The 432,301-nt window shown below is 40.8% G+C and overlaps 4 protein-coding genes, 2 long non-coding RNA genes, 3 other non-coding genes and 1 pseudogene across 34 annotated transcripts; 4 read left to right on the top strand and 6 right to left on the bottom strand.

Moving 5' to 3' along the window:
- Positions 1-30,699: 30,699 nt before the first annotated feature.
- Positions 30,700-42,498, bottom strand: LYVE1 (lymphatic vessel endothelial hyaluronan receptor 1). Its single transcript, XM_004453396.5, has 6 exons — positions 42,302-42,498; positions 38,663-38,834; positions 38,414-38,553; positions 32,319-32,621; positions 31,557-31,635; positions 30,700-31,021 (listed from the first exon to the last, which is right to left on the bottom strand). Exons 1-6 carry the CDS (start codon positions 42,384-42,386, stop codon positions 30,835-30,837), a joined length of 966 nt encoding a protein of 321 aa, XP_004453453.1. The 5' UTR covers positions 42,387-42,498; the 3' UTR covers positions 30,700-30,834.
- Positions 32,559-96,687, top strand: LOC131280064 (uncharacterized). Of its 5 annotated transcripts, XR_011649801.1 has the most exons (6): positions 32,559-32,646; positions 60,973-61,068; positions 61,769-61,905; positions 71,169-71,322; positions 84,098-88,059; positions 93,992-94,740. It is a non-coding gene; the product is annotated as an uncharacterized lncRNA (long non-coding RNA). The 5 variants fall into 5 exon arrangements; XR_011649799.1 differs by lacking the exon at positions 61,769-61,905 and having other exon boundaries at positions 93,992-96,687; XR_009187644.2 differs by lacking the exon at positions 93,992-94,740 and having other exon boundaries at positions 84,098-89,906.
- On the bottom strand, positions 62,726-313,642 carry IRAG1 (inositol 1,4,5-triphosphate receptor associated 1). Of its 9 annotated transcripts, none has more exons than XM_058305744.2 (22): positions 205,181-205,275; positions 158,610-158,766; positions 134,173-134,293; positions 130,313-130,419; positions 128,686-128,756; positions 126,332-126,505; positions 125,204-125,281; positions 123,936-123,988; positions 123,680-123,727; positions 121,904-122,521; positions 119,569-119,647; positions 105,565-105,688; positions 99,906-99,936; positions 97,422-97,562; positions 96,884-97,015; positions 93,263-93,404; positions 87,095-87,144; positions 86,473-86,580; positions 85,140-85,204; positions 75,556-75,672; positions 72,754-72,888; positions 62,726-66,242 (listed from the first exon to the last, which is right to left on the bottom strand). In XM_058305744.2, exons 1-22 carry the CDS (start codon positions 205,245-205,247, stop codon positions 65,990-65,992), a joined length of 2,871 nt encoding a protein of 956 aa, XP_058161727.1. In that variant the 5' UTR covers positions 205,248-205,275; the 3' UTR covers positions 62,726-65,989. The 9 variants fall into 9 exon arrangements, with proteins under 9 accessions (XP_058161727.1, XP_058161728.1, XP_071073947.1 ...); XM_058305745.2 differs by having other exon boundaries at positions 123,680-123,724; positions 205,181-205,274; XM_071217846.1 differs by lacking the exons at positions 134,173-134,293; positions 158,610-158,766; positions 205,181-205,275 and adding exons at positions 271,956-272,068; positions 313,543-313,642 and having other exon boundaries at positions 123,680-123,724.
- On the top strand, positions 73,373-73,479 carry LOC111762948 (U6 spliceosomal RNA). Its single transcript, XR_002795940.1, has one exon. It is a non-coding gene; the product is annotated as a U6 spliceosomal RNA (small nuclear RNA).
- On the bottom strand, positions 151,874-151,975 carry LOC111762949 (U6 spliceosomal RNA). The gene has a single exon (XR_002795941.1). It is a non-coding gene; the product is annotated as a U6 spliceosomal RNA (small nuclear RNA).
- Positions 245,849-246,958, bottom strand: LOC139439753 (embigin pseudogene; annotated as a pseudogene).
- Positions 313,559-344,292, top strand: CTR9 (CTR9 homolog, Paf1/RNA polymerase II complex component). The gene is made up of 25 exons (XM_004458451.4): positions 313,559-313,893; positions 315,106-315,204; positions 317,150-317,389; positions 317,893-318,010; positions 318,267-318,356; positions 326,033-326,181; positions 328,837-328,944; positions 330,155-330,262; positions 330,423-330,659; positions 330,871-330,960; positions 331,076-331,204; positions 331,320-331,503; positions 332,642-332,730; positions 333,928-334,113; positions 334,195-334,282; positions 334,468-334,616; positions 335,380-335,496; positions 335,687-335,832; positions 337,508-337,579; positions 338,126-338,261; positions 338,407-338,553; positions 338,984-339,141; positions 340,176-340,272; positions 340,494-340,606; positions 343,239-344,292. Exons 1-25 carry the CDS (start codon positions 313,849-313,851, stop codon positions 343,663-343,665), a joined length of 3,522 nt encoding a protein of 1,173 aa, XP_004458508.1. The 5' UTR covers positions 313,559-313,848; the 3' UTR covers positions 343,666-344,292.
- A 23,825-nt stretch (positions 344,293-368,117) lies between these two features.
- Positions 368,118-420,282, bottom strand: LOC101420062 (zinc finger BED domain-containing protein 5). 13 transcript variants are annotated; one of them, XM_071217840.1, is made up of 24 exons: positions 420,078-420,282; positions 418,233-418,296; positions 379,121-379,976; positions 377,550-377,676; positions 377,301-377,366; positions 376,514-376,654; positions 375,880-375,982; positions 375,128-375,259; positions 374,977-375,043; positions 374,731-374,882; positions 374,241-374,351; positions 373,966-374,049; positions 373,781-373,879; positions 373,372-373,513; positions 373,123-373,283; positions 372,648-372,761; positions 371,929-372,054; positions 371,734-371,838; positions 371,423-371,638; positions 371,077-371,335; positions 370,529-370,733; positions 370,197-370,408; positions 369,984-370,105; positions 368,118-368,947 (listed from the first exon to the last, which is right to left on the bottom strand). In XM_071217840.1, exons 10-24 carry the CDS (start codon positions 374,812-374,814, stop codon positions 368,882-368,884), a joined length of 2,106 nt encoding a protein of 701 aa, XP_071073941.1. In that variant the 5' UTR covers positions 374,815-374,882; positions 374,977-375,043; positions 375,128-375,259; positions 375,880-375,982; positions 376,514-376,654; positions 377,301-377,366; positions 377,550-377,676; positions 379,121-379,976; positions 418,233-418,296; positions 420,078-420,282; the 3' UTR covers positions 368,118-368,881. The 13 variants fall into 13 exon arrangements, with proteins under 13 accessions (XP_071073941.1, XP_071073939.1, XP_071073940.1 ...); XM_071217838.1 differs by having other exon boundaries at positions 419,927-420,164; XM_071217839.1 differs by having other exon boundaries at positions 419,895-420,129.
- Positions 372,457-372,597, bottom strand: LOC111764131 (small nucleolar RNA SNORD97). Its single transcript, XR_002796819.1, has one exon. It is a non-coding gene; the product is annotated as a small nucleolar RNA SNORD97 (small nucleolar RNA).
- On the top strand, positions 420,224-426,436 carry LOC111764129 (uncharacterized). Of its 2 annotated transcripts, none has more exons than XR_009187641.2 (3): positions 420,224-420,322; positions 420,629-420,762; positions 422,294-426,436. It is a non-coding gene; the product is annotated as an uncharacterized lncRNA (long non-coding RNA). The 2 variants fall into 2 exon arrangements; XR_011649797.1 differs by having other exon boundaries at positions 420,252-420,364; positions 422,294-422,682.
- Positions 426,437-432,301: the final 5,865 nt, after the last annotated feature.

Below are 432,301 nucleotides of genomic sequence, written 5' to 3'. Positions count from 1 at the left end.
GTTTGTTAGGTTTCCATCACAGGTACACAAAGTTTCATCTCTTGTTTATTATGAAATGGGGTTGATTATATTCACCAGCTGGGTTGTTGGAAAGCATAAATGAGAATGTATGGAAAGTAACTAGCAGAGGGTCCGAAACAGTAACTGCCCTAATAAACGGCAGCTATTATTATGAATACATATTGGGGACATTTTTGCTTTCTAGCATGTGTGCTGTCATTAGTGACTGTCCACTAAGCATCTATTGTACGCCAAATTCTATACTAGGAACTTTATAGGCACTGCTCTTGTTTAAGTAGTTTGTCCAAAGATAGGTATTCAGTAAACAACAGAGCAAAGATTTAAACTGGTTTAAAGCCTACTTAAGTCTGACGCTACTACCTTTGTGTTTAGCAGCTAAGTCAAACTGCTTCATATGCTTGTGTTTGGACATCATGCTTCACCAATCATTTGTAGATTTGCCCTGGGAAGAACTACTCCTGAATTTTAATAATACATTATATTTATTGGTCATTTACTATGAGCCAAGCCCTCTTGTAAGCACTTTAGAGGTATTAATTCATTTAATCTTCACCTGAATCCTGTGAGGTATTAACACCTCCATTTTACAGATAAAGTAGCAAGTTTAGACAAATCACTAAGGAGCAGAGCCAGATTCAAACACTAGCCAACTTTATATGATAAGACTTCCTGGAGGAGAGGTCCATGTTTCTCTGTGTACTATTATCTCTTTGGCAACCACCACTGCCTAGCATGCAAAGATTGTTCAATATCTGGACATTTGATGAATATATGAATGCTGGAAAAACTAAGAGTTTTTCAATAAGATCCTATAGATTAGCCTAATCTGGGCCTAGGAGTCAGGATACATGCTCTGTGCAGATTACCTTCAACTAAACATTATACTAGAGGTTCTAGCCAGTACAATAAAATAAGAAAATAAATAAAAGGCATCCAGATTCGAAAGGAAGATGTAAAACCTTCTTTATTTCACAACATGATCATATATGTAGAAATATAATGGAAGATACAAAAAAGCTTCTAGAACAAATAAGTGAGTGGGGCAAAGTTGCAGGATATAGGATCAATATGCAAAAAATAGTGGTATTTCTATATATTAGCAACAAACACTTAAACTGAAAATTTAAAAATACCATTTAAGAGCAAAAAATATGAAATACTTAAGGATAAATTTGACCAGACATGTGAAAGACATGTAAACTGAAAAATACAAAACATTGCTGAGATAAATTAAAGAAGACCTTAGAAATATGATGCTTATGGATCAGAAGAAAATAATTGTTAGGATGCCTTTTATCCCTAAATTCCTCCAAAGACTCAGGGAAATTCTACTAAAAATTTTTGCAGGCTTTTTAGTAGAAATTGCCAAGCTTATTCTAAAGTTTATGTGGAAATCAAAAGGACTTAGAGTAGCCAAAACGTTGCTAAAGAAAAACAAAGTTGAAGGACCTAATGATAATGATAATCTTATCATTATCAAGATTATGATAAGAGGTATGGTAATCAGGACATTGTGGTATTGATGTAAAGACTGACAAATAGAGCAATTGAACAGAATAGACACTCCAGTAATAGACTTACCTGTATATAATTAATTGATTTTCAACAAAGGTACCAAGGCAGTTCAGTGGAGAAAGAGGATAATCTTTTGCTGGAACAATTGGATAGCCATTATCAAAACAAAAAACAAAACAAAACAACAAATAAGAAAGAAACTTGATCCTTACCTCACACTATATATAAAAGTTAACTCAAAATGTATCATAGACCTAAATGTAAGCACTAAAATAATAAAACTTCTGTAAGGAAATATAGGAGAAAGACCTTAGTGACTTTGGATTTGCCAAATATTTCTTAAACAAACATAAAAGAAAAATATTGATAAGGTGTTCTTTTTAATCAAAGTTCAACAGTTTTGCTTTTCAAGACACTTAAGAAAATAAAAGGGCAAGCCACAAATTGGAAGAAAATATTTGCAAAACATATTTGACAAAGGACTTCTAACTAGAGTATATAAAGAACTCTTACAACCCAATAAGAAGACAAACAACCCAATTTTTAAAAATGGGCAAAAGATTTGAATAGACACTTCAGCAAAGAAGGCATATAGTTGACAAATATGCACTTGAAAAATTGCTCAAACTCACTCACTGCAAATTAGAAGAGCAATGAGATATCACTGCACAGCCTCGTTACTAGAATGGCTAAAATTAAAAAGACTGATCATATTGACAAGAATGTGGAACAACTGAAACTCTTGTATGTGGGAATATAAAATGATACAATTACTTTGGAAAACAGTTTTGACCCTTTCTTAAATAGCTAAACATACACCTACCATATGATCCAGCCGTTCCACTCCTAGGCATTCACCCAAGAGAAATGAAAGCATACGTCTACAAAAGACATGTATATGAACATGAATATTAGCATATTTGTAAATAGGTTCAAACTGGAAATAATCCAAATGATCAGCAGATGAATGGAAACCAAATTGTGGTATAGCCATACAATGGAATACTGAGGAATGAATGAGCCATATATCCAAAAACATGGTTGAATCTTAAAACAATTATGCTTAATGAAAGAAACCAGCCAAAAAATAAAATAAAAAGAGTGCATACTGTGTAATTTTGTTTATATACAATTCTAAAAAATTGGACCTCATCTTTGGTAACAAAAAGTTCACTGGTTGCCTGGGCATGGGAGTAAGTGGTAGGTGGGAGAGGATAGGTAAAAGGGTGGAATCACGAAGGGGAAGGAGGCGAAGACTTGGGAATCATCCGGAATGACATTGCAAGGACAGATACAGGCCATTATATATCTTTCCATAAAATGTAGAATTGTGTAGGAGAGAGTGTAAACTACAATATGAACTATGGTCCATGCTCAGTGGCAATGCCCCAGGATGGTTTATCAATTGAAATGAATGTGCCACACTAATGAAGGATGTTGTTTATATGGGAAGGTGTGGGAGGTGTGGGGAGTGGGGCATATGGGAATCCCTATATTTTTACTGTAACATCTATGCAATCTAAGTATCTTTTAAAAAATTAAAAAAATTAAAAAAAAAAAACAGGAAGGAGGAAACTTTTTGGGGTGATAGTTAAGGTTCTTCATCTTGATTAGAGTGATAGTTTCAGAAGTGCAGACATATGTCAGAGCTCAAATTGTATATTTTAATCATGTGCAGTTTATTGTATATAAACTATACCTCAATAAAGTTGTAAAAATAAAGGCATATCTAATTACTTTTTAAAAGGCTCAATATTTCAGCCTAATTTGAGCATGGAAGTCAGGAAAGTCACTCTACAAATTGTCTTCAATTTTATAAAATGGAGCCAATACTGCAGCTTTTTTTCCCTTAACTTTGTGTGATGAATTAGCTAGAGTGTAAAACAGAAGACAGTAATAAAGATTTTTTTTTAAAAACTATAGTAGAAGAAATTAGAAATCCTCTATGAGGTGGGTGTTATAAGATAATTTCTTGTAGCAGGAAAAGTATTTCTTTATTTTCTTACATATTAAAAAAAAGTGTAGGAGAAATATTTGTAGGAAACCATAAAGATAAATAGTAAGATTTATAGAAGAAACTTCTAAGTTATTCCTTTTATAAGAAGAGCTCTTTTGTAATGAAGCTTGTCATTTGTATTCAGCTTTTCATAGTTTATATAGGTACTTTCAAATTCAAGAAAACAAAGAGATCTCAATAAAATTTTAATAAACATTGTCATGTAGTGAAGACCAAGAAAATTTGAGAGATTTTTGATATGGTATAATTTTCCTAGGAAAGGATGTCTAATGGCTCCTGTTTTCTGTAAGGTCACTAAACATCTGTGACAGGACTGTGGGAATTAATGAGGAAGACTTTGGGTGGCTATGGATTGTAAACATTTTTAACTTCCTGTATGTAATTCATAGTATCATAAAGTGGAAAGAACATTCTAAAAATCATCTGGTCCAACATTCTTCTTTTATGGATGAGGAAACTCCAAAGACAGGAAGTGACTCACCTAAGGATACAGAGCAAGTTAACTAAATTGGATTAGAATCTAGACTTTCTGGCCACTTATCTGGTGCTTTTCCCATAATAAATCATTGCTTTTAATTGTATCAGTGTAGATTACAGAGAAACAACTGGTTATCTTCAATTAATATCAAAGCTTCATTATCTTCTCAGATGCTGCACTTTGAGTTTTTACATCTCATTGATTCTTTCTTTCTGATTTCTTCTTCTCAAAGCTTTGTCCACAGCCCTCTGCTTTTATTTATTTTAAAAAAGATTTATTTATTTACTTTATTATTATTTTTATCTCCCCTCTCTCCCTGATGGTTTTTGCATCTGTCTGCTCATTATTTGCTCGCTTTCTCCAGGAGGCACAGGAAACCAAACCCAGGACCTCCCACATGGGAGTTGAGTGCTGTGGCCTGAGCCATATCCATTTCCCATGGGCTGTGGGGTCTGCTGACTTGTGGCATCTACTCGTGTAGGCGTCTGTGGTGTCTAGCTGGTTGCAGCAGGTGTGACATCTGCTCATCTTCTTTAGGAAGCATCAGGACCTGAACCCGGGGCCTCTCATGTGGTAGGCTGGTGCCCAACTGGTTAAGCGACATCCGCTTCCTTCCTTTTATTTTTAAACTATTTAACTCTTTGGGGAGCAGGCCAGAACAAACTCAGTGAAAAAGCTAAAGTACAATGTAGTGTTTGCTCTAATCCTAAGGGCTATCCACTCTGGTCTTTTGGGTCCTTGCTGCTAGAGGGGCAGCCCAATGGGAAATGACCCAGTTTATGCCAAGAGAGAAAAAACCAGGCCAATTTATCACTCTGTTACATGGCAAAGAAGGATTAGGAAGGATCCAATTCATAATTATACTTCCCAGATTATCTCAAAAATGTGTTTTTATAATTTGTTTGTTTTGTTTTTTAGAGATTTATTTTTTATTTATTTCTCTCTTTCCTGTGTGTTCTTCTGTGTCTGCTTCTATTCTTGTCAGCAGCACGGGAATCTGTGTCTCTTTTTGTCGGGTCATCTTGCTGCATCAGCTCTGTGTGTGTGTGGTGCCATTCCTGGGCAGGCTGCACTTTTTTTGCGTTGGGTGGCTTTCCTTATGGGGTGTGCTCCTTGCGCATGGGGCTCCCCTACACGGGGGACACCCCTGTGTGGCACAACACTCCTTGCGTGCATCAGCGCTGCATGTTGGCCAGCTCCACATGGGTCAAGAAGGTCCTGGCTTTGAACCGCGGACCTCCTATGTGGTAGGCAGACTCTCTATCCATTGAGCCAAGTCCACTTCCCTATAATTTGTTTTGATTCAGGATCCAAACAAAATCCACTCATTACATGTGTTTGTTCTCTTTTACATTTTTTAAAAGTGAGAGCAGTCTTTCCTCCCATCTTTTTCCATGCTATTAACTTATTGTAGAAACTAGGTGTATCAAGTTCAGCTAGATAAACAGAACCAGGAAAGGATATCTATTAACAGATTTATTGCAAGGAGTTATCTTCTTGATTGTGGGCACTGGCAAGAATTTGTAGTGCAGGCCACTACAAGGGCAGGCTGGAACTGTTGGACATAAGCTGAAATTGCTATGCACAGGCAATATTTCTTCTAGGAAGCCTGTACTTTATTTTTAAGCCTTTTCAAGTGATTGAATCAAGACCACCCAGATTATCTAGGATAATATTCTTTACTTAAAGTCAACGGACAATGGATTTTAATCACATCTAGAAAATACCTTCATAGCAACACTATATTAGTAATTTTTTTCTTTAATTAGAGAATTTGTAGATTTTCAGAACAATTATTCATAAAATGCAGTATTTCCATATACCACCCCACTACCAACACCTAGCATTGGTGTGGAACATTTGTTACAATTGATGATAGCACATTTTTATAATTGTACTATTAATTAAAGTCAGTGGTTTAACTTATGGTTCACAGTGTAGTGTAGTTCCATAGATTTTAAAAACTTTTTATTCTGTTACCTTATATAAAATCTATTATTTCCCCTTTAATCATATTCAGATATATATTTCAGTACTGTTAATTGCATTCACAATGTTGTGCAACCACTACCACCATCCAGAACATTTCCATCATTCCAAATAGGAACCCTGTACATTTTTTTGGTCTTTATTATTTTTTAATGTTACATTAAAAAAAATGAGGTTCCTATATACCCCCCATCTCTGTCACCCCACTCCTCCCCCCATAACAACAACCTCCTCTATCATCATGAGACATTCATTGCACTTGGTGAATACATCTCTGAGCACCACTGCACCTCATCATCAATGGTCCACACCATAGCCCACGCTCTCCCACAGTCCACCCAGTGGGCCATGGGAGGACATACAATGTCTGGTAACTGTCCCTGCAGCACCACCCAGGACAACTCCAACCCCCGAAAATGCCCCCACATCACATCTCTTCCTCCCACTCCCTACCCCCAGCAGCCACCATGGCCATTTTCTTCACACCAATGCCACATTTTCTTCGATTACTAATCACAATAGTTCATGAATATCAGTAAGTCCACTCTAATCCATATTCTATTCCTCCATCCTGTGGACCTTAGAATGGTTGTGTCCACTCTACATCTATATCAAAAGAGGGCTTAGATTTCACATGGATGCTGGATGCAATTCTCCTGCTTTCAGTTGTAGGCACTCTTGGCTCCCTGGTGTGGTGGTTGACCTACTTCACCTCCATGTTAGCTGAGTGGGATAAGTCCAAAAAACCAGAGTGTAGGAGCTGCAAGTCTGTTGAGGTTCAGGGCCTGGCTATCACATGGTCAGTCCAGAGATTCAGGTACCCTGGGTATACACTAAACCCCAGCACCAGCTACAAATCCGTTAAAAGTAATAGGAGAGGTTTGTGAACAAAGATCACATCTGAGTCCAGCTCCATCACACAGAAACACAAACTCCAAAGTAGGGCCAACTGACATGGCATTGAACTCCATCTGCCATGACCATAGAACCTGTGGGTCTCTGTAGCCCTCTGAAGAACCAATACCTGGGGTTGTATCTACTTTAGCTGTCTCTGGGACTCTGCTGAGGTGTGCATAAGGGTGACCCCTCTGATAACCTCCCAGCTCTTTTTGGAGACTCATAGCCATATAAACTCATTTGTCCTTTCCATTTCCCCCTTTTGTTCAGGTCAAAAAGCATTCTTAACTCCTGGTATTAAATGCAGATTGAGATATTCTGCTGGTCTGAGTTGACCCTTTTATTCAAGGTTATTTTCTAGTTACATCATCAACTCGTACTTGGTAGTAATCCCTCAGCACGAGGGAGGCTCATCCCCGGGAGTCATGTCCCACACCGGGGAGAAGGCAACACATTTACACGCTGAGTTTGGCTTTGAGATTGGCCACATTTGAGCAACATGGAGGCTCTCAGGAGGTAACTCTTAGGCACCCTGCAGCTCTAGGCCTTGTTCTTATTTCAGGTGCACAGGCTTATAAGCATAGTCATTAGTATCAAGGGCTAATTGTTGGACCTTCCTTCTTTCTTGGTCTTTGCCGTTGCACTTGGGGGACTGTTGCTGTTCCTTTAGGGACTATGATAGAGCTCCCCTGGCTAGGAACTCAGCACTCCCTCAGTTGTTGTTTTTAATTGTAACCACTATGAAAATATCCAAACATTTTTATGTACCCTGCATATATGCCCTGGAGAACTCCCTGCCAACCATGTGTCCCCTGTCAGTAACATCCCACACCAGTATTCCTCCCCTGCCATTGTTGAAACTCTCTGTGATCCAAAACTTCTTCAAAAATGAAGCCCAATATATTGCCAGGTTCCATTAATAGTAAAATGGAATATAGTGATGAGTTTAAAGGTTAGATATAGAATATACATTAATTTAGAAAAATTAAGGTAAAAATAAAATGGGGTATCAAGAAATTTAAAAATGCAAAAGTTTGTTTTTGATGTTTTGCCTTCCATTACTGCAATAAGTGTTGCCCTGTATGCAAATTGGCAAGGCAACTACTTCCGTCTTTTCCTCAGCGTCTACGTCCTTTCTTTTTCCTAATTATTAAGCTTATTTTCACAAAAGTTTTAGATCACAGTAGTTCATATATACAATATACAGTACTCCCACATATCCAACATAAAACCCTTTTCCCTTCACAGCAATAATCTTTTTACATGTTCATACTATATTTACTGAAACTGATGTATAGATACTGAGACAATAGCTTTAAAACAAGGTAACATTTGGGTTTACATTGTGGCTTATATTGTAGACTATACAATTTTCTAAATTTTTACTTACCTTATGTTTTACATTATTATTTACATTTTAGCCTATCAGTCCCTATATATTTTTGGTGTAACTTAACATGTCTTTTATCCATCCTTGCGTAATCCTGTGGAACTTCTATTGCCCACACAGTTACATTGTGTATTCTATTGCCCACACAGTTACATTGATTCCATCTATTCAATACTTCTTTCCCCCTCCCCTCAGAGCCCACAGTGACAGTCAATCTTCATTGCTCGAAGTGTCATGTTCAGAGATACTTGCAACAGTGTTGAGGGCTTGACATGCTCAACTGCCCTAATGCATTGGGAGCCACCATTTCTCTCGAGAGATACAATTTCCTCTATTTGGGAACATCAGTCCTCCTCAGGATGTGGATATACCTTCACTCTCATTATATGGGTCTCTAGCCAATGATATAACCCACTATGGCAAAATGAGCACTCACACACTCCCTAGAAGCCTGTCCTTCATCAGATTATCCCCTTTAAGCATCTTAAACAGGTAACCTTCCTTATTATATTTTTGAAAAAGTTTTCTCAGCATTATACTCTCAACCAAATACCTGACAATCTTCTATGTTCATATGTTCCCCCACCTTCCCCCCAATTTCTTGGGCAATATTACCCATCCTCCCATCCCTAGCCCCCCTCAAGCCCACAAAGCCCCACCCAAAGGTAACCCTGTGCCCCCATTTTATCCCTCCTTGTACAAATACTTACCTCCAGTTTATCATAGATTTCACCCATGTAGGTGTCAGCTTACATCCTTCCTCTACCCCCCAATTTCCGTTAAGCCTATCGTCCAGTCTCTAGCTCTCTGACGCAGCTTGGTTTAATTATTTCATATCATTGAGGTCATGTAGTATTTGTCCTTCAGTGCCTGGGTTGCTTCACTCAACGTAAGGTACTCAAGATTCATCCATGTTATCACATGTGTTTGTAGTGTATTCGTTCTTAAAGCTGAGTAGTATTCCATTATATGTATATACCACATTTTATTTATTCATTCATCTGTTGATGGGCATTTGGGTTGATTCCAACTTTTGGCAATAGTGAACAATGCTGCTATGAACACTGGTGTGCATATATCGGTTTGTGTCCTTGTTTTCAGTTCTACTGGGTATATACCCAGCAGTGGAATTGCTGGGTCATATGCAAATCTATAGCTAGTTTTTTGAGAAACCGCCAAACTGTCCTCCAGAATGGCTGGATCCTTCTACATTCCCACCAGCAGTGAATGAGTGTTCCCATTCCTCCACATCCTCTCCAGCATTTTTAATCTTCTGTTTTTTTCGTAGCTGCCAATCTTATGGGAGTAAGATGGTATCTCATTGTAGTTTTGATTTGCATTTCCCTAATAGCTAGAGATTTGGAGCATTTTTTTCATGTGCTTTTTAGCCATTTGTATTTAATGATCTGTGTATTTAATGTATGTCTATTAGGTCCAGCTCCTCTAATATACTGTTCAAAGTTTTTGTTTCTTTATTGATTTTCTTTTGAGATATTCTGTCCAAAGTTGATAGTGGTGTATAAAGTCCCCCACTGTAATTGTAGAGACATCATTCTTTCACTTAGTTTTTCCAGTGTTTGCCTCATGTATTTGGAGGCACCCTTGCTAGGAGCATAAGTATTTATGATTGTTCGTTCTTCTTGAAAGATTATCCCTTTCACTAATATGTAGTATCCATCTCTCATAATTGTTTCACATTCAAAGTTTATTTTATCTGATAGTAATACAGCTACTCCTGCCTTTTTTTTTTTTTTGTAAGATTGTTTTCCAGCCATTCACGTTCAACCTTCTTGAATCCCTGAGTCTAAGATGTGTTTCTTGTAGACAGCATATAGATGGGTTCTATTTCCTTATCCAGTCTTCCAGTCTGAATCTTTTGACAGGTGAGCTTAATCCATTGACATTCAGTGTTTCTACTTTCAAGGAATTATTTACATTAGCCATATTTTCTTTGGACTTGTGTTTGTCATATTTTGTTTGTTTTTTTCCTTCTCTTTTTGTCTTTTTTCTTGCTCTTACAGTCTCCTCCATCTCTGCCTCTCCTGTTTTTTTCTTTCTTCCTGCAGAACTCCCTTTAGTATTTCTTGAAGGGCAGGGTTCTTGTTGGCATACTCTTAATTTCTGTTTATCTGTGAATATTTTGAACTCTCTATCATTTTTGAAAGCTACCTTAGCTGGGTAGAGTATTCTTGGTTGGAAATTTTTTTCTTTTAGTACCTTGACTATATCATACTACTGCCTTCTTGCCTCCATGGTTTCAGATGAGAAATCAGCACTTAATCTTATGGAGCCTCCCTTGTATGTGATGGTTCTCTTTTCTCTTGCTGCTTTTAGAATTTTCTCTTTGTCTTGAGCATTGGATAATTTGACAAGTATATGTCTTGGGGTGGGCCTGTTGGGATTTATGGTGTTTGGGGTGCGTTGTGCTTCCTGGACATGTACATCCATCTCCCTCAGTAGATTTGTGAAGTTTTCAGCCATTATTTCCTCCAACACCCCTTCTGTCCCCTTTCCCTTCTCTGCTCCTTCTGGGATGCCTATAATATGTATGTTTGTGTGTTTTGCATTGTCATTCAGGTCCCTAAGTCCTAGCTGTATTTTTTTCTGTCTTTTTATCAATCAGTTCTACTATCTGTTTGATTTCAGATGTACTGTCTTCCACGTCACTAATTCTCTCCTCTGCCTCTTCTAATCTGCTGCTATTTGCTGAGAGTGTATTTTTTTTTTTTAAGATTTATTTTTATTTATTTAATTCCGCTCCCCTCCACCGGTTGTCTGTTTTCTGTGTCTTTTTGCTGCGTCTTGTTTCTTTGTCCGCTTCTGTTGTCGTCAGCGGCACGGGAAGTGTGGGTGGCGCCATTCCTCGGCAGGCTGCTCCCTCCTTTGCGCTGGGCGGCTCTCCTTATGGGTGCACTCCTTGCGCGTGGGGCTACCCTACGCGGGGGACACCCCTGTGTGGCACAGCACTCCTTGCGCGCATCAGCACTGCGCATGGGCCAGCTCCACGCGGGTCAAGGAGGCCCGGGGCTTGAACCGCGGGCCTCCCATGTGGTAGACGGACGCCCTAACCACTGGGCCAAAGTCCGTTTCCCAAGAGTGTATTTTTGATTTCTTGAACTGTGGTATTCATCACCATCATATCTGTTATCTTTTTGCGTATGTCTGCAATTTCTTCTGTTTTCTCTCCAAGTGTTTTCTTCATATTGTTAATCTCTTCCTTTACTTCATTAAGTTGGTCTCTAATATATGTTTTGAGGTCTTTAATTACTTGTCCGATGTTCAGCTCCTCTTCCTGGTTTTTAGTTTGTTCATTGGATTTGGCCGTGTTTTCCTGATTATTGGTTTGGTTTGTAGTTTTTTGTTGCTGCCTGGTAATCATTTTATCTTGACGAGTTTAATCAGTTCCTTAGCTTCTTTGTCTAGTCTTGAGGATTAATTAGTTGTTGTTTGTGTGTAAGTGGTATGTCTTCTCTTTGTCACTTTGTTCTTCTTACTCTATTTTCTTGTTGCTGGCTAAGTTCACTTTGAAGGAAAATATTAGGGCCAGGGAAAGCAAAATGAGTAAGAAAAGAAAATGTGTAAAGTAGTACTGGTAATAAATGTTAAAAGAGCAACAATGTGAGACCTAGGAGAATGGATATTAGACTCATGTAAGTTATGTAGAGTTATAGCAGTAAGTAGAGTACCTTTAATGAGACAGTCAAGTGAATATGGGAAGGAATATAGTATGAATTAAAAGACCAGTGTTTTCATGAGGGAGGGAAAGAGAAAAGAAAGACAATAATATCAAGAGTGGATAAAAGACAGAAAACAGAACAAAAGTATTAGAAATAAAAAGTCAGACAATTTGGGGGCCAAAGAAAGGAAGGTGGAATGTAAGAGAAACAGTAGATGATGGAGTATAGAAAAATGTAGGGGAAAGGGGATAGTGTAGGTGGCAAAAATCAATGCACACAGAAAAGAGGAAATGGAGGATGAGGAAACAGCAAATGTGAAGCGCTCCCTGCAGCACCTATTATATAAAGAAAATAAAATAAAAAAGAAGAAAAAGAGAGAAAAGGAAAAAAGAGAGAAGAGAAAAGGGGGGGGCAAAGAAAAGAGGGGGAAACAAGCAAGAAAAAGAAAAAGAGAAAAAAACTAAATAAATGAAAAGGACCTCAGGGGATAAAATGGGAGAAAAGACCAGGAGACAATGCAATATTAGCAACCATGACAAAAAACAAAAAAACAAAAAACAACAAAAAGAAAAGAACCAACGTTTCAAGCTAGGAATCCTCTTTGCAGTTAAATAAAATGCTTAGGGATCTGACCTTCCCCCTTCCTCCCATCCTCACTTCTTTCTCTCCCAGGGCAGCAGAAAGCTGCCTGAGAGTTCTGGTAGGAGATTCAAGTGGGTCCTTGTTGAACCAACTCAACACAGAAGACTATGACTCTTTATTTCCAGCATGAGAGCACCTATACCTCACCAGAAACCCCAAATATGCTACTGGAAGCTTGGATAGCACATCCTACAGTCCCTCCCCCTTAGGTATGCTAGGGGAGGTCTAATTGATTTTCTGACTCCACCTTCTTCCAGACCAAGTTTCCCATCCCAGGATGTTTAGGTAAATTGGGCTTCCTCAGCAAATTCACCTCTCCTTTCTTCCCAGACTCTCCCCAGGTCAGCTGGTATACTTCTCCAAGCTCAAGGAGAAAAAAAAAAGCAAGAACACAAAACACAGAGGGCTAGGGTAATCAAGGACCTCACGAAGTTCAGGGTGCGGTGGATTCAGGAATGGGAAGTCCATGATCTTGCAGACTCAAGGTGTGTGAGTCTCTGGAGTGTGGGCTACCAGAGTTTAGAGGATACAGACCTGGGAACTATGCATCCAGTTAACACTGGGTTTGGGAACATGGCAGCACAACAAAGTTTTCAGGGATCACTGCAGTCGGGCCACCAGCCCTAGGGGGAGGGGCCCCGCCCACAACTTCTGACCTCCATGTCAGAAACCCAAGATTCTACCTCTCACAAGAATCTCTTCTGTCACTGTCTCACCAAATCAACATCCAGACACCTCCTGCCCTGCAAGCCCTGAAACAGCCCGCTCAGGGTTTGGGAACACCTCAGCACAACAAAGTTTTTAGGAATCGGCACAGCTGGGCCGCCAGCCCTAGGGGGAAGGATCCCGCCCACAACTTCTGACCTCCGTGTAAGAGACCCAAAATTCTACCTCTTGCAAGAATCTCTTCTGTCACTGTCACAACAAATCGACCTCCAGACACCTCCTGCCCTGCAAGCACCTGAAACAGCCCGGTTCAACAGGACTCTGACTCAGCTGTTTCTTTGCAGGAGACATTATGAGGTGCACTCACTCAGATGCCATCTTGCCCTGCCTCCTCCCCTGTACATTTTAAGCCTTAACTTTTCATTCCTTATTCCCATCCAGTCCCCTGGTAACCTAGTTTCCAGATTATGACTCTGAGTTTGCTTATCCTATTTGTTTCAAATCAGTGAGATAATATTTGTCCTTCTGATGTCTGGCTTATTTCACTCAACATAATGTCTTCAAGGTTAATCCATGTTGTCAGGACTTCAGTCCTATTTTCTGCTAAGTAATAGTCCATTGTATGTCTATACTACATTTTATTTAACTATCTGTTGAAGAACACTTGGGTTGCTTCCATTTTATGACAATTGTGAATAATACTGCTATGAACATTGGTGTGAAAATATCTGTTTGAGTTCTTACTTTCAATTCTTTCAGTTATATACCTAGTAGTGGGATTCCTGGGTCACATGGTAGATCTATACTTAGCTTTCTGAGGAACTGCCAAACTGTCTTCCACAGTGGCTGCAACATTTTACATTGCCACCAGCACTGAAAGATTTTTCTATTTCTCTGCATTCTTCCCAACATTTCTTTTTTCCTGTTTTTTTTTTTTTAATAGCAACCATTCTAATGGGCATCTCATTTTGGTTTTGATTTGCATTTCCCTGATGTTGAGCATCTTTTTGTGTATTTTCTGGTCTGTGTATGTTCTTTGAAGAGATGTCTGTTCAAGTATTTTGCCCATTTTTAATTGGATTGTTCATCTTTTTCTTGCTAAGTTAAAGTATTTCTTTATATATTCTGGATATTAATCCTTTATCAGATATGTAGTTTTCAAATATTTTTTCCTGTTGTGTAGGTTGTCTTTTTACTTTCATGATAAAGGCCTTTGAGGAGCAAAAGTTTTAAATTTTGATAAGGCCCCATTTATTTTTTCTTTTGTTGCTTTGGGTATATAGTTAGTCTAAGAAATCATTGTCTAAACTAACAAAGTCCTGAAGATGCTTCCCTGCATTTTCTTCCAGAAGTTCGATAGTTCTAGCTCTTATATTTAGGTCTTTGATCCGTTCTGACTTAATTTTTGTTTATGTTGTGAGGTAGGTGTCCTCCTTGCCATTTTTTTGCAAATGAAAATCCAGTTTTCCCAGCACCATTTGTTGAAGAGACTATTCTTTCCAATTGAGTGATTTTTGCCACCTTGTCAAAAATTAGTTGGCCATAGATGTGAGGTGTGACAGTTTGAAGTTCTCTTATGAATCCCAAAAAGAAAAAGATTATGTTCTAGAACTAATCCATTCCTGTGAATATGGTGTCCTGTTGATTGGGCTACATCAGTGAGGCATGTCTCAGATTTGGTCTCTGCCTTTTTATTGGAGCTTTATATAAATGGAGACACAGAGAGAGACACAGAGAAAAGGGAAGCTGTCAGTTCAATCCTGCTATGTGAGGGAGAGGAGAAAGTAGAGAGAGTACTCCTGATTGGCCTATAGCTGCAGAAAGGAAGACAAGCCCTGAGAGACTGAGAGAATTCCTGGACTTGGGAATCAGCAGAACACAGACACATTGAAAAAGGTCCCTGAGGGGCTGGGCCCATGGAGCGGCTTAAGGCTGAGGAGATGAGCCCTATCATAAGGCAAGATGTGAGGATCACTGGTAGCTGGCTTTGGCGAGAAAGCGTCTCTAATGGTGCCTTGATTTGAACATTCTCTGGCCACAGAACTGTATGATTTTACCCCAGATAATATTCCCATTATAAAAGCCAATCCATTTGGGGTACTTTGTATTGGCAGCCCTGTGGCAAACTAAGATATGAGGATTGATTTCTGAGCTCTAAATTCAATTTTGTTGCTCTGTATTTCTGTCCTTGTGCCTGTACCATGTTGGCTATGTAATAAATTTTAAAATCAGAAAGTGTGAGTCATCCAATTTCATTCTTCTTTTTCAAAATGGCTTTTGCTATTTGGAGGCCCTTACCATTCCATACCAATCTGATGATTGACTTTTCCATTTCTGCAAAGAAGGTTATTGGAATTTTGATTGGGATTGCATTGAATCTGTAAATTGCTCTGGGTATATTGACAGCTTAACATTAGTCTTCCAATCCGTGACAGTGGAATATCCTTCCATTTACTTGGGCCTTCTTTAATTTCTTTTAGCAGTGTTTTGTATTTTTCTGTACATAAGTCTTTTATATCCATGGTTAGATTAATTCCTAGATATTTGATTCTTTTAGTTGCTATTGTGATTGGAATGTTTTTCTTGATTTCTTGTTCCTATTGTTAATTGCTTGTGTATAGAAATGCTACTGATTTTTGGGTGTTGATCTTGTACCTGACCATTTTGATGAATTCATTTATTATAGCTTTGTTATAGATTTTAAAGACTTTTCTGTATATAGGGTCATATCTGCAAATAGAGAAAGTTTTATTTCTTCCTTTCCAATTTGGATGCCTTTTATTTCTTTTTCTTGCCTAATTGCTCTGGCAAGGACTTCCAGTACAATGTTGAATAACACTGGTGACACTGGGCATCCTTGTCTTGTTCCTGATTTTAGAGAGAAAGCTTTCAGTATTTCACCATTAAGTGGGATGTTAGCTTGGACTTTTTTTTTTTAACCCCCCCTCCCACTCCCCCCCCCCCACCTGCCGCCTGCACTCACTGTCTGCTTTCTGGGTCCATTCACTGTGTGTTCTTCTGTGTCTGCTTGCCTTCTCTTCTCATCTTCTCTTTAGGAGGCACCGGGAACCAATCCTGGGACCTCTAATGTAGTGAGAGGCACCCAATCACTTGGGCCACCTCAGCTCCCTGGTTTTGTTGTGTCTCTCATTGTCTTTCCTCTGTGTTTCTTTTTTGTTGCATCATCTTGTTGCATCAGTTTGTGGCATGGGCTAGCTCTCCGTGGCGTGGGCCAGCTCTCTATGGTGCAGGCCAGCTAGCCTTTCCATCTACCCCATATGGTAGATGGGAGCCCAATCACTTGAGCCACATCTGCTTCCCAGCTTAGGCTAATCATATCTTGTTATCTTTATCTCATTAAAGAAGTTTCTCTCTTCCTAGCATTCTAAGTGTTTTATCAAGAAAAGGTGCTATATTTTGTCAAATGCCTTTTCTGCATCGATTGAGATGATTATGTATTTTTCCCCTTCATTCTGTTAATACAGTGTGTTACATTAATAGATTTTATGTTGAACCAACCTTATATACCAGGGATAAATCCCATACTTGATCATGGTGTATAATTCTTTTAATATGCTGTTAGATTTGGTATGCTAGCATTTTGTTGAGGATTTTTGCATTTATATTCATAAAAGATATTGGTTTGTAGTTTTCTTTTCTCATGGTATCTTTATCCAGCTTTGGTATAACGGTGTTGGTCTCATAGAATGAATTCAGAGTTCCCTCCTCTTCAATTTTTTTGGAAACGTTTGAGCAGAATTGTAGTTAAATCTTCTTGGAATATTTGGTAGAATTCCTCTGTGAAGCCATCTGGTTCTGGGCTTTTCTTTGCTTAGATTACATAAATGTTACATTAAAAATATAGGGGATTCCCATATGCCCCAGTCCCTACCCCTCCCATACTTTCCCACATTAACAACGTCCTTCAGTAGTATGGTACACTTGTTACAATTGATGAGAATGTATTGGAGCATTGCCACTAAGTATGGATTATAGTTTGCATTATAGTTTACACTCTGTTTCACACAATTTTGTAAGGTATGGCAAAATATGTAATGACCTGGATCCATCATCGCAACGTCACTCAGGACAATTCCAATGTTCCGAAAATGCCCCTATATTACACCTGTTTTTCCCTGTCCCTCCCTTCAGAACCTCTCCTGGCCACTGCCTCCACATCAGTGATAAAAGTTCTTCCAGTGCTAGAATAACAGTAAGTTTAAAGTAGAATAACCATAAGTCTGCTCCAGTCCATTGTTCATTCCCCAATCCTGAGGATTCTGGGATGGTGATGCCAACGCCCCCTCTAATTGAGAGGGGGTTAGATCTTATGGAGCTGATTAATGGGACTATCTTGATTGCAGTTGCAGACTCTGTTAGGAGGTTTTTGATTACTGGTTCAATCTCTTTATCTTTAGTGGGTTTGTTGAGATCTTCTATTTCTTCTTGAGTCAATGTAGATAATTTTCTGTTTCTAAGAATTTTTCCATTTCATCTCAGTTATCTAATTTATTGGCATACAGTTTGTTCACAGTATCCATTTATAGTCCTTTTTATTTCACTGGGGTTGGTAATAATGCCCTGCCTTTTCATTTCTGATTTTCATTATTTGTATTTGCTCTTTTTTTTTCTTTCTCAGTCTAGCTAAAAGTTGGTTGATATTATCAATCTTTTCAAAAAACCAACTTTTCGGTTTGTTGATTCTGTTTCATTTGTCCCCACTCTAATCTTTGTTATTTCCTTTCTTCTGCTTGCTCTGGGCTTAGTGTGCTTTTCTATTCTAGTTCTGGCTTTGAGGTTAGGTCTCTTGATTTGAATCCTTCTTTTTTAATGTAAGCATTTAGAGCTATACATTTTCCTCTCAGTATTGCCTTCACTGCATCCCATAAGTTTTGGTATGTTGTATTTCCATTTTCATTCTCCTCAAGACATTTCTTAATTTCACTTCTGATTTCTTCTTTAAGCCATTGGTTGTTTAAGTGTATGTTGTTTAATTTCCAAATATTTGTGAATTTTCCATTTCTTCTTCTGTTATTGATTCCTAGCTTCATTCCATTGTGTTTGGAGAATATACATTATATGATTTCAATATTTTAAAATTTATTGAGACTTGTTTTGTGACCCAACAAATGGTCTATCCTAGAGAATGATCCATTGTGCTCGAGAAGAATGTGTATGCTGTTTTTGTTGGGTGCAGTATTCTATATATGTCTGTTAGGTCTAGTTGGTTTAGTGTATCATTCAAGTCCTGTACTTTCTTATTGATCTTCTATTTGTTCTATCCATATTGAGAGTCATTTATTAAAGCTTCCTACTGTTAATGTAGAACTATCATTTTCTCCTTCCATATCTGTTGACATTTGTTTCGTATTTTTGGGGGTCTGCTGTTGGGTACATGCATATCTATAATTGTTGTATCATCCTGTTAAATTGTCCCTTTTATCAGTATGTAATGACCTCTTTTACCCTCATAACTGTTTTTGACTTGAAGTCTAGTTTATCCAATATTAATATAGCAACCCCAGCTCTCTTTTGGCTACTACTTGCATGGCGTATTTTTCCCCCATCTTTTCACATCAATCTACTTGAATCTTTGACTTCAAGGTGAAACTCTTCCAGACAGCCTATAGTTAGGTCATACATTTTTATCCATTCTGCCAATCTCTATCTTTTGACTGTGAGCTTAATCCATTTACATTTAAAGTCACTGCTTATAATGCAGGATTTTCTTCTACCATTTTTCTATTTAGCCTTTGTAAGTCTTATACCTTCTTTGTCCCTCACTTCTGTTAAAGCCTGTATATTTATTTGCTTCCTTGAGTTGTACCATACTGAGTACCTTCTCATTTCTATCTGAATATATTTTTCATGTTTTCCTTGTGGTTACCATGGGTTAAAATTTGACATTCTAAATTTACAGCAATTATGTTTAGTTTGATACCAACTTACCTTCAATAGCATGCCCAATATACTTTTCTTATACCGTCTGTACCCCATCATTTTTTTTGTACTTGTTACTGCTTATATCTTTGTACATTGTATGTCCAAAAATGTATATTTATCATTTACATTTAGGTACCTGTACAGGAAGTAAGAAGTGGCTGCTTTGAACCACTTCAAGTGTCCTTTGATTTCAGTTTGAAGAACTTGCTTCAGCACTGCTTATTGTTAGTGGTGGTAAACTCTCTCAGCTTTTGTTTATCTGAGAATGTCTTAATTTCTCACTCATTTTTGAAAGAGAATCTTGCTGGATATAAAATTATTGGCTGGCTGTTGTTTTCTTTCAGCTCTTTAAGTATGTCAAACCACTACCTTCTTGCATCCATGGTTCTAATAAGAGATTGGCACTTAAATTTAATTGGGACTCCCTTGTATGTAACATGTTGCTTTTCTTTTATGGCTTTCAAAATTTTCTCTTTGTCCTTTGCATATGATAGTATAATCAATAATTGACTGTGTATTTTTCTTCACGTTTATCCCATTTGGTGTTCTCTGAGCTTCTTGGAAGTGCATATTCACATCTTTATCTAAATTTGTGAAATTTTCTGTCATTTCTTTGAATGTTCTTTCTGCCCCTTTGTCTCTTTTCTTCTCCTTCTGGGACTTCCATAATGTCTATATTAATACATTTGATGGTGTCAAATAGCTGTCTTAGGCTATTTTTTGCTTTTTTAAATTTCTTTTTCTTTCTGCTCCTTAGCCTGACTAATTTCAAATGCCTGTCTTCAAGTTCACTAATTCTTTCTTCTGCTGGTCCTAATCTGCTCTTGAAACCCTCGTGGGCATTTTCCAATTTAGTTATAGTTTTCAACTCCTGTAGTCCTGTTTGGTTCCTTTTAAAATTTCTCGTTACTTAGATTTTCATATTGTTCATTCATTGTTTTCCTGATAGCCTGTAATTCTTTCTCTGTACTTTCCTTCATCTCCTTGCTCACTTTTAAGGTAATTTTTTCAAAGGCATGTCTGCATTCTCATCTTCTTCAAAGATGTTTTCTGCATTTTTTTAATCCTCTTTTTTTGGATGGACCATCATTTCCTCTTTCTTTGTCTTGAACTCTTTTGTTGCATACTTTTTATTTTAATATTTTAAAATGTTAAATCTGGGATTTATTCCCTGGGATGTATATTTCTTGGTTTTGTAGCCAACTGGTGATAAGACAAATCTTCTTGAGTTTCAGCCCTCCTATCAAGAAGGTCTGCCCAAGACAAATGCAGTATGCAGCATTTCCTCTGTCTTTCTGGGCCTCTGTCTTGTCCTAGGCTTCTGCTATTATTTTTTTGGAGTTCTCCTGTTTACAGGAGTTTGGTTGTCCCCTCTGTTTCCTAGGGGACAAATCTCCCTCTCCCATGTATTTGGAACTGGCAGGCCTTTATCCCAGACTGTCTGCCTCTATAGATTTTTTATACTCTTTTTTTGTTGTCTCATACTGCTTTAGCCTGAAGGTCAAATTCTGGGAGGAGGGTCACCTTGAAAAGGACTTTTCCAAGTTGGTCTTGGTCTTTCCTAGCCAAAACTGGGGTAGGGACCCATGAAGGGGACACAGACCAGCTCCAAAGTGCCCTGTGGAGGGGGTCAGGAAGGATGCCAAAAACTTTTCCAATGGCTCCCCAAAGCTGAGCTTTCCTTGCCTGCCCAGAAAATGCATCCCTTCAGCTAACTTGTCCCTGCACTACTGAGGAAGTTCTGGGTCTTTAAATCTCCACAACTTCTGCCCTTTCTAGGAAGGTTTGAAACAATGGCTGCCATAGCCATTGTCTGGGGCAGGGCTGAAACAATTGTGGCCCTCAGAGCCAGAACCCAGTGATCCAAATTCAGTAATCAAAAGTCATGATCAGTGATCAGCCTTGTCCACCTCTGTTCTCAGGGAAGAGAATTTCTATGTCCCTTTCTCTTACCAACCACTAGCCAGGGACTGGCCTCCATAGCAGCCTGCAGCAAGAGTGGGGATGGACACTGACTGATATGCAGCAACACATAGCTAATATAATTATGAGGAAAAGTTAGGGCAATTGAAACAGAAGGAACAGCACTTGCAAAGATGAGAGCATATAATACACATTAAATTCTTGAATGGAAAATGATTTGTGTAGCTGAAGAATGAAGTATCCATGCAGAAATGACGGGAGAGAAGATTTGAATTAAGGATATGAGGCCAAATTGTAAAGTATGTTCATGTCATTTGAATTAGTCAAGATTTGGTTACAGAGAACAGAAACCTCCCTGATTATTTTAAACACAAAAAGATTCAATACAGGGAATTGGGTACTTAAAAAATTGTTGGAGAGGCTGGAGGAATGATTTCTAGTTCAAGTCTCTAGGAATACCTTCCAGATCAATACCTCTGAACTGGCCACTAACGGAATTACTGTCTTTTCCATAATATGTGGGAAGGCAGGAGATAGCTACTATTACAGTCACAACTGCCTCTGCATCCATAAAGTGAGTAGCTGGGTTTAGAACCTAAATCCTGATACTGCTACAACTGTAATTGCCTCTCAACACACATGAAACTAGGTTAGATTCTGGAATGTTCCTACAGAAAAGCACAGTATATCTGTGACCATGCTTGCCTACAACAATAGCTAAGGAAGCACAAATTTGGTCCCTCCTCTTTTCTGCCTTCCAAATCATGTGAGTGTGCATTAATTGGTGGAAACTTAATTTCATCCATAGACCTAGCAGTAGGAGAACCTGGGAAAGGTAGTTTTAGTTTTCCATCCTCTGCAGTTTAGGAAGGCACACTAGAAAGTATTTGAACTGGATACCAAATATCAGCTCACCATATGCACCCATACAGTAATATTTTTGGGCTTGCTTCTGGAGAAAATGGGGCTCCCTCAAAGGTTTCTAGACATAAGAATGACATAATAAGGGGAGTGGATGTAGCTCAAGTGGTTGAGTACCCACTTCCCACATATGAGGTGTCAGGTTCAATCCCTGGTACCTCATAAAAACAAAAACAAACAACAAACAAATGAAAAAAACCAACCCGGGGAGCTGATGTAGCTCAGTGATTGAGCACCAGCTTCACATATACAAGGTCTTGGGTTTAATCCCCAGCCCCAGTATCTAAAAAAAAAATGACCCAATAAGATCTGTATTGGAGAAAATTAACACTGATGATAAAGAGCAGGATCAAAGGATGGACTGCAGGTGTGGCATAGAAGTTGCTGAGACTGGACACAGGGAGAGCAATGATAAAGGTAAAAAGTTATGTGAATTTGAACATAGGTTGGAGAAATAGCATGGAGAGGTCAGAGAACGTTTAAGAAAAAGTAAATTGGAAAGTGGATTTGGCTCAACTGATAAGAGCATCCACCTACCACATGGGATGTCCAGGGTTCAAACACAGGGCCTTCTGACACATGTGGTGAGCTGACCCATGCGCAGTGCTGATGTGTGCAAAGAGTACCATACCACGCAGGGTGTCCCCCAAGTACGGGAGCCCCACGTGCGAGGAGTGCGCCCCTCAAGGAGAGCGGCCCCACACAAAAAAGTGCAGCCTGCCCAGGAGTGGCGCCACACACATGGAGAGCTGACTCAGCAAGATGCTGCAACAAAAAAGAGACGCAGTTTCCTGGTGCCGCTGACAAGAATGCGAATGAACAAAGAAGAACACAGAGCAAATGTACACAGAGAGCAGACAATGGGGGAGGGGGGTAGGGGAGAGAAATAAATAAAAAATAAATCTTTGAAAAAAAAAAGAAAAAGTAAATTGAGTTCATTTCAATTCAGTTAATATTTAATGCCACCATTCAAGCTCCATGACCCTTAATTTATGTATCCTAATGATAGTATTCCAGGTACTATATTTTCTTACTCTATTTTCAAGTCTAATAATTCTTCATCCTTTATTAAACTTTGACCTATATGGTTCAGGCTCAGAGTGGTGTTGAAGTGAAAGAAATGCAGCCACAGCATAGCAACAAAAATTAACTTCAAAATAATGGTGTGCTTGTAGTTCTCCTTTGGATTCCAATAGCCTATGCCTATATTATAGCACTTATTACAGTTAGATTTAAACTACTGTGAGTAATAAATTGTGTCTCTCTCCTTCCAGATACCAAGGTCTTTCTTTGCTTAATGGGAGTTGAACATGGTACATGGTTTGTGGACAAAGATGGAATAGGCCAGAAGAATGTGGAAGGAGAAACAACTTGGGAAATAGAATTAGTCTCCTATCATGGGATTTGTTTTGCCCTTGCTCTAAGTCTGTCCACATTATTCTAAAAAGTTATCTTACCTGTAGGTCAGAGAATTATTTCTTTTAGTATATTGGTTGGCAAATGCCTATCCTTTAAGTGGTGTTTGTCTGTGAATAAGTCTTTATTGGTCCATAATAAAAAGAGAAAAGTAAGGACCATACAATGAGTTTTTCATAAAACTAGACTTATTTAGTGATTTCTCTTTATTCAAGTTTTATATCCTTCCTATTTTCTTTCATAAAATGATAGTAATGTTAGATAGTATAACTGTCAGATAAACCAATCATAGTACATACATACAATGGATTACTATTCAGCAATAGAAGGAAATGAAATATCAATCCATGAAAAGGCATGGATGAATCTTAAGTACATATTGTTATGTGAAAGAGACTAGTCTAAAAAGCTTACTTACTGTATGATTCCATTTATGTAGCATTCTGGAAAAGGCAAAAACTGTGGAGATGGTAAACAGATAAGAAGTTGCTAGAGGCTTGTGGGGGCATGGAGGAGGGTTGAATTGGTGAAGCACAAGGGATTTTTTTGGTTGGTGAGACTATTTTGTATGATACTTCAATGGTATGTATTTGTCAAAACTCATAAAATTTTCTAGCACAAAGAGTGAACCTTAATGTATGCAAATGAGAATATTATTGTAGGAGTGTTCTTTTAGCTACTATGGCAGGGGAGGACCACTGGTGCCAGATGGGGATATGTGTGGGGAAGGGGTATATCTGGGGCATGCCTCTATAGAATATGAGGGCATTACCTCAGTGGGTGGAGACCCCATATAATAAGAAAATATTAAGCTCCCATCCTGGGGTGTCCTGCTACATTCTCAAATAGAATGGCAAGAATCCCTGGAGTACATTGGCAGTGTAGGCACTGCCTAAAAGAAGACAGACCAATATGCCAAGACCTCAATATTAATACTTGTACTTACGAGTCTCAATATTGTGAAATTGAAACTTAGCCTAATAATAACTATTGCCTAAGTGTTACCTCCTGAAAACCCCCTTGTTTACTCAAATGTGGCCTTTCTCTAAACCAAACACAGCAAATAAACTCATTACCTTCCCCCAGTATAGGACATGACTCCTGGGGATGAGCCTCCCTGGCACTGAGGAATTAATACCAAGCACCAACTAGCAATGCATTTGGAAGAAGACCTTGGCTAAGAGAAGGGAATATTAAATATAAGAGAGTTTGTATGGATAAGAGATTTCAAAGTGAGTTGGGAAGTCATTTCAGAGGTTAAGCTTATACATGTCTCAGACAAATCTCACTAACTGCCACAGTAAATAAATCTTCAAAAAGGGGTGCTTCTGAGTGCTCTAGAGACACTGGGTCATTATAGGCACACAGCTCCATGAAATCTGCACCCTGTTGGTGACCTTACCTTGAAATATATGATAACCTATTTCCCCAATGTAATAGAGTTATACTCATTTATAATTTCCCTGCATATGATTCTTCTACCCCTTTTATTTGAACCTATAATTAGCACTACACCCATTAAATATATGCCCCAGAGACTTAAATCTTTGGTCTATTCACATGCTGGTTGAGCCTTGTATCTCAGCAGAGTTGCAGACAACACCTACTCTTCAGTTCATCAGATTCATCCAAGATAACTAATAAAATAATGATGATGGACAACTGCGATCCCCCAAAACCATGAGTATCTACAATTGCAAGCAAAACAATTCCTTCCATCTGCCCCATAAGATCTAAGACCGCTCTCAATCTGAAACAGAGCAGGGCAGGCATCAGCATCCCCAAATCCTCAAGATTGAGGAATGAACAAACTTACGAGCAAAATGCAGCCATGGATCAAAGTAGACATTATTATTGTACTAATGGAAAAATTTGCAACATTGATATAAAGATAGTGGTTATCAGAGGATCTAAGTGGAGGAGGTGGGAAGAATAGGTGGCATATAGGGTATTTTTAGGGCATTGTAATTGTTCTCCATGATATTGCAATGGTGGATATAGGCCATTACATATTTTGTCAAAACCTATAAAATTGTACAATATGAAGTGTAAATCATAATGTAAATGATAGACCTTGCTTAGTAGCAATGTTACAATATTTGTTCAACAATTGTAACAAATGTACCACATTCATGTAAAATGTTATTAATAGGGGAAAATGTGAGGGGGGAGGAGGGAGGTATATGGGAATCACCTATACTTTTGAGGTTACTTTTCTGTAATCTAAAACTTCTTTAAAAATAAAGTTTATTTTATGAAAAAAATCATTTGGAGGTTGGGGATTCCTCAAATGGGAATGTAGATTGTGACAAAAAGAATTAAAAATGTTTGGGGGAGTGGATGTAGCTCAAGTTTTTGAGCGCCTGTTTCCCATGTACGAGGTCCCAGGTTTGAACCCCAGTACCTCCTAAAAACAAAAACAAACGAAAAAAAACAACTCTTATTGTGGAGTGGATGTAGCTTGGTGGCTGAGTGCCTGCTTCCCGTGTATGAGGTCCTGGGTTCAATCCCGGTACCGCCTAAAAAAAAGAGTATTGTGTGAAACAACATCACTGAAGGGGCTGGGAGGAGAAAGGTGCTCACCTAAATAACTTTGAAAATGAATAGAGCCTGTAAGACTAAAGGAAAAAGAACTGCCCATATGCACTCTAGTTGATAAAGTTGTTTTCCACAGGAGTATGGGTTAACAATTATGAAGCAACTACATTTGCATATTAGAATTGAAGAATTAAGAAAGTGAATGATGGATAGTGGAAACTAGGTTTCTCACTGTTGGAGGTGGGAGGTTATACATAAGTAAGGCAGGAAGGCTAGGATCATCCCTGTGTTAATGGATTAGAGTTGCAGACACCAGTATGTTTAGGTTCATACAGACACAAATGGTTACATAGAGAAATATTTATAGATAAATAAATATATATTAATATATAGACACATAGATTAGTTGTTATATACATTTATATTTCCTTGTTATGTTAAGTGAGAGGGTCTAGAAACAATGGCATCCCAGTAGCAATGAGCATACCTGGTGCACAGATCTTGGTTTCTAAAATTCTGGAAAAAAAAGAACCAGGCTCCTTGGAGGAATGTCCGATTCTAGAACTGAGGCCAGAAATAAACAAAATTGGCCTGGAGTCTCTGAAAGTGCCAGGAAGTAAGGAAGTACTCAGTGAAAACCACAGTGATGGAGGTATGCCAAAGGCACATAGGAGCCAACTGAAAGAGTACCCAGTGGTCAAAGCTGAAACAATTTGAGCAACAATAATAAAATGATTGAATAAATGAATAAATGGGGGAAAATAATCACTACAATAAAAGTTTATTTTAAGAAGCACATTTTCTTTTAGATACTAAAGAGGGACATTCTAAATCACATCAATAGTGTATAGAAAGATGGGCGTTTCCTGGGGAACATACAAAGAGGAAGGTACTTCCAGCTGGTTTTAGTATTCTTAAGATGCTCGTAAGTCAAAACTGACCTCATGTATAGACTATCATGGGGTAAAGAACTAGATTTTATTTACATTTAAATAGAAGATTGACCTAATTAATAATTGCTTTTTTTCCCTTTTGGAGATACAAAACATTTTCTTTTGATGTAATTGAGCCTCCCTTTTCTTAATAAGACTTTATATATTTGATGATGATGATGGTGATGGTGATGATGATTGCCTCTTGAAATCTGTTTCCTAGAGTAATTGATTTTGCTTTGGGCACTAGCTGAAGGCCTAGAAAAGGATAATAGAATGCAGGGTTTTGGGTCAGGAAATCAATGATTCAATTCTGTTCAAGCCAAAGGACATTTACAGGCTCCCATTGTGTGCAATCACTGTGCTTAACCTCCAGTCTTCCGCTTAGCCCCAGCTTTCTATACTTAGCTTGCTCTTATTGCACCTGCAATAAAGCACCCTTTTCAGTTCAAAGGACCCTTCTCATTTCAGAGTATCTTGCCAAAGGAATGGATTTATAATGTTTGAGCCAGGCAGGTAAGAGTGAAGAAGTGTTATTTCTAGGCAGAGATATAGTTTGTGCAATCTAGAAATATAATCCTATGGGCTCTCTACCTATGTCTTTTGAAGACTGGTTTTGTTAAGATGAACCATAGGTTCGAATTAAGATGGTCCTTTGTATTCTTCCAATTTTTTTTTGCTAAAGGGAGAGTAAAGATTTGACTAGGAATAAGGAGACTTCCAGATCAGGTTCTACCTGTAACTCTCGCTGACATTGGGTTTCATTTCTTTTTTACTCTGAAAACAGAATTTAGAAGAGCTTATCTCAGATACTTCTGAGCTTTACATTTTATGACTATTTGAGCTAGACCAGTGAGGTTTTTGCTGAGGATGGTGTCTGCATCAATGAGGGGGCAGTTCTCCAAGTTCTTTAGTAGTTCTCTTTTTAACCTGTTATTGTGAATGAATTTAAGAAATATTCCTTGAAATTGGGTCAGGAGTCTAAGTTCTTTGCCTTATTTCACTACTGTTACTTTTGGCAAATGACCAACTTCAAGCTTGCATATTAGCATAGTCTACATGCCTATATTGTAGTCAGAGGCAAGAGAAGCACTGTGGTATGCAGAAAGGTTTGTGAGTTTAGCAGTCTGTCTGATCTGCAATTGAATTATACCTTTACCACTTGACTAACCCTGTAACCTTAAAAAAGTGATTTAATCCCTCTAAAAATTCAATTTTCTAATAAATAAAAATGGCAATTATAATCCTTGTGTCTCAGGGAAGGTGTGGAGATTAACTGGAAAATGTGAAAATGACTGTCAGTTAATAAGTGCTCATTAAATGTTTGTTTCCTCCTTCCCTCCCTCCCTCTCTCCCTACCTTCCCTTCCTATATAATTATGGAAATGACATATTTTCATCAGTGTGCTTGTAGATGACGTTTGAGCTATTGGATGAGTATGCATATATATGGCTGGATGGGATTTTCCTCCTTCCTCCTTCCTCTTCCCGGGTAGGGCACACTCCTGTCTAGGATAACAGAAGATGATAGTATCCTAATATATAGTAGATGTGCACAAGATAAGAGATCTCGTATGGAAGATTTGATTATTTTTTAGCTTATACACACAGAGGGAAGACTACCATCTAGGCTCTTTCCTCTTTTTCTTCTTTACTTCCTGAGAATGGGATGAAAGAAACAGATGAAGCTTAAGGACTGGCAAACCAGAGTTTCAAACTCATAGACCTGCAGTACTAGGCAGGTAATATAAATGAATGAAATGGGATGGATGTGACAAAAGGTAACAGTATTACAAGATCCATAAGAAATGGCACCTTTACTTTGGCATTAGGGTACACTAGAGAGTGGTGAAGACTGTGAAATGGAAAGAGGATACTCCATTTAAAGGGGGCAGCCACTACTCAGTATCAGGTGATTTTTGCTATGAGGAAATATGGGTTCTCTATCTCCAGATCTTGCCAGTTTTCAAGGGAAAAACAGGCTTTGCAGTCATTCTGATTTGGGATTGTATTCTACCTTGGCCATTTAACTAGCCCTGTGATCTTAAAAAAGCAATTTAATCCCTATAAAGTTTAATTTTAAAATTGACAAAAATGGTGGTTATGATCTTTACCTATCAGAGAATGTGTGGAGATTAAATGGGAAATATAACTATGTGAAATCTCTTGATTTATAATTCTTGACAAATCAAAATTTAAGATAATACTCTGTGGGCTATCTAATAAACACTGTGCCAATAGGTTATGGCCTCTGTGCTAAAAGGATCAGAAAGCTGTGGAGTAACTGGTGAGAGAAGAAGATATTAATGTCCAAGCGTGTAAGATTAGAGAGAAGGAAAGGGAAAGCTAGAAAAACGACAAATGAGCTATCCTGCATTTCCAGTTCCTCTTATAAACTCTGAAACAGATTGGAATGTAGGACCCAAAACCCCAAGTAACAGACTATTTTATGTGCATGTACTTGACCAGCTTAAAATAAGGTCACTCAAGGCAAGAACAGTTACACTATGTGATATATGTATTGTTGAGTTTCCATATGTTTGTATTGTAACAACCAAAGTTATCCCTCTTACTTTACAAGCAGATTATGATTTGGTCTTATGTCAATTTTGCATGAAGGATATGATGCATTTAAGTAAATAAGAGAACAAAGAAGATTTCTAAATATTTTTATTTTTTCAGCTTATTTCTGCTCCTCTCAGGCTCTTGCTTGGAAAAAGAGAGCTAATGATACATATATTAATGGCTTAGAGAATGTGCTTTGGCATGTAGAGGTAATAATGCATTTAGGTATCCTAATAATAAATTAAAGCTATAATGGTCACCAGATTAGAGAAAACAATAAATGGGTTAGTTTCAGAAATTTAAAATTAGGTTAGGGAGTAGATAAGCTAGGGATTTCAAAACTGAAAAAATTAGCTTCAGAAAACTTTCTACTGTATACAGTTTTTCTTGGTGAGTAACATTCAAATACAGAACATATTATTTGCTCACTGACATATAGTAAATATTTAGTAAATGTTTGTTAAATTTTAGAGTAATTTTCCTTAGTAATTTCTCTAACAGATGAAAATCGAGTTTTTTAAGAGTTTTTTTGCCATGTAAAAAATATTGTTTCTTTCAGAGAGAATAGCAGCAGTATTAGAGAGAGAGAAAAAAAAGCAAGTATGTTTATGTTCTAAAAAGTGGTTCTGAATCAAATTATTCAGAAAAAAAATGCTTTTACCCTGTCTGTGTTTATTGTCCCTGCTGACACTGTGCTGTCAGTATCCTTGGCCTCATTCTATCTATTTATTTTGACTTTACAGAGATTAGGTCTCAAGTCATGTGAATCTCCATGGCCTTCAGTTGTTAAACTTTTCCTTCCTTCTTTTGCTCTTGCCTGGCTCAGAGGAACATACTAGGGTGTTATAAATGTTTCCCTTTCAGATCTGAAGAAAGGACCTGGGCTGTGGAATCAGTAGAGAAAGCCTTGGGATTAACAGCTCCTTGGCTCTTAACTCACCTATTCCCAGGCAACCTAGAGGGCCATTTACAAAGGTGTCCTGATGTACTATTTTTGGTCTTTGCACTTTGCAAAGTTTCTTTCTCCTACTGAAATTCTATTTGGACAAATTTTATTTGGTAGAAAGATTGTGGGAAGTTTTGGAGGTAGAAGGGTAGGACCCAGAAAGAATTGCAATAATAAGAAGGGAGTTCCTTTGGAGAACTCCACAGTCCAAAGGCACTCCTGAGCTGATTCCAGTTAGGAACCAAGGAGGGACTTTCTTCTTTGGTTCTTTGGCCCTTTTAATTTCCCCAACTGGACCAAGATACTTAGGCATCAGGAAAGAAACAGGTCTCAGGTGTGTCCTCCTGTTTCTCTCTCATCTAAACTTCAGCTTCCAGGCATCGCACTGTAGTTTTGGGTGGACTTAGGGGCTCTTCTGACTTTTTATCAGTTTTCTTTGATTCCTCAGTGGGGTTGCTCTCATTGGTCTTTTCTTCTCTCACTGTTTTGGTTTCAATCATTTCCTTCTGCTGACTCTTGTTTGTAAAAGGGAAGGCCGGCACATACCTTGAGGCATAAATATAAAATTTAAGGTGAGAGAGGCTTCCATGTAGCACAAGTAACAATGGATGAAGCTTCATCTATTATGGTGTGTTGGCACAGTATACTGGGTACTTTTATTTCAGGCTGACAGTAGCACAGGCATACTCATATATTAGCACATCCCCACCTTAATGGATTCATTTAGATTACACAGTAAATTCACAGGCCAAGGTTTAGGCTGATCTCCCAACCCTTCCACCAAAAACAAAGAATCCAAAGTAAAATAAAGCATACGCTTTTTCCCCCTCCAAATGTCAGTCTTTTCTTATTTCTTCTTGGTTTTCGAGGGATAGCCATTTATTTATACCTAAAGTCTGATGACACGCCGGCGCTGACATAGTAGGAAAGATAAGTTGTAGTGAAGAAAGGTGAAATACAGGAGACAATTTATAGTGTAAGAGAACTGGCACCTCCATTTTGACCAAGAAAATGCCAATAACAGCCCTGGCAAAACACAGAGATCGCAAGGCTGGTGAACAAAATGTGCCAACAATCTCACCTTTTGACATAGCAAACTGCGAGACCAGCTGCAGCAGCAAAGAAGAGAAGAGCCAGTATTAGGAGAGCTGTGGGAACACCTGGAGGAAACAGAGACATGGCCTGTTGGTCCTTCACTTATACCTCATTGTGTACTACTCTTTTTTGTTTGTTTTTAATTTTTTTATTTAATTGCCCTTTTAAAAAAAGATACATAGATGTATACTACTCTTTTAAAGAGTCATCTTTACATGTGATGGAGACAAAATATGATGCAGGAGGAAAGCCTTCTATGTGGCCACTCAAGGGCCACTTGGGCCCACTTCTGCATCTTGCCTTCTTACCTGTAGAATCCTTAACCTATCTGCTCTATCAGTTGCAACATGACAGACGGAATTTGTTTCCTCTCTGTGGACTTGAGATAGTAAGTTTGGAGCTAATTAAGTACAAGACCCTTTACCTTTAAATGGGAGAATAAACTTTCTAGTGGTAGGCATTTAAGGTATATATTTTGAAAATACTATAAATTAACATTTAGGAAATTACAGTAATTTATTATTAAAAGCCTTTGAGTTTTAAACAGTGAAGCTATTTTATACTCATGGCTTTTAGCTTAACCATCAAGATTCTTTCCAGCTCTCAAGTTCAATTGCTTTATACCATTTGCGTTTGCATTGAGCTTTATTTGTACTTAGCAGGTCCTGAGTGCCCAATGTGAAAACAGGCTGTTTTTCTAGGTATTGTTCCTAATGCATAAACATATACAAACATAACACAAACATACCTCCAAACTCAGTAGCTTTATTCTTGAATGCTCCCTGACTTCCAATATAAGATTCAGTTTCTGTGGGTATGGTACTAGTTTCCATAAAAGCTTCTGTTATGCAAATTAATTTTCTTTTCCGTGGAGTGAAAGTGGAAGCCAGAGGAGGAGCAGGAGTAAGAGCAGGTGGAGAGGAAGAAGGGGATGATGCTGAATATGTGCTCTCACTGACATTAATTTCTGTTGTGTATGTTGCCATTTCAGTGTTGAACATGGGCTCTTTGGTGGTGATAATTTCTGGAAAGCATGAATTAATCCAAGTGTCTGTGAAGAGAGGGAAAAATAAAAAGTAAGTATTTCAAAAGCCTCCTAACTGGTTTTGTAAACTCCAGTCTTACAACCTTCTAATCCCTATACATTCAGCCAGAATGACCTCACAAAAATACAAATCATATCATCTCATGTCCTTCTTTAGGATCCTTCAATGACAGTCCCTACTGCGTAGTCTCTAAGGCCCTCCAAGATCTGGCCCCTGCTGACATCTCCAGCCTTATCTGAATATTTCTTGCTCTCAGTGCTTCAGCCATACAGAAATTCCTTCTGTTTTTGACGTGATTTCTCTCACATCTACCTCTGACCCTCTTTATGTAGCTACCTCTTAACTTGTCCTTCAGGTATCAGATTGACCATCCCTTTCATATTGATTTAATTGGTAAGCATACTGATTAAATTGGGTCCCTAGGCATATGTTCTCCTTGTACTTCCCTTGTCACAGTTCTCATCACACTTTTCCCCTCTGGACTGGAAGCTTCCTGGAAGCAGAAACCCTCTCTGTCTTGGTCATTATGGTATGTACACTGTGCCTGGCACATAGGACATGGTCAACAAATATTTGATGCATAAAGGATGGGAGGAAAAATGGGAGGAAGGAAGAAATAGATGAAGAAACCAAATATAAAACACATGATCCCACTTTGAGACAAGGATCTGCAAAAAACAGACCCCTCAGTGCTCATCAAAACTTTATTAAAAAATGTGGGTAGGGCTGGTTTTGCTTTCCAGTCTGTTATATGTGACAGAGAAGAAACTGACCTTTGTTGACCATCTTACTCTGAGTCAACCGTGGTGCTAAGTGTTTAAGTAGGTATCTAATTTAGCAATGTTATTGAACCCTGTTTATACAGGTGAAAACTGAGGTTCTGAGATATTGTAGAACTTCCCCAAGGTCCCAAAGCTAGTACATGGCAGAGCCATGCAATATGTTGTAATGTGAATTTGTAACAGTAGGCCATGTCCACTGGAATGTTAGCAATCAAGAGCAAGTTATTCCACTAACTTGACTGGTTTTTGAAGGTTAAATAAAATTTCCAATCAAGATCATAGATACTGATAAAATATTTTAGTGACACATACATGAAGTCAGTATTTTACACTATCCATTTTACTTTAAAAAGACCTCTGTTTAAAATAGGCATAATTATTTGACCATCTCTGCCCTGAAGTCTTAACTACATTTCCAATTATTGAGTACATGCTAAATTCCTTCCTTAGAAAATGAACATTTTTAAACATCAGGGGGAAAACCCTATTGAGCACAATATATTATGTTAGGAACCGGAAACAGAGACAAATAAGACATGCTTCCTGCTTACAGGAGGACAGAAGTATTTTGATAAACTTAGGGGGAGATGATTGGGAATTCACAGGGGAGGTATTTGGACAGAGTATAGAGAATTACTGCATCAATTCAACAAATACTTATTGAGCACCTACTCTGTGCCAGGCACTATTCTAGGTGCAAGGGACATCGTGCAAACAAGACAAAGTCTCTCAAGGAGCTTTCATGTTATTGGAAGGATAGAGATAATTTTTAAAATTAAACAAATAAACCAGAAATTTCAGAGGATGACAAATGTTGAGAAGAAAATTAAACAGGTTAAGGATTAAACTGGTATAGGTGGGGAATGGGGAACAGATACTTTGGATAGGATGATAAGAGAAGGTCTCTTTGGGGAGTTGATATTTAAACTGAGACCTGAGTGATAAAAAGTAGCCAGCCATTGAAGATCTAGGGCAAAAGCAATCCAAATAAAGAGAACAGAAATTTCAAGAGCCTGAAGTAGAACAAACTTAGCATGTTTGGTGAATAAGAAAGCCAGTATGGCTGGAACAGAGTATAGCAGTTCATCTAATATAGAAGAGGAAATAGAGTATTCCAGTCAACGCAAATACCAGGACCCAAGAATCCAGAAGTTTCAGAGTATAGGTATATTAGAAAAATGATAAGAATCACAATGTGGCTGAGGGTGCGAAGTGTGATTGTGAATAAGAAAGACTGCAGGCAGGAGGTGGGAAGGTAAGTTGGGGTCAGAATATCAAGCTTCGTGATTGCCATGTTAAGGAATTTGGCATTTATTCAATAGGAGAGGGAATTTTTAACTGGGGTCCACAAAACTTCCAAATGTTATACATATTTCTCATATATGCTTCACTTTTTTTGTGAAAAAACCTTGATGGTTTATGCCATATTCACAGATGGGAAGTCATCCAAGACTGTGGAGCAGAGAAGTAACATAATTATCAGTGGATACATGTACAGGATGAATTGGAGCCAGGGGGTGGGGGAGGGAGAGAGATCGAAGGAGAGAGAACAATTTGGAAGTGAGGAAGGAGGGTTATGCAATTACTGATAAATAGGAGAATCGAGAAGTATCTAGAATCCTAAAATTTAGATCTTAGAGATATCTAGATTAAAGTGGTTCTCCATCCTGGCTGCACATTGGAATCAATTGGAGAGCTCCTAAAAAATATTGCACAGGACCTCCCCTGGACTTGGTATATTATTGATGTGTGGTCATCACCATGGAAGGTGTTACATGGAGTAGCATGAAACAATATACTTAGCGCAAAATTTAAATCCTGGCTCTATCTCTTACTAATTGTGACCACAGATAAGGTACATTCTAAGCATGAGTTACTTCTCCCATTAAGTAGAAATGATACATATGTTGTTTTACTGAAGAATTAATTTCTTTTGCCTCTCTGTTCATAAGTGTGACTGAGAAGACAAGGGTGTAAGGGATCAACAGTAGTCTGACCCTGTGGTCCCTAACTGGTCAAGGGCACCATGTGTCTCACCTAGGATTTGGCTCTCCTTCTCCAAACTAAAATCATAATTTCTCTAAAATGTACCAATTGCTCTGATAGATATTAAGTACAGAGTGTGGTTGGAGTCCAAGAAAACAGATAAGAACAGAGGTAAGGCTTCGTAGGGGACATGACACTTGAGACTTCAGTAAGGAGTAGGAGTTACCCAGGCCATGAAGAAGATGAGTATTGTGCAAGGGAACAGTGTAAGTGGAGGCTCCAGTCAGCATGGAGCATGCAGAGCTCTAAAAGCACTTTGCTCTGATCCTACGTCTCACAAAGATACTGATAAAATGAACCTGATTAATTTGTAAATGATAATATTATATAAACACAGAGAGTAGTGAATTTTTCAGGTCACTTTTGTACACAATTCTCTAATTGTATTCTGAGGGGGATATTGTCTAAGGACAAAAGGACCTGCAAAGAAATCTCAAATTTCACTTCGTAGGTTTATTATTCCACATGATGTTGGATTTTAATTTTGAAACTATTGTGGTCTAAGAAACCATATTAATAGTACTTATTGGGAATAAGACTTTCAAAATAAGAGAAAAGATATACAAATATAAAACAAAGTAAAATAATAATAAATTTGAATTGTTAAATTTGCATTAGAAATATCAACATAAATTCATTATTAAGTAAGTGTGTCCATTAAAAAGGACTGAGAAACAATGAAAATGTCTGCAGTAAGAAAACATCTTGGGAAGTGGACTTGGCCCAGTGGTTAGGGCGTCCGCCTACCACATGGGAGGTCTGTGGTTCAAACCCCAGGCCTCCTTGACCTGTGTGGAGCTGGCCCATGCGCAGTGCTGATGTGCGCACGGAGTGCCCTACCATGTAGGGGTGTCCCCCGCATAGGGGAGCCCCACGCAGAAGGAGTGCGCCCCATAAGGAGAGCTGCCCAGTGCGAAAGAAAGTGCAGCCTGCCTAAGAATGGCACCGCCCACACAGAGAGCTGACACAACAAGATGACAACAGAGATTCTTGTGCTGCTGACAACAACAGAAGCGGACAAAGAAGAAGAGCCAGCAAATAGACACAGAGAACAGACAACAGGGCGGTGGGGGAAGAGAAATAAATAAATCTTTAAAAAAAAAAAAAAAAGAAAACATCTTGCATCCAGATCTTGGTTTCTCTTTTTTTATTCCAGTAATTTATTTGCTTGAAGTGAGTTCAAGAATCTCAGAAAATATGCTAATTTATCCAAATCAAAGATCATCCTCAGCAACATCAAAACTGTGTTCTCATAAGCCTATTCGAATTATGACAGGGAGATACAACGCATTTTTTAAAATAGATTTTTTTAAAAAAATTTAAAGATACATAGATCATACAAAATATTACATTAAAAAATATGAGGATCCCATATACCCCCACTCCCCACCCCACCCCACTCCTCCTACATCACCAAATTCTTTCATCAGTGTGGAACATTCATTGCATTTAATGAATACATTTTGGAGCACTGCTATACAGCATGGATTATGGTTCAGATCTTGGTTTCTAATAACCATTCTTCATTAAAAGGAGTAAGATCTGGGAGAAATGGCTGATTCCATGTTTGGGGCAGAGAAAGTGCAAAGACTACTGCAGAGGTGGTATTTTGTACTTTGGATTACATCACAATAAAAGACATGCTATCAGGGTTCCTCACCAATACTTAGGCTGTTTAATCATTTGATTAAGGTGGTGACTGCCAAATCTCTCCAGTGAAATTGTAAAGACATATTTTCCCCTTTGCAATTAGTAAGTAATCTATAGTGTGATATTTTGGTACCATGCAAATATCTTGATCACCATGAAATTTTTACTTAGTGGCTTAATGACTTTGATGATCTTTGCTGAAATCAGTTATTACATAGGGGAAGAAAGGGAGAGGGTACAAAATGATGATTTTCTAGATGTAGCTTTCCTTCTACTTTTATTGAACAGGCATTCTATAAAACCTCTCTCTTGCCTTCCCTTTCTTTCCTCTTATACTTCCACTCCATAAAATAGAGATTGCATTTGTTCTTTAAAATGTCAAATGTGGGAAGCGGACATGGCTCAACTGATAGAGTATCCGAGAAGTATCCGCCTACCATATGGAACCTACCAGGATTCGATCCTTGGGCCTCCTGACCCATGTGGTAAGCTGGCCCATGTACAGTGCTGCCACACACAAGGAGTGCCATGCCACACGGGGGCGCCCCTGTGTAGGAGTGCCCCATGCACAAGGAGTGCACCCCATGAGGAGAACCGCCCAGAGAGCTGACACAGCAACATGATGCATCAAAAAAGAGACGCAGTTTCCCAGTGCTGCCAGATAATGCAAGCTGACGCAGAAGAACACACAGCGAATGGACACAGAGAGCAGACAACGGGGGAGGGGGGGTGTTGGAGAGAGAAATAAATAAAATAAATCTTAAAAATAAATAAATAAATAAAATGTCAAATGTAGCACCTGAATTTTCTCTCCTATAAAGGGCTAAGGAATAGTGGAGAGAGCATGGTTTTAGAGTTAGACCTGAATTTGAACATTTATAGTAATGAAACCTTAGACAAATATAAAGTCCTCTGTGCTGTTTTGTTTTGTTTTGTTTTAATCTGCAAAATGGAGATGATAAAGCATCCTCACAAGGAAGTTGTTAGGATTTAGTAACACAAATTCCTTAGCACATTACTTTGTCCATAGTGGATTCGCTATACACATTTGTTTCCTTCTCTTCTTCCTGTTTATCTTACAGGATGGGTGGGTTGGAGAGGAGGTGGGGGTGAGCCTCCTGTGATGCCCTCTCCCTGTGTTGCCTTTCAGTCATATATTCCCTCTCTGCCACTTCCAGCCTGATCAGAGAGGAAGTCTTGGGAAGATTAGATGACCATCACCATAACTGCCTCTGCTGCTACTCTAAGAGTTTCTCTTCCCAGGCAGATCTCAGGTCAGAGAAAACACACCAAGTGGAGAGGCTGTGGATCTCACTCACCAGATGAATTGTGACAATAGGCCTTGAACATTTGGCTAAGTGAAGCTTTCCAAACAAGGACACCAATCCCGTTCTTCCCACACTTGGGATTTGAAAGAATCCGAGGGATGACCAAGACCTTGTCATCAACCCATCCATAGCTGTAACAGAATACATATTAGCTGAATGGATAAATGATTAGAAGGCACCATATCTACTGAATGGAAATACAGAGCCCCAGCAGTGTTAGTGGATTCAGCTGTTTCTCACCTGCAAGTCTCAAAACCAGACCTCCATGCTGCTTCAACCTGGGCTTTGCTGGCCAAAGTTAGCCCCAGCAGCCTACAGGCCTCCTTGGCATCTGTGAAACTCAGCTGCTGGGTTGTCTTTTTGCCCACGAGGGTTATCCCCACAATTCTGCATGGCCCCAAGATGGAAACCTCTGCAAGGGAATCACATAGATCCTCAGTTTGCGACTTTGTTTCCAGCTCTTAGGCTCTGCTTCCTAGTAGAGCATTAATGTCTTGATGCAGCAGTGATGTTCTTGGGGATGTGGGGTATAGAAACAACAGGGCACAGACCAGGCATTTTCCAGAAGGACAGCCTGCTGGATTAGATGGGTGCTTGCTCTGGTCCAAGGTGTAAATCTCATGAGGTTTTAGTTCATCCTATCCCACTGCTTAACATACATTGTTTATCACATGGGGGGCTTCAGATAATAGTTCCTTGTGGGGGGGGGGGGGGAATGTCTAGGTAGTGCAATCGCTGCAAGCCTTTCTGAAGTCTATAAAATGATGGGTCTGAGACTTTTAGAAAGATAGAATTCAGGACTCTGATTAATAGAGCAGTTAGCAACTCCCCCAACCACTGTGGGTTGGAGACACCACTAGGTCTGAAATGGGCTGAAAATGTTGCAGTGGGTCTGCCAGAATGTGAGCTCTCTCAGGTCCAGCTCTTCTCTGACCATTGGGGGGCAGGCTTACTCAGAAGTTCCTGGAGGACCTGGGCAGTAAACCTTGTCCTGATTCTGACCTGTGGCAGAGAAATAACCAATTGAGTGTCAGCGTTTGAGTCAAACCAGGGCTTGAATGTAGCCTCTTCACTTGCTAGCTTTATGACCTTAGGCTAGTTACTTCATCTTCAAGCCTCATTTTCCTTACTTTAAAGAAGTCAAGAAAATAACAGTATCTATTTCTTAGGGTACTAAATGAGTTAATCCTAACAAATGCTTAGCATCGTGTCTGCCGTATAGTAGGTGCTCAATAAATCATAGATAATATATTATCATTATGCTATCTTCAAAGCATTTAGTCTCCATGATTGATCATCTTAGAGAAGCCAAGGCAGCTGAACATTTAAGATGTGAATCATATATTTACTCAAAACCTAATGGATATGGGATTTCTCTTGATTCTCCTCCCTTTGGGATTTGTAGAACTTAATGAAATTTCCAAGTTGCATTGTATTCAGGTACCTTATTCCTATTGGCCTTCACCCATAACAGTCCATGAAAGGGCATTTCAGTCTCCCAAGCAATTGCTTGTACTTGGGTTTGTGCATTGGATGTTCAATCATATATGCTTTGACCATTTTCTAGGTTGCTATTTAAAGGAAGTTTCTTCCTGCAAACATGAAAAGGAGCATTTCTAAGTCTTCCAGACTACACTATATTCTAGAGTAGGGTGTTATATATGATGTATAGTATTTGTGGATTGTCTTATTTACTTCCAGACTCTGCTCTGACCAAAAGAGAGAACAGAGAGCCAACACCTCAATATGAGGGTTTGTGACTGAGGTGACAAAGCAACCTCGACTGTATGCACCTATACCAATATTGATATTGATACAAATACTAATTTTACTACCAATACCTATCATCTGTTGTTAGTCTTTGCCATACCCTGTCTCCTAAAACAGAAAATCAAGGCTTGGGGAGATTAATAACTGTCCCAAGCTTAAACACATAGAGATATTAGGAAGCAGATTAGAGGCATAAACCCAATTAAACCTGATTCTAAAACCGTATTCTTAACTATGACACTGTTCTCACTTTCCACTGTGCCATGGAGAGAAGATGAACACATATGCATGTGCACATGCATACACACACACCTAGAGCTGAATTCATTGAACACATTGTTCCAGAATATGGCTCAGTTAGCCCAGTGACCCTGATATTGCTCAGACTTTTTATGACTGCTTCTTTGGGATTTGCCTGCAGATAAGATTTATTAATTATACCACTTGCCATTCTCTCATCACACTTCAGTTTTTACTCTAAATATTGCTATTTAGAGTAATAATTGACTTATCCTGGAAGACTGAAACTAATTTTGAATGTTGCTTCTGTATTAACTGGCTGTGGGACCTTGCACAAGTCAGCATTGCCACCTGTAGAATGGGGTTGGTTATGTCTTCCTCACAGGATCTTTGTACCAGCTATGGTTGGGCCCATAGTTGGAAGTCAACAAATATTAATCATTTTTATGTTTTCCTGTTTCATTTATGGTAAAAAGAGGGAGCTGGAGTCAAAGGATACTCCATTAACCCCTGCAATAAGACTTCTTAAGAAACATCAGGCATAGGGGAAATAGTATATACTTAGGAATCAGATCTGAATTGAAATCCAACTTTTATTATTTACCACCTGCATGATATTGGACAAGTCACTTGGCTTCTCTGAGATTATTAATTTAAATTATCTATTTTATCTATATTATATAAATATATTAATATATAATAATAATACATAATTATTAGATATGTTTAGATAACACCTAACATAAACCCAATTCTTTGTCTACAAAGTAGTCCCTCAAAAATATTAGTTCCCATCCCAGTCCACTCACCTTCATTGGCCACTTATTCTTAAATCATAGTTCTCAATGACTTTTGACTGTTTCAAAGTTTTAATTTCTTTAGGAAATTTTGCCATTATTGAGTATGGCACAAAAAAATCTGATGGATTTATTTGTAAAGAACAATTTCCAAAACAGTTTGAGCAATGGCACATTGTGGGGGAAAGTGTATAGTCTCCCAGGGATTTTCTAAGAGAACCAAACTTATTTGAGTATAATTGTTCTGGTGTTTAAAAAAAAACCACGAACACTCATATAACTGTAGCCTCCCTTACAAATTAAAATAAATTATATTTTTTATTTTAATATATTAATCAAATTTGAACCTGAGTTTTCAACATATTTTATATCTCAGGGCATCTGCCAATAAAGGAAAGTACAATTTTCCTTTCAAAGTACTCCGATTTTCACTTGCCCAGAGCTGTAGTAAGTGGTTTGTGGTTACAACTTTTGCCGCAGTGCAGAATGAAGTTTCTATATAGGCACCTCAAAAGCCTGGAAATCACTTAATCTTTAAGTCTTTCTTTTAGTAGGGAAGCTTATGGCTAATTTTCAAACCTATATTTTCATAGTTTTTTTCAGTTATTGCCTATTTAAACATTGCATTCCTTTTATAATATAGTAAAATTGAAATGAAATAATCATGCTGACATTTCTAAAAATATATGTCAGGTAAATATTTAGTGACAGTTACCCCATTTTTTTCTAGGCTTAGTGATTGCTTTAAATTTTTCACAATCAGAATTTGCTTCTTCAGTGAAACACTTCCAACAATAGAGTATTTCTCCTCAATATTTTGTTTCAAAATATTCTTATGAAAATATTCCATAGCTAAAAATATAAGTCAAGATGATGTAAAGGTAAATGTAAATCATTTTGGTAACAATGAGAATATGGTAAAAAACATTTCTAGCAGAGCAACACTACCAATTAGGTCTTCTGTTGAAATTGAGGGTCACCCACTCCCAGCAATCCATAGTCAAGAGCTCGGTAGGCTTAACACAGTTTGCAAGATCTTGCCTTGCCTCAGGAAATCTGGTAAGACACTTACCTTCTACACGGAGAGAGCTCTGGACCAGGAGTCTTGTGGTCCAAATAGGGGCAAGAAGCAACATTAGGCTGAAACACTTGGACATTTTGCCAACCTCTTCAGAGCCAGAGAAGCACCTCAGATGGCCACTGGCAGTCACAGAGACAAACACTCAATCACCAGTCTTGATGGAGACTTCTGGAGTACGTGAGGGCTCTTACTGCTTCACTTCATAAGTGAGACATCCGGATTTCCCTGCTTTCAAGCTTCTGACTTGTCAAGGTCACTGGGGGAAATGAGTGACGTTCCCTGAACGCCCAGGCTGTACTTTGTGGATAGGTCTTTGGAAAATTTAGCTAATGCTGACTCAGAAAACACACAAATGAGGAAGGCAGATAGCACAGTATGCACTGCTGAAGGTTTTCCCAATTTATTTGCCTGCTTCCACCCTCTTCCTCTATGCAGCTCATTTCTCACACCATTTAGCATCATTGCCTACCAAGCCCATTCACAATATTCCTAAGGATGGTTCTGTCTCTAGGGGGAGATTAGGGATGGATTGTGCTGCTTTTGCTCCCATAATCAGTGAATTAGTTATCCCAACTGCATATCCTTATGATCTGTGGGGAAATGGTACTGAGGTTCATGAAAGTAATTGCCCATTTAAATCCCAAAGATAGAAGTCCTTTTGGTACTACTTTTACACATTTGAAATTTCTAAATTCCTATAGGTGATTCCTTCATCAAAGAAAGTAGATACTTATAAAACTTCATATTTATAAATATAGGTAAGGACAATTAGTCATTTTGCAAAAGAATTTTTAACTTTACTATAGTCAAAACACAGGATCCTTTATGTAATAACTTTTTCTTGGTGCTTATGTTCTGGTAGAACAAAAATACTCAATTTAGATTTTTCCTTTCTGGGTTGATGAATGTGGGTTCTAGGTCCACTGTGTTAGAGCAGAGTGCACTCTCTATTTTTCCAACTGGGTTTTCAGTGGTTTGTACTCCAAGGTAACTAAGGAATTCTGGCCTAAGAGTAATGCCTTGAGTAAAGGTTTATGAGTTTTCTCTAAGATGCATGTCACCTATAGGAATAGTGCATGGATAACTAGTTCTTTTCCATGCAAATGTATTGGTCATAAAGTTAGAGATCCGTGAGAGAAATACGAATAATGAAAAGAGAATCTGCTCTGCACAAACACAGGGAACCTCTAAGAGACCAGGAAAATGGCCCTTAAGTGTTTCTAATATAGGCCTTATTACTTGGGAAGCACAAGCCCTAGGCCCGCTGGCACCTCAGAAACATATGTGACTGTAGCACCACAGTACCAGGTAGAGGGGAAGACAGGAATCACATCCTCTTCATCATTACCTTTAATGCCTAAGCAAGGTGCCGGAAAGAAAGCTAGCCTTCAAGCTTTTGTTAAATTAATAAAAAAAGAAAGAAGGAAGAAAGACAGGAAGGGAAAGAATGAATCATGGAAGGCACGACTTTGGAGATGAGAAATATCTTATGAGAAATGAGAAGATTTATGTAAAGTTTGAAAACAAATTCCTAGAAGGGGAATCATTGTATAAAGGGGGTCTTTGTGATTGTGTTGGTCCCGAATCATGAGTTTCTGGGAGGGGAAACATTCTTATTTTTTGGATATCTCTATTGAGAGAAGTTAAGCTACCACCAGAATGTGATGGAAAATGTTTTAGATGAACTTGCTTCTTCTCTGGACAAGAGTGAATGTGGTTTTTCTTAACTTTTAGGCCTTGTACCCAAGATAAGTTGGTGAAAAGAGCTGCTTTCCAAGAGTAAAAAGGAGAGCTATAAAGTATTGCCAGATAATAATCTCTCTCTCCTATTTGGAGAAACAGTGTTCAGGGTATAGGAAAAAAGAAGCAGCACTGGCCACTTCTAAAATCACAGCTCATGCTATAATCAAGGAGAGACCATAATTAAAGAAGAAATTTGTAGAAGAGAAATTTGAAAAGTTAAATGAAAATGAAACAACAAAAATCGAATGTCAAAGAAGAACAGGAAATATAGAATAGCCACGTCAGTTTTCTTATTCCCTGGATATGGAAAACGGGATTGAAAGTGATATTTAATTGTAGGTATGCTGTGGTGGTTGGAACTGTGTGTACTCCCAGAAAATCCAACCACCACAGCATACCTACAATGGATTAGCTAATCCATTTTTGTGGGTATAAACCTATTGTAACTAGGACTTTTTAAATAAGTTACTTCAGTTAAGTTATGATCCATGTGGGTCTTTTTGTTCTTTTTTTTATTTTATTTTATTTATTTATTTTAAAAATAATTTTTCTTTATTTTTGAAAGAACTTTAGATTACATACATGTTACATTGAAAATTTAACAGATTCCCATTTATCCCACCCCTTCCTCCTCACACTTTCCCCCATTAACAAACATCTTTCATCACTGTGGCACATTTGTTACAATTGATAATACATGTTAAAGCATTGTTACTAACTATGGTCTGTAGTTTACATTATGGTTTACACTTTGCACCACACAATTTTATAGGTTTTGACAAAATGTATAATGGCTGGTATCCATCATTGTAATATCTTGCAGAATGATTCCAATGTCTCAAAAATGTCCCATGTTACACCCATTCTTCCCTCTCTCTCTCATTAAAGCCTCTGGTAACCACCTTCTTTATATCAATGTTACAAGTTTTTCCATTACTAGAATAATGTCTGTTTTAAGACCATAGTTGCATTCTCCTGTTATGTTTGTAGGTTCCTCTTTCTTGAGGATTTTGGGGTGGTGATATCCACTCTGCTTTCTATTGAGAGGGAGCTTAGATCCCATGGAGCAGATGGATGGGACTGTCTTGTGTGCAGCTGAAGATATTTTCTGCTTCTTGGGTTGGGTATTGTCCATCATCATCCTTTTGTCAGTTGCCCTGGGTGAGTCAGATGAACTGTAGAGTAGGTGTTGGCTGCACCTCTGCTGAGATTTGGACTCACCTGACATACGAACAGTCAGAAGATTTAAGATTTAAGTCTCTGGGACATATATTCAATAGGTATAGTTCTAATTATAGGTTCAAATAAATTGGATAGAAGAACCAAGTGTAGGAAAGTTATAAATGAATCTAACTCTAATACATTAGGGAAGATGGATTATCATATATTCCAAGGTAAGTCCCATCGATGGGTGCTGATTTTCTGGGACTGTCTGCCTGCTTATAGTGTCTAGATGTTTCTAGAGCCCCCAGGAGCACCTCTATTTGAGGCACTGTTTACTATGGCAGACAGTGAGATCCTTCTGAGACATGTATAAGCATAACCTCTGGAATGACCTCCTGACTCACTTTGAAATCTCTTTGCCATTGAACTCACTTGCATTTAATATTTTCCCCTATTGGTATAGGTCTTTCTCCAAATGCATTGGTAGTTGACGCTTGATGTAAACCCTCAGTGCCAGGTAGGCTCATCCCTGGGAATCATGTCCCATGTTGGGGCAGAAGGTAGTGATTTTATATGCTGAGTTTGACTTACAGAGAAGCCACATTTGAGGACCAAGGAGGCCCTCAGGAGGTAACTCTTAGGCAATATATATTACTGGGTCAAGTTTCAATTTCATAAAAGCAAGGTTCATAAGTACAAGCATCAATATCAAGGGCCTGACACATTGGTCTGACTCCTTTGCTAGGCACTGCCATGTAGTCCAGGGAGTCTTGCCACTCTATGAGAGAATGTAGCAGGACTCCCCAGGATGGGAATTCAATATTCTTTCACTTCTTTTGTGGGTCTCCACCCACTGAGACAATACCCCATGACCACATGAATGTACCATCACACTCCAGAGAGGCATGCCCCAGGTGTACCCACACACACACATCCCCCCACCACCTACACCCCAGACCAGTGATCCTCCCCTACCACAGCTGCACCACCTCTGCAACCCAAAATGTCCCCAAAAACAAAGCCAAAAAAAAAATAACAATAATAAAATTTTAAAAAATTTGTTTGCATTGTGCCTTTGATAACTGTAAGATCTCTTATCTTTCATGTAACTTGACAATTTCTTCTATATGTTCCACCAATGTCCTTTTTTTTTTTTTTTTCACTTTATTTTCTGAGAAGCTTTAGGTTACAGAAAAGTCACATAGAAAATACAGGGGATTTCCTGGGGAGTTCTGCTACATTCTCTAATCAGACAGCAAGAATCCCCTGAGTGCAAGGGCAGTGCCTAGTGAAGGAAGACTGACCATTATGGCAGGCCCTCAATATTGATGACTGTACTTATGATGATTTTATTGTGAAATTGAAACTTAGCTTAGTATTATATACTGCCTAGGAGTTACCTCCTGAACTCTTTTTCTCAAATGTGGCCTCTCTCTAAGCCAGACTTGCCATATAAACATACTACCTTCCCTCTAACCCTGGCATGGGACATGATTCCTGGGGATGAGCCTCCCTGGCACCAAGAAATTATTTCCAAGTGCCAACTAGCAATGCATCTTGAAAAACACCTTGAACAAAAGGGGGAAATGGTAAATACAAATGACTTTTTGTGGCTAAGAGACTTCAAAGTGAGTCGGGAGGTCATCCCAGAGGTTACACTTATGGAAGTCACAGCAGGATCTCATTGACTGCCACAGTAAACAGTGCCTCAAATAGTGAGACTCCCAAGGGTTCTAGAGGCATCCAGAAACTATAAGCAGGGCAGAAAGCTCAGGAATTCTTAGCGGGCCTTATTTTGGAATTTATGCTGAGTTAGACTCAATTATAGGCTCTCTACACATGGTTCTTTTGCCCCTTTTATTTGAACCTATAATTAGCACTATACTTGATAAATACATCTCCCAGAGACTTAAATCTTTGATCCATCCATGTGCCAGTTGAACCCTGAATATCAGCAAAGTTGCAACACCTACTCTCCAGTTCACTGGACTCACCCAGGACAACTAACAAGGAGATGATGATGGATAATGCCCATCCCAAGGGACAGAGAGAATGTGCAATTGCAAGCAAGATAGTTCCATCCATCTGCCCCATAGGATCTAAACTCCTTCTCAATTAGAAACAGAGTGGATAACACCATCCCCAAATCCTCAAGACTGGGGAATGAACATGGACTAAAATAGACTTATTATTATTCTACTATAGACTTATTATTATTCTAGCAATGGAAGAATTCTTATCATTGATATAAAGGCAGTGGCCACCAGAGATTCTGAGGGATGGAAAAGGGAAGAGTAAGTAAAATATGGGGTCATTTGGGGACATTGGAGTTGTCCTGCATAACATTGCAGTGACAGATACAGGCCATTGTATATTTTGTCATAACCTACAAAACTATGTGGGACAGAGTGTAAACTATAATGGAAACTGTAATCCATGGTTAGTAGCAATACTTCAATATGTGCTCATCAATTGTAACAAATGCACCATACTAATGAAGGACGTTGTTGATATGGGAAAGTGTAAGGGGGGAGGGAGTGGGGCATGTGGGAATCCCCTATGTTTTATGTAACATTTATGTAAGCTAAAGTTTCTTTAAAAATAAAAAAAATAATAAAATTAAATTAAATACAGGGGATTTCAATATACCCCAGTCCCTCCCTCCAATGCCCTCCCCCACCAATCACATTCTACGTGAGTATGGTATATTTGTAAAAATTGGTGAACAAATATCAAAGCAGGGAAGTGAACTTGGCCCAGAGGTTAGGGCATCCATCTACCACATGAGAGGTCCGTTGTTCAAACCCCGGACCTCCTTGACCCGTGTGCAGCTGGCCCATGCACAGTGCTGATGTGTGCAAGGAGTGCCCTTCCATGCAGGGGTGTCCCCGCGTAGGGGAGCCCCATGCGCAAGGAGTGCACCCTGTAAGGAGAGACACCCAGCGCAAAAAAAAGTGCAGCCTGCCCAAGAATGGCGCTGCACACATGGAGAGCTGACACTAGATGATGCAACAAAAAGAAACACAGATCCCTGTGCTGCTGACAACAACAGAAGCGGACAAAGAAGAACACGCAGCAGATAGACACAAAGAACAGACAACTGGGGTGGGAGGGGGGAGGGGAGAGAAATAAAATAAATAAATTTTTTAAAAAATCAAAGCATTGTTACTAACCATGGTCAGTGGTTTACATTATGGTTTTCCTTTTGTACCATATACTTAACATAGGTTTTAACAAAATGTATAAAGGGCTGCATCCATCATTGCAATATCATGCAGAACAACTCCACTGCCCAAAGATGCCTCATGTTCCACCCATTCCTCCCTACTCCTCTCCCTAAGAACCTATGGAAACAATTAGTTTTCAATTTTTGAGCAATAAGGTTCATAGTTACATGCATTGATATTGAGGACTTGACATACTGCTCTGTTTTTTTTTAAGATTTATTTTTTATTTATTTCTCTCCCTCCCGCCCAGTTGTCTGCTCTCTGTGTCCATTCACTGTGTGTTCTTCTGTGACCACTTCTATCCTTATCAATGGAATGAGAATCTGTTTCTTTTTGTTGCATCATCTTGTGTCAGCTCTCTGTGTGTGTAGCGCCACTCTTGGGCAGGTTGTACTTTCTTTCGTGCTGGGTGTCTCTCCTTATGGGGCACACTCCTTGTACATGGGGCTCCCCTACGTGGGGGACACCCCTGAGTAGCAGGGCACTCCTTGCATGCATCAGCACTGCACATGGGCCAGCTCCACACAGGTCAAGGAGGCCCGGGGTTTGAACCGCGGACCTCCCATGTGGTAGGCGGGCGCCTTATCCATTGGGCTAAGTCCACTTCCCTGGTCTGTTTTCTTTTATTAGGCACTGCCTATGTCCTCAAGAGATGTCCTTGGGAGTGGGTATAACTCAGTAGTTTGAGCATCTGCTTCCCATGTTTGAGGTCCCCAGTTCAATCCCCAGTACCTCCCAAAATATCATTTTATTTTTAAAGGAGCTTTAGATTATTTGTCAAATAAAGGAGTTGGATTATATGAATTTAAAAATAACATAGCAATATAATAGGGATTGTTTTATATTATTAGGGATTGTTTTCTAAATTATGTAGGCAGATAAATTGTAGGGATTGTTTTCTAAAATAGGTAGGTAGATAATGTGTTAGTGTAGGCTAATTACTATAACAAACAACTGCACATCTCAATGGCTTAACAAATTAAAAGTTTATTTCCCTCATGTTACACTGTACTGGTGGTATTTGTGGGTGGGTGGGAGTCATTCTGCAGCATGCAGATATTGAGAGATTAAGATTCCTTCCATTGTGTGGCTCTTCCACCATCTAGTACCTCAGAGTCCTCCTGAAGATCTTTTATATTGAGCCAGAAGTTAAGGAATGAGAGAAAGTATGGAGAATTATGCTTGGATTGTTTTAGGGCACAGGCCTGGGAAGTTGCTATATCACCTCTACCCATATTCCATTAGACAAAACTTTGTCATATAGTCTCACCTAACTGCAAAGGAGTCTGGGAAATGTAATCTACCTGTGTGCCCAAGAGGAAAAGAGAAAAGATTTTAACACAAAGCAATCTCTGCTACAGTCCATCCTTCTGATCACCCAATATAGGGTTCATTCTTCCTCCTGCACACAGAATATATTCATTCTTCCAAAGGGAGACATTCCAAGGTCCTATTTAGCTCAAAGTCTGTGATTTCTGAATTATGCTCAGTCTTCCCTATCAGGTTCAGTTATGGCACCTTATGGTCTTGTAACCAATAAACTAAGATGTTATACACCACACCACACCCTCCCTAAATGTAATGGTGAAGCAGGATCTGGGTAAGTTCAATAAAAATTCCATTAGTAAAAGGGAAGAATGAGAGAAACAAGTCACTGGCCTGTAGAAATTCTGGAATATCAATGAATAGACATTATAAAGGTCACTATATCAGTTTTCATTTGTTGCATAGCAGATTTCCAAAGACTTAACAGCTTAAAATAGCATCCATTTGTTATCTGTTATAGTTTTTGTGGGTCAGAAGTCCAGATGGGCTCAGTTAAGTTCTCTGTTCTGGGTCTCACAAGATTGAAATCAAAGTTTCAGTTAGGCTGAGATCTTATTTGGAGTCTCTGGGGATAAATGCACTTCTAAGCTCATTTGGATTGTTGGCAGAATTCATTTCCTTATGGTTGTAGGACTGAAGCCCCCATTTCCTTGCTGGCTGCCAGCCAGGGTCCATTCACTGCTCCTGGAGGCTACCTGCATTCCATTTCATATTGCTTCCCTCCATCTTGAAAGCAGGAATGAAATGTTGAGTCCTTCTCTCACTTTGAATCTCTCTGACTTCTATATATACCATTAGCTAGAGAAAGCTCTCTTCTTTTAAGGACTCATGTGATTATGTTGGGCTCACCTGAATAATCCAGGATTACCTTCTTATCCTAAGGTCAATTGCACCATAAAATATAACATAGCTGGGGTGATAACATATTCAAAGGTTCCAAGGATTGGAGTAGGATATCTTTTGGGGGCCACTTTAGAAATTTTGCTTACCAAGCCACCTATTCTTTTTTTTTTAATATATTTTTTGTTTATTTTTAAAAGATACTTAGATTACATAAAATGTTACATAAAAAATATAAGGGATTCCCATATGCCCCATTCCCCACACCTCCTACTTTTCCCCATGTTAACAGCTTCTTTCATTAGTGTGGTACATTCACTGCAATGATGAACACATTTTGGAGCATTGCCATGCAGTATGGATTATACTTTACATTGTAGTTTACACTCCCACTTCATCCTGTCAGTTATGGCAGGATATATAATGGCCTATATCTGTCTTTGCAATGTCAGTCAGGACAATTCCAAGTCCTGAAAATGCCCCCATATTATACCTCTTTTCCCCTCTCCCTGTCTTCAGTAACTCCAGTGGCCACTGTCTCCACATCAATGATATAATTTCTTCCATTGCTAGAATCACAATAAGTCTATGGTAGAATACCATTAAGTCCACTCTAGTCCATATTTTATTCCCCAATCTTGAAGATTCTGAGATGGTGATGCCCACTCCACCTCTAATTGAGAAGGGGCTTCCATCTCATGTGGATGGTGGATAGGACTCTCTTGCTTGCAGTTGTAGACTCTCTCAGTTCCTTGGTATGGTGTTTGTTCATCCTCACCTTGTTGGTTATCCTCAGTGAGTCTGAGGAACTGGAGAGTAGGTATTGCAACTCTGCTGAGACTCAGGGCCCAGCTGGTGCATGGACAGCCCAGAGATTCAAGTCTTTTGGACATACACCTACCAACTCCAGCACCCAATGTAAGTTTAATAAAAGGGACAGAGAGGCATGTGTAGAGAACTCAATCTGAGTCCAACTCTGTCATACTCAGGACCACAAACTCTAAAGTAGGCCACACTGGCATGGCACCAAACTGTGAAGCTATCTGCCATGACTGTAGGACCTGGGTGTCTCCAGACCTCTCAGGAGCCCCATTATTTGGGGTAGTATCTACTTTGGTGGTCTATGAGATCCTGCTGAGACATGCATAAATGTTACCTCTCTGATGACTTCCTGACTCACTTTGAAGTCTCTTAGCCATATAAACTCATTTGTATTTACTATTTCCCCCTTTTATTCAAGGTCTTTTTCCAGTTGCAGCACCAGCCAGTGCTTGGTAGTAATCCCTTGGTACCAGGTAGACTCATCCCTGGGAGTCATGTCTTACACGGTGGGGAAGGTAATGCATTTTATATACTAAGTTTGGCTTAGAGAGTGGCCACATTTGAGCAACATGGAGACTCTCAGGAGGTAACTCTTTGGTATCCTAAAACACTAGGCTAAGTTGCAATATCAAGAGCAAAAGTCTCACAAGCATAGTCATCAATATCAAGGGCCCATCAATTGTCTGTCTTTCTTCAATAGCCATTGTCCCTGTACTTGGGGGATTGTTGCTATTCTGTTAGAAAATGTGACAGAGCTCCCCAGGATGGGAATTCAGTATTATTTTGGTTATTGTGTGAATCTCTACCCACTGCGGCAATGCCCCATGAACATTTGAACATATTTATATACCTTATACATATGCCCAGGTGAACTTCCTCTCATGTATCCCTCATCACTGATACCCCACACCAGTGATCCTCCCTTGCCATAGTTGTAACCCTTCTCTGATCCAAAACTCCTTCAAAAATGAAGCCAAGAATATTGCCAAATTCAGTTAATAGGAAAATGGATAGTAATGATACGTTTAAACATAAGAAAGAAAATACTTAAAAACTAAAAGTAAAAAAATTTGGGTATTAAAAAAAAGAAAAATAAAAAAAAATTTTTTTGATGTTTTGCCTTTCATCACTGTAATAATTGTTGCCCTGTATGTACAGTGGCATTTTCTTGTATTTCTTCCCCAGTGTCTTTTTTCATTATTTCTTCAGAGAAGGTTTAGGTCACAGTAAAATCACACACAGAATATAGGAGATTCTCATATATCCAACATCCTCCCCCTTTTCCCCCTTCCCTATTAATAACCTTTTACATGTGGATGGTACATTTCTTACAACTGATATACAAATATTGAAACATAGCTACTAACCATGGTCAATAGTTTACATTATGGTTTACATTTTAGGCCATACACTTTTATAAATTTTTGGTGAAATTTAACATGGTCTGTATCCATCATTGCAGGATCATGCAGAACACTTCCATTGCCCCTAACGACCCCCTCTTCCATCTATTCTACTCCTCCCTCCCCCTCCCCTTGGGGCCCACAGTGATCACCTGCCTTCACTCCTTGAAGGACAAGATTCATAGATAATTGCAACAGCACTGAGGGCTTGACACACTAGTCTGTCCTCCCCTATTAGGAACCACCCTTGCTCTCAAGAAACACCCTCCCCTGTGTTTGAGAACATATCAGGCCTCCCCAGTATGGAAGACCAACTCCTTCCCACTCATTATTTGGGTCTCCCCCCACTGATACAATGCACTATGACAAAATGATCCCTTACACATTCTCTAGAAGACTGTTCCAGGTACATCCTGTCCCAAATGTGCCTCCATCCAACACCCTATACCAGTAACTCTTCCTTGTCATATTGCCAAAAGTATTTTCTCAATGTTGTAGTTTCAACTATGTACCCGTCAATCCTCAGTGTTTACCTTCTCCCTCCCCCAAACCTCCCCCAGTTCCATGGACCATCCAAACCATCCTCCCCACCCTAGCCCCCTGTCAAGTTTGTACCACCCAACCCAATAGTATCCCTACACCCCTATCATATCCCTTCACTACACAACTATTCACTTCCACCTTATCATAGATTTCGCCCGTGTAGGCATTGACACATTACCTTCTTCTCCCTGTGTCCTGTAAACCTATCTTCCAGACTCTAGCTCTCCGAGTCAGCTTGATTTGTTTAATTCATATCAGAGAAGTCATGTAATATTTGTTATGCAGTGTCTGGCTTGCTTCACTCAACATAAGGTCCTCAAAATTCAACCATGTTATTCCATGTGTTTGTACTGTATTCCTTCTTATAGCTTAGTAATATTACATTGTATGTATATACCATATTTTGTTTATCCATTCATTTGTTGATGCACATTTGGGTTGATTCCAACTTTTGACAATAATGAATAATGCTGCTAAGAACATTGGTGTGCATATATCTGTTAGTGCCCTTGCTTCCAGTTCTTCTGGGTATATAATCAGCAGTGGAATTGTTGGGTCATGCAGCAGATCTATAATTAGTTTTTTGAGGAACCACCAAACTGACTTCCACAATGGCTGGGCCAATCTACATTCCCACCAGCAGTGGATGAGGGTTCCCATTCCTCCACATCCTCTTCAACACTTGTAGTTCTCTGTTTTTTTAATGGTTGCCAGTCTAATTGGTGTTAAGATGGTATCTCATTGTAGTTTTCATTAGCATTTCCCTAATAGCTAGTGATGTTGAGCACCTTTTTATGTCCTTTTTAGCCATTTGTATTTCTTCTTTGGAGAAGTGTCTGTTTAAATCACTTGCCCATTTTTAAAATGTGTTGTTTGTCTTTTTTTTTTTTTCTTCAGATATAGGATTTCTCTATATATGCTGGATATTAGGCTCTATCAGATATATGGTTACCAAATATTTTCTCCCATTGGGTAGGCTGTCTTTTAATTTCTTGACAAATTCCTTTGAGGTGCAAAAGTTTTAATTTTGAGGAGGTCCCATTTATCTATTTTTTCTTTTGCTGCTTATGCTTTGGTTGTGAAGTTCGTGAAGCCATTTTCTATTATGAGGTCCTGTAGATGCTTCCCTATATTATTTTCCAAGGTCTTTATATTTAAATCTTTGATCCATCTTGAGTTGATTTTTGTTTAAGGTGTGAGATGGTGTTCCTCTCTCATTCTTTTGGATATCGATATTCAGTTCTCCAAGTACCATGTGTTGAAGAGGTCATTCTCTCCAAGTCGAGTGGGCCTTGTCCAATATCAGATGACTGTATATGTGAGAATCTGTATCAGAACTCTCAGTTCAGTTCCATTGGTCAGTATTTCCATCTGTGTGCCAGTACTATGCAGTTTTGACCACTGTAGCTTTGTAGTAGTATGTTGTAAAGTCAGGTAGTGTGATTCCTCCGATTTCATTTTTCTTTTTCAGTATGTCTTTGGCTGTTGGGGCCTCTTGCCCTTCCAAATAAATTTCATAATTAGTTTTTCCAACTCACTGAAAAAATGCTGTGTTGATTTTTATTCAGATTGCATTAAATCTGTAGATAGGTTTGGGTAGTATAAACATCTTAATGATATTTCGTCTTCCTATCCATGAATTGGGAATATTCTTCCCTTTATTTACGTCTTCTTTGATTTCCTTTAACAGTGTTGGGTAGTTTTCTGTGTATAAGTCATTTACATCTTTAGTTAAATTTATTCCTAGGTATTTGATTTTTTTAGTTACTACTGTAAATGTAATTTTTAAAATTTCCTCCTCAGTTTGTTCATTATTGATGTACAGAAATGCTACTGATTTTTGTGCATTGATCTTATAACCTGTGACTTTACCGAACTTATTTATAAGTTCTAGAAGCTTTGTTGTATATTTTTCAGGGCTTTCTATGTATAGGATCATGCCATCTGCAAATAGTGAAATTTTTACTTCTTCCTTTCCAATTTGGATGACTTTTATATCTTTTTCTTGCCTCAGTGCTCTAGCAAGTACTGTTAACACAATGTTAAATAGCAGCGGTGATAGTGGACATCCTTGTCTTGTTCCCAATCTTAGAGGGAAAGCTTTTAGTATTTCACCATTGTATATAATGTTAGCTGTGGGTTTTTCATATATACCCTTTATCATGTTCAGAAAGTTTCCTTCTATTTCTATCTTTTGCAGTGTTTTTATCAGGAAAGGATGCTGTATTTTGTCGAATGCTTTTTCTGCATCTATAGAGATGATCATGTAATTTTTTCTTTCGATCTGTTTATGTGGGGTATTACATTGATTGATTTTTTTATATTGAACCATACTTGCATATCCGGGATGAAAGCCACTTGGTCATGGTGTATAATTCATTTGATATGTTGTTGAATACGATTAACAAGTATTTTGTTGAGCATTTTAGCATCCAGGTTCATTAGAGAGATTGGTCTGTAATTTTTCTTTCTTGTGGCATCTTTGTTTGGCTTTGGTATTATGGTAATGTTGGCATCATAGAATGAGTTAGACAATGTTCCTCCTACTTTTATTTTTCTGAAGAGTTTAAGCAGGATTGGTCTTAGTTCTTTCCAGAGCGTTTGGTAGAGTTCATCTCTGAAGCTGTGTGGTCCTGGGCTTTTCTTAGTTGGGAGGTTTTTAATGACTGATTCTAACTCTTCCCCTGTGATTGGTCTGTTGAGTTCATCAATTTCTTTTTTCATCAATATAGGTTGCTTGTGTGTTTCTAGATTTTGTCCATTTCCTCTAAATTGTTCCTCTTGTTGGCATATAAATTTTCAAAGTATCCTCTTATGATCCTCTTTATTTCTGTGAGGTCAGTAGTGATATCCCCTTCCTCATTTCTTATTTTGTGTATTTGCCTCTTCTCTCTTTTTTTCTTTGTTAGTCTAGCTAAGGGCTTGTCAATTTTATTGATCTTCTTGAAGAACCAGCTTTTAGTTTTATTATTTCTAGTGCCTTCTTATTTTCTATTTCATTTAGTTCTGCTCTAATCTTTGTTATTTCCTTCTTTCTACTTCCTTTGGGGTTAGTTTGTTGTTCTTCTAATTCCTCCAGGTGTGTGGTTAGTTCTTTGATTTTAGCTTTTTCTTCTTTTTTGATATATGCATTTATGGCTATGAATTTCCTTCTCAGTAAAACTTTTGCTGCATCCCATAGGTTTTGATATGTTGTATTGTCATTTTCTTTCATTTCAAGGTAGTTTCTGATTTCTTTTGACGTTTTCTCCTTGACCCACTGTCTTAGAGTGTGTTTAACTTCCATATCTTTGTGCCTAATCTGGTTCTCTGGCCCTTACTGATTTCCAACTTCCTTTCACTGTGGCCAGAGAAATTTACTTTGTATAATTTCAATGTTTATGAGTTCATTGAGAATTTTTCTGTGGCCTAGCATGTGGTCTTTCTTGGAGAATGATCCATGTGCACTTGAGAAGAATGTATACCTCACTGTATTTGGGAGTAGTGTTGTGTATATGTCTGTTAGATCAAGATCCTCTAGTGTATTATTCAAAGTATTTCTTTCTTTATTGATTCTCTATTGAGATGTTCTGTCTAATGGTGATAATGGTGTATTAAAGGCCCCACTATAATTGTAGAGGCATCTATTTCTCCACTTAATTTTTCCAGTGTTTGCCTCATGTATTTTGAGGCACCATGGTTAGGTGGATAAATGTTTATGATTGTTCTTTCTTCTTGAAAGATTACCTGTTTTATAATATATAGTGTCTATCTTTGTCTCTTACAATAGTTTTGCAGTTAAAGTCTATTTTGTCCAATATTAGTATAGCTACTCCCGCCCTTTTTTGGTTATTGTATACTTACGAGATTGTTTTCCAGCCATTCACTTTCAGGGTCCTTGAATCCCTGAGTCTAAGGTGTTCTTGTAAACAGCATAGAGATGGGTCATATTTCCTTATCCTTTCTGCCAATCTGTGTCCCATGCCTGGTGAATTTAATCCATTGACATTCAGTGTTACTACTCTCAAGAAATTACTTATATTAGCCATATTTTCTTTGGGTTTATGTATGTCATATGTTGTTTTTATTTCTCTTTTTATCTTTTTAGTTGTCGCTACACTCTTCTCCAACTCTCTCTCTCATGTTTTTTTCCTTTCAACCTGCAGAACTCCCTTCAGTATTTCTTGAAAGGCAGGTTTCTTATTGTCATACTCTCTTCATTTCTGTTTATCTGTGAATATTTTGAACTTTTCATCATTTTTGAATGCCAGTTTTGCTGGATAGGAAATTCTTGGCTGGATGTTTTTTTCTTTTAGTACCTTAACTATGTCATACCACTGCCTTCTTGCCTTCATGGTTTCAGATGAGATATCATGACTTAATCTTATTGAGCTTTCCTTGTATGTGATGGTTTTCTTTTCTCTTGCTGCCTTCAGTATTTTCTATTTGTCTTGAGCATTGGACAGTTTGACAAGTATATGTCTTGGAGTAGGCCTGTTGGAATTTATACTTTTGTGGTGCACTGTGCTTCCTCAACATGTATGTGTAACTCCCTCAACAGACAGGTTGGGAAGTTTTCAGCCATTATTTTGTCCAACACTCCTTCTGTCACATTTCCTTTCTTTTCTCCCTCTGGGATGCCTATAATGTGTATGTTTGTGCCTTTTGTGTTGTCATACAAATCCTTAAGTCTCCGCTGGATTTTTTCTATCTATCTTTTCTGCTATCTGTTTGATTTCAGATGTACGGCTTTCCATATCACTAATTCTTTCCTCTGCCTTTTCAAATCTGTTTTTGTGCTTCCAGTGTTTTTTTGATTTCTTGGATTGTGCCATTCATCACCATCATATCTGTTATCTTTTCATGTATATTTACAATTTCTTCAGTGTGTTCTCTCAGTGTCTTCTTAATATCTGTAATCTTTTCCTTCACTTCCTTAAGTAGGTCCATGATATTTGTTTGGACAGCTTTGATTAGTTGTTCAATGGTCTGCATCTCTTCCTGGTTTTTAGTTTGTTCATTGGACTGGGCCATTCTTCCTGTTTCTTGTTATGGTTTGTAATTTTTTGTTGCTATCTGGTTATCTTTTTATCTTGATGGATTTATTCAATTGATTAGCTTCTCTCTCTATTCTAGGTTTTATTTAGTTGCTGTGTTTGTGTGTGAGTTAAGTTTTCTCCTTGACACTTTGTTCTTTTTATTCTTTTTCCTTGGTGTTGTCTATGTTCCCTTGAAGGAAAATGATTAGGGCCAGAGAAAGCAAAAGAAGTAAGAAAAGAACAAGGATAATAGTAATAATAATAGTAAAAGTTAGAAGAGGACCCATATAAGACTTTGGAAAATGAATATTTAACTCATGTAAGCAGTATAGAGTAATAGGAATAAAAAAGTGAGTACCTACAATGAAATGGGGAACAGAATGTAGAAAAGCATCTAGAATCAATTAAAAGGCCAGAATGATGAGGGCAGAGGGAAAGAGAAAAAGAAAAAACAAAAGCGAAAAAGTTAATAAAAGAAAAGAAAACAGAATAAAAGAGTTAGAAATAAAAATCAGAAAAATTGAGGACTAAAAAAAGAGAGGTGGAATGTAAGAACAACAGAAAGTGTAAGCTAGAAAGATATAGGAAGGAAAAGAGCTAGTATTGGTAGACAAAATTGGTATACACAGGAAAGGGGCAATCAAGGAAGAGGAAACACAGCAAACAAGAAAAAAGCGAGCAGCACCTAATTAAAAAAAAAGGGGGGGGGGGCGGGGAGAGGTGGAGAAAGAGGAAAGAAAAACAAGAAACCAAAAAAAACTGAAATCCACATGCAAGCAGTCAAACAAAAACCAAGGAAAAATAGGCTTCCCTCTTAGGCCCCTGTGGTGCTTCGCAGGCTGCCGGTGTTCATCAAGCAATTACCCTGCAGCCTTCCCTCTGCAGGCTTTAAAGCAGGTAAACCAAGTTGAATTTTAAAACAAAAGTAACCCTTTTTTAGGAAAAATAAGAAACCCAAGAGAAGCTAATACAAGAATAAAGTCTATGTTTTCCCTGTCCTAAAGTATCATCTCAATGTTTGATATCCCAGTAGATTACTACTCTAAGAGGACCTGGGAATCAAACTAGGGACCTCTTATATACAAGGCAGAAACTCCTCCACTGAGCTAAACTGTTTTGTTGGGTCAGTTAGCTTTTCAGAAAGCTATGCCTCGGGCAGATTTGACTCTTTGCAGTTGGATAAATCCTTGCTGATTAGGAGTCTGTCCCTACCCCCTTTCTAGTCATTTTTTTCCTTCCCCTTCCCTTCCCCTGCCCTGCTTATTTTGCTGTTTGTGTCCTTTGCTGTGTGATCTTCTGTATCTATTTCTCTCTCTCTCTCTTTTTTTTCTTCTCTTCTCATCTTTCTCCTCTAGGGTTCACTGGGATTTGATCCTGCGGACCTCTGATGTGGAGAGAAGTTCCCTGTCAATTGCACCACCTCAGTTCTTGGTCTCTGCTATGCTTCACCTTGACTCTCCCTTTCATCTCTTTTTTGTTGCATCATCATCTTGCTGCATGACTCACTTGTGTAGGCACTGGCTCACTGTGTGGGCACTCGGCTTGCTGCATGGGCATTTGGCTTGCCACGTGGGCACTGGATTGCCACACAGGCACTCACATGGGCACTAGGCTCGCCACACAGGCATTGGCTCACCATGCGAGCATGGCTCACCATGTGGACACTCACTTGGGCACTCATGTGGCCTCTTGGCTCACCTCATGGCACTCGGCTTGCCACACTGGCACTTGGCTCACCACGTGGGCACTCACGTAGGGACTCAGCTCACCATGTGGACACTTGGCTCACCATGTGAGCACTTGGCTCACCATGCAGGCACTGGCTCAATATTCAGATGCTTTCTCTTCTTCTTTTTCACCAGGAGGCCCTAGGGATTTTACCCAGGTCCTCCCATATGGTAGACAGAGGCCTTATCACTTGAGCCACATCGGCCTTCCTCTCCTTTCTATTCTTATCGCTTTCTCTCCCAAGGCAGCAGATGTAAAAGCCTGTGTGAGCGGTTTCCCCCTTACCTCTCCCAGTCAGGTTGAGTTCCCTTTTGAAATTCACATGGGACCCTGGTGACTTAACTCACTGCAGAAAAAAATGACTCTCAACTCTCTTCCAGACCACCCCTCCTCCCAGGGGACCCTAAATAGGCTCTTGGAAGCTTATTAAGTGCTTCCTACTGCTCGCCTCCCTTAGGGGAGTTGAAATTTTGATAGTTTTCAGCACCAGACTAGTCAATTGCCTAACTCCTCCTCCCAGGTCAAGTTTCTCTAACCCAGGGCAGTTAGATAAATAGGTTGCCTCAGCAGATTCACCTCTCCCCTCTTCCTGTTGTTGGTATGCTCCTCAAAGCCGAAAGGGGGTCCAGGCAATCAAACTCACAGAAAGGAAACCCCTCTCCATCCTTCACCAAAACTTCTCTTGGAGAATGCTTCCTCCTGCTGGGTGGTTGTCAGAGTCTGGGTCTTGTCGCCATAACTTTTTGCTTTGAGGGTGGAGCTTAGCTGTTCCACAGTTTCCAGCCTCAAGGGCAAGAAACTCATGGTTTTACCTTGAGAAGTTTATCTCTTTGTCCCTCTCTCTCCAGATTGATGCCCTGAAGCCTCCTGCTTTGTGAGTTCCCAAAACAGCTCACTCGGCCAGGATCTTGCCTTTACTCAGCCATTTTTTTGTGAGAGAAATGGTGAGTGCACACTTAAACTGTTGCCATCTTGTCCCTGTCCCCCACCTATTCTTGATTGCATTTTGATGCTGCTTTTTGGGAAAATCTCTCATGTCTATTGATTTCTGTGGCCCTTGGCTTCCCTCAGGGAGGTCCTTTGTTGTATATCATCCTCCTTGGCAACATTTAAAGTGGGTATTAGACAGTCTTCCCTCCTTGGGGGTAGCATAGCTCTTGCAGTCTGCTTCTTGCTGGTGTAAGCTTAAGGTCTCAAAAGTTGTTTTTTAACTTGAATAGTCAAGGAGATTTTAGACTTGACTTGAGGTTTCTTTGTAAATGTAGTTCCCTCACAAACTTAGTAGATGTCTGATCTCTTGATCTATTTGCTTCTATTTGATTCGATATGTCAATAATCTGGTCCAAAATTATTTCCCAGTCATAAATCTCAAGATTCATTTCTTTCCTTTGTCAGCCCCACTCTTTTTCTCTTTTAGCATGATGGTGGCTACACTGAGTTCATCCCATGGATGGAAGTATGGGCCACATCCTCAATCCGGTCTTTGCCATGGGGGTGTGTTGATTTGATCAACTGAGAAATTGTTTTTTCACACCAAGCTCACTTTTAGTCTTACTATTTGAAGTTTAGAAGCAGCTAAGTTTTCTATTCCTTCAATGATTCAAATTTCTGAACACTCTCTTTTTCATTTCTCCTTTTAAATAGCCAATTATTTCCTGTATGCTTCGTTTCATTGGAATACCTTGCCAAAGGCAGTCAATAGATGTTCACATTCTCCCAGCACTCTGATTCTCTCCAGCCGCCTCTCCTTGAGCTGTAGTTTGCCTTTCACGTTTTCACAGGTAGGATCTTACCAAACATTTCATTTTATTCATGCCATAGGTCACCATCTTACCAGCCCCTAACATCAGCTTCCTTGTTGCCTGCCATGTCACTGTTAAACCAGTGCCTCGTGCTTTAGAGTTTTGTTATTGAAACACCCACTTCTGGTTCAAATGTATGCATTAGTTAGGGAAAGCTAACTGCTATGACAAACATCTGAGTGCTTAATACACTAAAATTTTATTTCTTGCTCATGTCACAGTTCAATATTGTGAGTGTCCAAAGACCCAGCTTCTACCTAGTGGTTCTGCCATCTTCTGTCCTGAGGGTGCTCAACCAAATCTTCTGAATTTGGGAGGCAGAAAGTGGAATAAAGAGAGTATAAAGTATTGGGCAGGAGAGTTTGCTTTTAGGGAACCCGGAAGTTCTACATTCCACTCCATTTAGCTGCAAGAAAGACCAAAAAAAAAAACCCAGTCAAGCTGTGAAAATTGGGTTAGTGAAAATTCAGCAGTCTCTATCACAGCAAAAAATAAATAAATAAAATATATATATATATATATATATATATATATATATATATATATATATATATAAATTTTAAAAAACCATAGGCTAGGAAGGTACAAGAAACTAAGATAAGGAATGGGGTAGGGGAGGAGAGGGACTGATCCAGTCCCTGTGACCTGTGAGGTAGCTCACAGTCCAATGTATAAATGACCCAAGGACTGGGAATGTCTGGCTGGTTCTGGGAAGTGCTAATTCTAAAAGGATTGAGTTCAGGGTTGAGATAAGATTGTGACTCAGTTCTGTAAAAGCAGGAGGCATTTGACTGCTATAAAAGGTTTGGAAATGTGCTTTTATTTTCAAACTCAGGTATGTGACACTCTACAGTTCAACACTAGCATTCCTATGTGAGGCTTAACAACATTAGGAACTGACAGCTAGTGATAACACAAATCCAACATTTCCCTCTCCATTTCTCCGCCAGTCTTTACATGGGGAGCAATACATATGGGATTGTGGCAGCCAGAAAGTGAATGTCCCTTTAGGAAATGACATCAACAATGACACAAACACATCACTCTGCAACTGAAGACTCCTAGGGCTAAGGAGAAATGTCAGACTACAGAGGCATTTTGAGGTGAACTTTTATTTCACTACTGGAAACACAGGGTCTGTTTCTCTCCATTTCAATACTGCTTTGGCAATAGCTTCAACTACTTCAGGTTGATCTATGCTTTTCAAAAAAGAAATACCAGTGAGTACTTCTTCAACAATGCCTCGTAAACGTGGTTACTCTTATGTTCCCTTTTGGAGATGTCTTTCTTTTCTTCAACCTCCTGTACTCACAAATGGAGTAGTTTGGCTAGGCTCTGTCTGGAAGTGCTCTTGCAGGCCCTTCTATGGAGCAGCTGGAGGTTCAGGAGCTCACTGGCACCTCCTTTTCTGGATTTTGTTTTAACTGGGGGTAAAGGTAGGAAGCTTGTGGCCAAGTGAACAATGGGCCCATTCAGCCTGGTCCTTCTTTAAAGAAGGCTGGGATTGGACATTTCCAGCCTAGAGTTCTGCCCCATAGCCACTCTACTCTCTTTGGGGCTCCATTCACATCCTGTCTTTGACTCTGAGGGCCTCATAGACCTAAAGATTCTTCCATTTTCTCCATTCCCCCTGGAAAAGGCAGGGTGCAACATCCACCCATGTCCCCAAAGTCCATCTGCTCTGCTCTATCTCTTTACCTTAATGGCACATCCTTGATCAACCCTGGCTTGGGCTTCTCTCTCAGGGGTTTCCTAGTCACTGTAAAGGGTGACCCCCTTAAATAAACATGTTTTAGAAGGGGGCCAGATATAGGTAGGTCTCTCTGAAGGGAGTGATTTCATCAAGTCCAGTCCTTGATTTTGGAAATAATGTTGCAAGTCTGGTCTCATTTCAGCTCTCTCAGAGAGTAGACCAAAAAAATTAGAATAACATCAGGTTAATAAAAATGTTACTTTTCCCATTGAGATGTGGTGGTAATGGTGCTGTTCTCTACCATCTTGAATTCTTATTCTTTCAACTGACATTTTAGTGATACCCTTCTAAGCATCAGCCATCATGCTAGCACTTACCCAGAGATGAGCAAGACATGGTTCTTGTCTTTGAGGACAAATGACAGGGGAGACAGACACATAAATAAGTTACTGTGATATATTGTAGTAAGGGGCAATAATGAAAGTGTTTAAAAAGTGCAAGAAAACACAGAGGAGGGTGTGATTTATTATGTTAAGGATATGGTGGGAAATATGAAGAGGATGATTCTTGTACTTGGTCCTCAAATTTGAACAGAAAATGGCAAGAAAAGAGAATGGCAGAAAGAAAATGAGTGGAGGTACAGAGCTGTGAGAGTAAATAATCGCAGTGGCTTAAGGGCTGCTAGGAGGATGGCAGCAGTACATGAAGCTAAAAAAGCAGGAGGGAACCATATCCCGAGAAGCCTTGAGGCCAGATGAAAACAGTGAATCTTATCCTACAGGCAAGGGAGAGTCACTGAGGAGTTCTAAGCAGGGAATAACATTCTGAGATTTTTATTTTAGAAAGAGCACCCTCTTTCTAAAGATAGGCTGTGAATTGGAAGCATGTGAGACTGGAATGTAAGGTGTCCGGTTTGGAGACCATTAGAAGAGGCAAATTAGCGTAGGGGTAAGAGCACAGTGCCTACAGCCAGACTGCCAAGGACTGAATTCCAGCTGAGATTTACTAGCCAGGTGTTCTTTACAAGTTACTTATCTTTTTTGTGTCTCAGTCTATCTGAAAATGGGAAGAGTAGTATCTACTTCTTAGTTTTTTTCTTTCTCTTGAGGATGAAATGAATTAATACCTATATAATACTTAAAACAATCTTTGGTGCATAGTAAGCTCTATATAAGGGTTAGCAACAAAAACAAACATCAACAATGAAACAAAAACAAAACTGCAATAAAACCCACACTAAAATCAACACTCCCCTAAAACTGAGGAGAGTTGAAGGAAGGCAGTGGCAGTAAAAGTGGAGAGAGAATCCAAACTAGAGATAGGGTATGCACACTTAGCTTTATGCTAAACATTGGGAATGCACTGCAATGTATTCTTGGGTTGGAAATTCTGTTTGAACCAAAACACTAAGGTGCAAATGCACATTTATGTGTGGGCACCTACACTGAAGCTGAAAATATATCATTTCTACTCATTCAACTGAGAGGCGAGTTAACTGTTCTCAAAGGGAGAGAACAAATAAGGACTAGATTGTGCTGTACAATGGCTTAGAATTAGCATTTGAAATGGAAACAGCAAGTTTACCATTGAAGGCATGAGTTTTCAGTGGTTTTCAAAAATTTTAAGTCCACGTGGAGAGCTCATTGAACAGGTGCCTGGTGACAACTGCACACCTAGTGACAATCTGGGTTGACTTGATGAGCATTTTCTTTATCCAGAGCACACATTTGAGGGTTGTTGGCTTTGTGCACATGCATGTTGTATAAGTGTGTGTGCTGTGCGTATACAGATGCATATGTATTAAATCATATCTTCCCATTGCATTTCAAATATATAGGCTGAACTAAATCCAGCCTATATATTTTTATAAGAAATCTTTCTGACTTCTGTAAAAAGAAACGCTGATTCCAAAAGGGAAAAAGGGAGACTGAAGAATAGTTTGTGCAAATGAGATGGGAAATAGGAAGTAGTAATTTTGCAACTCCAAATTCCAGGTTGGATTCTTAGGGTCAGCATCAGCCTTTAAGCACAATTCTTCTGATAACCGACTGCAGTGAGTATAAAGGGAAGCATGAACATCTTACTGTTCCCCTCAGGGAAGGTATTTTATTCTCCCCAGCCATCAGTTAGAGTTCCTTGGTGAAGGTGATGCCTCTGTCCACGGGAGGCTTTCCCAGGGCAGTACTGTTGATCACCAAGAACATCAGTTACTGAGTATGCATAGCTCACAGAGAGGTGCTTCATGTGGAATGAACCCCTCTTCATCTCCTAATGGGACTGGTGGCGGTGTGCCCACACCCGGGCCTGACATACTATGCTTGGGGAAAGAGTGGTAGGCTAAGGCTCCTGGGGCAGGGCCCTTGCTCGGTATCAGGCTTCTTCCTGCTCTGTAGGCTGCTCATGCTGGAGTCCTGAGCTCCACCAGGAATCCCTCTGGGCTGCTGAGCAAGTGGCTCTTCCAAGAGGCCCATCAGCCTGCTCCACGCAAGAGTTATAGGAATTGTAGAGTCCCAGCACAACGGTTAAGACCAGCATCGCTGCAGCCATCATCCAGATTACTTGCCAGTGCTGACAGAGTTTGGGATACATGACTTGTAAGAAATGAACCAATTCTTCAAGTTTGCTGCCAAATGAAAAAAAAGTAGGTGGAGGCTTTAGTATATTGGACACACAGGCCAAGATCCATGCTTTTCTGTTTGGAAACACATTCTAAGTCACCTAGAGTAGTGGTTCCTAAACTCAGTGGCCCATAGAATGCTTGGCAGCAATTATTCAAAATGCCTCAGGCCTACTAAATAAGGATTTGTAGTTAAAAATTTTCCCCATGTGATTTTGATGCCATGGGTCCATTGCCTTGATATTGAAAGCTATTCATCTAGAACACTCTACTTACTTGTTTGATCATTCCTTTATCATTCACACATGACCTCATCTATTCATGGGATGATTATTGATATCTGCATTCTCCCAAGCTCTCAGCTAAGCCCAGGGTACACGATTGGCTGACACACACTCTGGACATCTCCACTTAGCTGTATTAGTGCTCAGTTCCAAGTTCTAACCTTTTACCTGCCTCCCTGCTCAGATGCATAATTTATTATTCTCAGTTCCATATCTGACTGCATTTAGAGTGGAAGGATCATACTAAACTCTCAGCAAATGCTTAATATCCAGGGAAGAATGACAAGAGATCAGATCAATCTCATGAGCTCACTTCAAACTAGCCCGGGGGCAACCAGAAGACTGACAGCCTCTAGCAGACTCTGAGTGACTTATTCAAGATATTTTCTTATCCCTATTAATCTTCAATCCCCAAATTCTCCCTCCTCCTCCTCCTTCTCTTCCTCCATTTTCTCCACTCTTTCTTCCTTCTTTCCCTTTCATTTCTCCCTCCTTTTACCTCTCTCAGTCCTGATTTTATTAGAGAAGTTGTGAGTTTACAAAACAATCAGGCATACCATACAGAATTCCCTTACATCACCCTCCATTTTTAAACTTATTTCTCCTTTTTTCCTTTATGTCCTTCCCATATTTTCCTCTCTTTGTGGCCTAGTGAAAAGACATTTGGCCAGATGGCCTGTTTTGAAGAGTCCATTCTTAGAGTTCTCTTAGAAAGCCATGGACACCTTTGTTAAGCTAAAATTTCCTCCTGTTTTGAAGCCCAGATGTCGTCTTAAAAAATCATTAAAAAATGAGAATACTGAGGATTACCAAATGGAAGAGGTGGTAAAAGTGACAGGACTTTCTGAAGGTCCTGAGGCTCACACAGACACTGCATTTGGTGAGAAGTAGAGAGCTCTAATTCAGAATTAGTAGAAAATGGATGCATCATGACAGGTGGAAAGACCCAACAAATAACCTCAGAAAGAAACCAGATGCTCAGCAATGCCTGACTCAATGCTAAGGCCACAGGGAGCATTGATTGGTTTCTTTTCCATGTGGAAACTCTGATGGTCATTTCAAAAACACCTGAACAAAGCAAAACAGTGAGCACGTTAGCTTAAGTGCAAACTAGTGGCTATTTTCACATTTGTTGGTAAGGAAGAGCTTGGAAATGGAAGTTTATTTTCTTTCAACCTTTTTCAGATTCTTTAGTTTCTATGTAGATAGAATTGGGTGCTAAAATGGAGTTTTTCTTTTGGTCTGTATTTCCATGTTCCAAAACAAGCTGCTAGATCTCTTAAGTAGAACTGCAAAGGAAGAGGTCAAGATCTGGTTTTGTGAACCTCAGCTGACCACCTATTTCTCACCTATAAAAGAGGTTAGAAATAGGATTAGATTAGAAATAGATTTCTTTGGAAATGAATTTTTGGTTGTTTTGAATTTGACCACTTTCTCATAGGGAGGGCTGGGGTTGCTTCCTCTTTACCTAGGCCAGAAAAAAGCCCAACACCAATTAGCAGGAGTTCCTCCTTTCCTGAGCTCTGGTACCACTAGTCTTCTTTCTGTCTCTATGAATTTGCCAATTGTTTTCTTTTCTTTTAGTGCTTAGCAGCCTTTATTTGGACCAGACACGAGTCAGATGACACTACCAACATTCAGAGCAATTATGGCTTGTGAGAAAAATGCAGAAGCAGAGGGAATTGACCAGAATCAGTGTCTACCATTTTCTAGGTGTTCATGGGTCATTTTTTTCCCCTTCAGGGTTGGCCTAAACTACAAATCTAGAGAAAGGTAAACATCAGACACTGATGTGAAGGGCCTCAGAGTCTCTTCTTGGAGAGTTTGACACGTGCATTTTGGGTGGCACAGTGGACTTGTGTGTGACTCATGCCTGAGAAATCTGAAGGGCAAGAATATTGCTAAAGTGCTGTGTGACATTGGAGTAGTGGGGCCATGAGTGGAATAATGACTCCCACCAGTAGTGGGACAAAGGCACATATTTCACCTTGGCTGGATATAGTCAGATGAAGGGGAGTTAGCTGGACTATCTCAGATCCTGCTCCGGAGAGCTATCTAGAAGCTGAAGAGACCTAACAGAACAGCTGGAGGCATAGACCCAACTACCCAAGAACTGGAAGAGGAATTTTAAGTGGCCAACTAGAAGAGATGCATTTGGCTTCGTAAAAGGTACTGAAGTTGAGAGATCCTCAGCAATGGTAGGAATGTGTGTGTAGATTTTGGGGACAGGGGAAGTGGTTATCTCCGAAAGTTCTGTAGAGCACTATACCAAAGCTGCCAAGCCCTGGAGTCAGCGCACAATAATACCAGTCAAATATGACCTTTCCTACCTCTGAACTTCAATTCTCTTTCCCAGCATGAACATGGTACTACGTTCACAAAATGGGGGTGGAGAAGAAGAAGTGCAAATGAGATTGAGAGAAAGAAGGCCAACTATGTCCCTTCTTCCCACTTCAGGCTACTTTCCTGGAAAAAAATACAGAGCTGGTGGAAGGGAGAAGTTTGAAATTTTTAAGGAGTTCCAACTTTTGATTATTTCAGGGAATTGACATTTTTAGTTATTGAAATAAAGTTATTCTTGAGACTTAAACTGACCAGAGCACTTCAGTTTTCTGAGAATTATTGGAAAAATAAAAGAACCTGCCTAAATATCATCCTACTCTCATAGAACAGGTTTGAACAGGCAGTTGGAGAAAAGACAAAACCTCTTCTGTTGCACCTTATGAGTCCCACTTGTTCAATACATTGAAAAAATGTCAGAAGACTATGTTCTCTGTCTTAGCATGATTAATATATTGGGATCACCTAAAGTTCATTTAAATCACTTAAACTGTTCCTCCAGAGTGTAATACTTAAAACAGCTTATATTTTTATATATTATTATAATAGAGAAAAGATTCAGACAAAAAACTGTTTAGTATTTGATGTTGATTCTCTTGAATAATGGGCCAGTTGCTGGGTTAGCCCAATGTTTTTATTATTATTATTATTGCTATTATTATTATTATTATTTTAGGAGGTACTAGGGATTGAACCCAGGACCTTGTACATGGGAAGCAGGCACTACTCAACTGATGAGCTACATCTGCTCCCCAATGAGAATTGGTTTTTTCATGTTTGTTTGTTTTGTTTTTAGGAAGTACTGAGGATTGAACTTGGGACCTCATATGTGGGAAGTGGGTGCTCAACCTGTAGCTCAACCACTTGAGCTATACTCTTCCTTGCTCAATGTTTTAAAGATGCACTCAAGCAGGACATGGAACTTTTAACAACTTCAGATCTTGCTTGTTGGTGTGGCTTCAAAACTTTCAAGGAGGAATTAGATTTGAGTGCAGATGCCTACAGGCAGCTATGTGTCTAAGGGACTTGGGAGTGGATGAGGATTGCCAAGCATGGAAAACAACAGCTTTTGTGCACACTGTGGCTTGAGTTACAGGGAGGAAGGAACTCCTATAACTGTGAGTGGGCAGTTTATATGATAGCAATGTTGTACTCCTTATGGAGAAGATGATGCCACATTGCTGGGCCTGAAAACGTGAAGTTACATCCCTGTATGCTGAAGGATGAGGACTCTCCTGAGGGCTGTGCTCATGCTTTGTATACTGCTGAGTCACAGGCATGTTCTCAAAACCAAATGGCAGGGAGGTGGATGTGGTTCAAGTGATAAGGCCTCTGCCTACCATATGGAAGTACCTGGGTTTGAGCTTTGGGGCCTCCTGGTGAAAAAGCAAAGAAAGCATGCCTATGTGGTAAGCCAGTGTCTGCATGGTGAGCTGAGTACCCACGTGGTGGGTGCCCACGTGTCCACACAGTGAGCCAAGTGCCCGCGCTGTGAGCCGAGTGCCTGTGTGGCGAGTTAAGTGCCCATGTGAGTGCCTGTGCGGCGAGCCAAGGGCACATGCGAGTGCCTGCATGGTAAGCTGAGTGCCTGTGTGAGTGCCATGGTGAGCCAGTGCCGACGTGGTAAGCCAGTGCCTGTGTGGAGAGCCAAGTGCCTGTGCAGCAAGCAAGCAGAGGGCCTGCGCAAGTGAGTCATGTAGCAAGATGATGATGCAACAAAAGAGAAACAAAGGGGAGAGTCAAGGTGAAGTGCAGCAGAGACCAGGAACTGAGGTGGCACAATTGACAGGGAACCTCTCTCCACATCAGAGGTCCCCAGGATCAAATCCCAGTGAACCCTAGAGGAGAAAGATGAGAAGAGAAGAAAAAAAGAGAAATAGCTATAGAAGTTCACACAGCGAATGGACACAGACAGCAAAAACAGCAGGGTGGGGGGAGAGGAAGGGGAGAAAAATAAATAAATAAAATCTTAAAGAAAAAAAGCGAACTATTTCAAAAACAAAAACAAAAAACCAAATGGCAGATCTGAGAGGCAGCCAAAGTTGGGAGAGAGAACAAGGTCTCTCATGGTCAGCACGACTAACAGGGCATTCTCAGATAGTGGATGCTAAGGATGGCCATTGCCCTGAGCTGGGCAGAGAGGAACCCAGGTAAAGCATTACTTCCCCTGGGGTTCTGTGAAATGGGAGGAGAGCCAATGATCTGAGATCAAATTAGCTAGATAAGAATTTGAGCCCTGTGCTTTGTAAACCAGACTGTTTATATGCCATGTACTCTCACTGTTTATTTTTCTTTTGTTCTTTCTCAGTGTTTGGAAGTGTTGGAAGTTCTATCCTGTCTCAGCTGTATTCAGGGAAGTCAAAGGAAGGCTCTTATGGAGACTTGAGGTTGGCTGAATTAAAGAAGAGGAAGAGACAGGCTGCTGGCCTAAAAAATAAGAGCAGAAGACCCCAAAGAGGGAGGTGAGACCTGAAGAGAATAAGATCCAGCTGCTAGGAATAGAGATTGTGCTTTCATAGTTAAAATTTGGAGGTGCTTTCATTAGGGGAGATGGTATCAACAGTGAAGCATTTTCCCCAGTTTTCCTAGACTGTTCTTCCTGTAAACAATGGGATTGACCTGTGAAGCTGAGACCACTTACCCTGGGCTCTATTGATGGCTGCTATATGCTCTGAAACATACCCATTGCCCTCCTAATCTTTACTGCTTTATTCTTTGCTTGCATGTAATTTCCAGAGCTTGCCAGTAATGAGGGCCAGATACACACCCTGCCCCCAAGTTCAGTGGCTGATTAAGTCATTAATATTTTTGGCTGGAGCTACCCCGGGCCCCAGGATAGCCCAGGGGTCTGAAAACAAACATTTTGGCAAAAGGTTCCAAGGCTTCTATAACTGTGTTTTTAAAATCAAAATTCAAGACTTGTGATATAAATGTACTAATGGAGACAACAGGACAGAATGTATGAAACGGGAGCTGTCCTGAAATTTCAGGATATTGATGTGGTCATTATATGCATAGGTTAGAGTATATTTCTGTGGGCACCAGTTTGTATTGTCCCTAAGCCTCTATGGTATAATCCTGGCATGGTGGGGCTGAGATATCATTGCCTTAATGCTAGACTGGATAGAGTACCCTGGAATTAGATGAGGTTATTTCTACTATTCTATATCCTGAAGGTCAGGTAGAACCACAGGTAGAACAAAATGCAGGACCTACACTCTCTTTATTCCTATATTTAGGGAAAAAAAATAATATATATATATATACATTCCTAATTTGGGGGAAAATACACTAGAAATATAAAGATATATTAAGACAGAAAAATCCCTGAATTTCCAATCCAAGGTGAAGACACTGTCCAGATGAACGAGTTTGCCTGATTAGCATGGATGGGACCTGCTGGAGATTTGCCTTTGCCAATAGACTGGGTGTCTTCCCTGCCTGATGTGTTTTCTTTGCCTCTCTTCTGGTAAGAAAACCTGCCTAGGACTTCAGGGAGGCTCCCTCTGCTTTGGCTTTTTCATGAGGATGGCTTGGGAATGAGCTAACTGTTGCTCAGCAAGAAGGGATTCCAGTCAGGGTCCTTCATCCCATTCTCAATTCCCAAGATCTCCAGATTTCTGTCTGCCCTGTCTTTGACCACCTCTTCTCAGATTCCTCCAAACTTGCAAATGTCCCATTGTTAACTGTTTTGGCTCTGGGGATTTCCTCTACCTCCTCCTTCAACATGAGTGCCCTTTTGGCTTCTGTTGGCTCTTCACTTAAGTCCCTGACCTACTGGTACTCTGGACTAGTTCTTCTAAGAATTTCGTGCAATTAAATGAATTGTGACCTAGTTTAGTAATATCAACTCTTGGTCTGCCTGACAAGAACTCCAAATTCAGGCTTTCCACCTGCTTCTCTGGTCCTTTTTCTCTTCCTCAGTTTCTTCTGCCTCTTCAGCTTCCTCAGGCCTCTTGCTTTTCTGTTCTTCCTCCTCCTCTTTCAGGTCTTGAAGCTCCTTAGTCTTCTTTAGACCTTCCTGGTATCTGAAGGACAAAAAGGAGCAAGTTAGTCTAGAAAGACCAGGTCTGAAACATCCTTTCCTGAGTTTCTGGAGGAGGGGACTTCAGTATGTCCAATAATTACGTACTTCCTGTGGTTCCACACAACAGGAAAAAGCTGGGAAGCTCCATTGAATCCCAAAGTGGCAGTGGCAATACAATTTCCTATGTCAGTACAATTTCCCCTGCTCCCTCGGTCATCCTTCCTGTTGATGTGAAAATGTGACAGAACTTACAGGGAGGAATGTGGGTGCGGGATTTCCTGACTGGGTTCTTATCCTATGAAACATTCTATAGGTATAAGATTGCATTTGCTCCCTCTGTAACCTTGAGCTTCAGATTCCCATCTGTAAAATGGAGAGGGTGATGATGCCCATCTCATGGGCTTCCTGGGAACGTTCACAGAAGTGCCAGGTACATAACTTGACTAGGGTAGGTCCTTGGTAAATGCTTACAAAGTCTATGAAGAGTGCTCACTTTGGCAGCACATATACTAAAACTGGAACAATACAGAGAAGATTAGCATAACCCCTTCACAAGGATGACATGCAAATTCATGAAGTGTTCCATATTTTTTTCTTTTGAAATTGAAACTTAGCCTAATATTATATATTGCCTAAGAGTTACCTTCTGAGGGCCTCTGTTTTGCTCATATGTGTCCTCTTTATAAGCCAAACTCAGCATATAAATGCACTACCTTCCCACTGACATGGAACATGATTCCTGGGGATGAGGCTCCCTGGCACCGAGGGATTATTACCAAGCACCAACTACCAATGCACCTGTAGAAAAACCTTGATCATAAGAAGGAAATGGTAAATACAAATGAGTTTTTATGGCTAAGAGATTTCAAAGTGAGTCAGGAGGTCATTCCAGTGGTTATGCTTATACATGTCTCAGCAGGATATCATTGACTGCCAAAGTAAATAGTGCCTCAAATAGCCAGACTCCTGAGGACTCTAAAGACATCCAGACACTATAGGCAGGGCAGACAGTTCAGGAGTTTGGTACCCTGCCAGTGTGCCTTATCTTGGAATTTATGTTCCCCAGTGTGGTACAGTTGGACTCATTTGTGGTTTCCCTACACATGGCTCTTCTGCTCCTTCTATTTGAACCTATAGTTAGTACTAGACTTGATAGGTGTAAGTCCAAGAGACCTTAAATCTTTGGTCTGTCCACGTGCCAGTTGGGCTCTGAATCTCAGCAGAGTTGCAACACCTACTCTTCAGTTCTTTGGATTCACCCAGGACAACTAACAAGGTGATGATGATGGCAATGCCCATCCCAAGGAACAGAGAGTCTGCAACCTGCAAGCAATATAGTTCCATCCATCTGTCCCATGAGATCTAAGGCCCCTCTCAAACAGAGGCACAGTATTCATCACCATCCCCAAATCCTTATGATTGGGGAATGAACAATGGACCAAAGTAGACTTATTATTATTCTACTGTAGAATCATTGTTATTCTAGCAATGGAAGTACTTGTATCATTGATATAAAGGTAGTGGTTACTAGAGGCTCTGAGGGGAGGGAGAGTGAAAAATAGGTGTAATATGGGGGCATTTTCGGGACATTGGAATTGCCCTGCATGACGTTGCAATGACATATAGGCCATTATATATTTTGTCATAACTTAGAAAACAGCATGCGACAGAGTGTAAACTATAAACTATAATCCACACATAGTGGCAATGCTTCAATATGTGTTCATCAATTGTAACAAATATATGACACTAATGAAGGATGTTGTTAATGTGGGAAAGTGTGGAGTGGCAGGGATTGGGGCATATGGGATTCCCCTATATTTTTGACATAACATTTATGTAATCTAAAGTTTCTTTAAAATAAAAAAAAGTTATTTAAAAAAATAAGCCAATGGAGAGTTTCTCCCACCCCATGCATTCTGAGTAGAGGGCAGTTTTACCCTGAACAGACTGTTTGTCTGCTGTACACTGAGTGTTAAGACTAGTCCAGTTTGGCAGGGACAGCCCCATCACTGTGTATGGGACCTCCACATCCAAGCCCAACATTTGGTGTCAGTGGAAGTTGCACCTGCCTCATGGTCACAGGGAAGGGAGAAGTTCAGGGCATGGTGCCTGGTCATAGGTAAGCCTCTGCCTTGAAACCTGGGCTTGGCCCCTGCTCAGCCCTCTGTCCTGCCAGTGACTGACAACAAGCCGAAAGTGCTACTGGAAATTCAGTTAGAGAGCAAGATGGTTGGAAGTTTGGGGGGCGGGGAGGAGGGGTGTGACCAGAGCAGTTCTAGGAAGCAGAGTTGCAGCTGCTTCTGGGCATTGTTGGTAGCAACATGACAGCCCTGTACATGTGTCAGGAAGCCTTGGGCACCACCAAGAGGAACCAACCAGGGCCCCTGATTTCCAGACCATTCTGAGCAGTGGCCTTTAGATGGCTTTCTGCCTAAAAAGAGGGCAGTCTAGTTATTGTCTAACCACACCCTCTCACCCTGCTTCCTTCTGCCCTTCCTGTGGAACAGTATTGCTCTTTCCTATGCTATGTAGCTTCTGACTGGGACAAGGAGGTTCTGGGGCCATTGGTTGCTTCCCTAAAGTCTCTAAGAAACAGGAAAAGCCCATTAGAAGTTTTCTTTTAAGACCTGCCAGGTAACTGTTAGGCAGCCGAGGTCTGACTCACCCCTTGTTGTAAGCTTCTTCCTCTATTCTGGCCTTGGTTTCTTGGCTTATTTCCTCCAGGCAGCTCAGGGTTGGGATGGGAGCAGAGGCTTCATCTGGGTCCCCATTTGTCTTTCCACTAGTGAGAATTGGGGGACACCGGGAGTCATTTGAGGGAAAGGATGAGCATCTGAAAACAAAGCCATGCTTGATTCCTAATCAAAAGTGAGGAAAATCCAGTTTTCTCAGTAACTTTCAAGTTCATTTTTCCTTCTGGCCTGAGACAAGATTTTATAAAGGCCCTACTCATGAATATTCCCTGGACCCACAACACCAAATACCATACTAGCTCCCCCTTCTTCATAGTACCAAATCTACCTATTATTCTAGGAGATGCTTTGAGTGGAAAGACAATGATTGGGAGCCCACACCTTTAAGAGGAGGCATCCCATTCCTGGAGTTTAACATCTTCTGGATTTGACAATACAGGGTCAAGAGTAGCTTTGATGAAATGGTGGGAGCCAAGGACCAATTTGGAATGGGCTCAGTGAAGAATGAGAGGTGAGAAAAAGGGAAGATAGAAGCACAGGAATTTGACTGGAAGGGGAGTAGAGGATTGTGTCAGGGGGAATACCTGATGAAGAAATGGGGTCAAGGGACATTTGAATGTGGATGAAAATGATCCAGTAGAGAGGATGAGAGGAAGCAGATGACCAAAGGAATGAAGTCTTTGAAAAGGAAATTTGGGCAGGCCTCAGAAAGGCGGAGAAACCCTCCCTTTTTATAACAAAGGGAGGAAGAAGATAAAGACGATGGGTTGAGAATTGGTGAAAGAGGATGAAGGGGCTCATGTTTCATGGCTTAAATTTTCTCTCTGAAGTGGGAGAAACCGTCAAACAAGAAAAACCATGAGCAACACTTTTAAGCCAGGACGCTGAAAGATCAACAGCTGACATCCCTCCTTGACATCTCAGGCAGGGCTTATGAGTTAGCCTTCTATCTTTCTCCTCATTCTTGGCATCTGCTTCCCAACTCTTATTTTTCTTTAGACCTTTTAAAATTTACATTTCATCAGGCTGGAAACCAAAACCCATTGTGAACAAGAAAGATAACACTCTAAAAATACCAGCTATTCATAACATTTCTCCCTTTGCAAATTACATTATCCACTCCCTTCCATGTGACCTCTGCTTAATGTGCAGTTTCCTATTTGTCCAAATGATTGGAGCAAGAGCAGAAAAACATAGCTACAGCCAAGGGTAGGGAAAGTAATTCTTTCATGAAATGTATTTATATATTGGAAATGAAATAGTGGAATCAGACCTTTAATTTCTTGTATCTATAGCTCTCGGCCTTAGAGGTACTTCACGTGTTTGTTAAGCACATATGAAGGATGACAATGTAATATAGATGAACGAATCTGTCTGAAGCAAATCTGGGGTTCAAATTCTAGCTCCAACCCATGCACATTACTTAACTTTCCTGAATTTTAGGTTCCTCAAATGTAAGATGGAAATAATAATACATACTCATTGGTTGGTGGTGGTCTAGAGATTAGTTAAGAAATGTAAGTAAACTTTCTAGAAGATGGTAACTCAGCAAATGGCACCTGTTATTATTATTGTTATAGTTATGTAGTAAATTTATTTGTAAATTTTGGAAGCAATCTGAGGTTCTTCCAAACCTGACCCACCAAAAAACTCAAGCTGATTAATGACAAGATGATTATTTATATCCTCAAGGGAGAACTTTTTATATGTTACAACACTTCAGAGTCAGAAGAAATCTAAATATGAGCTATATAATTCAAAGTAAGGTAAAATTTACATAAAGTTGGTTATTAAATTTCTCAAGAGCACTTCTATTGTGTGTCACAACATACTCATGCTCCTTGGAGTTCTGCAGCCAAGTGATCATAAACAAGCCTGTACTTGGGTCCATTACTGCTATCTAGAGACTAAACTCTTTCCTTGCTATGGGTTATAGTTAATTGTATAATGGTTTTATCTCATCAATTGTTATAAGGCACCACATTAAAGTAAAATGTTAAAATAATGCATGTGGTAGTAGATATATGTGGGATCTCTGTATTAGTTTTTTGTTTTTGTTTTTAGGTACCGGAGGTGAGTATTTAACCTGGAACCTCATATGTGGGAATCTGGTGCTCAACCACTAAGCCACATTGGCTTCCCTCAGTGGTTATTTTCATTTGTTTTGCTTCTTGTTTGTTTTTGTTCTTTAGGAGGCACCAGGAACTGAACCTGGGACCTCCCATGTGGGAGGTGGGCACTCAATCACTTGAGTCACATCTACTCCCAGGATCTCTGTACTTTTTTGCATAATTTTTCTATAAACCTATGACTGTTCTATTAAAAAGAAAAAGAAAAAAGAAACTCTTCCCTTGCATGGTTGGTAGAGCCAAGAATCCCATTTCACTGACTTTAACATATGGCTCTACTGTCCATTTCAGCTCACACTGTATCAGTACAGGATGTTAGTTTGTGACATACTTTCACATATATTCTCTTACTTGACCCTCCCCATGATAATAAGGACTAACATTTGTCCACTGCCTACTATATACAAGATACTGTGCTAAAATCTCACTTAAGCCTCATAAACCTCCCCCCAATAAGGCAGGTAATGTTATACTCAGTTGACTGGTGAGGAAACCAAGGCTCAGGGAGGTTAAATAACAAGCACAAGACCACATAGCTTGTGTGTGGAAGGGCTCAAATTTAACCCTATGCAGTCTGACATCTGCTCATGCTCTTGGCTGCACTATCCACTATCCACCACCCATTTGACAGATGAACACCCACACTCAGGTTGGGTATGTGGTGTGCCCAAGTTCGCATTATTGGTGTTTGGCTGGCCTGTCTGGGACTGTACCTCCGTCTTCTAGCTTCATGTCTAGAGGTGCTTTCCATCCCTCCCTGAGCACTAATTATTAATGGTAATATTTTCCTGATTCTCTAGTGTATGGGGTTCTGAGGTTATGACACCTGCAGGGTGAAGTTAAAGGTTTCTTGTTTAGGAGGTAAGATAGGCTAGGAAAACCTTTGGTTTAGCCCTGGGGTAGGGTGGAAGCATGGGAAATGAACAATCCATAAAGATTTTGCCGTATCTCCTGATCTCTATTTCCCTTAAATAGCTGCTCCAACTGCCTGGAAATTCTTCATTTCTTCTTCTGCATCTTTAAGATTCAGCTTAAATATCTTCTCCTCCATGAAGACTTTAATGATACTCACCCCTCCTCTGGTTAAAGTTAATTTCTCCCTCCCTCTACACCCTCAGCAAACATCTGTTTCACCATGCCTCAGATATTGTAGGGAATTTTTGTTTTTTGTGTACATGCCTGTGCCTCTACCTGACTGATCACAGGGGAAGAGGCTGTGTTTTAGTCACTCAGAATGGTGCTTCGCACATAGTAAGTGCCTTTAAGTATGCCGTTGCATGGAGTCCCTTCAGTTCATCCAGTGCGTGCCTATTAATCTTATAAAATGGGCAGGTCCTCCCTGTAAGTGACTATTTCCCGAGCACCCGGCGTTTGGGTCTGGTTGATAGCATCTCTATTCATGGTTGTAATCTGGTTGCTGAGCATGTCATGTGCCCAATCCTGAGATTTCTGGGCCACGTACTAAGGTTTCTGGCCTCTGTCCCCAGCTCGAAATACTGCCTGCTTTCTTTCTGGGGTAATTCATTAAAATGAAACTCATTGTTCTCTCATGTCCACTGGGTCAAAAGGGTTTACCTCTCAGTAAAATAGGGGCTATTTAATCAGAATGTGTCTTTTGACAGTCAGGTATATTAGACTCAATTTTTCCCACATGGTAAACAATATTTATAAGCAACCCACAGAACTTTCCACTGGACAGTTCTTTCCACTGGACAGTTCTTACATTTTGGGGCTCAGCAATGTGTCTAAGCCACCCCACTGCTGTGGTTCCCTCAGACAACTCCAGACCAGGGGACCCGAACTGGAAGACTTCCCTTGCTCCCTGTTGCTCTGTTCCAGGTTCCTAGAATCCACTACAAGGTTATGGGAGATGATTTTAGCTATTGCTCCAGAAATTTTATCAGCAAATAGGGGTCACTTACTGTACAAATTTAATATAGTATAAAACCTTTAGGTAATTACACTAGCTGCTTCAAAAGTATAGAAAAATGGTTATTTTAGATATCGTAGTTAGAATTGTTCTATGATATAAAATATTAAGATTTCCACCCATGTTCAGTCAGCTACCAGGTTCTGTCACCCTGAAGAGCTCCTGAATCCATCCTCTTCTCTCCAGTCACACTGAACTTCTTTCTGTTCTTTAGCTAGATGATCTAGTAAGAGGATAAGAGTATGAATGGTATTGGCTAGCTATGTAACCTCAGGCAGGTAACAATTTCTCTTGCTCTTGTTTCTTCATGGATAAAATTGGGATATTCATAGTATATCTATGTCCTGGGATTATTGTAAGGTTTAAAAATCATTAATATAAAGCAATTAGTACAGTACTTTGCCATAAAGTTAAGTGTGCAGTAAATAAGAATAGTAATGATTACTATTACTCTTGCCTCAGAACCTGGATTGTTGTCCACCTCCTGTTCACCTAGTTAACCATATGCCTCTTCAGGTTTCAGTTTAAAAATGAGTTCCCAGTGAAACATTTTCTGAGCCTCCCTTTTGTCCCACTTCATGCCAAAACTAGGGTAGGTGCTTCTTTTGTGTGTATTGTTCCCTTAACAACCTCTACTTCCTTATGATACCAGTGGTCACATTGTATCATAATCAGGTGTTTTCCCATCTGTTTTTCTCATTAGAGCCTGGAGTACATTCTGTGTGTCTGGTCCTTGGGGATTAATTGTCAAAGGAATGAAACAGTAAAAGACTATACAAATAAACAGCTCTTCCTACTTGTGGAACTGCTCTTGAGCTTGGTCCTATTTTAATCTTTACGACTGACATTAAATATCACTCTCTACCTATGGCCTTTGAAGAGCAATTTATTATAACATGACCTAAAAGAGCAAACTCAGAATTCCCTCCAATCACCTTTGGTTGTGCAGTTAGCTCTCAGGTGTTTGCTTGTGAACTAAGCATAGGCTATTTGATAGCCTCACAACTTGCCCAGGCTTAGCCAATTCCCTTCCTGCTCAGTGATCATATGCTTAGGAAATGTGAAATCACTTTACCATCAAGCCGAATAGGACAATCTAGAAAGTAATATATGTTAAATAAATTATAGTGCTTTAATAATATGGATAAACTAGCTAGAATTGATTGCATTTGTATACAGAACAGAATTCATTTACACTCACAGATTGTATCATTGCTAACCTCTTGGGAATCTATTAAATGTTTCCAGTTTCACAAATTCAGATGGAAATCACTTAGCACCTGTTAGAAATCCAGAGGGGAATGCTAATGTCAGTTTTGAATCCTTCCTCCTTTGACTACCACCTCCTCTCCTTGCAGCCACCTTTACAGGCTGAGTGAATTCCCCAAAGGTAAGTTAACCCACAGCATGGCTAATGTGTCATGGTAATCCCCTTGGTTATCCCATAAGATGAGCTGCAGACATCTTCCTGGGACCCCCTTGTTTGATTTGCCTCAGTTCTCATTCTGCCCTTCTCTCTAAACCCTTGGAACTGTGACTTCATCCCTGGTCCTCACTTGTGGCCACACCAGATTATTTGGGGCTGCTACATGCAGTTATCATCTTTGTACCTCAGTTTCTCCTAGCAAGAATAGGGTTCTTGATGGTCCCCACTATCACCAGTGGAACCTCCCAGTTGGCCTGAGTATTAGTTCTATAGAATCCAGGGCCTATCCCATCCATGATTAGTCTGTTGGAGGGACTCTTTGGCTGGCTCTGCAGGCTTACCGTTGGCAATGGGCTCTTGCTGTGGGTCCTTCCAGAGAAGGGGTTGGGATGCCCAAAGGCAGGTTTGGAAAGAGTGAGAATTTTGGAGAGTCTCTCGCTCAGAAGCATCAAGTGACTATTTCTGGCGAGATTCAGAGACCATGGATTAGGCAGTAGACTCTAGAAACTGGGTAAGATTCTGTAACCCTGGTTACTTCCAAATTGTTGTTAATTTTTCACCTCTGTACAATATCCTGTGGTGATGATGAAAATGAAACAAACAAATGTCCACAGGTCCAGAACTTGAGCTGTAAGCTTATGGGGCATGGGGTGGCAAGGACAGAGTTTTGGAGAAACTTCAAGACTAATACTGGGGGGTGATGGAAGTGTTCTGCGTGATCTTGCAAAGATGGATACAGGCCATGTTAAGTTTTATCAGATCTTATAAAACTATATGGCTCAAAATGTAAACCATAATGTGAACTATTGACAATGGTTAGTAGCTATGTTTCAATATTTGAACATCAATTGTAACAAATGTATCATTGACATATAAAAGGTTATTGATGGGGAAAAGGGGAAAAAGGGGAGGATGTTGGGTATATGGGAATCCCCTGTATCGTGTATGTGACTCTACTGTGACCTAAAGCTTCTTTGAAGAAAAAATGGAAAAAAAAAAAAGACACTGAGGGAATCAATGGAAGAAAATGTCACTATACATACAGGACAACAGTCTTAGAGTGACGAAAGGCAAAATGTAAAAACAAAAAAAAGTTTTTTTCTTAAAATACTTTTCATTATTTTTGATATTCCAATTTAAAAAAAATATTATTCTACTTTACTTTTTATTCATTTCTTCTGTATTTTACTTCTTATGTATAAAACTATCATAATCTCATTTTCTTATTAATTGTATGTGCCTATTTTATAGACTTCAATTTTGAAAAAGTTTTAGATCACAGAAGGTTTGCAACTGTGACAGGAGAATCATTGGTGTGGGGTGTCAGTGGGGGGGTACATGGGAGGAAGTTTACCTGGGTATACATATAAGGTATACAAATGTGTTCAAATGTTCATGGGGCATTGGCACACTGGGTGGAGATTCACACAATAACCAAAAAATATCAAATTCCCATCCTGGGGAGTTCTGCCACATTCTCTAATGGAACAACAAGAATGTCTCAAGTACAAGGACAATGACTTGTGAAAGAGGATGGTCCATTTAAGGATCCTTGATATTGATGACTATGCTTATGAGCCTTTGCTCTTGAAATTGAAACTTAGCCTAATGATGTAGGGTGCCTAAGAGTTCCCTACAGGGAGCCTCCTTGTTGCTCAAATGTGGCCTCTCTCTAAGTCATACTCAGCACATAAAAGCAGTAATTTCCCCCCAGTGTGGGACATAACTCCCAGAATGAGCCTCCCTGGCATCAAGGGATTGCTACCAAGTACCAACAAGCAATGCATCTGGAAAAAAAACAACAAAAAAACATACAACATCTTGACCATAAGGGGGAAAAGCTTAAGACAAATGAATTTGTATGGCTGAGAGAATTCAAAGTGAGGTGGGAGGCCATCCCAGATGTAGTGTTTATGCACATCTCAACAGGATCTCATTGAAAGCCATAGTAGATATGACCCCAAATAGCGACACTCCTCAGGGACATGGAGACATCAAGACACTATCATCAGGGCAGAAAGCTTAGGAAATTGGTCCCTTGCCAGTGGATCATAATCTGGTGTTTATGCTCCCCAGTGTGACTGAGTTAGACTCAGCAGTGGTTTCCCTATGCATGACTCTTCTGTCCTTCTATTCAAATCTATAATTAGTACTAGAGTCAGTAGGTATACATCTAAGAGACTTAAATCTTTGGGCTGTCCATGTGCCAGGTGAGCCCTGAATCTCAATAGAGTTGCAATACCTATTCTCTGGTTCAATGGACTCACCCAGGACAACTAACAGGGAGGAGATGATGGACAAACAACATACCAAGGAACTGAGAGTGCCCACAACTGCAAGCAAGAGAGTCCCATCTATCGGATATATGGGATTGAAACCCCCCTCAATTAATGGTGGAGTGGGCATCACCATCCCAAAGTCATCAGGATTGGGAAATGAACTATGGACTAAAATAAACTTACTAGTATTCCACTATAGACTTATTATAATTCTAGCAATGGAAGAAATATCATTGTTGTGGAGGCAGTGACCCATAGATATCCTGGGGTTAGGGAGAGGGAAAAACAGGTGTAATAGGGGGGCACTTTTGGGACTTGGGAATCATCTGAATGACATTACAATGACGGATGCAGGCCAATACATATTTGACCATAACCTACAGGGTTGAATCAGAGAGAGTGTAAACTACAATGTAAACTATAATCCAAGCTTAGTGGCAATGCTCCAAAATGTGTTTATCAATTGCAATGATTGTACCACACTGATGAAAGATGTTTCTAATGTGGGAAAATGTGGGAGGTGTGAGGAGCAGGGATATGGGAATACCCTATATATTCTCTAACATTTATGTAATCAAAATATCTTTTAAAAAATTAAAAAAAAAGACTAATACTGGCTGAGTCACTAATAGGTTGGTGGCTGCATACACTGAGAGGTGAGGAAAGCAGGCTGAGTCCAGGAGTGAGAGCTTTGGAGCTTGTCTGTACTGAAAAGGGATCCAACATAGACTTTTTTTTTTTTTTTGCCAGGTCAAGGAAAACTATTCCAAGAGCAATGAAATATGAAGGACTAAAGCTGTCTCAAGGCAAATAAGAAGGAAGAATAGAGGTGGATGTTCTCCCAACTGAGAAAAGACACAATGGACAAAGTCCTGAGAGGTGGCAGCTGTGATCCAGATGTTTCCGGGCAAGCAAATGATGAATTTGAAAAGCAAGTTATAAACTCCTCTGAGTGCCTGACAACAGCCTGCATTGCTCTGGCTGAGGATGAAAAGACCTGCAAATTGCACAGATGCCTAGAAAAGTTAGGAGTAGCAGTCACTGCTGGTTGCAAATCTAATACCCCTTTCCTACCTCCAGATAACAACAAGATTTCATTCAGCTGTTTAGCCTTTTTTACAGATCCATTTTGTTTCATGGGAAGCTGAACCTCTTCCCAACTCCAGGGGTTAGTTTAAGCCCTTAATGACCGTCCTGTTCCAAAATATCTTGATTGGTTTAGAGAGGGAGCTTGTACCAAATTTTGCCAATGAGATAAGAGGGAAGATTGACAAGAGGTTCTGGGTTTAGTCCTAAAAAAGAAACACAGGAAGAAATGGTCTTTCTCTTCCTCTAGATAATGTTATATACAGATGGGATACCTGGAACTAGCTGCCATTTGCCACAAGCCTGATGATGAAGTCAACATACAAAGTGGGCAGAGACAAAGAAACCAGAGAGGCTGCACCAGAGCCCTGCTGTACCTCACCTGGAATAGCCCTACCTCTGGACTCCTTATTTAAACTAGTTTGAGTTGGGGCTTTTCTCTGAAGCCCAAAGAATCCTAACCAACAGAGAAAGCTGTCTCTTCTCTGGGCTCTTTTAGATTATGCTATGCTTGGCCTCAGTCACAGTATCTTCCTGGTTTGACAATTTTGCAAATGGGGTCTGAAATACTGGTAGGTCTCAGTATCCCCTGGAACTTAATTTGCTTTCCATCACATCCTGAGCATGAGGAATGGAGGAAGGAAGGTGAGTAGGGGCAGTTTTCTTCAGGCTGCCTTAAAGTAAAGAGGAAAATTAACAAACTTACTTTTCCAAAAGAGCAGGCAGCGCTGAGGTGACAGGTACATTGCCTTTCCCATTGGTTGATTCTGACTGAATGGAAAACAGAAGACAGAGAATTGAGGATCAGCTATGGAAGGAAGAAGCCAGAGCTGCTGGGTCTCATGACGTGGGGGAGGGGTTGCTATTGTCCCTCCTCTTTCCCTTCCTCGCCCACCCCCATGCTTTCTCCAACCTGCATCTGAGCCCTGGCCAGTTTCCTCAGGTCTTCCCCATCCTTTCGTCAGTGTTCCTTCTCTCTGGGGCACATGCAACTTGCCCCTTCTCTCTTGAGTTTCCTTGACCTAAGAGTTCACATATTTTCCCCCGATACTGGGGCTGGGGACCTTGTATGGGGAAAGCTGACACTCAACCACTGAGCCATATCAGCTCCAGAGTCACTATTTTTTTTCCATTTATTTTCTGCTTGTTTTTTTGTTGTTGTTTTGTTTGTTCTTTTTGCTGTTAGGAGGCACCAGGAACTGAGCCCGGGATCTCCCATGTGGGAAGTAGGCACTCAACTGCTTACTATACCCGCTCCCCAAGAGTTCACATTTTGAGGCTCCATTCTGAAGGGGAACAATCAGTTTTTCCTTGGTCCCCAGTTTACTGACTGCCACTGAATCCTACCAAACGCAGGCCCCAAGTTCCTTGGGGGAAGGGAGTGGGGAAGGATTCATGCAAACCCATAAACCCATCCCTGCTCCTAGAGCTTAACAAGGGGTCAATGAGATTGAATTCAAATTTAAAAAAAAAAACATTCTTGTGGGGACATGTTGGTGTAGGTGTGATATATTTATTAAATAATGCATAGTATAGTGTGGACTTAGTAAGGGGTCCGTGGTTTTCACTTGACTGGCAAAGGGGTCCATGAAACAAAAAAGATTAAGAATCCCTGCCCTAGAGATACACAGCTCCAAGAACAATTTTCAGTAGCTGTGTTATTACCAAAAGCTGAAGTCATCAGCAATTTTTTAGTAACAAATTCCACAGGACTTCCATGTTGTTTTGGTGTAATTGATTTGGTTTAAACTGGCTCTCGAGCCTGACTCCACATTAGAATCACCTGGGGGAGATTTTTTTCAAGTACTGATGCACTCCAGAATCTTGGGGTAGGGCTGGACATAGAACACTTTAAAAGATATCTGTGTAATTTTAATGTGTAGCTCTGGTTGAGCAGTGGAAGATAGGTAGCCTGCTCTATAGCCAGATTCTGTGTTGAGAATTTCCTCTTTGTTGACCCTACCCGTGGCTAGGTCACTCCCATAATCGTCTGATGGAGAGGCAGAACAGGGCCAGAAGGGAGGCAGCAGCATACTCACCACAGCTGGTAAGGAGGGGATGGGTGATGAGCTGGAAGATTGGCCAGACAGGTTCAGAGCATTAAACTTGGGCACCACGGCAACGCTGACCCTCCTGCGGGGCATGTTCTATGGGAAGGAGGTATCAACAGCCACAGCTCAGAAGGGCCTGGAAAATGCCATTGGTTCCTATTGCTGTGATGACATTCACTAGCTATTTTGGTTTGGGGGTAGAGATGGTGTTGAGGGGTCGGTGTGGAGAGAGTAGCCATAGTTGACACAAATTTTCAGTTAGTGATGAGTGATCTCTCTACATTTAAAAAATTTTAGTTTATTAGATCCTGAAGTAGTAGCAAGGAAATGACCCCACAGTCTCTGTGTAACACCTTGGATAGTGTGTGAAAACTATGCATAGCAATACCAAGCCTTGTGGGTCATTTCATGTTCATATAAGGGATGCAGAGTCAGGGAAACTATGAACAAGGAAGGTGAGATATTGGAGGCTGAGCTAGTGAGTACAGGAAGCTGAATAGAGATTCTGTCCAGAAGTTCTTTGGCATCAATGGATCCAAGAATGAATGCTTCGGTGACTGGAAACTTTTGTTGGGCATTCCCTGGGAGACCTGGTACTCCCTGAACATACCTTTCCCAGCGTGAGGGACATGGACCGCACTGTGTGAGGAACTCCATCTTCTGCAGAAGGAAGGAACAGACAGGGGAACTCAAGTAAGTCTTCAGACCAGGCTCCAGCAAGGAAAAAGGCAGAAACTAACCCACAATATCTATAAACTATAACTGTCCCTCTGATGGGTACTGGGGACACTTAGTTTAGGACTTCACCCTTTGAGACAAGCATCAGCAAAATCAGGGCTTTTTGAACAGAACCTTTATCCTAATTCTTCTTGGTGCCATAAAAAGCCCAGTCTTGGACCTCTGCTCTCTATCTGGCACCTGACACTACTTCCCAATCTCTGGGTAATGCCCTGGATGGTGTGTGAAAACAATGAGTAGCAACACCAATACTTACTGAGTTGCTTCATATTCATTCAAGGGATGGAGGTGTGGTGTTGGTAAAGTATGAAAACATATGACAGAAGTAGTTTTAATATATCATCTACAAAATGATTCAAGGCAAAGGCAGCAACCATCCCAGGATTTCTGTCTCATTAGTACGTACATTAAATGATATAATTCCTGTAAAGTGCTTAGCACCACACCTGGACAATGCTGCCACCAGGAAACATCAGGATATGTGCAAAGAAAGGTATTCACAAGCTCAATTTAGTTTGTTTCTGTTTGAACAATATTACCTGGCCTGTATATCAGTTTATTCCCCAAATCCATATATTTTAGATGTGCGTCTTGGAAAACACAGGGCTGTATATATATATATTTTTTTAAGATTTATTTATATTTATTTAATTCCCCTCCCCTCCCCCGGTTGTCTGTTTTCTGTGTCTTTTTGCTGCGTCTTGTTTCTTGTTTCTTTGTCCGCTTCTGTTGTCGTCAGCGGCACGGGAAGTGTGGGCGGCGCCATTCCTGGGCAGGCTGCTCTTTTCTTTTCACGCTGGGCGGCTCTCCTTATGGGTGCACTCCTTTGCGCATGGGGCTCCCCCACGCGGGGGACACCCTTGTGTGGCACGGCACTCCTTGCGCGCATCAGCGCTGCACATGGCCAGCTCCACACGGGTCAAGGAGGCCCGGGGCTTGAACCGCGGGCCTCCCATGTGGTAGACGGACGCCCCAACCACTGGGCCAAAGTCCGTTTCCCTATTTTTTCTTAATCTAATCTGAGACTCTATTAACTAATAGTTTAATCTACTTGTATTTCTTGTGATTACTGACATATTTGTATTTATTTTCACAATCTTATTTTCTAATTTTATTTACCTTGCTTTATTTATTGTTTTTTTTCTAATTTACCCCAACCCCTCCATTGGTTTCTAAATTACACGCTTTAATTCTGGTCTTTAGCTTGCCCCTTTACATTTTAAAATATTTACTTGACTTTAAAATTAATCAAGCTCTCCAGTCTCTTCCTGAATAAACCTTAGAATAATAATTCCCACCAATCTTAAGTTATACTATTTTTAAGTATTTTAATTTCACCTGGTTTTTGTATTCATAAATTATTCATTATAATTTGTGAATGCTTGCTTAGATTTACCCACGTGCTTACAAGTGTTCTTTTTGTATCCTACTCTTTGCTTTTGAGCTCAATTTTGCTCTGCCTTAGTATATCCATTAGTAAATCTTTCAGTAAGGATCTTTGAGAAGTAAACTTTATGAGTTGTCTCAAAATGTCTTTGCTTTGCTCTCAATCTTGCATGATAGTTTAGCTGGATTTATTATCTCTGAACTGACAGTTATTTTCTCTCAGCTCTTTGTTGATATTACTACCTTGTCTTCTGGCTCTACTATTGCTGCTGAAAATTGACATTCCTTTGTAAATAATCTGTTTCCTCTCTCTGATTACTTTTAAGATCTTTGTCTTTGCTGTTCTGTACTCTCTGAAGTATTTTTATTTCTCCTGCTTGGAATTCTGAGTCCAATGATTAACATCTTCATCTTTCCTTAGCTCTGGAAAATCCTCAGCCATTATCTTTTTGAAGATTTTCTCTCTCCCATTCTTAGCTATATATCTCCTAATAAATGTATTTAGGACTTTCTCATTCTATACTCCATATCCTATATTTCATAATGTTTTTTTCATATTTTTAACTGAATATGAATATTTTAACATATTTGAACTGATTAAATTTGGTAACTTTCTCAAATTTATCTTCCAGTTAACCAATTTTTCTTCAACTGTGCCCAATTTGATTTAAACGTACCAGTCAGAATAAGCTAGGTTACACTACAATAATAAACAACTCCAAAGTCTTAGTGGCTTATAACAAAGAATTATTCCTTGCTTATGTTGCATGTCCATTTGTTTCTGAGATGGCAGCAGCCTTTGCTCTGCATTTCCTCACTAAAGACTCAGTCTAATGGAGCTTCTACTATTCTGGAGCAATGATGGCTGCATGCCAGGAGAAAGAAACATAGGACAAATTGCACATTAATTCTTAAAAGCCTCAGCTTAATATCATAGGATTTCTAATTAGTATTATTAACATATGGGTATGACAGTGGGGTTTTTTGTTTTGTTTTGTTTGAATAATGAAAATGCTCTAATATTGATTGAAGTGATGAACTCACAACTCTGTCATTATACAAAATGCCACTGATAATGCACTTTAGAAAAATTTTATGGTTTATGAAGAAAAAATAATAATGTAGTTTGGGGGAAAATACAGCAAATATAAGATATGGACTGTGGTTAGTAATACTTTGACAATACTCTTTTTTTCATAATGCAAGGTATTGATGGTGGGGATGTATGGGAGCCATATATGATGCTATGAATGTTTGTTTTGTAAGTTCAAACTTTTATTATATACTTACTGTTTACATATGTTCATGTATGAATGACATATTTCAATACAAATTTTTAAGAAATGAGAAAAAAAGCCTTAGCTCAGCTATGACATTTATTTTTCATTGGCTAAACCAAGTCATCTGGCCATACCTACTTTCAAGGGGGTTTGCAAGTATGTCCGCAAGAGGAGATTTGGAATAATGAGGAACCGCCTCAAATATAGCTACTATCAAGGCCAGCTACTGAGTTTTTAATTTCCATGACTCTATTCCTAGTTTCTAGAAGTTCTATTTTGTTCTTTTTTTAGTTGCATTCTTTTATTCTGTTTTTGATTCATTCTTTTAAGGCTAGTGAGGCTTTATTTAGAGGAATCCTACGTGTCCTGGGTGTAAGGTGTATCTCTCCAGAGTGACTTTATGTTTGCTTCTCATAGTGTTCCTACAGGCACCATCTTGATGTTCTTTTCGAATTCCCCAGAAAGAGAAAGTATTTTTTCCTACTAGAGCCCAGGGTGAAAAAGATTAATTTCCTTATTTGTTTCTCTGTTGATTGGTGATTGTTTTTTTCTAGTCCAAATTCTCTCAAAAGATGCAATCTTTGGAAAGTCTTAACTTTCTGTAGGAGTGTCAGTGTCAACTCTCTACCATGGATGTCTGAGATCTCTCTCAGATTATATGTGATTGCAAAAGCCCAGACTCTAGAAATGGAGGATGACACTTGACCTTCAAGGAAGCTGCAGGGTCAGCTTGGTTTCAGTTCTCTTTTCTTTTCTTGTATCCGGATATTTCTCTTTCTTTTCTTGTGGAGTCAGCTATTCCTTTTGGACTGACAGTTACTGGCATTTCTAAGCATTTGTGGCAGAAGGATTTTCAAGTTGTCCAGTCAGACAAAATAGGAGAACCAGAAAATATTCTTTGCTTTTGAAGAGTCCATTTAAATGAATGAAATACCAATCTTACATGTGGGCAAAGGTCAAAAATAGATAATTTACAAAAGTAGGAATGTAAATTCCAATAAATATTTGGAAAAGCAAAGAAATCCAATATAAACTGAAATAAGATACAATTTTGGCTTATCAAAGCCATAAATATTTTTAAAAAGAAAGAACAAGAATGCTCTCAATGGCACAATGAATTGTATATTACCGTAATTCATTGAATGGTAATATAAATAGTATTTACATTTTTAAAAATATTTTGCTCTAAGAGCCTTATAAATATTTCATTCCCTTAAGGTAGAATTTACACTTTGAGAAATGCAACTTAAAGAAACAATCTAAAATGCAGACGGTAAATATGTTTAATATTCACAAAAAATAATAAATATATTTTTTTCCTTTTAAATGTATACCACCTTTCTTGAACTCACTGATATTTTATTTCACTATAGTCTTCCAAGTCTCAGACATAGGCAAAGATTGCCAGAAGAATTTAAAGGCTTTTTAAAAAAACAACTCTATTGAGGAAGGTAATAGAGTATCTTATGGATTTGTCACCCTGTACCACCCAAAGCTGAGGTATAACTTGGAAAAGAGCTGGAGAGGGAACAAATGTCTGAAAAGCACTTGTTGATCATTTAAGACTCAGCTAAAGTCTCCCTTCCTATTGTACTCATATTCTCATCACCCCAGGACTGAATGTGGAATGCTGTGTGTCCTACTCATGAAAGTCTGACTATTTCTGTCGTAGCACTGATCACACTGCCCTGCCCTCACCACAGGTCAGGAGGCCTTTGGGTCAGAGACTGTGCACCCTTTACCTCTATATTCCAGTATTATGTTGCGTACACCAAAGGTGCTCAATAAATGCCAGTGGAATGAATGAATGAGACTCACGGATAACTGTGCTCATCCCATATATCTTGGGTAAGGTGGTTCACAGGGAACCTTGCACCTTGTCGGACAATAATGTGAGAGTCCATGTATTAGGATTTCTTCAGCAGCAACTTCCCCAACTTCCAACACTGAGAATGGTTTGTTAGAGGCCCAGATACACATGGGTCAGGAGCCTTGCTGCCAAGATGCAAAGCAGCGAGTCTGGAGCATGTGTACACTGCTTTTGGACTCTGGGAAGTATCACTGATATTCCCCAGGAAACTTGTGAAATCTCCTGTTTATAAAGGTTTCTCCATCTGTTATACTTTCTGTAATTTCCCTGCTCCTGCTCTTAGTAACACGGATGTTTGCATTCCACAAGGATCCCAGTCACTTAAAGGTCTGTTTTCTCCTGCTATCCATGCTCATTAGCCAGAATCCTAACCCTTGCAGCTCCCAAAGAGAAATCCTGGTCCAGGATACCATCATCTCCCTCCTGGGCTGTCTGCTTGTCTCTCCATACTTCAACTTCTGCACTCCTCTAATGCATTGTCCACTCTGAAGTCAGAGTGATAGTCTAAAAATAAAATCTGATGTCATGTACTGCAGACCTCACCAAGGACTCCCCATTGCCAAGGACAAAATTGTGAAGTGTTAGCATGGTTTGGCATGTGGCCCTGGACTAGCAAGTCCCATCTTCATCCTTCCTCATCACAGCCCAACATTGCAATCACAACAGCCGTTTGCTTCATATTGTTCTCACTTCCAACCTCATGCCTTTGTATATGCTGTCTCCTTTTCTTCCTTTTGACTAGAGAACTCTTATTTCTACTTTAAAATATTGCCCAAATGCTGTCCTTCTATGAAGTTTTCCTTGACTCCTCTAAAAGCAGAATTAGGTGGCTCCTCCTCTGTGCTCTTATAGCAATTGTGTAGAATTTTTTTAAAAAGTGTGTCTTTAAAAGATTTGTCTTACCCACTAGTGTTTTATCTCCAAAATGTCTCCTTTATCCAGGCTTTCAGTACCCCCAGACTTGCCCAGACTTCATCTTCTGTTACAACACCTGTTGAATATCATCTCCATCGGTTTCTCTGTCCCTCAGTAATGCAATTGCCACACTGCAGTCAGAGGGAACCTTCCTTAACTTCATAGGTGACTGTGTCACTTTCTTAATTAAAATCTTTGATTGGATCCCTGATGATTTCCAGGATAAAGTCCAAATTCCATCACAAGTTTTGCCTAAAATGGGCCCCCAAAGCACAAAGACTTGTAGGGTCAAGGGCCTGTTACCCTCACAAAGCAGAGTGAGGGCTTCAGCCATGGGCTGTGTACCAGTGGTCAGCTGCTTGGTTAACTGTTTTGGGAGTCAGGAGGTCAATAGGACCATTCATCTATTCAGGCTCTAGTCCCCCAGATGTACAGCTCCTGCTGTGCCCTGTGGGCAGCATTCGGTCAGGGCCAGGGAGACTTGCTCAGCCTGAAACAGGTCCTATCCTGTTGGACATGATCCTAGCCTACAGTCATCACGACTTACATTGTAGGGGCCAAGATGGGGACCAACAGCCCAGCTCCTTACCAGAGGGGCCACAGCTGCGACTTGAATTCTGATTTGCGAGTTTTTTAAACTCCATGAGCTCTGCATGGTCCTTCTCATATGTCCTCTTCAGATTCTCCACATATTGCATCATCACTTCTGTTGCTTTGGACATGCGCTTTTCCTGCAGGGAAGGGAAACATAAGTGTACAGGCAGTTGGAGAAAAGGTTCCATGAGAATTAACCTGCTCTGAGCTAGGCTCTGGGTTGCGAGAACTGAAAGGACCCATGGACCAATCAGACACGACTCCGCCCTCTAGATGTTTGTTGTCCACCATGTGAGCTGAGAGGTGGGCTGGGGCACAACAAACACAATGCCACAGGAGATGAGAGGTTGAAGAGAATCACTTTTGCTGGCAGAGAATGGGTCAGGGAAGGCTACATGGAGATGGAATGGAGTGGACATATGGTTTAGGCAGATGTAGGTATACAGACAAAAGGCATCCAGGCCTGGGAGGACCTAGAGCAAAAGTCCCATGGCGGAAATCACAGAATGTGCATATAGGTGAGGATTTATCCTCCCACCAGGAATCCTTTTGGAGAGTGAAAAGTTATTAAAAAGTATGCTGGAAGGGAAGCGAATTTGGCTCAACTGATAGAGCATCCACCTACCATATTAAAGGTCCAGGGTTCAAACCCAGGGCCTCTTGACCCATTGGTAGCAGCCCACACACAGTGCTGATGGGTGCAAGGAGTGCTGTGCCACACAAGGGTGTCCCCTGCGTAGCGGAGCCCCACGTGCAAGGAGTGCGCCCCTTAAGGAGAGCTGCCCCTTGCAAAGAAAGCACAGCCTGCCCAGGAGTGGCACGCACACACAGAGAGCTGACGCAGCAAGATGACACAACAACAAAAAAGAGATACAGATTCCTGGTGCCACTGACAGGAATGTAAGCAGACAGAGAACACACAGGGAATGGAAACAGAACAGACAATGGGGCTTGGAGCGGGGAAGGGGAGGAAAAAAAAAAGTATGTTGGGAATTGGTAAAAAAGATTGTAAATCCTTGCAAATGAATAGAAATGGTTAAAGCATATCAAGGTGTTTGTAACTAGTAGTGTTATTGTATGTGTATGACAGTGGTTGAAAGGGAAAGACTAAGTTCATGTATATTACTAAAAGGAAAGCTAAAAACTATTACATGGGACTGAATAAGATAGTAAAACCTCATGTAAAACACGAATATGGGTGATATTGCATATATAAGACTTTTTACAAAATATGAATACAAATATACCAGAGAAAAGGAAACAATAGCAGCTATGTATGGCAGGGGAAGCATGAAGAGATTGAGAGGTGATGAGTTTTGTGTTTTTTTATTAGTAGTAGAATAATAATAAGAATGATTAAAGTGATGAAGGCACAAATATGTGATTATACCAAAAACCATTGATTGAACAGTTTGGATAGATTTATGCTTTATTAATACGTATCAGTAAAATTGATTTCTTAAAAAAAAAAAAGTACGCTGGGACAATAAAGCCATAAATGAGGACCATATCGGCATCCCACCTATGTAGGAAACAGCCAGCAGTTATATTTGTTTACAAGAAGAAAATATGAGAGCTGGGTGTTGAAGGATCTTGAATGCTAGACTAAGGAATCTATACTTATTCTGAAGTAAAAGGGGAGTCATTGAATGTCCTAAAGTAAGGGAATGACATAATCAGTTCATCAGTGGAGACTGGACTGAGGGAGTGAAACTTGGTGGCAGTGAGACCAAGTAGGGAAGAAAGAACAAATGTCTGAACTAGTCCAGTGGAAGCAGAGAGGAAGGAGAAGGCTTCCCCACAGAAACTAGGGTGGAGAAGCCATTGGGAGAGTAATCAAGCTGGAGTGAGTTATGCATATATCAAGAAACATGTTTGGGCGGACTTACAAAATGAAGGAGCTCTTCTGCTGCTTAGCTGCTTACACCCCCTGGATCCCTCAGAGGGCCTAGCCCAGGAACTGCATGGCCACAGAGGGATCCACTTAGAGACTGTTTCCTGGAAAAGGCCCCCTACAGCTGTGAACTGAGGCCAGCCATTTCCCTAGAGTCTTCCCTGTGTGGCTGTTCCCAGCTGGAGTGACTGCCCGGCGATGCTGCTGAGTCAGGCGCCCTTTCCCCAGAAAAGCACAGGGCTGGGCAGCCCAGTGGCTTTTCCTCCTCTCCCTCCCTGAGAACTGCTCAGTGCTATGTCCTAGGAACACTTATCTCATGTAACAAATGCAGCAGGCCATGGGGCCATGGAAATAACAGTAATAATGACATCTAAACGCTTTACAAGTATGACAGTAGCCCTGTATGGCAGATATTAAAGTCATTCTCCTTTTGTGGTAACGTGCCCGAGGTCACACAGTGAATGAATGCCAGAGTTGGGATTAGAGCTCCTGCCTGCTGGACCAGGGCACTGCTCTAGGTACTTTAGGACTTCAAAGTGGCTGAGAGAGAGGCAGACCTCACTCACTGCAGGCATTGCCTTTCTGAGACTCAGTTTCTTCATCTGGGAATAAGGATATTTATTTCACAGGCTTGCAGGGAGGATTAAATTAAACAAAGCAGTTTTTCCTAAAGCATGTTTTGCCAAACACTAGTTCCACTGGAAGTGAACAGGCATTTTTGTGTGGCGAGAAAAGAAGGAAGGAGGTTCCTAGGTCAAACACATTTGGAAAATACATAGGTAAAGTTAAGCAGGCTTCTTCACTACAGTACTTCACAAAGCCTTGATTATGCTAGTGTGCGTTGTAAAGTCTCCAAGAAAGGAAGAGGGCTTACAGTAGTTCACAAACTTAGGTGTCCACAGGAAGCTTTTTCCAAGGAGCACCTCAAGTGTCTAGTGGTTGTGGCAGTTTGATATTGTTTATGAATTGCAAAAAATATATTTGATTATGTTTGTAAACTGGTCTGTTCCTCTGGGCATGATACCTTTTGACTGTATTAGATTCAGCTGAAATGTCTTTGATTAAATTATGTTAAGATTAGGGCATTGATTTGACCATGTTAGTAGGGCACGCCGGGTTGAGTCCCCATCCCTTTGCTGTACTGCTAAAACAGACTTTCACATGGAAGTGGATACACAAAGAAGATACACAGAGGATCCTGCAGTGCTGGGAAGAGAGATGAGCCTGGTAGTCTACAACTGACCTTGTGAAGAGAACAGAGCAGCTAAAGTCTATAAAGAAACAAGCCTGGAGAGAGAGATAAGCCCTATGCCAGCCTACAGCTGAGATCGGAAGAAGCTGGGACCACAGAGCATTAAGAGGAAGGAGGAAGGCTGAACCCTAGCAGACATCACCCACCATCTTACATCAACATGCGGGAACAGACTTTGGGTGAACAAGTACCTCTTATGATACCTTGAGTTGGACTCTTTAAGGCCTTGTGATTGTAAGCTTTTACCCCAATAAATACCCTTTATAAAAGCCAACAGAGTTCTGGTACTTTGCATCAGCACTGCTTTGGCTGACTAATACACCAAAAATACTCTGATAAACACCACAGTAATGTACGTATGATATCTAGCAGAGGGGAAGCCATCAATAAATGGTATCTGAAGTTATTGCTGGTCTTGTTATTGCTCCATTTACTGTGAAAGAGCAAGGCTGGGAGCTGGTGAGGCTTACCTGGCGGACGGCCCCCACCATCTCAGCTCTGCTGGAGAGGCGGGCAGCCAGGCGGTGCAGGACAGCGATGTCCTCCAGCAGCTTCTGGTAGGTCTCCCGGTGCTCACAGTGGTGCCAGAGTAGAGCTGAGGACTGAGGAGAGTGAAGGAGCCTCACCTGGGATCCTCACATACCCAGCCTAGTCTTGGGTTCTCATGACCAGCCCTGGGCCTCATCCAGGCCAAGAACAGTAGCCTCTGCAGGGTCTAGACAGCAGCTTTTTCTGGGGATTGGAGAAGCTCAATGTGGATACCCTATACCTGGCTGGCCTGAAGCATGGGGCCACATCCAAATCCCTGGTCCCTCCCTGAGCCTCCCCCAAGGGCTTAGAGGCCTTGCCCACAGCCTCAAGATAATGGGTCTTCAGGTCTCTTCCTCAGCTCCTCCTAGCTATCTGAGTGCCTGGGCTGGTTTCTCATTTCAGGAGACTCTGGTGGGTAACGGGAAGAAACAGGCCACACAGCATGGCCTTTGGAGACAGTCCGTCCTCCACAATTACCGTAATGGAAGCTTTGAAGTTTTCCAGTTCCTTCTCGGTGTTTTCCTCTGTCAGGTTGCGTTCTCTTTCAGCCTGGTTAATTCTAGATTCCAGAGTGTAGCTGTCATTTCTAAAGGCCAAGGACAGTTGTACAAACACGTTCTGTTGGGAACAAGAGTGTGGGAGAGGTGCTAGGAGGAGTTATTGCATGAAAGAAGGCTATGGGTATGTTTCTTGTACAAGCATTTACATCCTCTAGAACCAGTCACCAAAGTGTCCCACATCCAAGTGAAATTGTCATTTCATAGTCAGCTGCACCAAAGATGGTGAAATAGTAGATCCTGACCAGGCTCGAAAGACCAAATGCATTTTACTGAAAAATAAGGAGGGAATCACACTGTTTTTCCCTGAACTTGAAGAAGATAACATCCTGTATTTGAATAGACAAACTCAATCCAACAGAGCTGGCTGTGGAAGCAGTTGGGATTTATTGTATGGGGGTTTTGGAGGTTTCACACGAAATCACTGTATTTAAAGAAACCCCATGTGAGATTTAAGTCATGTTGACTTAAAGCAAATTCAGCCAGCATCTAACCCGAGTATGACATGTTCTATATGAATATAGCTGCCAGGAAATTAAATAAGGCTAGATATGATTCTATTAGGACAAGCTTTCTTGAAAAAATATTCCATGCAAAAAATCCAACCTGCTTGGATAAACTTTTAAAAGGTGGTATTGACCAGACGTGGAATTCCTGGAATAATAGGAAATGCCTGGAAAGAAGAAATGGGCAGATGGACTCCACAGAGGAAGAAAGCAATGGCTTTCATTTATACAGCCTTCACCTACCCTGCCTGAGTCAAGTGGTAGCAGATTTACATCCTGTGGGGTGAATTAACACCACCTGAACTTCTGAAGTTCATGTAATACATACTGAGCAGACACCTCCAAAAAGAGAACTGAAGGCACTTAGCTGACTCAATAATGATGACAGTAATATTGAAAACTACTCTTCATTGAGTGTCTATGATATGCCAGCACTGCTATGAGTTTTACACACCTTAGCTCATTTAATTCCACAACAATCCTCTGGGATAGGAATTGTTATATCCACTTTATGATCAAAATCAGAGATGCCATTGCCTTATTCAAGGTGATCCAATATATGAGTAGTGGAGCTAGGATTCAACTTCAACCTGTCTGATTCCAGAGCCCGTGCTATTTCTGCCATGCTGAGAGCTGTTTGTGTCAATATACATGTGAGAACAGGATTTGGCCATTAAAATGCAATGGCCCATCCTCACAAAAGCCAGCAAGGAGGGTTTGAGCTCACAGCCCCGTGTTGGGGATTCTCTGCCCTAACCCAGGCCTCGGTCCAATTAAATGTATTAATAATGGTCTATGCGTTATTCTCTACACCTGGGTTATCTCCTTTCTGGGAGTGTGAGATAAAGTCCTGAATTCAGTTGGCACACTTGGGTTCAAATCTCAGTTCTGCTCTCAGACCTCAGGTAAATTACTGAATCACTCAGTATTCTCTTTTGTTCTAACTCCTGCTCCACCTGCTTCTCAGAACTGATGAGGGAATTGGCTCAAAAGATGGTTGTATGAACGTGTTATAAACTGTATGTGCAATGTCTGTGCATGGTTATTTTTATTATCAGTGATAGGTATCTCATATTGGCTCTCCTTTCTGTTATCTGGTCCAGTGAGGCTCAGGAAAGGTATGTTCGTTTTCTTGTTCTCAGTGGCAAAGCATGTAGTGAGAACTATAACACCTGCCATCCTCCCAGCCTGGAGTGAAGAATCATCCATGTTTGTGCTTCCTTCCTTATGTCAACACCAAAACAACCATCTTGGAAACCAGCTAGTACTGGCATCAGATGACCTCACCATGGCATTTCTGATGTGTTCTTTTTCTCCATTTAGGCCTTCACCAGAAATAAACACAAATTCCTCTCAGCCCACTCACCATTCCCAATGATACAGCATCTCTCCAGAGACGAGGAGGCACCAAGGAGAGTCACAGGGGAATCAGGGGAAGGCTGGAGAGCTGACAGCACAGCCTCCTACCTTGGCTGAGCAGTTTCCTTATGTCTGAAGGCCTCAGAAGGAAGAGCTTCTTTCTTTAGACCCAAGTTTGAAACTTGAAATCTGATCGTCTTTTAATTTTGAAATAAATTTTGATTCAATTCTGCAGCCTCCCTGCTGGCTTTGTACATCTAAGCCGTACATTTAAAGAACATAAACAATCCTTGAAGGAACGTGGAATTTCCAACTACCTTCTCACCTTTGACCAACTTCATCAAAATCTTCCATTTTCTGGGGTGGCGGGGCGGGGATCTCAGAGGCTCGGTGGGGCTGGCCATGGATGTCCATGTTGCCCCCAAGTCACTTATACTCATTTTTATGTGAAAAAGGGCCAGAAGCTGGAGGTGGGAATGGTTTGAATAAGCTCAGACAAGCACGGGCACTAAATGTCATAAAGCACTTGAGTCACTTACCTCAACTTCCTTTTCAGTGAGTGGAGGGGCACTGTGAAAAAGAAAAAAAACACACAAACTTTATCCAACTTAGCCAATAAACCAAAAGGTGACTGAATTACCTAGGAGTGGAGTACACTGGGCTGGTGAGATGGAAAAGACACTGTGTATCCTTTGTATGTGCTCTGTAATCTGTCAACTACTTGCCCAGATGTTGACCCTCAGCGTGGTGGAAAATATGAGATCTGGCAGAGCTGTGCCAGTGCCCCTACTATTTTGGTGGCTTTGGACAAGTTATTTTAATGAAGTCCTGGATCACTCATCTCTAAAATGGGAGTAATAATATTGATACTACCTTACAGCAGTTAAAGACATACATATGAGTCATTTACATATGTATATATGAGGTATCTATAACTCAGTAGGCACTGACCTATAGAAATGCTAGCTATTATTACTGTTAACTCACAGGCTTGTTGTGAGGTCTTAACAAGGAAATACATGTAAGAAGTACTTTATAAACTGGAAAGCAGTTGGGAGCTGCCATTATGAGTTCTGGGGCTACTTGGTCTGCAAAGCCTGATTCATCTTTCTGTCTCCGGGTTGTGGCAAGGATGCATGTGGATCGGAGACTGTAAGCTGGAAAGGATGGCCAGAGTGCTTCTCAGTGGCCAGAAACTCCTCTGGTGGCTGGAAATCAGAGAGTAGCTCTGACACAGCTGGCATGAAAGTGGCATTCTGAGAGGTTCCTCGCATGCATTTCCCACAGCCAGGGCCTTTCCCACCATAAGCGATCTTTTATCTGCACACCCACTCTGTATTGCTGCTGCAGCCGCTCTTGCTGCTAACTAAAGCTGGCCCCTTTCTGAAACCCACACAATGTAAATAATGCACGGGCCCTTTCCTGTGCTGGGGTGGGGAGGGCTGGGAGATGTCCTTCCAGCATCACAGGACTTGGCAACAGAGCTTGCCATCGATAAGATTCTCAGGAAACACAGCTTCCTCCCTTTGACGAGTGTGGAGGGACCCCGAGAACAAAGGTAGGGGTCAGCCTTTTCTGCAAGGGGCTGGTTCTCACCCCTGACAAGAGACTGTGAGAGCCTTCCTGTCAGGATGAGGCAGCAAGGCCCCATGGCCATCAAGTTAGCAGAGGACAGAACATGGAATAAACAACTGCAGGGATGTTTGAAGGTGACAATTCTTGTCACAACCCCGCCCATCAGGCCCTTTCCTTTGTAGGATAACATAATCTTAACTGTCATATAGAGCATGCACTTACTGATTAGATGTTTTTCCAAAACTGGCTGTTTGCCTCCAACTCCTGGCTTTGTATTTAGATATTAGGAGAAATTTACATATTTTCATAAATTATTAACCAAACCTTTTTTCCTATTTTGATGACTCACATTGTGCTTTTTTGCTATAGAACACAAGTTGTTTTTAGTTTTATTTTGTTTTTAATGTAGAAACCCCTGAGGTCTCTGGGAGGTGTGATACAGGTGAAGACCAGCTCTTGACGCAGAGCTGAGCCTTGAAGACTGGCACAGGCAGGTGGAGGCAGAGCTGAACGCCTTCAGGAAGACAGAGGCCTAGAAGATTAGGGACAGAGACAACTCCAGATGAATTCAAACTCACTTTATAGGCTTCAGAATAAAACCAAAGCCTTCCATAAACTGGCCCCTGCCTAACACCTCCTCCTGCTCTTTAGCCACATTGGCCATTCTGTTCCTCAAACACTGCTTAACTCATCATGGCCCCAGGGCCTTTGCATTTATTGTTCTTTTTGTATTCTTTTGCTTTTTTTTTCTTTTTTAAGATTTGCACTCTCTGTCTGCTCTCTGCTCATCTTCTTAAGAGGCACTGGGAACTAAACCCAGGACCTCCCATGTGGGAGGGAGCACTCAGTTACTTGAGCTACCTCTGCTCCCTGCTTGTTGAATCTCTCACTGTGGTTCCTCACCATCTCTTCATTGCATCATCTCTCTGTGTCATCTTGTTGTAACAACTCGCAGTCTTGTGAGGCACTGGGAACCAATCCCGGAACCTCCCATGTGGTAGGTGGGTGCCCAACTGCTTGAGCCACATCCACTTCCTTCCTTTGCTTTTTTAATAAATAGATTTATTGAAATATAATTCATATACCTTGAAATTCACTTTTTACAATTTAGTGGTTTTTAATATATTCACAGAATTGTGCCGCCATCACAATTGTCAATTTTAGAAATTTCTGATCACCTCAAATAGAAACCCCATACCCATTGGCAGTCACTCCCCCATTTCCCTGCAACCTCCAGCCCTACTTGACCATGATTCTACTTTCTGCCTCTACAGAATTGCCTATTCTAGACATTTCATATACATGGAATCATGTGATATATGGTCTTTTGTGACTGACTTCTTTTGCTCACCCTGATGTCTTCAAGGTTCATCTGTGTTGCAGCATGTACCAGTACTTCATTCCTTCTTATGGATTAATAATATTTCATTGCATGGATATATCACATTTTCTTTAGCCATTCAGTTGATGGACATTTGGATTGTTTCTACTATTTTCCTATTATGAATAATGCTGCTATGATTTTTTTTTTTTTTTGAGGTACCAGGACTGGGGATTGAACCTGGGACCTTGTAAGTGGGAGGCTGGTGCCCAACCACTGAGCCACATCACCTCCCCTAATAATGTTGCTATGAACATTCATATACAAGTTTTAGGGTGGACATATGATTTAATTTCTCTTTGGTAGATACTTAGCACTGGAATTGCTGGGTCATGTGGCAACTCTGTGTTTAACTTCTTGAGGAACTGCCAAACAGTTTTCCAAAGAGGCTGCACAATTTTTACTGAGGATTCCAATTTCTCTATATCTTCATCAGTACTTGCTATTGACTTACTTTTTGATTGTACCAAATTAGTGGTTGTGAAGTAGTATTTCCTTCTGGTTTTGATTTGCATTTTCCTGATGACTAATGATGTTGAACATCTTTTCATGTGCTTATTGGCCAGTTTTACTGGAGAAATGTCTATGTAAATCCTTTGCCCATTAAAAAAAATTGCTTTTTAATATTGAATTGTGTGAGTACTTGATATATTCTGGATACAAGCCCTTTAGATGTATGATTTGCAAATATTTTCTCCCATTCTGTGTGTTGCCTTTTCACTTCCTTGATGGCATTGTTTGCAGCACAAAAGTTTTTAATTTTGCCAAAGTCCTATTCAATATTTTTTTCTTTGGTTGATTGTGCTTTTGGTCTCATATCTAAGAATGCTTAACTAACGGTCTCAAAAATTTACTCTTATGTTTTCTTCTAAGATCTTCATAGTTTTAGCTCTTAAATTTAGGTCTATGCTCCTTTTTGAGTTAATTTTTGTGGCTCATGTGAGGTAGGAGTCCAACTTCATTCTTTTGCATGTGGATATTCAGTTGTTCCAGCACCATTTGTTAAAAATGATTGTTCTTTCTGCTGGGAAATCTCTTCATCAAAATCCTTGCATGGACAGTTTCTTTCTGTCATTTGCATGTCTCGATCTCCTCAGAGAGGCTTTTCCTGACCTCCTACTCAATGTTGCACTCCCATCTCATTCTCGTAATATGCTTTTTTTTTTTTTAAATAGAATTGGTGAAATTCTTTTTTTTTAAAGATTTTATTTTATTTATTTAACTTCCCCCTCTCCCCCAGTTGTCTGTTCTCTGTGTCTATTTGCTGCGTCTTGTTTCTTTGTCCGCTTCTGTTGTCGTCAGCGGCAGGGGAAGTGTGGGCGGCGCCATTCCTGGGCAGGCTGCACTTTCTTTCGCGCTGGGCGGCTCTCCTTATGGGTGCACTCCTTGCGCGTAGGGCGACACCCCTGCGTGGGGCGGCACTCCTTGCGCGCATCAGCACTGCGCATGTGCCAGCTCCACACGGGTCAAGGAGGCCCGGGGCTTGAACCGCGGACCTCCCATGTGGTAGATGGATGCCCTAACCACAGGGCCAAGTCCGTTTCCCCGTAATATGCTTTATTTTGTGGTCTTCCTAGCAGCTTCAGTATCTAAACTCATTTATTTGGTGACTTGAATATTCTGGTTTCTGCCACCTAGAATGTAAATACCATGAACACAGGGACCATAATCTGTTTGTTCTTTACTCTAGTGTCTGGCACATAGTAGGCACTCAGTGAATATTTGTTGCTTAAATGCCTACTTGCTCCTATTGGTTTTTACTTCTGGACTATCTTACCCAGCGACATCAATCTTTGCACTATTGTTAACCAGCCATGCCTCTAATTTGGGTTTCATGCCTGGTTTTCTACTGAACCCATTCAGCTGGGTACCCCACTGATCTTCTTGATATGATACAATCCTAATTCACATAATCCACATAGGATATGAAACCAACTCCTTATTCAAATGAAAACTCAAGTGGAATCATCCTATGTCACTGTAGAGAAAGTATTTCTGAAACTTAAGCTTCCTGTTGTTGGAAGACAAGCCTTGCGTGACAGTATATCCATCTATCCCAAGCCCAAAAGGGCTCCTGGCCAAAGCAAGTGGCCAATTTCAAAACAGGCTCTATTGAGGCTAGAAGCAGGAAGGTTAATGTGGCCATAATGGTGGTTGGGGAAGTTGCTTTACCTCTCTGTTTCCTTATTAAAAGGACAAAGATAAAGAAAAACAAAATCTTCCTTATCTGCCTCACTGAGTTGTTACAAACACTAAAAGACATACCGCATGTAAACATGCTGTGTAACCTATAGCATTCTTGGGATGCTTCTCCTTGGGTTTCCTGCCTCTGGACACCCCCTCTCTGCCTTCCTTCAGGAGTACTGACCCAACCCATTCTCTCCTCCAGCTGTGCATGCAGCCTGATTCTGACTTGTTTCTAGCTCTTTTCTTAATGTACATCTAGTTTCTAGGTCCCTGTAAGTATTACTCTGACATTATGGATGATTATGGTGTGCAACTTGCACACATCAAACCCACTAGGCAAAACTTGTTCTCCTTTCGTATTTATCCTTGAAATGTAGGAGCTCTGTCGTGCCTGATGGTTTCTCTCACTAATAGCTAAGCCTCAGTGTGGACGGATCAACTTTGGGCCTGGACTGCAGGTACCTGCCCAATCCCTGGTGCTTATTATTCCCCTCTCTTCTCTGCTTTATACTCAAAACTGTTCACTTTTCATCTCAGGTATCAAGTCCCTGCTCACACATCATCTCATTTAACCTGTGCAGTACCCTACCACGGACAGAATGCTTATGACCCCTATTGTACAGGTGAGGATATGCAGGTCAGAAAGCAAGGTCACGTCCATTGTGGAAGAGGCCTGGCGGGGTTTCTAAACAGTCCTTTTTCATGTGGCCCCAAATGTTCTAAATCTCTATCTGTGCAGATATCAGACCTTCAATCCCCCTTATATAGGTAAATGGTACATCTGGGATTGAAACCCATGTCTCCTGGCCTAAAACCCACCCTCTCTGCTGCCGTGAGACTCTAATGACCCTTGTGTCCTTACTAGCTGTGCCTACCTACGAACCCCACTGGCTCTTTGAGAGGAAACCACCCAGCTTGGCCCTTCATTATTCTCTTTACTCTATAAGCATTAGTGCTGTCTAGACTACTGGCTTTCTGGGGTCAGAGACTAAGGCTGATGCTGCTTAGTGTCCCACCCAATACAGGCTCTTCTGCAGCCCACACCTTAACTTTACCTTCCAGGGAGAGACTTGTGGACCCGCAGTTTGCGCAGCAGTATGTCAGAAATATTGGGCATGACATCCAAGCCATTCTTTGCTTCTTCTTCCTCAATAGCTGGGGAGAGTTCAGAAGGGAGCCCTGGAAAAAAAAAAAAAAAGAGCTTATTTATAAAATGTCTGTTTAAAATCACAGTAACACTGTGGGCAACTATCTGCAGGGGGCAAGGAAGAGCTGTAACATTTATTAAAAACCTACTAATATGCCAGGGGCTTTATAATTATCATACTATATCCTCACAAAGACCCACTGAGCTACAACTTAATCATCCCATCTTAGAGATGAGTAAACCAAGGCTTGTAAACTCTAAGCAATTTGTCCAAGGTTACAGAACAAGTAAATGACACATCAAGACTTCAGATTAAAGTCTCTCTGGCTCCAAAGTCTGTTCTCTTCCCATTGCTCCCCACTGTATCAAGCAGGCTCTTGTGCCTGGATTTAGATGCTGACTTCTGGCAAGTGGAAGCCAGCTGGCTGACTGCTTGGCTATAAAGCTTGGGAAAGCCTCCTCTCTTTGACAAGCATCTCAGGAGACCTGTTGCCCAACTATTCTTTTTCAAATGAATTCAAAAGTTTCACCTTCTTGGAGTTACCTAGAAATCAGTATTTGGCTCATAGATAGGAATAGAAATAGGGATTTCCCAGGGTAAACCTAAGATCATTATATCTTCTACAGATCTCAGAAATACAGATGACTCCTAGTGAAGAGAGCCCATGACCAGCTTTTTGTTACCTCCTAAAACTATCCTGGGTATTGAGGATTGACTCATGTTCCCCACACAAAAGGCATGCTTAGGTTCAAACCCTGGTCCTGTGGGCATGAGTCATTTGTAAATAGGACCTTTGAAGACTATTGGTTAAGGTGTGCCCAAACTGAATGAGGGTGGCCTTAATCCAATATGACTGAAGTCCTTATAAGCAAGGAAATTGGACATGGAAGAAGCCACAGGGAGCAGCCAGATGAATGTCAACAAAACCCAAAAGAGAAAGGAGAAAATGCTGCCATGTGCATTGCCATGTGACAGAAAAGCCAAGGACCAAAGATGGTGGCAGCCAGCCCCAGAATACCATAATCTTTGGGGAAGAAAGCATCACCTTGCTGATGCCTCAAATTTTAGACTTCTAACCACAAAACTATGAACCAATAAATTTCAATTGTTTAAGCCAACCCATTGTATGGTATTTGCTTTAGCAGCTAGGAAACTAAAACAGTTTTGAGCCTCTTCGTGTCAACTTGGTACCCATACATATATCCTTAAACCATATTTCATCTCTAAGTAAAAACAAAAAGTCATACTTTTGCCTACCATAATTCAACTGTCCTATGTACAACTGGAAATGCACTAACCTTTTCCTCAGAAAAGGATGCAAGTCCTTGGGTAATATTCACTCTTAAACTTAATATCCTGCAACTTAAATACTATGACACAAAGTTAATACAACTCTTGTTATAAGGGATAAGATAGGGAAGAAAATTAAGATATTTGCCTTATGCATATATGCAAACATTCTCATAACAAAACAAGGAAGATATACTCATAGCCAGTATACTTCTGCAACTGGTCATGTGTAACTACTATTTATCACTACCTTCTTTCACTATCCATTCCCTTTACCCTCAGCAAGCATTTTTTTTTTTTTTAATTTTTAAGAGTGTTTTTATTTTATTTTATTTTATTTTATTGACTTTGTAATAATATTACATTAAAAATATATATGTGAGGTCCCATTCAGCAAGCATTTTAACTGGTCATGGTTCTTTGCCTGGTGGGGTGACACAAAACTTCATTCCTGAAGTTTCTGGGCCATTAGCAGTCTGACCTGAATTGGGCTGTGGTGGTTTTCCACTGACTTTAGTCACATGCTAGTACTAAGAGACTCCCTAGGGGATCTCTTGTCTTTCTGGCATACTCTTCTTTACCTCCATTGTGCTTTAGCAGCCCGATTTTCCCTTGATAATCAGGATCAATCACCCCAGCCAGTTCAGTAATTCCTTTCTTTGCCTGTTGATTCAGAGGCTTGAGGAGCTCAAGGTAGCCAGGTGGTAGTCTTAACTTACAGTTCAAAGGAAACATTGTTCTGTCTTCTAGTGGAAGCACTCCTTTTGGAACTAAGATCTTTGACCAGCAGAGCTTAAGGTTGTAGGGACAGGAAGCAATTTTTTTCTAGTGGGTCACTAGGGGTAATAGTGAATGGTGCCACTCCTATTTCTACCCACAATTCCTGGACAGGTGAATCATGGCTTTGGGAGAAATAGGACCATAGAGTGCACACTGATTTAGAACTATCATACTTTCTTACTCCACGAAACTCTGTTAAGGTATCAAATATGCTGTCATCCAGAGTCTTACCTCTTATAAGCATTTGAGGAGCATTATCCAATGATGATATTTTTCATATCTGTATTGCCAATTCATGCTAGGAACTATCAGTGTCATCTTGATCATTGGAAATAGAATTATTAGTGCCTTTTAATCTAACCAGATTAGAGAACCAATTCCCAAAACCTCAGAAGCAACACAGATATCTCATCTTTACGATTCTCTTTCCTAAGAACCACTCCTGGTACCAAAAATGGTTTTAGTCTCCCAGTTGCTAAAACAAATATCTTACAATGAGTTGGCTTAAATGATGAGAACTTAATTAGCTCACAGTTTTGCAGACAGTAGTTCAAAATTGAGGCAGCAGCAAGGTGATGCTTTTTCCCCCAAAACTGTGACGTTCTGGGGCTGGCTGCCACCATTCTTGGTCCTTGGCTTTTCTGTCACATGGCAACACATATGGCAGCAGTTTCCTCTTTCTCTTCCAGGTCCTGATGATATCCAGCTTCTGGCTACTCTCTGTGGCTTTTCCTTCCATGACCAATTTCCTTTGCTTATAAGGACTTCAGCCATTTTTCAGTATGGCCCACTCTCATTCAATTTGTGTATACCTTAACTAATAACATCTTCAAGGTACTATTTACAAATGAGTTCATGCCCACAGGACCAGGGATTAGGACCTGAACATGCCTTTTGTGGGGGCTGTGAGTCAATCCCTACAGTCTTCCCTCTGGACTCCCAAAAGATCTGTTCTTCCCAAGTGCAAAATACATCAATTACATTACAACATCTCAAAAGCCTTAAGCCATTTTAGAACAATACTAAGTACAAAATCTAAAAAAAAAAAAAAAATCAGTTGTGTGTATGGTCCATCCTAGGGCAAAATTTCTCTGATGGACCTGTGAAACCTAGAAAATGAGTTATCTGTTTTCAATATACAATTGTGGGATAGGCATAGGATAGACATTCCCATTTTAGAAGGGAGAAATTAGATTAGAAGAAAAAGAGGGATCATAGGTCCTAAACAAGTCCAAAACCCAGCAGGGCAAACTCTATTTGATTTCAATATCTCAGAGTCACCTGTGGTTTGATTCTTTGTCCTCTAGGCCTGATGGACTGGCACTTGCACAGCAGCCTTGCTCTCCCTCTTCAAGAGCAGGGGCAGACCTGACCTTTTCACACACAAGTGGGCCTACTCTCTTAGCCCAAGGAGAGCTCTTCAGTCTAAACCTCAGCTTCTGTAGTTCTGCCCTTGAAATCATTTATCCTTTAATTTGTCCATTCTCTGTTTCTTTCACTCCAGGTTGGTTGTGGTTCTGCCCATGAAAATTTTTCAAAAACCTGGTTGGCTTTGTGTGCAGTTCAAGCAGGTCCAAACCACTAGAACAGAATTTTCTATAGATTCTTCCTGTATAACTGCATTTCCAATCCTGACTTCTAATGAAATGGTTGACTGGATCCATGGTCACCCTACCCTCTATCAAAGTGCTGTTGAGTTAAACCCCCACATGGAGCCTTGTCCTCTGGGGACTTACTTCCCAAAAGCTTGGGGGTCCCTGATACAGTTAATTCTGACTCTAGTCTCAGAGCACCACATCTGAACAGGCTGAGACTTTTCAAAATCATTTGTTTCTGATTTATTTGTGCTTAAGAGTTCAGTTCTCAACCTATCTCTTTCCTCTTGCATTTTACTATAAGCTGCAAGGAGAACCCAGGCTGTACCTTTCACACACAACTTGGAAATCACCCCAGCTAAGTATCTAAGTTCATCACATACAGGTCCTACTTTCAATCCAATATTATAAAGCAGCTTTTCCAAGTTTTCTACTACTTTATAACAAGGATTGCCTTTTCTTCAATGTCCAATAATACAGTCATTATTTCCTTCTCAGTTCTTATTGGAAGTACCTGTAACGTCTATATTTCTACCAACAAATCTGTAAGCAATCTAGACTTTTTCTATCAAGCACCACACAATTCTTCCAGCTTTTAGCCATTACCCAATTCCAAACCCATTTCCATATTTTTAGGTATTTGTCATAGCAGCACCTCACTTTCTGTACTAAAATCTGTATTACTTAGGGTTCTCCAGAGAAACAGAACCAGCCAGACATATATTGCCAAGTGAGACTATGAAGAAAGAGGAGGCAGTATAGCTTGATTCAAGGTAAGAAATGTTTAAATATTTTGAGCTTTTCAATAAAGCTGGTGTTCTTGAGGCTGGAGGGCCATCTGTCAGAGACATAGCAGTCAGGGCTCCTCCTCTGGATTTAAGAGTAGACTAAATGCTCTCTTAATTACCTGCCAGCTCTTGGGTTCTGTGTCTGGCGTTTATTGCTGTCTGACGTTTCCTTGTGACAGTCGGACAACTTTGTGGTAACTCTGGCCTTACTCTTGCTTTATCCCCACCGTAACCACCAGAGAGCTAATTAAGCAATGCGCTCCTGAGAAATCTACATAATTGATTGAAACATACAAGTTCTAATAAATCAAGTGAAAGCCATATCAGGACGTTTGTCAAAACAAGTCCCCTTGGTTGAGAAAAAAATATGTAAAATGTACTTTTAGCCCTGTTAAAATAACTGCCTGAAGAACAGTCCCAGAAGCACCCTATTCCTGGATACAATTAAGTAACAATAAATCAATAGTGCATTTTAAAACCAACTAAAAATATACCAGCAACTCTCAAACACAGAAAAGGGTAATAATTTTAAAAAATAATGGCCAGAGAAAAGCAGATATTACTAGGGATAAATGTAGAGCTCCCATGCTTGATAACTTTTTCTTTTTCCTCCAAAGAATTGGTACTGAGAAGAATAGGTGAGAGGAAAAATTCTGACAGAGAATATACCTCACAAGGGGAGCTGAATTGAGGGAGTGAGTAGGCAGCCTGAGGAGGAGAATCAGAAAGTCTCTCTAGAGAAGTGTTTCCATTCCACCATAACAACTCCAAAAATAAACAAAATTTCCTATGCTGCCATTTTGCTTTCCGTACCGAGGCAGAAGTGGGGAAAGAAAAGGTAGAATGATTGAACAGTGTTCTCTCACAGCTGATTAACTCAAAGCACACGAAAGGATTTACCAGAAAGGAAAACTAAAGAGAAAATAAATAAGTCCCTTTCATGGAGTAAGTGGCAAAAGACATATGGAAAGCCCCAATTGAAGTCCCTTCCACCCCTTCCGAAAAATAGAGTAGTGGCCACACTCTGGAATTTGTCTATCCTCTCTGAGAGTGGCTGCTGGGAAGAGTTGGATCAAGTTTGGAAAGGACACGTGGGACAGGTCGTCCCTGCACTTCTACCTGAATTAGTGAAACAATCCAAAACCTACCACCACCCACTCAAAGGAATAAGACATACCCCAATTTGGCATAATAAACCCAAGTTTTGAACAATGAACAAAATTATTTTAAAAAGAGCAGAAACCAATTCCACAAATACTACTACCCACAGCTACATCTGAACTTCCTCATTTCCCTAGTACCCAACCAAAAGCAAAGCAGACCAACATGAAATATCCAATTCTCAGCTAAAGCTCTGAAGTCAGGACAAAGAGATTTCAGATAAGATAAGAAAGAGTAAGTGAAAATTTATCTGCACAAAATATATCCGGGCAGAGTGAAGCTCCAGGCAGAAATTTCCTGAGCAAAAAGAAATAAAATGAAAACAAATGGAATGGCAACTATGCAAAAATAATATAACCGAAAGAGGAAGGAAAGAAGGAGGAAGGTAAAAAGGAAGGAAGGAAGGAAACATACAGAAGACAGATGTCAGGATGGAGACATAGCTACAAGAAATACATAAAAAATGCAAAAACATGTATCACAAGTGCTTTGATTCTAAGAGAAAATGAAATCTGAGAAAATGAAAATAAGTAATCAAAGATAAGATCACACAGAGATGGAAGAGGATTGCAATGTAAGGAAAGAAATTGAAGATCAAAATAACAAATAGCAAGAAATTGGAAAATAACTAACCAATATATTTTAATATGAGAGAATAAAACAGACTCTTCTACAAACTGAATTTCTAAAGAGGAGCAGATTGAGATGGTCATAGGGAATACAAAGACGGAAAAGAAAGATTAAAATATTTAGAGGAAGAATAATGGACTTGGAGTTGAGACAGTGATGAGCTATCTATGGATCATGTTGTCTCTGTAGTAGCAAATGAAACAAAGTCATCATATTCAAAGATATAATAGAAGAAAATTTATCCTCAAATGAAGGAAAAACCTGAAATTGCAGATTGAAAGAGTATACTATGTTTTTAAAAAAGAAGAAAGAAATGAAATGAAATGAAAAAAGGAGGATGCAGAAATGATTCTCTAGCTACCCTCATAGAAAAATGTCAGCCACCTCTGGGGCAGGGGTGGGGGGTTGTGAGGGATGCTGGAAATCTGTTCTTCTCAGACTTTTCTACAACATTGGATACAGTGGAGGAATAGCTACAAAGTTCTGAGGGAAAGAGTGACTTCAGAATTTTATAACCATCCAAGCTGTCCTTCAAGAATAAAGACAATATTTTCAAACATGCTAGAATTCAGGTAACAGAACATTTCTGATTTCTTCTAGATAAAATATCATAAAAAATAAAGTCTAGCAAACAAGACATAATAAAATTAGAAATAGTGAGCCATGACAAAGGGGGACTAGAGGTGAGCACTAAATTCTAAGGCTAAACAGCTGTGCAAGCTATGGTTACAGAATGCAATGTAGTTGTTATAACCGTAACAGTAAAAAAGAATAATCTAACATTTGTGTAGGTTGATATGAAAAGGTAGAAAGAAATATGCAGGAGGGAAGAAATGTTGCCATTCTCATCTTTTCCTACAGAAAGTCAATATCTAAAATTATGAGTGCATTTCATAATATACTTCTTATACTTTTAGAAATGAGTATATCTCTTTGGAAGGAAACCATTACCAAAATTAAGCAATTCCTGTGGTTTCACTTTACTTTAATTCAAGTTCAATTAAATTGTAGTTTTAACAAAAATTTCAATAGTGTGTATAACATAATCTCCCTCTTTCCTCCCTCCTCCTTTCTGTATTTGGGGAGAGGGGATATTTGGTATAAGCATTCTTTGCTTTCTTCTTTGCTCTTTTCACTATTGGTTGAATTTTTTATAATGAACATGAGCTATTTTTAACAAAAACAAAATTATTTTCTAAGTATCTACCTTTACTAACTCATTTCACCAAAAACATTTGTGTTCCCAAACCATGTCAATCATTAGAAGATTTCTAGAAAACAAAACAAAACAAAACAGCCTTTGCTCCTGGTGTTCCCTCTGCCTGGAATGTCCTTTTCCTTAGCTCAAAGCTAGTCTTCCCTGTAATATTCCCTGACTCATCCCTACAGAACTGGCTGCTTCTTCCTCTGTGTTCCTAGGTACCATTCCTTATTCCTGTGCCCCAAGCAATGGGCTTGAAGCTAGGGCTATAATGACCAACAGATGTGCCACCTGTCCTCTAGAGGGACAGAGATTAAATAGAGAAACACTCAAACATTTCATATCAGATTGTTAGTTTCTACAAAGGAGAAGGAATCTGAGGATGCCAGAAAAGCCTCTTCTAAGGAAATGATATTTGAGCAGCTATCTGAAGGCTGAATGGGAGTTTATTAGGCAAAGAGAAAGAGAGGAAGAGCATTGTATTTGAGGGAACAACATGTGCCATGCCCATGAAGAGGGAGGACTGAGTTGCTGAAGGAAGACCAAGATGTTGATAGTAAGGGGGAGAGCGGCCCTAGAAGATACTGGGGAGTTGGATAGGGTTCCCCACACAGGGCCTCATAGTTCTTACTGAGGATTTGAGTGCTTGCCCTAAGAGCAGAGGGGAGTTTCCAAAGAACGAAGATGCTGAACCAAATTTGCATTTCAGAAAGATTCTTCCTGAGGACAATGGATTGAGCTGCTGGAAGGTATCAGGAGTACAGAAAGAGGGACCTGTTAGGAGGCCCTTAAGGTAGCTGAGAGATCTAATAAAAGTAGCTGGGACCAGGCCTTTTCCTTGAGAGCAGGGCCTTAGCACTTTTCATCTTTTCACCTCCAGCACACAGCCCAAGAAGTGGTCCACAGGTCTTTGGCTTCAAATGATCTATAAATGACCAAGACCAAATTTCGTACAAAATCGTTCATTCAAAAGGAACAGGCAGATTGTTAGAAAGATCAGAAAAGATGCAGCAGGGAAAAAGATCCACCCAGTTCTCAGAAACTGAACTAGAGCCAAAGTTCTTAAGAATGTTCTAAAAAAGATCTTCTCAATCTCCTAGAGGAACAGCCAAAAAGCATCATAAGAGACTCAAGTTTTCCCCATGACTCATATGCACTATAGTATTTAGAGCCTGTTAAAAGGCCAGCCTCCCAGCTCCCAGGGAGAGCTCATATAAAAGAAAATATATCATGACCAAATAAGTTTTATTCTAGAACCATAAGGGTTTATTTCCTTATTTGGAAAATTATTAATATATTAAATGATATAGGACATATGATTCTTTCAGCAAATATTTAAAACAAATTTGATAAAATTCAACACATATCTTTCAACTTGGACGAGAGGAACAACCCTTAAAAAAAAGAGTATCTATTTAATAAGATACTATATGATCCTTGAAAGTAAAGAAAAATACAAAAAAATTTAATTAAAATCAAAGTGTTTGCCTTTTTACTCTTATTATATTAGAGAATGTTGCCAAAGTAATAAAGCATACACAGATATATATAGAAATATATTGACATGCACACACACAAAAATAAGAAACAGTGATTTGGATAAAATAAAAGTAACAGATGGTTGGATTGTGAATTTGCAAATGAAAGACATTCTGCAAAGTGGTCAAGAGCCTTTGGAGTTAGACACATCTGGGTTCCAGTCCTGACTCCAGCAATTAATAAGCATGTGACATTAACCTCCCCAAGCCTCAACTTCCTTTTTTGTAAAATGAGGATAACAAGGCCCACCTCCCATAATTTTTGTGAGCATTAAATGAAATATTGTCAAATGTTTAGCACAGTATCTGGTACTATAATTCTAATTATAGTCAACAAGTTAGTTAATCATTGTGGTAATTACTCTAATATTTGTTAATAGTAGTTACATTTATTATGTAAGAAACATTTACAACACCAAGCAGTATTCATCTAATGCCACTAATTATCAGCCAGAACATCTAATTTTAAAATTGTCATCTTCGTAAATAAACAAGCAAAAATGTAAATCACAGGACCTGGACACAACCAATCCAATGTCCACATAGAAGAGGTGGCATTGGATTGGGAAAAGTGGACATGGTGGCTGATGGGTATGGGGAAAGGCAGGAAGAGATGAGAGGTGGAGGCGTCTTTGGGATATGGAGTTGCCCTGGATGGTGCTTCAGAGGCAATCACCGGACATTGTAAATCCTCACAGGGCCCACTGGATGGAATGGAGGAGACTATGGGCCATGATGTGGACCATTGACTATGAGGTGCAGAGGTGCCCAAAGATGTACTTACCAAATCCAATGGATGTGTCATGATGATGGGAATGAGTGTTGCTGGGGGGGGGGGGGGAGAGGTGGGGTGGGGGGGGTGGGGTTGAATGGGACTTCACATATATATTTTTAATGTAATATTATTACAAAGTCAATAAATAAAAAAATAAATAAAAAAAATAAAAAAAATAAATGTAAATCACATAGATTGTGCGCAAGAGATACAGGAGACAGATACAAATAAATTCAAATATTTTAAAGGAAAAAGAGGGGCAAATCATGTGCTGGAATGAGAAGTAAATATTTACAGATTAAAAAATCTTTAAGTCTATAAACTTGAAAAATAAAACTAGTACAATTCTAAATCAAAGTGTAGCTTTAAAGCAATCACAATTAAAATTTGTACGAAACAGTATGAATGTCTTTACAAAAATGGAAAGATAAGAGTCAGAACTAGATCTGGCATTCTTGAATCTTAGAATGTTAGAGTCAAAAGAGATTTCTAAGGTCCTCCAGTCCAGGAGGAAACGAAGACTCAGAGAGGTTGAGGAACATATTTAAGGACTTTATGAATTGGTATCTGGACTGGGACATGAACTCAAATCTGGGCTTCTTGTCTAATTGTTTTTCCATTAATTTGCACTGAATCTCTGTATCCAAAATATCGACAAATATTCTGAAAAAGAAGAGCAATGAGGGAGAACAATCTCCACTGTATACTAGAACACATTAAACAACACTAATTAAAATGGTGTGGTATGAATCAGAATAAAACCAAATCAAAAGCCCAGAGCTAATCTTTGATATATATATAAAGAATATAACATGATTTCTAAACCACGAAATAACAAGAAATGTAAACACTGTCAAAATATTATTGTGGTCACAGAATTTTAAATGCATCTTAAAATACCTGTCTTAAAATAAATTTCAGAGGTATTAGCAAATAAATATAAATAAATTAAACTATAGATAATCTAGTAGAAAATACATTGGTTGTTATCCCAGGGAAGGAAACTGGTTAACCCAATGAAGAAGTTATAATTCATATCCCAATGAAGGAGGGGTAAAATAGAAGGCATCTCAAAGGAAAAGATGAAACAAAAAAAATGATTATATGAAAACTTTACAACTTCTCTAAAATAACACAAAACTTGTTAAAAAGCAAAAAAATTACAGAATAAAAAATATAGCAGATAAAGGGTTAATATCTATAATGTATCTAGAGCATATATATATATATATATATATTTTTTTTTTTACCAACAGTAAAACAAACCTACAAAAAACCTAAGACCTAACTGGACACATGGGCAAAGAAATGAATAGCTAATTCACCCAATAAGAAATGAAAATGGTAAACACGAAAAATTTTTTTGTACTTTCTAGAAAATTAATTGAAATAATAATGAAATACCATTTCACACTAACAACAACACTTTATTGTTTTTCTTGTTGATATTGATTATCTGGTTCTTATTGTAGTCTGGCCAACAAGGAGCATAAGCAATGCCAAGTCTGGTGCTGGTAATGCTTAGGAGAAAGACATACTCAGTCTTTGTAGGTTGTGTTATGAATTGGAGGCAATTTAGTAAATGTAAGTGTTCCGCACTTTGAATGAGTGAATCTCAAGACTGCTGATTTACACCAAGGGAGTAACTTATAGGAAGAAAGAAAGAAAAATTCCACGAGTACAAAGCTGTTCATAGTAGCGTTGTTAATCATAGCCAAATAGAACCATAAACATCTGAAATAACCAACAACAGATATATCAGTGCAAAAAGATATTATGTACCCATTAAGTGATAGACATGAAAGTCAAAATATATGGAATTAGTTATGAAATAGCTTAACTGATTAAGAAGTAGTAACAGGAAGTTATATTTATATCATCAATTCATTTGTGAAAAATTATAAAGAGGGATAAATATTGGAAAGAATAAAAGTTGTTGCTTTTCAGAATTTATGGGATCGTCAGTGAAATTTTAAGATTTTGTTTTCCTTAGTATTTCAAATCGGCTTTAATAAACAAATTAAAACTTAAAAGTAGAGCGTATGTAATACATTTCCAAAAGAGTTCCTCTGAAGATGGTTACTTTTTGAAAAACAATTGGCTCTTTTAAAAAAATATTTGGTGGAAATCTCTCTTCTGGGAACCTGCTTGTTAATGTTGGACAAGGGGCTGTGAGTTCCCCTGTTTCAGACCTGGGGCTTCCTAAGGACTGGAGACACCTAGGACATGCCCACACAGCAATCTGTATCCAGAACGCTGCGTGCTGAGTCCCATTGAGACTGACCCAGGCAGCATGAAGTGGGTCAAGGATTCTCACATGGTGCTCTGCAAAGCCTGGGGTCTGCTGAGGTGCCTCAAGGTCTTAGTGGAGACAGAGAGGGCCCCAGAGGGTGTGGATCCAAGTCCTCCTACCCCTTTCAACACAGCAGCCCCACTTATCTCTCCCCTACCTACTGGCCTTCTCTGGATTAGTTTGTCTGAAACACTGTGCAGCTAAAAAAAAAAGTTTCATCATCATTTGCATCATGGAAAAACCATGAGATTTGGTTTTAGGAGGACTTCGTTCCTCAGCTTCCTCAACTACTTCTCTTAGTTATATTAGATTAAATCAGGGGTACAAAGTGATTTATACTATGGAAAATACCATAGAGAATTTATTTATGATTAGATTAAAAGAAGTAGGATTTAGACAGTCAAATACAAGAGAGAGGAAGGAAAGGAAGAGCTGGTGAGATTTACCCACCGCTTTGAAGGACAGGTATGAGATGATGGGGAGTCACATCAGGATGGGGACTCAGGTTGAACAAAAGCGTGGAAGCAGGAAGATGGATGCATCAGGGAGAGGACAAGTGGGAGCCTGGCCTGTAGGAAACACTCTTCCTTCTGAAATCATCCCTACTCCTCATTGTCTACCTTGTGGCACTTGTAGTTATTAAATCTATTAGATTTTTTTAATGTACCTGTTTCAACTCCCCTGTCACATTTTATACAATTTCATTCATTTGTTTATTCAACAAATGTTTATTCGAGGCCTAGTAGTGCCAGGCACGTTGTAAGCACTTTGGGATGGAGACACATACACACACACACACGCACACCAAAGATCCCTGCCTTATTTTGTACCAGGAACATTCTAGGTCAGGGGTTCTTAACCTGGGGTCCAAGGAACCATGGGGTTCGTGGAAAGATTTCAAGGGTCCATTAGTTTGAACTGAAAAAAAAAATCAACTTATCTTTATTTTCTCTGACCTCTAACTGAAATCTAGCATTTCCTTCACTTATGAATGTATGCAATAAATAAATTACAGTAGTATTCATTTCAGCTGACTGGCAAAGGGGTCAGTGGAACAAAACAGAGTAAGAACCCCAGTTCCAGGAGCTTCACAAATAGTAATCCGTAGAACCTTTATGACAACCCCATGAAGTAGGTACTATTATTAGCTCCATTTTAGATATGGGACAGTCAGGCACAGATTGGTTAAGTTTGTTTGCCCAAGTCACACAGCTGGTCAATGGCAGAGCCAGGATTTAAGCTGGATAGCAGGCTGACAGTCTGGCTCACAATGGGGCTCAGCATACATATGGTGCTGAGGAACAATCCCGGAAGCTCTGGGAAGTAGGGCCAAATGAGGTAGGTTAGGACTCTACTGAAGACATCAGAAGAGGTGAGCAAGGAGATGGGGTGGGATGCAGGTGGGGGAGGCAGAGAGGTTGACCCGTCTCATTTTTAGAAGATGGGACTGGCTGGATGGATAGGAGTGGGCTGGTGGAGTTCCTATAAGGTTAGAGGGAGGGTACAGTGACTTGGGAGGGAAGGTATGGGGTCTGGACTTTGTGGTGACAGCAGATTAGAAAGCAAGAGATGACTCTGATGTCTTTGAAAAGAGGAACTGATACATTCGGGTGGCTTCCTGGGTGTGAGGGGAGACAGAAAAGGAAGCAGCAAAAGTTCAGGCATGAGTGACCCTTCCTGATCATTCACTCATCAGCAAATATTTACCGAAGGCCTGTTCTGTGAACAACCCAAACTACCCACTGGGATGGACCAGGGTGGCTGTCAGGAAGCTGGTGTTTACGTGCTTGCCTTCCTTGATCTGGCACGCACAGACCCAACCCTGGCCTGAGCGGAGCAGCTGCCCTTGACCCCACCTACCTTTTTCTTGCTCAGCTGCTTCACTAAGGTCTGGAAGCTTGAGCCCCACTAAGTTCTGACTTCTCATCAGGATATGCTCCTTTGTGGGAAAAGAAAAAACAAAATTTCAGAAAAGGCTGTACTCTTCTCTTGGTTCTGTGTTTGACTTTGTGACCACTGTTTGGCTTTGTGACCACTAAGCCTTGAGTGGGGGTTCGACGGGTAGCCTCAAAAGTGGGGTGGACTGTAATGACATGATGAGTTTCAGGGGCACTAAAGCAGATCCTCTCCCAGCCTGTCGGTGCCTGAAACCCCACCATTAGGGCTACATTCCTTGGGTTAAGAATTGTCCTCAGCATGGTCTGCTTTTTAAATAAGATGGAGTGCCACAGGGTGAAGGAGCTGCTCTGATAACAGTGACTGCAAAACTAAGGGCTCTGGGGATGGGGAATGGGTCCCTGGGTGTGTCCAGGATACTCTTGGATACAATCTTTGGTGATTTCATGGTTGTGGTCTGAGCTAACTGAACTTCCTGCCCTGTGGTTCAGGGCAGTTAGTGCCCAGTTCCACAAGTTGTGACCTCCCCACACCCTCAGCTCCTCAATGGCTTTTTTGGAGTACCTCTTGAGTTTTTAAACTCTCCAAATGAGGCCTGGGAATTGCTGCTCTGAGGCAGCACACTCAGCAGCCACTACCCAAGCAAGGGGAGTGATAGGGCTGGCTCAGAAGTAGGGACAGAGAGGGATGCTGACCTCAGGCAGGTGGCACAAGTAGGTTCACACCTGCTCCAAGCCAGTGAGCACCAAACAGGCCATCAAGAGAAAATGTCCTGACGAGGCCCCTCACCCCTCATGACTTGTACTATGAATGGATTTTCAGCCTCCTGGGTAGCAGAGGACACTTGAGTGGTATTGCCCCAGGTGAAAACGGAAAGGAAGTGGCCAGCAGAGGGTGTCCATGACCTGAAGATAAGTCACCAGCCAGGGCCCTTTTCTTATTTCCTTAACAAGTCAGTGGTCCACAGCCAATCAGCACACTGGATGGAGGGGGCAGTGGCGGGCATTGCTCAGCTGCTAGGGAAGTGTTTAGTGGGAGCTGGACGAGGCCTCTATCTTCTCTAGAACCTTCTTTGCTGGGTGATAGAAGCCTGAAGGGGTTGGGGGTGGCTGTTTTTGCCCATGCCTGGCCTCTGAAGCCCAGAGGGGCCATCAAGGCAAATTCCTGCCTGTCTGACCCCTTTGGGACCACCTTCGGCAGAAATGTAGGACTGGAGGTAGCCCTGGGCAGCCCCCAGGCCTTATGCTGATCCATTAGTTAGTTAGGTCTTCCTGACTGGGTGGAATTTTCTGTGTGAAATGTACCATTAGCAGCCGGGCCCCAGCTCTCACTGGGCCTCCGACTGGAAGCATCATGGAGTATCTGAATAGGGCAGTGGCCAGAATCGGAACGTGTCCTTGTGGACACAAAATTCCCCTCACTTATGCTTGATTGCTATCAGGTGCCTCTTTTCCTTCCCTGTCCCATGTCCCTTCTGTAGCAGAGCCAGGAGAGCTGTGTCCAGCTCCAGCTGTGAGTGCCCAGGGCCCCACGCCACTGATTCCCTGTTGCCTTGGCCTGTAGCCCGGCTCGGCCATCTGGGGAAGAAAGGATCAGGTGGGAATTGCCTTGCCTGGTTAACCTTTTTTCCCTCACAGCCTCATGGACGCTCTTACGGCTCTGGACACCTCTGATCACCCCCTGCACAGGGTAGCAGCCCCATGAGTAACCACTGTGCCTGGCTGGATGGCCAGCAAAAGTGGGGGACATCATGGGAGTTAGAAGAACTTCACCATGGGAGGAGCAGCCCCCGTGGCCATCGTTAGACGTGTGGATGGACATGAGACCGTTTGTTAACAGGCATCAGGAAGGAAAGCAGCTGGGGGCATTACAAGTGCAAAGGCAGCTTCATCCTTGCCTATCTAGGTCCCAGGAATAACAAAGCACTCCACCAAGGGGTTCCTGTTTACAAACCACCAGCTCTTGCTGCAGGAGGAAAACAGCCCAGGATGGAGGCCCCATTTTCCCTCCACACACCCACCTTCCCCTTGAAACATGGCTTTGCATGGCCACAATACCCCGGACTGACCTCTCTCTAGTATCTGGGGTAATAGCAGCTTCTCGTGTTTGTGATGAAGATGCTATACAAGTGGGCCTGATTTCTCAGCATGGGAAGTTGAGGGCCCCCACGAGGCCTATGTCTAGGCCAGAGCTGCCCTGCCCCAGGCTGCAGCCTCAGCCCAGAGAAAACTCTCAGCCTAGGGGGACCTGGAACACTCTGCTCAGGCAGGGCTCTGCCCACCTGGCCCTGGGAACCCACCTCACGGAGCTTCGTGAGTTTCTGCATCCGCACAGGCTGTACTTGTATCTGAAAGTCTTTGAGTCCTGGTGGCTTGGCCAGCTTGCTGCTGGCTTTGCCTGAAAATCGCTTCTCTTCCTCTGCCAGGGGCAGCTTGGCGAGCACTTTCTGCAGCAGGGGGCCGGGCTCTTCAGGGCCAGTGTCCCAGGAGACCCCTCGCAACAGGGGGGGCCGGGACACAGGGGGCCACTGCTCAGCTTTGGAGCTGACCTTGGACCCTGCTGGCTCCCCAGCTGAGCCTTTCCCCTGGGGGGCTGGGGGGGTCACTCCTCCAGAGACTTGGGCTGGCCTTCTCGGCAGAGGGTTGCTCTCCTTGGCTGTCTTTGGGAGCTGCTTCCCCAGCTCGCTGTCAACAGGGCCAGGCTGAGGGCTGTTCAGGGCCATTTTCCCACCACTGCCTGTGCCAGAAGCTGGGTCCTTGGGTGTGGTCTCAGGGTGCTGGAGGGGATCAAAGTTTTCCTTCTGTTCTATTGCAGTCTCTTTAGACTTCTCAACGGTGGGGGAGCGAGGAGCCAGCCTGCCCTGAGACACTTTCCTCTGGTCATTCTGCTTCCGGTCAGCTAGCCCTTTGGGAACGTTCTGAAAGAGACAAAGTAGATCTAGGACTCCGAAAAGAGCTTGGGGAGGAGGTAGGTGGAGTCACTTCTGCTATAGGACATCTGTCCCCTCAAATCCTGCCAAGGGAGCCCATTTGAAAGGGGGGAGGGGTGCTAGGTGGAAAGGGAAGGCTTCTCAGTTAGGTCTGAGCCAGCAAAGAGAACCCACAAACATACCTGAGCTTTGTAAAACAGAGAGGGCAACTGGTCCTCCAATTCAAAACCAGCCAAAAACTTCCCACAGGCTATGAGTTGAGTTGGAGACTGGAGTAGAAGACAGCTTGGGGCAGTCACAAGCTTTGGCCCAAATTTCATTGCTCCAGATTCCAGTTTTGGCTCTGCCTAGAAAGGCCCTTTGCTCTTTGAGCTCAGTTTTCCTATCATATTTGTGAACCCTCAAATTGTATGCAAATCTGTGCTTTCACCAAATTCTCAGAGTTCCATGATCCAAAAGAGGTTAAGGGCCATTGGATGAGGAGATCCTTGCAAAGGTGATAGCTTACTGCTCAGAAGTTCGAAGAGTCTGTACTCTTCTTTTATTTCACAAGGGAAACTTGCTTTGTGAAGAGGGTATGGGTCTGTGTCTTGATATTTGTGTGACTGTGTTTGTGTGTGTGCTGAGACTCTTCCAGAAGACCCTATCCCGGACCCAGCTCTACTTGAGATTGTGTTCCAATGCTGCCCTTGACACTACTTTGAACACTTTGGCACCTTGCTCTGACCAGATTTAGACCCCTCTATTGCTCATCAGCAAAGATGGTGTTTTCCTAACTGCCCTCAGGAAGAATCCCAGCCAGGGGCTTATCTTTCTGCAGTTTTCACTTGAGCTGACAAGAGCAGCAGTCTTGCCTGGCTGCTGGGCCTGGAGGTCCCTTCGTCTCTGCCTAGCAGCCTGCATAAGAGTACAGAGCTGTAGGTGGGATCCTCATGGAGGTCAGTCTCACTGAATCCAGCCTACCTACTCCTGCCACCTCAGACTTCTGGTCATGATGGGGCAGAAGAATCTGCCCGTTTCCCCAGCTCCCCCAAGCCGTGACCCTCCACTCATGCATTCCCAGGCCACCTGGAGCCAGCCTACGCTTCCAGCTGCAGACCGTGGCTCCCACACCCAAATCATCCAAAAAGCAAAGCTCAAACTCACAGGTTCGCCAAGGTAAGGTGAAGACACTTTGGCCTCATCCCCCTTCTGCTGATGAAAGTAAACACATGTCAGTCAGCAACGGGAATAGACTACATTTCCTCAGGAAATACCCTCAAGGAGGTCCTTAGCAGTGATTAAATGCCTCCCACACCCAGCACTCTCATTTCCAGTAGGCCATTGGGGGGGCTCCTGGGTGTAAGGGGCTGAGGAGAGAGACCCATTGGCATAGAAACCCCAAGGGGGAGCCCCATGTTACCTGTGGTGGCGCTCCAGGCAGAGGGGGCTGAGGGCCACTGCATGCATCCAAACCTGGAATGGTCCAGGCACTGTTGAGTGATAGCCAGCACCCCAGACCTTCAGCTCTCCCTTTAGCAGAAACACACCTCCCTCCCCTAACGTCCTTTCTTAGCAACCTCAGGCCTGGGAGCCAGTAAAAGCAGCCACCAACACTACCATTTGTTGAGTACCTCCCATATGCCAGGTTCTGTGCTGGGCTGTCATTTAATCCTCACAGAAACCATACGAGGAAACTGAGGCATAGCACAATCAAGGTACTCAGCCAGCTGTAAGCACTGGGATTTGAACCCAGGCTGCCTGACCCAAGCCTGAGCTTGCCCCACAGTTGCTGGTAAGGGCAGGCTACTTTCGCTGGTACCCTGCCCCATTCCTTACTGGTCTGAGGGCATACCCCTGTTCACAGCCTAGTGAAAGGGAAGAAATCAAAAAGTAAAGAGTGGCCCAGTGGCCACCCTTTGCAAGCAAGGGTCTCTTTGGACCCTCTGAGCCTGCTGGGCAGAGAGAGAGCTTGCCATAGTTCCCCTTCCCATAATGTTGCCTGCCTCCTCCTAAACTAGGCCTGTGTCCCCCACACCAGGCCCAGTACCTGTAGAAAGTACATCAGCCTCCTCTGGGGCAGCCCAGCCAGACCGAGTGTGGAGCCAGCTGGCAGAGGGAGGGGGATTGGCAGGATTGGTGGAAGGGGCCAAGCAGGGGTACCGAATGGGCAGCCTGTAGGCTGGAGGGAAGGAACTGGGAGATATCCTGGCTAGACCAGGCATCATAGGTTGAATTGGGTTCTCCAAAAATTTATGCTGAATCTAAGGTCACCTGTGAATGTGACCTTATTTGGAAATAGGGTCACTGAAGAATGCATTAGTTAAGTTAAAATGAGGTCAAGCTGGAGTAGGGTAGACCCTTAATCCAATATAACTGGTGTCGTTATAAGAAGGGGAGAAAAGACACAGACCCAGAGAGAGAGGATAGAGTACTGCAGCTGCAAGCCAAGGACTGCCAGAGATTGCCCACAACCACCAAAAGTTGGAAGAGCAAGGACAGATTCTCCCCTCCAGCTTTCATTGGGAGCATGACCCTGCTGACATCTCTGTATTTCTGGCCTCCAGAAATATGGGACAATACATTTCTGTTGTGGTACATTGTTATGGCAGCCCTTGGAACCCAAGACACCAGGGGAGGGGCAGAGCCACCACCAGGGGGAGAAGCCAGGGCTGGGGGGCTGGACCTCACCTGGTGGGCTGGGGACCGTGAGCGAGTTGCTCTGAGAGGATGCAGCAGAAGCTCCAGGGCTGAGGCTCGGGGGAACAGCTGTGGAGAAGACACGAATCGGCCAGCAGTTGTAGGACTTCAGTCTAATACAGTCATCTTTCAGGTATTTCTGCCCGCTGGGGACTGGATCTGCCTTGTTGGAGTAGGCTGATTCCTGGCTGCCACACAAGACTCCTACCACAGCCCAAACCCTCCTGCTGCCAGCCCAAAAGAGAGGGCACTCGGGTCATTGTGCATGTGTTCAGGCTTGCACTCTTCATCCTTGCCCCACCAGGCCTCAAAACACCTCCCAGAAACTGAGGGCCTGGCATTGCTTGACAGGTCCAGCTCCCAAAGGCTGTCCTTCTGGGTTTCCCAGGATAGCCCTGATTTCATATGCTCCCCTTATGCTCCTAAGTACATTCAGACTTACCTAAACCCTGCCCCAATCTTTTGCTGAGGAACAAGAGTCACTCTTGCCATGGGGTACCAGGAGGATTTCAGAGCCCAGGGAAATCTTCCTTCTAACTCAGAAATATCCCAAAGGGCAAACCCCTACACACACATATATACACATACAGCACTAGGATCCTTCCCAGGACCCACAGCAGACCAGGGCAAGGGAGCCCAGTGATGGTCTCTCCAGACCTTGGATGAGGAGGTAGCCAAGAGAGCAGAGTCTCCTGGGGAAGGTGGGGCAGTCACACAGAATACATCCATGGAGGGTGACCCAGGTGTCTGTGCATGTGGGCCTTACAGGTGTGGGTATGTGTCCATGTTCATGGGTTATCAGTTATCATATGGGCTGATACTTCTTGGCTAAAGAGGATGCTACAAATGTCACACACCAGACCAAAGACTGAAAAGCAGGAGAGCTTTCTGGGCTAGATCTGGGTAGGCATTTTAGAGCTTATGAAACTGGGCAAGATGCCCTTTTCTCAGGATACTTTCCACAAGGCTCAGTTCCCTTGGGGCCCACAGGCCTGGGGGAAGGTGAGTCAAGGACAACTCCCTCAGAAGAAAGGCTATAACTATAAAGCCTGGCCCTTCCCTCTCCCCCAACTTAGAGTGGCTCAGGGAAGACACCTGTACATCCTGGCTCTGCCCTACCTGATGGGAAGTCTCCTGGGCTGCTCCTGGACTTCCTCCCTCGGCGGGTCAGGAATCGCTCACTCACCGTCTTGGCTTCTTCCAGCAGTGCCAGGTTTTTCTTCTTGTCCTCCTCTGAGATGCTGATGTCAGGCAGTTGATCATTTACAAGATCAATGATGTGCCCTGCAGAGTCTGCAGAGGGAGGGGAGCTAGGGTGAGAGCCACTGAATCCTTGGCCCCAGGTTAGAGGCCTTGCCACCCTACACCTCAGCCCAGGAGTACTGCCCAGAGTAGACCCAGCCATCCAAACACTGGCTGATGCCAGTCCATAGGCAGAGCTGCATGGCTTCCAGGCTTTAGACTGTGTTGAGTCAGGCCCTCTGTCACAAATGGCTACGAAACCACCTAGGGTACCCAGTACTACCCTAAACACTGCTTTTAAGCCACCCTGGAGCCCCACCTCCATGCTCTCTGCTCCCTCTAGTGTGTTCCTACTTTGGGTCTCTGTTTCTTTAACAAGCTGGTGAGCTTAAGGTGTGAGGGTAAAGGAAACATTCCAAAGATTACAGGCCACAGACACAGTCCCATTGCTACCTTCCCTCCCTTCTTTCCTCCACTCATAGTTACCTTTATCCTTCTCCCAAACTGCCTCTTCTCCAGCAGCCCCTCTTTTGGTGAGTGATTACCACTTGTCAGGCAGCTGCTCAGAAACATGGAGGTTACTCCACACTACTCCCTCTTCCAGCTCCCTGAGCGTTCAACCACCTAATCAAGTCCTAGAATTTACCTCAAATATCTCTGGAACCTATGTCCCCCCATCTTTATTCTTGCTCATTAGCTTTTACCTGAACAATGACATCAACCACCTCATAGGTCCTCTGCCCCCAGGCTATCCCCTTCATTCCAATCTCCATGGCCTATCAGAGTGACCCCTTCTTAGAGCCTATCTGACTATGCCATTCTCCTGCCTTTTCTCATCAAGGTTTCTCGTGGTCCTCAAGTGTGACATCCAAACTGCAAAGTGGACCCTGCCAATTTTGCCAGTCCCTATACTCCTCCCCAAACCCCTAAACTCTAGCTACTCTGTAGGGAATAACTCCAATTTTTTGCCTTCCAGCCTCAATTCCCATTGTTCTGGTAGTAGCGCCTAAGTTTCCCTCCTCCAACTCTCAATTGCATCAGCTAGAGAGGAGCTAATTGCACCCTCCCCCCGCCCCCAACTTTAACCCCAATACCAGGAGTGGGAATTTGTACCAGTCATAGCCAATCAAGGAATTTAATCCCCTTGGCTGCAGTGATTTGGTCAGGGATTGGTTAGGTATGGCCACGACCATGTGAATCTATTGAAAGTCAATCCTAGGAGTTTTGTGGGGTATATTGGGATAGAGGAACTCTCTTTAAACTGATGATATTTGTTGACAGCCATTTGTTGCATTTTTGAAGAACCTTCCCAAGAGAAAAATTGAGACACACTCACAAAAAAGAGACTTGAGAAATAGAATGGGACCATTAATGACAACTCAACTTGAACACCTGTATCCAGCACTACCTGAAACCACAACTCTTAACTCTTATTTATTTTTATTTTTTTGGCACATCCTATTTTGAGTTTTGAAAGCTTTGGAAGAGTCCTGCACAATATATTGTCATGGCTCCTGCTTCCCTAGCCATGATGTCTCTTCTACCTGAAATGCCTTTTCTCCCTCTTGACTATCTCTTTAAAGACTCAATTATTGAGAACACAAGTCAAATACCATATCTTGGGAATTCATCCTCCCCAGGGAGAATTGGTCCCCTTCTCCCTTGGTTTCCCTAGTACTTGTGTGAAAGTCCTTACAAAACAGTATCATTATATCTACTCACTTCCCAGGCTCCTTGTAGGCTCTGAGCTCCATGAAGGCAGGGACCAGATCCATGTCATATCTATGTCCCCAGTGCTTAGCCTAGGGCAGGCCCTGAGAAAACATCTGGAGGATGAGCACATGCCTGGTGCTGCCAGCCTGGCACTCAGGCACACCCCTACTTGGGTGTGGGCCTTTCTACCAGGGAATGGAGGGCTGAATTGAGCCTCACCCAGCTGTTCTAGTTCATGTCTCTCTGTGACTTCCTTATCCTCCTCTTCATGGCCTGGTCTTATCTTTTTGCCAAAAGAAATTTAAATTAGATACCTTACTTGTCTGGGCTCAAATACAGAGAGGCTGATCTATTTTGCCTTGTTGGATTTGAAGGAATGGGCCTACTGAAGAGTAGGAGAGGGGAATGGGTTCAAGTCAAGCCAAGCTGCCAGACTTAGCTTCTTACTCAAATACATCTTCAGCTGGATCCCTGAAATCTTTGATTGTGGAGAAAAGATAATTTGACTTAGTCCTTACCCACAGAAGTCAGTGGAGCAGTGGAAACCTTCAAGTGTCGGTGTGAAAGTCTGCGGTGTGGGCTATGAGCTCTAAAAGACAGAAAAGTCATCTTGTTAAGAAAATTTGTTCAGAACTTGGAAAGAGGACACAGAGATACTTGTATATTCTTTTCTTAAAAAAAGATTTATTTTATTTCTCTCCCCTTCCCCTCCCTCCCAGTTGCCTGCTCGCTGTGTTCTTCTGTGACTGCTTCTATCCTTATCAGCGGCACCAGGAATTTGTGTTTCTTTTTGTTGCATCATCTTGTTATGTCAGCTCTCCGTGTGTGCAGCGCCATTCCTGGGCAGGCTGCACTTTCTTTCGCGCTGGGTGGCTCTCCTTACAGGGTGCACTCCTTGCGCGTGGGGCTCTCCTATGCAGGGGACACCCCTGTGTGGCAGGGCACTCCTTGCACGCACCAGCTCCACACGGGTTGAGGAGGCCCTGGGTTTGAACCACGGACCTCCCATGTGGTAGGTGGACGCCCTATCCATTGGGCCAAGTCCACTTCCCCTGTATATTCTTTTGAAGTCATACTAGAACATTGTCTTCCTCTAAAGGTCATCTGACTCTCAACAGGAGAATTTGTTAGAAATGCAAATTCTCAGGTCCCACCCCAGACTCCCTGGATCAGAAACTCTAGGGGTGGAGCCCAGTGATCTGGTTTAACAAACCCTCCAGGTGATTCTGATACATGCTAAAGTTTGAGAACCACTGCTCCAAGAGGTTGTAAACTTTACCTTTCTATTAGGGCCCAGACTCTCAGTTAAGATCTAACTTGTAAAAAAAAAACTTGTAAGATGTAAATGATTGTTGTCCAGCAGGAATACGTGTAATTTCTATTTGGAAGAAAAGATGACCACAAAATTATGGTTTCATTTCCCTTTGGAACATTAACTTGTCATATCTAATTTAGCAGATTTATTCCAGCATTCTTTTCCTCCCCCACTGATTATATGTATATGCCCATATCTTGTATCCTCCTTTGAACCTTTCTTGTTAACCTGTTGGCTCCCTCATGAATGAGTTAAATAAATCTTTGACATGTGCTCACTATATATTTATAGAAGAATTATCTTTCTTAACTTTCTGAACATTACACTTAGACAATCCTATTCCAGCTTGACCAGTGCCCTGCCTAGTGCCTCGTCAAACCGCGACAGTGAGTGACACACCTGGGACACACCAAACCGCGACAGTGAGTGACACACCTGGGCCTGTGGGCCCGTGTCCTTCTGAGAGATTTTCATCCCTCAGGCCCAGCTTTGGCCAGGAGCAGGATTCTACAGTCAGAGCCTTACATCCTTTAGGTCTGCCTGTAAGTATGTGGACAGTTATTAATTGGGAAACTCCTCTGCTATAAATGTATGTTTTTCTTACAGGTTAGGACAAAGACCCAGATGCAGGAGAGGAAAAATAATTTGGGGAGAGGAAAGATAATCCCAAGGTCGCCTTCTCTTTTTGAAAAGCTGCTTAATTGGATTTTAATCAATAAATTGATACAAGAAAGAAGAGATTTATTTAAAAAAATAATAACTGTCAAATCCCCATGTTCCAGGAAATATTGTTCTTTGCAGCACAAGGATCAGTCTCCTGGTACACGTACCTGTTGGCCACATTTTTGTCAGTGTCTCCTTCTGGTGAGCTGGCATCTCCGGTGAGGACAATTGCAGGTGGTCTGCCAGATATTCCTACTCCTGCCGTGGGAGGACCCTGGTGGTTTAGAACAGAAACACAGAGGGAGTAAGCAGGGGATGGTGGAGGCCTCCAGGGATCAGAGACGGTGTATTTATTCCTGGAGCATGACACTCAGAGCCATCTTGAGAAGGAGATGAAAGCAGTTTATTTGAAATTATTCAGAAAAAAAAAGATAGGTAGTTTCTTCTTCAATCCCCAGCAGGCATTCATGCCTGCTTATTATGGTCTGATTTTCATACACTAAGATTAGGGAATTTATAAGCCATTGCTTTCCACAAAGATCTCACAAGCAATGCAGGAAAGAAGTGATTCAGATTCCTCTGACTGTGGCCAGGCCTGGCTGGGGGCAGAGAATGGAAGCCAGAAGAAAAGGCCGTGGCACCCACACATTCCTGATATCCAGCCACAGTCTTACATTTGGGTAATTTTGACATTTCAGTAAAGGTGGTTTGTTTAATGGGTAATGAAATACAGTTTAATATTACTTTTTAAAAATGTTTAGATTAAGTATAAATTTCCAAAGTTAGGACAAAAGTTGCTAACCAGACTTTGGATTTTTGAGGTATTATTTCACAACTACTGAATAAAGATTCAAATGAATAACATCCTATACTGGTGAAGTTGTCATGAAATTGGTATACATCTATACTGCTGACTGCTGAGTGAATTGTCAACCCAAATGAGGGGCATGATAAATATTTGTGGAGTGAATAAATGATGGGTGAAATAAAAGCAACATGGGATATACAGCCAGATCCATAGGGATGAACCTCAAGCCTGGGTTTTTCCAGGTCTTAGCAGACTGGGGAGTGAAAATAGGACCACATTAACAGTAATACATGATATCTCTCTGATTCTTTTACACACCTGCTATTGAAGTATTTTCATCTCAGAATTGTTCCCTGTTATATCTGGGGGACTCTCTGGGATTATCCACATGTCCCTTCATCAACTAATGTGGCACCTGCCATTTTCCCCTCCTCTGCCCCAGCTCCCTTTACTGATGTGTGCAGCCATGACTGCCAGGCCCTCTATGAAAGCATTACTGTCACAGCAGTTACCTCCAAAGCACTGTCTCTTGATGAGCCCTGGCATGTTGCACCACCTCCTACAGTTGGTGTGGCTTCCTGTAGCTTCAGAGTCACCCCACTGCCACTTGGGGGGCTGAGTCCTTCTGGGCATGAAGTGTTCTTGCCATGTTCTTACCTCCGCTGGCCTTGCTGAAGCCATAGTCAGGGGCTGGGGCCCTCACAGAGCCAGAGCTGAGTGGAGCCATGTTCTTGAGGTCTCAGTGTGCAGTGTTGTTTCCCTGCATGGTGGGGAGGAGTCCCTCACTCTTTCTCACATTGTATCTTGTTATTAAGTGGGTCCTGCACAGTGCTGCCTGGAAGTCCCCAAATTCTGTAATTTTTATTAAACCAGCTCTTCCCATTTTCATTAGCATCTCTTCCCTCCCTTGGCCTCAAACATTAGGCTGTTTGAGATGGCACTCTCTCAGTGAGAATCCAGCTAGAGAACACTTTTTGCTTCCCTTGCAGTAAGGGTGTTTGTGTTTGGAAGTCCAAAGCCAGATCCCTAGGAATATGTTCCTTGGGCAATGTGTTCTTATCTAGGATCTCTTCAACTGGAGGGAAATAGAGTGGGTGGAGGAAGGGGAAGCACTCAGAATCTCTGAGCAGACAGAGGGAAGTTGGCCAGCGACTTTGGCTGGGTAGGAGTAGGAAGCAGCATTGCCCATTGGACTCACACTTTTGCTCCTCAACTAGTAGCTGTGTGCCCTTGGGTAATTTATTTAATTTCTCTATGCCTCGGGATTATAAAATCTAACTCACAATGTTGGTATGAAGATTAAAAATAATATTGATAAAGTACCTAGCACATAACTGATGCTTTCAATGAACAGTTATATTACTGTCATGTTGCTTTTCTTGCTCATTCAACAAGAATTTTTTAGGTATCCACCATGTGCCAGGAGCACCTTGAGATACAAAAATAAGACCCTCAAAGGTTCATAGTCTAGCAGGAGATGCAAAGATGTAACTAATACTTATAATAAATGTAACATGATCAGGCATGGACCACATTCTGTGAAAGCTCAGAGGAAAGAAAACTCCCTAATGTAGAGGAGTTGGAGAAGAGGGGATATTTGAGCTAGGTCTGGAGGGATGAATAGGAGCATAAAAGACAAAGATATGAAGAAAAAGCTCTGGGCAAAAGAAACAGCATTAGCAAAGGTTATTATTGGGAGTTAGAGGAATTTCAGTGTAGTTAAAGCATGGACTGTGGAGTATGTGATAAAGGAGGGGCCAGGAGGGATGAAGCTAGAATAAGAGATTGAAGGACCTGGAATGCAATTTCAATGAGTTTGGCCTTTAGAGATTTGTAGATGAGGAACCCTGAAAATTAACTCTTGGAAATTACTTGACTGCCCAGAGAGGAAAGACAGAAACATTAACAGATCTGTCTGTGATTCCTCATGGTTCACAAACCATGAGAGCGCAAACACAGCTATTAAAGAATCCATCCTCTCCTTTGGAATTCTGAGGAGTTGCCTGGTAAACTGAAACAATGTCACTCTCTATTTAGACCCACGGTAGGCCCAGGTGGAGTGTCAGTCAGTCAACAGGATCTTTGTGGCTGGAACCACTGGCCAAGCTGTTCTCAGGACCCCAGAGCTCCAGTGTCTCTAAGAACACAGATATCCATCTTTCCACCATGGACTCCTCCTGGTAGAGTTTCCCAAAAAGCAACTCATTCCATGAATAGTATCACCTCAATGGGCTGGTGCTGAGCTGGCAAGTTTGCTTTGTCCTCTTGTCACATTGTCCCTCAGTCCTCAGCGCTGTAAAATGATCAAGGGCCTTCTCTGTTCAGGAGGTTGTGAGAATAAAGCAAAATGATGAAATGATATATACACACTTTGCTGGTAAGTGTCTGTGATCTACAAATACTCATTAGTCAAGGTTTTCCTTAAAATGATTTGTATCTCTATTCTCAACCAATGCTCCCCACCCTTTGCCCACAGGGCTGCCTTGGAGGGAGGCCAGGCAACAGCAGCGAGGTTGGGGGCTTCATGGGGTCAGGAAGGAAGCAAGAGGATCTTGGGTTGTGGTCTGAGGAGCAGTGTCCAGGGAAGCTGCTGAAGTCAAGAAGGGGAAGCAGTATATCAAAATTTCAGGTAGAAGAATGGAGCTGGGGTCTGACAGAGCCAGGGGCAGGTGCCAGGCCAAATAGGAGAGATAGGGAAGAAGAAGCAATGGGGAAATTTTCTGCTGGGTGAATTCTCTGGTTAGCAGGGAGGGCTCGAGTTTTTCCAGAGGTTTTCCTCACTTTATTAAAAGTTGGTGGTGCAGCCTCTTGGATATTAATTAAGGAAGCCAATTTGATGAGCCTCAGAGGTGGCAAATTAGGGCCCTGTTTGATGTGATAGTGTTTACAAAATTTTAAATTAGTTACCAACATTTCATTATTGGGAAAATTCATATAAGGATCTAGATTTCCTTCTTTTCTTTAAAAAAACAAGAGATCAAGCAATGTCAGGCCCACAATTATGGAGAGTAATCCCTGGTAAAACCATCTTAACCTGGCCTGCCTCAATGATTTATGATACCTGACAGGCCCCAAAAGCATTTGTGTCATGTCTTGGTTTTCTAGAGTACAAGAAATTTGTGCTTAAAATCTCCCACCCACTTCATCTTGATGGAGCTTTTTTCCCTGTATGGCCTCATGAGTGGTTATTATCATGGGAATGTCAATAGAAACACTTACTGTGATTTCAGTATTTGTGGGGTTCCTCCCTTTTGTGGACTTTATTCTGACCATGAAACTAAGCTCTGAAAATAGGTTTTCACGTTTGTCATGTAGAGAATTTTTCTTTCTTGTGTGGATCCTATGGTGAAAATGAAGAAATGTTCTTTGACTAAAATATAATTTCCCTACTCATTATATCCCATGGTTTCTGCCATCCTTTGGGGAGGGATTTGTACAAATTTCCAGGATTCATTGGTTAAAATGGGCTAAGTCTATTTAAAGGGGAAAGATAAGCCAAACAAGAACTAACTTCTGCATGCTGTGATGTGAAAAAACAAACAAATTTGGAGGGAAGGCAGGTGGTTGTCCTATATATCCATTTCCAAGGATTTAATATATTCAGTCTGCTATATAAGTAAAATACAATTCATTAATTTAATTTAATTTATTGACACATTACCTATTCTTAAGGCTATTTGAAGTAACCAACAATAAAAGATATAAAAACATGAGACTATAAAAATAGGCATAATTTGATACATATAAATATCCCCTAGCAGACAAAGAGAAATCCTGCTCCTTCTAACCATTCATGGTTTGGCTCTTACATTAAATTTTTTGTTCTGAAACCCAATGACCCTGTGATCTTAGACTCTAAGATTGCTTTAAAGAACTGTTCAAAAGACAAAAGGTCAATATAAAAAGAACTCCATTCTTTATTCTTACCTCTCAAAGGACATGAAAAGGAACAAATCTTAACTCCCATCTTCACCTTTTCTCTCCTCTTTTTCCTTTTTCACAGTTTTCTCACACCCTACACCCCGAAGTCTTCTCACATTTTTTTGAACTTTTTATTGTGTGTTGTAACATACATACAACCTTCAGATTTACCCCTTTTATCTACTTTCATGTGTACAGTTCAGTGGTATTAAGTACATTGACAATGTTGTGTTGTCGTCATCACCATCTATTACTGAAACTTTTTCGTTATCCCAAACAAAAACTCTATATCATTAAGCAATTACTCCCTATTCCACCCTACCCCCACTTTTGGCAACCTGTAATCCACTTGCTGTCTCTATAAATTTGCATATTTGAGGTCTTTCATATAAGCGGAATCATGCAATAGTTGTCCTTTTGTGTCTGGCTTATTTCACACAATATATTGTAGCATGTATCAGAATTTCATTCCTTTTTACGGTTGAATAATATCCCATTGTATGGATATACCACACTTTTAATCCATTCATCTGTTGATGGGATTACTTTTTAACCCTACCCAAATCCACTCTCTCCTTCCTCCCCCACCTCTACCCTATACAGCTTTACTCCCTAGTTCCTTCCCGTTGTTTATAGCTTAGATTGTCTTAATCTCTCTTTTTATGACTGATTCACAAACATTTACAAAAGTGTCTTGCAGAGAAAGACTCTTCTCTGAGAAGAGAGAGGCACTTTGGCAGTCTTGGCAGAGGGCTCAAGTCTATGAATACTCCCACATTATTACGCTTTATTCTGTCCAATCATCCAGCAAACATTTATTGAATATATGTTCTGTGCCATGGTCTATGCTAGGCCCTGGGGAAAAAAGGTGAACAAGACAGGCCTCTGAAGTGCTTCCCAGTTAGCATAAGGGAATGCGCAGTGGGTGCAAATACCCCCTTGTCCTCTTCCCTCCACCAGGTAGCACCCAGGGTCTGGTTCCCTCAGTGCTGACACGTGCAAGGTAAATGGCTTGCAGCATTGGCGTGAGCTGCCTTCTGGTGCAAGGTTCTCTGTCTCCTGGCTAAAGGCCACTTGGCAGCAAAGCTTGGCTGAGGTAGTTGCCGAGCTTAGGGCTATACCCACCGTGAAGGGTTGGGCAGGGGCTCCCACACAGAGAAGCTGGAACAATCAGGGAAAAGACTCTCCTGATGGAACATCCTGGAATGCTTCACTCTTTCCTTCCAAAGTGTGTGAAATATACAAGCAATAAAATCCAAGTGTTCTTTCCCTAATCAGCTCACAAAATAATGGAGCAAGCTCTGGGCAATTTTTCCCAGTTTTCTGCCAAACGGTTTTGCGGGGAACACTCATATCCTGTGCAGGCTGTTTTTTCCTTACAGGTGGTACTGGGGAGACAGCAATTCCAGAGAAAGATTATGGGAAGATTCCAGGGGCCCTCTGGGGTGAAATTTGCCTGGTTTTAATGCAGTGAAATACCTATCCCTGCTCCCACTCTGAACAGAAGACAGGGCCCTGAGAAGGCCTCCTGGGTAGTGCGTCCAAGTATAGGGTCCAGGTCAGTGACCTTGGCTTCTGTCGCCTTCTCCCCCTTCATCAGGGGGCTTCAAGGACTTCAGGCTTAGGAGCAGACTGGCTCATTACACAGCCTCTCTTACTAGCTGTGTGACCTCGAGCAAGTTACCTCACCTAGCTGTGCCTTGGTTACTTTTCTGTAAAATATGGATACATCATGATATCTACCTCACAGGGGAGTTACAGGAATTCAGTGGGTTGATATGGAAGTAGAAGTACCAGGTAAAATCTAGGATACTCAGTTATATTTTAATTTCAGATAAACAATGAGAAATTCTTTAGTAAAATTAAGCCCCAAATATTGCATGGACATACATGTATTTTTATTTGCTGAATTTGGTAACCTTATATGGAAAGCACATGGAACAGTACCTGGCACCTAGTAAATGTTCAATAAGCATTAGATGTCATCATTCATTATTATTACTTTTGGTGTTGAATTAGTTTTGAAAATATTGCTGTGTTTAGTTCTGAGTCTAATCAACCATTTGGAGTTGCCCTAACCTTCTGATCCTGGAGCCCACCAAGCTCCTCCTTGGATATCTAGCCACAAAAACTCAATCAATGATTCCCAGAGAAGCCCACCTCCAAAGCTGCCTGTGCCTAGTTCCTCTGCCTCTCTCCCCCTCTGCCTTTTAAACCAATGTAGTAAGGTAAGGGTCTAATTCTGAGCCTTACTGGGTTTCAGGCACAAAAATCAAACAAACGAATGTGGGTGAAGGAAAGTGACATTAACTCCGACCTCCTGTGTACCAGACCCTGTCCTGGACACTTTTCATTGAGTCCTCCCAGTAATCTGTGAATGAACCTCAGGATGCCCCTCTGCAACACCTCCGGGCCTCATAGAATTGTGAAAAGGAAATGAGAAGATGAAGGTGAAGCTACTATGCCTGTTGACTGATATATTTCTTTTCCTCACTTTTTCACTTATTTTAGTCCTCACTTTACCAATGAGAAAACTGACTTGCTCAACCTGTGCAGCTCCTAAGCGGTGAAAGTGACCAAACACCAGGCCTGTTGGCCTTCACAAGCTGTGTCCTTCTCTACACTGTGCTGATCCTACAGCTGTCACTTCTGGTCTTTGGTTTCCCTCTTTCCTTGTGTCCCACAGGCCTCTAACCCACCTTTCTTATTCCTCCAGGCTATACCCTCCCTTCCAAGCCCCTTCCACCAGGAAGACCCTCGAGCCTGCCTAAGGCTGAAACACAGCTGGGGCAAAGATAGGAGGGGCCAGGGTGCGCTGGCTCACTGCCCTGCTAACCTGCGTAGGCCTAGCCCCAGAGGTCCTTTTCTCCCCAGTGGAGTCAGCTGAGTGCTGTGGAGCTGGACCGTTTCCTTGCAAGCTCCCTATAATAAGCCAGCAAGTCACAATTTGTTCTCCTTAAATAAATCTTATAGAAACATTTAAATGTTTATTTCGCTCATAAATTCCCAGGAATGCGCAACGGTTTCCTAACTGCCCGGGCCAGGGATAAATATAGGCCAGTGTCTTAGTTGGGAGTATTAGCTTCCTTTCCGCAATGTCATGTGACTAGGCCTGGGCTAGGAAGCTCTAAGGAACAGCAGATGCCTCAGCCCAGGCAAGAGTGGGTCCTGGCAAAAGGCCGGGAGAGGGTCCCACCGGAAGGCCGTGGTAAATAGTGGAGAGGGCGTGGGCTTGGAAGACAGGTAGGCCTGGGCAGAAATCCCACCGATCTTGGGCAAATGACTTAATTTCCCTGAGTTTTGTGTTCTCATTCATTAAATGGAGTTAATACTCGCCATTTTGGGGGGTTGTTTTTTAAGGATTAAATGAGATTAAGCAATAATGATGAGGATGACAGTGGGGTGGAGGTGGGGGGAGGTTTGGAAGGGGGATTTTTGGACTCCATCCCCAGATCCCACTCTCATGACCTAGGGGGCATATAGGGACTACCTCTGTGTGTGTGGGGGGGGGTGGGGTAGGGTGGCACAAACAGGAGTTAACCTCTCTTGTAACTGGATTCAAGAAAATAATTATTCCAGAGTCAAGTCCTAAGAACACAGGGGAGAGATGTGCCTCTGTTGAGGTCTGTTGGGCATGGGGCTCCTCTCTGCCAAGGACAGATGACTGGTGTTCTGGCTCCCTGAAGGCTCCCCAATGTCCAAGCTGTGAAGCCTCCTGTACACCCAGAACCTGGCCTGTCTCTGGTGAACCCTCCCTTTGCTGCCATTGTCCACTCTATTCCTAGAAGCCGGGGATCAGTAATCACCAGATTATCCTGCTTCCTGCATCGCTATTACATGCGCATGCTAACAGACTTGGGGTGTGAGAGGTGCACAAAACATCTATTAATCTCATTCTGCATAGTCTATCACCCAGCCAGCATTCACCCATCATCATCTTCTATCTTCCCTTTCCTCCTCCCTTACTAACACTGTTCCTCCCTCCATTTCCTCCTTCCTCCAATTCAGCCATTTAACCATCCAGCATCCATTTATTCACCCAACCTATCATATAACCATTCATCCTTCCATCCACTCATCTGTCCATCCATCCATTCATCCCATCCATCTCCTTCCTTCCTCCCCTCTTTCCCTCCCTCCCTCCCTACCTTCCCTAGGCTCCTACTGCATGCTAGGCCTATAGTGGTTTAGAACTTCATGTATCCCAGAAAAACATATTATTAGACTTAATCCATTCCTATGGGAGTGAACCCCTTGTAAGTAGGACATTTTGATAATGTGACTTCACTTAGGGTGTGGCCATTTCAAACAGGATGTGTTGTAATATTATTACTGGAGTCCTTTATAAACAGAATGAAATTCAGACAGAGAGAAAGCCACAGGAAGTAAGAAGCTGAAATTCAACAGAATCTGGAAGAGAAGGTAGAGACTAGGAGAAGCTGCCATGTGCATTCCCATGTGGCAGAGAAACCAAGGACCAAGGATTGCCAGCAGCCAGCCTCAGAACTCCAGTCTTCAGGAAGAAAGCATTACCCTGATGACACTTTGTTTTGAACTTTTTCCCAGCCTCAAAACTGTAAACTAATAAATTCCCATTGTTTAAGCCAACCCATTGTATAGTATTTGCTTGTGCAGCCAAGAAAACTACAACAAGGCCCTATGCTAAGGGTTGGAGTTGGCAAACATAACATGAAAGATATGGCCTCAACCCCCAACCAGCTCATATGTAGGTTAGCAAAGGATATGGAGAAGCAAAGAATAACATGAGATACTCAATAGCTCACAGTGGGAACTAAGGATAAATTATTGTAATGTGTGTACCTGACCATCTATAAACACCAACATTTCTGGAAAACATTTCGCTTTGTCTTAGGCACTTCCACAGCTACAGTCTCACAATTCTTGCTTTGTGATCAGAACTCCTAGAGAACAGGCTGGTGGAACTGTCCTCTTGAACCTTCCTAAATCTCAGCTTGTTTTCCATGGAAGATGGGCCATCAAACATCCACTTCCCATGTCCAGGGCCTCTGATGTCTAGGACACTGGCTTTACTACTGGGTGTTTTCAGGGAGGGAGGCATGAACTGGCAATATGTCTCACAGGGACCTTCTGTATAACCATGAAACAACAATGGAGACTTTCTGTATAACCATGAAACAACAATGGAGACTTTGACAATTATATAGCCTCTTAGAGACTTGGTTTCTTTATCTCTAAAATAGAGATAATAATATCTACCTTGGAGGGAGGCTGTCAGAGTCAAAGGAGACCACATAGCAGGCACCCAACAGATATCTCCAGTATTTTATAAGCCAGATCCTAATGCTTTAGCAATAATTTATTTGAAGACATTTCATTGAAGGTCTTAACTGAAGCTGTTCCTGCAAAGGATGTGATAAGGTAAGTGGAAATAAGTCCAGAGGGGGTAAATTCAAAATCCTCAGTTGGAGTATTCAAAGAACTGCCCAGTTTCTGGTGATTAAAGTGTACTTGTCTGCCTCATTTTCTTTTCTGTAATATGGGATAATAATCATACCTATCTCCTAGACTTGTTGTGAAATTAATATATGTAAAGTGCTTAGAGCAGTGCCTGGCACATAGAAAGCATGGTATGAGGGTTCTTGTTGGGTGAGTTGGGGGTGGGGGCCACTCTACAGTCTTTATTGCATTATAAGTGCTTTACTAGCATTATCTGTTTGGTCTTCATCTCATTCCTGACAGAGAATGAATTCTTCGGGTCCTAAACTTTTTTTCTCTATTGGGGGAATACACACTTCCCAAGGGATCTCCAGAATGGTAAAGACAGAATCCATCTGCTGGCCAGTGAAAACAGAGACTGATCATCCAAAGGGAGACCAAATGGAGAAAGTTGACAATCCATTTCATGTAGCAAAGCATATTGCTAAGCTCTAGATATTCCCAGGACAGCACAGAACATGGATCCTTCAATTCCTGATCAGAGAAAGTCATTGGGAGAACACCAGAGCAAAGCAGACCATAGAGAATTGTCATTCAAATGTAAATCTGCTGGAAAGTGAGCTCCCTGAGAGTAAGGCCTTGGTTAGTTGGTGCTCAGGAAACATTTATTGAATGAATTCATTTAACATTTATTGAATAAGTTCAAGTCAATTCCATATTTATTATGTAAGTGAATAGTTATCCCTTTACTGTGTGCTCAAACTCTATTGCATAAAGGGGCATTTTTTCTTTTTTCTAGAAAGAAGAAGAAGTTAATTCTAGCCTTGTGTGACAGTTTGAGATTATGTTTGTGAATCCCAAAAATAGAAAGATTGTGTTTGTAAACTAATCTATTCCTCTGGGTGTGATACCCTTTGATTGCATTAGATTCAGCTGAGATGTCAGATTAAATTGCCTGCTAAGATTAGAGCTTTGATTTGACTCAGGTTGAGTCCCTGCCCACTTTGTGGGCTATGTAAATGGACACTCTCCTAAGAAGAAATGCTGGAAGAGAAGACTCTGTCACTTTTGAGCCTGGGACCTAGAGAAGGGATGAGGCATTCCCCTGATAGTTTGCAGCTGAACTTGGGAAGAGGCCAGAAGAGCTGAGACTGATATAGAAAGTTCAGAAAGATACAAGCCCTATGCCAGGAGAGAGAGGAAGCCCTGAGAGACAAGCCCTATGCCAGCCTGCCACTGAGAGAGGAAGCCCAGAGGGGGAGGCTGAACCCTCACAGAGATCAGTGACCATCTTGCTTCCACACGTGGCAACTGACTTTGGTGAGAAAGCAAACTTGAGTTGGATTCTTTAAGGCCTTGTAACTAAGTTTTTACCCCAAATAACTACCCTTTATAAAAGCCAAAAAATTTCTGGTACTTTGCATCAGCACCCCTTAGGCAGACTACACACTGTTTCCTCAGGTTTTGGACATGAGACAACAGAATTCAGGTCTTGTCACTTCCGTCTTATGTGCCTTTGAACTATTGGGTTAATCTCTTAGTTTCCTGATCTGTAAAATGGGTATAGCCTTCTCTATCTTAGAGGGGTGTTATAAAGATAAACAAGTGTAAAGAGTTGGCACAGAACACAGTAGGAGCCCCATCTTATTTCTTGCTTTTTATTTGGATAAAATTGTTAATTGCTCTGAACTTCATTTTTCCTGGGGATGGGGATCTCTGTTTTGTCTACTTTGCAGTGGTGCTGGAAGATCAATTACAATAACATATATGAAAGCATTTTGTAAATTGTTTTGTGCCTATTAGGAACTGAGCACCTACTATGAGCTGAGAACTTTGCTTAGCACTTTATATGTAGTCAAGCTGCCTGGGTTTAAATCGAGGTTCAACTGCTTACTCTTTTCAGTGATTAAATGCCTCATCTATATATAATAATAGCATTCATCTCTGAGATAATGCATGCAACAAATCTAGCAGTGTCTGGCACATAGTAAGAACTCATTACAGGCTAGCTGTTATTAGTAGAGATTACTGTTGCCCTTAGTTTATAGATAAGGAAACTGAGTTAAGTTGATAACTTACCCACAGTCACCCTTGGGGATGTGAAGCCCAGGCTCTTTCTTCTCTCTGTGCTTCTTACACTTGGGTTTCTATACACTGAAAGCATTTTCTGTACCTTTTGGATCTCCCTGGCTGCCTGGGAAACAGTATTTGGTCACTCTCCTCTTTTAAAAGGATAGAATTAGGAGGTCGGCTCTGGGCCCGGCCCCAGTGACTGACAGTGCTAAGCCAAGAAGGGTCTCTTACTACACTGACACAAACTGGGATAGAATTTCCAATTTGTTATGGTGGCAGCTACCATGGTCTCCAATTCTGGGCCAAAAGAAGAGAAGGCCAGCAGTTTTGGCTTCATATCCAAAGATTCCAGATTCCCATGAGCATATCCCTTCCTGTTGGGACTACACATGGAGAGTTACTTCTCCAGAGCACACTCCGACCTTGCCTCAGTTACTTTAAAATTGGGGCATAAGGGAGATGCCACTAGTTAGTTGACTGTTGCAATGATCTTAAGCCTACAAGATGCTGCCGTATAACAGGAATGAGGATGAATTTCTGCCTAGAAGATGAAAAAGTGAAATACAACCCAATTTAAAAATGGGCCAAAGACTTGTACAGACATTTCTCCAAGAGGAAATACAAATGGTCAAGAAGCACATGTAAAAATGTTCAACATCAATAGCTATTAAGGAAATACAGATAAAAACCAAACTGAGATATCATTTCATATCTTATATGAATAGCCATTATCACAAAAACAGAAAACAGAAAACTGTAAGTGCCAGAGAGGATATGGAGAAATCGGAACGCTCCTTCACTGTTGATGGAAATGTAGAATGGTGCAGTCTTTGTGGAAGTCAGTTTCATGATTTCTCAAGAAACTAAATATAAAACTGCCATATGCCCCAGAAATCCCATTACTAGGAATATATTCAGAAGAACTGAAAGCGAGGATGTGAAAGCGAGGATGTGAACTGAGTTCAGAGCAGCGTTATTCACAACTGCAAAATTGGGAAACAACCCAAGTGTCCATCAACCAATGAGTGGATAAACAAAATGTGGTATATACATGCAATGGAATACTATTCAGCTGTAAGAAGAAATGAAATTGTGATACATATGGTAACATGGATGAACTTTGAAGACATTATGTTGAGTGAAATAAGCCAGACACAAAAGGACAAATATTGTATGGTCTCACTAAAGTGAACTAAAATGATGAGTGAACTCACAGAGGTAAACTCTAGAATATAGATTACTAGTAAATTGAATATGGGGTTGAGAATGGAAGCTGATACTTAATGTATATAGAATTTTTAAGAAGGCTTATTGTAAAGGTGTAGAAATGAATAGAGTTGATGTTAATATATTACAGGAGTATAACTAACACTCCTAATTTATAAATGTGATTGTGGCTGAAAGGGGTAGTGTGTGGATATAATATTTCAATTGAAAGGAAGCTAGAGAATAATGTAGGGACTATATAACAGTGATTCTGGTGGTAGATGAAGATTGTGGTTAATAATGCAAGTATTAGAATGTTCTTCCTTTACAAAGTGTTACGTATATGGTGATACATGGGAAAATTACAACTGATGCAACTTTTAGATTATAATTAACAGTAATATTGTGACATTTTTGTGGCAATGGCAAAGAAGATATATCAATCTGAAGAAACAACAATTGGAGGGTATAAGGGGGTACGAGATTTTTCTTTTTGGAGTAATGACAGCACAACTCTGTGATTAAATATGAGAGCTACTAAGTATATATGTTGAATGGATTGTACAAAGCATGGGATTGTATAACACAGGGAAACTTTTCATAATTTGTAACAATTATTTCACAACATTGCAGGGTCTTGGTGGTGGAGTGATGTATGGGAGCCCTTGCGATGATATGTATGTTTGTTTTATAAATTCACAACTTATGCAATATACTTATTGTTTATGGATTTTCATATATGAATGACAAATTTCAATTTTAAAAAAGTTAAAAAAAGTGAAGTACAAAAGTAGAAGCTTGAGAAGACCTGGAATCAAAGTAAACCAGGCAACAGTATGTTGTATCAAATTGCACAATTTGTATGAAATTGTGCTGTTTATATTGTCTGGCTGAAGAGGAAAGGGGAAGGGACTTGCGTAGGATGGGGCAAAGTCAGCACAGTGTCTTGGCAGATGTGTGACATGGAGGTTTGTTCCCTGGCCCCATGGGCTCCTGCACCTGGGGAGTGGCAGGCAGATGCTGATGTCATTGCTCCCAGAAGGGGTTTAGTGAGACTCAGCACCACACGCTGCCAGATGAGCAGAATGTTCCCTTGGTCCAGGCACCAGGGCTCATACAGAGTGCACCAAAGACAAAGTCAATAATGCTTGGTGCAGAAAAGAGACAAAAAATATGAGCTCGGGGCCCAGAATGCCTGAGTTCAAATCATGGACCTGCCACTTATGAACTGTGTGACTCTAGAGGAAGGTACTTAACTTCTCTGTGACTCAGATTCTTCAGATATGAAAGAGGGATGATAATACCTATCTCATAAGGTTGACTGAAAGGTAAAGAAATTTATAATAGAATAGTTCATGGCATGTGGTCAGTGCTATATTAATGTTACCTGTTATTATTTAAAGAGAAACTGGGGGGAGGGGCGTGCTAGAGCAGAAGATACAGAGTCTGTTTATGAGCTCACATTGACTGGCCCCTAGAGGCTTCCAGAAATGCTTGGGAGGAGAGTAGTGTTGTCCAGGGGGAAGTTAGAGCCCAAGAAATTTTAATTCTTATACCTAATGTAAGCCTTTTGCCACCCTCAGTCTTGCAAAGCACCTATGAAGAGGCCATGCTGTCCCAATGAGTCAGGCTTATAATATGGCTGGTGGTCACAGAACAGAAAATGACTGATGTCCTGGACAGACTGCATCTTGTGACCCAGGGACAGGTTTGGCGTCCCACAGTGAGAAGGGTACAGGCTAGTATATGTCCAGAGGAGGAGCTGGGAGAAGCTCTAAAACTCTTTCTGTCAAAAAGAAGACATAACATATAAGCACCTAACTGCAGGGCCCCAAAACATGTGAAGCAAACATTGACAGATCTGAATGGAGAAATAGATAGTTCTACATTAAAAGTAGGAGATTTTAATACACCATTAAGCAATGGATAAAACATCTAGACAGAAGATAAGTAAGGAAATAGAAGACTTGAATGATCCTAAAACTAACTAGACCTAATAGACACGTAAAACACTTCACTTAACTGAGCAGAATACACATTCTTCTCTACTGCACTTGGATCATTCTCCAGGACAGACCATATGTTAGGTCACAAAACAAGTCTCAATATATTAAAAAATAATGAAATCATACAATGTATCTTCTCTAACCAAAATGGGGTGAAACTAAAAATTAGTAACAGTGAGAGAAGTGGAAAATTCACAAATATGTGGAAAATAAACAGCACACTCTTAAACAACCAATAACTCAAAGAATAAATGACAAGGGAAATTAGGAAATATCTTGAGGTGGATGAAAATGAAAACACAATATATTAAAAATTATGAGATATAGCAAAGGCAGTGTTAAGAGGAAAAGTTATAGCTTTAAATGCTTACATCAACAAGGAAGACTTCAAATCACAGAATTAACCTCATACTTGGAGAATCTAGAAAAAGAAGAACAAACTAAACTCAAAGTGAGCAAAAGGAAGGAAATAAAAAAGATTAGATATCAATGAAATAAATAATAAAAAAACAACAGAGAGAATCAATGAAATGAAAAATTCATTTTTGAAAAGATAAAATCTATGAACCTTTAGCTAGACTGACAAGGAGAAAAATGGAGAGGACACAAATAACTAAAATCAGAAACGAAAGGGGTGATATTACCACTGGCCCCACAGAAATAAAAAGAAATATAAGAGGATACTATGAACATCTGTACCCAACAAATTAGATAACTTAGATGAAATGGACAAAATCCTGGAAGCACACAAACTACCTACACTAACTCAAGAAGAAATAAAAAATCTCAATAAACCATTACTAGTAAAGAGATTGATTCAGTAATCAAAAACTTCCCAGCAAAGAAAAGCCCAGGACCAGATGGCTTCACAGAGGAATTTTACCAAACATTCCAAGAAGATTTAATACCAATCCTTCTAAAATTCTTCCCAAAAAAATTGAAGAGAAGGAAACACTTCCTAACTCATTCTATGAGACTGACATAACCCTAATACCATGGGCAGATAAAGATACCACAAGAAATAAAATCACTTATGAATATGGATATAAAAATCCTCAGCAAAATACTAGTAAACCAAATTCAACAGCACACTAATGACCACATGAGACATACCAGGTATGCAATGGTGGTTCAACATAAGAAAACTAATTAATACAATACACTGTATTTGTATTAGTCTGCCAAAGGGGTGCTGATGCAAAGTACCAGAAATTGGTTGGCTTTTATAAAGGGTATTTATTTGGGACAAAAGCTTACAGTGACAAGGCACTAAAAAATCACCAAAGTCAGTTGCCGCTTGTTGAAGCAAGATGATCTCTGCCTCTGCCTGGTCTCTCCTTCCTGGGCTTCCTCTTCCTCTTGAGGTTCTGTGGGTCCAGCTTCTTCCCAGTCTCAGCTGTAGGCTGGCATAGGGCTTTTCTCTCAGGGCTTTGACACTCTTTTTCCAAGGCCAGCTGTAAACTATTAGGTGAATGGCTCATCTCTCTTCCCAGGGCTTTAGTTACTTGAGACTTCTCCTTTCTATCACATGGTAGGATCAAAATGACAAAGTTCTCTACTCTAGCATGTGTCTTCTTGAGTAAGTGCCCATCAAGGGGGCAGAGACTAAACATGAATTAACGCCTTACTGACATAGCCCAATCAAAAGCTCTAAATTGATTTTTATCAAGTAAACTTGATCAGAGGCCCCTCACTGAATTAAATACAATCAAAGAGTATCACACCTACAGGGATAGATTAGTTTACAAACATAATCTTTCACTTTTGGGTTTTCATAAATAATCTCAAATTGTCACAGCATTAATAAAGCAAAGGGGAGAAAAGCATGTGATCATTTCAATTGATGCAGAAAAGGCATTTGACAAAATTTAGTGCCCCTTCTTAATAAAAACACTCAGAAAACTATGAATAGGAAGAAACTTCTTCAACCTGTAAAAGGACATATGTGAAAAACTCACAGCTAAGATCATACTCAATGGCCGAAAACTGAACACTTTCTAAGATGAGGAACAAGACAAGGATGCCCACTGTCATCACTGTTACTCAACATTGTATTGGGTGAAGTTCTAGCTAGAGCAACTAGGCAAGAAAAAGAAATAAAAAGCCCCCAAATTGGAAAGCATGGTGGTTTGAATCTTTTGTGGAACCCAGAAAATCCTGTTCTTAAATCAAACCCATTCCTGTGCCTATAAACCTATTGTATGTGGTGAGACCTTTTGGTTAGATTAAGTTAAAGGACTTTTTTATTAGATCACTTTTGATGATTTCGGTTAAGTGCCTTGGATTAGATTGTGGGACCCTTTGATTGGATTACTTCAGTGAGGCATGACCCAGAGTGGTTTTCAGCCCTCTTGCTGGAATCTTACATAAATGGGTATTGAAACCAGAGACACAAAGAGAAAGTGAGCTGCCATTTTTACCCTGCCATGTGAAAGTAGGACTCCAGGATCACCTTCAGCCACAGAAAGACAGAGAAACCCTGAAAGACTTGGGGAAAAGTCAAAGACTGGAATCAGCAGAACAGCCCAAAGTGGAAGAGATGATGTTCAGGGAGAGACGAGCCATATGCCTGATCACCCACAATGGAGCTTGGGGAGGAAGTGAGCCTGGAGGAGAAGGCAGAGACTGGCTGCCATTTTGCCTTGGATGTGGCAGGAGTTCAGGATTGTAAGCAACTGACCTTTGTTGAAACAGCATCTCTGATTATGCCTTGATCTGGGCATTTTCACAGCCTTGGAACTATAAGATTTTACTCTAATAAATTCCCACTATAAAAGCCAACCCATTTCTGGTATTTTGCATAGGCAGCCTTTAGCAAACTAAAACAGAAAGGAAGAAATAAAATTTTCTTTAGTAGCAGATGACATGATCCTATATATAGAAAATCCTGAAAAACCCACAACAAAGCTCCTAGCGCTAATAAATGAAGTCAGCAAAGTGGTGGGGCACAAGATCAACACCCAAAAATCAGTATTGTTTCTATGTACTAGTAATGAACAATCTGAAGAAGAAATCAAGAAAAATTTCCATTTACAATACCAACTAAAGGAATCAAATATCTAGGAATAAATGTAGCCAAGAACACCCTGTCAAGGGGCCTTACCTTAGAATATATGATAACTCATCTCCCCAATGTATCAAAGTTAGACTCATTTATAATTTTCCTGCACATGGTTCTTCTGCCCCATTTATCTGAACCTATAATTAGCACTATATCCATTAAATATATGTTCCAGAGACTTAAATATTCTGGCTGTTCATATGCCGGTGAATCCTGAACCTTTGCAGAGTTGCAGCTAACACCTATTCTAGTTCATAGGACTCACCTGGGAAACAAACAAAAAGATGATGATGGGCAATGCCCATCCCAAAAAAACAGAGTACCTGCAACTGAAAGCAAGACAGTTCCATCTATCTGTCTCATGGGATCTAAGCCTTTTCTCAGTCGGAAGCAGAGTGGGCATCACCATCCCCAAATGCTCAAGAATGAGGAATGAAAAACCATAAGGGTGGAATGCAACTATGGATGAAAGTAGATATTATTATTCTAGTAATGGAAGACATAAAGGAAGCAGTCACCAGAGGTTCTGAGGAGGAGAGGGAAGAATAAGTGTGATATGGGGCATTTTGGGGACATTGGAATTCTTCTGCATGACATTGCAATGACAGATACAGGCCATTATACATTTTGTCAACACCTATAAAATTGTATAGTGTAAACCATAATGTAAACTATAGACTACGGTTAATAGCAATGCTTCAATATGTGTTCGTCTATTGTAACAAATGTACCACACTAATGAAAGATGTTGCTAATGGTGAAAAGTATGGGAGGGGGAGAGGTGGCATATATGAGAATTCCTATAATTTCAATGTAACATTTATGTAATCTAAACTCCTTTAAAAGTAAAGAAAAAATGCAAAATAAATGTAGGCAAGCAAGTAAAGGAAACTACAAAATATTGCTAAAAGAAACCAGAGAACTAAATAAACGGAAGGACATTCTGTGTCGATGGATTGGAAGAATAAATATTGTTTAGATGTCAATTCTACCCAAAGTGATTTATAGGCTCAAAACAATCCCCATCAAAATTCCAACAAACTTCTTTGCAGAAATGGAAAAGTCAGTCATCAAGTATATATGGAAAGGTAAGGGGTTTCAGATAGCCAAAGTCATCTTAAAAAAGAAGAATGGAGTTGGAGGACTCCTTCCTTCCTGACTTTAAAAGTTATTGTAAAGATACAGCAATCAAAACAATATACACTGTCACCAGGACAGAAATAAAGACCAATGGAATTGAATTAAGAGTTTAGAAATAAACCCTCCCATCTATGGCCAATTGATTTTTTTCCATAAACATATAGATTTATTTTAAATCAGTTTGGTACAGATTGGTTTTGCAGTTTTGAGTGAACTAAAACAGAAATTTCTAAATACAGCAGTGTATGTCTGTACAACAAACATCCATAAGATAAAATAAGGTATCTGATAGAACTACATCTGATTAACAAATCAGATGAAGAATCTGAAAAGGTTTCCATGTACCTTCTGGATTGAAAAAAAAAAAATCACCCCCAAATTATTAATGGCTCAAGATATTAATTGCTAAAGGTAAAAGGGGGTGGGAAATGGGTCCAAAAAGTCTGTGCGTTCTGTTGCAAAAGCTTCTCTCTATGGATTTGCAAAATCTAACTTTTTTATGATGATTTTGTTGTCAGAGTGGTGCTCAAAATAACAGGAGGAGGGAAGCAGATGTGGGCTCAACTGATAGAGTGTCCAACAACCATATAGGAGATCCAGGGTTCTATACCCAGGGCCTCCTGGCCCATGTGGTGAGCTGGCCCACGCGCGGTGCTGTCGTGTGCAAGGAGTGCTGTACTGTGCAGGGGTGCCCCACAAATAGGGGTTACCTATGCAAGGACTTCGCCCTGCAAGGAGATCCGCCCCTCATGAAAAAAGTGTAGCCTGCCCAGGAGTGGCGCTGCACACACAGAGAGCTGACACAGCAAGATGATGCAACTAAAAGAAACACAGATTCCCAGTGCCTCCTGACAAGCATGCAAGTGGACACAGAAGAACACACAGGGAATGGATACAGAGAGCAGACAACAGGGGAGGGAGAGAAATAAATAAAAAATAAATCTTAAAAAAAAATAACAGAAGGTGAGAGGTATCAAATGAAGCTAATTTTAACAAAATTTGCAATATGTGTTGACATTAATGTCTGACAAGGTATTCATTATCCCAGTAAATGACAATTATTCCATTGTATCTATTTTTTGCCACTTTGGGATAGAATGGAAATTCTTATATTTCCAAATGCACTTTATAGCTTATAGCACTCACAGCCATGGCACCATAATAATTTTGTGAGGTATCTAGAATATTACTAGTAATGGAAATGCAAAATTATGGGGTAAACTAACCTACCTTTTCCCAAAAACCTTTAAAGCCAAATATTTTAAACAAGTAAGGCACTTGAAAATATTAAGTGTATGTACAGGTATACAAGTAAAACAAACTTTAGCTGTACCAACAAGAAACAGAAAAACAGTAAATCTTCATTTTAAGACACTTTGATATAATTATCTAAATAAATGCAAGGAGTTTTCATTTTATGAAATGGACCAAAGCAATTTGTCTTTACCACTATAAAATACTGAAAACCAAGTGCTAAACTGAGTCACTATAGGCCAAAGAAACTAAAATGAAAAAACTTTAATGGTAATCTAGAAAAACAAAAGGCCCATTTTCAACTAACTTAAGCCTCTGAACTAAGCCAATATGTCAAAGGCAGGGAAAAAGAAACTCTTTTAAAATTCGTTCTAAAACAAAAAAACTAGTGCTTCATAAGAAAGCTATAGAATTAAAAGTTTGTGTGCTCATTACAATATGGGAATTGAAACCAACAAAAAGAAAGGGAAGAAGAGAAGGATAAAGAAAGCAAGCTATCCAATTTATATAGGATAATCATAAAAAAAAATATTAAAGATCTATAGTAATCTAATCAACCCAAAATCCTTAGATTTTTCTGAAATTACACTGGTCGCATTTGTTGCCAGAAAACTTAAAAAACTTAAAATGATTGTCTCCTTAAGGAGTTAGTAAATGATTCCAAGAATGTTTATCCTTCTTACCTCATGAAAGTTTTCAAGAAAGTTGGGTGGGTATTCTTTCAAGGTACAATGTTAGGATACTTTTTTGGAAGTACATAGGAAAATATAATTAAACCAATTATATCTCTAATTATATTTTTTAACAGCCATAAGAAAAATGTTGGGGGGCCTAATACATGAAAAATATGGAACACTTCATGAACTTGCATGTCATCCTTGCACAGGAGCTAATCTTCTATGTATCATTCCGATTTTAGTATATGTGCGGCTGAAGCGAGCACCGGCCAACTGATTTTTGACAAGAGTGCAAGTCCGCTCAGTGGGGAAAGAATAATCTCTGACTCTGGGAAAACTTGATGTCCAAATGGAAAAGAATAAAAATGTACCCCTACTTTACAGTGTATGCAAAAATTATTTCAAAATGGATCAAAGGCCTAAATATAAGAATCAGGCCTATAAAACACATAGAAGAAAATATAGGGAAGCATCTTAGGACCTTGTGTTAGGCAATGGTTTCTTAGGTTTTATACCAAAAGCACAAGCCTCAAAAGAAAAAAATAGATAAATGGAACCCCATCAAAATTTAAAACACATTTGCAGTGAAAGATTTCATCATAAAAGTAAAAAGACAACCTACAGAATGGGAGAAAATGTTTGGAAACCACATGTCTGATAAGGGTTTAATATTCAGCATATATAAAGAAATCCTTCAACTTAACAACAACACAAAACCAAACAACCCAAGTTAAAAATGGGAAAAGACTCAAACAGATATCTCTCCAAAGAAGATATACAAATTGCCAATAAGCACTTAAAAAGATGCTTACATTTGTAATCAGGTAAATGCAAGTCAAAACCACAAAAAGTCCACTTCACATCCACTGGAAGGGCTACTAACAAACATATGGAAAATATCAACTGTTGGAGATGATGTGGAGAAACAGGAACATTCATTGTTGGTGGGAATACAAAATGGTGCAGGTACTTAGGAACACAGTTTGGCAGTTCCTCAGAAAATTAAGTATAGAATTACCATATGATAGTCTTCTATTACAAGGTGTTAAGAATATGGTGATACCTGGGAAAATACATCTAATATAACTTATAAATAATAGTTAACAGTAATATTATATTTTTGTAGCAAAGGCAAAGAAGGTACTATATCAATGCTAAAGGTAAAAAAAGAATACGGGATTTAGTTTTATGAGATATAAGTATGATCAAGCATTTTTTTTCTTCATTTTCTTCATTAACAAGGAAACTTTGGTCATATTATTTAACCAATCTGTGCTCATTTATGTTATCTTTCTGAACGTTGGAGAAACAATTGAGTTTGTTTTTAGGATTAAATGGGATAAATGTGACTGGACAGAATTTTTTAAGTAATGCTTCCATAATTTGTTAAGCTGCTATTTGTCGTTATTTTAGTTTTGGAAGCTAAAATAAAGTTGTTGTTTTTTTTAAATTTACATATTACCTGGCAATCCCTTGCTAGGTATATACCCAAAAGAATTGAAAGCAGGGTCGTAAACAGATATTTGCACACCAGCGTTCACAGTGGCAAATTGCCAAAGATGGAAGTAACCCACGTATCCACCAACAGATGAATGGGTAAACAAAACACAGTATATACATACTATGAAATATTATTCTGCCTTAAAAAGGAATGAAGTTCTGATACGTGTGACAACATTTTTGAACCTTGAAGATACCATGTTGAGTGAAATAAGGTAGACAAAAATGGACAAATATTTGATTTCCTGATATAAAATAACTGGAATAAGCAAATTCATAGAGTCAGAAACTAGAACACAGGCTACCAGGGGCTGGGGACTGGGGATAGGGAATGGGGAGTTAATGCTTAATGGGTACAGAGTTTCTACTTGGGGTGATGGAAAAGTCTGGTAATACATGGTGGTGATGGTAGCACTAACATTGTAAATATAATTATCTCCATTGCATTATGTATCTGAATGTCATTACAGGTACAATTTTAGGTGGTATAAATGTTACTAGAATAAAAAATTTTAAAACCATAGGCCTATACAACACAAACAGTAAACTCTAATGTAAATTATGGACTATGTAATAGCATAATTATAATAATCTTGTTTCATCAGTTGTAACAAAGGTACCACACTAATGCAAATTGTTAATGATAGAAAAAAGTGTGTATGTAGGGGGAGGTAGATGGGAATTCTATATTTTCTGCATGATTTTTCTATAAACCTACAACTTTTCCAATAAATAAGTAAATAAGCAAACAAACTCTGGCTGAATGACTGGAGGAACCCCAGCACAGCACTGTCTTCTGCGTCTGCAGGTTTTCACCACTACAGGGCGTTGTGGAGGGTGGAGCTGAGGGAACGCTGTGGAGGCAGCTTCCAGCACTACCAGGAAGCAGAGCTGGCCAACTGTGACGGGATCCTTGTGAGGTGGTAGCTCCCCTTATGGAGATATCCTCCTGTGGCTTCCCAATACCCACCCCAGGAGGCTCTGATTTGGTGGGTCTGGGGTGGGTGAGGAATCTGCGGTTGAACAAATCCTCTGGGTGACAGGGCCAGGGCTCTCTGCTATGTCTTCCTGGGAGGAGGGTGGCTTAGATGTGATCTAGGGTCCCTTCTGGCTCTGAGGGCCTGTCATTCCACTGTCCCTTAAGGTCCCAGGCCTGTGTCCTGACAACTTCTGTTCCTGCCAGGAACCCCTGACTATAAGCTGTCTCTTGGAGACCTCCCTGCTGGAGGGATAACCCAGAAAATATGGTCAGGAAACAGCCTCACAGGGTACATTGTGAGGAGGCTTTTCTCCCAGATTTGTCTGTGGATTTTGATTACAGCTTCTGATTAGGGACCCAAAGTGTGTGTGTGTGCACGCGCATGTGCATGTGTGCAGAAAGGAAAACAGGATCTAGTATTACAGCTTTCATGTGTTTGTGTGGGAACGCCTCCACCAGTACTCGTGCCAGCCATGGGAAATGGGGGCTGGGGCTGAGGAACCAGAATGAGGGCTGGACCCAGGGGAGCTGTAAACTCAGAAAGATGCTCTATTCATTGCCTGCTTCACAGGGCGGGAATTCACATGGCACTGGGGTCCGCTAGGCCAGCCCTGCTTCCCTCGCTGCCTGGCTTCCGTTCCTCCCAGGAACTCGGGCTCCGGCCACTGGAGGCTCCAGACCAGCTTACAAGTCCTGACTCCTCCTTCTACCTGAGGCTGAGGCTGCCTGAGAAGCCCCGTGTGGGCTGTCTGGTGGGTGTAAGAGGGGGAGAAGCTCTTCATTGACAATGCCCTCGTTGGCTTTTGGATACCTCAGGAATGCTAGTGCCTCGCAGTAAGAGCAGAAGAGTAAAAGAATATTGAATCTGCTGTGGTCTTCAGTCTGGGGGGGTCTAAACTCTAGCTCTGTGGGTGCTCAGGAAAAAGAAGGCATTCAAGCTGGACTTAACAAGCAGAGTCCACAGGAAACTAATACCACCCATCCTCAGGAATCAGGCACCGAGAAATCAACATTAACATTCACTCCCTAGACTACCCCTTTCAACCGCAGTCACATTTATAAATCAGGAGGGTTAGTTTTACTCATTATAATGTTAAGTGAAAGACAGCTAGAGGATAATCTAGGGACTATACAACACAGTGATTTTGGTGGTAGATGAGAACTGTGTTTAAAAATACAAATACAAGAATGTTCCTCTACTACAAGGTGTTAAGAATATGGGGATACCTGGGAAAAACACAGCTAATCTAATTTATAGACTATAGTTAACAGTAATATTGTAATATTTTTGTAGCAAAGGCAAAGAAATTACTATATCAACGCTAAAAGTAAAAAAGAATATGGGATTTAGTTTTATGAGATATGAATACGATCAAGCATTTTTTTCTCTTCACTTTCTCCATTAACAAGGAGAACTTTGCCACATCATTTAACCAATCTATGCTCATTTAAGTATCTTTCTGAACACTGGACAAACAGTTGAGTTTGTTTTTGAGAATTAAATGGTATAAATTTTTAAAAGTAATGCTTCCATAATTCGTTAAGCTGCTCTTCGTCTATTATTTTTTGAATTTGAAATAAAGTTTACTAATTAATAAAAATTAAAAAAAGAGAAAAGAAAAGTTGACAGACTTGCACTCTTGAACAGGATGTAGAGGATCTGGGATTCAAGTCCAGGCTGGGCTGACCCAGGGTCTGTACTCTGCAAAGCTGTGCTCTGTGCCTTCTGTGATGTGGCCCGGAGTTCCTGGCTTCCCAGCCACCTGCATTCCTCATGGGGCCTTCCCTGCTAGGTCCCAGCAAAGCAGAAGCTATTACTACCTGCAGACCTTCTCTTAGTTGTCTTAATTTCCCATGCTCCCAAAGATAGAATCACGGCATTTGAAGGATCTTCATAGAGGATGAGGACTCACCCCCTTATCTTACAGAAGGTCTGGATCTGGCTCAAGGTCACAGGAAGAGGAACTTGTAGGGAACTGGAATCTGGAACTCCTGCTGGCTTACGAGGACTCCCTCAACTGTGAGAAAAGCTCATGGACCCAGCCCCCTGGATGGGTCAAGGATGGCCACCTCTAAAAACTCACTCTCATGCCTGACCTAATGGAGCTGCACAGGTGTGCAATTTGAATCTATGATGGTTAGAAGGGCGAAAAGGGTTTTGTGTTGTGGTGTTTTGTGTCTCCTGTGGAGAAGGTTGGAAGGACTTTTAAATTAGATGTTTAAAATCAGGAAGAACTGAACTTAATGTAATAGGCTGTATTCATGGAGTGGTACCTTTACTAATTGTGCTTTTTAAAAAAATAAGGAGTACATTTATGCAGCTGTTTGGGGGAGTTGTCCAGGGTTTGGGGGCTAGATGTTGCATGAGATTCTGGTGTTAGTGAGGTGGAGAGGATCAGGGATGGCTGTTGTAAGGAGTCGGGTTTGAGGAGCAGGGTTGCTATGGAGACAGAACCTAGGAAAGTCATGACCTGATGACTGGAGACCAGTCACATTTGGAATCCAGTTGGGAGTGTTTTGTTCTGTGTTGTCATTCCCTTCTTTAATCCTCAAGCTTTTAGGGGAGTTGTTAGTTAAACTTTACAGTCCACTGTTGATAACATTTTGGGGAGCATTTTCCATACTTGGGAAAAGCAGCAGCAGGAGAGGGGCAGCAGCAGAATATTTAGTCTTGGGAATACTGGAAGTGACCTCCAGAGGAACAGAGTGCCTATCTGGATCTACTGAAAGCAACTGATGAGCAGCACCCACTGTGGTCCAAGAAGTCCCTGGGAAGGGTCAATAAAACCAACTGGGCTGCCTATAGCCAAAGGGAGGAGGGCTTGGCTCAGTGCCTTCAGACATTGGAGAGAAGTGCAACCCCTGAGGTTGCTGGGTTCTGCAACATCTCAATCCCACAGGCTAGAGATGTGGAGCTTCAAGGGGGCACTCTTTTCTGCATACTTATCATCTGAATCCCCACAATTATGACATGTAAGAAAATAAATGTCATCATAACATGAAAATATTCACTAAGAATGCTCATTTATAAAATAAATGCTCACCCATACATTCTTCTCTCAATTAGTGTCTATCCCGTCCCATATGGTCTTGGTCAGCTTAAGATGACTGTCAGATATTAACAGGATAATGCAAATTCAGGGCAGATTAACTGCTGTGTTCATGAAGTCAAAGAAAATGATGTTGGAGGTCTTAACCCACCAAGGTTCAGACAGAGATGGACCATCAACAAATGAAAAAAGAAAAATGGCAGGATGATAGCAAGACAGATTTCAAAATTATTTGAATATTGAATAATTGAAAAAGGTCCTTGAAAAAATGGATGAAACCCTTTAATAAAAAATATATCTGTGTGGTGGACTTGGCCCAGTGGTTAGGGCATCCGTCTACCACATGGGAGGTCCGCGGTTCAAACCCTGGGCCTCCTTGACCCGTGTGGAGCTGGCCCATGTGCAGTGCTGATGCGCACAAGGAGTGCCATGCCACGCAGGGGTGTCCCCACATAGGGGAGCCCCACGCGCAAGGAGTGTGCCCTGTAAGGAGAGCTGCCCAGCGTGAAAGAAAGTGCAGCCTGCCCAGGAATGGTGCCGCACACACGGAGAGCTGACACAAGATGACACAACAAAAAGAAACACAGATTCCTGTGCCACTGACAACAACAGAAGTGGACAAAGAAGAAGATGCAGCAAATAGACACAGAGAACAGACAACCAGGTTGGGAGGGGGGGTGGGGAAGGGGAGAGAAATAAATAAATAAAAATCTTAAAAAACAAAAATATATATATCTTAATGAGGATGCTACAAAGTAGAATGTGAATGAAGAAAATCTTATCTTGCAAACAGACCATTTTGTTGAAATAAAAAACACACCAAAACCAAAATCAACACTTAATTCTTTCATCATTCTGGAAATTAGCATACAACCTATATTTTTAGCTAAAAAAAAACCATTTCCATAATTTCATTTTCATGATAAAAATTTCAATTAATTTATTTTCATCATTTCCTTTTTCACAGTAAAACTTCAATGAAATCCTTTTTTCACTCTTTACTATGAAATTTTGATCTCCATTTTAATTGCCTTCACTTTCAATGACCTCTTGCTGGTGCCCACTCCCCCGGGAAGACAAGGCCCTCCATGTTGACATTTCTCTTCCATGTCTTTCCCCATTCAAGAGTGAGACTACAAGGTTAGGATGGTTTCACTTCCCATAGGCCTCAGTCAGTCACAGCCTAGAATGTTCCACCTTCAGGATAGATGGAGGCCTCGGTCAATTCAAATGAACACAGGGTAATTTAGTCCTCGCTGTGGAAGCCACGCCTTCCCCAGGCACCCACTGCAGACTGCACAGACTGAACAAACCTGGCCAGGCCAGGAGCAGCAGTGTTGACAGGGCCAAGAACAGGGAGGGGGCACTTACTTGGCCATTGGGGCTCTGGGCTGCCTGTGGCTCTCCAGGGGGCTCCTCATCCTCGGGAATGTGGGGCATGGCAGCCTCCTGGCAGGAGTGGCCGTGTGTGCTCGGTTCCTCTGCTGCGTCAGCCCTGAGGGTGCTGGAGAGAACTGGGCTCCGCAGGCTGGGGAGATGCCAAAAGGACAAGTCAAATCCATTCCCATCCCTGTCCCGAGGTGGGTTCCATTTCCATGAGCCATGACCTACAAAGAGGCCCACATAGCATCAGCCTGCTTGAATTTGCATCAATACCAAAGGTCAAAATAGACTAGGAGAGGGCACTTGGAATTGCATTTCCTCCTGCTCTCTGGCTTTGTTTACAAAGTCAGAGGTGACCTTAGAGATTTTGCATCTAATTTGGTCCTTACAGTAAACACAGATATCCCAGAAGGGAGAAAACTGCTTCAACCTCCTCAAAGTGGGAGCCAATGGAGGATACTCCATTGGAATCAGATTTGCATTTATGTGCCATTCATTGAACACCTACTGGGTGCTAGGCACAATTCTAGGACCATCACTAATGTCATCTAATTTAATCCTCATGATGATCCTTGACGAAGGCATAATTATTCTCATTTTATAGATGAGGGAACTGCCCAGAAAGTGGAAGCCTCTTGCTCAAAACTATAGAAAGAACTGAGCATTTGAACCCAGATCTTCCTGATTTTAGGCCAGGGCTCTTTCCACTACACCACACAGCCCGTTTGGGCCATGCAAACATGGAATAAAGGATGGTGTTTCCTGACTTCATCCTCCACAACTCCCCTCATGCCCTTGAGCAGATCTTCTGACAGGCTCTCTCATCTGAATAGAGCCATCACTGGGCAGGTCAGCCCTGCTAAAACCATGGTTCTAGGGGCTTAGCCAGAGTAGATCCTGTGTGCCTGTGCAGAGCCCATTCTAGCAGCTCATAACAGACCTTGGGTTGCTTCCCCAGAGCTATCCTCTCCCCATGGTGTACAGCCATGAGACCTGGCTGGGACTGACCCCAATCAGCAAAAACTCATCCATCTCTCCAAAGTGATTGGCTTAGGGATAAACAATAGACCCAGCCTAATAAGCTCCAATGAGCACCTAGCAGTCCTCTGGCTTCAGTAATTGATTCAGGATCTGGGACTGGATGCTTCCTCTTGCTCAAGGGGCTGGCATGTACAGATGTGAGACCTGTTGCTGAGGAAGGCATTTTATTTCCATGAGGAAAACCAGATTAAGGATAAAACTGACATACACAAAGGAGGGCCGAATGAAGAGACCTTCAGAGAAACATCTGGAGCCCTAGTCAAAGTGCACCTGGACTGGCCAATTACATGAACAATTAAATTTCCTTAGTGTCTAAGTCAGCTTGGGTTGAGTTTTCTGTTTCTTGTAACCAAAAGCATACTTCCTGCTCATTCTTGGTTCTTGTAGTCAAGAGTCCCAGGACCACCATCCCCCCCAAGCCCACCTGCTAAAAGAACAGAGTCAAGGGGTCTATCTCTTCTGCTTCCTCTTAGAAAAAGGGTCTAGTAATGCCAGGTCTTCATTTGGAGGAGCAGGAGAGCAAGGTAGAATGAGTGTGAGGGAAACAGGCTTTGGAACCAGATACCTGGATCTGAGTCCTTACTCTGCCACTGTGTGGCCTTGGAAAGTGAACTGAGCCCCAGCAGGAAAACTTGTCAGAGAAGCAAAGATAAGCCCACGTAGGTTTGTTCCAAGGATGAAATGAGATACAGTCCACCTGCATGCCGGTCTGCAGCCCAGGAAGTGACAGGTGCTTGACTGGAATCCAGAGGGCTCTGTATAGTCTCTTCTCATCCCTAAACTCCTGTGGGTTCCCCTGCTCCTTGGACAGGTGTTCCCCTCAAGGCACCACAGAACCAACAAACAATTTCAGAACTTCCATGAAGAAGCCACTTTGCTGGACGGAAGATGGAAACCACTAGACTCACAGATGTCATCTTCAGACATTGCCCTCTGTTGGGACACATACAGGGGAAGGCAGGACACTGTCATTTCCTGAGAATCTGTTATGGCCTATCTGAGAAGCTGCCAACAGCTAGAGAGTGCAGAAGAAGCCAGAAAACCCTGAAACATCCTATAATACTAGGTGTTTGTTCCATGGAATGTGGGCTCAGAAGGTCCCTAGAGCTACAATGTGCAGGGCAGGCCTGGATCAATCAGACCTCAACCAACACACACACATACACACACACACACACACACACACACACTTGTTCTGCCCCTGAGCACCCTGAGGCAGGTGAGGTGTTTGATTCAACATGAATCCCCAGAGAATTCATCCAAAAAGGCTTGCTGAGATATTAAATATGATTCTCTTTATGCCATCCTCCTTTCAACCTGGAATTGGTCTATGTGACCGTCATCTTGACTTCTGTCATTCTCTGCAATGGAAAAGTAGCTCTATTCACCTCTGAAACAATCAGGGTGACATCTGCTGGTCAGCTCAAAAAAATCTCACCTCAAGTAGAATATCCATGAATTGAGTCATTCATTCATTTGCTACATTTACTTTATGCCTATCTATCAGGCTCCATGCTAGGAGTTGGTGACAATGATGAAGTTATGGTCTCAGCCCTCAAGGAGCATGGAGTCTAGTGGAGGGAGGCAGGTGGAAAATAATGTAATGTGATAAATACTTTGAACATAAGAAGCTGTGGAAATCCAAAGAAAGGGTCCATAACTAGGGACATTGGGTTGGGTGAGACATGGTTCTGGTGAAAGGTCAATGTTCAAAATGGTGTTTGAGCTGAGCCATGAACACTGAAACGCTAAATGGAATTTCCCCAGTCAGAATAGCAGATGGGACTGGAGAGGGAGATGAAGACAGGACATACTAGAACAGACTTAACCCAAGAGCAGGGAATGAGGGCTGCGGGGCTAGAGCATGTTGTTTCCCATTCTAAATGACTACTCTATGAATAAGTTGAGCATCAGATTTACCTAAAGGTGAGCTCTGTGATTAATTTCCATCACCTTTATTTGGACTTCAGCAGTGGTGTTGGGTAAAGTATATGGTAACAGGGGTTTGGAGTAGCTAAAAAGTATCCATAAACACCAAATCCACCAGGGAAGTTGGTTATGCCTCCCAGGAAATCTCTTAAAAATGTATGTGATGTGTGTGTAGATCCAGGCTGTGTTGATAAGAGTACAGTTTCCAAAACATAGGCAGTAGCAGTTCCACTTTTCCTTTATGTCTTAAAACTGCACCAAGTATATTGTGCTCTGCATACTAAGAAGGATTTGGGCAAAGTAGGGTATGTTCAGAAAAGAGGAAGCAGGATGCTAGCAGCACAAGCATTTGTGTTTTAAAAACTAGAGACCTTTAGCCTGGAGAAGAGAAGGTGCTGGGGGAAATAAAGTCTTTTCTCACATATTTGAAAGAGATTCATGTGGTTCTATTGTTCCCAAAGGAGAGGCAAATGACCAATAACTGAAAGGTCAGATCACGGCAAGGGAAAACTTTCTAGTGGTTGGAGCCATCTGAATATGAATTGGGCTTCTCTTTAAACCCCCCATTCCTGGGATCGTTCCATAAAGCCTGGGGCAAGAATCATAGGATTCTTAATCTACTTCAAGGAGTTTATCCAACCCTGGGAGTTCATGAAATCCTGGATCCTTCCTAGTTATAACAAACCACAAGACTTGACCCTGTCCCAGAGGATTCTGGGATCATGGTATTCCAAAGTCACTTAAAAAAGATCACATTTTCTGACCACTTCCCTTCCTCCAACTCCCGCTCCTCAGGAAAGACCTTAAGTAAGTCCCTGGGGGCAGAAAACAAAATAAAACAGAAATGAATTAAGCCAGACAAACAATAAGAGATTTCAGCTGCTGCAGGATAAAGGCAGAGTGGATGCTGGCTGAGGTCCCACGTTTGACAAGAAGAGACCCCAAGCTCTTTAGCAGGGAGCCCCAGCAGCCCTGCCTGCCAGCTCCTTTCCCATGCAGCTCCTGCCCTGTTTGCTTTCTCTCCCAACCATTATTATAAACCCGCTGCTTAAAATAGCAAGGTAAAAGCAAAGTTCCTCCCACAGGGTGGACATCTGGGTTCTGCTGGAACTCATGGGCATGCGGACCTCAAATCCATTATAGCAAAGTTTAGAATACAATCTCCAGGAAGTGGTGATCTAGAGCATGGGCCCATAAAAGGAAAAAATATTTAGTGATTTTGGTCTCTGAGTGGCTTCTTCTTTAACCCATTTTCAAGGGCCCGTCTCACTGCCTCTACAGCCTGATCAGTAAAGGGTTAGGTGATTCTAGTTAGGTAAGGTCAGTGCCAAGAGCCAATCAGCTCTTTTGACTCAATTCCAGCCTATACCTAAGTATAACCATTTTATAGGGAGGGAAAACTAGAAGGGAAGCAACTTGACTGGGCCTCATTAACTATGTACCTGGGAAAAATTATCCAAGACCCTCTGCTGGGATGACTATCCAATATTTGTGTAACTGAAAAGGCTAGAAGGCGCTGAACCATGTTAAATATTTTATCTGTCCCTGGTACTGCTCATTAAAGAAGGAAAATTAATATTCTTTCATTCATCAGCTATTTCTAGGTATCAGACACTATGCTAAGTACATTTCAAATGCAGTTTTATTTAACCCCATAGCACCCCCTATGAGATGGGTTTCATATTTCCATTTTATACATTAAGGAACTAAGGCTCAGAGAGGTTCAGCACTTGCTAAAGATCACACAGGTAGTTAAGTGGCAGTCCAAGAATTTTAACCCGTGCTAGTCTGACTCTAAGGCCCATTATCTTTCTTCTCATCCACTCTATCTCTCCACCAAGAGTTCTACTAGAATGTAGCAAAAGAGCCCAGCATACAACCCCCTCACCTTTCTCTTCCCAACTGATCCTGGGAAGAATTACAATACTCTGGCTGCCCGGCAGGGGCCTTAAGAGGACAGCAGAGTGGGGCCACAGTTGGAAGTTACATGACCCCCACCATGTGGTCTGGCAAATCCATCCATCCATCCATCCATCCATCCATCCATCTATGGTGCATCCATTCACCCACCTCACCTTCTGCCTCTTCCACTCACCGAACTCTCCATTGGTTTGCCCATCCAACCATTCATTTCAGAAAGTCTCATACTCATTGGGCCATCAGCACAGGCTCCATCCCTGGGAATAGCTGCTGCAGGACCCTGTGAGCTATGAAGGTAAAACATGAGGGCAGGTGAGGGCTGCTCTAATGGAGGGGGCACACAGGCACAGGCATGCACATTCACAACTGTATGGACACCTCCATCCTGCAGACCTCAGACCTCAGACTGCCAGACAGTGGCTTCCTGTGGTGGCCAGCAAGCACAGCAGCAACTGTAGGAGCCATGGTTTAAAAATTGCCTTCACAGATATGATTCCCTTCCATGCTCTCAACAATCCTATAAGGTAGGCAACGTAAGTACTATTATTATTACAATTATGATTACTCTCATTTTACTGATGAGGAAACAGATGCCCAAGACTTGTCCAAAGTCACATCACTAATGGAGCAGCAGTTCCAAATGAAGGTTTGTCTGGCTTCCCATCTTCTTGCAGGGCTAAGCTGACCAACTCACAAGTGGTGTTCTTGGTAGACAGTGGCTTCTCACACTGATCCCAAAGATGCTTTACCCAGAGCTTGCAACCATTCTGAAGAGAACACACATGTCTCTGAAACCAGTGTTCCAGGGCTGTTCCAGGGTGAGGAACTCTCAGATTCTCTCTGTTCATCTTTAGGCACTAGGGGAGGAGCCAGGAAGCCCTTCTGGGAAACAACGGGTTAACCTAGACTCCACTGACCTTTCTGGAGTGACTCAGAATTCTCAGAAGGGAGTTTTTTGTTCTTCCAGCTTTGAATTTTTGCTTTCATTTTAGCAGCACAAAGAATTTGAAAGAGATTAGGTTGCTATTAATACCACTGGCCTAGCTCTAGATGAAGAACTTGATGGAGGGAATTGTTTGGGGTGACTGCACACACATCTCCTCTTTCAGCCCCTCTGGAAATTCAGAAGAGGACAAGGAGAGCTGATGGAGATCAGCCAGTCCTGCCCCCTGTTCCCATATTTCCAGCTGGAAACCTAGGCCCATACTTGGCCTAGGCCTCACCTGTCAGGGGCAGAGCCTGAGGAGGTCCCAGAACCCCTGATCCCCAGGCTCTTCCACACACAACAGCCTCTGGATTTGAAGGTTTTACTTGCAGGAAATAAGCAAACGTGTCTGCTATAAGAGCAGGCATCCAGCAGAGCCTCCCTGCTTCCTTCCTGATCATTCTCACTGAAGAGAGAGGATGCTCCCTCTTCCCGCACTCACCCCAGGGCAGCCCTGGACAAACTTGGAAAATCTCAATGATCAGAGATCAGCTCAGAGTGCTGAGGGGCACCTCTGCAGGTCCCTGGACCTGGCCAAGAGGAGAGCTGGGTCCTGTAACTCCGCAAGTGAGCCTGGGCAGGGGTCCTCCTTGGGAAAGTCCCCTTCCTGTTTCCTAACCTTGGGTTGTTGAGGGGTGTTGGGAGCTTGACAGATCAGGTTCTAATTATCTCTCTGCCTCTTTCATGCTGGATAATCTCCTTGGGCCTTAGTTTCCTCATCTGCAAAATGGAGGTAAGAGTACCTATCATTCAAGATTGTTATGAAACTCAAATCAGGAAATACGGGCAGGGTGCCTGCACATAGTATGTACTCAATGAGCTCTCTTCTGCTTCTTCAAACAGTGCAGTTGAGTTCTCATAACCACAGCATCATCAAAACCCGACCAAGGTGCAGACTTTCTGGTTCATGGTGCTAGGTGGGAGATTCCTGGCTTTGTCTCTTGCTAGTAAAGGAAACACAGTCCTGGCCTCACCCTGGCTTCTCCTCTGTAGAGACAGATAGATTAAAGATGGTCAGAAATGACTGGAATTAAACCCGTCAGGAACACGTACTCCAGTGCTGCATTCACACAGCTGCCTCACTGAGAGAGGGCGCCATGCTATGGTCAGGCCCAGATCTGCTTGGTTTCAAAGTTCCCAGATCTTTCTACCACCACTATGCTGACTCCCAAAGGACAGAGGCTTTCATCCCACACAGGAAAGATAGGCCTAGCATGGAGCATCCCCTTTAAAAGGTCCAGAGGAGCAGATGTAGCCCACGTGGTTGAGAGTCTGCTTCCCATGTATGAGGTCCTGGGTTCAATCCTGGGTACCTCCTTAAAAAGGGGGGTGGGGAGTGGGGTTGCCAGCCTGACACAGTGACTGGATGACCAGGTACCTGGGCTGTATTGGAGAAATGGGTGAGTGAATGAATGAAGAGTGTCAGTGGGGCCAGAAGAATCTCTCCTGAAGGCATATTTGGATTGTGGGAGAGTGGGGGAGCAGGCATTGGCAGGGGAGAAAGGTGGAGATGCAGGGAAGAAGCCTTGTGGGCAACAGAAAGGGGAGGATGAGGGAGCAGGGACTTCATCAGTGGTGTCACCCCTCAGCACAAGCCCCTCTAGTCTTGGGGCTATGGGCCTAGAGGTGCTTTGGGGAGACTAGTTAGCATAGCCATGCCCTGAGCACCCCACACTCTCTGGGGTCTGTACCCTCTCTAGGAAACCTTTGCAGGGCCCAACTCTCTCGGACCTGAGGATCTTGCATTGACTTTGCTGGCTGGGGTGCCTTCCTCCCTCGAGTCAGAACCGGTTCTAGATCTGGCAGTGACTCAGCATCTTTTCAGACCAGGGCTGGGGCCACATCCTGGAGGAGCCTGGGCCAGCTCGCAGAGGAGGAGTGCAGGAGACACGGGCCTGGGGTGGGGATAGGATAGCACTTCCATAAATAGTAACTGAGCCCCTTGTCCTCAGGCAAACAGTGAGAGCATTCTCTGCTTGTTGACTTAGGGGTGGTTTGTAGCAGCAGGAGGTAGTAAAAGAGGAGTTTATCCCTGCCTTGTGTGTCTCAAAGGACTAGCCCTTAGGGAAACGGAAAGGGCTCAGGGCACTTGGGAGGAAACATCCAAGGAAGGATGAGTCTCCCTCCACTGAAACTAGCAAAAGATTACTGGGAATGGAGTAGGGAAGGGAAAGACAGGAGAATTGGAGTAGAAGCAATGAGAGTCTAGAAACTGCTAAGAACCAAGGGGCCTGTGTCCTACTTTCCTGGGAAGTAGAAAAATAAATCCCCAAATCTGAGAGCAGGGAGGTCTTGGGCCCTCTTTCCCAGACAGTACCCTGGGGAGAAGACCCCAAAGAGAAGAAGTGGCTATTAGGTACATCTAGATAGATAAGGCCTTTAGGCACCTTCACAGGGGATGGGAGGGCGGGGGGAGAGGGAGGATAGCACAATCATTTCTCTGTACCCAGGAGCAGAGAGAGAATTGCTAGACCTGAAGTTGCCTTGAGAAGGATGAGTCAGTGGCTGCCTACTAACCAAGGACTAACAGAAAGAGTGATGGACATCTTACTGAATGCTGCTGGGACAGATGACATTCAGCCCCAGGGCATTCTCTTTACCTGACTGGCATTTGTGAAACTTCTTGGAAATTAGATGCCACTCTGGAGGCAGAGGGGAATGGGGAAACCCTGAAGTGCCTGAGATCCAGGTTCCACACCCCTTGAAAAATAGCCAAGCAAAGGCCAGAACGTCCTCCTCCCAACCTCTCCCCATCCTCCACCAGGACAGGAAGTAAGCCAGAACATCTCCCCAGGTTTCCTTTCCAGCTTGTTCACGTCAGCAATTCTTTTTTAAAAATAAGTCCACTTGAAGAAATTTTTTCTTCTTGGAAATATGTGCAATTGCTCAATTGGAGGCAGTTCAAAGGCTCCAGGAACAGCAGACAAGTATCTGTGCTTCCTATTTAGCTCCAACCTCTCTTTGTTCCAGGCCGCCCAGCCGCCTCTTCTCCAAGTCACTCACTCCGTGGTGTCATGCGACCACACAGCATTCCCTCACAGGTCTGTGAGGTTGACCAGGGCACAGTGGGGTTGTCAGGGAGGAGTGAGGAGCAAGAGGCGCCTCCCGCACTTGGGCCTGGCTCTGCCCTCACCAGGTGTGTGAACTTGCAGGGTCACAGAGTGTGTCTGAAAAGTAGGTGGGTTTCTAGGCCTCTTCCAAGCTATGATCTGGAGGAGTCTCCCCAGTATTATGCAGGAGCCGGCTCGTACCAGCTCACAAGAGCTGATTGTTAAATTTTCAGGGATTTTATGAGCTGGTTGTTAAAGACAAATACTACTGAAAATTAAAATACATAAATTTACAGTTAAATTATATTTAAAAAAGGAACTAAATATTCAAAATAATCGCTTCCTCTGTAATAGTGGATGCATGATATGCATTTGTCAAAACCCATGCATAGATGTAACATGAAGAGTGAACCCTAATGTAAACTATGGACTTTAGTTAATAATAATGTATTGGCTTGTCAACTGTAACAAATGTACCACAATGAGGCTAATAATAGGAGAAACTGGAGGGGGTGAGGAAGCATGTGGGAATTCTCTACACTTTCTGCTCAATTTTTCTGTAAACTGAAAACTGCTGTTAAAAAAACCACATCCTAATTATTTTGTTACTTTTACTATTATCTATGCTCTTGAGATTATTTATATCTGTTGTATTTGTTTGATGGAAATACTATCTACTAGTGTGCTACTAAAGACCTCTTCCTAACTCCAAGTTCAGTAATGATGCGTCAAAAAATAAAACAAGAAAAAGCAAAAGAAACAAAAACAAATAAAAAGCAATGTAGAATTGAAATCAGCCATGATAGGAGTACTTGTACAACAGCACCTTCCTTTTCCCCCTCACAGAGCCAGCTGTTAACCAATATCAGCACACTCAGTCCCACATCCCCCCTTCCTCGCCCCTGCCAGGGTGCAGAAGGAACACGAGTAACTTCAACATTGATAATACTGCTTTAGAGATTAGATCCCCAATAGCCTTTGGACAAATATTCCCAGGTATACCACACTTACCACATCCTAAACAAAATTCATCATTTCTTCCCCTCCCTAGCCCTACCTTACACCAAGCCCACTCCTCCTGTGCCTAGTGAACGGCACCTATAAGCTAGAAACTCAGGAATCATCGTGACTTCTCTCCACTCTTTTCAATTAGACCCCAAGTCCTGTCCATTCTAGTTCAGAAATGCCTTTGATCACTTCCTTCCTTCTGATCACCAGCACCCCTACTGTGGCTCCCTGTGTGACCTGAGTCACTGTACCACCCTGATTCATCCAGACTTGCCTCCAGTCTGATTCCTACCAATCCACCCTACAAGGGGGCTGAATAGCCAAAGCCTCTTGAAAATGAAGAATGAAGTTGGAGGACTCACACTTCCTGATCTTAAAACTTACTGTAAAGCCACAGTAATGAAAAGAGCATGGTACTGGCACAAGGACAGACATTTAGACCAATGATATCAAGTTGAGAGCTTAGAAATCAACCCTCACATTTATTATCAACTGATATTTGACAAGGGGTAAAGAGTACTCAATTGGAAAAGAACAGTCTCTTCAACCAGTGGTGTTGGATGATTGGATCTCCATTTGCAAAAGAATGAAGGTAGACCTCTACCTCACAGCATATACAAAAATCAGTTCAAAAGGAATCAAAGACCTAAGTAAAAGAGCCAGAACTAAAAAACTCCTAGAAGAAAACATAGGGAAGCCTCTTCAGAACCTTGTGTTAAACAATGGTTTCTGACTTTACACCCAAATAATAAAAATATATATATATATAAGTGGGACCGCATCAAAATTGAAATTTTTTATTCCTCAAAGGCCTTTATCATGAAAGTAAAATGACAATCTACACAATGGGAGAAAATATTACAAATTAGATATCCAGTAAGGGTTTAATATCCACACTATATAAACAAATCCTCCAACTCAATAGCAAAAAGAGGAACAACCCCATTAAAAAGTGGGCAAAGACTTAAACAGACATCACTCCAAAGAAGATATACAAATAGCCAGAAAGTACATAATAAGATGCTCAACATTCTTAGCCATCAGGGAAATGCAAATCAAAACCACAATGAGATACCATTTCACGCTCTTTGGAATGGATGCTATTTTAAAAATGGAAAATAACAAGTGTTGGAGAGGATGTGGAGAAAGAGGAATACTCATTCATTGCTGGTAGGAATAGAAAATGGTGCAACCAGTGTGGAAGATAGTTTAGTCATTCCTCAGAAAGTTAAGTACAGAAATTACCATGTCACCTGGCAATACCACTTGTAGGTATATACCCAAAAGAACTGAAAATAGGAATTCAAACAGATATTTTCACACCAATATCCATAGTGGCATTATTCACAATTGCCAAAAGATGTGAGCAACCCAAGTGTCCATTAACCAATGAATGGATAGACAAAATGTGATTATACATACAAGGGAATATTTTTCAGTCATAAAAAGGAATGAAGTTCTGATACATGTGACAACATGGATGATGCTTGAACAAACTCACAGAGTCCAAACATAGAATATAGGTTAGTAGGGGCTGGGGTGGGGAGGGTATTAAGGCTTATAATGTATAGAGTTTCTATTTGGGACAATGGAAACATTTTGGTAATGGATGGTGGTAATGGTAGCACAACATTATGAACATAATTAACAGCATTGAAGTATATATTTGAGTGTGGTTAAAAGGGGGAGATTTTAGGTTGTGTATACATTAGTAGAATAAAAATAACTTTTTTAATCAATGGAATTGTGTAACACAAACAGTGAATCCTAAATTAAACCGGGGACTATAGCTAATAGCATAATTGTAAAACTGTGTTTCATTCAATCATAACAAATATACACCAAAGTAAGCAAGGTGCTTATAATAGTGTGGTATATGGGAATCCTGTATTTCATGCATGACTGTTTTGTAAATCTACAACTTCTCTAATAAAAACAATTTTTTTAAAGCAATGCTACATGACAATTAAATGTAATGTGTATCCTGGATGGGATCCTGGAATAGAAAAAGGACATTAGGTGAAAACTAAATATATTAGTCGGGGTTCTCTAGGGAAACAAAACCAACAGGAAATACTCTGTAAATAATATGAGATTTTATAAAATTGTCTCATGCAACTGTGGGGATGCACAATTCCATATTTCGTAGGCAGGCTGCAAACTGGGAACTCTGATAAAGGTTTTTGATGAATTCTTCAGGAAAAGCTGGCTAGATTGGAGTAGAGATGGATTCTCTCTTTTGACTGTTCAAATCATCCCTCCTTCTCTTAAGGCCTTCAAAGGATTGGCTGAGATGTCTCTCATTGCTGAAGGTATTCTCCTCAGTTGATTGTAGATGTAATCAGCCATAGATGCAATCAACTTACTGATGATTTAAGTCCACAAAATGTCCTCACAGTAACAATTTGGCCAGTGCTTGCTTGACCAAACAACTGGGCACCATTACCTAACCAAGTTGACACATGAACCTAACAATCACACTAAGGAACTTTAAACAAACTATGGACATTAGTTAATAATAATGTATCAATATTGGCTCATTAATTGTAACAAATGTACCATACTAATATAAGATATTAATAACAGGGGAAACAACATTAAGGTATATGGGAACACTATACTATCCTCTCAATTTTTCTGTAAATCTAATACTGTTCTAAAAAGTAATCTTTGAAAAGAAAGCAAAAATTAAAAAATCATTGTCAGAGATGAAAACAAACAAACAAATACTAAATCTCATCATCCCTCCCACTCTTAAAACCTTTGAGGATACCCTTAGTCCATGGAACCAGTTCTGAGTCAAGGCCCCAGCCCATCTCTCCAGCCTCATATCCTTTTCCAACCTTCATATGCCTTATGTTCCAGCCACAATGGACCAATATCCAATCTCCATATACCTTGGACTGCCTTTCATCCCCCTTTCTATATCTGATAAATTCCTACTCATCTATCAAGACCCAGTTCAAATATCCCCTCCTTCATAAGCTCATTCTTCCTCTTCAGCCCAGAAAGAGTCACTCCTTTCCCTATTCTCCCTGGGCCCTCTGCACAGACTGAACTCAGAACTTAGCACAGTGTCATTTCATTTCATGTGTGCATCTAACATTTTCAACTAGAACTTGAATACCTTGAGAGTAGGGACAATGTCATGCACATTTTTATCTCAAATGTTAAAAGTGGTTATCTCTGAGTGGAAAAATAATTAAACTCAGTTTAACATATTTTAAATATTTTATCTATTTTTTTCCTTTTTTTCTACAAAAATAAATAATGGAATTCTTAAAAGAAAAAAAAAAAAAACAAATCTCATGTGCCCCCCCCCCACCCAATTACTTAAAGCAAACAGCTTACTCTTGATGATCATGGATTACTTAAATATTAGTGGTCTTCATTACAGCATATTATTTGAGTCTCTGAGCCTTTGTGTGGAACTACTTATCTGGAATTCCCTGGCAAATTCTGCTTAATCTTTGAGGCTCACCTCAAAGGTCACTTCAGCCAGGAAGCCTGCCCTGACTTCTTCCTCTGCTATCTCTTCCTTGCTCACCTTTCCTTCATGGATCTGTTGCTTTGTTTTATAATCATTTGTTTATTTCAACTTACCCTCCTGGAGTAGCAGTTCTCAAACTTTTTGCTACCCCACTTCTCCTAAGGTATATGGCAAGTTTCTATCAACTAACAGAGGCTTACATCTCCCTGGTGGCATGAAATGTGAATTGTCTTCCAATTAATTCTGATGAGGTCCCCCTAGCAGGGCACACTATCCCTGCTCAACTCCTGCCTTTCTCTTCCCCAACCACACTTCATTAAAAAATCATGTCCTAGATGGTGAGCTCCTTGATGGAAAAACCAGCATGTGATTCTTCTTTGCATCCCTAACATTCTGCACTTGGCTGGTCATAAAGAAGTTAGTCAATGAGACATGCTCTTGAATGAATGAATGAGCTAGTGAAAGAAAATATGCCAAATAATACCAAACAGATTAAAAGTACAGATCTTGGCTTGAAAGGAAGCCCTGGGACGCCTTGTGGCCCCTCCAGGGCTGATTTCACAGGTGGCCCCTGCATGGCCTTGGAGTTCATCATGTGAGAAGTGGGGAGGACTTGGTCCTCTCTTCCTCTTACTGGAGAGACATGTGTGTGCATCATCTAGGCTGCTGCACGAGCAGGGGCCTTGCCTGCCACCCTTCCCATTGAGCTTCCCCAGGTGCACAGCTGAGTTTTTCTCTCAGGGTGTGACTGGGCTTCCTTTCTTCTCAGCCACACAGATGAGGCAGATTTCCCCACAGGATTCTACCAACTAAAACATCACAAAGGGCAGGGCCTCCTCCTCTGATACCTTCAAGTCTCTGTTCTATCATCCAGGAGTCCTTAGTAAAGTGACTTTAAGGACCAACTGATCCCTGGAATTCCCAGCTTTTCCTAACCCTGATGGGAAGCCACAGAGATGTCTTTCTGGCCCTTCCAGCTCTACTTGCAATGCTAACCAAAAGTTATTCCCCAGCAACTCCTAGGCTGGGAGACTTAGAACCCTCAGGGTGGTGTGCATTCAACTGCCTGACCACCCTGGAGTCTGCTGCCATGTTGCTCCTGGAACCACCTCCCTCCCGACAGAGCAGAGCTACAAGTATGGGCCAGGTGGTCATAGCCTCTGAATCCGAAACAGGACACATGACCCAACTCCCGCTCTGACAAAGGGAGACTCTGATATTAGGACTTTGTGGCAATCCAGTACATGGAGTCACCCATTCCTGTAAGGTCAGCCCCTGGAAACTGACGTCCCTTATTTCAGAGAGAAGGTCATAGGCAGGTTGATGGGCCTTGGACAGATCCCTGGTGAGAGCTAGTGCTGCCCACACCACCCCAAATGCGGACAGAGAGATTCTCAGAAGCCGACAAGTGGGACTGAATCTGAGCATATAGTCTGCTCCTCAGATCTTCTGGCCTCTGCACCTAAAGACATCCAGTGTTCCCTGATCATTCCTGAGGAAGGGGACGAGGTTAGAGAAAAGCAAACTGGTATTTTGGGTAAAATGCAAGCTCCATCAAGGGCCACCCCGACCTTCAGGAGAAGTGCATCTAGAAAGTCAGGAAGCAGCATTTGATCATCTTTGGGTCCCTTAGGAAAATTGTTAAAGATAAAAACATCCTAACCCCCCCCACCAAAAATTTTATTAACACCTAGTTCCCAGCATGCTTCTTTTTGCCAATTCTTCCCTCTCACTCCCCTTTCCCAGCTTTGTTCTAAGAAGTGACTATTGGGGTCTATAAGCAGGAACTAGTTTGGGAAGGTCAGAAGGAAAAGATGGCCTCCAAGGTGCCTGCCTGAATCATTCATTCATTCATGAAATGTTTGTTGAGTACTTCCTACATGTCAGGTACTATAGCTACGTACTGGGGCTGCCTCCCCTAGGAAGCCTTCCCTGATCTGAGAAGGCCTGGATGCTACCTGCTCTCTGGTCCAGGATAGCATTGTGAGGCTGCCCGAGTCCTCAGCATGCAGTGGTTAGTGGTTTCTGCTGGCTGTACCTTAGTCACATCTGCCGAGCCTGAGGGCAGAGAGCTTTCTTTTGTGCACCAGCTGTGGGCACATAGCATAGTTCCAAAGCAATTGCTCAGTACCTGATGGAGCTTCCCTTCTGAAAGCAAGGACTCCAGGAATCAAGCCTTGCTTTTCATATGGCCTACTATATACTCAGCACAATATAACAGTATATATAGATATAATCTTGAATTCCTTTCGGCTCTGTGAGGAAGGTATTATAGCCCCATTTTACAGCTGAAGAAATTGAGTCTGAAAGAAGTAAAGCGAATTGCTCTAGGTCACATAGTCAGGAAACAGAGTAAGGATTAAAAACCAGGTCTCCTGTGACCAATATATTCTTCAGCCTTTCCCAACATAGGACTCATTCCTGTAATTCTCTAACTTCAGCAGAGACAGGACGAGGGTATTGCAAGACGTTTCCTGATGGGGAATCTTGAATGTCCCAAATCACAGCCCTACCTCTGGGCCAGTGCAGCCAAGGAGGTCAACCCCAGCCAAGACGCAGCCCCTCTCTGAGGAGCTGAAAAGTCCTTCTCGCACATCCCCTGGGGTAGGTTGGAAGCAGCTGTGCTCACCTAGGACAAGCAGAAGAGATAGCTCATCCCTGCTGGGATGCAGCACTCCCTTGCTCAAGCCTCCACCCCTATTTATCTCTACCCCGTTTTCAGAAGTTGTGGAAATAGGGCTAGATTGCAGGACTTAGATTGGCTTAGTAAGTGCTAAAGGAGGCCAGAGGGAGAATGGAAATGGAGGCTTAGGGACAGGGGCCCTCTGGGAAGCAAAAAGCTGACCATGAGGCTAACTGCCTGTGTGCGGTTGAGTTCCATCACCACTCAGGCCTCAGTGCCCCCATCTCTACAGTACAGGGTGGGGCTAAGTTTTCAGCCTATGCTACAGTTTCTGCTCCATGAATTCAGGGTTGATGTGTTGCCTATTGAAAATAATTACATAAGCTGAGGATATGGGTTCTGATACTACCCGATTGGCAACCCCCAGAGCTAGAGACTGCCCTTGGACATCTTTGCATCACATCTCCCTGGTTACAGTGATTGGTACAAGGATATGCATGTGACCTGATCAGAGCCAAAGAAAAATAACACTTTGCTAGTCATCCTGGGAAGGAGATTCTTAACTACTGACCTTGAATTTAGGAGGGTGAAAGATCTGTGGAATCCCTCTCATGACAGTGAGGCAAAAACTTGTCTAAGAATGGAATCAGTATGAAAGAGAGCATAGCTAGGAACCAGGAAAAAAAAAAACTAGGTTCTGAGGCTGCCCTCTAAGGCCTTGATCAAGCTGTACTTGATATCCCTGGTCTTTTCTTTTCTGAGAAACAATAAATACCTCCTTCTACTTAAGCTGTTTTTTGTTGGGTTTTCTGGCATTTGCAATGAAGAGTTCCCACTGGTACAAACAGCCTTTGGTTTAAAAGTGGCTCTACAGGGTCTGTCTCAGAACCGAAGGCTGCTCTCACCTCTCTTTGCTGCTTCCATGAAATCGGAGCTGGAAAACTGCCCTAAATTATTCTCTAACTAAACTTTTCCCATGCCCCTTTCCTCAGAACCTTCCTCAATGGGCTCAGCAAGCTTCCAGAAACCTCAGCTCAACCCTCAGAACCCCACAGGGAGCTGACCCTCACCCATTCCCCTACTACATACTTGCATCTAAACTCTTGGTCTTGAAAGGAGGGACTGGGCTTAACCAACCTCCATGCTCCTGACTAAAAGAGAGCCTTGGGCACATCAATATATGTTTCCTAAGTAAAATTTCAACCTTAATATTCCTATCAATTGTCTTTGCTTCCTTGGGATGATCTTCAGGGATTCACTGCACCTGCTCCTTAGCAGAGCCATGGGATCTGACTCCTAACCCAAGAGAACAGACCCCAAGCCCTGTGCCCTGAGAAGCTTGTGATTGCACATGCAGCCCCCTGTCCTGAACTGCAGGCCCATAATTTGGAGTGAGGACTCCAGTTTGCAGAACAAAGCAGCAGCTCACACCTTGCCTCACACAGAGGCTTGAAGGAGGTGGGAGCAGTTGTAGATCTTGGCCAGGATCTTCTCTCCACAATAGAATATGAGCTGAACTGCATTTGCGGCTTAGTCAACTCCAAGACCTCCCTGGAGAGAGCTATGCCCACACAAAGCCAGATGTTACAATAGAATGGAGCAATTCTCTTGGTTAACTAGATCTATGCAAATGCTAAAGGATTTCAGTCTTTATATGCCACTTGAAAACAGACTGTGATAAATAGTGATGTGAGATGGCAAAGGGGGCATCCTGGGAACAGTTCACCCAATGGCAGACTTTGATGGCCTGAGGGCACATAAATTTCAGCGATTAAATGCTACTTAAACAGGCAAGTGCAACTGTGGCTGCTTGCTTAAGGATATGAGACAGGAAGTGACCACAGAGTGTTACTAATGGAGGAAGTTGTCCTCTTTCCACAGTGGAAGGTGGGTGGGGCTGATGAGCAGGAGAGACCCAATATCTCCTGAGGGATTACTTAGTACCAAGTGCTCTACTGTTATCTTATGTAATTCTCACAATGGCCCTGCATGGTATTATTATCATGCCCATTTCACAGATGAGAAAATGGTAGTTCAGCAAAGCTAAATAATTTGCTCCAAGCATCATGGGTCGTAAGTGCTGTAACCAGGGTTTTGAGACCAGTGTAACATGACTCCAAGCCCAGAGTTCTGTTCCATACACCATGATGAGGCTTCTAGGGCAACACAGAACCAAGAATCATCATCAACTGCAACCACAAAAGAGCATCGGCACAGAATCAGAAGAGGTTTCTCTTGGCACACCCAGCTAAGGATTTGCTTATTCATCATGGAGAAGGTGTTTTCCTGACCATCAGCTCCACATATGTTCTGTCTGTTATTCGCAGTTTGTTTTGTGTATAAATCTATCTATTTAAACTAACTGGTAAACAGTATAGCATTCATTCCAGGGTTGTCATGGAGCCTTTTCTTATCTTTATGAAAGTCTGGGTTAAGAGAGCCCTGTGAGGGACAGTTACCGGATATTGTATGTCCTCCCATGGCCCACCGGGTAGACTGTGGGAGAGTGTGGGCTATGATGTGGACCACTGACCATGAGGTGCAGCAGTGCTCAGAGATGTATTCACCAAGTGCAATGAATGTCTCATGATGATGGAGGAGGTTGTGGTTATGGGGGGAGGAGTGGGGTGAGGGGGGTGGGGGATATATGGGACCTCATATTTTTTATGTAATATTACAATAATAAAGACAAAAAAAAAAAAAGAGAGAGAGAGCCATGCGAACAGGTTAAGGCTGGACCTGATTGGGGCGATGCATAAAGTGACTCTGCAGGCACCATCCTGGGCTGGTGGTGAGCAGGCAGGTGAGCAGACCCCGTAAGGCCCAGGTCTCAGCCACGTGGAGCAGAGGCATTGGGAAATTGCTGGTGATTGACAAGGGTATTATTAAATCCTCCCAGCAACACCCCGATACCCCAGTGGACAGATCTGGGAGTTCCCGCACCTCAGGGAACACTTCCCCAGGGGCCATGCGGACTCCTCACACTGCCTCAGGCTCCCCTTTTCCCCATGCCCACGGCTGATGTTTCCTAATTATAAAGTGCTTTTTCCTTAATGATATGATAGAATTGGGAAGAATGTAGATCTTCATAATATGAAAATGTATATGAAAGGTTTGAGAACAGAAGTAAAAATTTAAAAAGGCACCTTATTTGAGGTCACTTGGGTTCCCAGGAGCTGAAAGTCCTGAGACACTGTTCTCGTGGCCTTTCCCTTGATGCCTCCCTCCAGTGCAGGGCCCTTCCTCTAGGGATGGCAGAATTGGGAAACACAAAGGCCTTTCAAGACGCAGGGCTAGAAGAGCCGAATGGGGTACAGCTAGTAGGCTCTGAGACTGGATCAGCCTTGGGGAGCAGCTCCATTCTGCCCAGTCCCATGGTCAGGGCCAGGAGCCCAGGAGGGACAGGAGGCCCAGAGCAGGAAGAAGGGGTGGCCTTGACCTCCATCCCTGGCTCTCTTGATACTCTCTTGCTGCCTCAGTTCCCCTGATGTGGGCTATAGGTAGGAGGCTCTTTGTCTCTTCAGAGATAACCTAAGCTATCTGACCTGACTTGTGGGTGTGGGATGGTGAGAGGCTGCAGTCCTGCCCTTGGTGACCATGGCAATAACCCCAGTCCTGGGAGGCCATTTAGCAATGCAAACTCTATATACATACCAGTCAGTCCAGGGAAATTCTGATGGTGGTGATGCCAAAGCTTAAGGGAACTTGGACTTGGCCTCGAATGGGAAATGTAATATAGCCTGTGCATAAATTCAAAATCATCTAATTCTGTATCCAAGTGTGCCTAGTCTCTAGAAATCCAGTTAAGTGGTATGGGCTTTGAATGTTCAGAAAGGATGTAAAACTAAACGTGTATTCAAGGTTGCATCCAGACGGAATGTGGGCAAGATGCTAATTCAAGCTCACCTGAAATGTGGGCGATATGTTATTTCAAAACCTGTCTAGTACTCAGGCAAAGAATTAACTAACAAAGAAGGTAGTTTTCTTTGATAAAAGCACCATTTGACTCTCCACCCTGTATAAAAGGAACTTGGAAATCTTGTTTGGGCTTGGGTTTGAAACAGAAGTTTGAAACAGAAAGTTCCAGAGTCTGGCTGGCCGTCAATAAACCATTTTTCCTTCTCAAAATCATTTCTGAGTCCTGGCCTTTCTATACACAAATAATTGAACCTCTCACAAATTCTACAACACCCCCTCTCCAATGACCTCCACAGCAAAATCTAGCCATCCTGACCCCTTGCCTCTGCATTATGCATTTCCAAATAAGAGAAGCTGATAACTCACCAGAAAAAGGACCCATGGGAGGGTTGACTCTCCTGATTAAGTGATCCATCTTCTAAATGCATCCATCTTCTAAAGCTCAAATAACTTTTCTAAAACACATCATATTTGTCCCCTGGGTATAGCACTTCATGGCTCTCTATTCACTGATTCCCAAATCTGGCAGTTTACTAGATTCACCTGAGGCTCTTGATAAACTAGAGATTCCTAGGTCCATCCCCGGCCTACTGAAACAGAATATCTGGGATGGGACCCAGAAATCTGTATGGCTAACAGAACATCAGGGAGTCTGAGGCAACATATCTGGAAGACCAGAGCTGGAGAACCCCTGGAACGCAGGTGAAGTCAAGGTTCCTTGGCATGCAAGGCAGACTCTTTTTCTGCTCTGAGCCTGCCAAGCTATTTTGTCTCTTCTCCAGCCACTGTCACCAAGATCTTCCATTCTCCAGCCTTACCCAATGCTCCAGTTTGCAGAAATATTCCACGTGCTTTCAAACCTTTGTGCCACTCCTTCTGCTTAGAATGCCCTTCCCCTGACTTGTCGTCATGGCAGACTGCTTATCCTTCTGGAGCCCCTCATGATCCTTACAGATTAACCCCTTCTGTCCCATTTCCTTTCAGCAATGTTTAAATTGCTTAGTTGTGACCGCTTTCTGCGGATTTGACCAAGCCTTTATCTGCCACACCCTAGTTCTGTGTCTTTGACTCCCATATTTCAGTGTCCTCACATGTTGTCGTGAAAAATAAGTGTGGAGATAGATGTCTGGCACAGGGCTTCCCACAGAATAAACTATCAGAATGGTAGTGGTAGTAGTTGTCATCATTGACCCATATTAGGATGTCATTCCTCTTGTTAAGCAATTGCTAAACATGGTTGAGCAAATTATGGTTCATGGGCCAAACCCTACTCACTGTCTTTTTTCATAAATAAAGTTTTATTGTAGTACAGCCCCATTCATTTACACATTGCCAGTGACTGTTTGCAGTACAAGGGCAGAGTTGTCTAGCTGTGACAGAGATTATCTGGCCTGCAAAGCTTAAAATATTTACATCAGGTCCTTTACAGAAAAACTTTAGCAACCCCTGTTCTAACAAAACTGCATTTATTTGTTTTCAGGTTCATCTCTCCCATTTGGCTAACAGCAACTTTATCTTCATGGGAGACTCCTAGTCCTTCTTCAAGACCCAGTATCCCTCATCTACGTATCCCCAGCATCTGACCTATAATTAGGGTTTGGCAAATAATCCCTTAACTCCACTTAATGCACACATCTCCCAAAAACCCCTAAGAGGAGAGTGGGCAAGACTTCCGGAGGATCAGAGCAGAGGTGGTAGAAATGCAGAATTTGGGGACACCTGGGAAGTAAAATCAGGCATTCAGGGGACCCAGGGTCTTTGCAGCCTGGTTCTGAGCCTGACTCTTCCCCCTAGGGCAGGGGAAGGCCCTTTGGCCTCAGCATACCTTCACAGATGTCTCACTGCCTGCCACCACCCACTCCAGCACCTTGGGCCTCACACTTGGAATCTTTTCCCTGATGGAGAGGGGTGGAAAAGCCGCTCTATAACATTCTCTTTACAATGGTTACTTCACTCCCATTATCCAAGAGGACATGAGTGAAGGTCTACATGGTCAAATGACCCTCATGATCCTTTCAGATGGCAATATGTTGGGCCCGTTTTAATACATGAACCAACTGGTTCACTGACTTATTTTTCTCTGTAGATTCACATTTTGCTTAGTTTTGACTAACCATGAGTTTGCATTTCCTGAGCCAAAATCCTTCTGGAAGAGAACTAGTATTTCAAAGCAGAGAGAACACTTCTTTGTGAGCTGGTTGTGAAAAGACGTGAGTTCTAGTCCAGCTCCTCCACCAACTGCTCAGTGAGACTGGGTCAGCTACACAGATGTCTAAGCCTGGCTTTTAGCATCTGTGCAATGACTTTCAGCCCCCCCGGAGCTCTGGCAGAGGACAGCCTCTGCCTACTCACAGTGGCCAAAAGCAGCTGTCAACAGAGAGCTTGATAGAGCTTTCTTCCACTTCCATGCCTCTGTGCTACAATAACATGCTCTCCCCAGCAGGCACAGCATTTCATTCCTACTGTGCTTTCTTGGTCTTGAAGAAGATATTTTAGCTCTGAAGCAGATCCTCAGAAGATAAGAAAATGCCACTGATGTGGCTGGAAAAATCTAAACTGGATGAAATGGAAACACTGAGTCCTTCCCTGAGGAGGGATGAGAAGTGCCTGGATAAAGGCCAAAGTCCACCTCTTCTCTGGCCTCTGGGACTGACAGGCTACCCCTTTCAGAACACAAGCACCCCTTACCCTTCACCCTCCTTGCAGACACCCCCATGGGACAAACTGCTGAGCCTACAGGTTCCTGGTTATCTGGGGACAAATCGGTCTTATTGCAGATTGAATTGATTTTTATTGATTTCTTTGTGGGTGATTTATAACTGCCTGCTTCCTAAAAGGGTTTGTGGCCAGCTGACGATAAAAACACTCAGAAGGCAAGAGAGTTAAAAATAAAGGCTGGAAACGGACTTGGCCCAGTGTTTAGGGCATCCATCTACCACATGGGAGGTCCACGGTTCAAACCCCAGGCCTCGCTGGCCCATGCGCAGTGCTGATGCGCGCAAGGAGTGTCCTGCCACGCAGGGGTGTCCCCCGCGTAGGGGAGCCCCACGCACAAGGAGTGTGCCCCAGAAGGAGAGCCGCCCAGCGTGAAAGAAAGTACAGCCTGCCCAGGAATGGCACTGCCCACACGGAGAGCTGACACAACAAGATGACTCAACAAAAAAAGACACAGATTCCCATGCCACTGACAACAGAAGCGGACAAAGAAACAAGACGCATCAAATAGACACAGAAAACAGACAACTGGGGGGGGGGGCGGAGAGAAATAAATAAATAAATCTTTAAAAATAAATAAATAAATAAAGGCTGGAAAAGGGAGCAGAGTCTGTGCTGAGGAAGGGGCAATAAGGCCGCCAGCTGAGGAGTGATGATTCCTTGGCTTGGATGACCTGAGGGAACTCTTGCTTTTCACTTCCTACTAATATAGCTAATTCACATCAACAGAGCCTTGCTTCTAGCCATTGTAAGAATTACAGATCAATGAAGAGTTACCTTTCCAGCTTCTAAAACTGATCCTTAGCTCACAGGATAACAAAATTGTTGTGAGCTTTTGCATTTAAGAACTACAGGTTTAACTTCACAGAATGATACTGATGTGGGCTATGGGTGGGAGGCTCTTTGTCTCTTCAGAGATAACCTTAACCTGAACTGTCTGTCCTGACTTGTGGGTGCAGGACGGTAAGAGGCTGCAGTCCTACCCTTGGTGACCATGGCAACGACTCCAGTCCCAGGAGGCAATTTAGCAATGCAAACTCTATATACATACCAGTCAGTCCAGGGAAACTCTGATGGTGGTGATGCCGAAACTTAAGGCAACTTGGACTTGGCCTCAAATGGAAAATATGATATAGCCTGTGCATAAATTCAAAATCTTCTAATTCTGTATCCAAGTGTGCCTAGTCTCTAGAAATCCAGTTAAATGATATGGGCTTTGAATGTTCAGAAAGGATGTAAGAGTGAATGTGTGTTCAAGGTTGCATCCAGACGGAATGTGGGCAAGATGCTAATTCAAGCTCACCTGAGGTGTGGGTGATATGTTAATCCAAAACCTACCTGGTACTCAGGCAAAGACTCAACTAACAAAAAGTAGTTCTCTTTGATAAAAGCACCATTTGACTCCCCACCCTGTATAAAAGGAATTTGAAAATCTTGTTCGAGGCTCGGGTTTGAAACAGAAAGCTCCCGAGTCAGTCCGGTCGTCCGGCAATAAGCCATTTTTCCTTCTCAAAATCATTCCTGAGTCCTGGCCTTTCTATACGCAAATAATGGAACCTCTCTCAACTGCTACAATACCTCATGCAATTATGTCACCATACTGCTTACATAGCAGGCGCTAGAATTGCTTTTGCTTTGCTCTTTTGCTTTGCCAGGCAGTATAGAGATTCTAGGTGCAGTGAGTTTATCTTAAGTCCCATGGTTGGTCATTGACCCTCTGATGTGGTTAGAGTAGACCCTGACTAAAATTAGCTCTTGGAAAATGTAGAATCACACACAAGGACTCTTTAGCTTGGGGACAGTAGGTAGTGCCTTTTATTTATTTATTTTTATTTTTATTTTTTTAATTGTCTTTTTGTTTTTAAAGATACATAGATCACAAAAAATGTTGCATTAAAAAACATAAGATGTTCCCATATACTCCCACCCCACCCCCCCACTCCTCCCACATCAACAACCTCTTTCATCATTGCGGCACATTCATTGCATTTGGTGAATACATTTTGGAGCACTGCTGCACCACATGGATTATAGTTTACATTGTAGTTCACACTCTCCCCCAGTACATTCAATGGGTTATGGCAGGATATATATTGTCCAGCATCTGTCCCTGAAGCATCATTTAGGACAACTCCAAGGCCCAAAAATGCCCACACATCACACCTCTTCTTCCCTCTCCCTGCCCTCAGCAACTACTGTGGCCACTGTTTCCACATCAATGATACAATTTCTTTCATTGTTAGAGTCACAACAGTTCTATAGAAGAATATCAGTAAATCTACCCTAATCCATATTTTATTCCTCCATCCTGTGGATCCCGGGATGGTGATGTCCATTCAACCTTTAAATCGACAGGGGGCTTACATCCCACATGGTTGATGGATGTGATTCTCCTGCTTGTAGTTATAGGCACCCTCGGGTCCCTGGTATGGTGGTTGACCATCTTCACCTGCCAGTTAGCGGACCTGAGTAAGTCCAACAAAGCCCCATAGTGCCTCTTAATTGTGGCAGTAGGTTACTGTGATTTGGTGGTCATGTTAAATGGGTTATTTAAACAAATTCTGGCTTCCCTAGTTACAACTTACCAGAGATCAGTTCTCTCAGAGGAAAATTAGGAGGGCTATTGATAGAATTTCTCAGCCATCACAGGTTTAAACTCAAGTCTGTTCCAAACACCTAACCAATGGAATTGGAATAAATGAATTTGGGGGAATAATTGTCTTAGTATTTTTCTAGGCCAACCATAATCTCCTTTCAGAACCCATCTAATGAAATGAAGAATTCTAGCTTTGAAGAAGTAGAACTTCCTCTATTTGCAGATTACATGATCTTGTAGATAGAAAATCCTGAGGAATCTACTAAAAAAACTATTAGAACTAAAAAAAAAGTTCAGCAAGGTTTCAGGACATGAGATCAAAATACAAAATTCAATTATATTTCTGTATACTGGTAATGAACAATCCAAAAAATTAAATTAAGAAAGAAATTTCATTTATAATAGTATTAAAAAAATGAAAATACTTAAAAGTACTTTAATAAGAGACGCTCAAAATTTGTACCCCAAAATTACAAAACATTGTTGAAAGAAATTAAATAGCTAAATATGTATGCAGATCAGAAGCCTAATATTGTTAAGATGGAAATACTTCCCAATTGGTTTACAGATTTAATGTGTTCACTATCAAATTTCTAGCTGCCTTTTCTGCAAAATTGACATGCTGATCCTAAAATTCACGTGGAAATTCAAGGGTCCAAGAATATCCAAAGTAATCTTGAAAAAGAAGAACAAAGTTGAAAGACCCACATTTCCCAAATTAAAAACTCACTATAAAGTTAGAGTAATCGAGACAGTGTGATTCTGACATAAGGATAGACATAAAAATCAATGGAACAGAACTGAAAGTCCAGAAATAAATCCTTATATTTAAAAATCAATCAATTTAAAATAAGAGTGTCAAGAATAGTCTTTTAAACAAATAGTGCAGGAACAATTGATTATCCACATACAAAATAATGAAGTTGGACCCCTTCTTATTACCAAACACAAAACAAAGACCTAAATGTAAGAGCTAAAACTATAAAACTCGTAGAAGAAAACATAGGAGAAAATTTTTGTTACCTCTTAGATATAACAACAAAAGCACAGGTAACAAAAGAAAACACCAAGGGCAAGAGTAACAAAAGAAGCAAGAGATAAACAGGACTTCTTGGAAACTAAAATGTTTGTGCTGCAAATGGTATCTTTAAGAAAGTGAAAAGACAATCCATAGAATAAGAGGAAATATTTGCAAATCATATATCTAATAAGAAACTTGAATCCAGAATATGTAAAGGCTCCTTACAATTCAACAATAAAAAGACAAATAACCCAAATTAAAAATGAGCAAAGGACCTGAATAGACATTTCTCCAAAGAAGACATACAAGTGGTCATGAAAAGATACCTGATATCATTAGTCATCAGGGAAATGCAAATGAGACACCTCTTCACACCTACTAGGAATACTAGAATCAAGAAGACAGGTAGAAACAAGAATTAGCAAAGATGTAGAGAAATTGGAACCCTCACACACTGCTGGTAGAAATGTAAAATTGTGTAGCTGCTTTGGAAAACATTTTGGCAGTTCCTCAAAAGGTTAAACATAGAGTTACCACATGTCCCAGAAATTCTAATCCTAGTTATATATCCAAGAGAAATGAAAATGTACATCCATATAAAAGCCTGTATACAAATGTTCATAGCAGAATTGCTCATAATAGTCAAAACCTGGAAACAAACTAAACGTCCATCAAATGATGAATATATGAATAAAATGTGGTATATCCATACAACGGAATAAAAAGCATCCATTAAAAGGAATGAAGAATAGAGACATGCTAAAACATGGATAAACCTTGAAAACATTATGCTGAGAGAAAGAAACCAGTCACAAAGACCACATACTATATGATTCCATTTATATGAAATGTCCAGAATAGGTAAATCAGAAGAGTGTGTGTAGCTCAGTGGTTGAGCAACTGCTTCCCATGCACAAGGTCCTGGGTTCAAACCCCAGTGCTTCCTTTAAAAAAAAAAAAAGAAAAAAACCAGAATAGGCAAATAATAGAAACAGTGGTTGCTTAGGGCTGGAGGTATTGGAGGAATGGGGAGTGACTGCTAACGTGTATGGGGTTTCTTTATGGGTAATATAAATATTTAAAACTTACTGTGGCTATGGTTGCACAACTCTCTGAATATACTAAAAACCATTGAATTGTGTACTTTAAATGGGTAAATTGTATAGTATATAAACTGTATCTCAATAAAGTTTTTGAAAAAAAAAAGAAGAAAACTAGCTTTGGTCCTTTCTACATTGTGACTTCAAGTGCTTAAAACTTTCTGGGCCACAGTTCCCTCAAACATAAAAGGTAGAAATTGAGCTACATGATATCTAAGACTCTTTCCACCTCTAAAATTCCTTGGTCTATGTAATGTAAGAAAACAGGTTGAGGAAGAGTGATGGAGTGTGTATGCATCTAGAATAGAGTCACACGGGGAGAAATGAAGGAGGAAAGAGACTAACAGAAACAGAAAAACATGGAGGTTCAGAGAGGTGGATACACAGACAGATAGAGACAAGACTACATCCACAGAGGAAAAGATCCCTGAGACACGCATGCAGATCACTAATCCATTCTTCTAGTTAGCAAATATTTACTCAGCATCTATTAAGTGCCAAGCCCTGTGTACAGTAGTAAACCAGATGAACAGAGGCCTTGAGTTTAGAGTTTAGTAAGAGATAGACAAGTAAACAGGCAGTTACATGCATGGGTAGTGAGAGCTAGGATTCAGTAGTTGAAGATACTCTCAAGTACACAGGGTGCACGCACACACACATACACACATACATATTCATGCTCAAATCACTCTCAACACATGCAACATTCCAAAAATTGGAATCATTTTTGCAGGGTGTACCATTTCTCAACCTGAGGCACTTAAGAGTTCTGCTTGCAAAGATACTCAAATATATGTTGTGCTTTCACAAATAAAGGCATAAGTGGAGAAGACATCTTTTGGTTCTTACCCTGACGTCTCTGTGAAATGAGACTCAGGGACAGGATTTATCCCTCAGTCCAGAGAAACCCCCGTATACTTTCTCCTTCACCAGTAAGGACTGGCTTTAAACACAGAGAGGAATGTGTATGATTACAGGCATACCAGCCAGGCTCCTCTGGCCTTTTAGCTGGCAAGTTCCCAGAATACTTTCTGTTCCACTCTCCTTTTATGCCATGCAGACCTGGCCCAATAAAGGCATCACGTGTTGACCCTCTTCCCTGTCTCGTGGCTTCTCTGCCACTGACAGGCACGTGAGAGGGAATCTCAACACAACAAGAGAAGCAATTCTGTTCCCTGCCCGGCTCAGTCTACTCTGAGATGGAAAGGCAGGGAAGTTTCTGGGGGTCTCTTGCTCTGGCCCCTTCTCTCCTAATTCCAGAGCCCATGCTGCACAGTATTCCTGAGACAGTCTTGGAGTCTCATCCTTAAGATGATGGTTCAGTCCTTCGTGTTAGCTTGTGAAGGATTCTTTGTGGAGAAGTTGGCACTGTGGGCGCCGTGTCTCTGCACACACCTAGGAGACGCACACCAGCCAGGAGCTGGGGGTGGGGGTGGGCGGGGGTGGGGTGGGGCCTGGCCTGTAGAGCCTGGGCAGTGTGAACCACAGCTGGGCCTAGCACCCCTGCAAGTTATCCCTGGCTGCCCACCATTTAGGGGAGTAGTGAATTAATGTGTTTCAGGTTCCAAAAATAGTGCTCACAGAATCTAAAATTGCCTTTCACCCTGCCCTGGGCCAGAGTCCTGGGAATGACATTTTAAAAATGCCCCTGTTCACCCAGAGTGCCTTGTGTCAAACACCCCAGGGAATCTGGGCCACACGTTAGACTTTCTTGGTTCCATTCACTCCTGCCCAGTCCTTCTCTACTCTGCACTGCACACACTGGTTCCCAAACAGGAAATGCTCAAGATTTATGCCTGCTTCTTGCTGTTACTAAGTCATAGGCCTTTAACCTGGCACGTGGCTCAGAAGGGCAGAAAGGGCCCCTTAGAGATGTGACCATGGTGGTGCTCTGTCATCGAGTTGCAGTTTAATTCCTAAAACTCCAGACTGGGGAAGCAGTCACCTGGGATACCCTGAGCTTCTGGCCCGCTACAGATGCCAAAGAGAACCATTACCATAGCGACTTGTCTTTCTCTGATAAAATTATTCAGGACTCCCAGGGAATTTTATTATTGTGAAGAGTCACTCTAAGCATACCGCAGTGCCTTTGTACTTCCTGTGCTCTATGTGTGGAATGTTCTTTACTCCCTCTTCCCTGCCTGACAAATGCCTCTTCATCCTCTTCTGTGATGACTTCCCAAGGGCAGGGAAGCTGTGGTGGCCATTAAATTTTTCTGCAGTGAATACTTTTGTTTTTTGTTTTTTTTTAAAGATTTATTTATTTATTTTATTTCTCTCCCCTCCACACACCTCCCCTCCCCCAGTTGTCTGTGCTCTGTGTCTATTTGCTTCTTTGTCCCCTTCTGTTGTTGTCAGCAGTACGAGAATCTGTGTTTCTTTTTGTTGCATCATCTTGTTGTGTCAGTTCTCCGTGTGTGCAGCGCCATTCTTGGGCAGGTTGCATTTTGTTTCACGCTGGGCGGCTCTCCTTATGGGGCGCACTCCTTGCACGTGGGGCTCCCCTACACAGGGACCCTCCTGTGTGGCAGGGCACGCCTTGCGTGCATCAGCACTGTGTGTGGGCCAACTCCGCACAGGTCAAGGAGGCCTGGGGTTTGAACCGCGGACCTCCCATGTGGTAGAGAGATGCCTTAACCACTGGGCCAAGTCCGCTTCCCACAATGAATGCTTTTGAATGACCATCTTTATCCAGGTTATACCCCCGTGACTAGAGATTCACATCCCCATGCCCTCCCACCTTCCCAGTCAACCATGATTCCCAATTGCCACACTCACAGGATGGGAGTGAAGCAGGGCACAAGGGCGTTTCCCTGCACATGGAGACTGACCTCCATTCTTCTAGCAAGGGTCAGAGTCTATAAACCCTATACAAGCTTTCTGCTTTAAATGCAGTCTGAATATCTCTCAGCTTGAAGAAAAATGACTTCATCTTTATAGTCATGCATTTTAGTTCTGATTTTCTCAGCTGTGACCCACTTACTACCTTTCTTATTGGCTCTACTTTGCTTCCCTAAGAGATGCCAGTGCAGCACAGAACAGAAAAAGTCCTGGAGGGTGGAGAGGGAGGACAAAGTTATGTAAGCCTCAGTTCCCCTCTCTGTAAAATGGGGCTAATAGTTTCTGCCTCAGGGTCATTGTGAAGATGAACTGAGATGTGAAAATTATTTGGCACAGGGTTGGTGCTTTTGGGGGGACATCTGCTGTTTTTGCCTACTTTGTGCTTGGGGAAGGTGGAGTTGCTTGACCCCATGGTGGGAGAGACCTGTAACACAGGCTGGGCCGGACAGAACACCTCATGCCTCCAGCTCTGGTGATTAATTGAGGGATGGGCTCATGACTCATACCAGGCCAATAGATTCAAACTGGGAACCCCCGTTGGAACTACTGAGGAAGTTTTTGCTACTGGGGTTGCTGAAAGGATAGGATATAAGCCCAAGCCAGCAAGTACCAAAACACCACCTTGAGGTAGAGGCCATCTGAGAATATATTCAATACCAAGGACAGTTGGAAGCTAGAGGAAATGAGCCTTGATAGCCTTATTTGAGTCCCATGGGTCCAGTCTGCCTAAAACTACTACTGCACCTAGAATTCTCAATTATATGATCCAGAAAATTCTGATTTTTGTCCAATGTACTTTGAACCAGTTTCTGTTCCATTCAAACAAGAATCCTGGCTAACACGAAGCTCAACAGCTTTGGTTACTGTTCCCTGCCCCTAGATAATGCCCTGGTCAGGCCCTCTCAACTCCTGCACAGATGCTGCCCCAGCTTATCTCCCTATCCATGGTCTCTTGCCCTTCAAACCATCTTACTCCACACTAATCATTCTCAAATACCATTTTAATCAAGTTAGTTCTCTGCTTAGAAGTCTCCTTGACTCTGCACCTGGAGATCAAGTCCCATCTCCTCAACTTTACCTTCAAAGCCCTCCACAATCTTAACCTTAATTCTCTTTTGTGTTTCTCCCTCATGACCCTCCCTTTGGACTCTGGGCATACTGTTATCATTCATATCAACCCATCCCCAATCTGAAATGCTCCCTCCACTCTGCCACCCTGTGCCTTTCCCTGGAAAACCTTCCACTTCTTACCTACTTGCCAAAATCCCACCTACTCTACTATCTTCTCTTCCAAGAAGGCTTTGCAGATGGCCCAAGGCAGAATAAATTTCTCCCTCCCCTGAACTTACTTGTTATATATTGTACCTGTCAGTTTGTCAAACAGAAAAATAATTTATATACATTTTGAGTGCAGGGAGCACATTTCACTCTTTTCTGGATCTCTTGAAGGCCCTTGAAAAAGGTTTGCCCATCATAGGCCTTTGGTAAATTTGTTGACTCAAGACCTGAAATTTCAGGTCTTGTGTCAAAGACCTGACAAAATTTTCCCTCAACCACACTCTAAACTTTGGGTCACATTTCTTCTTCACAAGGAACCCACTTATACTTGCCATCTCCAATCCTCACCATCATTCTGGGTCTGCTTGTCCACCTTCACCTTGGGAAAGTCCATGGGCTTTATAAAAAGGAGCTATTTCATCTTGATTGTCATCTCCTGATAGCAATCCTCAAAGGCCTTTCCTAGTTTTAGAACTAATCTCTTGTTATTTAGAGATTTCTATTGCCTAAGCTATGCAAATCCACAAATTAAGTTGCTCCTCACTACAATTCTACAACAAAGATAGCTTTATGTCCATTTTTCAGATGAGGAGGCTGAGTTTCAGTGGGGTGAAGTGACTAAACAAGGGCACACACCAGCAGGGGCCTAGCTGAGACTGACTCCCAGCCTGATGCCCTTTCCATGCCATCACAGTGATCCTCTCTCAATTCCCTTTTCTGTCCTAGTTCTTTTTAAAATAGCCATGTTCTGAAATTTATTCTCAGACCCAGTATGGTTTAGAAATACCCCTTGCTGGGTGGCTGGTCTATGTTGGCACAGGTTTCCGGCACATACTCTGGCAATTGGTACCTCAATCAAAACTTTTTTCCTTGGGGTAGATTAAATTAAAAATTAGGAAACTAATCTTTGCCTTTTCTGGGTCTTCTGTGACCTTCTGGAATGCTGGGTTAACATTTCCTTTTGATATTGATGCGAAGCTTAATCTGTGTCCACAAGCTCATCTGACTCTCAAAAATTTCCTCCCTAGTCTCTTCATTCAAACTAAGAGCAACCCTTTCTCCTTCATAAGAGGAAACTATTCCCTGGTCCCCTGACCATTTGGGAGCAGAATATAGGCACAATGACCTCTGGTCTGGCACATTTAAGTTGTGCCTAGTCCCTCACTGATAAACTTTCAATCCTAGTATCCTAGTTCTACACTAGACCTGGAGACTATAAAGAATAAGGCAAGCAATATAGACAAGTAATAGTAACAACATGTACTATTCATCAAAGGCCATTCATCCATCATGTACTTATACTTTAGATATATTTACTCAATTTACTCAGCCCAACTGCACTGTGCAGTAGATGTTATTTTGCAAATGTATAGTATAAATCTCCAAGAGGGAGCAAAACTATATAATGTTTTTCAAACTTATTTGACTATGGAATGATTTTTTTCATGATATATCTAGTATCTTCCTCAAAACACTAGTCTGAGATGACCTCAACCCTTTCATATTAGTAGGTATCCAAAGGAGAGCAGAATAACCAAGTACATACATAGGCATCAGAGCCAGGCTGCCTGAGTTCATATCCTAGCCCTGCCACATAGTAGCTGTGTGAGCTTGGGCAAGTTACTTCCTCTTTCTATGCCTCATTTTCCTCATCTGTAAAACCTGGGTGATGATAATGACGTAGATTACATAATACACATAAACTTCTTAGAACAAGGTTGGCACATAGTAAGTGCTCAATAAATGCTAGCTGGTATTTTTAATCCTTTAAGAGCTTTGAAGAAGAGTATTTCCCACATTCTCACAGAAACACTAGTCTACAACTGGCAATCCTCACCCCAGATCCACAGCAGTCTCTAATTTGATTGAACCCTAAGCAAAAATGGTGAGCAGCTTGTTAAAGGTTAGTCATGGTTCCCATTTCTACTTCATTTTTTTTTTCTCCATGAAAGAAGGGCACTTGGGAGTCAGAAACCTAGATTCTAAACCAAATCTACTCATTAACTAATAATATCCCAAGTCTCCTTCCTATAAAATAAAAGTTAATGAGACTCTAATCCAAGGGCATGGCATAGAGAAGATTAGAATTAAAGCACTAAGCAGGCAGAGAGGCCTGCGATGGCCACTCAGGCCAAGGCAATGAAGTAGCGCCAAGCAGTCGGTAAGTGTCCTCCCACTCTGGTGTAATGGGAGAGGGTTCCTATGACAAGGGAGCTTGCCTAGTGAATTAGCATCATTGACTTTAGCTACTGCAACAGACAAACCCCACATCTCAATGGCTTTGTATTTATATCTTGCCTACTGAAGCACACAGCCTCCAAAGCCATCTTAGCAGAGGAAAAGAGGGATTCTGGGGGCACCAGCTCTCAGTGTCTCGACCCAGACACATGCCTATTGGCCAGACCTGGTCACATGCCGACCTAAGGCATGGGGTGCTGGAAAATGTAGAGGAATACATAAATATTCAGGGAGCACTATCTCTGGCACAGGTGGAGAATTTGTGAGGCCAGTAATAGCTACTGTGGGGGCCAAGACCCCCCAGAAAGCAAGGAATTCAGGAGCTATAATGTGGGCAACCAGAGGTCGCACCACCCTGGTGGAGACTCAGTCCTTGCAGAGAAGTCCTAGGAAAGCTCAGAAGCAAATGCACTCCCTCCCCCAAGGTCTCACTTCTCCACAAGTGGGGTGGGGTTGGAATGCATCAATTGGGAAGAGAGAATAGCTTTGGCAGACAGAGTCATCCAAGAATCTCTGGCATTTATACACCCACTTAATGCTGGATATATGTTCCATAGAGGATTTTCTATTATTAAGCTTTCTACTGTAAGTTGGCGTAACAGAGTGTGTGATTCAGATATTCCCAAGAGTTTGAGATGGTATAAGAAGTGCATCTCGGGATCTCCCTTCATAAGACTTTCATGCTAATGTGCTGGAGGTGCAGTTAATGTTGGGGTTTAAGATATATTTAGGGGATTTGAATCTCTGGACTGACAATGTGATAGCCAGATCCTGAGCCTCAACAGACTCCAGCACCTACAATCTGATTTATTGGACTTACCACACTCAGCTAAGATGGAGGTGAAGGACAACCACCACACCATGGAGCCTAGAGTGATTACAACTGAAAATGGGAGGATTGCATCCAGCATCCAGGTGGAATCTGAGCCTCCTCTTGACATAAAGGTGCAATGGACACAACCAATCCAGTGTCCACATAGAAGAGGTGGCATTGGATTGGGAAAAGTGGACATAATGGACAAAGGGTATGGGGAAAGGCAGGAAGAGATGAGAGGTGGAGGCGTCTTCGGGACATGGAGCTGCCCTGGATGGTGCTTCAGAGGTAATCACCGGACATTGTAAATCCTCACAGGGCCTACATGATGGAATAGAGGAGAGTATGGGCCATGATGTGAACCAATGTATATGAGGTGCAGAGGTGCCCAAAGATGTACTTACCAAATCCAATGGATGTGTCATGATGATGGGAACGAGTGTTGTTGGGGGGGGGGGGGAGAGGGGAGGTGGGGGGGTGGGGTTGAATGGGACCTCACATATATATTTTTAATGTAATATTATTACAAAGTCAATAAAAAATAAAAAAATTAAAAAAAAAAAAAAAAGAAGTGCATCTCACACTATAATGTGCACAGGAATCACCTGGGAGTCTTGTTAAACTACAGATTCTGATTCCAAAGGTTTGGGGCAGCACTTAAGACTCTTAGTTCTAGCATGCTCCCAGTTGACACTGATGTTGCTGGTCCATGGAGCACACCCTGGGAGGGCAGGCTGACTTACCTGCTAAGCACAATGCCTAAGGCCCAAGAAAATGTTTAATTTTGCTTAAAATCAGAAGGGAAAAAGTGAACTCTTAGGTCAAATAAAATGTTTTAATAGATAACACTGATATATTAATCTTCATACCAACATAGCCATCAAATAAATTTAAAAAAAATTTTTTTTAATGGAGGAAGCCACCCACAAAGGCAAAAGTGCCTAGGGCCCACAAAAGTTATAAAGCAGCCCTGGGTCCCCCCACTGTGGGACATGACTCCCAGGAATGAGCCTCCCTGATGTCGAGGCATTACCATCAAGCACCGGCTGGTGATGCAACTAGAAAAAGACCTTTAATAAAAAGGGGAAATGGTGAAGACAAATGAGTTTATATGGCTAAGAGACTTCAAAATGAATCAGGAGGTCATCAGAAGGGTTGTGCTTTTGCACATCTAAGAAGAATCTCAAAGACAGCCAAAGTAGATACAACCCAAGGTAGTGGTGTTCCTGAGGGCTACGGAGACACCCAGATCCTATAGTCATGGCAGATAGCTCCAGAGTTTGGTGCCTTGCCAGTGGGCCCAACTTTGGAAATTGTGCTCCTGAATGTGATGGAATTAGACTCATATGTGACTTCTCTACACATGCCTCTTCTGCAACTTTTATTGAACCTGTGGTTGGCATTGGGGTTGATGTATGCCCAGGATACTTGAATCTCTGGGCTTTTCATGTGCAAGCTGGGCCCTGAGTCTCAGCAGTGTTGCAGCTCCTACTCTCCAGTTTGTTGTACTTACACAGGTCAGCTGACAGGGAGGTGAGGATGGACATCCACTACACCAAGGAACTGAGAGAGTCTATAGCTGCAGAAATGAGAGTCGCATCCACCAGACATGTGGGATTGAAGCCCCCTCTCAATTGAGAGGTGGAGTGGGCATTGCCATCCCAGGGTCCTCAGGATGGAGGAATAAAATATGGATTAGAGTAGACTTACTGGAATTATAATATAGAATTATTGTGACTCTAGCAATGGAAGAAATTATATTATTGATGTGGAGACAGTGGGCATGGGAGTTGCTGAAGGCAGGGAGAGGGAAAAAGGAGCGTTTTGGGGGCTTGGAGTTGTCCTGAATAGTGTTGCAGAAACAGATATAGGACATTATATATCCTGCCATAATTCACTAAACATAGACTTGGATAGAGTGTAAACTACAATGTAAACTATAATCCATGCTGTGTAGCAGTGCTCCAAAATGTATTAATCAAATGCAATAAATGTACCACATTAATGAAAGAAGTTGTTGATGTGGGAAAAGTGGGAGCTGTTGGGAGTGGGGAATATGGGAACCTCCTATATTTTTAATGTAACATTTTGTATGATCTATGTACCTTTTAAAAATAAATAAAAAATATCTAAAAAATAAAATAAAGCAGCCCTAGGGGTGGGGCAAGGGAGGCTGTGTGTGTGTGTGTTGGGGGGGAGTTATGCCACCTAAAGCACATGAAACTGTGAGTGAAATCCAGACAATTCATGAAAGTTTACACAGCTAACATGGCTCCATGTCCTCTGGGAGGATCAAATGTGATAAGGTCAGAGAAAGCACTATGCAGGCGTGAGCTACTCAAACCATGTTCCTGGGGCTCCTCAAGTTCTCCAGATTTCTCCCCACTTTTGGGGCTCTGAAGTGGTATCCAATACCTCCTGGAGGCCCCCCAAATTCTGGTACCTTTGAAGTTCATCCCAGCCAGGGGACTGAAATCCAGTCTTTTTTTGTCCCAGTCCCCAACCCCCTTAGGATGTTCTCTGTGTGCTCTCAGAGCTGAAGAGCTGGGAGGTAGCTACCCGATAGGGTGAGGGAAGGGAGGCATGCTTTGTTAGCAATAAAAACAAGACCATCATTTATAATCTGAGCAGTAAATGTCTAAAGCATGAGTCAAGCACCTTGCTAACAAAAAAGAGAATGACTAGGTGTTCCCTTTAGCAGTAAATATTTTCTTAAAAACACAGTCTTCCCTTTACTTTGGGTCTGGTGTCAGTTCCCACTGCCCCCAAAGGCACAAGAGCCTGTAGAAAATGAACAATAACAGCTGACTTGGATTCTAACACACCTGCCATCCTTCTACTAGGCACAGACAAAGTATTTGACACAATTATTAATCTGGAATGTCCAAACTCACTTACCTCTTGGGGTGAATCTCTGGGCCTTGTAGAAAAATGGTTCACAGAAGAGGAAATCAAAGCCTCAGAAGAGAGAAGAGATTTGCTCAAGGACACAAAATAAGTTGGAAGAAAGCTAAGCCTAGAACCCAAGACCTTTCTTCTATGACCTCTTCATTTCATTTTGGGAAATGGCACGAGGGAATAGATGTTGGAAGACTTTCACTATCTTCAAAGCTGAGGGAGTTCATTCATTCATTCATCATTCATTTGTTCATTCCTTCCTTCATTCAATACTCACCAAGAATCTGCTATAAACTTGCCATGATGTTAGGAACCCCCCAGCTTCCCTTAATACCTCCCTATAAACCCATCAGGATCTGACCTTTTTGAAATTTTAGAGCCCAGTCCCTATTCCATCCTGGCTGATAAGCAACAAGTGTGATTTTCTATCTACTGATGGGCTGTGTGGTGGTTTGGAGCTATGTACCCCAGAAACACAAGTTCTTAAACATAATTCATTCCTGTGGGGGTGAACTCATTGCAGTAAAGGTGTGACTCAATTCGATCAGGATGGGCCTTACTCCTACTACTGGAGTCCTTTATAAGCAAAATGAAACTCAAACAAAGAGAAAAAGCCATGGAAGCAAGAAGCTGAAGGTCAGTGGAACCTGGAAGAGAAGGATGAGGCCAGAAAAAGCTGCCATGTGCATTGCCATGTGACAGAGGAGCCAGAATCAAGGATCAGCAGCAGCCAGCCCCAGAATGCCAGTCTTCAGGAAGAAGCATCACCTTGATCCAAACCATGAGCTAATTAATTACCATTATTTAAACCAACCCATTGCATGGTATTCACTTGAGCAGCCAAGGAAACTAAAACAGACTCTATTCGTTTTGTATCAAGGGCAATATAACTTTGGCCCTGCTACTTTATAGCTGTGTAATTCTGAGTGAATTCTCATCAGTATTATTCTGAGATAATATTATCACCTGCTTCACAGGGCATTTCAAAAGTATGAGATAATATATGTAAAGCACTTGACACGATATTTTGTTGGTGCTCAGTAAATAATAGTTGTTATAATGGTAAGTACAATTACTCTTGTCATTTGAAACAAGCCCCTGGAGATTTCGCAAGTGGAACCTTCCCCTCCAGGACTCAGAAAAGTCAGGCTTTCTTTGTCTGCTTGCCTAGGCAACCTCTCTGTTTTATAAACTATAGGAGCTGTGGTTTAGGGACAACTTGACAAGTGTCTCTGTGTCTATTGTGCCAGATCCTTGAGGTCCATCACTGCATCCATCTTCCTATGCTGAGTCTAGGCTGACCCAAGAAACAGTCTGCCTCTTAGTGTGAGGCCCTGTGAATCCAGACCTGCCAGAAATGTTGGCTATATATTGGGGACAACTGTCAGGAAACTAGGCTGCCCTCCACTGCATAAACTGGTAAAAACCACACACAATGGATATGATTCACCATCTTTGGAAATAACCTAAATATTTCTTGCCTGCTCTCTTCTTACTTCAGTACTACATCTCTAAATGTAAATGTGGCTGAGGAATTGGGGGGGTTGACTGGGATCTCTGGAAGGCAGGGCAAGAAGGCAATTATAAGTGAATGGGTAACAACATTATTTGGAGAGATATTTGCTCTTAGCAATTTCCCCTCCAATAAGAGGGGCTCCCATATGCAAAGGATGGTTTGCCAAGGCCACGTCTATGCCCCATCATCCTGTGCCCACATTATGGCTGATTGACTGTCACCCATAATAGACCTGTCATAGTCACGGAAGCCTGGTCAAGCTGCTGGCTGTGCCCTAGGTAAGAGGTCTTCATGGTGGAGTATGTTTATTATTTATTTTTATTTAAAATGGAGGGTCCCTAAATCTAAAAGTCACTGTCATGTCCAGTTTGTTAGCTGTCCTGAGGGAAGAGAGGGAATTCTACAATGCTAAGGGGCTGACATAGCACCCTTGGGTATTCATTTGCTTTCAGTGAAGTATGAAAGAGTTTGCATGTGCTGAAGTAAGTGGATTAGTGGAATATATTTATCTAGTTTTAACCAAATCAACCATCATAAAAATGGACACATGGTTTAAAAAGTCCTCTGTTATTTTTTAAAATGTGGGGTGAAGACATCGTTACTAAGGAAACCTCAAGCAACTAAAAAAAAAAATTGCAAACTGGTAGATAAAATTGAAAGCTTAGTTTCACTGCTCAGCAGGGCAGCCAGGATGCCTTTCTTCCTTGTCAGGTATCTGGGCTGGTCTTCCTCTGTCCTCTCTCTGTCCCTTCCCTGCCCCTAGATCGATTCTCTGTCCTGTTCCAGAATGACAGCTGTGGAATGTAGCCCTTTAGCTTCCTTGCTGCTGCCTGAGTTTGGCCAGTGTGCCGAAAGGAGCTGGGTGGAGAGAGAGGTTGGGGCATTCCTTTCCTACTCCCCTCTGCTTCAGCACCCTGCCTGGCAGTGGCCACACCACTCTCTAATACAGCTCATTCTGAGTGGATCCTCTTCCCTGGCTCTGGGTCTTGCTGATTTCCAGTTAACATTATTTCCTTCTCTTGTCCCTCCCAGCTAGGCTTCCCCCTCGTGCTTGTTTCAGGATGCCTCATCATCCCTCCTTGGCTCCTACACTTTGGCCAACTAGTCCTTTCGTTTGAGTCTCTTGAACCATCTGAGCTAGATTTGGTTCTCTGCTGGGAGTCTGATTGATAAAGTATCTCTTCAGCCATGACAGTTGTTAGAGGCAGTTAGAGGTTATCCAAAGGGCATGTGGCGACTTCAAAAATAATAAAACATAATCAATCCCACTTCTCTCACTAAAGAATATTTTTGGGGAAAGCAAAGAGTTGTTGGCACTGTTTAAAAAAATAAGCATGATTTTCAAAAAAATATTTTATCTTTCTCAGGCCTTAAAAATTTCTATTTTTACATGTTTTATAAAATAATGACCAAGTTAATACGGTAGCTAGTATATATGATTTAAAATAAAGAACTACATAAAATGGAAGTAACGCTAAAAAAGAAATATTTTTAACTGATGAGATGCACCATCAGAAAAGAAAATTTGAAGGCCTCTGCTCTAGAGAAAAAAGGTTGGCCATTTCCCGCTGCCAGATTCTGGCTTCCTGAGGCTTGGCTGTCTACTTCTGCCTTTGATTCTCTAAACTATTTTCCGATTAACCCCCGTTTTCTCTAACGTCAGCCAGTGTAGGTTTCTGACACTTGGTAACCAGAGAACTTTAGCCCGTATAGGTGTAAGCTGATGAAGTCCTCGTGTGCCACAGCAGGCAGGCCACGAGAACACCACCTTCTCCAATGGCCGTTACCACCAGTTAAAAAATACTCTCCAATGGCAGGTACGGGAGATACTAGAGAAATGCTCATCTCGTCTGAACTTCCTCGGGGAGAGGGACTCCTCCAGGGTTCTGAAGAAGTCTCTCTGCTGTAGTAGAGTGGCCGCCTCAGGTCTCTCTGCCTGCTCAGTGCTTTAACTCTAGCCCTCTCTATGCCTGTCAGTATTTGACTCTGAATTCTTAATGAATCTTACAACTTCAGTAAAGGAAGGAGGTTTTATTTATTGGGCTCCCTTAATGGCCCCACCAGGTACCCAGGGCCAATCTCTAGGAAACAAGCCTGCCACTGTCCTTGGGGCATCAACAGAGGTGAGAATAGGATCCAGAATTATGGGCAGTCAGAGCCTCAAACTCAGTGCAGAGATCTCCTGGGAGGGGAAAGACGGAGGGCAGAAATATAATGGCTACTGTTTACTAGGTGCTAAGGACAGTCACAGGACCAAGGGATTTCATCGTGCCAAGCGGGTACTATATAATCTCCATTTTACAGGAGAGGAAACCAAGGCTCAGTCAGGCCCATCTCCCGACTCGGGGCCTAGCACTCTTTTGAGCACACCTATCTTAGCAAAGTCAAGATGTCTTCAGGTTGTCACCTCCTTCTCAAGAACCTGGGGCTCTCTGGGAACATCCTCCTGGTTCTCACAGCTCTTCCGGCGGCCTCTGTGTCCGGCTTCCCAGGGCAGCCACCCTGCCCTGCGTGCACCACAAGCCCCTCTGCAGCCAGGCTGTGAGTGGTGCGTGGTCATCCCCCTCTCCGTCTTGCCCACTGGTCCACGGGTCACTAACTTTTCCTTGGTTTCGTTGAGATAATTCTGCTCCCCTCACACCCTGCACTCTCCCTGCTTGTAAAACCCCGATTTCGGCCAAGCTAGTGTTTCCTAAACTTGAGTCATGTGCCCATAGCCCTCACAATCTTTGCTGTGTCTGTGTGCACCTGAATTCTGTTTGATAATCTTTAATTAGACTAGCAATGGGCTGAAAAGCCAGGGTTGAAATCCCAGCTCTGCCCTTCCCTAGCTTTGTGCTGTTGGGTAAGTTCCTTACCCTCTCTGAGCCCCAGTTTTCTCATCTGTATAACAAGGATAAAAATAGTACCCAGCTCAGAGGGTCGCTGTGAAGACAAATTAAATACTACAGATAAAGCATCAGAGCAGCGTGGAGCTCAGTGTTAATACTCATTAGGCGTTAGCCGCTATTGTCAGTGCATTTATTTAAAAGGGAAACTTTATATCCCCACCGTAATGGAAAAATCAGTACCATTCGCCACAAATAGAGAGTTATTATAAAAATAAATGAAACAAAAACAGTCATTAAATTCTAGCCGCTGCCTGCCAGAGGCTACATGCCCAAGGCCTGCTCTCATTTTGTGAAACAGGAAGAAAAGCAAGTGTCAGATATTACGGGAATGCTAGGCTCAAACTAGGGTGACCAACACTTCCCAGTTTGCCTGGGTATGTTCTGTTTTCAGCACTGAAAATCCTGAGGTGCTCCTCATTCTTGGGCAGGCTGGGACAGTTGGTCACCACCGAACCTCAAGCGGAGGCGTTCTTCCTTTCAGAAGGACTGAAAAGAATGTAAAGGGGGAAGAGCATTCTCACGATGTGATTTCATGTGTTTCAGACTGAGTCAGTTTCTTAATTTAAATCATCTCGCTAGCCAAGTCCACACCTTGAGAAACACCTCAGGGGCCCTTCTCTGAGAGCTGAGTCTCCAGATGCCATAAACATAAGGAAAAGGCATTCTGTGTGTGCCTCCAAGAGAGTCCCCAAAGAAAAACCACACTGTAAATGCCCAAGAAGAAACAATGGTTAAGCTGTTGTAAGGCTGAAATGATTCTATATTATACAGTCATTGAAAAATCATGTTTTGAAGCATATTTAATGATATGGAACAATTAGGATAGAATGCTTGTTTTTAAAAGCAGACTATAAAACCATATATACAATAAGACTCTGGTTTTATAAAATACAGAGAAATATGAAGATAGGCAAAAAGTACACCATAATATTAACAGTAGTTATCTCTGAGTGCTGGATTGTAGAGAGATTTTTATTTTTTTATATTTATTTGTTTTTTAAAATTTATTCTATATTTTATAGAATATAGAATTATTTATTCTACAAGAAGTTTTAACAAGGGACATACATTACTCTTATTAACAGAAAAAAAATGAATAAAAATGATAAATTAAAAATTAATAGGAAAAAGTAACCAGAGTGGATTAAGTTCAGCCTCTGCAAACCATTTTTTTTTTACATCTGTAGCCACTGGAAAAAAAGGTTTCCTAACATTCGAACTGACTGACAGCTTGGCTGACTGACATCCACTTCTCTTCTCCCCTGGAGAAGGCCTTCGCAAGAACACAGGGATTGTCCAAAGCTGTCAGCTGTGCTAAGGCCCAGTCTGAAGAACTGCCCAGCAAAGCTCCCGGGTCTATTGCCTGAACTCAGGCCCACAGCGCAAATACTTCCCCTTTTATCCTGATTCTCCCATAATTTGGACTATAACAGTCTCCGGGATTACTGCCCCTGGGACCTGGGTTACTAAACAAGCCAGGGTGGCATCTAACACAGTAAGTGCTAGCTTTGGAGAGAGGGACCTGAGTGACCTGAGCTGGAGTCCCCACGCCCCACTTCCCAGCAGTGTATGCTTGGGCAAGTTGCTTTACCTCTTTGAGAAGTGATGTCTTCATGCTGGATTGAATTAAATAACCTGTACAAATCCTGGCACAAGGCAGCATCTCAATAATATCAGTGTCCTTTCCTCTTTCCTTTTACATTTACCACATGAGAACTCAGAGCCTCATTTGACTCCTTGCGACTCAAATAACTCTCTAAGGGGCAGGGATAGCCTGGAGCTCCAAGCTCTCTCCTCCCCATGCACCTGGGCCTCCGTTTCTCCTTGACCAGCAAACAGAATCCCTCTGCTAACTTCCAGGTTATGACTGAGGAGAAGTCCGGAGGCCCTTTGGGGCTACTCAGGAGAGGTGACGGGAGTGGGGGTGCTATCTTGAGAGCCATTCCTTGCACCCTCTCAAGCCACAATGGAAAAATCTGCTTATTAGATTTTATCAGGTACACATACATAATAAAACCAGAGCCCATTTAATCAGAACACAATTTATGAGCATTGCATCCATTCATTCATCCAAAACCCAAATTAAGCCTGAACGTGGAGCACACTTCCAGCATCATACCGGGTGCAGGACAAACAGTGGGGAACGGTGTCTGCCTGCAAAGGGCTCAGCCAGCGCTCCTGCTGGAGGTGCAGGATGCATCATCCATCCACCTTCATTCCGAAGGCTTAGGGGAAAGAGGTGGGGACTGTTTGGAAAGCTGAGGACCCCGTTACGTGTAATTCCACCCACCAGACAAGAACCTGGATTCCTCTGACAGCGACCTGCAGAAGGCTCCCACCTCCCTGAACTACTGAGAGTCCTCTCGTCCCCCTGGATATTTGGTTTCAAGTAGAAAGCATTACATACCCCTGACTATCCTCATCCAAGATACTATTTAAACCCCTCCTCTGTCTCCTAGCAGCTGGGTGACGCTTTTAAATTGGGGTGAAGAGCCCTCACAGGATTGCTGTAAGGAGCACATGAAAGCAAGCATGGAGAGCCTCCGGCGCAGTGTTGGGTTGGGGTGGGTGCCGCCCCACTGCCCTCCAGGAAATGGCACTGACTGTAGATCAGCCCAGCACGAGGGTTAAAAGCAGAGCGTCCCGAGATGGGTTGCCAGCTCCACCTCACAGCCTCTGGGTGCTAAAACGTCCCAGCTACAAGACCAGAATGATGATGAGAATCTCTGCTTGGTATGGTTGTAGAAATGGTAAACTAGCTACTATCAGTAAAGTGCTTAGAATAGTGTCCAATACAGTGCTAAGAACCAGAGAAATGATTGCTTTTTTTGTGTCAGAAAACATGTTTATAGGGATATTGACCATATTGTAACAATTAGCACATACTAATATCTCCCAGATGATCTTAGAGTAAATGTGCAAGAAATTTCTCTTCCACTGAATGCCTCACTACCTTGTATAGAGGAAGATACATCTGCTCTGAATACAAGCAGCCGCCTCCAAGACACACACACACATCAATGAACTGTGGACCAAGCAAACAAATATGACAACCGTATTGCCCATTAGGTCAAAAATCTCTTGGGAAACGGACTTTGGCCCAGTGGTTAGGGCGTCCGTCTACCATATGGGAGGTCCGTGGTTCAAACCCCGGGCCTCCTTGACCCGTGTGGAGCTGGCCATGCGGAGTGCTGATGCACGCAAGGAGTGCCGTGCCACGCAAGGGTGTCCCCCGCGTGGGGGAGCCCCACACGCAAGGAGTGCGCCCTTGAGGAGAGCCGCCCAGCGTGAAAAGAAAGTGCAGCCTGCCCAGGAATGGCGCCGCCCACACTTCCCGTGCCGCTGACGACAACAGAAGCGGACAAAGAAACAAGACGCAGCAAAATAGACACCAAGAACAGACAACCAGGGGAGGGGGGAAAATTAAAATAAATAAATAAAAAAAAAAAAAAAAAAAAAATCTCAAGACACTCTTCAAGGCAGGAGTATACACTTACACTTGCAGCTGTGTCAAGGTGCAGAAGCAATGGAGTTAGTCATACAGGCCTAGCTGTGAATTCTAGCTCTGCTTCTTAGCGGTATGATCTTAGGCAAGTCACTTAACCTGAGTTTCCTCTCCCACAAAAGGCAGGTGGTGTTACTCTACCTGCCTCACCAGCATGTCACAAAGATCAAGGAATTGCTTATTTACCCTGGTAGAGAGGCAACATAATCCTTACCACGATTGCTACTTACCTAAAACCTAACACGCCTGGGAAGCTTCTTCCTTTTTCCTTCAGGAGACCCAGTTCAGGCAAACCCTTGGGCTGCTCTACCTCCCTTGGCACCCCAATGAGCAGTCTAAAGAGTGGTCAGAGGGCAGCGGCTGCTGAGCTCGGGGAGGCTGGAGTGCGGGCCGTACTGCTGTTTACTCCACTTCAGAGCCTCTCTGGACTTTTACAATTGTTTACTGGACAGCAGGAAGCGAGGCAGCTGGGGCCTGTCCGCGGGCTTGCACTCGCCGTTCCTCTGGAGGAAGGCCACCTGAGCGCGGCTTACTCTAGGAACAGCTTCCACACAGAGCCTCTGCAGCTCAGCCGGGCTGGGGGCACAAACTCGGGAGACGCTGGACATAGGAGGAGAGACAGGGCTAGAGATGAAAGCAGGGGCTGCGGCCAGAACCCAGACAGGCAGGACACAGACAGAAACAGGGCAGGGGCAAGGATGGAGACAGGGATGGGCTGGGACGAGGTTCAAGGCAGGGGGTCGGAAGGGAATAGAGAGAGGCACACAGAAGCACAGAGCAGAGCTGGAGAGGGGCGGTGGGTGGTGGGAAGTGAGCCCTGCCTGGCAGGCTTGTGGATTCTGAGGACCCGTCTATTCCCCAAAAGGCCCCACAGGAAAGCTGGGGGCAGGGGGAGATCTCCCGTCATAAGCCACATTTTTTCATCCTAACTTATGCATACTTTTCAACAGCAAGCAAAAGGAGCATACTTCAGCTAAATTAGGACTGACAAGATTCACTTCTTATTTAAAAATTAAAACAGCTTTACTAAAAACACTCCAGTCTAAAAGCCACATAACAAAGTGAACTCCCCTGAAAAGGTGTAGTTAAGTGCACCCTGTCCCAGCACCCTGTACCTTTAAGGAGGAGAAGAGTTCCCACCGCTTCCCGCTGCAGCTTTTCTCAGATGTAGCAGCTACTTACCTAAAACTGAGTTATTCCCCTTTCCTCCTCTGGCCAGCCTCTCTTCACTCTGGGGAGCTTTTACCATTTAAGGTCAATGTTACATCTGGCTCTGGAGCTCAGAGCAGAGAAGCCTCTGGCTGCAGAGCCTCGGCCACCCGCCTCCTCTGAGAGGGGCTGGGACTTATAGGCACAGGCTGCTCGGGGAGCCCCTCTGGACAGGCTCTGGGGCTTAATGACCAGGGAAGCTGACTGGGTGATCTCAGGACTCAGGGCAGGCTGAGACTGTGAAGCAGCACCTCGACCTGGGCCCTTTCCATGGGCACCCACACGGCCGATGGAAGTACCCATGGGCGGCTCGTGCCTCGGGCACTGTCCCTGGCCAGGCAGGGATGAAGGAGACGCTGGAGATCTGCCTCCCAGCCTGGAGTATCCAGCAAGCACAAGAGCTTGGACAGAACCCTGGCTCAGTGCCAGAAGGATCTGGGAATATATGCCGTGCCAGGGATCTCGGGGCAGAAGCTGCTCCCTCCTTAAACCATTGGGATTACGTGAGAGACGTGCCAGGAGATTCAGCTAAACTCAGACCAGGCACCAGTTCCAAGAGCTACAACCCTTGCACCTCCACTTAACAGCTCTGTGGTCTTAACACTGCAAAGTCTCAGTCTCCACACCTATAAAGTGGGAATAATTTAAGACCTAGCTCATGGGGCCATTAAGAGGATTAAATGACACAGGAAATAGTGCCAGCATCTCCTAAATGCTAGAGCAGCATGACTTTGCTTCCTGTCCCTTCTCAGTTACAGGCCAGAAAGGGCTGCCTCCCTCCGGCTGGTCCACACCATGCCAGTTCATGCTCTCTCCTTACCCACCTCAGGGGCAGTGCCCGCCTGGGGTCAAGACCATGGCACATCAGGCTCAGGGCAAGTCACCTGGGGGCTCCAGCCCCCTTTTGGAGTTAGAAGCAGCACAGATTAGCCCTGGGTAGGGTTGCCAGATAAAATATAGGATGCCTAGTTAAATTTGAATTACAGATAGAGAACACATAATTTTTTTAGTATAAGTATGCCCCCAAATGTTGCATGGGACATAATTGTACTGAAAAATTATCTGTTATTTATCTGAAATTAAAATTTAACTGGACATCCTGTATTTTCATTTGCTAAACCTGGCAACCCTCACCCTGGGCCTTCATTCCCACCCCAGGTAGCCTTCACCAGGCATGGCTGGCAGTGCTCGGGATTGGTGCTCCAAGGCCTGTGGCTTCAGTCCCTCCAGGTGACAGCTGCCTCGCTGTGCAGGGTGCATCCCCAACTCCTGGCCATGGGTCAGTCCCCCAGCTGTGACAGGCTTTATCCACTGAGCCTGGACACGGGGTCTCCTCACTGATCCCTTCCTCAGGCATCTCATTCCAAACTGTCTCCCTCCCCAGGTTCCAGGATGAGCTCCTCAAGGCCCTACCAGGCGACTGGTACCCCACACGGGGAGTGTCCCGTACTTAACTGGATTCCTAATAGTTTTCCATTCTGGCTACAAATGAGAATCCTCTGAAGAGCCTTAAAAATATTCATGCCCAGGCCCCACCCAGAGATTCTAATTCAATGGGTCTGGGTTGCAGCCCACGCATTCATAATTTTAGTAGTTTCCCAAGTGAGTCTGCTACGCAGCCAGGATCAGCACACACCCTAGGCAGAGGGGCTGTGAGGTTGCCAACAGCTGTCAGGTCACCTGGAGACATCCCTCCACTGGAGGAAGTGGAACTCTCTGAAGGCTTCCATGGGCATCTCCAAGAGCTCCCAGGGAAACGATCAGCTCCTCCCTGACTCTATCTTCCTCCCCACCCCACAGAGAATTCACCCCCGAAATAGGGACACTCAGGTATTCCCAGGTTGACCTCTTCCATCAAACCTCCCTCAGGCTCAGCAAGTCCTGGCTGGCCGCTTGCTGGGGCAGAGGTAGGGCTGCTGTAGGAGACACCTCAAGTGCACATTGGGCCCAAGGAGAGAGGGAGTTCACCAGCTGCTGAAGTCTTCCCACATGGCTAACCCCCTCACAGAAGAGCAGAGAAGGACATCCCTCAGGATGGAGAAGGAGAGCCAGAATTTTCCCCTGCAGACTCGTAAGACAGAAAGTGGGTTCCATGAGGGCAAGGATTGGTATTTGTTTTTCATTCACTGCTGGGTCTCCAGTGCCTAAAACTGCCCTGCACACAGAATGAATGGTCCACTCTACAATTTTCTTTAAAACTGGTCTATACATAACCTGTTTACTACATACGTGCATTCAAAGACCAGTGACTCATAATTGGGGAGCAGGGAGGGGAAACTGCCACTTTTCATGAAAGAGATTCACTATGGGAGTGGAGTGCATGCTCCCTGCTACATTAATAATTAACTGTAAATAATTATAGATGAAATCTGAGGAGACTGCTCTGAGCACTAGCCATGCTTTCTCTCAGGTGTCCACATCTATCTGCACATCTATCTGCAGGTATAGTAACTAGAAGGAATTTATCAAACTCTTTAGCAGCGTTTCTCAGGCTTCAGTGTGCATTAGAATTCTGGAGTAGCAAATTTCCCTGGGCCCATCTCCCAGAAATTCTAATTCGATGGATCTGCATTTGCATTTTAATCAAGGGACTCAGGTGACTTGCAGGCAGTTGGCCTAACCACCCCCCTTTGAGGAATGTTGCTCTAAAGGTTGAGCTCGTGAATTCAGCAGCAGTCATCACAGGGACAACTGGGAACCAGAGATCGAAGGGAACCGGGTATGTGTGTATATATACACAAACCCATTTTTTGAGTACTTACTGTATCTCAAGCACTCTATTAGATGCTTTACATAAAAATATGTATGTATCCTCACAAGTATCCTATGAAATTGAATCATTATGCCTTTCTTTTTAGAAGGAAACTGAAGCTTGAAAAGATAAAGATTTGCCCAATGTCCCACAGTCAGTAAGTAGTGCAGCTAAAATGTCACCATAGGTCCGTTGGGCCCTAAAGCTCTTTTTTCTGTACCATACTGCCTCCCCTTCAGTCAGGATTTCCTAAGCAGGGGTTTAGGGATGGCCTTCAGGAATCTCCTAGTCTCCTGAAATTGTGTGCAAAACATGGTGTCAGTTGTGTTTTTCCTGGATGGACGCCCGCAGCTTTCACCAGACTCACAAAGCTATCACCAAAATAATATTTTTAATCACTGCATTAACACAAGCATTTCATAAAGCACATTGCTGGTGGGTGGGTAAAATAGAACAATCTCTAAGGACAATTTAGCTCTATCAAAATTTTGAGGCACATATCTTTTAACTCAATTCCACTTCTAGGAACTTATTCCACAAACCTACACCCACACTTGAGAAATGATAGATGAACAAGATTCTTCATTGCATCATTATTTATAAAAGCAAAAGATTTGGAAACAACATAAATGTCCATCAATTGTGGGGCATAGAAGAGCATGGGGTTCAGATATAACAAAGAATGAGGAGGCTCTTTGTATCCTGATATGAAAAGCCTGTAAGATGTGTTGCCAAGTGAAAAAAAGTAATAACAGTGACTATCAAATGCTACCATGAGTGAAAAAATATATATACTTATATACATATATATACAAATATATTCATATACACACACTCACAGATACATATGTATGTGCACACAATCTCACTAAAATTAGCACAAGAAATGAATAACTTAATATATCATCTATGGGGAGCAGAACCAAATAGCTGGGAAAGAGACCATCCATGTTTGCCTTATTTATACATTTGAAACTTTGAACCATATGAATGAATCATGTTGACATTTTAAAAATAATGATAAAACAAAAGCAATGCTGTGAATAGGGATTTAATCAATTTGTTTCCCAGCACTGTCTCTTCCAAGTATTGAAGAATGTTGGCATGAACCTGACTAAAGGGCTTTTTATTTTTATTTTTGAAATAACTACATACACAACAGAAAGTCACAAAAACAGTATAAAGACCCCCATGTACTCTTCACCCCGTTTCCCCCAATGGTGACATCTTATATACTGACATACAATATCAAAGCCACGAAATTGACATTGATACATTACTGTTAACTGGACTAGAGATCTTATGCTAAAGGTTATTAAAACAAAATACAAAAAATCTTCCCACAGCTCATTCATTCATTGATTCAAAAAAAAAAATGTTTATTGAGCGTTGGCTGATAGGGATGTGTTAGGAGCACCTCAGACCCAGCCTCAGAACTGTCCCTGCCCTCATGGTGCATAGCCTAGCACCATGAGGGCAGGGACTCAGGATACCATTCCTACTTCAGCAGGAATGTGTCCCTTTGCTGTCCTAGTCACTGAGCTTCACAGCTTGCCTGAAAGCTGACTTTTAATCCTTAAAAGAGCATGAGCAATTACTCAAGCTATATTTATCTTCATTCCTGGAGCCACACAGGGATTTGGCCTCACTGTACCAAAATCTCCAGTTCATCACTCATTTCCATCAGAGACAGTCATGTGTCCTCAGCAGAAAAGCAGTGGGCCAGCGGAGGCATACTGGCACACAGCTCAGGGAGGCTCCCCACTGGCCATTTGACCCAAAGCCAGGGAAAAAGTCTAAAAGTCCTAGGCAAAAAGCACATCCTGGGACAAAGGAAAGCTAAGTGAGAGAAGCAGCTTCCTGCCAAGAGCACTGCTGGCTCTGGGACTGGTTGCTGGGATGACCTCACTGAAGTTTTGACTTCCCTGTCTCTTTTAAACTCAGGAACTCTGTGATATGCCCAGCACTTAGTAGGTCCTGGATAAGGAAGTGAACAAATAAATGATGAAATCAGCAGAAATTGCTTCTGGACAATGATGATAGCTGTCATTTACTGAACATGGTGCCAGGCATCGTGCCGGCCACTTGACCTACATGGTCTTGTTCAATCCTCAACAAATCCATGAGATGTTGGGCTCCTCCATGACAAAGATGCAGAAACTAAGACTTGGAGAGGTCAAGGAGCTCACCGTGTCTCCCAGTTTACAGACCTGGGTCTTTCTGACTCAAGAGTCCCTGGGTGTCTGGTTCAAGATGGGAACACGTGCTATCTACTCTCCCTCCTATGATCCCATTAAAATGATAGCAAAGGACTCTTTAAAAAAAGGAATCAACCTTGGCCAGGGAGAACAGGAGGGAACCATGAGTGAACACATTTCTGGAAGATGGCAAGAGGACAGAGGAGCAGTGCCTGAAGAAGCAGGGAGAAGGAGGCCTCAGCCTAGGCCAAGATGACACACAAGGAAAGACTTGTCCACCTTGATCCCCCTGAGAGCTCTGGACTTGGAAAGCCAGATACGAGAAAGACAAAAATGAGATAGGGAGCCAAAGAGAGTGGGAGTGATTGAAAGTCTATGGACAAAAGCCAGAGAAGCAAGAAGCCGAAATTAACAGAACCCAGAAGAGAAGGGAGAGACCAGCAGATGCTGCCATCTGCCTTGCCATGCGACAGAGGAGACCAGGATCACCAGCTGCTAGTCTTCAGGATAAAAATATTGCCTTGATGATGCCTTGATTTGGATATTTTCTTGGTCTCAACCAGAAGTGAATAAATTCCTATTGTTTAAACCAACCCATTTCATGGTATTGCTTTGAGCAAAACTAAAACCGAAACACCAGGTATGAGGAGTTACTTTAATTACATGTATCTGACAACTAATTTTTATTTAAAAATTCCTATTAATAAGGAAAAGATACTCAACCCAATAGAAAAATAAGAGAAATACTCTAAAAAGGCACTCCATACATGCAAAATAAGATACCAAATATCCAAGCATAAAAAAAGTTGAACATCATTAATCATTAAGGAAATGCAAATTAAATTTAAAATTTAATCAACAACTAGGGGAGTGGGTGTAGCTCAGTGGTTGAGCACCTGGTTCGCATGTATGAGGTTCCAGATTCAGCAATCTCTGGTACCTCCTTAAAAAAAAAAAAAGTCTAGTGGGACTAAAGAACAAAACTAAGTGACTTTTGTACAAAGCATTTAGACTAGATGCCCTCAGGCTAAAGTGAAAAAGAACTATAAACAAATATTGAATAGATATCTTTTTCATCAATACATGGGTTAACAATTCTGAAAACACTTCCTGTACATTCTAAGAATGAGCAAATTAGTAATTATATTGTGTGTAATGAGAACCAAGTTTCTGACTTTTGGAGAAGGAAGTCACAAATATGGAAAGGGGGGTGGGGATAAACCACGCAGTGTTGTATTGGGATTTTAGGTATTAGAGTGAATTAGATAGAAGATAGATGATAGACAGACTAGACAGAGAGATAGATAGATATAGATGCATGTGGGTGTGGTGTGGATATGTAAACATACATATTTACACAAATATTTATATTTATGTACATGCATACATGTATGTGTGTGCATATAAACATATACCTATTTTTTTGTTTTGTCATCTGAAAGGGCCTGGAAGTAAAGATGCTCCAGCAGCAATGAACACAATTATTCCCCAGATCTTGGTTTATAAATACCATTTTCCAATAAAAGGAACCAGAATTCCTTGGAGAAATGGGTCATTCTAGGTCTAGGACAGGGAAAGTATGAGTAAGTACAAATGAGACTGCATCACCTTATTGAGCCAGGAAGTGCATCCAGAATAAAGGAGGAAAGATCTATTGTGGCAATGGCTGCTCAACCTTGTGGCCACACTACAAGCCATTGAATTTTAGACTTTGGATTAATTATTGTGCATGTGAATTGTATCTCAACAATGCTGTAATTTAAAAAATTATAACAGGACAATTAGATACAAATAAAACTCTAATATAGGATTTAAAAAAAAAAAAGAATAAAGGAGGAGGCGGCGGACTTGGCCCAGTAGTTAGGGCGTCCGCCTACCACATGGGAGGTCCGCAGTTCAAACCCCGGGCCTCCTTGACCCGTGTGGAGCTGGCCCATGCGCAGTGCTGATGCGCGCAAGGAGTGCCCTGCCACACAGGGGTGTCCCCCGTGTAGGGGAGCCCCACGTGCAAGGAGTGCGCCCCATAAGGAGAGCCGCCCAGCGTGAAAGAAAGTGCAGCCTGTCCAGGAAGGGTGCTGCACACACAGAGAGCTGACACAACAAGATGATGCAACAAAGAGAAACACAGATTCCCGTGCCACTGACAACAACAGAAGTGGACAAAGAAGACACAGCAAATAGACACAGAGAACAGACAACCAGGGTGTGGGGGCGGGGGGGAAGGGGAGAGAAATAAATAAATAAATCTTTAAAAAAAAAGAATAAAGGAGGGAAGCAGATGTGGCTCAAGTAGTTGGGCGCCCACCTACCATATGGGAGGTCCTGGGTTTGGTTCCCAGTGTCTCCGAAAGAAGATGAGCAAGACAGTAAACTGACGTGACTGGCTGGTATGGTGAGATGATGCAATGAGGAAACACATGAGGAAATACAATGAGAGACACAACAGGCAGGGAGTGAATGTGGTTCAAGTGACTGGGTGCCTCCCTCCCACATGGGAGGTCCCAGGTTCAATTCCGAGTGCCTCCTAAAAAAAAAGAAGAAGAAAATAAGCACACAACAAACAGAGAGCAGATAGTGAGTGCAAACAACAAGGAGGGGAGAGATAAAATAAAGCAAATCTTAAAAAATCAAAAATAATAAAGGAGACATGTCAAAGGATACAGAAGCAACTTGAAGGGCTCCCACTGGCCAAATATGAGCATCAAAATTACTAATAGGGGAGCAGGTGTAGCTCAATGGTTTGCATGCCTGCTTCCCTTGTATGAGGTCCTGGGTTCAATCCCCAGTACTTCCTAAAAAAAAAATTACGAATAATAGTAAAGGATTATAACTCATTAGATAAAATAAGTATCCATGAGTCCATGATTATATAAACAAACAAACGGAAAAGAGAGTGTTCTTTTTTACAATAAAATGCCAGCCAATAAATGTGGAAGAATGATGGAATTAGAAATTCACCTTTTAATCATCCTATTAATAGTTGATTCAGGCAAAAATTATCAATGAATGTTAAAAGACATGGTTGAAAGTTTAAGGAGTAAGAGGATATATTTATATCATCTCAAAGTATCTCCTCACAAGATGCTTATTAATTGGAAAAGAGGAAGTAATAATTTCATACTGGAGAAACCTGAGCAGAGTGAACAAAATTAATATCGTAAGTAATGGAACATAGTGACAGCATGTACCTTCTGATAGGATGCAATGAGAATTCAGCATCACTTCTGTGATGTTCCTGCCAAACATGCAATATCTGAATCGAATTATGAGGAAACAGGCAAATACAAACCCAACAAAATAACTGGCCTATACTCTTCAAAAATGTCAATGTCATTAAAGACAAACAAAGACCAAGGAATTATTCCATGAAAAGACATGACTACTGAAGGCAACGAACGACTGAGGTTTTCTTTTGCTCTAAAAGACAATGGCAATATCCATATATAAAGCAAATGTAGCAAAATGCCAACATTTGGGGGATGTGGGCTTAGGATGCACAGTAATTCTTTGTAATATTCTTGAAATTTTTCTGTTAAGTCTGACATTCTGGAATAAAAGGGGGGGGTTGGCATTTCTCAGACAAATTTTAATATTGTCACTTAAAATCTACAGACAGAAAAAGTTAATCTTCCCTCTCCTCTCCCTCTCTCCTCTAACCCTGCTTGCATTAGCCAGTTTGCAATCAAGTATTTGTTCTCACAACCAAAAACATTAGCAACAGAGCATTCTTCTCCAAGGAAACTGAAAAGGCTGGGATAAATTAAACTAGCTACAACGGAAGCTGCTCTTACCTCCCAGACAAAACTCTCTACATTCTGAAATTGAGTGGGGATGGGACAAAATAGAGTCTTGCTGGAAGCCCACCCTCATTCTCTAAAGCAGAGGTTCTTAACATTAGTTATATATTAGACTCAGTTGGAGGAGGTTTTAAATCCATTAGTGTCCAGGCCCCGCTCCTAGACATTCTGTCTTAATTGATTCGGGCTGGGGTCCTAGGCATCTGTCCTTTACTAAAACTTCCCAGGTGATTCTAATGCCCAGGACTGAGAACCACTGCTCTAAAGCACTGGTTCTCAAATTTGGTGGAACATTGGAATCACCTGGGGAATTTTTTATTTTTATTTTATTTTTTTAGTTTAAAAAAACTTCTACCTTATTTTGTACATTTAGTAATTGAAAATATGAGCAACAATTAAAAAATAAAAAGAAACAGTTGAATAAAAAGATACATTTCTTAATTGAGTATACTGGATACATATAAAATTTTTAAAAATTTTACAGTATGTTACACAATCTATTTGGTACACAGAAATGCAATCATACAGTATTTGTCCCCATGTGTCTGACTTGCTTCACTTAACATAATGTCCTTCAGGTTCATCCATATTGTCATACACTTTATGACTTCATTTCTTCTTGCAGCTGCATAATATTCCATCATGTGAATACACCCCAGTTTGTTTATCCATTCATTGGTTGATAGACACCTGGGTATTTCCAACTTTTGGCAATAGTGAAAAATGCCACTATGAACATTGGTGTGGAGATGTCTGTTTGTGTCACTGCTCTCAGTTCTTCTGGGTATGTACCCAGTAGTGGTATTGCAGGGTCACGTGGCAATTGTGTATTAAGCTTCTTTTGGAACTGCTGAACAGTCCTCCACAATGGTTTTACCATTCTTCATTCCCACCAACAGTGAATAAGTGTTCCTATCTCTCCACATCCTCGCCAACACTTGTAGTTCTGTCTTTTTAATAGTTCTGATAGGTGTGAAGTGATATTTCATAGTAGTTTTGATTTGCATTTCCCTAATCATTAGTGATGTGTAGCATTTTTTCATGTAGTTTTTTTTTTTTTTTTTTTGCAATTTGTATTTCTTCTTTGGACAACTGTCTATTCAAGTCTTTTGCCCATTTTTTAATTGGGTCGTTTGTCTTTTTATTGTTGAGTTGTAACATCTCTTTTTAGATCATGGATTTTTTTTTTTAAGATTTGTTTTTATTTCTTTCTCTCCCTTCCCCCCCCCACTCCAGTTGTCTGTTCTGTGTGTCCATTTGCTGCGTGTTCTTCTTTTGTCCACTTTTTAAAAAAATTATTCATTTATTTTGAATGTTACATTAAAAAAGTGAGGTCCCCATATACCCCCCCAACCCCCTCAACCCACTCCTCCCATAACCACAACCTCCTCCATCATCATGGGACATTCATTGCATTTGGTGAATACATCACTGAGCACTGCTGTACCACATGGTCAATGGTCCACATTACAGTTTACACTCTCCCCCAGTTCACCCAGTGGGCCATGGGAGGACATACAATGTCCAGTAACTGTCCCTGCAGCACCACCCAGGACACCTCCAAGTCCTGAAAATGTCCCCACATCACATCTCTTCTCCCCATTCCCACCCTCAGTATCTACCATGGCCACTTTCTCCATCTCAGTGCTACATTTACTTCCATTATTAATCACATTAGTTCCAGAATAGAGTATCAGTAAATTCACTTTAATCTATACTCCATTCCTCCATTCTGTGGACCCTGGGATGGTTATGTCCCACCTCTGTATCGAGAGGGTGCTTCGATTCCACTTGGATGATGGATGCAATTCTCTTGTTTGAAGTTGTAGGCACTCTTGGCTCCCATGGGGAGTTTTTTAAACCACAGTAGCCTGGGCTCTGCCTCCAGAAATTTTGCTTTAGTTCATATGGACTGTAACCCAGGCCGTGAGATTTTAAAACAAACAAACAGCAAAGTTTAAAAACCTCAGCAAAGCTAGCCATTCAACTAGCTGACCTGTAGTTAGCCTTGATTTTTAGCCCACTCAGAGCTGATGATTTACTTCCCTACTGCCTCACTCTTATACAGGCATCAAGGATGACCAGATAGTTAAGGAAAGCCCATGAAAGGGGGAAAAACAAAAAATATCATAGTCTGCCTGGAAATATCTTCCCCTAGATATCCACAGAGCTCATTGCCTCACCTCCCTCCAGTTGCTCTCCAATGCCTCCTTCTCACTGAGGCCTTCCTTGATCATTCTATTTAAAATTGTAAATCCCCATCCCTGCCTCAGACAGTCCCTATCAAGCTTTTCTATTTTTCTTTTCTTCACAGCATCTATCACCATCTGACAAATTTCATGTTTTATTTATTTATTGTTCCTCTCTTCCATACCCTCCCTTATGTGAACTTCATGAGGTCAGGGATTTATGTTTATTTTGCTCATCACTCTTTCCCCCATATCTAGAATAGTCCCTGGACATATTAGGCCCTCAAAAAATATAGAATGAATGAGCAAAAAACATGACCATGGAGTAAACACAAGGAAACAAAAGACAATTTTAAAAGTAATTCTAACTAGTATCCACAAAAATATTTTTAAAATGTTGTGATCATAAAACAAGAACAGGATGCTATGAAAAAGAAACAGAGAATAACAAAGAACTCTTGGAAATTAAAATATTATTGCTATAGAACTAACAGATAAAGAAATAGATGACATAAGAAACAAGAGGGGAAATGGACTTGGCCCAGCAGTTAGGGCATCTGCCTACCACATGGGAGGTCCGCGGTTCAAACCCCGGGCCTCCTTGACCTGTGTGGAGCTGGCCCATGCACAGTGCTGATGCGTGCAAGGAGTGCCGTGCCACGCAGAGGTGTTCCCCACGTAAGGGAGCCCCACACGCAAGGAGTGCGCCCAGAAGGAGAGCCACACCCAGCACAAAAGAAAGTGCAGCCTGCCCAGGAATGGCACCGCCCACACTTTCCGTGCCACTGACGACAACAGAAGTGGACAAAGAAACAAGACACAGCAAATAGACACTGAGAACAGACAACGGGGGAGGGGAAGAATTAAATAAATAAATAAATCTTTAAAAAAAAAAAAGAAACAAGAGGCATAGAGAACCAAACCATGGAGGTCAAACCAAAGGAAATTCCAGAAAAAAAGGAACAGAGAAAACAGGGAAAGGAATTTTCAAAGAAATAATGGAAATGTTCCCAGGGCCAAAGGATATTCATCTATAGAATGAAAGTATCTACTAGATGCCTGCGGCAGTTTGATATCATTTAAGAATTCCAAAGAGAGATATTTGATTATGTTTGTAAAGTGGTCTGTTCCTCTGGGTATGATAACCCTTTGATCATATTAGGTTCAGCTGCAATGTCTGATTCAATTATGTTAAGGTTAGAACTTTGATCCAACACATCATTAGAGTGTGACTCAGCATTGAGTCCCAGCCCCCTTGGGCTGATAAAATAGACTCCCACATGGAAGTAGACACACAAAAGCAGATATGCAGGAAGAGACAGGGCTCCATAGATATGGCCCTAGTATGAACCTAAGAGAGATAAGCTTGATATTCTACAGCAGACCTTGTGAAGAGAACAGAGCACCTGACAGGAAAGAAACAAGCCCCAAGGAGAAATGAGCCTTATGCCAGCCTACAGCTGAGATGGGTAGAAGCTGGGACCATGGAGCCCTAAGAGGAAGGAAGAAGGTAGAACCCTCACAGGCATCACCCACCATCTTTCATCAACACATGGCAACAGACTTTGGATGAAGAAGTATCTCTTTTGGTACCTTGAGTTGGACTCTGTAGGGTCTGGTAATTGTAGGCTTCTACCCCAAATAAATACCCTTTATAAAAGTTAACTGATTTCTGGTACTTTTCATTGGCACCCCTTGGGCTGACTAATACAATGCCCAACACACACACACAAAGGGTAAAAGGCCCACACATGGACATAGCATTGTGAAATTTAGACCATTAGGACATAAAGAAGAAACTAAAAACTTCTTAGAGAAGAAGGCAAAAAAAGGCAGGCCACCTACTTTTTTAGCATAAGTAAGTTCCTGTCATGTCTGTTGTAGTATAAACCAGTGGATAAAGTCTAAATCTTATAAATTATTTATATTACTTAGTTACAATAGTATTCATATGAAGAGGTAGTTAAAGGGATTCCCTCCTGCAGCAGAACTTGGGGTAGGGAAAGGCAGGACTGTTAATTATGAGACTTTCTCTTCTATTTGATTCTTTGAAAATTTGTGCAGAGGTATTTACTTTGATTTTAAAATTATTTTTAAAATGCAAATGAAAAACAGAAGTCCCTGGGTGCTCTTTCCACTGGAAGGAGGCCCAGGAGTGGGCTGGGGTGAGACAAGGGGACATGGCACCATGACTATACTTCAAGTCAATCCTGAAGAAAATAACTAGTGGAAAACTTGTCACCCACTTTCTCCACTCTGCCTAGAGAGCATGACTTACCTGCTTGTTCCAAGGATGTGCACAGGGCATATACCTTGTGCCTGGGCCTGTGCTAGGCAGTGAGGTTACAAAGGTAAGATATGACCCCTACCATTGAGGAGCTTATGGCATAAGACTCAAACAAGTAAGTAACTTATAGGATAAAAGGCATGTGAGAATGGTGCACTGTGCTTCAGGATGCTTACATGAGATGATGTTAGTAAAACTATTCTATAAGAAAGAATGTGATCAGAGCCATGGATGGGCTAGGGTTGGGTGTCATTAAACTTGAACCAAGTGCTGCACAAGTTTGAAAAGAAAGAAGTAGAGATGTTAGGGAAGGCTTGCTCTTTTGAATAGTTGACATTTGAGGCTCCCATGAGTCTAAACCAGTCAAGGTTTTAAAAAGGGGAGAGAGGGTCAGAGAGGGTGTTCCAAGAGGAAGAAGTGATATGGGCCAAGGTATGGCAGTGGGATGGTATTCAGGAATGCAGTGGCAGGGGTTCTGTCATAGGGCAGAGCTGAGTAGATCAGATTGTGAAGGAGCCTTTAACCCCAGGCTTAAGAGTTTAGACTTACCTCCACAAGGGCTATATAACCCAGGAAATTTCTAAGCAAGGAACAGTCTATGATGACAGTTGAGCTTTGGGAAGATTGCTCTGGGGCAGTGAGCAGGGTAAATTGTGTGGGACAAGACTAGACACAGGAGGACCACTCAGGGAATTATTGCAAAACTTCCTGGAAAGAGAGCCAGACAGACTCTGAAGAATTATGGAAAAATGAACTAACTTCTCCAGTTTCCTATTCTTCAAAGTGGATGTTACTGGGGATTGTCTTAAAAATAGGTAACAATTATTATGGTCCAGGCACTTGTGGTTGGTACTAATGGTGGTCTTGCTGGAACTGGGTTCTGGAGGTTGCCATGATCAGTTTCCAGATCACGGGGAGGATCAAAAATCCTAAGGATGGGAAGCGGATGTGGCTCAAATGATTGGGCTTCTGTCTACCATAAGGGAGGACCCAGGTTCAATTCCTTGCGCCTCCTGGTAAAAGGTGTGCCCATGTGGCAAGCCAGTGCTCACAGAGTGAACCACACAGCAAGATGATGACACAACAAAAAGAGAGACAAAGGGGAGAGTCAAGGTGAAATGCAACAGAAACCAGGAATTGAGGTGGTGCAAGTGACAGAGAACCTCTCTCCACATCAGAGGTCCCCAGGATTGAAACCTGGTGAATCCTAGAGGAGGAAAAGAAAAATTAAGAAATGAGAAGAGAATACAAAAAGAGAAATAGATACAGACGATCACACAGCAAATGGACACAGACAACAAAAACAGCAGGGTTGTGGGGAGGGGGAGAAAAATTTTTTTTTTAAATCCTGAGGAACAGATCAGTTGGGGTGATGGTGGTGGTGGGGGGCAGGTGTAGGGGGCAGTCAGGGATCTCAGGAAAGCAACTATTTACCAACTGGCAGGAAGGTACCCCAATATTTTAATAATGCATGGCAATAGCAGGGTGGCCAGCCTGAACATTAGCCTGAGGTTCCAGAAATACCCTAAAACATGAGACTTCCCCAAGAGAGAAGAAGATGGATGTCCAGGTCAGGCATGTGAGTGTATAATGGGGTCATTTTTTGAGATGGGGAAGCCTTGGGAAAGCAAGCTGTAGGAAAAGAATGGTGGACTCTTGAGTTCCATTTTAGACACGTTAAATTTTAGATGACTGTGAAACATCCAAGTGGAGATGCCACATGGATAGTCAAACTTAGACACGTGGAGCTCTGCACAAAAGTGGTGACAGCAATGATGAAGGTGGACAGAGGAGAGATGGACTCAATAAACCTGTGACCAAACTGCAAATGGAGAATGGGGAGAAGAGATCAGGGGATTTCAAAGTTTTGATCCCTGGACAGATAGGGAGGATATTAATGTTACAGAGAAGTTCATTGGTTAAGGAAGATATGAGTTCATTTTAAAATGCTGGTGGGAGGACTAGATGGAGATGCCAAGCAGATGGCCAGAAATAGAGGACTGCAAGGATTGTTGCTTGAGAGAGGCCCAAATTGGAGATACAGATCTCTGGGAGAGCTTTTAAGTCACAAAACTTTGTGATCCGATTAAGGTGAGGGAGTACAGAAACAAAAAATCTAAGAGCAGAACTGCAGGGCAAGAAAATACATAAAGGGTTGGAAAGAGAAGAAAGAGGGAAATCAATAAGGAAGACCAAAAAAATGAAGAGATAGGGGGGAAAAAATGGGGAGAAGCAGGAAGCTGGTATCAGTACATGGAAGGAAGGAGGCAGTGGCAGGCATAAGGAACTGGCCAAAAACATCCAATCCTGCAGGAGATCCATGGAGGAAGGATTGTGAACCAGCTATTGGACTTTTGAGAGAGCCATGCCAGTAGACCAATGGGTCAGAAACCATTCTGCAGAGGGTAGTTTTGGAGATTTGGTGAGGTCTTGGATGTGAAGGCAGTGAGGTCCAAGTCTTCATTCACTCAGCCATCATGTGTTGAGAGCAGTGTATAGGAAGAGGGAGGGAGGATGTAGATAAGGATGGACTAGGATAACAGGGTGATCTTAGAAACCCTTGAGGTGGAAGTCAGGGAAGGATTTGAGAGAAGGCAGCACTGCTCTTTGAAGAGTCTGGATGAGTTCATCCCCTACTCTGGGCTCCCCTGTATCCTGGGTTCACACATATCTATTAGAGCAGGGGTTCTTTTTTTTTTTTTTTTTTTTTTTTAATTTTTTTATTTTTTATTGACTTTGTAATAATATTACATTAAAAATATATATGTGAGGTCCCATTCAACCCCACCCCCCCACCCTCCCTCTCCCCCCCCCCCCAACAACACTCGTTCTCATCATCATGACACATCCATTGGATTTGGTAAGTACATCTTTGGGCACCTCTGCACCTCATATACATTGGTTCACATCATGGCCCATACTCTCCTCTATTCCATCATGTAGGCCCTGTGAGGATTTACAATGTCCGGTGATTACCTCTGAAGCACCATCCAGGGCAGCTCCATGTCCCGAAGACGCCTCCACCTCTCATCTCTTCCTGCCTTTCCCCATACCCTTTGTCCATTATGTCCACTTTTCCCAATCCAATGCCACCTCTTCTATGTGGACACTGGATTGGTTGTGTCCATTGCACCTTTATGTCAAGAGGAGGCTCAGATTCCACCTGGATGCTGGATGCAATCCTCCCATTTTCAGTTGTAATCACTCTAGGCTCCATGGTGTGGTGGTTGTCCTTCTTCACCTCCATCTTAGCTGAGTGTGGTAAGTCCAATAAATCAGATTGTAGGTGCTGGAGTCTGTTGAGGCTCAGGATCTGGCTATCACATTGTCAGTCCAGAGATTCAAATCCCCTAAATATATCTTAAACCCCAACATTAACTGCACCTCCAGCACATTAGCATGAAAGTCTTATGAAGGGAGATCCCATCTGAGTCCAGATTCATCACACATAAACACCATTTCCAAAGAGGGGCCATCTGCCCTGGTAGTTAACCCCATCGGCCATGACCATAACTCCCATGGGTCTCTTTAGCCCTCAAAGGAACCAATATCTGGGGGTTGTATCTGCTTTATCTGTCTCTCTGACTCTGCTCAGTTGTGCATGAGGGCAAACCTTCTGCCAGCCTCCAGACTCTTTTTTAGAAACTCGTAGCCATATAAACTCATTTCTCCTTTCCATTTCCCCCTTACTTTAGGTCAAACAGCATTTTAAAGTCATGGTATTTTATGTAGACATGGATATTCTGCTGATCCACATTGAACCTTCCGTATAAGGTCATTTTCCAGTTGCATCATCAGTTGGTAGTGGATAGTGGTCCCTCGTTGCCAGGGAGGCTCATCCCCGGGTGTCATGTCCCACGCTGGGGGGAAGGCATTGCATTTACATGCTGAGTTTGGCTTCGAGACTGGCCACATTTGAGTAACATGAAGGCTGACAGAAGGAAATTCCCAGGCACAAAGTTGCTCTAGGCCTTGTTATTATTTTGGGTTTATCAGCTCACAAGCATAGTCATTAGTATCAGGGGCTCACTGTTGAACCCTCACTCCCTCCCGGTCCCCACTACTGTACCTGGGAGACTGTCGCTGCTCCCCTAGGGACCACGACAGAGCACCACTGGCCAGGAACCCAGTACCCCCCCTACTGTGGTTTTTAATTGTTGCCACTATGAGTATATCCAAACATTACCATGCACCCTGGACATATGTTCTGTACAGCTCCCTGTCAGTCATATATCACCTGTCATTGGTATCCCATACCAGTATCCCTCCATTGCCATTGTTGAAACACTCTGTGATCCAGAACTCCCCGAAATTTGAAGCCCAATATAATGTCATGGTCCCTTACTAGGGAATGGCATATAGCGATGAGTTTAAAGGATAGATAAAGAACTTGGATAAAGTTAGATAAAGAACTTAGATAAAGAATGTTGACTTGAAAAAATTCCACATCCTATTTTTTTCTTTTTTTTTTTTTTTTTTTTCCCCCCCCCCCTAATTATTCAGCTTTTCTTCACAGGAGTCCTAGACCACAGCAATGTATATATATAATATACAGCACTCCCACACATCCACCAGAAAACCTTTTCCCTTCCACAGTGATACTCTTACGCCCTATTCATATCATATTTACTTAAAGTGATGTACAGAGTCTGAGACATTAGCTTTCTAACAAGGTGACATCTGTGTTTACATTATGGTGCATACTTTAGGATACACAGTTCTTTACATTTTTAGTTATCCTATGTTTTACATTATGGTTTACATTATCAGTCTGTCATCTCCTATATGTTATGGTGTAATATTACATGTTTTATATCCATCCTTGTGTACTCTCAAGAAACTCCTCTCTTACCCCCCATTTACTTTGGTTCCACACATTTAACGTCCATTTTCCCTTCCACCTTGGTGCCCTCAGTGATAGCCAACCTCCATTTCCTGAGGAGCCACTTCCAGAGATAGATGGAATAGTGTTCAGGGCCTAACTTGCTCAACTGCCCCAATGCCCTGGGAGCCACCCTTTCTCTCGAGGGATACAGTTCCCTCTATTGGATGGCATTAGTCCTCCCCAGGATGTGGGTCCACCCCCACTCTCACTACTTGGGTTTCTACCCCATGGTGTCACCCACTCTGGCAGAATGAGCATTTAGACATTCCCCAGGAGCCCGTCCTGCATCAGACCCTCCCCTCCGAGCATTCTAAACAGGTAACCCTCTTTATTATATTTTGATATGATTTTCTCGGCATTTTACTCTCCACCAACACCTGACCCTCTCCTGGTTCGTATGCTACCCCTCCCTCCCCCCACTTTTGGGCAACGTTACCCACCCGTCCCTCCCCAGCCACCCTCAAACCCGCAAAGCCCCAAGCAAAGGCAACCCCTTGCCCCCCTTTTATCTCTTCTTTGTGTTCATACTTACCACCATCTCGTCTTAAATTCCACCCCTGCAGACATCGGCTCATATCCTTCCTCCACCCTCCGATTTCCTGCAAGCCTATCGTTCAGTCTCTAGAGCAGGGGTTCTTAACCTTTTTTGTTCCACAGACCACTTTGCCAGTCAGGTGAAATGAATACTATTGTAATTTATTTATTGCATACATTCTTAAGTGAAGGAAATGCTAGATTTCAGTTAGAAGTCAAAGAAAATAAAGATAATAAGTTGATTTTTTTTCAATTCAAGCTCACAGACCCCCTGAAATCTTTCCATGGACCCCTGGTTAAGAACCTCTGCATTAGAGCAAAACTTTCCATGGCTCACATAAAAAATGATATATGTACGACACATAGTAAAAAAAAAAAAAAAAAAAAAAAATCAACGCTATTCAAGGCTATAGGTGGTCAGTTAAGGGTTCTGGTGGCCCCAGACCCCACCAAAACACACCAAGGGTCAGGAGCAAGTTCATCCAGACCTCACAGAAGCAGAAAGATATCAGGAACTGAGGTCCCTCCTCTGTGTCTGAATGCCTCTATCCCTGTCTCTCCTGGAGACCACATGGTCTCTCTCTGCACATCTGCTTCTTCCGCCTCTTCTTCCCCCTCTCTCTGCTCCTGCTGCTTCTACACAATCATCTTGCTATGGCCCCAATTGGCCTCCCGATTCCAGTCTACCCTCCCCCACCACACACACCCTCAACCACCTAACAGCTCTCTTTCTGGCTCCTATTTGAGATTCCCTGTCAGAGAGACGTTGACTGCCGAGCTTGTCTATTCAAACCAGGTCTTCTCATAAGTCATTGACATGCTTCTCTGATCAAATAGTCATGGCTGAACTATGTGATGAACAGAATGGTCCTTTTCAGGGGTTGTGGGCAGGAGAAGTAATAAAGCTATCACAGACAAGAAGTGAAGGATGGATCTCACATTTACCAAGTACAACAATGAGCCAAAGATGTGCTGATTGTGTCACATTATTTAATGGCCCAGAGAGATAAATTTTATTATCCCCATTTTACAAATGAAGAAACAGAGATTAAGGGAAGTTTAGGTGACAGAGGTGGAAAGTAACTGAGCTAGAATTTAAATCAAGGTTTTTCCAACTCCAAAGTCATTGCTCTTTTCACAGGACCACTCTGCCAGGGAATTAGGGGTATTAGAGCTAGTTAGAACCACAGAACCTAGGCTAAGAAGACCACAGAGGCCAACCATTCTTACATCTAGCCCCACTGTTTTAGAATGTGAGGTTGCTGAAATCAGATACCATAAAATGGGCTCGCTTCCCACCCCCCCTTCCCCTCCTCCTGCCCTGCTGATTTTGCTGTCTGTGTTGTCTTCTCTTCTCATTTTCTCTCCTCTAGGTTTCACCAGGATTTGATTCTGGAGACCTCTGATGGGGAGAGAAGTTCCCTGTCAATTGCGCCACCTTAATTCCTGATTTGTGCTGCACTTCACCTTGACTCTCCCCTTGTCTCTTTTGATGTGTCATCATCTTGCTGTGTGACTCACTTGCGAGGGCAGTGGCTCACCAAGCGGGCACTCGTGTAGGCATTGGCTTGCCGCGTGGGCATGCTTTCTCTTTTTTTTTCACCAGGAAACCCCAGAGACCGAACCCAGGTCCTCCCATACGGTAGGCAGAAACTATCATTTTTGCCACCTCTGCTTCCCATGGATTGGCTTTTAACACTGGCAGTTAATTAGCTTACAGTTTTGGGACTGAGAAAAATGTCCAAATCAAGGCATCATCAAGGCAATGCTTTCTTCTTAAAGACTGACTGCCAGCAATCCTTGGGTCCTCTGCCACATGGCAATATCTGCTGGTCTTTTCCTTCTCTTCCAGGTCTTGTTGCTTTCAGCTTCTTGCTTCTGTGGCTTTCTCTCTCTTTGTCTGAATTTCACTCTTCTATAAAAGATTCCAGCACAAGGCTAGGACCCAGCCTAGGCCCACACCTTAACTGAAGAAACCTTAAAAGTTCCTATGTACGATAGGTTTATACCCACAGGAATGGATTAGCTTTAAGAACATGATTTTCTGGCATATAAACAGTCTCAAACCACCACACTAACGTAGAGATATTTGTTATAACAGATCTTCTTAACCTTTTTTAGGGTCCCATAACTCTGAAAATTTGATTTTTAAGAAAAGCTATGGACCCTCTCCCCAGAAAAAAACATACATGCCCACACAACTTGGTATGCACTTTCATGGAAGTTATAGACCTCCTGAAGCCCATCTACTGACCCCCATTTAAGCATCCATGATTGGTTATGTACACTCCACTTGAATGCTTCAAGGGAAAGAGAGCCCATTTCAACAGTAAAAAACTCTAACTTCCCTTCCTTTGCTTCTCCTTGTGCCCTATGAAAAATTGCAAAACCGATCTCCCTCTTCCACCAGCAGCCCTTCAAATATCTGAAAGCAGTGATCATAATATGAGGTCCAAAACAGTCTAGGAGACCACTGGCAGCATCCAACCAGCAGCCTCTTTATTCAGAAGATTCTGGTTTCATATGGCAAGACACTAGATCTCTTTGAATTCAACCTACTACAATTGTGTTAGCTCTTGTAATAGCCATGTCATTACTTGGCTCATAGAAAATTTATGATCCACTGAGACTCCCAGATCTTTATCATAAGATTTAAGCCAGCCCCACCTTACTCTTGTCTAAACCATCCTGAGTAACACCACAGTCTCAGCCTTTCCTTCAAATAAAGGATTTCTATGCTGGTGCCATGATGTAGCAGATTGTTTATTTCATGAAAGGAAAGATCAAAGCTTTTTCAGATTCTCTTTCTGGCTTCACATAGTTTTTCTTTTGGATGGGAAAGGGGAAGAGATGCAAAGCAGAAAAGAATTTTTGAGGTTTGTAAATTGACATTCCATCATTAGACTAAAGCTAACAAAAGCTCAATTTCACTAATCCTGAGAGAAACTTGATGTCCAGATGCACTGGACTTGTGGGTTCAATGCCTGCATCACAAGGCCTTCTTCCACAGCCTGAGATTGGGGTTTTGTAAGCAACTTTTTTCAAGTGACGAGTAACTGAATTAAATAGAATTGTCTCCTTCATAATGCTAAAAGAAGGGAATGCATTTGTTCTTCCTAATTTCCCTGATGCCTGACCCTGCAGTGTCCCAGGGCTTAGTCCTCAGACCTAGATTCTTTTATATTCATGCTCACTCCCAAGATGATCTTATCCAAGCTCAAAATTCAATACATCTTTACATTGAAGGCTCTCAAACATTTATGTCCAGCCTGGATCTCTCCCCCAAGCAGCTTCTGGCTACTCCCCATGCCTTTTCTTTCTCTGTCTAATTAACTTTGCTTATGAGGACTTCAGCCATATTGGGTTAAGGCCCACATTCACTGGGTTTGGGAACACCTTAACCATTAATATATTCACAGTCCTATTTATAAATTCATACCCTTGGACCAGCAGTTAGGACCTGAACATGTCTTTTGCAGGGGACATGATTCAATGCCCCAACAAGCCTCCTCCTTCTACTTGACAGATAAACTCTTGAGGTCCTGTATGTCTTGGCTCTTTTTTGGGATCACAATTCCCTCAGGGTCAAGCCTATAAGAGTATTTTCAGGCTTCTGCTTAGCCTTCAGATCAGACCCTCTAAGCTCCAAGATGGTCTAGAACCTGGGCAGATAACACAAAGACTACCCCTCCAGGATGACCCCTGAATGACACAGATTAACCCCTTTCTGACCCCACAATGTGGCCTTCCTAATGCAGGGATGTCCCTGCCCCTCCACGGGTGATCTTCCCTGGGAAATTAGTGGCTATCATTGAATCTGAATATAAATTCTGTGCATTTTAAGCTATTTGAGTTTAATTCCTCTAAAATTGTATCATGAAACTAGAATATTTAAAGAATTCTCCCCCAAAGAGGAAAATACATATATATAAAGCACCTACATGCACCTGACTTGTGGACACATTGATTCCTCATTACTTTCAGAGCATACATTTCATTCATGTAGGCATTCATCCACTCCACAGGCATTTGCTACGGCTCCCCTCCATGTACTCCAGGCCCCTGGAGTGAGTACTTAGGATGGAGAGTGAATTACATATATTCCCCACCTAAAAAGTTTGCAGTCTAGCAGGGGTGATGTAGCAGTTTGATATTGTTTATGAATTCCAAAAACAGATATTAGATTATGTTTGTTAACTGGTCTGTTCCTCTGGGCATATGAGATTGTATTGGATTCAGAGGTTTCACTTTTACTTGATTAATTTATGATTAAGGCTTTGACTGGGCCACATCAGTAGGAAGTTGAATCCCCACTCCCTACAGAGAAAATGACATGGCAGAGGCATTAGTTGGAGTTTTTGATGCTGGAGTGCCAGGAAGTAAACACACAGGAGAAGAACATAGAGGAATAGAGATAGCTTCATAGACATGGCAGAGACCCCAGGAAGAGAGAGAGCCTGATAGTTTACAGCTAACCTTGTGGAGAGAACAGAGCAGCTGAGCCCAGGGAGAAATGAGCCCCAAGAGAGAGACAAGACTTATCCCAGCCTACAGCTGATATTGGAAGAAGCTGGGACCACAGAGCCTTAAGAGAAAGTGGAAGGCTGGACTCTTGCAGACGTTAGCAGCCATCTTGCTCCAACATAGGGCAACAGACTTTGGTGAGGGAAGTAACTTATGCTTTATAGCCTGGTAACTGTAAGCTTCTACCTCAAATAAATACACTTTATAAAATCCAACAGATTTCTGGTGCTTTGCATTATCACCCCTTTGTCTGACTAATACAGGTGACATCATCATCCTAACTGACATTTATATGGCACTTTCTAGATGCTAAATACAGTTCAAAGCACTTTTATATATCAACCTGTTTCATCCTCACAATAACTCTATATGGTAAGTACTAGTCTTGTCCCCATTCTACAGATGAGGAAACTGAAGCCCAGAGAGATTATATGACTTGCCCAAGATCTGTAAAGACAAAGTTAGGATAAGAACCCAGGCAGTCTAGCTCTGGAGCCCCAACTCTTTTTCATGCTACTGTATTTTCATAAGCTAAGTATAAGAAATAATTTATGCTGATACAAATCTATAGGCACAAAGATGTTCAGAGGTACATAAGTTCCACAGTGATTGGTGGTTAGAGTCCAATGAGAGAGTCATGGATGTTTAGGAAAACTATACAGCCAATGATTCAGTTTCTGAGAAGTGTCCACTAAAATTATCTCTCCCAAAGAACCAAAGATAGACATCTTGAGAAGATAGAGAATTCAAGATGAAGAAAGGGAGATGGAGAGAGGAGTGGAGGGGCAAAGGAAAACAAACAAATGGGTATTAAAGACTTACTTTGTACTAGGCACCATACATGCAACTCATATATATATCACTTATTCTCAAAACCAACATATGAATTAGATGTTTGGTCTACATTTTCCAGTTAAGAGAATGAAGCTCAGATAGATGAAATGCTCATCCAAGATCACACAGCTGCTATGTGGCAGAACTGGGCTTGAACACCCCAAAGTCCCTGCTCTTTTCTTCTATCTAGTTGTTTAAACAGAATTCAACCCCCTTTCTCACCCCCCAGGAAGTCCATTTTCAAAAGCTGCCTGATCCAGTCAATGAAATCCAAAGCCAAGTTCATAAAAAGAGATTTTAACAGAATTGAATAGAGGAGGATAGAAGAAAAGCAAGAATACCACTGTTGCAGGTCCACCTTCATGACATCAGTTTACCTGGTCAGTTAATTCCATTAAGTCCATAAATCCATCCAACTTGTGATTTGGAATGTTGGAAATAGGTTTTTCAGGCAGGCGTCTTGGTATCACATGAACAGGGAATACCAACCATAGCCATATTTTCCCTCCTTCCCCTCCTTGGGATTCTGCGCCCTGTACTGTCATTTATTTATTCTTCACATCTTTCTGGTTGCAATGTTCCACATCCTCAGTACTTCTTTTATTTCAACAATGACAAAAATTACACAAACAGATATCTGAGCACATCCTCCAAACATGGAGAAGTGTCTGTGCTTCAGAATTCACAAATGCCCCATTCAAATTGCTTGTTTTTGTAACTTTGACTTTCATACAAAATAAACCACGTACTAAACAAAGAATTCACTTTGGATCTAAGCCTACCTTTGTGATTTTCCTTCCTCCTTCTGGATTAAAAATGAAAAGCAGGGAGCAGATATGGCTTAGGCCGTTGGGTGCCTGCCTCCCACATGGAAGGGTCTGGGTTTGGTTCCCAGTGCCTCCTAAAAGGAGAAACAGACAACGAGCAAAAACAATGAGCAGACAATAAGTAAAAATAATGAGCAAAAACTATGAGCCAACAGAAAAGGGAGCCAGGGGGCGGGGGGGGGGGGAGGGGGGAAGGAAGCATTTTCTTAAAGCATCTAGGTCTATTTTATAGTCTCCAAAAGCTAGTTTAGAGGGGTGCTATGGATTTCCCTCATCTTTCCTGGGTAGGAACTATTTTCCTGGGTGGGAACTATTTCTTTCTGAATATTGGAAGCATCCTAAGACTGGAAAACTGCAAAGCATGACCCTGGGGGTGGAGCACGTGGATGCTGTGTTCCCCAAACGCAGCAAGGGTCTAGGCAGAGTGGGTAGCCCCTTTTGAAAGTGCATAGCCTTTGACAGCCACCTCCACCCTTGTGTATGAGCTGCCATCCTATGAACCAAAGGGAGTTTGCTTGTGCTTTGAGTGTGGATATGGGAGGTTGGGGTGGGATTCAGGTAGGCTAAAGATGTGTGTGAACCACACAGGCTCTGAGAAAAGATAGTGTCTGCTGTTAAACAAGACATGGCTCAGACTACAAGAGGTGAAGTGAAGCTCACCAAAGGGAAGAACCAGACTTAATACCAGCTTGCAACTGAGCTCCACAAAACCAAAGAGCTGGGAAGCGGACTTGGCCCAGCGGTTAGGGCGTCCGTCTACCACATGGGAGGTCTGCGGTTCAAACTCTGGGCCTCCTTGACCTGTGTGGAGCTGGCCCATATGCAGTGCTGGTGCGTGCGGGGAATGCCGTGCCATGCAGGGGTATCCCCTGCATAGGGGAGCCCCATGCGCAGGGAGTGCTCCCTGTAAGGAGAGCCGCCCAGCGGGAAGGAAGGTGCAGCCTGCCTAAGAGTGGCGCCGCCCACACGGAGAGCTGACACAGCAAGATGATGCAACAGAAAGAAACACAGATTCCTGTGCCGCTGAAAACAACAGAAGCAGACAAAGAAGAAGACACAGCAAATAGACACAGAGAACAGACAACCAGGGTGGGGGGGGGGGGGGGGGGAAGGGGAGAGAAATAAATAAACAAAATAAAATCTTCAAAAAAAACCAAAACAAAACCAAAGAGCTCATAATAAAACAGGATGGTAGCTCAGGGGCTACAGCCAAAGGGACTTCCTCACAAGGGAAAGAGTGGGGATCTGTAGAATCAATGGCGGAAAGTGAGAAGGGAAGGAATTTACTCTTTCAGAAGTCCAAAGACCCATCACAGTCCTTAGGGAAACTTTCACACACTACAGAGAATGACCTTTGACCAGAGAAGGGACACAGAGCCACAGCTTAATAACCATGACTTAATGTTCATTTATTTATACATTCATTTGATAAACATGTATTTTTCCTACTTTGTCCTAATTAATCTCCTGGTCTCTACATTTGCTTCTGTCCAATCCAATCCCCTCATAACAGTCAGAGAGATACTTCTAAAATGCTATTGTCACTTGTGTCATCTGGCAGAGGAGGACCAGATCCCAGTGACTGAAAACCTCAGCTCCTTGCATTGAGAGCATCTCTCTCTGAACCCCGCTAAGTCTGCCCTCCACCTTCCTGCTTACAAGAGCCACTGCTGGTCTTGCACCCCTCCTATATCTACTAAAGCTGTGTTAACATAAAATCCTATCACAGCGGACCAGGTATAGCAGAGTGGTTGAGTACCTGCTTCCCATGTATGAGGTCCTGGGTTCAATCTCTGGAACCTCCTTAAAAAAGTCCTATCATAAAAGCCTGTGCAAGATATTGGAAAAATTATTTTAACTCTTAGGGCTCATATCCACAGTTTTTAGAAGAGGAAAAAGAGAGGGAGGTGGAGTGAATGCGGGCTATGCTTTGTTTGTGGCTGTGCTCCATGAACTCTTCACTCCAGAACTCAAACTGAAGGAGCAACTTGTACATGGGATATTGCCATTTTTATTTTTATTTTTTGTATCAGAGGGGGAAAAAAAGACAAATAGTGATGTCTCTTGAGCTTCTGACTGGAAGTTAGTTCTACTTGACTGGTCAAAGCAGTCATGGGGCCAAGCTGGACATCAGTGGAGTGAGAAATACAATCTTTTCACAAGAACCCAATGGGAACAATCTAGCAAAGAGGGTTCTAGATCAATGAGAGAATTAACATGACAGTGATCCAAGGTTTCATGGGACCAATTTTCAACTATGGCACTATATGACAGTAGCAGAAATAGCAGCAGAACCATCCTCAGCGGACCAATGAGTTTTTCTCTGCCTAGCATTTGGCTGCAGGATTGTCTGTTTGGACTGAGTAAGCCTCTGAAGTTATTAGAAAAGTCAAGTGATTAAAGTCTTCTGGATATGCACCAACCCCAGCACCAACCACAGGTTCAGTAAAAGTGATAGAAGAAGCATGTGTAGCTGGGCCCTGAGCCTCAGCAGTTGCAGCTCCTACTCTCGTTTGTTGGACTTGCACAGGTCCGCTAACAGAAAGGTGAAGATGGTCAACCACCACACCAGGGACCCAAAAGTGCCTACCACTCCAAGAAGGAGAATTGCATCCATCAACCATGTGGGATCTAAGCCCTCTCTTGATTTAGAGGTGGAGCAGACATCACCAACCCAGGGTCCACAGGATGGAGGAATAAAATGTGGATTAGAGTGAACTTACTGGTATTCTACTAAATAACGATTGTGACTAGTAATGGAAGAAACTTTAGCATTGATCCAGAGAAAGTGGCCAAGGTAGTTGCTGAGGGCAGGGAGAGGGAAGTAGAGATGTGATGTGGGGGCATTTTCGGGACTTGAGTTGTCCTAAATGATATTGCAGGGATAGATGCTGGACATTATATATCCTGGCATAAGCCACTGAATGGACTGGGGAAGAATGTAAACTATAATCCATGTGGTGCAGCCATGCTCCAAAATGTATTCACCAAATGTTATGAATGGGCCACAATAATGAAAGAGTTTGTTGATGTGGGAGAAGTGGGGAGGTGGGGGTGGTAGGAAGTGGGGTATGTGGGAACCTCTTATATTTTTTAATGTAACATTTTTTATGATTTATGTATCTTTTTTAAAAAAGACTATTTATTATTATAAATAAATAAATAAAAGTCAGGAGAGGAGATGCCTCCAGTGGGAGATACTAAACTTTCTGCTAAAATAACAGTATGTGAGTGCTTGAGCCACCAACTGGAAAATTTAAGGGGAGTATTGCCTATACTCAAAGCTGGCAAAGCATTTCATACCTACTACGTTCAAAATCAAGATGGTCAGCTAAGGTTATAATAGTAAACAGTCAATCAACCATAACTATATGACCGGCAACCACTTTTAAGCACCTCATATTAAATACTTTACTTAATCCTCACAAGAACTTATGAGTAGGGACTATTATGAACACCATTTCATAGAAACCAAGACATAGAAAGATTAAGTGACTTTCCAAGGAAACACAGCTAGCAGGTGGCAGAGTAGTGATTCAAACCCAAACCTACCTAACTCCAGAGTTCTCATAATAAACCACAGAGCTCTCTTGCCTCTGTGCCCTTGCTCCTATTTCATGCCTTGGGTCTCTTTTTCTTCTAATTTGACTCTGTTTCTTTTTCATTTCTTTGCCTGTTTTCCTTTTCGACATGCCCTCTTCTGCTGCAGTGCTGGGAGATTTTTCCAAAGGGAAGAAGGAATCCCACTCTCTGTCTCTACATAGACTGAAAAAGTTGAAAATTAAAACTGCCTCGTTCCAAAAATTACAACTAATATGGTTTACAATTACAGTTAACAGTAATATTGCAATATTTTTTGCAGTAATGGCAAAGAAGATATTACATCAATTCTAAGGGACAAGAATAGAGGGGTATAAGGAGGTGGGGCAGTTTGAGATAATTTATGAATCCCCAAAAGATTGTAAACTAATCTTCTCCTCTGGGTATGATACCCTTTGATTATATTAAATTCAGCTGAGGGGCCTTTGATTAGATTACCTGTTAAGATTAGGGCTTTTTTATTTGAGTCAGGTTAAGTCTCCACTGCCTTGCTGGGTCTGATATAAATGGACACTCATACAGACAGACAGACACCCAGGAAGAAAGAGCTCTGTCATTTTTGATCTGGCCATGTGACATAAAGAAGGCTCAAACAGCTGAAGCCCCGGGGAGAGATGAGTCATTTTGCCTGATAGCTTACAGCTGAGATTGTGGAGAACAGCCAAGACTAATATAGAAGGCCTAGAAAGAAACAAACCTTATGCCAAGAGAGAGAGGGACCCAAAGGAAGCCAGGAGAGGAAGGAGAAACCTCCCAGAGACTGGCTGCCATCTTGCTTCACCATGTGACAACACACCAGAAGCAGCAGTAGCTGACTTTGGTAAGAAAGTGTATCTGCTGATGCCTTGATTTTGCCTTGGGACTGTAAACTTTTACCCCAAATAAACACCCTTTATAAAAGTCAACAGATTTCTGTTGGCTTGCATTGGCATGCCTTTGGCAGACTAACACATGGGGTATGGGATTGTTCCTTTTGGAGTAACGAAGACATTCTAAAATTGACTAAGGTGATAACAGCACAATTCTGTGAAGAAAATGCATGCCATTGAGTGTACACAACGAATGAATTCTATAAAGCATGGGACTTTATAACACAGGGAATCCAGTGGTGGAAGACAGACAGTAGTTAACAGAACAAATATGAAAATGTTCTCTCATGAACTATAGCAAATGTATAATACTAATACAGAATGTTAATAAACAGGTGGGTTGGGGGGAAAAGACACCAATGTTAGATATGGGCTATAGTTAGTAGGAATATTTTGCCAATGCTCCTTTACAGTTTGTAACAAATGTTTCACAAAAATCAAGGTGGTGCTGGTGGGGTGATGTATAAGAGGCCCTGTATGATGATATGCATGTTGTTTTGTAATTTCATAACTTTTATGAAATACTTATTGCTTATGTATGTTCATGTATGAATGATATACTTCAACAAAATTTTATTTAAAAAAACGGCCCCATTCCAAGGGGCAGAATCAAGGGGTGGCCTTGATCCCACCCCCTCCCACACCTGCCAAGGATGGCCATCTTCTCTGTTTCATGCCCATCTGGTTTCAAGGTCCTTTTAGGGGAAAGAGAGGAGCTTTGGAAGCAGACACATCACCACCTTGTCCTAATTCACAGGGAGAGGTCCCCATTTCTAGAAGAAGCAAACCTATTCAGCTAAGAAAACTCAGTGATTTAGAAACACTGAATATACTCCAAGTGCCAGAGTCCCTCCTTACCTTTACAGGCCTAGACTGTTCAATGTTTTGAACAGCCACAGGCTTGCCATTTGGAGAGGAAGCCATTGCCATTTCATCTGAATAAACGGCATCATAAAGTCTAGCCTTAGAAAATGACTGTATGCTCTAAACCAAAAAGTAAGACACAGTTTGATGAGAGAGATAACCTTTTCTGATATTTCTTAAAGGAAAAGTACCCCGATGGTCTAAAATGCACATTACTTTTGGTTTTTCAGTCAACAAATCCCTCTTCTAAACAAAAATAGCATTACATAACATTAGAGTTGTCCCCCCAAATTAATCTGTCAAGGCAGGGTTAGATATGTATGCCTTCTTCTAAAGTAGTATATTTCAACACATGATCACCTACAGGCAGGCTTTAAATATAATTTCCTGGGTTCTACCCTTGATGGGGTGGGTAAGGAGGTAGAATTCTTTCATTTCTAACAAACTTTATAGCTATTTTCTTAACACCCACTGAAACATGAGAACCACCATCCTAGTTAGTGAAAGGAAAAAAAAAAAAGATTCGTGTGAAATGGAAATTTCTGGAATCCCCTAAATGCCTACAATTTCTCTCAAAAGATAGACCCTGCATGTACTTACAAAAGACTGCTATTATGCTCTTAACAGGGAGACACAAATGAGAACATTAATTCCTCAAAAAATAAAAATTTATTCCAGAACAAAGATGGTTTGTCTTTGGAGCAGAGGTGGAAGGAAAGCTGTAAGGTGAGAGATGTTCAGTTTGCCAGGTACCCTCTCAGGCTGACAGCTGTGAAAGCAGACTGGAGTTGGAGGAGAAGCTAGCAACAAGCAGTAATAGGAAATAGAGCAACAGGAGTGCTGAAGGGCAACGCAATTTTGTTTGGGGGTCTATCCTCCTCTACACAGCTTCATACACCAAGGAATGCTGACCACACCCCTCAGCCGGGCGGGGTTCCTGCTTAGTTTAAGCCAGTCACAGAATCCTATTCCCCTTTCAATCTATGAGTTTAGGAATGTGATCAAATCTGGCCAATAAGATGAGAAGGCAACATGTGCCAAAGGGCTTCTGGGAAAGTCTCCTCCCTACAAAGGAAGAGATTTGGGAAGACACAGAACCTTCTTGTGCTGGACATCATAGGGCCCAGTTGTGATGCCTGAAACTGCAGCAACCATCCTGGTACAAGTCCAAGCTTGTGCCTGGTGCAGAACTGAGAGGCAGAGCTGGGGCCCTAGAGTTTGAAGCCAACCTGTCTCTGGGCTTTGAGTTTTGTGCGATAACTGTCTTTATCTTTTAGGCCACTTTGAATTGGGTTCCTGCTCACTTATAGCCAAAAACATTGTTAGGGAGAATTTCTTAATACTCCAACTCTGTGTGTGATAAATGTAAAAACAGACAGAGAAATGTGTGTTATTATAAGTACTGCACCAGAATCTCTCCTAGGAGAGAACTGCATTGTTAGAGAAAACGTCTTGAGAATTGTTGGGGTAGAAAATGAGGTTTCAAAGACCTGATTGTCAGTTGGAAAAAGGGAGGTCAGATGGGGAGCTCCTCTGCAGGAAAGAAGAAAGAATGAAACATTTGGACATTCTGGAGGAAGATATATAGAAACAGGAGAGAAGGCTTGGAGTGTATAAAGTCACCCCTTTTACCTCTGCTAAGTTCAAAAATACTCAATATGAATGGATTCCTTATGGACACCAGTGAAGAGGAGAAATGTGCATGCAGATTGACATAGAGTATTTGAATCAGAGACAGCTTACATGATTGCAAGAGCCCAGAAGCACAGTAATCTTGGGGAGTGCTTTGGACTTCCCTGGATTGTGGAAATGGGGGATGGGAAAATCTTTTCCTGAATTCAAAGATTAAGGAGGACCCAGCTGACAACAGGATAACAGGGGCAAGCTGGTCACCATATTTGAGGAGAAGGCCAAAGATTTGATCAAACCCTCTCTACATTGCACTTTATTAGTAGAGGTGCAAAAATACAAGAAAGTATGAAGGAAAAGAAGAAAGAAAGAAAAAAGCCTGACCTAATGTCCAGGATTTGAAGACTTGAGAAGCTCCAAGGTAGTTGCTGGAGCTACTAAAGTAGTATAAGACCATTTCCACAGAACCAGCAACAAATAATCTGCTAAGCATGTGAGATTGTGGGCCTAGATGACACTGTGTCTGGGAGAAAAGGCTGATGCTGTCCTCTTGCCTTGGCCTGGCCAGTTGATAGTGCATCATCTGCCTGGTCTTTGTATCTGGGATAAAACAAAGGGTCTGCTAAGACTGTCTAAACCTACCTACCATTCCCCATTCCTGATGTCATAGGAAGACCAATAGGACTATCAGAAGATACCCAAAAGCATTTCTAGGGATAACAAAGGACCTTGAAGGGCACAGTAAGGTATTTCTTACAACTGAAGACTGGACTTTGAAGGCATTAGAGATTGGGGAGAAAGCTCTGGCTACAGAGATCAGGCTAGAGAAAAGCAGTCATGATTCTTAGACCCAAGCCCCTAAGTAAAGGCAAACCTGGAAGACAAGATAGGCCAGTAAACTAGATACTTGTTAATCTGGCCAAGAGGCATTAGTATGTAGTAGAATGACTAAAATACGCAGTCAAACCATCCACCTAGGCAGGGTCAGTAGAACTCCTGGTTGCAGGCTACCAGCCTGGAATTCCAGCTATTGCCAACTTGGGCTTCCATGTCCTTGTGCTGACCACCTGACATACACCAGTTTACTTTAGTCCCATGCTGTTGAGGGACTTGGGAAAATTCTTTGCATTACCCCTCAGTAAGGTGAATTTGGTCAACATATTTGCCCATCAGAATCTTCTGTGAGCACCTGCCATTGGGTCACATCCATCAACACCTGCCCATCTGGGGGATGGAGAGCCCAATCCTGGTTCCAAAACCCTCCTGCTTATCCTGTTTTAAGAAACCATTCATCCATGCTGGCTGCTGACCTATGAAACACAGCCCAGGTGTCTTAAGTGACATTTCGTCTCTCTCCTGGACTATTGTAGGAGCCTCCCATTTGGCCTCTTTGCCTCCAGCCTCTACCACATTAATCCAGTTCATAAAAGGCCACCAGATCAGTCATCTTAAAGCACAATTTTGATCAAGTTGCCACCTTGGTCCAAATCTTCTCAATGTCACCCTCACTGCTTACAGATAGTATTTAAATTCTTCAGTGAGACATCCAAGATCTTACATAATCCAAGCACAGCTTTCCCTTCTAATTTCATCTTCTACATTATCCCCACATGAATTCTTCCAGTCCATGCTCAAGCTATATCTAAATACCTGTTCTTCCATAATATTATGCATATTCCTACTTACTAATCTTGTTTCAGTCTATTTCTTCCTTTCTAAAGTCTCCCCCTCTATACTCATTAAAGTCCTATCCATGCTTCACAACTCAAGACAAATACCACCTCCTCTGTAAAGGCTTCCAGAACCCTGGCTGGAAGTCATCTTTTCTCTCTGCCTCTTAGTACCTTGCCATTATCTAAATCACCATCCTTGTCACCCTCTGTCTATACTGCAGTGAATTTTTCTCTATGCCTTTTTTATTCCCACTTGAATATAAACACCTTGAGGACAGAATCAATATTATTCTGCTATAATTGCTAGCAAGGTGTAGGCATGCAGTAATTATTTGTTGAATCTGAGCTGAGGCACTAATTCCAGGGTAGTTAATAAAGACAAATAGAGATCCTGGCCTCGTGTCTTTCACAAAACCAGTGCACCATTAAGGATGAAGCTGAGGAGGAAATCACAGCATTCCAAGGCTTGGCCCTACAGCAAGAGCTGGCTACTAACCCCTGGCTATCTCCAGCCACACAAACCTTTCTGTGTTCACAGATGGAGCCCTGACCCAGTGAGAAGCTGACATAACTGTTCACAGGTCACCTAGGTGCTGGGATGCTGAGACTTTAATGACAGAAACAGATGTTCCAGACATTCAAACTCCCCACTCTCAGGGCAGATCCTTCCTACATATGGCTCCTTTTGGAGGAGGGAGCTGGGATAATCAGCCATGATATTAAATGCCAAGATGGATTGGGGCATGTGGAGAAGTTATGGAGATCAGAAAGCTCTTCTGTCCCACTTTCCCCACAGGCCCACTCTCATTCCCTCCCCCACCCCCAACTTCCCTTTGGCGTTCTTCTTGCCCACCTCCTTTAGGGAGGCACATACAAGGCCTAGTTACCAACTGCCAGACACTGCTTGTATTCCAGTCTCATGGGAACCCGGCTTTCCTATAAACAGGCAGGATGGTAGAGACTTCCTTGCTATCCCTTCCTCTTCCTAGAGAAAGAATCTCAAGTGATGGTGGAATTTTCTGTGAGACATGAATTCCTTCACAGTCACTTGGTTTGGAGGACTGAAAACAGACATACACAGAGAAAAAGAGGAGGAGACAAAGAAACCCCAAGAGGCTGAGCAAGAGGTCCCAGAGGCCAGAGGCTGGAGTTAGCAGAGCACAGAGGCACAGAAAGAGGTCCCTGAGAGGCTGAAAAAGTTGAGGCCCAGAAGAGAGGAAGAGAAGAGTCATTGCCTGATCGCCCACAGCTGAGCTCAGGGGGAAAGTAAGCCTGGAGTAGAGATGCAGACCAGAGAGCCACCAAGGTGCTTTGCCATGTGGAAGGAGTCCAGGATTCCCTGCAGCCACCTTCAATAAGACAGCACCTCTGATGATGTCTTGATTTGGACATTATCACAGCCTCACTATTGTAAGCCTTTATTTATTTTTTCTTCTTTATTTTCTTTTAAATGTTACATTAAAAAAATACGAGGTCCCCATATACCCCCTCATCCCAATCACCCCACTCCTCCCACAACAACAACCTCTTTCATCATCGCGGCACATTCACTGCACCTGGCGAATACACTCTGGAGCACCGCTGCACCACATGGACAGTGGTTCACATTGTAGCCCACACTATTGTAAGCTTTTAATTTAATAAATTCCCATTATAAAAGCCAACCCTTTCTGGCATATTGCTCTCAGAAGATTTTAGCAAACTAAAACAATAATTCTGATAGGTATCTCTATCAGAATGCAGTTTACTGTATACGGTTGAATGATTACCATTTATTTCCACTAAAATCCCATTTGAAAAAACAGGGCTTTGTAAGAACTCCTGAAAAATAATGATAGCTTACCATTTAAAAATTCTCACTATAAATCATGCCCATTTATGTCAGTTCATCCTTACAACAACCCAGTAAATTAGGTACATTTATGCTCATTTTCCACATGAGAAATTTAAGACTCTGAAAGGTTAAGAAACTTGTCCAGTGTACTAAGTTGCCAAGCCTATATTTGAACTCCATCTACCTGACTCTTAAGTCCCTGTTCTTTCCTCAATGATAACCATCACTGCCTCAGACAGAAGGAATGTACTTATGCACAATGCTGCTATAATTTCAGTGATGCCTGGTCTCTGAGACTGATTCCTTTGGGTTTGACTTTGGAGAGGATAAAAAGCCTTCTTGCCTAACTGCCAGAGCAAATGAAGCAAGTGGGGGAAAAGAGCAAGTAAAGGCACAGAGTCACCCTGAACTTTCATGCGGGGTTTCTTTGCCTCCACTATGTCTGGTTCAAGTCCAAGGGTCACAAAAGGCCTTTAACAGCTTCTGGGCAAACACACCCTCCTCATTTCTCTTCTGATACCAGGCCCTGTCTTCCTGTGAGATAGCATACCAACAAGCCCAGCAAATGTGTCTAGCCACTTCCTGAGGTGTCCCAGCTACTATCAGCCAGCCACCATTGCTTCCCCAAGTATGTGGGGTCTGTGATATGGGGTCATTCATGCAACAGATGAACCAAGGCCAGGCTTCAGGAAGTTGGTGGCAGAGAGTTTGCTTCCCCTCTGAGTGCTGCTCATACTTTTCTATTCCTCCACATCCTGTTCTTTTCTGCATTCCTGGAGGAGACACTTCTCCATGGTTCCATAGACAGAAAAGACTTTAGAGTTAGATCTGGGTGCAAATCCTGGCTCTACCATTTTCCTAGCTATGAGAGCTGAGGCAAACTTTTCAACTTCTCTAAGCCTTATATCATGAGGTTATTGTGGGGCGAAATTACCTGTTTTTAATTCACTATTTTATTCACTCTTTTTAGCGTATAGTTCTGTGAGTTTTGTGAAAGAACTTGACTTATAAGTAATGACAACAAAATCAAGATTCAGAATAGTTCAATCATACCCCAAAATTCCCTCATACTGACCTTTTGTTGTCTTGTCATCTATCCCCTGACTCCCAGCTCCTGGCAATCCCAAATATATTTTCTGTTCCTGAAATTTTGCCTTTTCCAGAAAATTTATATTTCATAATGCTCATTAGAATACACAATTGATGACATTAAAAAGGCTTATCTGGGAAGTGGACTTGGCCCAGTGGTTAGGGCGTCCATCTACTACACGGGAGGTCCACGGTTCAAACCCTGGGCCTCCTTGACCCGTGTGGAGCTGGCCCATGCGCAGTGCTGATGCGCGCAAGGAGTGTCGTGCCACGCAGGGATGTCCCTGTGCAGGGGAGTCCCACGTGCAAGAAGTGCGCCCCGTAAGGAGAGCTGCCCAGCACAAAAGAAAGTTCAGCCTGCCCAAGAATGGCGCCGCACACACGGAGAGCTGACATAACAAGATGAGGCAACAAAAAGAAACACAGATTCCGTGCCGCTGACAACAACAGAATCAGACAAAGAACACACAGCAAATAGACAGAGAACAGACAACTGGGGTGGGGGTAGAAGGGGAGAAATATAAATAAATAAATAAATCTTAAAAAAAAAAAAAGGCTTATCCATCACTCTGGTTGATGAAGATGGCAACATAAGACATTCCACGGTGCTGTTCCCCCAAAGGATTTTTGTACAACTAGCAGAAACTAGCAGAACCTCTTCCTCTAAACTCCAGAAAACAGCTAAAGGGTTGCAATAACAGTGTGAGTGCTGAATCAAGAAAGCACAGCTTTTAGAACAGTAGGAAAAGCTTGTCATGTCCTTGCTGGCCCTTCCCCTACCCCCTTCCCAGCATGATATGGAGCCAGCCTGTCCTCCCATATGGATCCCTGTTCCAGAGGGAGCAGAGTAACTCCTATGTGTCAGTGCCAATCCATCTGGGGGCAGGCTGAAAGACTGAACCAGGAAACTCATCTCTGGCTTGCCTTGCAGGCAGAAACAGCTTGTGAACAACTAGAGCAGTATAAGAACCAGTAAAGTCAAAGTGGCCTGGAACAAAGGATTACCTGCTTTAAGTCATGTAATAGAGCACCCTGGAAGAGAAGTTTATTTTTGAGGGAGTAGAAGTGGCATCTGGATTCCTGTAAATGGGGTGGAAGGAGGGGAGATTCCTAAGGCTATGAGCAAGCAGAAGCTCAGGACCAGATCCAGGCTCAGAAAAGGAGAGGACCCTGTATTTTACATTTACCTTGGGCTGATCTTCTTGATATTTCTTGACCAAATGAACAGACAGCTCCAGGGCTAAATCCCAGACTTAACACTTTAAATATTAAAATGTACAGTGTGCAATAAAAGAATATAAGATAAACACAGAAACAGGAAATGATGGCCCATACAAAGAAACAAGACAAAAATCCAGAAACCATCTATGAAGAAGATGAGACTTTGGACATAATGGACAAAGAATTTTTTAAAATGAAACTCAATATGCGCAAGGAAATTAAGGAAAACACAGAGAAAAACTAAAAGATATTGGGAAAACAAAAATGAACAATATTAGAACTTCAATAAAGAGAATTTTTTAAAAGGAACCAAGCAGAAATATGAGGGTTAAAGACCACAATAATTAAAATGAAAAATTCCCTATAAGGTTTCAACAGCATATTGGAGCTGAAAGAATAAAGAAACAGTGAACTCAAAGACAAGACAATTGAAATGAGTCAGACCAAGGACCAGAAAGAAATAAGAATGAACAAAAAAGCAAATGGAGGCTAAGATATCTGTGGACACCACCAAATATACCAATATATGTGTTATGAGAGTCCCAGAAGGAGAAAAAAGAAGGAAGGGAGCAGAAGAAATATTCAAAGAAATAATGGCAGAAAATTTCCCAAATTTGATGAAAGACATGAATATGCACATTCAAGAATCCCAACAAATCCCAAGCAAGATAAACTCAAAGAGAACACTTCTGGACACATAATATTCAAACTACCAAATGTCAATGACAAGGAGATTCTGAAAGCAGAGAAGAAAAGAAAAGTGTTATGTACAGGGAGTCCCAATATGATTAACTACCTATTTCTCATCAGAAATCATGGAGGCAGGAAGGCAGTGAGATGAAATACTTAAAGAAAGAAATTATTTGGCATTGTTTACTGAAAGAAAACAATGCCAAGTAACAATTCTATATCCAGCAAGACTGTCATTCAAAAATGAGAGGGCGTTTAAGACATTCCCATAAGCAAAAGCTGAGAGAGTTCATCAACACTAGACCTGCCTACCAGCAATGATAAAGGGCGTTCTTCAGACTGAAGGAAAGAACACCACACAGTGGTGAAAAATAAAATAAAGACCTCCAATAAAGGTGCCCATTTGGGTAATTACAAATGCCAATAAAATTATATTGTATTTTTTAGTATGTAACTCCACATCATACTTCATCCAGGTTCTAAAATGCAAATGCATAAAAAGTAACAATATGGGAAGCGGCTGTGACTCAATCAGATGAGCTCCCATCTACCATATGGGAGGCCCTCGATTCACGTCCAGGAGCCTCCTTGTGAAGACAGGCTCGCTCGCTTGCCGTGGAGCACTGCCTGGCCCACAGACACCATGGAGAGCTGACTCAGCAAGGTGACGCAACAAAAAGAAGGGAGACAAGCAAGAACACAGAATAGCACGCAGTGAATGGACACAGAGAGCAGACAGCAAGCAAGCTGCAAGGGGGGAGGGGAAATAAAAAATAAATAAATACAGACGCAGAAGAATGTACAGTAAATGGACACAGAGAGCAGACAGCACACACGCACACACACACACAAAGCTGCAATGGGAGGGGGATAAAAAAAGTAACGATAGGGTAGCAGACGTGGCTAAAGTGGTTGAACACCTGCTTCCCACATGGGAACAAAAAAACCAACAACAAGCAAACAAACAAAAAAATCAACTCAGGAGCTGATGTGATTCAGTGGTTGAGCACCAGCTTCCCACAAAGATGGTCCCCCCAACCCCAGTACCTAAAAAAAAATTAATGATAGGGAAGCAGACAAGGCTCAACTGATAGAGTATCCATCTACCATATGGAGAGTCCAGGGTTTGATCCCCAGGGCCTCCTGACCTGTGTGATAAACTGGCCCACGTGCAGTGCTGCCGCAGGCAAGGAGTGCCATGCCACACAGAGGTGCCCCCGTGTAGGGGTGCCCCATGCCCAAGGAATGCACCCCATAAGGAGACCCGCCCCATGAGAAAAAAGTGCAGCCTGCCCAGGAGTGGTGCCACACACACGGAGAGCTGATGCAGCAAGATGATGCAACAAAAAAGAGACGCAGTTTCTCAGTGCTACCATATAATGCAAGCAGACACAGAAGAACACACAGCAAATGGACACAGAGAGCAGACAATGGGGGGAAGGGGAGAGAAATAAATAAAATTAATCTATAGTTTTGGATATATAATAAATACAGATGTAATTTGTAACAAGTACAACAAAAAAGGTGGGGGGTCAGAGAGATACAATAACAGTGTATGTGTACACTATTGAAGTTAAGTTGATATCAAATATGATTTTATAGATGTAGGATGTTAAATTTAAGCCTCATGTAACCACAAAGAAAAAACATGTAAAATATATACAGAAAGAAATGAGAAGGGACTCAAAATGGTACAATACAAAAAATAATAATAATATAAATATGGAATTAGGCATTAACAGAATTGAAGGACAAAAAGTCATATGACTTTCAAAGACCAAATAGCAAAATGATAGAAGGAAGTCCTCCATTATCAGTAGTTACCTTAAACACAAATGTCTTAAACTCTCCAGTCAAAAGGCAGAGGTTGGCAAAATGGATTAAAAAGCATGATCCAACCATATGCTATAAATAGAGATTCACTTTAAATCCAGAGATACAAGTAGATTGAAAGTGAAAGGATGGAAAAAATATAGGGAATAACTAACCAAAAGAGAGCTGGGAAGCAATACAATATCAGATAAAATAGACTTTAGGTCCAAAACTGTTTTTTGTTTTTTGTTTTTTTTCCCCAAGGCTTCTCTTTAATGATTTCTTTGGTTATAATTAGGTCTTGAATGACAATTGCTCTATGACTGATAACTGGCATTGCTGATGTCTATTCTGTGTGTACCTTGAAGATCAGCATGATAATATAATTATCCTGGGTTATATTTCACAGAACATATTGAACTTATCTTGCTTTAATGTAAAATAAGTACAAAATGAAAATATATCTTAATATCTAAGACAGCATATATTATTCATGAAGCTACTGCAGAGCATGTTACATAAGCTTTACATTCTTTCAAAAATACTTAGATGTTCTTAACAGGAAGCATAAACAGAGCTTAAATATAAACTCTTTATTATCTCATTTGTCTTGGCATGATGTTTCTCATTCACTGGTTCACAGATTCCTTTAATTTAGAGTATCATTTGAAAGGAACCTAATTTTTTCTGTGCCTTGGTACACTGTTTTCTATACCATTGCTATCTTCTGATTTCAGCTGCTCAATTTGTTCAAATTCTTTATCTTCCTCTAGGTGCTTATTTTTCTTTTGTGTGTACATTTCACAGAGCAGAATAATAGCAACTAAAAGAACAACCTCAGCAGCTATCACAAGAAATGGTTTAAGGGGCACCAAATAGCTCAGCACGACAAATTCAATGTGATTTTTACTCTCGCCTAATTGGAATATTGCGTGGCACCAGTAAAATCCTTTATCTTTTTCTGAGAGCTGCATTATCTTGAGCTTTCTTTCATTAGCATATGTTCCATTGATCACATACTTTTCATTGGTTTGCACATCAACAGGAACCTGTACACTCCCATTACTACTATACCAGGTGCAATTTAAAGGAACACAATCATGACATTTACATGTCAAAACAGTGGAATCTCCCACATAAGTGATCAATGGTTTATTTTTTCCATGAATTTCAGGTACTTTGAGATTAAATGTGCCCCTTTGTTCCTTCTGCTCTTCAAAGAAACAAGAATAACTTCCCATTTGGTTGCTATCAACGATGGCGACCATGTATTGGGAATATAGGATGCTTCTCGTTGCATTGGTGAGATAATTATCCTTGAGCAGTTCATTATCTTTTTTCCAAGTCACACTTACTAAACTCAAATTTCCAGATGTTGTGAATAGGCATGTGAGTGCTATATTAGAAGGTTTTTCTAAAGTAATATTTTTTTCTACTGGCACACTGGAATGTTCTGTCAGTGATACGTTATGACTCTCCAAGGAAAGGTTAGAGTATTTTGCCATCATTTCTTCTCTGGCAGGTTGAATTGTAAAAGATGGATCTGGGGGGTTCTTGTCCACCACGCACAGGTGAGCCACAATGAGGAAGACCAGGAGGAGCAGTGGCACCCAGGGCCCCCGCGGGCCGGGGAGGGTGCACATGGTGCCCAAAACTGTCTTGAGGGTCAAAGAAAATCACTATATACTGCTAAAGGGGTCAATTCAACAAGAAGACATAACAATTATAAATATGTATGCACCTAATGGCAGAACCCCAAATATATGGGACAGATTTGAAGGGAGAATTATATGGTTCTACATTAATAGAGGAGACTTCAATATACCACTTTCAATAATGTAAAAGACATCTAGACCAAAGCTTAATGAAAAAATAGAAGACTTGAATGATACTATGAATCAACCTGACTATGGTGGTTTGGAGCTGAATATATCCCAGAAAAACATGTTTTTAAAATTAATCCATTCATATGGTGTAAACCATTGTAAGTAGGACATTTTGGTGATGTTCCATCAGTTAATGTATGGACCACCTCAATCAGGATGAGTCTTCATCCTATTACTGGAGTCCTTTATAAACAAAATGGAATTCAGACAGAGAGAGAGAAAGCCACAGAGGGAGCAGCCAAAGCCTGACCAGCAAAGGAATCCAAAAGAGAAAGCAGAGGACAAGAGAGTCCCCCATGTGCACTGCCATGTGACAGAGGAGCCAGGACCAAGGATCACCAGCAGCCACCCCAGAATGCCACAGTCTTCAGGGAGAAAGCATCACCTGGATGATGCCTTTGATTTGCACTTTTTCCTGGCCTCAAAACAGTGAGCCCCCCATCAGTGGGCCTCACTTTGGAATATATGATAACCTATGTCCCCAATGTATCAGAATTAGACTCATTTATAAGTTCCCTATGCATGGTTCTTCTGCCCCTTGTATTTGAACCTATAATTAGCACTATGCCTATTAAATATATGTCCCAGAGACTTAAATCTTCCATGCCAAATCTTCCAGCTGTTCATATGCTGGTTAAGTCCTGAATCTCAGCAGAGTTGCAACCAACACCTACTCTCTAGTTCATCGGACTTGCCCAGGAAAACTAACAAAAGGTTGATGATAGACAACACCCTTCCCAAAAAACAGAGCATTTGCAACTGTAAGCAAGACAGTTCCATCCATCTGCCTCATGGGATCTAAGCACCCTTTCAATTAGAAGCAGAGTGAGCATCACCATCCCAAAATCCTCAAGATTGAGGAATAAACAAACATAAGTGGGGAATGCAATTATAGACAAAAGGAGACATTATTATTCTAGCAATGAAAGAACTTGTAACATTGATATAAAGGCAGTAGTCACCAGAGTTTCTGAGGGGAGGGAGAGAGAAGAATAAGTGTAAGTAACATGGGGCATTTTTGGGACATTGGGATTGTTCTGAAATATATTGCAATGAAAGATACAGGCCATTAGACATTTTGTCAATACCTATAAAATTGTGTGGTGCAAAGTGTAAACCATACTATAAACTACAGACCATGGTTAATAGCAATGCTTCAATATGCACTGCTACTAACAATGCATATGTGTTCACCAATTGTAACAAATGTACCACACTAATGAAAGATGTTTGTTAAGGGGAAAAGTATGGGAGGGCAAGGGATGGGATATAGATGAATCCCCTATATTTTCTATGTAACATTTATGTAACCTAAAGTTTCTTTAGAAATAAAGAAAAAAAATAATGGGCCATTAAAATCCCATTGTTTAAACCATCCTTTTGCATAGCATTTGCTTGAGTAGCCTAGGAAACAGAAATGCTGACCTAACAGACATATAAAGGACACTTCACCCAACAGAAGCAAAATACACATTCTTCTATATGGCACATGAATCATTCACCAGGATAGAACATATGTTAGGCCACAAAACAAGTCTCAACACATTCAAATATATTGAAATCATACCATGTATATTCTCTGACTACAATGGAATGAATCTATAAATCAATAACAGAACAATAATTGGAAAATTATCAAATATGTGGATATTAAACAACACCCTCTGAAACAACCAATGGGTCAAAGAAGAAATCACAACAGAAATTAGGAACTAACTTGAGGCAAATGAAAAAAAAAAAACTGTACCAAAACTTATGGGATGCAGCTAGCAGTGCTGAGAGAGACATGTATAGCTCCAAATGCTTTCAGTAAAAAAGAATGAAAATCTTAAATCAGAGACCTAATCTCACAACAGGATTATCTAGAAAGAGAAGAGCAAACTAAACCCAAAGTAAGCAGAAAGAAAATAACAAAGATTAGAGCAGAGATAAATGAAATTGAGAAAGAAAACAATAGAGAAAATCAGCAAAACCAAAAATTGATTCTTTGAACAGATTATTAAAATAAAAAAAACCTTTAGCTACACTGACAAAGAAAAAAGGGAGAAAATACACATAACTAAAATCAGAAAGGAAAAGGGGCATTATTACCAATCCCACAGAAGTAAAAAGGATTATAAGAGGACACTATGAACAGTCATATGCCAAGAAACTAGATAATCTAGATGAAATGGACAAATTCCTGGAAACACACAACTACCCATACTGACTCCAAAAGAAAAGATCTTAGCAGACCAATAAGAAGTAAAGACATAGACTCTGTTAGGAAAAACCTCCCAATAAAGAAAAGCCCAGGACCACATGGCTTCACTAGTAATTAACCAAACATTCCAAGAAGTAGTAGTACCAGTCCTGTTCAAACTTTTACCAAAAAAAAAAAAAAAATTGAAGTGAAGGGAACACTTCCTAGCTCATTCTATGACACCAACATCACCCTAATTCTACAGGCAGATAAAGATGACAAAAGAAAAGAAAATTATAGACCAATATCCGTTATGAATATGGATGCAAAAATCCTCAACAAAATACTAGTAAATTGGATCCAACAGCACATTAAAAGAATTATACACCATGATCAAGTGGCATCAGGTTTGCAAGTGTGGTTCAACATAAGAAAACCAGGGGACTTCCGGCAAGATGGTGGCTGAGTGAGCTTGCCTTGCCGTCTCTCCTGGGAAGAGGCAGCTGGGCACCGCTGGAGGTTCTCCGGGACCAGGCTTTTTCAGGATTTTTTCAGGGCAGGAAGTGTCTGGACATCGATTTGGTGGGAAGGTAACGGAAAGGACTGGTCTATAAGATATAATTTGGGACTTTTCAGGAGGGGGAGGCAAGATGGCGGCTTAGTGAACTTCCCGGTTACTAGCTCCTGGGGGGAATCGGCTGGGAGGCGTCGGAGACTCTTTGGGACCGGCTGTTTCGGGATTATTCCTGGTCCGGAGGTGCCTGGACATCGATTTGGAGGGAAGGTAACAGAGAGGATCCATCTGTGAAATATACACGGAGATCCCAGCTACGTGTGGAGGACTCCCTCCTTGGGTAGGCGGAGCCGAGGCAGCTAGCACCGCGGCGGGTGGCGGGCGGGAGAGCCGAGCCGCGCTGTGCCGCGGCGGGCGGCGGGTGGCGGGTGGGAGAGCCGAGCCGCGCTGCGCCGTGGCGGCGGGCGGTGGGCGGGGAAGCCGAGTCCGGCCGAGCCCGGCTGAGCCGCAGCGGGCGGGGAAGCCGAGCCCAGCCACGCCGCGCCGGGCGGCGGGCGGGAAAGCCGAGCTCAGCCGAGCCCAGCCGAGCCGCGGCGGGTGGCGGGCAGGGGACCGGAGCCCAGCTGAGCCCAGCCGAGCCTGGCGGCGGGGTTTCTGTTCTTTGTTTTTGTTTTTTTTTTTATTTTTATTTTTATTTTTTATTTTTTGTTGTTGTTGTTGTTGTTCTTGTTGTTCTTTTTTTTTTTTTTCAGTCCTCTCTTTCTTGTCCCCAATATTCTTCTTATACTATTTTACCTTAACAATACAATAGGTCCTACAGGAAATACCTCACATTTGCTGGGTTTCCTCACCCTCCACTGCCTCATTTCTCTGTGAATAGATTTAGCCTATCTACACTATCCCCTTTCCCCTACAACTTGATATCCTCCACCATCTGCTATCTCTCCTATATTCCATCTCCCTTTCTTTGATCCACAAAGTGTCTAACTCTTAATTTCTAATACCTTTGTTTAGTTTTCCATCTGGTATTCGTCCCTGAAACTATTACCTTTCTTTTCTCTTTACCTCTCTCACGAAAACAATAGCCTCTTAGTACGTACCACATTCCTCCCATATTCAGTCGTCTACCTCATTATAGGTACTTTCCTACTACTATAACTCTACACAATTTACATGCTCTAACCTCCATCCTCCCAGAACTCATATTGTTGCTTTGTAAACATATATCGCCAATACTACTTCACACTTTTTCCTTCCTTACACAATTGACTTTCCCCAGCACTAATACTTTCCTTTAAAGTGAGCTTAACTAGCAATAAGAAATTGGAATAAGAAGAACAAAGTGACAAAGAGAAGATATAACACTTATGCAAAAACAACAGCTAATTAATCTCCAAGACTAGACAAAGAAGCTAAGGAACTGATTAAACCCGTCAAGAAAAAATGTTGACAAGACAGCAACAAAAATCTACAAACCAAACCAGTAATCAGGAAAACATGGCTTAATCCAATCAACAAACTGAAAATCAGGAAGGGGGGCAGGACTTCGCACAAGCAATGAAAGATCTCAGAACATTTATCACCGACAAATTTGATGAAGTAATGAAAGAGGTTAACAGCGTGAAGACAACACTTGGAGGGGAAATTGCAGACATGCGCAAAAAAATAACAGATATGATGGAAATGAACACCACAATTCAAGAAATCAAAAATACACTTGCAGCAAATATCAGCAGACTAGAAGAGGCAGAGCAGAGAATTAGTGATGTGGAAGACAGTGCATTGGAAATCAAACAGATAGTAGAAGTGGTCAATAAAAAGGTAGAAAAAATCCAGATAGGACTTAGGGACCTGAATGATAATGCAAAACGCTCAAACATACGTATTATAGGCATTCCAGAAGGAGAAGAGAAGGGAAAGGGGTCAGAAGGAGTGTTGCAGGAAATAATGAATGAAAACTTCCCAAATCTACTGAAAGAGACAGATGTACATATCCAAGAAGCACAGTGCACTCCACTGGTCATAAACCCCAACAGGCCCACCCCAAGACATATACTTGTCAAATTATCCAATGCTCAAGACAAAGAAAAAATTCTAAAAGCAGCAAGAGAAAAGAAAACCATCACATACAAGGGAAACTCCATAAGATTAAGTGCTGATTTCTCATCTGAAACGATGGAGGCAAGAAGGCAGTGGTATGATATAGTCAAGGTACTAAAGGAAAAAAATCTCCAACCAAGAATACTCTATCCAGCTAAACTAGCATTCAAAAATGATGGAGAGTTCAAAATATTCACAGATAAACAGAAACTGAAAGAGTATATCAACAAGAAACCTCCCCTTCAAGAAATTCTTAAGGGAATTCTGCAGGAAGAAAGGAAAAAACAGGACAGTCAGAGATGGAGGAGAGTGTAAAAGCAACAAGAAAGACAAAAATAGAAGGGGAAAATAAAATAATACAAACAAAATATAACAAACACAAATCCAACCAAAATATGGCTACCATAAATAACTCTCTAAACGTAATAACACTGAATGTCAACGGATTAAACTCACCTATCAAAAGATTCAGACTGGGACACCGGATAAGGAAATACGACCCATCTATATGCTGCCTACAAGAGACACATCTTAGACCCAGAGACTCATGGAGGTTGAAAGTGAATGGCTGGAAAACAATCATACAAGCAAACAACAACCAAAAATAGGCAGGACATAGAAGAGGTGGCATTGGATTGGGAAAAGTGGACATAATGGACAAAGGGTATGGGGAAAGGCAGGAAGAGATGAGAGGTGGAGGCATCTTCGGGACATGGAGCTGCCCTGGATGGTGCTTCAGAGGTAATCACCGGACATTGTAAATCCTCACAGGGCCTACATGATGGAATAGAGGAGAGTATGGGCCATGATGTGAACCAATGTATATGAGGTGCAGAGGTGCCCAAAGATGTACTTACCAAATCCAATGGATGTGTCATGATGATGGGAACGAGTGTTGTTGGGGGGGGGGGGGAGAGGGGGGGTGGGGGGGTGGGGTTGAATGGGACCTCACATATATATTTTTAATGTAATATTATTACAAAGTCAATAAAAAATAAAAAAATTAAAAAAAAAAAATAGGCAGGAGTAGCTATATTAATATCAGACAAAATAGACTTTAAATGCGAAACAATTGTGAGAGACAAAGAAGGATACTATATTTTAGTGAAAGGGACAATTTGTCAAGAAGATCGAACAATCATAAATATTTATGCTCCTAACAAGGGCGCCTCTAAATATGTGAGGCAAACGCTGGAAAAACTAAGTGAAAGAATAGATGCATCTACAATTATAGTGGGGGATTTTAATATACCACTATCAACTCTGGACAGAACATCTCAAAAGAGAATCACTAAAGAAACAAAACATTTGAACAGTATATTAGAAGAGCTGGATCTAATAGACATATATAGATCATTACACCCAAACACAGCAGGATATACATTTTTCTCAAGCACACATGGAACATTCTCCAAGATTGACCATATGCTAGGCCACAAAGAAAGGCTTAATGAATTCAGAAAGATCGAAATCATACAAAACAATATCTCTGACCACAGTGGAGTCAAGCTGGAAATTTGCAAGGGACAGAGACCCAGACTTCACACGACAATTTGGAAATTAAACAGCACACTCTTAGAAAAACAGTGGGTCAAAGAGGAAATCTCAAAAGAAATCAATGACTACCTTGAAACAAATGATAATGATAACACAACATACCAAAATTTATGGGATGCAGCAAAAGCGGTACTGAGAGGGAAATTTATAGCCATAAATTCATATATCAAAAAAGAAGAAAGAGCAGAAATTGAAGAATTAACTGCACATTTGAAGGAATTAGAAAAACAACAACAAAGTAACCCAACAGGAAGAAGAAGGAAGGAAATAACAAAGATAAGAGCAGAACTAAATGAAATAGAAAATAAGAAAGCACTTGAAAAAATAAACAAGACCAAGAGCTGGTTTTTTGAGAAGATCAACAAAATTGACAAACCTTTAGCGAGACTAACAAAGAAAAAAAGAGAAAAGATGCAAATACACAAAATAAGAAATGAGAAAGGTGATATCACCACTGACCCCACAGAAATAAAGACTATCATAAGAGGATACTTTGAAAAACTATATTCCAACAAAAATGACAATTTAGAGGAAATGGACAAATTCCTAGAAATACATAAGCAGCCCATACTGACGAAAGAAGAAATTGATGATCTTAACAAACCAATCACAAGCAAAGAGATAGAATCAGTCATTAAAAATCTCCCAACTAAGAAGAGCCCAGGGCCAGACGGCTTCACAGGTGAATTCTACAAAACATTCCGGAAAGAACTAACACCAATCCTGTTGAAACTATTCCAAAAAATCGAAACAGAAGGAACACTGCCTAATTCCTTCTATGATGCCAACATTACCCTAGTACCAAAGCCAAACAAAGACACCACAAGAAAGGAAAATTACAGACCAATTTCTCTAATGAACCTAGATGCAAAAATACTTAACAAAATACTTGCTAATCGTATTCAACAACACATTAAACGAATTATACACCATGACCAAGTGGGATTTATCCCAGGTATGCAAGGATGGTTCAACATAAGAAAATCAATCAATGTAATACACCATATAAACAGATTGAGAGAAAAAACCACATGATTATATCTATAGATGCAGAAAAGGCATTTGACAAAATACAGCACCCCTTCCTGATAAAAACACTCCAAAAGATCGGAATACAAGGAAACTTTTTGAACATGATAAAGAGTATATATGAAAAACCTAAAGCCAACATTGTTTACAATGGCGAAGTCCTGAAATCCTTCCCTCTAAAATCAGGAACAAGACAAGGATGCCCATTGTCTCCGCTCCTATTTAACATTGTCTTGGAAGTACTGGCTCGAGCACTGAGACAAGAACCAGATATAAAAGGCATTCAAATTGGAAGGGAAGAAGTCAAAATTTCATTATTTGCAGATGACATGATCCTATATATAGAAAACCCTGAGAGATCTTCAACAAAGCTCCTAGAACTCATAAATGAGTTTAGCAAAGTCGCAGGTTATAAGATCAATGCACAAAAATCAGTAGCATTTCTATACACCAATAATGAGCAAGATCAGGAGGAAATCAAGAAACAAATACCATTCATAATAGTAAATAAAAAAATCAAATACTTAGGAATAAATTTAACTAAAGAGGTAAAAAACTTATACATCGAGAACTATACAAGATTGTTCAAGGAAATCAAAGAAGACCTAAATAAATGGAAGAATATTCCCTGTTCATGGATAGGAAGACTGAATATTATTAAGATGTCTATCCTACCAAAACTGATCTACACATTCAATGCAATCCCAATAAAAATCAACACAGCCTTCTTTAAGGAACTAGAAAAACTAACTATGAAATTTATTTGGAATAAAAAGAGGCCCCGAATAGCCAAAGACATATTGAAAAAGAAAAACGAAATAGGAGGAATCACACTTCCTGACTTCAAAACATACTACAAAGCTACAGTAGTGAAAACAGCATGGTACTGGCATAAGGAAAGACACACAGACCAATGGAATCGAATTGAAAGTTCAGATATAGAACCTCATGTATATAGCCATATAATATTCGATAAAGCCACCAAACCCTCTCAACTGGGAGAGAATGGCCTATTCAACAAATGGTGCCTGGAGAACTGGATAGCCATATGTAGAAGAATGAAAGAGGATTACCATCTCACACCTTATACAAAGATCAACTCTAGATGGATCAAAGACCTAAATATAAGAGCCAAGACCATAAAGACCTTAGAAAGCAGTGTAGGGAAACATCTACAGGACCTTGTAATAGGAAATGGCTTCATGAATATCACACCAAAAGCACGAGCAGCAAAAGAACAAATAGATAAATGGGACTACCTCAAAAATTAAAGCCTTCTGCACCTCAAAGGAGTTTGTCAAGAAAGTAAAAAGGGAACCCACACAATGGGAGAAAATATTTGGCAGCCATATATCTGATAAGAGACTTATAACTTGCATATATAAAGAACTCATATATCTCGAAAACAAAAAGATAAACAACCCATTTAAAAAATGGGAAAAAGATTTAAACAGACACTTCTCCAAAGAAGAAATACAAATGGCTAAAAAGCACATGAAAAAATGCTCCAAATCCCTAGCTATCAGGGAAATGCAAATCAAAACTACAATGAGATACCATCTTACTCCCATAAGATTGGCAGCCATGAAAAAAACAGTAGAATACAAATGCTGGAGAGGATGTGAAGAAAGGGGAACACTCATCCATTGCTGGTGGGAATGCAGAAGGATCCAACCATTCTGGAGGACAGTTTGGCAGTTTCTCAAAAAATTATCCATAGATTTGCCATATGACCCAGCAATACCACTGCTGGGTATATACCCATCAGATCTGAAAACAAGGACACAAACCGATATATGTACACCAATGTTCATAGCAGCATTGTTCACCATCACCAAAAGTTGGAATCAATCCAAAAGTCCATCAACAGATGAGTGGATCAATAAAATGTGGTATATACACACAATGGAATACTACTCAGCTGTAAGAACCAATACACTACAATCGCACGTGATAACATGGATGAACCTTGAGAATCTTATGTTAAGTGAAGCAACCCAGGCATTGAAGGACAAATACTATATGACCTCAATGATATGAAATAAGTTAACTGCCTCAGAGAGCTAGAGTCTGGAAAAGTGGCTTACTGGAAATCGGGGGGTGGAGGAAGGATGTGAGTTAATGTCTGTAGGGGTGGAATCTGTGATGAGCTGGGGGTAAGTATGAGCACAAAGAAGGGACAAAATGGGGGCAAGGGGTTACCTTCAGGTGGGGTTTTCTGGGTTTGAGGGGGGCTGGGGATGGGAAGAGGGGTAATATGGTCCAAGAAATAGGTGGGAGGGAGGGGCAACATACAAACATGGGAGAGTGCCAGAAGTTCGTTGAGAACTAAATGTTGAGTAAAACGTATCAAAGTATAAATAGGAGGGTCACCTGGTTAGGACGCTCAGGGGGTATGGTCTGATGCGGGACGGACTCCGGAGGGAATAGCTGAAGGCTCATTTTGCCAAGGTGGGTTCTACCATTGGGTGGGGTGGACCCATATCCTGGGGAAGACTAATGCCGTCGAATAGAGAGAACTGTATCTCTCGTGAGAAAGGACGGCTCCCAGGGCATTAGATTGGCAGGCGTTGTGGGCCCTAAGGGGAGGGGAAAATGGACATGGAATGGATAGAACAAAGGTAAATAAGGGGGCAAAAGAGGAGTTATGTGAGAGTACACGAGGATGAATATAAAACAGCTAATATTACACCAAAAACATATAGGGGACGACAGACTAATAATGAAAACCATAAGACAAAACATAGGATAACTAAAAAATTTAGAAAACTGTACAACCTAAAGTATGGACCACATAGTAAGCACAAATGTTACCTTGTTTGAAAACTATAGTTTCGGAATCTGTACATCAGTTTCAGGAAATATGATATGAATAAGTTAAAAGATTATTGCTGTGGAAGGGAAAAGGTTTTATGGTGGATCTGGGGAAATACTGTATATTGTATATATGAATTTTGGTGATCTAAGACTCTTCTGAAGCTGACATTATGTTGGGATTCACTTTATGGGAAGTTTTGGATCACAGAGTGGTTCAACAATGGCAGCGGAGGAATACTGATATGGGATGTTATTGACAGGATATATATGGTTGACAGGGAGTTATACAGGGCATATGCCCAGGGTATATGGTAATGTCTATATATACTCATAGTGGAAACAATTAAAAACAACAGCTGGGGGGGTACTGGGCTCCTGGCTGGGGGGTCACTGCTGTGGGCCCTGGGAGAGCAGCGGCAATCCTCCAGGTGCAACGGCAAGAACCAGGAAGGAAGGAGGGCCCAACAGTGGGCTCTTGATACTAATGGCTACACTTTTGAGCCTATGCACCTGCAATAAGAACAAGGCCTAGAGTAGCATTGTGCCTGGGGGTTTCCTCCTGACAGCCTTCATGTTACTCAAATGTGGCCACTCTCACAGCCAAACTCAGCGTGTAGATGTGATGCATTCCCCCCAGCGTGGGACACGACACCCGGGGATGAGCCTCCCTGGCACCGAGGGATCACTACCACATCCCAGCTGAAGAAGCAACTAGAAAATGACCTTGAATTAAAGATTCAATGCGGAACAGCAGAATATACCTGTCTACATATAATAACATGACTTCGGGAAGTGGTTTGACCTAATGTAAGGGGGAAATGGAAAGGAGAAATGAGATTATAAGGCTGTGAGTCTCTAAAAAAGAGTCTGGAGGTTGTCAGAAGGAATACCCCTATGTACAACTGAACAGAGTCTAAGAGACAGATAAGGTAGATACAACCCCAGGTATTGGTTCTTTTGAGGGATAAAGAGACCCACGGGTTCTATGGTCATGGCAGAAGGGGTTCACTGCCATGACAGATGGCCCTTCTTTGGAGCTGGTGTTTCTGCGTGATGGAAATGGACTCAGAGGGGATCTCTTTTCACAAGACTTGCATGCTACTTTATTGGAATTGTAGTTGGTGCTGAGTTTAAGATATATGTAGGGGATTTGAATCTCTGGACTGATAATATGACACCCAGGCCCAGAGCCTCAACAGACTTCAGCTCCTACACTTTGACTTATTGGACTTACTCCACTCAGCTAACATGGAGTTGAAGAAGGTCAACCACCACAACATGGAGCCTAGAGTGTCTACAACTAGAAGCGGGAAGAGTGCATCCAGTACCCATGTGGAATCTAAGCCCTCACTTGACATAGGTGTGCAATGGACACAACCAATCCAATGTCCACAGAGGAAATGTGAAATGGGTGTGGGAACGGTAGCCATGGGGGCTGCTGCGTGTGGGGAACGGGAGGAAGAGATGAGATGTGGAGGCGTTTTCGGGACGTGGAGTTGTCCTGGATAGTGCTTCACGGACAATTACGGGACACTGTAGATCCCCCCAGGGCCCACTGGATGGAACGTGAGAGAGTCTGGGCTATGATGTGGACCATTGACTATGGGGTGCAGTGATGCTCAGAGATGAACTTACCAGGTGCAATGGATGTATCACGATGATGGGAGAGAGTGTTGCTGTGGGGGGAGTGGGGGGCGGGGGCGGTGGGGTTGAATGGGACCTCATATATTTTTTTTTAATGTAATTAAAAAATAATAATAATAAATAAATATTTTTTTAAAAAAATAAGAAAACCAACTTATTGTAATACACCACATTAATAGAACAAACGGAAACACTACATGATCATGTCAATGGATGAAGAAAAGGCATTAAACAAAATCCAGCACCCCTTCTTGATAAAAAGACTTAAAAAACTAGGATAGAAGGAAAATTTCTCAACATGATAAAGGGCATATATGGACAACCCACAACTAACATATTTAACAGTGAAAGGCTGAAAGCTTTCCTTCTAAGATCAGGAGCAAGAAAAGGATGCCCACTCTCACCACTAATATTCAACATTATATTGGAAGTTCTAGCCAGAGAAATTAGGCCAGAAAAAGAAACAAAATCCAAACTGAAAAGGAAGAAGTAAGGGAAGCAGACTTGGCTCAATGGGTAGAACATTCGCCTACCACATGGGAGGTCCAGGGTTCAAATCCTGGGCCTCCTGACCCATGTGGTGAGTTGGCCCACATGCAGTGCTGATGCAAGCAAGAAGTACCCTGCCATGCAAGGGTATCCCTAGTGTAGGGGAGCCCCACGCACAAGAAGTGCACCCCGTAAGGAGAGCCACCCTGAACGATAGATGTGCAGCCTGCCCAGGAGTGGTGCCGCATACACGGAGAGGTGATGCAGCAAGATGACACAACAAAAAGAGACACAGATTCCCGGTGCTGCTGACAAGAATACAAGCGTACACAGCAAATGGACATAGAGCAGATAACTGAGGGGTGGGAGGAAGGGGAGAGAAATTTTTTTAAAATCTTAAAAAAAAAGAAAAGGAAGAAATAAAACTTTCCCTATTTGCAGATGACATGATGCTGTATATGGAAAATTATGAAAAATCCTTAACAACCCTACTAGAGCTAATAAACCCAGCAAAGTTTCAGGGTAGAAAATCAACACACAAAAATCAGCAGTGTTTCAGTACACTAGTAATGAACAATCTGAAGAGGAAATCAGGGGGAATCCATTTATAATAGCAATTAAAAGAATGAAATATCTAGAAATAAATCTAATCAAGGATATTAAGAATTTGTACACAAGAAAGTACAAAACATTGCTAAGATACATTTAAAAAAAGACCTTAGTAAATGTTTTCATGGATTACAAAACTAAATATTGTTAAGATGTCAATTCTACCCAAAGCAATGTATAGATTCAATAGAATTCTAATTAAAATTCCAATAGCCTTCTTTTCAGAAATGTAAAAGCCAATCATCACATTTATATGGAAAATTAAGGGGCTACAAATAGCCAAAATAATCTTGAAAAAGAAAGAAATGGGAGGACTCATACTTTCTGAGCCCTCCCAATGGGGAAAGAATAGCTCATTCAATAAGGGGAGAATAATATCTTCAACAAAAGTCAAAACCATCTTGAAAAAGAAGAAAGGACTCATAATTTCTGATTTTAAATTTTATTACAAAGCTTCAGCAATCAAAACAGCATAGTACTGGCACAAAGACAAGGACATAGAGCCATGGAATCAAATTGAGAGTTTAGAAATAAACAACTCCAGGCGGTGGACTTGGCCCAGTGGTTAGGGCGTCCGTCTACCACATGGGAGGTCCGCAGTCCAAACCCCGGGCCTCCTTGACCCACGTGGAGCTGGCCCACGTGCAGTGCTGATGAGCGCAAGGAATGCTGTGCCACGCAGGGGTGTCCCCCGCGTAGGGGAGCCCCACGTGCAAGAAGTGCGCCCTGTAAGGAGAGTCGCCCAGTGCGAAAGAAAGTGCAGCCTGCCCAGGAATGGCGTCGCACACATGGAGAGCTGGCAAAACAAGATGATGCAACAAAAAGAAACACAGATTCCCATGCTGCTGACAACAACAGAAGCGGACAAAGAAGAAGACACAGCAAATAGACACAGAATACAGACAACTGGGGTGGGGGGGAGGGGAGAAAAGTAAATAAATAAATCTTAAAAAAAAATAAAAAAATAAAAGAAATAAACCCTCCCTCCCATCTATGGCTAATTGAGTGCCAAAGTCCATGCAATGGAGAAAGAATAATTTTGTCAACAAATGGTGCTGGAAAACTGGGTAAGCATATGCAAAAGAATGAATAAATCCTCCATTCAACACCCTCATTCCCCACCCCACAAATGTGCTTGTTGCTAACATAATTTTTTCTCTTCCTCTCACATTATAGTGTGGAATATCAGACAGCTATTAGGAAAAAAGAATATGTTGGATCCGCATATACTGACATGGAAAAGAATGTCCACAATTTACTGTCAAGTGAAAAATAAGTTGCTGGCAATATATAAAATGTGATATCTACATTTTATATACTGAGCAGGAAACAAGTCAAACTGTTAGCAGAAATTACCTATAGGGAGTAAATAGGGTTGGCGGGTAAGTTGTAAAGGAAAAACATTTGCTTTTTCACTCCATATAACTGTGTGTTTGAACTTTAAAAAGAAAACAATGAGAATATATTGTTTCATTTCTCTTTAAAAAGATGTAAGATTCCAACATGGGGAAAGCAGGCCAAGGATTGCTTGAGTTTCCCATGGTCCAGTCATCTTGGAGAAGCAAAATTTTACCCTCCACCTGAGGCGAGCTGCTCATTTGTCTTCAACTGCCTCAAAAAGCAAAGAAAGGTGTGTCCTCCTATTGAAGGCATTGTTTGGCCAGTTGGGCTTAATGCTTTCACACTGCTGCCTAAGAACCACTCTCTCTGCTCAATGGGGCAAGTTTTGCAGACTACTTACCTGACACAGTGCACAGGGTAGTTCAGAGCCCAGAAGATCCCTACCTGACCAGCTCTCCATCCTTCAGCTGAAGCCATGCCACAGACCCTGAGTTTCACCAGGAGTACAAAAGAAAGCTCTTCCAAAATAATGCTGAAGGGATTCTGAACTGCTGGCTTCCTTCCTCAACATCTTTGGGAGAATTAGTCAGGCTTGGCCAAACCACAACCAGGAAACCTGTATGAAAACAGGGAATTCCCAGCCTCAGTTCTATCCTTTCCATACCCATTTTCTTCTCCTTTTGTCCACCACACCTTAACTTATAGGAAACAAAGAAGATGAGTCAACAGGCTGTGGTTTTTAACCACGTTAATGGACTATGGGAAGCAAGAAACTTGAATGTCCTCCCAGGTCAGAGGAGAGAGATTTTCCTCCTGAGGAAGACAACACCTGGCAAGTTAGTCCTGGTTATTGGCAGGAGGCCTTGGTTCCTGGCCACGTGGACCTTTTCTGCAGGCTACCAGAGTGTTCTCACAACAAGGCAACTGGCTTCCCCCAGAGTCATGATCCAAGAGCGATCAAGCCATGACTTTTATGACCTGGTCTCAGAAGTCATGTCATCATTTCTGCCACATTCTGTTTTTTAGAAGCACGTCACTAAGTCTGGCCCACACTCAAAGGAAGAGAAACTAGGCCCCACCTTTTGAAGAGATAAGTATGAAAGAACTTATGCATATATTTTAAACCACCACAGTGATTACCTACCAGGTCTTATCCTAGGTTTTAGAGACACAGAAGTGAGTCCTACAAAATTCCTGCCCTCAAAGAACACTCAGCCTAACAAAGGAAACTGAAATGTTACACTGTATTACAACAAGCTGTGGGAGCACAGAGGAGGAATTTTTCTACTGAGGGAGAGGGGCAGTAGGAGAGAGGGCTCAGAGAGGAGTTAACAACTGATGTAAGCCTTGGCATGTAGATAGGATTGTATTAGAAAGGCAAACTGATGTGCAACGCCCATTTCAACCTCTCTCTTGTGTGCCTTCCTATACAGCAAAGGATGACAAAATAAAATCTACATTCCCCAGACTCCCTGGCAGACAATGCTCTGGATAGGATGTAGGTTCTTCCACTAAGAGGCACTAAAGCAAGATTGGGAGGATAGAAGTCAGGCTTTGGCCTGGCTCTGATCCCTACTGCTATTTCTGCTGGCAAGCTCCACCCGGGAGGTATTAAATTTTTCTGTAGTAAAACTGGAAGAAGCCTCAGTATTCAGACAGTGGCTTGTGGGCATCCAGAGAAAAGGGAGAGACAACTTTTGCAGTGAGATTGTGGCTGGTGTCGCATGGTTCAGGAGTGGCAGCTATACAAATTGGCAGGTGGCTTTCTCAGAGTAGAAAAGGCTCCCTAGACTTGAGTGGAGAGACTTACAGAACATAGGGAGTTTTCCTCAAATTCTCCTTCTAATTTCTACTCCTGGCCACCTCGACTTCAATTCTTTTTTATCCTGAAGTGGATATCCTTTGCAAGCCCTCCATGAGTGATCGCCTTGTGGAAAGTGCAAAGATCTTGGAGTCTCAGCTGCAAGAGTGAGTGAAACAGTTCCATTTTAACAGACAATTACTCCAAGTTAGAAACCATGAAAGTAAAAACAAAGATTAAAAAACAAAACAAATACAAAAGGCCAACAAAAAATGAAAACAGCCCTTTCCAGGCTTTTACTGTTTACCTCATGAACCCACTCACACACTCACACGCAAACCTGTCAGCTCAATGGAAATGCCACTGGATTAACACAAGAGATCAATGTGGGGGCTTTAGAAAGTTTACAGATCTGGCAGTTATTGGGAACCCAGCTTTGCTTTCCTGATGTTTGCACGTGGGTTTCTGGACTGAAATGTGCAGGTTAAAACAGAGCTCACCTCCCACCAACCCTGACTCGTGATGTGGTTTTTATTGCTCCTGTCATCAGTCATTAGTGCATCAACATCACATGCCAGCCTGTGAGGCTCTTGCTTTCCCAGCACCACACACACACACACACACACACACTTCAGAGGCTGACATATCCACACTGATTTGACAAATATTTACAGCTTAAGAGATGACAGACTGGAAAGCACACAACAGCCATGTGTCCCACCCACGGTGGAACTTGCCTGGTGTCGGTTTGGCTTGTAAACCTCTCCAACTGCAGGGCAAAGTGTTCTGAAGAAGGGGTGATAAACATGTGCTATTTGGCTGAGCCCATAGCTGGGAGAATATTGAAACCATAAACTGACTCTTGGTCACTTGCGTGGCCCATGAGTCTTAAATCTCCATGGGTGTACATCCTTACTGGTGGAAGACAAGCATGAGGACAAGATGGACTCTACTTTTGAAAGAGAACTCTTTTATGCATATCAGTAAAGGAACAATGTTAAGATGCCCCAAAAAGATCCCTTAACTTCTTTCTTGGTCCCTGACCCCATTGAGAACATCATTAAAGATCTGGGAACTCTCCTCAAAAATAGGCACAAAGACACATACCTACAACACTGTGCATGTAATAACTTTAGAGGTTGAAAGAAGAATTTGACCCCAGGCCTCTGACTTCCAGGAGCTAAGAGTCTTGCATAAAAGGTTAAAAGGAAATGCACACAAGTAATCATACTATAGATGAGAAAATGGTGGTGTTATGAAGGACTGTGGAGCTTAAGGATTTTGAGAGTTCAGGGAAAGAGGAAGTGGTCAAGGTAAAAAGCCAAGGAGAACATGAAAGAACCAGTCCTAAATGCTATTCATGTGCACACCAGCCCTTGGCAGGCTGAGGGCCTCTGCTCCTTGATATCAAAGTGAGAAGGCCTTGGATTTCTGAAGGCCATGGGCAGGGGAATTTCTGCTGGTTCCCAGTGGTGACTTCTGATCTCCTGATCCCTTCTGCCTCTCAAAACTCTGTCTCCCTCACACACTACTTCTGTCCCCGTACTATGACCCTTAACCCCCAACATGAAATTCAGTTACACCTTTGGTTTCCGCAACAACAAAAAATATCCATCACACCAAGTATTTACACAGATTTTACTGAAAATGTGGGGGAGGAGGTCTTGGAATGGGTCATATCATTCAGCACCTGGTCTTGTGCCATCCACTTGGTCCTTCTCCCTTCTCTCTACACTTTTGTCTCTTTTTTCCTCTTTTTTCAGGAGCAATTAAAAAAAAAGAAAAAATTCATGAAGCCTCAGTGTCAGCTGACACCTAGACCTGGGTAAAGATGAGATGGGGATAAGTGGGAGAGGGCCTACCCCCCTCCAAGATTATCAAGGCATCCTTCCAAAACACAGACAGTACTTTCTCTAAAGAGGAAATCTGCAATAAAAAAATCTTTCCATCCTGCTTGTATTGGTTAAGTGAAGAAAACAAAATCCACTCCAGCTAGATTAAGCAAGAAAGGATTTATGACAGAGTATTAAATGTCTCACAGGACTACTGGAAGGGATTTAGAAAAGACTTTAGGTTTAGCTTTCAGGAAGGCTTCTCAAATGAAAACTGGGCCACCAAAGGAGATGTTGGCTCATCTCTAATCAAGAAGCTACTCATTCCAGAACCAATGCTGCTCCTGCCACAAGGCCACCAGCAAAATGGATGCCCCTAACTTATCAGTGTCCATGGGGCTAGTGACAGGGCACCAAGATGTCTGCTCACACTACCAAAGAAAACTCAGTAAGTCCCTCAACTGCAGTTGCCAGCAGAAACAGGAGGAGCAGCATATGGGCTCAGCCTGGCTCACACCCAAATCTCTCATCCAATGCATCTGGTTGACTGAGCCTTAAATATCTCTGGAACCCTGATTGCATAGGCATCTGGGAAATGTAGTTTTTAGCTTTCCAGCCTCTGCAGTCTACTAGAAGGCAGATGGAATGAAGGTTGTGTGGCAGTCTACTATATATACTACACCGTATTATTTTGAAGGCAAGAGAAGAAGGAGGAGCATCCACAGGCACCTAGTATATACTATATAATTTACATGAGTTACTTATTTAATTCCTACAGTACATTGTGAGTAGATATTATTATTACTGTATTGAAAGAATGGAAACTAAGGTTTATAAAGTTTAAGTAATTTACTGCAGCCCATATCAGAACAGATACTTCCCCACAAGAGGGGAAATCCCCACTCCCACCCCCATAGATCATAAAAGCTAAGAAAACATAACAGACAGGTTTGTGCATTAGAAATTCCACATATTCTTTTTTTTTTCTGAAAAGTTAATCTTTATTATTTCTGTACTGGTGTACAAAGAGGGGACCAAACTTAATTCAAATTGTATGTTATGAAAAAAAAAACTGTTGCTTGCTCTAAAATAATTTGAGGTTTAGAAAAAAATGTGTCATGATTTGGAATATCAGATACAAGGAGAGGGTGATGTGCAACCAATTCAAAACAATGGCATTTCTACTCAAACAATAAGGTGAAAAACACAAATGCCAACTCAAGAAACATCTTATGATGTGTGTTCACGCTCAAGTAAAAGCCAAAAAATTAAATTTGATGTACACAAAAGTCACAGAAAAACATTTAAAATTTGGGGTAGAGACAAGATAATTCATGACTGGAGTATTATTCACCATGAATACATGAAAAAGGGATTAAATGGCTAAAATCAAATTTTGGCTACAAACAATGAACATGACAACTTACATTCCCCCTCAAACACTTAATTGGATCCTAGTCTGATATTATAATCTTGTCCATATATTCTTGATGGGCTCCACTTTGATGTCCTCTGTTGCAAGCTCGGATCATCGCTTGCTGCCGCTGATTACCTCAGGAGCTCCCTGTTATCATCTCCTTCGAGTCTTTCACTATTTCTGCCATCATCAACAATTCTGGAACATCTATTGTGCCACTAATTTGTAAATCCAATTCCAACTTTGGCTTCTGGGGAGATGTCCTCATGACCCCCATCATTGTCCCCCAGTCTCTCCTCCTTCCTGTTTAAATGGTGGCTTTGGATTCTGCAGTCTGTTTGTCTATTAGTTACCTATCACCCATGCCACAAACCAAACCTCAGAGGCCTTGTTTGTAGTATCTCACAGCACTCAGACTTGTCTTCCTCAAATTTATGTATACGTGGGTCTCCCAAATAGACTTTATCTCCTCAAAGACCTTCCTTGGTATTCTTTTGTGCAAAGAATAACTTAAGCCAGTGTTTTAGTTTGCTAAAGGCTGCTGGGACAAAATACCAGAAATGTGTTGGCTTTGTAATAGGAATTTACTAGGTTAAAAGCTTACAGTTCCGAGACTGTGAAAATATCCAAATCAAGACATCATCAGAGATGCCATCTCACCAGAGACTGGCAGCTGGTGATGCTGGACTCCTCTCTCAGATGGCAAGGCACATGGAAGCATCCACTTCTCTTCCAAGTCTCATTGTTTCATTTCTGGCTGCTCCATCTGTGGCTTCCTTTCTCCAGGGTTCCTTTCTGAGCACCTGGGTTCCTTCTCTCTGCCTCTATGGCTTTTTCTCTGTGTCTCTGCATGTTTTTCCCATTTATAAAGGACTCCGGCAAGAGGAACGTGACCATCCTGGGTCATGTCTCACTGAAGGATTCCAATCAAAGGCCCCATAACTGAATCCAATCTAACCTAAGGGTCCCACACCCACAGGGATGGATAAGCTTCAAAACAAAATCTTTTATGGGATCCTTATAAAGCTTCAAATTGTCATGGCCAGTCTACACATAAGGCTGTTGTGAGGATTAAATGGGATAATTAGGAGATGCCTCTGACACATGTTTTGATCTTGTGGTGGTTTGGAACAGTATATATCCTAGAAATGATGTTCTTAAAGCTAAACCAGGGAAGTGGATGTGGCTCAAGCAATTGGGCTTCCATCTACCATATAGGAGGTTCAGGATTCAATTCCCGGGGCCTCCTGGTGAAGGCAAGCTGGCCTGCGCAGCAAGCTGGCCTGAGCAGAGAGCTGACCCACATGGAGTGCTGGCCTGTGCAGAAGAGCTGGCCCATGTGGCAAGTTGGCCCAAGTGGAGAACAGGCACAGCAAGATGATGCAACAAAAAAAGACAGAGAAGAGACACAGTAATAGACACAGCAGACCAGGTAGCTGAGGTAGCACAAGAGAATGAGCACCTCTCTCTCATTCTGGAAGGTCCCAGGACTGGTTTCCAGTGCCACCTAAAGAGAAGACAAGCAGACACAGAAGAACACACAATGAATGGACACAGAGCAGAAAACAGGGTGTGGGGAAGGATAAATAAATAAATAAATCTTTGGGGAAAAAAGCTAAACCATTCTTGTGAGTATAAACCTATTGTAAGTAGGTTTTCATGAGGTTACTTCAGTTAGGGCATGGTCCATGGTGGTTCTTAATCCTCTTACTGTAGTCCTTTATTAAGATAATGAAATTCAGACAAAGGGAGAGAAAGCCACAGTAGCAAGAAGCTGAAAGCAACAAAACTCAGAAGAGAAGGAAGAGACCAACAAATGCTGCCATGTGCCTTGTCATGTGACAGAGGAGTCCAGCGATCACAGTCAGCTGGTCTTCAGAAGGAAAGCATCATCCTAATGGTAACTTGATTTGGACATTTATATAGCCTCAAAACTGTAAGCTTGTAAGCTGATAAATTCCCACTGTTCAAATATAGATTGATTTATTTTAAAACTTACAAAAGGCCTAACTATAGAACTTAAATATGGATTGATTTAATTAAAAACGTATTTTAAAATTCCCATTGTTAAAAACCAATCCATTTCATGGTATTTGCAGACCTCAGTAAATGTTTTTTCTACTTCCTTCTTGTGGTAGGCAGCTTCTGAAATGGTTCCCGATGATCCCCATTTCTGGGTATTTACACCTTTGTGCAATCCTTCTGTGTATGTGTGTATGTATGTGTGTAGGTGTGTAGACTGGACCTAGTGAGTTGCTTCTAATGAATAGAATATGGCAAAAGTTATGGGAAATCACTTCCAAAATAAACTATAAAAAACTGTGACTTCCATCTTGCTCACACTTTCTTTCTTGCCTTCTCGGTTTCCTTGCTTTGATAAAGCAAGTTGCCAAATTAGAGAGCCCAATTGGCAAGGAACTGAGAGCAGGCTCCAGCCAACCACCAGCAAGAAACTGAATCCTGCCAACAGACACCCAAGTGGATCCTTGCCTAGTTAAACCTTGCAAGTCATCTTGGGATCCTTGGGATCCTTCCCCAGCCAACACCTTGATTGTAGCCTGTAAGGGATCCTGAAAAAGAGGACCCATGTAAGCCACACCTGGATTCCTGACCCTCAGAAACTGTGAGACAATAAATGTTATTTTAAGCCACTAAGTTTTGGAGCTATTTGTTATACTGCAAGAGATAACCAATACCCTTTCCTTCATGATATCATGGATTCTATTTCTGAGCCAAAGCTCCCTCTGTGAATGATGAGGAAAAGGAAACATGCCCTTTTGCATCAGAATCTTGAGGTCTCTTCTTTGGCCAACAGGAAGACATCTGATGGTTCATTACAGCCAGGATCTGCTGGGCCTGACTATCAGGTGGAGGCTATCTGACATGAGCATCCTTCCTTGTGATGTAGGGCTCCGCAAATGTGTGTGCCCTCCATCACATAAGAAAGAAGCCTCCCTCATTCTGAAACAGGAGCAGTGATGCCAGGCCCCCTTCTAGCAGTGGCCAGGACCAGGACTAGAGTGGATGAAGGAGGAACCCAGGGCATGAAATTTAAGAAGGCACTCTCCAGCTTATGCAGGTGCCGGGTGGACACCTGAGAGTGAGCACCTCCTTAAATTTTGTGCCCAGGATTCCTGGCTTGCCTCATCTTAGTCCCAGCCAAGTCTCCAAGTAGATCTAACCTTCATCCTTAGACCTTGAAAATCCCCAGGATAGGTCTTGGCCAGGCATGATGGGAAGATTTCCTGTCACCTCCAGCTTGCCTTTTGGGCCAGATGTCAGAGAGGGTACCAGACTCTCTGAGAGTCAACCCTTCTATACCAGACTTGCTTAATTTAGGAGTCTTTGGTAAACGTATGTATTTAAATCCCTCTGACCCAATGTCTCCATGATGGATGCTGATATTTGTCTTCTATAGTAAGGAACTCCTTCTCCTTTTTCACACTCACAGGCAATAACAGAGGTGGCACATGGCTGAGATCACCCCACTTCCTACTAACTTGTTCCCAGGGAAAAGAAAAAAAGAAAGCATGTACATGAGCTGCCCCTCTTTGCCTTCCCAATATGATATAGGTTTGAGCACTGTAATTCCACTCAGAAGGGGCCTTTAGAAGGTCTCTCCCGAGTCTGCCAAGCACTATCAATTTTTTTAAAAAATGTATTTATTTATTCATTTCCCCCTTCCCCTTCCCCCTCCCCCCACCCTGCTGTTTTGGCTGTCTGTGTCCATTTGCTGTGTGATCAAACCTGGGTCATCCCATATGGTAGGCAGAAGCCCTATCACTTGAGCCATATCCACTTCCCCAAGCACTATGTATTTTAATGTAATAGGATATCAGCTACCATTTTGAAGTGCTAGGGACTGTGTAAAGGGTTTTACTTATGGTTTCCTGTTTGAGCCACACAGAGACCGTAGGAGGTAGATTTCATTATTAGAGATGAGATACAGTCTTCTAGAGGTTAACTTGCCTAAGATCACAGAGTTAATAAAGTATGGTGCTGGGACATGGACCCAGTCTAGTTGGACACTGAGCGCACATACTCAGCCACTATGCTGCAACACCTCCATGGCAGAAGGTGACTTCTCACAGTCCACTCTGCTTTCCTTTCCTACCATGACCATAACCCAAGTATGAGGTTCCCTATCTTTCCCATTCTTATCCCGCCTCCACCCCCAAAATGTTAAATAAACATACAAGGATAACTTCCTGCACTTCTGAATCACCCTGCTCCCCAAGAAGCTTGCCCAGACCTCGTCACATACAGAAGGCAGGTATGGGTGTGGTGGACAGAGTGCTATCCTGGCAGGGAGACCATGACCTTTAGAGCCAAAGATCCCTGGGCTGTAAGCCCTTTGTAGCAATATGACACTGAGCAGATGACATTCTCTTTAAGCCTCACTCATCATCTATAAATAAGAGGGTGGTTAGGAGGATTAAATGATATAGATGTGTGTGCATGTATGTATGTAAAACCCCGAAAGCAGCCTATGTCTCCTCAAATGTTGACTACTCATCATCCAAGTAGGTTACCCTTGTTATGTTCAATCCCAGCATCTTATTTATAAGACATGTATAATTATATAATTATTTATGCAGGGTAGCACACTCCATTAGGACAAGGATAGTTTCTGTTTTATTCCTTTTTGTATCCTTAGCACCAATGTAGTGTCTAGGAAACAGCAGGCATACAATAAACATTTATGAATGAATGAATGAACAAGCCCTCTTCATCTTCACCAAGGCCCTTGAAGTTAGAATTTTTTACTTTTTTTTCCAACTATTGAGAAGCAGAGACGCAACTATTGAGAAGCGGAGAATGGTTAAGTGACCATTCATGGGAATCAGAATAAGTAAGTAGGGATGGGTGAGTTTAAACATTGGTGAACTGCATTCCCACAGTCAGACCAAAGGGGAAACATGAAAATTAGTCGGCGATTTTGAATTATCAAGGGCAGGCAATCACTAGCTTGAATCTAATCTCACCCTCTGCAAGGGATGAGATCATTTAGAGATTTATTCTCTCCAGGGTTGGATTGTGTCACTTTCCTTAGAAGGCAAAGAGGCTACATATGGTCTTGATTTTAAACAATATTTTCTTCTCTGTTACACATGAAAAGATCCAAGGACTGAGCCAGGTCCATTGTGGTCACTTTGAGAACCAAGAGGACAAAGAAGGGGTATGAAGGAACAGTCCTGCTTATTAAAGCAGAGGCTGGACTCTTACTAGGTCTTCCCCTAGAAGAGTTCTGGGAGAGGTCGGTCATTTTGATGGTTTCATAATGTGAGAAACAGAAAACCCAATGTGAATTCCTTAAATAACCAAGACAATTTATTGGTCCACAAAATCTAAAATCCAGAGGTAGTGTGGGCTTCAGGCACAGGTTTTCAGAGACTCCCAATGTTTTGAGGGTTGCACTCACCTCCATCTTCCCATCAGCTTTTTCCTGAACTGGCTTTTTCCTGAGGTAGCAAGATGACTGGTGGCATCTTCTTCATTTGCATCTAATGGGCCCATACAGTTGCAGACTCCCTCCTAAAACAACACAGAAGTCAAGGGAAAGACCTCTAAACTATTCACTTAGAGAAAGAGGCAAGGAGGTTGGGATTAAGCTGAAAGGTTTAGGTCATTTGGAAACACCCATGAAGGTAGGAGTTGATTTGATCCTAGATTTGTCTCAATGCTGCTATGCATAGTGGGAGGACATGGCGGAGGAAGCCTTCAATGGTTACTGGAGAGGCAACCACAGTCTCTACTACAAGGACCTTATATCAGTATGTGGGTTTAGGTGTTGTGTTTTTGTGAGTGTGTGTAAATGAGATATGTCTGTTTATGAGGTGTGTGTTTTTATGTGACATGAGTGTGTGTTATGTGTATGTGTGGTTAGTTGTGTGCATTACATGTATGGATATGTATGTTTTGAGTGAGTGTGTGAGAAAGTGTGTGTGTATGTGTATGTGCATATGAGTTTGGCAGATCATATGTTCAGGCTGTCATTTCCGTTTGGGCCCTTTCTCTCTGACTTCTGTTGCTACCACCTTGCTGATGCCTTGGAGGTCCTGTGCCTCCCTTTGACAATAGCCAGTGTATATGCAAAAATCCCTTTTTCTTCTAAGCACAAATGATAGATTGTGGAGTTAAAAAAATTTTTTTGTCTTATCGTATGTTTTAAAAAAAATAAGCATCAATAAAATTGATTTGTTACTGAAAAAACAAATTGTTTTCCCTAACAACAAAAAAGAGAACAGAAAGGAAATCAATTCAGAGAACATAAGAAATATGCAAAACTATTTCCTTGAGCCAATAGAAATACCTCCTATTTTCCTCAAAGTGCTGTTTGCCTTTGAGCCTTTCCAGCTCCCTGCCTGGCTCTAAGTGGCAGGCACCACCTTATTTCTGCTTTCCAGAACAATCTCTAGGAGGCCTGTCCCTTTGTAGCCAAGGCCAAAAGTTCCACTTGTGTTCACCATTCCACCTCAGGGCCCATCCTCATTCCCATCTCTGTTTCAATATACTCTTGGACCTTTCCAGAAAGAGTCCCACAGTAAAACAGCTTCATAATACTCTAATTATGGGGTAAGTAGGAAAGTTGTCTCAAGCTCTCCATGAATGCACTTTAGACTCCTACCAAGGACTGGACAGAAGGATATCTCCTCCTCCGCAAATCATAGTTTAGTGGTCATTCCAGCCACCTTCCCTGCTAAGCAGCCCTCTTCCTGCCAAGGTTTCCCTCTGCCCAGGGCGTTCCGGCTTCCTTTTCTGAATCACAAGCCTGTGCAGCCCTCTGCTGCCCTCTGCTGGGGCCTTGCTTACTTAGCCCTGGAGCTCCCCAGCAACCCTAACTTTCATGGGTCCCCTTTGGTCTGGCTGCTGGAACATATTTTGCCAATGTTTAAATCCTTATTTACTTAAGTTGATTCCCATGAACGGTCACCAAACCGTTCTGAGTCGCAGGTCCTCAATAGTTTTTTAAAAGTTAAAAATTCAACCTCAAGGACCATGGTGAAGGCGAAAAGGGCTTTTTCATTCATTCATTCATGAGTCAGAGGTTTATTGGATGCCTATTGTTTTCCAGACACTATCTTGGCGTTAAGGATACATAAAGGAATAAAATAGAAACCATTCCTGCCCTAATGGAGTGTATTAACCTGCACAAACAATCATATAATTATAAATTATCTTAAAGGAAATAAATAAGATGAACCTACTTGCATGAGGAGGAAACAGCATTTAAGATGACTGGGAGTGCACCTGTGCATGGGATAAGGGGTTGGGCAGGCCTTTCGAGCAGAGACCTGTGAAGGCCCTGAAGATGGTGGCCTAGGCTGGGAGTAGTTAGTGCTGCAGCAGCAAGAGTAGACATCTGCCGGATTGTATAGGGCCTTGTAGAGGGTAGTAAGAAAGTTTCAGTAAAGATTTTGAGACTGCACCCTCGCACTTCCTGCTATGCCTCCAGCTATTCTCCAGTCTCTTGCTGGCTCCTACTCCTCCACTCATCTCTAAAGCTGGTTTTTCTCAGACACCAGGCCTGGCTCCCATTTCTTTTCTTTCCAAATCTCTTCTTCTTCCATCATCTCACCCATTCCTACAATTCTAAGTAATATTCATTTGCAGGCTGGTATCTCCATCCTAGATCTCTCTTTCTGGCTCCAGACTAACATTTTGAAGTGCCTATTTTCCATCTGCTTTTGGATTTCTTAGAAATCTCAGATTTAACATCTCAACTCTACACTGTTGATATCACCCTGTCCTACCTCCCTTTGCTCCCAAATCTGTTTCTTCTCTAAGTTATTCCCATTTTAGCAAATGGTACCACCATCTGTTACATTTGCTGAGAATTATAATGTAAATAAATCCAGACATGACATTTTTTTTAAGTCCCTCAACTCTCCTGCAACAATTGCCAATTTTCTACTTTAAAATGTATGTATAGGCGTTGGACTTGGCCCAGTGGTTAAGGCATCCATCTACCACATGGGAGGTCCACGGTTCAAACCCTGGGCCTCCTTGACCCATGTGGAGCTGGCCCATGCACAGTGCTGATGCACACAAGGAGTGCCATGCCACGCAGGGGTGTCCCCCACGTAGGGGAGCCCCATGTGCAAGGAGTGCGCCCTGTAAGGAGAGCCGCCCAGTGCAAAAGAAAGTGCAGCCTGCCCAGGAATGATGCCGCACACACGGAGAGCTAACACAACAAGATGACACAACTAAAAGAAACACAGATTCCCGTGCTGTTGACAAGAACAGAAGCGGACAAAGAAGACGCAGCAAATAGACACAGAGAACAGACAACCGAGGTGAGGGAGAATGGGAGAGAAATAAATAAATAAATAAATCTTTAAAAATAAAATAAAATAATGTGTATGTATAAATAAGGTAGATTAGTTTGAATGGTCCAGAAAGGTACAAAATGAAAGTGGTAGAAGCAGACTTGGCCCAATGGATAGGGTGTCCGCCTATCACATGGGAGGTCCGCGGTTCAAACTCCGGGCCTCCTTGACCTGTGTGGAGCTGGCTCATGTGCAGTGCTAATGCGCACAAGGAGTGCCGTGCCACGCAAAGGTGTCCCCCGCGTAAGGGAGCCCCACACGCAAGGAGTGCACCCCATGAGAGCTGCCCATCGTGAAAGAAAGTGCAGTCTGCCCAGGGATGGCACCACACACATGAAGAACTGACACAGCAAGATGACGCAACAAAAAGAAACACAGATTCCCAGTTCCACTGATAAGGATAGAAGCTGTCACAGAAGAACACACAGTGAATGGACACAAAGAGCAGACAACAGGGGTGGGGGGGGAGGGGAAAGAAATTTAAAAAAAAAAAAAAAGAAAGGGGCCCTGAGAATCAGCCAGGATTCCTCTCTATTGCTCATCCTACACACAAACAATCAAACCCTGTTACATCTAGCTCCAGAATGTGTTTCAGATTTGTCCATTTCTCTCCATCTCCACCTCCCACACCATAGTCTGATCACCACCAACTCTGAGCTAGAACACTCCATAGCCTACACGCTGGCCTCCTCAATGCAACTTTTGTCTCTCCCAACCCATTTTTGACATAACAGTCAGAGTGATGCTTTTACACCATGAGTTGGATCATGTCACTTCCATACCTCAAATTCATTAACTGATTCCCTTTGCACTTGGGAAAAACCAAACTCTTTGCCATGGTCTACAAAGGCCTGTAAAATCTGGCCTATCTTTCCAACTCTATCTCATGTCCTTCTTTCCTTTGATCACTCTGCTGACCACATTAATCATTTTTTATTTTCTTCGAATGTGCCAACTTGTTTTCTTCCTCCTGACCTTTGTATATGAAGCTACCTCCTCTTGGAGTGCTCCCTGCCCCATCTCCATCAAGCCTGCTACTTCTTAAGCTCCATATGTCAGTCTAAATGTCACCTATTCAGCAAGATCTCCTCTGTCCACCCCATCCAAAATCTGTCCACTTCTAGGCCTATCAATTATTAAAGCACATTTGAACCTTCAATAAATAAAGCAGTTTGATAGACCAAATTTAATGGGACAAAAGAAAAATTAGAAATAGACTCAGATGCACAAGGGAACCCAGAGGATTTGAATATCCATATGCAAAAGATTAAGGTAAGATTTTAAATCACTTGAAAAATGAGAGATTAGTAAGTAAATGGTGAAGGCACAACTGGTCTGTAACTACTGAGATTTCTATTTCACTCCTCACACCTAAATGAATTCCTGATAAATCAAATATTTGCATGTAAGATATGAAATCATGAAATACCTAAAAATATGGGTTAATTTATTACCAAAATTAAAAACTCAAAAGTTTTTCTGAGAAGACTATAAGACCCAGAAGCCACACAGAAAAAATTAATAAATGTTCTTAAATAGCAATGTAACTTTCATATGAAAAAATAAGAAAAAAAATTAAATCAAAAGACTAAGTTCAAAATCAAGGAAAACATATTTGAAACTTATTTGTCAAAGAGCTCTTTCCCATAATTTAGATATAACCAATAAAAACAAATCTGAAAAAGAGTTAACCCCAGTAGAAAACTATGCAAAGGATATAAGCAGTATTTTAGAGAAACAAATTCCAAAGACTATAAATACATCGAAAATGCTCTATTTCATCTATAATTAAAGAAGGACATTAAAGAGGTACAAATAAAAATAGTGAGAAAACTTCTGTTTTTCATTTATCAATGTGAGGGAACCAATACTCTCATACACTTGATAGGAGGGGAATACAAACTAATGCAATCTTACTCGGGTATATTTGACAAAATCTATCTAAATTAAAGTGGCATATATCCTGTTATATAGCTAAGACTTTAGATGTGTTTATACCCACAAAAAGTGACCAAGGTATATGTATAGTAATTACCTTGGCAGATTTCTTATAAAAGCAAAACCCAAAGTGCTCATCAAAACTGGACTCAACCAGGACAACTAACAAGGAGGTGAGGCTGGACAACCACCACACCAAGGAACCGAGAGAGTATACAACTGCAAGCAAGAGAGTTCCATCTATCAGCCATATGGGAATGAAGCCCCCTCTCAATTAGAGGTAGAGTGGGCATCACCATCCCAGAATCCTCAGGTCTGGGGAATAAATTATGGACTAGAGAGGACTTACTGGTATTCTACCATAGACTTATGGTGATTCTAGCAATGGAAGAAATTATATCATTGATGTGGAGACAGTGGCCACTGGAGTTGCTGAGGAAGTAGGAAGAGGGAAAAAGATATGATGTGGGAGCATTTTTGGGACTTGGAATTATCCTGAATGACATTGCAAGGACAAATACAGGACATTATCCTGCCATAACCTAGGGAATGGAGTGTGAGAGAGTGTTAACTACAATGTAAACTATAATCCATGCTGTGTGGCAATGCTCCAAAATGTGTTCATCAACTGCAAAGACTGTACTGCACTAATGAAAGGACTTGTTAATATGGGAAAAGTGGGAGGTGTGGGGAATGGGACATACGGGAATCCCCTATTTTTTTTATGTAACATTTTATGTAATCTACATATCTTTTAAAAACAAATAAAATATATATTTAAAAGAAAAGAGAATGAGATAAGAGAACTAGATAAGCCCATTTTCACCACTGTTATTCAACATTGTTCTGGAAGTTCTAGCCAGAGCAATTAGTCAAGACAAAGAAATGAAATGTATCTGAATTGCAAAGGAAGAGGTAAAACTATCTTTGCCACAAAAGACATGATTCTATAATTAGGAAACCTAAAAAGCCACAAGAAAGCTATGACAACTAATAAAAAATTTCAGTAAAGTTGTTGGGTAAAACATCAACACCCAAAACAAAAATCAGATGTGTTTCTAAGCAATGAACAATTCAGAAAGGATATCAAGAAAACAAATACATTTACAATAGTACCTCAAAGAATGAAATACCCAGGAATAAAGTTAACCAAGGATGTAAAGGACTTGTACATGAAAAACTATAAAACATTGTTGAAAGAAATTAAAGAATACCTACATAAATGGAAAGACATTCCATATTCATGGACTGGAAGACTTAATATTGTCAAGTTTTCAATATTACCCAAAACATTTACATATTCAACACAATCATGGTCACAATTCCGGCAGCAGTTTTTGTAGAAAAGGAAAAGCTGATCATTAAATTTATATTGAATAGCAAAGGGCCCAGAACAGCCAAAACCATCTTTAAAAAGAAGAGCAAAGTTAGAGAACCCACACTTGCCTATTTTTAAACTTATTATAAAATTTCAGTAATCAAAACAATTTGCTAGTGACATAAAGACAGACAAATAGACCAATGGAACAGAATTGAGAGTTAAGAAATAAGCCCACACATCTATGGCTGACTGATTTTTGACAAGGGGCCCAAGTCTACTCAATGGGGGAGGAACAGTCTCTTCAAAACATGATGCTGGGAAAACTGAATATACACATGCAAAAGAATGAGGTTGGATCCCTATCTCACACCATATACAAAAATTAACTCAAAATGAATCAACAACCTAAATTCAAGAGCTAAAACTCTTTGAAGAAACCATAGAAGAAAAACTTCAGGACCTTATATTAGGTAATTCTTTGATACAACACCAAAAGCACAAGTAACAAAAGAAAAATTGGATAAATTGGACTTCGTCAAAATTAAAAACTTTTGTGCATCAGAGGACACCATCAAGAAAGTAAAAATGACAACTTACAGAAGGGGAAAATGTTTAGAAACCACATTTCTGATAAGAGTTTGATATCCAGAATATTTGAAGAATTCCTACACGTCAACAATAAAAAGACAACCAATTAAAAACTTCGGCAAAGCACTTGAATATACATTTCTCCAAAGAAGATATGCAAATGGCTAATAAGCACATTGAAAGAAGCTCTGCAACCTGGCACCAAGGGTTTAATACCAAGCGCCAAACAGCAAGGTATTTGTAAAAAAGACCTTGACCAAAAGGCGAAATGGTAAATACAAGAGTTTTTATGGCTAAGAGATTTCAAAGTGTTGGAGCAAGATGGCTGTCGGTCTCTGCGAGGGTTCACCTACTGATCTCCTGCACCACCTCCTGTTTCAAGAAGGAAGTTTACTGCTTGTCCAGTAACTTCAGATCAACATCAGCCTGGCCAAACCAACCAGCTTCTCTGCTACCTGGTAGCTGAACCATGTCTTCTCCAATGAGATCTGAATCCTGTCCAAGTTTGTTCTTTGGGTACCATGGTGGCTTGGAGATTTGTACCCCAGAAAAACATGTTCTTAGACTTAATCCATAACTATGGGCATGAACCCTTATAAATTAGACCTTATGATGAGGTTACTTCAGTTAAGATGTGGCCCAGATAAATCAGAAGGTGTCTTAATGCTATTACTGAAGAAGGCCTTGTAGGGAAGGTCAAAGAGAAAGAAAGGGAAGCTGGAGGGAGCAACCAGAAGCTGAAAGCCAATAGAATCCAGAGGAGAAAGGAGAAGCCAAGAGAGGCCACCATGTGTGTAGCAGTTTGATATTGTTTATGAATTCCAAAAATAGATATTGGATTGTGTTTTTAAATCGGTCTCTTCTTCTAGGCATTTTAGATTATGCTAGATTCAGAGGTTTCACTTTTACTTTATTAATTCAAGATTTTATTTGACCACATCATTAGAGCATGCAAGGTTGAGTCCCTTCCCCCTTGTGGAGATAAAACAGACTCACATGGAAGTAAATGCATGGAGAAGGAGAACACAGGGAGTTTATTTTGGACACTGGAGCCCCGAGGAGATAGCCAAGCCAATAGCCTGATAGTTTACAGCTGAAGAGACTAGAGCCCTGACCAGCTGAGAAAGCCTGGAAAGCAACAAACCCCAGAGAGAGAGACAAGCCTGATGCTAGCCTACAGCTGAGAATGGAAGGAGCTAGGACCATGGAGCCTTAGGAGGAAGAGGAAGGCTGAACCCTCGCAGAGACAGGCAGCCATCTTGCTCCAACATGTGGCAAACGACTTTGCTGAGGGAAGTAACTTACGCTTTAAAGCCTTGTGACTGTGAGCTTCTATCCCAAATAAACACCCTTTATAAATGTGAACAGATTTCTGGTACTTTGCACCAGTACCCCTTTGGCTGACTAATAAGAAAAGCCAAGAACCAAGGATTACCTGCATCCAGTCCAAAAATACCACAATCTTTTGGGAGAAAGCATCACCTTGGTGATGCCTTGATTTTGGACTTCTAGCCTCAAAGCAATGAGCCAGTGTGGAGCGGGTATAGCTCAGTGGTTGAGTATATACTTCACATGTACAAGGTCCCAGGTTCAATCCCTGGTCCCTCTTGAAAATTAAAATAAATAAATATATAACCATTGTTTCCATTGTTTAAGCCAAACCATTGCATGGTATTTGTTTTAGCAACCAGAAAACTATAACAAAGTGCCTCCTCTCCAGCCTAGGATACCTCAGAGTTTCCCATGTCTTATACTTATTTTTATCATAGTTGTTCTTTATATTAAACTTCCCCAACTTTCTCTTATTGACCTACTGTGTAGTTTATCCTGATTGGACCCAAACTATTATACCAATATTTTCTATCTTAGCTCTCTATTTATTTCATAGCATTTATCCTAACTTGTAATTTCATTTACTTTATTACTTATTGCTTATGTATCTCCTGCTAGACTATATCTTCTGTGGTGACAAGGACGTCTGTCTTCACCATTTTTCATTCAGTGCATACTTGGTGCTTAATAAATATTTATTGACTGAGTGAATGAGAAGCAGTAAAGTGTATTAATTAAGATATGGTTTCTGGAGTCATATTGTCTGGTTAAAATCCTGTCTCTGCCTCTTAATAACTGGACAGGGTACTTCACTGTGACCCAGTTCCCTCATCTGTAAAATGGGGACAATATTAGCACCTACCCCATAGGACTCTGTGTGGATTAAATTAATTAATACATGTAAAGCATCTAAAAGAGTCCGTGGCTCACAGTAAGAACTTTATAAATCTACTGGAGCTGTTTCCCTGGAGAGTGGTGGAATGAGGACTGTCTTCAAATATCTGAAGGACTGTCATGTACAGGACCCCATTAGGTAAAACTACAATAGAAGTAGGAAACTACACTAGAAAGGTTTAGATTCATTATAAAGGCTCTGAACTGTTTTGAGCAACCCTAGGTTAAACAGCCTTCTGGGTTTACCAGGGACTGGCCCTGTTTTAAAACTGTAAGTCCTGTATCCCAGGAACTCTCAGTCCCGGGCAAACTGGGATAGTTGGTCACCCTAGGTGTGCCCCAACAAGGCCTCCTTTCTGAAGTAGGGAGTGCTCCTCTCTGACAGTTTAAGCTGAAGCTGAGGAACCGTCATTTCGGGATGTTAAAGAAGTTATCCCCACCTGAGGAAGGAACTCAGACTGGAAGAACTTTAATCCAGGTTAAGATGCACATTTTAATGGATCAGAGCATAGGAAAATCCAGGTTCACGCACTGGCTCTGTACAATCTGTGTGATCTTGAATAACTTATTTAATTGTTGGTGCTTTCGTTCCTTGAGCTATGAAATGGAGGTAAACATTCTTATTTGTAAGGATGTTTTGAGGATTAGACACAACCTATGTAAAGTGACTTGCATAGTCCTGGATACAAGGTAAATATTATAACTTTTCTTCTTACTGTCCCACTCTGAGACTCTTGAATCCCAGGTTCTGTTAAACAGTGGTTCTCAAAGTGTGCTCCCGGGTCCGCGGCAGGAGCATCACCTGGGAACTTGTTAGCAATGCAATTCTCCATCCCAACCCAGGCCTGCTAAGTCAGACACTGGGGGTGGGGCCCAGAAATCTGAGTTTTCTCTGGCTCTTTCAGTGATTCTTATTAAAAAGAATTTTTAATTTCTCAAACTAAATAGTTTGAGACTTGTTCTAAGAAACAGTCTTGTCTCTAAAAGACAAAAATTGAAAATCTCTTTAAAACTTGAAAGGTTCTCCCTTATTCCACCATAAAATAAAGTTATTTCAAAATGCTATTAACATTGGAAAAGAGTTTTTCTAAAAAAACCAAAAAGAATTAAAATTTGAAAAACCAGTCCTGCAAATTTGATCTCAATGCCTTTCCTTCCTCCCTTCCTCCCTTCCTCCCTTCCTCCCTTCCTCCCTTCCTCCCTTCCTCCCTTCCTCCCTTCCTCCCTTCCTTTTTGACAACTGCCTTGTAAACAGGCCTCACTCACATGAGTGGTCTGCACTCTGGAATACATTTGTGAGTACAACCTGGCCTTGGCAGGTCCTCAGCCAAAAGAGCACTAAGTTGGCTAAGTTTCGTTATGCTGTGAAAACCACTAAATTGACTCACCATAAACTCTACTATAAAGAGAGGTAAGTGAGAAAAATAGTCAGGAAAGGATTTCTTTAAGTATAAAGTCACCCTTGAGGTAAGTAAAATAATTCTCACTAAAATGCACATTAATTTTATCTCTGCCCAAACAAGTCCCGGAACACAGTGATGTGATTATGACATACACAAATATAGACAAAAAAATTAATCAGGTAAAAGTAGTTTTAAACATTTTTAAACTCATTTTTTAAACAAAGATTATTTTAATATACACAACCTAAAATAATCTAAATAACCCATTTTTTCTTCCAACTGAAATACTTCTTAAATTTTTAGGAATAATATATCATCTAGTTGAAACAATTTCTACTTTTAAAAGCTCTGAAAATTTCTTCAAAATATTTACTTAAACACTTAAGCAGAAAGCCTCATTTCACAAAGTAATAACATGCAAATTCTTTGTATGCTTTTGCTTTTGGAAGCAATGTGCTTTCTATGCTTCCAATTGTGGTTTTTATAAAGCAATTCAAAATCTATTTATTTACTGAGCACCAACCAGTTTCCTTACCCTGAAAGAGGGGAGTATTTTAAATGCATATAAAAGTATTTCTTCAAGAAGGACAAAATCTTAAAGGAGAGCAAAGACTACATATAAAGAGATATATAATTAAAAATCAAATTTAAAACAGGAGAAAAAACACAAATATATATATAATAGAAAAGGTTAAATAAACCATGATGTATACTGTTCTTCCAAACTGACTATAGTTCAATGCCAAGCTATTTTCAGAGACAATAAGAAAAACTTGGAAGGAAAAAGATTCTTATGAAAGGATGCTGTGGTGGATTTAATTATGTACCCCAATTTAGACATGTTCTTGGTCTTGATTGCATTCCTGTGGGAATGAACCTATTGTAAATATGATCTCTTTGAGGATATTATTTTAGTTATAGCGTGGCTCAACTGAATCAGGTTGAACCTTAATCCAGATTACTGGACTCAGCAAAGGAACAAATCAAAGCTCCAGACGAGACATAGGACTCAAAACAACTAATCAAGGAGGTTCACAAAAGTGTCCTAAATAAATCATGGAGTTGAAAGACAACATGGCTAAAGAAACAAAAGGCATTAAGAAAACATTGGGTGAACACAAAGAAAATTTTGCAATCTTGGATAGAAAAATAATAGAGCTTATAGGAACGGAAGACACAATAAGTGAGATTAAACACACAATAGAGAGGAAGTGGATGTTTCTCAAGCATTTGGATGCCCACCTGCCACATGGGAGGTCTGGGTTCAGTTCCTGGTGCCTCCTAGGAAGATGAGCAAGACAGCAACCTGACCTGACCTGACAGGCTGGCCCAGCAGTTGAAGCAACAAGGAGACATAAAGAGGAAACACAATGAGAGACACAACAAAGCAAGGAGCAGAGGTTGCTCAAGTGATTGAGTGCCTCTCTCCCACATGGAGGTTCCAGGTTGAGTTCCCAATGCCTCTTAAAGAGAAGAGAAGCAGACACAGAGAGCACACAACAAATGGACACAGAGAGCAGACAGTGAGCACAAACATTGAGGAGAGGGGAGAAATAAATAAAATAATTCTTTTTAAAAAGTACAATAGAGGCACACAACAGCAGATCTGAAATTGCAGGAGAAAAGAATCAGCAATGTAATGGACAGAACAGCTGAAACTGAAAAGAAAGAAGAACAAAGAGAGAAAAGAATGGAAAATATTAAGGAGGGGCACAGGGAGTTGAATGATAGCATGAAACACACTATTATACATGTTAGGGGAGTCCCAGAAGAAGAGAAGGGAAAAGGGACAGAAGAAGTATTTGAGGAAATAATGGCCAAAAGTTTCCCAACTCTCATGAAACACATGAATATACATGTCCAGGAAGCACAGCATAGTCCAATTAAAATAAATCCAAATAGACCTACCCCAAGACACATAATATTCAGAATGCCAAAGCCAAAGATAGAGAAAAAATTCTGAAAGCAGCAAGGGAGAAGCAAAATATCACATATAAGGGATGTCCAAAATGACTTAGTATGGGGAAACAGACTTGGCCCAGCAGTTAGGGCGTCCACCTACCACATGGGAGGTCCGCGGTTCAAACCCTGGGCCTCCTTGACCCGTGTGGAGCTGGCCCATGTGCAGTGCTGATGCGTGCAAGGAGTGCCCTGCCACACAGGGGTGTCCTCCACATAGGGGAGCCCCACGCGCAAGGAGTGCACCCCGTAAGGAGAGCCGCCCAGCACGAAAGAAAGTGCAGCCTGCCCAAGAATGGCGCCACCCACATGGAGAGCTGACACAAGAAGACAACAAAAAGAGACACAGATTCCAGCACCGCTGACAAGAACAGAAGTGGACAAAGAAACAAGACGCAGCAAATAGACACAGAGAACAGACAACCGGGGGGGTGGAGAGAAATAAAAAATAAAATCTTCAACAACAAAAAAAAGACTTAGTATGGATTTCTCTTCAGAAGCAATGCAGGTGAGAAGGCAATGTATGATATAATTAACATACTGAAAGAGAAAAACTGCCAGCCAGGAATTCTTTAGCTGGCCAAACTGTCCTTCAAATATGACAGTGGGTTTAAAATACTCACAGATAAACAGAAACTAAGAGAATTCATAAACAAGAATCCATCTCTGCAGGAAACATTAAAGGGTGTTCTGCAGCCAGAAAAGAGAAGAGAAAGAAGCTTGGAGGAGAGTATAGAAATGAAGACTATTAGAAAGGATCACCAAATTGGTAAAAAAAGATGGACAAAAATAAGATATGACATATAAAAGCCAAAGGATATAATGGTTGAAGTAAGTAATACCTTTACAGTAATAACATTGAAAGTTAATGGATTAAGCTCTCCAATCAAAAGAATAGACTGACAGAAAGAATAAGAAAGCACGAGCGATTCATATGCTGTCTGCTGACTCACCTTAGACCCAAGGATGCAAATAGACTGAAAAGTGAAAAGTTGGGAAAATGTATTTCATGCAAATAGTAAACAAAAGAGAGCAGGTGTAGCTATTCTGATGTCAGACAAAAAAATACTTTAACTGCAGAAAAAGTGATGAGATGCAGAAGGCCATTATATATTAATAAAAAAGTCAATCCATGAGGAAGGAGTAACAGTCGTAAATATCTATGAACCTAACCAGGTTGCCCAAAATACATGTGACAAACTCTGGTAAAACTTGAAAGAAATAGATGTCTCTAAATAATAGTGGAGACTTCAACACATCCCTCACATCATTAGAAAGAACAACTAGACAGAAGTCAACAAGGAAAGAAATTGAACGATTTTATAAATGAGCTGGACCTGACAGATATATATAGAATGTTGCACCCAAACTCAGTGGGTTATACATTCTTAAGTGCCTGTGGATCTTTCTCCAGGATAGACCACATGTTAGGTTACAATGCAGCTCTCAATAAATAGAAAAAGATTGAAATCATTCAAAGCACCTTTTCAGATCATAATGCAATGAAACTGGAAATAAAAAATAAACAGGAAAGAGGTAAATTTGCAAATGTGTAGAGGCAAAACAACACTCACCTAAATAATCAGTGGGCCAAAGAAAAAATTAAAGTGAAATCAGCAAATATATTGAGACAAACGAAAACGAAAATACAAATTTATCAAAACTTATGGGATATAGTGAAGGCAGTCTTAAGAGGGTAATTTATAGCTCTAAATGCTTATATTAAAAAAGAAAAAAGCTGAAATCAAAGATCTAACTGAACAACTGGAGAAACTAGAAAAAGAACAGCAAACTAATCCCAAAGCAAGCAGAAGGATAAAAAAATAAAGATTAGAGCAGAAATAAATGAAATTGAAAACAATAACAAAAAAAAAAATAAAGAAAATCAACAAAACCAAAAGCTGGTTCTTTGAGAAGATCAATAAAATTGACAATCACCTTGCTAGACTAACAACGAAAAAAAAAACAGAAAAGATACAAATAAACACAATCAGAAATGAAAGTTAAAACTGACCCCACAGAAATAAAAAGGATCATAAAGTGATATTATGAGAAACAAACTAGACAACCCAGATGAAATGAACAAATTCCTAGACATGCACAACCTACACTGATACTATAAGAAATACAAGAACTTAAATCATGTTTAAAGAGATTGAATCCATCACCAAAAATCTTTCAGCGAAGAAAAGTCCAGGACAAGATGGCTTCACAGGTAAATTCTACCAAACATTATGAAAAGAATTAACATCAATCCTGTTTAAACTCTTACAAAAAAATTGAGAAGGATGGAAAATTACCCAACACATTTTATGAAGCCAACATCACCCTAAGCCCAAAGCCAGATAAAGACACTACAGGAAAAGAAAATCTCAGACCAATCTTTCTAATGAAAATTGCTGCAAAAATTCTCAACAAAATACCACAGCATATCAAAAGACTGATACATTATGACCAAGTGAGATTTATTCCTGGTATGCAAGTCTGGTTCGACAAGAAAATCAACCAACACAATACACCACATTAACAGATTGAAGGAAAAAACCCACAAGATCATCTCAATTGATGTAGAAAAGGCATTTGTCAAAATCCATTATCCTTTTTTGATGAAAACACTTCAAAAGATAGGAACAGAATCAAAATTCCTCAATATGATTAATAGGCACATATGAAAAATCCACAGCCAACATGGTACTTAATGGGTAAAGGTTAAAAGCTTTCTCTCTCAGGTTGAGAACAAGAAAAGGATGCCCACTGTCACCATTGTTATTCAACATTGTACTAGAAATTCTAGCTAGAGCAATTAGACAAGAAAAAAATAAAAGGTATCCAAATAGGAAAAGAGGAAGTAAAAGTCTCACTATTTGCAGATGACATGATACTGTATTTAGAAAATTCTGAAATGTCTACAGCAAAGCTACCTGAGCTAATAAACAAGTTCAGTAAAGTGGCACAGTACAAGATCAACATGCAAAAAGCAGTAATGTTTCACTACACTAGTATTGAACAATCTGAGGAGGAAATCAGGGGGAAAATTCCATTTACAATAGCAACAAAAAGATTCAAATACCTAGGAATCAATTTAATCAAAGAAGTATAGGACCTATATTCAGAAAATTACAACAAAACAGTGCTAAAAGAAATCAATGAAAACCTTAACAAATGGATAGACCTTCCGTGTTCATGGGTTGGAACACTAAATATCATGAAGATGTCAATACTACACAAACTGATTTATATATTCAATGCAATACCAATCAAAATTCCAACTGCTTACTTTACAGAAATAGAAAGGGCAATTACCAAATTCATTTGGAAGGGAAAGTACACCCAAATAGCCAAAGGCATTCTAAAAAAGATGAGCAATGTGGAAGGACTCTCACTGTCTGACCTTGAAACATATTACAAAGCTACAGTTGTCAAAAAAGCATGGTGGGGGGAAACGGACTTGGCCCAGTGGTTAGGGCATCCGTCTACCACATGGGAGGTCCGCAGTTCAAACCCTGGGCCTCCTTGACCCATGTGGAGCTGGCCCATGCGCAGTGCTGATGCGCGCAAGGAGTGCCCTGCCACGCAGGGGTGTCCCCAGCATAGGGGAGCCCCACGCGCAAGCAGTGCGCCCCATAAGGAGAGCCGCCCAGCGCGAAAGAAAGTGCAGCCTGCCCAGGAATGGCGCCACCCACACTTCCCGTGTGGACAAAGAAACAAGATGCAGCAAATAGACACAGAGAACAGACCGGGGGGGGGGGGGGGGTGGAAATTAAATAAATAAATAAATAAATCTTTTTTTTAAAAAAAAAGCATGGTGGGAAGTGGATGTGGCTCAGGCAGTTGGGCACCTGCCTATCACATGGGAGGCCCTGGGTTCAGCTCCTGTTGCCTCCTAAAGAAGATGAGCAAAAACAGCAAGCTGAAGCAACAAGATGACACAATGAGGTGATTCAACAAAGAGACACAATGAGGAAACACAATGAGAGACACAACAAGCAGGGAGTGGAGGTGGCTCAAGTGATTGGGCACCTCCCTCCCACATGGGAGGTCCTGGGTTCAGTTCTTGGTGCCTCCTAAAAAGAAGACAAGCACACAATGAACAGACACACCAAGTGCAAACAACAAGGGTGGGGGAGAAATAAATAAAGAAACCTTTTTTAAAAACCCCAAAAAACAGCATGGTATAGGCATAAAGATAGACACATCAATCAGTGGAAAAGAATTGAGAGTCCAGAAATAAACCCTCACCCCTACAGCCAACTGGTTTTTGACAAACTTACCAAAGTCACGTTTACAGGACAAAACAGTCTCTTCAACAAAAGGTGCTGGGAAAACTGGATATCCATGAAAAGGACCCCTATTTCACTCATATAAGAATCAGCTCAAAATGGATCAAAGACCTAAATATAAAAGCCAGGAACATAAAACTACTAGAAGATAATGTAGGGAAACATCTGAAAGACCTTGTAGTATGTGGTGGTTTCTTGGACCTTACACCCAAAGCACAAGCAACAAAAAAAAAATAAGTGCCAAGCTTTGAACCTGAGCCTTTGGGCCTGAGCTGGTGCTGTGAAGTTCTGACCCAGGCCCCACCTCAAATTGGTATGCTGACAGCATTGGGGCGGAGCTGATTAGGATGATCGCGAACGTGAACGTGCAGATCGCGATCTTTGCAATCTTTGCTAGAGGTGCAGATCGCGATCTTTGCTAACCTGCTGAACGGTGTTGCTCTTCTTAATTTTTGTTCTCTATCTATGTGGCCATCACCAATCCCAAGAAGCAGGACTGAAAGTAGTGCTTCCTCTACTCCAGGGTTCCAGCACATAATCTGAGGCAAGATGGAGGGTGTGAGAGGCCTTAACATTTCACTGCCTCCCTTCTACCTATCAAACGTACAAAGCAATTACACCTGGATTTTTCCAGACAATTTTTATTTCCTCAATGTCTTCCTTAACCTTATGGATCAAGAAGCTCCTATTGAATAGGGTCCAATGTAAGGGCTGCTATATCTTTTTACATCCCCCAATATAAAAATATAGATATATTTTTTAAAAATAGATAAATGGGACCTCCTCAAAAGTAAACAATTTTGCACCTCAAAAGACTGTCAAAAGGGTGAAAAGGCAGCCAACTCAATGGGAAAAAATATTTGGAAATCACAGATCTGATAAGGGTTTATTATCCGTGATCTATAAAGAGGTGTTACAGCTCAACAATAAAAAGACAAACAACCTGATTTTAAAATGGGCAAAAGACTTGAAGAGACATTTGTCCAAAGAAGAAATACAAATGGCAAAAAAACACACAAAAAAACAAAACACACATGAAAAAATGTTCAGCATCACTGGCTATTAGGGAAATGCAAATCAAAACTACAATGAGATATCATTTCACATCTATTGTTGTTATGGGTGGAGGAGTGGGGTGAGGGGGTTAGGGAGGTATGGGGACCTCAAAGACAAAAAAAAAAAAGAAGACAGAGAGCTACAAGTGTTGGAGAGGATGTGGAGGGACAGGAACACTTATTCTCTGTTCGTGGGAATGTAGACTGGTACAGCCACTGTGGAGGACTGTTTGGCAGTTCCTAAAGAAGTTGAATATAGATTTGCCACATGATCTGGCAATACCACTACTGGGGATATACTGAGAAGAACTGATAACAGTGACACAAACAGACATCTGCACACCGATGCTCATAGGAGCGTTGTTCACAAATGCCAAAAGATAGAAACAACCCAGGTGTCCATTAACTGATGAATGGGTAAATAAATTGTGGTATATACACATGACGGAATATTATGCAGCTGTAAGAAGAAATGAAGTCATAAAGCATATGATAAAATGGATGAATCTGGAAGGCATTATGTTGAGTGAAGCAAGCCAGACACAAAAGGACAAATACTCTATTTGAGAGTGCTGCTATGAACTAAATATGTTGTGTAATCTCATGGAGTTGATAATTTGAATATGGGTCACCAGAGAATAGAATGAGGTAAAAAATGGAAAGCTGAGGGTTAATTTGTGCAAAATTGGTTAAAAGGATGTGTGTTAATCTTTGGAAATGAATAGTAAAGGTGAAAGCATAACATGTTTGTAACTAGCAGTACTATTATATATGACAGTGATTGAATGGGAAAGTCTATGATCATGTATATTCCTAAAATTAAAGCCAAAAAAATTTAACATGGGAATGTAAAGCATAGTAATACCACATGTGAAATATGTATATGGGTAAAATTGCATATATAAGACAGTTTTCTTTGAAACGGAACTAATACACGTTAATACTACAAGATGTTAATATCCAACAAAAAAAACCATTATGCTAAGTGAAAGAAACCAAGCACAAAGTACTGCATATTATATGATTCCTTTTATATTAAATGTAAATATAAATCAATTTATAAAGATGACATTAGATTAGTAGTTATATAATACTGTGAAAAGATAGTGGGATTGAGAGGCAACAGCTAAGAGGTGTGGGTTTTTCTTTTTAGAGTAATGAAATTATTCTAAAATCATTTGTGGTGATGAATGCACAACATTGTGATTCTACTAAAGGCCATTGATTATATACTTTGGATAGATCATATTATGTGAATAAATCTTAATAAAACTGCTTAAAAATAAATAAATAAATGTGTAAGAATAGCCAGAAATGGCAGCTATATACAACGGCGGAAGCACAGACAGATTGAGAGAAATGAAGAATTTTCTTGTTTGATTTTTTTATTTGTCTGTTTTTTGTTAATATTATTGAAATAATGAAAATGCTTTAATAATGACTGACATGATGAATGCCCAACTATGTGATTATACCAAATATCACTGATTGTACACTTCGGATGAATTGTTCACTTTATTAATATGTTTCAATAAAATTGATTTGTTTGAAAAAAGGATCATAAGAGGATATTATGAGAAACTGTATGCCAACAAATTAGACAACCTAGGTGAAATGGACAAATTCCTAGAAATTCACAAACAACCTACATTGGCTCTACAAGAAATTCAAGAATTCAACAAATCAATCACAAGTAAAGAGATTGAATCAGTCATCAAAAATCTCCCAGCAGGGAGTATATGTTGCTCAAGCAGTAGAGTGCCTGTTTCCTACACGGGAGGTTCCAGGTTCAGTCCCCAGTGCCTCCTAAAAACAAACAAACAGACAACAAGCAAACAAATGAAGAAATAAACTTAGGGGAGTCAATGTGGCTCAGCGGTTGAGCGCCAGCTTCCCACATACAAGGTCCTGGGTCCCAGTACCTTAAAAAAAAAAAATCTTCCCACAAAGAAAAATCCAGGACCCAACACCTTCACAGGTGAATTCTACAAAACATTTCAAGAAAAATTAACACCAATCCTGCTTAAACTCTTCCAAAAAAATTGAAATACCCAACATATTTTATGATGCCAGCATCACCCTAATACCAACGCCAGATAAAGATACTACAAAAAAAGAAAATTACAGGCCAATCTCTCTAATGAACATAGATGCAAAAATTCTCAACAAAATACTTGCAAATTGAATCCAACAGCATATTTGAAGAATTATGTATCTCAATCAAGTGGAATTAACTCCTGGTATGCAAGGGTGGTTCAACATAAGAAAATCAATTGATGTAATATACCATATTAACAAATTGAAGGAAAACAAAACACATGATCATCTCGATTGATGCAGAAAAGTCATTCATCAAAAATCCAGCATCCTTTCTTGATACACACTTTAAAAGATATGGGGAGCCGGGAAGCGAACTTGGCTTCCACCTACCACATGGGAGGTCCGTGGTTCAAACCCTGGGCCTGCTTGTCCCGTGTGCAGCTGGCCCATGTGTAGTACTGACTCATGCAAGGAGTGTCGTGCCACGCAGGGGTGTCCCCCGCATAGGGGAGCCCCATGCTCGAGGAGCGCGCCCCCTAAGGAGAGCCGCCCAGCACGAAAGAAAGTGCAGCCTGCCCAAGAATGGCGCTGCACACACAGAGAGCTGACACAACAAGATGATTGCAACAAAAAGAAACACAGATTCCCGGTGCCACTGATAAGGACAGAAGCGGTCACAGAAGAACACACAGCGAATGGACACAGAGAGCAGACAACGGAAGGGGGTGAGGAAGGGAGAGAAATAAATTTTTTAAAAATCTTTAAAAAAAAAAAAAAGATATGGGGAGAAGATATAGCTAGATGGTTGAGTGCATGCTTCCCATTCCCATGCATGAGGTCCTGGGTTCAATTCCTGTTACCAAAAAAAAAAAAAAAGTAGTCATAGAAGGAAAGTTCTTATATGTCTAATAAAAGGCATGTAAGAAAATCCCACAGTCAACATTGTTGGAAGATTTCCCTGTGAGATTAGGAACAAAACAAGAATGCCCACTGCCACCACTGTTATTCAACATTTTGCTAAAGTTTCTAGTAGAGCACTTAGGCAAGAAAAAGAAATAAAAGGCTTACAAATAGGAAAAGATGAAGTAAAACTGTCACTATTTGCAGATGATATGATCCTATACTTTGAAAACTCTGAAATGTCTATGAAAAAGCTATTAGAGCTAATAAACATGTTCAACAAAGTGGCAAGATACAAGGGCAACATTTAAAAATCAGTAACATTTCTATACACTAGTAAGAGCAAGATGAGGAGGAAACCAAGAAAACAATCCATTTAAAATAGCAACAAAAACCCTCAAATATCTAGGAATTAACTTAACCAGGAATGTAAAGGATCTGTATTCAGAAAACTGCAAAACACAGCTGCAAGAAATCAAAAAAGACCTAAACCAATGAGGACAACCCATGTTCATGGATTCATGAAGAAATCAATTCTACCCAAATTGACTTATAGATTCAATGCAATACCAATCAAAATTCCAACAGCCTACTTAACAGAAATAAAAAAGTCAATTGCCAAATTTATTTGAAGGAAAAGCGGTTCCAAATAGCCAAAAATGTCCTAAAAAAAAAAGAAAGAAGAGTGAAGTCAGAGGATTTACACTTCTCGCACTTGAAGTGTATTGTAAAGCTACAGTGGTCAAAATAACATAATATTGACATAAAGATAGACACATTGATCAATAGTATTGAATTGGGAGTTCAGAAATAGACCCTCATCTCTTTGGTCAACTGATATTTTATAAGCCTACCAAGTCCACTTTTCTGGGATGGAAAGTCTCTTCAACAAATAGTGTTGGGAGAACTGGACATCCATAATCAAAAGAATGAAAGTGAACCCCTATCTCACTCCCGATACAAGAATCAACTCAAAATGGATCAAGATCTAAACATAAAAGCCAGGACCATAAAACTCCTAGAAGATAACATAGGGAAACATCTAAAGCCCTTGTAGTAGGTGGGAGTTTCTTATATTTTATATCCAAAGCACAAGCAACAAAACAAATAATAGGTAAACAGGTCCTCCTCAAAATTAAACACTTTTGCACCTCAAAGGACTTTGTGAAGAGGGTAAAAAGGCAGCCTAATCAATGGGAAAAAAATATTTGGAAATTACACATCCAATAAGGGTCTAATATCCATGATCTATAAAGAGATACTACAGGGAAGCAGACGTGGCTCAAGTGATTGGGCTCCCATCAACCATATGGGAGGTCCAGGGTTTGATTCCAAGGGCCTTCTAGTGAAAGCAAGATGGTCCATGTAGGAGTGCTGGCCCACGCAGGAGTGTTGGCCTGTGCAGCAAGCTGGCCCAAGTGAAGAGCTGGCATAGCAAGATGATACAAAAAAAGAGAGAGACACACACACAGAGGAAAGACAATAAGAGACACAACAGACCAGGGAGCTGAGATGGCACAAGAGATTGAGCACTTCTCTCCCACTCCAGAAGGTCCCAGGATTGGTTGCTAGTGCCACATAAAGAGAAGACAAGCAGATACAGAAGTATGCACAGCAAATGGACAGAGAGCAGAAAACAAGGTGGGGGAAGGAAAATAAATAAATCTTTCTAAAAAATAAAAAAATAGAGAACTTATAATTCAACAATAAAAAGACAAATGACCCCATTAAAAAATGGGCAAAAGATCTGAATAGACATTTTTCTAAAGAAGAAGTACAATCGGACACACACATACAAAAAAAAATATGAAAAAATGTTCAACATCACTGGCTATTAGGGAAATGCAAATCAAAACTACAATTAGATAACATTTCACACCTACTAGAATGGCCACTATTTTTTAAAAAAAGAAAATTACAATGTTGGAGAGGAAGTGGAGAGATAGGAATGCTTATTCACTGTCGGTGGGAATGTAGAATGGTACAGCCACCATGGAAGCCTGTTTGACAGTTCCTAAGGAAGTTATAGATATACCATATGACCCAGCGATACCACCACTAGGTGTATACCCAGAAGAACTGACAGCAGTGACACAAACAGACATCTGCATACCAATGTCCATAAGAATATTATTCATGATTGCCAAAATATGGAAACAACCCAGGTATCTATCAACTGAAGAAATGGATAAACAAACTGTGGTACATAAACATGATGGAATATTATTCAGCTGTAATAAGAAATGAAGTTGTGAAGCATAAGGCAACATCAATGAACCTGGAAAAAATTATGTTGAGTGAAGTAAGCCAGGCACAAAAGTACAAATATTGTATGATTTTGCTATTATGAACTAAATATAATAAGCAAATTCATGTAGTTAATAACTAGAATATAAGTCACCAATTAACAGAATATGGTTAGAGAATGGGAAGCTGAGGGATTTTTTTCTAATACCCAACTATTGTACTTATTATTTTTTTTAATATATTTTTTATTTTTTAAAGATACTTAGATTACATAAATGTTACATAAAAAATATAGAGATTCCCATATACCCCGCTCCCCCCACCCCCCATATTTTCCCACATAAACAACATACGTCATTAGTGTGGTACATTCATTGCAATTGAAAAACCCATTTTGGGGCATTGCTACTGAGCATGGATTATAGTTTACATTGTAGTTTACACCCTCTCCTACACAATTCTGTAGGATATGGGAAGATATATATAATGGCCTATATCTGTCTTTGAAAGCTAAGATTTAATCTGTGCAGAATTGGTAAAAAGTTGTTTGTAAATGTTTGGAATTGAATAAAAATGGTGAAAGCACATAATAGGATTTGTAATTAGTAGCACTAACATATGGATATGATAGTGGTTTGTTTTTTGTTGTGTTTTTTTTGGAGTAATGAAAATGCTCTAATATTGATTGAAGTGGTGAACCAACAACTCTGTGATTATTCCAAATGTCATTGATTGTACACTTTATATAAATTATACGGTTTATGAACAAAAAATAATAGGATGGATTAAGTTTAAATACACAAATGTAAGAGATAGACTAAAGCTAGTAATAATACTTTGACTATATTCTTTCATAATCTATTACAAATATTTCATAGCAATGCAAGGTATTGGTGGTGGGGTAAGGTATGGGACCCCTGTATGATGATATGCATGTTTGTTTTGTAACTTCACAACTTTTACTATACACTTATTGTTTATCTGTGCTCATGTATGAGTGATATTCTTCAATAAATATTCTTAAAAAAAAAAGAAAGGTGACCTTGTGCTTGTCTTTGGAGATAACAGAAAAAAGAAGAAGAAAAGGGAAGCAGCTGTGGCTCAATGGTTGGGCTCCCATCTACCATATGGGAGGCTCTGGATTCGCATCCAGGCCTCCTTGTGAAGGCGAGCTGGCCAGCGCCCACGGAGAGCTGACGGCCTGCACCTGCAGAGAGCTAACGCAGCAAGATGATGCAACAAAGGGAAACAAGCAGACACAGAAGAACGCACAGCAAATGGACACAGAGAGCAGACAGCAAGCAAGCAACAAGGGGCAGGGGAGTAAATAATATAAAATTTTAAAATCTTTAAAAAAAAAAAGAAGAGTTTGAGAGTGTGTCCCACTTGAAGTGAAAAAACCCCAAGGGACAGAGCATATGGTATCAGTTTACACCATAGAAACAAAGAGAACATAAGCGTTGGCCTAATAAGTTACACCTCATCTTATTTTGACACCAGTGCTATAGGTAGCTATGACCTCTCCCCACCATATTGACAGATCACTGTATTCACATCATAGGGTTGTTCTGACGATTAAATGAATTTTGACATGTAAAGTACTGATAATATTCCTGGCAGTCAATATTCCATAACTGTTACTCTTATTTGTGTCATTGTAATTAGGGGAAGGAAGACTGATCCAAAAGGTTAAGTAATTTGTCCAGGCATCCCAGGAACACCACAGGCCTAGGGATAATTTTATGCTAATTTCTTGCATTGGGGTTTTCAGATCAAGTGGGTATTCTCAGCCCCCAAACTCACCTGAGCTACAGACCTATGGTTGCAAGTTCTCAAGGAAGACTCTCCACTACCACCATCACCATTCACAACTTACATAAACAGAAGTCAGACTATCATCTCCCTTTGTTAGTAAGTAGACTGATTTTTTCCCCACCCTTTTACTTAGGGTTTATATTTTTTATTTGATTTTTTTAAAAGGTGGTACCAGGAATTGAACTGGGGACTTCTTACATGTAAGGCAGGCACTCAACCACTGAGTTACACCTACTCTGCAAGGATATAGTTTTTGAAGGGTTCCAGGATTGGCCCAAAGCCTCTGATTTCAACTCTATGTGAGCATTAAAACACAAATTCCTGGTCTTTGGAAAACAACATCCTGCTCTGGCCCACCACCATCTGGGTAGCCTTAACACAGGCTAAATGCCTGTTACTCTGATTATTAGATCTCTCAGCCATGCATTTAAAAGCAAATTTACTATATTTTTTATCCAGCATTTCTAGGCCTTTCTGGCAGGAGAGATTTGTGGTTATTCTCATCTGCCAGAACTAATATTACCATTACAGTTTTTATACTGATAGCCAAATTTGGTCTGTTAACCTTTATATTCCAGTTATTACTTAAGACAGCATTTTATACAGTTTTTAATTCCTAAAATATGCTCATGTTTCAGAGATGAATAGTTATTGAAAGCCCAGAGGAAACACAGATTATGAGATACCTGCCCAAACAAATGTAATAATAAACTCTAAACCTAATTATTTTTACCTAATGATCATTTATCCTACAATTTCAGAAATAAGGCTTATTTTAACATTTAACCATGTTAGCAGAAAAAGCATTTGATGAAATACAGCATACTTTCTTGATAAAAACACTTCAAAAGGTAGTAATAGAAGGAAACTTCCTCAACATGATAAAGGATATATATGAAAAACCCACAGCCAACCTCATTTTAATGTTGAAATGTTAAAGGCTTTCCCTCTAAGATTTGGAACAAGACAGGGTTGCCCACTGTCACAGCTTTTATTTAACATTGTGTTAGAAGTACTTACTGGCTCGGGTTTGAAACAGAAAGCTCCCGAGTCTGGCCAGCCATCAATAAACCATTTTTCCTTCTCAAAATCATCCCTTGGTTCTGGCCTTTCTATATGCAAATAATTGAACCTCTCTCAAACTCTACAACATCTTTGGGAGCTCTTCTGGGATTGCAAACGAGGGCCAGAGATGGTAGCATTTTGCTGCCCCTTCCAAATCCCCGAGGAAGCCAGGAGGACTCAGGTGAACCCCAAATCTGGGTGCCCCTGGATTAAATTTAATCCAGAAAAGATGTGGGCTCCACCAGAATCTTCCCGACGAAAATTGAGGGCAATGGAAGGTATGAAGAGAAAGATTCTGGGAACGAAAAAGAACACCGAACATGGAAGAAGGTAAGACTCCCCAGGTGAGCACAGTCTGGAGAACCCTAGCTTTAATTGCTAGGGAAGGAGGCTGATCACCTCCCGAGAGAACCCTAGTAGCCCCAGAAAATTGGGGGGAAGTCATTCTCTCTAGGTCTGGAAAAAGGAGAAAAACTGGGAAAAAGCCTGGTGTTTTGGGTTTGTCTAACTGCATGTTAGAATCTGGTACTGGTCTTATATCCACCGAAGGAGTGGAGGCTTGGTTTTAATAGGAAGGGCTGTTCATAGGTTCGAGTCCTAACATCCTGGAAATTGGTCTGGATTTTTAAAAACTTGATTACAGGAAAATGGATTGACTTTTCTAGTGAAGTTTGGTCTAGGTGTAAAGTTAAACAGTGAAAAAGGTCTAGCTGAAATCTTTTGTTATGATGCTGAATTGCGAATGAATTCACTTTATACCAGATGTTAATGTTAAGTGTTCTCTCTAAGGTTTGTGATGGCTGCAGGGGCAGCCATGCTGAAAAAATATATATTTAAAGAACTTGTGGGTCAGATTAGTGACATTTGTGCTTCTGTCTGTGTCAGCTCAATGCTGGTGTTGGAGTTGTGTGGTTATGTAAAGTGGTGGAATTTAGTTGAGCTGGAACCCTCCCTTGCCATTGGCAAGGGGGTGAATTGATTATGGGGCAAAACTGCAGAGTCTGGATGTTTGCACATGCTCTGCTGCCTCGTCTCTGGTCTGCCCCTTTGCCGGGGCTTGGAGGCCATCTGTGTCTGTGCCACACACCTGGGTTTGTTGGGGCTGCCCCAGTCAGGGTGGCTGGGTCCCCGGGAGGGGTGCCAAATTTGAGTTAAGTTCTGTCTGTCCATTTTGGCGGAAAGCTGGAAAGGGGGGAGCTACTTGCCCCTTTCCAGTGAGTCCACACCTTCTATTCATAAACCACATTCCTATTTAATCGCTGTGCACCCTACTGCCTGGAAGGGGGGGAGGTGAAGATGATGCAAAGCAGGATCAAAATAAATGCAGTGAAGTTCCCTCCCTAGGGTGTCAAAGGCCAAAATATGTTTGCATTCTGCCCAGGTTCTTTACTTTTCCGAACCTCTCTCTCTGTAAGACTGTAGAAATACTTTGGAATGTTTTAGAACTGTAAACTCATCTGAAGAAAGGAGGCTATTGCTTGAAACAATAGACCTCTAATCACTTGATAGCCTTTTCAATGGTCTGGCTAGGAACTTTAGGATTGTAAGACTACAGAGGGAAAAGAAAAAGAAAAAAAAAGGAATGAAATGCCACTTTGAAATCTATGTTTGGCTTTTGTCAGTTGTTGGTGCCTAAGAATTCACAGTAAAAAGGTGAAAACATAGCTTAAAATGAATCTTTAAATGCCAATACTCTCTTGCTGGTGAATTAAATGTATAACTTGCAGATGAGAATTTGTTCCATTACTAAGAAAAGGCAGGACTTCACAGAATTGTTACTAATAAAATTCTTGTAGCTTAATTAATAAAGGTATCCAATTCAGCCTTAAGGTTAAAAAATTAATAAAAACTGTAAGTAAGAGCTAAGATCATTTATAGATGCATTTATATTATGAAACAGTGGAAAGATAATAACTGAAATTATAACTGGGTGAATTTAGCCTGAAGCTACTATTGTAAGTGTAAATTCTAAACTAACCTTACCTTCATTTATGGTTACTTCAAGCCTAGCCTCACTGCTTCCCTTGCCTTTGCCTATGGTTATTTCATAACAGCTTCTGCCCTTATAGTCCAGGGAAAGGCGGACTTGGGGACATCCCTGTCTCCTGTCCTACTGGTATTAGTAACCCTGCTTACTCTCATGAATCCAAGTGTAAACTAAATTGCTGCCAGGTGGAATTCTTAGCCCTTGGGGTTAAACGACCACTGGAGTTTTATTATCTCCCAAGGATTGGGGAAAAAAGGAAGTCTCTTGCCTTGACTGTCAGTGTTCCTAAAAGTGGCAATTCATGAGAGAAACCAGTCTCCCTGAGGGTTCAAATAGCCTCGGTAAATATACATAGAATTAATCTTGTTGCTTATCAAAATTCTGCTAAATTCAAGGTAAAATATAAGGTCTTGAAACAAAAGAAAATGGTGCTAAAGCATTGGGAACATTTTGTTTACAAACCATTAGTTAAGAAACAAAATTCTTGTGCAAAACTGCACAGTCATAGTGCAAATTAAGGAAAAGTTTCAGGAGTCTTTGAAATGTTTTGCAGTCACACTTATTTTGTAAAAAAATGGAAGTTTTTAGTAACTACAGTTATGTTTTAGTGTCAAACTATTCATGTCTGCCTACTTGTTCAAATTGAGGTTAAATATGCAGTTATATAAGTAATATATATTTCTAGAACCCAAATTAAGCTAAACAGTATATAAAATAATGCAAATTATAAGTAATATCAATGAGTTGTGTTTCTGTGTCTAACTCTATTTGTGTCTACCCATTTGCTCGGTGTATGTCTTCATACATCAGGATGATGGTATCAAATTAACAAGTGAGAATTCTTAAATTCTATTCAAATTGTTAAAAATTAAATATGCAGTTATATATGTGAATAATATTCCTGGAGCCCAAATTAGACTAAGCAGGATGGAAAGGTCATATAGAAATCTGATTATAGGAACTATTGAGAAAGGCCCTCCTCTTTGCAAGAGCTTTGAGGGCAGGACTAGGTGTGGCAGATTAAACCTATCTACTAGGTTGGGGAATTAAGAATCAGTTTGTCCTGTAATTTCCCAGTTTAAACCTTTTGACAGCCATAAAATAAGGGTAATTAGTGGTTCTGTTGACAAATTTCAGTAAGTAAAAAAGTCCATAAAAACTATGGAGAAATCTTTCCTGGATTATGATTAAACAAATTAAGTAATAGTGTAATGTGTTTTGAAACCTGGTAGTCAGTATGCTTTTAAAAATTATTCATTTTTATAACTTAAACAAAGAAAAGAAGCTTTAGCTTACTGTAAAGAAAAAAAGAGAATATTCCTTGCATAAACTATAATGGTTTCAATTTTATTTAGCTTGGGTGTAATCTCCCTTAGTTTATAAAATACCCATTAAATAAATTAACATTATATGTACAAAATCTTTAGAATAATAAAAGTTGTAAGTTTACATTAATGAAATTAAGGTAAAGAAGAAAGATTGTAGATATGCTCTCTTAAATAAATAAAGTAAATTTCTTCGGTTAGTAATTGTAATTTAATAAGTTCATTTAAGTGTAAGGTAACTAGTCAATGTGGTTGTAGTCAATTATAAAGAGTTTGTAAAATAGCTTCCACACTGAAAACGTTTAAATAGTTCTAGTTCTAGAAATCATTGTTAACCAAAAACTTGGATTGGTATTGGTGGCAAAGAATAACTTTGTGATAATAAAACCTGTCTGAAGGCCACCGCAAGGTGCATATTTAAGTAAATGGTAATAAAAAGTTATCTCGATTCTATTGGGAATCTTCTGTTTTCAAATTAACAATGAAATATAGTTTTTTCCCTCCATTACTAAAGTAAAATACCTACTATTATCTTAATGGTAAAACTGTATAAGTAAACAGTCATTTGATATATGATGTGTTGCATTAAATTGTTTAATATATATATAAAAACAAGGAATAAACTTTAACATTGTCAAACTCTTTTGTGCATTCAACCAGGCCTTGAATACATTACAGGTTGCCTCTCCATGTGAGTTACTGGCTAGGCTGATCACTGACCCCTCAATTAGAAATATTTGCTATATCAGCCTCTGGTTCTGCTCCTGAAGTCAATGGAAACTACGTTGCAGTTTCAAGCTCCTGCAGCAGCCAATGATGACTCGGTACAGCCAATTGTACAATGGATATTGCCTCCAGTCTGGCACTGTTCCATAGTGCCAGAGAGCACTATGCACCAGGCTAGTAGAATACTGGAAACTCTCTCTAGGATCAACAATGCTGTGACTTGCTCACTGTGAAGAACATGCTAAGTGGAGCCATAATACCAGGATACTGTAAGAAAAAAACACAATTGGCATTATGGCCTGCACCCATGGAGAGATAACATGTAAAGTATTACAATCCTGAAATTTAAAACTATTAATTGCAACTCAGAATCCAAATACATTAATTAATATTAAAGTATTGTACTTTTATCCTCTACTATATATATGCCTAATAATTATAACGTTATCTTTTCTATTCTGAATCAGGTACAAAAGTATATTAGACATGTTAAATTCCTGGTAACTTTATTTTCTAAATAGTTAATAAACATGTCTATAAAATAAGGCCATGGTCTTAGCCAGGCTCTGCCAACCTACTATTCTACTGTACTCTACTGTGTAGCAAAAATGAGGCTTGCTTGCTAATAATGGGTCACCTATTAAACAGTCAAAATTACCAGAAATTGTGCTATTAAAACCAAAATGTAAAAAACTTTATTCTGTAGTTCTGATCCACTCCCACAGCTAAAAAGTAAGAAAATTTCCATCTTAGTGCACTAATCCTAAATGAAACCAACTGTCCAAAAGGTGCCAGTTCACCAGGAGCATCTAACATAACACATAAGTGCCAATTATTAAACAGCCTAAAATGCATCTTCAAAACAAAGCTAAGTATCTATTGCAATTTCTCTCTAAAAATACCTTAGAGGAAATATATATATATATATATATATATATATATATACACACATATACTGTTCCCACCAGCTTTTAAAAAGGGGTGCTATCTTTATAAGCACCTAACCTTTTCTACCTCTGTAATCCAATGTCCTCTTTTAAAAATGGGTATTCCAAAATTTTAATTATGTTTGTTTCTTTCAGAATGAACACCTTATTAACCATATGAAAACTTCATCCAGCTTAGTACAGAATGCCAGATCCAACTTCCTCCAGTTAAAATAAGAGTTTTACACCTTGTTAGGCAATGACTACAGCCCATGGCCAGCAAGAAGCAGTTAAAGAAAAGAGATCATCTCCCTTTAGCACCCCTTTAAGATTAAAGGTATAAACTCTTTAAGGGTAAAACAAAATTAATAGATGGATCTGGAGCCTAACTGGAAATCTATGTGAGCGCCGGTGGCCTCAGGATGACTGCAGAGGGGCCCCCGCCCCAGGATTCTGCTGTCCAAAATGAAAACCTCTAAGCTTCTAAAAACAAAGTCCTGGATGCTACACTAAAAATTGATAAGTAAAGTAATCAATCAAAACAACAAACAGCTACCCACCTCATAGCTCCAAAAATAATTATGCCAAAGCTTAGCAAGTTAAGCTTCAGCATGAGGGGGGGAAATGATGTGGGCCATGGGTGGGAGGCTCTTTGTCTCTTCAGAGATAACCTTAACCTAAGCTGTCTGTCCTGAGTTGTGAGTGTGGGATGGTGAGAGGCTACAGCCCTGCCCTTGGTAACCATGGCAACGACTCCAGTCCCAGAAAACAGTTTATCAATGCAAACTCTATAAACTCTAAATATTCAGGGAAAATGCAAACCAAATGTGCTAAAAGCTTATCTAGAATGTATGAAGTCCATGCTAAAAGCTTACCTAGGATGTGGAAGATATATGCTAATTCAAGCCTATTGAGAACTAAAACAAAAGAACCATTTGACCTTTCCTCTCTGTATAAAAGGAACTCAAAAATCTTGTTCAGGGCTCGGGTTTGAAACAGAAAGCTCCTGAGTCTGGCCAGCCATCAATAAACCATTTTTCCTTCTCAAAAAAAAAAAAAAAAAAAAAAAAGAAGTACTTACTCAAGCAATTGGGCAAGAAAATGATATAAAAGTCATCCAAATGGGAAAGAAAGAAGAAAAATTTCACTATTTGCAGATGACATGATCCTATATATAGGCTCTCTCCCTGAGAGGGAGCAGATATGGCTCAAGTGGCTTCCCACTTGGGAAGTTACGTGTTCAGTTCCCAGTGCCTCCTGAAAAAAAAAAAAAACATCAAGCAAATCAAATGAAAAATGAAAAAACCAACTCAGGGAAGCTGATGTGGCTCAGCAGTTGAGTTCCAGCTTCCCACATATGATGTCCCAGGTTCAATCCCCAGTTTCCAGTACCTCAAAAAAAATAAAATAAAATAAAGCCCTGAGAAATCTATGACAAAACTTTAGAGCTGATAAACAAGTTCAGTAAAGTGGCACGATGTAAGATCATCATGCAAAAATCAGTATCATTTCTGTATACCAATAATGAACAATCTGAGGAGGAAATCAAGAAAAAAATCCATTTACAATAGCAACTAAAGAATCAAATGCCTCGGGATAAACTTAACATGAAATGACTTGTACACAGAAAACTACACAACATTGTTAAAGGAATTCAAAGAAGACCTAAATAAATAGAAGAATATTCTATGTTCATGGATTGGAAGACTAAACATCATTAAGATGACTATCCTACCCAAATTGATTTACAGATTTAATGCAATCCCAATAAAAATTACAACAGCATTTTTTACTGAATTGGAAAAATTAATTATAAAATTCATTTGGAAAGGCAAGAGGCCCCCAAATAGCCAAAAGCATATTGAAAAAGAAAAATGAAATTGGAGGAATCATGCTACCTGACTTTAAAGCATTCTACAAAGCTACAGTGTTCAAAACTGCATGATATTGGGAAGTGGATTTGGCTCAATGAATAGAGCATCCACCTACCACATGGGAGGTTCAGGGTTCAAACCCAGGGCCTCCTGACCCGTGTGGTAAGCTGGCTCACGCACAGTGTTGATGCATGCAAGGAGTACCCTGCCACGCATGTGTGTCCCCCACGTAGGGGAGCCCCACATGCAAGAAGCCCCACCCTGCAAGGAGAGCCACCCCACACGAAAAAAAAGCACAGCCTGCCCAGGAGTGGCACTGCACACACGGAGAGCTGACACAGCAAGATGACACAATGAAGAGACACAGATTCCCAATGCCACTGACAAGAATATGAGTGGACACAGAAGAACACACAGTAATGGACACAGAGAACAGACAACTGGGGGGGGGGCAGGGAAGGGGAGAGAAATAAATTTTAAAAATAAATAAATCTTTAAAAAAAAAACTTCATGGTGTTGGCACAAGGATAGACAAACTGACCAACAAAACAGAACAGAGGGCATTTTTAGGGCATTGGAATTGTTCTGCATAATCTGCAATGAAGGATACAGACCATTTTAAATTTTGTCAAAACCTATAACCGTGCAAAATGTAAACAAAATGTAAACCATTGACCATGGTTAGTAGCAATGCTTCAAGATTTGTACATCAATTATAACAAATGTCCCATACACATGTAAAATGTTAGGGAGAGTGGAAGAGATTGGGTATTGGGAATCCCCTGTATTTTCTACATGGCTTTTCTATAACCTAAAGCTTCTTTGAAGATAGAACAAAAAAATAAGACGGGGGGGAACACATGGGAGAAATTGTCATGGTACATAAAAGATAATGGATCCTGTGGTTATGAAAGACACGATGAATTTTTTTTTATTTTTTATTATTATTTTATTTGATTATTTTTTTGCTTTGTTTTTGCAGAGGTTTTGGGTCACAGAAGGGTCACAATTGTGGCAGGGGAGGATCACGGGTGCCGGGGAGTGGTGATGAGGGGATATATAGGGAGGGGTGCACCTGGGGCATGCCTTTATTGCATATGAATATGTTCAAGTGGTCATGGGGCATTGTCTTGGTGGGTGGAGACCCACACAATAACCAAAAGAATATTGGGGGAAACGGACTTTGGCCCAGTGGTTAGGGCGTCCGTCTACCATATGGGAGGTCCACGGTTCAAACCCCGGGCCTCCTTGACCCGTGTGGAGCTGGCCATGCGCAGTGCTGATGCGTGCAAGGAGTGCCGTGCCACGCAAGGGTATCCCCCGCGTGGGGGAGCCCCACGCGCAAGGAGTGCACCCGTAAGGAGAGCCGCCCAGCGTGAAAAGAAAGAGCAGCCTGCCCAGTAATGGTGCCGTCCACACTTCCCATGCCGCTGACGACAACAGAAGCGGACAAAGAAACAAGACGCAGCAAATAGACACCAAGAACAGACAACCAGGGGAGGGGGGGGGAATTAAATAAATAAATAAATCTTTAAAAAAAAAAAAAAGAATATTGGATTCCCATCTGGGAAGTTCCTGCTACATTCTCTCATAGAGCAGCAAGAATCCCCTGCATATATGGGCAGTGCCTAGCAAAGGAGGACAGATCATTATGCCAGAGCCTTGATATTGATGGTTGTATTTATGAACTCTTTCTTGTGAAATTAAAACTTAGCCTGCTATTATATATTGCCTAAGAGTTGCCTCCTGAAAGCCTCCTTGTTGCTCAAATGTGGCCTCTCTCTAAGCCAAACTCAGCATATGGATGCACTACCTTCCCCACCACTTCCTCCCCGCCCCCCCCCCCCAACCTGGGCATGGGACAATGACTCCCACGGATGAGCTTCCCTGGCACTGAGGGATTATTACCAAGTGCCAAATAGCAATGCATCTGGAAAAAGACCTTGACCAAAAGGGGGAAATATTAAATGCAAATGAGTTTTTATGGCTGAGATTTCAAAGTGAGTCAGGAGGTCATTCCAGAGGTTATGCTTATGCACATCACAGCAGGATCTCACTGACTGCCACAGTATTAGTACCTCAAATTGCAGGGCTCATGATGACTCTAGAGACATCTAGACACTATAGACAGGGCAGGCAATCTCAGAAATTCAGCACTCTGTCAGTGGGCCTTATTTTAGAATATATGCTCCTCAATGTAACAATTATTCTCATTTATAATTTCCCTACACATAGCTCTTTTATCCCTTTTATCTGAACCTACAATTAGTACTATACTTGCTAAATATATGTTCCAGAGACTTAAATATTCAGTCTGTTCATATGCTGGTTGAGCCCTGAATTTCAGCAGAATTGCAGCACCTACTCTCCAGTTCACTGAACTTACCCAGGACAACTAACAAAAAGATGATGATGGACAATCCCATTCCAAAAAACAGAGTACCTCCAACTGCAAGCAAGACAGCTCCATCCATCTGCACTGTGGGATCTAAGACCCCTCTCAATCAGAAACAGAGTGAATATCACCATCCCAAAATCCTCAAGGTTGAGGAATAAACAAACAAAAGGGGGAAATGAACTATAGACTAAAGTAGGACTTATTATTATTCTAGCAATGGAAGAACATGTATCACTGATATAAAGGCAGTGGCCACCAGAGGTTCTGAGGGGAGGGAGAGGGAAGAATAGGTGTAAGATGGGAGAATTTTTGAGACATTGGAATTTTCCTGCATGACATTACAATGACAGATACAGGCCATGATACATTTTGTCAAAACCTATAAAATTGTGTGACGCAAAGTATAAACCATAATGTAAACTATAGTCCATGGTTAGTAGCAATGCTTCAATATGTGTTTAATTTCAACAAATATACCACACTAATGAAAGATGTTGTTAATGTGGGAAAGTGTGAGAAGGGGAGGGAGTAGGGTATATGGGAATCCCCTATATTTTTTATATAAATTTATGTAATCTAAAGCTTCTTTAAAAATAAAAAATTAAATGTTGAAAAAATCAACCATTTTAATAATTGACAAGGAAAGTATGATTTTAAAATTCACCTGTCCTATGACTCCCAGGGATGAGCCTCCCTGGCACCAGGAGATTACTATTAAACACCACCGAGTGGCGATGGACTTGGCCCAGTGGTTAGGGCGTCTGTCTACCACATAGGAGGTCTGCAGTTCAAACCCCGGGCCTCCTTGACCCATGTGGAGCTGGCCCATGCACAGTGTTGATGCACGCAAGGAGTGCCGTGCCACACAGGGGTGTCCCCCAAGTAGGAGAGCCCCACACGCAAGGAGTGCGCGCCATAAGGAGAGCTGCCCAGTGCGAAAGAAAGTGCAGCCTGCCCAGGAATGGTGCCACACACACAGAGAACTGACACAACAAGATGACACAACAAAAAGAAACACAGATTCCCATGCTGCTGATAACAAAAGAAGCGGACAAAGAATACACAGCAAATAGACACAGAGAACAGACAACCAGGGGGAGGGGAAAAGGGGAGAGAAATAAATAAATAAATGAATAAAATCTTTAAAAAAAAACCCAACCACCAATGAGCAATGCAACTAGAAAAAGGCCTTAAATAAAAGGGGGAAAAGGTAAAGACAAATGAGTCTTTATGGCTAAGAGACTTCAAAGTGAGTCAGGAGGTCATCCCAGAGGTAACGCTTATGCATATCTCAGCAGGATCTCATAGACTGCCAAAATAGATCCTACCCCAAATAGTGGGACTCCTGAGGGCTTTGGAGACACCCAAGTCCTACAGTCATGGCAGATAGCTCTGGAGTTTGGTGCCCCACCAGTGAGCTCTACTTCAGAGTTTGTGCTCCTGAGTGTTTCAGAGTTGGATTCAGATGTGACTTCTCTCTGCATTCCTCTTCTGTCCCTTCTTTTTGAACCTATAGTTGGTGCTGAAGTTGGTAGGTGTAGTCTAAAAGACTTGAATCTTTGGGCTGTCCATGCACCAGCTGGATCCTGAGCCTCAGAGGAGTTGCAATACCTACTCTCCAGTTCATTGGACTCACTCAGGACAACTAACAAGGAGGTGAGGATGGACAAACACCTCACCAAGAAACCGAAAGAGTCTACAACTGCAATCAAAAGAGTCCCATCCATCAGCCATGTGGGATTGAGGCTCCCTCTCAATTAGAGGTGGAGAGGGCATCACTATCCCAGAATCCTCAGGACTGGGGAATAAAATATGAAGGAGAGTGGACTTAATGGCATTCTACTATAGACTTATTGTGATTCTAGCAATGGAAGGAATTATATCTTTGATGTGGAGACAATGGCCACTGGAGGTGCTGAAGGCAGACAAAGGGAAAAGAAGTGTAATTTGGGGGCATTTTTGGGATTTGGAATTGTCCTGAATGACATTGCAATGGCTGATACTGGCCATTATACATCCTGCCATAACCTACAGAATTGAGTGAGAGAGTACAATGTAAACTATAAACCATGCTTAGTGACAATGCTCCAAATGTGTTCAACAATTGCAATGAATGTACCACACTAATGAAAGAAGTTGTTAATGTGGGAAAGGGTGGGAGGTGCAAGGAGTGGGGCATATGAGAATCCCTTATAATTTTTTGTGTAACATTTTGTGCAATATCTAAATATCTTTTAAAATAAAAAATATATTTTTAAAAATTCACCTGTCCTATTGACAGGTTTCCTATTCTTTCTTTCTTTTTTATTTTTTATTATTATTTTTTTCAAGATTTATTTATTTATTTCTCTCCCTTCCCCCCCCCCACCCCAGTTGTCTTTTCTCTGTGTCTCTTTGCTGCGTCTTCTTTTGTCCTGCTTCTGTTGTTGTCAGCGGCATGGGAATCTGTGTTTCTTTTAGTTGTGTCATCTTCTTGTGTCAGCTCTCCGTGTGAGTGGCACCATTCTTAGGCAGGCTGCACTTTCTTTCGCGCTGGGCGGCTCTCCTTCCGGGGAGAACTCCTTGCACATGGGTCTCCCCAGCGCAGGGACACCCCTGCGTGGCGCGACACTCCTTGCATGCATCAGCACTGCGCATGGGCCAGCTCCACACGGGTCAGGGAGGCCCGGGGTTTGAACCGCGGACCTCCCATGTGGTAGACGGATGCCCTAACCACTGGGCCAAGTCCGCCGCCCTTCTTTCTTAATTTATACAAATTATTTAAAACATTTCCCTTGTGTCTTGCTATTTAAAAGATATCTAATTTAAGATCTCAAATATCTTTATTAAGATCAAATATTCTTTAGTCTTTATAATAATGAGCATATTTTATCAACATATAAAATAGCTCAAGTCTTCAGCCTATTGTATTGTATATTTAACCAATACAATAACTATCCACAATATCAAGAAAAGAAAACTAAAGAATCTTAGAATATGTGCTAAAAAAAAAAAACCCCACACTTACCAAATACACTAACTGCTTAACCTTGATCTGGTGTACCCAGGCCCAATATGGGGCCTGGAATTTTGAGAACCACATTGCACAACTATACATTTGAAATAAAACGTCTGAACTCACTCCAAAATTGGACGTACAGCTTTAAAACCTTCTAATTTACTCAGTTTTTGTTACAGTTAAGGAAAAACAAAAACTGCCTCTAACTACCTATGTCAAGAGACGCAGTCTGTGTCCCAACTCTTGCCAGGCCTGTATTAGGTAATTCCCTCACCTCCCAGTCCTCTCTCTGATTCATCTGTTCTCAGTACACTAGAATTCCTTCAGGCTTGTTCCTGAGCCCTTCTTTTATCACTCTATATTCTCTCTCTCTCTTTAGATTACCTTACCCAAAATCAGTTTTAAATTTCATCTGCACGCCAGTTGCTCTCCAACTTATTTCTCTAGTCCAGAACTCTGTGCTCCAGATCTATCCAACTGCCTGCCTATCCCCTCCATTTGGCTGTCTCAGAGACAGAGCAAATGTAATATGTCTGAATCCACACAAGTGATCCACACCTGTCCAAATATGCTCCTCCACTAATCTTTTCTGTCTTGGAAAATGACCATTCATTCACTCAGTTGTTCATTCCAGAATCCTATATTCCTTCTTCACACTCCTTTTCTACACACACACACACACACACACACATAAACATTCACTTCTGTACACCTCTACTACCTTTAACCTATTCTTAGCCATTTGCAATCCTTTCACCTGGACAATAGCATCCTAAGTGATCTGCCTACATTCTCTCAAGCATTCGTCAATCTATTCACCATAATGTAGCCAGAATGATCTTTTCAAATCACAAATCTAATCCTCTCATTCTCCCTCTCTCAATCTCTCTCTCATACACACACATACATTCACACATACACATCACTTAAAATTTTTCAAACACTTTTGCACCTAGGATAAAACCCAAAATCCTTAACATACCCTATGTCAAAAGAAATTTCAGAAACAAAATCATCCAGGAAAAAAGTTACTTGAAAAACACAAAACTTTACAACTGTGTTCAGGCTTCACAAGGACTGGTTCATCAAACAAAAATACATGCAATTACCAAGATTATAAGGTATATAGGTTCATGATGGAAAAACAGCAATTTCCTCATATGATTTGCCATATTCCTTCTCCGGAATTATTGCTTATCTTTAGACTTCAGCATTTAAAAAGTCAGAGATTGGAAAACGGACTTTGGCCCAGTGGTTAGGGCGTCCATCTACCATACAGGAGGTCCACGGTTCAAACCCCGGGCCTCCTTGACCCGTGTGGAGCTGGCCATGTGCAGCGCTGATGCGCGCAAGGAGTGCCTTGCCACGCAAGGGTGTCCCCCGCGTGGGGGAGCCCCACGCGCAAGGAGTGCGCCCGTGAGGAAAGCCGCCCAGTGAAAAGAAAGAGCAGCCTGCCCAGTAATGGCGCCGCCCACACTTCTCGTGCCGCTGACGACAACAGAAGCGGACAAAGAAACAAGATGCAGCAAATAGACACCAAGAACAGACAACCAGGGGAGGGGGGGAAATTAAATAAATAAATAAATCTTTAAAAAAAAAAAAAAAAGTCAGAGATTAAATTGTTTTTCTTAGGAACATGGGAAATGCTACAGGTTTCAATCAAGTTGGAAATTATAACCAGATAGTGTGACTCTTTTCTTTTCCGATTTATATCAGAGTGCAGATTGTTTTATTTTTCCTAACTGAAGGATGTGGTGTGTACACTTACTCATATTGGAAATAGGACAAAGTGTTGGTTTTGCTTCATACACTTAAAGCCTGAATGAGTTGGATACTTTTTATGTCTACAGCTTCAACTCATGCTACTTTCCTTAACATGGTCTTCTATTTTTTTTTTTAGCAGTTTTGTTGAGATACATCCACATGATCTTCTTTAATGTTCACAACGCTCTTGTCTTGCCCAGCAAGTTGTCCCTCTGTCTGGTACATACTCATTTATAGCCTCACCTGGCCAAATCTAACTCATCTTTCCAATAGTAATTTAAATGCCACTTGTTTCAAATCTTAATCTAAATCTAATTCCTCTATTATTCTATCATACTTTTCCACATTATTAGTTAAGATGCCTTTGTTTGCCTGTAACTGAAAAGCCAATTCAAATGTACTATTTTTAATGTTAAAGAGACTTTTAGATATAGAGAAAAACATTCACCACTATGTTACATACAGAGTGGAATAAAGTATACTTTTATTTAATACTTTATAAACCTTAAACTCTATTTAGAGTTACACTGTCAGATACAGTATCCACTAACCACATTTAGCATGTGTTACATGGCTAATGCAACTGAGAAACTGAATTTTACATTTTATTTATTTTAGTTTAAATTTAAAATCTGATGATTGATTCAGTTATTGGAAAACATTTGTTTGGAAAAACTAAAATGTGTGAGTCTACATTTAAAGTTGCGCATTTTATAAAATCTAAATACAGATCCAGTATTTCCAATGAAAATTTAGCATCTGAATTGAGATGTATTACTGGATACATGTAGCACACATACCAGACTTCCAAAACTTAGCATGAAAAAAATTGAATCATTTCAATAATTTTAATATTGCTTGCATGTCAAAATAATATTTTATATACATTGGATTAAATGGAATATATTATTAAAATTACGTTTGTTCCTATTTTTTATCATTAATATGGCCAATAGAAAAACTTATAATTACATACGCGGCTTGCATTATATTTGTATTGGATAGTACTGCTCCAAACATTGAAATAGTTACACGACATAAATTTAACAAATCAAATTTCCTCTTAAAGGTTTTAAGGGAGATGGGAGGAAAGACAAACGGTGTTTTAAGTGTGTAACACGACTGAAACTGTATAGAGTTTGGGGCAAGAGTGGATGAAGTGTTGGGTTAAACAGTAGGTTATTGCACTAATCCAGGTGAGTGATGATAGTGGTTTGGGCTAGAATGAAGGGGATGGAGTTGAAGAGAAGGGAATACAGCTCGGAAACACTTGGAAGGTAATAACATTCTTCTCTGATTTAATTAAAACACTGACTTAATCATGTTCTATAATTTAATCATAGCACTAAGCACTGTTTTGATTAAACTCTAAAATCAAAACACTGATTACAGCCCTAATCAAATTCTTCTACAATTTCCTTAAAGCCACAAATCTAGCGGATCCTCTTATATAGTTCAAACAGCTTTTTTTAAAAAAAAGATGAAATACATGACCCATTGCAGTGATCACAGGATTCATTGTACCATTTACATTTAAACCAGCCACAAAGGCATCACAGGTGTGACTCACACATAAAAGGTTGAGGAATAAATAATTAAATTATTCAGGGCAGGAGCCGCCTGCCCACTCCACAGAAGCCAAATCCGGAGCTCAGAGGCGGAGTCTAGGGCTCAGGATGAGCGCAAAGTAATCAGAGGTCCCACCTCACTCAGCGGCTCCGGCTGGGTCGTCGCCCCGCCCACTTTAGAGGGCTTTTACACCTGCTCACGCCTGTGTTAGGCTCAGACTCAGAAGTGTCAGGCTCTCCGAAGCGCTGTAAGCACTCGGCCCACCTACAACCCACCCGCGAACGAATGCCACCGAGCGATCGCCCAAAAGGGGTAAATTCCGGAACCAAAGGCGGAGCCAGCCATCGGACCCACCCTCCGGTGGAAAATCCTTCCGGGGCAGGGGGCGGGCCGCCGGAAGTGGCCGGACGGTATCCTCTGCTCGTTGTTTGAGCAGCTGAAGGGAGAGAGGAGACCGATCGCTGGAGGCGCCGCGGGGCTGCGGTCATAATCCGGGATAGAACCGCTACTAACCTCCAGGAGCGGGGATTACTGGCAGCGGAGCGCCGGGGCTGGACGCCCGCTCACCTTTTGATCTCATCATGTCGCGGGGCTCCATCGAGATTCCCCTCCGGGACACTGACGAGGTAAGTGTCCAGTATGGGGGAGGGAGAGAAGCTTGATTTGAAGGGTCCGCTTTCGGTCGACTTCGTTTTTTAAGCGAGAGCATCCTTCTACCCCAGGAGCCCAGGCCGATAACCCTTGCCAAAACTCTGGTCACTTTTTTCCCCAGTCCCTCCGTCCTCCCAAACTGGGAACACCCATGTTCCCGCAGCCTCGGGGTTAGTCCGAGGAGTTCTTAAAGTTCCCTTCAGCATGTTCGTATATGACAGTACTCAGCTCTTTTTCCTACCTTAGGGACTCAAGGGTGTGAGAGTGTCAGATGAACTGTAAAGTACCTAGCAGATTACAACGTTGATATCACCTAGGTCTATCTACTGCTCAGACTAGGTACCTTTTCCTGGGAAAATACAGAATTTCGCCCCTTCTCCCCGCTGAACTCGAATGTGTCACTAAGCGCTATTCCCACCGTACAGGGCACATAGCAAAATAATCTAATGTCCTATGGGGTTCTCATACTGAGATACGGATTATCTGGGTGTCTAAGAAGTTACAACTGTGTGCAGAAAGAATTAGCTCCTCTTCCCATCCCCTCATTCAGGACTGATCTATGGTTTGTCTAAGTAAAGCTCTCAGCATTGATGTTAGGTCTTAATGGACATTTCCTACTACTATTAAAATTTGTTTTCTTGAGCTATAATCCACATACCATAAAATGCAGGGTTTCAGTATTTTCACAAAGTTGTGTAACCATTACCACTATCTAATTCCAGAAATTTTCCCTGTTGCTTTTGTGCCCACATTTAGTAATGTCTGAAATAAATACTGCCTCCATGATTGATGCCTACAGTAGCATTCAACTTGGCATTGCCTTCAGATTGTGCTTTGCAAGTTGTAAGACATAAAGGCATCAGAGTCTCTGGAGTGCTTTCCTTACTTGGATTATATGTTAAGCAAGGTTTTTGGTTATTTTTGAGTAAGCGAAGCTTTTGTAGCATTGTATAGTTACAGTGATTTGGGGAAAACTAGCAGGGTCTATTTGCTTCTCTGTGCTTTTACTTTAATATTATAGTGTAACCTATTTCGTGTGTTCCATTAAACATTTCTTAAATGTAATCATTCAGTGAACACAACCCTTCGTATGTGCTTATGAATATATATGCAAGAAGAGCAACAAAGGAGAAATGTGATTTTTAAAAGAAAGAAAAGAAGATTGAAACCTATATTTTGTGTTATAGGTCATTGAACTTGACTTCGATCAGTTACCAGAAGGAGATGAAGTTATCAGTATTCTGAAACAGGAACACACACAACTGCACATATGGATTGCTTTAGCGGTCAGTATTCACAAAACACATTTTTTATTTGTTGACTAGGAAAATATGTTTTTTTTGCTTTCAGACATAGTAATAACCAGCTTGAGTGAATGATAATTTAACCATGGCATGTCCATGTAAGCTAATTTTCTTACATTTGTGGAACAAAGTCTAGTTTCATAAATGATGTGTTAATTTACTGGTAAATTAGTATACAGACAAAATTAATCTAAGCTGAAGAATATTCTATTGAGTATTTGATTATTTAGTGATTATTCGTTGAAGACAGGTTTATGGTTTATAAATAAATTAAGAAAAAGCAAGCTGCTACAATGTAAACATTACTAGTGAACATTGCTTCCCATAACAGTGAAACATTGCCCATAAAATATTCTAGAAAGTGATTAGTTTCCCAGGTTAACAACAAAAACTTTTTGGGGTGAAGATTATCTCGGGCATGAGGTTTTTGTCCTTATGCAGGGGACTGGAGAGTCTCAGGAAAATCACTACAGACACATTCCCCAGTACTAGCTGTGTAATGATTTTTCCTTTTTATGGAAATAGGGTATATAAATACTGTGATTATTATTCCCGAGCAAGTGTGCCACAGGATGAACTTCGATGTAAAGATAGGCAGACTCCTTATGTTTTCTTGGAGGATCAGAGAAGTTGATCTGGAACTAGGCTTGTATCAGTCAAACCTACTCTTAAGAGTTTCTCTGTTTTGGTTATGGATTTACAGAGAAGTATTTTCATTGACAGCTGTGCCTTACTGAGTTGAAGTGCCAAGTTTTCTGTCCTAAGAAGAAAAAGCCATTAATCCTTGCCATAACTTTTTTTTTTAAATAAGAAAGGAACTTGGATTTGTTTATTTTTAGTGCACATGCTTCCTTTAAGGGCACTTATACAAAAATTAGAATATTGGAGAATTAGCATGGCACCTGTGGTAGAATAATTTGGTGAAACACTGTCGGATATACACGTTGTTACAGAGGAAAGAATATAGGCTTTGGAATTAGAGAGGCCTTTGTTCAAATACCAACTTGGCTTCTAACTAGCTGTTTGATTTTAGGCAAATGATCTAACTTCTACACCTGTTTCTTCATTTAGAGTATGGGGATCTAAGTACATACGTAATAGATTGTACAGATTTGAGGTAATGTAGATGAAGTTGCTGGCATATGTGGCCATAGTACATGTTCAATAAACGATGGATATTCCTTTTATGATTTATAAATGAAACAGGCCCAGAGAAATTATTCCACATGCCCAAAGTGACAGATATTTTTTGTTAGCTCTAGAAACAGAAACCAAGTTTTCTGTCTGGAATTCTTAATATACGTCACATTAGATGTCGCTCTCTCTCAAGCTCTACTTGTTTAAAAGATTAGTTTAAAATCACTTTATTGCTAGGTAAGAACTAAGTTGGAAGCATTTGTAGTGATTTCAGTATTTTTAAAACAGCTTTTTTAAGGTGTAATGGACCTATAATAAACAGCACATATTTGAGTATATCCTTTGATAAGGTTTGACATGCAAAACCGTTGCCACAATCAAGATAATTAATATATCTGTGACACCCAAAATTTCCTTCCACCTCTTTCCCCAGTCCCAGTGATCAGCTTTTTTTCACCCAAGATTAATTTGCATGTTCTAGAATGTTATATTTAAACGGAATCTTACAGCGTATACTCTTTTGGTCTGACTTCTTCTCCTCAGCATAATTATTGTGAGGTTTATCCATGTCTTACCATGCATCATAGCTCTTTACTTTTTATTGGTGAGTAGTATCTGTTATGCAGCTGTCCTCAGCTTGTTTATCCATTCATCTGCTAATCGACATTTTAGTTGTTTACAGTTTTTGCAGCAACTATCTATTGCAAATCAACTGCTGTATATATCTGCGTACAAGCTTTTGTATGGATATATGCTTTAGTAATTCTAATTTGATCCTTTGCCTTTATAGCTGGAATACTACAAGCAAGGAAAAACAGAGGAGTTTGTAAAGTTGTTGGAAGCAGCACGTATAGATGGAAATTTGGACTATAGAGACCATGAAAAAGACCAGATGACTTGCTTGGATACATTGGCAGCCTACTATGTACAACAGGCTCGGAAGGAAAAGAATAAGGACAATAAGAAGGATCTTATTACACAGGCAACCCTGTTGTATACAATGGCTGATAAAATTATTATGTATGATCAGGTAAAATAAGTCACATTTCTTTGAATTTATGAAAGAAAAAAATACTACATGAAAGCAAAATGGACGTGATAAGCAACAAGATTATTTTTTAAATAATTTTCCTTAAAGGAATATAGTTGATATTAATAGTTGAAAAGAAGAGTTCCTTACTAAAATTGGAATTTTTTTGGTGCTTCAACAACTGTCACATGTAAAATGTTTTATCCACATATTGGATTAGTAATTCTAACATCTCCAATGGATTTCAACCAAATTTTAAGGAATTTGAACTTTTCAAGAATGTTGAAAAGATACAATAACAAGAATGTTATTGTTACAGGCACAGAAGACTTGCTTTTTAGGATAATTTCTCAATTTGTAATTAAGAATTGCATTTTGGAAGTTTAAACACATGACAGTTGTTAAAGGAATGTGCATGATGCTCATTTAATGTTGCACATTCATGTTAAGTTGTGATTGGTTCTTGGGAAAGGAAAGTCTAAAAGGATGCATTACTTTGTCAGAACCATTTGTTGGGAAGAGCCTGCTTCTGCCTACTTGAAGGTGACAAAATGGATCAAGCTGATGCACAGTTTCATTTTGTACTGAACCAGTCTCCAAATAATATTCCAGCTCTTCTTGGTAAGCAAGTTGTGGAACTCTATCAAGAATCTGTAAACAATCTCTTCAGACAATCCAGACTATTCTAATTATTATGTTATAGATAAATAAAATCAGAATTCTCTTTATTGGCATAAATTAATATAGCCTTGTAGAAAACAAATTTTTGTATAAAATCATGTCACTAAAAGGTATATTTAAGTGAGTTAGTATAAAGCGTATTAGACTTGTGTACTTTAACGAAACAGTGCATGCTTATTTTAAACTATCATTACAGGTAAAGCTTGCATTTCATTCAACAAGAAGGATTACAGAGGAGCTCTTGCTTATTATAAGAAGGCATTGCGTACTAATCCAGGATGCCCAGGTAAGTGAATAACTCTTATTTTAGGTCTAAGGTGTGTATGAACCAACATCAAATACCAAATATTGGACAACCAGCAAGATGGCAGCAGAGTAAGGAGCTCCTAGAGTCAGCTCCTGCTACAGGGCAGTTAGCAAACACCCTGAGCTCTCTGGAGCTAGCTGATGCACCTGTTTGGGGGCTCCAGGAAACCAGAAGAGCATTCTGCAAAGTCTTTGAAGGAATGGAAGGAGGAGACTTCCCCTTCTACAGAGAAGACTTGTAAGTAGAGTGCTCCATGCTGTGGAGGCCAGTGCCCAATCTCCACTGGAGGTACAAGTCGCTTCAGGAGCTGTTCTGAGGCTGGGATTGAAAACTCCACTTCCCCAAAATGGGGGAGGAAGAGACAGTTGGACACCAGTTTCAGCTATTGATGAGGAAACTCAGTGGGCTACAGTATAATCGTGAAAATAGCTAAAGCTTGAGCCTGTTCAAGTCAGAAGAGGCCAGGAGCTGCCATCTTAACTCCATGCCTGGCATGAGGAGAAGCGGGGTGGACTGAAGATCCCAGTGCTGGTGGGAACCAGCTTCTTCCCATCCAGATCATATTGCAGGTCTACCCTGAGCTATTGATGAGGAAACTCAGTGGGCTACAGTATAATCGTGAAAATGGCTAAAGCTTGAGCCTGTCCAAGTCAGAAGAGGCCAGGAGCTGCCATCTTAACTCCATGCCTGGCATGAGGGGAAGCGGGGTGGACTGAAAATCCCAGTGCTGGTGGGAACCAGCTCCTTCCCATCCAGATCATATTGCAGGTCTAGCCTAGACCCCAGTGCCACCTCCAGGAGAGAGGAAGCTGTGGGGGACCTTTGCCAGTCTCTGGGAAATTACTGGCCAAGCTGTGGAGGCTGGTGATCATCCTACTCTGGTGGCATGAGCTGCCCCAGGAGCTGTTATGTGACAGGAATTGGAAGCTGTATTTCCCAGGAACAGAGGAGGAGGAGACGGTTGGCTGCTGATTTTGGCTACTGATTGGTAGACTTGGCTGGCTAAGAGGTAACCCTGGGAACAGGGGGGTGTGAGCCCACCCGAGTCAGAAAGAGGCCATAACTGCCATTCTGACTCCGTCCCCAGCCTGAGGAGAAGCTGGGCTGACTGAAACTTTTAAGTGTGAACAGGAACCAGTTTCTTTCACGCAGATCAGCCTCCAGCCTTCCTAGGCTTCAGCCCCACCTCTGGCAGGGAGGAGGCTGAGGAGTCCTGCACCAGCCTATATAGGTAACTGCAGGGAACTTTGGCTGGCATAGACTGAAAAATCAGAAGTCTACCAGGGCAACTGCCGTCATCTTGGACCCACACTACATAGGTTGCTGCCCACACATGCAGCTCCATCCCTGCCCTAGGCAGGGGAGAAAGGGATGTGAAGCTTCATCAGTCTCTGGGCAACTACAGGCTAGGCCTACATGGCTTGGATTATTCCACATAGCTGTGACTCTGTCCCTACCCCTGGCAAAGGAGAAAGTTGGAAGAAGCTTCATTGGTCACTGGCACAATGAGGGCAGCTTGAGCCTCCACAGCATACAGCACCAACTACATGCTTGGCTCCTACTGCACAACCGGCTAGGGAGAAACGATAGGAAGCCCTAAACTATAGAGAAAAACCGCACCCAGAATAAATACTCTAGGAAGCCAGATGCGAAGACACCAACCAAAAATAACAATCCACACCAAGAAACAGGAAGCCATGGCCCAGTTAAAGGAACAAGATAAGCTTCCAGAGGACATAAAAGAGTTGAGACAACTAATTATAGATGTTCAAACAAATCTCCTTAACAAATTCAATGAGATGGCTAAAGAGATTAAGGATATTAAGACGACACTGGATGAGTACAAAGAATTTGAAAGCTTACATAGAAAAATAGCAGTTCTTATGGGAATGAAAGGTGCAATCAAATTTAAAAAACATTGGAATCATATAATAGCAGATTTAAGAAGGCAGAAGAAAGGATTGATGAGCTTGAAGAAGAAATGGTCTCTGAAAGTGAACATACAAAAGAACAAATGAGGGAAACGGACTTGGCCCAGTGGTTACGGCGTCTGTCTACCACATGGGAGGGCCGCGGTTCAAACCCCAGACCTCCTTGACCCGTGTGGAGCTGGCCTATGCGCAGTGCTGATGCGCGCCAGGAGTGCCGTGCCACTCAGGGGTGTCCCCCACGTAGGGGAGCCCCACGCACAAGGAGTGAGCCCGTGAGGAGAGCCACCCAGCGCGAAAGAGAGTGCAGCCTGCCCAGGAATGGCGCCGCCCACACTTCCCATACCGCTGACGACAACAGAAGCAGACAAAGAAACAAGACGCAGCAAATAGACACCGAGAACAGACAACCAGGGGAGGGAGGGGGAGTGGTGGGGAGGGGGAGTTAAATAAAATAAATAAATCTTTAAAAACAAAAAACAAAAGAACAAATGAAAATAAGAATGGAAAAAATTGAACAAAGTCTCAGGGAACTAAATGACAGAAAAGACTTGCAAATATACATGTCATGGGCGTCCCAGAAGGAGAAGAGAAGGAAAAGGGGCAGAAGGAATATTTAAAGAAATGTTAGAAAATTCCCCAAGCCTATTGAAGGACATAGATATCCCTGTCCAAGAAGCACAATGTACTCCCATCCAAAAAAATCCAAATAGACCAACTCCAAGACACATACTTATCAGAATGTCAAAGGCCAAAGACAGAATTCTGAGAGCAGCAAAGAGAAAAGCAATGCATAACATATAAGGGATATCCAATAAGATTAAGTACTGATTTCTCACCAGAAACCATGGAGGCAAGACAACAGTAGTATGATATATTTAAGATACTACAAGAGAAAAACTTCCAGCCAAGAATCTTATATCCAGCAAGACTGTCTTTCAAAAATGAGGGGGAAATTAGAATATTCACAGATAAATAGAAACTGAGAGAATTTCTAAGCAAGAGACCAGATTTTCAGGAAATACTAAAGGGTGTGCTAGAGCCTGAAAAGAAAAGACGGGAGAGAGGGGCCTGAGAGACAGTCTAGAAATGAAGATTATATGAATAAAAGTAACTAAAAGTGTCAAAAGAATGGTGAAAATAAAATATGACAGATAAAACTCAAAATAGGAATGAACTTAAGCAATGATGTAGAGCATTTGTATTCAGAAAACTGCAACTCAATGTTAAAACAAATCAAAAAAGCCCTAAATAATGGGAAGAACATTCCATGCTCATGGATTGGAAGACTAAATATCATTAAGATGTCAATTCTACTCAAATTGCTATGCAGATTTAATGCCACCCTGATAAAAATAACCCAGCATTAAAGAAAAAATTGAAAACACAATCATTAAATTCATTTGGAAGGATAAGGAATCCTGAAGATCCGGAAACATCATAAAAAGAAAAGTGAACCCTCATGTCCAGACTTTAAATCATAATACCTACCGATAGTGGTAAAAACAACATGGTACTGGCCTAAAGACAGACACAATAGACCAATGGAACCAAATTTATGGTTCAGAAACAGACCCTCACAGGTATGGTCAAGTGATTTTTGACTAGCCTGTCAAACTCACACAGCTCAGGCAGAACAATCCATTCCTCAAATGGTGCTGAAAAAATTGGACATCCATAGCTGAAAGAAGGAAAGAGGAACCCTGTCTCACACTTTATCTAAAAATTAACTCAAAATGGATCAAAAAACTAAAAATAAAAGCAAGAACCATAAAACTTCTAGAAGAAATTATTGGAAAATTTCTTCAAGACCTAGTGGTAGGTGGTGGATCCTTAAAGGAGATAAGAGAAGGACTGAGTGGACTACTAGTGTTTAATATATATAGAAGTTTTAATTAGTTTTACTGTAAAAGTGTGGAAATGTATAGAGTGGATGATAACACACTGAGTAACAGCTAGTTTATAAATGGGGATGTGACTGAAAATGGTAGTCTAGTTATGTAAATGCCAATTGATAGAATGCTTGAGAATAACCTAGGAACTGGATAGCACAGTAAACCAGGAGATAGGTGAGAATTTTGGTTAATGGTACAGATGCAAGGGTGTCCTTTGTTAGTTAGAACAAATGTATATCACTACTGCAGGATGCTGGGAATGTGGAGAAGCATGGGAAAAATACAGCTGGAGTGACCTATGGACTGTGGTTAGTAATAATAATATTCTTGTATCTATGCAAATGATGTACTGTGTTGATACTGAGGCAGTATGGAAAATGTGAGCCAAATGTACACTATGGACATGGTAACAATCAGATGATATTATTTTATCTGTAGCATATGACACACCACATTGTGGTGTGTTGATGGAGGAGTGTTATTTGGGAATTCTGCACATGTGCATGATTGTTTTGTAAGTTTACAACTTCTGTCATAAAAAATATATTTGAAAAATAATAGGGCGGGTTGGGGGAAAAACATACCAAATGTAGATAAGGACTATGATTAGTAGTAAGATTTTGACAGTGTTTTTTCATAGTTTGTAACAAACATCTCATGACAATGCAAGGTGTTGGGGGAGGGTTGATGTATGGGACCCCTGTATGATGTTATGCATATTTGCTTTGTAAGTGCACAACTTTTACTATACACTTAATTGTTTATGTATGTTCATATATAAATTATATAAAGATAATAATCAGAATGGTTAGGGGAAAACTACTTTGTTTAGTAGTAATATTTTGACAGTGCTCTTTAATCAGTAGTTTAAAAAGTTTAAAACCAATGCAAGTTATTGGTGGTAGGGTGAGATGTTATATTTGTTTGATGTCATATATGTTTGGTTTGTAAGTTCACAACTATTACACACTTATTGTTTATATATGTTTATGTATGAGTGATATACTTCAATAAATTTTTAAAAAACATTGATTTAGGAGTTGCTTATGAAGTTAATTTTGAATAGATACTATAGGATTATTGACATGGCAAAACTTAGATTCTTATTTTTAATTCTATATTTGAATTAAAGCTGGATAGTAGATCATATTATAATCTTTTTGCACTATCCAAAATCTTTCCAAAATCTCAGTCATTTAATAGATTTTTTTGAGCACCAACTATGAACAAACAAGAGACAAATTTTATTTTCTTATTTATTTTCTAATGGGGAAGATAGGCAATAAGGTAAAAACAGTAATATATATGTCATGTTTGATACTGATAAGGGCTAAGGAGAAAAATAGAAAAGGGATGTGAGAAATGTCAGAGGGGTGCTTAGAAAGAATGACCAGGGAAAGCATCTCTGAAAAGGTAACTAAGAAATAAAAAGGACTAAGCCATGCAGATATAGAGAAGATTATTCCCAAAGAGAACCGATAGGAGGTACACAGGTTTGAAAGAAAAGAATGTGCTTGGCTAGAGAGGACAGTGAGGGGTCCAGTGTTTAAGGAATGGAGATAGAGCAATTAGGGGAAGGTAGTAAGAAATGAAGTAAAAAATATACCTATGGACCAGTTGTGTAGGGCCTCATAGATTATTATAAGGACTTCAGCTTTTACTCTAAGGTAGGACGCCACTGGGGAGCTTTGATCTGAGGAGGAACATGATCTGACTTAATATTTAAAAGGATCACACAAGCTTCCAGATTGAGACTAAAATGGAAGTCAGGAGCAAGGGCAGAAGTCAGGAGATGAAGTAGAAGACTTTTGCAGTCATGCAGGTCAAAAATGATTGTGGCTTAGACTAAAGTGGTAGTAGTGGACATTGTAAGTGGTCAGATTCTATATTTTGAAGGGAGAGTTGATGGTTAGATGTGTGTGTGAGACAGGCATTAAAGGTAACTCATATAAGCAATTGGAAGAGTGGGGTTATGGTTTACTTAATCTGGAAAATAGCGTAAGAGGTACTGGTGTTAAACATGAAAAGTTTAATATGCCATCCCAGGGTCCACAGGATGGAGGAATAGAGTATGGATTAGAGTGGACTTTCTGATAGTCTATGGAACTATTGTGATTAGTAATGGAAGAAACTGTAGCATTGATGTGGAGAAAGTGGTCACGGTAGCTGCTGAGGGTAGGGAGAGGAAAGAAGAGATATGATGTGTGGGCATTTTCAGGACTTGGAGTTGTCCTGGATGGTACTGCAGGAACAGATGCTGGACATTGTATGTCCTCCCATGGCCCACTGGGTGGATTGGGGGAGAGTGTAAACTACAATGTAAATCATTATCCATGTGGTGCAGCAGTGGTCCAAAATGTATTCACCAAATGCAATGAATGTCCCACAATGATGAAAGAGGTTGTTGAGGTGGGAAGGAGTGGGGTGAGGGGAGTGGGGGATATATGGGGTCCTCTTATGTTTTTTGAATGTAACATTTTTTAAAAAGAGGAAAAAAAAGATAACATTATAGCCAATCATTAAAAAATTAAATAAATGGAGGGGGTTCTGAAAGGCTCAAGTTCAGGGAAGATGGTTGGATGAATTAATTAATTTGGAAGTCATCAATATATAGATGGTCTGTAAAGCCACGATACTGTATAAGGTCATCAGGGGAGTGAGCATAGATAAAAAAGAGGTTCAAGAATGGAACCTTGATGTACTCGTGATATTGAGAGGTCAGAAAAATGAGTAGAAATCAGCAGAGGAACATGAGAAGGAGCAATCCAGAGATATAGGAGGAAAACATGGGAAGTGCAATGTCCTTGAAATCAAATGTACAGTATTTCCAGGACAGAATATCAAGCAGTATCAAATTTTGTTTTTAGGCCAAGTAAAATTAAGACTGAGAATTAATGATTATATTTAAGACTCTAGAAATCATTAATGATCTTGATAAAAGTGGTCTAACTGGAATAATAGGGATAAAATCCTCCTTGGAATAGAATGAAGAGAAATTAGGAGGAAAAATATTGGAGGTAGCAATTTGAATGATCTCTCAAGGAATGCTATCTAGGGAAGAACAAGAATGGGTAGACAACTGGCAAGGTAAATAGGATCAGAAGTTTTCTGGGTTTTTTCCTTTCTTTTTGTTTTTTGTTTTTTAAAGATGGGAGAATGTGTGTTGATGAGAATGATCTAGTAGAACAGGAAACATTTATGATTTGGGAAAAATAGGGCATGGTTGCTAGAAGAGTAGTAACTATGAGTAGATGAGAGGGAATAGGACCTAGTGACCAGTGGAAGGGTTGGCCTTACCTAGGAATATGATTGTCTTTTGGCATGGCCTTGAAATCAGATTGCATTTATAAGCAGAGCTCTGAGAAGAGTAACAGTTTGAGCTTGTCACTACGTATAAAGCTTTTAATGGAACTTTTAGTTCTCTGTTAAAAAACTGCTCTTCAGGGAATGGATAAAGCTCAGTGATTGAGTGCCTGCTTCCCATGTATGAGGTCTGGGGTTCAATCCCTGGTACCTTCTAAAAAAAATTTGCTCTTCAAAAATGAGGTATTGAAGGTATAGTTTAAGAGGGGGTATTGGAAAACAATGCTAGTATATAGTGTTTTGTCCTACGGTAAAAAAGGAACTCACGATTGGAAAAGCGTGGGGAGGGGTATGATTTAATGTCCAGTAAACTGAGTTTGTGGTATAAGCAAAAGACTTTAGTGTACTTATACTGTGGTTAATTCAAATCTTTTGTGCCTTTTGGAGAAGGGTTCAACGTTTTTCTTGAATTTGAACGCTTAAAGTGCCCTAGTTCAGCAGGTTGAATGACTAAGACTTTTTTTTTAAGCGGAAGTTCGTTTAGGAATGGGCCATTGCTTTGTGAAGCTTAACAAACTGGAAAAAGCTCGTCTGGCATTCAGCAGAGCCCTGGAACTCAATTCCAAATGTGTGGGAGCATTAGTTGGACTAGCTGTTCTAGAACTCAACAATAAAGAGGTATGTATGTGAAAACATTATGTAGTTCCTGACTGATTTGTCAGGACTATAGTGCTTTATCTAAAACCCGTGAGGCCAAATATGTTTTAGAAATCAAGATTTCAGATTATAGAAAGGTAATATTCATGTACTGCCTAATATCTGACACTCCAGTGGAATCTTGGGCAGCACCCTAAAACTGAACTAATATTTCTGTGGCATAATGAATGACTGTTTATAGCCTTGCATTTCAGGTAAAGTTGTTCCACCAAATGAGTCCTCTCCAAGATTATTTAAAAAAAAAAAAAAGACTTTTAAGACATTTTGGATTTCAGAATCTTAGATAAGGGATTGTAGACCTGTATAATCTGTATATCAAATTGGAAAGCTTTCAGTTGCAAGTAACAAAAAACACACAACAGTGATTTAAACCTTAACTTTAATTTTTAAATTTTTATTTACTGAACTAGCCATTTAAAGTCTTGGGTTTGGCACTTCAGTGTCATCATGGGCCCAAGCTTTTATGTCTCTTTTCCCTTAATATGAAGTCTTTGTTCCTCATATCTGCCACCTAATAGTCAGAAGATGGAGACTGCATCTCCAGGCATCATGTTATTTTATGAGCTTTGTAAGGAGGAAGGAAAGGGAAAGGATAGAAGGCTTTCTCTTAGAAAAACTCTATCTTATACTGAAAAGGAAGCGCTCCATCATGCTTCCCCTTAGATGTGATTGTCCAGAATCAGGTTACCAGAGTTTCTCAGCACTCTTGACTTTAAAATTTTTTTATTGTGGCAACATATATACAATATAAAATTTCAGTGGTATTAATTACATTCACAGTGTTGTTATCCATCACCACTCTTTAATTCCAGAACATTTTCATCATCCCCAAAAGAATCCCCATAACTATTATTAGTCATTCTCTATTCCCTCCTTCCCCTAAACTCTTCCCCTAAATTCAGACAGAATTTGCCTATTCTGAATTTGCCTATTCTGGACATTTCATGTAAATGAAATCGTACAATATTTGTCCTTTTTTGTCTGGCTTATTTCATTCAACATGCCGTCCTCAAGGTCCATGCTTGTTATGGCATGTATCAACTTCATTCCTTTTTATAGCTGAGTAATAGTCCATTGTGTTAATATAATACATTTTGTTTATCCATTCATCTGTCAGTGGATACTTGGGTTACCTTCACCTTTTGCCTATTGTGAATAATGATACTATGAATATTGGTATACAAATAACTGTTCAAATTCTTGCTTCCAGCTCTTTTGGATATGTATCTAGAAATGGAATACTGCCAATTTTACATTCCTACCAGCAGTGTACAGATGTTCCTATTTTTCTGCATCCTTGCCAACCCATGTTATTTTCTGTTTTTAAATAATAACATTCTAGTAGATGTGAAGTGGTACGGTTGACATTTGGGGCCAAATAATTCCTGCGCATTGTGGGATGCTTAGCAGCATGTCTGGCCTCTACACACTAGATGCCAGTAGTGTGAAGGGTTCAGGAAGAAAGGAGAAGGATCTTTACTTTCTGAAATGAAAAGATCCACAGTCTACAAAATGTGTTCTATTAACAGGGTAGGAGAACTAGGTAGTCCAAATGTCTGCCACTCCAAGACAGCTAGAATCCAACCAAAAGCTGGAGGAGATATGATGTAGAGACTAATATGGTATGTTCTTTAATAAAGTAGTCATTAGTTCTTATTAATCTAGTAAAGTAGTTCTCTTGCAAGAACTTAACAAGGAAATAAAAAGAGAAAAACAGTTACACAACAATCTTAAGAATACAAATGCAGTACAGATATTTTTAAATCATAAAAGGCTTCCAATTGCTGTCATGATGGTGAAATAGCACAAGCTGCTGTCTGTTTCTCTCAACCCAAAGCCTGGAGCAGAAATGAGAGGAAAGTTTATGAAACTCAAAAATTAAACTATAACTTGTACAAAGCCCTAGGGAGATACAAGGAAAGGAAAATGGGGAAAAGAGAGCCAGGCATCAATTTGAGAGAGACCAGTAACTAGATGTACATATAGCAACATGGATATTATCTTAAAAACATAGTGTTGAGCAGCAGAAGTCATCAGAATGAGATTTAGGGCACATATTATTTATATGCTTAAAAACTCCTGAGCAAGGTAACATACTTTATAAGATAAATGGAGAATGATTGTTAGTGATACAGTTTCTTTTATAGATGAGGAAGTGGTTGCAAAATCAGATTGTGGTGGTGATTGCACAATTCTGTGAATATACAAAAAAAACATTGAACTGTACATTTTAAATAGATGAGTAGCATGTGAATTATTTCTCAATACATTAAAAAATGTACTCTGTTGGAGTATTTTCACTTATTTGTATTATGGGTCAAAAATTATTTTAAAACATGCTTTCAAATATATTACGTGTATACAGTTTCAGCGAACAGGAAGTGCTTTACATTGGATATGCTTTTACAATTAAGTTTTTAATGAAACTAAATTCAAACAATTTGTTAACTCTTTATTTGAAAATTTTCATCTCTGATGAAGGTTAACTAAAGAATTAAACTTTGATCATCTGAATTTAGGCTGTATAACTTTATTTCCTGAGTTTCTGGAGTAAACAGAAAAAATGCTAGTTAAGTAATGTTTTCACTTTTTAACCCCGTCGTTGTTTTCTTTTAGGCTGATTCCATCAAAAATGGTGTCCAGCTTCTTTCCAGAGCCTATACTATAGATCCTAGCAACCCTATGGTATTGAACCACTTGGCAAACCACTTTTTCTTCAAAAAGGTTAAAGTCTGTTTTCTTTATTATTTAAAGTCAGTTATTTTTAATTCCTTGTTTTGTTTTTTTTTTGTACAGCAGTTGATACTCTTTTTGGAAAAAATTTGAGAATGTCAGGGTTCTTTTTTTCAAATTAGCATTCATATTAATTATCTGGGGTGGTTATATTCATTCATTCACTTAATATGTTTTGACCCTTTTTAACTATACTCACCACCATAATAAGGATGTGGAAGTCAGTAAGACATGGTTTCTGTACTCAAAGAATTCAGTAAAAGTATAGGTCTCTACCCAGATATGGTAGAGAAATAAAGGAGGAAGAAGTAACCAAGTGGTTAAAGGTTTTCACTGAGAAGGAAAAACTTTTGAACTAGGTTTTTAGGAATGTAGAGGTCAGTAGGTAGTCAGAAGGGGAAAAGCACAGATTTATGAAATAGTTTTCATAGTTTGGTTTAGTAAGAACATGATGGTGACTTTTCCATTAAGAGTAAAAAACAAAAGGAAATGCATTAAGTGAAAGCAGACAAAATGTACTATGTATTGTTTGAGTCTATATAAAATAATAAATACTAATAAATTAGAAAGATGGAAACAATGGCAGCTATGTATGGCAGGGGAGGCATAGAGATTGAGAGGTGATTATTAAGCAATAGAGCTTTTTTTTTTATTATTATGAAAATGCTTTAATAATGAAGTGATGAATGCACATTATGTGATTATACCAGATATCATTGATTGTACACTTTGGATAGATTGCTTTCTTAATATGTATCAATAAAATTGATTTTAAAAGAAAAGATTAGATCTAATATAGGTATCATACCTAGTACATACTTAGTACAGTACTTAACACATTGTAGTTCTCAGTTTCAACCATTATTATTAATAATGTAAAAACATTACTGTCCTAGCTTCACTTTTCTGATCACAAAATTAGGGCTGATTCCTCTAAGTAATGTTGGGATTAAATGAAGTAATAGTTATAATGGGTACATGTTAACTACTCAGTAAATGTAAGTTCTGTCTCCCCTGAATTTTATCAGTAAGTGTAAATGTGCAAAATGATATATAATTCTGAAGACAGTACTATTATTATTAATTCAATTAACAAATTCTGAAAATGGAATTTGGGGAAGCCTTATTTAACACCTTTTATGATTGAGACTGTTGGAATTTTGTCATTTCACATAATTGATTTTCTGTGTTCATTTTCCAGGATTATAGTAAAGTCCAGCATTTGGCTCTTCATGCATTCCATAATACAGAAGTGGAGGCGATGCAGGCAGAAAGTTGCTATCAGCTGGCTAGATCATTCCATGTTCAGGTAAGATGATTTTATAACTTCTCATTTAATAATATTTAAATACATATGCACACACATATATACGTATATACACACAAATGTATGTATACAGTTTCTCAAGTCTTTAGAAACTTTTACATATATTGGTATTATTGGTGATCTTTTATCTTCATTTTTTTAGGAAGATTATGACCAAGCTTTCCAGTACTACTATCAAGCCACACAGTTTGCCTCATCCTCTTTTGTGCTGCCATTTTTTGGTTTGGGACAAATGTATATTTATCGAGGTGACAAAGAAAATGCATCTCAGTGCTTTGAGAAAGTTTTGAAAGCTTATCCTAATAATTATGAAACTATGAAAATTCTTGGTTCTCTCTATGCTGCCTCAGAAGATCAAGAAAAACGAGATATTGCCAAGGTATATTTTTTAAAATTTCGACTAATTTCTCTTAGCTATCTCTACTAGGGTCTGATCCCATTCCTCATTTCTTATTATTTGCTAGTGGAGATATGATACAAGCAGTTTCGTTAGCTGAGCTTGTTCCAGTTTCAGTAGAAAATAGCCCCCACTTTTTACTTGGACACTTTATAGTTAGAGAGCTTTAACTTAATGATTTCTTTTATCCCAGGGCCATTTGAAGAAGGTCACAGAACAGTATCCTGATGATGTTGAAGCTTGGATTGAATTGGCACAAATCTTAGAACAGACTGATATACAGGTATTTTATAATTTAGTAATGCTTTTCATCTACCTAATGTTTGTAAGCATGGTGTACTGTTTTGCTTTCATTTTCATTTCCTTTAAACCTTATTCCATTCACCATGAAAATACAGGGTGCTCTTTCAGCCTATGGAACAGCAACACGAATCCTTCAGGAGAAAGTACAGGCCGACGTCCCCCCAGAGATTCTGAATAATGTGGGTGCCCTCCATTTTAGACTTGGAAACTTAGGGGAGGCAAAGGTGAGAAAACAAAAATACTCCTTTCTCTTATACTTTATCAAGTTGAATGCACATCATTTTTAGACTTAGCAGCTACATCTTTTAGCAGTGTGATTTTCTTTTTTTTTCCTTACAGAAATATTTTTTAGCATCATTGGATCGTGCAAAGGCAGAAGCTGAGCATGATGAACATTATTATAATGCCATTTCTGTTACAACATCGTACAATTTAGCCAGGTTGTATGAAGCAATGTGTGAATTCCATGAAGCAGAAAAACTATATAAAAACATCTTACGGGAGCATCCAAATTATGTTGACTGTAAGAATTTTAAACTTCGATTTATAAAATTCCCACAACAGCTTTTAAAATTTAGCCTGAAAAAAAATCTCTCTCATAGAACCAATAGTAAAAAAAAGTCTCCATTTCTTCAAGACACATTTGTGGCCTTAAGAAAAGAAGATATAGCACCAGTTATGTTTGTTAGAAACTGAAAGAAACATCCAAAAACGAGTTAGACCATAGTTCATATTCTATGCTGTCTTCAATGGTCAGTTCCTTTACTAGGCTTTTAACAACACTCTAGCATATTTGATGATGGATTTTACCTTTATACTATTCTGCTTAAATCTCCGTAAACATTTTTTGCAGTGATTATAATAGTGAGACAGCTGTAATAGTAATCCTGGAGACAGCTATTACTAAAAATGTCCTAACCTGAGTTTTTGTGACCTGGACATTGCAAATTGTAGAAAGCTTCTAATTAAATAATTTACATATTGTACTTCCTTTGATAGAATATGTGATGTTTTGACTCTAGTCAAATCAGGAGCTATTAACTTGCCTTCTGTCATGTATTTTGGATGCAAGTGTGGTCTAAAGTAAGTAGGATTTTAGTTGAATGCTAGACTGAATTTGAATTGATATATAAGGCAGTGATGAAATATTGTTGGTCTCTTGAAAAGAAGGGCATTTTCTGGAGAAAACAATATCTTGCATTTGTGTGGTGCTTTATTGTTATTTAAGTGGGAGAATAAAGGTTACTGCCCAGGTCTTCTAGTAGTCCATGTTTTCACTATTTTGCCATATGACAAAAAAACTTCATAAGAAAAATAACTGACTGTGTGCATTGGAGAGAAATTGGAAATAGAGACCAGCTGCAAACTTTTAAAATAACTTTGAGATAAAGACTTGGACTAGGGTGCTACCATTGGGAATGGAGTAGAAGAAATAAATTTTAGATTTCAAACCATAAGATTTGAATGAACTTACTCTCAATTTTGCTAGGTTGTTGAATAGTTATATTGATATTTGATTTTTTTTTTTACCTTCAGGACTTTTCTAATCATTGTATGAATGTTTTAACAAAAAAATAATTGTTTCAAAAGTATAACATTAAAATTATAATCCTTTATAGCAAATATTTTAAACATAAAAACATTGAAATACATGTTTTCAGGCTATCTGCGCCTCGGAGCCATGGCTAGAGATAAAGGAAACTTTTATGAGGCTTCAGACTGGTTTAAAGAAGCTCTTCAGATTAATCAGGTTGGTAATATTACGTCTCAGGTTTGAGAAATAATTATTTTCACTTTTTTCTTCCAGTTAATTACGTTTTCCTTTTAATGATTATCATTTTTTGTAGTAATCTTATCATCTTTTTGGGTTGTTTTTTTTCCATTTACTTGTTACAGCTATACTAAAAGTATATAGTAGGTTGCACTATTAATCATGTAGGAAATAAGGACCATATATTTGTTTGTTTTTATTGTGGTCATAATTCACCATTTTAACCATTTTAAAGTCTTACAGTTCAGTGGCATTTAGTACATTCACAATGTTATGCAACCATCGCTGCTATCTAGTGCTACAACATTTTCATCACCCTGAAAGGAAACCCCATATCCATTAAGGAGTCTCCTGCCATTCCCCCTCAATCTCTAGAAATTCCTCTTCTAGATATTTCATATAAAGGAATCAGCCATGTGACTTTTTATATTTGTTTTTTTTCACATAATATAATGATTTCAAGTTTTATCCATTTTGTAGCATGTGTCAGTACTTCATTGCTAATATTCCATTATATGGATATATAACATTTTGTTTATCCATTCATCAGTTGATGATCGTTTGGGTATTTCTACTTTTTTGCTATTGTGAATAGTGGGGACCATATTTTCTATATAAATCTCTTCTATTCTCTCTTGTTCCTCCTTCTGTTTTCTACCTTATCCCTTTACCTATACGTCAGCAAAAGCAATCTGGCTCATATATCTTTTACCCTCTCTAATTTACCTGACTTGGGATTTAGTTAATCCCGTATGAAAGAAGTTAGTGAATCATAGTATCTTGGCATTTTTAGTAGAATCATAGAAGTCATCTGGAACCATAGAAGTCATCTAAATTTGATAATTGTGGCCAACAATAAGAAATGTATTTCATATCACTTAGTACATACATGTATGTGTGTTCTAACAACTGAAAGGGAAGTTTTGCAAATTGATTATTTACTCTTACCATGTGTAATACACTGATATTTTTACTTTACTCTTCTGCTGCATATTTTATGCTCATAACTACCCGCTAAATAAGTTACAACTCAATAATGGGTCTCACCTCTCAAGTTTGTAAAACACTGTTACGTAGCTTGTAAACCTCTTCATTAGTCAGTTATTGTGTAAAGAGGATTGATCACTCTCAATCTAAATCACAGATTTTGCTTTATATCCCTGATGTGTGTTTCAGGATCATCCAGATGCTTGGTCTTTGATTGGTAATCTTCATTTGGCTAAACAAGAATGGGGTCCAGGTCAGAAGAAATTTGAGAGAATATTAAAACAGCCATCCACACAGAGTGACACTTATTCTATGCTGGCCCTAGGCAATGTGTGGCTCCAAACATTGCATCAGCCCACCCGAGACAGAGAAAAGGTAATTTTTGCCTTTTTAAACAAAACCGATGTTCTGCATGCTTGTTTGAATTTTTTTTATACTTTTTATTTCTTTACATAGGAAAAGCGTCACCAAGATCGTGCTTTGGCCATCTACAAACAAGTACTCAGAAATGATGCAAAAAATCTGTATGCTGCTAATGGCATAGGTGATTATAAACTTTGGATAGCCATAATGATTTGTTCAGGGAACATTTTGGGGGAATATTTCTAGCTCAGAATTTCTTTTCAAATGTATTAAATGTAGTTGTTTTAAAATAGAACTTCTAGTTGTTGTTTTTTTGGTCAGACTACAATTAGAAAATTCTTAAATAGGAATATTTTTAACTCTTAGGAGCTGTATTGGCCCACAAAGGATATTTCCGTGAAGCTCGTGATGTATTTGCCCAAGTAAGAGAAGCAACAGCAGATATCAGTGATGTGTGGTTGAACTTAGCACACATCTATGTGGAACAAAAGCAGTATATCAGTGCCGTCCAGATGGTAATTTTTCTTTTTCAAGATATTTTGACATCACTTTCATTGTTGAGCAGATGTTTTCTTAACCGTTGTGACCCTGTTTAAGTTATCTCTTGTGATACTCAGTGTATTCAGAGGTTTATGATTATGTAATATTAAGAACAGACTTTGGAAGCCCATCAAAGGTTTGGTGTTCCTTGGGCAAGGAACATTCTCTGGGAGCCTCAGTTTCCCTCTCTATAAAATGAAGATAATTATAACTTAATCTCAATTTTGTGAGGATCCAATATGTAAAGTACTTAGCACAGTACTTGGCACTAACATGCCTAGTAATATTCGTGATTACCCAGTAAATGGTAGGATTTATTATTGATTTGTTTTCTTATTTCTCACATGGGAGAACTGAGTTTCAAAAAGGTTAAATGACTTATTTAAAAAAAAAAAAAGCCCCATGGGAAAAGAGTTTCAAGGCTGTAGAATTTTGTTATGTTTATTGTATATGTAAGATTTCTCATTCTCAAGGCCAAAAAAGTCTACCAAATATTAAAGAAGAGTAGTAGAAAGTATAACCAAAAGGGGCAGGTGTGTGACTTTAGTAAGTGGTCTGTAAGCTTATTCTAGTTGGTATTGCTAAAGAAAAAGATGAGACTTTCCAGTTTTTTTACACTTTCAGTATTAGAAAATCAAAGTCTTTTCACAGTGCCTGAAAATTGCTTGAAAATTAGCTACAAAATGAAAATATTTCATTCCAGTTGTATTTTAACTTTTTTTTTTTTTTTTTTTTAAGTATGAAAACTGTCTCAGAAAATTCTATAAACACCAGAACACTGAAGTTGTGCTCTATTTGGCCCGGGCCCTCTTTAAATGTGGCAAGTTACAGGAATGCAAGCAGACTTTGCTGAAGGTAAAAAAAAGAAAACAAGCTCACTGTTATTGTAATTCAATCCTTTGCTGTATTGTTTCATGAAAAGTATTTTTTATCATTTTTTATCCTTTTTTAATGCATATTTACATACCTACTAAAGCTTGGTTTAACTAGAATTATTCTCATGCCATTAAATCATACAAAAATATTTGCTGTTTTTTATTTACAGGCTAGACACGTGGCACCCAGTGATACCGTTCTTATGTTTAACGTGGCCTTGGTTCTGCAAAGATTAGCTACCTCTGTCCTAAAAGATGAAAAGAGTAATCTGAAGGAAGTACTTAATGCTGTGAAAGAACTGGAACTTGCACATAGGTAAATATATTTGTACAAACAACATTTGAAATGCTTTTTGGTTAAATTCTTATATTTTAAAAGATGCTGAAAATCACTTCCCTCAAATGATGACTGTAAGAATCATTCCAATGGCATTTGAGCCAAAGCAGACAGCCAACACCAGGTGGCATCAAATAGTAGCCCAGGACCCTCAGTAATGGCAGGCAAGCTCTGCTCTGGCTTTTTCATTAATCTGACAATAGTATGACCTGACATTTTACACATTTGACATTTTATATTCCACATATGTTTTGCTGGTTTTACCTGTCACACCTCTATGTCTTTTTATGGGATGCTAATTTTCTTAAGTAGTGATTAATAGGTTTTCAGCTCAGCTCAAAATTAATTTAGCCTTATATTATTTATTTGGTAATTAAATATATGGTAAAATTCTTTTCTTGTTACTTATTTTTTCTTATGGTAAAATTAAAACTTGGCATCTCTTCAGATTTTGTCCAGCCTTATTTGAATTCTTATTTGAATATTTCTTGTCTTGCTTGATAGGTTGTAAGTGCTTTCGTGGCCTAAGCCACCTAACTGCCCCCATACAGATTTAATGTTTAGAAAATATTTATTGCTTGAATTGATTTTTGGTCATTAGTGGATTTATTTATAACAACATTAAATATAACTGTTTATTTTGAATAACTTGTTTCTTATTAAACATTTTTTGGTAAGTTTTATTGATGCGAGTCTTTAAGTAAGTTGCATATTTAATTTTCCTTTGAGATGATAGCTCTTTATGCATTAAATACATTTATGTAAGCCAGTCAATATGTAAACCTTTCACAGAAATTTTTTTTTAAAGATTTATTTGCTTATTTCTCTCCACCCCTTTATTGTTTGCACTTGCTGTGTCTGTTCATCTTCCTTGTTTTCTTTAGGAGGCACTGGGAACTGAACCCAGGACCTCCAGTATGGGAGGGAAGCACCTAATTGCTTGAGCCACCTCTGTTCCCTGCTTTTTTGTCTCTTGCATTATGTTTTTCTTCTTGTATCTCTTGTTGCATCATCTTGTTGCACCAGCTTACTGTGCCTGCCCGTCACGCCAGCTCACTGTCTTCTTTAGGAGGCACCGGGATCCAAACTCAGCACCTCTCGTGTGGTAGGCGGGAGCTCAGTTGCTTGAGCCATATCCACTTCCCCAGAATGTTTGTTTTTTTAAGGACTTATTTTTATTTATTTCTCTCCCCTTCCCCCCCTCACCCGTTGTCTGCTCTCTGTGTCGCTGTGTTCTTCTGTGTCTGCTTGCATTACCAGGTAGCACTGGGAGACTATATCTCTTTTTTGTTGTGTCATCTTGCTGTGTCAGCTCTCCATGTGTATGGTGCCACTTCTGGGCTGGCTGTGCTTTTTTTGCACAGGGTGGCTCTCGGTGCAGGGCGCACTCTGTGCATGGGACTGCCCTATGCGGGGGACACCCCTGCGTAGCATGGCACTTCTTGCACGTGGCAACACTGTGCGTGGGCCAGCTCACCACATGGGTCAGGAGGCCTTGAGTACCGAAGCCTGGACCTCCTATATGGTAGGCGGATGCTCTATCAGTTGAGCCACATCTGCTTCCCCCTGGAATGTTTTTCATAGAGCGGATTAAAACTCCAAAGGGTCTTGTTTCATTTTTAAGGAAAGTATTTTATTTTCTTTTTCCTTTTAGATACTTCAGTTACTTGAGTAAAGTGGGAGATAAAATGAGATTTGATTTGGCCCTTGCTGCTACAGAAGCCAGGTATCGTTACTGTTTGAAAGATGACTTTGTTTGGGATGTGGGCAGTGATATTGGTATGGGCTGGGAGGGTAACACAGAAGTGAACCAGGTATCCCTGGTCTTCTGGGGGTCAGTCTTTCACACTCATCTCCTCTAGAGGACTCTCCAACCTACACCAAGGCTTTTTTCTGGGGGTCCTTTCAGGGAGTATGGCAAAGTTGATTTAGTACAAGTATTTAATTTGTGTGGAAAAATGCTTTTCTATTTCATTAATGTCAGCTATGTTACCAGAATCAAGATATAATTCCTGACTCTTTGAGTTACATGTGAAGATAATGTTGGAAATCTTTTTAATTGTGCTTTAGGAGGAAATTTATAATTTGGAAACTTAATATATTTGACAGTTTTGGGTTATGATAAACTAAGTTAATTTTGCTACGTAAGACTTTTCATAGATAGCAGCTGATGATCCCGTTTCAAAGTTTTTAATTTTTATAAGGAAAATTATTGTTTTTTAATGAAGTATACTAGCTGCATTCAGATTTCTCTAAATCCAAAATGTTTTAGGCAATGTTCTGACTTACTGAGTCAAGCCCAGTACCATGTGGCCCGAGCACGCAAACAAGATGAAGAAGAACGGGAGCTGCGGGCCAAACAAGAACAAGAAAAAGAGCTATTAAGGCAGAAACTTCTTAAAGAGCAGGTATCTATTATAGTTTCCAGTTACACTAGAATTAAAGAATTGTGTGCATATGTATGCTTTGGTAAGAAAGAAGACCTTCTGATTATAATAGGAGCCATGATTTTTTCATCATAATGCATTTTTATGTTTCCTTCTTTTCTGATAGGAAGAGAAACGTCTTCGAGAAAAGGAAGAGCAAAAGAAACTTCTGGAACAGCGGGCCCAGTATGTGGAGAAAACCAAAAATATTCTTATGTTTACTGGTGAGACTGAAGCAACAAAAGAGAAAAAAAGAGGAGGTGGTAGTGGACGGGTAAGATTTGATTCCTTCTGACATTGATGACATTTGTGCCTGTCCTTTGGCTTTCAGAGATTAAGAGAATTGATTATATTCACTCAATTCTTAGCCCTTAGTTTTGACTTGCTCCTTTGCTTAGAGATAGTCTACCAAAAATCATTGAATAATTTCAATGGTATCTAGTATTCAGAAATGCATTCCATGTTAGCTAAGTACTTTTTACCTTGTAATGAACTCTTAAGTTAATGAATTTTCAGGTTTAACCATTGAAGACACTCATTCTAATAAGCTGTGGGTATAGCCAAGCACTTCTTCCATTTGACTTTGTTAAAGATCCTTAGTTTGTAAAGTGACTAATAGGATATGGCTTCTTCCTGTATTGTGTCACTCAAATCACATTCCACCAGCCAGGAAATAACTGATTGTAGTCTTGTTTGGATTTTAGCGTTCGAAGAAAGGAGGAGAGTTTGATGAATTTGTCAATGACGACACTGATGATGACCTGCCTATGTCCAAAAAGAAGAAGAGGAGGAAGGGCAGTGGTAGTGAACAAGAAGGTGAAGAAGAAGAGAGTGGTGAGAGAAAGAAGAAAAAGAGAAGAAGGTATTATAATTAATATTTTAAGCATTATAAGAGGGGTAAAAGACTTCACCTTCTGAAATTTTTTAATGTTTAGAGATTTAGGACCTAGAAGAACACTTGATCTTCCCAGATATTAAAGCCTTTTTTGCCCCCCCCCCCCCCGCCACTGTAATCTTAAAATAGATTCTGTCATAAAATCATGAATACTTGTAATCTCCACAAGTCTCCACTGCTTTCCTTCTGAGAGCTTTGAGTTAGTGATAATTGTCTTTCTTATATCTTTAAATTTGTAATATTTATTGGAAAATGTATGGGATTTAGAATGAGAAAGCCTGTATTTGTGTCCACACTAAATATGCATTGTACAGTCTTGGAAAAGTCACTGAGCCTCAGTTTACTTCTTTGTAAAATAGCAGTAATGATGCTCACTTCATGGTTTTGCTGGGTATATAAAAGGTGAATGTATTGAAAGCATCTTTTAAACAACCCAGTGCCATTTGTTGTTCAGATCGGGGGGGGGGCGGTCTTGCCCATCTCTTACCTGAGGTGTCCTTAAGCTGTTCCATTGCCTCTCATGTTGCTTCTCCATCCAGGAACCTCCATTCGTTTATCTTACTTAGACCTGCCTTCCCACCTCTCAGTTGACTATACTTGGAAAGAACCTGATGGCCTCATTCAAATGAACTTTAGCCACAGTCCTGGAATGTATGTTTGGGAAGGAAGGAAGGAAGAAGAGGTCTGGGGCCTCGGTCATTTCCAACAACATGTATTACTCCACCTATGTGTAAAATTCATACTTATTGTAGATTAATAAGAGGGCTTAACGTTGACTAAACTAGTTGGCAATCATTGCATAAATACGTGTTTCGAGAGACCCCTGAACCACATGCAGCAAGAGTAAGTTGTGGCCTCTGCCCTTAAGGGAGTATACAGTATGTTTGAGGAAAGTTTTCTTAGTATTTTCACAATGAAAGAAAACTATTTTGATATTGATGTAGTCTTAGACTTTATAAGCATAAGTGAATATTGACAAATTATCTTGGTGTTCACTTAAGAACTCCAAAGGGAGATGAAGGATCCGATGATGATGAAACAGAAAATGGGCCCAAAACGAAAAAGCGCCGTCCATCAAGAACAGAGAGGAAAAAGGCTGTAAGTTTATATAGTTCTGTTTTTCTCTTCCCCCATAGGCATAAAAGATTGCACTACACTACAGTACATTCTTTCCCTGCAGCTTCCTTGTGCACAGATGCTTATTTTCAAAGTTAATTGGTTGCTCTTTGATTGTATCATTATAATGCAAACCCAGTTTAACAAGATGTCCTAATCTAAAAGTCTTGAGTAATATATTCTATTTATCATTCTTTCTTTAGCCTAAGCCAGAACGTCTGCCTCCATCAATGAAGGGGAAAATAAAATCCAAAGCCATAATATCATCAAGTGATGATTCTTCAGATGAAGATAAACTTAAAATTGCTGATGAAGGGTAGGAATTTTCCCCTTGATAAATTACTTTCTTCTAATGATGTAAATAAAAAGTGATTGATAACCAGCCTATCTGTGCCACCATCCCAAAATGTCCTCTTTCCAGCTTCATGGAATCTTATAGCTAGAAAAAATCTTAGCAAACATTCATATTTCTCCTTTCATTTTGTCCTACTACATGTTTACTCTTCAAAGAAGAAAACTTATTTTGAAATCTTATTTCTTCATTAATATTAGCTGAAATTTCCTGGATGACATCCTAAATGAAACATCATTTTGCTGCACTACCTTTGACTGATTAAAAGTATTATGGATTGCCTTATGGTCATCTGGAGAAAGGCAGTTTCTTTACACTTTCCTCCCTTATTGGGAACTGGAGGGCTCCATGAAGGTTGTATCCTAGACTGCTTGTACATTGCTTTCCTTTAGCTCACTGCCCACCTTGTGGAACAGTATTTAATTTTACTTGTCACAAACTTGCCCCTCAACCTTGACTTGTGCCCATTGTTCAGATTTCTTTGGATTGGATGAACACATTTAACCAGTACCATTTTTGACAATATGGACTTTAATTCTATCCTCTCCTTCCTTTAGTCTTCATGTAATTTTTTTTTACCTGTCTCTAGGGTAATGCTTTGTGTTTTTCACTGGGTGTGTGCATCTGTTATCTTGTTTAGATTTCTAGAGCAGAACTTTTTATACTATACTACACCATATTATTTTGATAGCCATCATTTAACTCGTGTATTCAGTACACATTTGAACATCTGTTATATGAGATGCAGTGCTAAGTTCTGGGGTTATGAAAAAAAAGACAAACCCTACATCCATAGCATTTATGCCTTGGAGGCAGTGGAGAATAGCAAATCAAAAATCACATCCTATGATATGTTTTAATACTTAAGTTATTCATTTATTGAACTCCATCCAGGGGATGAGGACGAGGCACCTAATCTGGCGTGAGATGATTTGGAAAGTTATAAATGAAGTTTTTTAATAAATTAAGTATTGCTTGAGTTGAGTCTCAGAGGAAGAGTAGGGAGTCCTTGTTGGTTCAGAGGTGAGCAAGGTTAGCATGTTGAGAAGGCTAGATCCAAAGGGAACCATCTGTAATGATACGCACTTTCCTTTTTCTTTGAAGATACTGGCTGATAGAAATTTGGATTGCTTTTCCCTAAAGCATTGTTTAGCCTTGCCCACAGTGCTGCCTGGTGCATTGATTAGAGGCTTGTATAGTCAGTGTAATGAAATGTGTGGTTTTCAGAGAATGAGCACTGTTAAAATGCATGGGCAGAAAGGTCCATTGTGAGAGGCTGAGTTGCTGCTAAATTTATACCTGAGGTCAAGGCCACATTTATTTGGACCACTTGCATCAGTTAAACTTTATTCTGACAATTAAGCATGTGATGTACTTATTTGACCAGATGGAATGTTGTGATTTAAATCCCTGGGGACCCACTGGTCTTGAAAATATATTCAGAATGAATATATAATGTCCACTTCCTAGTCACTCTTCATCATATTCTCTTAGAATGTTCTGGGTTATATAACTCTTTCAGATAAAACATGAATAGCCTTTCTTCAATCTGCAGGGCTATTTTGATCTCTGAAGAGAATAATTTATTTCATTTCCCTCACTGATCCTTATAGGGTTCAATATTCCTTTCTAGGAATATCCATCATGAAAACTATAACTGAGGAATATGCCAGAGAAGTATATATCTTCCTCTCCAAAGCTGGGGGAGGGAGGGTGGATGAGCAGCTGTTATCCAGTGGTAAAGGGACTGTTTCTTTCCCTTCCCATTTAACCAATCAATTAGCAAGCAGAGGAATTACTTGGGAACAAAAATAAACAAGCTGAAGAACTCTTTTAGCCCCAGCTTCCTATCTAATAGTCATCGTGTAGTAGAAATCCTGGGATAGATGATATTAAGATATCAGCAGAAATGGTACTAGAACAGGGATGAGTCCCACTCTCCCAGCCTTAGGAGAGGGTTAGTTTTTCAGAGTCTCTGTAGCCAGAGGAGATACTAGTTTACTCCTCTGTAGCTGTTGATTTTCTTATAAACAAATATATCCCTTCCTTTTCATAATTTGATATATGAGATTAGGAAGAAAAGAAAAAATTTTTTTTTAGTCACCAGGGCCAGGGATTGAACCCAGGACCTCGTATGTGGCAAGTTGGCACTCAATCACTGAACCACATCGGCTCTCCTGAGTTGTTTTTTTGTTTGTTTGTTTGCTTTTTGTTGGTTTTTTTATTTTTAGAAGGTACTGGGAACTGTACCTGGGACTTCCCATGTGGGAAGTAGGCACTCAGCTACTTGAGCCACTTCTACTCCTCAGAAAATGCTTCATTTTGGCAAAGGTATCTGATAAAATCCAGTGAGAATCATCCTTCACTGTTTATATTCTGCCTTTAAAGCTAAAGTACCTTATTTCTTTTTCCTTTTTAATTCCTTTTTATTGTGAAATAATATCATATTTACAGAAAAGTTCAGTATCACAATGTGAACACCTGTGTAGACACCATCCAGATCAAGAAATAGAACATTAAATGCCTTTATTTTCGAAAAGCTTATTTTCAGTTGAGCAGAAGCCTCAGCGTCTTAACCATTGCTTGTCTTTGCCAGACATCCCAGGAACAGCAATAGCAACAGCGACTCAGATGAGGGTGAACCACGGAAGAAACATGCCTCGTCAGAGAGTGATTCGGATGAGAACCAGAACAAGTCTGGCAGTGAGGCTGGCAGTCCCCGGAGGCCTCGAAGACAGCGTTCAGATGAGGATTCAGACAGTGACCAGCCATCCAGAAAGAGAAGGCCTTCAGGTTCCGAACAATCTGACAATGAATCTGTGCAGTCAGGAAGAAGCCGCTCGGGAGGCTCTGAGAACGACTCTCGCCCAGCTTCTCCAAGTGCCGATTCAGATCGGGACTCGGAGAGAGGATCAGATAATGAGGGTTCAGGCCAGGGCTCTGGAAATGAATCAGAACCAGAGGGATCCAACAATGAGGCCTCGGATCGGTGCTCAGAACATGGATCAGATGATAGCGACTAATTTTATTTCATAAATAAGCTTCATCTCTGATGGAAACCTTTTGTAATATACGAAAGCTGTGATAAAAATGTTTGGTCAAACAATAGTGAAATTTTTCCTAAGGCAGTTTTTTCTTTCCTATCTGTTTGTATATTACTAAGCCCCAAGAGACATTTCCTGTGCTAGAATCCAATATTTGCGTCTCTTATGCAGATGAGATTGTTCATTATGGTACATCCACCTATCATATGTGAAAACTGCAGTAGAAATAAACCAGATGCTAAATCATTCCTATAAAGTAACTGAAGCTGTGGAAGATGTCTCATTTTCTCTGTTAAGCAGCATACTGTATTGATTTTTATTGCAGTCTTTTACCAAGTGGTGCAAGAAACTTGGTATTAATATCTTCGTCTGATTTTGACTATAGATTGAGAATCGTTTTATTTTCTGGAGGTAGAGGTATCCACTGTATAATTGTACCAAAGTACAGATGAAAGGAAGGTGTTCTGCAGTAGTGTAAAACTATAACATTTAGCTAAAATCACAAATATATCATTTGTTACGTAGAGTAAGGTATAGAAAAAAGCTTTTGTTAGTAGAATGCAAAGACTTACCTAAACCACATAATAAAATGCTTTTGCCAATTTGTATAGGTAACTGTGTTCTTTTTTTCCCTCAGAGCACATTTGTGTATGAGAATTTAGCGTAAACTCTGCAGCTCTTTGGACGAACCTTCATTAGGCCAGAGGTTTTTTTATTCAAGACTAGTCATTCTTCTCAGATATGCGGGGTTTTTTAATGAGACAAAAAACGCCAAGGTTCTAGTTTGTGTTTAGCATCAATAATTCAGTTAGTAGCATTATAAGAGTAATGTTATCTTTATATAACACTGTATCAGTTTGCAAAGAGCTTTAGTTAATTTAGTCAATAACTATGAAATGCACTATATTAGGCATTGAAAATTTGGAGATAAAATGCCTCTCATGTCTTCAAAAAGCTCACAATCTAGTGGAGAAAAATTTACTGTCTCTATGGTGTGTAAAATGCTGTGATAATGTTGGCATAGGGTATTGTGGGAAGCAGTCATGACAAGCTTTCATGAAGAAGTGACCTGAGGTGGCTCTCAGGACCAGAGAACTAAAGGAAGGGGAAAAGCAGGAGTCACGTGCAACTCTGGGAACTATAATAACAATGTAAGGGAGGCAAGGCAGATATTCCCCCTCTGAAACAGGAAAACCTACAATTCAGAAGTACATTGAACTGATGGGCATTGTGCAGTTAGTAAAAGGTGAGGTTTAAACTAGAATCCAGTTTAAACAGGTTTAAACTAGAATCCATATTGGAAATTGCTTTTTCCAATATGTCACATAGAACTTTAGGTGAATTAGTAGATCTCCAAGGTGATAAAACTAGGTAAAAATAAAACATTTCCCAACTGATAACTCACTTTAAGCAGTAACTAACCATAAGGATGTGGACAGTCCTTGGATTTATGGAGGGATCTAACCTAATAAATATATAGTGATTTCTCTAGTTTTCCTTCCCTCTCCATGTTTGGGCTGCAAAAATGCTTTTGAGTGCACTTTCACATTTGTAGTTCTGGAGTCAGTTACATCTTCATGTGGATATTTCTCTTGTGTGTCCAGATTAGTAGAACAGCAGTATTCTCCCTGGCCATATTGCCCACATCAAAAACCACTGATGTTTCTTCAGCACAGCTTCCTCTGTGGCTGCTCTTTGGAGCCTGGTTTATGGAAATGATCAAGGAGTGGGGAATGCTCCACTGAAGAAGAAGGTTCTTCTGACAAAGGAAACTTGACTGGTCTGTTAACTATGCTTGGTTGCTGCCGCCCTCAGGAACACAAGCACTGCCTCTGGTTGCCCTACTGCCTGCACTGCAGAATCAGCCTTCCACTTGTCAGTGGAGTTGGGTGTCAGCCAGAGGAGGGAGCATAGCATAGTTGGTAAAGAGCAGAGCTACTGGAGTCACCAGGAGTCCTAGATTGGAATCTCACTTTGTGACACCAATGAATCACGTGGCCTTAAGCAACTCACTTTCCCCTAGTTAAGCCACTTTCCTCATCCTAAAATAAGGCATTTCTCCTTTCTAAGTTCCGAAAAACCTCCACCAAATGTGTCACCATTGGGGAACATGATATCTATTGTCTTTTATGTTAATTCAGAACCAGACCAAGCACCACAACCATAAAATTAGAGCTTTTTAAAAATATTTTTTGCTCAAATGTAGACAAGAAAAACCACTTTGTTATTCCAAATCTGAAAGTTTCACTCTCTTCCCCCACTACTATTTTTCAAACGTAAGGTTTCCTAAGCAGGCAGTTCTTCAATTATAACAAAACACTATCTAACTCACAGGATTGTGAAAATTTTGAGTTAAGGCCAGTTAAGTGATGAACACATGGTAGGTTCTCAAACAGTCTTTCCCTGATTGACTCAGTTCTGAATGCCTGGCACTAAGCATCAACTCAGTAATTCTTGTTTGGACCAAGTGGGGATTAGGTCAGTTACCCTTTCATAGGTCATCTTTTATAAAATTCTTTCTTCTTCCTAGTTACCTTCCATATAAATTTTTTTAAGGTTTTTTTTTCCCAATCATCTTGTTTTTGCATTTTTTGCTGTGTCTGTTTTTTGTTGTGTGCTGGTCTTTTTAGGAGGCACTGGGAACTGAACCAGGAACCTCCCATGTGGGAGAGGGGCACCCAATCACTTGAGCCACCTCTGCTCCTTATTGTGATCTCATTATGTTTTCCTCCTTGTGTCTCTTGTTGCATCAGCTTGTTGGGTCAGCTTGCCAAGCCCCCCATCATGTCAACTCACTGTTTTGCTCATCTTCTTTCAGAGGCACCAGGAACTGAACCAGGGACCTCCCGTGTGGTAGGCAGGAGTTCAATTGCTAGAGTCACATCTGCTTCTCCCAATATGTTTTAATCTCCAGGAAATAGGACTTTCCTGGAGCTTTTTAGCTTTGTTTTGATTCCACCAATGAAAAATTTCTGTCCCTGGAAGAATAGGTAGCCAATAAATGCAAGAAAGGCATTTGAAAGGAGAAAAATTTCTTCTCAAACTAGAATTCAGACCATGTAATCACTACAGGTTTTCCTAAAGGTAGTTTCTGATGATCTGGTCTTTTGGGTGGGTTAGATCAGCACACGTCAGCGGTGATGCTTCCCATAGTAGTATTAGGAACACAGAAAAGGTTATGTGCTACAGTCAAATCAACTTAATCTAAATTAGTGCATCCTTGGATTTGGGGCAGAGCAAATCAACAGACTGCAGCCTGTCATCAGAGATGCTCATTTTACATTAAGCCCTTCTAATAGATAAGCTGATCTGGCCTCCTGCCCAACTCTTGACGCTCACACTGATGTGACGAAATACTTCCTTTTCAGCCTCCACTATCTGTAAAATGAGGTTGAGATCTTTTTTAAGTTTTAGCATTCCAGGGACATTGCAGAGAATTTTAGAGTATCTCTACCTCAACTGCATTAGTAATGTGATGTCTTTCTGTTTCAAGTAATTGAAAACCTATCCATTATTTCAGGTCTAATTTTTTATAGATACAGATAAAATTATATTTTTCCTATGAAATATATGCACTTGGCTCTTGTTTTCTGCCTTTATTTTTCTGCTTACTACAACAGAAACGTTTTTGTGATATTTATCATCTTAAAAATACTAAGTTTTAGAAGATATCTGAACTTTTTTATGCATTTGCCGTGATATAGCTAGTCAATTCTAGATTGAGGGAAGCAGACTCATAGGGCGTCCACCTACCACATGGGAGGTCCGCGGTTCAAACCCCGGGCCTCCTTGACCCATGTGGAGCTGGCCCATGCGCAGTGCTGATGCGCGCAAGGAGTGCCCTGCATGCAAGGGTGTCCCCCGCGTAGGGGAGCCCCACGCGCAAGGAGTGTGCCCCATAAGGAGAGCCGCCCAGCGCGAAAGAAAGTGCAGCCTGCCCAAGAATGGCGCTGCCCACACGGAGAGCTGACACAGCAAGATGACACAACAAAAAGAAACACAGCTTCCCGGTGCCGCTGATAAGGACAGAAGCGGTCACAGAAGAACACACAGCGAATGGACACAGAGAGCAGACAACTGGGTGGCGGGGGGGGAGGGGGGTGGAAGAGGAGAGAAATAAATAAAAATAAATCTTTAAAAAAAAAAATTCTAGATTGCATTCTAGATTGCTCTGTGTGCAAATCTGTATTTGTTCATGCAGCAGTCCACAGCTTAATAGTGAAGAGGAAATTTGTTAGGTGCAAGACCTCAGACTGAATTTTCAAGTCTCTTATCAAGAAGTCACTAATTTTGTGAATTCACCTCATTATTAATTCTATCTCCCAAATAGGTCTCTAATCCAGAATTGCTCAGTGTTTTCCACGAAACACTAGTCGCATAAGATATTCCTTAAAAAAGGATTTCATAGTCAAGTAAGGTAGGAAAAAATGCTGCATATTATATCCCTCTGTCAGTTAGGATGCTTTTGGTGACTAAATCACAGAATACCCTGATTCAAACCAATTTAACAGTAAGGAAAGATTATTGTACCCTGTAACTGGAAGTCTGGGGGATTGAGGAAAGGCAGATACAGTTCAGTCAGTAGGCTCAATATTATTAATATTTCCATCTCCCCATACCCTTTTCAGAAGCTTCCTATGTACCCACTCTCAAGTATACCTCTCTCAATTCCCACATGGTTCTCCTGAGTGGGGTATTTAAATCTATGTGGGGATTTAACCCTCTTTTGATGCTTCAGGGTCACAGTTGTGAACATTGGTTATTGTTGTGTGTATTATAACAACTGGGTTGTGCCAGGCTCCTTGTCCCAGTGCTGCATGACCCCAAATGATGATTGAAATGATCTGTTTATATGTTCCCACCAGACAGTGAGCTTGAGAACAGGGATTATGTCTTTTTCATCTCTTTTCCAAGGGCCAAGAATAAGGCTTGCCAGGAAGTAGAGGCTAATCTAAATTTTGTTTTTCAAACTGAATATCTTATCCACAGAAGAGAGGCTGTGCGAAAGGATTGGCGCCTACGTTCTGAGGTCACTGGTAGCTCCAACCTTCTCTTCTACCGTGTGTTTTAGCAAATTCATTTTGTTGGAGTCATATTTACACTTGGACTGTCAAAAGCAGCCACATGGTTTGCATCCAGGTGTCTCTTCGCAGGCATGGTGGCCACCAGCAAGTGTGCTACGAGACTCTCCATGTGACCACAAATGGTAAGGTTACTGTTTCTCAGAAACCATTGTTCTTGTTTACCAAATTTTTTTCTCATTTTAACAATTGTGAAGGCACTGAGTGTGTGTCAAACTAGTGAAAGATCACTACACTTGAGCATGATCCTAAACTGTAAGTTTGATCTTTAGTCCCAGATAGGCTGAGTTCATCTAAGTGAGGTGGAGTGTCTATCTATGATAGCATCGCCAGAGAAGAATCCAATGCCAAAACCCTTGTTCTCTCTGGGACTATTTTGTTCTTTAAAACAATATTGCTTTTATTTCTACAATGGGAGCTGTTGCTCCAATTTCCTTAACTAGAAAGAAGTGGAGACTTCATTTCCTGCCTTAGTCTGCTGCCTGGTTGTCCTGACCTACATGTGTGCACCATGGGCAAATGCCCTGGGCTTATCTCACCTGCTGCTGCTTTAGCTTGGAGTAGCCACTAAAGCAATGCAAAAGAGTGTCCTTGTACCAAGAAGGTAGGAGAACAGAGCACCACCCAATTTCCTTGGCCATGAGCAATTATGTGAGGGGCAAATGCTTGATTAGTTTAATGGATGTTAAAGTCTTGCTTCAGCAACCTGCTGCCACCACCTTGTTGGTTCAAGCCAGAACTCACTAGCATTAGAACCATGCACATCCTTCTTTTTCATGGTTCATAATAATCACAGAACTCAAGTTTCCACCATTTCTATCCTCTAAGATGACTCAGGGACTCTTCCTTCTGGAATCCTGCACTGCAAACAGCTAATCTTGTCTAAAACCTTGATTCAAGGCAGTTTGGAGCTCTCAGTCACCAGAGGAGCTGGCAGTGTGTTTTAGATAACAGCTGTGCTGTAGCCAGTAGGTCCTTTTCCCCTGTGCTGAAAGACAGCAGATGCCATGTACATATTTCTCCCCAGGGAATATGGTCCAAACATGAGACGAGGAGTTGGCCTTTGGAAAGAGCTAAGATCCTTCATCCATAGTACAGGGAAGGAAGTCACATGTGGATGTAATTGTTGGCAAGGCAGTAGTTGAGTTGATAAGAAGATTTTGTATATAATTCTTCTCACTGAAGTAGAAGCCAAGGCCCAGGCCTTGTATGGTTGGGAAGGCAGTACAATCCTGGTGGTCAGCATGGCAGCCAGGGTTGTCTGGGTTGTATACTAATGCTTGTCAAACTCTAAGTGCTGACTAATAGCCTAGGGATTCCAATCTGGTAAGTCTGGAGTAGGACCAGATATTCCATATTTCTGACAAGTTCCTGGGAGATGCTAGTCCAGAGACTACACTTAGAATAGCAAGGTTGTATATAATTACAGGTCTGCCCTTGCTGGGAGAACACCTACAATTTGTTTTCACTGGACCTGAAAGGCCTGGCAAGGCAATTTCATCTGCTAGGTGAGGTATGGAGAGACAGAGGTATCTCAAGGAGTCAGCAGCAAAGGCTTGTGGAGTGAGAAGGTATGAAATAGTTATTTTGAGGAGTGAAGAAGTGAGCATACCAGGAGAGATGGTCAAGTCCAATGACACAAATGTCAGAGGAACTGAGTCCTTTGAAGAAAGGAGAAGTGGTTAGAAAGTATCTGTGGGAACAAGGTGGACACTGGCCCTCTCCAAAGCCGTTGGGCTGGAAAGACAAGAGGGAGACTGGTGACATCAGGGGACAGCTAGGATTCCCTTAGAGCAAGAAGGTGACAGGAATATTCAGAGAAGAGATTGAGGACAGGGGGACACTTCCTGGTGATAGACTGTAGAACCCAGAGGTCAGGGGTGGCAGAATTGGGTCAAATTAGCAGGTGTATGTAGAAGGTCGTGGGTGAGGATCCAAGCTGGATGACCTGAAGCTCTCGGGCTTCTGGTGGTGACTGAGGTGAGAATGAGGCATGATGGGAAGGTAACCGGTTAGGGCTCCTAGAGCAAGGCTATTGGGGGATGCTCTCCCTTTTTCCCTGGGCGTGGGTATGGGGAAGAGTCAAGGAGTGGGGCTGGAGCTATGGGAAGAGGGACTCTCTTGGAGCAGGAAGCTGGGATTCCCTTCACTAGGACCATGTGGCTCTGCAAGACTGGAGTAGGAGGCCTGAGTTGTGACCTTGTCTCCCCATGGCACGTTGTCCTTGATGGTGCTTTTTTGAAACAATGTGATTGTACAATGAGGTGGCCACATTGCCCCTGGTGACTTAGTATTTCCTGCTTAGCATTTCCTAAGGTAAAGTAATAGTTGGGTTTTGAGCCCTGAATATTGTATATGCTGAAATATATGGTGCCATGAGTATGTAACCAATTCCCACTGTAAACTTTCTCTCTCCCCCCCCAAAATTTTTGATTAACTTAAATTTATAAACTTTTGGAATATAAGTGATGTAATTCAACATCTACTGATAATATTTAACTTATTAACTTAACTTAACTTTATTAACTTAACTTTATTAACTTAACTTTAGAATCGCATATTATATAAAATGAAACACTGATTAGGAATTAGTGCTTTTTTTCCATTCACGTTTCACAAAATAAGTCTATGCAAATTCATTACAAAATCTTGGACCAGTGTCTTGATCTCAAGCCACTTTCTGAATCATCTAACATGATTTTCAAGAGAATTCCCTTCCCTTACACTGTGTTGTTTGAGGTTTAGGCCTTGAGAATCTATGTCTATGCTGCAGTTGGAAATGTTATCCTGAGCTGTGAAAACTCAATTGCATCACATTCGGACAAGTTGGCTTTTTCATTTGTTCAGTGGGGGAGTGTTTTTTATTTCCATTTAATGGACCACTTTTTAAAGCAAACTTTAAAATGCTTATTTGTAACTTTTGCTCACCCTTGCAACTGTGCGCTCGAGACCCCAGTTAATAATGACTAAATCTGTGTTAAATTTCTTTGTGCTTTTTTTAAGAACCAAGGCCATGAGAGGACCTTTATAAACATCGAAAACTAGTATTGACTGAGAACCAATTCAAGTTAATATGTTATCTCCAAACAATACTTCCTTGTGCAAAGCAAGTAATTGAGAGGGAAGGCCTCAAGTAATTGCAAAGGAATTGTTAGAGCAAAATGGCAGGCCACTCCCTCTTTCCTAAGGAATAATGTAGGGACAACAGCTGTGTGGGTGTCTGTGGTTTGGGTTGCCTTGTCTTACAGTATTATTTTCCCCTCCTCTGGAAATTTCCTCCAACTTTGACCAATATGTAGTAGAAAAAAATATGGGCTTCAAGTTCTAAGTTCTAAGTTCTAAGGCCTAGCTCTTCCTCTAACAAACTATATGGCTTCATCTTCCTTAGCCTCAATTTCCTACTGTTTAAATTAGTATAAGATGTTTATATTCCAGAACTCTTCTAAGATGCAAGTGCAATAATATGTGTTACGTCCTCAAAAAATTTAACATTTTTTCCCTATTGATTTTAAGAGGTTTTTGTGCAGTAAAGCTATTAACCCTTTGTTGTGTGCCTGGCAAATATTTTTTTTAGTTTGTCATTTGTTTATAGCATATTGAGGCAGATTAATAGAAAAAACCATCAATATTTTCCTTTATCTCTTCTGGACTTGTTTTCCATGCAGAAGTGGATTTTCCATTAGGTTAAAGAAGCTTATGCTTTATGGCCCCTTACCTGCTTGGCCCTCTACCAAGGTTCTGTACCTAATTTTGTATATCTGTAAGTTTGTATTCTTTTTCTTAAAGAAGGCCTCCCAAATAATATAAACTTCAGGCCTCACAAAACCTGGAACTGCCCCAATGTCATGCTTAGAAAGGTCACCCTATCCCCAAATTATGAAAAATTTTATAATCCCTTTACATCTTTTCTTCTTGCTTATTTTTATTTTCTAATTTTTCTGTGCTAAACACGGATTACTAATGCAATAGTTTTCTTCAAAGAATTAATTTTTCCCTGAACTAAATAAAGCTCTACCACTCATTCATTCATACATTCATTTGTTCATTCAAACCCTTCCCTCACCCACGCTTTCACACCAGCTGAGTTGAGAAGCAGCTCTTGGGTTATGGGGAAGAGAGGGGAGGGGGGAGGGCTAGAAATCACCCCCCCGGGTGGGAATGATGGTCCATGGGGTGTAGGGGGGAGGGGAAGTGGGGTGCATGGTAGATTTGGAGGCTGATACCTCTCATCTTAGGTCCTAAGGCCTAATGCTCAGAAGCACCTGTGCTCCACTAGTTCACCCAGCTCTGATTACTCACCTCCAGGGATGAGTCAGTCACTGCCTCCGAGAAGGGTCCTTTCCTTTCTTTCTTATTTTCTGTCTGCCAGCATGCCATTTGGCACGGTGGTTTATGAGTACGGGCTCTTGAGTTGCAGAGCTTGGGTTTGAATCTCAATCCCATGACTCAATAACTATGTGACTTCATACTTTGAAAGTACATGTAGAAGGTGTGCATAACTATTTGTTGAATAAAGGAAAAACCTTGGACAACCTTGCTGAACAAGTTTCCTCTCTGAGCCACAGTTTCCTCATCAGATAAAATGGAGAGTGAGGATGCTGGGAATATTAAATGGGATAGTTGATCTAAGGTGCCTAGTCCAACCTATCATATATTAAGTGCTCAATAAACATAAGCTAGAATATCAGTAATAATATGCTATAGCATAGCAGAAGATGCAGCGTAGGCACTATGTAGGCTTAATGAGTGATTAATATTATCAACAAAAAATAATTATCCTCCCCAAACAGTCCATTGCACTTAGAATAAGTCAGTCTTTACTACAATTTGCCGTTTTAGTCATTTTTAAATATACAGTTCAGTGGCCACTTCCGCTTTTTGATTATCATGTCTGATAGGTCTTGGTATTGCTTCCCCTAACAACGATCAGAACAAAACCCCCTGTACCCTACGTGCCGAGAAGAGTCATCCCCTGAAAGGCCGGCAGAGGGCACTAAAGACACAGCATTCCAAATTGGCATTGCCTTCTGTGGCCTGGGGACTTCTTGCCCGCATCTTGTTATATCCCATTCTCCTAAACTGAACAGCAGTAGTTATGGGGGTGGGGTGGAGGGTGGCAAGGGCAGGTAGGTCTCTGGGTCTGGGCATCCTTTGTGACTTCAGGATCCTGTTTCTGCGGTTCTCTGATCTGACCAGAGCTCTGGCTTTTCCTTGGAAAGCTGCCTTGGGCAGGTTCTGTAAAGTCAATGAGACAAATGGAAAAGAGATTTGTAAATCCTTGCCCTCCTGGTCCCCCTGGACAACTGATGTCCAAAGCTGCCCTGCACCACCACTTCCAACACTAAAATGAAGAATGCTCCCTCGTCAGAAGTATGAGAGGTAATCTGTCCTGGTATTTAGTAGAGGGGAGCTCTGTGTACCAGGAGAAAGGCAAATTTGGGCTATGGGGCAGAAAAATCCACTTTGCATTTTCAAGCCTTTGCTGGAAATCCATGTCCCTTGCATGCTTGCCTGGACTTCTACCCTTCCTTGAAGTCTCAGCTTCTCCAGGATGTTTCTTCCCCTTGGCTCACATGGCACCTTGCTCAAATTGTGGAGTAGCCTCATCACCTTGCATATGTTGCTGTACCTATCTGTTTTCCTGTCTATCCCCCCACTGGACAGACAGACAGTGGGGAAGAACCTTGGACTTATCTCTATATCCCTCAAACCTAACACAAGGCTGGCACAGAGGAGGTGTTCCATTATGAATGCACAAATAAATAATGTGTGGAACTAGGTGCCTTGTAATTAGATGGGAGACATTGGGAAATGGTAGGGCTGGGGCAGCCATGATTGAGGAGGGAAACTCAAGTCACTGCAACAAGCATTTATTGATGACTTCTCTGTTCTTAGTTTCAGTCTCATGGGCTGGGGCAGATAGGTAGAAAACATATTATAATTTAGTGTATTGACTACAGTCACTCATTCAGAGTTTCCATGAAGTCAATGAAGCTGGAGTTCCAAGACTACCCCTCTTATACAGGACCTTTCTGAGGCCCTAATCTAATTATTTTCCTTTAAGAGAGAACCCCCAAAATTGTAGAAAATTCATGTTCCAGGGACAACCAGCAAGATGGCGGCAGAGTAAGGAGCTCCAAGAGTCTCGTGCAACAGGGCAGTTTGTAATCACTCAGAGCTATCTAAAGCACCTGTTTGAGAGCTCCCAGGAGACCAGAAGAGCATCCTGCAACATCCTTGATGGAATGGAAGGAGGAGACTGCCCATCTGCAGAGAAGATTCATAAGTAGAGCACTCCATGCCAAGGAGGCTGGTGCCCATCCTTCCCTGGCTGCACAAGCCACCTAGGGAACTATTCTGTGGCTAGAATTGGAAGCTCCACTTCCCCAAAATGAGAGAGGAAGAAAGAGTTGGGCACCAACTTCAGCTGCTAATGAGTAAATTCAGCGAACTAAAGTATAATCCTAACAACAGCTGAAGTTTGAACCTGTCCAAGTCAGAAAGAGGCTGGTAGCCACCATTTTAACTTCCCCTTGGCACGAGAGGAAGAGGGGTGAACTGAAAATCACAGTGCTTGCTGATAGGGACGGGCTTCTTTCCACCCAGATTGGATTGCAGCTCTAGCCTAAACCCCAGCCCCACCTCCAGCCTACACTGCAGAGGCTGGTGATCATCCCACTCTGGCAGCAAAAGCCACCTCAGGAGCCATTCTGTGACTGAGGTCATTTCCCTAAAAGAGGGGAAGGAGAGCCCCTTGGCCACTGAATTCAGCTTCTGATCAGTAAATTCAACCCCGGCATGAGGGAAGCAGGGCTGAATGAAAATCACAGTGACAGTAGAGACTGGCTTCTTTTACCCAAATCAGCCTGCAACCCTAGCCTAGGCTCCCCTAGCCTCCCTATGGGAGGGAGGAAGCTGGTGGGACTTGCACCAGCTTCTCTGGGTAACTGCAGGTATATTTGGCTGGCACAGACTGAGTAGCTGGAAGTCTGCCAGGCCAACTGTGGTCATTTTGGATCCATATGGCATAGATTGTTGCCCACACCTGCATCTCCATCCCAGCCCTTGTCAGGGAGGAAGGGGCATGAAGTTTCTTCAGTTTCCCTGGGCAACTACAGTCTAGGCCTGCCCGAGGGATTATTACATATTGCTGTGTCTCTGTCCCTACCCTTGGTAAAGGAGAAAGTTGGGAAAGATTCATTGGTCCCTGGGGCAAGGAGGGCAGCTTGAGCCTCCACAGCTTACAGCACCAACTACATCATTGGTTCCTACTATACAACCAGCAAGGGAGAAAGGGCAAGATAGCCCTAAACTAAAGAGAGAAACTATATCTAGATTAAATACATCTGGTAAGTCAGATGCCAAGACACCAACCAAAAAATTACAATCCATGCCAATAAACAGGAAGATATTGCCCAGTTAAAGGAACAAGACAAACCTCCAGATGACATAAAGGAGCTGTGACAGCTAATCATAGATGTTTGAGCAAATTTCCTTAATAAATTCAATGAGATGGCTAAAGAGATTATAGATATTAAGAAGACATTGGATGGGCACAAAGAAGAATTTGAAAGCATGCATAGAAAAATAGCAGATCTAATGGGAATGAAAGATACAATAAATGAAATTTTTAAAAAATTGGAATCATATAAAAGCAGATTTGAGGAGGCAGATGAAAGGAATTAGTGAGCTTGAAGGAATGGCCTCCAAAAGTGAACATACAAAAAAACACACGAAGAAAAGAATGGAAAAAATTGAACACTGTCTCAGAAATAAATGACAGCAAGAGACATGCAAACATTTTGTGTCATATGTGTCCCAGAAGGAGAAGAGAAGGGAAAAGGGGCAGAAGAAACATGTGAAGAAATAATGGCAGAAAATTTCCCAAACCTATTGAAGGGCATAGATATCCATATCCAAGAAACACAACCTACTCCCATCCAAATAAATCTGAACTGACCAACTCTGAGATACATAGTAATCAGAATGTCAAAGGCCAAAGACAGAGAGAATTCTGATAACAGCAAGAGAAAAGCAATGCATAACATATAAGGGATACCCAAAAAGATTAAGTGTCAATTTCTCATCAGAAACCCTGGAGGCAAGAAGACAGTAGTATGATATATTTAAGATACTGAAAGAGAAAAATTTCCAGCCAAGAATCTTATATCCGGCAAGATTGTCTTTGAATAAGAAGGACAAGTTTAGAATATTTATAGATAAACAGAAACTGAGAGAGTTTGTAACCAAGAGACCAGTTTGCAGGAAATACTAAAGGGTGTGCTACAGTCTGAAAAGAAAAGACAGGGGAGAGAAGTCTCAGAAGAGTGGTGAAAATAAAATATGACATAAAACCCAAAGGTCAAAATGGGTGAAATAAGAACTTCATTTACAGTAATAACATTGGATGTTAATGGATTAAACTCCCCAATATGAAGACATAGACTGGCAGACTGGATAAGAAAATGAGAGCCACCTATATGCTATCTGCAAGAGACTCACCTCAGATCCAAAGATACCAATATATTGAAAGCAAAAGGCTGGAAAAAGATATTCCACACATGCAGGGAAAAAAAAAAAAAGCAGAGTAGTTATACTTAAATCAGATGAAATAGACTTTCTAGACTTTGAAAGACACAAGTAATGTTCAATCTGAGGAGGAAGTCAGGAAAAATAATTCCATTTACAATAGCAACTAATAGAATCAAATATTTAGGAATAAACTTAACCAACAATGTAAAACACTTGAATTGAGAAAACTACAATACATTGCTAAAAGAAATTTTAAAAGAGACCTAAATAATTGGAAGAACATTCCATGCTCATGGATTGGAAGACTAAATATAATTAAGATGTCAATTCTACCAAATACATTACAGATTCAATGCAATCTCAATAAAAATTCCACCAGCTTCTAAAAATAAATGAAAAACATGGTTATCAAATTTATTTGGAAGGATAAGGGGCCACGCATAGCCAGAACATCTTAAAAAAGGAAAAACAAAATTGGAGGACTCTCACTTCTGGACTTTAAATTGTATTTCCTAGCAACAGTGGTAAAGCAGCATGGTACTGGAACAAAGAGAGATACATAGACCAATGGAACCAAATTGATGGTACAGAAACAGACCCTCACATCTAGGGTCAAGTGATTTTGACAAGACTGTCAAACCCACCTGGCTTGGCCAGAATAGTCCACTCAACAAATGGTGCAGAGAGAACTGGATATCCTTATCCAAAAGACAGAAAGAGGACCCCTATCTCACACCTTATACAAAAATTATAAAAGCAAGAACCATAATGCTTCTAGAAGGAAATGTAGGAAAACATCTTCAAGTCCCGATGGTGGGTGGTGGATTTTTTTTTTTTTTTAGAATGTTTTTTCTCTTTATTTATTTTTTTAATGTTACATTAAAAAAATATGAGGTCCCCATATACCACCCCACCCCTCTCACCCCACTCCTCCAGCCGTAACAACAACCTCCTCCATCATCATGAGACATTCATTGCATTTGGTGAATACATCTCTGAGCACTGCTGCACCTCATGGTCAATGGTCCACACCATAGCCCACACTCTCCCACAGTCCACCCAGTGAGCCATGGGAGGACATACAATGTCCGGTAACTGTCCCTGCAGCACCACCCAGGACAACTCCAACCCCCAAAAATGCCCCTACATCACATCTCTTCCTCCCACTCCCTACCCCCAGCAGCCACCATGGCCACTTTCTCCACACCAATACCACATTTTCTTCGATTACTAATCACAATAGTTCATGAATAGAATATCAGTAAGTCCACTCTAATCCATTCTCTATTCCTCCATCCTGTGGACCCTAGAATGGCTGTGTCCACTCCACATCTATATCAAGAGGGGACTTAGATTCCACATGGATGATGGATGCAATTCTCCTGCTTTCAGTTGTAGGCACTCTTGGCTCCCTGGTGTGGTGGTTGATGTTCTTCACCTCCATATTAGCTGAGGGGGTAAGTCCAATAAACCAGACTGTAGGAGCTGCAAGTCTGTTGAGGCCCAGGGTCTGGCTATCACATGGTCAGTCCAGAGATTCAGGTCCCCTGGGTATACATTAAACCCCAGCACCAACTACAGTTCTGGTAAAAGTAACAGGAGAGGCTTGTGGACAAAGATCACATCTGAGTCCAGCTCCATCACACAGAAACTCAAACTCCAAAGTAGGGCCAACTGACATGGCACTTAACTCCATCTGCCGTGACCATAGAACCTGTGGGTCTCTGCCGCCCTAAAAAGAACCAATACCTAGGGTTGCATTCTACTTTTGCCTGTCTCTGGGACTCTGCCGAGGTGTGCATAAGGGCAACCCCTCTGATAACCTCCTGGCTCTTTTTGGAGACTCATAGCCATATAAACTCATTTGTCCTTTCCATTTCCCCCTTTTATTCAGGTCAAAAAGCATTTTTAACTCCTGGTATTATATGTAGACTGAGATATTCTGCTGGCCTGAGTTGACCCTTTTATTCAAGGTCATTTTCTAGTTACATCATCAGCTGGTACTTGGTAGTAATCCCTCAGCGCCAGGGAGACTCATTCCTGGGTATTGTCCCACGCTGGGGGGAAGGCAACACATTTTACATGCTGAGTTTGGCTTCGAGACTGGCCACATTTGAGCAACACAGAAGCTCTCAGGAGGTAACTCTTGGGCACCCTGCAGCTCTAGGCCTTGTTCTTATTTCAGGTGCACAGGCTTACAAGCATAGTCATTAGTATCAAGGGCTCATTGTTGGACCTTCCCTCTTTTTTGGTTTTTGCCATTGCATTGGGGGATTGCTGCTGTTACTGGTGGTGGATTCTTAAAGGAGATAAGAGGAGGACTGAGATGGACTACTGATGCTTAATGTATGTAGAAGTTTTAATTAACTTTACTGTGAAAGTGTGGAAATGTATAGAGTTGATGGTTACACATTTTAGTGAATAACAGCTGGTTTATAAATGGGAATGTGGCTTGAAAGGGTAGTCTTGGGATGTAAATATCAATTGAAAGAAAGCTAGAGAATAATCTTAGGGACTGAAAACCACAGTAAACCCAGAGGTGGATGAAATTTGTGGTTGATATTACAGATGCAAGAGTGTCCTTTGTGAGTGAGGGCAAAGTACATCACTATTGCAGGGTGGTGGGAATGTAAAGAAGCATAAGAAAAATACAACTGGAGTGACCTATGGACTATGGTTAATAGCAATACTGTAATATTCATGCATCTATGCCAAAGATGTACTGGTTGATAATGGGGGAGTATGGAAAAAGTGTGCCAAATGTACGCTATGGACCATGGTTAGTAGTAATAGTCTGATGATATTACCTCATAATCTGAAACAAATGTTCCACCATGGTGTGGTGTGGAATGGTGTGTTGGTAGAGGGGTGTTGTATGGGAGTTTTGCACATGTGCATGATTGTTTGTGAGTTCACAACTTCTGTAATAAAAATACATTTTGAAAAATAATAATAGAGTTGGTTGGGAGAAAAATACACCAAATGTAAGATACAATTTATTGTAAGATTTGGTGATATTCTTTCATAATTTGTAACAAATATTTCACGACAATGCAAGGTGTTGCTGGTGCATTGATGTATGGAACCCCAGTATGATGTTGTGCTTTTTTGCATTGTAAGGTCACAACTTTTACTATACACTTATCGTTTACATATGTTCATGTATAAATTATATACAATAATAATAATAGGGTGTGTTGGGGGAAAATACACCAAATGTAAAATACTTTTGTTAATAGTAATATTTTAAAAAAATAGATTTTATTTATTTTCAAAAGATTTTATTTCTCTTCACCCCCTCGTTGTTTGCATTTTGCTGTGTCTGCTTGTTGTATGCTGGTCTTCTTTTCAGGAAGCAACGGGAACCAAACCCAGGACCTCCGATGTGGGAGGGAGGCACCTAATTGCCTGAGCCACATCTGCCCCCTCTGCTTTGTCGGGTCTCTCATTATGTTTTCCTCGTGTCTCTTGTTGCATGATCTTGTTGAGTCAACTTGCCGCACCTGTCCATCATGTCAGCTCTCTGTCTTGCTTGTCTTCTTTAGGAGGCACCAATCACTGAACCTGGGACCTCCCATGTGGTAGGTGGGAGCCCAATTGCTTGATCCTCATCTGCTTCCCAGTAGTAATATTTTGAGGATGCTTTTTTATTATTAGTTAAAAATGTTTCACAACAATGCAAGGTATTGGTGGTAAGTGAGATATGAGAGCCCTGTATGATGTTATGTATGTTTTGTAAGTTCACAATTATTACTGTACACTTATTGTTATGTATATTTATGTATATTGATAAAGCTCAATAATAAATGTTTAAAAATTCAAGTTCCACAAAACCTGGATTCATTGTTGCTTTCAACACACACTTAGTGATTCCCAATATGTGCCCAGCACTTTTCTAAGTGCCAGAAATAGGGCAGGAAACAAGAGATACACTCCACATCCTCTTGGAGCTCTTCTCAGGACAGTGTAATGTCAAGCAGTAAGGTAAGCAGATGGTTGCAGTGCAGCATGCTAAATGTTGAGATGGGGAGGTGGAGCACAGAGAGGAGCTTCCTGGTGGACAATAATCTTTTATATTTTGTTGCCCACCCCCCCAAATCCTTTTAAAGTTCAAATTTTCTCCTATACCATAAGTCTTGGTGGGAGTCAGATCCTGCCTGATGGATGCAATAGTGGCCCCAAAGCTTTCTTCTACTTAAAGGAAATTAAATCAGTTAGGGCGTGCACACATGATCCAATCTTGGTCAGTTGGGGCTTCTGCCTGGGACATAGGATCTGGTGTCACAATGGGGACTTCATTTAGAGACCAGGAGGGGAACCCAGGGTTAGATGGGGTGGTTGCAACCCTGTCCTAGCTATCCATGTGACTTCTGTGTTCAGGTTGCCATCTCTCTTTAGTCCCCATTCATTTCTAAGTTGGTTCCCTGAATGTCCTGTGTATTCCTTAGATGGAATTCCAATAAACCCCCTTTCTATTCATTTGTCCAGAGTAAGTTTCTCTTTGCAACCAAGAATGCTGATTGTTATAAGGACCTAACCAAATGTTACAGAAGAATACAGGATTTTCAAGGGTGGGACATTTATGCAAATAACTGAAGGAGTGAAAATAAGCTTGATGAAGGGGATGAAGAGGTGGAAATAGCAAGAAAAGCAGAGAGAACAGAATGTGTAAAGGTCCCGAGACAGGGAGATGAAGAAAATGTAAAATGGGGCAATCACACTTGGGGCCATCATTGTGAAATTAAGGAATTTGTGCTTTATTTTGAGGAAAACTGGGAGCCATGATGCATGGAGGAAGGACCAGACTTGTGTTTAAGAATGACCACTCTAACTGAAGGGTGGCAAATGGACTGGGAGGAGAGCAAGGATAGAGATAGGGAGGCCATTTAGAAGGCTGTTGCAGTAATTTGGGCACTAAATGATAGAGAAACAATGGTGCTCACTGGGACACAGAGACTGACATGATTGCATGCAGAAAGTGTATTGGGAAGCTCTCCCAACAGAAGGGGTCTGAAGAGAGACTAGAGTGGTGGCAGTGGAGATGGAGAAAAGTAATGGCATCAAGAGCTATAATGGAGGTAAAACTAGTTGAACTTAGTGATTAGTTGAGAAGGAAGAACCAAGGATGACCCTCATGTTTTTGGCTTGGATAGGGGTATCATTCGTAGAGTTAGGAGAGGAGGAAATGTTGGTTTGGGGGTAAAAGTTTAATGACATGGCCCAATCAAAGCTTTAATCATTATTTAATCAAGTAAAAGTGAAATCTCTGAATCCTATCCAATCAACTATGCCCAGAAAGACAGATGAGTTCACAAACATAATCCAATATTAATTTTTGAATTCATAAACAATATCAAACTGCCATACTCCACCCTCTGAATTCCAAAAAGATGTTACAATATTCAAAAAACTTTATTTCAGCAACAATACTAAGTACAAAATCATACCATAATCAGTTTAAAGAAATAGTTTTTCTTGGGGCAAAGTCCTCTCTGGCTGTAGACCTTTGAAATGTACAAAATCATTTATCTGCTTTCAGTCAGTATACAAATGGACAAAGGGTAAACATTTGCATTACCATAAGTAGAAATTAGGAGGGAAACATTAGTCGTGGGTCTTCTACAGTTCAGTAAACCTGCAGGGCATCCTCCTTTGATTTCAAATTCTTTGAGTCATTTTCAAGATGATTGCTTCTTCTCCTTGGGGTCTCATGGAGACCCACCCTTTCCACTGGTTGGCCCAATGGCCATTTTCTTGATTCCACCCTCATTAAGCATCTGGGTGGCAACCAAGCTCCAGATCTTATCCTCCAAGGGGAAATAGGACTACATCTGCATAATGAGGGTAAAGAAAAGTTTGCCTGGAATACAAGAGATCCCTTAGGGTGTCTCTTAGTACTGCTATGCCCTGTGATTAAAGTCAATGGAAAATTGCAAAAATCCAATCCAAGAAGGACTAACAATGGCCCAGAATCTTCAGGAATGAAAGTTTGGGTCACCCCATTCTTGGTACCAAATTCTGTATTAGTACTCAGCCAAAGGGAAGCTGATGCAAAATATCAGAAATCTGTTGGCTTTTATAAAGGGTATTTATTTTGGGGAAGAAGCCTACAGGCCATAAAGTGTAAGTTACTTCCCCCATCTAAGTCTGTTGCCATGTGTTGGAGCGAGATGGCTGCCAATGTATGCAAGAGTCCAGCCTTCCTCTTCCTCTTAAGGCTCCATGGTCCCAACTTCTTCCAATATCAGCTATAGGTTAGGATAATCTCTCTCCCAAGGCTCACTTTTCTCTGGGCTCTGCTGCTCTGCTCACGCCACAAGACCAGCTGTAAAGCATCAAGCAAATAGCTCACCTTTCTTCCTGGGGCCTTTGCAGTGTTTAACGAGCCTTCTCTTTCCCAACATATCTGCTTCTCTGTGTACTTACCTCCCAGAGCTCCAGCTTTAAACTCCAACCTCCCTTCTCTGTGGTGTGATTTCTGTGGGGACTCAACATCCTACTGACATTGCCTAATCAAAGCCTTAATCATTATTTAATCTAGTAAAAGTGAAACCTCTGAATTCTACCCAATCTAATATGCCCAGAGGGACAGACCAGTTCACAAACATAATCCATTACCTATTTTTGGAATTCATAAACAATATCAAACTGCTATAGTGATGGAATGTTGAGTTTGAAGTACTTGTGGCACATTCAGATAAAATGTCCAGGAGCTACTTAGACATGCAAATTTGACATTTTGGAAAGAAATCTGGATTCAAGATATAGATTTCATCAGCAATTAGATAGCGTATTACCCAGGGATCTTCAGAAAAACAAAATCAACAGGGTGTGTGTGTGTGTAAATATTAAGAGATTTATTATAGGAATTGGCTCAGACGACCATGAGGATTGACAAATCTGAGTTCTATAGGGCAGACTGCAAGTTAGAAACTCTGATGAAGGTGAAGAATTCCCCAGGAGAAGCCTGCTGGCTCAAGTAGCAGCAGAAATTCTTCCTTCTGACTTCAGCCTCAGTTCTGGCTTTAAGGCCTCCAACTGATTGGATGAGGAGACTGCCCTCATTGCTGAGGGCAATCTCCTTTGTTGATTGTAGATGCAATCAACTGACTATAAATGCAAAAAAAAAAAAAAAAAAAAAAAGCAAATCAATCTATGAAATATTCTCACAGTTAACAATCAGGCCAGTGCTGGCTTGACCAAACAATTGGATACCATAACCTAGCCAAGCAGAAATGTGACATTAACCATCCCAGATGGTAACTGAGCCATAGGAGTGAATTGATGGTGTTGAGGCAGGAAAGCAGAACAGCAACAGCTTATATATAAAAGAGGCCCTTAAAAGATTAAGGAAAACAACAAAGAAAAAGGGAATTATCAACTGTTACATATTTTTGATAGGTCAAATAAGACTGAGAAATACCTATTAGACGCTTAGATGGATGCAGATTTTATGGTGAGAAGTCATGGAAAAGCTACTTGGTAAGTCCTTCGCATATATTGAAGGACTATGTGCAAGGTTCTCTGTTGATGACTTTCATATTTTACCTTATTTAGCCCTCATGGAAATCTGTAAGTTACTAGCCCCATTCTTTTTTGAGGGAGAAGCAGATAGGGCTCAACTAGTTGGGTACCTGCCTACCACATGGGAGGTCCCAGGTTTGGGTCCTGGTGCCTCCTAAAAAAAGAGCAGACGCTGCCTCTCACTGCAACAAGCTAGATGCCACAAGTCAGCAGATGCTGCAGCCTGCAGGGAGAGGGTGTAGCACAGGTCTTTGGGCACTTGTCTCCCATGTGGGAGGTCCAGGGTTTGGTACCTTGTGCTTACTGGAGAGGGCAAGCAAACAATGGATAGACACGAGAACCATCTGGAGGAGGTGGGAATAAATTAAAAAAAAAAATCTTTTAAAAACATTTTTATTTCACGCCACCCTACCTGCCCTTCGTTGTTTATGCTCGCTGTCGGCTGTGTCTGTTCTTTGTGTGCTTGTTTACTTTTTTTTAGGAGGCACTGGGAACCAAACCCAGGTCCTCCCCTGTGGGAGGTGGGCACCCAACTACTTTAGCCACATCTACTTCCCAGCCCCATTCTTAAAAGAAATCAAGACTCAAAGAAATGGAGTATCTTGCCTAAGTTCACACTGCTAATAAATGACAGGAATTAGCTCTAGATCTATCTAGAATTCCAGAGTCCGAGCTCTTTCCATATTTCTAGGTCAAACCCTGCCAGGTAGGCTAATTTTATTGGTTAATACATGGTTTGATTCAACCAATATCTGAGTGCCTACTATGTGCTAAGGATACAGCAGTGAACAAAACTTTCCTGCTCTCCAATTATGGAAGAAGTCAGATATAAATAATGCAGTTTGATAATGATAGCCATGGAACGATACAAAATAGGAAAGAGGAATAGGGAGTGTTTAAGCTTACATTTTAAAATAAGGTAGACAGTTGGGGGCCTTACTAATATAACTGACCTTTGAGCCCAGACCTAAGGTAGAAGAGCCAGTCACAGTTATCTCAGGATAGGTTAGTAGGAATAGAAAGATTCCAAAGTAAGAGCATGTGTGTATTTACCAGGAACAATACGGATGCCAGTCCAACTGAAGCAGAATGAGCAAGGCCTGATAGTCGGAAATTAGGTCAGAGAAATAAAAGGTGGAACAGAGAGAGGGAGGAGAGGATTAGATCAGATGTAGGACCACGTAGCCCAAACTTAAGTATTTTGACTTAAAATCAATGTGGAAAACCATTTGGCAAGTCTTGAGCAGAGTGGCATGGTTTAATTTATTAAAAATAATTAAAATTTTTTTTGATTTAAGGATTCTTCTTCTGGCTGCAGTGTTGAAAAGACTGCATGGAGAGCAAGGATTAAGCACAGCGTCCAGGTAAAGCTATTGTGGCATCTAGGTGAAGGACAGTATCAGTTGAAGAAATGAGAAGTTGTAGAATTTGGGATTTTTAAGGCAGAACCAACAGGATTTGATATGGATTGGATGTGGGGTTTGACAGTCAAGTGACTGGGTCTTTTTCCTAAGAGAAGACTAGAATCAGCCAGTAAGGCAGGAAGAAAACCAAAGCTGTCCTTAAAACAAGTAAGCAGTCTCCTGTAATATAGGCTGTCAAATGTAGTCTATAGGAAGATCAAACCCCCCTATATATAGCACTGAGGTTATTGAATACCTCTCAAAGAAGTTTTAGCGTATGGGTGCAGTGAAATACCTTCCTGGTTTGAAAAATGGAGAAAAAAGGAGTTGGCTTAATGAATATAGACAACTATTTCAAAGCAGAAATTTGGGACAGTAAAGATGTGGAATCTTTTAAAGATGCCATAGTGGGGAAACATGTGGCTCAAGCATTTGGGTGCCCGCCAAGCACATGGGTGGTCCCAGGTTTGGCTCTCGGTACAAGACCAGCAAGACAGCGAGCTGATCTGACAGGCTGCTGCAGCGAGCTGACAACAAGACGACGAAACGGTGAGAAAAAACAATGAGACACAACAAAGTGAGTGGAGTGGCTCAAGCAATAGAGCACCTTTCCTCCACAAGTGAGGTCCCAGGTTGGTTCCCAGTGCCTCCTAGAGAATGCGAGCATATGCAGCGCAAATGAACAACACAGCAAGTGCAAACAGGGTGGTGGTGAAGAAATCTTAGAAAAAAAAAAAAAGCCAGTGTTATTGATGCTAACAGTACAGTATATGGCATTCATGTGAGGTATGTTTGAGAACACCCAAATACTGTTACTCCCTAGCATGGTTATATTAAAATATATTGTCTCTGAATAAGAGTGTTGCATATTATCTAAGGGGACAATCAGTATGAGTCATTTTTGAAATATATGGGGATGAAAGCATGGCTTGGCTCTGCCACCAAGAACACAGCACTGCACAGGGGTCTAGCACTAAGATTTTCCTAGCCAAACTGAAGAATTCTGGGGGCAAGGTGAACTGAGCAGCCAAGATCCACCTTCCACCCCTCAACCACATTGTCAGCAAACCAGGAATAGGACAGTTTACAGTTTTACTATTTTTTATAGTCTTTTGCAGTTTCCTGAAATATTTTATCAAAAATCTTATACAAGTCTCTGCAAGGTTTAATTCTGCTTTACTTATCCAAAGTTATAGATTTTGTCATTAGAATTTCAAGGAAGATGACTGCTGTAATAAAGGAAGGCCTAACTTCCGACTCAAATAATCAGGAGTACTGACTCAATACTGACTCAGGAATACTGGTTTTACCCACCAAGCGCTGCTGGGAGAATGAAGCTACAACTGGACATTGGATGATCTAACCAGGCTTGGTTATTAACCAGTATGGTTTAACAGTCTTAGTTTCTCCCCCAAACTACCAAGTACAGGTCTCTTAGCTGCCAAGACAGCAACCAGGACTACAGTGACACTTTCTCAAGAGCACCTACCCTAACCAGATGACAAGTAAGCCTTTAATTGCCAAAATGTCCAGAACTGGTTAGGAAGCCCCTGTGGGGTGTGGGTATGGACAAATGGTCATTAGGTGTTTACCATGTGTTTCAGTGTGACAGAACAAGTGTCAAAATTTCATGTTATGTACAGCAATGTCCTTCCATATTCATGAGCCTTGTGCTCTCAGAACTGTGTGATTTCAGGAACTGTATATATATTGGTTAGTTCCAGCAACCTGACCCTAAAGAGGAATAATCTTGAATTTTATGTCTCACCATGATTCTGAAGAATTTAAAGTTGCCAAACATTTGAACCAATAAAAACGGGCCTTCTACCTCAAAACAAAAGCTAAATATTCTCCATAAATCTGTGGATGCTGTTTTAAAGTCACACACAACTTTATCAAGTATCACAATGTTTATTGATAGATACAAGTATATAAAATCAGGGCATGAACATGACTTGATAAATTAAGTAGACTTAATTTCAATACTATAATAAGAGGGACCAATTCAAATTCTCACCATTTGTTTCACACCCACAAAAACCACTTCAAGGGCATTAACGATCTCTCAAAACTGATCAGTTTTGTGCAAGTAAACCATGTTTCTTTTAAAAAGACTTGTGCACTTGCCCAGGCTCAAGGATATTAAAATCTAGCACATAAAGCCCATTACTAGAGGTAGAAATACAGGCAATATACTATTACGGCAAAACCATCAATTACAATTAAGAATTTTTCTGTAACAACCAAATGGATAATCAAATATTGCAACAACTCAAGTATTACTGAGCAAAGTGCATTTCTACAGTATTCAGTGTTGCTATTCAGTTTTCTAACTTAAAACAGCCTATGGTAACTGGCAGCAAAGAAGGTCCTTGCAATAGACTGCCTCTGCTCGAGAACTTATGATGTAATTATTGCATGCTGCTAATATACTATCTAAACATTAAAGATACTCCTAAAATATTTGATGGTAAACTATGATTAAGACATTACACTACAAAAAAACCTTATGCAGAAGGAAATCCTACCGACGTGCTTCTGCTTTAAATATTGTGAAAACATTACAGCGGAATGAATTTTCGCAGTGGTTAGGTCAAATGCAGTTATATCATAGCAACAGTATGTTTTGCACAATTTAAGGCTTTGGCTGGTTCTTTAGTCAGCTTCTTCCTCCGATTCTTCTTCTTCAGCAGTTTCTAGCCAGGTTAGCCACTGATTCACCTGTAAATTACATACGTAACTTAACAAAATAAGAAGTATGTGTAGAATGTAAAAAACTTAGCAGAAATTTTGATTCAGGATCTAACCAGCAACCCTACCACTGCCACCAAGGACACACATTTTTATAATTGTAATGTCTTTTCAGGACATGATGCGGTACTATTTGAATGCTAGCTTTAAGTAATAAAGAGTGGTTTTACTATTTGGATTGGGGATAATTTACAAGTTGTTTGGGACCAGTAGTTCAAGGTTAAAGAATGGCACTGCTTAAGCTCCAATTACATTTCAGGGCCATTTAATATAGGACACTGGCTTCTCCCACACCTAAGTATGTTAGAAGTACTTTGGAGGAATGGGGGTGTTCCTGAAAAAGTGGATTTCTAGTCCCACCCCAAAATGACTGGATTAGATTCTGAAGACAGGGCTATAGACAAATGCTGCAGGAATGATTCTTATGAAGCTATTTTGTGAACTTTCAGGGTAAAGACAATTGTACACTAGTGTTCTCAAAACTAGCCTCCCCTGGAATACCTGTATGAGAATGACTTGCAATGTACACAATAGAGCTAATATATCAGAATCTCTGGGAGCAGGCTTGGACCTGTGTGATTTTAATGCATGAAGTTTTTCCCCTAGGGGAAGTAGTTCACTCAGTAAGATCAAAAAATAAACCAAAGTATAAGAACCCAGAAGTAATTCTTCAGTTAATTTATTGAAGTTTAAAAAAACAAACTTAAACTTGCACAATCACGCTATATAGACAAGCTCCACTTCTAAATATTTGTCACCTCAAATCAAACAGCTTATACACCACTATGATTGAAGCATGACTTCATTATATAATAATCTCATTTTGGCACTAACTACTAACTTAACCAAGACGTCCACCAGTGCACAATGATAAACAGGAATATGAATGGAAGACAAACACGCTACTAGGACTATCTTACCTGCATTTCAGTTTAAAAAGGCTCTTCATTAAGGCAACAAATTTAAAAAAGCATGAACAGATTTCCCTAAACAAAGGAGAATTTACCTGGAACAAAGCCTTGCCTTTCCCTGGAAACTCTTGGGTTATATCTTCTTTCCAAGCCAAAAAAGCTTCTTCTTCGATAATCTCCATGTCATAGAAGTGAACAAAAAAGCGGAGTAACATGCCTAAAAAAAAGACAAAGACAAAAAAGCACATTAGTGTGTGTGTAGTTTAAGAATTGGCCCATTCCCATCATTTTGATATCAGCCCTCTTACCTTTTGGGAAGTTGCTATTGTAGCAGTGCACCTGAAGAGCATAGAGAGCACTGACTTGTAGATCAACATGATCATGAAGGAATTTCTGCATTACTGGCTTGAAGGAAAGAAGCAACTGTTTTTCCTGCTCTAACTGTTCTTTGGAAGGAGCAGAGGAAGAATCTGTTTCATCACTGGGTGGGTTTACTTCACTAGAAATATACTGTAAGAAGCTAAAAAGAAACAAAGATGCCTTGTTAGAACTCAAAAGTGAGCTTCTTTATTGTAGAAAGACAGCTTATTTTCCTGCATTGTATACTTATTTTTTCTAGTTAACAAAAATCTTATCTCACCTAGTCATCAAGATGTTCACAAATCCTTTATCTACATGAAGTTTGGGAGAGATGTTATCTTTAATCCATTTATATATGGTTTGAGGGGATGGATCCAATTTTATTTGTTTTAACAGTTCCTTCTCTAGTTTTAGAAGTGGGAATAAGAAACTCAGCCCCTTCCCTTCCAAAATTTCCAACATGCGGTCCTTATTCTGATCAATTTCTGAAGAGAGAAAGACAAATGCATTAACAATATGTTCATTCCACCTAGTTGGACTATCTAAGAAATAGCTTAACAAATAACTTCCCAATCTACAATATTCATGTACAAGAGTAAAAACCCAGACCAGTAAATGGAACTACACATGGATTAAATAAAAACAGACTAAGTTTAATAATAATCTCTTCTTTTTATATGATGGCAAGGACTATCCATGGTAATGTTTATCATTATCTGTTCAGGGTAATCTGACTGTCGGAACTATATAATCCATTCAAAGTATTAGAAATCTCTAGATTGAGTGTTAATAAACAAAAACAAAAACAAAACCCCAGCATTCTCTTACCTGGGAGCATTTTCTGCATATTGACCTTGCTTTGTTGAAAAAGTTCTGTTAACCATTCCCGATCTTGTAATTTAGCTAACTGCTGAAGGCAAAGTAAGAAGAGAGGAAAATGGGTGCCACTTTCCAGTGGTTGAGCTAGTTCTGAAATGCTCACCAGCTCTGAAATGATGGCACGAGCTGCAAACTGTGCTAAATAGGATTTCACCAAGGGGATGTCAACCTCCAGTTTGGGGCACTGGTCCAATACATTCAGGAAAGCCTTAGGAAGAATTTATTAACAGTCAGAATAGTTTTCAAATTTGAATGGAAAGAGTTATCACAAAATCAGAAAACTGCAGTGTCCTACCTGCATGAAGTTGTCGCTAGTGGCTATACTTTCATGTTTGAGTAAACTGATCAAAGAACTTGCTTTTTCTTTATCTTCATCACTTCTATCCAGCGAAAGGATAATTACTTTGCTCAACATCTCAGGAAGAAAGTGTTTAGGAGCCCTCATTTCTCTTACGCCATTGACTGCCTCATTTGCATTTCCACTATTTAGATACTCTGTTACAACAGTTTCCTGAAAACAACACAGTCCAAATAACTTTAGTGCTTTCCCTATCCCACATGTACTCTATGGGCTACAGAATATTTACCGAATTACTTCAAACTTACAGTTAATTTAAGTAGTTCTTCCTTTGATGGTGGTGGCTTTTTGCTGGTCTTGGCAGGCTTTTCCTGGATAAGTGGTGGATTAGTTTTGAGACCAAGCTGAGGTGTCTTAAAAAACAAAACAAAAAACATGTTTTTAGACATTTTAAGAAAAGGCTAAAACAATAGAAAATGCTCTCATAATACTATACTCCATACCTGTCCCAGAGGTGGTGTTTGAGTGCGTGGTGGTTGTGCACTAGGAGGAATCATAGTTATCTGGGGCTGAAGCTTTGGCACTTGATTTTTATTCATTAGGAAAGACTGAGCAGGCCTCAGGCTAATCTGGAATGGAAAACAAATCAAAACAGGTATCAAAGTTAACACGCTACTGACAAAATTAAACACAGCATTACAACATCCTACTATTAATTCAATATGTACAAATATTGTAAAACCCCAGGCAGAAGTTTCTCTTGAGAACTAAAAAAACTCTACTCTGTTAAAAGATTTCTGACAACAAAATTAAAGCTCTAATTTACACAAGAATGATACCATAAATCTCACATCTGAACCATAATTCTCCAAGGATTAACATGATTGAAGTATTCGAATAACCAGCAAATTTAACTAGAGTTTAGATAACGTCTTGTTTTACTCTTAGCTGAGTCACCCTATACTTACAGAGAAACCACAAACAAAATCTTCGTAACTATTTTCCTTACACTAAATACTTATATAAGAAATCTGCCCTCATATCTCATAATCTTCGCTCATAGGACGCTGGACATCCAAAGAAAGAAAAAGTACAGAAAGAAAGAAAGAAAGAGGTAAAGAACTCCAGCATAAGTCCTCTTAATAACGCGTCTTTTTATAATCATTGGGCAATAGATTTCTGAATTGACAAACTATGGTATAAGTAACATAGGCAAATGTACCTCATCTGCATTAAGCTGTCCTTTCTTAGAAAACCGAGGTGGCATATCCTTCGACTGTCCTTGCAGCTGGGATAAGAGTCCCTGACTCTGGTTATGGTAGAGCTGGCTTAGCCCCTATTTCAGAAAGGGAGAAAGAAAGTCTAGATAAAGAGGGGTCCACCACAAATTATGGTAAGCAAGTACCAGAGGGACGAGCCAGGCCATAGGAAAGCTTAAGTGAATTTGCCAAGAAAAAGTAAAAGTAGAAATAGGGAATAAAAATCTAACCTGTCAAAGAAAGAATGTGATTTTATTACTACTTTACTAATCTTAAGGATAAGCATTTCACCCAGTTTGAAAAACCTATCAGATGAAAATTTAGTTTCAAAAAACACACACACCTAAAAATATTTGCACTCTTAGCAAAACCAAATAAATCATACACTGAGGTTTTTAAAAATACTTGTTGCCGAGACATTCTTAAATGTAGCCTTACCTGGCTTTTCATAAACTTGCCTCCCATCTCCCCAAACTGCGATTGTGTGGGAGGCATGATGTGTCCCCCATGGCCATTGAAGAGCTGATTTGAACGATGACGCCCCATGGTGGGTGAAAATCTATCCTGGATAACTCCTGGACCAGTACCAATGCCGCTACCTTTAAACATACACATGAACAATCTTAGAACTCTAGCATTAAAATGTTGATATTTTAGTTTAACCAAACCAGTCTTGTTTGAAATCACCTGGCATTTGTCCAAACATATCAGCAAGTCCTCCAAGTGGGTCCCTATCCATTTTCATCCTTGGTGGCATGAACGGTCCCTCCAGAAAGAAGTCACTTCTCATCCCTTGAGCCATAGGAGCAGGAATAAACACTCCTAGATCCTTTAGAAATAAAACGAATAGGCAACTGTTTCTGGACACCACTTCAACTTAAAAGTTTAATTTCTTATATAAGAAAAAGTATGGAGAAAAATTTCTAAATTATAACAGTGCTACTTACATTATTTCTGTAAATAAGTTCTTCGCAAAATGGCACACAAAATACTAAAACATTAAGCTCCACCAGTAAGATGAGAGATTGTCAAATATTTGTATACAAGTGTTAGCCAGTTCTGTGCTATCATAAACACTTAAAAAAAAAAAACTTACTTTCACTGCATCTTGACGGATTTGATTGATCGTCTTTGGTCCATTGTCAAGAAAAGCCTTGCGAGGAACCCAATGGTGTTCTCGCAACTCTACGGTATCCTTTAATTTAAAAAAGTTTAACTTTTATTCTATTATTCTTACACCCCTCTCCCCCCCAAAAAACCCAACATTTAAACTTATTTTACCTGCAGCAGGAATCGAATCCTCGCTGGCAATTCCTTACTTAACATCAAGGAGCACATTCGGGCAAAGTACTGATCCATTAAGGACTGATGAAAAAAGGGGGAAAAATATGTAACTAGAAAAGACAGCTTAAGTGAACATGTGCTTTCTAGACTTCTAGATTATAATCAAGGCTAATAACTAAATATGACAATTGTCTGTAATATAAAAAAAAAAATTTAATTTGAATAAAACTAAGACAAATCATTTATACTATTCCACTAAGCAATATACACACCTTAGCTCGTTCATGGTCTAATCTAGGTCCCACTGTCCTCATTATCTGACAGAGGCACTCCAAATCCTCTCCCATATCCTTAAGTTGGACTCTCTTCTTCTTTTCCAAAAGCTACCAAAAGAAAAGCCACATGTTGACAAAATCTTACAGCTATCCTGGTTTAGATGTAGCATTTCCCCCTTATTTTGGCATGACATAGTTCCTAAAGTCTACGTGGAGGAAATCACTCCAAATCCAGTCATTTTAACACAGACAGGTAATTGGTTCTATCCTACCTTGCTATCACATAGCAGGCTTCCATAATAGGCACTGTTCCACATTTAAATATATTTTGCTTTACAATGCTGGATTTACTGGCCACCTAAAATACGTAACTAGCTTACCAACCTTTACAAATTGCCCCAAAGACAATTATAATTAACTTATCTTCCCCCCAAAATGATGCACCCCATGATAAAATTGACCTAAACCTAAATTCCCAGCCACTTACTGTTTTGATGCACTTATGAAGGATAGATTCATGAATAAGATCAAGCTTGCCAAGTTCTCCAATGAATTTGATGTTCCCCAACATCTTGATCTTAGCAATGGCTCTCTGTTCCTCCTCCTCTGGGAGGAGGGGATTTTCACGCTTATCATAGACTGAAATAGAGAAATACGGAAAAATGAAATTCAATGTTCAGAATTAAGTTGAAAATATGCAGCACTACTCAAGTATCAAACATAAAACTCGTACCATCAACATTTCTGGTTCGATTTTCAAATTCATCTTGTAATTTGGAAATTAGGAGGCGTCTGAATGTCTATGATAAACAAAAAATAATTTAGCAGGTTTTAGGGAAACCTTTCAAATCAACTTTAAAATAAACCAACACACTACTACTTACTGTGCTTTGCTTCTGTCCTGGTTGACCCTCTGCTGCTGGGCCATCAAAGTTTGGTGCATCTTCTGCCAATCGCAGACATAGCTGAGCATACAATGAGCTATACTTTGGCTCTTCTAGTGCTTTGTCCACAATCTATAGAAAATGTCATTTGCTTTACTAAAAATGAAAATTTTGGAACTGCCTTTATAACTTGAATAATTTCTTAGAAACTTATGGATCCTAAATTTTGAAACACATTTCTTTATCAACTTGGACAAATATACTTCTCTATGCCTCAGTCATAAGGTGGTAATAACAAAACCTCTCTCATAAGGTTTACTATGTGAAGTAAATGAAAATTCATTTCAAGTGCTTAGCACACAGTCTGGGAAGAATATAAAGCACTTAAATGTTACCAAAAATATCCAATTTTGGAGAGCACCCCTCACTCAAAAGCTGAAAATATTCTGAGTGTTAAAATGGTAACAAACTCTGGAATATTTTATCAACCATCACACAACTTACTTTCAAGATCAAAACACAGTATTTCTATAGGAAGATGAAAAATGGCAAAACAGTCCCCTGGTTAGTTTTTCAAATGTACTAGGAATTTAAAATTCACCTCTTAAATCTGATGCCCTTAAAAGTTAATGGCTCTATTATTATCACCAACTTTCAAATATCTTAGGATTTTAAACGATAGAAGTATAAAAAAATAGAACTTGGATTTAGTGTTTTCCTCTCCCTTTGGATTAAGTAAACATTGAGCTTACCAGCAGTATGACCCCTTTAAGGATGAGTTTAGACTCTACACCCACATTGAGGAGCTCAAGGCATAGCTTGTCAAACTTTTCAGGAGTAAGCTTATTTAGTATGCTGGGGAAAAACAGATATTAAATGTCAGCCAACAGGCAAAAACATTCAGTTGAAAATTGTTTCTCTACCATCTCCCTTGAATATCAAGGCACATCTTCTTACCCATGTAACCAAGAGATGTTGAAATAAGCCTTCAGATAATAACATATGCCAGACTGGGGTGCCCCAGCTGTTTAATGAGAATCTTTTCTCTAAGCCCTGGGCACAAAGATCTCCTTATTATCAAAGCTAGAACCAGAAGGCCAATATAGTTTTTGCTTCATTGGGTTAACACACCAGGCAAAGGAAATGCCAACATAAGGGTTTGTGGATTTTATTTTAACCCAACAGCCCAAAGTAGCTATAGTCTACAAAATATTGACTGTGCTACTTTTTTGTTCACTATGTATTTTATTTTATACTTTGGGCAAGAACATTGCCTTTTAGGACCCTGATTTTTAATTCCAGTGGTATAGCACACATAAGAAGTACAGCTAATCCATTCTTTCCCCCTCCAATTAGTAAAAAGACAAAACAGATCTATAATCTTACCCTCTTACTTTCCTGAAGATTGCATCATGTCGTTCTTTTTCATTTGCGGAGTTGTTTGCTGCGGAGTTGTCATCTCGTCTAGTGCTTCGTGCAGGAATCCATTTCTGAGCGTTTTGCCCTGGGGTTTTCCCCAGGAACTCGCTGATTAACATAAAAATAAAATTAACAAACTTTTACAATTATGCTTAAGAAAACCTAAAAACTTGCATCCCGTCACATACCAAATGTCATACTGATCAGAAACTTCTAAAAATGTAAACAAGTTTAGGTTTTCCCAACTTCCTTCACAACTGAGCAACCCTGGAGAGATCAGTGGTTCTCAATCTGCAGTGTGCATCAGAACCATTTGAAGGAATTCTTAAAAGAGATTGCTGGGCCCACTGCCAGAATTTCTGGGGTGAGGCCTCCTGAGAAATTTGCATTTCTATTAAGGTATGGTCCAAGTGCCATACCTTCAGAACACTCGCTAGACTAAGACCATGCTGCATGCACACTGCTTTGCTAATACCAATTAGAATGGGTAACTGACTCCAGAAATGACATCCACTGAAGATGCCAAACAGTAATAATATAAATTATAACAGTTTGAGGGTCTCACTCAGATAATCGGCTAAGGAATAATCAAACACTGATATATTAATTTAAGATACTGAGCAGAAACCATGCCCTAGAACAGGTTTCAGAAGTCTGATGTCGACTGCCATAAACTATACTGTTATGCTTCAAAAAATTTCAATCTAAATGTACTGTATTTTAATAAAAACTCATTCACTTTTGTTTATGATACCTGTTGCCAGCAGTCTTGGGATAGTGCTGAGGTGCACCCCTACTTCCTCCTCCGCCCGAAGAAGCACTATTTAAAAAGAAAAGTTATACCCCAATTAACTGTCACCCAAGAGACACAGTGCTTCTTTATTTTGTATTTCAGAAATTACACAACAGATGATGACTGAATTTGGGTCTAATGGAAAACCAGAGAATTGACTACTACATTTATTCTTCAGATGAAAATTATCAGATGACCAGTGAAAATTACCTGAAACGAGAAGCACCCCCTTCTGCAATCGCACTCTCCACTTTGGCGGCTTGACAACAAAGAATCTTCAAAAGAATAATATCAATGGATGGGGTGGGGAGGGGAGGGGAAGGGAGAAATGAAAAACCTAGAATGAGAAAGAGCACCAAAATTAGAAACTGCTAGGATACAGACCTATAAACTTTCATTCGATTATAATATATTTCAGATCCTGGCACTGCAGTTGATTGAACTTTCACTGCATTGCAGACCTCACTAGACTAAAATGAATGTACTCAAAACACAAAAGGATGGTAAAATTTCATTTTGTTCAGTCACCTAGAAACTCCATGGTCCTCAAAGATGTCAAAAACAGCCTTTACAGAAACAAATTTAATCTCAAAAACCAAGAACCATTTTTAAAAAGTCTCCCCTGAAACTGAGCAGTAATAGAAAATGTAACTCCATTAACACGGTCACATTTTGTGGAAAATGTAATAATTTAATAACTTTTACTGCCTCAATGATGACAAGCCCAGTAGACTGGAAGTCTAGCTAAAGACTGCGCAACAGTTTGCTTTACTGTCCATTCTTTTAACACCTCCCTGCAAAGCTCATCTGGCAAGATGCAAGAGAAGGAACATGGGTGAACTGTGACTGGCACCAGACAGGCGAAGACTAGGGCCACAACATGGCAGCAGGAACCTCCGCCCCATTTTCCCCTTCCTGGGAACAAAAGAGCAGCATTCCTCCCACCCAGGACTGACTTCGGGAAGTGCTTCCGACAGCCTCCTCGCTGAGCCACTGGTCTCCGTGCCATAAAAGAGGCGCTCCCTCACCGGTAGGGCAAGCCCCGGAGGGGAGGAGGCGCGGAGGCCGCCCCCGCCGGCCCAGCGCCCGGTTCTTTGTTCTCCAGGCAGGAAGGCGGCCTCCTTCCCACCCGCCGCCTCCAAGCAGGCTCCCTCCCACCCCATAAATCCCCACGGGGCTGACAGCCGCCTCCCCATTACCTTCTCAGCTGACCAAAGGGACCTAAACCCTTATTTTCTCTTCCCTTCCCCGCCCCGGGCGGGGCCTGCCGGGCAGCCCCTTCGCTCCCCCCCACTAGGAGCAGCCGGGCCGCTTCCCCTCCGACACCGGCCCCCGCCCTACACACCTCCTCCCCACCGGGAGGCCGGCTCCGGGACTCCTGCGCCTCGGCTGGTCCCGCGCCAACGGCCGGGCCCCCACTGCCGGCTCGCGCCACTCCTCGCCGCGGCACGCGCAACCTCTGCCGCCCTCGTTCTCCATTCGAGCACACCGGCGATTCGGCCCGCCTCGGCCCCGCGGAGAACGATCACTGACAGCCACGACCGGAGGATGGCCAGGGACCGCCAGAGCCATCTAGGCTGCCCTTTTCCTTCCACTCCGTCAGCAACGGGGAGGGAGAACAGATGCGAAGAATTTCCGGGGGCCTGAGGCGCGAAGAAACCGCTAAAAGGGGTCGCCCCGCCCGGCTCCGCCTGGGGCCGCCATTTTGTACCGCACGAGAAGTAGCCAGAATACGGCGGCCATTTTAGAGCGCTCCACTCGGCGGCAGCGTCTCCACTCACCTTCACCGAGCACTCAGCAGCTGCTACCGCAGCTGCCTCCTCAGGATCCGGTCGTCGGGGACGGGGAAGGGCGGGGGAAGGGGAACGGAAAACAAAAAAGGGGGAGGGAAGGGGGAGGAAGGAGTCGGGGACGGCTTTAATCTCTCAGCTCAGAAGAGTCGCCGCTGCAGCCACCACCCGGTACCCACCGCCACCTCCATAGAGCTCCGGCTCGCTGCTGGCGCTGAGGCGTGTCTGAAGCCGAACTTATCACTCTGGGGCAGCCGAACTCACCAGAGCCTCCCCGAATGGCTCCTTCGCCACCCAATCAACAACCTGGCTTCGGTTCGCCACCAATCCGCTCAGGGCGGCGGGGCGGAGCCAAGGGGCCAAGCTCGGTTGAGGCGCAGCCCCTCCGCAGTGCGCAAAGCCTTATTCGCGAAGGCTCTGAGGCCAAGACAGTGGCGTAAGGGAATCTGAGCGCTGATGAGATACGGCTGACTTGCGTAAAGTCGGAGAGTCCTCGGAGTCTGCGTTGGTGTGACTGCCTCATCCTCCTCCAGTCTCTTTGTTCCCAGAATCTGTACCCCATGCTCGAATTTATACAAGGTTCTTCCCCCCCTACATCGTTTTCTCATCGGGAATATGGGAAGAAAACTCATCTTTCTTCTACCCCACCCGATTCCTCTCGATGGCGTGTTAGAGCTTTGGTATTCCTGGCGCCTCCAGCCCCCAAGGAGCCGAGATTGCCCATCGCGGACCTGACCTCCGTGGGACGGGCTTGCCGGGTTGAGTCCTAGCGCCCTCGGGGCGCAGAGCCGGGAATCACTATCCGTCTCCAGGTCCTCTGCTTCATCAGCTTTAGGGGTGAGGAAGCCTGGAAAATAGGTTCGAGAGACAACTGAAGGTGCACCTAAATGCTAAAGGGAGTTTCATTCAGATCCCTACTTATCCACCCTCTGAGAGAACGAGAAAGGGATGACAGGAAGGGGTTTATTGCCTTTGTACCTCACACAAGAAGCAACTTTCTCCAAAGGAATGTCCAGCCAGCGGTCACGAAGGAAAAACCAGAAAATGCCAGACATCTCTGAAAGTGTTTACGGAGCGCGGGGCGTTCGAGGGATTTTTAATTGCTGGCGCCTGTTTTTGTTTTTTAAAAGCACGTTAAGGACTGTCAGCAGCATATTTCCATTTTGTGTAAAGTCCACCATAGGAAATAGGATTAGGCTTTTCAAGGCCGGCAGGTTGAACTACTTATTCTTCTCAGGTAATATTTTAAAGGATGGGTACCGTAAAATGAACTGTTACATCGTTTGCGACATTTTAGCTATAGAAACATGGAATCATGGCTTTACAAAAATGGAGTCATGTTCCCGTATGCTTCAACTAACAATAGATTTCCCCATCTTCATTTTGAACGTACAATGTGTAACTTACATCAAGAAAATGTGTGTGTGTTTTAGCATGCATGACTTTTAAAGAAAGCATACAGTAAAGGACAGGATTTTCAACGACCCGAACTTATGCTTGACATGTCTAAACAGCTCTTAATTTAAGCCTTTAATTTAATTTTCAAGAGAGTTGCACAGAGTTTTTCCTAGGACATTTAAACTTGATAATAAAAGGGTATAGTGTAGCTCTGAAAATTCTAACCCAATTCTAGCATCTTTTTAGATGTTTGATATCTAATACGTTGATCATCTCCCTCCCTATTATATTACTACAATTATTTCTATTAAGTAAATTTCACCTGATCTTGAACAACTGGAAAAGATATTCTCATTCTGAGACTGAAATGTTTGAAAAGAAAAAAAATAGGAAACTTCTTTTGGGGGAAGTTGGAAATTTTGTTTCAAATACAAGGGACTTCACTTTGTAATTGTAGGACCCTTTTAGCTTCAAAATAACACCAGAATAGTTACAATTTCTGTAGTGCTTGACACTTTGTAAAAATGTTTTCATATAGACAATATTTTATTTTTGCAGAACTAGTTTACATTCTTTATGATTGATAATGAATACATTAATCTGATAGGAAAAATAGTGTTTAAATAAAGCACAGCCTAGACTTTAAAGAGAAAATTAACCTAGTCCTAAAACCTAGATGGTCTGATAATTAAGGAGCTTGAGACAATAATTAGAAATAAAAAGTTTCACTTAAATAATTTCTTTAATCTTTGCTAATTGTGAACAACTCTGCTATGGGCTTTGCAGAGATGAGTGCGTGTAGAAAAGAGGGCTGGTAGAAATAGTAAAAAAAATATGTATAAAACTATCTTTTTGACAATGGGGAGAGAGATTTGCAATTTCTAAATGTCTTTATCACACTATCAATATATGATAATTGAAGTCATTGTCTGGAATTTGGTTTTTAGGTCATAGAAAATTGAATTTTAAACACCTACTACAATTGGCTAGTTAAAATTTTTTTTTTAATCTGCTAATTTTTAACATTTGTTTTATGTCAGTTTTCTGTAAGATTGAAAAGAATCCTGACTGACTTGTTAACTCATATATTTTCCCATTATTTTAGCTAATGATCATGTCAAATGTGGTGTTCTAGCACATAGTATTCTGGAGTGTTTGCTACCTCCCTGTGCTTGAGAATTTCCTAATCATCTCCAGCCCAGATCTCTCACTTGAACTCCAATTCTGAATTTCCAACAGCCTTTTGACCAGTTGTGCAAACCTGTAGCCATAATAGTTAGGGTCACACAGTAATTTTAAACGTTTGAATTAGTTGACATTGAAATGTTAGATGATTTTACATACAACAGCAGATTTCCATTTATTCATTAAAAATCTTAAAATCTGGCAGTATTGGGCCTGACATTCCCACTTCCCACATGGCAACATTCCAGTGTAGCTGAGTAGAGACTGCCTCCACTGGAGTTTTTTTTTTTTTTCCCCGTTTCACCACAGTTAAACCTAATTTGATTCATTTATGCTCCTGCCTGGCCCTTATATCCATTTTGTTCTTTTTGAGTCATCTGTTCAAATTCAAAAGATTCAGTATGTAACTGATCATCTTTCTATTACAAGGAAAAGGAGTCAGTTAACTTCAGATATCTTCTCTACCACTTACTGTGTAAGTCTGGACAAGTGATTTAATCATTCTCTTTCTCAGTTCCTGATTCTGTACAATGGGAATGATAAAATTTACAGAGCTGTAAAATTAAATACAAGATAATATATGTAAAGCAAATAGCATAGAACCTACCATAGTGATTACTTAATGTTATTTACTATAATATCAATAATATTGATTAACCAGCTGTTTCACAACTACTTTAGTTTTGTTAAGGACCCCACTATGCTTCTATGCTAGAAACAACTTTATATTTTCTCTTTCCTTTTGCTCAGGTTTAATATTCAAACAGTTACTGCATCCTATTTTTGCTACCCTCTAAATATTTTTTGCATTCATCATCTTCCCTGCATAACTTCACTGCATACATTCTAATCCAGGCCTCAGTTAATTTTCCTACTGAATTATTAAAAATTTCTAGTTGGACTCTTACAGTTTTTGCCCTCTACTCTGTATACCCATATTAGTCTTTTTAAAAACAGTTTTTCAACATATTATTACCATGCTTAATCATCTCCCTATGGGGAGTGGGTTTAGTGCAGTGGTTGAGCTCCTGCTTCCCATGTACGAGGTCCCAGTTTCAATCCCCAGTATCTCCAAAAAAATTTAAAATAAATAAATAAAAAGAATCTTCCCTATTTTCTACATCACTTTGTCTCAGCTTTCACTGCATATTAGAATCACTTGTGGACCTTTTAAAAATTTCAATGTCCGGGCTGCAACCAAGATCAGATAAATCTGAATCTATGCAAGTAGAATCCAAGCAGCAATATCTTAAAACTCTGCAGGTTATTTCAATGTGCAAAGTTGAAAACTACTGTAGCAAGTAAAAGAATTTCAGAAAATTACAGTATTTACAGCTGAAGAAAACCTTAGGAAGAGGAAACAGTTCTAGAAAAGATGAGAGACTTTCCTCAAGTAGCAAAACAGGCATTAGAACCTAGGGATTCCAGTTCATTTGATTTTGCCCTTCAAATTTTGGCCCTATTCTACCTCTTTGGTTGGCCTTATTATTCACTAATCCCAAACACCAGTATTTTCTCATGAAGCCAGTTAGTACTGCTGCCCCTAAAATTTCACTCCTACTTCTCCATTTTTTGCAATTTTGAGGTCACTTGCATTTATGTACTCTAGATTCATTCCTGAAACACAGATATATCAGTGCCCTGCCTAACAACCTCAGTAGCTCTACCCTGCTAACAGAATAACATCTGAATTTTGCTTGGCATAAAAGGCCCTTTGTGATCTGGTTTCAGACTATTCCCCCATTTCTGTCTAGGCACATCCTTTCTCAGTTGTTAGTTCTATGGTACTCAAACTTTGCTCCATTTTAACACCAGTGTTCTTTATGATAGAAATAAAAAATGTGTAGCCTTTGTCCACTTGGCAGAAAAAAAATAAGGCTAATGAGTTCACTTACTAATAGCTAGGCAAGGGGCTTGGGTTTATTCTCTATTTTCAAAGAGCTCACAATCTAGACAAGGAAAAGATATATTAATTACATAGAAGGACAGGAAAGAGTAGAATTTAAATGCTAATCTAAATAGCCAAGAAAAAAAATGAGAAAATGTTTCATAAAAGGAACATAGGAGAGAGCGAGTATAGCTCAGTAGTTGAGTGCCTGCTCCCCATGTATGAGGTCCTGGGTTCAACCCTTGGTATCTCCTTAAAAAATAAACAAACATGAGATGAGACTGTGGACATCTTTCCATGGGTGTCAGAATGATGACGTGGGACTGACTACATGGGCAAAGATAGTTATTGAGCTGGTTTTAATTGATCAATGCTATTTTAAGAAAATTAACTTTGTGTCTTGGGTAGATTGAAGGACAAAACTGCAGTTAAGGAAATCATAAGGCTATGTACTATATTATTTTTCTGTGATGAACACATTGAAACATTGCTACTAACCATGGGCCACAGTTTATAGTTTACACTTTGCACCACACAATTTTATAGGTTTTGACAAAATGTATAATGGCCCGTATCTGTCATTGCGATGTCATGCAGGACAATTCCAATGTACCAAAAATGTCCCCATGTTACACCTATTCTTCCCTCTCCCTCCCCTCAGGACCTCTGGTGGCCACTGCCTTCATATTAATGATACAAATTCTTCCATTGCTAGAATAATAATAAGTCTGCTTTCGTCCATAGTTGCATTCCTCCCTTATGTTTGTTCATTCCTCATTCTTGAGGATTTTGGGATGGTGATGCCCACTCTTACTGATTGAGAGGGGCTTAGAATTTATGGGCAGATGAATGAACTGTCTTGCTTGCAGTTGTGGATACTCTGTTTTTTTGGGATGGGCCTTGTCCACTGTTTAAGTCAGCCAAAGGGGTGTTGATGCAAAATACCAGAAATCTGTTGGCTTTTATAAAGGATATTTATTTGGGGTAGAACCTTACAGTTACCAGGCCATAAAGCATAAGTTACTTCCTTCACCAAAGTCTATTGTCACGTTTTGGAGCAAGATGGCTGCCGATGTCTGCCAGCATTCAGGCTTCCTAGGTTCCTTTTTTCCCAGGTCTCGTTTCTCTTTGGGTTAAGCTGCTTTACTTTCTCCACAGGCCAGCTGTGGAGTATCAGGCAAAGGGCTCTGTCTCTTTCCCTGAGGCCTCTGCCTGTGCTTAATGAAGACTTCTCTCCTTCTTCACATATATGCTTCACTGTGTGTTTATTTCTCAGGCTCCAGGATAAAAATTCTCTGCCATGTAGTTTTCTCTGTGAGTCCCTCCCTACCAAGGGGTCGGGGACTCAACGTCCTCCTGATGTGACCCAACAAAGCCCTAATCATAATTTAATCATGCCCAGGTACAGACCAGTTTACAAACATAATCCAATATCTATTTTTGGAATTCATAAAATCAAACTTCTACATCCACCATCATCCTTTTGTTAGTTGTCTGGGTGAGTCAAATGAACTGGAGAGTAGGTGTTGCAACTCTGCTCAAATTCACGGCTGCACTGGTATATGAACAGATCAAAGATTTAAGTCTCTGAACATATATTGAACAAGTTTAGTGCTAATTATAAGTTCAAATAAAAGGGGTAGAAGAGCTATTTGTAGGGAATTATAAATAAGTCTAACCCTGTTACACTGGGGAGCATATATTCCAAAGTAAGGCCCACTGACAGGGTGCCAAATTCCTGAGATTGCTCTGCCTATAGTGTCTAGATGTCTCTAGAGCCTTCAGAAGCCCTGCTGTTTGAGGCACTGTTTACTAGGGCAGCCAATGAGATCCTGCTGAGATGTGCATAAGCATAACCTCTGGAATTACCTCTTTTTTTTTTTTTAATTTATTTTTTATTTATTTCTCTCCCCTTCCCCCAACCCCAGTTGTCTGCTCTCTCTGTCCATTCGCTGTGTGTTCTTCTGTGACCGCTTCTATCCTTATCAGCGGCACCAGGAATCTGTTTCTTTTTGTTGCGTCATCTTGTTATTGTGTCAGCTCTCTGTGTGTGTGGCGCCATTCCTGGGCAGGCTGCACTTTCTTTCATGCTGGGCAGCTCTCCTTACAGGGTGCACTCCTTGCACGTGGGGCACCCCTATGCAGGGGACACCCCTGTGTGGCAGGGCACTCCTTGCACGCATCAGCACTGCACATGGGCCAGCTCCACACGGGTCAAGGAGGCCCGGGTTTTGAACCTCGGACCTCCCATGTGGTAGGTGGATGCCCTGTCCATTGGGCCAAGTCCACTTCCCTGGAATTACCTCTTGACTTACTTTGAAATCTCTTAGCCATAAAAACTCATTTGTATTCAATATTTCCCCCTTTTGGTCAAGATCTTTTTTCAGATGCTAGTCAGTGCTTGGTAATAATCCCTCGCTGCCAGGTAGGCTTATCCCTGGGAGTCTTGTCCCATGCCAGGGAGAAGGTAGGGTGTTTATATGCTGAGTTTGACTTAGAGAGAGGCCACATTTGAGCAACAAGGAGGCTTTCAGCAGGTAACTCTTAGGCAATATATAGTACTAGGCCAAGTTTCAATTTCAAAAGCAAAGATTCATAAGTACAGCTGTCAATATCAAGGGCCTGGGGTAATGGTTTGTCTTCTCTTGTTAGGCACTGCCCATGTATTTGGGGGATTCTTGCTGCTCTCTTAGAGAATGTAGCAGGCCTTCCCAGGGTGGAAATTCAATATTCTTTTGGTTATTATGTGGGTCTCCACCCACCGAGACAACATCCCATGACTATTTGAACATATTCATATGCCATAGAGGCATACCCCAGTTGTATCCCTTCCACACATCCCATCACTGACACTCTGCACCAGTGATCCTCCCCTGCCACAGTTGCAACCCTTCTGTGATCCAAAACCTCCCCGAAAACAAAGCAAAAAAAAAAAAAAAAAAAAACCAAAAAACCCCAAAAAACAAGAAAATAAAAAAATAAAATAAAAATTTAAAGAAAAATTTTTTTCCTCAATGTGTCTTTCATCACTGTAACATCTGTTATCATTTATGTACAGTGATAATTTCTTCTGTATGTTCCCCCAGAATCTTATTTTTTTTGCTTTATCTTCAAACTTTACATTGCAGAAAAGTCACATAGAAAATATAGGGGACTCCCATATACCTAACCCCCTGCCCCTCTCCCATTCTACCTTATAATAACACTTTACATGTGTATGGTACGTTTGTTACAATTGATGTAAAAATATTGAAGCACTAGCTACTAACCATGGTCAATGGTTTATATTATGGTTTGTATTTTGCACTGTACACTTTTATAGGTTTTGATAAAATTTAAAATGGCCTGTTCCATCCTTGCAAGATCATGCGGAGCAATTCCAATGCCCTAAAAATGCTTCATGTTCCATCTTTTCTATTCTTCCTTCCCTCTCCTCTCAGAACCTATCAAAACTGCTAAGTTTTGATTTTTGAAGAATAAGGTTCATAGTTACATGCAATAATATTGAAGGTTTGACATATTGATCTGTTTTACTAGGCACTGCCTATGTTCCTGATAGATTCTTGCCCCTCTAATTGAGAACAGAGCAGGACTCCCCAGAGTGGGAGTTTAATATTATCTTGTTTATTGTGTGGGTCTCTGCCCACTGAAATAATACATTAGCTCATGGCATTTTAGTGCAGAACCAAATTCACTTAACAAATGTATTTAGTAAGCATCAAATACTTGCCAACCAGAACTTGGATGTATATCGCTAAACAAGAGTAAGCATTTTATGCTTGTGGTGAAAGAGGGCACTATTAATAATTACATTGGACAGCACGCTTAAACTAGGACTATACCAGGCAAACCAGGACATATGATAATCTTATGATGTATGAAACAGACCAAGAAACTGCCTGCTAGTATTTTTTAGCAGTCATTAAACAATTAACTGACATATTCTCTCTTCAAAATAATAGATTTTAAACTCTAATCAGTAAAGGACACTTCTTTCCTGGAGAAATCTTATCAAAGTAGTAACCCTTGTAAGCATTGCAGTAGACAGAACACTGATTTTTGTTATAAATCATGTATAAGGTGAACACACAGTTGTATACAGCCTCCTTAGGGAACAGTAGGGAGTGAGATTTTAATAGAAAAAACTTGGGGAGAGCATTGCTAGTTGCCACCCAGACTTGCAGGAAGCTTTTCTTTTGTTATAAATCATGTTAACTACAGTTGAAAATATAGTGTATCCTCTTTTTAACATCATACTGAAGGTAGGTCATAGGTAAGTATTCTGTTTATTCCTAAACCACTTTTCTCTGCTATTTCTTTTTTCTAAGTCAAAATAGCATTGAGCTTTTAAAGTTCTTAAATGGATAAATAGTAGCTTGACTGAGGATTCACTATATTAAATCTCCTGGAGGGATGTGTAATTAGCTCATTAACTGCATAAGGCCATCATAATCTTAATAATCAGGTTTTCTAAAAGCATTTGAAAACATTCACACATGTTAACCCATTGAATCCTCATACCAATCCCATGAAGTAGCTAGGGTAGATACCATTCTAACATTTTCAAAAATGAGGAAAACTGAAGTTCAGAGAAGTAATGTACAATTTGTCTAGGTCACACAGGTAGTAAATTGCATAGGTAGGACTCTAGTACCTGCCTATTATCTTTCTCTGGTGGGTAATAGAAGTTTAGAAAACATTGCTCTCCCACTGGACTTCATCAGCTTAGAGACCATCTAAAACTCTGGATGTTGGGCTTGTAGGCTGGAAGTGGGAGACCCATTTCAGAGCAAAATTTTCTATACTAGGCAATCTAGAGACACATTTGGCCCTTAAGTAGAGGTGGACAAATAGTCCTTTCAATTCACAATACTTCAAAATTTACTTCAATTAGAAAAACTAAATTTAGAGAATGGGTGATGGTCATTTGCAGGAAACACTCCTAAAAAGTGATCAAGATTACTGGCAGACAGAGAAAATGTGGCATTGGTGTGGGAAAAGTGGCCATGGTGGCTGATGGGTGCGGGGAATGGGAGGAAGAGATGAGATGTGGAGACATTTTCGGGACTTGGAGTAGTCCTGGGTGGTGCTTCAGGGACAATTACCGGACATTGTAGATCCTCCCAGGGCCCACTGGATGGAACGTGGGAGAGTATGGGCTATGATGTGGACCCTTGACCATGAGGTGCAGCGATGTCCAGAGATATACTTACCAAATGCAATGGATATGTCATGATGATGGGAGAGAGTATTGCTGGGGGGGGGGGGGGAGTGGCGGGGTGGGGATGGTGGGGTTGAATGGGACCTCATATTTTTTTAATGTAATATTTTTACAAAATGAATTAAAAAATTAAAAAAAAAAGATTACTGGCAGCAACTTAGATGAAATATGGTCAAGTAATATGCAGTTTTTGGTATTCCTTTCTTTCACATTTAACAAAACATATATGAATGCATATTACTGAGAGTGTTATTATAGGAATGACATTATATCCACTCTATGAAAAAGAAAATCATTTGTAAACTTTGATAATTTATAATTTTCATTAGTGACAATAATTACTTACAATATACCTTACATTCAAATGTGATTAAAAATGTGCTAAAATAATGCAGTTGAAGAATCATTCTTCTAGAAAATGCAAATTATTAAATTGAAATAGAGAAACAAGTGCAATAAATCATGTATTCATGATGGTTTGGAAGGTAGAAAACAAACATGTCCAAAACATAGATTATATATATTGATGATAATTTGTTAAGTGCTTCAGATTTACACTTTAAAGAATAATTAAATATTTAGGAGAAATATTTTCATTTTAAAGATGAGGAAATTGAGGTTTGGAAAAACTAACTTGTGCTTTTCTTTCTTTTTTTTTTCTTTAATTAACTCTTAGTCCTGTGGTCTTTCCTCTACTTTACTTCTTAGTAGAATATTGTCTAATACTAGTTTAATGCCACTTAACCATTTACCTGAGTCTGAATAATGTAACTAAAGTAACCATTTGGAAAATTATTGCTATCAGCTAGATTTGTATTCTTGGAGAAGCTTAAATTAATTTCATTCTCTCACTTTCTTTGAAGGTTGATAGTTACTTTGAAAAGCTCGTCATTTTTAAAAGAATGCCTGCTTGTAGGTAATTTTAAAAGTGGAAGTACAGGTTTGCAAGACATTTCAACAGTCAATTACTAGGGGGGTGAGTTTATGATGCCAGGGGTGCGTTTTTATGTTATCACTCTGATAGCCAGTGTATATATTTATGAGTACTAAAGGTGAATTTTGGCTCTGGATCATCTACTAATATGTCTAAAAATTTGAGCAAGTTACTTATTTTAAATTTTGGAATTACAGAGATATCTTATATAAATACATGTTTCTTTTTACAAATTTCTGAATTTCTGTGATGAAAGAAGCATCAATAATGATAAATTCCAAATATAAGGATGATGACAGTAATAGTGATAATGAAAACAATACTTCAAATTCATACAGTGCTCTTTTTCTGAGTAGTCCAAACGTTTCCCATGTCCTCTCTCAGTATCATGGGAGTGGGGGTGGGGGGTAGATAGTAGTCTCACAGTGAAAATGAGGCTCACTGAGATCTATACTTTGGTCTTGCCCTTGAAGTTGCATAAGGTCAGGTCTACAAACCAGGATACCTAGTTCAGCACTATTTGATTATGTGATTGTGAAGAAATGAAAGATAGTCAAAATGAATTACTCCATCTCTGACCAGATGCTCTCAGATGCTCTCCCTTCTTTTAATTTGATTATCTCATATGTTTCCTGGGCTGGGAATACAGGAGCCTCAATTCTCCTCCGGGATCAGGCAGTGAACTGGAGCTTTATTTGCTATACTTTTTATTTTTATTTTTTTTTTAAGCTGTTTTTATTACAGAAGTTGTGAACTTACAAAACAATCATGCATGTGTGGAATTCCCATACAACACCCCTTCACCAACACACACATCACTGTGGAACACTTGATACAGATTATGAGATAATATCAGACTATTACCACTAACTATGGTCCATAGTATACATTTGGCATATTTTCCTATACTTCCCTATTACTAACACAGTACATCTTTGGCATTGATGCAAGAATATTACAGTATTGCTGTTGACTATAGTCCATAGGTTACATTAATTGCATTTTCCCATGCTTCTCCACATTCTTACCGCCTTGTAATAGTGATATATATCTGTTCTAGTTCATAGAAGGACATTCTTGTATTGTACTATAACCATGATTCTCATCTACCTTTGAATTCACTGTTTTATTCATTGCCTACATTATTCTCTAGCTTTCTTTCAAATGACATTTACATCCCTAGACTACCTTTTTCAGCCACAATCCAATTTATAAACCAGCTGCTATTCACTATAAAGTATTACCCTCAACTCTATCCATTTCCACACTTTTACAGCCAAGTTAAATAAACTTCTACATACATTGAGCATCAGTACTTCTTTGCACCTGTCCTCTTATCTCCTAATAACCTATACTCTGTGTTTTAATTCTATGCATTTATTCTTTACATTTATTTCATATTAGTGAGACTATGCAATATTTGTCCTTTTGTGTCTGGTTTATTTCACTTCAAGATTCATCCATGTTATCTTATATGTCCCAATTTCATTTCTTCTTACTGCAGCATAGTATTCCATCATATGTATATACCACATTTTGTTTATCCATTCATTGGTTGATGGACACTTGGGCTGTTTCTATCTCTTGGCAATTGTGAATTATGCTACGCCACTATGAACATTGGTGTGCAAATGTCTGCTTGTATCACAGTTTTCAGTTCTTTTGGATATATTCCTAGTAAAGGAATTGCTGGATCATATGGCAGTTATATATTTATCTTCCTGAGGAACCACCAAACTGTCCATAGAAGCTTCACCGTTTTACAATCCTACCAACAGTGAAAGAGTATTCCTATTTCTCCACATCCTCTTCAGCACTTTAAAAAAACCCCACAGATTTACTGCCCCCACCCCCATTGCTTTTGCACTTGCTGTCTGCTTTCTGTGTCCATTTGATTTGTGTTCTTCTGTATCTGCTTGTCTTCTCTTTAGGTGGCATGGGGAACCGATCCTGGCACCTCCTAGGATGGGAGACAGGTGCTCAATCTCTTATGCCACCTCAGCTCCCTGGTCTACTATGTCTTTTATTGTCTTTCCTCTGTGTCTCTTTTTGTTGCATCATCTTCCTGTGCCAGCTCTCTGTGCAGGCCAGCACTCCATGCAGGCTAGCACTCCTGTGTGGGCCAGCTTTCCACCCAGGCCAGCTTGCCACACAGGCCAGCTTGCCTTCACCAGGAAGCCCCGGGAATCAAACCCTGGACCTCCCGTATGTTAGACAGGAGCCCAATTGCTTGAGCCAAATCTGCTTCCCATCTTCAGCACCTATTGTTTTCTGTTTTTTAAATAATGGGCCTTCTATGTGGTGTGAGAGGATATCTCATTGTAGTTTTGATTTGCATTTCCCTTTTTTGGCTATTTGTATTTTCTCTTTGGAGAAATGTCTAAGTGTTTTGCCCATTTTTAAACTGGAATGCTTGCTCTTTTATTGTTGAGTTGTATGATTTCTTTATATAGAATGGAAATTAAACCCCTATCAGATATGTGGTTTCCAAATATTTTCTCCTATTGACTGGACTGTCTTTTCACTTTCTTGATGAAGTCCTTTGAATCACAAAAGTGTTTAAGTTTGAGGAGGTCCCATTTATCCCTGTTTTCTTTCATTGTTCATGCTTTCAGTATTAGGTTTAAGAATCCACCACCTACCATCAGGTCTTGAAGATGTTTTCCTACATTTTCTTCTAGGAGCTTTATGGTTGTGATTTTATAGTTACCTCTTTGATTGATCCATTTTGAGTTAATTTTTGAACAAGGTGTGAGACAGGGACCTCTTTATTTCTTTTGGATATGGATATCCAGTTCTCCCAGCACCATTTGTTAAATAAACTGTTTTGCCTGAGCTGAGTGGGTTTGATAGGCTTGTCAAAAATCATTTGACCAGGAACAACCAGCAAGATAGCAGCAGAATAAGGAACTCTAAAGCCAGCTCATGCTACAGGGCAGTTGGTAATCACCCAGAGCTATCTAAAGCACATGTTTGGGGGCCCCAGGAGACCTGAAAAACATCCTGCAACATCCTTGAAAGAATGGAAGGAGGGGACTGCCCATCTGCTGAGAAGATTTGTAAGTAGAGCACACCACACCCCTGGGGCCAGTGCCCATTCTCCACTGGTGGCACAAGCTACCTCAGGAGCTGTAACACAGATGGGAATTGGAAGCTCCACTTCGCAAAAATGGGGGAAGAAGAGACGATTGGGCACCAACTTCAGCTACTGATTAGTAAATTCGGTGGGCTGAAGTATAATCCTAAGAACAGCTAAATTTTGAAACTGTCCAAGTCAGAAAGAGGCTGGTAGTCACCATTTTAACTCCACTCCTGGCACGAGGGGAAGTGGGGCAGACTGAAAATCACAGTGCTGGTAGAGACCGGCTTCTATCCATCCAGATGGGGTTACAGCTTTAGCCTATGGCACAGCCCCACCTCCAGCAGGGAGGAAACTAGGGGGACATGTGCCAGCCTCTCTGGGAAAATATAAGCCATGCTGCAGGAGCCAGTGATCATCCTACTTTGGTGGTGCAAGCTGCCTCAGGAGCTATTCTGTGACTGGAATTGGAAGCTCCATTCTGAAAAACAATAAAGGAATAGACAGTTGGCCACTGATTTCAGCTGCTGATTAGTAAATTTAGCCAGCTAAAGTATAACCCTAAGAACGGCTAACATTTGAACCTGTCCAAGTTGGAAAGAGGCCAGTAGCTGCCATTTGACTCTGCCCCCAGCATAAGGGGAAGCCAGGCTGACTGAAAATCACAGAGACAGTTAGGATCAGCTTCTTTCCACCCAGATTGGACTGTATCCCTAGCCTAGGTTTCAGCCTCACCCCTGGCAGGTAGGAAGCTGGTGGGACCTGTACCAGACTCTCTGGGTAGCTGCATGTACATTCTGCAGGCACAGACTAAATACCTGGAAGTCTACTGGACAACTGTGGTCATTTTGGGTCAGGACAACATACATTGCTGACCACACCTGCATTTTCAACCCAACCCAAGGTATAGAAGAAGGGGCTTTAAGCTTTATCAGTCTCTCTGAGCAACTACAGTCTAGGCCTACATGGCTGGGATTATTACACACAGCTGTGTCTCTGCCCCTACCCTGACAAAGGAGAAAGTTGGAAGAAGCTTCATTGGTGCCTGGAGCAATGAGGACATCTTGGGCCCCCACAGTTTACAGCACCTACTACATCCTTGGCTACTACTATGCAACCAGCAAGGAAGAAAGGGCAAGAAAGCCCTAAACTAAAGAGAGAAGCTGCACCCAGAATTAATACATCTAGTAAGCCAGATACCAAGACACCAACAAAAAATTACAATCCACACCAAGAAACAGGAAGCCATGGCCCAGTTAAAGGAACAAGATAAGTCTCCAGATGACTTAAAGAAGTTGAGACAACTAATCATAGATGTTCAAGCAAATCTCCTTAATAAATTCAATAAGATGGCTAAAGAGAGTAAGGATATTAAGAAAACATTGGGGGAAATGGACTTGGCCCAGTGGTTAGGGCGTCCGTCTACCACATGGGAGGTCCGCGGTTCAAACCCCGGGCCTCCTTGACCCGTGTGGAGCTGGCCCATGTGCAGTGCTGATGTGTGCAAGGAGTGCCGTGCCACGCGGGGTGTCCCCCGGGTAGGGGAGCCCCACATACAAGGAGTGCGCCCTGTTAAGGAGAGCTGCCCAGCGCGAAAGAGAGTGCAGCCTGCCCAGGAATGGCATCGCCCACACTTCCCATGCTGCTGACGGCAACAGAAGCGGACAAAGAAACAAGACGCAGTGAATGGACACAGAAAACAGACAACTGGGGGGGGGGGGGATAAATAAATAAATAAATCTTAAAAAAAAAAAGAAAGCATTGGATGAGCACAAAGACGAATTTGAAAGCATACATAGAAAAACAGATCTTATGGGAATGAAGGGTGCAATAAATGACGTTAAAAGTACCCTGGAATCGTAGATTTGAGGAGGCAGAAGAAAGGATTGGTGAGCTTGAAGAAATATCCTCTGAAAGCAAACATACAAAAGAACAGATGAAGAAAAGAATGGAAAAAATTGAACAAGGTCTCAGGGAACTAAATGACAGCAAGAGACATGCTATCACATATGTGTTATGAGTGTTCCAGAAGAAGAGAAGGGAAAAGTGGCAGAAGGAATATTTGAAGAAATAATGGTAGAAAATTTCCAAACTCTATTGAAGGACATAGATATCCATGTCCAAGAAGCACAACCTACTCTCATCTGAATAAATATGAATAGACCACCTCCAAGACACATACTCATCAGAATGTCAAATGCCAAAGACAAAGAGAATTCTGAGAGCAGCAAGAGAGAAACAATGTATAACATATAACATAACAGTAAGATTAAGTGCCAATTTCTCATCAGAAATCATGGAGGCAAGAAGACAGTGATATGATATATTTAAGATACTGCTAGAGTAAAACTTCCAGCCAAGAATCTTATATCCAGCAAACATGTCTTTCAAAAATGGGGGTGAGTTTAGAATATTCACAGATAAACAGAAACTGAGAGAGTCTGTAACAAAGAGACAAAGTTTGTAACCAAGAGACCAGCTCTGCAGGAAATACTAAAGGATGTGCTACAGCCTGAAAAGAAAATACAGAAGAGACTTGGAAGAGAGTCTAGAAATGAAGATTATATCAGTAAAAGTAACTAAAAGTATCAAAAGAGTTGTAAAAATAAAATTAGATAAAACCCAAATATTTAGGAATAAACTTAACCAATGATATAAAACACTTGTATTCAGAAATCAAAAAAGACCTAAAATTGGAAGGACATTCCATGTTCACAGATTCTAAGACTATTAGTCAGTTCTACTCAAATTAATATACAGATTCAATGAAATCCCAATTAAAATTCCACCAGCATTTTAAAAATAAATGGAAAGCACAATTATCAAATTTATTTGGAAGGGTAAGGGGTCCTGAATAACCAGAAACATCTTACAAAGGAAAAGCAAAGTTGGAGGACTTTCACTTCCGGACTTTAAATCATATTACCTAGCTATAGTGGTAAGAACAGAACGGTGCTGGCATAAAGACAGACACATCAACCAATAGAACTTGAACTGGTGGTTAAGAAACAGATCCTCACATCTAGGGTCAAGTGATTTTTGACAAGCCTGTCAAATTCAGGCAGAACAGTATATTCAACAAATGGTGCTGAGAGAACTGGATATCCACAGCCATAAAACAAACAAACAAACAAACAAATGGAAAGAGGACCCCTTCACACCTTATACAAAAATTAACTCAAAATGAAACAAAAACTAAGTATAAAAGCAAGAACCATAAACCTTCTAGAAGAAAATGTAGGAAAACATCTTCAAGACCTGGTGGTAGTTGCTGGATTCTTAAAGGAGATAAGAGGAGGACTGAGATGGACCCCTGATGTTTAATGTATATAGAAGTTATATTTAACTTTACTGTAAAAGTATGGAAATGTATAGAGTTGCTGGTAACACATTATAGTAAGAAACAGCTGGTTTATAAATGGGAATGTGACTGAAAAGGGTAGTCTTGGAATGTAAATGCCAATTGACAGAAAGCTAGAGAACAATCTAGGGACTGAATAACAGTATATCCAGAGGAGGATGAGAATTGTGGTTGATGGTACAGATGCAAGAGTGTCCTTTGTGAGCTCTGTACATCACTATTGCAAGGTGATGGAAATGTGGAGATGCATGAGAAAAATACAACTGGAGTGACCTATGGACTGTGGTTAACAGTAATAACATGATATTCATGCATCTATGCCAAAGGTGTACTGTGTTGATAATGGGGGAGTATGGAAAGTGTACCAAATGTATGCTATGGACCTGGTAATAATCTGATGATATTATCTCATAATCTATAACAAATGTTCCACCATGGTGTGGTGTGTAATAGAGGGGTGTTGTACGGGAATTCTGCATATATGCATGATTATTTTGTAAATTTACAACTTCTGTCATAAAAATATATTTTAAAAATAATAATAGAGTAGCTTGGGAGGAAAATACATCAAATGTAAGATAAGGACAATAGTTAGTAGTAAGATTTAAATGATATGCTTTCATAATTTGTAACAAATGTCTCACAACAATGCAAGGTGTTAGTTGTATGGGTTGATGTATGGGACCCCTTTATGATGTAATGCATGTTTGCTTAATAAGTTCACAACTTCTACTATACACTTATTGTTTATGTATATTCATGTATAAATGATACAAAACAATAATAATAATAGTGTGAGTTGGGGGAAAATACACCAAATGTAAGATACTTTGATTAGTAGAAATATTTTGAGGATGCTCTTTAATCATTAGTTGAAAATATTGCACAATAATGCAAGGTATATCAGTGGTAGGGTGATTTATGAGTGCCCTGTATGATGTTATGTATGTTCATTTTGTAAGTTCACAACTATTACTATACACTTAGTGTTTATGTATGTTTATGTATGAATGATATACTTCAACAAATTAAAAAAAACACTTGACCTGTTTCTTAACCATCAATTCAGTTCCACTGGTTTATGTGTCTATCTTTACGCCAATGCCATGCTGCTTTTTATCACTGTAGCTAGGAAACATTATTTAAAGTCCAGGAATTTTGCTTTTCCTTTTAAGATGTTCTGGCTATTCAGAGCTCCTTACCCTTCCAAATAAATTTGATAATTGTGTTTTCCATTTGTTTTAAAAAGGCTGGTGGAATTTTTATTGGGATTGCATTGAATCTTTATATCAATTTGGGTAGAATTGACATCTTAATGATGTTTAGTTTTCTAATCCATGAGCATGGAATATTCTTCCAATTAATTAGGTCTTTTAAAATTTCTTTTAGTAGTGCATTGTAGTTTTCTGAATACAAGTGCTTTACATCTTTGGTTAAGTTTATTCCTAAATAGTTGATTCTTTTAGTCACTCTTATAAATGGGATTTTCCCCCTGACCCTGACTTTTCCCTACGATTGCACATTATTAGTGTATTAGTATATTAGAAACACCAGTAGGGAAGTGGATTTGGTTCAATGGATACAGCATCCACCTACCACATGGGAGGTCCAGGGTTCAAACCCAGGGCCTCCTGATGCATGTGATAAGCTGGCCCATGCACGGTGCTAATACGCGCAAGAAGTGCTGTGCCATGCAGAGGTGTCCCCTGCATAGGGAAGCCCCATGTGCAGGAAGCACACCCTGTAAGGAGAGCCACTCAGCATGAAAAAAGTGCAGCCTGCGCAGGAGTGGTGCCGCACACATGGAGAGCTGACTGATGCAGCAAGATGATGCAACAACAACAACAACAACAACAACAAAAAGGAGATATAGATTCCTGGTGCCACTGACAAGAATACAAGCAGACATAGGGAAACGGACTTGGCCCAGTGGCTAGGGCGTCCATCTACCACATGGGAGGTCCGCTGTTCAAACCCTGGGCCTCCTTGACCCGGGTGGAGCTGGCCCATGCGCAGTGCTGATGTGCGCAAGGAGTGCCGTGCCACGCAGTGGTGTCCCCCGCATAGGGGAGCCCCATGCGGAAGGAGTGCACCCATAAGGAGAACCACCCAGAGCGAAAGAAAGTGCAGCCTGCCCAGGAATGGCGCTGCCCACACTTCCCGTGCTGCTGACGACAACAGAAGCGGACAAAGAAACTAGATGCAGCAAATGGACACAGAGAACAGACAACCGGGGGAGGGGGGAATTAAATAAATAAATAAATCTTAAAAAAAAAAAAAGAATACAAGCAGACATAGAAGAACACACACCGAATGGACAGAGAGCAGACAACTAATGGACAGAGAGCAGACAACTGGGAGGGGGTGTGGACAGGGAAGGGGAGAGGAATAATGAAAAAAAAGAAACACCAGTGATTTTTGTGTATTAAACTTGTATCCTGACACTCTACTGAAATCATTCATAAACGCTAGTACCTTTTTTTTTTTTTTTGTAGATTTTTTCAGGACTTTCTAGGTATAGGACCATATCTTTTGCATATAGCTAAAGTTTTACTTCTTCCTTTCTGATTTGGATGCCTTTTATTTCTTTTTCTTGCCTGATTGCTCTAGCTAGAACCTCTAGCTCTGGTGACAGTGGGCATCCTTCTTTTGTTCCTGATCTCAATGGCAAAGCTTCAGTCTTTCATCATTGAGTACAATGCTAGCTGTGGGTTTTTCATATATGACTTCTATCATATTTTTGTCAAATGCCTTTTCGGTGTCAATTGAGATGACTGTGTGATTTTTTCTTTGACTTATTACTGTGGTGTATTATTCTGATTGATTTTCTTGTGTTGATCCATCCTTACATGCCTTATATAAAACCCACTAGATCATGATGAATAATTCTTTCAATATGTTGTTGGATTTGATGAGCAAGTATTTTGTTGAGGATTTTTCCATCTGTATTCATTAGGGAAATAGGTCTGTAATTTTCTTCTTTTTTTTGTAATATCTTTATCTAACTTTGGTATTAGCCTGATATTGGTTTCATAGGATGAGACTGGTAGTGTTCCTTGTTCAATTTTTTGGAAGAGTTTGAGTAAGACATTAAATTTTTGAATGCTGGGTAGAAATCACCTGTGAAACCATCTAGTCCTGGACTTTTCATTTTGGGGGGTTATTTGATGACTGTTTCAAACTCTTTACTTGTGATTGGGTAGTTGAGGTCTTCTATTTCTTCTAGGGTCAGTGCAGGTTGTTTGCATGTTCCTAGGAATTTTTCCATTTCATCTACATTGTCTAGTTTGTTGATGTACAGTTGTTCATAGTATCCGCTAATGATCTTTTTAAAAAAAGATTCATTCATTCATTCATTCATTCATTCCCCCCTTGTGGCTGATTCCATTCTTTGCTGTCTCTTTTCTGTGTCCATTTGCTGTGTGTTTTTTCTGTATTTGCCTGTATCCCTTTGCTGCGTCATCTTGCTGCGCCAGCTCTCCGTGGCACATGGGCCATCAGCTTTCTGCGCACATGGGCCAGCTTGCCTTCACAAGGAGGCCCTGGGACATGAACCCAGGGTCTCCCATATGGTAGATGGGAGCCCAACTAATTGAGCCACAGCCGCTTCCCTCTTTTGAGCTCTTTTATTTCTGTGGGGTAGTAGTGATATTCTCATTTTCATTTTTTCTTTTATTTATTTGCTTCATCTCTCTTTTTTTGTCAGCCTAGCAAAGGGTTTATTAATTTTTTAATGTTGCAGAACCACCTTTTGGTTTTGTTAATTCTATTTGTGTGTGTGTGTGTGTTGTGTTCTCAATTTCATTTATTTCTGCTTTGATCTTGTTATTTCATTCCTTCCAATTGCCTTGGGATTAGTTTGCTATTCTTTTTCTATTTCCTCCAGTTGTGTAGTTAGGTCATTGATTTTAGCTTTCTTCTTTTTAAAAATTTTTTCTTCCCTCCCTCCCCCACCCTCCTGGTGTTTTTTTTTTTTTTTGCTGTCTGTATCCATTTATATGTGATCTTCTCTATTTCTCTTTTTGTATTCTCTCCTTGTTTTTCTCCTCCAGGATTTACCGGGATTTGATCCTGGGGACTTCTGGTGTGGAGAAAGTTTCCCTGTCACTTGAGCCACTTCAGTTCCTGGTTTCTGTTGCACCTCACCTTGACTCACCCCTTCGTCTCTCTTTTGTTGCATCATCATCTTCCTGCATGACTCTCATGGGCACTGGCTCACCATGTGGGCACTTGCCTCACTGCATGGGCACTGGCTCACCACGTGGGCATGCATTTTACCAGGAGGCCCCAGGGATCAAACCTGGGTTCTATATGGTAGGTGGAAGCCCAATCACTTGAGCCACATTTGCTTCCCTTTCTTCTCTTTTAATGTAAGCATTGAGGGCTATAAATTTCTCTCTTAGCACTACCTTCACTGCATCCCATAGATTCTGATACATTGCATTCTTGTTTTCACCTGTCTTGAGATATTTATTGATTTCTCTTGCATTTTCTTCTTTGATCCACTGATTATATAAGAATGTGTTGTTTAATCTCCATAATTTGTGAATTTTCCCTTTTACTCCCTGTTGTTGATTTCCAGCTTTATCCCATTATGATCAGAAAAAGGACTTCGTATAATTTCAATCTTGTTTGAATTTATTGAGATCTGCTTTGTGATCCAACATATGGTCTATCCTGGAGAAAGATGCATGAATGCTTGAAAGGAGTGTATATAATGCTGTTTCAGGCTGCAATGTTCTATATATGTCTATTAGATACAGCCCACTTATCATTTTATTCAAACTCTGTTTCTTTATTGATTCTCTGCCCAAATGTTCTATCCAATTCTGACAGTGGTATATATTGTAGAGATCTTTATTTTCCCCCTCAGGTTTACCAATATTTGCCTTATGTATTTTAGGGCATCTTGTGTGATACATATACATTTAAGAGTGTTATTTCTTCCTGGTGAATTGCCCCTTATATTAATATATAGTGTTCTTCCTTGGCTCTAATAACAATTTTGCTTTTAAAATCTATTGCATTTGATATAAGTATACCTATTCCAGCTTTTTTTTTTTTTTTGGTTAGTGCAGGCATGGAATATCTTTTTCCAGCCTTTCACTTTCAATATATTGGTATCTTTGGGTCTGAGGTGAGTCTCTTATAGGCAGCATATCAATGACTCATATTTTCTGATCCATTATGCCAGTCTTTGTCTTTTGTTTGGGGCATTTAATCCATTAACATTCAATGTTATTACTATAAAGGCAGTTCTTATTTGAGCCATTTTGACCTTTGGGTTTTATCTGTCATATTTTATTTTCACCACTCTTTTGAGACTTTCATTACTTTTACTGATATAATCTTCATTTCTAGACTCACTTCCTAGCCTCTTTCTCCTGTCTTTTATTTTCAGGCTGTTGCTTTCCCTTTAGCATTTCCTGAAAAACTGGTCTCTTGGTTACAAACTCTGTTTCTATTTATCTGTGAATATTCTAAACTTGCCCTCATTTTTCAAAGATAATCTTGTCAGATATAAGATTCATCACTGACAATTTTTCTCTTTTAATATCTTATATATATCATACCACTGCCTTCTGGCCTCCAGTGTTTCTGATAATCAGCACTTAATCTATTGGGTATTCCTTGTATATGATGCATTTCTTTCTCTTGCTGTTCTCAGAGTTCTCTTTGTCTTGGCATTTGATATTCTGCTTAGCATGTGTCTCAGAGTTGGTCTATTCTTATTTGGATGGGAGCACATTGTGCTTCTTTGATATGGATATCTATGTTCTTCATTAGGGTTGGGAAATTTTCTACCATTACTTTTTCAAATATTTCTTCTGCCCTTTTTCCCTTCTTTTCTCCTTCTGGGACACCCAAGACATATATGTTTGCTTGTCTCTTGCTGTCATTTAGTTCCCTGATACTGTTCAATTTTTTCCCTTTTCTTCATCTGTTCTTTTGTATGTTCACTTTCAGAGGACATTTCTTCAAACTTACAGATCCTTTCTTTGCCTCCTCAAATATGCTGTTATATGCCTCCAGGGTATTTTTGATTTCATTTATTGTGCCTTTCATTCCCGTAAGATCTATTTTTCTATGTATGCTTTCAAATTCTTTGTGCTCACCCAGTCTTTTTTTTTTTAAGATTAATTTCTCCCACCACCCTCATTTTCTGCTGTGTGAATTTGTTGTGTATTCTTCTGTGTCTGCTTGTCTTCTCTTTAGGTGGCACTGGGAACTAATCCTGGGACCTTCCAGAGTGGGAGAGAGGTGCTCAATCTCTTGAGCCACCTCAGCTCCCTGGTCTGCTGCATCACTTATTGTCTCTCCTCTGTGTCTCTTTTTATTGCATCATCTTGCTGTGTCAGATCTCTGCTTTGGTGAGCTTGCCACGCAAGCCAGCACTCCTGTGCATGTCAGCACTCTGTTCGGGATAGCTAGCCATGTGGGCCAGCACTCCATGTGGGCTAGCTCTCTGCTCGGGCCTGCTCACCATGCTGGCCAGCTTGCATTTACCAGGACGTCCTGGGAATCAAACTGTGGACCTCCCATATGGTAGACAGGAGTCCAGTTGCTTGAGCCACATCCACTTCCCTCAGTGTCTTTCTTACAGCTCCAATCTCTGTAGCCATTTCATTGAATTTTTAAGGAGATTTTTGCACACCTATGATTAGTTGTCTCAACTCCTTTATGTTATTTGAATACTTATCTTGTTCCTTTGTGCCATATGTTCCTGTTTCTTAGTATGGACTGAAATTTTTGTTGGTGTCTTGGCATCTGGCTTACTAGATGTATTTATTCTGGGTGCAGTTTATCTCTTTAGTTTAAGGCTTTCTTGCCCTTTCTCCTTTCCTGGTTGTGTAGTAGGAGCCAAAGATGTGGTACTCTAAACTGTGGGTGGTGAAACTTCCTGCTTTGACCCAGGAATTGATGAAGCTTCTCCCATTATTCTCCTCTACTGGGGTAGGGACAGAGCTGAAACCATGTGTAATAATCCAAGTGTTCCAGGCCAAGCCTGTCTACAGTTTCCCAAAGAGACTGATGAAGCTTCATGCCTCTTCCTCCCATCTGGGGTGGGGATGGAGCTGCAGGTGTGGGTAGCAATCAATGCTGTGTGGGACCAAAATGACTATTGTTGCCCTAGTAGGCTAATGTAGCACCAGACCCCCTCTTCCCCTGCCAGGGGTGGGGTAGACCTGTGGGCTGAATGCATGTGCAGTTGACCTGAGAGGCTGAGGGATTACTGACTCTTTTGCCCTTTAGGGGGTGGGGTGGATCCACAGGCACCCAAAAGTTGAGTCCCTGTAGGCCAGAAGTACCTGCTATTTTCTGGAAAGGCTAAGGAAACACCAGCCCTCTCCTATCCTAAGGGGGGGGGGATTGTATGTGGATCCATGGGTGCCCAACAGCCCAATCTGTGCAGGTGAAAGTGCCTGCTGTTACCTGGAAATGCTGAAGAAACACAATTCCTATCATACTTGTAGGTGGGGATGGAGCTACACGTGTCCAACTATTCAGTGTGGGTCAAAAGCACCTGCAGTTACCCAGAGAGGCTGGGAAACATTGCCACCCTCTTATTCTATTGGGATTGGGGGTGGAGCCATAGGCATCCAATAGTTAAGTATGTGCAGGCCAAATGTGCCTGCATTTGCCCTGAGGTTGAGGAAACACCAGCCTCCTCCTATCCTATGGTGTGTGTGTGTGTGTGTGGGGGGGATGGAAATGAAATCAAAGGCACTCAACAAATCAGTTCTTCCTGTCCAAAAGCACCTGTAGTTGCCCAGAGAGGCTGATGTGACACAGCTCCCCTCCTATACTATTGGGGTGTGGGGATGGAGCTACAGGTGACTGAGTATTCAGTCTGTGTGGGCTGAAAGCACCTGCAGTTGCCCAGGGAGGCTAAAGAAACACCAGCTCCCTCCTATCCTATGGTGGTAGAGGGGTGGAGATGGAATTGAAGGCACTCAACAAACTGATTTGTGTGGCCTGCAAGCACCTGCATTTGCCCAGAGAGTGCTGAGGAAACACAGCTCCTCTGCTATTCTATTGAGGTGCAGGGATGGAGCCCCACGTGTCCTATTCAGTCTGTACTGGCCAAAAGCACCTACTGTTGCCTGGGGAGGCTTGTGCAGGTCCCCCCAGCTTCTTCCCTGTTGGAGGTGGAGCTGGAGCCTAGGCTAGGGCTGCAGTCTGATTTTGGTAGAAAGAAGCTGGTCCCTACTGTCTCTGTGATTTTCAATCAGCCCCACTTGCCCTCAGTGGAGGATGAGTACTGGCTTTCACTGCTTGAAATGTTCTACTCACACAACTTCACTGCAGATAGCAGTATCCTCCTTCCATTCTTTCAAGAATGTTGCAGGATGCTCTTCTGGTCTCCTGGGTCCCCCAGATAGGTGCTTTAGATACCTCTGTTTAGATTACTAACTTCCCTGTAGGACAGGGTGACTCTTGGAATGCCTTACTCAGCTGCCATCTCGCCCCACCCCCGTTATACATTTTGAGTCTGTATTTCTAATAATTTTACCACAGATTACAGTATTACACTGAAGGACCTCTTTAATGATAGGGTTTTCAAAGATTTATAAATACTGTTGAGAATTCCAGCATATCTGGACCTGGGTACTCTAGTACTTATCGTGGCTAGTAATTTTAGACTGAAAATACTTGTGCAAATGGGATAATGTCAGAAAACAAGAAAATGGTTAAAGTATTGCAATGCCAGGTGAAGCAGTTGGCAGTTTTCTTTTTTTAAAAGATTTACTTATTTCCCCCCACCCGCTCTTTGCACTTGCTGTATCTATTCACCTTCCTTATTTCTTTGGGTGGCACCAGGAACTGAACCTGGGACGTTCAATATGGGAGGCAGGCACCTAATTGCTTGAGCTACCTCCATTCCTTGCTTTTTGTTTCTCTCAGTGTTTTTTTTTTTTTCTTGTGTCAGCTTGCTGTGCCTGCCCATCACAACAGATCATCTTTAGGAGGCACTGGGAACCTTCGTTTCCTACTTTGTTGTCTCTCATTATGTTTTTCTTCTTATGTCTCTTGTGTCAGCTTGCCATGCCTGCCCATAGCACCAGCTCATTGTCTTCTTTAGGAGGCACCAGGAACCGAACCAGGGACTTCCCATGTGGTAGGCGGGAGCTCAGTTGCTTGAGCCACATCTGCTTTCCAGCTGTGTGGTTTTCTGAATCTTAAATTTTGGCACTGAAATTGAAATATAAGAGAGTTCATTTTTCCCCCACTAAGGTGAAAATACATTGAATGTGATTGTTCTGGATCATATAAAAATTGTCCAAAGCATAGTCAAACTACCGGTAATTTTTTGAGTGATTTTTGTGGTATTATGGATTATTGAAATATTAGTGACAACTGAAAATACCATATTGTCACTGGTTGAATAATGATTTGCTTTATAAAGAGAACAGTGAGGCAATTTTAAAAGGGAAAGAAATTTCAAGATAGTGTGAGGAGAGAGAAATACATAATTTTGGTTGTTACTGCACCTAATGCTTACCTCTCCTTGGCTATAACCACTCTGTTTTCTGGTTGACAGTTATATTTTACTGTGGCTAATTAGGTAAGAGGGTGGAGTCACCTTTTGTGAGTCACCAAGGAAATCACAACAGAAAGCAATGATACTATGGTGCATCAATGTTGACCCAGAGTCACCATATACTGTCTTAGAGCACTGCACATCTCCATTTTTACATCTCTATAGCTGAGTTCAGACCCTATCCATGACACCTCCCCTCTTTTTTTTTCCTTTTTTTTTTTTTTAATATTACATAAAAAAAATATGAGGTCCCCATATGTCCCTCACCCCTCTCACCCTTCTCTTAAAAGAGAAAGTATCTGCCAAAGTATACAAACCAACAAAATGTCTTTGTTTTGGGTGGGGAATATAACTAGAAAAAAGAATTGTTCTTTACTTTTAGTTCACTGTATCCTTTTTAAAAGATCTTTTCCCCCTCAAGCATCATTTATACTCAAACTTCACAATTTGCCTTAGAAAGAATTTTCTTCTGGAGAAAGCATTTCAAGTTTGTCTCCTTTCTGTATTTTTTCACTATGATGGCAAGCCAGAGATGAAACCCAGATGGATCTGGAAAACAACTGGTGAGAAAAGGGCTTTAAATAAACTTTGCCAGTCAAACCTATAAAGTGACTAACCTCTTTTACGGTAAATTAACTGATGCCTTTCTGATTACAGCTCACATTTCCACACCTCGCTATAGCTAAAGGGCAAACACATATACACTGACAGGCCAACAAATCAAAGTGTATATGTGGCGTGGAGGTTGGGGGTGGGTAGGGGTAGGGGAACAGAGTCATTTCAAGGTCTGAAGTTATGATTCCTGAGAACTCAGAGAGCTGGGGATTTGGGAAAGAGACCTTCATGTAGCTAAGTCTTTTGGGGAAGAAAGACAATGAAAAAGAAATACAAATGAGGCAAATGCAATGTGTTATAAAAGAGGAAATACAAGATGCTATCAATATCAGTGGAGGGAACACTTAGTGATACTAAGCTGAAGATAAATTCTCAGTGGAAAGAAATCAAAAGCTAAGTATGAAAACCAGGAACACTCAGGAATGGGTGGGAGTATATGGACATCATGACACTAAGGAGCTTTGATTTGTTGAACTTTAAGTGAATTGAATGTTTCAGTCAGGTAAGGACCCTATTCTTTTTTCTTTTTTTCTGGGCTTTTGTCCAGAGAGTGGAAACACTCTGAAAAAATATGGTCTGAATCCAGGCTTTTAAAATTATTTTTACGGATTAATGAAGGTACACACGACAGAGCTACAGAATGTGGGAAATGAGGTTACTGTCCCAAGGAGCATATAACTTTGTTGGAGAGACAAAGTATAAATGCAGAAGAGAAACAAGAGGTTGTTAGAAGACCATAAATGAATAAAGGAGGCAGAAAAAGAAATTGCTATGGGCAAGAATAAGGATTATCTTCGAGATGAAGGTAAATTAGTGAGCTATAACACTCAAAAGACAGGCCTTAGTGAACCAAACTTAGGTCTAACAATAGATCAAGATTTCTCAGCCTTGACATAATTGACATTTTGGGTCAGATAATTCTTTGCTGTAGGAAGCTGTCCTGTGCACTGTAGAATTTTTAGCAGTATTCCTGGCTTCTACTGATTTGCTGTCAGAAAGAGCATTCCCCCCTAACTGTGACATTCAAAAATGTCTCCTGGCTTTATTAAATATCCCCTGGGGGGGTGCAAATTGCCCCCAGATGAGACCCACTGCATTAGACCCTGCCACCATGTTGGGCCTGGCTGATGGGAGAAGAATACGGAGGAGATTGAGTTGCCAAAGATGGGTAGTACTACAGTTATCAGATAAATAATTGGCATCAAGACTATACATGCTGGCATCCAGAAGGGAGGTCTTGGGCTTCAAAATGCTAGGGCAACAACTTCCCTTTCAGAATGAGACATATAGGGGTGAGTTGTCCTTGAGACTAAATGTTCAATGGTTGGGACTAGATAGCTATTTCTAGGCCAGTCTAACAGAGAAATGAATTCCATACTAAATCTCACCCAAATGGAGACAAAACCTACTTGGATATCTATCAGAGATCTAGGTGCAATTGTGTTAATTTTTGGAGATAAACAGGTCTAGCAGTGGAAGAGTTGGGGCAGGTAGAAACAGATGTGAAACTTTACTTCCTTCGACTTGGGTTTATTCATAGAATTATGGAGCCAAACTGGATATACTCTTGTTTTTTCCAACTTTAGTTATTTGTGTGAGGTGAAATTTTAATAATATTACAAAGCACTTATTAAGTACCTACTGCGTGCCAGGAATTACATACATTATCTCACTTAATTCTTGTAATTTTATGAGATAGGTATTACTATCCTCATAAATATAGCTAAGGCTTAGAGAGGTTAATAACTTCTCCCAAATTATATAGCTGGTAAGTGGATAAGAAATGCAACCCAAGTTTGTCTGACTCCAAAAGTCTTGCTCTTTCCAATCACCATGCTGTCTTCTAAGGCATGATGAAAGAAAGCATGTGAAGGAAATTTCATTTTCAGTAAGGGGGTAGGGGTAGAGACAATAAGTAGGGTCTGACTGTGTAAGAAAGAGTCTTTACTCATACATACAAAGGTTCTTAGCAAATATTTAATAATAGTTTGTAAAATAGTATTATTTAACTATGGGATTACGTTTGAGGGAGGCACTGGCAAATGCTGGGTATCCTAAATATGAATAAAACATTGTCCTTGTTTTTCAAGAACTCTCAATCTAATATAGCAGATACCACTAACAATTCTATTGTATAATAAGAGTTATACTTGATGCAAACAAAATGCTGTAGGAGCTGTGGACTGATGTTCAACCCTTTGTTTTTTTAAGATTTATTTCTCCCTCCCTCCCCCCGCTTGTTGTTTGCACTCACTGTCTGCTCTCTCTATATGTTGTTGTGTGCTCATCTTCTTTTTAGGAGGCACCAGGAACCACACTTGTGACCATCCCATGTGGGAGGCACCTAATCGCTTGAGCCATCTCTGCTCCTGCTTGTGTCTCATTGTGTTTCCTCATTGTGTCTCTTCATTGCATCATCTTGCTGCGTCAGCTCACTGTCTTGTGCATCTTCTTTAGGAGACATGTGGTAGGCAGGTGCCTAACTGCTTGAGTCACATCCGCTTTCCTCAAATCCTTTTTAATCTGCAGATGCTGAAAAGCTAACAAATGACATTTCCCAGACTCCCTCTCAGTTACGATTTCAGATGTGATTCAGTTAATCAATCAGGTGCATCTTGTGAGAAATGAATTCAGAACTGAGTTATAGGGATAGGAAAGATGCGTGGAAACTAATTTGCCTGTGTGGATTTGGCAGAGATGGTGTAGTGATTTTGGAACTAGTGGTTTTCTAGAGAAGCAGTAGCAGGAGGGGTAATATGATTTGGTAGTCAGCAACAATGGCAGGAGCTTCCTATAACAAAGATTTTGGAAGTATTTCTAATCATGGTAGTAGTAGTTTTGAGGTCTGGAGGTTGTTCCAAGAAACTGGGCCTAGACCTTCCTCCTCCAATCCTTTAATTTTTGTCATCCTCAATGCCTTGTTTTAAAACCCCTTTTGCTGAAACTAGACTGAATTCTGTATTATGAAATTAAACACTGATTGATGCAGTGTAGTCAGGGTTCTCTAGATAAACAGAACTGACAGGAGATATCAGTAAATATGAGATTTTATAAAATCGACTAACGGGACCATGGGGGTGCATAAGTCCAAATTCTGCAGGGCAGGCTGAAAGCCAGGAACTCCAAGGAAGGTCCTCAATGAGTTCCCCAGGAGAAGCTGTCTGTCTGAAGTAGAGATGGGAATTGTCTCTGAATGCTGAAATCACTTCTCCTATTAAGGCCTTCAACTGATCAGTTGAGACATCTCTCATTGCTAAGGCAATCTCCTTAGTTGATTGTAGACATAATTGGCCCTAGATGCAATCAACTCACTGATGATTTAAGCCCATTAAATGTCCTTGCAGTACAATTATCCAAGTGCTTGCTTGACCAAACAACTGGCCATCATTACTGGCCAAGATGACACATTAGCCTAACCATCACATGCAGCAATAGGTAAGTTGTAAGCAACTGACTCTCTGGGGCGTGTATATGTGGGATGAGTTATCTAACTTGGTTTTATCTGAAAGCAGCAAGAAGCTAGCTTCTATTAGAGGGGGCTGGTAGTCCATGGTACAAAGTGGGAAAAGTTACTTAAATTATCACCTGTGGATTGCTTAGCTAAAAAGTTCTAAGCCAGAGACCATCTCTTCCATCACACAGAGTCTCCCTGGGAATAAAGTCAGTATAGGAAGGCAGGGCCAAAGATGGCAAAGGATAGATTTTTTTTTTTTTAAAGATTTATTTATTTATTTAATTCCCCCCCCCCCTCCCCTGGTTGTCTGTTCTTGGTGTCTGTTTGCTGCGTCTTGTTTCTTTGTCCGCTTCTGTTATCGTCAGTGGCACGGAAGTGTGGGCGGCGCCATTCCTGGGCAGGCTGCACTTTCTTTTCACGCTGGGCGGCTTTTCCTCACGGGCGCACTCCTTGCGCGTGGGGCTCCCCCACGCGGGGGACACCCTTGCGTGGCAAGGCACTCCTTGCGCGCATCAGCGCTGCGCATGGCCAGCTCCACACGGGTCAAGGAGGCCCGGAGTTTGAACCGCGGACCTCCCATATGGTAGACGGACGCCCTAACCACTGGGCCAAAGTCCGTTTCCCAGGATAGATTTTTATTAGCATGACTTGAGTCCCTGGATTCAGTTTGTATCCAGACTTCTCAGTTACAAAAGAAAATATATCCATTTTTGCTTATAAAAATTATCATGTGGTCATCTGAATGAGGTGCTTATTCAAAGCAAGGCTTTGGTGGACCAAAGGCTGCTGTGATAGAATACTATTAAAGACACAAGGAATATAAAACAGAGGTTAGCTGCTTACTTCTGTGCTTAAAATTAGAAGCTTAAGGTTTTAAATTCTTAGGTCAGAGAGTAGTTAGAAAACTGGGGGCTTTCTATGAATGCCCCAAACAAAATTCTATCTCTTATAGCCATGGGTCCAACATAGAATCTGATTCAATAGGATGCTAAATTATGACTGAGGTAGAATTAACAGCCTTTCCTGATCTTTTATATGGAAGTTAGGACATGATAGAATAATGGGGCTTCAAGAATGGAATCTTGTGCTCCTAATCTTCACCAAGTGTTTCTTGAGTAGAAGTAGCCTCTTTCCCCCCTGATACAGCTGGTCTTACCTTGCTTAAAAACCCTATGACTCTGTGGAAGCAAATCTCCAAGGCCTCAATGATCTCTACCACCTGGTATTAAACACCCATGAATAATCCCCTCAAACACTGAGTAAGGCTGACCTGTGTAACCACTGGGGGTACTGCAGAAATTATGGCGTGTGACTTTCCGAGGCTAGGTCATAAAAGATATTGCAGTTTCCACCTTATTCTCTCTTATAGCTGAGGGAAGCCAGATGACATGTTGTGAGGACATTGAAGCAGCATGATAGAGAAGTCTATGAGGCCTCCTGCCAATAACTAGCCCTAATTTGCCACGTATATGAGTGAGCCAACTTGGAAGTGGATCGTCCAGTCCCAGCCAAGTCTTTGGATATCTGAAGCCCAAACTGACATCTTAACTGCAACCTCATGAAAACCTAAGTCAGAACCACCCAGCTAAGCCACTTAGAGATTGTGAGATGTTTGTCATTTTAAGCTGATGAATTTTGGGCAATTTGTTACATGGCAATAATTACCTCATCTTGCACAGGGATATAAATTTTCCTCCTTTCCCACCTTATCCCCTTTCACTAACTCCAGACCTATAACTTGATTCAGACTCTAGCATGCTCTAGGAAACAAAGTAAACTGGGAAGAGAATTATATGTCAGAAAGCAAGATTTTGCTAAAGTAATTAGCAAATGCTGGGGATTATGTGTAGAAATGGATTCTGAGGGAGCAAGACCCAGAAAAGAACATAATTTTAGACTGGGCTAAATTTATTGTTAGAACAGTTACGAGAGATTCTGGTGTCAATGTACTAGTCCAAATAGGAGTAGTTCTAGTTATGCTTAGATGGTTACTTCAAAACTAGATTCATTGGTGATTTAAACTAAATAGAGCTGAGTTGCCATAGATTTCTTAATATGTTGAAGATAGCTCCAAAGGTTTGGTTTATAGTATGAATATTTCACTTTACTGCCTCATTTTTTCAAGCTGGGAAATTCACTGATCATTTTTCATATGATTATGATTCTGCTAAGTTCTATGAATGTTATTAAAGAAGTAAAAGTCTTAGCTACAAAGAGCTTACAACTTGTGTTTACACACATGTGGTGGCAAGAATGACATGAAATAATCCTCATTAAGAAATCAAGGCAATTACAATTACTTAAATATAGGAATTAAAAATAGGAAAGTCCTTTTGGATTGGTCATATTAGGGGAATTTTCCTGTTTCATGCACAGGCAAGGATAACTGTCATTTGAGGGTGTCATGAGTATCACTTATTCCCCAAGTTATCTCTTCCATTCTTAAGTGGGATGCTACCATCTTTTTGAAGTCATTTTCACTTGTGTTAAGTTTCCTCAAAGGCTTCCCTCTAGCTCCAGATGGCATCTCAGGGATGTAGTGGCAAAAGAGGAACCAAAGGGCTTTGAAGTACACGCACGAGAGAGACTGACAGTGCTCAAGACTGATGGCTTTGGTTTTATTTATGGAATACGGTAGGACATTCTCAAGGGTGGATAAGATTTAAACATAAAAGGAAGTTTCTCTTTTGGAATTCAGTGATGGTTCTGGTAACCACAGGTTAGGGTAACCTAGAAATTGCTGTTTGGAATTAGATTGGGCTATCATCAAATAGGTATGAGACCCATCTTCAGGTGCTAAAAGTCCATTCTCACTAGCCATGCATGGTATATGTAGGTTCGTCCTGATATATCACACAACAGGCTAGCAGTTGGCATGAGAAACCAAGAAAAAGTTGGATAGGGTCAGCAGCAAGTTCTAACAGCATTTAGAGGCTTCCACCCAATGGACTTGAGCTTAAATGCAGGAATTTAGATTTTTGGAGGTTGGGGGGAGGGAGAGTGTGAGGTAAAGGACTGGAGTTCTCATATATCAAGTGGATGACATTCTGGACAGATGACCTAATCAAAGGCTCAGGCTCAGGCTTTACATTAGGAGTCTAGTTATCAGACTTAAACTGTAAGTCAGAGAGACACTGTGACATTATATGTGCTTTTCAAACTAGGGTGCGTTTTAATTCTGGGATTGACTTATGAGAAATTATACATCTTTCTGAAGAATTTTAGCTTGACAGCAATTAATCTACATTTTTATATTAAAACAAGCAGCATACTTTGAATAGACTGCAAATTTTGGATGAATTTGTAAGAAAACACATTATTTCCAAGAAATGTCCAGATTTTAGTAGTCTTAGGCTATACTCCCAAATCATTGTTTTGATACTTAGGTAGAAAAGCTTAAGCAACGACTGGAAAATGTATGATCTTTTCCAGACTAATTTTAAAGTAAATTCTGCTATTTATTGTGTGACCTTGGCCAAGTCCAACAACTATCTAATCTCACTGGGTCATTGTTATTGACAACATATGAAAGGTGTCTGACAAATAACAAATAGTGCTTAATAAGGTGACAGGGGAAAAAAGTGGGCTAGAATTACTTAACCCTGCTGGTTCGATTAGGACAGATCCTCAGGAGAGTCCACAAAGAATAAAAACTCAAATTAGAAGTGTGGAGGAGTCAAGTTTAACTCTGACATGGCTGGATATGGGAGGTCACTAATATGTGTTGCATAACTATTCTTGATCACTCACTGCTAGTTTTATAGACATTCATTTAATCTCCCTTATAGTCCTTCAAAGGAAGTGTAATTATAACTTTATAGGTAACTGAGGCTTGGGAGAGTTCAAATTACCCATAGTTAAATTGGTAGTAAGTAGTGGAGCAGGTACGGAACCTAAGCACTTTACTAGTATGCCTTAATGAGGTGTTTTTACTCCCCCAAATGGGAGCGATGCTTGAATAAGTGAGATTAAATAAGTAATGGCTATCTATAGCAGTTCTTAATTATAGGACCTATAGTAGTTCTTAATTATAGGAGTAACACAATTAAAATACTTAAGAACACTGAGTTGGTGACCTGTGTTGCATGACGTGAGATAGGAAAAACCTAGGGACAGGGAAGTCAGCAGTCTTTTTATAGCATTCCAAGAATTGGTAAGTTTCACTATTGTAGTTTTAGTCATCTTCAAGTACAGTTAAACCACATTAATTTACACTAAAGAATATGTAATTTACAATAATCTAGGTAGGAACTGAGAAAGAAACAAGAAAATCTCTAAAAATGTTTATACTTCCTCCCTTCTCCCTCAGTTGTTCAGCTCAAATCAAGCTGTGACATTCAACTTCTGCATAACTGCCACAACAATTCTAGCTAACCAAAATAAATGACATACAAACACAAAAGGGAGTATTCTGTCTACATGCAGAGTAAGCAAGTACAAGTCACCATGCTAACCAGTAAATGGTAGGAAATTCCTATTCCAATTTTGTTGCTTTAACAATACTTAATCCTTTATTGAACATCTATTTTAGTAAGGCCTTGTGCCAGATAATGGCGTCAGAGATGCATAAAACCCTCAAAGAGCTTAGTCCAGTAATACCAGAAATTTTGATGCCACCAAAGAATTTATAGTTGAGACAGACAAAAAATAAAGATGACAGCACAAAATAGGGTTAAAAAAAGATTGAAAATGAAAGTACCTAGGATTAATGAAGTCAAAGTATTGAAAAGTGGACCTAAGTTTGTCAGGAAGCAAGATGGAATTGGTTTTTGAGACCTGAAATTATGAAACAGCATGGTGCATTTAGGGAATGGCAAGAAGTTTCATGTGAATGGAGGAATGCAGGGCAGGCATGGCTAGAAAGATTAAGTAGGGATTAGATTCTGAAGAGATATGTTACACTAAGAAATTGTGACTTTATCCTATGGATCAGCACTTCCCAGTTATGACCATGAAACCCTTTGAAATTACAATGTAAAGAAGAAATACCAACAAGAACACAAGATATGTTTAAATTTTTGATTCTTTAGCTTTCTTAAAAATCTAAGAAGTATTAAAAAATTGGATTTTATTTAAAAAAACCTCAAAATATCTCAGATGAAGTAAATCATCTTTTATTTTCATGTTACATTTGGTTATCAAGAAACATGCAATACTCTCCAATTTTAATGAGAACAGTGTTTTTGTGTCTTTTTATCACATATCCGCTTAATATTCGGTGTAATGTTGCTCAATCGGATCCGCATATGAGGTGCAGCATCAAGTCTTTTCCTGTATTTTGTTTTTGTTGCAGCATAATACGAAAACCCTGTTTCACACAGGTGCATTGTAGCAAAAGGAAGAAGTACTCGAACTGCACGCCTTGCAATGCTTGGATACTCTTGAATTAAGCTACTCCAAAAATCATTTAGAGAAAGTTCACTGAAATTTTGTTTCACTTGAGAATCAGATGTTAAGTCAATCAGGCTCTCATAGTCCCGTGCTACTAATGAGGCTGGTTTGACAGTTACTGTAAATGGATTTCTAACCCAAGTATTATTGTCATTTGTTACAGGAAAATATTTTAACAGAGTAGAACGCAAACCCCTTAGGTGTTGCACAATCGCACTGCAAATATCTTTATCAACTGAAGAATTAATTTCAGTCAAAAAGTCACTGAGTGTAGGAAAACAATCAAAGTTTTCTTCTTCCACAGAAGAGGCCCAAAATTCCAACTTTCTTAACAATGATGACATTTTATCAAATACTGTAAAAACCGTCACATTCTTCCCTTGCATTGACAGATTAACCTCATTTAATTTAGTGAAAACATCTGCAAGATATGCAAGTCTTAGTAGCCAAGATGAATTTGTTAAACAATCAGACAGTCGAAAAGCAGAATCCATGAAAACCAAGAGTTCACGACGAAGCTCAAAAAGTCTTACAAGAACTTTACCTCGTGAAAGCCACCTCACTTCTGTATTGAGAAAAAGTGCTGTGTGCTGAGCACCCATTTCTTCACATAAAATTTTTAGTAGCCTAGATTGATGTGGTCGAGCTTTAATATAATTAATTATTTGTACTGCTTGATCTAGCACATTTTTCAGAGATGTGGGCATTATTTTAACTGCTAGTGCATGTCTATATAATAGGCAGTGACTACTGGTGCTTTCGGGTGCCACATATTTTATCAGGGTGACAGCATCAGCAATTTTTCCATCCATTGCCCTAGAAGCATCACTACAAACATCAACACATTTTTCCCATCTGACTTCATGTTTCTGCATGAAACTATTGATGCAGTTGAATATTTCTTCACCAGTAGCATTACTTTGCAAAGATTCACATAAGAGTAAGTCCTCCTCAATAGACTTATTAAACCTGTAGCGAACAAACACAAGCAGTACAGCAAGTCCTGAAACATCAGCTGATTCATCTAGTTGCAGTGAAAACCCATCACAAATCTTCAGTCTGCAAACAAGCTCTTCTTCGATGTCAGCAGCCAGATCCTTAATTCGACGTGCAACAGTACTGTTTGACAGCTGTACCGCGTCTATTTTTTTACTATATTGTTCATCAAACATCCGCATTACTACATCTTTTGCACAAGGCTTGATAAGCAATTCTCCAATGGTATGAGCCTCTCCACTCAGTGCTATATGGTAACTTACATTGTATGATGCCTCTGTCGCACTTTCATTATCCGTATTGACAATTTTAGGTGTTGGGGGTTTACTATTTTCAGGTGAATCAAGATGTTGCTTGAAAAAGCTTATGTCTTTGTCTTTATATGCAGCATGTTTAGTTTCCAAATGTCTTCGAAGCTTACTAGGGGCTAAAGAGCTATTTGATAAAATCTTTTTACATAACACACATTGAGCGTGAGGTGCATCTCTATTTCCAAAGTAAGTAAATCCAAAAGACAAATAACTTTCATCATATTTTCTTCTTTTTGGTTTCTTACTAAATGTTGTTATTTTGTTGGGATTGGACATAAATTTGACCCTAGAGAGCTCATCTTCTGATCTTTTAGAAACTGAAGGCTGCAACTGTTCATTTTCACTTTGTATTATTCCAACCTTTTGATCATTTGATTCAGACACAATTTGATAACAGAAAGATTCTACTTCTTGTTTAAGACTTCCTTCTTTCAGCAAGAGATCCATGGGCAATGAGTTTGTGGTACAAAACATGGTTAATTTAGAATAAACATTGAGTATCACAAATGTGTTGAAATTATAAGACAGGATACATAGAAGGTGAGCAATCATCAAAGAGATGATATATAGCAATACATCAGTTAATCTGTAAATGCTGCCTATGCATCAATGCGCAGATGGAACATCATGTTCGTGTATCAGATGATCTCTCATGCGACTTCCTGGTGCTCTCTGGTATGGCACACCTTTTCTTAAAGGTAGATTATCACATAAAAATAAAAGCTAGTAGTTTAGTAGTCTTAAACTTTTATTTTAAAATAAACTTCATAAAGAAAATCTATTGTTAGCAGAGATGTTTTTCTCAGAACACTTATTAATTTAGTGAATATGAATATTCTGTAAAACACAATTTGGGAACCATTGGGCTAAGAAATAATGAAGGGTTGAAAAGCATATTTTTAAGGAAGGGACCTTGAGGAACATGTCCCATACCAGGAATTGGCAAACTTTTCCTGTAAAGAGCCAGAGGGTAAATATTTTCAGCTTTGTGGGTCATACAGTCTGTCCTACTCAACTCTGTTGTACTGTGATGGCAGCCATAGCCAATATAAAAGAATGGGCATTGCTGTGTTCTAAAATTTTATTTACAAAAACAGACAGCATGCCTATAGTTTGCTGATCCTGTCCTATGGTATACAGTACCATGGAATTTCTTTTATCTTTTTGATACATACTGCTACTGGACGGATTATTTGTTGATACTATTATACATCTAAAGGCTTCTCTCAGGGCTAGCAAAAACTCTGATGAACTATATTAAAAACATACCAAGTTCATAGTTTTGCAAGATAGGGATAGGGAATTCTATTGTAGCCTAAATACTATACTTACCTTGGAAAATAAACTGTAGACCAAAAGTTAGCTATAATTTATCTGGACTTAAAATTACATAAATATTTACATTATCCAAATTAAGACTCATTTAAAATCATGTATATTTTTCCTGACTGCTCTAGACCTAAAGAAAGCAGAAATTCTCCCTTTATTGGTTTATTCTTTATATAATTAAAAAAAAAAGGCATAATTAGGAGGAAGGTTAGTGCAAATTTAAGGGCCTTTAAGAATACCATTAGCCTTATAAGTTAGGCCATGAAAATTCATCATCTATCTTAATATGGCTATTTTAAATTTAAACTTTATGATTTAGCTACAGAGTGAGACTGCATTTTTATGTCAGATCTTGAATCAAAATGGTTCTCCTATTAACAGGCAAAGGATAAGATACCTGAAATGAGAAGCACTCCCTCTTGCAATCACACTCTCCACCTTGGCAGCTTGAAATGTAGAATCTTCAAAAGAAGAAAATTAAAGGATGGGGTGAAATGGGAGTAACCAAAAAGCCTAGAATGAGAAAAAGCATTAAATTTAGACACTGGGCTAACAAGCAGAACTAACTAAAAGCCTCTAAGATGTCCATCAATTACAACTTATTTTAGATCCAGGGAGTGGAAATGATTTCACTGAAGTGCAGATCTTGGACTGAAATAGAAGATGCCTAGCACGGCAAAGATGGTAATACTTTCAACTGGCATAACAGTCTGGCAATTTCATTCTTTTGAGGTGTTCTCTCCACCCCCTGACTTCACTGAAATGTATTTTTTTAAACTTTCAAAAACTAAACCTAATTTTAAAAGTATAGCCACATCTTACTGAAGGTAACTTAAAATAAATAGAATTAATCAAGATGGACACAGTACATAAATGTTTTTCCCATAATCATTTTTGTTCCCTCAATAACAATCTATGATTACAAACCTTTATTGAGTAAACACTCTTTATAATGTGCCAGTAACTGTGCTAAGTACCTCATATTGATGACCTCATTTAATCTTCAAAATAAATGAGTCAATAACTATTAATAACTCCATTTTAGACATGAACAAACAGATGGAGAGAGATTAAGTCACCTGTTAACAGGGTTTGTAAGTGAAGACCCAAAAACAGAATTCCCAAAATTCTAATGCAGGGTCCACATTCTTAGTTATTACTTTTGTGTTCCTGAATACCCTTAATTCCCCAAGCACTAAAAACATCTGGTACCAGGAGTTGGGCAGTGCAGAGAGAAAAGGATAAACAATAACAATGGATTACAACTGTCAGAAAGTCAAGGGTCTCAACTTGGCAGCAGCAGAAAACCCTACTTCTTCATTACAGATCAACAGGGAACTTCGTGAAGTTTCTGGTTCACATAAAAGATTAGGATCCCTCTCCCACGCTGTAAGAGGACACAGCAGTGGAAGCTTTGTTTTTAGGAAGGAGGGCCTCATTCATACCTCTTCAGAGGTACTTCCCCCAATCAAAGGGTCAGTACTGCCCTTTGAGTAAAGTTTCCATTCCCTGACAATGGTTAAAAAACAAACAAACACCACCAACAACCAAAACAATCCTTATCTTTCGTCTCTCGGGGTAAAACTAACAGTTAACACAATGCTCTATCACACCCTAACACAGTTCCAGCTTTAACAGTACTCTTGGGAGGAGCGCAAGGTAGGAGTGCAATCCAAATATAAAGGCTAGGCAGGAGGTGGATACGGATGCCCCTTTCAGCACATTAACGCAGTTTTAAACGGTCACCCAGAAATAGCCCGGGTCAGGTATCCCTCAGCATTTGTCTCATGTGCGTACCGTCCACGGATCGCTACATCTCGGGGCTCGCTTCCTGTTAGAACCCACCCTCGCCTCAGAACTCTCCCACGGGCAATCGTCTTATCTTAACAATCCCATGAAAACGTCTCAGCACCCAACACTATGACTCTACGTCATCTCCATCGGCGATGGAGAAAACGGTCTTCTCTGCGGCTGGGCTGCAGAGCAGCGCCGCCGTCCCCAGCTGAGTCTGCAGCCGCCATTTTAAGCAGCTCAAGACAGCCGCCATTTCAGAGCGTACCACTTCGCCGCGGCGGCAGCTCTGCTCCTCACCTTCACCGAGGCCTGAACATGGTCAAGAGCCAGTCGTCGCGGACTGGGGGTTGGGGGATAAGGAGGAGGAGGGGAATGGAAAACAAAACAGAGGAAAAAAGGATTCGGGGACTGGGTGATGCTCTCAGTTCAGGGATATCGCCTATACCACCTCCATAGACATCCGATTCGCTGCTGGCCAGGTCGCTTCTCTGAAGATAAATTTAGCACTGTGGAGCACCCGAACGCTACAGTCGCTACGGAGGGCTCCCCAGCCGTCCAATCAGCGCCAGAGTTGCTTCTCGCCACCAATCTGCGCTGAGCAGCAGGGCGGAACTAAAGGAAAGCACCAGGCTCGGTTGAGGCGCAGCCCAGCTGCAGCCGCCGCGCTGGATTAGCGCGAGCTGTGAGGCCGAGGTTAGTCCGTTGTGAGGCGGTTGATCTCAAACTTCCGTGGACGTAAGTCCGCTGGGGTGCTTGTTTAAAACGCAAATTCCTGGGTGGTGTCCGATAGAATTTGTGATCCTGCAGGTTTGGACTGGAAAACAGGAAATTGCATTTTCTTAAACACTGGCGCTTTGCCCAGGCGGGCGTGATTTGTGAGGATTCGTAGTGCCGCAGAGGAACGTGCAGAGCTGTGCTTCTACAACCTCTTTGTTCCCCGACGTCGCCTCCCGGGGCCAGATTACGCAATCACCACCTCTTCGATGTTTCCTCCCCTAGGAATTCGGGAAGAAAACTCGCCCTCTCCTTGCCTTGCCCATTTCCTGACCAGGGGCCCTCGCCGGCCAGCCTGGCGTTGGGGCTGTACCGTCTCGGGTCCGCCGGTTCCTCCAGACCTCTGGGGTGACCTCCAGGTAGGGTTGGGGAGCCACCGTCTAGCAATATGTAGGGAAGGCGACTTCTCCGCGGTATTACAGAAAAGATGAAAGAGTCAGCTTTATTACTTGTCTATGCACCTTCTCATAAATGACACCGTCACTGAAGAAAAGCCTTGTCACCTCTGGAATACACATTTTGCGAGCTGCAGATTTTGGGGTTTTGAGCCTTAGTTTTTAACCACCTTCTCCCCCGCTTTTTAGAGCACAGCGCAAGACTGAGGTCTTGAGTTCTTTTTTGTGTGAGATCCATCTAGACAGACACCTGGAGTCTTTTTTTTCCAAACTGGCATTTTGAAATAAAAACAGTTCTTGAGGGGAATTTGTTAAAATATGGCTAGCATTAAGCAGTAAATGCCATTGTTTTCGCAGTATTTTTGCTATCCGAGGCACCATAGGAACGGCTAAATGAAAATTGAATTACGTTTTCATGCGCCGCACTAATGACAGGAATTCCTAGCTTGTGGTCTAAAGCAAGAGTGGCTTTTTTTGTTGTTCTTAAAAATGTAAGACTTCAAGAAGATGCTTAATGAAGGGCAGGTTATCAAAGACCCGATCTGCTTCCGTAGGTAAGCAACAGGTGGTAAAAGAAGCCTAACCCCTAATTTAACAGTTTTCAGGACTTCATAGACAATTTCCTAGGACTGATAAAGAAGCCAACATTTGGTCCTAAGCTTTAAACTCATTTTCACCATCTCCAGGTCTTTATAATAGGCTGTCCATATGCCCTCATTATTATTTTAAAATTATTCCTATTAAGTGTGTTTCATTTGAACTTTAATCACAAAGGTGAAAATCATTATTTTGGGGACTTGAAGAGCAAAGAATTTAATTTTGTAATTGTAGGAGTTGCCTAAACTTCATAAAAATATTGGTATAATACCTCATTTTGTAAATGGTTTATATTTCAGAAAAAACATCTCTTATATATGCTCCCAATTTAAACTTCACACATCTGGTGTACATCTTCATGAATTGGGAAAACCCAAAACATTATACTTAGAGAAGAATAGTGTTTAAACACTTTCAGCTAAGATAAAGTGTACGACTTAACTTAGGTCCTAAAATCTCAAATTTTTCTGTAATTGCTTTGTCAATAAATTATTATTGACTGTTGGTTGATGAGATAAAGTAGAATATAAAGACAATGTAGAACTCAACTAGACCAATGATGATGTTAGCTAGCATTTATTCAATAATAGTATTTGGGCTGGGGCTATTTTATGCACTTAAATATATATGTATATTAGAGAGGTTGAACTTACAAAACAATCATGCACATGTATGAAATTCCCGTACAACATCCCTCCACCAAGAAAGTACATATTTGCAAAACGTTTGTTAGAGAGTACTAGATAATATCATCAGACTATTACCACTAACTATATGGGGTATATAGTGTACATTTGGTATATTTTTTCCATACCTCCCTATTATTAACCCAGTACATCTTTGATGTTGATAAATTCCACAGAAATAAACTATTAATTTACTATCTTTTTTATTAAAGGTTAAAAATTGTGGCAGACATGGAGATGCATCACCCAGACTCTGGCTGTCAGCTCATTCAAGGTCTACCTCAGCTACAGGCTCATATGCTTCCTTTCTGGGGCAGCCCCCATCTCTTAATTGAGCAAGGGAAGGTATAAATGGCTCCAAAAGGCCCTGCCTTAAGATCTGCCTCTGGCAAACCTAACTGCAACAAAAATTAATTCACCTAACTAAGGTGAACAGAATTGCCATCTCAGGTCTTCTGCAACAAATGAGGCTGCAAATTTGGAGTATCAGCGGAAATTTTTGTCACTATCCCAGGATGATTTTACTTGAGCCCCAGGTGAACTGAGCTCCTTTTTAGTGATGAAGCCCTACCAACTAATCCAATATATTACTGTAATATTATTTACAATAGTTTTATGCCTAATTTATACACACACATGCACACACACACAGCTTGTAGTTCTCCATAACCAGCATTGAACCTAATCCTAGCTCTTTTACCAATGAGCTTTGGGAATTTGGACAAATTACTTACTTCTCGATGTTGTTTCCTTATCGGTAAAATGGAAATAATCATCTGATAGAGTTATTGTAAGGATAAAATGAGTTAATACATGGGGGGAGAGGGGGTGAACAAAATGGCACCAGAGTAAGGAGTTCCAAGAGTTAACTTATCCTACAAGGCAGTTAATAATCACCCAGAGCTACCTAAAGCACCTGTTGGGGGCCCCAGGAGACCAAGAGAGCATCCTGCAACATCTTTCAAAGAATGGAAGGAAGAGACTGCCCATCTGCAATGAGAAATTGAGTAGAGCGCTTCACACTGCAGAGGCTGGTGCTCATCCTCCACTAGTGATGTAAGCCACTTTGGGAGCTATCCCAAGGCTGGAGATGGATGTTCCATTTCCCAGAAACGGGAGGAAGATACAATTGGGCACTGACCTTGGCTTCTGATTAATAAGTTCAGTTGGCTAAAGTACAGTCCTAAGAATAGCTACAGTTTGGACCTGTTCAAGTTGGAAAGAGGTTGATAGCCTCATTTTTAACTCCCCCCTCCCCCCCCCCGGAAGTGGGGCTGGTTGAAAATCACAGTGACGGTAGGGATGGGCTTCTTTCCACCCAAGTCAGAAGGCAGCCCTATCCTAGGCTCTGGCCCCATCTGTGGCAGGGAGGGAACTGTGGGGACCAGTACCACCTCTGGGCAACTGCAGGCACTTTCAGCTGGCAGAGACAGAACTATTGGACACCTGGGGCTCCATCCATATACCCCAGTAGGGTAGTAGGGGAGCTGTGTTTGCTTGGCCTCTCTGGGCAGAAGCTTTCAGCTCACACAAACTGGTTTGTTGAGCACCTTTGATTCCATCTCCTCCCCTCCACCACTATAGGATAGGAGGGGGCTGGTGTTTCTTCAGGCTCTCTGGGCAACTGCAGGTGCTTTCAACCTGCACAGATTGGATACATGGACACTAGCTCCAGCCCCAACCTAATAGGATAGAAGGGGAGCTGTGTTACATCAGCCTCTCTGGGTCATGGCAGGTTCTTTTGGCCTGCATGGACTGGACTGTTGGATGCCTGTGATTCATCCACCATCCAATAGGATAGGAGGGGGCTGGTGTTTCCTCAGATTCTCTGGGCAACTGCAGGTACTCTCAGCCCACACAGACTGGACTATTGGGTGCCTGTGGCCCACCCCCAGTCCCCAATAGGATAGAAGAGGAGCTGTGTTTCCTCATCCTCTCTGGGCAACTGCTAGTTCTTTTGGCCCACATGGATGGGTCAGTTGGGTGCTTGTGGTTCCATCCCCACCCATTAAAAGGCAGAGGGACAATATTCCCATAGCTTCTCAGGGCAACTGCAGGTGCATTTAGCCTGCATGGATTAAATTGTTGGGCACTCTGGAGGGTTCATCCCAACCCCTGGCAGGGGAGGAGAGGGGCTGGTGCTACATCAGTCTAGCTGGGTAACTCTGGTCAGTTTCCTTGCCCACACCTGCAGCTCTATCTCCACCCCAGGCAGGGGAGGAAGTAGGAAGTTTCATTTGTCTCTCCAAGATAGGCAACCATAGATGGTCTGGGCCTGCATGGCTTGGATTACTAAACACAACTGCAGCTCTGTCTCTACCCCTGGCAGAAGGGAAAGGTGAGAGAAGCACCACTGGTTCTTGGGGCAACTCATGGAACATTAGCCTCCAGAACTTACAGTACCAACTACATCCTACTACACAACCAGCAAGGGAGAAAGGTTAAGGAAGCCCTAAACTAAAGAGAGAAACTGTGCCCAGAATAAATATGTCTAGTAAGCCAGATGCTAAGACACCAACGAAAAAATTATAATCCATCCTAAGAAATAGGAAAATATGGCACTGTCAAAGGAAAAGATAAGCCTCCAGATGACATAAAGGAGTTGAGACAACTAATCGTAGATGTGCAAACATCTTAATAAATTCAATGGCTACAGAAATTAGAGCTATAAAGAAGACACTGGGTGACCACAAAGAATAATTTTAAAGCATACATTAGAAAGTAGCACGTCTTGGAACAACCAGCAAAACTGTGGCAGAGTAAGGAGCTCCTAGAGTTAGCTCCTGCTACAGGGAAGTTAGCAAACACTCTGAGCTCTCTGGAGCTAGCTGAAGCACCTGTTTGGGGGTTCCAGGAGACCAGAAGAGCGTCCTGCAACATCTTTGAAGGAGTAGAGGGAGGAGATTGCCCATTTGCCAAGAAGACTCGTAAGTAGAGTGCTCCACATTCCGGAGGCCGGTGCCCATCCTCCACCAGAGGCACAAGCAGCCACAGGAGCTGTTCCCTGGCTGGAATTGAAAGCTCCACTTGCCCAAAAAGGGGGAGGAAGAGACGGTTGGGCACCAGTTTCAGCTATTGATGAGGAAACTCAGTGGGCTATAGTATAATCCTGAGAACAGCGAAAGCTTGAGCCTGTCCAAGTCAGAAAGAGGCCAGGAGCCACCATCTTAACTCTGCGCCTGGCATGAGGGGAAGCGGGGCGAACTGAAAATCCCAGTGCTGGTGGAGACTGGCCTCTTCCCATCCAGATCATATTGCAGATCTAGCCTAGGCCCCAGTGCCACCTCCAGCAGCAAGGAAGCTGCAGGGACCTAGCCAACCTCTCCAGGAAATTACCTGCTACGCCAAGGAGGCCGGTGATTATCCTACTCTGGCAGCATGAGTCGCCCCAGGAGCTGTTCTGTGATGAGAATAGGAAGCTCCATTTCCCAGAAACAGGAGGGGGAGACGGTTGACTATCAATTTCGGCTACTGAATGGGAGACTTGGCTGACTAAGATAACCCTGGGAACAGGGCGGTGTGAACCCACCCAAGTTAGAAAGAGGCCAGTAGCCACCATTTTGACTCAGCCCCCAGCCTGAGGGGAAGCTGGGCTGACTGAAACTCTCTGTGTTAGCAGGAAGCTGTTTCTTTCACACAGATCAGCCTGCAACCCGCCTAGGCTTCAGCCCTGGCTCTGGTGGGGAGGAAGCCACGGAGCCCTGCACAAGCCTATATAGGTAACTGCAGGTAACTTTGGCTCGCATAGACTGAAAATCAGAAGTCTACCAGGGCAAATGTGGTCCTCTTGGACCCACTGAATAAATTGCTGCCCACACCTGCAGCTCCATTCCTGCCCCAGGCAGGGGAGAAAGGGATGTGAAGCTTCATCATTCTCTCTGGGCAACTACAGTTTAGGTCTGTATGTGGATTATTCCACAGAGCTGTGATGCTGTCCCTACTCTTGGCAAAGGAGAAAGTTGGAAGAAGCTTCATTGGTCCCTGGAGCAATGAGGGTGGCTTGAGCCTCCATAGCTTACAGCACCAACTACATGCTTGGATCCTACTGCACAATCAGCACGGGAGAAACGATAGGAAGCCCTAAACTAAAGAGAAACTCTGCACCCAGAGTAAATACTCTAGTAAGCTGCGAAGACAGCAACAAAAAATTACAATACACACCAAAAAATAGGAAGTTATGGCCCAGTTAAAGGAACAAGATAAGCCTCCAGAGGACATAAAGGAGTTGAGACAACTAATCATAGATGTTCAAACAAATCTCCTTAACAAATTCAATGAGATGGCTAAAGGGATTAAGGATATTAAGAAGATACTTGATGAGCACAAAGAAGAATTTGAAAGTACACACAGAAAAATAGCAGATTTTATGACAATGAAAGGTGCAATCAATGAAATTTAAAAAACATTGGAATTGTATAAAAGTAGATTTGAGGAGGCAGAAGAAAGGATTGGTGAGCTTGAAGAAATGACCTCTGAAAGTGAACATACAAAAAGACAGATGAAGAAAAGAATGGAAAAAATTGAACAAGGTCTCAGGGAACTAAATCACAGCAAAAGGAGTCCAAATATGCATGTCATGGGTGTTCCAGAAGGAGAAGGGAAAAGGGGCAGAAGGCATATTTAAAGAGATAATGTTAGAAAATTTCCCAACTCTATTGAAGGACATAGATATCCATGTCCAAGAAGCACAACATACTCCCATCCGAAAAAATCTAAATAGACTAACTCCAAGACACATACTCATCAGAATGTCAAAGGCCAAATACAGAGAATTCTGAGAGCAGCAAGAGAAAAGCAATGCATAACATATAAGGGATATCCAATAAGATTAAGTGCTGACTTCTCACCAGAAACCATGGAGGCAAGAGGACAGTGGTCTGGTATATTTAAGATATTACAAGAGAAAAACTTCTAGCCAAGAATCTTATATCCAGCAAGACTGTCTCTCAAAAATGAGGGGGAAATTAGAATATTCACAGATAACAGAAACTGAGAGAATTTCTAAGCAAGAGACCAGATTTTCAGGAAATACTAAAGGGTGTGCTAGAGCCTGAAAAGAAAAGACGGGAGAGAGGAGCCTGAGAGATAGTCTAGAAATGAAGATTATATCAATAAAAGTAACTAAAAGTGTCAAAAGAATGGTGAAAATAAAATATGACAGATAAAACTCAAATAGGAATAAACTTAACCAATGATGTAAAGCACTTGTATTTGGAAAACTGCAACTCAATGTCAAAACAAGTTAAAAAAAGCCCTAAATAACTGGAAGAACATTCCATGCTCATGGATTGGAAGACTAAATATCATTAAGATGTCAATTCTACCCAACTTGATATGCAGATTTAATGCAATCCTGATAATTCCACCAGTATTAAAGAAAAAATTGAGAACATGATCATTAAATTCATATGGAAGGGTAAGGCCTCCTGAAGACCAAGAAACACCATAAAAAGGAAAAGTGAACCCTCATCTCCAGACTTTAAATCATAATACCTACCTATAATGGTAAGAACAACATGGTACTGGCCTAAAGACAGACACAATAGACCAATGGAACCAAATTTATGGTTCAGAAACAGACCCTCACAGGTATGGTCAAGTGATTTTTGACTAGCCTGTCAAACTCACACAGCTCAGGCGGAACAATCCATTCCACAAATGGTGCTGAAAAAATTGGACATCCATAGCTGAAAGAGGGAAAGAGGACCCCTATCTCACACCTTTTCCAAAAATTAACTCAAAATGGATCCAAAAACTAAAAAGCAAGAACCATAAAACTTCTAGAAGAAATTATTGGAAAATATCTTCAAGACCTGGTGGTAGGTGGTGGATCCTTAAAGGAGATAAGAGAAGGATTGAGTGGACTACTGATGTTTAATGTATGTAGGAATTTTAATTAGCTTTACTGTAAAAGTGTGGAAATGTATAGAGTGGATGATAACACACTGAGTAACAGCTAGTTTATAAATGGGGATGTGACTGAAAATGGCAGTCTAGTTATGTAAATGCCAATTGATAGAATGCTTGAGAATAATCTAGGAACTGGATAGCACAGTAAACCAAAAGGTGGGTGAGACTTTTGGTTGATGGTACAGATGCAAGGGTGTCCTTTGTTAGCTAGAACAAATGTTTATCACTACTGCAGGGTGTTGGAAATGTGGAGAAGCATGGGAAAAATACACCTGGAGTGACCTATGGACTGTGGTTAGTAGTAATAATATAATATTCTTGCATCTATGCAAAAGGTGTACTGACCTGATACTGAGGCAGTATGGAAAGTGTGAGCCAAATGTACACTATGGACATGGTAACAATCAGATGATATTATTTCATCTGTAGCAAATGACCCACCACATTGTGGTGTGTTGATGGAGGGGTGTTGTTTGGGAATTCTGCACATGTACATGATTGTTTTATGTTTACAACTTCTGTCAAAATATTTTTAAAAAAATAGGGTGGGTTTGGGGAAAAACACACAAATATAAGATAAGGACTATGATTAGTAGTAAGTTTTTGACAGTGTTCTTTTATAGTTTTTAACAAACATCTCATGACAATGCAAGGTGTTGGTGGAGGGTTTATGTATGGGACTCCTGTATGATGTTATATATGTTTGCTTTGTAAGTTCACAACTTTTACTATGCACTTAATTGTTTATATATGTTCATATGTAAATGATATAAAGATAACAATCGGATTGGTTAGGGGAAAACTGCTTTGTTTAGTAGTAACATTTTGACAATGCTTTTTAATCATTTTAAACCTTTAAAAAGGTTTAAAAACAATGCAAGTTATTGGTAGGGTGAGATGTTATATATGTTTGATGTTATATATGTTTGTTTTGAAGGTCACAACTATTATACATTTATTGTGTATGTATGAGTGATATATTTCAATAAGTTTAAAAAAAAGCAGATCTTATGGGAATGAAAGGCATGATAATTGAAATTAAAAATACACTGGAGGCATATAACAGCAGATTTGAGAAGGCAGAAGAAAGGATCTGTGTGCTTGAAGAGAGGGCCTACAAAACCAAATGTACAAATAAGAGATCAAGAAAAGAATGGAAAAAATTGAACATGTTCTTGGAATCAAATGATGTCAAGAGACACACAGACATATGTGTCATACGTGTCCAGGAAGGAGAGGAGAAAGGAAAGGGGCAAAAGGAATATTTGAAGACATAATGGCTGAAAGTTTACTGACCCTATTGAAGAACATAGATATCTAGGTCCAAGAAGCGCAATGTACTCCCATCCCAATAAATCTGAATAGATGTACTCCTAGACACTTACAAATCAGAGTGTCAATTGCCAAAGACAGAGAGAATTCTGAGAGCAGCAAGAGAAAAGTGATTCATCACATACAAGGGATACCCAATAAAGCTAAGTGTTGATTTCTCATCAGAAATCATGGAGGCAAGAAGGCAGTGGTATATATTTAAGATACTGAAAGAAAAAAATTCCAGCCAAGAATTTTATATCTGACAAGATTGCCTTTCAAAAATGAGGGTGAACTATACCAAGGAACCAAGAGAGTCTACAACTGCAAGCAACAGAGTCCCATCATCAGCCATATAGGATCAAGTCCCTCTCAATTAGAGATGCAGGGCCATCACCATTCCAAAATCCTCAGGATTGGGGAATAAAATATGGACCAGTGTGGACTTACCTGGTATTCTGCTACAGACTTACTGTGTTTCTAACAATGGAAAAAATTAAATCATTGATGTGGAGACAGTGGCCACTGGAGGTGCTGAAGGCAAGGAGGGGAAAAGTGGTGTAATATGGGGGCATTTTCAGGACTTGGAATTGTCCTGATGACATTGCAATGACAGATAAGAGACACTATATATCCTGCTATAACTTACAGAATTGAGTGGGAGAGTGTAAACTACAATGTAAACTATAATCCATGCTTAGTGGCAATGCTCCAAAATCGTTCATCAGTTGCAATGAATGTACACACTAATGAAAGTAGTTGTTAGACTAAACCTATAGACTATTACAGAACATTGCTCCCCCAAAACAGCAGGATACACATTCCTTTCAAGTGCTCATTCATCTTTCTCCAGGATAGACGATATGTTGGATCATAAAGCGGATCTCAATAAATTCAAACAAAACTGAAATTATACATAGTCCTTTCTCTGACCATGATGGAATAACACAATGTATCAGAGCCAATGGGATGCAGTGAAGGCAGTGCTGAGAGAGAAACTTATAGTTCTCAGTGCTTACATTAAAAAATAACAAAGAGCTAAAATCAATGACCTAACTACATAACTGGAAGAACTAGAAAAAGAACATGAAACAAATCCCAAAGCAAGTAAAAGGAATGAAATAACAAAGATCAGAGCAGAAATAAACGAAACAGAACAAAAAGAAAAAAAGCACAATAGAATTAGATCATGTGGTACATTATATCTCAATAAAACTTTAATAAATAAATAATTGTGCAAGAATAGCCAGAAAAAACATCTATGTACAGCAGGGGAAAAATAGAGAAATTGAGAGAGGAAGAATTTTCTTTTTACTTTTTTTATTTTTGAAATAATGAAAATGTTCTAATAATGATGGAAGTGATGAATGCACAACTATATGATTATACCAAATACCATTGATTATACCACTGGTTGTATGAACTGTATGCTTTATTAATATATATCAATAAAATTGACTTGTTTTTTAAAAAAGAGATCATAAGAGGATACTATGAACAACTGTAAGCCAAAAACTAGACGTGTAGTTGAAATGGAAAAATTCCTAGGAATGTATGAACAACCTACAGTGATCCTAGAATAAACAGAAGACCTCAGCAATCCAATTATGAGTAAGAAGATTGAAACAGTCATCCAACAACTCCCCAAAAGGAAAAGCCCAAGACCAGATGGTTTCACAGGTGAATTCTACCAAGCATTCAAAGAAGATTTAATACCATTCTTACTTAAACTCTTCCAAAAAATTGAACAAGAAGGAATGGTACCAAACTCATTTATGAAGCCAATATTACCCTAATTTCAAAGCCAGATAAAGACATTACAAAAAAAAAAAAAAAAAAAAAAGAAAGAAAGAAAATTATAGACCCATTTCCCTAATGAATAAGGGTGCAAAAATCCCCAACAAAATACTCTAAAATTGAATCCAACAACACAGTAAAATAATTATTCATCATAATCAAGAGGGTTTTATACCAGGCATGCAAGGATGGTTTGACAGAAGAAAAGTAATCAGCATAATACACCACATTAATAAATCAAAGAACTCATCAATCCTTCTATATCTTGGCATAAATTCATAAAACTTTAGGGCTGAATAGAAAATCTTAGAAAATAATGCGATGCAATGCTCATTTTTCCTCAGCTTTATAGAAGCAAAGAATGACTCCCAGAGCTATCATATGACTTTCTTTGATATCACATTGATAATTAGTGACAAAGCTGGAATGGGCCAGCTCACTGGTTTGAACCCGGGACCTCCTATATTGTAGGTGGATGCTCTATCAGTTGAGCCACATCCACTTCTCTGGCTATATTTTTATTGTATTCACTTGCATATGACCCATCATCCTTCTGAACCCAAATCTACTCAACTTAGAATCTGTAGCACTTTCAGTTCACTGAACTCAAACTTTCAGTGTCCCGATATCAGAACCCTGAGAAAAGAATCTGATTGGCCCAACTTATGTTTTCTTAAGAGGTCATAGGCTACTGGTCAAACTTAGTATGGGCTAATCTTAAGCCAAGTCCTTACTCTGAACTGTTGTTAGGGCTGGAGTATGAAATCTGGGTGATCTAGGTTGGCTAATAGTGTGGCATCTGATTGTAGCACACACCACTGAATGATGCACTCAAGTCCATTCCAGCTCCATTCTAGAATGCCCTAATCCTTGAGTCTGGAAATACTGAGTCTACATTTCCCAGAGGTCCTTACAGTTTGATTCCACATGAAACCTAGTTTCTACTAAACTTGTGTACCTTAGGGAGATTTGGAAGATAAAGGTGTACATTCTGAGGCAGAGGTTATATTTCTGTTTTGTTTTTCCCCCCGTGGCAGCATGCTTACTGAGTTATTGGTTTTCCTAAAGTAGCTCTTGCAGAGTTCCCAGCATTTGGTCTCTAGTTTTGTGCGTGATGAGAGATCAGGGAGCAAGGCATTCACTTTGCTGATTCAGATCAAGGGAAAATCAGTGGCTATGGAGGTGGCTTCCTAATTCCACAA

Source organism: Dasypus novemcinctus, chromosome 10, assembly GCF_030445035.2.
Source record: "Dasypus novemcinctus isolate mDasNov1 chromosome 10, mDasNov1.1.hap2, whole genome shotgun sequence".
In the NCBI taxonomy this organism is placed as follows: Eukaryota; Metazoa; Chordata; class Mammalia; order Cingulata; family Dasypodidae; genus Dasypus; species Dasypus novemcinctus.
Note: the sequence above shows the minus strand (reverse complement) of the source record. Positions and strands in the feature narration are given on the sequence as shown.

Excerpts from the sequence above, each read along its gene's own strand:
- IRAG1 (XM_058305744.2), bottom strand. The coding sequence starts at position 205,247 with ATGGTAAAAGCTCCCCAGAGTGAAGAGAGGCTGGCCAGAGGAGGAAAG. Across the intron at positions 128,757-130,312 it reads GACAAAAATGTGGCCAACAG|AGCTCATAGCCCACACCGCA; the intron begins GTACGTGTACCA and ends TCTGTCTTTTAG. Across the intron at positions 93,405-96,883 it reads TGGTGGGGGCCGTCCGCCAG|GAAAAGCGCATGTCCAAAGC; the intron begins GTAAGCCTCACC and ends CCTTCCCTGCAG.
- LYVE1 (XM_004453396.5), bottom strand. The coding sequence starts at position 42,386 with ATGTCCAAGTGTTTCAGCCTAATGTTGCTTCTTGCCCCTATTTGGACC. Across the intron at positions 38,554-38,662 it reads TCTGGTTTTGAGACTTGCAG|CTATGGATGGGTTGATGACA; the intron begins GTGAGAAACAGC and ends ATTCTGTTACAG. Across the intron at positions 32,622-38,413 it reads CTATTGTCACAATTCATCTG|ACACTTGGATTAATTCATGC; the intron begins GTGAGTGAGATC and ends CTCTCTTCACAG.
- CTR9 (XM_004458451.4), top strand. The coding sequence starts at position 313,849 with ATGTCGCGGGGCTCCATCGAGATTCCCCTCCGGGACACTGACGAG. Across the intron at positions 338,262-338,406 it reads AGAAACTTCTTAAAGAGCAG|GAAGAGAAACGTCTTCGAGA; the intron begins GTATCTATTATA and ends CTTTTCTGATAG. Across the intron at positions 340,273-340,493 it reads GAACAGAGAGGAAAAAGGCT|CCTAAGCCAGAACGTCTGCC; the intron begins GTAAGTTTATAT and ends TTCTTTCTTTAG.
- LOC101420062 (XM_071217840.1), bottom strand. The coding sequence starts at position 374,814 with ATGTTGGGGAACATCAAATTCATTGGAGAACTTGGCAAGCTTGATCTT. Across the intron at positions 371,336-371,422 it reads CTAGCGACAACTTCATGCAG|GCTTTCCTGAATGTATTGGA; the intron begins GTAGGACACTGC and ends ATTCTTCCTAAG. Across the intron at positions 370,409-370,528 it reads GTGAACATCTTGATGACTAG|CTTCTTACAGTATATTTCTA; the intron begins GTGAGATAAGAT and ends GTTTCTTTTTAG.